Below are 537,801 nucleotides of genomic sequence, written 5' to 3' on the forward strand. Positions count from 1 at the left end.
TCAATAAGGGTGCGGATTGTCACGGGGAGTCAGGAATCTGACACATAACTGATCATAGTCCCGAAATGACCTAGTTTGTGTCGAGTGGATTTTAAACCCCATCTCTCTCTCTCTCTCTCTCTCTCTCTCTCTCTCTCTCTCTCTAATTTCTGATCAGCAGTGAAGAGCTTTAGCAGATATCTTAAGAGATGTCCACAACACTGGCAATATGTCGAGTGGTCAATCGTCGATCAGCCATCGCCATGTCATGCACCCGGATGATATTTTTGCGGATGGTTGTTGTTGATGGCGGGTCATCGCCAAGGCTCTCTCTGCCATCCTTAAATTCCGCAGCCCACTTCTTTACTGTGGAAAGGGGAGGGGCATCATGCATCTGTGTTGGGGTTAGTAATTTCAGTTTCAGGTACTTGACGACTGTCCTATCGCCAGATTTGTCCATTTCTGGTAATTTCAATGGGTAGGTTCACACGGTAGTCTGGTACGAAGACAATAATAACACTACATAGTTGCAGTTCTTATGTCTTTGATTCATTCAATGTTTGTACTTATTGGTGGTAAAAGTTTGTTTCGAACCGAGTGATTTATCTTTTTCAGGCTTAGAACTTTTCAGCCAGTCCTCATACCTTGGCCAACCAATATCTAAGCTTGGTGGCTTTCAAATGGCTTTCAAATGGATAACTCATTGGTACATTTTTTTTTCAAAACAGCTTGACTACCTGATCTCTGGGCTAAGTATACATCACAAATAGGCTGGGTGAGAAGCTCAGATTGAAGTAGCTAAGTCAGTAACTCAATATCATCCAAAATCTTCGACATTGAAAACAAGATTTTTTTTTGGCAATTTAAATCAGCATTGGTGTTGTGATCTTACCTGGAAAAGATGGGCTTCTGATATCCAATATTTAAGACAAAAAAAAACATTTTACCATTGGTACACGAATCGTGTACCATAATGCATTTCAGCGCCATTTGTAACAAGGTGCTCAAAGAATGAGGCCAAACATATTCCACAAATCATGTCAAACAGTGATATCATGTTCTTATTTGAAGAGCATGCACAATAAATATTATCGGTGTTGACTGGAATAACCAGGCGCTAGGAACTGACTTCTGGCGTATTTCGCCGAACATAACTGATGACAATTCACAGTAAAACGGACACGATTGAATGTAAAACAGTTTATATAAATTCATATTACATTATTATATGTGTTGCGACCCATTTGTGCCAATTTCTAGGTCCAAAATATTAGCGATTTAGCTCCTTTAAAATGGCTTTTGACCCTCCCTCCCAGAACAAATGGAATCGTTCAATATAAAATGAAGAACCGCTATAAATGTTATGGAAATACAGAAAAAATCTTATATACAAACCAAACATAATTCAATAAGTATCATTACCATGTATACCTTGCTTGTTATTATATTGTTATTGATAGCTATAGTTTGATGTCTGTACGTGGGTTTAGAGAGTTTTTAGGCCACAGTGGGTCAGTCAGTAAGGCGTTGACTCGCTAATTCAATAGGAATTTTCCGGCCTGCTTCCCCCTTGTCTATGGTGAGGAAGCGAGGGTCTGGTAAGAAACAACGTAATAGTCGTTCGGATGGGACGAAACATAGAGGTCGTACACGTAAAAGATCCCTGGCAGCTGGAATTCGATATAAGAGTAGACCGTAACGCCGCTGCCTTGGCAAAATGTCCCCAACAGCACACTGTTTGGCATATAAATTTATGTTCGTCTTCATTAACCCAGTACGGTTGTTGGCGATATCACTTCGGTGGAATCGGACGATAAATACAGCTATTTCACACACAGAACCGTTGGACTACTTGAGCTTCGAAATATCACTAAACACCGGAAATAGTGGAAAATGTCCCCAATATGATTGGTATGACATTCCTCTTGGAAGATGGGTAACAATATTTTCCCATCAGAGCAAGCAGTAACAACAACATAGAATTTGCTATATTGGGTTTCCTATAACTAGGAATTGCACATAAAATTAGAAATCTTTACTGGTGTAATTTCCGTAACTACCAGGTCCGTAACTAGGGGGCGCGGGGGTCGACCATAAAAACAATAGATATACATTGTCCGTCAATTTTACAGCATCCCTGAGAACACTTCCCGCCCCCACGTTGCTCTGAGCTAGTTACGACCCTGGTAACTACATGGAACTAAACACGTTTCTTAAATCTTGCTTCAACTTACCAAAGTGCGCAGCAGATATTATTCCTAAAATTGAAGAACGACATATTCAATCTGTATAGTATAACCCTGAACCAACTAATGTCTTTCTATTAGAAAACATAAACTAATTTAGAATTCAATCTTAAAGACAGAAAGAAAATAAGATCAAAAATGAAAGACCAGTGGAATTACACCTGTTAACCTACCTGTGGGTAATTAACATTGTAACTATCGTCTACTGTTATAATAGAATACCCCCCAGAGACAACATTACATATTCCAAGTTCTGTTGTGAAAATACAAATTAATCAAATTAAATTTTGCATTTGAATATGTAGACGGTAACAAAAAACTTTAGTGCGAAAATAAACACATCGTTGAGTGGAGGTAATCAGTAACTATAAACAAGATAATACAAGTAGGAGGTTGGGTGGCCGAATGGACTAACGCGTGTGCTTTAGATGATAAAGAGTGTCATTGAGTTAAATGGAGACAGAGAGAAATGGGGTTTAACGTCCACCCGACACAAACTAAGTCATTTCGGGACTATCATATGGTTAATTTTATTTCAATAATTCGCTTGCGCGTAGGGGTCTTTAGCAGTGGGAGGAAACCGGAGAATCCGGTGAAAACAACCGGGGAATTGAAACCACACTAGATGACTCAATGACAGACCATATGATACAGCACGCACGTGCTAACTATTCGGCCATCCAACTCCTGAGTTAAATGGCGTGTGAAATGAAATGAAATGAAATGAAATGGGGTTTAACGTCCTACTGTTCTGCTCCGAACTGGGCTAATGAATACGGGCATACGCCATACAGTGTGCTATGAGGGAAATTTTACCCGGACAGCGGCACTACAGCCTACTCTTATATCGAATTCCAACTGTCAAGGGATCTTATATGTACACGCCAACGTGTAGCCTACACGGGACCTCGGTTTTTCGTCCCATCCGGACGACTAGACTAAATGGCGCGTTTTCTATTCCATCGTGTACGTGGCAGAGAGTTAGGTCATCAGTCCAACCTCGTAGTTTTTCTCTGGATATCCCGGTTTCCTCTACACGAAACCTTCCTCTCTCTCTCTCTCTCTCTCTCTCTCTCTCTCTCTCTCTCTCTCTATCTAAACTCCTTTATAAATCTCGTGTGATTTCGAATCATTGCTCTAGTTTTTCAAACGGTTGATTTCCGAAACTTAGTATACGTTGTCTTCAATTTCAGGCCAGTAACGAGTCACATTGTCACATAAGTGCTATCAGTTCACAAGCTGACAGACCAGCCGAGCACCAATTCTTATGTTCGTTTATGGCAATTGTCGCTGAAAATGGGACTTGATAAAAGATAAAAGATAAGAATGTGTTCACGAATCAATGGTTGAGATATACATGTATAATAACTAGAGTGAGTTTTAAAGGAATGTGTGTGTTTAAGACACATAAACTAGTGTACCACTGATTCGGGCCCGATAACTTTCCTGCATTGTAATATCAGAATGACGTATTAACATCTGTTTACAAAGTCACGTTTCTATTATAGTTTGATAATGACAAGCGCCTCGAGACAGTGCTTAAAGAGGTATTATGGGAGATTAGATAAAGAGTTGACAGTTCTCGCTATAATAGTTAAACTATAGATAACGTAAATAGAATATGCTGAAAATGTCCGTCAAATTGTTCCACCCTGAACCGAGATATTAGCTTTTGAATTTTAGGCTAGCCTCGATCATCTTGACTTAAGTCGGTTCGATAAAAAAAAACAAAGTCTCAGTTATCCATTTTTACGTTTAATCCAATCCGTTAAATTCGCAGGCTAGCGATGGCATCGAGAGTGGATTATGGTTTGGATAAGTTAATTAATGTCTAATTAATAATTTAAATAACATTTCAGGCCTAAAGAAAGACCTGCAATAGGCAGATTTAGCTCTTGCATAATGTATGTTTAAATACAAATACCGATATACAATATACAACTGATTTTAAGTACCAAAAACATTAACGACCAACATTCCTAAATTATTCATATAAACGTATACACCCGATTATAGAAACCAGAAGCTAAACGATCAGCGATAGTGATTTATCAACGATAACAACCATGCAAGGCTAGTTTTATAAAGAAGGTAAACGATTTCCGTCTATAATGACACGGTTGAAGCAAGAGCCCAATCTTGACCATGATCAAATGTCACTATTGTGGTTCAAGCGAGACACTGATCGAGTATCAACTACTAAAGTTCAGAATGTATTACAGGGAATTATTGGTTTATAAATGTTTTATAGTGAAACCATTACATTTATTGCGTTTTATATTGTCACACTAACCCATTTATTATCAATAATTGTTCGGGGCTTGTCATTACCTAATGTATGTTACATAAACTAATGAAATATAGCACGATATTAGAATTCAATTGATACTTTTCTGCATTGACTGGGCCATTGAGGACGGGCAAACGACATATACATTGTCCGAACACCAATGTGGACAATGGTCCTCGGTTTTGTACTCTACCCGAACGACTAGACGGTGTTTCCTTCCAGGCACTTCCTCGACGAACACCCGGATCGAACCCGAGCCTGCCTGGATAGCGAGCCAGCGACTTAATGACTGAGACACTACGGTTCCTGGTAATACTGATCCAAATAATGAGTGATTCAAATAATGTCTGATACGGCTGTAATGACTAATATAATGACTGATACAGATATATAAAGTTTTAATGGTAGTTTTTCAACAAACAAAATGGTTTCACGAATTAAATTCTGACACACTATAATTCAAAATTGGGAAATCCCAGATATATCGCAATGAATAAAAGTGTTTTTTACAATCCTATATTGAAGGCTCTTACAGCCCTTTATTCTAGAGCAAAGCACCCATCTGAAATAAGTGTTATATATTCTCAAAGAAATGCGAATGTTCACTTGCCAGATGGGCTTGGGGCGAGCCCGTGTGCATGTTACTCAATGAAGTCTTGGAGGTGAGCTCCCTAACATAGTCATGTAACCCCTATCAAATATTTTGTCGGTCGCCTTTAAACGGCTGAATGGTTTTAGTTGAGGTCTGCTATCCCATTGGATTTCGGTATTTGATTTGCACACTTAATCTTACTTTTTGGCGATCCAGTGGAAATTGGGACTTTTCTTTAGAAATAAGGCAGAATCTACCTGGTAGCGAGAAGTTCTACACAACGCTGATAAAATTCTTTGCTCGATTTAATCAGGACTAGCTTTAAATTTCTAAGAGTGTTATTTGAAATATTTAAACGGTCGTTTTGTGTGCCTTTTGTCCTTAGCTCAACCAACGCCCCCCTATGTTAGTTCACTGGCAAGGATATAATGTTGATAAAAATACTTGTGAATATGGGGATAACATGATCTAGTTAAATTTGTTGTACAATAGGTGTCTGTTCTTGGTTCAGTTAGAGCAGAGCCGGGCTAAATCGGCTAAAAGGACAAAAATATACAAACATAATAACCAAATAGCACATCAGAGCTGAAAATAAAACGACTTTGAGACTGGTTTAATTCAATGGTGTGTAAAGCCTTTTACATCGATCAAATAAAAAAAAGTCAAAATTAAATCAGAATGTCACGACAAATCCAAATTGTTTATTTTAACTTGTAACACCTCTCTTATGAAACAAATGACAAGTGACATGTCTCGTGTAGAACTTGCAGCTATGCGGTCAAAACTGTTCGATGTATGTAATGTATATGATGTATATAATATATTATAGTGTCGTTTTGATTTCGATTACGAAATATACGTACGCAAATCAAGACAGTGTAGTCCAGCAGAAAAGCTGGAGAACAATTTTCATATCATAATGGTTCTTCTCGCAAGGACAAATTGATTATGATCCCTAAACACAACAACTGTATCTACTCTTTTAGAATATGTCACAAGTTCCCTTCCATTTAACACCGTATATGTCTTATTGGACTAAAACATTCAACCATTATTCCTTGATATCAGTTAAGCTCTGGCAAATCCTTACAATAAAGTTCAAATCAAATCTCCATGTTTTAATTGTCTGGGGAATTCTCTCAGATGGTAAAATCAATAAGAACGAGATTGAAAGTGATGTAGATTTCAACAGCAAGAAATTCGAGATACTATGATGGTCAGCAAACCCTTTGTCAAAATTCAAAACAGTTACCTTGACTAATCAAACAAGTTCGGTTCTGTCCAGAATAACTAGCTGCGGTCATGAACGCCTGATCCCGCCTTGTATGGAGGAGAAATAGCTCTTGAAAACTGAATGGCCCAAATAGATCGTTATCTAGACCAAGAGCCTAAATCAAAATTTGGCCCTTGTTAATGTTTCACCTAGCTCCGTTCGCAAACGGCCGAGAAATAAGACTTCAAATTAATTATACACAAGAGAAAAAAAGTGGAGAAGAGTGAACGCGATAGCCATTTAGCACCACGGGGCAAAAACTTACACGAACACTAACTGTGCAATACAGTGGCTCTTTTTCTTGGAATTATTTAAAGTCCAATTATGATCAGAAGCTTTTCAATGTTGTTTATCGGCAATGCTACAAATTATAATCTAACTTGTAATAATTACTATTAGATAGCCAACGGGGTCGGGGTGCCCATTAAGACAGGTGTCCATTAGAACAGATATATTATAATTATGTGAGTTGGGTGCAATATGATGTACTATAGCCTTTAATAACTATGAACCAGCTCATTCTCGGTGCAGTTTAAGAAACTAGCCCATGCTACTGACTGGACCATTATCCATGAAGTTCATATGAACCAAACTAAAAATTATCTAAATACTTTCCATGATATTTACTCCTTTCCAATCTTTATAATCAATAGAGATTATTACATCCCTGACGACTGTAAAGAAATGCATCTGTTCTTAATGCAGGTAATTTACTTCATTATGGCCGCTCTGCCATGTTGCACTAATTTTCCCGTTGAACTTTCAGAAATTCATTAACGGTAGTGCTTCTGTTTCCTGTATTTGTGTTAGGAAAGATGCTAAAATCTCAGAATCGGCTGAGATTTAATTTATGTTAAATGATATTTCTAATGAAGGAATTACATATGTTTAAACAGTACTTCCTAATTGGAGTTCAGTGTTTTTATTAAATGAATTAGATCAATATTACCAGCTTCAACATCGCTAGTTTTCAGTGAAAAGATGAATGAAGTAAAAATCTATTTCGTGTTAACGCGTTACACTATTCAATAAACTGTAGTCATCTCTCATTTAACCATGAAATGAACATTAGGAATCAATATTTACCTATTGAGGGTGAAAACCTTTTCTTAATCATACATTAATTTTGATTTCTATTTGATTAAAATAGAGGTTTGTTGTGATAATTGAAGTAATTATTAACATACCCCGTAGTTTTTGATTTTGTTTCTTTCGTCGTAGTAGAAGCACCATTGTTCCTGTATCGTGGAATTATCCAAGTGTAAAATCCTTTAAACACAAGATATATTTATGTACTGGAAAACAGAAATAGAAACCGGTCCACTGAGTCGCATCGTTAGCTGTGTAATTGTTGGATCCCAAGATATAAGCTACGTTCTGTCATTAAGTGTTTCATTCCGTGATCAAATCTCCGGGGCTGCATAAAATTTCGCTTCCGTGATTCATCAATATAGAGAATCAGGACGGTTTATCTAGGAAATTAACGGGCGTATTCTTCGCGTTTATTTTTTCTTTGCTGATATTCTACGGGATCAGAGATAAAACAATACAGAATAATAAATACTACATCACGGAAAATGTATGGATTTTAGAACGCGTGAGGCAGACGGTTGTTTTATCGGCAGGTGCAATTTGAAGCCATTTTGGTAAATGTGTTTATAGATGAACTGGTATCGATGAAAACAATCTCCTCTCAAGTGTCCCATATATTGTATAATATATCGCTAGTCTTTGAAGCTTTTATACTATGATTTATTATACCTATCCATTATATTGTATTCTTTGTTTTAAAATCAGGAACCGTGATGGTGCCACAATAATTCTTAGGTTTCTTTATGTCTACAGATCATTATCGGGCCTGAACTGAATGATCGTTATAGACTAATATAACAGGTATTTTTTACTTTTTTTTGTTTTAGACAATAGCTTCTAAAGTTATTTGGTTTTAATGTTTTCCTTTTGGTTTCAGACAAGGGGAGATATTGGTAATTCATTTGTCATTGAACAATAATACAACCATGAAAAACATTTATGATAAATTATATCTTGTCATGTCGACTGCTTTTCAAAGACTAAGTGCGGCTTTACTGCTTTCCAAACTATAAGTGTGTATATTTTTAAACATCGACGAATGTCATGCTTTTCTATCCAACTCAACCATGATTTTCACATAGGTTAATTATATATAGCAATAGATTTTTGTTCTGCAACTAGTGCTCTGATCTGATAAAATGAATTATGTAACATTTTTACAGTTAATTCATTCAGTTACTTGCACGTCTTTCGTGTTGGTTTTCGCAAAATGAGTCGAAATGTCATTTTTTTTCAGATGCTCTAAAGGAAATAAGCATCGTTGGTAGACATTTAGAAAAAGTAATAAATGAAAATGCACACCTTTCTCATATTTTCCAGAGTCACTCACTTTCTATAACTTTTTTATTTTCTTTAAATTGTTTTTTTATAATCCCAAATTTATTATGGGCGAAAATATTGTTGTCACTAATGTCCTCAGCGCTTACCTACACAATCATTTGTGAACGCTTTATAGTCAACATTTCCCATATTGTTATATTGTCTTTATATCCATGCGGCCTCGTAATCTGACAAAGATTCGGCAACTATTACCCATGACTTGGCTAGAAGTATCCTAAGAACGCGATAGTCTTCATTTCTCATCGCATTTTGTACCCGACTCATTAGTTAATCGCGGAGTAATTGCAGCCATTGACTAAAAAGTGAAGGTGATCTATAATTTTCATCCACTTTAATGTAAACTTGAAATCGTCCCTTTTACTTGATTCAAATAGTCGTTTTTGAAAAGCTAATATGAAATTAGGCCTTGTTTCACTGCTGACATTTCCGAAACCTTGTCTTTTTATAGTACAATTTGTATGGGTGTACCCTCTTCAAGAAAAATGGTGCGTTTTTGTAACAAACAATATTCACTCCATTTTGTCAGTAATAATGGAAATGATTGATAGAAATTTTACTGACAAAAATAAATAAATGACGATAACACAAAAACTGCAATAAATAATTCAAGAAATTCGCTTTGAAAAAAATGTCGAGGATTATGGATAATACTGAGTTAGAGATTTAGCTACTTTCAGTTTTCAGGGAATTAACTGCAAGAAAATTAAGATCGCATTGTATAACTTTATACAAAGTTTGTGGTTTCAACTCTATTTTTACAATATGCATTGTTTTAATAAATTATTTTACGGAAAATAAACCAAATGTCAATAGGAACGACTAAAATTCGAAAAAAGGGTTTACAGATTCCTTATGATTGGGAGTGGTGTGAAATTGCTTCCAGAATTTTTGTACGAGCAATTTCTGATTACTGACACAAAAAATCTAATAATAACAAAGTTATTTGTACATACTGTCTGCAAATAGAATGGCATGACGCATCCACTCGACATTTTCTAAATAGGAATAGTTACAAACAATGGACAGACATTGACCGTTAACAATTTAGTACGTATGAAAGCTTTTAGAGATATAAAAGAAGTTCCATTAAATAATGTTTCCAATTTATAAACGTGGTATAGCATGAAAACAAGTAAATTAAAGATAATTGGTGTGATCGATATATAATATAAACAATACTAATATAGTTCGTGAGTAAAATATGTTGATTAGACATCAATTGACCCTACCTTACTTTGTTGAGTAGACATTAAATAAATTCGATTACGATTTAATCAAAATTCGATTACGATTTAATCAAAATTCGATTACGATTTAATCAAAATTCGATTACGATTTAATCAAAATTCGATTAAAATTATTTGGTTTTATACTACACCGGAATTTAGCATTAGGAATAAAAGTGAGGCAATATGCATTTATTAAATGATTTTACTCAGATTGGACGAAACTATTTTAAAAAACGATTTATGTTTGTCAATTATTACTTATCAGGTAAATTATTCTGACCCATCTATTGGTCTTCAAACCTATTAATGTATATATTCCCAGGGTATTTCCATGTGTTAGAATAAGGGCTTGTTATATATCATGTTTTCTTTTCTTTTCTTGTTAATGGATGCATATTTCATAGACAACGAAAAGATAATTATATTATTCCACAGAAGTCATATATCCCAGGCATAGGCAAGAGATACGAGAAGAAAAACATACTTCTGTTATTAGAATATGATTTATAGTATTTCTATTTTATGGCCTTTGTCACCAAAATATTCCTTTAATTATTCTTTATTCTTAAGTAGGTGTCATGCAGGGTGAACGCATCTACCTCGGCGTGGCCCGAGAAATAGCATCGGAAACCTTTACTTTATGTTCCCAATTACCCGGGGCGGGAGGGGGTGGGGGCGTCAGTGGTGCTAATGATGATACAGATGCCTTGTCGTTTGAATGCTACGATACACCAACTATCCAACTGTCTACAGATTGGTGAGTATACAAAAGGACCCTGTCGTATTACGCATGTACGTTTTATAAGAACAAACGTTTTGTGTTGAGGGGGCGTTAAAGGACATTATGCTGATAAAATGCCATCGCTAAAGAATATTTTGGTAATGCTGAATGTATTGTGCATTCACCAGATCTAGTTTCCTTTCATATCTAATACACGTAGTTCTAACGTCTCTGAGTTTGTTTTTATATTTTAATACTTTATCTAATGGGTAGGTTTGTCCAATTATAGTTGATAAATTAGTCTGTAAACGCCATCATGACCAAAGTCATAACAATAAAAGCGACAATATTTTATTATCTATTTACATTAAAGACGTAGCTTGTATTGCTACATTATTTAGCAAATAAAGAGATCTGTGTACCACAATACTCAACTATACATTCGTAATATGCTGCCAAGTTTTTTTTTTACAAGGATCCGCTTTAAATTATATTGTTCGTATCTTTGTGCCATACGTATTAGATTAAGAAAGATTCTGGATCGGCTGTCTTCGTGGATAACTCAAACTGGGGAAGAATTGTATTATGACACATGAATCGATATTTTCTTCTGGTCCCCTGGAACTATCATGGTAAATACACAATTGCTGTGTCATTATGATATCAGTTTCAGTCAATCCAACAATTCAATCGTTGCTATGGTCTACAAAATGTACATTTGCTGTGTTTATTTCAAAAATACTTGGTCAAATTGACTTGGGTCATCAGATGATAAACTGACATCAAACTATAATATGCGAGGAGTGGTATAAGAATGGGTTCAATTAAAAACTATAAGTAGTGTAAAACTTAAACTAGAACTAGTGTTTTTAAAATAAAACGCCTCCAGGGTGCAATGTTAGACGTTAGAAAGTGTTTACCACTATGAGTGTTATACTACAAGATTGTATACCTTATTTTGTGATGCAAAAGTGTTTGTGTACTCGAATGCATTTGAAGTGTAACCAGGGCTGGATTAAGGCACAGGCCCACTAGGCCATGGCTTAGGGCTCTGCGCTTTTAGGGTCCCCGCGTATTCATTATCTATGTTTCCTAAGCTCTCCCTTGGTTCAATAAATCCTCTCAATAATCTGCTGGTACAGTAGAGCCCTGATAATAAGCAACGGATCGGGGGACAGTTTGGAATTGCATATATCCGATTTTGCTTTTATCAGGGCAAAGTCTAAATTACTCATTTTATTGGTTTTCTTGTTAAATAAAGTCAAACTTTTAGAGTGTGGAGGATTAAATAGGCCTATACTTTGCTGTGTTTCTTTTATTACGTAGAATCTACAGTGCACTAGGACTAGGAAAAATAACAGATAGTTGCACTTATTTAACACTTAAACTAGCCACACTACATGTGCTACTTGTACAGGTGTAACATAAAAATGCTTATATACGGACTTGCATTGCTTATATCTGGGCAAATTTGCAATGAAATAAACGGTTACAAGACAAAACCATAAGCCGGCCCTGGTTGCAACACTCCTACATTTCTAGTGTGTCACTGGAAGTGGCAACGTAGCTGCAACTCGAATGAATGTAGTCTGCATTATTATTTTCACCCATATTATATACACAGAGAAAAAGGTATATTACAACATCTCTAGTTGAATATACATGTAGTGCTAGTTTTTGATCAGATATATTAGCTAGTTTATGTTCTGGAAGCTATTAAATCTTCCAGAACTGCCACGAGGAAACACTGAACCAGCAAAAGAAGACATATACTGAATTTTCAGTCAATTAATGTGATTCTGTCGAAAAAAGAGTCGGGAAATAGGGAACACCAAGCACAAACAACTATGGCTAGTACAGGTCAATAGGAAATCCCACAGTTGTGATTATGTTCCATTCCTGGTGACTGATCCAGATCGTCAGAATTCTGCACTGGTGGATCCCTCGGACGTATTTTATGCCCAAGAATATCTCAGATACGCTTAATTGAATTCAGGTCAATGCTTCTGTTTGGACAAGGTAGAGATGTAACGGCCTTTTGACGCAGAAAATCAACAACGGGGCGCACCCTATGTGGTCTAGCTTGGTCGTCCATAAGGACTGTCCTTATGAGAAGATGGTGATTGTCAACACTGTCCCGAGGATTTCTCTTTGGTACCTTTGAGATTATCTCGGTTACCAGTGGAAGCCTACAGTCATGTGAAAGGAGAACCCTATATCGTGATAGACCTGCTGATTTCACAAACGTTCTTCTCGCTCGCCAATAGCTCAACTAAATATTAGCTTTTGAATGCAAGGGATCTGCTGATGTGATTCTATACCCTATTATTTGGAGGCAGCAGCATAGCCTGATTCCTGGCCAGATGAACATATCTATAGAACACCGGGTGACATTTCTGTCTTTATAAGAAATTCATAAATAGTTTATGTTTTCTTTCGGTGACAGTAACATCCCATGTGATATTAATATGATGTCTTTAAAAATGGATAGTGGTGACATCGATTACTATTATGGATGACAACTTGTCAAATATGTAACGTTATATTTATAGCCAACAAGAAACTGTTTCACTTTCCATCGGCTTCGCTGGCTTTGAGAAGATTACGTTTAAAGGGAATCGACTTGATTGCCATGAACAAAATGACAGTTATCTCGCTCAATCTTAAGATGTTCGAAGTTATAAGAATTTATAAGAGTCGGTTCTATAAGGTGCTTACAATAAGAGGCTTACCCCTGGTTTATAAAGATTGGGGTGTAATATTCCCTGTCATTATTCAGAAAATACAGGAACTATCATCATGTTACTTACTTTAGTTTTGATAACCTTGCAAGGTAAGATAACATTTTACACACACAAAATGATTTTTTTTTTACTTTTCTGCGCCGACTGGACTGATGAATACGGAAATGCGCCATGCAGCGTCCTATGAGGGAAATTTTGCCGGGGCATCGGCGTTACGGCCTACTCTTATATCGAACTCCTACTGTCAAGGGATCTTTGATGTGCACGCCAATATGTATCCGGACTCGGGTTTTCGTCCCATCTGAAAGTTTTACACACAGAAAATCTTAAAGGGGCCAAACCTCTAACACAATATTGTCCATAATATTTGAAATTAAAAACATGAATAAGAATTCAATATTTGTCCATTTCAATCAATATTGATGTTATCTTGACGTGAAAATGAGGGATCCTAATATCCAATATTCAAGACAGAATGAACATTTTACAGTCAGTACACGAGTCGTGTTTTCTAAAGTTTCGGGTGTAATGAACAAAGAAAAACATACCCTACAAGACAATGCAGAAGTAATTAGCAATGGCTGGTTCACAAACGATACGATAGTAATTAAAAAGAATGTAGAATAAACTAAACAAGCGTAAACGAGTGTCGAACAATTTGGAAAGTTCACGTATTTCGTCAAACATAATTGATTAGAAATTACAATAACATTTTTAAACATCTGCGTTCATATTACATTAATATGTGAATTTAGACCTATTTTGCCTGTGTTAAGGTTAATTATTTTCAATGAGATTAAATATTCATTGGTAGCAGTGCACTAAAGTTTGTCATGGAACAAATGTATTAAATACTTCAAATAGAAGTACCGTATACTTGTAATTTGAAACAAGACTGAATCATGATATTAATACAACCGTGGCAATTCAGCATTTTAAACACTAACAACATATACATTTGTTGGGGGTTTTTTTTTTGAAACATTACAAAGTATTTTATTTGGTCCACATGTTATTAATGAATGGAATACATTATCATGTAATATCTTACATCAAGCACAGGATTATGGTCAACATATTGTAGCTCTCGAAACAATAACCACTAAATTGAATGCGGAATCATCTATATTCTTTGATATATTTATGCCGCATGAATAATACTAAAATATGCAATAAACTCCTTTAGTTTCAGGAACTAGTGGAATAGCTTTAATACCAGATTACGTATGGCCGCTGGGAAATGACACGGCTCGATTCGAGGTTATCAACGGACATGATGCCATTATGCCAGAAAGTGGAAATTGTTATGAATACGCAGAAGGCCATCCAGAGCTTCCTTATCGTTCCTTGAGGTTAAATGGTAAACCTGAAACTTATGTGGATATATTATTGGATGGGACAGTAATATTTAAAGATCTAACGATATCGTTTTACTTATACCCTGAAGGGGTACCAACTGGAACTTTGGTGCACTACTTGTACGATACTGGTAACATCCTCCGTGTATCCATTATGGAAAGTATATTATTTATATCTTTCTGGGATGAGTATGGTGTCTCTGTCGGTGCCACGGCTTTACCAGAAGTCATTCTTCCCGACCAGTGGAACCATTTAATAGTGTCCAGGGAATTCTCTACGGGAACAGTCACTATCTATCACAATGGTGCTCTCATGGAACAACTCGATGATGATTTTCCTAATAACATACAATTGCCGATATCCGGTCATCTGCGTCTCGGTAGATCTCACGATAAAACTGATGATGGGTTCCTCGGACGTCTGACATGTTTCCAACTATTTGATGTCATCCCGACAGCGTCTGGTGTCGCAGACATTTCCAAATATTGTCAACCTGAATTGTGGACAATTAAGCCAGATCGTAAGTATAGTCCACTTGTTTTCTTAAAAATAAAATAGTATCTGAAATGTTTAATAGACAATGTACCGGTACAATATGCACGCTTTCCCAAGTACTACCTCCATTCAGTAATATTAAGATGTAAATATGTAACCTTGCTGGGTGTCATGGTATACTTGCTCTTTTTAGAACACTTGATACCAATTCCCCCCCCCCCCCCTTTACTTGGGAAACCACATCACTAACAGTTCTGATTGAACTTTCGTGTTTAAAACACCCGGTTTGTTGCTAAATATGAGTAAATTATATTTCCTTTGGCCATAATTGCACTGTGGGTCATAATATATCTCATGTACGATTTTGAATTCATCCTTTTCCAGGAATCCATCTGCAACAGTTTGTGGGGGTTTTAAAGTGTATAGTTTAGGGCGGGAAATGTCCGGACATCTATCACCGAGCAATAGGCATTATTTGCGAGAAGAATAAAACTCCTCTGCCCTGGCGAATTTTCCTGCCACTTATTTGTTGTATAATTTGTCTGATTTTAGTGGTTTATGAAGAGAAGATTGTGGACGGTGTAACCAAACAATGTTTAGCCAACTTAACAGATGGCAAAGAACCGACTTGTTTAGAAATAATTTCACAAAGATGTCTGACCAATGGCGTTTACTGGCAGGAGCTCATCCGGCAAAACGAGTGGAATGAAAGCAATCGAGATGTCGCGTATTTTCGCTCCATTTCAAAAGGATTTAAACCTTCCGATATTGATGGTCATCTACTTGCTAATGTTAAGACTGTAAACGGCAAGCTTTGTTCTAGACTATGCATGAAAATCGACGGTTGCCAGTCCTACATCACCAACAAAATCAGTTCTTATGTCACGAAATGTTTGCTCTATGATGCGGTTCGTGATGCTAACCAGGCTTATGAAGGAGCCAAATATTTTGTCATTAGATCTTAAATTACAGACGGCAAATCAGCTTTTGATCGATCACGCAATTTATAATTGATGACGGACAGAATATTAAAATAGTTTGTATCGAATGGAATATGGTTTTGCTTCTAAGGTTTATTAAAGAATATGTAAAATCAAATCGCTATGTGACCATCGGCGTAGATATCGATTGTTTTGTCCCCTCCCCCCACGGATAATTTTTTGAATCTAGAGTCCCTGAAATGCAATTTCCTGGACTTTAGGAGAAGATGGTCAGAAGACACTTATATTGAGTCAATCTGTTTCACAATGTATTACGAAAGTCTTCTAATATTTCTGTAAAAGATGACTGCCTTCAACGCATGACGTCATATCACGCGGCGTCAATCATTGGCTCAATGGCGCGTGCATTGATTACATAAGACGTTACTGATTCGAGCAGAATGGCACCTTTTACACATTTTAATACCCATTTACACTAAAATAGGAAATAATTTTTACCTACAAATACTTCAAACGTCGTTATTTATTTTTCTAATACATAAAAAAAATGTTTTAGAATTTAATTTGTCGCAGGAAAAAAGTTAATATTTCTGGCTCATTAAGTCACATCGATGTCATCCTTATTAGTGATTGTCGCGGCCTAGCGAATATTCACTGCGGATCAGTGTGATATTTAGTATTACGCATGGGAATTCATGACAACGTCTGAAAGTAATAATTACATCATTTGCATGGCCCTATATCTTCGATATATTATTTTTGTGGTGAATATACATAAATTAGCGAAGATATGACTATGTCCTCATATTTTCATCAAGCATCCGCGCGTATTCAAGTTTGAACACCGATTGGCAATTTTGTCAGGATCGATCTCGCGTCCGTCAGGCCACGCTCACACGCAAGGGTCCTGTTTCATTACTGAACAGTTTTTACTAATTTGAGCTTTTAAAAACTGACAGTATTATGATACCTAATCAAAGCAATCATATTCATACATATCAAGTATTTGGGGTTTTCCCTCCTAATTTGGCATTTTTTTTAGACTGACTGCACTTATATTTAGATCGACTATTTTTATTCATGGGGTGATACCCCCCACCCCACCCCAACCAATTGCTGAAAGTAGGTTACTATCGTCCAGGCATCTGGTGCACAGATTAGTACATTTAAATAGAATAATGCTGACGTAAAACGGTGCTCATACGAAACACTTACCCCAAAATGGTAATTGCCCCGCCCTAATAGATGACACATCTATAATTTCTATATAAAAGAGCGGTGTTAAATTTCCCTTAAGACATCATTCGGAGTTCCTAGGGGAACATCATTACAGGGCCTCCTCGGCTTAGAGGCTAGGGTGAAGACATCGTTCAGGCATCATTTGGAGAGACACCAGGTGGGCTTCCTAGTGAGATATACCGTTAGTCGCCTTGGCTTACGGGCCGGGATACCGACAGCATGCAGGGTTTTTAGAACGTACTCTCAGCCTCTGGTTCGAGTCTGGGATAGAGACAATGTAGTGTTTCAGTCGTTAGGTCTGAATTCTAGGCTTGTTAAACTCAGTCTGTAAATATTATAATAACTCCTAATGTACTATCATAGATGCTGTAGTTTCCTGTATTTGATCTAAAAACATAGTTATAAAAACAAACTGTTCCAGAGTCAACTGATCCTTGAAGATTTATATCCAGTGTTAAAGACATGACTAGATAAGCTTCACCCTAGTGCAGTGGTTCTCAACCTTTTTTTGCCAACGGCACACCATGGAACACATGACAAAATAGCGGCACACCTGGATAAATATATATGAAAAATATTTAAATTTTACAAAATAAAAATATGGCAAGTCATAGTGTAACAGTGTAAATCTTCGATAATAACTAAAGACTGGAACTATCCTTGAGACTATTTATTACCGGAAAACATTTAACATCATATACGGAGAACAGCACGTCCGACAAGCAGAGTAACTGTCCTGGAAACGGGATGAAACCTAGAATCTATATAAATGTACAAATCGGTATTTATAATAAAATAGTATCTAAGGAATTAACAATATACACCAACTATACTAATAACAATTAAAGAGGTAAGATTAAAATATAAAAGAGATTGCAATAAAATAAAACAATAAGGTAGTAATTAAACTCATTAATGTGTCAGCTGTCAACGATCAGTCATTAGATAAGTTGCTTAACGTCTAATTAACAACGCAGGATTAATAGAAACATAAGAAAAATAGAAATGTTTAAATGAAAGAATGAACAATGAATAAATGATATATTGAAAGAAGGAAATACCAACAATTCACAATATTATCACCATTATAATTTCCTCTGCGGTGAAAATGATTCGTCCTCGGATCATAATAACATAATAGAAATAAACATTGATAGTACTGCTGAAAATTCGGAGGGTTGTTTTAAATGTATGAAGCCTTTTCACTTTAATATACATTAAGTATATATACAAGATAAAGATATAATTGGGGGGTGGGGGGGTAAACAATAATTATTTTGGTTACTCGCTTATGTAGTGACAAAAATAAACTCTGTGAATAGGCAATAACTGTTCATCATTATGGATATAATCTGAATGGCTTATGACGTCATATATATTTGAGTCCGCGATAATAATAAATAATTAAAATAATAAGATACTATACTATGAATTAACTAAAATTTGAAATTAAATAATTAAATGAAACATAATATTCAAAAGAAGCTTTTGTGCTGAAGTGTTTATAAATTAATCTACGTCATCGATAATATCGATTTATTGCTTATGCAGAATAAATAAACTATAGCAACATTCGAACTGGAATGTAATAAAAAAAATCTTATCCAAAACATTATAAATTAAAGGCAAATAATTAGAGATCAGTGAATACATAAAAAGTCAGTGGTTTAAAACAGTTCATACAAATGCACATTTATTAATAACACAACATAAAACAATATTCAATCACTTTAATGAATAATTCCCTGGGGGTAATGTGTGTTTGATACTCCGAAAGAATACTGGATCTTCTTTAGCAATAATGTCCCAGTCCTCTAGGTCAAATCGACTATAAACATCTCCCTCATTCGGACCTGGACCCTGCCTTTCTACATTTAACTGTAATTTTCCAGATTTTTGATTGATTTCCATTCGGGTAAATCCCGCTAATTTCAAACTTGATTTATCTGGATATGTCCACCTGCCTCTCGGGAAGACCTTAAGCTCTTCCTGATTCCGTTTATCTTGATTTATCAACGTTTCTACAAACCACTGCTCTGGGCCAGCAATTTTATTCGGATAATTAGCTATAAAGGAAACAGCTTTCTGGTCCAATTTGTCTTCCTTCACCCACAAATTTTTGGTTGCGGGTTGATTCTTCCATCGGATTAAGTATTCAAGCTGTCCCTTCTTAACACGCCTTTTTAACACCTTTTTCTGTTTCTTGGATCTGTGGCGTTGAAGCTACCATGACATCCGGTTTGACCAAATCTGTATTGGTTTTTATGTCAAGGGTTTGGACACTCTTTGTATATGTGTCCGGAATAGCCATTATACATTTATCCGAATGTCCAAGACAATCAGTTTGACATTTACTAGATTTGGTTGACGATATCTTGCTGGTCTGAATAGAGATGTCGGCCTTTGTAGAAATCGAATTTATTGATGATACGCTCGATCTTTTTGCAGAAATCATCTCCTTAAAACGCTGACATCTTAGAAAATCTCTGTTCTGTTTGCTAGTAGATTTTCTATTCGATATATCTGAATCACGATGAAAACTGCACTACGTTAAAACTATGGAAGTGTTACTACCTTTATGGTCTATCCTCCATTGGTTGGCCTTCGAGTTGATCTTCATTACTTTCATTATTTCCGCCAATTCATCTGGTATCACTATCTGTTCCATATCTGATTTTTCTTTGGGATACTCGCTTGAAAGAGGTTCCGAGATCTTGCCTCACAAAGCACTCCACCAATCTGTAACAGTGTAAATCTTCGATAATAACTAAAGACTGGAACTATCCTTGAGACTATTTATTACCGGAAAACATTTAACATCATATACGGAGAACAGCACGTCCGACAAGCAGAGTAACTGTCCTGGAAACGGGATGAAACCTAGAATCTATATAAATGTACAAATCGGTATTTATAATAAAATAGTATCTAAGGAATTAACAATATACACCAACTATACTAATAACAATTAAAGAGGTAAGATTAAAATATAAAAGAGATTGCAATAAAATAAAACAATAAGGTAGTAATTAAACTCATTAATGTGTCAGCTGTCAACGATCAGTCATTAGATAAGTTGCTTAACGTCTAATTAACAACGCAGGATTAATAGAAACATAAGAAAAATAGAAATGTTTAAATGAAAGAATGAACAATAAATGAATGATATATTGAAAGAAGGAAATACAAACAATTCACAATATTATCACCATTATAATAGACGGCATACAACCGTAGACACAGACTAGTCATAGACACATAGAATGACGCAAACTTAATAAAGCAAAACACAGCTATTAACTTATTTTTTGGCAGTCAAATAGCTGGCTTCTTTAGTGGGAATTTTTCTTAGTGTGCCGTTCAAAATTTCGTGGCACAATTAGGACGATCTCGCGGAACATCTGTGTGCCACGGCACACTGGTTGAGGGTGTCACGGGCCGTTTTCTGGAAGTTTCTAAGCGATCGTAGTGTCACAGCATAGGCTATGTTGGTTTTTTTTTTTAGCAAACATAGGTTATTTCCAGGTTCCGAATAATAATAATAATTTATAAGTATATAATGGCAATGCGCCCTAAATATAAATCAATACAAGAACAATAAGTACACATAAAATAATAACCATTATTCTCGATAATACAAGTTATTTACTCGAAAAAGTACAATTTATCCCAATCAAAGATATCATAAAAAGGTTCAATTTTAAGTTTACGTTTTTAGATTTGAAATGAAAAGCTGAACATAATAATTAGCATACGAGCGATCGCGATCGTCTACGTCACGGGTTTCGACCAATCACAGTCTCGCCCAATTTCAACCCGTCGCCCCGCTAGACAAATAAATGGAACTTTCATCTGGAATTTAATAGTTTTTTCTCTTTTTGGCATGAACACCGGGGACCCTACACCGCAGATCTCTGAATCTGGGCTTTGCAGAGAGGTACGTATGACCAGAGGGATCATTTATAAAAACATATTTTAAATTCTGTTCAACTGATTTCAGAGGTGATGTGCTCATTATCACAATATGGGCAGCTATATTTGTAGTTCTTTTACTATTATATTTGGAGAGATTTGTTATGATGATGATAGATCAACGAGCTGCAGTAGTCCGGTTTTTATTTTTAAAAAACCAGTAACTAACATTTTGCCTGCTTTTAAATCAATATGAACTAATTTTACCTGAGTTATTGAGATGATACGATTTTTTTCTGTAGTTCAGACAAATTTTTCAGTCATCAACATGCCCTGACACAGCGGCAAGATATGTAGCCATGGCAATAAGTAGTGTGTCATTTTTCTTATTTTCTAGTCTCAGGTTTTGAGCTGTAAGCTGTAGAAACTAGCAACGGCTCTAGCGGATGATACAATCATCTGTCTCAAATAAATAGGAGAATTTTTAAGTATGGAGGTACCATATTTTCAAGTACTGTAGCCACGGGACACATCATATCTCTATCTGGTACGTATGGTATGTAAAAGGTTGGCAACAAAATCAAAATACATGAACGAAACAGCATTTGAAGTTTCATATATCTCTGAAGAGAGAGAGAGAGAGAGAGAGAGAGAAGAGAGAGAGAGAGAGAGAGATGGGGTTTAACGTCCACTCGACACAAACTAGGTCATTTCGGGACTAACATATGGTTTAATTCTATTTCAATAATTCGCTTGCGTGTAGCGGTCTTTAGCAGTGGGAGGAAACCGGAGGACCCGGAGAAAACCCACGAGGTTGGACAGGCGACCCTACTTCTTGTCACGTTCAACCGGGGATTCGAAACCACGCCTGTTGACTCAATGACAGGCTTTATGATACAGCGCGCACGTGCTAACCATTCGGCCATCCAACCCCCTTATCTCTGAAGAATTTTCAACTTAGTGATAATGGTCTTGATCATTTCTTAAGAAATACTGCGTTGGCTATGGGTCAATATTTTATAAAGAAAAGGGTATAAACTAATAAACTAATGTGGAAACAGAAACACAGCCAAATATTCCTTGTGGTCCAGAGGTCCCACAAATAAACATTTGAAGTTGTAGTTTTAAAGCTTTTTTTTTTTTTTTTTTAGATATGCTCCACATCATACTGAAACACGGACTTGCCTATTCAAGGTTGTTTTTTTTTTTTGGGGGGGGGGGGGGGTCTGAAAGAAGTAATATCAAGGAACTTTTAGCCGTCGTCTGTATGAAAATGTTTGGTGTGCATGGGCCTTTATAACTTTGTGATTGTAAAGGAAATTAGATGTTTGTTCTGAGGGCTTATCATTACAGCAAATATACAGAGAATATACGCTTGACAATGACAACAAATTCACAATATTTTTCTTGTGTATTAGAAAACCAAACACAACATGTTAGGAAAAAACAGTCAGACCACTTCATATCGATTTCTTGTCACAGATTTCTAGCTAAAGTAGGGTGTGAGTGAGCTAAGTGTATTTCCCATCAGATTCCCGGCAACGAGAAATCAGGCTATGAGTTGCATTTAATCTTTGGTGTGTACAGAGCAAATGATATATTTTAATTCTAAATTCACAAAAATATACAATCCTTGTCGAGAAATTTAATGCATGGAAATTTACAATACAATTATTACCAAGTCTATAAAAATATTTAAAAATTTATATTAAAATACTGAGATTCTGGAAGATAAATAATGTATATAATTTAATAATACAAAATAAATATATAACAAATAAATACTGTAGAATGGTATATATAAATAAATAACATATATTTCAGTTTTGAGTTTTAGCAGGATTATTGCGATATAATTCTCTTAGCTGTTTTCTTCTATCATTGTGACAACCTGAAATTATACAATGACACAATTTCCAATAAACCACTGTTTTCTTTAACGTTTCATTTCTCTTGGCTACAATCAGCATTTTATATCCGGTTTGTACCAGGGTTCTTAATCCATTTTTAAACAAACCGGTCAGAATTGGGTCAAATAAGGTCCCGGTAGGTAATAGGGTATACATGTAACTGTAAGCTTCTATTCCCCTTAATATAACCATACTTAACCATAATTCTTGGTAATTTGTTAATAGAATGGTGTATTCTAATGTATTTTATTACCACAAAAATAGGTACACCTTTCGAAACAGTTTCCATATTTAATTTTACGTAGCGGTTTAAGGTTCACGTCAGTAATATTCCTGAATAAATTACTGTGTTTGTTAATTCGATGTAATAAAGCGTGCGTGTATAGTACATATTGTCTACAGTGCTTTTTAATTTCATGTGCAAATATGTTTAAAATACCAATGAACTCGGACACTAGTGATGCTTATTTTAATAGACAGTGCAACATTAACCGCCAATTTAAAATATAAAAAACATAAAACACAAAAAATTCAAAATATTTACATATATAGTTTTCTTATAAAGATGAAACAAATTACATGCCGGATAAAAGAAAGTTATTTTTGTGTAAAAGTCTGATTAACTTATGGATAAAGATAGTTACCCAGGTATGTAGTTGTTGTAGGTACTGTTATAACTTCTTGTCCATCTGGAGAATCATCTGGCAGAACTGGTCCATCATCCCATAATAAATCGAATCCTCCTATACGTCTCTCTTGTCCACTTAATCTATAAATAAACATGGTCCCATAATAAATCCCATACACATAATATATAAATTAACATAGATCCATAATAAATCCCATACAGATTATCTATAAATAAACACCATCCCATAATAAATCCCATACACTTAATTTATAAATAAAAAGTATCCCATAAAAAATCCAATACACTTATTCTATAAGTAAACATCATCACATTATTAATCCCGTCCACTTAATCTATAAACAAAGATCATCCCATAATATATCTCACCCAATTAATCTATAATAAAGAAAGATAAAAATATATGATTACCTGTTTTCTAAATCTAGAACATTTAGTACATCACATAATAAACCATATTTTAGTTGATAATCTTCTTTACCACTAGCTGTCAATGATGGCGAAGCATTTATCTCTATTAACCATCTGTTGTAGAAGTTTCATTATATTACATATAACAACTGGGACTTTTTGTAAACAAGCTGTTGCCATGCAAGATACTTCCTCATTTTGCAAGAGATGGACAGAGATCAAGCAGTTGCCATAATCCAGGAAGCATGGAACTAAATAGTTGTATGCAGGAAGTTACAGTCTTATATGTGCTAATATCGAAATGAACCGAGATCTTTGGGTAATAAATATATATTATTTAAGTTTCATAAAAATCGGATAAAAATTGTGACCTCTAGAGTGTCCATAAGCTAAAGACGTGATTTTTTGTACAATCAAGGGGCCATAATCCACGAAGTTACAGTCTGATACATGCCTATATCGAAAGGAACCGAGATCTCTTGACATATAAACCAATATTTCAAGTTTCGTCAAAATCGGATAAAAATTGTGACCTGTACAGTGACCACAAACAAAATGTGGAAGTCCGGACAGAAATGGGCGTCAGCATAATATACTACGTGAAAATATGAGCGCATAATATAAGAGAAATTGGGGACACGGCACGCCACAGGCATCTCTTAAACCTTGTTATTAAAAACAATTAAACTGAGTAGGTTGACTACTTACGGTTTAAGTTTAGAATCTAATATAACATCAAAACCATACATCTCAAAACAATGTTTATCATTGATGATAATCTTCTGTACAGATTGTAAACTTTTAACTATTATATTATCTATTTCTTTAAATGTCTGTTGTACCTACAAGCAGAAAATATTACACACCTTATCAAAATAGGTGTAACTGCATGGGAGTGATGTTTCCCATTTAAATATAAAGTGGTACTAACATGTACATCACAACCCAATGATGTCCCACAGTGGGTTAGTGTTTGGTCGCAGAATCCCACTCTGACCTTGTATACCATAATTCACTATGATGATATGGCTAGATCTCATACCATGTGTATCTCTAGGACATCATTATGCATGTTAAGCTGTAATCAAGTCTGGACATAAGGCACCTGTCACAGATATTGTCAGGCACAAGGCATCACACAGCGTATAAATTATAACATACGTTCTGTAATAATTTGTACCTGACAATGTCTGTCATAGGTGCCTTATGTGTGTGTGAAATAACTTTATTTAACGTCCGCTTCCAACGAAGTGATATCGCAGACAATCACAAGTTATATATATATACAATAAGTGAAATATTTACAAGGTGTAATTAGCGTTAAATTTAAGTGAAATATTTATATATCTGTACAGAACAGATGAAATATTTAATGACGGGACGATACACATTTAAACAGACGGACGAGTACATATGTATATAGTTAAATGTGCTATAACAAAAGTGCAAATTGAGACAGAGACATTTTACAGACACACACACACTGTACTGGACAAAGCGAACATCTCACAAAACAAACAATAGACAAGTAGACATAGAGTGTACATATAGATTTATACAGGTCTTTTTCGTCGTCTGATCGGTTTGTCCGGTTGAATGACAGGGTGGTGCCTTATGTCCAGCCAGACGTGTTTATATAAGTTGCGTGATAATCTGTACTGGACAAAGTCTGTGAAAGGTGCCTTATATCCAGGATTGGCTGTAGAGAATCTAACGGCATATTGTCTTATACTTACTGCTTCAACTCCATGTTTAGCTAATAAAAATTGTCGCAATCTGTGTAATGACCATTTACAACCCTTTTCGGGATCATAATCAGGTGCTGTTTTTTGTACTGCAACATTTGTTAAATGAACATCTATATTATAGGTTAAGGAAGATAAAACTTTTTCTTTTTCATAATATACATATTCTGTTTCCATAGAAACACTAAATACTATGTAAAATAATACAACTGGTGGTAGTTTTTTCTTTGATGTGCATACAAGTTGTATCTCGAATCAACCAGTCACGACGTCATCACAGGTTGATATATTCGGTTCATATCAACCTCTGACGACGTTGATGAAATATTACAAGTAACACAGAAATCACTTTTTTATTCTCTTGACAATTACAAATGTTTATTGCTGGAACTTGACCCTCTTTCATGTAACAAATCACTTTTGTTCCTTGTGTATACTCTGACACCACCTGAAAAATATGCTCACAGTAATTAAAGGATACAAAGGTTTATCAAAAATATCAGAAGAAAAACGTACCATCGGATAATTCATTCGTACCAATGGATAATTCATTCGATATGTAGAAAGTAACTATATTATAAAAATATCTGAAGGAAACTTTCAACTTACCCTCAACATTTGGATTATCCATGTCTAAAATATCTTTGACAATTTTCTCTTTGTCCACATAGAATTATTTCTACACGCACTCCATATCTTTAAAGTATTTATAGCCCAACAGTACCTTCTGTTAAGTATTTTTGGGGACAGTCCCCTTAACACAGCCGTTAAATTCTTCTCTGAACATACTGAAAACCTTTCAGGTTCAGTCAGAAAAAGCGGAACACATTGACTTCTTCTGAACAAAATTTTCTTCAGCTTTTTGACTAGCAACTAGTAGATCCTCGTAAGAATTTGCATTCACATCTATTTCGCCTTCAATCTGTTGGCTAAAAGGGATTAATTATTCGTCTAACATAACCTATTACTATCCATTAAATTTTTGCTTTTAATTCAAATGAACCTGTAGTGACTCCAAAATGGCAGACATTATCCAATCATTGTTCACTTAAGACTATGAGGATATAAACCTTCTCCCCTACGAATTGATATGATAGAGAACACTTGGGTTCTGCCCGCTGTTCTTTATCATAGCAACCTCGGATAGGTTAATATCCTATACATAACAGCATAATAAAGTGAGACAAGGCAGCAAGGGCAGCAAGATTTGGAGTAATTACCTGAAGCAATAACTATATACAATTTATGTGCCACTCGGAATTTCAATAGGATGCCTCCTGATAACTAGCCAAATAATCCAAATAATTCAGAGTAACAAATAGCTAAAACTCTAATGTGTAATGTGTAAACAAGAATTGTAAACAACCATATATGCAGATCAACAAAAAAAGGATACATGTATCATCAATAGAATCTAGAGAAAATCTTGTATTAGAAAATCTTGCAAAACCTTCTCTATATAACCATGCTTTTATTGGATTAAACTGAAATATACATTGATTATACTCATTTATTATTCTCATTTATTTATAAAAATATATACATCAGTTTTAATTTGTTTTATAAATATCTTTGAATATTAAGAAATTGGTTTTATTGTAGTATAACTGTTTACTTTTTAAAATTGCTGTCCAACACTTTTCAAAATTGCAGTCCAACACTATTCAAAATGGCGATCCAATTATATAGAGCAAGTAATGTTAGCACTATAAAAATAAGATGCTCAAGAAAGATAATCTTGTGTCACTCTCAGGTTTCCTAAATCTCAGAACATTTCTTTTTCTTCTCATAGTTTGATAGTTACAAAGCATTCCAAACACCATCCCCCAAACAATGTATATAAACAAGCATTCCAAACAAAACCCTCAAACAATGAATAAACAATTATTCTTAACATAATCCCTCCACCCAAACCCTCAAACAATGAATAAACAACTATTCTTAACATAATCCCCAAAATCTATAAACAAGGAATAAACAAGCATTCTAAACACCCATCCCGAAATCCCTTAAACAATGAATAAACAAGCATTCTAAACACCATCCCCAAAACCCTTAAATAGGCATTATGCAAGAGCTAATTCTGCCTATTGCAGGTCTTCCGTTAGGCCCGAAATGTTATCTAAATCATTAATTAGACATTAATTAACTTATCCAGATCATAATCAACTCTCAATGCCATCGTTACCTTGCAATATTTAGTGGATTTGAATACATTTTGTGATGGATAATTTACTTTAAAAATGGATAATCCAGACTTGGTTTATTATCATACCAACTTTAGCAATATCTCAGTACAGAGTAAAGCAATTTGACTGAAATATTCGGTTTTCATTATCTATTTTTTAACTATTATAGTGAGAAATGTCAGCTCTTTATCTAATCTTACCTAACCTAATGAATAAATAAGCATTCTAAACACCTTCCTCAAAACCTTCAAACTATGAATATACATACTGGTATTAACATATTGTCTTAATAGTACTTACAGATAAGACTAATACATATACACGTAAATCAAACTTGCGTCCACCAACAAGATAAGGATCTGCTATATATCTCTGTACAACATAAAGTTCTGGAACTTCTTTTTGCGTCTGATCTGATACTGGTTGATAATCTCCCTTGAAACAGTCAACAAAAGATAAAATCACATCATTTGAATAAAGTTTTGCATGAATATGTCTGAAATCTGTTTATTCATATGAACAAGTTCAGCCACAGAGAAGTGGGTCAGGTTTTTGATTTGGACTACATTATTAAAACCATGTGACACATTTGGATGAAATGGTGTTTGGGTTATACTTGTTCAGAGATATGTTCACATAAAAGTTGCTTGTTCCCACGACTCTTTATATCCCTTGAAAGGACAAAAGAAAAAGATAATTATGCAGATTTATTTATATGATGCAGTCCCAAATTGACATGACTAGGTACCTTGAAAATTTAATTTTAGACATTTTAGACTTATTGCCTTAAAAATTAAGTAGATATTTGGAATGGGTGCTGTTTATTCACATCTAGATCTGTTCAAATAAAGTTTTTCTATGCATGGCAGAAGTATCTCAAAAGGGAAAGATTGCCACTATTTCTACCACTTTGCTCTGTCTTACCTTTCTCCAATTTGTAATATCTTTTAATTTACGAAACAGAAAGATTCCATGTCCCTGGGATTTAGCTGCTGGTTTCATTATCCATATCGCACCAGGATTCTTCTTGAATTCTTCAACAAATATATGGTATTCTAACTGAAAAATAAGATTTGGTTGGTATTAAAAAAATCAGGTATATAATAATATACATGTGTCTTCTGTAATCACAGATCTATTTCACTAACATGTTGTTTCTGTATACTTATCAAGATTATATTCTATTATGGTAGTGGCAAGTGTTGTGAAAAAAGAAAGAGTATGCTTCCCTTTTCAAAACATTTGATACTACTTTGTCAGTTTTTTAGGCACATTTCCTAGTTTAGGTTCATATACTATCACATAATTTTGTCACTCTTGCTTTATGGGTTTTGAATTTGAATGCCACTTATGGGATCGAGGAACTATATTTTATTGTCCATGACCTCCTATTGGTAATTACTAGTGTCACTTTACTTACTGGCAATTCAAAAGTACTTGGGTAAAATTCAAAGCTGAAAAGAGAAATAATGGATTTAGTAATCAATACCATAACCAGATTCTTAAAGATACATTATGGGAGATCCGGTAACGAGTTGGCAGTTCTCACTATAATAGTTAAAAACTAGATAATGTAAAGGCAATTTGGTGAAAATTTCATTCAAATTGAACCACTATGAACCGAGAATTAAGCGACTAAAAGTCCCATAAGCCTTGGTCATCATTACTAAAGTCAGTACGATAAACAGAATAGTCTCGATTATCCAGTTAATCATTTAGCCTAATCGAGAAGGAAAGTTATGCAGTAAATCGGCTTACAATCCACTAAAGATCGCAGGCTAGCGCTGCCATCTAGAGTTGATTTTGGCCTGGATAGGTTAATTAATGTCTAATTAATAATTTAGATAACATTTCAGGTCTAAAGAAAGACCTGAAATAGGCAGATTTAGCTCTTGCATAATGTATGTTTAATATTTAATTAAGTTCATGATTGATAATTACAACAACAGCAAAAATATTTTGCTAGCCTTTAAATAAGAAAAGTAAACTTTATGTATATTACGCATGTGTGACATTTTTTGGTGCACAAAGTGACTATATAAATTTACCCCTGAGCTTCCAATTTTCCAAATTCTTTTTCTGTTTGTCTTTTAAATCTCTTTAAATTTTTCACCATTAAATTCTTCCTAGTAAGCTGTTTCAAAGAAATAATTGTAAAATTATAAATTGTGATTTACAGAATAATTGTATCATAACCATACCACCATTTTAGGTTTTGATAATTCATTTGATGCCTGATTTGAATGCTCTGGCACAAAATCTTCTATCAAGGATTTCATTAAATACTCTTACTAGCTATCCTGGTCACATCCATTATGTACAATTGGTTTTAGACAAATTCTTGCTCTTTTCTAAAATTTATGCTATGCATTTTCATGAGCAAGTCCCTTATCTTTCTTACAGGGTCAAGTAAATTTTTTATAAATTTTTTCTTTTAACACTGATAACCAGGATTTAAAACTTTTCTTCTCCACCATTACCTCATAATAATTTCTAAAGTGTAGAATTTTCTGATGTTCTTGTAAAAATGTGGTATCATAATTTTGATGAATCCATTCTCTGTCACACCAAAAGAAATCCCATTCACCATCTCTGAAATGTAATAACCCAATTGCATACTTCTACCAGTGGCAGTGCTTATATTTTGTAAAATCCTCACTATCAGTGAGTATGAGGTTCACTCAAATCCTGTTATCTCAAACTTGAGGATCTGACACATCTCAAGGAAATAATACCATCAAATTCCTCTTTATAATTCAACTAAAATTCTCTCTTTATTTCTAGGCTATGAACTCGATATGTTTGCATCCACTTCATCAAAATGTATGTCACTCTATATACCTTCTTTATTTTGACTGCAAACTAGCTCCTCTTCTGGATTATGCATGGCTCGAATGTTGTTTATTTCAAATATAGTGTCATAGTATCTGACATTACGAAAATCTGGCCCATATTTTTTAAATGTGCATAGGTTTTGATAAAATAGAGATAAAATTTGCTTTTCCCTATTTTGCCTTGCCTAGCTTAACTTGTCTCTGCCTCCATCCATCTTTGATGATTGTGACAGTCAAAAACTAAGCTTATCACATGAATAAGAGATAAACTGGATATTACCCATCAGCTTCTTGCCAGCCATGTCTAGCCCGTAAAACATCTAATATAGTATTCTGAAGAGATGTTCGAAATCTTATTTCTCTATCACTAAAACAAAAAATAAAGAAGAAATCATTTTAAAGATTTGGGAAGTTTCTATTATACATTGAAAATCCTAAGTTAAATTTGAAATGAAATGAAATGAAATGGAATGGAATGGAATGGAATGGAATGGAATGGAATGGAATGGAATGAAATTAAATGAGGTTTTATGGCAGGTCAGCAGCAACCAGTCTATATAGCACCAAACATATATGAGACAAACTAAATAAAAATCACAATAGTAATCTATATATATATACATAAATAAAAACAAATATCACAGTGATTATCAATTAAAAACAATTATCACAAAACTTTATGTATATATATAATTAAAATACAACAAATGAAAATTACAAATATTCAATTAAAATTTTGTGTAAAAATTTGTCTCTTTTATAAAGTCTAGTAATTTACTATACAGACTGGTTGGGCAAACAATTGATATAAGGAGTGGCAATGGTAATGAGTTAATCTAATATCCTTGAGATGCTTGCACTCAATCAAAATGTGCTTAACTGTCAAAGAACATGACAGTGTTCACATTCTGGTTGAGGCTCTCGCTTTAATATGAAAATATGAGTTAAAAAAGTATGACATATGCGAGAGCGGTTAAATTAGAGTGCCAGTAAACAATAAATGATTCCAAAAATTTATTATATAAAATAATGTGACACAAAATTTCTAGAGTCTATAAAAATTATATGTATCATATAAAGAAACTTTATTTACCATATAATAGCTTTTTGCCTTTGTGTTCCTTTAGACTGCATATACCCTGGAACCTGAATTAAAATCACGAAGAGACAAATGATTTAAAGCAAATAAATTGAAGGAATGAAAGAAACAAACAGAGTTTTAATAAATTTCCATTAAATATACTTTAAAATCAATGTTCAGAAGATGGGTCTGAGCTTAAAGTCGAATTTAGCAAACTTAATACACCAATATAGATCACAGTATTGGAACTTGATATATTTATGTCAAATATTGTGCAACCATAACAAATTTTGTTGAAAATCAGAGTAAATTAAAATGATAAATCATAACCATAAAATCTTTAAAAAAGTTCTTAGAACTAGAATATATTACATGGTTTGCTCTTTATCCCATCCAAAGCCAAAACTATATAGGGCCCAATCAATACTATGTGTGCACTAGCTACGAGAACGTAGTTAAAAACATTGAGATATACTGATGTGCTTGTTTTTAGCTACCACGGAGAGCCTTTAGTTTCACCTGGCAAATTTAATTTCTTTATTAATGCATGTAATATCTTAAAAATAAGTTAATTCTATACTATTAGAACTTATTACACATATGCAGCCCAATCTATTGAAACAACTTTCATTTATTAGCAAATATTGACAATAAAGTAAATCGAGCGTTGTTTTAATTAAAATTTATACGGACATTCATATTCATAATTACGGTGTATTACTCCTGCGCAACTCGGATCAGGTTAGTACTTCGATTGGCTGTTGTACACGGGGCCCAGCTTTTATGAGGTCAAGATGTCAAATTAAAAATGTTGGGGAAAGCAATCTATTATCGCTTCATTTTAAAAAAGGGGATTTGTACCGGTGTCAGGATTCTTAATTGTAGTTGGATGTGGCAGAAATGTTATAAATAACAATAATCAATCGTTGTTTTGAAGAAAAAATTGTCAATTTTGCTTATTTGAAGCCCGATGTGATTAGCAATGGGGTTTGTCAGTTGGATCTATATAGTATTATACCATCTTTTATCTCGAAACAAACGTATTCCCAAAATGGAAATATAGTCATACATCTACATATAGTACATAGTACATACATCATTTAATGTACACGTAAACAGGCATAATGGTATATGACAATTTGGATTTTAGTCATAAATATCTCATCACTCTAACCAAAGTTGAAATAACTTTAGGCACCTGTGTCACCGACAACATTAGACACAAGTTCTGGCATTCAGGCACAATTTTTCTATCTAAATTGTTTAAGTGGCATTTAGTAATTGGATGAGAATAACACATGACACAAGTAACTTGTATTCCATATAATTGTGTCATGTGTTACAATTTTTCTAGTCTGTCATTTTGTCAGGAGGGCGCAAAGTTTAGTGGTAAGGGTCCTAGAATTGTTTATTGATGTGTTTGGGAATAAATCAAAACATATCTCCGATTGATAAAATTGGTGGCTCGATCAGCTTGCCAATCAGTGACGGTGTCAGTCAATCTCCCAAACAGAGTTGTCTTCCCTTGCAGTTCACACTAACCTCTGCTAACGGCTCATCTGACTCACACTGCTCAGCAGTGAATTTTCGCTAGGCCGCTACAATCACTGATAAGGATGACATCGATGCGACTTAATGAGCCAGAAATATTAACTTTTTTCCTGCGACAAATTAAATTCTAAAACATTTTTTTTATGTATTAGAAAAATAAATAAAAGCGTTTGAGTTTGACGTATTTGTAGGTAAAAATGATTTCCTATTTAGTGCGAATGGGGAGTAAAAGTCTCCATTTTGCCCGAACTAGAACGTCTTATGTAAACAATGCACACGCCATTGAGCCAATGATTGACACTGCGAGATGAGACTTCACGTGTTAAAGGTAGTCATCTTTTACAGAGATATTAGAATTCGTAATCCTCTGTGAAACAGATTGCATCTGACTATGCCACCAATATTCTTGGTTTTGATAGACAATGATAAACAATACGATGAATAGCAAATAACTAATAATACATTTAATTACTATTACTATATTAAAATAAAAATGGGGTCATATTTATTGAAAGATAATAAAGTATTTATACAGGGAACTCTTTCTCGTAAGATTATGGGGTTAATTGGTCGTAAATAAGAACTGCAATTTTAGAATATAATACATGTTGATCTGTTTACCTTCATAACGCAATTGTAAGGCCTTATACATTTACACACGAAACATCCAAAATTAGACTGTTTTCTTTCGAAGGGGTAGTAATTGATGACATTTTTCCCTAAAATTGACTAAAACTTATCAAGTGTTTATAACAAGAGGAACGTTTCTGACAGATGCCATTGTTGGAGGTGTAGTAATTGATGACATTTTCCCCTAAAATGGACTAAAACTCATCAAGTGTTTAAAACGAGAGGAACGTTTCTGACAGATGCCATTTTCATCATGTAGTTATAATCACGTGACCAATGACCTCTAGGTCAACCGGTGTAGTGCACGAGCCGACAGCAGAGTTAAATGCTGGATAGCAAGGCATGTATGGAGAATGGGTCACTCGGCAAACCTCTGCAGTGCAGACTCAAGTACCCTACATCTATAGCCTCGGCTGTATGACGAAGTCCCCCATTGGAACTACTTTCAAGTTCTCGGATTACCAACGGCGTCACCCATGTTGATGCATTTGAAGAATGTTTTACCATACAAAGCTTTCAACGTCTGAAGCTGTTTTTCTTCCTAGTTTATCCAATTTTCTTAAAACAAGGACAACTTTGCAATGAAAATTCTACACACTCTTCGAACGACACAATTTTGAGAACTTCTTTCTAAAAGCGGCAAGTTTTACAAAAAGTAAACCGGTAGCCGCATCACAATTGTATAGGTGTAGGTACATATCACTTACTGCCATACAGCCGAGGCTAGATGTAGATTACCAGAATCTGCCGAGATTTGCCGAATGGAGAATGAGTGCCAGTGGCAGTAGTGGTAAATAATCAAATACACACCAGGGCTGGAGCCATTACATTGCCAATGTAATTAATTACATTACCATTACTTCTTAAATGTAATCATTACAATTACTTTCTCATTTTTAGCAATATAATTAATTACCATTAACCATTACATTAAAAGTAATAATTACCATTACCCATTACCCTATGAGTATATAAATAAAAACCAATTTTCGTAGAAATTAAAAAGACAACCTTATTTTTCTGCCATGAAGCACCTACAAAATCAAACTCAAAATAATCCTCGATTCACAATAATAGATATATGTGTATGAATTGTTATTTCTCTATATTATAACATCAAGGCAAATTTTCAAGTGACGGGCAGTGGTGACAAAAACTGATGTTTTCACTGTATGACTTAAAAAAATGAATTGACAATATTTTTCATCAAAACAATGATTGATTATTGTTATTTAAAATATTTCTGCCACATCCAACTACAATTAAGCATATAATCCAACCTGAAACAGGTATAAATCATTGTATTTAAAATTGAGGCGTTAAGCCGTTACTAGGTTCGCCATTTTAAATAGGAGACGTGTGACACCAATGAGATGTATCAAGGGGGGCTAAATATAAGGCTTTTATAACAGCCAATCAAAAAGGCAATCGCAAGTGGAGAAAATGTAAACAAACATAATGACATCTACCTGTTCTAATCTATCCGCGAATCATTTTGGAAAATAAAATCAAATTACGGCTTTAACGTTGAATTAAAACCCGAACAAGAAATTATTTGGACCTGATAATAAATGGCAAGGATGTTTTGCTTTATGGTAAAAGGTGCGGGTAGGGTTTGCGCATGTCTAAAGCATTGTAACTATTAATGGACTTCGATTGGAGTGTACCGTACATCGGATAAAAAACAACGCTTCATTAATTTAAACGCGAATATTTGGAGTTAGGCGATAGTTGTGCCACTACATTGGCCTCTGTAAGTTTAATTAGTCATAATAGTATAAAATTATCTTATTTTTAAGATGTTACATGCATTAATAAAGAAAAGGAGTTTGCCACTTGGAACTAAAGGCAGCCAATTGTAGCTAAAAACAAGCATGTCAGTTAGGTACGCCAATGAAGCGGTGAGCCGCTGGCGTAATTTCGTCATCGCGAGTCACGCCACAGATACGCCAGTGCGAATTGCGTATTGGCTTTTCTTCCTCGTCGGATTGTCCATTGGTACGAAACTTCGGCTTCAAATGTGGTTATTATCGTAAATAAAAGACTAGCTTTTCGCCTCTTTTTTCAAATTTTTACTCTAGCTGCTCCGAGTGCGGAGAAAGCTAAACGTCAAAATGAAAGTAGAAAACAACACAATTCTTGGGACGGATACCAGAATAGCATATAGGTTTAATATTATATTGATTTGAAAAAATATATATAACTTTAATTCTGCGAGTTTTCAATGAAATCGGTAGGTGCAGAGCCAAAATACATAGTACAGAAATTTTTTGATCCAGTTTCGAAGTGACTGCCATGTAAGAAAGTTAGTGGAATTTTACCGCTATATAGGCATAGCGACTGCGCGCGACTAATATATATAGCGACAATTAATTAGGCATAACTCCATTAATCAATATAGGACCTTTCAAGCTCATTTTGGTGTCATAGTAAAGCTGTTGGACAGCCAAACGGGATAGTTGAATTTTTTGTTGTCATCCCGATCATTATCACGTTTTTAGACCGGTACGTTCTCGTAGCTACCATTATTACCCCAGCCCTGAAACACGCCCAGGCCAATGTTTTCATTATTTTGGTTTTGTTAACTTTTACCTTACTAACGACATTGCTTTGGGGCTTCGCAAACATTATTGCGCGATTTGCTTATATGTGCCTAATAATATTCTTGTCCTTGTAAAACATTTTTGCGTCACAAAAATTCGGTTTGTTTACATTCGCGACTGTGACGGGAAGTAGCAGGTGGCGCTACGAACTCTGTCTATATGGAAATTCATACATGGATAGCAGATTTTCCCATTGAATTTATATTTAATTTCAAGATATAATAACATATGTCCACATTATTGGGACACGCAAACTTGTTAGTTTCATGGGGGTGATGATTGAAATCGCAAAATGTAAGCGAGGGTGCGCGTGCACAAGGAGCGTGAAATTTAAAACGGAAGCAGGTAGACGCAGCACAACTTCGCTTCCGGTGTAAATATGGTAAGAAACACTTCAGGAGCTAGGGTTGTATAACTTTTGCAAGTTTTGAAAAGCTTTTTGTTACTTGTGCAACTATTTTTAGCGGTAATAAACATTAGCATCTCACTTATATTTGATAAAAAGGATTGTCAAGCAATTTAAAAAGCCGTTTTTTTCTGAATCACCAATGGAAACAGCAAAGTTGTTACTAACTTTTTATTATTCCAGTAGGGCCTACGGTATTCGTTAGCCTAGCAAGTGCCCCTTTGCCTTTAGCTTTAGGAACGGTCTCTGAAAACGCCTGCCCGCTGACTGTACCTATCCTCCCCAATATAGCTGCAATAAGAAAATACCGCTCTTCCCCACCTCTGTTCTAAGGCTATTTTGGAATCCTTACCTTCTATTTTCCACCGTGATTCTTTATTTTCCGCCAAAAGGAATCATTGCTCGCCATATCTGACACAAATTTTTAATAATTAAGCACTATTTTCAAGGAAATGCTTTTGAACTGATCTGCCATTACGGATCTCAAACATGCGCATACCTCATTTTTTTTCAATCATAAAATTCTACTTGCAAATAGTGGCGAGAAAATGATATCTTTTGGCAAAAAAAGAAGAATCCCAGTGAAAAATATAAGGTTAAGATTCCAAAATAGCCTTAGAACAGAGGTGGGGGTAGATTGGAATTTTCATATTGCAGTTTAATAGGAATGAATAGGAAAGGTCAGAGGACAGCATACTATCCAAAAATGCCTTATCTGTTGCGACATGAATCATAATTATTTATGACTGTTATGGCCAAACAGAATTGATTATATAGACTACTATTTTTAGCACAATAATGTTAGATATTGTATCTCTGTGACCAATCTGACAATAGACTAATTTATAATTAATTATATGTGTAAGCTTATGGCCCTCAGGTGCAAAGATTCTCTTTTTAAAATTGTGTAATTTTTTTTTCCAGTATAAGCTTATTACTACGTATGTATTTAAATGATTCCTGGTTTGTCTTTTCAGTGAAGAGAAATCCAGCTGTTGTTCATTAAAAATCCAAATTTATAAACGCCATCATGGGGAATGGTATGAATAAGGTAAATATATGGACTTATTGCTTGTGACTACAGTACATGTACAAAATGTGGCTGATGTTTCTAAGTTGCATTTGATTGGTCAAAATCAGACCTTTTAAACAGCTTTTAAATATTTGTTAGATCTGCACTTGTGGAACAATAGGTGTGTGGAATGAGACAACATTTTCCATAAATCACCGCGTGAGTGTAGACAGGATCAGCCAGATTGTCGTTCAACATATTTACGAGGGGTATTATATCATCCTAACTAATAATCGTTTTAAGTTAAAGTGGCAACGATTGAATGAATTGTCATTATTTTAAATGTATAAGTTTATTGTGTTTTTCTTCAGATTATTAAAGGTGTATATATTGGTAATTTTCGAGATTCTAAAGATCAAAAACAACTAACAGAGAATAACATAACACACATCCTTTCAATACATGATAATGCCACACCGATACTGCCTGTGAGTATTGATAATGAGAAGTTAGGAACATGTTTAAAGAGATAAATATTGATATAGTCATTGAGATTTTTTAAATAAATTGATATTATTTAAAAATTGGATTATGAGGTTATATTAGATTTACCATAGCGCATGCCAATAGTTTCTGTCCTGAGCAGGTCATTTGAAGGCTAAGTTCGTAAACAGGAACATCTTTGACCATATTTTGTATTTAATTTAAAAGGGCATACTGTTAATACTTGTTATACACCAACATTATAATGTGGTTTTATATTCCTGCCATATTGTCCATCTGTCGTACTTTTATTATGAAATCTTGTTAGTGCCTTAACTAGAGGCTTCAAGTATGATCTGATAACTGCTAGGATGATTTAGCAGGTGATGATGATGGGTGTATGTGTTGTGGCCTGGCAACCGATGTTTGACTATTTAATCAGTATGTACTTATGTTCTTTACTTAAAGGACAAGGAATATCTGTGCCTTATAGCTAGTGATCATCCTGCTCAAGATCTCACTCAGTTTATTTCACAATCAAATGATTTTATACATAAAGCTCGACTCAGTGGAGGAAATGTTATTATTCATTGGTAAGAATTAATATACATTACACTTTATTTTTATGGGTAAAAAAATTTCCCAGGAAAAAATTTATAGGGAGTTATTTCCAATACAAATATGTCATATTTGGTATATGAAAATACAGACTCCCAATCTTACTTGAAAAATGCTGAATTCCCTGAAATAATTGAATTCCCTGAACATTAAGAAACTTAAATGACCAGTTGCCTCTACAACTAAAAAGCAGAAAAGTTGGCAAAAGATAACCTAAGAATTTACTTAGGATTCGATATTTATGGTAAAAGTACAGCGACTAACGACAAATACAGGCTGTAAATGGATTCTCCCTCAAATAAGTCACATGGCAAACCAGGCTTCTTACAATAGATTTATGCATCTTATGGGGTAGTTTCTTGCAACTAAGATGTTTTTAGTCCAAGTATTATCATCAAATCACACAGTGTGTTTGCGGGAAGGTATCTTCAAAGAAATGTACCAGTTGTCATAGGACTGGAATAGTCATCTGAAATCTGAGGAAAAATTTGAAATAAATCAGTTCTTAATACAATAAAAGTGATATTTTACTAAACATGTATTTATCTGTAAATTTATTTATGATTTTAGCCTGGCTGGTGTATCACGTAGTGTTACATTAACAGCTGCCTATATCATGACAGTAACAAATCTTCAATGGAGAGATACCTTAAACTCAATTCGTGGTGCTAGAAGTTGTGCAAACCCAAATTTTGGCTTTCAAAGGCAGCTGCAAAAATTTCAGGAAGAAATGTTAGAAGAGGTTTGTCGTCATCTGAATAATTAAATATGCTCTATTAATGACTTACATGTATGTTTTCTACGGTTATGTCCTGGCTGGATCCTCAAAACTGCAGCTACAACTTAAGGGAGATTTACCAAGCATGTGATAATATTAGTAAAAAGTTTTTTTATATATACAAATCACTCAATTTTACAACTTTGAATTTGATGTACATTACATGTACAAAAATATTTCTATCTAAGATAAAACTTTTATGTGTAAGGAACCGTACAATCTTAAAAAATAAAGCTGCCAAAAATTTCAGTGTTGTCCAGAGTATATGCACTAGTAACATTGGTATTTTCCCTGATTTCATTGTAGAAAACTGCCATATTTAGCACCCTGCATGGTTAAAATAATTTATAGTCAAAAATATACCCAGAAAAGATCTGGGTCTGTCTTAGTATCAATATTAAGAGTTGTGCCCCTTGATCAACTGTATTGTAGAAACATATTTAGACATGAAAGAATACAAGTAGCATTATTGTATCTATACATTCATGTGTAAGTAACTACTGATTATGATATAATTCCCTTTGGTTTTCAACCCAATGTCGTAGGAAATTGATTAGAGTATATATCCAATCTATCTGGGAAACTATGGTATATTTAGTCTTCTGACTTATATCATTCAAGCTTTTTTCTATGAAACTCTGTAGGACTTGAAATAGAGGCTAAGGGAAATAATGTCATGTGGTGTTGTGAGTTGACCAGTATCAATCTCCCCACACTGAGAATAATAATCATTGCAAAATTCAATTATTTCAGGAAAAGAAACGTTTTTTTGCTCTTCATGGAAAAAGTCCTTTTGATGATGAATCCGATTGTAAAATAAATCTTAGTGCCTACCAAAAGTTTTTATTAGGTAATGCGGAAGATGAGTCTACATATCCACTACCACATAATGCCTACACTGAGAAAGAAAAAAGACAAGGATCTAATGAAGATAAAAAATCATCTTGAACAAAATCCAACTCGCACAAATTAAGAAAACCAGGTATCGATAAGATTTAGAATATAGGAACTGTTTTGTATATTTGGTAGAATTACCTTAATGTGTTTTATTAAGGAGTCTGTAAGTTATCGGTTGTTTTTCAAGCAGCATCATACATACTCTTAAGTCAAGGTATATCTGTAATAAATGTAGATAAAACTGGTGTACAGTTTGAGTTATTAACGACTGCCAATAGTTTATAAATGTATGAACTTTATATTAAAGTACATATACTCTACCAGTATTTTTCTTTTGTAATTTATCATCTTTGAAAATGAAAGAAGTCATTGATGTGATTGATATGTTGTACACTAAAGACAGTGTTACTGTATACTTAGATTATTGGGTTTACATTTTTCTTTAATAATTCTTATAACTGATTGCTTTTTCTTCAATATATGAGTGAGAAAAGAAAAAAAAAGATTGGAAACCTCATTATTATACATTTTCCATGTAGCATTATTCATCTGTTGTAAGAATTGTTGGCACATTGTTTCATTAAGTAGTTTTTATTCCAATCATCCATATTAAATGGATATAAATATAAATGGGAAGCTTCATCACTTTAATGATGATTTTGAAGTAAATTATAGAGCTATTCATGGTATAACATTGTTCATTACTTTATGTTATTAATGTTTCAAGAATTATAAAGACACCTGATAAGCTTGGGATATTACTGGCAGCTAATGCCCTGGTTTCCATGTTGCTGGTTTCTTTGGAAAGTTTGCTAGAGCTTGAAATATTTGGGTTTCTACAGTTATTTGGGCCAGTACTCTTTAATTTTTGATAGTCACCCTGATGAACATTTATTTCAATAATAAAGTACTGCGTGTATTTTACATATAAAGTTAACTTGTACATGTACAATGGTAATCTTATTTTTAAACTATGGTGCTACTTTTTAAAAATATCCTTGTTCAAATTTTGTGTAAAAATATATCAAATGTTTGTCAATATTGTTTGCTAGTATCAGTGGTGATCCTAGACCATTATTTGCATTTATTTGTTATGTCTTTAATTAGATCACATTTTGATGATCATTTTTGCAATATTCAACCATTTTATTTGTTTTCAACAAATTTAGATTTTTATTATAATAACAATTCATGAAAAAATCTCTAATAGTTTGTTTGATTTACTGTGTATATTTTCTGGTTTATATGTGATAACTAATAACTAATAATGATTTTTCTAATAAAGATATTAGATATGTGTAATATTTACTGAAATTTAAGAGGTCAGTATACAACAATTTATGCAATTTATTGTGAAAATTTGTGAAATTATGCAATTGTTGAAATTGTTGTTTATAATATTTTCAAGATACTTTATTCAATATAAACTAAATATTGTTGATACTATTAAGAATCTCATACAAGTAATTTTATTTATATCAAATACATCAATGCATGTCATTTGATAACAAAAAAGTCAACACTTCACCGAGATGACATGTTTAATATTTATTGCCAAAAAGAAATATTGAAATCAGGGTGCCCAATCAAATGGTTTGGTAAAGGAATATCTTATCAATGAGAGTAGTAAAATGATTATCTCCAATCAATAATGATTCCCTTAAAAACAAGTTTTGATATAGTTATCACTGAAAATTGTTTTTAAACATAATGAAGAAAACAAATAATAATCTGACTGACTCATTAAAGTAGCAATGTTTTTTTGGGTTTTTTTATTTCATGTCCAATCTTAACATGATGTAATAACATGTTAGTTTATAGCCATATACTGCTTACTGTTTCCTATATATTCCGACATTTCTCAAGTTAGAAAAATTCAATTTCTTTAAAAATGTGGTAAACAAGAAGGGTACGATGTAACAGAATTTGAGAATTACTATCTAATATTGTTAGGTATATTTAACAATAAATTTGTTTACAAGCTGACAAATTATGACCAATTATTCTGATATGCATAAACTAAGTGCTACTTTAAATAGATTTGTAAAATAAAACTTGTAACAAAATAGGAAGAAATGTCTGTTGAAGAAATTGTTATAGTTTTGATGAATGTCAGGTTTCAAACATCTCATTTTCATGTACTTAATATTAATATCTGTAGTTTAAAACCACAATGGAGAAAATCAAACAAATGATGTTGTAACCAAAAGGTAGAGCCTTTTGTGATTTTGTATGTGATATGTTTTTAATTTATTTTTGTAAATTTTTATATCCTCTGGAAGAAGCATTTGATTTCATTTTAGATAATAATAAATGTGTGCAACAATTTCAGTTTTATGTCTAATTCTTTGGAAGGTGTCCAGTCAAACCTTGATTTACCATAAAAGTCCTCTGTTTTCATGGTCTTGCCATTGTGGAGCTCACAAAGCAGATCCTGTTAACAAAATATACTGTGAACTATAAAGGGTTTAAGTATTTAAATATTAGGCCTACCAGTAAGACTTCTGTGATGATCTATAATTATTGAGACTTGAAGTTATGTTTTTAAAATGATATTGTTTCTTTGACAAGGAGATATAGAAATATATTTGTAAGTTTTTTTTATTAAGATCTTACTGTTTTAATAGTGCCAAATATATACATTATTTGTAATTTACAAGTTTGATTGTTTGGATAAAGCTTTGGACATTTATTAAGCTTGTGTTTTTTGGGGAATGATTTTTATTCTTGTATTTAAAGATGTATTTCCTCCACAGTCACTGAGATTCTAAATTCACAAACTTTGACTGGAAAATACAGAAAAAAATAAAATATTTTTGCCAGACTCTATAAAGCTAAAGTAGATTAGAGGGTGTTTGGAGGGTGGGGGCTTTAAACTCGGAATTTGTCCATTGAGTTTGGGGTTTTTTTTTTGTACGATTGATAAAGGCCTCTCAAAGGTCCAAATCGGAAAATACTAGTTTTTCGGTGTACCATAACTTATTTCCTATAATCGTCCAATTCGTATCAATTAGATGTCATGGGGTAGTCCATCGTTTGTTGTTTTGATCTGGTGTCATCTGATTGGGGGGGGGGGGGGGCTTTAAAAACAGAGCTGGTCCATTGAGGTTTTTTTGTGTTTTTTTTTGATGACAGAAAAAGGCATCTCAAAAGGTCCAAAACGAAAAATACTAGGTTTTCGGCGTACCATAACTTATTTCCTATAATCATCCAATTCTTATAAATTAGATGTCATTGGGTAGTCCATCGTTTGTTGTTTTGATCTGGTGACATCTGATTTATTATTATTAACACTACTTCCGCTATACGGATCATTGTCGGGATAGTTTTAACAATGATCCATTACATTAAGTGTCAAGTGATCTGATAAAATCCCTCTGAGATATCGCACGTTATTATAGTGTGCCCCGTGCAGAGAAATTTTTCACTACAGAAAGTTGAACTCGACACGCCGAATGTGCACACTTAGTGGCTTGTCTCAAAGTGATTTCTGGCTAATTACGCAGTGCGATAACAGTCTATGAGTCTATAAATAGCCATCGCACGTGAAATTCTCTACACATCTATCAACTATTACAGCCGTAAAAAATCTATTGTTGACGATTCTGAATAGCAGTAATATTTAGCTTTTTGGTTATTACAGCAGCTATAGAAATTACGTTCGTTTTATTTTCTAAATTGCTTTATCATTAACTATACCGTTAGGAGCCGCATGGTTTGGTTTAGTACAAATAATATCTCTGAAACACCCAGATTAGGGAAGAACATGAAACTAGCAATTGTTTCATTTACTTTTACAAGGTTCTTAAAACAATTGTTGAGTTTCCTAACGTGCGTGTTTCTAAATTCAATTTCTTGTTCCAGCTTTCTGTTATGTTTCGTAAAAAAAGTAGTCTTGGTTATCCCGGCCTGTCAATCAGACGTAGAATGGTGGATATACTGGTTAAGCGAGACTAATTTCAAAACAAAGGCACATAACCTATTTTTTACTTTAAAGTGCCCGGATGTTATGTCCGACACTCGTAACCATTTTTCAGTTGATTATTTATGGATGGTTAAATGGTCATAGCTTATTAAGTACAACATGACCGTTTATTTAGTGACTATAAATGAAATGAAATGAAATGGGGTTTAACGTCCTACTGTTTTGCTCCTATACTGGGCTAATGAAGACGGGCATACGCCATACAGTGTGCTATGAGGGAAATTTTGCCCGGGCAGCGGCATTATCGCCTACTCTTATATCGAATTCCAACTGCCAAGGGATCTTTTACGTGCATTCTAATGTATACACGGGACCTCGGTTTTTCGTCTCATCCGAAGGACTAGACAGCTGTCCTTGTCAGGCCCTACGTTCTGCACCACTGACAAGGGGAAACCACGTAGGAAAATCCAGATGAACTTTCTCGGCCTAGTGTTTATAAATGTGCGAAATTGATTTAAGGTTTGGTATATTGTGGTGTAATTGTGGAGATATTTATTTATGGTGGAGCACCCTGACGTTAAAAAGTGCTAAAATGCCAAATGTCAAAATATCGAAAATTAAATTTCAGTAACTCAATACATATACATAGTTAGAATTGTAATTATATCAGTTATCTAAATATATAAATGTTTTTTGGGGAAATTTGAATAAATAGAAAAATGAAAGATCATTTTTTGAAATTTAAAGAATTTTCGACATTTTTTTAAAGTTTGAAGCCTTTTTGAAATACTTATGTCATTTTCTGTCTTTTACTTATGGATTCCTAATAACTTTATTTGAGAAGGATACAGGATTAGGCTGCAGAAGTTTTTCTACCATCCTGCTCTTTATGAAAAGTATAGTATGACGTAGACCGTTTAAATTTTTGGATCTAATTTGAGATTTGTACAATGGTTGCGTAATATAAATAGAAATTTCACTGCTTGGATCTTTACAAGATCGGGTGATTTTTAGTACACACCTCCGAAACGTAACTCCACACATATTAAATTTTGAGAACTATATTATACTTTGGCATTCATCAGTTTCATTGTGACAACTATTATTCCAATTAATTATGTGAACCTTTTATCTGTTTCTCATTCTGGTTGTTTCCATTATGATAATTATAGCACAGTATAATATAATAATATTCACTTTTAATTGGGTTATTTCCTCCTATAACTGTATAACTAATTAGCTTCTCCGAGGGGTCGCTTGATATCAGCTAATTCGTTCCTCTTATAGCTAGTTCGTCAGTAAATGAAATTGTGAATTTATTTATAACACCTAGAAGTCAAGACATGTTAAATTAAATTATAACTGTCGTGTAACAATTTAAATATGATAGGGAAAATATAGTATTGGAAATAAACACGTTATGAAAGTCATAACGAGCCAGATTGTTAATCTAATCCCCAAATAAATAGATGACACTCATTAATTACTTGCACATTAACCTTTTTTAAAGCTCAAAGCAATCAAATTGTCCATCATGTGCACTTTGGGCAGGAAATACTCATTATCGAACTTAGTCAAAGTATTGGTGTAATGAAATGAAATGAAATGGGGTTCAACGTCCTACTGTTCTGCTCCTAACCTGGGCTAATGAAGACTAGCATACGCCACACAGTGTGCTATGAGGGAAATTTTGCCCGGGCAGCGGCGCTACGGCCTACTCTTATATCGAATTCCAACTGCCAAGGGATCTTTTACGTGCACGCCAATGTGTACACGGGACCTCGGTTTTTCGTCCCATCCGAACGACTAGACAGCTGTCCTTGTCAGGCCCTCCATCCTGCATCACTGACAAGGGGGGGGGGTCACGCCGGAAAATCTGGATGAACTTTCTCGGCCAATGCAGGGATCGAACACGCGACCTCCAGGCTAGCGAGCCAGCGTCTTACCCACTTAGCCACGCGATCCCCTATTGGTGTAATAATGAAACTATAACTTGAATAGCTATAATTTAATAAAGTAAAACCCGGTCGATTTGAATAATATTTGAACCATAATTATTGTAATAGAAGTACTTTTGACTGTGCATGGGTTTAAATTCCATATTAAGTTGGCAGGATAAGGTTTTAAAAAAATGTAGCAATTGAATCAATAGGCATTCATAATTGTTCATTAAGTATTAAAATTGTTGCTTACTGTGTCGTTTTATATCTATGAAACCAGGGGTATAGCTGACCCGAATTTAGAATATTGTCATGAAAAGAATTCATTTGATCTAATCACCGTTGCTACATTCTTCATTCTAAAATCTCTAAAATAATATTTACAATATTAGGGGCGGATCCAGGAATTTTTGTAGGAGGGGGGGGGGGTCTGCCAGGTTTATTAAATTTGACAGTTGACAATGCATGATGCCATTATCGTCTCCAAATTACGTAGGCATACATACACACTGAGCTTTTTAAAGATAGAATTCCAACACCCCGTTTGACGTCAATTTTATAATGAATTATCATTATTATTATTATTACAGCCCTTTCATATAACATGCTCAGGGGCATTTCACAAAGTGACAATGTAATCATAAATAAACAACAAGATTATGGACATGTTAACGATTGTATACAGAGTCATTTAAAAGCCTGATTAAATAAATGTGTTTTAAGTTGTTTTTTTAAAAGAATATAGAGATGTACAATATCTTAAACTAAATGGTAGTTTTATCCATAAAACAGGTGCTTGATAACTAAAAGAGCGCTGACCATAAACCTGATAGAAAGTGTGCTAAGACGTGCATCTAAAAATGTGCCTTGTCTGAAAGAACTCACATACGGAGCAAAGACTGAAGAAGCTTAACCTTCCAAGTCTAGAATACAGACGGATCAGAGCAGATCTTATTGAGGTATATAAACACACACATGGGTTCTACTCAGTCAACCAGGACTTATTCCAGCTGGACACTTCTGGTGTCACCAGGGGCCACCAATTCAAGCTGTACAGCAAAGATGCAGCCTGAGTCTCCGGCAGAACTTCTTCACATTTAGAGTTGTGGATAGGTGGAACAACCTGCCACCATCAGTGGTTGACTCCCCATCACTACAGTCCTTCAAAAACAGACTTGATTCGCATATGACCGACAGCAAATTTGCTACGAAACTGGAGTAGTGAGCTTGCCACCCACATTATTCCGCCCACATTGATGCAAAGTCACTTGGATAAGTGTAGTCGAAGAAATCGGCTTAAGTTGAACAGTGCTTCAACCAGGAGAAAGTCCCCTAGGCCTACTAGATCCTGAACCTGATATGATATGATATGATATAAGAGACTAGTTGAACAGTTTTGGGCTTCAAAAGTAGTTTATCTGATGTACGCAATGTTCGGTCAGGTGTATAAAGTTCTAAAAGATCTGAGAGGTAAACAGGAGCTAAATTATTTAAACATTTAAAGGTAAGTAATACAATCTTAAAATCAATTCGATATTTAACAGGTAACCAGTGTAAACTCTGTGTAAAACATTGTGATCCAGTTTCATTGATATCATTTGTCTATCATTATCTCGAGCTTTGAATGCCCATCCCATATGATAAAGGATAAAGCACACGTCACACATTTCTCATAAAAAGTGTTGTTTTATAAAATAAATTATGTAGCTGAGCGAACCACCCCACCCCCCTCTCCTCTGGATCCGCTCCTGCATATTAAATTTATCACACATAGTAGTTCTTTCATCACATGTCATTGAGAAATAGTTTCGTTTTCACAGGGAATCTATCTTTATTCGTAATGACTCATTTCCTGTTATTGTAATACAAGTCACCAAAAAAAATTGATTTTTTTAAGTGATATGTTCATCGGATATTTTCCAGTTTTGCATTGTTATTTCTTTTGGATCTTGATAAATAGCGATATTCTTGTTTTTAATTTTAAAACTTAAAAATTTGAAGCCAAAGGCTTTTGTAAAGAGCAACTAAACATTTGTTTTTTAAAAATAAATTGGAAATGCAAATAATATATTCTTTGGCCGGCTCAAAATATTAATACTAAAAAGAAAAAAATAACCTCAACCGCACCTCGTCTAGTGGTATAGTTATGGTCAATAACATTTTATTTTTTCAGGGGAAAAAAATAACATTAAGAGGGTATAAGGCGGGCAATATTAAGGATAATTTTTTGCGATATCAAGTATACGATTGCTTAATCCCGGAAAAAGAAAAGAAACTTCAAGATGAAATGCACAAATTGTATTTTGTTTTATTTCTAGGAGCCTTTAAATAAGTAGTCATAACTGAAAATCATTAACACTACCATCCCCCACTTTAGGGGCAGACTGGGGGCTACAGGACCCTGTGTATGGCCCTGTGAGTGGTTCATATACTGCATCGGGCTTTCGGTGGGGGTCTCTTGAAGAAATGACTGTAAATGTTGCTTTCCAGATTATATCCTGATGTGCCTAGTTTATGCAAATATTAAACGTGCATTATGCAAGAGCTAAATCTGCCTATTGCAGGCCTTTCTTTAGGCCTAAAATGTTATCTAATTCATTAATTAACCTATCCAGACCATAATCAACTCTAGATGGCATCGCTAGCCTGCGATCTTAAGTGGATTATAAGCCGATTTACTGCACAACTTTCCTTCACGATTTAACGATTAAATGGATAATCGAGACTATGCTGTTTATCGTACTGACTTTAGTAATGATGATCAAGGCTAGCCGGAAATTTCAACCTCTTAGTTCTTGGTTCATAGTGGATCAATTTGAATGAAATTTTCAACAAATTGCCTTTACATTATCTTGTTTTAAACTATTATAGTGAGAACTTCCTCGTTATCGAATCTCCCATAATGTATGTTTAAGCGCGTGACAATCTTTACAATCTATTATTCATCAAAAACGACGTAAATTATTCAAGACTAAAAAAAAGCAAAAGGGCCCTCAAATTATGGAAGAACATTTATTTCTTTAGGGGATCCTTGCCTACCATATTAAGGCTCACAGTGGGGGATGGGATTGTTTTTAGCAAAGTTTTCCGACAGATTTTTCCTTTCGCCAGACTTTGACAGGAATGCCAATTTACTGTTCTATTTTAAATGTTCTGCAATGGTGGAATTCGTATTGTCTGTCTATGTGAGTTGGCTATAGAAATATAATATTCTTATATAGTATTCCCAAACCCTTCTTTACAAACCGACAATTACTCATTTACTCGTGTTCTAAAAATAAAAACCACATGTTAACAAATAATCTATTAATATTAGTATAATAAAATTCGAATTACTCAGTAACTTCCGATATAATAAGAGCTTGTCTATGATGAATAACGGTAACGGAAACAACGAAGATTTACCGGTAAGAGAGACCAATTCACATCATACAAATTCAATCAACCAACTTGCCTGTATTACAGAATATATAGAAGAAACATATCCTAATACATCAATATGATGCCTTATTACAATCCATTTCCATTTCAAAACGTAAGTCTGTTTTTGTTTCATGTCACTTAAAATTAGAAGGGAAAGACTGGTTCCATTCAGTGTTGTTTTCAAGACAAAACCAGTGCCCAGAATGCGTTTTATTTAAATAAATGCCTAAATTTAAAGTAAAGAGAACACTGAAACACCCTACTCTATAAAATATTTCTATTGAGTTGAGCAGGATATATAAGCTAATATAAAGGAGATTTTGTAAATCAAGTTTAATTTGAAAATTAAACTTTTCACTTTTGATAAAAGCTGAAAACTGGACAGGTGACGTCAAAGGCTCATAATGCACCGCTTAACGAACAATTAATTAAAGGACGTAGTGTGGCTCTATTTTTTGGAACTTTGAAATAGACAAAAATGGTTCTAATAGCACATATTAATGTAATATGAATGTACGTAAAGAGAGTTATATTCAATTTTTTGAAAAAAAATATTATAATTTCTAATCAATTATGTTCGATAAAATACCTGAACAGTTTAAATTGAACGGCAGTCATTTACGCAAGCTTAGTGCAGTGCATTCTACACGTTTTTTAAATTATTATTTTTTCGTTTGGGAATCAGCCTTCACTAATTACTCCACATTGTGTTGTAGGATATGATTTTATTTGTTCATTACAAAATTGCACCTGAAACCTTAGGATACACGACTCGTGTACTGAATATAAAATGTTAATTGTGTCTTAAATGTTGGATATTAGGATCCTATAGTTTCAAGGCAAATATATTTCGAATAATAGGCCTAAAAATATACAAGGTTGTATTATAAATATAGATAGATGTACATATACCTGATAACATTTTAAATGCATTTGGTAGGATATATAATAATAGCTTGTAACAACATTGATTTATTGTTTCTTAACGTTCCCCAGAAAAGCGGATGCCCCAGAAAAGTAGAGTTCTAGGAAACCATATAGGTCACGGTCATACAGCAGGTCGGGTCATAAAATATTTAGCGGGGAGAGATGCATTGAGTGCACACACATATCGATATCGCCATGACACGGACCCGAAGCCAGTCTGCTGGCTGCGGAGGGGCAGTAAAATTTTCTGCTCTGGTTATGCTCTGCCCAGAAAATCGTTCTCTATAGCGAACTGTGAACAAACCTACAAGACAACACGATAGTCAGTACATCTATATGGAAGATAGATGTCAGAGCATAACCAATAATATATGTAATGTTTAATAACGTCAATACTCCAATTGATGATCCCTGACAATTTATAGGGGGTGACCCCCCCCCCCCTTGCCCCCGGTTAGCTGTATATTCAAAATCTGAATAGTGTCCATTATGTTGTATATTAAACGAAGACGGGCCTAATTGAATCAATAATATTTGTATGTCTCGATCGGGACTCAGCTAAAATAAAAGTAGTCTGCTTAATGGCTGTTGGCTAATGTCAAATAATGTAAAAAGAACAGGCGCTGAAGAAAATGGGAATACCCAAGACCCCCACCATAAGAATATGTCGTGCATAAACACGACCTATATATTATATTATAACCCGTCATGTAAATAACATCATTATATTACATAGCCACCAAACTGATCACTATCAAGCTAGGTTGATATTGCATTTTATATTCAGAATATTAAATTCAATACATAGGCCCCACTTCCGTAATTTGACAAGTATAGGCATATTATTAGTCTTGCATATTATAAATAGTCAAGGGCTTATACAATGTCTTCTTTACATTCATTTGAGGGGTTTATTGATAAGCTCGGTCTAAAAAAAGACACTTTTCGCTGAATGAGTCAATTTCGGAGAAACCGAAACTAAAACTAGATCAGGGTATTGTCTGAGCTGTGATTCAAGTAATCCACCCATACCTGTAGATTACGTTATTAATCAACAGTTGAAATCGTGGAAGAATAAAACCGAAGGTTAGTTACTACGTTTTTTTAGATAATACTTGATTACGTTATTGTACGTTATTTTGAAATTACGCATTTTGATAATTAAATTGCATCTGTATGTTTTTGTCCACAAGCAACTGGTTAATGGAAATGAAATGAAACGAAGTGGGATTTATCTGGAATTTCTGCACCACCTGGGCTAATGAAGACTGGCATACGTCGTGAAGTGTATTAGTGTACTGTTAGGAACATTTTGCCCCGGCAGCTGTGTTTCCGTCTAGGTTTCTTATATTATACATACTAGCGAACGTGAACAAGGGACCTCGGAGTCAATTTTATCCCATCCGAACGACTAGACGCTGCTCAATGCTCCGTTCAGCGGCACTGACAAGGGGAAATAACGCTGAAAAATCTTGATAAAATTTCTCGGCCAACATACGCGGATCTAACCCGGGACTGCATTGGTTAGTAACTCCGCGCCTTACTCTCCGAGACACCATATTATGGCCCCACCGGTTAATAGAAATGAAATGAGGTTTTCTGAACGACGCGGCCTAAAGAAGGTTTGCATACGTCATGCAGTGTGCCATGAGGGTAACTCCGCTTACTCCTCATGGAATTGTAACTGTCCATGAGTGGTTCTATTATGTGCCCGCCAACACACGTCCTATCCAAACGAATGTTCCTTACCAGGTCTAGTACCACTGGCAGGGGGAAACAACGATGAACATTCTCGGGCAACACTGCGAACGAACCCTGGACCTCGGGGTTAGTAAGAGAGCGTCACCGCGGCTTTCATCGGTTAATAATATAATATTGTGAACGGTGTGAACTGAAATAACCAGAGTTTCTCCAACTCCTGCTTGGTCGTATTAGACTTAATGCTGCGGGAGTCAACCAATAATATGCTGCAATTATTGTCCCATTTGATATATGAATACTTTGACTGAGTTCGATGATTAACATTCCCTGCTTAGCTAAGCCGAAATAAGCAATTTCATTGATCGATGCTTTGGCACACGATGATTCTAATTGATTGAGAGTGGTAAATTTTGGTGTATAGATTTATTACATCAACACCATGACTAAATTCGATGGAAAATTATCAACTAAAGTAGCGATAATCGCTATGATTGCGCAGGACTTTGGAACACAATAACCCTGCTTTTAAACTATGGAAGACCAAACAGCTCTTTATTTAATGTTCTTAGTTTAATGCATAGCACTTAATTCCTTACTTTCAAATACCCTTATAGAGAAATACCTCCACCACCCCACCACCCTCTGGTACCGCCATCAAATAGCCCCCCCCCCCCTCCTCGCGAACAAATATCCCCGCCGGTCAAATAGTCCAAATACCCACCAGGACAGATCCCTTCATCGACACTGTTTAATGATTTAATTTTAAAACGGAGAAGCGAGGCTAAGACTCGAGTGGCCAGTACGGTGAGTACGATCTATGCACAGATCCTGTCAAAACTACAACTATTGATAACGTCGCTCAAAATAAAGTAATTTGAATGAAATTTTCTATTTTTAAAATATTATATCGCGGAGAAAAGGTTTACACCGCGGAGAAAAGTTTTCTCCAGTGGAAATAATGCTCCTTTGATAATTATGTACACTTTCTGACATGAAACCTTGTAACGGGGGTGTTACGCCTTTTAAATCTCACCATACTGATCTGTGGGCTATATTTTTATTTTTTACCCGCTTAACGTTATCCACATGAACGTAACTTATGTTTACATGTTTACATAAAACCGGATATTCACCAGCACAATTTAATATATAGACCCTTGAAGCAGATAAAATGGGACTGCTGTGTCTTAAGTTAACATACAAAGCCAGAACCGTGATAATGATATAACTATATCGATGCACAATAATAAAACCTTGAAAACTACTATGGCCTTTTAGTGCCATACCTTGATTTATACATTTTTCTTGAAATTTACCACATATGAGAAATCGCAGTGAATCCGAAAAACATTTCCACTGGAGAAAACTTTTCTGCGCGGTGTAAACCTTTTCTACGCGATATAAACCTTTTCTCCGTGGTGTAAACCTTTTCTCCGTGTAAACCTTTGCTCCGCGGTGTAAACATTTTCACCGAGGTGTAAACCTTTCCTCCGCTGTAAAGATACCAAAAAACAAACAACGACTATACTATATTTAATTTAAAGAGTCATTATCAGCGAATAAATAAAATAAAAAATATGAAAAGTTCAAGTTCTTTATCTATTTTAATAGATGTAAAATACTGAATCAATGGACACCAAACTCTACCTTCTGTCCTTGTTAATTTCATCAGTTTCAATCGGCAAGAACTCGAATTTTTAAAGCTATTATTAACATCTGACGATGATCTGATTGTGTGATGCGCACCTTTTGTATTGAATTAATATGTATTATGAAAGTCACGATATCAAACTATTTCGATTTTGAAATATTAAAAGACATTTAAAACAAAATTGACACATTGGTTTATTCAACCCACTATAGAAATATCTTAATGATTTATTGGCGTGATTCATGTAATAACATGAACACATTTTCAAATTTGAATCGGATCCTGTTTTATCATTTTTTTTCTATGAATTAAAAGAATGCATGAATGGATATCGCACATCTCAATTAATAAAATATGACTTGGTTACATTATTTGGTTTATTTAATGGTTTCATCTAACTCCAGGATATCCGCCAGACAGGCATTAGCATCAATAAAAATTTAATTAAGTTTCAAACGAAAATATACAATTTGTCGAAATAATAATATTTAATAACTTTAAATAAGAAGGATTATTTTCATTCCACACCAGTTTGTGGTAGCACGAAACAATAATATAAGAAATAAAAATTATAATGTATGGTGATATGAGAAGCATTACAGAGTTATGCTATGGGACAAGAACAGGGCCTTTAGTTTTTTTACATTTAGACCAGTAAATCTATGGAACAGACCCACTAGGACCTGGAATAAATTTGCAGAAAGCTGGATTCAACTGTTTTTGTATCTAGGGTACTTGCTTATCAAAAAACCAAAAATCTTCCAAAATCGGATTTGCGGGTCTATGCGAAAATCGATAATCAATCCAAGATGGCGGACGACGACGTGAAATGGCTTAAAATGCTAAATATCTCGGAAAGGAAGCGTTTTAGACCATATAAATGTACTATGAGTTAATATAAAAGTGATACCACTGAATCAGATGATGGGGTCAAATTGTTGCTATGACGTCATAGTGGCGTCATAACGCAATATCGAGTCAGAAAAGGAAGTAATTAAATATAAAGTGACGTCATAACGCAATTTCGAGTCAGAAAATAAACAAATTGAATAGAAATGGATTTTAATAAATTAAAGTAAGAATAAATGGAGGTACTATCACACTTTATATATTAAGTGTCTTATTTAAATCATACCGGTCTTCCTTAGCCCAGTCGTAGAAAAACAGTAGGAGGTTAAACCCCATTTCATTTATTTAAATTATACACTATGGAATGTCAGGTAGTGCATCATTATCCTCTCCATCTGCATTAATATCGGGTTTAATGCTATTATCACAACTGTCCGTTTGACACGAACCACATGCGCTAGTGCAGGAGAGTCCGTATCGTCGTCACCCACATCTCATACTGGCACAGTGTGTGATGCAGTTACAGTGAACTATTCTCAATAATTCGTCAGGTGCATGAAGTTGATCAGTCATGATTGGTAAAAGTACGAGTTTATCATTAGACATGTTCCATCCCCAATCAGTCACCACCATATCACCAGATACAGCCTTCCAAGTCATTATTTGGTGATATGTTCTCAAGCTGTGAAATATCGTCGCAGACGCAGTCGGGGGCAACCGTTCAGGCGTGACAACGTTTTTCGACGAGAAGACCTTGCTTGTCAGCTGATTATGGCGTAATTTCGCTAAACTTTCTTCTTTGCTGTTGAATAACGTGAGCATTGCTTCACAGTCAGCTTTCGAAATTTCCTCCACATTCTTGCCACTAGTAGTGAACAAATCCGCAGATTTTCCTAGTTTAGTGGATTTCATAAGTTTGGAGAACGCCGTCGACTTCCCAATTCCGAAAATCCTTGATGTTGTGTCACACCCTGTAAAAGCGTGTAGAAACAGTAGTCGCTTACAAACACGTTCTCCCAGGATTTGTCTTACCAATGCTATATCATAAACCTTAATGTTTTTTGCTTCTTTGTCCGTCCGAAAGTATAGTTTTTCTGACTCTACTGGGTCTTTTAAGTGGTACAACAGTAGAACTAGGAGATCAGTGTCCTCACCAATCACAGTTGTGGAATGTATCAGCGCCGTGTTCACTGCCTCCAGTACAATGTCTAGGTCTGCATCTCCATTAGCATGGACAACTTGCCCTCCAGCTTTCTTAATCTCTGTTCCTAAAATCGTAATGAAGAACTGTTTGTTGGACGAATTAGACAGAAATTCTTCCTTTTTTCCGTGAAATATGCTATCGATAGTAAAGTGTACTTTATTAGCTTTACAGGGATGCCGCCGTTCTTGTGTACAATATTTGGTCGTTGGTCCACTGACGTAGCCATCAAAGACGATCGTTGTTTTATCTAGACCATACTTATCCAAGAGTTTCACATACGACTTTATTATTGAACCATAAGAACTATCTGGTGTCCATTTGATACGGTGCAGTAATGAACCACCGTCCATAACATACCAGTCAGTGCTTGGTATATAATCTAAAATGGCTTTGTTGTCTTCAACTTCTTCATTGTGAATAGACTTTGCGAGGGCTTGCAACAGTGCTGGTTTGTCGGGCGCCCTCATCACGTTTTTCTTTCAAACAAAGAAGTAGGGAACGGACAAAGTTCGTACTCCATGGCACCACTAAGTGACACTTCACCAGTCTGCGATACTACAAGAAGGCGTTGGAATAATGCAATTGGATTAATAGATCTATCTTCGTCTATTTTCAAGCTGGCAGTAGAAGCCATTGTAACGGCACGATCTTTACGCTTGAATGAGTAAGAGAAGACTTGTTGTCCTACCATTTTTTCCATAATTCTCCTGCCCACTTCTTTAAACTCAGTAACGTTCACTTTTGGATTGGCTTCCAAACCAGAGATGATATTCCTCAAAGAGGGATATGTGATCAAAGGCGGATAGTCGTTGAAGGTGGTGGTCGTTTTAATTATAAATATCGCGCGGTATGTGTGTAATAACATGTATTGTAATATATAGTGTTGTTGGTCGAGAGAAAGGGGGAGAAATGGGATTTAAAGTCCATTCGACACAAACTAGGTCATTTCAAGACGAACATAATATGATTCAATTTTATTTCAATAATAGGTCCACAGGCAACCCTACTCCTTGTCATGTACAAGCGGGGAATGAAAAATGTTGTTAATCAACAAATCAGTTTTCTTCAAAATCGTATGACGTAAAATATTTAATGTAGAGGGTTGTGCATGACTAAAAATCACCAAATCGACATTTTAATTATCACACAAAGATACACTGTTAAAATTATTATACAGTATTATGTATTTTTACCCTTTTTTAACTGGCAGAAATATTGCCATCATTATAACTGTATTTTAACATTTCATGTTATTTCACAATCTGTAATGTAACTTTACCTCTAGTTATTATACATCCAAGGTAAATTTACATATCTGTAAATGGAGTACATGTAAACTTATCTTGATGTTAATTTACATAAATTTGTACAATAACATTTAATACAAAAGAATATTGTGTATTTTGACAGAGTTTATGTATTAATACCTCATAACTATTGTAGAATTATATATTATGTAATTTGCCAAGGTAACATTACTAAAAGGAATGTGTTTGTCCCCGCTTGGCTAATTAGTCCTAGGTTCTATCCTGGCGAACACAGGAAGTTTTGCGGAACTTTCAGCCGAGCACGTAACACAACATTCGATATTGTAAAGAAATTGTGTGAGTTAGTTGTATTTTACGTCCGCTTCCACCGAGGTGATATCGCAAACAATAAAGAAATTAAATGAAATTGGCTTTAATGTGCTACTGTTCTGCTCCTTACAATGGAAGAGTAGGTGGCATGACACCGTCCAAGCAAAATGTCCCATACAACTCAATGTATTGCATATGCATGTCTTTATCAGCCAGTTCGGTGCATTCGGATTTTGAATAACCTATTTCTCTAAAATGGACTAAAGTGACTGACAGAACAGTCAATATTTTGCACAAAATTCGATATGTGGTCAAAGGGGGAATAATCGATGTGACCACTATTTGACAGTAAATTTACAATTTTCTGTAAAAATAATATTTCAAAAGGCATTTCTGTTAATATACAGCTCATATAATGTAAACTAACATATGGTTGTATTACTACATTAAATTTGATGTAATTTTACATAAGCCTTGTATTCATATGCATCGACATCGTTTTAAATGTAAGCTAACAAACCATGTGATTTGACAAATCCTGCACTGTATTTTTACTACTGTAAATATACATATAATTTTAACAGTGTATAGTGTGCTTTATAACTTCCCCGTTTCTTTTCAATAACCATAAAGTGAGGCATATTATGAGTGCATACAAGAAAATTTGTTTTCTCCGAAAATTCTAATTTTAGCCAATCCCTTAATCGGGTCGTGCGCTTACTAAACAATGTAAATTGATATGAATGATAATCTGCTATTAATGTTTTGCGCGTTTGGCATTACTATTGAGGCGATGGGATATAAATAGACTATGAATACTATATATACACGCGTAGCCTATATTTTTGTAATAACCAAAACCCCCGTATTCACTTTTAAAAAAAAAAAATATATAAACAAAAGAAAATTGCTTATATATTTGGGTGAGTTTTATACATTGGTCCATTTTACTCCAGAGCTTTCGGATGAAGTGAGCTATTGAAATGTTTACTAATTTTCAATCTTGTGAAACTGTGTTTTCATTGGGGTTGAACAGTTTTCAGTTTGAAATACATATTTTAAGAATTAAAATAGACACACTATTTTCAAACAAGATTGTTTTTTAATGACTCTTCATTCATGTTTGAAATATGGCCAGAATGTTCGTTTATATGTCAAAAGCGCGTATTCATAACATTAACAACTTCAGGTGAGTTTTGACATCCTAGGATATAGCCAACTTTTAATTACAGGATATTTTTATTATTACAGTTTTTTCCTGGAAACATGCAAGGGAATACTGAATACCATGGCCGTCAACGACTGCGTCCTTGGCTGATATCAAAAGTTGACAGTCAGAAGTTTCCAGGATTGATGTGGGTTAATAAATCAGAGGGAATGTTCCGGGTACCATGGAAACATGGCGGGAAACAAGATTGGTCAGAACAGAACTCTTTAATTTTCAAGGTAACGCCCTTCATCGTATACTCAATTTCAAAATAAACTTTTGTTAAAATGTGTTTGGTGGGGGGGGGGGGGGGTATAGCAGTTTATGTGGATATCACTATCCGTCTTTTGGTACCTTCACACTCTCGTGTAATAATATTTTGCCACCGCCTTGCCTGTTCAACGTAGAATATTGCAATAGCAAATTACTTGTTTTGAAATAGATAGATCTCTGGGTGCAGACTGTTGTTTCAATTGAATGTTACAATAGTGAAGCGAGGTAACCCACAGAATTTCAATTATTTCCGATATTTAAAGTAAGAGATATTGTACTTCAGTTTTTTGTGAAGGAAAGTTATCCGACCTAGCCAACCGTAATCCTTGATCTTCAATGATTGTCATTCTTGATTGACAATCGCCAGTCCGAAGGGGGTAAGAATTGTTAGTCCTCTAGTCTGACAGCCCATATCTTCTGCGAAAAAAATGAAAGGATTTACATCTTTGTTGTATTTGTCCACGTTTCTATTAAAGGAATGGGCTATGCATACCGGTAGACACCAAGCAGGCGTTGACAAAGATGATTGGCCTGTATGGAAAACTAGATTTCGATGTGCTTTAAACAAATTACCGGATATCGAGGAAGTCAAACAGTTAAGTCAGTTAGATGGAGAAGAACCCTACAGAGTTTACAGATTTCTACAAACAACTAAAAGTAGTAAGTATTTATAGCGGCCGTAGTGATAAAATCGTAGACTATGTTACTAATCCTGGTAACGGAGCCAAAATTTAATTAAATAGAATCCCCTCTGATTGTTTATTTTGTCTTATAGTCCTGTTAATATTACACCGGAAAAGCCAAGAAAACACCACTATCACTGGAAAACAAAGCTGGATATAGGTTAACATGTCAATTCTCATAATGTATAAACATTTTTCATAAAAAGAAAAAAATATTAATCTTGTAGAGTGTATTCCAGACCGAACCAATGGTAAAACGCCTTGTATAAAGAGAGAACCAAGCTATCAAAGAATTCCAGAGGGACCAATCAATCTATCTATGTCAAAGGTAGGTTTTCCTCACCTTCATTATAATGTATATCATCAAGGTTGTAGAATAATTAGGCATATCTCCTTCCCCCCTTAACACTAATTCAATTACTGCACTATCCAAATTTTACTATCTAGTTAAAACTGTTAGATATGAACAAATTTTGACTTTGTCATTGTCACTCAACACTATTATATTAAGGAAATCATTAAACGTCAGGTCGTCCATTTATATCTCAAAAATCAAAAATATAGTATATTAAAACTTGTCTAAAATGCATAAAGATAGCGTTATATGAAATCAACAGAATCCAACTTTAAAGGGTCCTAACTTAATTTAGAATTGGTCTATTTGAACGATTTTTATTTAAAATGTTCTTTTTAATAAAAGTTTTTTTTATTGTGTATTGTAATAAACTCTGTATTAAATTTTCCCTTTATTAGGCTGCCCCATGCAACCCAAATTTTCCCTACTGAAAGTTAACTCGACACGGCGAATGTGCACGCCTCAGTGGCTTGTCTCGAAATGATTTCTGGCTAGTCGCGCGGTGGATAACACTCAGCACAAGAGTCTATGAGTCTATAAATAGCCATCGCACGTGAAATTCTCTACACATCTATCAACTATTACAGCCGTAAAACAATCTATTGTTGACGATTCTGAATAGCAGTAATATTTAGCTTTTTGGTTATTACAGCAGATTTAGAAATTACGTTCGTTTTATTTTTTAAACTGCTTTATCATTAACTATTCCGTTAGGAGCGACATCTTTTGGCTTAGTACAAATAATATCTCTGAAACACTCGGATTAGGCAAGAACATGATACTAGCAGTAGTTTCATTTTACTTTTAAAAGGTTCTTAAAATAATTGTTGAGTTGCCTAACGTGCGTGTTTCTAATTTCAATTTCTTGTTCCAGCTTTCTGTTATGTTTCGTAAAAAGTAATCTTGATTATTCCGGCCTGTCAATCAGACGGAGAATGGTCGGTAGACTGGTTAAGCGAGACTTATTTTTACTCAGAATTGCCCGGATGTTATGGACGACGCTCGGAACCATTTTCAGTCTACTATATATTGATGGTTAAAGGGTCATAGCTTATGAAGTACAACATGACCGTTTATTAAGTGACTATAAATGTGCTAAACTGATTTAAAGATGGGTTCCCGCGTACAAAATGGGTGATTTAATGGTATATATGGAGTAAAAACATATTCAAACTAATTAATTTGTCATAATTTTGCTTCAAATCCTTCTCAAACATTGTAATTGCGAAGGAATGTCCTGCTATAAAAATTCGATCAAACCAGGTCATTTTACGTCACGGAACTTACCTCGCTTAGAAGTCAGAGGAGAATTCATTGCATACATAAGACGATGTTGTCTTTAATCGCTTACTATTTATTACAAATATCGAATCCTAATTAAATTCTCGGATTATACACTAACCGCGTCTTTTTCCGTCATTTTTATCTCAGAAAGTGTTGTACGTCTAACTCTTCATAAAATTTATCAACTTGTACATCACGCGCTCAATGTTCGCGTGTGACCTTTGACATCACGCATGCAGAAATTCCTAATCGTCGGGCTGTTGATTAGGGGAACCCTTACATTTTTGTCCTGTATACGCTCCATGAGTGTTTTTCGGGGAATCCAGTATTTTTCTAGTAAGATTGGATATCTCTACTTTCCATATACATGTATACCAAAATTACCATACTTTTATTGGAAATAACCACCCGATAAATAGTTTTCTGGGAACCCATCTTTAAGGCTTGATATATATAATATATATATTGTCGAGATATTTGGAGATATATTTATTTATGGTGGCGCGCCCTACCTTTATGCTGGTATATTGGGGCTTTAACGGGAAAACATAACAGAAGTCTAATAAAACTTTCCATATTTGAATTATAGAAAATGAGGACTGAAAAGGGATATTTTGATGTTAGTTTAGAAAATTAAGATAACAAAATATAGGTTACAAAGTAGCTTGGTTGGGATACCAATCAAACAGTCGCATGTTTTTCAGGAGTTTTATTATAGCGTCCTGTGACTTTGAATAGTCATGCTTCTGTTTTTGTTTTCAGTATAATCCATCGTGTATACCAGAAACTGTGAGAGATATAAACTTTACCGATCAAGGTAATATTGATATGAAATAATTCTGATTTAGTAATTTTTTATACGAGAACATTGAAATGTATAGTAACGTGGATTTTATGCACCGGTCAAAAAATTCCTGTGGGTGCTTTTTAGTTATTATCCGTTCTATGACCAATTTAAACATTAGCGAACCAAGGAATTCTTTTTTTTTTCTCTTTTTTTTAAAGCAATTTATGAGTTAATACTCTTCATAACCCAGTAATAGACTAATTATCGATTTCTGACAATTTCAAACAAAGTATGCCCATTTGTTAGGATTTTTCACATTTTTATTTATGTTTGTTATTTTGGCATTTTGCAGAAGAAATTAAAGTGCCTATTGCCTTGACATCAGATCTTGGTGATATAGATGTATGTCAGCTTGTTGGTAGTTCACGTCAGAGATCTAGTGTGCTCCCACAGACTGTTAGTCAAGAAGAGGATATGGACACGACAGGTAAACAATCTAATTCAAGTCAGGTGTTTTATTCGTTCCGTTTATTAGGAAAGTTACACCCGTTCCAAATATAATTTTATCACAGAGATTATTGCTACGATAGATGAATAATGAAGGTTTCAACAAACGGAAGTGACGAACGCAAAAGGAAAACACGAGTTAATCTTCTATATAACTGACTGAAGTGACGAGTGATAACAGATACACGGGCGAATTTCTTCTAACTAATAATTTCTTCGAAGACCAAATACTGTTCTGCTCCGACTGGGCTAATGAAGACAGGCATACGCCATATTATGTACAGTGTACTGTGAGGGAAATTTTGCCTGGACAGAGGCGCTACAGCCTACTCTTATATCGGATTCCAGCCGTCAATGATCTTTTACGTGCTCCTCGATTTTTCGTCCCATCAGAACGACTAGACAGCTGTCCTTGTCAGTCACTCCGTCCTGTACCAATGACAACGGGAACCACACTGGAAATCCCGAGATCGAACCAGCGTCTTACTCACTTAGCCACGATGGCTCCGCGCGTACGCGATTGGCTAACTAAGGTCCCGGGTTCGATTACAGTGTTCGATTCCGGTGGACAAGAATCTATACAGCATGGTTCCCTCTGGGCAGGTCGGGGTGTCTAGTCATTCGAATGGGAAGAAAAACGGAGGTACCGTGTACACATTGGCACGCACGTCAAAGAACCATTTTGACGTAAAAGCAGCGCAATTGTACGAGCAAATGTTCCTTATACCCCGATCAGACAGGGGTGGCGTCCTTACTACGCTGCTAAGGCGACGGAAAATGGTCTTGGAGCGCGTCAAGATCGCCATAAGCGTGGTAAAAGCGTGGTGGGAACGCCAGATATCGTGCTGTGGTCTCCGTGGTCACTATATAATAATCGCCGAGTGACGACGTTTATTTTGAGCATGTTCAAAACAAACGCGGGGTTCTGCGATCTGACCAGGAGAGTTGTGCAAACACGGCTTTTTTTCAAGTTTGTAATTTTTTGGGACGTTTTCTCGCGTTGTGTTAACGTTTGCCGGCGAACTTGCGCATTTTCTGGTCGCCGGTCGGTCGCAGCAGTGCAATAAGGACGCCACCCGGGTCTGACGGGGGCATTACAGCACAGATCATTGCGTATGTCCGTCTACATTATCCTGGTTGGTGCAAAAAAGAAGGGCGTTAAACCCACATTTTCATTTATTTCATGTCCCTTCGTCTCTATTACATATTTTATATATTTCGGGTAATTCTTTTTGTAAAGACTGTCTGTTTATACAATATATGAATCTCAAAGAGCATATACCATACATTAGTATGTTATTCAGATGGTAGGTTGATGATTGATGAGAAACCATATCCAACAGATATTACAACAGGTGCCCCAAGAGGTCAACGAATATACAACTTACCACCAAAAATAAACATACAGCAGATACGAGAACCACAAGGTAAATGATTTAAATATATATTTAGTATAATATAAATACTTAGATTGGTATGTGTTTTTAAAGAATTGTCATATAGACCACGCAGGCTTGTGTGGTCGTCTGGTATAGCGACGTAGGACGGTTACCGAGACTCGAGATGTTTCAACTTTAAACCACCACATCAATTTAACTTCCTTTCGTTTAGAACGCCATTAAAAGTGATAATATTTATTTTTACGTTATCGTTGATATCTGTGTCTGAGGGCCCCCGTCTAATATCAACTTTCACCATGATTATTAGACACAAAAACAACACAATAATTTTTGATATCAAACTCCACACGGATATTTAATAAGGAAATTAATATTCTATTTTATTAAATATTTGATTTATTATGTGTATAATATAGCGACAGTGAAACGTAAAAGTAAAATGTAACTGGTCAATACTCGCTGTCCCGAGAAAAATTCTCCCCAATCCTCTTTCCGTCTGTCAAAAACTACCACATGTCAGTTTCAATATGTCATGAATACTATGTTTAAACGTTAAATGTCATTCCCATTCTTTCATTTACAGACCACGAAATCTTGGTAAGGATACAGTTTCGTCAAAAAGTAGTTGCCCAGTATCATGTTACAAACCCACATGGACTTCGTCTTTATTATGGACAAGGGCCCAGTGCCTTTGTTGATCCAAATCAGGTAGGTATCTAATAAGTTCTATTAATTTTCGAAGATCTGAAGGCAATTGTTATTTGATGGTTTTTAAGTGTAATATATCATTTGAAGTATTCAGAGAAAACTATCCGTTATATTATACCCCATAGTTGATGTCGTCCGTCGGTCCTGCGTCGGTTGATAATCACTTGTAACGATTCTACAGCTTGAAGTTCTCTGTATTGTTTTCAAATTTACAGCAATTGCTCATTTGTTCATTTGCGAACATTCTACAGCTCAGAGTGTTCCGTGGGGTTATTTAACGGATTACTTTCAAACTTATAAAAGCACGCGAGCGCAATACAGGGCACCATTCTTGAATTATTTTATTTAGAACTTGGAGGGATTGTTCATAAGGGAATATGCAAGAATCCTATGGAATTTCGAACGCGTTTTTGTAGACTTATCTTTCTGGGCACGTTTTAACATTTTAAGCTTTCGAACACGATATAGGATCCAGGACAAACTTCTTAATGAATTTATTAAAAACTTGATTATAATGACTGTTCGTTACTAAGGAGACACCCTATCAAGTTCAGTTTATGGTAGTTTAAAAGAATATAATTGAATGAATGAGCCAAATGAAAAACAAAAAAATTGCATCTTAAATTTCGAATAGTTATCTTTCTATTCACATTTTAACTTTACATCGTGGGACAAAGTTCAATGTGGCGTTTTCATTATAAACGTGTCCTGTGTTTCAGAGCAGCTGCTTGTGGGCCTAACTAGGAGATCACAAGACCTTGTTTACATGTATATCCCGAAGACTGGGAAATTTAAGTTAAGGACGGGTTGGGTTAGGGTCTATATTATAGCACATCTTCCGAAAGCTGAAAATAATCGAGTTATATTGTATTCAGGGCCCGGCAGAGTGGGGGAGGGGTCAATAATTTGGCTGCAAGTACTGCCTTCTCCAGGTTATCACATGCAAGTAACTATCAGTTAGATACAATGGCGTAACTGAAAGAGGTCTGATTTTAACATAGAAGTGATCTATAGGGAGACTCTTTTTGAAAGAGCCGATAAATGCTGACTTTAAGCCAGAATTGGAGCATATTGAATTATTATCTAATCGCTCGGTTGTGTAATTTTATTTTAAGTACGAACGTAGACTTTCACAAGAAGAAAAATCCTGTTATGCTCTTTACTGATCCCTGGGTTAAGTGACGACACCCATACGGACAAGCGAATTATTGAAATAAAACTGAACAATATGTTAGTCCCGCAATATGTCGAGTGAATGTTAAACCCCATTTCTCGGTACGCTTATGGAAACTTTAAATTCATCGCCGAGTTAATAATTTATTAACCAGAAACACCCTTCAGCTTGCAGGGCCTATAGGCGGTCCCTGAAGTCCTAGAATGATAGCCCCCCCCCCCCCTATTTTCTTGTCTTGACGAGGTTTGGGTGAGCTCTTTGTTTTACTAGAATTTGTATATATCTTACAGATGTATGGTTCAGGTTTAGCTCAACCAATCGAATTTCCATTGTGTGAACTAACCGACAATCCCGAGCAGCGGCGATATACCGAAAAATTACTGAGCTGTCTAGATAGGGGACTCACACTGGAATGTAGAGACGGCGATATCTATGCAATTAGAAAATGCAGGTAATGGAATTACTTAATCGTACCATACTGTCCGATCATGTCGGTGGACAACCCGAATGTACACAGCTTTCAGTAATGGGTAAAAATTTAGTACCAACAGTATATAAGTAAGAATGCGGAAGGGTTTCGATATCTTTTGTGGTCAAGAATACCGAAAGCTCTCAATAGCCATGTTAACCAAACCTTCTCAGCCGCGATAGTACACAAAATACCGGACGGTTCTGCAACAATAACGACAGTATATGATTTCGATTCCAATAGATGGGAAACGGTTTTGGTGCAACTGATACAGGACTGCCGAACGGCTCTGTTGCAAAAACGACAAATTGTTCCAACTAATCCAACGGTTTTGACAACTGATATTAAGATTTAGGCGTTTAGAATGCTAAACGGTATCGATATGACAAAGTCATCTGTATTGAAATCGGTGGTAAGCTGGACGCACTGGGCGGTGTAATATCGGATTTAATGTTGCCATCATTATAAATACATTCATTCCCACATTAAATACATTTCTTGGTATGCTCAGAAAGCGAGCTGAAATATTTTTCTGTAATCTTGATTCCATTCCTCCATCATGTTAAAGATACATTATGGGAGATTCGGTAACGAGTTGGCAGTTATCACTACTTACTGGCAATTCAAAAGTACTTGGGTAAAAGTCAAAGCTGAAAAGAGAAATAATGGATTTAGTAATCAATACCATAACCAGATTCTTAAAGATACATTATGGGAGATCCGGTAACGAGTTGGCAGTTCTCACTATAATAGTTAAAAACTAGATAATGTAAAGGCAATTTGGTGAAAATTTCATTCAAATTGATCCACTATGAACCGAGAACTAAGCGACTGAAATTCCCATAAGCCTCGGTCATCATTACTAAAGTCAGTACGATAAACAGCATAGTCTCGATTATCCACTTAATCGTTTAATCGAGAAGGAAAGTTATGCAGTAAATCGGCCTACAATCCACTAAAGATCGCAGGCTAGCACTGCCATCTAGAGTTGATTATGGCCTGGATAGGTTAATTAATGTCTAATTAATAATTTAGATAACATTTCGGGCCTAAAGAAAGACCTGAAATAGGCAGATTTAGCTCTTGCATAATGTATGTTTAACTGTGAAAGCTGCATGGTATGGATATCAATTATACTGTCATTTAGTTGTGGCGGGCGTTTCTTTAATGCTTCACTATATATTTCAGAGTTGTGGTGTTCGTGGCTAGTCCCGATAGTAACAGACCAATAAAAATAAACCGAGATTCGTCTAGCTGTAAAATATTCGATTACGCACAATTCAAAAAAGCTTTAGAAAACTATGCTGGGGGACAAGGTTCAAAACCCTCCGCCCAAATTCTACTTGGTTTTGGGCAAAATTGGACTAATTCATTAGAACCCTACCAAAACCTTCTTATATCCGCAACAATTTATCACCCCAAAGCCATCTACGACTTGTCTAAGGTAAATACATCTTTTTTCAAATTCTCATTATTTACTGCCTTTAAATTTTTATTGGCTGAATATCTTAAAAATAAGTTTATCGATTTAATTGAATTAATGTTGATTTATGTTGCGAGGGGGGTATCTGTTTACCTTATTCAAAACTGCATTTTTTAAATCTAAAATCAAAGAGGTTTAGAACCTTTAACGCTTGTGGCCCTCTAGAGACCAAAACAATTTCTCCGATTTAGAGGAAACTTGGAAAGTGTGTTAAGGACCAAAATATCTTGGATGAATTCGATTGTGGTGTCCATCGTACCCTCCGTTACGCAACTATGTACCCTTATCCGAAAATCCTGTTATGGCGATAGAAGCTACAGTTTTTAACGGATATATTTCAATGTGAAGCATTGGGTTTATGATGGGACGAACACTATCTTCTGTGATTTTCCGTTCTGTAGTTATCGCTTCATTGAGAGGCCGAACCATGTCGATCTTTCACGTTTTTCGTCCGTCTATTCCAAAATGTGGGCGTTTTACATAACATAATCGGGCACCTTCCATTTAAAAATGAGTGTGGCGGGTGCCAGTGCCAGTGCCAGCGCAAGTCTTAAGCTTGCGGTTCATAAATATATAATCTAAGTTATATTTATAGCACGGCTTTCAGGAGTTAACAGGTTTAACCAGAGGGCGAGGGGTTAAACCTGTTAACGAATGAAGCGTACTATAAATCACTTTCAACATGCTTATTGTTATTGCACAGAAAACCCAACCCACATCTCTATATGATTTCTACCAAAACTAGTGTAAACTAGCAAAAATGTGCAATAACATTGAACATGTCTAGTTATTGCACGGTTACCCTTCACCCGATCTACTAGAGGGAAAACAATCTGCTTATTCAACGAAAAATGAAGATTTCCCATCCATGTTAAAACAGAATAAATTGCAGTGTACATTAGATATACGTGGCTAAATACGTGTTAACAAATCGATTTGGGCATATTATACTGGATATTTTATTAGAAAACTTGACTAACCATGTTTATATTTACAGATTGCAGGCAGAGAGCTATTATCACCTCCATTGCAAATATCTGATTCTGATGAAGTGGACCGCTACATCAAGATATATAAAGATATTTCTAAAACAATCCAAGACTGAAACTTGTTTATCTACATACTGTCACTGTATCAATATTCATTTAGTCTGTGCTAATTTGGACTTTATATATTTGCATACTTCGGGGGGGGGGGGGGGTTACAAGTGCAATGAATAAAACACAACGGGATGTTTCTTGCAGACAAGTTTGTAGTTGTTATTGGGAATTATTCGTTTTAATAAGCTTCATAAAATATTGCTTATGATTATAATTGATGTACACATAATTTTACAGAAATGTAATATTTTTCAGAATTATATTTACCAATAGTGTTTTCATAATGTTCTTTATTGGATATATTTCACTAAACTATAACACATACTTATGGAAGAACAATTACTGATTTATTTAGGCGACGTTTCGAAGAGTTTCGAAGAGTATTCTCTCGACGTTTTCAAGCAAGTACGTTGAGAGAATACTCTTCGAAACGTCACCTAAATAAATCAGTAATTGTTCTTCCATAAGTATGTGTTATAGTTTATTGCTCTATCCAGTTACTAAATGCCCCTTAAAGATCGATATATTTCACAATAACGGTTTATTGATGGGGTTTTAATTTATCAACTATTTTGTTGTAAATATATTTCATTTTGATTCATCAATTAAATAATACATACAGTTTCAGAATTTTGAGTGACCATCTTTATTTATATAAAATTGACTGTTTCATGTCTAAAGGATCATCACTCGATTTTAGAATAAATTTGTTTTCCTCCGAAGTATTTTTAAAAATGTATATGTGGAGTATGAAATTTTATGTACAATTTAAGTGTTATTTGCCGTTAAAGAGCACTATTAATATCATTATTACATAATTTCATTTTTTAAGCCTATTTTTATTGCTCTATCCAATTACTAAATGCTTCTTAAAGATCTATATATTTTACAATAACGGTTTATTGATGGAGTTTTAATTTATCAACTATTTTGTTGTAAATATATTTCATTTTGATTCATAAATTAAATAATACATACTGTTTCAGAATTTTGAGTGACCATCTTTATTTATATAAAATTGACTGGTTCATGGCTAAAGGGTCATCACTCGATTTCGTAATAAATTTGTTTTCCTCCAAAGTATTTTTAAAAACATATAATATGTTATTATGTGGAGTATGAAATTTTATTTACAACTTGTGTGTTATTTGTCGTTAAAGAGCACTATTAATATCATTATCATTATTACATAATTTCATTTTTTAAGCCTACATTAAAGCAAGAAACCGCTTTAGTAGGTTTTTTTTCACACCCGGAAAAAAGATTATACATTTTTGTTATTTATTACCAAGACCACCATATACCTATTATGCCATATAATCAGACCAAATCTTTATGTACATTTTGACATGTATTCTTGCATTATTGAAAGTTAAATATCTCTGATGTAGTTTATGTTTCGTTTGACATTTAATCTTTTTTTTAACATTTTAAATCGAAATGTTTTTAAAAATATCAATTTCATTTATAGTAATAATGTAATTGTGACATACTTCAATAATCACAATGGTATGAGATAAATATAATGACTCATATAATTTGTCATTATTCAAGGACAGGCATCCATGCAATTACCATGTTTTATGGGATCTGTATATCATCCAAATTAATGAAATGAAGTGAAATGAAATAAAATGGGATTTAAAGTTCTACTTTTCTGCTCATACTGCGTTAATGAAAATGGAGCATATGTCATGCAGTGTGCTTTGATGGAAAGTTTGCCCGGACAGCGGCGCTACAGCTTACCCTTATATCGAATTCCATCTGTCAAGGGTTCTTTTACCAGCACAACGTGTACACGGGTCCTCGCTTTTCTGTCTCATCCGAACAACTAGACAGCTTTCCCCCTCCATCCTGCAACACTAACAAGGGGAAACCACGCCGGAAAAAGCCAGAGGAATTTTTTCGGCCAACAACGGTAGCGAACCCTGAGTAATAATTTAAAAGATAGGTTGCCAGGCAAGGAAACATACGCCCACAGCAGCAAAGTCATGAAAATCCAATTTTGAGTAATAACCTATGAAGTAATTATCAGAAAAGATTAGAATTTGTTTCAATTGTTTGTCTCATGACCTTAAACAATTTATATTAACTTTAGCCTCTAAGAGCGTCCACAAGATTTTTCAAAATGATCAAGGGCCTTACCTCTGGCAGTAATTATCGGATATGGTTGAAAATGAATAAGATTCTTTGTCTCATGACCTTAAACACAGTGTATAATTATCTGCCATCTTATCTGAGAGAGCTTGTGGTACCTTACATGTACATGCCATCGAAATACCTAAGATCAAGTACTAAGAACGTCCACAAGATTTTTCAAAATGATCAAGGGCCTTACCTCTGGCAGTAATTATCGGATATGGTTGAAAATGAATAAGATTCTTTGTCTCATGACCTTAAACACAGTGTATAATTATCTGCCATCTTATCTGAGAGAGCTTGTGGTACCTTACATGTACATGCCATCGAAATACCTAAGATCAAGTACTAAGAACAACCTTGTTGTCCCAAAATATAAACTCAGCTCCGTTAAAGCTCGCTCATTTAATGTTATTGCTGCCAATTTGTGGAATTCGCTACCTGAAAATCTTCGAGCCAGTCCATCATTAGACTTCCTTAAATCCAGATTGAAAACATACTTATTTGAGAAATATTTGCAAGAGTGATTGTATTTTTGTGGCGCTATATGTGGACTTATTTTATCAAAGTCAATCAACTTCTACAAGATTTTTCAAAGAGATCAAGGGCTATAACTCCAGCAGTAATTATCGAAATAGTTGAAAGTCAATAGGCTTTATGACCTAGAACACTGTGTATAAATTTAAATTCAATTCGATATTAACTTTAGCCTCTAGAGCGTGAACAAGATATTTCAAAGTGACCAAGGGGCATAACACTGGTAGTAACTATCGGAAATCACTGAAAATCAACAGATTTTAAAACGGTTTTAAAACCAAATAAACATTATGACCTCTAGAGGGTTCAGAGGCTAAAACCGCTATATTTCGTACAATCTGGTGCTATAATCCAGAAAGTTACAATCCGATATGATATGCGCCTATATCAAAAGAAACTGAGATCTTTGGAATATAAACATATGTTTTAAGTTTCATAAAAAATCCGATATAAAATCTATTTTTCGTACAATAAGGGGTTATAATCCATGAATTTACGATCCTATACATGCCAATATCGAAAGGAATCGTGATCATTGTGATATAAACATATATTTTAAGTTTCATCAAAATCAGATAAAAATTGTGACCTGTAGTGTCCACAAACAAAATCTGAACAGATGGAAGGACTGAGGTGAGACAGACTGAGGTGACGGCATTAAATGTCCAGTATAAAAAAAACTTAAATGAATATAATATATAGGGTAAAATTGACCATGAAAGATGGGATGTTGTGAATGCTTAGAATGAACAATGAACAATGAACATTTACATAACATACAGATAACATAAAGATAAAGAATCCCATGGTACCATGGTGGTTTTATTTTTTACTTCATCATGAATCAACCTTTATTCCACTCCATATATATTCATTCTCTATTCCAGAATAAAATACAAATATAGACTTTTAGACCATACATAATAAAATGTAGTATTAACATAACTATCTTGCTCTGTAAGCTATTAAAATCAATCAATCCTAATATAAGTTATGGACATGCCCATCAAAATTCACACTGCATTCTATCTATACATTTCTTTATTGTCTTAGAATGTTCATTCAAGGTATGAAAGAAAACTCATTTCTATCCATGAACAATGAGCCTTAGCTAGATGGTAACTAACCTAGGTTGCTTGCTTTAATCATAAACATTGCTACCTGAAGAACTCTTATATTTGTTAAATTTATGTAAGGAAAATCTTTATTAGCCTTCTTGTACATTGAAGCTTTAAAATATAAACTCTGTCAATCATCACCAACCTATTCCTTTCTTTTCACCATATTTATCATACAGTTCCCGTAAATGTATCAGTAGATTGTCAATACCTATCTTATTTTTACCAGAAATCACAAACACAGGTAAATTAATGGAACTTTTTAAAACTTCCAGTTTCTCTTCAGCACCTTCTAGGTCTATTTTATTACCAATTATGGCATGAGGCCGTTCTGATAATCCAACCTGATATTGTTCTAATTCATACTTTAGGGCTTCCAGTTGATGCCATGGCTCCTCCACAGATAAGTCAAGCACATATAATAGACATGCACAGCGTTCGATGTGGCGCAAAAATGATATTCCTAATCCTTTATTTTGATGTGCTCCTTCAATTAAGCCTGGTATATCAGCCACTATAAAATACAAGAAATAATAAACATCACTTGAAATCACCAATAATGAAATATGGATAGCCAGAGGAATGAGATTTATCCTAATCTTTCGTATAGTCTATATGAAATTGACAAAGGCACAAGATAATATTTTATACACTCCAGTGTATTTTTGGTGTATATAATGTAATCTACACTTGGTAAGTATAATATTAGAACCTGACCTGCTATCTGTTCATGATCATCATAAATCACCATACCAACATGAGGATTTAGAGTTGTAAATGGATAGGATGCCACTTTCGGCCGAGCTCTTGAGATAGCGCGAAGCAATGTAGATTTCCCAGCATTAGGAAAACCAATCTGCAAAATATTAAGCCGTTAAACTTTTCATTCCATACATCACTCCAACGTAAAATAGATTTCAATATTAAGAGCAAGACACATAATTTGGTAAAATCGGCTCAAATATTCCATATCTAGAAATAACATAATTCTAAGTCACAACTATAGTCTATTTCTATTTCTGACTATCTGAAATGAGATATCTTTAATTGACCAACATTTTCCAACTATAAAATCTCACCAATCCAGCATGAGCCATAGTTCTAAGTTCTACAAATAGTATTTTCTCTTCACCAGGGGCACCCATTTCAGCATAATTAGGTACTCGTTCTTCATTGGTTAAAAAGAAATGATTGCCTTTCCCTCCGGCACCTCCACGCCCAGCTATATAATAATCACAAGTATTGTCTAAGGATGATAAAACATCACCTGTTTCACTTTTTACTACAGTCCCTACAGGTACCTTTAAAATAAATATGATATTTAATCATTGTTTAATCCAGTAAGAGTATTCATACAAGAGTATTCATATAACTATAAGAGTATTCATACAAGAGTATAACATAGATCACCCTACTTAGCCACAAGTTGCTGGCTGCAACATCATGATATAAATGTTTGTATTAACATGCTCCCTACACGCCCACCAGCAGCAAAGGAAATGAACTCTATACAAAGCTTTAAGACAAGTTGCCAGGTAACGAAACATACGGCCACAGCAGCTAAGTCGTCTGGGGAGTCAACAAGTGTTGTTGCATATTTTGTCTTTTGTCAGAAATGAAAACATTTACAACACACTAAAATCTGATTACGAGTAACAACCCATTTGGCTTCTAGTTCTGCCCTATTCTAACATTTAGCATACAAAACATTTTATATCAGTTGCCATAATCATCGGAAATCATTGATAATTGATAGGTACCATTATTGTACCGTTCTACAGGCCAAGGCTAGACCCCAATTACCTGACGGAACCGGATAATCTGACAGTGACAAGAGCTTCAAACAGAACGAGGACGGACTCGGGACCCACGGCGCGAAGGCCAGGGCAAGTGGTTTATAGTTTTTAATCCACCAGAATCTGATAGTAATCCTGCCCACGCCACTTGGTACCCATATACACCGGTTTTTTTCTACTTCTAAGTAACAGTGTATTCTGTTCCTTAATTTATAGCAACAATTTTTTTTAAAACATTACTCGGCATACCTTTGGGCCCCTCTAGACTCTTGGAAAAGTGTCCCAGCTGTCCCCCTCTTACAAACCCTGCCTTAAACACTGTATGAATATAGTCAATCAGATATTAACTTTAGCCTCTAAAGCGTCCACAAGATATTTAAAGTGATTAAGGGCCATAACTCTGGCAGTAACTATAAGAAATAGTAGCAAATCAATAGGATTCTTCGTCTCATAACCTTAAACATTGTGTATAAATTTAAAGACAATCAGATATTAACTTTAGCCTCCAGAGCATCCACAAGCAATTGTGGACGCCGGACCAACGGACTGGGGCGACAACAATATACGACCACATTTCAATGTGGGCGTATAAAAAGAAATTAGAGAATGAAAAATTAACGATTCTAAAAATTTCTTCCTTGTGCCCCAATAAATGATAAATGATAAGTAAATTTTGAATGTTGACAGGGTTGTTGTAAACTGTTTTCTGTACTGTATACACATGTTTTGACAGTCAAAATATGAACGAAAAGGTCATTTACGATTCGAAAATTTAGAAATTTAAAAGGGGTTCTTTCTATGCTTAATGTGCACGCTCACCAAGTTTTAAATCTAACATTAACAAGATTTAATGAATTTGAAGGGTTCTTTCTTGTGCTTAATGAGCAATCTCACCAAATTTTAAACAATTCAGTTGAGAACTCTGTGTTACCTAACATTAACAAGATTTAATGACTTTAAAAGTAAATGTAAAGAAGGGAGAGGGGGATAACTCCAAAATACACTATTGAAAAATTCAGAATTTCAATAGTGCCAGTTATGCAGAACTTTGTCATATATTGTTTTCACAGGTTTGAACATAAATAGTTAGACAACAATGAAATTGGTTCTTTCTTACAATCAATGAACTGCCCTTGAGAAGTGGTATGAGATGTTCCAGAAGCACTAATATTTTTAAATGCTAATTACTTTTTTCTTCAAACTAGATAAGCATTAACTTGACCAGGTAAATGTAGTCTGTAAAGTGAAACGGGTTAAAACTTACTAATGCATATGTGTGCTCTGCATTTTTACCATGACAGTGTTTCTTAGAACCTTTAATTCCATGTTTAGCTTTAATGTGAGGATCTATAGATGCTAATGATTTTATATTGGTACTAGCTGAAACATAATAAGCGTATGACGTCTATTAAAGGGAGATAACTTGCCATATTGACATAAGGTATTCTTGTCATAAAACCTGCTGAAAATCAGCTGTCAACTTGTTAAAAATAGACTTATAAGTGTCAGGATCTATAAAAAAAAAATTGTACAATATCTAAACACCTAGACTTATAAATGCGCTGTTCAATATCTATACAGCTAGACATAAAAAGCAATTACAAGAAATTAGTGGATCATGAAATTAATGTGACATAGAATGGGACCTGTATGAAATAGCATTATATAACGTCCACTTCCACCTAAGTAATTCGCCGAAAAAGAGAATGAGACCCACAGTATCCTCTTTTAAAAGATATGACTGGATGGCTTCTTCTGGGTGGCTAATTTAATTATCAGCTAATTACATTATTGCTTATATTATCAATGACTGTTATGTTACAGAATAGAAACATGGATTAAAATTTATGAAACTGGTTATACGTCACATTTAACCCTGAGTAATTGCTCACATTAATTTCTTGTTTTAAAGTATATTTTGGGGCTACAAAAATGTTTCACCTTGAAAAATAACATGTCCTCCATTACCACCATTTCCACCATCCGGTCCACCAAATTCTCGGCTATGTTCTCTCAGGAATGACACATTACCATCACCTCCTTTACCCCCATAGACACGAACTTTACAAAAATCAATAAATCTACTGGCCTGAAGTTGCAAATAACAAACAATAAAAAAGATTGAAATTCCATCTTAGTTACTCAGAAGAGAACATTAAAATTGATGTGGTTATATGTTCAATTTTATTTTAAACCAGCATTCCATCCTTCTCCTTTTTACAGAAGAGTTTCCTTGAAAAAGGGGCTATTTAAGTGTGAAAATTAAACACCAAATTATAAAGAGTCTAAAATATTCACCTGTTTCAAATAATCACCAAAACATTTGATAGGGGTTACATAACTCTTTTAGATTGCAGACTATTTTGTTTTCTATTGGCAGACCTGGTCGCCATTTTTTTTTATAAACAATATTTTTATTCAGGTTGTCTGTCTTAATTAAAAATATCAGTGTTAACATCAAGACTGTAGGACTGTAGGTTGTGGAGCCGAATAAAAGAAAGTTTATATTTTTAAAATCATGTTGTAGTTTGTCTATGGTTTCTGTTCGTGCATTTGAATGTAAGGAACATCGCAGGAGGTAATGATCGGGATCTTCAAATATATGACCGCAGAGGCACGCGGGACTGTCGGCAACATGTCTTAGGAATTTGTGACCCTGCCGGTCAGAGCATCGAAGTCTTAATTTACAATGAATTATTTGAGGCTTCCACTGACCGTTATAATAAAACAAAGGAACTTTTTATATCAAATTTGGAGAGATGTTAGGAAAATATGTTCAGTTCTAGAATTCCTTGCAGGGGTACTGAGTTTATTCCACTCTCTTATACTGGATGGGATAAATGATTTAGAAAAAATTTCAGTACAACATCAAATTTCTTTTACTTTGTCTTCATTTCGAAGGGAATATTTGTTTGTTGGTACATGACTAGTTACTAGTTAGCAAAGTCAAATATAGTCACCAGCCTTAGTCTTTCTTCAATCATGTAAGATTTTTATTTGTAATTTTCAAATCCATGTAACTATTGTTGCCTATAGCTGTAAATACTTAAAATATACTTTATGTATTTTATTAGATATCCTTTTCTACTATTTGTTTTCGTTACATATTTATTTAGGAATAACAATCATGTAAGATTTTTATTTGTAATTTTCAAATCCATGTAACTATTGTTGCCTATAGCTGTAAATACTTAAAATATACTTTATGTATTTTATTAGATATCCTTTTCTACTATTTGTTTTCGTTACATATTTATTTAGGAATAACAATAACCAACCTCTGTTTCTTTGCCTTTAGGTTTATGAGGTTTTACAGGTTTTGCTGTTAGGAATCGAAACCTCTCTAAAGCACATTTATTTGGTTTCAATAAAAGCCATCTGCTTTGCCTTAAAAACAACATCGTCAGATATCACATCCGTCTCATTTTTCTGAAAAATTTCAAAATAAAGTTTCAAAATTAAACATGGACCTTATTGTAGAGTCTTGGAGCCCCTGTTGTTTAGTGAAAAAGGCACTGGCTGATTAACCAGGTACTCTCGGCCCCCGGGTCTGCTCTTGGCATTTGCTGCAGACATTCCCCCTATTTTCAGAGTGGTTTCCCCTTGTCAGTGGGGTGCAGGGGACCTAGAAAGGGAGAGAGAGAGAGAGTAATAGGGTTGAACGTTCACTCGTCACAACTTAGGTCATTTTGGAACAAACAGCGGGTCAACCTAGCTGAAAAGTGTACCAATTTTCTTCCATATGGTATCAATGTATGTATATCTGGTATCATCAGAATGTACGTCTGCCGGGTTTCTGGTGGTGGGTGTGGTATTCCACGCCCTAAATGCCATGACCCCCAACTAGGCTAGATTTACACATTTCAGCTAGGTTAACCCCCTGGGCTCCCGCTCTAATATGGTTCAATCTTATTTCAATAATTCGTTTGCACGTAGGAGTCTTTAGCAGTGGGAGGAAAATCGGAGGACCCGGAGAAAACCCACAAGGTTGGACAACCTAGAAAAGTACAGCAGTCCATAGGACAAAAAGACAAAATGCTGTGTAGGCCTACATGTTGGCCTGCACGTAAATGAACCCATAATATACAAAACTGCATCCAGTACCGCTGCAATATTCTATAATATTAGAGGCACTAAAACAGGCGTTATTCTTTAGAATGCCTGTAATCATTAACACTATTAAAGACTCTATGCATGATTTATTGCTACAGAATCCTTTGCAAACTACAAAACTGTGAATGTTGAATCTCTGATATGAATATCAGACCATTAATGTTTCAATTCCATTCAGTATTTACAAATGTAAAACGAATTGAAAATTTCATCGACCTACACTGCTCCCTATAAAAAGTTTCATCTTTAATGGGCCGGTTTTAAATCTGATTGAATTATATGTTAATCAATTAATCTGAGTACGGGTACATATTAGTGTGGATTAAGCCCTGGGAAATTTGATATCTTCCGATAAATGCTAACCATGCATCCTTACTTTAATTCATGACACCATATAATGTGATCACAATATGATACAAATCACAGGTTCTGTGAATGAGTGTGATCAATAACTTCAAAAACTCAGTTTAATGCCTATTCTATTTTTTACACAAGCATATCAATCATTGTGCATTTATAACACTGATCTTCTATTTTTCTGATCATTTCATACATAAACAATTACATGCAGTTTATAATTAATTATCAAACATTGATCTTATTCATATTGACCTTTGGAAGTTGAAGATAAACAACTAAACATTTTGTTATCAGCTGTCCTTTTTAGGCTACATTATGATTAGTACAGTTGATTTTTTAAATAATTAATACGATTAGCCTAAACTAGATTGGTGATCTAAATAAGTACACGACCAGAGGCATATAATTTATCTAAATAAGTTAAAATCAAGTGTATGTCATTTTTTTTTTGTTTTTTTTTTTTGTTTTGTTTTAATATTCATTAAACTACAAATATCTAAATAAGTCCATGGCTTTTCATAAATATCACACTTTTCCTGCAGCCCATTGATACGTATTATTTTATATATAATATTACTGACACACACATCAACAAATATCAAATCATTTTCAAAATTTGTCAGCGTAACAATTCTGCCTGTTCCTTTGTCGTGAATTTTAGCACGTAAAGTTTTACCATGCGTGTCTCTGACTCTACTTTCGATTTAAGGATTTAGGGTCAAATAAAGATCAAGGTCGTCGGGTAAAATATTATATCCTTAATAATTAATTGTATCACTTAATTTTTTGTATTTGTTGCGTTTCTTTTATCATTTTTATTAAAAAGCCATCTTCAATACGTACGTCTCAATTTATGAACATTATTTATCAATCGTTAATTGTTTTATAGCCAATCAGAACTTTGTTAAAACCTTTCTGCGCACGCTAATCAGACGATCAAGTGCGGCGGTCGAGTCGAGAAGTCTCTCTGTCAAATGAAAATGGGGTCCAAAACGGAAACAGAAATTCTCAAATATTCTATGTCAGAAGACGATCCTAATTCTAATATACAGTATAAGGAAGAAAATGACCTTGCTGTAAAACCTCGTTGGGGACCATCACATGCTGGGGCAAAGGAGTTAGCTAGTCAGTACACTGCTGGTATGTGTTTTTCTTCAGCTTGTGGGTGTCAGATATTATAGGTCATGTTTTCTGTTACTAGTGTTGTTATGCAACCAGACCGATTTGAGTATTGTTGACAGAAGACATTTACCCCCCAAAAACCGAATACTACTGACACCACATAGTGACATACGTATACATATGCTACCTGCTCATTTGTGTGATAAACTTAAAACTTGCAGAATACATGTTCAATGAATATGAAATGAAATGAAATGGGGTTTAACGTCCTACAGTAGCCTACTGTTCTGCTCCTTTGCTGGGCTAATGAAGACGGGCATACGCCATACAGTGTGCTATGAGGGAAATTTTGCCCGGGCAGCGGCACTATCGCCTACTCTTATATCAAATTCCAACTGCCAAGGGATCTTTTACATGCTTAATGAATATGAGTTGACGACGTAAACTTCAACTAGGCTACCGATAGGCCTATCACTCAGTAGCAATGCAAAAGCTTTTTTATATTTTTGAATCTGACTAAAACTGAATGTTAACGAGCATTCCAATCCCTCTCCCATTTAAGAAACCCCCCAAAAATTCAGAATCAGTTACGAAATAAAAAAAGTTAGACTTGCACTTTTAAGACCCCAAATTCAGAAATTGATGATGGATGTCAGTATTTAGTGTTTAGTAGTATACACTTTTTTTTAAAATATGAAAAAAAAGTGACCGAAGACCATTTCTCAGCAACTATTGAAGATATTGGCATCAAATTTTCAGGAAATATCCTTCCAACCATATAACTATCTAATACTGGAATTTTTTAAATTTGGGCTATATAATTTATTTGTTTTGATATGTGGTCTGCATCATGGATAAAAAAAACAAATTTGGTTAATTTGCGTTGAAGACATTTTTAAGATAGAATTCACATATGATGGACCTCAAATTTCGGGTAGACCTATTGCTTTATGCCGACAGAATTAATCCTTATAACAACTTCCTACACTGCTCCTTGATTTGTAGGTATCTAGGGATCTATAATGTGCGCCGCCAATCCATACGTACGACCTTGTTTTTCATTCAACTTATCATTGTCAGGTTCTTTGATCCGCAAAACAAAGTGAATTCTGATTGGGATGCAGAACTGGACATCCCATACTCATCTAGCCCATACTCTTTTCTGGCAACAGGGAGCCACGTTAGCTCAGTGGGTAGGACGTTGGCTCACTCAACTGGATGTGCTGTGTTTAATTCCTGCATTGGCCGAGCAAGTTCATTGTATTATACACACCAGCCTCCCCCCGGATGTACGATGGGGGACCTGGCAAGTGACAACATAGTCATTCAGATAGAATGAAAAACTGATGTGTGCATAAATGAACCCTAGACAGTTGGAATTTGAAATAAGAGTAGGCTGTTGCACCATTGTTTTGGCAAAGTTTCCTCTCATAGCACACTGCAATGGTGTGTTCCCCCCATCTACACCTCGCCGTAGGAATAGAACATTAAACCCCATTTCATTTTCTTGTAACAGATTCCTTATGGCTGTCATTTAATCATCAACAAAAGAGAAAGTAATCCAAGAGATAATTTTTAAAAAAAAATAATTTTAGGGAAGTGTTATTAGAATCAAAAAAACATTGTAACAATAAATACAATACCAACATCTAAGGTACATATAACAAAACAATAACAAGAAAGTGGCTGTGGTCTGCATCCACATGGGCTGGAGTTATCTTTTTTCTTCCACATGATTAAGATTTGTTTTTCCGAGTTTTGGCACTAGGTCCAACGGTTGGTGAATGAAATATAGGTTAATGTAACAAGAAAAGAGGTCACTTTAGGAGAAAATATGTTTACTTCCAGTCGTAATACGTTTCTACACTCGACACAAACTCTGTTTTCTCCTCTTCACGAAAAGTAAAATGTCATCGGCAAAAAGTCATACACCTTTCCGAAATCGCGGAACAAAAACGGCATATTTTGCAGTCAGATTTTTTGACAGTGTTAAAAATAGTATCAGTGGCGACCCTAGCGAGCTTTTGCATTGCTACCATCAGTGTCATTGCATTGGTGTCAAAAATTACACAGAACTTCCAACAGTTTAGCAACAAGAACATCGCCAAAAACATTGAGATATGTATTTGTTTTTTGCTACAAATCTACGTAGGATTGGAGACCGTCATTTTGATTTTTACTAAAGTAGAACTAAGGGGAGCCGCGGTGACTCAGTGGGTAAAATGCTGGCTCGTCAACCAGGAGTTCGCTCAAGGTGTTGACCGAGATAGTTCCTCAGGATTTTCCTGCATGGTTTCCCCTGCACTCTGTAAAGCGGCCTCCGATTTTAAAAAAAACGTTCGAATATATCATCGTTACACCCTAATGTGAAAATCGAACCAAAACTGCCAGACAAAATGACCGCCCCTTGTAGGCAAATACAGGTAGTGTAAATGTATGGTATATCAAGGTTGTGGACCTTCTAGAGACCACAATTTTGGTCCGATTTTGATGAAACTTGAAATACATGTTTATAACCCAAAGATCTTGGTTCCTTTCGATATTCACACATATCGGATTGTAACTTCTTGAATTATGGCCCTTGATTGTAGCTTGTGGTCCATTAGAGGTCACAATTTCTATCTGATTTTAATAAAACCTTTGAATATATAACCGTTACACCCTAATGATGGGTGAGTTTGAATGTTGTGAAAATCGGACCCAAACTGCCGGACAAAATTGACACCCTCTAGAGGCCACAATTTTGATCTGAATTTAATGAAACTTGAAATACATGTTTATAACCCAAAGATCTTGGTTCCTGTCGATATTCGCGCATATTGGATGGTAACTTCCTGAATTATGGCCCTTGAAAAATCACTTTTTGTTTAGCTTGTTGTCCCCCATCTTTCGAAGAAAGCAGGGGACTATTGAAATGGGTCCGTCCATCTGTCTGTCTGTCCGTCACACTTTTTGGGACACAATAACTCTTCTTCTAAGAATCTAAGATGTTTATTAGGTGAATGCCTTGATGGAGTTCGAAGATGAGCATTTTCTGCTTAGGGTAAGCAGAGATAAGCAATTTGATTGGTTGATGCTTTGGGGCACAATAACTTTGGTTATAATTAAGTGCGAGTGATGAAACTTGGTGTATAGTTTCATGACATCAATACCTTGACTAAGTTCGATAAAGAGTATTCTCTGCTCAAGGTAAGCAGAGCAATAAGCAATTTGATTGGCCGAGGCTTGAGAACTCAATAACTCTCCTCCTAATTGAGCTAGAATGTTCAAACTTGTTGTAGGCGTTCATTAGGTGAACGCCTTGATTGAGTCCGATGATAAACATTGCCTGCTTATGGTAAGCAGAGATAAGCAATCTGATTGGTTGATTCTTTGGGGCACGATAACTTTGATTGTAATTAAGTGAGAGTGATGAAACTCTGAGTATAGATTCATTATATCATTACCTTGACTAAGTTCGATGATTATAATTATATCTGCTTAGGCTAAGGAGCGATAAGCAATTTGGAACATAACTCTGCTTTTATTAATTGAGGTAGAATGTTTAAACTTGATGTAGATGTTCTTTAGGTGAATGTCTTGACCGAGTTCAATGATTAACATTTCGAGCTAAAGCTCAGCAGAGCTTAGCAATTTCATTGGTCAGTGCTTTGGGACAAGATAACTTCGATTCTATCTGATAGAAAGTGATGAAACTTAGTGTATAGTTGATAATCAGTTTGATTGCTGGATACTGTTGAAAAAAATAAATTAATATGTGTCATCTATTTATTTTGGGATTTCGGCGGGGGACATCAGCCTCACTGGTGGCTTGTGCTCTATCCATCTCTTGCAAAATGTGGGCGTATCTTTCCTGGCAGTGGTAGCTGCTGGTTTTGTTTATTTTTTGTATGTAAATACTCTACATATTGGCAATATTGCAATAATTAACAGATTTTGTTCAAATTCAGCATATCAATAATTTCAATAACAGGGTGGTACCTATTTATATTCTTCCATAGCCAACCCCCAGGGGCAGGGGCAGAGCCAAACCCAAATTTTGTATTTATCGTCTACAGGCTGCAATTCTGAATGGATCATACTTTCCATATTTATTCCTTATACCGTAAAGACATTTATTTATTTTGGTGCATGCCCCGAGCCCCTGGAGCGGTGTCACACCCACATTTGCTTCATCAGCATGAGGACAAAAATCAGACCTTAACCGAGATCGAGCTAACCCTCAATGACCTTATTTGTTATCTGCATTCATTCTCTCCATAATGTGAACTTTTGGACAGTCATGGAGATAAAATAATATTCTTGTGTGCTATATAAGTACATATTAAACATTTATTTTCATCTTTAATTAACAAACATATGAATAACCAGCGGCTGCCAGGCAGGATACGCCCACATTTCCGAGAGATGGATAGAGAACAAGCTAAAAAGAAAGTGATTTTTCCTAAAACCAAGGGCCATAATTCAGGAAATTACAATTCGATATGCGCAAATATCGAAAGGAAACGAGATCTTTGTGTTATAAACTTACATTTTCAAGTTTCAACAAAAATCGGATAAAAATTGTGACCTCTATAGGGTCCACAACCTTGATATACCATATTTTTACGCTATTTGAGAACGAGGGGCGGCCATTTTGTCTCTCAGTTTTGGGCCGATTTTCACAAAATACGAACTCAGCCATCCTTAGGGTGTAACGGTGATATAATAATACGTTTTTAAAATCGGATAAACATTATGACCTCTATAGGGTCCACAAGCTAAAAACGCGATTTTTGGTACAATCAGGGGCCATAATTCAGGAAGTTACAGTCCGATATGTGCAAATATCGAAAGGAACCGAGATCTTTGTGTTACAAACTTACATTTCAAGTTTGAACAAAATCGGATAAAAGTTGTGACCTCTATAGGGTCCACAACCTTGATATACCATATTTTTACGCTATTTGGGAACAAAGGGCAGCCATTTTGTCTGGCAGTTTTGGTCAGATTTTCACGAAATTTGAATCCGGTCATCCTTGGGGTGTAACGGTGATATAATAATACGGTTTTTTAAATCGGATAAAAATTATGACCTCTATAGGGTCCACAAGCTAAAAACGCGATTTTTGGTACAATCAGGGGCCATAAATCAGGAAGTTACGTTCCGATATGCGCGAATATCGAAAGGAACCGAGATCTTTGGGTTATAAGCATGCATTTCGAGTTTAAACCAAATCGGATAAAAATTGTGACCTCTACAGTGTTCACAAGCTCAAAACGTGATTTTTCATACAATCAGGGGCCATAATCCATGAAGTTACAGTCCGATACATGCCAATATCGAAAGTAATCGAGATCTTAGGGTAATAAACCTATATTTCAAGTTTCGTTGAAATCGGATAAAAATTGTGACCTGTAGACTGTTCACAAACAATTGTGGATGGACGGACGGACAGGGGCGAAGAAAATATACGTCCACATGAAAATGTGGGCGTATAAAAATGATATAAAATATTTGGCTAAAACTTTCTGAATTGGCTAATAAAATTTCGATATGGCTAAAAATTTGGCTAAAGGTTTTAAGAGTCTAGGGCGGTCACTGATAAAGAGCTGACAGTTCTCGCTATAATAGTTAACAAGAGCTAACGCTGCAATACACGTCTGCGTTGATTGATATGGTACTTTTTAAAATGAAGAGAAGATGACACTCTCACTCTGGGAAGTAGATTCTGGACTAACATAGTCGTAGAAGGGAAAAAGGAATCTATCCTTCTTAATTTGGGTTTACTAGTATTAGTTGTCATTATTGTGCGTTTTATTTATTTGCTGCGTGAGTAAAGAAAACTTGTTGTGAAGCGTATGTAAACAACTCAGTGCCACACAAAAGGGGCGTAACCATGTTTTAATTCATAACATTGACTGATTTGAGACTAGAGTAATTAATGTACTAAAAATAGACACGCCTTCGAGTCGATCAAAAGAAGCGTTGAACGAGACAATTTCAAGTTTAATATTAGCAGATTTATGAAATAACACCCTCTAAAATTCATTTTTGCCAGTATCATCACATTATTTGCCAATAAAAATAATTGTCGCCATTGGCGAATTGGCGAATGTCTAGGGCGGTCACTGCTTTATAATCTTACATACATGTAATGCATCTTTAATATGTTCGCATAATGTTTTTGACAAAGGGATGTAAGAAACGAAAATACAGCCGAGCTAAATGAAAATTGATAAATACAAATATAAATTTCACGTTTTAATAAAGAAGGCAAGGTATTTGCTGGATGTCACTTTATCAATTTTGCTTATTTTTTTAGGTAAAAGAAGGCAAGGTATTTGCTGGATGTCACTTTATCAATTTTGCTTATTTTTTTAGGTAAAAGAAAACAAGAAACAGTCTGTTTAGTTATCAGTATTGGATTATTTATATATAATTTCATCAATTTATTATGGACATTCCAGCTATGTAATATATACACGATGATAATATCTGCATGTGAGTATTTGTCTTTTATTACTTTTAAAATAAAATATTTAAGTTAGAGTTAGAACAAAAAAAACAATGATCTGACGGTAAGCAGAATTATGGTTGCTGCAGTAGCAGTTGATTAAATTATGAAAAATTGATCAGTTAAAAGTCTCAAACTTACTGCTACTATAATTTCAAAGTTTAATTTTTTTCAGTGTTGGGTATTGTGACAGCTGATTTTTTAAGTGGTTTAGTTCACTGGGGAGCAGATACATGGGGTTCTGTGGACTTACCAGTCATTGGTAAAGTAAGTGATAATTTCATCTATATTTTATAAACATAGGCCTAGAAAAACAAATATTATTTGGCCCCCCATTCCCACAATATTTGAGTACCATTTGAGATTAATCAGAAAATCAATCAAACAGAAAGTACCATCTATGTGCCCTCTATTTCTATACAAAAATCAAAGTTACATTGGCAAAATGAATATCTTTTGCAAAATTGTTTGTCCCCCTACATGTATAGGTATGTACCTTTTGAAGAAAGCAAGGGATTATTGAAATAGGCTTGTCTGTCCGCCTGTGACCCTTTTAGGGACATATGAACTCTGCTTCTAATTACGGTAGAACTATTGATTTTCAGTGATTTCTGATAATTATTTTCAGAGTTTTAACATCTTATGCCATAGACACAAAGTGTTTAAGGTCACGAGACGAAGAATCCTATTGATTTTCAACGATTTCCATGAAATGAAATGAAATAAAATGGAGTTTAACGTCCTACTGTTCTGCTCCTATATACTGAAGACAGGCATACGCCATACGGTGTGCTATGAGGGAAATTTTGCCCGGGCAGCGGCACTATCGCCTACTCTTATATCGAATTCCAACTGCCAAGGGATCTTTTACGTGCATTCCAATGTATACACAGGACCTCGGTTTTGCGTTTCATCCGAAGGACTAGACAGCTGTCCTTGTCAGGCCCCTAGTTCTGCACCACTGACAAGGGGAATTTGGAAACCATGTTGGAAAATCCCGATGAACTTTCTCGACCAATGCAGGGATCGAACATCCGACCTTCAGGCTAGCGAGCCAGTGTCTTAATAATTACTGCCAGAGTTATGGCCCTTGATCACTTTGAAAAATCTTGTGGACGCTCTAGAGGCTAAAGTTAATATCCGATTGACTTTAAATTTATACACAGTGTTTAAGTTCATGAGACGAAAAAACCTATTTATACACCGTGTTCACTCCGGGTTCACTCCTATATATAATCGTTTCAATTGACTTTAGATTGATACACAAAGTTTAAGGTCTTGAGACAAACAAGTATATTGATATTCAATGATTTGTGATCACTTGAACAGCTAAATTCTTGATATTAAATGTTTTATATACTAAACATTAGCACGTGGCAAACAAATTATAACGATTTTCTGATAGGTAATTACTTAATGAGTTGTTACCCTTAATCAGATTTTAGTGTATTATAAATGTTTTTCATTACCAACAAAAGTAAACTCTTGTTGACTGCCCGGACGATTTAGCTGCTGTGGGCGTATGTTTCGTAGCCTGGCAACCTATCTTTTTAAATTTCCAAGAGAGACAACACGCAGAAAGGGATGGACACAGCGATATCAAGGAGGCAAGAAGGGCTGGTCTCGACAAAACACGCTTCTCATTCTCTTTGTTCAGAGGATTTCAAGACACCTGCTTACAAACATGATTTTAATAATATTATTATGTCGATCAAGATATATTAGTTGTGTTATCTTTCTATGTTAATACTGTGCATAGTTCTAGCAATAGAAATGACTGATGTAACCATAGCAACGAAATGTAAACAACACAGCTATGTAGTCTAAATACTTAATGTAAATTAATAACCCCCTTTTGAAGTGTCTTCCGCATCTGTAGTACCTAGTCCTATGTCGATGATTTTACAGTAGATCATAGATAGTCCAAGATGTAGGAAGTCCGTCAGATTTAACGAGGTAAATAAATGTGATAGAAATTTTTTTTAGCAATAGGCCTATACATGTAGCTATACGATGTGACCCTTGTTTTTTGATTGTTGCACAAAGGAAGTAGGCTAGGGCATATAATACTGTATTACCCTGTACTCGGGCCTAATCCGGACATAGCCTGCAGCGATTGTTCTATTTCGCTAGAAATGGTAGAATGTTCCGAACCATCATCGTCACCGTTGTTGCTCGCATTTCTTATTGGCTCGTACTGATAGGGAAGATCATGCGGGGCGAAATCAATGTCTGACAAGCTGTCACTTTCTGCCGATGCCATATTGAAATATACATCGACTGCTACTCAAGTTTCACCTGTTACATCGTGTCAAGCATCCTCTTTTAAGAGTATTCTACATAGAATTTGTCTCAAATCAGCCCAGCCAGTTATGTAATTATTGTTAATGTTTTGTATTTCAGTCTTTATTACGTCCATTTAGAGAACATCATATAGATCCTACATCTATAACTAGGCATGATTTTATAGAAACTAATGGTGATAATTTTGCTGTTGTTATCCCTGGGTTGGCATACATAGCCTATGGATTTATGTTTAGAAGTAATGAAGAAATACAAGCACAGTCCTCTTTGTATTGGTATATATTTTTATTGGCGGTATTTATAAGTATTACTAATCAGGTAAGTACACAGAGTGTTTTTGTCCCCCGCCTTTCGGAGAAAGCAGGGGACTATTAAAATGGGTCTGTCCGTCACACTTTTTGGGACACAATAACTCTCCTTCTAATTGAGCTAGAATGTTCAAACGTGGTGTAGGTTTTTATTAGGTGAATGCCTTGTCCCTTGGTGGAGTTCGAAGATGAGCCTTTTCTGCTCAGGGTAAGCAGAGATAAGCAATTTGATTGGTTGATGCTTTGGGACACGATAACTTTATTTCTAATCACTCTTGTCCTTAAAGCTGAACTCCGATTACAAAACTACAAAAATAATCAAATAAAAAAAATTAACACCCTTAATAATCGCCATACTTGTTTTCAAGTTGTAGAACTATCATGGACGATTGTACAGCGTACAAAAGCAAGAGGCAGGGCACGCCCACATCCAGTTCACGCCTTGTCAACCACACTGTCCACATCCGGCTAGCAATATTTCAACTACAAACCGTGGTTTACTTATTTCGTCTAATTAGTAAAATAATATGTACCTGATCAGACATAATAATTGTGTAGCAATAATATTTTCAGTAAACTGATTGTGAAAAAACGTCAATCAGTCAGCTGAAATATTGCTTGCCGGATGTGGACAGTGTGGTTGACAAGGCATGAACTGGGTGTGGGCGTGGCCTGCCTCTTGTTTTTGTACGCCGTACAATCGTCCATGATTATTCTACAACTTGAAAACAAATATGGCGATTATTTAAGGTGTTAATTTTTTTTTTAATTATTTCTGTAGTTTTGTAATCGGAGTTCAGCTTTAATCAAGCCAAGGATCAAATATCTTGTGTTTCTGAAGTCAATAATAAAATGAATTTTCGAGGAAATTCTTAAAAGAATATCAAAAAAAATTACTGTTAAAACAAAGACAATTAATTTGAAATATACAGTTTAAAATCGATTTTTCTTCTACACTCAAAGCCATTAAAAACGCAATGCCAAATTCAAAGTTTATTTACTGCAACAACTTTTAACAAATGTACATAACAATTGACAAAATCAAGATAACAAGCATCTGTGGATAATTTCATGAAAGAATTCACTACAAATGCACAAAACCGAAACGTCAGAGAACCATGAAACAAAGCAGGGGTCAGCTAAGTCAATATCGGGTATGTCCACCCTGAGCTCTTACACATGCCCGAAGTCGCCTTGGCATGGACTGGCACAGATGTCTCACCACAGGCTCTGGGATTGTTTGCCAATGATTTTGGAGTGCCTGTGCCAACCCTGCAACAGTTCGTGGTGGCATGGCTTGAGTTTAAACCCATCGTCCAAGTTCATCCCAAATGTGTTCGATTGGGTTCATGTCGATGTCGGTAGATACGGTGAAGTCCAGCAGTAAAACTGAGGTTGAATCGGGATTCATCCGAGAAGATGACAGTTCGCCATGGTGTGTTGTGCAGATACCCCTGATTTGCGGCCCATTGCTGTCTGGCAAGTCGATGAGGATGCAAAAGGATTTGACCTTGGTAAGGTCGACAGCAGCGTAACCCAAGAGCAGCCAGACACCTTTGGACTGTTTGAGGGCTGATCTGACGTTGCTGTGTTCCAACAGTTCCCCTGGCAGTAGCAGTAGCTGACTAGAACCTGTTGCGCAGATGCTGTAGTCGAATGTGTCGATCTTGAGCAGCGGTTGTTACAGGTGGCGCTCCAGATCGGGGTTGATCGAGAACTCTTCCAGTGGCGTGGAAGTATTGTCTGAGGTGAGCAATGGTCGATGGGTGGACATTAAAGTGTCTGGTGACGGCTACCTGTGAAGCCCCCTGATCCAGCATGCCAATAGCTCTGTTCCTGTTTTCTTGTGTAAGGCGTGGCATTTTTCCGAAGTGACGAATGTTGAAATTTTGATCTGTAGTTAAAGGGCTAGAGTGCAGGGAATGCACGAGTAAAACGTGGGACATGGGACTGCTTATAATCGTGAAAAAAAGACAAGTGTTGCGTTTGCAGAACAAAGTTCATTACCGAGAACTGATTTTGGGTTCAAACCCATAACTCCACAAAAAAGATACCCTTCACAAGTTTCACCTATGTGCCATAAGATAGGAAAGCCCAAGAAAACGTTTTCCAGAAATATTTCACGAATTAGGCATTGCATTTTTAATGGCTTTGAATATATTAATGTGTAGGTGCATGTAATAAACAGGTTTTAATATAGATATGCTCTTATTTTTTGGTTTTCAGTGTCATAAATGGTCTCATACCTACTTTGGTTTACCACGCTATATAACAATATTCCAAGATCTTCATATTATCTTACCCAGAAAACATCACAGAATACATCATGTGGCACCACATGAGACATACTTTTGTATCACAACAGGTTGGCTCAATTACCCATTAGAACTAATTAAATTCTGGCCAATGTTAGAAAATATTATAGAAAGATACACTGGTTGTAAACCTCGGGATGATGACTTTAAATGGGCCAAGAAGACTGAATAAAGCTACAATTCTTAATATTTATTTTTTTACCTCCTGAGCTACTTTTTTGATGTAGTTGTAACGAACATAATAGAGCTTTATATTTGTGAAATTCTCAGAGCTGTGAACAAAACTGTAAATATAACATGTGTCTATGCTTCAATCCTTCCTGTCTTTAATGGTCTTCTTGTATAAGATTTTTATAACAAATTCCATGACATATTTAAATATTGCTATTGATATATAATTTGCTATTTTAAAAAGCTTACATCATCATGGTAACAAGTTATCACCAGTGATATTCATTTCTTTATAAGAAAATTTGCTTGCATGAGATTATGCTTGACATCACAGAGTATTTTTTTTTTTAAATCTAAAATGATGTCAACGGGCTGATTAAATGAACCTGTGTTAGCTTTTATGGATAAGTTTGTAAGGGGCATAACTCTTATATATGGGGAATGTCTTCCAAGTACAGCTTGCAACTGATCTGCTATCACATTATCATAAAATATTTTTATTAAATAATAGTTGTTTTGGAGTGATGCTGCCATGCTGGGTTATTAGATGTTACATGTTTTATTACGATGTTATGGTTGTTTTTAAGAGTCTACTCGAACTTGTGTGATAATTGTTTATATCATTAGCTTCCATACTCCTGGACACAGGAGTAGGTGTAATCTATTAGACTTTGCATGATCTGTTAAGCAATGGTAATGATGAATTTATGTTGACACTACAACCAAAAGGAATTTTAAAAAATATGTTGATTGCTTTTGATATGTCAACATAGAAACATACATTGTAGTTGTATATTTCTTTCCCCCCCCCCCCCTTTGTCGGTAATTTATCGCGAACACTCTGCAATTATATATGTTGTCTACATTAGTGAGAGAAGGCATTTATTGAATTTCAAGGAAGTCTGATTATAACTTTCAATCACACATTAAAGTTAACATCTGATGAGTTTGTAATAATTATTGAAATTGAGAAGCCTGTCGAATTGGTATGAAAGTTGCTGTTTATATTGCAAGTGTGTTATCATTCATATAATTTAACCAAGTTCATTTTTATGTGTAGATATAGAGATAGATTTGTCATTTCAACACTTTTCTATGTTTTTAATATATTTTTAAAGACTGTATAAATTACTAATAGCTTGTCACAATCACTTATACAAAACTTTATGTACATTTTTTAAAATATCTTATTTCCTTTTTATGGTAAATTAGGGTAAACATATATAATATACCATAGTTTGTCATGTCTCCCGACATTTGTTTATTGTAGTATTTATTTTGAATTGAATAAATTGTTTGTATTATTAGTTATATCAGTTCTTCAGTCCAGAATCTTTTGTCCTGGAGTATTATTATAATCTAGACATTTTGTGCCTTATATCAAAATCAAAAAATTAAAGTAACTTACATCAATATACACAGATAAGAGTTACAAATTTATGACTTAGTTACAAGAAAATCATATGACAATCTAGCATTATTGTATCCAAAATTATGATTAGGAATAATGTAAATCTTAACTTTAAATACAAATAATCACTGATAACACATCCTTCATTATTTAGACCTGTCTTCAAGGTATGTCTATATCTGTCATAGAGTAGTTTAACCCTATTTCCCCACAATATGCTTGGATGTTGATTTTTGTCCTGCAGTAATACTATATTTTATATATATATATATATGTGTAGTTTATAAGTCATTTTGTTGTGTTACTGTTTTGCTATGATATATATATTATTTTCAGATTGTTATATTGTCAGGTCAAATTGTAAATTATTTCAATCAATCATAATTTGATGTTAATAAAATGTCCCAAGTACTTAATGTTTAATTTCTTAATTTTACTTACCTGATGGTGTGAACTGTATGTCATTGTTTTTAAGGTTATTCAATATGTGGTTTGAAATCTTACAGAACTTGTGTGTGCGTTGTATCATAAGGTCTGTCATTGAGTCACCTGGCCTGGTTTCGATTCCCCGATTGTACGTGTTAAGGAGTAGGGTCTCCTGTCCAACCTCGTGGGTTTTCTCTGGGTCCTCCAGTTTCCTCCCACTGCTAAAGACCCCTACACGCAAGTGAATTATTGAAATGAAATAAAATTGAAGCATCTGTTAGTCCAAAAATGACCTAGTTTGTGTGGAGTGGACGTTAAACCCTCTTTCTCTCTCTCTCTCTCTCTCTTAGTAGTTCTTTCTATTTACATAATGGACAGTCTTCGGCCATTATCCATCACTTAAAAACACACTCAAAACAGTTTCAAATCACTAGTTTTATCAGACAGAAAGGAAAGTGTCAAACGAACTGAGAGTGAATCAAAGTGAATGAATATTTTCGCCATGATACTTGGAGAAAAAGACTGCCGGAAACGTAGCCTGGCAGTATTTCAGACACTGGTCGTCGAGATAAATAGAGCTGACCAGATACTGCCTGGCGCCAAATCACTAGCTTATCTGAACAGAGAGGGATGTTTTAAACGGAATGAGTGAATCAAAGTAAATAAATATTCTTGCTGCGTTGAACCAATACCTAAGAACTTTAAGGATCGTAAATTGTTTATAGTAGGTTTACAGCAGAGGATGGGTTCGGTAAGAAATCACCCGGACTCTACAACATGCAAGTTTATGACTGAGTGGGAATCCGGGATTTACTCACCTTAGAACAGTGATTCCCAACCAGTGTGCCGCTAAATTTTGAGTGGCACACTAAGAAAATGCGAAAAACTACGTGATCCTAATTGAGTATTTACTGATGTCTACTGGTAAGTCCATAATTGTGTTTTTTATACGCCCACATTGAATTGTGGTCGTATATTGTTGTCGCCCCCGTCCGTCCGTGGACGCTCTATAGGCTAAAGTTAATGTCCGATTGACTTTAAATTTATACAGTGTTTAAGGTCATGAGACAAAGAAGCCTATTGATTTTCAGCGATTTCCGATAATTACTGCCAGAGTTATGACCCTTGATCATTTTGAAAAATATTGTGGATGCTCTAGAGGCTAAAGTTAATATCCGATTGACTTTAAATTTATACACAGTGTTTAAGGTCGTGAGATGAAGAAGCCTATTGATTTTCAGCGATTTCCGATAATCACTGCCAGAGTTATGGCCCTTGATCACTTTGAAAAATCTTGTGGACGCTCTAGAGGCTAAAGTTAATATCCGATTGACTTTAAATTGATACACAGATGAAGAAACCTATTGATTTTCAGCGATTTCAGTTAATTACTGCCAGAGTTATGGCCCTTGATCACTTTGAAAAATCTTGTGGACGCTCTAGAGGTTAAAGTTAATATCCGATTGACTTTAAATTGATACACAGTGTTTAAGGTCTTGAGACGAACAAGTATATTGATTTTTGATGAATCTTTATGACTTGAACAGCTAAATCCATGATGTTAAAAGTTTTGTATACTAAACGTTAGCATGAGGCAGAACTTTATAAAAACAAAACAAATTCTAATGGTTTTCTGATAATTATTTAATGAGTTGTTACTCTTAATTAGGTGTGGGCGTATGTTTCGTTGCCTGGCAACCTATCTTCTTTATATAGTTTAAGTCATTACATGTGTTTATAACTAGTCTGTGTCAACGGTTGCATGCCGTCTATGACTTGACATGTTTTTATTTTGCAAAATTCAAATATTTTTCATATATATTTAGCCAGGCGTGCCCTTATTTTTGCATGTGTTCCAAGGCACCCCCCCCCCCCCCCCCCCCTGTGAAAAAATTGTCGACCATAAAAACAATAGATATACATTGTCCGTCAATTATACAGCGCCCCTGAGGACACTTCCCACCCCCTCGGTGCTCTGAGCTATAGTTACGGTCCTGTAGTGTAGTTTCTGTGATACAGTCGATATGCCGATTGAAACTTATCAAGGAAAATGTGTCTTGAAAGGCAATGTATTAACCAATTTCTCCATAATTTGCGACAAAACGGCCAAGGTTGAAACCGGACGATAGTTTTTATGTGCATTAGGATCTAGTTCTTTCTGCAACAGTTGGTTTACGATAGCTTGTTTTTCTCTAGTTCAGCTCTAGGTCTCATTACACTCGCTGAACTAGTTTTTCTCCACCTTGAAACCGACAACATTGTCATCTTTATCGCCAAACACATAGTGTATAGGTCTAGTTATGCGAATGATATATAGCTAATTGAAGCGAAAGATTGGTCGAAGCTCCTGCGTAGAAGATAACTTGAGGCGAAGATCGCCAGCAAAGACCCAAATCCAATGGTTTAAATAAAATTAATATGGAATGGAACCGGAACTCGTTGTCCTAGATAAATGGCGGGAAAATAAGAAACAATTTGGCGTAAATGTACATTATTCATCATACTGATTCAAGAAATCTTCATATACCTAATAGTCTTGCGGAATCAGTTTCAAACTGCATCTCAAAATTTCTTTTCGCAAGAGTGAACAGTTCTCTCTAAAAATTTGTTTGAAATTTTAAAAGCTTCTTTAAATATCAACATTCTAACAGGGTGTAAATGTCTTCCTTTTCCTATTTTTTCCAACAAGAAATTACAGTTCTTAATACCACACACGTATCAGAAGAACTGAAACATGCAGTCTTTGTATTTCCAGATTTGTCGTATTTCTTTATGCCCATGATGATGACATTTATCCGACCATTGGCATTCGATACAATCGGATATAATTAATATCGGTCTATTGCATCGCAACCGCAAAAATAAGAATGCAAAGCAATTTAAGGTTTAACTTTTATGTTACAAATAAAATCCGTGACATAATATAAGACAATAAAATCAGTGACATAATGTAAGACAATAAAATCAGTGACATAAGACAATAAAATCAGTGACATAATAGAAAACAATATAATCAGTGACATAATAGAAAACAATATAATCAGTGACATAATAGAAAACAATATAATCAGTGACATAATAGAAAACAATATAATCGGTGACATAATAGAAAACAAGCAGTGACATAATAACAAATAATATATATATATATATATATATATATATATATATTATTATTAATAATATCTGAAGACGCCCGATTATAGCTTATATGATTTAATGTATGTCAGAATGAAGTAAAGTGGAGAATTTTTTATCTGGACAGATTTTTTTGATTTATTTATGGCATTTATCTACCGTAAACAAAGAAGTACTCGTACTTTATTTACTTTAATATATATATATATATAATAAATAAAAGGTAAAAGTATATAGAAAAGTGAGGTTTTTAGAGAGAAAAAACTAATTTCATCTTAGCTAGCGCTTTCACCCACTACGGGGATCATCAGGCATTTATATATATATATTAAACAATATAATCAGTGACATAATAGAAAACAATATAATCAGTGACCTAATAGAAAACAATCATTTAACAATAATACAAACGGTAGTCATACAAATTAAACAATAAATGACTTCTGAATTACGTTGGTTTATTTTTTGTAGCCGAATAACAATTAGAACTAAATATCGCCTTCATATAATAACTAACAGAAATACGTGCATAAAACATATCTGAATCCAGGGGGGTTTCTTAAAACTAAAATTAAACAAAAACAGTTACTTCCAGATATTATAATTGGTGACATCACTGTGAGCATGGATGCCCGGGTCTTTGCCAGATTCTTCGATCATTTTCTCAAGTTGAGTTATATTAGCCTTGGATAATCGAAGATATCTACATTCCAAGATACTCTGAGGATCGAATGGAATTTCATGTCGAATTCTTGGTCTCAATTCCTCTAGTAATTGTTCCAAGTGTTGCAGACGTCGTTTCTTGTGACGTGATGCATAATTTGTCACGCTTTCCCTTCTGAAATGTAAAGAAAAATATTAATAAGGCAAATGAAACTAAGGCAACAACACAAACAATAGAAAGTTTAAAGGTACATGTATAATATTACATAGCCTACCTTCCGCCTTGAAGTTTAGCTTCTTTAATGATTCCTTCCAATTCCTTATAGGCATTTCTGTCTAATTCCGGTAATTTATCCATTGAAGATTTTGGACTTCCTCCGTATATCTGAAAAACAGCATGCGAACTGACTGAATCTTAACTTTTATCCCTTTAGTCACACGTAAAGTAATCAAATATTTACTCTTAAATCATCCAAGAAAACAAAAGCCACAGTAAACATATTATCATACTTAGTAGCCTTTGATGAGTTGTGCATTAGCAGTAATTGATTTCCCTTTATGTGAATAACTGGGTATAATATTATTATTTTGTGATAGCTTAATATTGTATTAGCAGTTTAAATAACATAAAGTGTCCTTTCTATAGTAATCGATTTTTACCAGATTGACTTTCCATATTTATGACTTAATCGGAATCTACTTAATGAAATTGAATGGCTGATAGTAGCCAGTAATTAATAGATTTTATAAATGGTATAATAAATAATAATATAATTTTTTTTCAGAGAGCATTGACTTGGTTTGAATACAAAAACACGGTAGACCATGTGTTCTAATAAGAATAAGCACCCAGTTTACCCTGCACATAACCCATAAATACATGTAGTTAACTTGGCGTTGGTATGACTTTTATTTTAGAAGCTAGGGCTTTGTCATCTTCAGGAGAAGGCTTGATCTCCCTTTAACTCTAGATGTTGTAAAACTCAGTCGCTGCTTCAGCATATTCATAAAGCAATGGCCAGAGAAATCCCTCACTAGCTGGATTAGGTCTAATCAAACGAAACCGTTCGAGGGGTATGCTGCTTCAGGAACATGGGGCTTTCTTAGATCGAGCAATGGCTAATAGCAATTTCGTCGACAAATTTGTTTGAAACAAAAAGTGCATTATCATTTGGGCTCACTCATTGTTAGTCCTAACCCATATTTAGGTTTCCTTTCTTGTCACCAATTAAGCTGACATACAGATGAAGTAATAATTAAACTTTTGACCTTCAATAACGATAATTAAATGGACGACGCATTCGCTGTCTGAAATATAAAAACTGCATACCTCTTGATTGGGATCGCTTCCGCGTGAATTAACATCTGCTCTGGATAATTTCTTGATGGCTTCGTTATAAAATGACCGGATACTTGCAGTGGGGTTGTTTTTCAGAGCTTTTGTAAGACTATACCCTGAAATTATAATACAGCTCCGAAAACATCTTCCAAGGTTATTTCCAGATAATGATTAAATTTTCGGTCACTTTTAGATCATGTGGAATAATTAAAAAAGAATTGCACCTGTATTAGTAACGTTTCACACGTGGAACAATATGTATGCTCATATAGTGTTAACATAAAACGAGTTTTAAAGAAAAGAATGTCAAATTGTTTTGCCGGACTGAGAAGTCACACCACACTCTCCTCAGTTTACATAAACATAATATGGTCAATATGTCCCCCATCTTGCACTAAGCACCTTTTCCAACCAGAAATTGAATTTCTTAAGTTATATCCTTGAAGCTTATTTCTGCGTTTACGGTTGTAGTTATTAATATTTTAATACATGCCCGGCACAAATTTCAATATGCTAGGTACAAATTCAATAATGCCCGACATTTCGTCAGGTGCAAATTATTATTTCCAGGCCTGCTTATGTGCACTAATAAATAAAATTGGAAGTACCTGAATCAAGCGAATCACGACTTGATCGAGCACTTCTATTAAGACTACTGGTAGAATCAGAAGTATCATCTATAGTTAGTTTAACCTCGGGAATCATTGGTTGTTGAGTCACCAAACCACTATCTATCCATGGTAACTTTGCCGTTTTCCCTTTTCTACCTGAAAATATTTAAAAAAAAAAATAATAAAAAAAAAAATAATTGATGAATCCTAGTAACCTGTAGGTAGAATTAAGGTGTGTATCATAATTACTTCGTTTCGTTTTATTTTCGATTCATTTTTAAGTCAAGTCAACAGTCTTACCCTCAGTGGAAGGAATGCTCTTCTGTGCATTAAGGCCATTTTCTTCTTTTGACAGTTTATCTTTGCCATGGTGATCGTTGTCAACGTGATGACCCCCATCCGTATTTCGACCATGGTGACCTTCCTCTGGATGTTTACCATGGATGTCATCCTTGCCAACGTGATGCAGATGGCGTGAACGAGAGCGATCAGCATGTGGATGTTTGTGATGGCTTCTTTTATCGCCAACGTGATGACCAGGGTGCCTAAAGAATGACAATGACGTTTTTAAAATAAGTATACCATTGTCTATTGGCTAATGTTTAATGTAACCATAGGCATAGGGGGGGGGGGGGTACGATAAAAATGGAGGCGCGGAGCTTACCGTGTAGGGACCTCCCCAAGACAATTTGACGACCGCACACGCGTTTTCCTGCTATTCCAGCCCATGAATGCAGCAACTTCGAAGTGGTCTAATATAACCTAATTTAGGTGCCTGACCTGAATTCCAATCAACCAAATAATCGTTTACAGTCCAGGACACGCGACCGTCGGAAGAACATTTTATTGAAACAAACGAGGTTTCCTGCTTCAATGTGGTCCAATATAGCCTAACTTAGGTGGCTGATCTGAAACCCAAACAACCAATTGTCCCTGGGTATAGGGGAGTCGCCCTCCTCGAGAAAAATTTAGAAAATTTCACAGCCGCAAATGTGTTTTTCTGTTATTCTTGCCCGTGAATTCAGCAACTTCAAAATTGTACAATCGTTTTGCAACCGAAATCTAACCGATTTCCGAAAAATGTCACACAAAGAACAGTGGCTTCAATAAAAAAATTGTTTAAACCATAGCCAATTCAGTACAAATTCGCGGTATTCAGTTAATAGAAAAGTAAAATTAGTGTTTATTAGATTTCGAAGACTTTATTTGGCCAACTACATGATATAATAAAAAAAATTTCATTTACCCGCCTGCCCGAAAAATCAGATTGCCCGAGAGTTAAGGGGCAAACAGTTTTATTTTTGCTTGATTCTAAGTAATATTTTCATTCACAATAAATACCTTACCCTAATTGGTTAGGAACACCATGAGGTTCTTCTTTTATTGACTTTGCAAGCTATATATAGAAAAATGGTGTCTTTATATTTTTTTTTCTTGTAAAACGGTGGTAGAATGTAATGGGGGAATGGTCTCAAATACTTTGGATCCAATTGGATTTTTAATTGGTTTCTATGATCCTCAGATATTATTGACGTGGGAAATTGGAAAATATAGATTGTTCTTTTGTATGGGATTCGGGAGATTTTTCATGTCTGAACAAATCTCACTATTCAAATACAACTAAGGCGTAACCGACTCCCTGATCAAAGTAATAATTTAAATTAATTATACACAGGACAACTGTCACATAATCTTGGGATGGGTGAAACTGGAACTTTTAAAATTTACCTCTCTATGTGATGATGGTCCACGTTTTAATTTTTGAACTTGAAGATTTTGAAGTTCTTTTCTGATTTTATCTTCTTCACGGCTACCAAAATAAATTATTGACTAACTCGGTACAAATAACATAGCAAAAAATTAATTAAATTATGATGTTTAACGTCTTACTGTTCTCCTGTCTAGTCGTTCGGATGGGACGAAAAACCGAGGTCCCGTGTACACATTGGCGTGCACGTAAAAGATTCCTTGACAGTTGGAATTCGATATAAGAGTAGGCCGTAGTGCCGCTGTCCGGGCTAAATTTCCCCATCATAGCACAGTGTATGGCGTATGCCCGTCGCCATTAGCCCAGTTCGGAGCAGAACAGATATAAGGACGTTAAACCCCATTTCATTTTCATTTTCATTTCTTTGTATTTCATTTCATGTCCGACCCTCCGTCCAAATAATATAGCACAAGTACAATCTACTCATATACTTTAATTGGAGTTGATACGAGTGGCTGATGACTTACTTAATCGGTTTACTTAATCCACTCATTGATAGTACCGTTAACTTTTCAATTTATAAGTAGTTTGATTATCAAAAATTTGTAAATTGAGTTATTAATATCATATACACAATGCGGTGATTAATCCATTGCTCACACGCACTTAAGTCCATTCTCCTGATTAAATGACATTTGGGAATAGAATTGTTGTGATAATTTTAAGTTTATTGTCGTTAATTGTGAACATTCTTTACGGCTTTTTGAAATTATTTTTTTTCTAAACTTGCGGTGATTATTGACTAGTCACAGGGAATGGTGCTCTGTTTTCATTGCGGATTTCAAAAAGCCTTTAATAAACAATCAGCATAAGTATATTTTTGAAAAAAAATAATTCTAATAGGTAAGTGCCATATTCTGCGCGGTGGGAAATGGTGTGAATCTAAGAAAGGTTAATCTGAAACAAGTTCTTCTAAGCCTAAAAGACTGATCAACTTACTTCTGAACAATAAGTATCCGAAAAAGGCGCCAAACCAATGATGTGGACACGGGGTTAAGCGCTGGGCCCTTATTCACGAAAACTTAAACTAAGATACAATCGAAATTTTAGGAAATACTGCAATTCGATTGGCTGACCAATATGCAAATTGGATATATGCACATTGATTTTACTGGTCAGCCAATCGAATTGCAGTATTTCTTAAAATTTCGATTGTATCTTAGTTTAAGTTTTCGTGAATAAGGGCCCAGGACTAGAGTAACTCACTCCGTTGTTCAAATCCGGGATTCCTCAAAAAGATATTTCTGGCATGAGAGTGTATCTAGTGGTTGAATGGGTTCCGGGATTAAGATTGGGGATATATAAGATCATTAAATCTCTTTAAAGAGTATTTTAAATTAATTATGGTAAAAACGAACGCCCTTGCCTTAACCATCCTTACATAATGTTGAAATACGAAAGATCTTCCATAATTCGACATTATATTATAATATGTAAGGTTAAACAGTAATTCACCTGTATTGTTTCTGGATTCTGTCTAATATTTTTTCTTCTTTTTGAATATTTGATGAAGCTATAACATAACTTGGATGCGGCGCACTTTTCTTCGATAAGCACGAGCGTCCACCAAAACTCGCCATTCTAGCTGGCCATTAGGTAATACGTCAACTATTGTTGATTGTTATTACGTCATTAGTGTTGTTACCTATTGATGAATATTTAGCCATCTACCAAGATTTGTACATGATTTTGTCGGGTATATCAGTCTATCAGGGCCGGATTAAGACCCACCGAGTCCCTAAGCACAAAAAAGGATTTTGGTACCCGCATATAATATATGTAATTCAAAATTTAAACAATAAACAATAATTAACCACACACAACCGCCATGCACGTGACTAGAGTTTTTCATTGGGCCTGAAGTGTTATATAAACTATTAATTTGACTTATCAACTCTCGATGTCTTATGTGTCGGATTTTCACTGGATTTGAATCCGATCTGCTGCTCAACGCTCATTGATGATTACATTCCAAACTGGATAATCGGTACTATGTTTTTTATCGCACCGACTTTAGTAGTGATGATCGAGGCTTGGCTTAAAATTCAAAAGCTAATATCTCGGTTCAGAGTGGAGCAATTAGACTTGAATATTTTACTTACGTTGTCTATTTTTTTTTATCTATAATAGCGATAACAGTCAACTCTTTATCCAATTTCCCACAATTCCGCTTTAATTGCCACAAAACACGTAACAGTATGAAAAAAGCAAAAACAATGAAAAACTGATTGAAAGCTCTTAATTAATTTTATGATTAAATATTTTAAATTTGGCATCTAAAAAAGCTGACATTCTGTGGTGCCCCCATTACCATAATGCCCTAAGCACGTACTTATTTTTCTTAATGGTTAATCCAACACTGCATTCTATTGCATGCTGTTGAGTCTCTCTCGGTCTCTGTTAATATACAGCTTCTGGTTTATCACAATAGTCGATGTCGACCCCACTGTATTCCAAATAACCACATGTTTATGTTTTATCAACATAATAGATACTAATAATGAATCTAACATTTGAAATTATTAGAAATTAATAAACTAATCAACCTTTGAAATCCTTTTTGGGTCGTTGGTGGCGTTCAAAGATTGAGTTTGTATTCACTTCCCTGCCGATAAAGGTTGTGTGAACCAATGTTACCGCAGGTGTACATGATTTTGTCGGGTATATCATTCCATAACATGTTGTAGAGCACTTCTGTCGGTATCTGCGGATAGACATCTTCTGGTTTATCACTCAATTATTAGGAGAGACGAAATTTTAAAATCCAATTCAACTGTTTTCAAGATAATCATCAGTTTATGTTTTATCTAACATTTGATTTTAATTTTTAGTTTTCAAAGATGGAGTTTGTATTCACTTCCCATCAATCATAATGATACAGTTTACAGTCCCTTTTAAATTCAAATCGTAGCCTACATCTACAAAGTCGGATGCCTTTTACTTTAGTTGCATGTTTTGTGCTTATATAATAAGAGGTTCCGTTTCTATGACCCCGGCTGGAATAACGATGAACATTCATATAATATATCATCTTCTATAGAATGCTTGATCAAGCCCTTCACGTAGCCTGCATATTTCGTCAGTAATTTCGATTGGCTACTGACCCAGCTGGGGACCTCTCAGGTTCCTCGATAGATAATATCATCGCAAATACTAAGTCTCGCGCTTTCAAGCTAAAGTTCAAGGTTCATTCTATGTCAAGTATAAGTTCAGGAATTTCAGACTAATCTAGCAATGGCTATTGATGTTGTGAAACTCACGCTGGTTGCTTCAGAAACATAATACAAATACTTGTACATTATAGTGTACTTGAAACAGAACACCTCTCTTACAGATAAACCAATGTTGATAATGCCCCGTAGTACCAGCGTTTCAGAATAGTTTAAGCATACTCTGTCAAGTACACGACCACAACTATGACAGTATCATAATAAAGGAAGTAACTGTATTTTCACTTCTATTGGTTGGCTAGAAAGTTATAGCCTATATGCATTTTTGTATATAGTCAATATACACAGTTGGACCATAGATGTTATTGTAATTATTGTTTAGTCAATAAAATGTGTTATAGAATTGTTATAGTTTAGCTTTATTGTATGTTATTGATTAGCTGATCTAAGATTACAATAATAGTAATCGGCAATCTTGACACCAGATGGTTACTAAAGTTTGACAATAAAATATACTGTATTTATATCTTTATACACGTATAATTATAACTAACCTTTCTTCCTGTAAATCAATAACAGAGTATATGTATACATGTATATGTGTATGTTTTAGAATTAAACCATCTACAAATGTTGTTTCCTGGGAGGTAAAATGAAAGTAACATCATCTGAAATCTGTAAGTAAAAATTTTGTACAGATATTATGTTGCCTGTCAAATGTGTTAAAATGATTATTAATATCGGCGTCACATGCTTTGCAAATTACTTCAAAACTGAGCAATAAACGATCCCACTATAACCACCACCACCTCAAGTCTGTATTAATTTCTCATTCTCTTTTTATGGCCTTAGAATACAATCTGACAAAGAATGGGGAAGTTTACAGTGATATTGTTAATTAAAAATAAATTAATTAAAGTTTTAGAAATCATGATATTGAAAATATCAAAGGTCAAAAGAGATTAGATTGTTATTTTGTTTCAGGCCTACTTCATATTGTAATAGGATTTGTATATTTTATTGGAATTTCATCAAGCGAGAATGTTAGAAATCAAAATGTACGTCAAAGATCAAATATTAGACAATTAATATCACTACAGCAGCCATTTTGTTTAGCAGAGGTTAACAATCATACAGATGATGTAGAAAGTGCCAAGTGTAACTTGCTGCAGTTATCTAAACCTAGGCCTAAATATCCATTAAGGTTCATACAACCAAACAGGGTAAGGGACCATGTTAATATATCTCATTACGTAAGTCATACAACCAATGTATGATCCATTTAAGATGCATTATTTAAGAGCTTAATCTTCCTATATATTGCGCGTCTTTATGTTGGCTTCAAATGTGATATTAATTATTATTTGGACATTTATTCATTTGACGAGTCTATAACCAACTCTCTAGAACATCGGGTGGTCGAGATTTAAATGGGTTAAAGGCTCAATACCACTGAATAATATGTTCCAATCTTTATTCTGGTCAACAAATTGTACTATTTTACAATATTCCAATTAATTGTTGATAAAAATTTCATCTTAACACACCTAATTTAAAAAAAATGGAAAAATTCAACTAAATGATTTGAAAAGCCTGACGTAAAGCTTTTCAAATGTGACTTGGATTTAAAAATATTTTTGAACCCTCTGGACAAGTAAAATAGGATTTAATGGATAATTTACACAACAGGTAGGACACTAACACATCTAGTACTTAGAATAAGGCTATTTTTTTATTTTCTGGAGCTGTCAAGCCAGCAAGAGTGTTATTGTCCCTTTAAGAACACCCGCGAGATTTAAAAATGAAGGGTCAACTGGATAACCGCTGCTATGATAATAAACAATCTAAGCTACAATATATGTCAAAACTTCAAACACTGAAAACTTAGCTCAGATTAAAGTAATTTGAATAAAATTTTCAATATGGCCTATATTTATTTTTCATTATGAATTTTTGAATTATTATAGCAAGAACGGTCAGCTCTTTATCTAAATCGTACATAATAATTCTTTAATAATGTATCTTTACTGCCATTCACTGTTACACTATGGCGGTATTAGATTCAGAATTATAACATGCTTTCGTCTAATTTCTAACTTCTATTCATGTAATTTCTAACTTAAGACAATGTATGGTAGTCCCGAAATGTCTTAGTTTGTGTCGAGTGGACGTTAAATCCAATAAAATACAGTCGTTTACCTCGTTTAATGGTCTCGAGCTTAAGACTTTGCGTAATATATTGTAAAAACACTCGGGCCTACGGTCCTCTTGTTGGTACGATATATTACTTAATGTCTCGCTCTCGACCATTAAACAATACATAATGATTCCGACCAGGGCCCTGTTTCTCGAAATCTTAACTAAAGATAAAAATCCAAATTTTAGTAGATACTTCAATTTTGATTGGCTAACCACTAAAATCAATCTTAATATTATCCAATCAAATTACTAAAATCATGAAACAGGCCCCAGGTGTGCAATCACCAAATGAGCACGCAGTGGCGACACCAAACGGCTGCATAATGATGGTTGCCAGGCATAAATGTAGAAATTCTAAATTTGTTTGATGTTCATGCTAAACGTATAAAGTGTCAATTATACAGTACATTGTCTTAATTTAAAAATTAAATGAATAGAAGTTAGAAATTACATGAATAGAAGTTAACAATTACATGAATAGATGTTAGTAATTAGACGATAGGACGTTAGAATTTTGAATCTAATATACCGGCATAATACAGTGACGGTGTGTATTCTGCCACACAGTGACAGTGTATTCTTTAATGAAATATGAATCTTTACTTTGAAGATTGGTTATGTAGAAGAAATTCAACTTGTAGAAGGCAAGACACATACACGTAAAACATTGGCCCTCGACCCTCCTGTTTATGGTAATTAAGATTTCCTGACTTAACATTAACTAAATGTTATTTAAACAATGACTTAACATTGTGGGTTTATCATAGAATTATTACTGATCTCAACTCACTTAAAATACCCTAGAAAGATTAAAAAAAACCCTCATAGTGTAAACATCTTTGCTCTTTGACAACACCCATAACGCTTTTTTCAGTCATCTCATTTAGAATCATTAATATAGTAAGCATGCTTTAATAGATAGGAGATTCGTAACTAGAAAACAAAATCATACAAAATGTGATTATCTATGTAAATGCTATTGAATTTTATCAGAAATACCCAACTTTTTGACACCAGAGGAAACTGATATCATAAAAGGAATCGCAGAAAACAAGCAGTTATCACAGAGTAAGTTGTTTGGAGATGGCCAGGGGACGAGAAAGAGTGAATCAGCATGGGTTTCAATCAGAAAATTAAATAAGTCTATTACACGTTTGTCTGAGAGGTAAAGCTACCATCATTGATTATCTTGATTATGTGCGTAGATCTTATCCCGACTCCTACGCTGGAATTCACTATAGGATACGTAAATATATTGAGGTGTCATGAAATTTTAGGAATGCTACTTCATCCCGTAAAATTATCTTGTTTTAATTGTCCAAATACGTTCAATTTAATTTCGAGTATTTTGACACCTATGCCATATGATCCACCGTTGACCTGTAATTTTAATCGAAAAACTCACAGCAAATTAAATGAAATGCATAGTGCTCTTGAATTCGATCATATCCTAAACCATTGTTGGTTTTCTCGTATTATCTTTAGATATGAAAAATTAACTGAACTGCCGTCGTGGTATGTAAACCATGCTGAAAAAATGCAGGTAAGATTCCGTTGAGAGATGATCTAACTCATTCCGTTGCGAGACGATCTAAATCGCACCGTTACAACATACTCTAACTTACTGCGTTGCAAGATGATCTAACGCATTCCATTCCAAGATGAACTAACCCATTCCCTTGCCAGATGATCTAACTCATTCCCTTGCCAGATGATCTAATTGATTCCATTGTAAAATGATCTAACTGATTCCGTTTCGAGGTGATCTAAGGTATTCAGTGTAGAGATGAGCTATAATAACGCAATTTATGAAACTAACATTCCGTGCAATATTTTCCATAATGCAGACGTAATATGATCGAGCGTATATAGAAGCGTATTGGTATGGAAGGGTATCGCTGCCAATATTAAATGCTCTGCTACAATGTCTTTTCTATTGATTATATGTAAAAAGTACAATGTACAAAGTCCTAATAACGGGAATGATAAAGTCAAAATACCTCTAAGGCAAGAGTTAAATGTAAAACGTCAAATGTTAAGTGTTAAATGATAAATGTTTTGTGGGAAAATGCTTTTTTTGACGTGTCTACATTTTACATTTCTCTCATTACATTTTACATTTGCTCTCTGCCACATCCCAGTTGTCCTTCACGCATTCTACATAGCATGTTTCGCACAGCATCAACTTGCATATGCAAATGTAGGATTTCACGTGACTTATTAACATATACGGAAACCTGGCATACTATAAGCCAGAACAAGGATATTCACGACACATAACAGGAAATCACCCAGCACGTAATAAGAAATTTACTTACCTTGACACTTTGGATGGTACTTTACCATGATTACGATGGATGGGGGTGGGGCTGTGCAATGTCCAAATACGAAAATCCAGGTATCATGTTACATATTAATGAAAAGCACGTTCATTTCTGTTTGTAAATATGTAAATAGTTTTCTGGTACAATCACACTATTAAAGGGTATTCAAGTAAAGATACTGGTCTAAATACGAAATTCCAGATACCATGTTACGTATCACTGATTGCTCTTTTCAAAAATGCAGATAATTTTCTGGCACATTCATATTTGCTTAACTTTACAAAATAAGATTAAAGTTGAAGTGAAAGAAGGGGGGGGGGGGGACTAAACTAAAATAATGATACAGGGCTTAATCAAAAATTCTCTATGTCCATACTAAAAGATGTATAGTCATTCCTCTCTTTAAATATATTATTTATTTGTTGGGCACAATGCTTATATATTGTTGTTTTTTTAATGGATCAAAGTAGGCTACTCAACTCTGTTTATAGAGAGACCGGAAAGAGTGGGAGTGTTTAAAATATCAAAATACGGGTATTAATACGAAATTCCAGTTATTGTGTTATAAATTACTGGAAAGTATGTTTCTTTGTCTGTTTGAATCTATCGATCAATTATTTCCTGGCACATTCATGATTACGCACGGTCGTCTAGAGGGTTTCTTATGGTGTGCCAGCTTGATTTCTGTTGTCGTGCGGTGAATATCCTAGTGTGCTGATTTATAGTGTGCCGGGTTTCCATATATGTTAATAAGTCACGTGATACCCTACATTTGCATATGAAAGTTGATACTATGCGAAAGTTGCTATGTAGAAAGCGTGAAGGACAAACGGGATGTGGTAGAGCGCAAATGAGAGAATGTAATGAGAGAAATGTAAAATGCTGACACGTCAAAAAAAGCATATTCCCACAAAACATTTGTCATTTAACACTTAACATTTGACGTTTTAAATTTAACTCTTGCCTTAGAGGTATTTTGACTTTAACATTATCGGTATTAGGACTTTGTACATTGTACTTTTTACATATAATCAATGGAAACGACATTGTCGCAGAGCATTTAATATTGGCAGTGATATCCTTTCATATATTGGGGCCAATAGCGCGATAGATACCGCAGTATTAAGTTGGTAATATGTCAACATATCATGGTTGTTCTGATGAGTAAATGGAGTCAACGCGCTATGTTGCATGTCGTCATTTCGTATGACTTATACCCTTGAGAAGATCGTGATTAGGGTCGGGGGGGGGGGATAAAATTAAGTCTATGTCTCGTCTGGTCTATTTGTCTACTCGGTTCGGTAACAAATCCTGTAGATTGGTATAATTTGTAACGATATGCAAAATATCGATATGTGCACCGGGCGTTAGCATAGATAATTATACACAAAAACTGTATCAGTTTACATTATCCCCGCGATACGTGTACTATATATTTTAATATTAAAATACGTAAAACAAGTCTGATTGAAAAGACTAAAATTAATAACAATATTGTACTTTCTATTACAGATTGTAAAGTATGAAACTGGTGGATATTATTATACACATCATGATTCAGGTCCATATTATTTACCTGTTCATGATTTACCTTGTTGTAATCAAGTTAAATCTTGTACTACAAACCTTGAACAATGTTGTCAGCTGTGCAGGTAAATACTAAAACTATCATGTTCAATTTCTTAGATAAAATTAGAATAATTCTATGACAGTCGCCACATCTACAGGAAAAGTTACTTTGACGACTGCTCTACAGCAATTCGCATTATATCCCCGTACTCATTTGATACACCTTTCCCGTTTCCAGTTGTTTCCTTCGAGTTTATAACTTATTATTTGAACATTTATTATATGACAAGCACATAATCAACTCTCTGGGCCATCTGGTGGCTCCGATTTTAAGTAGATTAGAACACGGCGGCGTTTTAAGAATGTAACGATACAATAGATAATCGATTGGTAAGTACCCTTGCGACGATAATAAACAATCTACCCAACAATTTGTTAAAACTTCAAACACTTATAACTTCCCACATAATTAAGTAATTTGACTGACATTTTCAATATTATAGCAAGAACGGTCAGCTCTTTATATATAATCATTTATCTATGCATCTTTAACTTAAAAAAATATCTGGGAAAGGGGACTGAATGGCCGAATGGTTTAACACATGCATTATTTAGCATAGGGGGAGGGGGCAGAGAAAACCCACAGGCTGGACAGGCGACCCTACTCATTGTCACGTACACAAGCTTGGGTTGAAACCACGTGAGTCAGTGACAGACTTTATGATCTAAAGCGTTAGACCACCCCCTTTATCTAAATTACAACCAGGCGGAGGGCACAATTTATTGTAAGGTTTCCGAGTGATATTCTTAAAAGTTTTTTTGATGGTAGTTGATATAAGTAAACAAGTGGTAATACCCAGGCTAATAGAATTTTCCACGTGGTACTTTGACAATCAAATTGATATATACTAAGTTATTGCATATTATATTTAAGAGTGATGACTGTAATGGTTTACCTGAATGATGTAGAAGAAGGGGGAGAAACGGCTTTCCCCGTTGCAGATACGGATACAGAAACGTTACATGTAAAGAAATATTATATTTTCTTGAACTTCAAAGAAATAGCTTTTAAGATATTGTCCGTTAATCGGTTGAAAGATGTACATTTCATATTTAGTACTCGTGGATGTACTGTGACATATTTACCTTTTTTTTTTCTTTTTTTGTCTGTCAACGTTTTTTTTTCCTTTTTTTAAAATAAAACATTACGGCTTCGTGAACGCGGTCGACTGTAGATGTATCAATGAAGATGTTTGGAAACAAACGATGAAGTCTTAGTTTTCTATTTATCTTCTCGTAGGAATATTTGTCTGATGTAAATAACAGGAATCTGACCACCAATTGTTTTAAGTCTTCTCTTCTGGTTTCACCAAAGACAGGAACGGCCGTCATGTGGTATAATCATGAAGTTGATGAAATGGTAAACGAAAATACATTTAAAATGGCACTGTCCAAGTATAATTTTGCATCATATATTTTGCTGAAATTTTATTGAATACATGTACAGGCATAAGGGTTAACAAATTCCAATATTTATATCAATGGTATTTAATTATCAGATTTCTCCAGAACGTCTCTTTCGGATTGTGGCTGCTGATCATTAATGCTTAAAATGTCTTTATAATTTTAGACTGGACTAATGGGAAATCTGATTTTGCGATCATATCATGGTGGCTGTAATGTTCTTAAAGGTGTAAAGTGGATTATAAATTTATGGATATGGTTTAATGCGTGATGATTATGTATTTGTATAATGGTTTTAGAAAAAAGATTAAAATATGTTTTTGCACGGAAACTGTTTACTGATGTTTTTGTTTGCTTTTGTTGTCACGAGTAGTCCAGAGCAGTCCACCTATCAACGATTTTAAATGGAATTTTATAACCATGTGGACAATATTCTGCTAATTTGAACAAATTCTATATAGAACTCTCCCCTGCATCGCGTTGCCCTGCTTTTAAATTTTAATGAAAAGTCAAAACTTCTGTAATACTGCCGTGTATTTAACAGGCCTAAGTCTGAGATTTAAGTTTATTATATTTAATTTAGCGCTAATTACTGTAATATATGCATAATCCAATGGCACTGTTCAATTAATAAAACATATAACTCATTATGTACATAATGAAACCATAAGGTCTGGCATTGAGTTAATTTAATTATGTGCAAAATCGCAGATATGCAGGTATCGCCCTCTCTCCATTTCAAGGGATTGTGTGCGGTTTTAGTTTTAAAATTTTTAACAACTTGCAGGTATGGCACAGTAATGTAGAATAGCATGTGAAGAAAACTGGGCCGTTTATACTACCTTGAGGAACAGAAAAATTTATATCGACTGGTGTTGAATTAGTTTGATTGATGTTAACATTAAAGCCTCTACCAGAGACATAGGAAGCTACCGATTCTTTTGCTTCCACAAACTCAAAAACACTTTTGAAGGATTTCACAGTATCAAACGCAGCACTAAGATTTATGGCAACCAATAGAAGGGGATAATTGATGTTCCATATTATAGGATGTCGTTATATATTTTAAGGATTAATGTTTCTGTAAGTCTATGAATATACATTTCTTTACAAGGGCATCTGCAATTGCTTTGTTTGGACTGGTCAGGTTTAGAGAGCACGCATCTCCACATTTCCAGGGAGTTGAATTACGTCAGTTTCTATAAAGAAGAAACATATCATGCTTACCTGCGTCCGGTTTGGATCGGTCCATCCTTTAGTTAGAAAACAGTATACCTAAATCGTGATATTTATTCAAGTAAAATGCTAAGTCCACATAATATACAATCGGTACTCAGCCAGTATCGATCCCTACAAATATAATGAGTATATGAGAAATAGTGTATAACAAATACAACAGCAAATCAAATGTTTATATGAATAATACACATTATAGAAGGCGCTGAAAAGTGCTTTAGGGAGAGTTACATAAAAATTACGAAAAACAGTATAAGCGGCCTGGTAAATTATTTAGCGACGGACGTCATATGAAAACAGGGAAACAAAGATACGCACCAGGTAGCTGAACCGATGCGGTCTTACTCGCACTTACAATCGAGCGCTCGAGATACTGAGTCGATCGCTTGAGATAATTAAGTCGAGCGCTCGAGATAATATAACCGAACACATCTCAACCAATGTTTTAAGCTGTATAATTGTGTGCATAAACTTGCAGAATAAAGATATTCATTAAAATTTGTTCGTTTTTACAACCCATCGACCCCCCACCCCACACACTCCACCCTATGCTCATCACCCCCACTCGGTATTTCCCGTTATATTTACCCCCTTCCAAATGGGGAGTATATCACATGTTATTATACAAATCAATAATTCTATATATCGAGGTTACAGAGGTTATTTCCTTTTCTCTAGTGCGAGTTATAAATAGACAATTTTTCCCTTAATTTTTTTTCTCCCCTCTTCCTGCATTTTTGGGTTGACTTTTTGGTCTAGAATTGGAGAAAATGGATCAAATTTGCAATTTCATAGCAGTTTTAATACTGATGATATTACAGAGGAGGGATGGGGGTGTAAAGTGTCTTTCTGCAGAGCAATTATTGTGTCGGAAGTGAGATTTTCACCCCAGTCAACATCAAATCCCCGTAGCAAAAAAAAGAAACGGTCAACGCTCTACAAGATTATGATGAGGAGATTGCCAAATGTGGTCCTCATTGTGCCTATAAAGATTGGAACCAACGGAATGCTGAGCAAAAAACTACAGCCTGTGGTGTTACAGCCATTTAACATTGAAGTCAGTGGGCAAATAATTGCTAGTCATAGACCATACTCACCGGGGGGGGGGGGGGGGGGGGGGTATTACATAGCAGATACGCGCCTATTTTATTTCACATAAGTGACCAATAAGGAAAAGGAACTGTGTAATACGTCATTGTGATGATATTTAATATCGAATGTTTTCAACAGTCTAACAAATCATGTATTGTAGTGCACTATATCGGAAGAATAAAGAATACATATATTATATCAATGTTTGCTCCCTTCAATCTTTTGTGTGAAGAAACCAGTTTAGTCTCACCGGAAGTAACAACCATAAACAGAAATATTTCAAGATGAGTCAAACTCGAACTGGATCAGAAATTCGACAGTCGTAAGATAGTTTCATTTCAGTTATTCAATATACTATTCCGAACAGGCCTATATTTTATTGAAATTAATTTATTCTTTCCAAAAAACGAGGCCTGTAACATTGTAAATAGATCTTGAGCGTAATTTACAAATTACAGTTAATAACATCTCTGCGAGTGTTCCCGAATCCCATGCATTGCAATTGCAATGTCTCGACAGACGCCAGTTTCCAGTGACGGTGCATGGAAAGACCTGGAAATAGAATATTACAAATTATGCATTTCATGTATATGTGGATATTCCTTTGAGACATTGTATTGACAATCGAGCGGCGGGAGGTTGTTTGACCGAGCGAGGAGCGACTGTAGCCGTAGGTCCCAATTCACGGCTATTGTATTTAAGAAACGTCAGATGGTATTGGTAGGTTTCTAGTAACATGTATTTCAATATAATACATCAGAGACCGAGGCTAGCTACAGATATTTGTAAAAAAGTGTTGGTGTATTAAATGTCCGTCAAAGCTGTTCATTGTTGTTAAAATTTTTGGACAATATGAATCTAAAATTTTGTGGCTGAACAGTGAAATGTAATGTTCAATTAATTCAGAAAACAAATTTACAATATCAAGGCCAGGGTAGATCATCTCTTGTCTTGGATACATTCCGATTAAAAAGAGGCTTATGAAAATATTGGAGCGGAGATTATACATGTAGATCGTACTGGTTTGTTTTGATCATATCTTGTTTGTTGGCTAATGTCTGCCAAACAATTTTTTAACTCGTCATCTTACATCTATGTAATACTGAACATAATTGAATTATTTTCGGACTGATATCCCGTAGAGTTTCAATTATCACGATATTGTACTTTGAAATGCCGGTAATTTTTATCTATATGAAATTTTTGTCAGTTCAGCAATGAAAGTTTAATTGGCTGCAATTTTTCAGTGAGGCACAATCAAAAATGATTCAGGATCGAATAACATCCATTGAACGTCATCTTGGTACACTTTGTGATACTCTGTCATCATACACAAGAAAAACAGCAAGATTACGAGATAAAGGTAGACATTTTATTATAGATCATATTTCCGGACATCTTTTCCATTTTCATCATACCACTTCCAGTACATTATTTTCTACTCTGAATTTCTTGATTAAGCTTAATTATGTAATGCAATTTATTGCTATGCTAAGAATATAGAGTAAACTTACTAAACTGTCATCCAAAAGTAATATATACCACCACTTTGATCAGTAATTATAAAACAGCAAAAACCAGTTTAACAAAAAAAAAATTATATTTCATTAGAGTAGCCTATTCATATCTGCATAATTTGAATGTAAACACATTTTATCAATAACAAACATAAAGAAATTAAATGAACAATGAAATTTACACAGTGTAGAGTCATGTAAGGTTGTCTAATAAGTAGCGAGTATGGCCTCCTTGAGCATTGACACATCCAAGAATATGTCGGCACATGGATGACATCGGGCATATAATGACGTTCCGTGAAATCTGTTGCCATTCATCAATCAGACACTGTTGTTGTGGGTTGGCGGGAGGCACAGGTCTATTCCTAATCGGCCTATCGAGATGGTCCTGCAAAAGTTCAATCCGGTAAAAGGCCACGGTAAAACGTGCACATTCATGTTGGTCAGGTAGTCCTGTGTCAGCCTGACTGTATGAGGTCATGAGTTGTCATGTTGAAAGATGATACCATGTGGCTGTTGGTGAATAAATTGAGGTTGCCATGAATGATGACTAGTCTTGTTTTCAGTTCACCACAGATTCCTCCCCACATTCATAACACTACCTCCGCCATACGCCAAGACTTTCTGTACACAGTTACCCAGCACGTCTGTATACTCGTTGACGGCCATCAGCTCTGTACAAGCAAAATCTGCTCTCATCAGAAAAGAGGACACATGACTAGTCTCCGACTTGCCAAGGTCGAACTTGTCTTACCCACTGGAGCCTGTTACGCTGGTGTTGTTGCGTCAATAATACCTTGCAGTAAGGACGTCATGCTCTAATCCCCTGCTCACACAGTCGTTGTGATACTGTCTGATGACTGATACGATGTCCGAGCAGTGTCGCTGCCATTGCTGTTGCAGGGATGAAGCGGTTTCTGAGGTGGATGCCTCTGGTGTTGTGGTTCTCCTGCGGCGTGGTCACCTGGGGTCTCCCACTTCACGGCCTGTCTACTGTCTGACCTGTCTGCCGTAGACGCAACAGCCTGGTGATACATACACGGGTGCAGCCAAAGGTTCTTTTGACTTGGGCATGCGACGCTCCTTGTTGGGCCATTCCTACAGCTCACTCTCTCTGAACTACATTTTTCTTGTGTGCTTTTTTATGCTGTGACAATGTCTCGTGTCTTCAGTTAGTTTTATACTTTTTTATACTGGTTACTTTTTCACAAAATGAGAGTTTGGGCAAAAGGGTTCGCAATTACGAGAATCAGAACATATTAAGACAAGAGCCATTAGTTTTTCACATGTTTCTGTTCAGTTTCGTGGATCTCGGTTCAAAACTAAAATTTTAAACGACAAATATATTTGGTATACTTTCTTTTGGACGTCAGTATAGTAGGCTAGGTATCATTTAGCGACTATACAGTAGCATTTATATTGCTGAGTAGGCTTATCAGATACTTTGCTGTTGACTAGTGTTAAAGTTCTTTTAGTGGTTTTCTAGCTGGCTTCTGAAATCCTTAGTTAATGAGTTTGCATCGTAATATTTATTGTGGGGTTTATTTTTGCCAGGTGATTTGCTTGCTAAAGAAATAGTGAATTATGCTGAATATGAAAAGCTAAATCCATCACTGAAAAAAGGTTTAACAACATTTGCTGAACATTTATCAGCTGTACAAGATCACAGACAGGCGGAGGTTAGTACAACCTATAGTGTAACATAAGAAACGTAAGGACAAAGGGTAACAGAATCACATTACAGAGGCCTATAGATATATTGCCATATTTAAATGTAAAAAAAATTAATGACTGAAAGGTGTTTTTTGTTGAATGTACAATCCAAAGCAGGCATTTTGATCTATGTTCACCCTAGCCCATGGTCAATTTGTGTATGCAAATGAACTTGCCTCTAAAAATGAATGGTCTGACCCAAGAAGCCTTAATGGCGTGGAGGCGGCATGGCTTCATTTTGGTGAAGTCATCTCTGCCATATTGGTTAACCCAATACAGCATCTCTCTAATTATTTTGACAATATGCCAGGCTGTTTTGGGTGTGAAAAAAAAATAAATATAATATTTCATGTGACCAAAATCCTTTTGCCTTCTAGTTCTAGTCAACAAAATAAAGTGCCCGAAATCCCATTACTGTTTAGCCAATCTGCATTGTGTGACATTTTTTCGGACTTTAAATTAACTAATGGATAAAACATTTAAATTGGTGTAATAAAAACTTTCTGGCGCCACTCTAAGGGTAGTGACTCTGCTTTATGGGTGTTATTTTTTTTTCTTGCCTCAATCATTTGCTTTATCAGTTTTTCAGGAAGTAAATTTCTGTGAATGCAACTGATTGAGCTCAGATGTGCATTGGGTTGAATTTATTTTGCAAAACCATATAATTAAGGCCATATTTGAGCACCTTCAGTTTGCTGTATTTACGGACTGAATTAGAACCCCCGATATATACGCCAACGAGGCTTTCGATTTCTGTCGACCGGCTTTGCCTGCCGTGGCCTCGAGGAGTCTAATCAGGAATTTTATTGACCATTTCATTTCTGCTCCTCTCTACTGAAATACAATGTACCAACGCTAGATAAACTCCCTGCTTGGATTCAGTGAGATTAAATACACATACATGTAATATATTTCAAATCTAATAAAATGAAATGAATGATTGCTGTAATACAATACCATGTAATTTATGATTTGATTTGTTATGTTGTGCCAGATAAATATATCTATCAACCATACTGACATACAACTTGCATTTGTGTGTGCAACGGAAAATGACCAGAATATGCCCGGTTTTAATGTTGACATTTTCATAAATCTATACAATCTGCTGTTTGAGATGATATTTTTGATTCTATAGCTTTTAAAGACATTACATGGTTTATTATAATTTATTGATTTATTATTTATATCTGTATACATGTATGTTGTAAAACAAATTTCACCTGGGATAATTAGGTATTATGTTACTCTTGTTCTTAAAAAAAGGTAGTTTTATTTACTCCACACAACCGATTAATTTTAATGTTTTGGGTTGACCATAATGGCATCACTGGCCTCATTCGTCATGATGGTAAAAATGACGTTATGCCGTCTTCAGTTCATTGAAACTTCTTGGTCTGACCCTTGACTTATATTTATGTTATGTAATTTTACATTTAATCTGACAGAGAAATATTTAATTAAATTGATTCCAGGTTGAAAGATTAGATGCTAAATCTGTTCTACCACTCAGTAACTATGGATTATTGTGTAAACAAACAAAGGTAAACAACAACAAAAATAAAACACCTGATACCACTTCTAAATGTATAAATGAGGAGTTCATTTATTTGCATTATTCATTGAACTTCTACAATTTCAATAAGTACTTCTAGAGTTATGGCCCTTGTTTTACATTGCAATATCGTGTGTAGTTATCATCCAATCTGTGTAAAAATTTATATTCATTACCCTGTATGTCTCTCATTTCACTTTGTAGAATCTTGTAAGCATTCTTGACGAATTATGATCCTTGCTTGTTAAAATGTTGTGGACATATAATATATAGGTTTATGAGTTCCAATCTATTTAATCAGTGTTGTTGACATGTTGTATGTTAGTTTTAAATGTTTATATCTTCAACATTTAATTTGTTTATAAATTTCAGAATGAACTCAAATCAGCTTTTTCTGCACATGATAAAGAACAAAGTCAAAGAAAGAAACTAGAAAAGATTCAAAATAAAAATCCTTCAGATAGAGAACAAATTGTATCCTTTTGAACGGGTTAATCGATATGAAGTATTGAAATCCATGCTACTAAAGCAGTGGACACATTAGCCGAATCGTTCGGCCGAATGAGTGGACACACTAACTGAATGCTTCGCCCGATTCAACCTGTCGTTTGCATCACCTTTCACGTCACATGATTAAACATGGCGGCGTCTATGTCTTCAATCTATCACGTGACTTCTGGATATGAGTGGTGATTGGCTAATGAATTCTATATTCGGCCGAATGCTTAGGCGAAGCGGACACACCAGGCGAATATAATTCGGCCGAATATATCAAACCTGTTTGATTCGGGCGAATAGAAATTCGGCCGAATGACAGTGGACACACTAGGCGAATATCGACGCCAATTGATTCGGCTAGTGTGTCCACCGCTTTAGGTTAACAATTATGAACATTTTGTCTGGAAGAAAAGTGAAATTATCATAACAAGTTGTTGATGATATGGTCTGCTATAAATCTACTACATGTACTATATCACTTTTCTTACTTCCTAATATAGATTTGAATAAGATTGTGTAGAGTACATGTACATCGCTATTGTTCATGAAAAACTGTAAACTGATGCATGATATTCTCTCCTGCATGGGTATTGATGTATAGAATTTCAAGTTATTTCCTTATCTTTGTTTTTAGCAACAGGTAATTATAATGATAATTGATGATGAATGATAATCTACATTGCTGTACATTTATAGAACATTATGGAATTCTTCAATATTTCTTTTATGGCATAGTATTATAGTATTTTAGATTGTATAACATCCTCTTGTTATTTTTTTTTTTATTTAACTACAGGGCAATTAAGATATTTAAAACAAAGTACAAAAAATAGAGAGTCATTTGTATGCAAATTTATTTAGAATACTTAATTCATAGCAAAAGTTTATTCGGAATAGAATAAGAATAATTAGTTAATTTTAGGCCAAGAATGACCTACAGAAGGCAAGTGTTGATGCTACAAGAAGTGAACGAGCTTTAGAACAACAAATGGAAACATTTGAAAGTAAAAAATTAGCAGATGTAAAGGTAATTAGATACAAAATTAGAAACTTTTTTATGCATAGTGTCATCAGAAAGAAACATATAACAATATTACATGCTGAAATGGATATTATTTATCATCGAAATTCAAACTGGAAAAAGCTGTAATCATCAAATAGATCAAAAAGGATTTAAATTATGGTTTCTTGTTATAGTTTTCTTTGAAAATTGGTATAGACTATAGATATAAGAAGAGATAATTGAACCAATGATAACTAATTCAGGTATTGAGATATATACACCATCAATTTCTGCTTTTTGTTTTCTAGAAAATTTTGAGTGATTTTGTAAAGATAGAGATGATATTTCATGCTAAAGCTTTAGAAGTTTATACACAGTGTTTTCAAAGTCTGTCAGACATAGATCCTGAATGTGATTTAGAAGTAAGTTCAATTCACAGTAAATCTACCAATATAGGAATTTTAAAAGGAGGTGAAGTTATGAAATGGGGAATGAACCTGCAAAACGGAGATTACAGCCAGGAAATGGGAATTGCTAACTTATATGATAAAAATGTATTAAGAAATTGTATTAAATGAACATTTCTATTACACAGTTAAATGAATTTAATTTTCTTTATTTTTCAAGGAATTTTTAAGACAAATTCATCCAAATGGTGGTAGTACTAAAAGGATGTCTATTGCCTCTACTGTATCAAATATATCAGGGGAAACACCAAGATCCACACCATCTAGTCGTCGGCAAGAACAGAACAATACTCCTACTAAACAAACAACACCAAAACAAAAACATACCCCCAAACAGCAACAAACAACATCTAAAACACAAACAACACCAAAACAACAAACTACACCTAAGCAACATCATACACCGATACAGGTTACCCCAAAACAACAATCCACTCCCCCCAAACAAAGTGCTATTAGTGTAAGATCCCAGAATTCAACACCACCTACATTAAAAGGTTCCTCTAATAAAGCGAACAGTTCACCTGCTAAAAGGATTATTCCTGTAGGGGTAAGTTTAAAGTACAACTACATTCTACATTTTCCCACATTCTGCTTTAGATTGGCCAATCTACTGTGGACATTACTTCCGGTGATACTAGGGGGGTTGGATGACTGAATGGTTAGCGTGCGCGCACTGTATCATAAAGTCTGTCATTGAGTCGACTGGCCTGGTTTCGAATCCCCGGTTGTATGTGACAAGGAGTAGGGTTGCCTGTCCAACCTGGTGGGTTTTCTCGGGGTCCTCCGGTTTCCTCCCACTGCTAAAGACCCCTATGCCCAAGCGAATTATTGAAATAAAATTAAACCATATGTTAGTCCCGAAATGACCTAGTTTGTGTCGAGTGGACGTTAAACACCATTTCTCTCTCTTTCTTTCATTGAGAATCATAACTAAAGATATATGGTGAATATAAAATAAAAAACTTGTGTTTATGTTATTTCTGGCTCTGTATATATGTAAAAATAATTCATTGGATTTTACACTGCAATAAGACTGGCAGAAATCAGATGTAGGGCTTTCGCATAGCCCATGTGCATAAGTGATACAATTCACTTGCAAACTGAGGACTACATTAATACAAATTTTTGCCATTAAAGCATACAAGTCATCATTACTCTAAATTAATGTTTAGTATGCAAAGAATATGGTTAGAAATTATATACAGTAGTCATTAATTAGCAGGTGTGTAAATAGCTGTAAAAGATGACACTACTGGTGTTAAAGTGTGACTAATATCCATCACTATTGAATACACAATGGTGATGTATATCAGTAATAGTCACAGTGGCATACACCTACTTAAAGATGTCTTATGCAAGAGGTAAATCTGCCTATTGCAGGTCTTTCTTTAGGCCTTAAATGTTATATAAATTATTAATTAGACATTTATTAACTTGCCAAGACCGTAACCAACTCTGGATGCCATCTGATGCTCGAGATTTTCAATGTATTTAAACACATTGGCGGTTAATGATTTAAAGATACATTATATAAGATTTAGATAAAGAGCTGACCATTCTTGCTATAATAGCTCAAAAATAGATAATGTAAAATGAAAAATTGCAAATTTCATTCAAATTACTTCATTCTGAGCCAAGTTATCACTGTTTATATGTTTAATTTAAAAAATGGATAATCAAGACTTTGTTTACTATCATAACAATGGTAGCAATAACAATCAGACTCTGCTATTCTCCAAACAGCCCTAACGTAGCTCAGAATGAAGTAATTTGACTGAAATTTTTAAGATATTCCCTTTTCATTATCTAGTTTTTAACTGCTATAGCGAGAACTGTCAACTCTTTATCTAAATCTTACATGATGCATCTTTAATATGACTACCCACTATTTTAACTGACTAGGCTACTAAATATTACGCATATTTAAAGTCATGTGTCATAATTAAGTGGACGATATCAAGTTTACAAATGTAAGCAAATAGGGTAGGGACCCTTTGGGACCATACCTTTTCATTAATGTCACCCGGTGCAAAGTTTCTTAAAGAGTGAGTCCATTTGCATTAATGGGATTTTCTATCGGCATCATTTTTGCCATTATCAGGAATAGCTCAATTATTTTAAACAGCATTTCTACTATTGTCCTCTAAAGTTATAATTCATTTTGGTCTGTTATGTTTAATTCCTATAAAATGAAATTAATTTGCTCTGTCCTATGTATTGTTCTGACCTCAAGAGCAAGTTAATAAGTAAACTAAATTTCTACTTAGACAACTAAAACCATTACAACAGGAAAATTTTGATATTGATGTCCTAAAATGTATATTTTGTAGACATTAAAAGATGACAGCGAAGAGGATGATGATGATGATGACGATGATATTAGTGAGTACGAAGATGATGATGATAGTGATTGGGATGATACAACAGAAGCCAGTACAGCTAGAACACCAAATGGCAAAGTGAAAAAATAGTTAGATATTAGTTGATTTAAAGTATAGTAGTATTATCCGTCCATATACTTCCATAATATTCTGTCTTTTATTATGTTTATACAGTGCTCCCTTAGAGTATAGAAGTCCTTTTCATGAAAAATTAAAAATTATGCACAGTATAATCATCAGTTCTAAAAGTTTGCAACAGGACAAAAAGAGGATATTGATTTTTCACTAATCTGTTTCTTGTGTGGTAGAGCTAAATCTGTGATGAAGTAAAATATGACATTAAATTATCAAAGGTACATATGAATTTAAAATTAGGTAACTATCGATGGACTCTTATTCTTAAATGTAGTTTTAAGTGAGCACATAATTCACTTCAGTAAAACATAATGTATGATATATTATTAAAGGTAAACAAATGCTTTTTTAATCCACTGTACATTTAAATCAAATATGAACAGGGTTTTGACATTTTAAACAGAATGTGTGTAGTTCTGGTGTTTACAGAAGTTGCATATTACTGTATATAAATTTATGTCTGCATTTTTAAATCTTCTTGCCTTGGGTATGCACATGTTTGTGTCAACTTAAATCCATCTATGTAATATACATATCTTCATAATATCCATATTTATCATACATACATGTTGTGTATAAGGCCATGGTCATAAATCATATTGTAAGTTAACAGATTGATATAGATTTTATATGAATGCAATCCAATTTGAATATTTTATTTAATCGTCCAATTAGCATCGGGTTGCCTTAAATTTTAATTTCATTTGAAGGCTTTTAAATTTGATTACAACAAACTTTCTTATAGTGCTATGATAAATGTTTCTAGTGTTGTGTTGAATTAATCTACAGTTTTTATTGTCATCACTATATATTTGTTATTTATTTACATGTTAAATCTCATTAAGAAAGTTATAGCATAATAGATCATTAAATCCAAAAGCTCTTATCACACTAGATGGATTTCTTTTTAGCTGGTAGTGAGCATCATCAAAATTTCTAAAGAATATGTTGAATTTGCTGGTGCCAATTCGTTTATAAATTTGTCTTATTTTAGCATATATAAGATTTAATTATTTGTCACCAGTGAAAAGACTTGGCTCCCAGGAGCTACTGAATGCACCTAGTGTCTTAAAGGCTCTATTTTATGTTATCATTTATTAAGAATTTATTTTATTTAAATTAAATACTTGTATAGAGAAAATAATGTGATAATCTCTGGTAGCATGAACTTTTATTATAATGTTTTATTCTTTCTACACACTGTTTAAATTGTATATAATAAAGCATGATTATTGTCCTTGTTAAACTTGTCTTAATACATTAACAGGACAAATGAAGATTGACATACACCATGCAGTGCACTGTGCGGTTTGCCAGGACAGTGGCCCTGAGGCTTACTGTTATTACTAATTCAAACTGTCAATTTTTCTTTATAAACCACCCTGGTAGGTCGAGGGGAGGGTGAGGGCGAATGGGTAACTTGTGCACTTTGCATCATAGGGTCTATAATTGAGTCAGGTAGTGCTGTTTTGATTCCAGATAAAACTAGAGAGGGTGAATATTGTGTTCAGATCATTCATGTGACTAAAAACCTTGATGTAACTGTTGAAACTTCGCTGGATTGTTAACCTAGCGGTTCAATTCCAGTGTAGGCTAAGAAAGTATCTCAGAATTTTCCAGTGTGGTTTCTCCTTGTTAGTGTTGATGGACAGAGGGCCTGGAAAGAACAGTGTTTAGTTGTGCGGTTGGCACGAAAAACTGAGGTCCAGTGTGAAGGTAAAGGAAGCCTTGAAAGTTGGAATTTGATGAAGAAATGTTGCTGCCAGGGCAAAATTCTCCTCATACATAGCTTCTGTCATTATTAGCCTGGTTGATGGAGAAAAATTTTGGGGTCACAAAAAATCTCTTCTTAATTGAGTTAGAATGTTCAAACCTGGTGTATGTGTTAACAGGTGTATGCATTGATGGAATTCGAAGATGGGCATTTTCTGTTAGGGTAAGCAGAGATAAGCAATTTGATTGCTTGATGCTTTGGTACACGATTTTATTCTAATTAAACATGCATTATGCAAGAGCAAAATCAGCCTATTGTAGGTCATTCTTTAGGCCTGAAATGTTATAAAAACTATTAATTAGACATTAATTAACTTATTCAGACCATAATCAGCTCTCGATGTCAAGGCTTGCCTGCGATATTTGTTGTATTACAGTCCGATTTGCTGCAAAACTTTCCTTCGTGATTAACGATTAAATGGATAATCAAGACTATTAGTTTTGTCTTATCGACTTCAGTAATGATGATCGAGGCTAAGCGGAACTTTCATCCGCTTAGTTCTCGGTTCATAGTGGATCAATTTGACTGAAATTTTCAGCAAGTTGCCTTTACATTATGTAGTTTTTAACTATTATAGTGAGAACTGCCAACTCGTTATCTAATCTCCCATAATGTATCTTTAAGTGAGAGTGATGAAACTTGATGTTTAGTTTCATTACCTCAATACTTTGACTTAGTTCGATAATGCGCATTTTCGGCTCAGGGTAAGCAGAACAATAAGCAAATTGATTTGTCAAGACTTGGAACTCCATAAGTTTGTTTCTAATTGAGTGATAGTGGTGAAACTTGGTGTATAGTTTCATTACATCAATACCGTAACAAAGTTTGTTGCTGAGCATTTTCTGCTTAGGCAATGTAGAGACTTCAATCTGATTGGTCTAGAATTTGTAACACAATAACTCTTCTTCTAATTGAGGTAGATTGTTCAAAAATGGTGTAGATGTTTATTAGGTGAAAGCAGAGACAAGCAATTTGATTGGTTGAGGCTTTGGAACAAATAACTTTGGTTCTAATTGGTTGAGAAAGATGAAACCCAGAGTATACATTTATTGTATCAGTACCTTAACTAAGTTCGATGATAGGAATTTTCTAAGTAGCAATAAGCATTTTGATTGGTCAAGACTTTGGAAACTAATAACTTTGCTTTTAATTAAACATACATTATGCAAGAGCTAAATCTGCCCATTGCAGGTCTTTCTTTAGGCCCGTGTTATCAAAATTATTAATTAGACATTAATTAACTTATCTAGACCATAATCAACTCTCGATGTCAAAGCTAGTCTGTGATATTTAATGGATTAGGATCCGATTTGCTGCTCAACTTTCATTGGATAATCGAGACTATGTTTTTATGTACCGAATTATGATGATCGATCGAGGCTAGGCCGAAAATTAATTGCTAAAATCTTGGTTCAGAGTGGATCAATTTGACTGAAATTTTCAGCAAATTCCCTTTACATTATCTAGTTTTTAACTAGTATAATGAGAACTGCCAGCTCTTTATCTAATCTCCTATAATGTGTCTTTAAGGTAGAATTTTTAAACTTGGTGTAGATGTTCATTAGGTGAATTTCTTGACTGAGTTCAATGATTAACATTTTCCACTAAAGCTAAGCAATTTGATTTTAACTGATGGAAAGCGAGGAAACTTTGTATAGAGTTCCACTACCGGGTGCTTCAAAACCATGACTAAGTTCGACGTGTACATTTTCTACTTAAACTAAGTATAGATAATCAGTTTGATTGCTCAATACTTTTCAAAAAGATAAATGTGCAATTAATTGATATGTGTCATCTAGTTATAATTTGGGATTGTGACGGGGACATCAGCCTCACTGTTGGCTTGTTTTATTGTTGAATCCATTCAATTTTCTAACACTGAATAGGTCATCTTACTTAGCTATCATATTAAATATGATATGAAAAACAACATGTTGATTTTTTTCATTCAAAAGTATATAATATTTTACTTTTAATAAATTTTACAAGCAATATAGTACATATTATTATAACAAAAAAATAAATTACATTATGAGGTTACAAATGACAATTAAAAAAATGAAATACATATAGACTTGTACACAAAGTAAGTATTGAATAAATTGTATTATATACTAATAAATATCACAGATGAGACAAAATAGACAGTAATCTACAATACCTGATAAAATATATAAACATAAAATAGTCATGTCGGAAATATACTCTCAAAAAATACATGAGATCACATAAGAAATTGCTGGTTAATTAATTTAAACAAAAATTTTAAATTTATAATTGGTCATAAAAGTTGATGAAGATATGTTTGACTAAAATTATGTATTATGAAAATATTAACTTGTACAATCTAAAATAATGATATTATCCCTAGTGTATTGTAATTTTTACAGATAATTTGAACTACAAATAAATAAATATAATAAATATTTAAAGATCTGATGTACAGTTTGAACAGGCTGAGATTGTTCAGATAATAAACAGTTTGAAAATAAAGAGATAGTTAATTAATGTTGAAATATCAGGAAGGAATTACAAACCATGATTTGTATTATTAATTAAATTAAAGTAGTTTTGTAATGAAATACAAATGAGTTGCTATTGATGTTAACTAGTAATTTTTAATATTCCAGTATTTCTGTTTTTTACTTTATCCAGTTACCAAATGCCACTTCAAGATTATTAAAGGACAATATTGGTATCAGTCATTATCACATATGTGATAAAACTGGTTTAACACGTTCCAAATATAATTTTAACACAGCGATCGCTATGATAGATGTGTAATCAAGGTTTCAACAAACGGAAGTGACCAACGCAAAAGGAAAACACGAGTTATCCTTCTATATAACTGACAGAAGTGACGAGTGATAACAGATATACGGGCTAATTTCTGCTCACTAATAATTCCTTCGAAGACCAAAAGTTGTTATATGAGACTGTGAGAGGATATCTGACAATTCAAAACAAAAATTGACTGTTACTAGAAAAGAGAAAACGAATAAATATAGAAAAAGTCATTACCATGTTTTTATTACATATAGAATGAATAAACACACGTGAATAAACGGACTGTTTCTATTTTTCTTGTGTTCTCTTATCTAGTTACATTCAATTACTTTTTTTAATTGTTAGATATCCTGGCAATCTCACATAACAACTTTTGGTCTTCGAAGGAATTGTTAGTTAGCAGGAATTCACCCGTGTATCTGTTATCACTCGTCCGTTCAGTCAGTTATATAGAAATATAACTCGTGTTCATCACTTCCTTTTGTAGAAACCTTGATTACGCATCTATCGTAGCAATGATCTCTGTGTTAAAATTATATTTGGAACGTGTTTAACCAGTTCAATCACATATGTGATAATGACTGACACCAATATTGTGCTTTAAATTCTGAAAGTGTTGGATCACCGTTATTTTGAATATGATGTTATTCACAATTAATTAAATAAGGGTGATAATCCCTCTTAATGTCGCAAAATTTAAGTGATAAAAAATACAGAGTTTTGCTAAATAAAATTTACAATTGCTTCCTAGAGGTTCTTTATTTTCAAATCATTCATTCAATTTTCTCAATAATCCTGAAGTTAAAAAAAACATCTTTCATGCTTGTATTGATCAAAAGGAGATTGCTATATGTATGATATAAGAAATGGTGACTTTATCGTAACCTGTTAGCTTCTTCATCATCATCTTCTGTATCATCATCTTCAAGATCACCGTACATAATATCAGTCTAAAATTCAAATAAAATTATATTGACATTAACTGTAAACAGTCATCGATAGATTTTTTTAAAATTACATACAGAAAAGCAAATACAGCAAAAATATTACTGTCTAGTCATTGGAATGGTATGAAAAAAACGAGGTCCTGTGTAAACATTGGCGTGCACATAAAAGATCACTTGACAGTTGGAATTCGATATAAGAGTAGGCTGTAGTGTCGCTGTCCAGGCAAATTTTCCCTCACAGCACACTGAATGAGGTGTGCCAAGGGCAAAACAGTGGGACGTTAAACCCCAGTTCATTTCATTTCTTTTTCACCCACAAAAATATGTCTTTGAAATTAAATTTAAACAATACAAAAGGAAATTTGCAAGTATGTGATTTGCTACACATTTAAAGGAGGCAAATCTGAACACAATATCATCCACAATCTTCGACATTGCAAACAAGACTTGTTGTTATCTTACGGTGAAAAGATGGGCTTCTGATATCCAATATTTAAGACAAAATGAAAATTTTAAAATTTGCAAGCGAATCGCGTGCCAGAATGCTTTCGAGTGCCATTTGTAATGAAGCGACTTGATGAACGAGACCAAACATACAATACAGAAGAAGACTACCGGTGTAGACTGGAATAACCAGACACCAATTTGGACTCTTCGCGTATTTCGCGGAACATAAATGATTAGAAAATTACAGTAAAAACAGAAACAATTGAATGTAAATCAGTTTATATACATTCATAATACATTATTATTGCGACCCATTTGTGTCCATTTCTAAGAGCCAAAGAACAGAGATTTAGTTCCTTTAAGTAGATAGAAGTAAAGATGCAGGAAGTACTGATAGAAAAAACTACTACACAGGTTTATGATGAATAAAACACATCACAGTACTTCATTTTTAATAAAATAATGTGCAACACTGCTAATAATACAAACTGTATTTAGAACACAAAAATAAATCACTTCAGTGCAAAAACAGAGGGGAATAATGCTGAGGGCTAGAAGCATTTATCTTTCAGACACCTGCACAGCCATCCATGCGTTAGAAAAATTAATTAGTAGATGTATTCATGTATCCCCCCAAAAAATGATGATGCTATTGTCCCTCTGGTGCAAAGGGGAGAAAAAGATAGGTTGCCAGACAACGAAACATACGCCCACAACAGCTAAATCGTCCGAGCGGTCGACAAGGGATGCCGCATATTTATTCCTTTGTAGGTAATTGGGGCCTTTACAAGACAGTTCCATACAGATCAGATTATAATTTTTGTCGTTTGAGGGTTCACAAGGTTCTACAAAGTGAAACAAAGGCCTCAACTCTGGAAGTAGTCTACAGAAATTGTTGAAATTTGACAGGCTTTTTGGTTTTACTAATTTAAATAATGCATATAAATTTCATACAGATCAGATGATCACTTTTGTCATTCAAAGGTTCACAAACTTTGACAAAGTAAAACAAGAGCCATAACTCTAGAAATTATTGACGGAAATTGCTGAAATTCAATAGACCTCTGTTTCACAAATTCAAATGATGCATATAAATTACATAAATATCGGATGATAACTTTCATCAATCGAGCATTAACAAGGTTGAACAAATTGAAACAAGGGTCATAGCTCTAGAAATATTTATTGTAAATTGCTGAAATTCAATAGGCTTCGTGGTTTCACTAATTTAAATAATGCATATAAATTTTACAAAGATCGGATGATAACTTTCGGCGTTAGAGTTTCACTAATTTAAATAATGCATATAAATTTTACAAAGATCGGATGATAACTTTCGGCGTTAGAGTGTTCACAAGGTTCAATAAAGTGAAACAAGGGCCATAACTCTAGACGTAATGAACGGAAATTGCTAAAATTCAATAGGCATCTTCATTTCACTAATTTAAATAAAGCATATAAATTTCACAAAGTGAAACAAGGGCCATAACTCTAGACATAATGAACATAAATTATTGAAATTAAAAAAGCTTCTTCATCTCACTAATGTAAAACATATATATCAATTTTAGAACAATCGGATAATAACTTTTGGAGTTAGAGCGTTCACAAGAAATTGTGGACAGACGTAAGGACCGATACAGACGGGGCGACGGCAATATACGTCCTTATTTCCATGTGGGTGTATAAAAAACTGATTTGAGGTCATCTAAAGGATTTCAACATCAATGTCAAAATTAACAACTAGGACTTACAATAATTTACTTATCAATGCAGTCATCTATATAGCTTTAACATAAAATAGGTTTGATATAAAAATATAATCATATAAATCAACTAATGTATTGATACTTTCAACATTGCGTCTACCTGGGCATTTCAATTCCCAACCTGTACATGACAAGGAGTAGGGTCAATTATCAATCCTCGAAGGTTTTCTCCGGTTTCCCCCACTGCTAAAGACCCTTTCGTCACATGAATTATTGAAATGACCTAGTTTGTGTGGAGTGGAGTTAAACCCAATTTTCTCTCTCTCTCATAAATATTGAAGAATACAATCCATAATCACCATCGCAAATGACCTAGTTTGTGTAGAGTTGATATCAAACCCCATTTTTCACTCCCATCCATAAAATGTATGATTGTGACTAAAGAAATTAAATTTACAGATCTTTCATTGTTATATATTGGGTTATAAACATAAAAATCTACTTTCTTATTTTCAATGGTCAAAATCCAGCAGTCTTAACCAATTTTTTTTTTAAATGTTAGACATGTTAGTAAGAAAACATTTTATATACATACATTTCTATTGTACTGTCGTCGTGGTCTATTGTCCTGGTCTCTTTCCTCTGAAAACGTTGATTCACCCGATCTATAAGTTCCGGTACCAATTGTTTGATCATATCCTCCTGTACTAGACATCATGGTTCCTTGCAACTCTTGTCTTGTAAATCCTCCAGTTGCTAATAGTCTACCACTAAATTCCTTCAAAAATAGTGAAATAGAATGACACAAATCTACACTAGAAATGTGGGTTCAAAACTCAGTGAGAAGTGATATAGAGTGTTCTAGGAAGAAGAACAAGCAGTTTCCACTCAAAATACACCTAAATTATGCAAGAGATGGACAGATAAGCCCAAAAAAACGATTTTTTGTACAATCATGAGTGGCCATAATCTCGGATGTGTCAATATTGAAAGGAAATAATATGCGAAATTAAAAACACGAATTAGAATTCAATATTGGTCCATTTCAATCAACACTGATGTGGTTATCTTGCAGTGAAAATATGGGATCAAAATATCCAATATGTAAGACACAATGAACATTTTATAATCAGCACACGATTCATGTATTCCATGGTTTCTGGCGCCATTTGTAATGAACACAGAAAAACATATCCTACAAGACAATGTGGAAGTAATTAGTGATGACTGATTCACAACTACAAAAATTTTAATAATTATAAAACATGAAGAATGAACTAAGCAGGCATAAACGACTGTCGGCCGTTCAATTTGGACTATTCACCAAACATAATTGATAAGAAATCAGAATATTTTTTGAAAAAAATTTAATACAAATCATTTGATATATATATTAATGTTACATTAATTTTGCTTTAAGACCCCTTTTCGTCTATTTCAAGATTTCGAAGAATAGAGCCATATGCCCTTTAACACTCGTTGAATATGCTGTCAGTGGCCCTGATGAAAATGTAATTCCAAAAAGACTGTAGAACGATAAATAATTTGCCTACTTACTTCTAAATCTTGTGATTCATCAATAGCATAGATATTCTCAGCACATTTAGCATAATATTCTAAAGCTCGAGCATGAAAAGCCATCTCAATTTTCACAAAATTTGCCAGAGTTCTCTAAAATATAAAAATATTAGAATATACATTTATTGGATGTAAAAGCCAAAAGACCAGTCAGAAGGTGGCCTTTAAAATCATTAAGCCCTGCGGGCTACAAACGTACATTTAAATCATCTGAAACATACTTGGAATTAAATTCTAACACCAAATTTCTAGTTCAGTGCCCTAGATGAAGGGTACATTAAATATACAAATATGTTCTTTTTCTGATTTATTAAGCATGTTTAAAATTCCCCAATACACAAAAATATGATAGACAAAGTCCACTTATGTGTACTGATGTATACTATTAATTTGGAACATTTTTCTTTAATATAACCATTCTGGAACTTTATAATCACAACTATCCTAGAAAGCTAAATCAACTTTATGGTTACCAAAAGCTAACACAAAAGACAATACAATAATTTCTTCAAATAACAAAACAGAATAAGCTGATAGTCATTTGAACCCTATCTACTTCAGTTCATTTTATTTTACCTTAAGTTCTATTATTTTTTCTTTTTCAAATTTTTCCATCTCTGCTTCTAAAGCATGGCTGTAGTGCACAGCATCATGTGTTGCACGTTCTAATTCTGTTTGAGCCTTGAAAAAAAACAAATCAAGTAAATGACATTTATAATTTCAATATTGGTATTATTAGTCCTATTCCTATCATCCTTGAAGTCATTGAAAATTACCAGATACAGTAGATAAATAAAAGTTTACTGAGAAATACAAGTTGTTTTTTTTACACAGGAATTTTCAAAGTGTGACATGTAGAAGCAAATTTTAAAGCATATTTAATTAATAAGGCTGTTACTCTAAAAATGCATTAGTGCATTACACACCCCTTGATTAGGCTAAAGTTTGTAAATTAAAAAGTTGACATACAATACCAAACACCAAATATAACAACACACAAGATTAGTAAAACACTACCTGATCCTATAACAACAATCAAGGGAAAAAAGAATTTTCTAATGAATCATGTGAACTAGTACCACAATTTATGTGCTATATTCCTAGGCTAATTTTTATAAAACTTATCTTGATAAAAGTACTGTTAACCCTTAGAAGCTGGAATACTGTTTGTCTCACACAGTATTCAAAGTGCAAAAGTCAGAGCATTTAATTGTTAACAGTTCTTCCTGGGGGGTTTTCAATGGCAAGAATTCTAAAAGTTTTATCAAGTTTGATAAATACTCGCTCTGCTCAATAAGTATTGCTCTCTAAATTTTTATGTTGAGATCAGCTTAATAAGTGGCTTGCTTTTTGTGACACTTCTGGAGTTACTGTAAGGATATCAATGTTATCAATCGAAAACTGATGTAACTAAATTTAATTTCTAAATGATAATTAAATTAAAAGATGCATAAATGTAAAATTATAACAAAGTGATAAAGGGTTTTTTTTGTATTTTTTTTTTTGGGGGGGGGGGGAGATTTTATTTGTGATATGTGACTGTGAATATTGTGTATCTATGATATTCTAAAAGGGTGTGATTTGAGGATAAATTTCACAGCAAACTGCACTACATTCAATTATTTGAATAAGAAACAAAGATACAATTTGATGACTATCTCCAGGAGCCTTTTCTTTCAATTTATCTAGTTGCTGTTTCTGTTTCCATTCTTTGCTATGAGATGCTACTGATGTCTTCACAATACTCTTTATAAGATAAAAAGCAAATCTTATTTTAGGATATCAAAAATAGAGATGTTTACAATGACAATGTTAAACTATAACATATACTTTAGGAAAATAGATACAGTTACAGTTCATTATTTTATCCAATTATTAATGTCTCTGACAATGTCACTTCAATAAACATTTAGATGTACACTGACTTTTGAAGCATGTTTTGTTAAAAATCATATCCTCTAGCTGGTAAACACTTCATATCAGAGAGAGAGAGAGAGAGAGAGAGAAAGAGAGAGAGGGACTAACATATAGTTCAAATTTATTTCAATAATTCATTTGTGTGTAGGGATCTATCTATACTCTATAAGTAACTGTGAGAGGACCCGCAGAAAACCCACAAGATGATGATTCAATATTCATGACACTGTAGCGAGAATTTTGCATCAGTATCATATCTTTCACTTGTACCGAATTCAAAGTATTAGGTGCCTTGAAAAGGGGCCTATATCAGCCTTAAATGTACATGTTGAGTGCATTTTTCACCCCTCGCGCAGATTGCAATCTGCGTTGTCGTGTAGCGCAGAGTGTACTTTGGCTGCACAGATTGGATTCTCAATGTTTTTAAGGATCAAAGTAGGATGATAGACGTCACACGTAGGATCTGTCCTCTATCAACAGTAATGATTTTTCAAATAATTTTCAAAGTCACTGTAAAATTAGCGTGTGTGCTAAGAATAAGATTTAAGTTTGAGTCCGCAGATAATCTGCGCCATACGGGAACTAATCACGTGACAGAATGTCTAAAAATATTTGCTTTCATTACGGTAAATTTTAGTGTTAGTTTTGTATACCAGTAGTTGAAATAAATACATTAATAATAAACAGTCACCAGATTTTTAAATATGTTATCAAGTGCAATGTATATATGTGTTTCTGAATTCTGGTTTCAGGGTAACATCCTTCCAACAACTATAAACAAATACTTACTTTCATGTTTTTACATATAGTACCATAACAAGCTAATGGTCTTACAACCTTAGTATCTAATCTGTTAATCTGTAAAATAATTTGTTCAAATTACAAAAAAAAGTTCATATTCAGGAATTTGTGGGATAAGGTTTTTAATGTTAAAGAGAAGCTATAGGTATCATTGTAAATATTTATTTAATCAACAATATTTGCCAAACTAACTCATTCAGTGCCTTAAACATTAAACATTATCAATATTATCAAAAAATCAACCTGAGCATCCCTGTAATCTTGTATTGCTGAATAATTTTCTGCAAATTTTATCAACGAATTCCTAGTTGTTACGTTGGCCTTCTCTGCCTCACAATACTCCATTAAATGTTTAGATAGTAAGTCACCTGAAGAAAAATTTATTTTACTTTATTGCCAATATTTGATTCCGATTTTCAGAAATTTCAGCATAATTAAAAGGAGATGCCATTTACCAGATAATGACATCAGTTTTTATCAACGATTTTGATTACGCTATTATCAGATTAATTACTGATGAGTATATTGTTTTGAGTGGTGTTATGCATGTTATTCATTACACGAACACTGATATACCCGATAACTACTATACACTTAATTTTACGTTAGAGAACAAAAATTTGTATTAAATTTATGCAACTAAGTCATACTTAAAGGAGCTAAATCTCTAATATTTGGGACCTAGAAATTGACACAAATGGGTCATATAATAATGTAATATGAATACATTTAAACTGATTTACATTCAATAGTTTCCGTTTTTACTCTAATTTCAAATCAGTTATATTCGGCGAAATATGCCAGAAGTCTCAATCGAATGGCAATCTCTAGCGACTGGTTATTCCAGTCTACACCGAAAGTATTTATTGTGCATGCACTCCAGATAAGAATATTGCGTCACCGTTTGACATGACTTGTGGAATATGTCTATCCCCATTCTTCGAGTCCCTTGTTACAAATGGCGCTGAAATGCATATTTTATGGTACATGATTTTTGTACCAATGGTAAAATGTTTATTTTGTCTTAAATATTGGATATCGGAAGCCCATCTTTTCCAGGTAAGACCACAACATAGGGCTGGTGTCGGTGAACAGCACATGCAGCATGAGTTACATGAAAATCATGGAGACCACATTACCATCTCAGAAGTCAGGTTGTGTTTTTGAGAACATTTCCTGGGTTCAATTCTGTGTTTGGGAAGGAGTCTTATTGCTCAGGTAAAGTTGGAGATGTGGTCACAAATATACAATGAAAGCATCTGGCAAGTTTTATGCAATGTGTCTATACAGAGTAACAAACCAACCTGACGTTTCTTTTGCTGCTTAATATATATGCACAGACATCACAATTCGGAAATTTCTGAATTTGGCACTCTGTATAATATATACAAAGCTCAAAATTCAGAAATTTCTGAATTTGGCACGCTGTATAAAATTAATATATAACTTATGCTTAAGCACAGTTTCTATGTCACAATTCAGGAGTTTCTAGAATATATGCTTATATACAAGGGTTAGGGTCCTGAAGGGTAAGGGTTAGGGTTAGGGAGTGCCAACTTCAGAAATATATATTATTTAATAATTAGAAATAATAAAATATCGAAAATGTCCATTATATAAGTACAGATAATTAAATAGAAATTTCCTGAATATATCAATTTCAATACTATTTACCTTTATCTCGTAATCTAGCATTTTTCCTGGTGATAGAAGCCAGGGTATCACAAAACAAGCCAAAATACTTCTCTACATGCTGTATTCTATTCTGAGAAAACTTGGTTTGATTTTCACTAAAATAATTAATCAGATATCATGATGGTATTAAATTTAAAGAAACAGCTTTGAAAGAACAAATGGTTAAAACATACTACTACTACTATCTGGTGCTTTAACGTCTGCTTCCACAGAAGTGATATCGCAGACAAGACATAGGAGAGCCGAAGCTTCTTCCTGTTTTTAGAATGTGATTTTGCAATCTTTCCATTTGCAGCCTTAGGCCATGATGTGGGTTTAGTAGGAAGTTATTCCCTTTATTTAATAAAAAAACATATTGTTTGGTTGTTGATCTGTGGAGACAGCATATATATGCGGACATATATGCCTCTCGTCCCTGGATTGGTAGATGTCATCTTTGTGGGTCTAGTGTTTAGGTGCCAGACCTGTCTTATCATGGCCTCCCCTTACTCAACTATCCCACTCTGCAGGTTTGGTGTCTTTTTAGCAGAATAGTGTTTAGATGACGAGCCTATCTGACCGTGACCCTCCCTTACACCACTATCCTGCTAATTTGGTATATTTAGTGTTTAGATGCCGAGCCCGTCTAACCGTGGCTCCCTCTTACTTCACTATTCTACTTAATCCAACCGTGGTCATTAGATCGTGGATTAGTTCGAAGATTCGCGGCTTAAAGGTCTGGTCTCGGAAAGAGTAGGTTCCTGGTGTTGAGCAGTATGTTGTTGGTCTCCATCATCCCCACTAGTCCTCTTCTCTCCGCAGTCTACCAGAACATGGTTGCTGGTACATTCTTCTCCGCACTCACCGATGATGAATGACTTGATGTTTGAAGTCTCACAGACGCTCTTTCACCGTAGTTTCGATACAAGTTTGCATATATCTCTTCTAGGGTGATTGATCGCTGTCTTCGTGTAGATTTTGTCATCCAGCCGGAATCTGTACATGTATGTGTCAAGTTCAACAAGCTTTAGTTCCCAGATTGAATTGACCTGTCTTTTAACCATACTGTAGATTTCTGTGGTGCTGTGTCCCCGAGACCTATCTGCCTCCTCGTTTCCTCCGGTGTCCAAATGTGATGGAATCAACACAAGCTCTAGTTTGCTTCCCTTCTCTAGGACCCTCTGGTACAGCTGCCTGATTTCCAAAATGACTTCTGGTCTTGAGTCTGAGTTGTTATTTTGGATTGAAATCAGACTGCTCCAGAAAGTCACTTGGAATGATGAATTTACTAGTCTTTTGATGGGAGATCCATGATATAGCATCACAGATGGCCACAATCTCGGCAGTGTACACCGAAGAGTTGATCCTGTTCCCCATTTGGCCGGTATATTCCAAATGAGCTGGTGCCCCTTTCAGAGGGTTAAAACATATTTTTATTTCTATTTTTATACTAATTAGTACTAGTAGGCTAGTAGATATGCATTACTTTTTCAGCCGATAAGCAGTAGCAAATTGTTTGTTTAGTTAAACTTTGAAATCAGCCCACATAAAATCATATAATACTAGTGACCGGCGCACCACTAGGGGGGGGCTCAGACAGTGTTGCGCTCAGCTATGGATGATTTTCAACCCCACTCCATCTGTTTAGGGGTCATGTTTTTGCCGAGCTAGTACAGACTTTTCCGATGGAATTTGGATCGGAAACCACATGGTTCTCTCAGAGAGTATCCAAGAATGTCTGAAAAATTGGTTAATGGCAGTTGACATGCGGTAAGTTGACTTTTAATAAATTGCTGAAGTTTTCTTTTTTATTAAAATTGTCTGATACGCGCATACGCTCAAAATTTTACTTATAATTAAGAAAATAAACACTAAATTAGAAATCTAAAATATTCCCGAGGACGGAAACCCCCGTGGAAAGTGGCAATTCCTGGAAATCGGCACCGTGTCGAATTCCAAAGAGACGCAACTTGATCACATAATGGGTACAGACCACAGTTAATACTTCAACTGACTTTGACAAAAGAAATTGTTGATTGTCGTCCAGTGTGTATTATTAGATTTATTAGTGTAATTTATAATGTAGATGTAATTTTTGAAAATTGAATTAATACAGCCCATTTTAAATGACAGCATTTAAAAAGTTCCATAATCCTTGGGAAAAAAATATATTTGTACCTGTTGCATAAATGGTATTATTTTAATTTATCAGGATTGTGTATGAAAGAGGAGTGTGAGATTAAAATATTAATAAATCATAAATACATGAACAATACAGTTTGGTATGAATAATAATATTGCTGTGTTGCTGATACAAATTTTTAAAATCTTTTGTATTTTCAGTGGCATGGTATAGACCCGTGTTTTGGTTCCTAGGGGAGTGCCAGCTTGGTGGGAAGAAAGTTATATTCCATGTTGATTTATTTAATACAGTTAGCTACATAAATAAAAATGATCCTGATTGATAAATAATTTGTTTTTTTGAGGGGAGGGTATTATAAACATTATGATCAGGAATATAGATAAATGATTTTATTTTATGTATTAATATATTTTTATTTTATTTTAAAAAAAAAATGGGGTGTGCGATTGTATTTTTTTTTTTTTTTTTTTTTTTTGGGAGGGGGGGGGGTATTATTTTCATTTTATTTTTATCCTTATTCTGTTTTGAATACTCTACATTGGTTTTTTTTTTTAAAAAAAAGTGTTGATTATATTGTATCATTATTGATTATGATTATGTATAGTTCAAGTAATTATTTAATATTCTTAACATATATACCAGTATTACAAATCACAGAAAAAAAACTATTCAAGTTATGTGTCATGTGTTTGCATGGTTGTGTTGATACATAAATAAGCTTCATTTTGGGGACATAATTATGGAGTGGGGCTGAAAATTGAAGCAAAATGGCTGATTTCGCGAAAAGGGGGTCTGCCAGTTGGCGTTACTAAATGGACAGTAACCCCCGTCAATTCTGCTTCAATTTTGAAATGCTGAGATGTGCGGTGTACGGAAAATAACAATTAGGTTATCGACAACAAATTAATATTTAAAAATAGCTGCCGGTAGCAATAGTTCAAGTTTATGTAATTAATATCTAATCTTATGTATGATTATTGCAAACATTAGAAAATAAATGTCTCGAGCTATGTGTAATGTGTCTGCATGGTTGTGTTCATGCGTAAATAAGCTTAATTTTGGTGAAATAATTATGTCTCTGGGACTTTTGGTTTCTGAGATATGAAGTGGGGTTGAAAATTGAAGCAAAATGGCCAATTTCTCGAACAAGGAGTCTGCCAGTTCGCATTACTAAATGGACAGCAACTCTGTCAATTCTGCTCCGATTTTGATAAACTTGGTAATTGTTACGTACAATAGGATAGGCCTACTGAACTGAGATGAGTTTTCCGAAAATCAAGCTTCTGGAGAAGAAAATAATATTTAAAAATAGTTGCCGGTCGCTAATAATACAAAAGGATTGATTTGTTTTAATTCGAAATTAGAAATAAACATTTTGCTCAGCGGTAATTTCTCTTGATTTTTTTAAATTTTTTAAAAGCTAAAGGCAAAGGACATGCCTGAGCAAGTGAAGAAACGCTTGGATTTGGAATTGGATTTGAGTTTACCTTAGTTACCATCAATTCTACACCTTTACCCTAAAATTATTGAAATATGAGTGATACTTACGTGACCCTGAATTCTTTGGTGTTGCGGAGCATATTTCAAATAATATTTTCCCTACGTGTAATCAAAAAAAAAAAGACATTAATTAGTTTGATTGTCATAGAATGTTTACTTCGGCACGCTTCTACGAAAGACTACTTTAAAAAAGAAGAGTACGGTTTCCTTACTTATCTCCCCTTTATTAACCTAACAGGTGCGCGTATTAAAGTATTTTTAATGTAGTGTCGGATTTACCATGGTGCAAATGTTGAGGCTACACAATAAATGAGAGAAAAAAATAAGGTATATTATTAGTACTTTGCATTATTCTATGGAAGAGATAAATGATATATAGAGTGTTAATCTTGTCCTCGTACGGAATGCAGGGGTGGATCCAGGGGTGGATCCGGGGGTGGGGGGCTGCTCAGCTCCACATGTTTATAACCACAGGCCCGGCGGAATGGGGGTGCCCCAATAATTTGGCCGCAAGTACTCTTTTCTCTGGGTTATTGCACGCAAGTAATTATGCCGTTAGATAGAACAAGGTCTAATTTTAACATAGAATAGTAGACTTCTAGAACTTAGGCTTAGGCCTACCCTATTAATATTATGCTCTATACTGATCCCTGGGTTGAGAGACCCCCAGTTGCGAGCAAACGCGCACGGGCTCGATGAATGTAAGGCGAGGGGGGGGGGCGGGGTCAGAACATGAATTGACCCCCAAAAATAATTACGGGTTACGTATGGTGGTGCCGGTCGTCTGCGAAAGGCGAAGGAGCAGAGCTTACCAATTAGCCCCCCCCCCCCAGCCGCCCTAAAGATAATTTGGAAAATTTGACGGTCGCAGACACGTTTTCCTGGCGCGAATCGTGAAAGTGGGAACCTGGCATTAAGACAGTTGTATTAACATCTTCTATTTCTATGTAACACCCCACTGGTTTGCGCAAATAAAATTAATTGTCAGACCGTCTATGCCCCACTCTATGCCGACCCGAATTCCAACCATCCAATCAGACTGTTGCAACTGCATTCACAAAACATAATCGATCCCCCAAAATATCGCACAAAGTAGAGTGACTCCAGACAATCTATAGTCAATTCAGCACTCAATTAAAAGCAAAGTAAATTTTAGTGTGTTATTAGATTTCGGGCACTTTATTTTGCCAACTAGATGAATTATTAATTTTTGTTTTCACTTTACCCGTCTACCCGCCCCGCGAGGGTCACGATTAGTTAACTGAACAGTCGATATTATTTCAACCCCATCTCACTTCCGTTGTATCTATGACAGATTAGGTTAGAGTTTTTCTCACATTCTGTCCCTGTGTATCTATCAAATAATTCACTGCTATCAGTTATGATCAGTTCAAACAAGCGGTTGCCATGCAAAATACGCGCACATTTTCCAAGAAATGTATGGGGAAGAGGTAAAATCAATTGGGCTCATCCTCTCATTCAACGGCCTAAAAATTCATACATATCTTTCGTAAAAAGCAGGGGCTATAGCTCCAAAATGTGAGGTCTGCTGCGTACCATCTTTTGATTATTAACACATGGTTTAAGATTCATCTCATGAATCGGACAAAAATTGTAGCCTCAGGAAGGTCCACAAACTACATTCATATTTTGCTTAAAAGGCAGGGGACCAATGCGCACCAAAATTGAACTCATCCAAGAGCTATAGTGATACTCGTTTTAAGTTTATAATCGGATAAAACATCTGACATCTAGATGATCCACAACCCTGGTATTACATATTTTTATACTATTTGCGATTTTCAGGAAATTCATAATTATGATGTAACAGTGATACATTTGAACGGTTTTGGAAATAAGATAAAAAAAAATGGTGACCTCTATATAAGAGGGTCCACAAACTAAAAACGTAATATTTCGTAAATTATATCCAGAAAACTACGTCCAATACGCGCCAATATCGAAAGTCCTAGGATAGTAGCCCCCCCCCCCCCAATCCCGAATTGCTTCCGCCGGCCCTGAAACAAAAGATCTTGGTTCCTTTCGATATTTGCGCATATTGAATCGTAACTTCCTGAATAATTATGGCCTCTGATTGTACGAAAAATCGCGTTTTTAGCTTGTGGTTCCTCTTGGAGTCACAGTTTTTATCCGATTGAAAAAACTTTTGAATATATCACGTAACATCCTAATAATTTTGATTTCTAATCCAAGAATTATTTACTTACGAAAGCATATCATTTAGCATATTCTTCTCTGATTTCTAACTGTCGATGGTTACTTGCAATCCAATTTCTCTAAATCGACATTTAAGGGGTTTTTTTTCAATAACCCACCCACCCCCTTTTAATGACTAAAATTATCCATCCATTTTAGATTTATTCTATTCACATCACCTGCATTTCTCTCAAAATTATGCCGAAAAGATGGCAGCGACGACAACAGTCTCAAAGTAGTGAAGATTCGAGAGAAAAATAGAATATTTGGTCATGGGTTGCTCAGGGTTGATATAAACATACTTGTTAATCTCGGACTACTATTATCTGCATATAACGAATTTTACTGCGCATGCTCTCCAGATAAGAATGTGAGGTCACCGTTTGACATGAGTTGTGGAATATTACCACCCCCGAATCCCACCCACCCCTTCTTGTATGAAGAAACTAGTCAAATAAAAAGGATCTCCAAAGCCCTAATACAATTTAAAACAGCAAATCAAAATCGTAGTGCTTGCTATATGAATTCAGAAAATAAAGACATTTTCTGTATAAATTTTTTATTATATAGTAATTTTTTTATTGCCCATTACTGATAAGTATCAATGAATTCATTGTATCACAAAATTAATTGTTAAAAGGATGTATTTGCGTTGTCAAATTTAAGGGTCAACAACAATCCACAGATTTGCAATCCATTTTTCACCCTTTATTACATCACATCCACCATGATATGAACGCTCTATGAGATCTCCTAATCCAGAAAACTGTAAAATAACATTACACAAAATATGAACAAGCGGTTGAAATGCAACATACGCCCACATTTTGCAAGAGATGGACAGACAACAAGTAAAAAAAGAAGCGATTTTTCGTATAATCAAGGGCCATAATCCAGGAAGTTGCGGTCCGATATGCGTGAATATCTACAAGAACCGAGATCATCGGAATATAAACATACAGTTTAAGTTTCTTTGAAATGGGATAAAAATTGTGACCACTAGAGGGTCCACAACCTTGGTATTACATACTTTTACACAAGTTGCTTACAAGGCGCAGCCATTTTGTCGAGCAGTTCCTTTCCGATTTTTAAGAAATTCGAACTCAGCCATCATTGTGGTGTAACGGTGATATATTTGAACGTTTTTTTTTAAATCAGATAAAAATGATGACCTCTAGAGGGGCCACAAGCTAAAAACACGATTTTTCGTACAATCAGAGGCCATGATCCAGGAAGTTGTGGTCCTATATGCGCAAATATCGAAAGGAACCGAGATCTTTGGGTTATAAACATACATTTTAAGTTTAATCTAAATCGGATAAAAATTGTGACCTCTAGCTAGAGGGTCAACAAGCTAAAAACGTGATTTTTCGTACAATCAGGGGCCATAATCCATGAAGTTTCATCCGATACATGCCAATATCGAAAGGAACCAAGATCGTTTGGAGATAAACCTATATTTCAACTTTCGTCAAAATCGGATAAGAATTGTGACCTGTAGGTGTCCACAAAAATTTGTGGACTGCCGGACGGACAGGGGCGTGGACAATATATTACGTCCACGTGAAAATATGGGCGTATAAAAACAGAATAAAAATAAAATATAATTTTATTGCTGGATATGCTTAAAATTGTATTTATTTTGGTAATGCAGTTCTTAGAGTATCTCTGAATATGATACAAGCATAAGTACATTGCTAGTCACGTCTCCTCTACCACGTGCTTCTAGCGCCTCTGCAAAAATCGTTGTGGAGAGGGTGAGGGAAAAGGAGAGACAGGGTATTAATAGGAGATACATTAGTTATATTGGTCGATAGGTGGAAAACTTGGTGATTACGCAGCTAAAGTCACCAACATTGCAAACTACACAAAAGTAAAATGATCAAGACCATATTGCAGTTTTAGCCCCAAATACCATTCATCCCAATGAATTTTATAATGGAAACAATCATTTGCTCACGTTTGAACAACATTATTTACCCTTGGATTTAGCTTGTGATTATACCACATGACAGCCATTCCTTTGCTTGGTGTTATAATAAGCGATGAATTATAACAATGTTTAGACAAATCATACGGCTTTTCTTTTTGGTATTTCTGAAAAGCAAAAGTGCAATGACAATTCGAATGACATATTCTTTTATCTTTAAGTACATGCTGGATACAGGACAGTTTTGTCAAGATGCGTTTTGTTAAATTATTTATATATATATAATACTTTTTACTGTGCCAACCATTCTAACCCGACCGTTCATACCTTTAACGTTTCGTCGCTAGCATCTGCAACTGGAAAAACAGTCTCACCCCCTTCATTGACATCATTTAGATATACCATCACTGTTATATATCTAAAATAACACATATTTTTAAATATTTAAACATACATTATGCAAAAGCTAAATCTGCCTAGTGCAGGTCTTTCTTTAGGCCTGAAATGTTATCTAAATCATTAATTAGACATTAATTAACTTATCCAGACCATAATCAACTCTGGATGTCATCGCTAGCCTGCGATGTTTATTGGATTAGGTTCGGATTTGCTGTTCGAATTCCATTCATGATTTAATCATGAAATGGATAATCGAGACTATGTTTTTTATCGTACCGACTTTAGTAATGATGATCGAGGCTATGCCGATCGCTAAAATCTCCGTTCAGAGTGGATCAATTTGACTGAAATTTTCAGCAAATGCCCTTTACATTATCTAGTTTTTAACTATTATAGTGAAAACTGACAGTTCTTTATCTAATCTCCCATAATGTATCTTTAATGTTATATTATAACATATCATTGAGATATACCATCAGCGTTATATATCTAATATTATATCGCCGTTGTTGTATCACAAATATTAAATAAAATGTTATCGTTACACTATGATATATCATTGTTACATATTGTACTATATCATCTGTGATATATAGAACTATTACTGATATATGATTAGCACGTGCGCTCATTCATAAGATCTGTCATTGAGTGACAAGGAGTAGGGTCGCCTGTCCAGCCTCGTGGGTTTTCGATGGGGCCTCCGGTTTCCCCCCACTGCTAAAAACCCCCACGCGTAAGCGAATTATTTAAATAAAATTGAACCATATGTTAGTCCCGAAATGACAAAAGTTTGTGTCGAGTGGACGTTACCCCTCCCCCCCTCTCTCTCTCTCTCTCTCTCTCTCTCTCAATTACATATTACCGACAATCAAGTAAGCTCTGTCGGAATATATCCTGTATAAAATGGGCTGTAATATTCGATCTATTTGAAAATTTAATCACAAACCTGCATAACTGACAACAAAATTTGCTGTTTTCATCACACTCGACCTTACCACAACATGGACGGTTGGCAACAGTATTATGTGAATCAGTATGTGTATAATAATGGCCGTGTTTTTTATATTGTACAACCTGTTTAATATATAATTTGCAAAAGTGATATTAAATTATTCTGGACTAAATATCGGAACCCCAAACTCCAGAACTCGAATGGATGAGGTGGCCGCGTGGTCTTATGCATGCGCTGTAGATCATACGGCCAGTTATATGTCCAAGCAATAGGTTCGATCCATGGTTCTTACCTGAATGTGACAATGAGTAAGGTCGCCTGCCTAAACTATCTCGATAACAAAATACCCGTTCGATAGCGAAATTAAATATACCATTAGTTTTGAAGTTAGCGCCGAATGAGCGTTAAATCTAGGCCAATACGTTGGAATATTCCAATGTTGATCATATACCAAAATCACCGAATGCCAACACGTTATTTCAACAAAATTTTCTGATGGAGTGAGGAACCCTTAGTCTGCCCGTAGAATTTCAAATGTGCCCACTTTACTACTGCAATCAGTGCCGAATTTACCATTGTGCTTCGGTGTGTTTAAGGATAGGACCCCGTTGGCCAGGGGCGGGGACATTTTCCCTGGCAATTAAAAAAATGCCTAAAACTTGTTTAAAATAATGATTGATCAGGTAACATGTCTTATTTTAACTACTAATATTCTGAACATGTATGCCGGACTGCCGGGCCTACCCCCTTCATTGCCCAAGTAAGGGGACTCATAATTTAACACTCATTTGTCCTAAATCCGACAGGGACTGCAATGCTATTTTGCCGATATTTAGAAAATGCAAGGCCGTAGTATCGAGGAAATTGAAGAAAATCACGGAATGGCCAACACATTTGTCATACAAAAAATTAATAAATAAAGTGAGTACCTGAAGCATTTCAGCATTCTCTATATACTGTATTGGTAATTCTGTTAACCGTTTGAACCTGCAACTCAGTTTCACAAAAAGTTAAATATATGTTTTTTTACCACATACGGTAATCTAACACTTGAAAGTTTGGCAAATGTTTAAACACACCACATGATAAATAATATATATGTATAGTTTAGAAAATATGCTGGTGTCAAGGTAAGTGGATAGGCATTCAAATATTAATAACCAGCGGCTGCCAGGCAGGATACGCCCACATTTTCGAGAGATGGATAGAGAACAAGCTAACAAGAAAGTGATTTTTCCTACAATCAAGGGCCATAATTCAGGAAATTACAATTCGATATGCGCATATATCGAAAGGAACTGAGATCTTTGTGTTATAAACTTACATTTCAAGTTTCAACAAAATCTGATAATAATTGTGACCTCTATAGGGTCCACAACCTTGATATACCATATTCTTACGCTATTTGGGAACGAACGGCGGCCATTTTGTCTGTCAATTTTGGGCCGATTTTCATGAAATTCAAACTCAGTCGTCCTTAGGGTGTAACGGTGATATAATAGAACGGTTTTTTAAATCGGATAAAAATTATGACTTCTATAGGGTCCACAAGCTAAAAACGTGATTTTTCTTACAATCAGGGGCCATAATTCAGGAAGTTACAGTCCGATATGCGCAAATATCGAAAGGAACTGAGATCTTTGGGTTATAAACTTACATTTCAAGTTTCAACAAAATCGGATAAAAATTGTGACCTCTATAGGGTCCACAAGCTAAAAACGTGATTTTTCGTACAAACAGGGGCCATAATCCATGAAGTTTCGATCCGATACATGCCAATATCGAAAGCAGCCGAGATCTTTTGGGGATAAACCTATATTTCAAGTTTCGTCGAAATCGGATAAGAATTGTGACCTGTAGAGAGTCCACAAACAATTGTGGACGGACGTCCGGACGGACAGGGGCGACGGCATAATACGTCCACATGAAAATGTGGGCGTATAAAAATGAAATGTGGTTTTATGGCAAGTCAGCACCAACCGAGGCAACCAATCATTAAAACTGGTACCACCCATAGCTATTTATTTGTATCAGAATGACAGATTAGGATTCACTATATGGGATCAGTATCAAGAGTCATTAGGCGGTCACATTTGCTCGTTCAGTTCATAGAACTATTTGTTTCTATGGTAAGACGCTGGCTCACTGAAGTCTCGGGTTCGCTCCCTGCGTTGGCCAAGAGAAAGTCTAGGGTGTTGACCGAGAAGGGCCCTCGGGATTTTCCTGTGTCATTCCCCTTGTCAGTGATTCAGTTCTAAAAAGGGACAATGTCTAGTCGATGGAAAAACGATGCCCGTGTACACATTGGCGTAAAAGAACCCCTGACAGTTGGAATTCAAAATAAGAATAGGCTGATAAAATCACTGTCTGGGCAAAAGTTCCCCAATAGCATACCCTATGGTGTATGTCCGTCTTTGTTATCCTGGTCTGTGAAGAAAAATAGGGCGTTAAATCCTATTACATTAGTCACTATCTCAAGCAATATTCACGTATATACCGTCTGCTTAGTTTTTTAACAATCTTATCATAATCTGTATGATGTATCCATGTAGTTTTACTTTTTCTTCCAAATCCTTTATATGGAAAGGTTATTCCATCAGCATGAGAAGTACTCGGCTCTAAATCCATTTTTACAGCATGGTTTCTTAACTTGTCGGCCTCATCCTCTTTTAAGAAATCATGTATGACTGAAATGAGAAGTTTTTGTCAAATGAATTCTCGCATTCTCTCAATGCAGGACAATAATAGTAGTGAGGTAAATTCGCGCTTTTGGTACTGTTAAGAGACGGACAGTGCCCATGCATACTTCTTGCGGTGTTTTGTTTGATTAGACCTAATGCTAGAGAGGGATTTCTCGGGCCATTGTTTCAGGAATATGTGGCATATAATTCCAAACCAATAGTATACCGAGTAAAAGTGTGGCTGTGGTGTTTCTGTATTAAATTAAGTTTTATGGGACGAGTTTCATTTCTAGGAACCAACACATAGTTTAGATTTTTATACTGTTTGTGACATGGGGTCAAATTTCGAATAATGAAAAAAAAAAGCCTAAGTGGATAAAGCGCTTGATCGAACTCCATCAAGGCAGGGCGGTCCAGAAAGTTCAGGTTGTAGTGACAATTCATGACTATTTCTGGTCCCTGACTCCCTAAATTGAGCGCGAGCAGGGGTGGAGTGGGGGGGGGGTGCTGGAGACCTGCCGATTCGGTTCGGACAAAATATAGTAAAGGTTTAGTAAATGTCTTACCGTACACTGGGGGGTCTTTAGCACGGGTCACGCGTCTTAAAATCCGATCACCAAAATTGAAGGTATTTTCATCCCCAATCTAAATAAATAATAACAGTAATAATTAAATTTGTGCTCACTTTGACTTGACAATTATTTAACAGCGTACGTAGACTTAAGGACTGATCAAATAGGCTGGCAGGAGAACGTCGGATTCATGAGAGCGGGGAAAAATCTGAAACAAATGATTCTTGCTTTTTATGAAAGGTGTATTTGAGTACAACTTCTGGAAAAATGCGCCTAGTGCAAAACAGGTTACAGGCATTCTGATTTTCGTACCTATTAGACTTCTAAATGACACCTTTGTGGAAATTATTCTAATTTGTAATATATGTATTTGCGTGAATCCGTGAGCTGAATTGAAACGGTATGTAGTATTAAAGTAGCTAAGTCTCTAACTCAATATCATCCAAAATCCTAAACATTGAAAACACGATTTATTTGTCAAATTAAATCAACATTCATGTTGTGATCTTACCGGAAAAAGATGGGCTTTTGATATCCAATATTTAAGACAAAATAAACATTCTACCATTGGTACACGAATCATGCACCATAATGCGCTTCAGTTCCAGTTGTATCAAGAGACTCGAGGGACGAGGCTAGACACATTGCACCAAATCAAACGGCGTATGTAGACTGGAATAACCAGACGCTAGAAATTTGCACTCGCTTGAGACTGCTGGTTTATTTCGCCGACTATAACTGATTTGAAATTGGAGTAAAACGGAAACCATGAGCATTGAATGTAAATCAGTTTATATACATTCATATTACAGTATTATATGCGTTGCGACCCACTTTTGTCAATTTCTTGGTCCCAAATGTTAGCGATTTAGCTCCTTTAAATAACTTAGTCAATTTGTCGGCTCCTGACTGCGTCACTCGTATTAGGGTCATTGTCCGCAGAAACAACAAATCGATCCAAAATTCAGTGAATAGGAAACCAGCCCACAACAATCATTATTTCCATTACAAACCCAACCACCCGTATCAGACCAAGAAAGCCACAACACTCGCCACCCGTTCCCTTAATATTTGTGGCTATGATCTCCTCCATAATGGAATCTCATTCTCAACGAGTCTTTTAAATATTTAACCTCAAACAGCTAATCAACACCTCAAAGTCAACAAAAACTGATCCATTAGTCATTACACATCCGGGTCAACATACAATTCAATGGCATCATCCTAACAAATCAAGGGGCCACGGTGATTCCCCCTTCTCAGTGATGCAGGACGGGGGGCTTGACAAAGGACGGCTGTCTAGTCGTTCGGATTGGACGAAAAACCGAGGTCCCGTGTACACATCGGCATGCGTTTTACGATCGTCATTCATATTAGTCTCGGTTACCCAGTCTTCAACGTAATATTTGTCTGAATGATAGAGACTACATTCATATTGATGTCGGATACATAAATAAATCATCCTTAAAATGTGCCCAAGGTAGATTGCGGTAGATTTGTTTCTTATGGTCCTATGTACATACCTCCTTACAAATTAGCAATAATCATTTGTTTCGGATATTTTTTTTTCCACAGGTCGGAATGTCTCCTACCAGCCTAACTTCGTTTAAACATCTTACATGCTGACAGTCAGTGAAACAGCAACACAAACGATGGGCACCAAATAGGGGGTAATATAGGGAGTCACTGCATACGTGCAAAAAAAAGCAAGCTAGCTACCATTTAGTTTTCAACCGTTTGTTACGATACGTACGGTCTACTGGTTTATTGACTATCAGCGAAACAGCCAACTTGACAGCCTGTCAAACAAAATAGTCACTTGACGGTCACTTGAACTCCTTAAAGATGCTTTATGTAAGAGATAAATGAGCCTATTGCAGCTCTTTTTTTTGCCTCAAATTGTAATATAAATTATTAATTAGCCATTTATCCACATAAGCCTATAATCAGCCGATATAATCTGGTCTTGATTTGTAATGCTTTGAAACATGATCGCGATTCAATAATTAAATTTAAAATGGATAATCGAGACTTTGCTTACTATAATAACAATGGTTAGCAATGAAAATTGAGACGGGGCTATTCTAATCAAAACTCCAAGAATTCATAACTCTGCTCAGAATAAAGTAATTTAACTGATATTTTCAATATTAATATCCCCCTTTCGTTATCTATTTTTAAACTAGCTCTTTATCTAATCAGTTGGCATATTACCTCACCAGGTTCTATCCACGCAATGTGGCCATCTACTTTTTTCATTATATTTCTCACGCCTTTTGAATTATCATCTTCATTTTTTGTCTGTATGCATTCTTGTTGCTCATTCAAATCACATGCATCGGGGTAGCCATTATAGTCGTAGTTGGTAGACAGGCTATATGGTATTCCAGTATATATTAATAAATAAATAATAATCCTCAACACATTATTCGCCGATGGGCAATATTTATTGGTGAAAAGTCTAATATTCTTGTTGCTAGGAATCATTGTAATGCTGCAATGCAAAACAAAAGCAATTTATCATATAGACATTTATAATAATCACGTTAAAATACACAGTATTAAATAATCTTTAACGTTATTCTGCTGATAATAAAATGTCCGCGATGGACTTCCGTATAACAGCTAAAACTTCCACTTTTTTATTTGCATATTACGTCCATTAAGAACATTATACAAAACATGCACATACATCAATATACATATGAACTAAAATATATAGTTTCTAACACTAATTACTATAAAAACTCATTTTTGCCTACAGTTGACCTTTGGAACAGTCTTTCTTATGATACGCAAAACGCCTCCACTATACAAAATTTCAAAATTAAGACAAGTGTGAACGATCATAAAATACCCAAATATTATTACTGTGGAGAACGTAAATTTCAGATTATACATTCCAGACTTCGTAACTGTAAAAGTGATCTGAACTTCCATAGATTTTTAATGCATATTTCAGATAATCCGACATGCAGATGTGGCCATACCCAAGAAGACAGTGACCACTATCTTCTGCACTGCCCAATTTATTCGACTCAGTGTATCTCAACATTAAATACCCTCCCATTTAAATCCAAACACACTAAAGCTTTCCTAATATGGTGATCCCAACGAAAGTAACTCGTACAACAAAGTTATTCTTAGTTAAGTTCACAAGTATTTTAAACTAACCAAACGCTTTGAATAGATACAGTAATTGACAAGCGACAGTGATTAATGTTAAATAATGATGACGATGATGATGACGATGATGACCATGAAGATGATTTATCTATGTATTTACTTAAAATTACAATTTCATATTTTTAAGTTGTATTTTTAAAATGTATTAAAAGAAAGCCCTAAAATAGATGGTATCTATAAACAGTCCTACCTTGTTAAAGAATTCACTATTGCCAGTTGAGAAATTGGCAAAAATATCATTTTCAACTTCAAATTCAAACGTTTGAAGATAGCTATTCCATGGTGGGGATTAGGAATACAAGGGAGGTAATTGTGTTATTTTTTCCAGTGTGAAGATTTTTAAGTGCGAGAAAGATCACCTATGATCGCATAATAGTGTGTTGACAACCTATTGAGCAAATGACATAGAAATAATTATGTTTTGACTTTCTTACAAAATATGAAATTGTAACTTTAATTATTTATTTGTAAAAATGTAAGACATACACCTTTGAAATTGTACATTTTAGCAATGTTATTGAAATGTATAATTTACATGGAGATGAATTTATATAAGCTATAGCTTGTTTTCAGATCCATTATATCAGTATGACTATTGTAAATAATCATGTTATAATAGAAACAAGCCAACAGTGAGACTGATGTCCCCCGCCGAAATCTCAAAATAAATAGATGACAATTATTAATTAATCGCACATTTATTTTTTTCAAAAGTATCGAGCAATCAAACTGATTATCAACTATACACTAAGTTTCATCACTCTCTATCAGATAGAATCAAAGTTATCTTGACCCAAAGCATCGGCCAATGATATTGATTAGCTCAGCCTAGCTTTAGCTCGAAATGTTAATCATTCAACTCAGTCAGGACATTCACCTAATGAACATCTGCATCAAGTCTAAACATTCTACCTCATTATTAAAAGCAGAGTTGTTACGTCCCAAAGTCTTGGCCAATCAAATTGCTTATCGCTCCTTAGCCTAAGCAGAAAATTATCATTGATATAATAAATCTATACTCGTAGTTTCATCATTCTTACTTAATTATAACCAAAGTTATCTTGCCCAAAGCATCACCAATCAAATTGATTATTTCTGCTTACAGTAAGGAGACAATGTTTACCATCTAACTCCATCAAGGCATTCACCTAATGAACACCTGCACCAAGTTTGAACATTCTACCTCAATTAGAAGGAGAGTTATTATGTTTCAAAGTCTCGACCAATCAAACTGCTTATCGCTCTGCTTACCCTGAACAGAAAATGCTCATTATCGAACTTAGTCAATGTATTGATGTGATAAAACTATACACCAAATGTCCTCACTCTCACTTAATTAGAACTAAAGTTATCGTGTCCCAAAGCATCAACCTATCCAATTGCTTATCTATGTTTACCCTAAGCAGAAAATGTTCATCTTCGAACTCCATCAAGGCATTCACCTAATAAACACCTACGCCAAGTGTGAACATTCTAGCTCAATGAGAACGAGAGTTATTGTGTTCCAAAGTTTAGACCAATCAAACTGTTTATCGCTCTGCTTACCCGAGCAGAAATGTTCATTATCGAACTTAGTCAAGATACTGATACACCAAATTTCATCACTCTCACTTAATCAGAACTAAAGTTATGTCCCAAAGCATCAACCAATCAAATTGCTTATCTCTGCTTACCCTAAGCAGAAAATGCTCATCTTTGAACTACATCAAGGCACTGACCTAATAAACACCTTCACCAAGTCTAAACGTTCTAGCTCAAATAGGAGAGTTGTTGTGCATAGGCGTACGGGGCAGGGGGGGGGGGGGGGCAGCTGCCCCCCTAACATTCGGGCAAGCTGACTTTTCGGGCAGAAGGGTAAAGTGAAAAAATTTTTTTTATTTCATCTACTTGGCAAAATAAAGTGCCCGAAATCTAATAAAACACTAATTTTATGGGCTGGAATAGCAGTAAAACGCGTTTGCGGCCGTCAAATATTCTAAAATTCTCTTCGGGGGTCCATACAAGGTCAGTTCTGCTTCTTCACCTCTCGAAGAAAACCGGCGCCGCTGTCTGTAAACCTGAAATTTTTTCGGGTATTTCTAATTTTTCTTCCCTAACTGTCATTGAGCCCTAATAAAACACTAATTTTACTTTTCTTTTAATTGAATACCACAAATTTGTACTGAGTTGACTATGGATTAAAACAATTTGTCTGGAGCCACTCTACTTTGTGCGACATTTTTCGAGCATCGATTATTATTTGTGAATGCAGCTGCAACAGTCTGATTGGATGGTTGGAATTCAGATTGGGATTTCGGTTACAAAACCATTAGATACTTTTGAAGTTGCTTACACGGGCTAGATTAGCAGAAAACGCATTTGCGGTGGTTAGATTTTCAAAATTTTCTCGGGGAGGGTGCGTCCCTAGGTTGAGGCCCCCCATACCCCGCGACGATTGATTGGTTGTTTGGAATTCGGGTCAGCCAGGTAGGCTATGATGGACCAAATTGAAGTTGCTGTATTCACCGACTGGAATAGCAGGAAAACGCGTATGCGGCTGTTAAATTTTCAAAATTTTCTCCAAACGGTCCCGTCTCCGTGGACTGTAAACGATTGATCTTTTGTTTGGAATTCGAGTCAGCCATCTTAATTAGGCTATATTAGACCACTTTGATGTTGCTTTGTTCGCGGGCTGAAATAGCAGGAAACTATGTTTGCAGCCATCAAATATTCAAAAAATTTCTTGTTGGGGGGGGGGGGGGGGAGCGGGGGGTACAATACAAGGGGAGCTCTGCTTCTTCAACTTCTTCGCCTCTCGAGGAATATCAGCGCCGCTGTCTGTACACCCGAATTTTTTTCGGGCATTTCCGGTTCTGCCCCCCTAACTGTCATCGAGCCCGTACGCCTATGGACTTGTGTTCCAAACTCTCGGCCAATCAAATTGCTTATCGCTCTGCTTACCCCGAGCAGAAAATGCTCATTATCGAACTTAGTCAAGGTACTGATATAATGAAACTATACACCAAGTTTCACCACTCTCACTTAGAGAGAGAGAGAGAGAGAGAAATGGGGTTTAACGTCCACTCGACACAAACTAGGTCATTTCGGGACTAACATATGGTTTAATTTTATTTACATAATTCGCTAGCGCGTAGGGGTCTTTAGCAGTGGGAGGAAACCGGAGGACCCGGAGAAAACCCACGAGGTTGGACAGGCGACCCTATTCCTTGTCACGTACAACCGGGGATTCGAAACCACGCCAGTCGACTCAATGACAGACTTTATGATACAGCGCGCGCACGCTAACCATTCAGCCATCCAACCCCCCCACTTAATTAGAACTAAAGTTATCGCGTCCCAAAGTATTAACCAATCAAATTGCTTATCTCTGCTTACCCTAAGCAGGCAATGTTTATCATCGGACTCAATCAATGCATTAGCCTAATAAACAGCTGTACCAAGTTTGAACATTCTAGCTCAATTAGAAGAAGAGTTATTGAGTTCCAAAGTTTCAGCCAATCGAATTGCTTATCGCTCTGCTTACCCTGAGCAGAGGATGCTCATTATTGAACTTAGTCAAGGTATTGATGGAATGAAACTATACATCATGTTTCGTCACTTTCACTTAATAAGAACTAAAGTTATTATGTCCCAAAGTATCAACCAATCAAATTGCTTAGCTCTGCTTACCCTAAGCAGAAAATGCTCATCTTCGAACTTCATCAGGGCATTGACCTAATAAACACCTACACCAAGTTTGAACATTCTAGCTCAATTAGAAGGAGAGTTATTGTGTCCCAAAAAGTGTGACGGACAGACGGACGGACGGACGAATCCATTTTAATAGTCCCTGCTTTTTTCGAAAGGCGGGGGACAATAAAATATAGTTTAAATCAACAGCAAATTTAGATAAGTTTGCGAATAAACAATATAATAGTTAAATATGCATTATGCAAGAGCAAAATCTGCTTATTACAAGTCTTTCTTTAGGCCTGAAATGTTATCTAAATCATCAGTTAAGACATTAATTAACTTATCCAGACTATAATAAGGCTAGGCTATTATGTCAAGGCTAGCCTTCGATGTTGGCTGGATTAGATTCATATATGCCGCTAAGGGCCGTTGATAATTAAATCAGAAAAAAAGTGGATAATCGAGACTATGCTGTTTATATTAATGATTTTAGTAATGATGACCGAGACTATGCAAAAATTTCACCAGCTTCTTTCTCGGCTCATAGTGGATCAATTTGACTGAAATTTTCACTCAGCAAATTACCATTACACTATCTAGGTTTTAACTATTATAGCGAAAACTGCCATCTCTTTATCTTATCTCCCATAATGTATCTTTAAGTAACACGAGCGGCCTAATATTTTCAGAGGAAGTTTTAGACGAATTTAACGGGAGATTTAATTTCATTCGAATATCAATGTCACGTCAATGATCTAATATCTTTACATCAAATAAAGAAAATGCACACAGCTGTTATTATCAATGTAAAGGATCTGTTTGTAATCATGATCTTGAGTTATACGTAAATATACTTTATTGTGACAAATTTGTCTTAAGAAGTTTGGGCAGGTGAAGTAGACATTTTTTAGATTACTATTATTTTCTACATATCAATAAGTGTTAGAGATCGCAGCTGGAATAGTAAAAAGAAATATATCGATTTTATGAAGCATGATCGATTTTCTTTGTTAACATGTTATATATATTCAACGACAAAAGAAACGCATATCTAAATACAAATTTCAGAAGTGTAAATTTAAAATGGCTGTGGAACGGGTAAGGATTGGGATAGGGGGACAATTTTTTTTCAGAATCGTAATTAAGAAGTAGTTTACATATTTATTTACAACATTAATAGGATGCATCTTTACAGTCCAAACGAGGCTGAAACTTAGCAGGGTGTATGTCCTCCATTAGCATCAAAAACAGCTACGTACCGGCGATACATGGACGCAATAAGTCGGGTTATAACAGCTCTGGGTAATCGGGCCATGGTTCCTCAAACTGCTTCTGTAAGTTGTACAGCTGTCTGTGGCCTGGGAATCACTTGGTCAATCTTCCTTTTAAGCTCGTCACAGAGGTGTTCTATGGGGTTAATATCTGAACTCATTGGTGGCCATGGTAACATATTGATGTTGTTCAATGCCAAAAAGTCTTGTGTTGCCCTGGCAGCATGGGGTCTTGCATTATCCTGCTGCATTATAAATTGTTGTTACCTTCTAAAAAATGGTACCAAATACTGTCTTATTAAAACCAATACCGGCCCGTACCATGATGTTTGGTCCTCCCCATTGATCATGTTCCAAAACATTTCTATCATCATACCGCTCACCTTGCCATCTGCTCTGGACACACAAAACCGACATTCATCCGTGAATAATACTCTTTGCCATTGCCGTTGAAGTCATCGGCGATATCTTTAACCCATTGCAGGCGTCGTCGATGGTGTCGTAATGTCAGCACTGGTTTTCTCACTGGTCGCCGGCATCTAAGGTCTTTGATCTCTGGTGGATGCCGTTTGTCTGTCTGGCAGTTTCCGTTGCTTGTTGGAAGCGATTGTGTCTATGTTGTATGTAAATTAGGCGATCTTGTCTGTTGGTAGCAACCAATCTAGCAGCCTGGATTCTGCCTATATAGCCTGTTCCCACTGCTGACGTGACAGTATAGCCATCCTTACAACATCGTTACGTGAAGTGACTTATGGAATACTTTTACAGGCGTTTTATACCCATCGGTAACCAGATATGCACGTGCTTTAACCGTTCGATAAAAAATCGTGCGGATGTACGTAACATGGATAATCAATAGAAAGTCAGCTGTAATCCATCATACCGGAAGTTATGTTTTCCCAAAAAAAATTGGATCTATACTTCACACATTACATTTACCCGACCATGTCGGTACAAAATTATCACATTGAAATCAAAATTACACACGTACAATTAGTTATAAAACATGTGCGTTTCTTTTGTCGTTGGGTATATAAATGTAGGCCTGCGGGTGTAATTATCGTATAGTTTATTGAATGTTAGTCGTTGAATAAATGAAAACCGGAATCTTGTTGATAGTTAATATTTCTATGCGCTCTGGTTAACAATTTATCAACACGAAATAAGGCACACAATTTCATGTAACAAATATTGGTATAACCGCTTAATGGCAAATATGGGATCACGTGGCTAAGTGGATAAGACGCTGGCTCGCTAGCCTGGAGGTCGGGTGTTCGATCCCTGCATTGGCCGAGAAAGTTCATCCAGATTTTCCGGCGTGGTTTCCCCTTGTCAGTGATGCAGGACGGAGGGCCTGACAAGGACAGCTGTCTAGTCCTTCGGATGATACGAAAAACCGAGGTCCCGTGTATATATTGGAATGCACGTAAAAGATCCCCTGGCAGTTGGAATTCGATATAAGAGTAGGCGAGGGCCTGACAAGGACAACTGTCTAGTTTTTTGGATGGAACGAAAAACCAAGGCCCTGTGTATACATTGACGTGCACGTAAAAGATCCCCTGGCAGTTGGAATTTGATATAAGAGTAGGCCATAGTGCCGCTGCCTTTGCAAAATTTCCCTCATATCACACAGTATGGCGTATGTCCGTCTTCATTAGCCCAGTATAGGAGCAGAACAGTAGGACGTTAAACCCCATTTCATTTCATTTCATTTAATGGCAAATAAGCTTCAGTAAGGATATGGGAATTGACATAAACGTTTGTTTCCAAATATGCAAATACAGAGGTACCTAAATTTTGTCCTTAGGGATGTGATCTGAAGATGATCTCCTAATGATAGGTTTGTAGAAAGGTCCTCCTGTAATTGACTCACTTTGGTCTATATATGTAGACCCGTTACCTATGGCATTGATCTTATAATCCATTACTATATAAAAAAAAACAATATGGTAACTAAAACAATTTATATGATATATATGAAAAGTGTAAAACAAACAATACCGATTAGGGAAGTATATAAAGACAATATGAAATTCAATAACATAGAATAAAAGGGGATAATTAAGGTGGATTAAGATCCGTTAAAATATTGCTTACTGAATTAAATAATATTGTGCGGGTTAGCACGACTTAAATTTACTATTGGGTCGAATTTATTAATTGTAAGAATAATATATATTTAGAATTAACTGAAATGCGCCCTACTATATAAACACAAATTCATTTCTATAAACATTACATAGGACAAATACAACAACCTTATACCCTGATGCTCGGTACTACCCTTTCCATTAATTTTTTTCACATGGCGCTGGTTTAATGCTAAATTTTTTACTGGCCCAAATTAAACAGGGCAATTGCAACGTCATAGAGAAATTCGGCTCTATATTCTTTAGAAATATGAAATCAAATTCTATTAAACAATTATTATTTGTCCATTGTAATTAATTCCTCACCTTAATACATTCTTACCTGCATTCACGGCAGATGAAATCTTTTACGTCCACATGTCATGTTTAATAAGCTGCTCTGTTGTATTCATGAAGTCTACTCATTGATTTTCTTTCTCTTTTATTCATATTTTATATGAAAAATATCCAGATGTTAGCGACAACATTTACAGCTAAAAGTCTTTTGGCGGGTAAAAATGGATTGTACAGAACACGGTATTGGACACAGAATAAAGAAAGATGCCTTGCCAGGCAACAAAACATACGCCCACAGCAGCTAAGTCGTCCGGCAGTCGTCTGTCGGTAATGAAACATTTATTCTAACATTTAGCATACATTTAATATCAATTGTTATAATCATCGGATCAAACAGTCTATCATTGAGTCAACTGCCCAACCTCGTGGGTTTTACTCCGGGTCCTCCGGTTTCAACCCACTGCTAAAGACACCTACGCGGAAGTCGATAGGCTTCTTCCTTGCATGACCTTAAACACTGTATAAACATATATTCAATCGGAGCCTCTAAAGCCACCACAAGATTTATCAAAGTGATCAAAGGCCAAAACTATGGCAGCAATTAACGGAAATCGTTGAAAATCAATAGGATTTCTCGTCTCATGACTTCATGTGGTGTCTAGAGCGTCCAAAAGATGTTTCAAAGTGATCAAGGGCCATAACTTTGGCAGTAACTATCGGAAAAAGGCTTCTTCCCCTCATGACCTTAAGCACTGTGTATAAATTTAAAGTCAATTGGATATTAACTGTAGCCTCCAGAGCATCCACAAGATATTTTAGAGTGATCAAGGGCCATAACTCTGGGAGTAATTGTCAGACATCGTTGAAAATCAACAGGAGTCTTCGTCTCATGACCTTAAACACTGTATATAAATTTAAAGTCAATTGGATATTAACGGACAGGTGCGACAATATACGATCACATTTCAATGTGAGCGTATAAAAATCGAGACAACGCTATATGGCGCGGTAGTTAGTGTTCAAAACTTAAATAATAAGTAACTAACACGACGGATCATCTATCTCATCATAACTACAGCACGCTCTAGTTATTCTCCGAAGCAGAACGGGTAACCATCTCTATTTTTTCGCACGCCTGGTTGAGGGGCGTACATATCAATTTTGTTTTGACGGGTGTTTAGCAAATATGAGACCGACTGATGGACAGGCGATTAGATCTATTTGATAAGGTCAACTTTAAGTTTGGTTAAAGGTCAGGAGATGTAAACAGGGCTAGCGCTAATCCGAACTCTAGACCTAGGCCAAACGCTTACCCAATCCTACAACCTGGCCAACAATAACGTGCACCGGGCCCGTAGCCAGCTCTTAAAATTTGGTGGGGCTACGGAATTTTTTGGAGGGGCTGAGGATGTGGCCGGCTAAGAACGCTCCTAAGAAATCATTATTGTTGGCAAAATATTTGGGGGGCTACGGGCCCGACGTGCCCTATCCTTATTTACATATCAGCGACCTTGACAACAATTGAGTTGGCCTTAAGAAATAGATCTAGCAATGAACGGACCCCTGATACTAGTGACGCAGCAACGAGCCGGGCACCATAGGGGCGAGCTATCAAGGGGGCCCGGGGGCATACTGCCCCGGAGAAATTTGGATCTAGTGTCCCTACATCATTTACACGGACCTATATCTTCGATATATTATTTTTGTGGTGAATATTCATAAATTAGCAAAGATATGACTATGTCCTCATATTTTCATCAAGCATCCGCGCTTAGTAGTAAAGTTTGCCAGTGATCAGCGATTTTGTCAAGATCGATCGTGTCCGTCAGGTCAAGCTCACACGCAAGAGTCAATAGTTCATTGAAGAGTTTTCGTTAATGAACGCATAACAGTTTTTACTAATTTGAGCTTTGAAAAACTGGCGCGTATCGTGATATTTTAGAGGTGTAAATTATCTCTTCGGATATAACAGACTTCGAATGATTCTTCAATTCTTTAATATACCGGAACATAAATATACATATCGTCATACAGTACTGACAGGCCAGTTACTGCACTTAGTAAGGGATCCTAACTAGTGACTGCCTTCAATGTACAAATTTTGTAATTTTTAAGGAAAATCAGATAAAAAGATAAAATTAAATGTTGTAATTAAAACTGACATGTCGATAGATGAACAATGCATAAAAGATTAAACAATATAATAAATCAACAAAAACAATAGATGGGATTAACGTCGTTACAAATGACGGCTTGAAAAGTGGTGACAGTTTAACGACTTACTAGGAAGTTTACCTTAAAGTGGTTAATTTAAGAAGCATTAATTATATTAGCGATAGCAGATTATCACACCATTATAATATCCAATCAAAGCAACGAAACGTTTACACATGGGATTTTCCCTTTTATTTCGACATTATTTGTTTACATCATTAATTCATTTAGTCGCCGATGCATAATTTTGTGACCGATTGTACTTGTTTTGAGACCGACTAATTCTTTTGCTAGCTTTTGGTTGGCAAGTTTTTCTCTGCAGCATATGTTATAAACTGATCAAGATATCTTTATGAAAATTTGTACACACACCTACCTATTAGACATATAATAGTTGTGCCTTTTGCGTATTAGAAACTTCTCGGATTTAATCATTTTTGGGTCTCCATCAATACAAAGTTCTCGGATTTAATCATTTTTGTGTCTCCACCAATACAAATTTGACTTGGGTTTTGGTATACAGTTGTAATTTCGACGCTCATCTCATAAACCATTCAAGATTTCTTTATGAAATTTTTACATTGAGATTTTAGTACACTACTATATATTATTCAAGAAAATATCCCATAGTTTAAGATATCACCAAGAAATTGTGTATACACATATCAACCCATTCTCGGTTGGATATTTATGTTGGACGTTAAGTTAAACCCCATTTCATTTCATTTCAATTGAATGCCTTTGAAAAGCTTGGTGCATTTTGTTCAAATTTGGGTCATATTTATTGGGTGGAAACATAGCCGAGGATCTATATCTACCGCTTATTAGAAATGGTTCCACTACTGATGTCTTCCGTCTTGCTCTAGCCACAGTAAAGGACCGTCCTAAGGCCTTCCTTTGAGCAAGTTTTGTAGTCATTTGACTACAAAAAAGTTACTGGCCTACAACTCCCTACAACGGTAAATCTCTTTGATCGGGGGCGGCATTGGATATATACAGGGGAATTTGGGGTTATTCTTTTGAAAGTTTTTCTTTAAACCTGTAACAGCTTATTCTTCCAGGTTAGGATTTTTTTTTTCATAAGAAAACATGATCTGAGGTTTTTCTTATGGGAATTCTGGGATATTCTCATTTTGCGTACATGTAAACATAGACGGTTTATAAGCAAGATAAAGTCCTCGACTTCGGTTATTTTTTTTCAGTCTTTCTTTCCCTAGCATAACCTCAGTCTCGTGGATTATGTGATGGATAATGGCCGAAGACTGTCCATAATATAAATAGAAAGAACATCTGAGGGGCGTTAGCCCCGAAGTTTTTCTTAGTACATGTATTTACATAATGGACAGTCTGAGGCTATTTTCAAACTTAAAACATAGCACCATAGAGATACAAATAATGGATAGTTTTCTAAAAGAACAAGCCACAAAATAATGGATATATTCTTAAAACAACATGAACATGCTCGTGAATGCATGTGACAAAACACTCCAATCATACAATGCAAGCATACACAGACAGTCAAAAATATTCGATATGGAGACGACATGATTATAACACAGTCGAAAACAAATATTAATAATGAGAATATATGTGATAAGCATTTGGATACTGATTACATTTAGTAATGTTTATACTCGATGTGGAAGGTAATAGCCGTAAAAATTGTGATGTTCTTCATATGTCTGCGATATCACCTCGGTGGAAGCGGACGTAAAATACAACTAACTAACAACTAACAACATATGGGGATAATAGCCGCCAAAGTTGTGATGGAAAGGCTGCTCACGAAATGATTGAAATTTAATATATACTCTGTCAAATAACACACTATTTATGGATAACAATTACTGTGGTTTATTTCACTGCGACGTTTCAACAAGATTTCACAAGTCGTTTTTTTTTTTTTTTTTTTTTTTTTTTTGTGTTATATGCTTGATAACGACTTGTGAAATCTTGTTGAAACGTCGCAGTGAAATAAACCACAGTAATTGTTATCCATAAATAGTGTGTTATTTGATTATGTTCCAATTACTAAATGCCATTTAAAGAATAATATATACTCTGATATAGGGAAAGTCAATAAGTTCATAGAATTTTAAGTGAGTGTTGATACACACTAGAGGTCACAATTTTTAGGCCATTTTGATGAAACTGAACATGTGTGTTTATAACCCAAAGATCTGATTCCTTGCGATATTGGCACATATCGGGCCGTAAATTCCTGGATTATGACCCCTGATTGAACAAAAAAACGTGTTTTGAGCCTGTGGAACCTATACAGGTCACAATTTTTATCCGATTTTAAAAATCGTTCAAATATATCACCGTTACACCATAATGACAGTTGAGTTCTAATTTCCTGAATTGGTTTGTGCCTTTGATCCTGTGTCACGTCACTTATAACAGAGTATATATTCAATTTCAAATCAAAATTTGGACCGCTAGTAGCCTAACAGTACTAAGAATATTAATAATATCTTAATCATTTTGGTGAGCAGCCTTTCCATCACACTTTGACAGCTATTATCCCCAATATCAAGAACATCACAATTTTACGGCTATTATCTTCCATATTGAGTACATTACCAAATGTAATCCGTATCCAAATGCTTATAACGTATATTCTCATTATTAATATTTGTTTTCGACTGTGTTATGAACATGTCTCCATGTCGAATATTTTGGACTGTCTATGTATGCTTGCATTGTATGACTGGAGTGTTTTGTCACATGCATTCATGAGCATGTGCATGTTGTTTTAAGAACATATCCATTATTTTGTGACTTGTTCTTTTAGAAAATTATCCATTATTTGTATCTCTATGGTGCTATGTTTTAAGTTTGAAAATAGCCTCAGACTGTCCATTATGTAAATACTAAGAAAAACTTCGGGACTAACGCCCCTCAGTTGTTCTTTCTATTTACATAATGGACAGTCTTCGGCCATTATCCATCACATAAATAGTCCCAAAGTACGTAAGACACCTATTCAAAATACAAAAGCCTCAGGATTCTTATCACAGAAAAGTCAATTTTGCAGGTTCCCCAAAAAGCTCATAAGGAACCAAATGATTAATAACCCGCAATAATTACAGGGTACCGGTCAAACGATATAGGGATATAGCCAGTCACACTCAGGTATAATTCATCATGGTGTCTACTTCTTCAACTATTTTGTGGGATGCTTTCTGCTCGACAGTGGTGTGGGATATAGGGTCTGGCAAGGATGTCAACCTCATTTTAATGTCATTTTTACTATTAAGATATGATTTCGTGAGCACTGAATTTCGCATTTAGCTTGTCACTCAGACACTACCTGTAGCGCGATGCATGTCTCCAATCTTTAGTTCTTCAATTTAAAAGACTTGATCCTAACCATAATGCCAAAACCTCATAGCACCAATGATTATCAGATCTCTTTGGTTAAGGGGGACAAGAAACTATGGGGCCCAAATTACACAAACCAAGTGACAGTGAACAATTTTTTTTCTCCACATAAGGCCCATTATAAAATTAAAACATGTACTCCAATAGTTAAAATGCACAGTGATATGTAAAAGTACCATTTTCAAATTAACCATAGTCTGGATTTACCGAAAAGCCAAGCACTGACCCTCTTCAGAGTAGGTCTTGTTTTCCATGGGTTAATTAAATTATCTATCTCATCAACAGATTTGCTCAATTTGGTTTGCTACCAATTGGTGATAGGTAAATATTTATAAGAAATACAGAAGGTAATAACAAACTTTAATATTATTTGTCAAGTATGAATGGTTGTATTTCTAACACATTACAGATAGTATATAACAATGATCCTAAATTAATCTAGAATGGTGATGGAGGGGGGAACATGTATGGAACAATTACAATATAATGTCGACTCATGAGAAACAAATTATCTAGAAAGTTTTTCGTATATAAATATGACATAGGTGTATTTATACAATGATGATTAATTATACACCGGTAACCTTTTTTGGTCAGACAATTTTCTTTTCCTAAATAATATGAAAAATGCTATAAATCTCAGAAATTCAATCTATAGTATGTTGCAATATTTTATATCTCCTAAACTCTCTCTTCAATAATAATAATATCAATATCAACCTCAAACCTTCTTCTTTAATGAGGAATTACACAAAAAATGGTTGGTGATGTACTGTCTGATGTTGGTTTGAAAAAATAACATGTATTAAATACAATAAGTCATACCCTTTACAACAAATCAAAACACATTATTATCATGTACATGTAGTAAGTCGTATCTGTTTTAAAGAACCATGAAGTGATAAGAGTTGCTGCCTCCGCCTTAAATCTTAAATATACTGGTATGGATAATCAAAAGAACATAATTCTAATTTTTGCACAAAAAAAAAGTGCTGCAAAGGAACAGTTTATGCCTATGCCCTAAGATTTTGACTAGGGAGGGAGGGGGGCGGGGTAGCAAGAACATGTTTTGTCTTTTACACTAGAAGCCTTATTTTGAAGTAGTAATTTAGATGTGGATATCTTGGTCATTAATTAATTTACTCATGGGGGGTTGGATGGCTGAATGGTTAGCGTGCGCGCACTGTATCATAAACTCTGTCATTGAGTTGACTGGCGTGGTTTCGAATCCCCGGTTGTACGTGACAAGGAGTAGGGTCGCCTGTCCAACCTCGTGGGTTTTCTCCGGGTCTTCCGGTTTCCTCCCACTGCTAAAGACCCCTATGCGCAAGCGAATTAGAAATAAAATTAAAACCATATGTTAGTCCCGAAATGACCTAGTTTGTGTCGAGTGGACGTTAAACCCCATTTCTCTCTCTCTCTCTCTCTCTCTAATTTACTGATTTCAAATTTTCACAGGCTGCCATTAGAAACCTAGGGACAGTGAAATGAAATGGGGTTTATCGTCTTACTGTTCTGCTTTCACTGGGCTAATGAAGACGGGCATACACCATACAGTGTGCTATGAGGGAAATTTTGCCCAGGCAGCGGCACTATGGCCTACTCTTATATCAAATCCCAACTGCCAAGGGATCTCTATACGTGCACGTCAATGTATACACAGGGCCTTGGTTTTTCGTTCCATCCAAAATACTAGACAGTTGTCCTTGTCAGGCCCTCCATCCTGCATCACTGACAAGGAGGAAACCACATCCGAACATCCAGATGAACTTTCTCGGCCAATGCAGGGATTGAACATGCGACCTCAAGGCTAGCGAGCCAGCATCTTACCCACTTAACCTCTACCTAGGGACAGATTTAAAACATATTTTAGCCAAATGGAATTGATCTTCTACAATCGCCTTGTGTCTCTTTAATACAATAAATGATTTATTTTCTTACACCCTTCAAAAACAACATTTTATAACATAAATTAACCAAATATCATTTTGATTCAATCTTGAATATAAGCAATAAATGCCTTTAGTGATATATTAAATGGGTTAAAAGGTTTGTTATTTACAAAGTGCAACCTTTAATTTATATATTATATACATGTATCTACAGACTTCTATACAAGAGATAAAAAGTTGAACAAACGAAAATAAAACATTTAATGTACACACTTTAATTTACTACACTTATTAAAATGATGCAATATTGTAGCACTTTATTATTCATTTATAATTATTATTATTAATAGTTTTTCTATTATAATTTTTTTTAGGAAAAAGTACATATTCTACACAAATACATGTACTCTACAGTAATTTAAATCAAAAGCCCAATGAATATCTAAAAGTTTAAAAATGTTTAAAGGAAGTGACATCATAGACATATTTTAGACATCAAAGAAAACATTTTATTTTTTCAATCAATTTAAAAAAAGTTTTTCAAGAATTGGTACATGTACTTACTTTATTTTTAAAGATATCAGAATGTTACAAATCGGTAGATTTAACCAAAAATATATTAACAAAACATTTCTGATAATCTCATTTAGGTCAAATAATGTTTCACCATTTTAAAAATAACTACCATTTAATTCCCTTTGTTTCAATAACCAGTCCACACCAACTACCCAGTGACCGCCTGATTAATTTGTGATTTCAAGTTTTAGCATTATAGTAAAGCATAAGTTAATTATACACATATGCAACTATCAAATAAATTTAACAACAGTTTCAGCATTTTGTGCTACAAACTCATTCCAGTAAGAATGCAAAACATGTTTGGCAAAGATTTAAGTTAACCAGGGCAATGATGGGGATGACTCAACATATTTCTTAAAACATTTTTGGATGTAGTATTACAGAATAACTGATTGTCTATACTAGGTGAATGAAAGTTCATCATAATAACGTTATGTTAGTAGTAAACAGACAATTCTGTTTGAATTAACTTTAAAAAATATCACTACCGGTGCATACAGTTTAATCCTGTAAAGAATATGACCTCCGATTCATGTAAACTTTGATTGTTAAAACGCAATCAAGTTCTCACATGGTTTCAAACACAATACTTTTACAAAGTTATATTGCACAGCACATTAAGGCTCAATCCATTTAATAGGTCACAGCAAGTGATTGTCAACACTCTACAGATGGTAAATCACTTTCTCTTATTAGAATTTACAGTTTCAATTGTGTCAGGTGGGAAAATCTTTATGCACAGCACACTTTGATCACTATACTGAAAAAGAAATTAATGTATTTTGCATTAAGTCAATACAAAGGGTAACATAAGTGTACATGTATAGTCTCAGATGTGAAAATCTATTTAAGTTAAGCTCCTTCACAAAAACTGATCATATACAATGCAGTGGTTTTAAAACATCAGAAATTCAAAACTATACCCTGGATTATCAAAATAAATCTCTCTACATGCTGCTCTACCAAGTTTTTAACAGACTGGATAGAGAGAAGATGTGCCCCATATAAAATATTTAGATAAATCGTCTGGATTCGGTTCTGAAGCAATATATATCTAATTGGATTTAATTCTAAACGTGTCAAACTAGTCTACATTAAACAGATTAATCTGTTTATATTTTTTAAACTTTGGGGGATGAGTTGAAAGAGTAAATGGACCTTTCAATGAATGTTTATTTTAATAATATGGGAGTATAATATTCTCCAATATATTATTAAAATGATATATTGGAGAATATTGTACTCCCATATTAATGAATGAAAGCAAGCTGTCTCCAAATCTTATTGACTACATTATTCTTTTCTCATATAAAATTATGTCTTCATTAGCCCAGTCGGATCGGAACAGTAGGACATTAAACCCTATTTCATTTTGTATAAAATTTGAGGACTTAAATTCATTCTTTTTATAAAAAATCATCTTTTAAAAATGCATTATGTAAGATTTAGATAAAGAGCTGGCCGTTCTTGCTATAATAGTTCAATACTACTAGATAATAAAAAATGAATATATTGAAAATTTTAGTAAATTAATTCTGAGCAAAGTTATTGGTGTTTGTAGTTTTCACAATATAGTTTCCATTGTCAAGTACCGGTACTATTGCTACGATAATGAAATCGTGACTAACCATTTTTAAATTAATTAAATGGTGAATGTGTTATTATTCATTAAAATCACAACCATCCGGTGATATGGTTAGTTGAATTTGGGCTTGTCATGTTAATGCATGTCTAATTGATAATTTATTTAACATTTGAAGTCAAAAGAAAGACCTGTAATAGGCAGATTTAGTTCTTACATAATGCATCTTTAATATTGGATATATTCCTTCAAATAAATAAATAAATTGAATATGTAGATCAACTAACCTCTACGCTAAGAAAATTTCAACCTTGTTGTTTCTGCACATTTGACTATTCAGTGCCTTAAGAGCTTTTTCAGACATTTCCTTTGTTGGGAAACCTATAACAGCATTTCCAGTAGGTTTGCCATCTGATGAATAATGTAAACGGATAGATTCAGGTATTGGGTCATACCCGTTGAAGAATTTCAACATCTCCCCAATAGTCACAGTTTCTGGAAAGTTTTTACAACGCAAGTAAAACCAATGTTGTCTTAGAACTCCAGCAGGTATTGATTTTGAGGTGGAGTTGTCTTTTTTAACCTCTTCATTATCTTCTGATTTTTTCAACTGTCCAACCTTTTCATCATACACAGATTTAGTGATTGGTTCCATTTGAATGGTGTTATTGCGAACTTTTCCATTATTTTTTTTCATGGCATCTCTACAATCATCTGAGCTTGAGAACTCCATGAAACCTCCTCCAGTATTGTTCCCTTTACTATCCTTGATAAATCTAATACTTCCTTCAACAAATTTAATCCCCTTAAAGAAATCAATGATATCATTTTCTTTTACACTGCTTGATAAACCTTTAAATGATACACAGGTGGATTTAATACTTTCAGTTTTGGGTTTGCTATCAGATTTAGATTCTTTATTTTGTGAGGCATTCTCAGAAGAAGGCTTTCTGTTTCGATCTGATCTATCCTGCCTATCTGGCCTATCTGGCCTATCTTGTCTATCTGGTTGTCTATCTGGCCTGTCTTGTCTATCTGTTCTCTCTAATCTATCTGGTCTTTCCAATCTATCTGGCCTATCTGGTCTTTCTAATCTGTCTGATCTTTCAGGTCTATTTGGTCTAATATGTTCTTCAGTTCTGATAACTGGTACATTTGTCTTCTCTTTCATACGCTTATGCGCTTCCAACATTGCAGCTAGTTCATCTGGATGACTCCTACCAACTTCAATAGGTCTTGAACCCATCAAGCGCTTGTTCATCTGAAGAGCATTTTGCATGTCTAAACCACTTTCCAGCTCCACAAAGGCTAATCCCAGCATTGCTCCAAATTGATCATAGTCAAAAAAAATAGCATTGCCACTGTCAGCAATTCTGCTATTACCAAAGAAATTCCAAAGGTCACCCTTAACTATATTACCAGGAAGTCCTTTAACATACACCAAAAATCTTTGTTTTGTTTCATCTGGTCTTGGTCTTTTGGATGCTGGGACACTAACATCAGCAGATGTAGCCATATCATATTCATATTTTGTGCATTTCATTATGATAATTTTCCTGTTTTCCATCAAGTTACCGAATTTCATAAGAGCTTGCTGTAAATCTCGCTCAGTTTTAAATCTAACAAAAGCAATTCCAGTGCGCATACCTCTCTCATCAACCACCAATTTTATTCCATCATATTCAATCTCACAACCTTCAAAATGATTACGTATATCTCTGTATTGTGCAGTATATGGCAGATTTTTTAATTGAGCATAAACCTTTTCCTCACCTACAAATGGATCATTTCGTTTTGGAAATCGATTATCACCAGTCATGTCATTTTCTCTCCGACCAATATCTGGTCTACTCGGGTGTAGTTCTGGACCTCTACTACCGTCATCTATGTCTCTTGATTTACCTCGATTATCCCTGTCCACCATTAAAGGTAATGGTGCAGGTCCCATTAGCCCCAATCCATCCTTGTTTGGGAGCACAGCCAATGATGGAGCAGCTTCTCTTTTTGGTACAGGTCCAATAGTTTCTCCATGACTAAATCTTGTGTTTTCTCTAATATACACAGGTTCATCTCTTCCAAACCCTGACCCTTCTCGATTTAAACCAGGATCTTCTCTGCTAAAGCCAATTCTATCTCTTGTCAACCTTTTTCCATCTCTGTTGATGACTGGGTCTTCTCTCAAAGCTGGACCACTTCTGCCAAAACTCTGATCTTCTCTGTTAATTCCACGACCACCCCTGTTAAAATTTGAACCGTCTCTATTAATGCCTGGGATATCTTTGTTAATAATTAGACTATCTCTGTTCATGCCTCGGCCATTTCTATTAAATCCAGGTCCATCTGTGTTTAACCCAGGTCCATCTGTGTTGAATCCAGGTCCATCCCTGTTGAATCCAGGTCCATCCCTGTTGAATCCAGGTCTATCCCTGTTGAATCCAGGACCCTCCCTGATTAAGCCAGGTCCATCCCTTTTAAATCCGGGTCCATCCCTGTTGAAACCAGGTCCATCCCTGTTGAAACCAGGTCCATCCCTGTTGAAACCAGGTCCATCTCTGTTGAAACCAGGTCCATCCCTGTTGAAACCAGGTCCATCCCTGTTGAATCCAGGTCCATCCCGGTTGAATCCAGGTCCATCTCTGGTGAATCCAGGTCCATCTCTGTTGAATCCAGGTCCATCTCTGTTTAACACCGAACCACTTCTATTGGGGGGGTCTCGATTAAAGCCTAAAGCAGTGCGACTACCATCAGATAAATCAGGTGTAAAACCCGAACCATCCCTGTTAGGTCTCTGACCATCCAGATTGAAATTAGGGCCATTTCTGTTAAATCCAGTAGTATTTCTCTCATAACTAGTGGTATCTCTAGGAAATCCTGGATCATTTCTGAAGCTCTCTAAATCACTCCCTGGGAATGGAGGCACAGGTCTTTGTGAACTAGCAATAGTATCACCGAATGGTCCAGGGCCATGCATTTCTCCTGGACCACCTTGGACAAGACCTGGTGGAGCATCTCCTAACAGTCCTTTAGAATTACTTGGTGGCATCTGTTCAAAAACTGATGTTCTTCCACTCCCATTTGATGGTTGCCTGTTGACATCACCAGGAAAACTATCCTTTACGGGTTGATTCCTTGAATCAAAATCTCCTCTCATTCCCCTCTCATTTGAGGATCGAAAATCTGCATCACTTGGCATCCTCTTCCAGGACTGATCTTCAAAAGGCACATTACTTGATGCTGCACCCTGCTTTTGTCTGTAATCTGGATCTCTATCTATAATACCTGGGCTTCCTTGATTTGATCCTTGAAAACGGTCATTAAATCTCCTGTCACCCACAGGACTACTCTCTGGTATTCTACTGAATAATGGATTCATTTGTTCCCCTCGTCTGTCATCAGGAAAGGGGACTGGCAAATCTCTATTCTGGCTAAATCTATCAACTGGTCCCAAATTACCTCGGATATCTGGCATTGGATTTTCTCTTTGGTTTGGATGACCAGGTGACTGTAAATTTCTTTCATTCATTAATCCTGGAGAACCAAATTGGTTTCCTCTAAAAGGTATATTTCTATCTTCGGGTCTGTTTCCTGGTACATTGTCAAAGGGGTTATTTGCTGGCTTATTTGACGTTCCTTCTTTTGAACTGCTGCTTTTCAAATCTTTACTATCAAACCTGTCCTTTTCTCTTGACCTGCGAACATCAGATCTGTCACGTGTTGATCTACCATCTTTATCTCTAGATGACCTATCACTTCTTTCTGATCTGTCATTCCCTCTACTTCTCTCTGATCTGTCAGACCTTTCTGATCTGGATCCTCTACTTCTCTCTCTGTCCCTATCTCTGTCCCTTTCTCTATCTTTATCACGACTACTTCTCTCTCTATCTTCATGTCGTCGGTCAGAATAACTCCTGTCAGAACGCTCAGATTTAGAGGAGCGCTCTTTACTTGAACGTTCTCTGTCTTGATCACGATAAGTGTCCTTCATGTCAGCCGCCTTTGGATAGCCAGGATCTACATCCCCTTGGGGATACTGTTGACTTTGTGGATCAGCATAAATCAACGGATTGGGTTGTGGTATATTGCTATTGGGAAATGGTTGATTTGACTGATCATTTCTAGAAGGCGACATAGAAGAATTTCTATAGTCATTTCGCTGATTAAAATTTTGATTTCCAGGATAAATTTGTCCTTCCATTGGTTGATTTATGTACTCATTTTGAAAATTCCTTTGATCTTGGTAACTGTTTCTTCCTTGATTTGGAAAAGGCGATTGCTGTTGAGCCATATGGGGATCATAAGATTGTTGGTTTTCATATGAAATATTTCCTCTTCCATAAGATCCATCACCAGAAAGATCTTCATATCTACCTGTCGGTTGGTATGGTTCTGGCTTCCCATATTCATTTCTATCAAAATTAGACAGGTTCTCTTGTCTAAACTGGGATTCATCTCTCATTCCAAAATCATTTGGGTCTTGTCTTGGTGCTTGAGCAGCCACTGTTTTTTTTTGAAAATCTTCAGCTGGATCTGGAACATTCTTAGCTTGTTCAATAACACACTGCATTTCAGACTTACTGCTCAGGAACAACTGCATTACACATCCATTAAGAGCCATGAAGTTGAACATCATGGCTTTTCTAGCATCCTCATCCGTTGAAAAGGCTATGAAAGCTTCACCCTTGTTACCACCAATTATGTGTACGCCTCCAGGTGGAATACTTAGTCCTTGGAAAAAATTCCTGATATCTAAGGAGCTGGCTGTCCATGGAAGACCTTGTAATCTTATAATAACGCTCATGATCAGTTACCTGAAAATATAATAAACAACTTTTAAAATAATAGAAGATTATATTATGCTATTAGAAATATTAAAAGGTAGCCATGGAAATACGTCCAGACAGCAGCTATGCCTCAACCACAGTTTATTTGATAGGAAAACATATATGTTGATTTAATAAAGATCTAGGATCCCCCAAGAAATTTAATCTCTACTGTGTTCACAAGCTTTTACGGACAAATAATATCTCTGCTACAGAAAATCTTAGATTGCTGAAAATCATCAGGGTTCATCCTTTCCGATTCTGATTCAACGGAAGGTCACAGAACGATGAATATCAATAGGGTTTTGTCGGATCAACTTCATCCACTCATGACCTAAACTCCTCAAACCAAATTTGGGAAAAATTATGTTAAAAACTGAAGCCTCAACCGCGTTAAGTCTTTTATGGCTACAGCTTGTTTTAGTTCTACTATTGCTGAGATTGCAGAAAGATTCTAGTATCACCCTCTCCAATAAATGAGGCACTTTTGTTTGAAATCTTCGCTATATGTTCCATATTTTCAATTACTTAAAAATGGAAAGGCACTCTTTCTAAGCATTTTGATGGCATTGATACCCTGTCTATTCATGAAGCGTGCCTTTGTCAGAAATCCTTACAAAATTAATCTTACCATTGCATTCAAGTAGAATTTGGATGGCTCAAGAAATGGGGTTTAACATCCACTTGACACAAACTTGGTCATTTTGGTACTCACATATTATGGTCTCACTTGTACGGAGCAAGGCAGTATTTTGAACCCCAATACTGGACTGTTAGAACTCCCCGAGTCCCTTCCACCAGTCCTCCAAGCATATGTATTTTATTTTCAGTGTAAAAAGTATCCACTCGACACAAACTTGGTCATTTTGGTACTAACATATTATGGTCTCACTTGTACGAAGCAAGGCAGTACTTTGAACCCCAATACTGGACTGTTAGCGCTCCCCGAGTCCCTTCCACCAGTCCACCAAGCATATGTATTTTATTTTAAGTGTAAAGATAGGTTGCCAGGCAACGAAACATACGCCCACAACAGCTAAATCGTCCGGGCAGTCAACAAGAGTTGTCGCATGTTTTTACTTTTTTCGGTAATGAAACATTTATAATACACTAAACTCTGATTAAGAGCAACAACTCACGAAGTAATTATCAGAAAACTATTAGAATTTGTTTGGTTTTTATAAATTTCTGCCTCATACTAACATTTTGTATACAAAGCTTTTAATATCATGGATTTAACTGTTCAAGTCATAAAAATTCATTGAAGTCAATCAGATGATAACTTTAGCCTTTAGAGCGTCACAAGATTTTGCAAAGTGATCAAGGGCCATAACTTGGCAGTAATTATCGAAAATCATTGAAAATCAATAGGCTTCTTCGTCTCATGACCTTAACCACTGTCTATAAATTGAAAGTCAATCGGCCTCTTTGGCTTCTAGAGCGTCCACAAGATTTTTCAAAGTGATCAAGGGCCTAACTCTGGCAGCAAATATTGGAAATCGCTGAAAATAAATAGGCTTCTTCGTCTCAAGACCTTAAACACTGTGTATAAATTTAAAGTCAATCAGATATTAACTTTAGCCTCTAGAGCTTGTGGACGCCAGACCGATGGACTGCCGGACGGACGACAATATACGACCACATTTCAATGTGGGCGTATAAAGAGTATCTTTGCTGACAAGACATTTATTCACTTTCATGCCTTGGTCAATTTTTACTTTTTACCACTTGGCCCCTTCATTGTGTAGTAATTTGTTCACTTTCATAAATTTTTAAACCATTAAAAAATTCAAATCTATATATTACATAGTTGAAAAAAAAACCCAAAGAATAAGAAATTATAACAGTGAAATTAAGTGGCAAAGTTCATTTGTCCTGCCCATTCTACGCCATTGTTTATGTACCATTTACAAGATCTTAATGATTAGTCCAGTCAATTTATGATTTTACCCCCAACAAATTGCAAGAAAACGTTTTTATACATTTTTGCATTTTTTTTAGGTATACTTTATAAAATTCCAAAAGTTTACCAAATTCTGTGCATGTAAAAGAAAACCATAAAGGTTTGATTTACGACCCTATAAGTGTAATATGAGCATGTAAATTAATGTTTTGTAATATGAGCATGTAAATTAATGTTTTGTGAGTCATTCTTGGATTTGAAGATATATCCGGTGTTGTTCACTGGTTCCTTAAAGAGGTAAAATCTGGTACAATCCAAGATGGCTGACATTTGCCTAACCAATGTACATAAAGAAATCTAAACAGTTGAGTTTTAATGTATAATGGACATATAAATTAATGCTTTTGGGTCATTCTTTCATATCAGTTCATACCCAGTGGTGTTAACTGATCCTTTATACTACCGCTCTAGACGCCCCCCCCCCCCAAATCAGCGACCGAGAACCAAAATTTACGAATAGGCTTTACCCTACACTGCTTCATCATAATATAGGACCTTTAGTATCTGAAGTAAGGTCCTAAATGGAAAGCGGTAAAATGCAAGACGGCCAACATTCGCCAAATCAATGTACAAGAAAATCTTAAATTTTAGGTTTAAGACCCTGTAAGTGTAATATGAACATAGGGCCTATAAATTAATGTTTTTGGGGTCATTATTTCATTTGAAAATATATCCTCTGTTTTTCACTGGTTCCTTAAAATGGTAAAATCTGGTAAGATCCAAGATGGCTGACATTTTGCCTAACCAATGTACATAAAAATACATAAAACAGTTGGGTTTTAACACCCCATTAATGTATAATGGATATATAAATTAATGCTTTTGGGGTCATTCTTTCATATGTATGGGGTCATACCATTTGACTGCCATTTCTGATCATCTCTTTAACAAAAATTTGCCCCCCCCCCCCCCCCAAGCAATGATCTCAAAGGCCAGGATATTCAGGGAGTTAGCCCAGTCCCAAATAATTAAAAGCTCAGTTATGCATTGCGCTCAATTCTATTATGGCATCATTCTTCCACTCCTCTGTGGTCTAATACTATCTTATCACAATTATACGACGGTTATAGTGAACCACCCAGTTGGTACCACTTTCCGGTACTCTAACATTGGTAAACTTTTGGGATGTCATTCAGTACACCCACACCTAACAAAAACCATCAAAACACCTTTTCTTGCAATATTTTGAGGGTTAACCCCCTTTTTTTCATGAATTGACTGAACTAGATAGGGACTTTTGGTTTGCATACCTATAATTTGGGATTTGGCTATACATTTGTTTAGACTGGTCAATAGTGAAATACTGATCTCAAAATTATTCAATTCGGTCAATCCTAGTTAAAGTTACTGCCCTTTGAAATTTCTATACTGCTATTTGTATGCTTCTGTTATGGTTTTAACTGTATTATTTTTCTTCGGCTAGAATAACCAAGCCTAAAAAGATGCATATTTCAAACTTTTGGACAGGGCACATTCTGTTTATGGTTCATTGTGCTTTTGGTTCAAGCCAACAGAAAACAGTCTGAGGAAAGTAAAATAACACCATCAAGTCTGCATGTGTCTAATGCGGGATTTATGCTGTAGGAGATTATCCTCTAGATAAATGTATTATAGGCTACTGCTTATCTCTTTATATTTAAATTTTTATTCTTCATAGCCCTACAAATTATCTGTCCAATATTAATGACAATCAATAGATTTTATGTAAACTATTAAATCCTCAAAATTTTTCACCTTGACTTTACGATTTTGTGAAACGAAACAGGGTTTTAACATCCTACTGTTCTGTTCTGACTGGGCTAAAGAAGATGGGCATATGCCATACAATGTGCTATGACGGAAATTTTACCTGGACAGCGGCACTATGGCCTACTTTTATATATCAAATTCCAACTGGCAAGGGATCTTTTAAGGGCATTTTAATGTGTTCACAGGACCTCGGTTTTTCGTCTCATCCGAACGACTATACATTGTCCTGCACCACTAACAAGGGGGTACCACACCATAAAGTCCTGATGAACTATTTTGGCCAACACAGAGTTTGACCTCCAGGTTAGCGAGCCAACGTCTTACTCACTGGGCTACCGCATCTCCCCAACAATTTTGTATTTCCCACTTTGGCATCGTAGTTAAACATTCATTATTCATTATAGTAACTATCTAAAATTACTGAAAATCAAAATAGATTTATGGTTTAATTTTAGTGTGTCCTACAGATCAGCAGGTAAGTTGAGAAAAGATTATATTTCAAAAGCCCAGAAATGTTTTCTAAAAAATAAAAATAGGAGTTTGATTGTTTGAATTTAATTTAATTCAGTTTGCGAGAGGCTTTTTCATAACATTGAGCATAAACACACACAGCTTGAGGTCCTATGGACAAACTGGATGTTCAAATTGAAGATCTATGTCTGTTGGAATTTGAACCATAGATATTAGAAATACAAATTACTTTATGTTAATCTGACAATAATCTAGGTAAGTGTCAATGAGTATGTTAAACCTTATTTTTTCCATTCCTGAGGATGGAGGGGAAAATTGGCTTCTTTTTAAATAACCAACAAAAAAAAAAACCCACCCAAAAAAGAGACATGGGCGTAAAATCATTTACTTTCCCTTCTTTTGAATAACTAAAAAATACACACACCCCAAAAAAGCAACTTGGATGTAAAATCATTTGTACAAATGTTATTTTACTTGTTTTAATACTTTGAAATTTAAAAACTCAATATGGCACATTTTAAATTTTTTGGAATTGATAAAATAGAACTATAGATAAATGAGCTCTTGTATCTGCTTTTATCAGTGTAAAGAAATTATATCAGAACAACAATATATGCATAAACTAAATTATACTTCTCAGCTCTTATTTGTCTATAATTTCAAATAATGAACATTTTTATGGTTGCTTATTTAAATTAATTACTAGTTTTGGTTAAAATGTTTGGAATTTGGTTTTCAACATAGAATGAATTATAAATAACATTACAATTTTGTATGGTTAATTTTCTGATACTTGCACTACATTATGTACAAAAGGTATTTAATGGAGTTCAACATCTTGTCAACACAATACTTTTGAGACTACTACCATACAAATTTGTATGGTTCCTCACTGATGCCTTGAAAATTGAAATGTAAATTACTTTATTTGATTAAATTCAGTGCAGTTAAGGTGTTCTTTGCCTTCTTTTGATATTGGAGAATGGTATTTTTACACAAAGGTTTTTTCAATGAGAAATTATTTTGTTTTTATCATCATCTCAAGTCTTGAAGGGGGTTTTCCAAATTTTTTTTTTTTTTCATATCTTTAGTTATGGTCCACAGACTTTTGTTGCTCATTCCCTTGAACAAATTTCAACTATAGGTGCCAATGAGACTTAAAAGCATTCCTTTAGGTTTTTCTTTACATCAAGAGTCATGCCAATGGCTGATGTTTACAAAATTGCCATATTACTGTACATTAAAGATGTTAATATTTATTGCCAAACCTTCAACCAGATGGTTCCCACGAAAGAAGTTAAAATGAAGATATAGTAAAGATGGGTTAGCACTTGGCAGGCAATGAAACATACGCCCACAGCAGCTAAGTTGTCCGAGCAGTCAACAAGAGTTGTCACATATTTTTTCTATTGTCGGTAATGAAACATTTATAATACACTAAAATCTGATTAAGAGTAACAACTCATTAAGTAATTATCCCAAAATCATTAGAAATTGTTTGGCTTTTAGTTCTGCCCCATGCTAACGTTTAGTATACGAAACATTTAATATATAATGGATTTAGCTGTTCAGGTTATAAAAGTTCATTGAAAATCAATATACTTTCTCGCCTGAAGACCTTAAACTCTGTTTATCACGTCTGAAGACCTTAAACTCTGTTTATCAATCTAAAGTCAATCGGATGATAACTTTGGTCTCTGGAGCATCTACAAGATTTTTGAGGTGATCGGAAATCATTGAAAATCACTGGGCTTTTTCGTCTCCCGACCTTAAACACTGTGTATAAATTTAAAGTCAATCAGATATTAACTTTATCCTCTAGAGCGTCCACAAGATATTTCAAAGTGACCGAGGGCCATAACTCTAGCAGTAATTATCGGAAATCTTTAAAAACATATCTACATGTCTATTTACGGCACCTTGAGAATGTATACTAGCATGGAACTGTGTGCAGTATAAATGTACATATTAATATTATTATTCATGAAAAATGTGCATAAACATGTCTAATATAGTCAGTAGCGGATTATCAGTGAGGCTGATGAGGCTGCAGCCTCAGGCCCAAAGATTTTGTAAAAAAAATTTTTTTAGACTTGTCTGATACGATTAAAAACGCATAGACAATGAATGTTAGGGGGGTTGGGTTTAGGCCGACAGGGAATCAACATAGGCCCTGACCCGAAATTAATTAGGCCCACGCCATTTTAAATAGGCACTATTTAAAAACTAAATAGGCCCTCCAGCAACAGCCGCCTCAGGCCTTGGTGGAGCTTAATCCGCCACTGAATATAGTTGACTGTGTTTTAAGTAAATGTTCTGACCAATTTGTTTTTATGAAACTAATTGTAGCCTAAAATTGAAGTTTCATAGATTCTGATTGGAAGAAAACTGGTGTCACATGGATATAATCCTCTAAATTTACATGTGGCAACTTTAATATTTAAGCAGTATCAAATAACAATAAAATTCCTCTAAATATCACTGAATGAAATTATTTGTATATCCTTATCTTTTTTTCTCAGTAGAACTATGTCTTTATCAAGCTTATTAAGGTTATACTCAGAGACTATTATTATTTATTTAATAAAATATTTAATACAATGAAGAGCACAAACTGTCAACTGTTTGGGGTTGCAAAGGACATGGGTTGGAACAGTGCCGGACTGGGCTCATTAAAAAAAAGTGGGCCTAAGCCTATAAAGAAAAAAGAAAAAAGAGAAAGAAAAAAGAAAAGAGAGGACAGGACACAGGACAGGAGAAAGAAAAGATAGGAAAAAAATGACTGACAAACAACACAAAAAAAAGAAGCGTACTAGAATTCTCAAATTTATCTAATGATAGTGGTCTTAGGTCATTCTGTTATCTAATTGTATCAGGAAATCAAAAATTTGCCTTCTTCTGCTTTGGTCTGAAATGCTTGGAAAATGGGTTTGCGGTTGTCAATTTTCAAAATTTTCCTGTGGGGAGAACCCAGCCAGACCTCCCGTCGGACGCTCGCGCGCCTACGGCGTGGGCCTTGGTCAATGACCTGACAGGTGGGCCTTTGGCCCACCAGTCCGGCACTGGGTTGGAACAAACTGTGAATATGCCAGACACTATAGAGCTAAAGTAGTTTTATTGTACAAGTTGTCACATATTTTTTTTTTTTTGTCAGTAATGAAACATTTATACAACTCAAAGATTAAACTCGTTAAGAAAGTATCAGAAAATCATTAGAATTTGTTTGGCTTCTAGTTCTGCCCCATTTTAACGTTTAGTATACAAAACATTTAATACTATGGAGTTAGCTGTTCAAGTTCTCAAAAATCATTGAAAATCAATATATTTGTTCATCTCAAGATCTTAAAAGTAATCAAGGGCCATAACTCTGCCCATAATAATCAGAAATCCTTGGAAATATAAAGGTGTCTTCATCTCATGACAGTAAACACTGTGTTTAAATTTAAAATCAATCAGATGATAACTTTGGTCTCTAAAGCATCCACAAGATTTTTACAAGTGATCAAGGGCCATAATTCTGGCAGTAATTATCAAAAATTGTTGAATATGAATAGGCTTCTTCATCTCATGAACTTAGACACTGTGTATAACTTTAAAGTCAATCGGATATTAACTTTAGCCTCTAGAGTATCCACAAGATATTTCATTGTGATCAATGGCCATAACTCTGACATTAATTATCAAAAATCGTTCAAAAAATCACTAGGCTTCTTAGTCGCATGACCTTAAACACTGTGTATAAATTTAAAGTCAACCGGATATTAACTTTAGCCTCCAGAGTGTCCACAAAATTTTTCAATCGGATATTAACTTTAGCCTCTAGAGCGTCCACAAGCAATTGTTAACGGTGGACGGACGGTGACAACGACAATATACGACCACATTTCAATGTGGGCATATCAAAAAATTTATGTAAGATGTTTTCATATTCCATGCTGACCTCTTTCTTCAATGTTTAGCCTACATTATAATACACTTAAAGCCATTAAAAATGCAATGCCAAATTGAAAGTTTATTTACTGCAACAACTTTTAATAAATATACGTAACAATTGACAAAATCGAGATAACAAGCATCTGTGGATAATTTCATGAAAGAATTCACTACAAATGCACAAAACCGAAACGTCAGAGAACCATGAAACAAAGCAGGGGTCAGCTGAAGTCAATATCGGGTATGTCCACCCTGAGATCTTACACATGCCTAAATTCGCCTTGGCATGGACTGGCACAGATGTCTCACTACACGCTGTGGGATTGTTTGCCAATGATTTTGGAGTACCTGTGCCAACTCTGCAACAGTTTGTGGTGGCACAGCTTGAGTTCGAACCCGTCGTTCAAGTTCATCCCAAAGGTGATCGATCGGGTTCATGTCGGGAGACATAGCGGGCTAATCTATAACACAGACATGATGATTGTTCAGAAAGTCTCTTGTCAACCTGGCAGTGTGAGGTCGGCCGTTGTCATGCTGGAAAACCATCTGTCGACGGACGCCATGTTGAGCCAGCAATGGAAGCAACACCGGACGAAGGATGGCATCAACATAATGTTCAGCGTTGAGATTGCCTTGGACCACCACCAACTGGGACCGGAAGTTGATGTTGATAGCGTCCCAAACCATGACGCCACCTCCCCCAAAACGATCGCTTTCCAGCATGCAGTTACGAGCAAAGCATTCATGTCAACGTCGGTAGATACGGTGACATCCATCAGGAAAACTGAGGTTGAATCGGGATTCATCCGAGAAGATAACATTTTGCCATGGTGTGTTGTGCAGATACCCCTGATTTGCGGCCCATTGCTGTCTGGCAAGTCGATGACGATGCAAAAGGCTTTGGCCCTGGTATGGTCGACGGCAGCGTAACCCAACAGTTCCCCTGGCAGTAGCAGTAGGAGAACACTAGATCGGAAACGGTCCTGCGCATTTTAGGACGTTATATGTGGATTATGGGTTTGGGTAAGGGTTAGGCTTGGCCCTGGGTTAGGGTTAGGGCTAGCCCTGTCTACATCTCTAGACTCTGACGAAATCTGCAGGTCCTAGTCCTTACCCTAATCCACATATGACATCATAAAATGCGCAGGACTGTCTCCGATCTAGCGTTCTCCGTAGCAGTAGCTGACTGGAACCTGTTGTGCAGATGCTGTAGTCGGATGTGGCGATCTTGAGCAGCGGTTGTTACAGGTGGCACTCCAGATCGGGGTCGATTGGCAACTCTTCCTGAGGCGAGCAATGGTCGATGGGTGGACATTAAAGTGTCTGGCGACAGCTACCTGCGAAGCCCCCTAATCTAGCATGCCAATAGCTCTGTTCCTGTTTTCTTGTGTAAGGCGTGGCATTTTTCAGAAGTGACGAATGTTGAAATTTTGATCTGTAGTTAAAGGGCCAGAGTGCAGGGAATGCACATGCAAAACGTGTGACATGGGACTGCTTAAAGATATGAAAAAAGACAAGTGTTGCATTTGCACAAACAAAGTTCATTACTGAGAACTGATATTGGGTTCAAACTCTGAACTCCACAAAAAGAGACCCATCACAAGTTTCACCTATGTGCCATAAGATAGGAAAGCCCAAGAAAACGTTTACCAAAAATATTTCACGAATTAGGCATTGCGTTTTTAATGGCTTTGAGTGTATTTAACCCAACTGCCTCAATTTTAATACATCCAGGATTTCAAAGTACACGTATAACATTTTAAAGTCTTTCTTACAAGCACTACTGCTAAACATCCTCGGCTTTGTTCAGTTATGTTTAAACCAGGGTTGGGGCCATTATATTGCCAATGTAATTAATTACATTACTATTACTTTTTAAATGTAATCATTACAATTACTTTCTCATTTTTAGCAATGTAATTAATTACCATTACCCATTACATTGAAAGTAATTAATTACCATTACTTTATGAATATATAAATAAAAACCATTCTTCATAGAAATTAAAAAGACATCCTTATCTTTCTGCCATGAAGCACCTACAAAATCAAACTCAAAATAATCCTCGATTCACAATAATAGATATTTGTGTATGAATTGTTATTTCTATATATTATAACATCAAGCCGAATTTTCAAATGAGGGGTAGCAGTGACAAAAACTGATGTTTTCACTGTATGACTTGAAAAATGAACTGACAGTATCATTAATTAACTGTATCTTTTTTTTAAAGTAATTGTATAAAATTCTTAATCAATTCAAATATGTCTATAATAATTGTATTACTGAGGAATTATTCAGCATCGACTCTAAAACAAAATATATATTTGTTTTATATTAAGTAACCATAAAATGAAGAGATACTTAGGACCATTGTTTGGGTGCAAGATTTCACAGACATATTTTTCTTTTACAATAGTAGTGTCTAGCCTCTGGATAACTATCTGGCCTATATATATATTTAACAAGCACTTGTGCCCTGGAGAGGCAATATATAATCCATTTAGGAACAAATTACTCTAGTATTGTGAGGCACAGGACCTTTAAACTGATGCCAGCTGGACTTGAGAGCATATCTATGATGTTAGGGCATATGTTATATGGGATGATATCCTGGTTGAGTTGATTTTGGCTGATTCTGTATTTTCTGTAGCTAATAGAGACAGGTTTGATTAATCCCCGAGAATGAATGAATGAAAAGGGTTCAACTCTACTTTTCTCCACCTACCTAACAAACTGTTACAATAGTCAATATAATCAGAAGGTAATTGCAAATTATACATTCAGCTCCTTCATCTCATGAATAATAAACAATAACATTATGTATAAATTTAACTACAACTTTTGCCCACAAATTTCTCTTTAATAATCATAGTGATTTGGTCTTGTCTTGGCCTCTAGGGGCATACCTAATGACTGGACAGATACAGGCGACCACAAATAGGACCACATTATGATTTCATGCAGACCAATAAAATTAATTCTACACCATTTAGATGCAGGTATTTATATTCCTATTTCAGTTTTAAAACCGGTCTTGGAAAAATGTTGGCCAATTACTTGGTAGTTCAGACTGGGCTTTGATTTCAAGTTGCCATATGGTCCATTTTTGCCATATTTTGATTACCTTAGATTAGAAAGACACCTACATATTGTTCTTGACATGGGAAAACATTGAACTCATTTTTCATGATTATGAGAAAACTACAAAAAAATATTTTGGTATAATTGCATTCTTAGTTGCTCAATTGTAGTTTTGATGTGCCATTTGTAAGTGATTTATGTGTTTATCATTCATAATACTATCCTGAATGAACTCCTTTCGCTGTTTATTAATTACAAATAACTAAACCCCAATCAATATGTTCATACCTTTAGTGAACATAGAAAACTTTATAAAGCAATTTACACATTTAATTTTATTTGTAATAATCCAAACATTGATATCTGTAAAATTTGCACACATGTTTTCTTGTTTCAGTGACAAGTTTCCAGGTTTTTTTTTAAAAAATAAATTTTTGATAAACTGTACACGATAAAAATAAAACCTAGCTAATTCCAATGACATATAAAAAATTAAACAAAAATATGAATCCCAAATAAAAAATTTTTTCGACATTTTTCCATGGCGGCATTCCAAAGAATATATGCAACTATAAATTGAACTCCAACTGTATTTATGGTGTTTTAAGGTAAATTCTTAGATGCTGAGCCTATACAGGGGATTGACCCAGAAGGGAGCTTATACATTTAAAAGAGTCAGATGCAAGGAAATCGACTTCAAACTTTTCTTAATTTCCTTTCATATTTTTTTTAGGCCATCAAGAATTTATTGAGATTAATTGGTTTCACTTTATTCACTTGTAGGGGATCATGTGGCTAAGTGGCTGGCTCCCTAGCCTGGAGGTCGGGTGTTCGATCCCTGCATTGGCTGAGAAAGTTCATCCCGTCAGTGATGCAGGACGAAGGGTCTGACAAGGACAGCTGTCTAGTCGTTCGGATGGGACAAAAAAACGAGGTCCTGTGTACACATTGGCGTGCACGTAAAAGATCCCTTGACAGTTGGAATTCGATATAAGAGTAGGCGATCGTGCTGCTGCCCGGGCAAAATTTCCCTCATAGCACACTGTATGGCGTATGCCCGTCTTCATTAGCCCAGTTCGGAGCAGAACAGTAGGACGTTAAACCCCATTTCATTTCATTTCATTTATTCACTTGTTTTCTGTGATTACATGGACTTGAGAATTTTTTCTTTCCTCTTGTACCATATTATGTGTAGCTACCCAATAGTTAATTACTTCCCTTCAATTGTCAGTTTTCTCCTTTAATATCTCAAAATACTATTTCTTGGATAATGCAAAGCAATCTAATCCTAAATTAAAATATCTTGGATAATGGGGAAAATCTTCATGATTTTTTATCTCTATTGAACAGGGAAATACTACAGCACCTTGTTCATTGTACAGGAAATGGAATATTCAGAAATTTTGGAACAATAATATTTTGCCCAAATCTTTAAATTGTATTGAATTCCTACAAGTTTGGGGACATTATCAGTAGATTTTTACTGATAATTTTGACAATGTTTAGCCGGAAAAAGTGGGATGCTATACAACATTTCATTTCCTACAGCAACAGACTATACATGTATTCCTTACACATGAAAGCAAGACAAAGAGATAGAGACATGGGGTTTTAAACTCCACAAAACAAAGGACATTTTAGGACTAAAATAGTAAATTATATTTCAATAATTCACTGGCGCATAGGTGTCTTTAGCAGTGAGAAAATCCCATGCCACTTGACTCAATAACAAAACTCATACACCACTCTAGTTGCCGGGTTAAACAAAACATGTGCGTTCAGAATAGCACAAACATTCCTTCCAATTGATATCGATACTGAACTTGTATATTATTCAAAATGAAGTCAAGAAATAAAGAGGAATATTTTTGAGTGTGTGTAACATAAGATGGAGAGTTATGTCTTATTATTGAATGTTACTTGATAACTACCGGTAACAGAAATTAAGATATATTGAACAATCCGATCATTGAAAAATTTCACTAAGTGTTGGATGAACATTTAAAGGAGATAGAGAAGTAATTCTGGACTAGAACAGACAACTAGACAATCTGAGCCTATACTTAATGTTGCGAATTTCAGGATAAATTTTATTGTTGAATCTAGCAGTAATAAACTTTTTCTTTGAACATAGTGTATTATTGTTTTTCTTGCATAGAGCTAAACATCAACCTAAGCAAATACATTTACATATGAATCAGAAATAAGAGTGAAATGAAATGGGGATTAAAGGAGCTAAATCGCCATTCTTTGGCAACTAGAAATGGACACAAATGGGTCGCAACGCATAAATAATGTAATATGAATGTATATAAACTGTAAATTGTAAGTTTTAATCAGTTTTGTTTGGCGAAATATGCTAAGAGTCCAAATTGAATGGCAGTCTTTGATGTCTGGTTATTCCAGTCTACACTGGTAGTATTCTCCTGTGGATGTTTAGCCTCATTCATAGAGTCACTTCATTACAAATGGCGCTCGAAAGCATTCTAGAACGGTAAGATAACAACATCAAAGTTGATTTAAAGGAGCTAAATCGCCAACACTTGAGACCTAGAAATTGACAAAAGTGGGTCGCAACGCATATAATACTGTAGTATGAATGTATATAAACTGATTTACATTCAATGGTTTCCGTTTTTACTCCAATTTCAAATCATCTATGTTCGGCGAAATAAGCCATCAGTCCCAAGCGAGTGCAAATTTCTAGCGTCTGGTTATTCCAGTCTATATACTCCGTTTGATTCGGTGCAATGTGTCTAGCCTCGTCCCTCGAGTCTCTTGATACAACTGGGGCTGAAGCGCATTATGGTACACGATTCGTGTACCAATGGTAAAATGTTTATTTTGTCTTAAATATTGGATATCAAAAGCCCATCTTTTTCCAGTAAGATCACAACATGAATGTTGATTTAATTTGACAAATAAATCGTGTTTTCAATGTTGAAGATTTTGGATGATATTGAGTTAGAGACTTAGCTACTTTAAATTGACCAATAAGTTGTGTTTGCAATGTCGAAGACTGGATGATATCGAGTTAGCGACTTGCCTCCTTTGACATCATACTGTTCTGCTCCAACTGGGCTAATGAAGATTGGCATATGCCATACTGTCTGCTATGAAAGATATTTTGCGTGGACAGCGGTGCTATGGCCTATCGAATTCCAACTGCCAGGGGATCTTTTACATGCATGCCAATGGGTACACGGGACCTCATTTTTTTTTTTGTACAATCCAAACGACTATACATTGTTCCTTCACCACTGAAAAGGGGGAGGATAACACGCCAGAAAATCATGATGGACTTTCTTGGCCAACGCAGGGAACAAACACAGGACCTCCAGGTGATTGATCAAACATCTGAGCCACTGACCATTAAAAAAAAATGCATCACAAACTTTAGGCTCACTTGGGCTTCACTTGTTGTAGCCAGATCCTTTACACAATGACCATTAAAACCCCCAACTTTTACTGAAAACCAACCCACACTGATTTTGTCTTGTGTATGTTGTGTATGACCCCCCCCCCCCCCCCAAAAAAAAAACAAAACAACCCAACCAAACCATCTTGAAACCACAATTTGTGAAATTCATTTAGCTGTTCGAGAACTAATTTTCATGTGATTTTTCCATAATAGAATAATAGTAATGACCTGAATATGGTGTTACGATCAGTACTGTGATTTTCTGATAACATAGTTTAATAGAATTTTCAACCAAACCCAATGGATTTTGTAAAGAATTTTTGATTTCAGTGAATTTCAGATAAAAAATTATTTGCACACTTATGTAATAAAAGTAATTAAAGTATATTACATTACAGTCTGTTGTCAACATAAAGGAGCTAAATCTGTATTCTTTGGAACCTAAAATGGACGGAAATATGCCGAGAAGTGCATATTAATATAATATAAATATTTGGGTCTTGTTAGTCCAGTCTTTATCGGGAGTATGGTTTGACATTTCAGTTCCACACTTGATGTTTTGTCTCGGTCATCAAGGCATTTCATTAATTAGTGCTCGACAGCATAGAGAAAACGACACGCAAACTAATTTTATAATGTTCAGTGTCTTAGATATTGAATATCAGGAGCCCATATTTTCGCTGCAAGATAAAATCAAAATTGATTGAATTGAAATGGATCAATATTAAAATCTTATTTGTGTTTTTAATGTCAATGATTATGGATAATATTGAGGCAAAAGACTAAGAGACTTATCCACTTTATTAAAGCAAAAATTGCTCATAAAAAATCGTCATTTTTAAACATACATTGTACACACAGTAGAAATGTTTTACTGCAGTAATTGGTTATGTTTTAGTGATAAATTCATATTTTCTAAGATTTTCTATACCTGGTGCTTAATAGGTTGTCAAATCACTATTATACAATCATTGGAATCATTAATTCTAGCACTAAAAATACATCCACATAAAAATTTGAAATTTCTACTTGTTCACAGTCCTTGAAAATTGAATCATTTTTCAATGGAAAACTAGGTCAATTAAAGTCATAATAATGGAAGTAGAGAGTTGTCTGGATTGTTCAAGTCTGTGGTAAAAAAGACAAGGATAATGTTGCCTGGTTGACCCGATCGAGGTTAACATTACCTCCTTTGTTTTGGAGGTAAACAATGCTGCATTCAAAAGTAAAGGTTTTATTTTCAACAACAAAAATATGATATATTATGATGAATTATAGGATTATTCTTTAACAAGGTAGGACTGTTATATATGTACATGTCATGTATTTCAAGGCTTTATTTTAACATATTTTAAACATATGACTTAAAAAAAAAATGGAATTGTCATTTATTAAGCATGAGGACATGTTACTTTGTTCAATTTATCAAAAACAATGCAATTGAGGCTTTAAATACAATTTTTCCTCATTGATTTGTTTAAAATGACTTAATTCGATAGTATTTGATATAGATTGACGTTTTGTGGAGTTTAATTAATATAATATGATGAATTATTCAGTCTTGATGAAAATAAGATTATTTGTGACTGGTATGTGTTATTTGTATTTTACAGTGTTATCAGTTGTTACCAATATCCATTGATGAAATGATTTTTGACTAACACCACTCCCCGTCTTCATTAGCCCAGGTTAGGAGCAGAACAGTAGGACGTTAAACCCCATTTCATTTCATTTCTGACACCACTCATCAGCTCCATCACTAATATAAGTGTTCCTTCAAGACAACATACATGTACTTAGAAATGTCTTTCATGTATTATAGTAATTTGAAACTAGAGAATAGATTTGTATGACAACAGATGATGGACAACAACCAAATTTTTGGTTTTCCTGTTGTTTGATATTGACTTGTTGGGCGTATTCAAACAGAGTTGTAAAACATCCTTGCATTTAAGTTTTTTTGTCACTTGCAAGTTATGACCATCATAACAGAGTTGGTTACACTTACAGTTTAACATTCATGCAAAGTTTAATGTGAATACTTGCCTCATAATTACAACCTACAGAGGTCTGTATGCTTTAATTTTTAAAACCACAAAATTCAATACCGGTATATGTCATGTACATGTAATAACACCAAAGAAATACCAGAAACAGGTAGAATCCGTGGACCGGGTGTATATTATAGCTGGGCGATATCCCTGGAAATGGATATCGTCATATTTTCAGAAAATATCGCGATATAATCACTCTTATCGTCATATTTTATAAAATTTCAATAATTTCAGTTCATCATCTTTTAAATGTAAATAAACATGCATAAAATTAAAAAGTTGGAAATACCCCCGGAATATTCCCATGACATTTTGTAGTCAATATTATTAAATTATATTAGCATAAATATAGTTTCGAATTTACAAACAAAATTTAATGAGCTGCATAGATCTATAGCCTATAGGAGGCACAAAGACTTGTTAAAAATGTTGGTCTATGTTGTTGTTGTTTAAAATTTTAATTTCTATTATATTAATTATATTTTATTTAAATTAATATTTAAGCTTACATACGACGAGGTACCAAAATGTAAAAAAAAAAAACAAACTAAAAAAAATTTGTTTTCTATCAGCCAAGCATCTTTTTATACAAGTAGCTCAGGTACAATTGAATGCTATTTATTTACCCTTGTAAGCTTTTTTCCCATTCAAGCGCATGCCGTTCTGAAAATACATTTTACAATACAAGAATATTAAATCAAACTATTAAACATAGGAATTATATCAAAAAGTCTTAGTGTCCATTGATTTAGCCAAATAGCGACTTTTTATTTTTATCACCGATCGCCACGACACGTCCAATGCTGAATGATAATTAGATAAGAAACTTCATCTCTCAACCCTCCATGTTTTGAGATAAGAGATGGTATTATATAGATTCAAGTGGAAAGGTATGATGCAAATGAGATAGTAATTTAATAAGCAAAACTGTCAATTTTTGTTATTTATTACATTTCTGCCACAACCAACTACAGTTAAGAATATAATTCTAACGGAAACGGTTACAAACCATCTCTTTTAAACTGAAGAGATAATAACTGGCTTTGCCGGAAATTTTAAAACAGATAGGTTTTATGTCATGAAGGCAAGGCTACATATGTGTCATGAACAACAGCCAATCAAAATACGAACCTTTACGAGTCGTGTGCATGACAAATGCACCATAAATATTCAGTATAAATTTTGACAAAAACACCGCTTGATTAAAATACTGACAATATTTTCAGATAAACGACAGTTGTTTCACTATATATATATTGGGCTGGGTATGTTTAATTAGTCGTAATAGTATAAAAGTAAATTTTTTTTAAGATGTTACATGTACATGCATTAATAAAGAAATGAAGTTTGCCAGGTGAAACTAAAGGTGTCCGATCATAGCTAAAAACAAACACATCACAGTGTACTTGTACTCTCAATATAGATGGCATTATTTCTTTTTCTGATTTGTTAAAATTATTTCAATCAGAAAATCAATGACTCATTTGGAAAATCAAAGTTGAGGTATAAAAATTGTCAAAATGCATAAAAATTAAACAAAAGCAGGGATAATTCTATTGGTATCAGTTGGGTGGTAAGTAAGTGGGAAGTCATGTGACAACAAAGACCTATAACAGCCTTCGCAAACTTCCTGGAATGAACACCCAGGATCAGGTAAGATCAGTATAAAGAGCCAACAGTTCCATAATATGACGAAAATTTAAGTCTAATTACTTCACCCTGTGCCAAGCTATTGGCGATACAATAAATAGGCTAGTCTAGATTGTCATTACTACGGTTGTTACAATAATAAACAAAGTAATAATCAAAGTTCTGAATTAGAGCTGCAACGATACGCCAGACCACGATACGATACGATTAATATCGCGATATAGGAAATCAATTTTAAAAATGCTGTTAAATTTTGACAGTCTTTGATTATGAAAATTCGAAGGCCTACTTTTATGATTTACTTGGTATGGGGGATTTCGATCTCGGTATTGCTTTTGTCGATCGTGTGACTTGAATTTGGTGAATTCATTATGAACAAATTTGAGCTGGCTGGCTCGTATTGCCACAAGAATTTCAGCCAGTGAAACTTTCTCGTTGTCAGGTCAGTCATAGATTACGGAACAGCAAAGGAAATAACGCTACAAAGATTTTAATACCAAATATTAATATACATTGAAAATGTGATGATCAATGTATGCTGTATGTACAAATCGTCATTCTTATACAGTAATATTATCACAAATGGCATATAGGCCTATATATATTAATATGTTGTTTTTTCGGCATATTATTCAAGTGTGTAATTTGAACGCATCTTAATTTCCAGCACGACTTGCTTAGCCAGACTAATATTTTAATCATGACGAAATAGCTATAATTAGCCACTTCATGTGTCGAAAACGCCTTAACACTCGCTGAAAGTAAAACAAGTTATTTTGCGCATGGACTTATTTATGCATTTAAAGAAATATCAATCTATTTTTGTGAAATTGTTATTCGGATAACGAATCGTGATACGGCCAGTGATTGTATCGTGCATCGTGGATTTTTAAAACATCACGGTTCATCGATATGGATGAATCGTTGCAGCCCTATTCTGAATAATAATAATATCCATTTTTTCGGTTTGTAAGTTAATTAATGTCTAATTAATAATTTATATAACATTTCAGGCCTAAAGAAAGACCTGCAATAGGCAAATTTAACTCAAAATTGTATAATTCATGTTTAAGCAATAAAATAATATACAAAGGGAGACATTTTTCCAATAGTGTGTTTCAGTGACTGGCAAATTAGCTGTTGCATCAATGTGAGTAGGCTATCAATATTTGCTTTGGATGCATCCAATTTCAAATGAAATATAATATTGTTAAAATGAAGAAAGAAAAGACAAATGAAATGTTCCCCGTTGTCGGCTCTAGTTATGATGATAAAACCACAGTAACGTCTACATGTAGTACATGGATTAAGGGTATAAACGCAAATTATATTCATTATGGATATCCTTAGAGTCTAAGGCACATCTGATTAAGGATTAATAGACACAAATTCCATCCCAATATTTGGATAACTTTGAAGTTTAAGAAAAGATATTTGTTTTAAGATTATTGTGCATATTTCAAAATAAATGTACAAAGCTTTTTTTCACAAAATGAAATAATCAGCTTAATATTACCATATAAATAAGCTTTACAGTATTTCAGTTTAACTCATTAATGAGAAAAAACAACATTTCTACTATCTTCAAAGTTCAATGGAAAAACCATAGGCAAATGTGCTTGATGACTGTTTTGGGGGGGGGGGGGGGAGGGGGAAGAACCCTGAAATAATTTCAGTTACAGATGGCAGCACCGGTCTTCTGCGAGATGGGAAGGAGTCGAGCTTTCCGGAACAGCCACAAACGCGTCATCCTGCTATTCCTGATCATAAATACAGCAACCTCAAAGTGGTCTATAACAGCCTAATTTAGGTAGCCGACTCGATTTCCAAAGAATCTAGTAATCGTTTACAGTCCACGGAAACGCGACTCTCAGGAAAATTTTCCTGCTATTCCAGTCCGCAAATACAGCAACTTCAATGTGATCCACTGCAAGGTGGCTAACTTGAATCCCAAATAATTTCTTCTTTGATTGACATTTAGTAATTGAACATATTACCACAAGGTACAATTTTATGGATACACAAATTAATTGTATTTGATTCTTATCTTTGTTGCATATTCTGTATATATTTGCCTACTATTCACATACCTGTATCATTTGCTCGATAAAGACGAGAGTATCCTCGTCGTAACGTCGCTTAGTATTAAACTCAGTAATTGTGTATCCATAAATTTGTACCTTGTGTTAAACCAATCAATTGTTGCCAGGTAGGGGGGCCACGCGCTCTCGGAGAAAATTTGCATTTTTCTGCTGTTGTTCTAGCCTGTGAGTTATGCAACTCCGCTTGTCCAATGGTTTTATAACTGAAATCCCACTCTATGCCGACCTGAATTCCAACCATCCAATCAGACTGTCGCAGCTGCATTCACAAAAAATAGTTGATGCCCGAATATTGTCGCACAAAGTAGACTGGCTCCAGACAAAATGTTTTAATCCCTAGTCAATTCAGTACAAATATGTGGTATTTAATTAAAAAAAGTAAAATTGGTGTTTTATTAGATTTTTGGCACTTTTTGCTAGCTAGATGAAATAATAATTTTTGTTTTCAGTTTACCCCCAAAAGTTGGGGGTGCAGCTGCCCCCACCTTCCCCCTGGCTCATGCGCGAATAGGAAAAACATTGGCTTGGATAAGGTCAATGTACTGTCAAGAACGTAAAAAAAACCCAAAAACAATATACAGACAGGTTGACAAGATTGTCTAAAGTATTTCTGTCGGTGTAGCGGAGGCCGAGTAGGCCTACCCCTTTAATTGTTTGCTACTTCAAGATACATTATGGGAGATTCGATAACGAGTTGGCAGTTCTCAATAGTTAAACATACATTATGCAAGAGCTAAATCTGATTATTGCAAGTCTTTATTTAGGCTACAGATGTCATAGAAATTATAAATTAGATTTTTATTTACACAACAAGCACAAAATCAACTCTGTAGACCCACGGATGGCTTGGATTCCAATAGGACTTCATTGACTGATTAAATTTTTAAATGGCGTCGTAAGCGGAGATTAACCGTTACGTTGACGTCATACTCCCGGAAATTTTAGATCGAGGCTAAATGATAGAGTGTACGAAGCAAGGCCGCTGTTAAGCGAGGCTGCATGTCAGTCAATTTGATCGAAAGTTCGATATATACGGCCTTGATATTATGTTTGGTTGTGGTTAAAATGAGAGTTTGGATGTCGGTATTATACGCTCTTTTGTCACTTGCGTTTACAAAAAAATTATGGAAATTGATATACATCGCAGCTAACATTACCCCAGTTGAATTGCAGCCCCATTGGATTACTATTTCCTATTTGTCTACTTCGGGAGTTACGTAGGCCTACAAGAGTACATGCAGGCTAACAAGAAGTCTGCTATAATTATGCCTCATTGATTTGGTCCATTCCTTTCAAACTTTCGCCTTAAAAGTCTTATTTTTAATTTATAGTAAAAATAAATGTGATACAAATTGAATTGCAACCCCGTCTCAAACGGTACCACAGCCATTGAAAACGTTACTTGATAATCGAGATTATGTAGGTGGAGTCAACGCCTGTCAATCGAACGATCGGCCATTCTCAGAGACGGTGAAGAGAGAGTGGACTCCTATTTCTAGTCAAAAATTTAAATGGTGATAACTTTGTTCAGAATAAAGTAATTTGACTGAAATTTTTAATATATTCTTCTTTCATCATCTATTTTTGAACTGTTATAGCAAGAATGGCCAACTCTCAATTAAAATCTCCCATACTGTATCTTTAAAAACTAGATAATGTAAAGGCAATTTGCTGAAAATTTCATTCAAATTGATCCACTATGAACCAAGAAAAAAGCGATTGGAATTTCCGGCTAGCCTTCATCATCATTACTAAAGTCAGTACGATAAACAGCATAGTCTCGATTACCCATTTAATCGTTAAATCGTGAAGGAAAGTTATGCAGTAAATTGGCTCATAATCCACATCCACTAATGATTACAGGCTAATGATGCCACCTAGAGATGATTATGGTCTGGATAGGTTAATTAATGTCTAATTAATAGTTTAGATAACATTTCAGTCCTAAAGAAAGACCTGCAATAGGCAGATTTAGCTCTTGCATAATGCATGTTTAACATCTATTTGTGTAGGATATGGTACCCAAACTTCAATCAATGAAAATAAATCACTACATTGTAAGAATCGGGACAAGAGACTTTATATGCAAAAGGATATTGTTGTTACAGAAGACTTTGAATCTTCTCTTAACACGGTCCCAACAAACTTACAAGAAAAATCATCAATGAGGTAAGTTTGCCATAAACACATTTGATTACCTCATCAATTTCAGTTCCTTGTGTTTGGTCAAACCAGACCAATATCAGTTGTACACAATTTGAAAGTACAATTCATTGGAATTTGTGCAGCCAATCAGATAATATGTGTAGTGGCAATCATTTTATGGATTAAATAACTATGTTTCAGGATCAAGTTGTTATTCCAAACTTGATGGAAATGACCAAAAATGACAATTTTATCAGATGTACATACAATATAAAAAGCAGGACAAAACATTTTTGAATTCCAAATGACATTCTGTTTTTTAGTTTCAATTGGTTTTCTTTTCTTTTTTGATGACCAATAAATATCAACAGCAAATGTTTAATATGTGGGTGAAAGTAAAAGTTGTGCAACTTGTTTTTCTCTCCCTTAAAAGTCTGAAGAAAAATTTAAGAAATGTATGTAAAGTTACATGTAGTTTGTTGATAAAGCAGTATTGATGTACATTATAGTAAATGCCATAATTATTACACGCCACCATATTTTTTTAAAAACATGTTATGGACAGACACCAATCTGTTTCACAGAAGTAATATGTAACCCTTCTTTTGAATATGTAGAAGACCTTCAAGTTCATGAGCATCATAATTCTGCATGGGACCTTACATCATACTGCCTCAATAGCACTATGTTGTTTACATCAAGCGTAGTAACACAAACTTATCCCGGCATAAATTGGTGCCTTTTATGCCTTTGTATACCCATTTTTTTTTTATAGGAAATATTCTTTATGCAAATATACTTCCACCACATTTTTTTTTTCTTTCTAATTTAAAAATTTGTTTTAGAATTTAATATTGACAGCTAATAAACTTGCCCTGATGTCACCCATTTCAGTAATAGCAACCGGTCAACAAATGTTTACTGCCAATCAGTTTGGACAGACAACACAATCTATAGGATCCCCAGGACAACTTTTTTGTAAGAGAACATTTGCTGATGTGGAAAATAATAAACAAATATTAAACAGGCTCCATTGAAGAGTGGTTTTCAAGTTCATCAACTGCATTGCACAAATACATTACTAAGTAGGTCATTATTTGTATTTTGATTTGGGAATGTGATAGTGGTTATTTACTTTTACATGTTGGGTGTTTTTTTTTTTTGAAAGACAATTTTCTCCATCAGATGGATTTCATTTACCTCCATATAAAAAGACTAGTCCTTTACCTGGAGTACTGTGGCCTAAATCAAAACTTTGCTTCTTATTTTGTTTGATGTATTACCAGTATACATTGTAAGTTAACTGTGTATGTTAATGTATTTAGTGCCAATTCTAAATAAATACAGTCTACAGTTTTTTTTTTTGTTTGATTGCTTTAAGTTTAGGAACTATTTAAAAATGATGCGCTTAGAAACACTTCACGTGTAATGAAGCGCTATATAAATCGAACAATAATAATAATAATAATACTGCAGAGCTGGACTTCATGGCAGTGGCAAATTACAGATGTCATAGATGCAACTTTCGTCAAATTAACAATTAAATCATTACCGAATATTCTATGCAAGGAGATACAGATTAGTATCTTTAGTTTTACATTTAAATACCATAGTTAAATTTAAATGAATTCTAACTTGATACAAATTATTTTCATTGTTCATTAAGCTTAAATACTTTGACACAATGAAAACGTGCCATCGATTTTACTGAAGTGCTGGCAAGACATACTGTAATGCAGCTGAAATGCGATTTTTGGCATGAGTGTAGACTGGACAATCTAATCACTGAATAGAAAATGAACTACATTTTATGGACTTCATAACAATTTTACTTTTCAGTGAAGCACAGGCACACAGGTAAAACTCAAGAGTTTAACATGCGTGGCTTCTAGAGGTGAACACAAGTTACTGACTTCTTGATTTTTACCAACACCGCAACATGAAGGAGTTAAGCCTCTGAATGGCTGCCTGTGGGATCCTCCCAACTTGTTGCAACGCTGCTTTTTATGCCCTCTTAAATTAATGCAAGCTTATTGAACATGTATGTCTGCACCATGAAATGAATATTTTCAACATTCCCATTTATTTGTTGCGTTTTATCTTTGTAACCCATTTTGTTATAAATTCAAATTCCAAGATTAAAGTGTATTGTATCTTATTAACAAGTTTAACAATCAACAATTCATAGAGTGGTTTAGTAGACTCTTCATACTGATAGGTTGACATCGGAATATATATTTTAGCCTCACTGCTTCACAATTTCAATATCTGCCTACCAACACGTCCCCCCCCCCCCCCATCAACCGGTAATCCCAGCTCTACATGGATGTTATTTGTGCTACCGGTATAAGGTTTTCTTTGGGCAATTCTGAATAGATTTCGACAATAAATCAATCAATATAACACTAGGATTTAAGACTGTAAAGTTATTGTTTATTAATAAGATTTTATAGAAAATTGTCATTGCTAACCGAACTAAGTATAATATAAAGAAAAAGAGGAGTCATGATTTCTTTCACACTCTGTTGTTTTCAAGGGTGGACCTACAGACGTGATAATTCAATATTAATATATTTCTTCATAATCATTCAATATTAATACATTTCTAAATATTTCATAATCAATCTTACAGGTATATAAAGCTTTTGGTTGAAAAAGTTCCCCAGGATTTTCTGGTGCAGTTTCCCCCTTGTCATACAGACCTTAAATTGCTATTCTTTGTCACCTAGTAATGGACACAAATGGGTCGCAACGCATATAATAATGTATTATGAATGTATATAAACTGTTATTTCTAATCGTTATGTTTGGCAAAATATGCGATATGAGTCCGAATTCTAGTCTACATCAGTAGTATACTCCTGTGGGGTATGTTCGGCCTCGCTCATCGAGTCGCTTTATTACAAATGGCGCTTGAACGCTTCCTGGCAATTTTAAAACTTTCATTTTGTCTTAAATTTTGTATATCAGAAGCCCATTCGATATCAGAAGTCCATCTTTTCACGGTAAGTACTAAGATAACAACAACGTTGATTTTAATTGACCAATGTTTGCAATGTCGAAGATTGTGGATGATATTGGCTCCTTTAAAAATACCTCTGTTTTCCATAACCCCACCACTGCCGGCTTGAATTATTTTATTTCACTTTTCTGTGATCTTTTTATTTTATTTTGTGTGTCAACTTGAAATATATCACGACAGTTATTCCCCCTTGCTATGTCTATGGATTGATTCATTACTGAAACTGGTTAATCAAGACGAAAGCGTCATATAGGTGTCGCTTCTCAACAAATTGGTTGCAGACGAAAGCATGTCCATTCCCTAGCGGTGAACAATTCCCATCGCCCTCCGCAGGTTAATCATTTTGTTGGACAGCTGATATTTCACATTCCGTCTGCCCGCGGACAGGCCGATTTTCTCTGACAGAAATTCTTTGAAATTGAACAATACTTTGTGATCATTTAAAGCTTTTTAGTTCCAGTCGGCACAATAATAAAAGCCGAATAGACTAACATCAGTTACAACTAACTTACTAAGCACACGATAGTCCTACCGGTAATAGCTTCCAGTACTAAAAATAACTTTTCTAAAATAAACGAGGATTGTTGAATGACACATTCCATACCTCAATTATTTTTTTTTACTCTATTTTGTGAAAATATGTCCTCCTTTCATTGTCATTCACAGCATTTTATTGTTGAATGATAAATAAACAGCAATAAATACTGTTATAAGTGTTCATTTCACAAAGATTGCAAACGCCATAATATAGCGTTTTTACATCATGTGACTTCTCGCTCACTTTTCCACACAACCGGTGGTACTGTTTGAATTATCCCTGTTTCTTCACGAATTGTGTAAACCCACACTTTGATTTTTCAAAGGAATCATTGATTTTTTGATTAAAATATATTTTATGTAGGCAGAAATGTGAATAAAGCTAACAATACTGAGAGGTACCGGTAGACTGATTATCAATGACAATGTGTCATGGTGGTCCGTAAATCGCATGATCCGACAAACCGCTATTTATTTCAATATTTGACTTGGTTAATGGGCAGTTTTTGAAACAGCACTAATATTATATACTTTAATTTACATGTAGCATTCTTGTATTGTAATATTTCATTTTCAATACCGCATACGCTTGAATGAGAAAAAACGAGTTTGCAAGGGTAAATGAATATCTTCCTATATCAAACCCGGTCGTAGCTATCAAAACGGCCGATAGAACAACACAAACTTTTCCTGATGTTTTTTCCTTTTTATCCCTCCATTTATGGTTCTTGTTGTCTATTACAATTATAACGTCTTATACATTATTGATAACATGGACAGGTTGAAACAGTATTGGAACATTTGGATGCTTAAATATTTGTTACTTTGTTATTAGTTTTATGTATAGTCATTAAAATAAAGTAAAAACAAAAGACTTTATTTTTATATTGAGGGCAGGTGTCTTTTTCTGTAGGGCTAGCAAATTTTGTCATGACACCTGCCCATGGGCTAGTGGTTCAAAAGTGAAATTGTGCACCCCGGCCATTCCCATGAAATGATTTTGCCTCAATGCCTGTGGATCGTTGTTTAAATGAAGGCACAACCCACCAATAGTTAAACTTGCACGTCACATATTTTGTTTCAGCAAAAGGTTTAACCTACAACTTCCAACAATGGTGTCCCGTCAAAACCCCAAATTTTTGCAGTACAGCAATGGCTAGAGACGGATTTCTCTGGCCATCACTTCAGGAATATGCATGGGACTTAAAACTGAGGTCCAGTGTATACCTCAACGTGCATGTATAAAATTTCGAGAGGTTCTGCTGATCCTAAATTATTAAGTCCTAGCTGCTCGAGTGAGGGTCAGGTCCGGCAGCTGGAATAGCTGGAATTGATTGCTGTCTTGGCAAAATTTCACTCATAGCACACTGTATGGCGTATGTCCGTTTTCATTAACCCGGTTTGTGCAGAAAAGTAGGACGCTAATCCTCATTTGATTCATAAAACTTTGATGACACCCATAAGATAATATAATAAGTCAAGTACGGTACATGTATAATGCACATATTATAAGTTAACAGGAGCAACAGTGGCTTAGCATGTATTATTTTGTTGTGTTGTACTGTACATGTGACCATCTGGATTGTGAGTTTGTTTTCATTTTGAGTGAAGCCTGTATCATTACAGGCAGGGCACTGAACTGCACAGATCCCAGTTGGAATTTGATGAAGAGTAGGCCAAAACGCTGCTGGTCTGCCAAAGTTCATTCAGTAAATGTACATTTCCCATCGTTAGCAGAGACAAGTTTGATACATGCAATTATAATGTTAACCATATCAATATTTCTAATATCTAAAATTCTAAATTTTGCAAAATTTTTTTACTATTAAATAAACAAAGTTATTTTGAAGTTTGCAAATAATTAGTAGGGTGATCTCTGAAGTAGCTTTATATGACTTTCTCTTCATACACAATCATTCAATTTGGCTGTCAGGAATGGGCTTTACGAAAACATAAAAATATTCAATTACGGTAGGACTAGACTGGTTGACAGTATTGTTTAGTCTTGAACCACCAGTGATTAACAGCTGATGAAGGTTCTCCAACATTCCATAACTACATGTATAGTATTATATTTGGGAGTTATTGGGAAATTGTAAATGTTATCTCTAGCTCCAGTCCAATACACTCTTCGGGGCTTTGCACAAGTAAAAATAGCTTCAAAATGCAAAATTTTCAATACATTGGATTTGATTAAATCACAAATTAATGTGGCAAGGTTCAGCGCTCAAAATTAACTATGGCAAACGACAAAACCGTGGTAAAAGCCGAAGCAACGCCCATCTGCCACGTCATGGCGTGGCATAATTTTTTTTTTTTGCTGTGGTAGATCTTATGATCCTAATAATGACTAATGTACCGGTTATAGAATAGTACCAGGAGGATGTCGTCTGACCGTGTAATAACGTCAATACATATTTTGTTGATCATTTTGTATAGAAAGTTGGACAAATATATAGCAATTATTGAATACACTTTTAACCCATGTGCTGTAGGCCTATCCATGCTTTACCGTTAGTGGTGTTGTTTTCAACAATTATAAACTAAGCTTGACATAGGGTGCACAGACTTTTGCCTTAACAATGTTACCATTCTCGTCATTTGTATTTTTAACTATCGTTAACTGGACTGATTCACACCCTTTGTTTATAATTACTACACCCTATGTAACGGAGCATAAAAGTTCATATTTATTTTCTTGCTATTCTTTCAAACCAAAATTACATAAAATAGATCTGTTTTAGCGTTGTAACTAAGGCTGGGAATCGATATGAAATTTCAATATCGATTATCGGCAAGAATTTGTCAGCGATTATCGATAATAATCGATTATCATTCTTCCGGAAAAACCGAACTTTACCGACCTGTTATTTGTGTTGATCGAGTTACAGTAGTGTTATTATCCTAGTCTGATACTGTGCCGATGTACGTAAAAAAATCAATTAATGTAAAATAATTAGTTGCTAAATGTAGGATTAACTTGAGTATTATTCTAAGTTTTGTTCTTGATTCATTTGAATCTTTTTTTTATTCCAATATCTCCGATAAATACAAAGACAATACATGGTTTCTCTTTGCAAGTTACTGGCGATCACACAGTGTTACTTATAATAGAATAAAAAAAAAGAAGGCGTCAATTGATTGGACAATAAAAAAATAATTACCGGCTTTCAAAGTAGAATTTTTATGATTGGTTAATTTTGACGAAAACCAAAGTAGAATTCTTCCAAGAAATTACGAGAGATATAGATATTTTCCCGGGAAGTCAAAAACGTGTTTTGTATGGGCTGTATCTGACATGATTTAGTAATAAAAGCTGAGTTGATCATTAATAATACAATTAGTTTTATCGTGAAAGCAGGCAATTTGTCTACAAATCAATCAAGAGCAAAGAAGGGAGATAATTCTAATTTTACTATATCACGTGCGATCGTCATTGTTCACAAAGTGCGTGACCTATTTTAGTTTCAACTAGTAATAACAACAAAAACAACGAAAATATCAAAATAATGCATTTAATCTTAAAGTTTAGTTTTTTTTACAATAATATATATTTAAAATGTGCCAGTTTGTAAGCAGAGGGGGAAAATAGTTGTTGTGTTGACGTTGTGTATTCGTTCATTTGTCTGCATGCCAGACTACGGCAAGTTCAGTCATGTGAAAGTGACCGTAACTTGCCGTCAGAAGGTAAATATACCGATAATCGATATTTGAATTTCAATATCGATTATCGTATCGCTAATTAACTTCTACCGATTATCGATTATATCGATATTTTTGCACAGCCTTAGTTGTAACTATAATATGCCAAACAAACAAATCTTAAATTCATTTCATAAACTATTCACATGGATACACGTAGCTTACTTCCACTCTTTTTGACACTCATCTGACATCTCACTCTAATTCTCATCATTTCTGATTCCATAATGGGGATTAGAAAAATAATCATCGATAACTGGAATCCAGATAGCATTATTGGTTATGAGTTACAATCCGATGACAGTAATTTTGTCAAACTTATTTACTGCAAAGTATATGGCAGTTTTCTTTTTTACTATTTTTAGTAACTATACTAACGTCCAAAAGAAAGTATACACTGTGCATTTTGTGCTGCATCAATCAAAGTTGTTTTTCCATGGTATACGGTATTTGGGTAGAATGTAAATTTGTTTCACATTTTTATTTTGCTTAGAAATGTTAGAGTTTGGGCGCAAGAGACAAACTCAGTAATGCTTTATCAAATGTTTGTAATCTAAACAAAACTTAGTCATACTTTTAGTGTGTATACTTTCTTTTGGACATCAGTATATTAAAGGTATATATGTAATACCACTTACATTAGTTTTGTTTATCTTTTGTATAATAAATAAATTTATCTATTTTGAAAAGTTAAGAAAATTATTGATTTTGATGTACAAAAAATTATTTAGAGGACTGAGGATTCACCTTTATTTCAATGGAAATTGGTATGTGCAGTACTGTTTGGGAACAGTTTAATTTGAAATTAAGGGAGTTATTGGCCAGTAACCTTTTTGTAATAAATGATTATAAAAGTTGCTCAAGTCAAAGTAAGTCCTTAGAACGATCCACTACTGTGGCTGGAGCAAGACAAAAGTGGAGCCATTTCTAGGTTATCTCATAGTATAACGGCCAAACAATATTAATTTAATGAAAAACAATATATTTTACCAAATATTACTTACCTTTGATAAAAAAGACAACTGCCTATTAATCATTGGACAAAAATAACAGTTCACTCATAACATGATCAGTTGAACATAGTTTCAACTAATCATCCTATCCAATTAAAATGATCTTTGATAATCTCTTTGATTTGTGGTCATTAACTAGTATCTTTGGCTTCACCAGAATTATGTCAAGAGCTTGGTCTGCAGGTAAATGACTAACTTATTTTAACTGGTACTTAATTTTAACTATTTCTGTAGTATTTTTTATAGTGTGCTTTATTAATTAATTTATTTTTTATTCAGAAAAAGTAAAGAACACATAAAGCCATGTCAGAGTTTGTGAGAAAACTGATCATGAGCCATTTCTACCAAAATCACATACATGCATTGGAATTGTTCATACAGCTGAATCGAAGACTGAACGGAAAATATCAAATGTCAATGGATGGACCATTCGGTTTTCAAAATTTCATCATGGTCCGTTAGAAACCAGACCATTCAGACTAACAATCATGTTGAAGGTGAGCATCTTTGATTTATGCAATAAATATTTGTTTTTAACACCCTTAATAAACATTTGTTTTTAATACCCTTAATAAATATTTGTTTTTAATACATGTATCCTAATAAATGCATTTTTATTTTCTGGATGCCACAGATGGATCAATAACACGACTGGAGAGCAGAAGTTTGGGCTTTATAAATTGGTAAATTTTCTTTATAATAAAGTCCAACTTCTGCCCCTTCACTCAGCTTTGATGTGTGAAGGAAACTTTGTAGAGTGTATATTAAAAAATAGTACAGAACACCAATAAGAGATATTTAATTCATAGAGTAAATACAGAGATGTCAATATTAGTGTTTCGATGCTATTAAGGATTTGTACCAGGGTACATGTACATGGTCCAGTCATGTAATATGAACTCTTGTTAGATATCAGTAAAAATTTTATGTACAATTTTATACAGTGTATTACGGTTAGATATATTAAAATAAATATTATGTATATACATATATGTTAGATACATGTGTGTATCGAAATAAATTTTATGTATTATGTATGTTAGATATGTATTGAGTTAAATTTTATGTTAGATGAGATATGTTGTCAGTATGTCTGTGTAAATTATGTATTTTATATTATATTCTGTAGTATGTATAAATGTTTATGTAAATTTACGTATTATATTAATATCTATGTAATGTAGGTATTTATATCACATGTATGCTATATTTATGTTAATAAATATCATTTCATACATAATGTAACAAATTGGTTTTTTTTCGGCCATTACATGTATGTCCATAACCCATATTGAGTGGCAACTGGCATGTAGTATGTATTGCATGGGTTTATATCTGAGCGTACATGTACGGTTTATTAACTTTTTGATAATTACTTCCTTATGTCAAACTCTCTAAATTAAGATTTCAGTTTTCAATATGTATGCCCGTCTTCATTAGTTTGATTAGACTGGAGCAGAAAAGCTGGACATTAAACCCCCTTTCATTTCATAAGTAGGAGACAGAATGCAGCATTTTGTGGGAGAAACGACCTGGATCTACCGGTATAGCGTTTCGGATCTGCAACCTTAAAGGTACCTTTCTCCTTAGACTCCACACAAACAACTGTTCTGACTTCATTCAATCATTGTTTGTTGAAGAAAACTGATTTTATTCATTATTTTTTTTAATGAAATGGTGGACCGATTCAAGCATCTTCCAGTTGTATTTCAAGAATTAAAGAATACATAAATATACATGTACTCAATTCATAATTTAATTATTTATGCAGAAAAGGCCAAAAAGCATGTTTCAGTGTTTTTAATAGGCCCTAATTAAATTTGTACAGTTTTTATTTTTGCTGTTGATATTTTAACTAGAAAGAAAACCAATTGAATAAATAGCTATCTCAAATAGCGAGAACTTTTTAACTTCTACTTACAACGCCTGATATTGAAAGCTGACCATTATTAAAACATACACTGTGATAAATTCAACCTAAATAAAAATATCAAGCCCAATGCAATAACCACTACGAGGTCGCCATTTTGAAACCACGTCTTTCTGCTCGAGTCGAAAAACAAGTGCGCGAAATTGAACAGATAAAAACGAGTGCTTCTGGCCTCCATAAATGCTAAAATTCAACGCATCCATATTAACTAACTTACTTTAGATAATTATTCAGTCTTTTTGACAATGAACAAAGTCTGTTAAACTGAAAAAATTCGCGTAATACTCTTCAAACGACCACAATTTCTTCTAATTTCATTGTCTCCATCCCGAACTTATGCAAATGTTTGCTGCGGAAAAATATGTGTAAACAATTAAAAGATATTTTTTATAACAATAATGTGGTATGGTGAGAAAAGTAATATAGAATGTGAATAATATTTTATTGAGATATTATTTTTGTAAATAAATTTTATTAATTTTCTGCGATACTAAAATTGTTTACAGACAACCAACATGGCGGCAAATTGTCTGCATTTTACGTTCTTGATTCTATTTTTTGGTCGTTGTACATGGTCACAGTCTGTATTTTTCGATTTTAAAAAGCCTTCTGATTGTCAAAGTGAAAATACTCCTAATGTCCCGCAATATTATGACATATCGACATTATCATGTAAAGACTGTTCACAACCTAAAACGTTTCAAAGGACGAGCTCTGATGGTAAGAACTTAGAAGGAGAAATGTGGCTTGTCAGAACAAGTCGTCAAGTCTTTTAAAAACCACAGGCACTGTTGCTCAGTGCTGAATTTCGACCTTTTGGGATCCACGTGGGAACATTTCAGGTTCAGGGGCCGGCAACATAGAAATTAAATAACAATGGACATAAATAAATAAGAGAACTAAAATTAGTAGATAAAATGTACCGCCACCGGTACTATATGCATATATTCAATGACAATCATAAGATAAACCGTGGTCAGTTCCCCCAAAATATGTGATTTCATTTTTGTCAACTTTAACTTGACTACATCTTTCAGTTTTTAATAGAATATCAATTGATACTCTCTTGAATGGTCGATTGATGGAATTTTCTTTTTCAGAATAAGTTAAATCTGGTTGCTTAAAGGAGCTAAATCGCTAACATTTGGGACCTAGAAATTGACACAAGTGGGTCACAACTCATCTAATACTGTAATATGAATGTATATAAACCGATATACATTCAATGGTTTTCGTTTTTACTCTAATTTCAAATCAGTTATGTTCCGCGAAATAAGCCTGCAGTCTCAATCGAATGCAAATTTCTAGCGCCTGGTTATTCCAGTCTACATACGCCGTTTGGTTTGGTGCAATATGTCTAGCCTCGTTCCTCAAGTCTCTTGCTAGAACTGGGGCTGAAACGCATTATGGTACACGATTTGTGTACCAATGGCCAAATGTTTATTTTGTCTTAAATATTGGATATCAGAAGCCCATCTTTTTCCGGTAAGATCACAGCATCAATGTTGATGTAAATTGACAAATAATTTGTGTTTTCAATGTTGAAGATTTTGGATGATATTCAGTTAGAGACTTAGCTACTTTAAATGAATGGATTATGGAATTAGTGGCCGTAAATGTAATGGTCAAATCAGCCAAACTTTGTGAAAAAATATTTTTTAGTAGTTTAAAGAAACTTGTGAAGAAATTAATATTTTACAACCGCATATTATCTTCCCTTGTATGATTTATCAAAGACTGTTCACTGTAATAAGGTTGTAATTTATTACAACAAAAGCTACATGCATAGATGAAATTTTTTATATTTGTCTTAGCATAATGTTCAAATAACATCATAGAATCAGCCAATTATATGAAAAACACAGTACATGCATGCACACATAAAATTATTTTTTGGCCGTTTTGATCAAATTATTGTGGTTTTGACAAAATGTTTGGCTGCTATTATTACCAAAGTCGAAGTGAATTATGACCACATCCCAATCATGCTCTTTGTACATGCACACATAAAATTATTTTTTGGCCGTTTTGATCAAATTATTGTGGTTTTGACAAAATGTTTGGCTGCTATTATTACCAAAGTCGAAGTGAATTATGACCACATCCCAATCATGTTCTTTGTATTTTACACATATTCTAGATTTTTTCTCAATGATACTCTCCTGTATTTGTAAGCATCACTTTTGCGATAAGGCAGACCAAAATTAAAATTCTCTGGTATGCCATTTGTGTTATACACTAGAATAATGCAATGTTTTGGTTTGGTTGTGAGTTTGGTTTGGGTTTGTCTCCCTTGTGAGTTTGGTTTCATTTTGATTTAAGTGTGGACAAGCCTGGAACTGTAATCGCATATTTATCACACTTGTATGTTTTTATACACGCCTGTCCGTCCGTCCACAATTGTTTGTGAACACTTTACAGGTCACAATTTTTATCTGATTTCAATGAAACTTTAAATATAGGTTTATCACACAGGCACTTGAAGGGATTAAAATAAAATTTCTTACTACTGCTTGACTATATATTATAGTATATAAAAGGTATTTCAGACGCCATCTTTGTTTACACGTCTTCAAGACATTTCTTCTGCTATCACCTCACAATACTCACTAGTTCTAACACTTCCCGTTGTTTTTATTGCCAACGAGACCTTATTTGATCATTATTCAGCTTCCGATGTAATTAAATTGGTCATTTCACAGCGTTATTAATTACAAATCAAACTTGAAGCGCTATCACTTGCCGAAAAGCAACTTGAACAGACCGGAAATAACACGAAATCAGGTCAATGACGTCGTGTTGTGGAAACCCTTATTTTTGATTGGTCAAGGCGTGTTACTAAAAATAAAATTGACTGTCACAGCTGACCGCGAATTATGAATGTCAGAATGACATCGGGCCGAAACTGAGGGACAAAATGGCTGCCCCTCGTTCGCAAATAGTGGCAAAATATTGTGTATCAGGGTTGTGGACCCTCTGGAGGTCACAATTTTCATCTGATTTTGATGAAACTTGAAATGCATGTTTTTAACCCAAATATCTTGGTTCCTTTCGATTTTCGTACATATCAGATCGTAACTTCCTGAATTATGGCCTCTAGAGGTCACAATTTTTATCCGATTTTTATGAAACTTAATACATTTCTCTATATCCCAAACCTCTCAGTCCCTTTTGATATTTGCACATTTCAGGCTAAAACTTTCTGGATTATTGCCCCTGATTGTACAAAAAATCGCATTTGTTTTTAGCTTGTTCTCTATCCAACTCTTGCAAAATGTGGGCGTATCCTGTCTGGCAGCCGCTTGTTTGTTACTTAAGAAAAGCCGGACATTGAAAAGCCAATTTTTATTTCATTCGTCTGTTACAGGACTGCGATGTGAATGTCAACCAGGATACAAACATGTGAGAAATTTTGGAGGTTCAGAAATAACATGTGAAGCCTGTGGAGCTAATCAGGTATAAACTTGTTTTGTATTGGCATCTGAGTTTAAAATGTTCATTTCATTATTTTTAAGATGTTCATCTTATTATTTTTTGTGTTTAATTTAGTTTAAAGGCTTGATGCGTCTTTTGCATTTTTGCTTTATACACACTAAATGGACTCAGATTGATTATTTAACATTTTTAAAATTAAGGAAATAAAATCAAAATACCAACTAGATAATCTCCTGGCATGGATGGAATCGGATTTTAACAGGTTTCTCAGCTATCGATTAAAGATGGCGGCAGCATGATACACTTGAGCAGCATAGATCAATGAAATTTCAATTTGTCATAGCATTGTAAAATCTGAACGGAATTGAACCATTTTTGGACTGATATTTCATATTCAACTTTCACAATAATTTTCAATATTGTAGTTTGCAAGGGATTCCTTTGTCTTTAATTCCCCTATAATAAAGATAAAGCAAGATGTAATAAAATGTGTACCGGTAGCCCATAGCCTTCAAAATGAATATGGCAGAACATACAGAATATAATAATATAAAAGTACCTTTGTAATAAACATAAAATGATAGACTGTAAGGAGTAAGGAGACATGCACATGATCATTCATTACAACTTGAAGCTATGATGCCAAACTGGCATTGTCACAACAATTTGGAAAGCATGGTGATGCAAGAATCTTCAAAGACTAGGCAGTATGTACTAGCTACCAGTATTTTTATTATTCAGGCTGCATCAGATGATGGATGGGAATGTGTAAATTGTGAAACTGGATTTATTCCAGAAACTAAAACATGTCAAGGATGTCAGCCTTCCCAAGTTTCAGGTAAATAATAAAATCATACATTAAAAATGAGAAAAAGTCAGTTTCTTGTGAACACTCTACAGGCTACATACATCTTCCAACCTTTTTACAATATATATAAGCTTATGTTGTTTGTGCTAGTGAGACAAGTTAGCTTATTGCCCTTGATCACTTTGTATAATATTGTGAACGCTCTGACGAAAAAAGTCATCATCTGTTTAGTTGAAATTTATATGCATTTTTTAGATTGTGAAATGCAGAAGCCCATCAAATTTCAATAATTCCCATAAATAACATCTAGAGTTCTTGACTCTTGTTAAGTTTGTAGAATCTTGTAAATACTCTAGCAACAAAAATTGTCTCATCTGCTTGAAATTTATATGGATTGATAAAATTAATAAAACGAGGAATAATATCAAATTAAACAAAATTTCCCCAAAAGAAGCCGATGGTCTGTCTTCATTTTGTAGAAATTTGGGAGTGCTCATCAGATCCGCTTAAAATTTATATGCATTGTGGCTAGTAAAATGAAGAATTCTATTAGTACTGCATCAACTTCTGATAATTACTGTCCTTAATTATGTCAAATCCCCAATGATAGTATACAGGTTTTGCTTTCTAAGTACCTAAAGATCCGTAATACAACAACCATGGAGACATTTCAGGCTGCTGTTGGCATATGTTTCATTGCCATGCAACCTGTGATTATTCCTGCTTTATTATTTTAACAAATATTAAAGTAGCATATTGACAAACTGAAATGGTTAAGCTAAAAGTTGGTTCTGAATGTGGATATGTTTTGGGGCTGATCCTCAATAGCTAATTCTCAACAGAGTAAAGTCATAAAGATTTTAAAATTAAGGGCAACTGAACTTTAAAAAGAAGAATGTTAATAATTTAATGTTTGAATTACATGCAAAAATGAAAATTTATATATGTTTTATAAACAGAAATCCTGCTTACTTCTTTGTAAATTTATTATTTTGAGTATGATTTTTACAGTTGAAAGGATGGTGGATGGAAATTGGGCAACAATTAACACTACTGTGTGTCAAACATGTGCACCATTTACTTATCTAAATGCTGATGGTTCCAGGTACTTATAGCATATATCATAACATAGGAAAGAGCTACTTTGAATGGAAATGTAACATAAATGTTTTTGAAATATGTCTAATGAATGATTGACATTGTTTTTATCTTTTGTGAAAATATTCTACTGTGAAATATTTTACTGTGAAAATATTCTACATGCATTTGAATAATTGAATTGAACAGTTATTTTCAACCCAAAGACATTCTAACTTACTGCCCAGACCGCTCAGCTACCACAGCCTTTCTTTGAAGAGTGTTCAGATCACATGACTAATGAAAAAATCAACAAAACAAAAATGTTATCTAATATTAATTCGGATGATGTGTCTGATCGATGACAAGAATACTATTTATTACTGTTAGTGAACAATTCTGCAATACACTGAGATAATCATTGCTTGTTTTCAGGTGTGTACGATGCAATGATATTTTGTCAATTAGAGGAGATTTGTCTACTTGTCAATGCCCGAATGATGAAAATGAAAATTCGGTAAGTTATGTGGTTCTATTCATTTAGAGCAACATTTTGATATTACAGCTTATAGATTGATGACTATGTTAGCTTTGTGAATTTATCAAATATATACGTTGTGGTTTCCCCTTGCCAGTGGTGCAGGGCGGAGAGCCTGACAAGAACAGTTGTCTAGTCATTAGGATGGGATGGAAAACCGAAGTCCTGTGTACACATTGGCATGCACATAAAAGATCCCTTTATAGTTGGAATTCGATATAAGAGTAGACCATAGCGCCACTGTCCGGGCAAAATTTCCCTCAAAGCACACTGTATGGCGTATGCCTGTCTTCATTAGCCCATTCGGAGTAGGACGTTGAACCCAGAAACAAAAAGTACAATCTGTGTAATGCAGCTAGTTAGTTTTGATTGCTGAGGTGTATCACAATCTGTTACAAGCAACGACAAAACAAGATCACATAACATCCGCTTCCAATGATATCTCTGACAAGATCACATCAAAAGGGCTATTAATAAAACCATAATGAATATGTATTTGCCTTATTTATAATCCACACCTTTGAACATGTGAGTTATTTGTGAATACATTGAAAGTTGTATATTGCCTTTATTATCACTCAGCACTAGTATTATAAACATGTGATATATGTAAATACACATGTATTACACAGCTGACTCTCGATTATTGGACTTTATATACTATACCTTATACATTGTAGATATTACAATGGGTGGTTGGTGTGTGTATTTACTGTGTATTTATTATAGGATGTTTTTTAAGCTGTATGAGAAGGAATATATTGAATTATTTCTTTTTGTAGGCTGGAGGTTATTGTTTTAACACTGGTGATTTAGCTCCAGACAATAACCAACTTTATGCCATACCTTTAGAGGTAAGAGATTACAGTATATGACCACATATTAAAAGAACCAATTTTGTTCTTCTATATTCCTTATAAATTGTGCTCAGTAATACGGGCAGCTCACATTACAGATTACGACCACCAAAGCCAGTCCCAATCAGTCAGTTCATTGTTTTTGTGACATTGATTGGGATAAGTATTAGTCAATCTAACAACCAATATCAAAGCAATCGAACAGTCAAGATTGATTGATTTCATCGCAGCCATATAAGGCAGGACACTACCTTATAAAACACTCTGTATAGATTGATCTGTCAAATTTTGATATCAGCTAAAATTGCCCAAAATAGTCAAAATTTGCTGATTTTTCAAGTCGTGTCCAACTTTTATATTATATAGTTTTGAATATTTAGTCATTTATATCAAACTTTTAACTTGCTTTTTTCTGTACTCAATTTTTCACCCATATCAGGTCTTAGAAAATCAAATTCTCAAAATCTATTTTGGTTTTTGTTTTATGATGAATAAATACTGTTATAAACTTTGGGTAGCTTTGTTTATGTCACGTGACTTCTCGCTCAATTTTCCAACCAACCGGTATGGTTAGATTTATCCATGCTTTTGTTCAATTTCTATTTTTCTTAACGAATAGTTTATATTGATACTTTGATTTTTCAAAGGAATCATTGATTTTGTGATTGAAATAAATTTTAATAAAGCAGAAATGTGAATAATGCAAACTATATTGAGAGTACCACCAGGTGATTATCAATGTGTCATGGTGGGCTGTGATAAAAATAAATCGCTATTTGACTTTATTAAGCATAAATTATGCAAGAGCTAAATCTTTCTATTGCAAGTCTTTATTTAGGCTTCAGATGTTATATTAATTATGAATTCGACTTTTGTTTACACGACAAGCTTAAAATCAACTCTGTAGACCCACGGATGGCTTGGATACAGTTTGGATTTAAACAGCCTCGTCCATTTAAAATTAAATCAATAAATGGCGGACCAAGCTAACGTTTACCATTACTCGCTGATGTCACAACCAGAAACTGGTGATGAAAAGCCTGCCAAGCGAGGCTACCATAGCCATTGAGAATGTTACTTGATAATTGAGAATATGTGGGTGGAGTTATCGTTTGTCAATCAAATGATCGCCAATTCTCATAGACTGTGAAGACAAAATTGATGCCTATTTCTAGTCCAAACTTCTAACAGTGACAATTCCGTCCAGAACAAAGTACATGTAATTTGACTGAAATTTTCAACATTTTCTTTTTTTATCATCTATTTTTGAATTATTATAGCAAGAATGGCCAACTCCTTATAAAACTCTTAACTAATGTATCTCTAATGGACACCTTTTGAGACAGCACTGATGTTTTATAGTTTAAATTAGTATTACCGGTATTGAATTACAAAATTCATTTTCAAGAATGTATACGCTTGAATGAGAAAAACGAGTTTGCAAGGGTAAATTGATAACCTATCAGTAGTTATAAAAACACACACATGGCCGATAGATTAACACAAACATTTTTATGCGTTTTTCCTTTTTTATGCTTCCGCCATATGTAAATAATCTTAATTAAATCGAAGATCATAATTAATGTATTGAAAGTTCAAATTATAATAAACAACATAGTCTTCGTGGCTAAATAGATCTATACTTTTTAGTAAATGAAATGCGGGTGTATATTTTGTATACAGTAGCGCTACTTAATTTTTGTATGTGGTGGCTAAATAGATCTAAATTTTTTAGTAAATAAAATATGGGTGTGTATTTTGTATACAGTAGGGCTACTTATACCGTTAAGACAGCAACTATTTATTTTGGTGCATGTCTCGACCCCCTGGGGCGGTGTCACACCCACTTTTTTGTTAATATTTAGTCTCTAAATTTGGCAAAACAAACCCAATGCCTAGCCTTCTTTACCTCTTGTCATATTAGAGTCATTGCAGCTATTTCATATTTCATTCTCTTCATTTTAAAAAAATACCATATCAATGAAAGCAGGAATGTGGACTATATTGCAGCGTTAGAGATGCTCTAGTTTAATAATATTGATGACAAAGGGTCACGTGAATACTCGGGGCGTACATCCAACTTTTTATGCATGTTAATTTGCAGTTAAATGGTGATAAACTGAAATTACTTTTACATTACATTATTATTATCTCATCTTAGAGTAATAAAGTAGGCCTATATGTCTATATAATTTACCTAACACTGTTTTTCTTTGAAATTGCCTCAAGTATGCTCACTCAGTATTGAGACCACCCCACTATTAAGACCAAATCTCGACAGTCCCACAGGTGGCCTTAATAGTGGGATTTCTCTGTATTTGATTGTAAACTTGATACAAACTTGGCCTATTTCTATAATTCGTTAGATTTGGGCTTATAAGTTTATCTGTATTATTTGTAAATAAGTTGATCAGAGGTTAAATTTTCTACAAAATATTGAATACATCAAATACAAAAATAGCATTTGAAAACAGGACAAATCTCTATTAATAACTTGATATAGTCAACATCATATGGGATTTAAAATATTGGCACAAATTGTGCTCAAAATTGTGTAGGCCTATATTAAATGAAATGATAATTTTATGATGTGATGATGAGGAAGAATTTATTTTTACATTAGATTTGATATATTTAGAAGTTCATGTCATACATTTATTGTATTAAATGTGTATTTGCAAATATGTTTTTTTTTTTTTTATGTTAATAGGTTGGTGGATCCAAACAATCATATTTCTTCAAACAGAATGTTAGATCAGCAGATGTTATGTGCAGGGTAAGAATTATTTTATACGCATACACTAAGATTGTGGCAGATTCTTATCCCCTTTATATTTATATCTTTAACTTCTTTTGGACAAGCTGGAAAGTAGACTGCTGCAATTGAATTTGATGAAAAGTTGTTGTTAGATCATGAATATGCACTCAGCCTCATATTTTTATCCTCAGAGTTCAGGGGAGAAAATAACCAGGTTCACATCATGACAGCTAGGTAACCAGGGTGGACAAAATTACACCTAGGTCTTCGTTGCTGTTGGGTAATTCCAACATGAAATAATGTTGTCTGCAGTTTGAATTTGTTTAGCATTTTAGGTGTCGAAAATACATTCCACTACACAATTCATGTCATGTGACATCAGTAAGTTATGTACAAAATATGAATAAACAAAAATTAAGATTTTTCAAAATGACATTAACGGCCAAAATTTAATAATATCATAGCTACCGTACTGTAAACTAAACTGTTATTATTATTATTATTTCATTTTTAAAGCACTACATTATAATAATAGTTATTTCTAAGAGCTGTACAGGAATATTAACACAATGGTACGCACATGATTTTATTTATATGAGTCACTAAAAAGACAAGTCTTCAGTTTAGATTTAAACTGAGATAGTACACTCTCTGATGACTCTGGGTAGTTGTTCATTCCAAAGTTTGGCACCCCTAATAGAAAATGGAAACTTGCCCACATGGCGCTGAACGCGGGGAACAGCTAGTAGGGTTTTGTCACGTCCTCAACGAAGATTAGTCCGGCCAGTGTTGTAAACATTAAACATTTCCACCATATAATTAGGAGCTGTTTTGGTTATACTGATTTATAGGTGTTGACGAGAATTTTGAATTTATCCTGGCTCTTACCAGTAGCCAGTGTAGCTGCTTCACATACAATGAGATGTGATCATATTTTGAGGTTACTGTGACAAGTCTTGCAGCATTGTTTTGAGCGATTTGAAGTCTATTAAGGGGTGCTTCTGGTGCTCCAGATAAAAGTGAATTAGCATAATCTAAGTGCGAAATGACCAAGGCTTTGATAACTGTTTTGAGAGCACCCGGATTCAGGTAGTGCCTAATTTTGGAGATAGACCTCATTTGGAAATGCATGCGACTTATGATGTTATGTATTTGCGGTACAGCTGACAAATGTTCATTGGTTAGATATCCAAGAACTTTAACTTTAGATTTTGGGAGGATATCACAGTTTCCAATCTGGATTGCATCAGCTTTTATTAAATTATGTGCTTGCGTCTTAGTTTATATTATCAGAAATTCAGATTTATAATTGTTTAATTTTAGTTTATTGTTCAACATCCATTAACGAATGTCCAAAAGACAATTCTCCAACTTCCTTAGGGATAATGTTATGGAACCGTGGTCCCCAAGAGCAAAAAAAGTCATATTTTACTTACAGACACGAGAGTTATATTTTTTGAATCCTTGAAGGAATGCCTAAAAAAACGTTCAGAGCAGAATTTTGAATTGAATATGAAAAATAGTGAAAAATCTACATTAATGCGCTTGTAAATAAACACAATAGGCCGTGGTTTGTTGAATTCGTCTCTGATTTCCGAAAGAATACAATTCTGGATAACCGCTATTGGGGTCAAATTTTTGTTATTTGAAAATCTCAAAATTTCGAATTTTGCCTTTGACCTTTTACATGCCGACAACTTTGTTTACAGGTCATTTTATGTCCTTAATTTTAAAAATTTACAAATTTGACCTTAATATTCGAACACCTGAGGTCAGTCTGAATCAAAAAATATAAGTTCTATTCAAAGTTATCTCATTTAATTTTTCAATATTTTCCCGCCATTTTTGAGTTCTTTCCAAGTATTTTCTCATCCGACCCATTTTTAAAAGGCTTGATTCGTTTTCAGTTGAGATTTTTTATATAACCCATGAAATGTGACAGGAAGTGATCATGAATATGAAAGCTTTCATATCTGCTTGGCAGATCTAGTTGTAATTGAAGATAGACTTCCACAGGTGAAAAATGCTGTCTTTTATTTTACTGAATTTAATTTCACACCTAAAACTAAAGATAAACTTTAGACATGAAATGTAATTCTTCTAGCTGTTGAGATTACAAATTCCTATTAAGTCTATTTTATAAATTTATGTTTCAGGTACATAAGAATGTATCTGCCTGCCACACACTAGCTAATATGTGTACGTTATTATTCTATGATCCGGGATCAAGTAGAACAGGCAGTACCCAAGCTTGTACTTTACTTAAAGCAATTCCTGTCACGTAAGTAGAATTTTTTATTTGATAACGTATTAGACATGCCAACAGGCCAAAATGGCTAAAATGGGTGCAACTTCGATCGCACAACGAAAAACCACCCACACCTTATGCACCTTGACACTAAGGGTAAACATCTACAACACCTTTTAACCAATTATCTATGTTCTGTTATCAATGTTTGTTCCCAAATATCTACATGACGAGACATGCAAAAACAAAACATGGAAATAGATAATTACCATATATTAATTCAGTAATGCCCTAGTCATTTAAAATTAAACCCCATCGGTCTATCACTTGTGTAAAGTGACATTCAACTAGATTTTCTCAATCTAATTAAATCAATTTATGGAATTTGCTTAAGATATGACAAATTTTATCATTTGTGTTGTGTTCTTACTTGCCATGTGTTCTGTAAACATTCAATGAACACACAGCTCATCCAGCCACTCAAAGACAAAGCCTACTGATATTGAAATCTTGTGCATGAAGGCCAAAATCAGCTCTCTGAAGTGCAGTTATTCCATATATATATGTTAGATCTCTCTATAACATTAAAACCATAACAACAAAAGAAAGAAATTACTCATTTTAAATTATTTGTGATTTTCTTTGTGTAAAATATCCATTTTTTTACAAAAATTTTATTTGCCACATTTATTCGTCCATCCATTCAGCAAGCATCCACAATTGCTTGTGGGCCCTCTAGAGGATAAAGATATCCAATTGCTTTTAAATTTATAACAGTGTTTGAGTTCATAATGTGAAGAAACCAATTGACTTTCAGTGATTTCCAATAATTACTTTTGGAGTTATCACCCTTGATCAACTTTTGAAATCATGTGGATGCTCTTGAGTTTTCAGTTTCATCAGATTATACACAATCTTTCAGTTCATGAGCAGAAGAATCATGAATATTTTAAAAGGTTTCCCTTAATTGCTGTCAGAGTTAGAGCCCTTGACCAATTTCAGTAATTTTGTGAATGCTCTAAAGTTATTGTCTGATTGACTTGAAATTGACTCACAGTTTTTATCTTTATGAGTAGAAGGCCCATATTGATTTTCGATAATTTATTACTAATCAAACAGCTGTAGTTTTCACCTGATTACCGATACCAGTTTTATATAATTATAAGCATCAGGAAGAAATAGAAGCCAATCAAATTTATATATTTCTGATAATTACTTCATGGGTTGTTAAATTTAGATCTTTTAAGTCACTTGTAAATACCTACGAAAAAATATAATTATATGTGACCACCTTTGTAGACTGCTCAGACGACTTGGCTACTGAGTGTAAGTTTCGATGCCTGACAACCTATTTTTCTCTATGAATAGAAATGATGTGAAACCAGAAGTTTTAATAGATGATGATGCTGAAGACATTATTTATAATGATGGTATTCCTACAAGCTACACCTTCACACCACAGATGCTTATTAATTTTAAAGTAGCAAGGTATAGCCTTGAAGGAAATTTCCTGGGTTTCTCAGATGTTACTGGAGGCATGTTACAGTTGTGTGAAAATAACGAAAATATTCTGAATGCTGCTTATGTATTTGGCACTGTTTACTCTAAATCTGTGAGTTTCTATGGATACTTTTTATAGTACAAATTTTTTTAGCCATATTAAATACACTGCAATAAATCATTAAAATGGTGAAAAAAGAAAGTTTACATTAATTATATAAGAAATCCATAGTTTGTAATGCAGTTTATGTTCCCATAGTTGATTACTAATAATGACATTGTAATAATTTTATATTCTGGAGTATTCTTTTTTCTGGCTTATGGTCTGTTCTATATGGCAGGTATAATCTAATATCCAGTATGATTCTCACATATGTAAATGACAATTATCAATATTTTTTTTCTTTCAGTGTACCATATCAGCAAGGTCGTTTTGGGACACAACAAAATACCCATTGGAATTTTATGACTTATGTATCCTTTCATAAATGTTTTAGATATTTGATTATTTATCAGGAATGTCTATTAATCTATGAAGATGTGTTTGGGTAATTTCAGTTTTCTGCATTGTGCACTAGTGTTTTTTCAAATAAAATATTAATGTTGATAGAAGTTTGAAATAAAAATGAAACAATCAGGCCGGAAAATAGAATATAAATTAAACCACTAACTTTGCATTTGGAGCAATGTATAATCCTAAAATGTACCTGGACCAGATGTATTGGTACAATTTGGCAATTAAAAAACTTTGAAACAACTTGCAATAATTTATTTGGAATCTGTACCAAGTAACAATACCAATAAACTGGATACAATAACAAGCTAAGATATGCTTAGATACATATCTAGAACTGCATTCATGTAACAGAATTTAATTGTCAACTGAATGATTATTTTAAAACTGAAATATAGAATTTTATTTCATTAACCCAAGATTAAGATTTAGAATATGAAGATAATGCAGTAACACAGTTATATACAATACCTATTCGAATATTAAACTATCGTGATTTACGATCTGACCAGGCTAATAGAGGTTAGTTGCTTTTCTATTTCTGGGTTAAAACTGATAAATTTATTGTTAATTTATTTTGGTTATTACAGTCTAAAATTGATCAACATACATTTTGATTATGCTTATAATTTGAATATGATTTAGTCTAATTAAGATAAGATAATTCTGTTGATCTTTCGGGGGTTGTGTACCCGAATGGTTAACACATGCGCATTGGATGAGATGGCCTGTCATTGAGTCAAGTGGCGTGGTTCCGATTGCCCACTTGTATGTGACAAGGAGTAGGGTCGCCTGTCCAACCTCGTGGGTTTTATCCAGGTCCTCTGGTTTTCTTCCACTGCTGAAGACCCCTACGCACAAGCGAATTATTGAAATAGAACAGAATCATATGTTAGTCCCAAAATGACTTAGTTTGTGTCGAGTGGACATTAAACCCCATTTCTCTCTCTCTCTGTGTTGATCTTTACACTACCAGTGCACAATACTTTAACAGTTATAGCATATCTTTGGAGTTTGATTTTAACCATTGTGATTCATTAAAACTATTTTTGCTCAAGACAAACTTGTGTCTTCATTAAGGTCAGCTCTGGCCAAGTATGGTATTGACTTTTAAACCACAGTTACCGTATTCAAGTCAAATTTATCATCTCTATATCAAGAATAAATTATTTGTTTTACAGAGGAAATCCGTAAATGGCAACTTGTGAGAAGATTTTTCCTTGTGGACAATGTAGCCACAGTTACTACTGGTTTGTAATTTATTCATGTATTAATTTTTAGCGCCTGGGTTTCACAGATATTTAGAATTTCTCTTGTTTGAATCTGTTACACAATTATCATTTAAACAGAGGGTAATTTGATTAGTAAATTCTGTTCACAAAATCTTAATGATTATCGTCCGTTTGGGGGTAAATCTACATTTAATAAACTTTCTGATATTGGCATAAATAATTATGAAATTTCTTTTAAATATTCTTGCTTCAGATTGAAAAGGGATTAACTTTTATTTATCATTTGTTTGTAGAAAATGAAAATGCTACAGTTGTACGATACGCTAAATCAATTCACCTATCAATGGAACTACAGAGTGAAACGAGTAATGGTAGAATCTATGTGCCATATTTTACAATAGAATATGGTGAAGTTGATAGAGAAGCAGCTGAATCCAATACTAAAGTCTCAGTAAGTTTATCTAATAGTGAATACTTGTTAGAGGTCATTATATTAAAGAAAATTGTAATAAGATTGAAATCAAACCATTTCCTGAATTCATTTGACGCTGACACTACCATATATAATGTCATCATAGTACTGCTAGTAGGATCCAAATATCATCCTCTTTACAAATTCATCCCCAAAATGGGCGTGGAGGTGTACTTCTCACCCAGTCTGCTTATCACAGTAACAACACATTTATTGAATATTTATCCTTCAGCCACTTGCCAGATTTTTATGCGCCCACATTTTTGTGTGGACGTATATATTATCGTTGCCTCTGTCCGTCCATCCACAATTTGTTTGTGGACACTCTACAGGTCACAATTTCTATCGGATTTTGACGAAATTTGAAATATAGGTTTATCTCCATAAGATCTTAGTTCCTTTCAATATTGGTATGTATTGGACCGTAACTTCATGGATTATGGCCCCTGATTGTACGAACAATCGCGTATTTAGCTTGTGGACACCCAAGAGGTCACAATTTTTATCTGATTTTGATGAAACTTGAAATGTATGTTTATGTCTCAAAGTCAAAGATATCGATTCGTTTTGATATTCAAACATAACGAACCATAACTTTCTGGATAATGGCCCCTGATTGTACGAAAAAGAAGCGATTTTAGCTTGTTGACCCACTAGAGGTCACAATTTTTATTCGATTTTAAAAATCCTTTAAATATATCGCTGTTACAGCTTATTGATATTTGAGTTTGAATTGTACATGAAAATCGGACCAAAACTGCCGGACAAACTGGCCGCTCCTTGTACGCAAACAGTGTAAAAGTGTTACCATGGTTGTAGACCCTCTACAGGTCACAATTTTTTACCTGATTTTGATGAAAGATCTAGGTTCTTTTGGATATTCTCACATGTCAGACCGTAACTTCCTGTATTATGGACCCTGATTGCATGAAAATATCTTGACTTTAACTTTGGGACCCTCTAGTGATCACTGTTTTTATCCGATTTGAAAAAAAGTTTGAATATATCACTGATTATGACCACTGATTGTACGAAAAATTGCAGTTTTTCTTTAGCTTGTTCTCTGTCCATCTCTTGCAAAATTTGTGCGAATCTTGCATGGCAACAGCTTGTTTTGATTATGACTATGAGTAATCTGTTTAGATATTTTGGTTAATCCCATTTATGTGTACACATTACATTTTAAACACATTATGGTCTTAAGTTAATGTGTACACATAAAGACTCTTAACCCTAAAATATTATTACAAATCAACATGACGTTAATTTAGAAATAAATTTTTATCTGATTTAAATTTTAGGTATCATTCAGTGTTTCATATACAATGAGTCAATCAAAATATTTCCGAGATTTCCAGATTGCTGCTGGTATTGTTGGATCTCTGTCATTTTTGTATGCGGGTTACAGAACCTGGGTCTGGTCCAAAAGAGCGGGAAGAATAAGCATAGATTTTGCTACGTTGATGAACTTTATCTTCTTTTTATCAGCTGCTTTATCCAACTGTTTCTTTGTCGTTAATTTTGGTATAGCTTTCTACTGGCTTGTGTTCTTCAAGGTGAGATTTATAATGAAAATTGAAATATTATAGCTATTTATGAATTATTTAGAACAAGTAATAAAGAATGAAAAAAAAAAAAATCTTATTTACATGTAAGTGCAAAAAAACGATTTTCTAGAAAAATGGATCAATTAGAAAACCCTCATTTGTAATTGCTAGTTCTGACAGACAGTGAAATTTAGCCACAGGTATTATAAGTCCAGTCTATTTACGTGCAATAAAAATAGGTATTTCAAAGGATTTAAACTTAAATCACAACAACTATTGTTAAATTTACCCTTAAAATTGATGTAAAAATGGCTGAATGCAAAATTTACAAAGATATAATGAATTGAATATTTGTCAAAAATGCCATTCTCTGATATAATCAAAAGTCATCTCCACCTGTATTATTTGCTACAATCTTTATGGGTCTCTTTTTAATGACATTGAATCTAAGCAGGGAGATAAGTCTACCTATGATATTTTGATTTTGTTTTCTTAAACATACATTATGCAAGAGCTAAATCTGCCTATTGCAAGTCTTTATTTAGGCTTCAGATGTTATAGAAATTATTAATTAGACCTTTATTTACATGACAAGCTCAAAATCATCTCTGTAGACCTCGGATGGCTTGGATACAGCTTGGATTTAAACAGTCGGCCATTTAAATTTAAATCAATAAATGGCCGACCAAGCTAACATTTACTGTTAGTGATTGATGTCACTACTGGAGACAGCCGATGAAAGGCCTACCAAGCTGGGGTACCATAGCCATTGATAATCGAGAATATGTGGGTTGAGTTATCGTCTGTCATTCAAACGAACGGCAATTCTTGTAGACGGTGCGGACACAGTTGATGCCTATTTCTAGTCCAAACTCCCAACAGTGACAACTCAGTTCAGAATAAAGTAATTTGACTGAAATTTTCAATATTTTTTTATCATCTATTTTTGAATTATTATAGCAAGAATAGCCAACTCTTTATTAAACTCTTAACTAGTGTATCTTTAATTATATATTAAATAATAATTTGAGTACATGGAGCAGACCAGAGACTTAAAGATTGATTCCTTTCCTTTTTAGCGCCAAGATGCAGCTTATTTGGTACACCCTTCAGGACAATCGTTATTGGAATGGCAGATCTTGTTTGGATTTTCATTTGCTCTGAAAGTTCTAAATGTTTTACACTTAATCGTTATGCAGTGTATGGTAGACATATTTTTTATTGATTGGGAAAGACCTGTGGCAAGGGCAATCAATAACCAATCACAAGATAAAAGAGCTGGACAGGAAATGCCTGTTTCAATATGGAGGACATACTTTGTAGCCAATGAATGGAATGAATTACAGGGAATCAGGAAAATCAATAAAATATTCCAGATATTTGCTGTTGTATTTTTCCTGACTGTTGTCGGTTTTGAGAATGTAACAACCTTAGATCCAAATGGCAGTGTGTTGAAATCTGATGATGATTATAAAAGTGAAACAAGTTATGTCTTTAGATATGCCATAGCAGTTTTGGTGTATTTGTTAGTTGGTAAGTTATGTATTCATATTAAATAGATATGGGTAATTTTATAAGATATATTTATACACACACGATTCTCAATAACTTTCAGAATTATTCCCCTGTGTTACAAAATCATGTTAGCATCAGTGCTAATGATCCAATCTACTGTATTCTTTGGTGTATTAGGCACACTTTTTTTTACCAAATATTTTATTTTCTAGAAGGGTTGCACCTAATACATAACGTTAACCAAATCCAGGCTTCTCCTGTGTCAACACCGTGTTAGCAACTGTGGTCTTCAATTATGATCCAATCTACCAGTATTTGAAATTTTATGAGTTGTTTAGCTTGGACAACTTAGCTGCTATTCGGCTTATGTTTTGTTGTCTGTCAATCTTTGTTTATAACTGATAGGTCATTATTACTAATTAGAAAATAAGTTTAAATGATTTTGATATTGAATTTAATTAGTTTTTGAAGAATTATGAATAGCAACATAATTTTAAAATTTTTTTTGTATATTTCCAGCTGTTGTGCAGTATATTTTCTTCACGTTTATTTATGAAAGATTTATAGAAGATAAAATTCGGCAGTTTGTAGATTTATGTTCCATGAGCAATATAAGTGTATTTATTATGTCTAATGCTAGATACGGTTATTATATTCATGGACGAAGTGTACATGGTAGAGCTGATACTAATATGAAGGAAATGTATGATATGATGAAAAAAGAGGAGGTAATGAAAATTGGTTTCGCTCACAAATCTAAAAGGTGCTCAGGCAGATTAAGGCGGAAAATGATTGCGTCACTGCTTCCGATCCCCGGGCAAAGAAAATAAGCTTCCTAGAAATGTTGGATATTTTTATACATGTAGTAGTAAATAGGACAACTCCTTCAAGATTAAATTTTTGAAAACGGTTAGGCCTCTTATGTTTAATATCTGCAAAGTGTTCTTAATTCGCTTTGATAAGATATGTTTGTCTTTCTCCTATGTATTGTTTCTGACTTAGTGAGCATGTTATATAATAGGTAGACAATATTTCTACTTTGGCAATTACACCATTACGGCAGATAAATTCCTTGCCAGTTTTATCACTAAAGAAGTAGCTGTTTTTGTCTAATTTGATTCAGATATCAAATTCTCATTTGACACAGTGTTCAAATAAATTAAGGAAGAACACTTCACAAGTTTATAGATCCCTAGGTGTGTAGTTCAGTCTCGCTCTTGTTCTTCTAGTTTGGAGTTCCTTCTAAATGCTATGATTAGCTTATACAGCACATTCCTGAACTGGATAATATGAAAGAAATCTGTGATGTCTACTTGCCAGTACCGGTATATAGATATGAAATTTTGTAATATTTAAATTTTTATCTTGTAGGAGGATATGTGTGGTAAAAGAGGTTTAGAACCGAATTCAGAAGAACAAACATTTCAAATGTCCATTCCTCTCAAGCTCCGAGCCAAATATGAACAAATTTATATTCCTATTGCACTAGAGGTAAGATATTGAAGCGAAGGATTTTGACTAGAGTTTGATGGTTTATAAGATATACAAATATAACTTAACAAGATATTCAGTTTATGAGTTAATATGATATTTGAGTAATGATACAAACAAAACATTGCAGGTCTCTCTTTAGGCCTGAAATGTTATCTTAATTGTTAATTAGACATTAATTAACTTATCCAGACCATAATCAAGTCACAATGCCATTGCTAGCCTGCGATATTTACTGGATTTGAATACATTTTGTGATCGATGATTTAACTTTAAAATGGATAATCAAGACTGTTTTTTTATCGTACCGACTTTAGTAATGATGATTGAGGCTAGACCTAAAATTTAATCGCTAATGTCTTGGTTCAGAGTGAAGCAATTTGACTGAAATTCTCAGCATATTCTCTTTACGTTATTTATTTTTTAACTATTATAGCGAGAACTGTCAGCTGTTTATCTAATCTCACATAATGCCCCTTTAAGCAATATATTATTAACATTAGGTGATGATGCAAACCTGAACACAAGGTAAATTCTACAGTGTTATTGTACAAACTTACATCAGACCTTATGCTGTAATCAGGTTATAGGGTAATATGCTTGAGCTATCTCACCTAGTTCATAATTCAGTTGTTTTCTGCAATGATTCAGCCTGTGAATATAAAATAAACATTACTATTCACAAGATCATTTTTTGTTTTAAGTTATTAATTGTGGCAGATTAAAAGAGATATATCAGTTTATTGGGTTTTTTTCTTTTACTGTTTCAGAAAGCATCAGTAGTAGGTCGCATGGAACAAGGTAAAGGAAGAACACCGGGTTCTCCATTAGATAAAAGTATTGAAGCTTACACATCCATGAATAAATTCCTTGGTGCCTACATAGATCATGTAAGTCAACTAATCTTTTTGAGTTGTTTCAGTATACAAGTTATACCAATACAAGGATGAATGATTATACTGTTTTAGATATCTTTGCTTTCCTTGTGATTACTATTGCTGAAGGACGATACCGCTTGAGATGGCTGCGACCCTCTGGCAGTAATTAATGGCTGACATCTGTATAAGTTAGTAAGGCTGGAAAATACTTTAACCCCAGCCATACCTTATTTGGTTCCCATCTAGAGATTCAATTATTATATAACCGAAATAAATTTGACTTTTCATTTAGAAAATATTAACCCAATTCTTCAATCTTTCTGGTAACCTTGAGACCTTAAAGGATACAATTTCTTTGATTTTGGTATAACATAAAATTGTTTTTATTACATTTAATGCATTGATTTAAATTGGTGTCTGTTTACTTCTAATTTTTAGTACGATGAATGTAGAATTTATTTATTTATCTATTTTTAGTCTGTTAAAGATTTGGATTATAAGATAATAAGAAAGGGAATAGTTGAAAATATAATGGATACAGAATTCCAAGATTCTCTGGACCAAGGTATTCTGTATAATGGTAAGACATTTTGTTGGCAATTAAAAGTAGACAAAGAGCCTTTAGAATCAAATTTGATAAACAAAATTATTACCTGTGTGAAGCATATCTTGTCTCATGCACAGCACCCAATACGTCTTGGAGCTAATTTTATCTGTATTTTTTTCATTTTAGACTGTTAATTTATTTCCTTGGAACAAAATTGTCAGCATTTAGTGTCATTGAGATAGAGACGGACCAACTGCTTCACTTTTTACTGTATTTATTTCAGATAATGGTCATTCTTTTGACCAGGTTTTATTGTTTGGTAACGAGATAACCCTGATTCTCTTTGATGTTCTCTTTTTCTGCATGGTGGATCATATAGCTACAAATTTTGTATTAGCTGGAGTAATAACATACCTAGCAACAGAGGTTAGTTGGGTTTTGGGTGCAAGCAAATATTTACAGTACAACTTTTCTTTCTTATGTAAACTTATTAACATGACATAAACATCTGTGGACTTTTATCAGCATGGTTACCATGAAGCACATTCCTGAAACTTTCCAAATCAATCATCAGTTTTATAGAATAGGCATATGTAACGAAAATAGCACAATTTAAAAAGATAGCTGTTTTCAGTGCATCATGTACTGTAAATACATGTTAGAATAAGATATTCTGATGCAAGATAATGGAATGTGGTCTAAGGGGAGATAATATCAGTAAATGACTTATCTCCCTTCACATAACATTGATAATAAATGCTTTATAGAATAGGCATATGTAACGAAAATAGCACAATTTAAAAAGATAGCTGTTTTCAGTGCATCATGTACTGTAAATACATGTTAGAATAAGATATTCTGATGCAAGATAATGGAATGTGGTCTAAGGGGAGATAATATCAGTAAATGACTTATCTCCCTTCACATAACATTGATAATAAATGCTTTGACAGTCACAATATAAGTACCTATTTTAAAGGTAATACATGGTATTTATATTATCTTTATTGATACATTTTTTTCTTCATTGTGGGTTTGATAAATACCCAGAAGTCCTTACTTTTTGTCACCTTGGTGATCAAGGTCACTGAAAGCAAGATATTAACAATAACTTCATTCAAATCTTTAGAAAAACTTTATGAAACTTAGACAGAGGCTTCAATATGGTCTAATGTGCATGCTTTTATACAAATGATTTTCAAAATTGACTATACAGTAGCTAGGATAACTTCTTTTTATAGTGAAATTTCTCTTTGCTTTCCCCGTCTTCATTAGCCCAGGTTAGGAGCAGAATAGTAGGACGTTAAACCCCATTTCATTTCATTTCTCTTTGCTTTCAGGAATTTTGCAAATTTTATACACAAATAACTTACTTTGAGTTTGATGGATGTTTGTTCTCCTTTAAAAATGGAATAAGAATTGGATGTATTTTTATATACATGTATGCCCACATTTTCATGTGGATGTTTATCGTCATCGTCCCTGTCTGTCCACGATTTGTTTGTGGCCACTCTACATGTCACAATTATTATCTGATTTGGACGAAACTTGAACTATAGGTTTAACTCCCAAAGATCCCGGAACCTTTAGAAATTGTCATGTATCGGACCGTAACTTCATGGATTATGGCCCCACATTGTACGAAAAATCATGTTTTTAGCTTATTTACCCAGTTTCGATTAAACTTAAAACATATGTTTATATCTCAAAAATCTATCGGGTAGGTTCACCTCGATATTCGCTTATATCGGAAAGTAACTTCCTGGATTATGGCTCCCTAGAGGTCGCAATTTTTTTCTGATTTAAAAAACATGTATAAATATATCACTGTTACACCATAATGACAGTTGAGTTCAAATATGACGCTTCACGTACGCAAATAGTGTAAAAGCATATAATACCAAATGTCACAATTTTTATCAGATTTTGATGAAACTTAAAATAGCTTGTTCTCTGTCCATCTCTTGCAAAATGTTGGCATATCTTGCATGGTAACTGCTTGTTCAGTGTGTAATAATAATAAAAGTTATACTAACAGAAATGAATGATTAAAATTAAGGCTTTTATTCTATTTTCCAGCTGGTGACTATGATTAGAATAGCAGGAGGTAAAAGAAATTTAGCTAGAAAGACTTTAGTTGATGAAAGGTTTTTGATATGAGAAACATAAATAAACCTATATAATAATTTTTAATTCCTTCCAGTTACACATAACTTTGTACGCAAAATGTGAGGATTTTATCTTTGTACTTAATTTTGTTCATTCCTGTTTGCAACAGATGTTAAATTTAGAATCTTAACATAATTCCAGTTATTTATAAATTCCATCCTATTTTCAATGTTTATTCTTAATAATTTTTACATGTAATAGATTTTTTTATGTTGTACAAATTTTTGTGAAAAAAAGTAAATTGTAGTCATGTAAATATACATATATATATATATTTTATATGATGGAAAATTATGAGATTTAACATTGCTCTTTTAGGTGTGTAATTCTCAACATTTCATTTTGCCATTAACACTTGAACGTAACATCCAGATAATAAAAGTAAATTGAAATCTGTCCTATGTGCACGGTTATGTTTTTATTTTGTATTGTAGTTTTAAACGTAGATAAAGAATGTTTGGTAATATATGATTTTAATTCTGTCCATGGCTTCATTAGTCATAGATCAGATGTCAGATATTTTATTTTATTGAGTATAAACTTGATATGTGTATTGTACCATGACACTTAACAAAAAAACCTTTCTAAGTTAATGTTTTTTGTTTGATATAATTTTTATTATCTTGTCTTATTCAAATCTATTGGTAATATATTTAATCAGAAAAACCTTTATATTCTATAGTTTCACCTCATCATACCAGCAGTTAGAGGGCTTGTTTATACTTATTTTAAGAATGTAATCTTTATTTGTTTATGTTGAAAAATGTTGGGAAGAAATCAGAGCAATCCCAGGATGTATTTAAAATAAAGAGTGAGTCAATGTTTATATCTCAACCATAAAGAGGTTTAAAATGCACAAGTGGTCAAGTAAGAGATTAGAATTTAATCACCACAGAAAAATGTTTATTGATTTTTGTCTGTTTTAATACATGTAATTTATTCCGTCCGTACATCTTGCTTTATAATACTTTGTATATTATGTAGATAATCATGTTAATGAATATATATTTATTTTTTTATAATTTAAGTATAGGTTGAGTGTAAAATAAACATTTATACCTTCTACTTTATTTGTTTAGTTTTATTACATTTGATGTTGTTTTTTTGTTTAAACATACATTATGCAAGAGCTAAATCTGTCTATTGCAAGTCTTTCTTTAGGCCTGAAATGTTATCTAAATTATTAATTAGATATTAACTAACCTATCCAGGCCATAATCAACTCTAGATGGCAGCGCTAGCCTGCGATCTTTAGTGGGTTGTGGGCCGATTTACTGCATAACTTTCCTTCTCGATTTAACGATTAGATGGATAATCGAGACTATGCTGTTTATTGTACTGACTTAAGTAATGATGACCGAGGCATGGGGAAATTTCAGTCGCTTAGTTCTCAGTTCATAGTGGATCAATTTGAATGAAATTTTCAGCAAATTACCTTTTCATTATCTAGTTTTTAACTATTATAGTGAGAACTGCCAACTCGTTACCGAATCTCCCATAATGTATCTTTAAGTAAGGTAAAAAAAAAGGATGAAAGTGAAATGGAAATATTAAATAATTGTCTAAGTGAAAGTCAAATATTATGTCTTCTCTTCAAATTTACACCAACTTATTAAAAAAATTATATTTTATTATTATTTCCCTGCACTATGACTTAATTCTTATTCTTTTAAGTCTATATCTCTTTGAAAAATAATATTGATTATCTCACTGGGATAGATTAATGGTATTGAATTTAGTCAATTATTGATAATCCTTGAGTGGCATTTAGCGATTGAACACATTAAAAACACAACACAGTTTATATGGAAATACAATCACTGGTTTATAAGTATAGCACGACGTTTCGACAAGTATTCTCTTATCGTCATCATTTGTGCTTGATAACGATAAGAGAATACTTGTCGAAACGTCGTGCTATACTTATAAACCAGTGATTGTATTTCCATATAAACTGTGTTGTGTTTTCAATTATTGATAGTTTTTTTTCTTTTTATAATGTAGACAATTGTTGTCACCCCATGTGAACACTTCATGGGTCAGTTTTTGACATATTTTTTTCATGAAAGCTTCTAAATGTGAAACAGGACGTACAGAGTTCTCAAAACTCAATGAGCTTGTTGATTAGTGTATAAAGAAGGGCCCTATGCCTATAGCATTTCAAAATTTTTAGATTGCAGATTTCAAACAAATTTTTGTGAATTTTCTTTCCATCATATTATTCTGACTACTAAAGTTTGTTAAGGCAAAATGGGACAAAGTTGTAGGTAATGGGATTGTTCATTAGGTCCTAAAGAGGAATCCTTCAAAATTTAGAAAATTGTGAATTCCTTATTTATTTCCAAGTTTATGAGATCTTTTAAACACAATACAGAACAGAATGATGTGAGCAAAACTAGCTAATATTCAATCACTCTCACTGATGGAAGGAATAATCACCAAATAGAACTAATGTTTTCCCAAATCTAAATTTAAAGGAGGCAACTCGCTAACTCAGTATCATCCACAGTGTTCGACATTGCAAACATGACTGATTGGTCCATTTAAATCAACATTGATGTTATTGTCTTACTGTGAAAAGATGGGCTTCTGAAATCCAATATTTAAGACAAAATGAACATTTTCAAATTGGCACACGAATTGCATGCCAGAATGCTTTCAAGTGTCATTTGTAATGAAGCAATTTGATGAACGAGGCTAAATATACTCCACAGGAGAATACTACCAGTGTAGACTTGAATAACCAGAAGCCAAAGACTGCCATTCAATTTTTTCATAATTTTCTGAGGAGGTCACTTTATAACTTTCTGAGACATTTGACGTGGAATGACCCATTATTATATACTCTACAAAAAAAGTAGGGGATATTGAAATGCAAATACATATGCAGGTTGCGATATGATAAATAGCCATGGACATTTGACATGTTTTGAGAGTATGTTCAGAGATGAAGAACTTATCGCCCCAACAGAACCACTGAGCTGCACATGCGACACGCAATAGCGCCATAGACGTGGGAGGGGTTCATTGTCAAATTTAACACTTCAAGGAAGGGTTGATGAAAACTGCCCCGTGCTGGTTTATCTATCCATGTTTGCTTTCCTATCGGTTCTTGCATAAGATTTACTGTTTAGCGTATCTTTGCTTTAGTGTGTTAGGTTTAATTTGATCGGGAGACGTGTTCGTCGACGTTAACGTCAACCGACAACACTGCAAGAATTGGCCGTGGCACTACAAGAGGAGTGGGTCAGATTGCCCCAAATCGTGATTGGACGGTTGAATAGGAGCATGCCACGACGAATTGCTGAATGTCTGAGGATTGGTGGAGAAATTACTCATTATTAAGACAAAAATCAAAAACGTCCATTTTCACTTTTGACGGTGTATCTCTTTGCGAGTGAAATGGGGGCCGTCAGATAAGCTGCCCATATGAACTGTTTATGTTCATGTGTAAGCAATTGGCCTGTTATTAACATATTACACTGGTTACCTCTAATAAAAACAGAGTGCATTTCCGCAGTTTTGAATTGTTTCTGAATATACCCTACTTTTTTTGGAGAGTATATTGTATGCGTTGTGACCAATTTGTGTCCATTTTTAGGTACCAAAAAATAGTGATTTAGCTCCTTTAATGATGAGTATACTTGATGAAAATATATATTTGCTATTAAGAAAATGCAAGAATTGGCCGTGGCACTTCAAGAGGAGTGGGTCAGATTGCCCCAAATCGTGATTGGACGGTTGAATAGGAGCATGCCACGACGAATTGCTGAATGTCTGAGGATTGGTGGAGCAAATTACTCATTATTAAGACAAAAATCAAAAACGTCCATTTTCACTTTTGACGGTGTATCTCTTTGCGAGTGAAATGGGGGCCGTCAGATAAGCTGCCCATATGAACTGTTTATGTTCATGTGTAGGCAATTGGCCTGTTATTAACATACGCTGGTTACCTCTAATAAAAACAGCAGTGCATTTCCTCTGTTTTGAATTGTTTCTGACATCCCCTACTTTTTTTGAAGAGTATATTGTATGCGTTAATGCGACCCATTTGTGTCCATTTCTAGGTGCCAAAAAATAGTGATTTAGCTCCTTTAATGATGAGTATACTTGATGAAAACATATATTTGCTATTATATCTTATATCAAATTCTAATTGTCAATAGATCTTTTACGTGCATGCCAATGCGTACACGGGACCTCGGTTTATTATCCCATCCGAACGACTAGACAGCTGTCCTTGTCAGGCCCTCCTTCCTGCATCATTGACTAGAAGGCACCACGCCGGAAAATCTGAATGGTACCATGGATATAACAGATAATTGATAGTACTAAAACAAAAATTTATTGTTGAATTAAATATTAATATTTTTGTTAGTATTCGTTTCGTTTAAATAAAATAAAAAATCCGAAATTTTAATTTTGAGTTGTCTCCCCTGGTAAAAAATATTTAATATTATGTTCTTGTTCAGAGGTGATTTTCATTTTCCTTGGATGATTTTATCTATGTATTCTTAAAGAAAATTTTATGGTTAAGCAGGGTGGGATTTCTTAAAATGAGTTTTATTTAATCCCAGGTTTTAAATGCACTTTCGATGAGGGGGGCGAAGTATGACCCAAGGGTTCCCTTCTATTATAGTGATTAGTAGGCTGTAACTATAAGAAACCTCATCTCTCATTCTCAACCCTCCGTGTCAGTATATCTCAACGTTTTTGGCTACGTTATCGTAGCTAATGTGTTCCCCTGTAAATTTTCCTAGTTGATCAGTTCACTAAAAAATATATTATGATATGATTGAGGGTGACCTCTCAACCTGCAACAACACATGTTAATGTTAGGCTACTGTTTCAATTAAATCTAGGCCTAGATAACATTGTAAGCCTACCCGTTTCTGCAATCTAATGCCCTTTTGTGCATTCAGCATTAGGCTAGATTTAGATCAGTAAAACATGGTACCATGGCAGTAGGCCTACCTAACAATCCTTTAAAAATAACGTAAATTTGATCCAGTCAGGTTTACTATTGCTCATTTCACGTGACATGTCCTTTTCGTTTAGGCTTATGCAATTTGATGAAGATATTGCAAGGTAAACTAGTTCAGAGCTGAACTACTATTGACGTTGTTATTATCTTAGTTATATAATCTAGCCTTAGAAAGAGAAAATAAATATTTAAATGATATCATTTCTTTCCAGATTTTAAAATTCGTTGGTGTTGATTTCACTATTGTAACATTAAAAATGTTTGGAAAATTGGTAAGTTGTATCTTATGTCAAGTCAGATGAAGATTTAAAATTTTGTATTATAAGAAATATTTTTTTTAGGATCAGAATCCCATTTCTCTTTCTTTACTGTTGGTGACTTGGTCCTTCACAAAATACTTTTGATAGATGAAAACCAAATTTTGTCCTTTATTGGACAAAGCAGGGCTCTATTAAAATGGGTTTAGTCGTCCATCTGATCCATTGGATTGCTTGAGACTTTGGAACACAATAACTCTCCTTCCGATTGAGGTAGAATGTTCCAACTGCGTGTAGATGTTTATTATTTGATGAGCATTTTCTACTGAGGCTAAGCAGAGATACAGGGTAGGCCTACTGTTGGTAAGCAATTAGATTTGTTATACTTTGGAACATGGCAACTCTAATTCGAAGATCAACAGATGTAATTGCATGCGTAATATCTCTGCTTAACCCCTGCAGTAATTAATGAGTGTTATCTATTTGTTTAGGAATTGAGGTGGGAGAGAGCAGATTCACTGCTGACTTGTTAAATTTATTTCAGGTTTGTTTTGTTGTTGGAACATATGCAGGTATTTTCATTGACCAACATTACAAAGTAAGGCATTTATTTTTTTTTCTTCTATGTTATAATATTAATGAGGCATTATAAGCATGAGGCATTTTGACTTCAAATATTATATAAATCATTATTTAGATGTTTATTCACATGAAAAGCCAATATTAAACTCTAGCTAGCCATCGAATAACTTAGGTATTGAGTGGATTAGATAATGCCCACCATCAGGCGTTAAAATATCAGTTATGATATCAGGAATGATGATGTCATGGACTTAGCTTATATAATAAAGGTAAAAATTTACAAGTAAGGAAAATCATGCATGATTATGAATGATTTTGAAACCCCCAGGATTTAACTCATTTGAACTGTTTGGCCAAACAAAATTAAGTCTATGAATCCATTATCTTCCACTATCAAGTTTTCATCTCAAAACACCCCTTTAACTCTATCCCTTACTGTAATACAGTTGACTATCCGTTACAGTCAACTATCGAATCAACTGTGTATGGTGTGCTAATGGCAAAAAAACATTACTTGTATGGAAACAAAATCAATATTTATTGGAAACAATGTAGGAATTTTACTACCTATATTTGTGTGGACACTCTAGTGCAGGTCACAATTTTTATCCAATTTTGATGAAACTTGAATTTTATATCTCAAATATCTTAGCTCCTTTCGATATTGACATGTATCGGACTGTAACTTCCTGGATTATGGCTCCTGATGGTTTGAAAAATCACGTTTTTTGAATGTGGACCTTCTAGAGGTCACAATTTTTTATCCTATTTTAAAAACTGTTCAAATATATCACCGTTGCACCCTAATGATGGTTGAGTTCGAAAATCGGACTAATGCTGCTAGACAAAATGGACACACCTTGTATACATTCAATGTAAAAGCATGTAAGACCAAGGTTGTGGACCCTCTAGAGGTCACAATTTTTATAGTCCACATTATGAATGTGGACGTATATTGCTGTCGCCCCTGTCTGTGTGTTGTGTGTGTGTGTCTGTATGTCGCCTACAGGCCAGAATTCTTAAATGATCATCTTGAAACTTTACATACTTAATCCTTATACCCTAAGGGTGATGGCTATTGTTTTTGGTGTATGCCCAACCCCCAGGGGCAGAGCCACGCCAATTTCTTGTGTTTGTTTGTTGTCTACAGGCTGCATTTCTTAACATATCTTGAAACTTTGCATACTTACCCTTTGTACCCTAAGAAAACATCCCTATTGTTTGGGGTGAATGCCCAACCCCCAGGGGCAGAGCCACAGCCATTTTCTTTTTGTGTGTCTGTATGTTGCCTACAGGCCTCAATTCTTAATCAATCGTCTTGAAAATTTTTCATATGAATTCTTTATACCCTAAGGATGATCTCTATTGTTTTTAGTGCATGCCCGACCCCCAGTGGCAGAGCCACGCCCATTTCTTGCATTTATTTGTTTGTCATCAGACTGCATTTCTTAATGTATCACCTTGAAATTTTGCATACTTATTCCTTATATCCTAAGTAACATCCCTATTGTTTGTGGTGAATGCCCAACCCCCAGGGGCATAGCCATGTCCATTTTCTGTTTGTGTGTCTGTGTGTCACTTACAACCTGCAATTCTTAATCGATCGTCTTTGAAACTTTTTTATACTTATTCCTTATACCCTAAGACTGACCTCTATTATTTTTGGTGCATGCCCCCTGGGACACAGCCACGCCCAATGTTTGTGTGTTTTGTGTTTCGCCTACAGGTCAGAATTCTTAACAGATCCTTTTAAAACTTTGCATACCTATTCGTTATACCCTAAGGATGACCCCTATTGTTTTTTGGTGATTTCCTGACCCCCAGGGGCAGAGCCATACTCATTTTTTCTTTGTTTCTCTGTGTGTTGCCTACAAGCCACGAAGGCCACAATTCTGAATGGATTATCTTGGAACTTGGTATACTTATTCCTTATACCCTAAGGATGGCAACTATATTGATGTTGGTGCAATACGTCTTCCACCAATTCTAAATAGATCATCTTGGAACTTGGCATATTTATTCCTTATCCTGTAAGGATAGCAACTATATATTTTGGTGCATGTCCCGACCCCCAGGGGTGTGGTACCATAGCCACTTTTTTGTTAGTTTTTATCAGTACATCAGCAACTATTTATTTTGGTGCATGCCCTGACCAACTGGGGCAGTGTCACACCCACTTTTTTGTTAATATTTTGTCTGTAAAACTGGCAAAACAAACCCAACACCTAGCCTTCTTTGCCTCTTGTCATATTACAGCCATTTCATATTTCATTCTCTTCATTTTAAAAAGTACCATATCAATCAAAGCAGGAATTTGGACGTATATTGCATCGTTAGCGATGCTATTGTTATCTGATTTAGATGAAACTTAAAATGTATTTATTATATCCCAAAGATATCAGTTCCTTTCTGCCGTAACATCTTGGATTTTGACGAAGCTTAAAATATATGTTTATATCCCAAAGATCTTGATTCCTTTTGATATTGTTGTATGTTGGATTGTAATTAACCTCGATTATTGCCCCTGATTGTGCGAAATATTTCTCTTTTATCTTGTTCTCTGTCCATCTATTGCAAAATGTGGGCGTATCTTGCATGGTAACCACTTGTTCATTATGGACAGAGAACATGCTAAAAAAGCAATTACTATATGATCTGTAAGGTCAAGTTATGTTCGCGTACAGGGCTAAACGATGCAGTCAATCTCCTTGACATGACAATGGGACATACTGATAGTGTTGTTAATTTAACTTCCAACAAGAAAGTAATTACTGAAGTCTTTGTATAGCATCTAGTAAATTTGCATCTATACTTTATTGTTATCCATATGTATTTTATTATCAACATCTTTTGCTTCCCCCTTAGAAAAGTAAGCAACATTTGTTCTTAATTTCAGTTGCCTAAAGTTGATGATCCACAGGAATTATGGAATAAAATTAAAGAATTCGCAGAGAATTATAAAAAAGATTAAATGTATATTCTGTTTTTGAGCTAAAGACTGTGATATATCATGAGGAGAAACATGTCTACTAGCTTGTGTTGGGATGCAGAGATGTGACAGATTGAAAAACTTTGTTACTGTATAAATTGTAATACCGGGTGCTTTCTGTGCCTACTTTGTTACTTTTCCATCTACAAACACAATCCTTGTAAAAATAATGTAATGAGTCTGTTTGTTCGTTCCCAGTTATATTTGTTAAAATTTCTAATAGAATTTTGTATTGGTTTGAATGACTGTGAATAAAATTATGGGGAGGATATTTATTGCCATGAATAGTTTCACTTAGGATTGCTAAGTTATGGAATTTTATGAAGATGTACCTGTACATGTATATGATGATATTAATTATCTGCTGTGTATTAGCTTGTTATCCAGTCTTCAATAGTATATAGGAACGTCTCTTCGGAGATTTGAGGAAAGACTAGGGACATGGACCAACCATTTTAAGAATTATTAGTTTAAGAACTTTTTTCGCCTAGCTTCGCCCAGCTAATTTTTTTTATACATAATAATATAAAATTTTCGAATTACTGTGTTGCCAATATATTATAAATTTTTATATAAGACCTCAAAATGTACAATCGACACATCCTTATTTGACTCACTCCACTCGAGCTTTCTTTCTTTTCCTACATCTTCGGAAATATTGTGCATACAATGTGAAACAAAAATGTCATATAATGTTTTAATTTAACTATAAAAGCCCTCCATTCTGCAAGGCTTTGGTTTGCCTCGCCAGTGGGGAGTCCCCACCCACCCATCCTTTTCAAAATCATGTATACAGATACATGTAATTATGTAATGTGTATTGTTTTATAGATATTTGTTTGTGTAAATTTATGATTAAAAAGTGTATGGAATAAATTTATAGATTATGTATTAAAATGTAGATGTTATCCTCTTCTAAAAAGGGATAGCAGGATGTTGAACCCCATTTCATGTCATTTCTAAAAAGGAAAAGTAATGACATACCGTAATTTAAAAGATACTATTTGATAGGCTTGTTTGGAAACAGCTGAAGTTGTTTTTCCTGTTATTTCAGGAAGTGAACAAAAATTAGTACATGTTTTAGAATCCTTTATTTGACCTCTAGTCTGCCGGATAAACACAGATTTATGTGTTTTCCTGGAAAAAAGTCCCATCAAAGCAAACTTGGTCTCAAATGAAAGATGGGGTCCGTAGGTACTCCAGAAAAAAAAGACCCATCATGATTGCTTGGGGAAAATTTTTGGGGCAGGGTCAAAAGTCAAGCTCAACCAATCAGAAAAAAGCAGTACCTAAATATCTCAAACACTAACAATGTTGGACCCTATAAATGTATTATCAACATATAGGAACTCTATATCTCTGAGTCGGATAAAGCAGTCTGCATCCACCTAAGATGTCCCACTGCTTAAAATATGAAATTGAACCATGTCCAGAAATAACCTAGTTTGTGTCAGTGGATATTAAACCCCATCTCTCTCTCTCTCTCTCTCTCTCTTAAATAGAGTATTTAAATAATAAGTACATACATATTATTTACAATTGTTGTGTGTGGTGTTAAGGTAACGTCACAGAGTCGTAGCTGTTGTGTGTGGCGTTAAGGTAACTAATTGTCATAGTTAGCTCGGCCACTCAGCCAGTATATTATAAACACCTACAACCTATATACCTTAATATATCTATATACACACTACATACATGACTTTTATGCTCCTTGCTGTCTTATTTCATAAAGAATATGGTCACAAACTTCTTCAATATCTGATATTTATTGTTTAAAGAGACAATGTGACACATGAAATGAGATGGGGTTTAACGTCCTACTGTTCTGCCTCGACTGGGCTAATTGAGACAGACATAAACCAGTCAGTGTGCCATGAGGGAAACTTTGTCCGGAGAGCGGTGTTACTCTTATTTCGAATTCCAACTGTCAAGGCTTCTTTATTGTTACACGGGGCCTCAGTTTTTCGTCCTATACAAACAACCAGACACCGCCCCTTGCAGACACCGTGACAGAAGGCCGTTAAATGTTTCAGTATCTAAACATGCATTACGCAAGAGCTAAATCCGCCTATTGCAGGTCTATATTTTGGCCTGATCTGTTATCTAAATTATTAATTAGACATTAATTAACTTATCCAGACCATAATCAACTCTTGATGCCATCGGATGGCTGCGGTATAAGTAGATTTAAATACGTTTTGTGATGAATGATTTAACGTAAAAATGGATAATCAGACATTTTTTATTACCAACGTAATGACAATTGAGACTAGCCTAAAATTGAATCTCTAATATCTTGCAAAGTGAAGCAATTTGACTGAAATTTTCAGCATATTCTGTTTTCATTATCTATTATTTAATTATTATAGCAAGAGTTCTTTATGTAATCTTACCTAATGCTCCTTTAAATTTAAAAAAAAAAATAGAATTGAGTTAAATGTTGCGTCGACACATTACCTCAGTCATTTTAGGACAACCCCATAGGTTATTTTTTCTATGGTGGAACTTTGCACAGGCACTGGCATTTATGTCCATAAGTACAAAATGAGAAATCTGTATAATAATATAAAACATAATCACTAATGTGTCAACATATTGTTCACAAAAAATTGCTTTGATCTATTGAGTAAGTCTTTTTCTAGAATGATTTGATTAAAGTGCCTCTCTGATTTTGAAATCGTACTGATGTTTTTTTTTGCTGTTTGGTATATATGTACATTCAACGATAATAACAGATAGTGATTGTTATCCATAGAACTGTGTTGTGTTATTATGTTCAAAACATACAAAAATTATATATAATAATATGTGGGCATCTTAGTAGTTTGGTGTGTGTGCGTTGGTTGGGGGGATGGTTAATGCATGCAGGCACTTTATACAGGTTGTTCTCTATCCATCTCTTGCAAAATGTGGACGTATCTTGCCTAACAACCACTGGTTTTTCAAATTTGGCATTATCATTACTTTCTAAGAGAGGTTGGTTGGCCCCTAGCCTACTGACGTAATGCATGATTATCGATTTCAAACAGAGGATGGAACCTATTGATTTTGGTGCATCCCCGATCCCCAGGGTTGCCATGTTGCAACCACTTTATATTTCATTTTCTTTATTTAAAAATTACTATTTCAATCGAGCAGGAATGTGGACGTATAATTCATGTCTGACATATGATCAACCTGTATCCCATGGATCCAACAATCAAACTTAAACAAGCAGAAAATGCTCATTATCGAACTCCGTAAATGTATTGATATAATGAAACTATACACCAACTAGAACCAAAGTTATTGTGTCCCATAGCAGCAGCTAATCAAATGCTCATTTTCAAACTCCATCAGGGGGATCACGTGGCTAAGTGGGTAAGACGCTGGCTCGCTAGCCTGGAGGTCTGGTGTTCGATCCCTGCATTGGCCGAGAAAGTTCATCCAGATTTTCCGGCTTGGTTTCCCCTTGTCAGTGATGCATGACGGAGGGCCTGACAAGGACAGCTTCCTAGTCATTCAGATGGTATGAAAATAATACTCATGACTTATATTTCCAATTTTTGATTCTCTGGAGCTTTTATCAATTAAGTAATTCAATATTACCGGTATATAAAATTTATTTCAATAGTTTCTGATAATATGTTTTCAATCATTTTCAATATAAACAAAAGCTTTAAAAAATATTCCTCTCATTTGTAGGTAAAAAATATAATAAACTTCTTTTCTGCATCAATTAACTAACAAAATAGATATTTTTATACAATAATTGGGAAACAATAACATCAATAATTACATAAAAAATATATAACACAGCCTTATGTAAGTTAAAGTATAAGGTATAAATGGTTCAGTGCCATTCAGTAATTGGACTGGATATACACCGGAAATAATTGTATGGATTACGATAATATTAATTTCATAAAAAATATATATTGATATCATCTAGTATTAGGAACACAGCCTTATGTAAGTTAAAGTATATAGTTGTAAATGGTACAGTGCCATTTAGTAATTGGACTGAATATGCACAGAAAACAATTGAATGGAATACGACACTACTGTTCAGTACTGAATGATATCTCCAGTATGAGACTCGACACATTGTATGTATATGGTCAATGGATCTTTAACAGTACAAGTCTCTATATACTATATGTCAATTTTCTACCAGTATCGCTTCCTGTTAACATATTTCTTCATAAAAAAAGAGGATTTTCCCTTTAAAAAATATGGATATAATTGTATGACCATTCACTGTAACTAATATTGAGATTCTTTGAGATCAGGAATTTATACTTTATATAAATGGCAATGGTAAAGATAGGTTGCCAGGCAACAAAATATACGCCCACAGCAGCTAAATCGTCCAAGCGGTTGACAAGGGTTGTCACATATTTATTCTTTTGTAGGTAATTAGGGGCATTTAATAGACAATTTAATACAGATGACATTATAATTTTCCTTGTTTAAGGGTTCACACGGTTCTAAAAAATAAAACAAGGGCCATAACACTGGAAGTAATCTACAGAACTTGTTGAAATTCGACAGGCTTTTTCGTTTTACTAATTCAAAAAATGCATAAAGATTTCATACAGATCAGATGATAACTTTTGTCGTTCGAACGTTCACAAGCTTCAACAAAGTAAAACAAGGGCCATAACTCTAGAAGTAATTGACGGAAATTGCTGACATTCAATAGGCTTCTTCATTTCACTAATTTAAATGATCCATATGAATTTCATACAGATTAGGTGATAACTTTTGTCATTCGAGCAATCACAAGATTCAACAAAGTGAAACAAGGGCCATAACTCTAGATTTAAATTAATAGAAATTTGCTTAAACTCAATAGGCTTGTTCATTTTACTAATTTAAACGATACATATAAATTTCATACAGATCAGATAATAAATTTTGTCGTCAGAGCATTCACAAGGTACAACAAAGTGAAACAAGGGTCATAACTCCAGAAGAAAATAACAGAAGTTATTGAAATTAAATAGGATTCTTCATCTCACTAATGCAAACAACATATATCAATTTCAAAACAATCAGATGATAAATGTAGTCTGTAGAGTGTTAACAAGAAATTGTGGACGACAGACGGACAGACGGGGGCGACGGCAATATACGACCATATTTCCATGTGGGCTTATAAAAATACATGAGAGTGTTACACAGATGTGTACATAATTTTTTTTTTTCAAGAAATGCACCTTTTCTCTTTAAAACAAAACAAAACAAACATACACTGTGCAATGCAATGGGTGCAAATATATAGAGATCCAAGGATTAAATGATTATCAATGATTACAAACAATTAACTTAAAGATTATGTAAGAAGTGAATAAAGAGCTGGCCGTTCTTGCTATAATAGATAATGCAAAATGAATATATTAAAAATGTCATTCAAATTACTTTATTCTTATAGAAGTTATCTCTGAAGTTTTGACAAGATGTGGCATAGATTATCATCGTAGCAATGGTACTTGTTAACTAAGACTAAGCCTCGTTTCACCATTTTTAAATTAAATCTTTAAATGGCAATTGTGTTCAATCCATTTAAATCTCTGCCATCCGATGCTCTAGAGAGTTGATTATTGGCTTGTCATGTGAATAGATGTCTAAATAATAGTTTACATAACATTTGAAGCCAAAATAAAGACCTAGCAATAATGCATCTTTAATATAATTTCTTTACAAAACAGTAAATAGACATTCTAATTATGTCTTAAGTTATTTTCTTTTTATCAAAAATACTAGATACAAGTTAATAATAATGGGGCCCATATGAAATTCTATTGATCAAATTTTCTTGCACCATGCCATAAGATACAAGATAATAATAATAATGGGGCCCATATGAAATTCTATTGATCAAATTTTCTTGCACCATGCCATAAGGTTAATAAACTGAATCTCAAGTAATGCATATGATTTACACATTTACACAATGTTACCTTAAAGACATAAATTTTATGGTGATATGTTCTATCTGCACATCTTTAGCCCATATTTACAAAAATCTCTTCCACACATTAACAATTGGACATCATCATTTGATAAATGAACACAAAATATTTTCAATTTCATAAACTAATACAACTTTCTAAGAACATTCTTTGCTTAAAATATGGCAGGATATATCTACAATTATGGAGATTTCATATTTTGCATGTGTAAATTACTAATAAAACTATATATACAATTTAGCTATTAAAAACATTACCATTCATTCAACAAATCATTCCCAATTTTAACAGAAACAATACCCTCCAATAACATATTAATTATCTCTTCTAAAATAATCACAGATACTCCATCATTGCACACATTTTCACTTATCTAAAAAGCAAACAACCAACCATTGCTACGATCCTATAGATTGAAAAAATGAAAACTGTCTAGATGTTCCACTCGGACTAGATCTATTTTGTCGAGAAACACTATCCACAGAAACACTTCTACGAAAAACAGAGGATTTAGCACCCTTCACTAAAACAGATTCATGACTTTGAGCAAGAATGTTTAGAGCAGCTTCATAATTTGGTGGGGGTGTCATTGGTTCATCAGAAGATGAGATTCGAGTCTAGAAAACAAAATAAAAGATTAAAAAATAAAATAAAATTGTCAAGCTACAATTCAACTAGGAATATTCATATTAATTCCATCGAAAGAAATATAGTAGATTTAAAGTCAATTATTAGATTACATTTATCTTATATATTTGTGATATTCATGAAAGGATGAAAAGTACAGTAATGGAATGTTGAACCATATGATTGGCATGTCAAAAGTTAAGGAACAATCTACGAGAACCAGGTTGATACATATCTTGAATAAATTATTGTTGGAACTGCTTTTGTTGTTAGTCATAGTGAGGCATGTGCTATGAATTAATTGCACCCATCCCATGCCTCATATTGTTATCTTAATCACTGAAATATTTTGAAATAAACTTGACATGACCAGGGCATTTTGGGACTAAAAGAACATTTGTGGTCAACTCTATTCTTCAATAGAAAAACAAGCCAACAGTGAGGCTGATGTCCCCTGCCGAAATCCCCCCCCCCCCCAAAAAAAAACAACATTTGTAACATATTAATCAATTGCACATTTATCTTTTTCAAAAGTACACTGTATTGAGTAATCAAACTGTTTATCTATGCTTAGTCTAAGCATAAAATGTTCATTATTAAACTCAGGTTTTGAAGTACCTGGTAGTGAGTAAAACTATACACTAAGTTTCAAAGTTATCTTGTCCCAAAGCATCGACCAAAGAAATAGCTTAGCTCTGCTTAGCTTTAATGGGAAATATTAATCATTGAACACAGTCAAGACGTTCGCCTAATGAACATCTATACCTCAATTATTGTTATGTTCCAAAGTCTTGACCAATCAAATTGCTTATCGCTACTTAGCCTAAGCAGAAAATTCTCATCATCGAACTTAGTCAATGTATTGATATAATGAATCTATACTCAGAATTTCATCACTCTCACCCAATTAGAACCAAAGTTATTGTGTTCCAAAGTCTCCACCAATCAAATTGCTCATCTCTGCTTAAAAAGAGTGGAAAATGCACATGCACATGTCAATGCATTCACGTAATAGACACCTACACCAATTTTTAACATTCGACCTCAATTAGAAGGAGAGTTATTGAGTTCCAAAGTCTTGACCAATTGGATTGAAGTCTCTACTTTGCCTAAGCAGAAAATGCTCAGCATCGAACCTTGTTAAGGTATTGATGTAAAAAAACTGTACACGAAGTTTCACCACTATCACTCAATTAAAATCAAAGTTATCAAGCTCCAAAGTCTAGACCAATCAAATTGCTTATCACTTTGCTTACCCTAAGCCGAAAATGCACTCATAATCAAGGTATTGATGTGTTGAAACTATAAACCAAGTTTCATCACTCTCACTTAATTAGAACCAAAGTTAGTGTCCCAAAACATCAATTAATCAAATTGTTTATCTCTGCTTGCCCTAAGCAGAAAATGTTCATCTGTGAACTCCATCAAGGCATTCACCCAATCAACGCCTACACCAAGTTTGAAGGAGAGTTATTCTGTTCCAATGTCTCGACCAATCAAATTGCTTATCGCTCTGCTTACCCTGAGCAGAAAATGCTCATTATTGAACTTAGTCAGGGTACTGATGTAATGAAACTAAAAACCAAATTTCATCACTCTCACTTAATTAGAACTAAAGTTATCATACCCAAAAAACATTAACCAATCAAATTGCACATCTCTGTTTAGCCGAAGCAGAAAATGCTCATCTTCAAACTCTATTAAGGCATTTACCTAATAAACACCTACACCAAATTTGAACATTTTAGCTCAATTAGAAGGGAAGTTACTGTGTACCAAAAAGTGTGACGGACAGACAAACGAACCCATTTTAATAGCCACCTTCTTTCTTTGAAAGGCGGGGGACCAAAAACTCATATGTGATACCAGACAGTGTTCTCCGATTGCTCACTACAATGCTAGAGTTATCTTCCTGTTTAAATTATGACTTAAAATTAAAATGTCGTCATATGGCCGAACCATCACACAGTTTAGAATAAGTTGATTACTGAACTTGCCTGTCTTTGAGATTGAGGTGTTGCAGGATAAAGACCAGATGTTATAACTTCATCATAAGGTGGTGGTGGATTATACAAAGATGCATTATCTCCTTCCCCTAATCCAGCTTCAAACATTGCTAAAAATATATATACACACGTATATGTATATCAAGATTGAAATAAGTTAGAAGAATAGATTAATAATTTAGGATTACAGCATTAGATAGTGTTTGCCCCTGCAATCTTGAAATGAAATGAAATGGGGGGGTTCAACGTTCTACTGTTCTTCTCCGACTTGGCTAATGAAGACGGGCATATGCCATATAGTGTGCTTTGAGGGAAATTTTGCCTGGACAGCAGTGCTACGTCCTAGCCTTATATCAAATTCCAACCGTCAAGGTATCTTTTATCCTGATGAACTTTCTCGGCCAATGCAGGGATCAAACACGAAACCTCCAGGGTACCGACCCAAAGTCTTACCCGCCGAGCCACCATGGCTCCCCTGCAATCTTGAACTATACTTTTTATTCTCTTTGCACTTAAGAAAAATTTAATAAGAATAATTTAGCTACATGTCAATTCAGCTAGTCAACTTTGTAACAGATTGTCTACCACTAATACAAACAAACACACCCACAAAAAGGTATTTGTATTAAAAACTAAATCTTGTTATGACTTGAATTGAGTATTCATTCCAAAAGTAGATTGCTCCAGAATATTACTATAAAAATAAATCTTTTAGAAGGTGCCCTTTAAATTATATATTTTGTACAATGTTGGTGTCATTTTAGTTACATGTGAGAGAGAGAGAAATGGGGTTTAACGTCCACTCGACACAAACTAGGTCATCTCGGGACTAACATATGGGTTAATTTTATTTCCATAATTCGCTTGCGCGTAGGGGTCTTTAGCAGTGGGAGGAAACCGGAGGACCCGGAGAAAACCCACGAGGTTGGACAGGCGCCCCCTACTCCTTGCCACGTACAACCGGGGATTCGAAACCACGCCAGTCGACTCAATGACAGACTGTATGATACAGCGCGCGCACGCTAACCATTCAGCCATCCAACCCCCCTCAGTTACATGTAATTAAAGGACAATATTGGTGTCAGTCATTATCACATAATGATAGAACTGGTTAAACACGTTCCAAATATAATTTTAACACACAAATCATTGCTGTGATAGATGTGTAACAAAGATTTGAAAAAACGGGAAGTGACGCAAAAAATGGAAAACAAGAATTGACTGTCACTAGATAAAACAAAAAAAATAGAAAACGTCTGTGCATTACCATGTGATTATTAGGTATAGAATGAATAGAAACAAAGGAATGTACGGGCCTTTTCAATTTTTCTCATTTTCTCTTATCTCGTGACAGTCAATTATTTTTTTGAATTGTCAGATATCCTCTCACAGTCTCATACAACAACTTTTCATCTTCAATGGAATTATCAGTGCGTTGAAATTCGATCGTGTATTTGTTATTGCTCATAATTCCTTTAGTCGGTTATATATATGGATAACTCATGTTTTCCATTTTTTGCGTCACTTCCTATTTCTTCAAATCTTTGTTACGTATTTACCGTAGCAATGATCTGTGTGTTAAAATTATATTTGGAATGAGTTTAACCAGTTCTATCACATATGTGATAAGGAGCCACGGTGGCTAAGTTTGTTTGAGTTGGTCTATCACCAAGATATTTGAAATTGCAGATTTTATATACTTACAGTCTCTGTTAGTTGTGTTAGTTCGAGTTTGTGTTTTTTGTTGAAAGCAATATAAAATAATGAGAAATATCACAACAGCCATTCCAACAACTATCATTATCAGTATGGTATTCTGATTCATAACTTCTTCTTCTTCTGTTAATAAAGTAAAAGAAAGACCTATTATACATTTAAATACATATCAAGCTAGATCAGTATAACCACACAATTATGTTCAATCCTGTATTCTTGAATAAGATACTTCTTTCCTGTATTCCATGTATTAGTAGAACAATTCATAGTAAATTTAATCTAACATGATTTTGAGTTGACAGAAATACAATCGACTGACATGGAATTGAGTCCAATAACAGTTTTGTCAGTCATGATAACAGCCCTGTCTGGGAATATAATCATGGTTGTGAATATAAATATGATGTGATCAAACATAGGTTTATGTTTTAAATATGTGAAAGGTTGATATTTTATCATATCCAGTTGACCATATGCCTTGTCATAAGCTATTCTCTTCTCATATCAAATGTAATTCAACGTGGTCGTGCATCATGTTGCTCTTTGCAGAAAAAAAAAAACGCCCAGCGAGTTAATATAACAATTATTTTATGTACCACAGATGGCTAAAATATGATATATTTAAGCATGATCTCAATTCATAAACCAAATCCCAGTTAAATAAACTAGCAAGTACAATAAACAATGGTTAGGCAACACCAACTATTAAACCCGCTCCTGCCAAACTAAAAATATGCCAACTTTGATAGAAGAAAGAATGAAAACCATAAAACTTGAAACTGCTAAATTCATTTTAAGTTTCAATAAATTTTCTCAAAAATAAAAATTGTATAAACCTGTCTTCCTCCTGACTGCATCCTTCTGAGGTTCACACGCTGCTGGTTTGGCTAATGGTAGCACCGGCCCTAGGTGCAAGTCAACAACATTCAGTGGTGTAGGATGAGGACCTGGCAGGGAACAGAGTCTAGCCATTCGACTGAGATCATAAAAAAGAGGTCATGTATACGCGTATTCAACATTTTTAAGATTGCAAGAATATGTCTTACCACAGAGAGCATTTTTAAAAATACAACTTCCATCAGCACATAATCGCTTAGTTTCCAAATCACATGGTTCGGTAATTTCCTCATCTTTATCTGTGGAAGTGGTTTGAAAGCTGACATCGATAGGATTAAAACTCATTGTTGTTGTCAATAAGCTAGTGATAGGATTTCTTTCTTTCTCCGTCTTCTGTAGTTGGACAAAACTTAAATTACATTTCTTGTTTTCTGGCAGTCTAAAATAGAGAGAGAGAGAGAGAGAAATGGGGTTTAACGTCCACTCAACACAAACTAGGTCATTTCGGGACTAACACATGGTTCAATTTTATTTCAATAATTCGCTTGCGCGTAGGGGTCTTTAGCAGTGGGGGAAACCGGAGGACCTGGAGAAAACCCACAAGGTTGGACAGGCGACCCTACTCCTTGTCACGTACAACCGGATATTCGAAACCACGCCAGTTGACTCAATGACTGGCCTTATGATACAGCACGCATGTGCTAACCATACGGCCATACACCCCCCCCCCCCCTTCTAAAATAGAAATCATGCTTTCAGGTCAAGGATATTTCAACTGCATGCTGTTATCCTTTCCCTTAGACTAAACTCCAGGTAGGCCTATGTATATTATATTGCAATAATTCTATGAGGTTTTTTTTCTACTCAAGCCCCCAGTCTTTAGATTATATTGCAATAATTCTCAGGCGCGGATCCAGGATTTTTTGCAGGGGGGGGTCTAGGTTGGATAATTGCTTAAGGCGCTAAACGTTGTAACGGGGGATCTGGGGGCTCTCCCCCAGAAAAATATGGTAAATTAGATTCAATTTGGTGCATTCTGACGTATTTCCGGAAGGTAAATTCCCAAATTACAGGTCTAAAAATCGACAATAAAATCGCATAAAATGTCCTTAAAATGTTGATGGGGAATGCTCCCTTCACAGTTGAGGATTGATGATGAATTTAGTTTATTGTTAATCTCTAATTACCCGATTTTAAACACATGTGGTGTTACGTCTCACGCAGCAATTGTTTTAAATGCACGTATAAAAAAGTCTTACGAATGACGACCTGTCGGAAGTATCAATTGGTCCCGACGGCAATTTATTCTGTCGACGTTTCTGGCTAATTGCCAGAGCTGTATGTGACTATTTGGTTTTGCCCACAAGGGAATGAAAGTCATGACTCAACTCAATGTATTCAAACTCGCAATTTTTGTGTCAGATTCAGGCTTTTAGATATAAGTTTCTCGGACCCTTCAAATTTTCAAGCCTGATCAGCAGGGGGTGGGGGGGGGGCGGACCCCCTGGACCCCCCATCTGGATCCTTTAATACTGTTTAGTTCCGCTCATTGTCATGTATAATAAAAGACATGTTCTGGCCAGCCTGGGACAGTGAGAATAAAACAGAAGTGAAATTAGAGCCTAATTGTCATTTAGTCAATTCACAGATTGAATTTGATAATATAACTTATAATGTAATAATGGAAACAATTTCACTAACCCATTATCATATCAAAAGTATCCATATATATGTAAATTAAATATAGGCACTATTATTAATAAAATCACAGCACAAAATTGTTCGTTACCCACACTGTGCCGTAGGCCTACGTAGCATATATGGAGAGATGACAAGAAAGAAAGCGGATATGATGGTGGGATTGTCAACGTAATGCTATTTACTGTATGTAAATTTATCTACAACTGTACAAAGTGTTTGTCCGTGTGCAATATACGACAGATAACCCCACGCACCAATGTCATATGAAGTGTAAGGTCAATACATGTTGACAACCGACAGTAGATACGTACATGAAATTGTAAACTAATCTAACTGTACTGATTATTGACGCAATATTATACAAAACCGGTATTATTGGTTGACCAGTCAATCAGTGGTAGCCAAATTTCTTCCCATAAATAGCCTTAATGACCTTCACCTTTTTGAACAAAGTTATTAAAAATTAATGGCGTCGTCTTCTTTTTGGCGGTAAAATTAGAATTCTCCAGGAGATATTTATATTTAATCCACTGGTTGCAATTTTATATCATTTGTTTTGATACACATTGGATTGAGAAAGGGAGTTGTATTTGTACAAGTAGAAGTGAAGAAGCCTGCTACATATATAGGCCTATTATTGATAAAATTCTTTATAGGGCCTATTCGAAGTCTCCATTAAACATCTGACGTTAGTACTGATAGCCTATCGCATTAGCAGGCGTTCTTTTACATAAACTGTTCCAGTCCCGTATTTATGAAAGTGAGCCGCGATGGCTCAGTGGATCCTAACTGGCGTAAGGCGCTGGATCCTTAACCAGGAGTTCCGGGGTTTAATACTTTTGCCCGTCTTCATTAGCCCATTATAGGAGCAGAACAGCAGCCTAGCTAGGACGTTAAACCCCATTTCATTTCATTTAATACTTTTGTTGGCCAAGAAACTTCCCCAGTTGTTCCAGCGTGCGTTCTCCTTGTCGGTGTTAAGAAACGGGGTAAAGTCGTTCGGGTGGGATCAAAAATTGAGGTTACGGGTATTCTACATTAAATTGGCATGCATTCCTAGCGCAGTGCATGGTGTAGGCCTATCCCCGTCTTTATAATCCCGGTTGGAGCAGAAATCCTTTCACCCATTCATTAGGTCTATATTGAGGCCCGATCGATTGCACCATTTACAAGAAAATAATAATTAAAAACATGTTGATGTTTACCTCCATGGACCCATATCGCACACTTTCCACAGTGTATTTTTACTCTGTGGACTTTCTTTTATAGTTCAAGCCCCATAGGCCTATTTATGAAATAAAATTTCTCCCTATGGTGTGTATGTGGGGGTTGGGGGCCTCTGCGTGAGTTCGGGGTTCGATCCGTTGTTGGCCGGGAAAGTTCCCCAGGTTGTTCCACTGTGCACTGACAAGAAACATGGTCTAGTCGTTCGCATGGGAAGAAAAGCCTTGAGCATGGACGTAAAAGAAACCCCGTCAGTTGGAATTCAGTTGCTGTCCGGGCAAAAATTCCCCCGCACAGTGCATGGCGTATCCCCGTCTTTATAATCCTGGTTGGGGCAGAAATTTATGTCACTCATTCATTATTGCTCCATTATTACGTTTTTACGAAAATAATTATTAAAATCATTCTTTTTAGAACCATCTCACACAGGGGAGCACAAACATATTTTCCGGGGTGGAGGGGGGGGGGGTAATCTAAAAATCGGCCACTCTGCATTAGAAAATCAATTATTACAGCCATGCAGTTAGTAAGGAGAGAGAGAGAGAGAGAGAGAGAGAGAGAGTTTAACGTCCACTCTACACAAACTAGGTCATTTTGGGACTAACACTTAGTTCAATTTAATTCGCATGTGCGTAGGGGTCTTTAACAACCGGGGAATCGAAACCTCGCCAGTTTACTCAATGACAGACCTTATTATACAACGCCCACGCGCTAACCCCCCCCCCCCCCCAGTGAGTATAGCATTATGTAATATTTAAATGACTCAGTTGAATATTGATTTGTAGGCCTTATTTAATTGGTTTCATTGAATGTTTAAGATACTCCGGCAAACCGGTTCAATTTTCTGGACTTAAGCGCCCCCCACCCCCCTGTTCTGCGCCTCTGATTTCACATTCATGTTAGCTTAACTATATTGTTTTCTAAGCTTGTATTATTTTGTTATAGGCTACTTCTTTTGTTTTGCTGTGATCGGATCTTTTCTGTCATATTCTTTATTTTTTATAATAGTAATAAATTCTTGTTTCGTATGGAACCGAATCGTTGTCATATTGAAATATTGAAATTCGACATCCCAAAAAGCAGAATGATTTTAAATGTTTTAAATTTTTATCCACTAGAAATTTCAGTGGAAGAAATTGTTGACTAGAAGGTAAAAAGGGTTTTTTCTCCCCAAAATATATTATATTATTAATTTTTTTTTTTTTTTTTTTTTTTGGTGTGTTGACTTGACCCGTCTTCCCGAAAAATCTGCTCGTACGCCTATATGGACACATTCCAATATTTCGGTAAATAATGTACTAGAATGCCAAAACCAACATCATTTTGTATGATAGGCTACACCACTTCGTTTCTTCGTTATGGTTCTGGCTTGGGTGGGAAAAAGAGTATGCAAGAATTATAAATAGGCTCCGATATAATCGAAGCTAAAAACAAACACATCCGATAGGCCATAATAATGATTATTGTCTGATGACCAGATAGGCTAAACGTTTTTTAGCAAGTCTTCGTGGCTAGGCTTAAACCGGTACAATCCAGCCACATGGTTTTAGACTATCATCAATATCATGAGTGTTCAACAAACATCTTCGCCAGGGAAAATGGTATATAATAGGGAAAAAAACCCATTATAAGTATATAATAATAAAACAGTGGAACCAGGAGGCATAGATATCCAACAAAAAACAAAAACAAAACAAAACAACAATTCTGTGGATATCCCAAGATATCTCATTCCTGAAGCATCAATTGCTGGTTTTACAATGTAAGATGATAATATTAATATAAGTACCGAGTTAAGCGAGATCGGGAAGATATCGAGGGTTTAGAACATAATTGTGATAAGTCACAATGCTTGATATATTGACTTATCACAATTATGTTCTAAACCCTCGATATTATAATTGGAATTCAGCGACTCAACCGCGAGGCTTTGGAGTTATCTTCCTTAAATACAGAGGTCGCCCTTTTCCATTTTTAGCCTTCAACTATCAAGTTTAAAAGACAAATCAGCGGTGGTCAGTGATTGAATGACATTTGGAAAGAAAAGACGATAATTGCCGTATACTAGAAGTGATGGGTTGCAATTCTAGTTCTCAGTCGCTAAAGGGAAAGGTATTCGAGCATGAACAAAATTATGCACAACATAAAATTGATTCACTCATAAAGACGAGCTATAGTCTAGATAGTCATTATATAATCAAGGTAGGCCCAAAAAACTATAATAATCAAGAGGTGAGGTAGGCCTAGCTACCGGTAGAAAAAAAAAGTCTGAAATGTTTGAAGTCAATTAATTTCAATGATGTAGTTGTAGGCATAGATAGACAATACCGTAGGCTAAATTGCCTATTTCGCTGCTTCATTTTTATGCGCTACTGTGTACATAATTAATTATAACCATGACAGCTATGTCGGCTAGAATAGGCCTATATGATTATAACTCTAACGTAACGTAACTATCCATCCAGTTGAGTTTAGTACTATTACTTAGTAAATAATATATTTCCATTTGCCCGTTCACATTTTCTTGTGGACACAAGTTTTTTTTATTCCGATTGTGACGCTATTCCGGTAATATTAACGGCTCATGAGAACATTATTAATGAAAGGGAGATAAATCCACTTAATTATGTAAACATTCCCTGAAAACTGTAAGGCAAGTTCATTTAATATGTTAATGTACATTTTCAAAAGTTGGATTAGGCCTAGTAACCAAATATATTTCTTCAGTTCAGACTACTCAAAGTTGATAAAGTATAAAGTTAGTATTGGATTTTTCAATAACCTCAAATACCTGTCTGTTGCCAGATGTGCACAATCAATTAAAAAATGCACTTCGTCCTCAACTTGAACTTTCCCTTTCACTTCAGACATTTTTATACGCCCACATTTTCATGTGGACGACTGGAAGTATATTTTCGTCGCCCCTGCCCGTCCGTCCGTACGTCCGTCCGTCCACAATTGTTTGTGGTCACTCTACCGGTCACAATTCTTGATGAAATTTGAAATATAGGTTTATCTCCAAAAGATCTCGGCTGCTTTAGATATTGGCATGTATCGGATCGAAATTTCATGGATTATGGCCCCTCACTGTTTGTACGAAAAATCACGTTTTTGTGGACCCAATAGAGGTCACAATTTTTATCCGATTTTGTTGAAACTTGGAATGTAAGTTTGTAACCCAAAGATCTCGGTTCCTTTCGATATTCGCGCATATCGGACGGTAACTTCCTGAATTATGGCCCCTGATTGTACGAAAAATCACGTTTTTAGCTTGTGAACCCTATAAAGGTCATAATTTTTATCCGATTTAAAAAAACGTATTATTATATATATCAAGGTTGTGGACCCTATAGAGGTCACAATTTTTATCCGATTTTGTTGAAACTTGAAATGTAAGTTTATAACCCAAAGATCTCGGTTCCTTTCGATATTCGCGCATATCGGACCGTAACTTCCTGAATTATGACCCCCTGATTGTACGAAAAATCACGTTTTTAGCTTGTGGACCCTATAGAGGTCATAATTTTTATCCGATTTAAAAAAAAAACGTATCATTATATCACCGTTACACCCTAAGGACGGCTGAGTTCGAATTTCGTGAAAATCGGCCCAAAACTGACAGACAAAATGGCCGCCCTTCGTTCTCAAATAGCGTAAAAATATGGTATATCAAGGTTGTGGACTCTATGGAGGTCACAATTTTAATCCGATTTTGTTGAAACTTGAAATGTAAGTTTGTAACTCAAAGATCTTGGTTCCTTTCGATATTCGCGCATATCGGACGGTAATTTCCTGAATTATGGCCCTTGATTGTAGGAAAAATCACTTTCTTTTTAGCTTGTTCTCTATCCATCTCTCGAAAATGTGGGCGTATCCTGCCTGGCAGCCGCTGGTTCACAGAGGCGTGATACACAATTTAATCCTGATATACCTACCAGTTTCTATTTTGAGCCTATGTGAAGATATTTTGAGCTTGTTGATATCCCTTCGAAATTCATATTTTTAAAATCAAGGATTGATAATTTTATGACATATTTGACCAGCAACTTTTTCAAATAGGTCTTAAAATGTAGAAAATAAATTAACATGGTGTTTATTAAGGGCAAATTCAAGAGTGAACATAGTTCAGTGACAGTGCTAAACCATGACTGTCCAACTTTGGAAAGTTCTTTGCCATTTGCGAGAGCATGAGCTAATAAAGAATCTGGAGATGAGCTCTCAAGGTGATGCCAAAAACACAGGAGGAGAGACTTAACAATTTCCATATACATTGCCATTTGCGATCTACCTAATTCGGTCAGAACTTCAAAATTTAAACTCTTTTTGTGTACCCTTAAAGAAATTTACAAAATTTAACATGTAGTTTATCAGGTTCTATATATATATCTTTTTTAAAGAGAAACCTTTCTTGAACTAAGTATTATATGCAAACTTGTTTTAATCTGAGGATTTAAAGACAATAGCCTACATCTTTACACAATTTAAAATATGCTTTTAAGCCTTTTTGATATAGGACCTACCGGTAAGCTATACTTGGTTAGTGAAAAGGAACCCGATGCAGAAAATATTACACCAAGTTATAATCGGTAAGATGAAACTAGTCTGATGCCACCTTACTGATATAGGCGTTATCTCCCTTTTGAGTTATCCTCGTCGTGTCTAGTTTTAGTCTTTTCTATTGGCTAATGATTAATAGAAGAGCCAATCATAGAGAAGGTGACATAAATTGGCCTTCCCAAATTCTGGTAATTTGTTTACTGCTTGAGGTCAAGACACTGCGTAATTTCAAGGATAAGAAGGTATTTTTTGGTTTCCTGATCTAACACATAGTTTAGCGCTTATACATGATGTATGTCCACAAGAACCGTGGCATCGAGAGAATCGTGGCAATTATCACGTGAACGTAAACACAACATAACATATACGTTAGAAATATTGTACTTGTTTGCCGATCCCAGGTGGCCCTAGTCAAATATTAATTAATAATATTATTTCATTTGATATTTGTTGTTCTTTCAGACTACTACTTCTTCTCGCTAGACATTTATCAATGTACATTTATTTACCCATATGACCTTTAATCACCTTGTTGCCGTTGGTGTAATTTATTATCACCAGAAGACGTTTTTATACTCAACGATAGTATAACTCCCACGCTGTATTATTTTCACCCCGTCCGGAGTCCACAAAACTCACTCTACTATCGCATAGGTGTGGAAGTTATGTTATGGACCTGAGCCCTGTTTCTCGAAATCTTAACTAAAGATAAAATCCAATTTTTTAGTAGATACTTCAATTTTGATTGGCTAAGCATTAAAATCAATCTAATATTATCCAATCAAATTATTAAAATTTGGATTTTATCTTCGTTAAAATTTCGTGAAACAGGCCCCTGATCACTTTGAACAATCTTGTCAAGATTTTAGCTTTAAAGGCTAAATTTATCATCCAATTAAATTTATACAAGTGTTTATGATGGTCATAAACCGAAGAAGCCTATTGATTTTAAGCATTTCCGATCTGGAATGAAAACGTTAAAAGAGCTAAATCGCTAATATTTAGGACCTAGAAATTTACACAAATGGGTTGCAAGACATATAATAGGGACCTTTCGCATCGGTACGAAAACGAACACCAAAACGAACATATGTTCGTTTACGTTTTCGTATCCTCTAACACGCGGTTTTGCAATCCGATGTACGATAATAACTAGATGGCGTTAATTTCCACACCATGAACTTCTCAGTCAAGGCAAAGTTTTCAATCGATTTTTCAGCAGATGTACAACAAATCAAGCAGAATATTCCTTGTATGCACATTCTACATGTACGAACGCTACACAATCAACAATATACACAAAGGCTTGAAAAATGGTGAAAAATTCAATATATGAGACAAGAAACATATTCGTTTGCATACCTACGTAAATCCAGCTCAATACGCGTAACGTTTTTCACTGGCCGAACACTCATTACGGATTGACGTCACAAGTACACACTAATCGATGACATTTTTCGTTTTCGTACTGGTGCGAAAGGTCCCTATTAATGTAATATGAATGCATATAAACTGATTTACATTCAATCGTTTCTGTTTTTACTATAATAATTTCTAATCAGTTATGCCAGAAGTCTCAATGGAATGGCTTAATCTCTAGCATCTGGTTATTCCGATAGTATTTATTGTGCATGCTCTCCAGGAGATAAGAATATGACGTCACCGTTTGACATGACTTGTGGAATATAATATGTGTAGTCTCGTTATTCACATTATGCCATATTATGGTACACGATTCGTGTACCAATGGTAAAATGTTTATTTTGTCATAAATATTGGATATCAGAAGCCCATCTTTTTGCGGTAAGAACACAACATTAATACCGATGACCGATAGTATTTATTGCGCATGCTCTTCAGGAGATAAGAATATGATGTCACCGTTTGACATGACTTGTGTAATATGTCTAGCATCGATCTTAGCATTATGGTACACGATTCGTGTACCAAAGGTAAAATGTTTATTTTGTCATAAATATTGGATATCTGAAGCCCATCTTTTCGCGGTAAGATCACAATATCAATGTTGGTTTAAATTGACAACTAATTTGTGTTTTCAATGTCGAAGGGATTATGTTGCGTTAGAGACTTGCTGTCTGAACTTGGTAAATTATAAACGCATTTCGTCGATTGTGAACAAACTACTGAATAATTGTTATTAGAAACTTGCCTATGTGTTTTAAATCACCTCCGGCTGAATAAAATCCATTGCACAATTGAATATCCCAATGGAAAAAAAGTTCTCTATCAGAAAAGTCAATGTTTTTGCTTGTATTTTCAACATCACAACATTGTACTTGTCACGTGATGAGCTAAACCATCTTAATATATTAAAGAGGGGGCAATGGTTGACAAATTTTGACAATCATGTGTGCTGCAATCAAAACAACACACAACCTTTCCGATCGTTTGAGTTTGGGCAACAAAAATGGCAACTGATAACAAGCAAATTAATTTGGAAACAATTGATTGTCAGTCTACTGAACTTTATTCACAATGAATATATCGCCGATTACACGAATACTCGTAAATATTGCTTTTCACATCATCATCACCCCATAATTGTAAATACCCTGTATATTTTATATATATTTTAGTTTATTATATTAGGCCCTACAGTACATCCCTGTCAATTATATGTGTCTAATATTTATAGATAAACACACTTTATTTCATAATTTTAATTCACGTTCCGACTGTTCAGGTCAATAATATTCCTGATTAAATTACTTGTTTTTGGTTTATTTGACAGATACTGAAATCGAAACATTGTTGATAAGAAGAACAGTTTATCGTCTTTATAAAAATGTATTTAAAACAAAAAATCACTTGTCAAAAGAGGTATCGCAGATTGCATGTATTATTGGGTCTTGTGTGTTAATTATGCAGACCTTGGGAAAAACTTGTGCAAGTTTCGCGCTAAATTTAGCCATTTTCACTACATCTGTCTGTGTAGCATACAATAATTCATATGGCATAGAATTCAAAGCGTTGATTGGTTGAGGCATGATCGCGCTCTACGAAATTCCATCAAAAAATTCCATTCTCTGTGGATTTCAAAATGCAGTTGTACTTGTGATTAATATAGGCCTATAGTTAATAACTGAGAGTACAATCGTATGGATACATTGCCCTGTGAATTTCAGAAATTAATTGTGTTACCGAGACACAAAATTCTGAACAGTTTTTGCACAACGGAAATAATTTTCGAATCTAGAAATAGAAAGACATGAAACTATCTTCCGATAATTAAACCGAAGTGCGGTATGATTTGTTGTTGATAATAATTTTTGGTATGTATATCAAAAAAAAAAAAAAAAAATAATAACTTTATATTACCTATTCAATGATTCAATGGCCTCGGCTATTAATTTTGCCGAGGCAAATCTAAAATACATCGGCATTAATTTACAAGACAGCTTAAATTCATCAGGAAATATAGGAATGTCGTTTTTTTTTGTTCTGCACCTGTGTTAAAAAGAAATAATCCTACCCAACTCTCTAACCAAATAATTAATACAAGACGGAAACAAAATAACAGACTAGGTCCGAGAGGAATTGCTTATTAATACACAAAATTTGAATTGTCGTGAAAGAGCGAAACACCGTTACGATAGACAAGCCTTGCTGAGACCCCCTTATACGAAATGATCTGTCCCGATAAGTGACGTAATTACCTTCCATTTTTATACGCCCACTTTGAAATGTGGTCGTATATTGTCGTCGCGCCCGTCCGTTGGTCCGGCGTCCACAATTGCTTGTGGACGCTCTAGAGGCTAAAATTAATATCCGATTGACTTTAAATTTATATACAGTGTTTAAGGCCATGAGACGAAGAAGCCTATTGATTTTCAGCGATTTCCGATAGTTACAGCCAGAGTTATGGCCCTTGATCACTTCAAAAAATCTTGTGGACGCTCTAGAGGCCAAAGTTAATATCCGATTGACTTTAAATTTATACACAGTGTTTAAGGTCATGAGACGAAGAAGCCTATTGATTGTCAGCAATTTCCGATAATTACTGCCAGAGTTATGGCCCTTGATCACTTCAAAAAATCTTGTGGGCGCTCTAGAGGCCAAAGTTAATATCCGATTGACTTTAAATTTATACACAGTGTTTAAGGTCATGAGACGGAGAAGCCTATTGATTTTCAGCGATTTCTGATAATTACTGCCAGAGTTATGGCCCTTGATCACTTTGAAAAATCTTATGGACGCTCTAGAGGCTAAAGATAATATCCGTTTGACTTTAAATTTATACACAGTGTTTAAGGTCATGAGACGAAGACGTCGATTCATTTTCAGCGATTTTCAATAATTACTTCCAGATCACTTCAAAAATCTTGTGGACGCTCTAGAGGCCAAAGTTGATATCCAATTTATACACAGTGTTGGTCATGAGACGAAGAATCCTATTGATTTTCAGCGATTTCCGATAATTACTACCAGAGTTATGGCCCTTGATCACTTAGAAAAATCTTGTGCACGCTCTAGAAGTTAAAGTTAATATCCGATTGACTTTAAATTTCCACACAATATTTAAGGTCATGAGACGAAGAAGCCTATTGATTTTAAGCGATTTCCTATAATTACTGCAAGAGTTATGGCCCTTGATCACTTTGAAAAATCTTGTGGACGCTCTAGAGGTCAAAATTAATATCCGATTGACTTTAAATTTATACTAGGTGTCACAGCTCCATTGCCCACGTTGGAAGAAAGTCATTTTTTCCCGATTTGTAACCCCTTTTCAACTTAACGTCATACGGTGGCTATTTAATATTTTGTAATAATTTTAAAATATTTTGGAAGCCGATATCCTGTTCTTTTGTTTGATATAATTTTTATATATGTGTTCATTTTATTAATTTCATAAACGTAAGTTGAAAAACGTTAATTTCCCGTGTTTTGACGTTACGCTGAAAAATTTTGTCACGTTTTTAAACGAGGGTACCCCACTTCAAGTGCTCGGCGGGCGCACTTATTATTAATATTATTTTTTCATTCTAATATCATTAGAAAGATAAATGAACGATCTTTCAATTGGTTGGGGGTGCTTTGTTGGCATTTCGAAATACCATGCATTTTTTGCAAGTTGAACGCTTCAATTCACGCAATCTTTTTTTTTGGCGATTTGTCAATATAGCACCCCCGACCGATTGAAAGTTCGTTTTATTGTCGTTTTGATGCTATTAAAATCAACAAAATCGGAGCATGGCAAGTGCGCCCGCCAAGCAATTGAAAATGGTATACAATGAGAAATTTTGTCAAAAATAAATCGCGTAGTTTAGCCTTGTTATGACGTCATTTCAACACCAAAACTAAAATGTATTCCATGTTCCTTAGACTCATATTCGCGGTAAATTACGTCGAAAGGCAACTCCGATGTTTATTTATGAAGTAAGCGTTATGTTATATGAATAAAGGACTTGCCTGAAAATAAATAAGGATAGTTAATTCCATTTTTTTTCACGCCTTTTGGCTTTGCTGGGTTGACTGTGTTTACATCACGTGACTCATATTCGCGCGCTTTTATAACCATGTGACAGGATATAAATATAAAATCGAATGGAAATTTCCTATCGGCGACCACACGTCTTTACTTTTAACACCAAACATTTTTCAAGAATTGAACAATTCCGTAAAATTGACGAATGTTTCAATGCTCTGAAATCATAAATTCGCTGTTCACTGAATTATTCAAGCCCAATTTTAAAGCATTTCTGTGCACACGAATGGAAATGAAACCGGAAAACATCCACACGGGTCTTGCTCTTGGTACTGACAGCAGGCGTGAGGAAGATAGTATAGGTACTACTGATAATTAGTACATCGATTTCTATCCACTTAAACGGATATTATACCCAAATATATAAAGTTGGACCAACTAGCTGAAATAATTTGAAAAATGGCTCAATTTCTGGATTTGCCGTTGGCGATTTGCAACATTTCGTTTGAGATGATGGAACCGACATAGATTATGAATTAGGTCAGTCATGTCAATACTAATTACTATTACTATCATCACTCAGTATTGATACGGATACCCAATTTTCGCAAAACGTTTTAGTTTTTACTAAATAATTTAGCATTATATAACAGTTGTCATACTAATTATTATAATTTTAATTCTTTTTTTTAGGAAAATATACTTAACACCTCGAGTATCACATATTTGTTGGCCAGTTAAACAATTGAATGAACCGACAAACCTAAGGCCTTAATTGGGCCTTGATTCGATATTTGTTTACATTGATTAAAATATACAAAAAAGGAAGCTGCTCAATGGGCTACATACCAATTTGAAGGAATAATATAAATATTCAAAAGTGAAGTAAAAACATAACAATTCTTTGAGTTAAATTGTAGCTTTTAGGCCTAGGCCTTTATAAACATGACTAGGCCTACCATAGCCTATCAGTAACTGAGTAACCTACTTTTACTCTTTAGTCTTTAGAGAATAATTTTTTATTGGTCAATGTTATCTTCTGAGTAGAAAATAATATGTAAAAGCAGAATTCTAACAATAATGTAAGCAAGGAATGCTGAGAACAATGATAATGCAACAAGAGTTGTCCGTTTTTTAAAATCATGTGGTTGCTATGACAACCATCCAAAATCCTTAATAATTCACTAAAATTTTACAATTCTTAATATTTTGTATTACATGGGCTATAAATATATGCTAAAAAGCTTTCTGCTACTGTACTAAAAATGTGGCGATCAATTGGTTTGTCATGGTAAACATCATTGAAAATGGAATAACATTGCCTTTTTTGGGGTGTTTGTTTTCGTTTTGATTGCTATAAAAACCAAATATTAAGTAATATACAAGAGTAAAGATAAGTAATTTTAAAAATTCACAAACATATTTACTTGTAAACAAAATTTCTCTTCAAGATCCTTATTCCTTTTATATTTTATTTATGTCTTAATAATGGCCAAAATGGACAACTAGCTACTGCAGAATGTTCTTCAAAAGGGAACCCCTTTCCAGCTCTTGGGAGAAGACATATAAATATTTTCATTTTATTTATTTTTTAAAATCTTGTCCAATAGCTTCTGTTTTTAAAATAATACAATTATCAATATTGATGTCATGATTATTGGAAAATAATGCTTTTCGGAAAAAAATAAATGTGGTTGCTATGGTAACAGCCAAAACTCCTTCATATTTTTCTCAAACTTACACAATCCATATCATTTAATATTACATGGGTTTCAAATATTTTAAACTGCTTACTTTAAAATGTGGTGATGACCTTTTGGGTTATGGTAAGTAGCGTTGAAAATGGTCAAAAATTGCATTTTTTCCATTTTGGTTGCTATGACAACCAAAATTGATAATATATGGCGGATTGGAAATAAGTGATTTTAAAAATTCACAAACTTTTTGACATATTCCCATAATTTCACATGTGTATCTCCATTCCTTCTTATTTTATTAATGTCCCAAAAACACCCCAAAAATAGGCAATTGTGTGCCGCGGAAAATTGTTCAAAAATGAACATATATTCAGCTCTTGAGAGAAGGCATATATATATTTTTACTCTTTTTTTTTTCGTTAATCATACTTGATAGCTACTGATTTTAAAATGCATAACAACCAGGTTCAAAATTTCAGATATAACATGCACAAGACCATTTTTGATGAAAAAATTGACCAAAATCGCTCTGACAAAATGGAATTTTTGAGAAAACCTATGTATTTTGCAGTTACTGTGGAAATCGGTGTAATTATTACAAAAATGTGAAAATTGAAGCATAATTAGCCTTAAAGTTGTATTTCATGAATTTACATCTTCATTTTTAATAGGTTTGATATGAAATGAAATATGGCATCACAAAAAAACACCAAAAATGGCTTTTTCAAAGTGTTGAAAAACCTTTCTTCCGCGAAAAGTCAAAAATCGCAACTTTGAGCCTCAATAAAAAAAAAAGTTTTCATCCGATTTTGAATCTGTAAAAAGTTTTGTGAGAAGAATGATGAGATCTACTTGGAAAGCTAATAAAATCAAATGTATAATCATAATCTCAAAATCACCTTTTCCACCTATTTATACACAGTGTTTAAGGTCATGAGACGAAGACGTCTATTCATTTTCAGCGATTTTCAATAATTACTTCCAGAGTTATGTCCCTTGATCACTGCAAAAATCTTGTGGATGCGCTAGAGGCCAAAGTTAATATCCAATTGACTTTAAATTTATACACAGTGTTTACGGTCATAAGATGGAGAAGCGTATTGATTTTCAGCAATTTCCGATAATTACTGCCCTTGATCACTTCAAAAAATCTTGTGGATGTCTTGAGGCTAAAGTTAATATCCGATTGACAGTGTTTGAGGTCACGAGACAAAGAATCCTATTGATTTTCAACGATTTCCGATAATTACTGCCAAACTTATGGCCCTTGATCACTTTGAAAAAACTTTTGACGCTCTAGAGGCTAAAGTTATCATCCGATTGACTTCAGATTGATAATTACTTCATGAGTTGTTACTCTTAATCAGATTTTAGTGTATTATAAATGTTTCATTACCAAAAAAAGTAAAAAATATGCGACAACACTTGTTGACTGCCCGGACGATTTAGCTGCTGTAGGCGTATGTTTCATTGCCTGGCAACCTATCTTTGTATTTTTCGATGTCCAAGTTTTTGAGCATTTCAGTTTTACAAGAGATAACTTTTTTATTCGCTGGAATATTTAGTTGTACAATGGATTTAATATAACCAGAGGTAATTTCAAACACACAGGTAAGTTTATAATAACCAAAGTCAAGTAGTTTGTTCATAATCAAAGAAATTCGTTTTAAATTTATGATTGTTCAGACAGTAGCTACTTTTTTAAATACATGTATGTTTCAAAAATTATTAACCAAATTTATTTCAACTTTGCAAATAAAAGAACAATTTCTACCTGTTAAAATTCCGGACTATGTTTTACATATCAAATATTCAACCCTATTTTGATTAAGCTTACTGACATATACTGTTCTCTTGGGACAGCTCTGATTAACATTTTTCAGACTTCACTCAACACCAGCAAAATTCAGCTCTTAAACTTAGATAGGCCCACTTAATATTCGACACACTGACAAACTTTCTGATGCAGCTAATAATTACAATATAATATTAATATTTTGAATGTGGAAAAACGGCAACCATTAAATAAATACATATTCTTGCACATAATTATAAATCAGCAATGCCCAAACTACCTCGCTGAAACACTATTATATAATTCCACCCCTTAGTCTGAACGACTGATTGTGTTAAGACCTAACCTTCTCTTCTCAATTATGTAATCAGAAATAAAGTAAACCCAAACTATTCTGTTCATGACTCTTAAATACAATATGAACATACTTTTTTGTGACATAAGATATATTGCACACTGTACACTTGCTCATTCAACTCGATTCATGTTTCAATATAATGTAAGTGTAAGCTTGAGCAGATTGGCAATTGTTCTTTCACCAGTAAGAATATTTATTTAGCCTAAAGGCACCAGTAGGACTTCATTGTTGAGTGTGGTTCATTAGCATTGTGTGTTGATACACCTTGTTGCATAATAGACATTTGATTGCCACATCACCTTCTGCATAATATTTCATAATATGTCTATTGTGTGAATAGTGTACCCTACATTTAATGTGTTGTATACTATACTAAAAGTAAGTGAGGTTGGTGGACATCTTTACAGTATCATATCAAAAAGGTAATAGTACTAGTGTTTTAAAATTTATTTCAAAATAGTCACTTGTGGCTGAGGAGAACAATCAGGTAAAAATCTACATAAATTGTAGTTAACAATGTTGACTAAATGAAGCTATCCACCATGATATTCAGTTATTATTTGGTGACTTGACAAAATATAGAATGTACATGTAGACTAGACAATTTGAATCTAAAGACCAAGGATATTTGATTTGGACTGTTACTTACAATACTGTTCAATTATTACTAGATATCGTTTATCTGGCTGTGTATGAAATTAATGTAAGGTAGGTACATGTAAGAACTAATCCAGGAGTACAAAATATTCTTGAATTTAATTAAAGGTCAAGCCATATGTGTAGCAGTTTTACTTGTTTACTACACTATAAATTCATCCATGCATGTCAGTAATTAAATGTATTTCAAGGTGTGTTTTTTCTGGTTTGTAAGTTAAATTATTAATATTATCCAATTGTCTGTCCGAACAAATGTACAAGGTTTTTTCCTTATGAATGTTGTTGCACGGATGTTGTCTGAAATGCTAATCCCATTTCTCATCTTTTAAATGAAATGTTATTTTGCTTTTTTTATAATTATTATTAGTATCATTCATTAATCATACATGTATGGCTTTATTCATAATATAATTTATAATTTGATTGCATGACAGGTTTGTCTTAATTAAGTTTTAATAAAATGGAGACCCACAGATTATTGGAAACCAGTACATCAGTTGAAGAGGTCAGATATATGTAAAGTAGCGCATTTAGTAGCCAACCTCATTGCTTTATTCACATGCTGCATTCATTGCTTTTATTAAAGAAACCCTCCCTGTTTTAAATAGTTTCAGTGGCATTTTGTAATTGAACTGGATATACATTGTACACAGGACACAATTCTATTGTAGGGTGCCACTGCCACACACTAACAAAAAAATCTCCAACACTATTCATAACTATATTTGTAAATTATATGCAACAACCCTGCCTTAATTCCCTCTCATTAATCACCCAAAAATTACCCTTTCTACTGTACATGTGTTAATGTTTCGTACAATACATTGATTTTGTTTACATGGGCCTGCCATATTTGTTCAGAATTTTTCAGTACTCTTGGTTCGAAATTAGTTATGCTAATAAGGCAGCCTTCTGACTGTTGATCGTCTGATTAACAGGCCTGGGAATGATATTCTTTTATAAATTAAGAAGATCAATAAATGTTTTTAAAGAACCAAACCTTGTAAAAGCAAAAGAAGAAAGATATGATCCGTAATTGTACATTTCAAAGAATTATGTCCTGTGTTCATGTGTCACAGATGAAATTAATGCCTTTATTGTTTTTGTTTGACCCTTTCTTTAGATAAGATATGTACTGTTTTTTTTTAGTAATAAAATGTCCTAGTCAGGTCATTACTGCTCTTCAGTCTTCTAAGTTTCTATTTCAGTAGTTGGCTATTGGGAATAATTTTAATTTTAACGTTTCAGTATTATTAATGCTTTTTTGGTGGCAAGATGCAGTCATTTGCCTTATTAATTCAGACTAATTCATGTAATTGAAAAAGTGTGACAAGTATCACAGGTGCTTGCCACAATATACATGTCCTTTAAGATGAGTCAAGAGAAGGGTTCAAGGTTAGAAGGTGCATTCTGATTGGTAGATAGTCACCTACGATTGTCTATGATTAGTACAAAGCAATCAGATTATGAACTGACCATTAGCAGGTCAAATTGTGTCAATACTATTTGATAAATACTGAGTTAGGATTAAGGTGATAAATTTTTGCACAAATCTAGGGTTGAGGTTAAAAAAAAAAAAACCAAAAAAAAAAAACCAATCATTTATGGCCACACAAGTAGTGTTAATTCTTGAAAAGCCAATTTAGTAAGCAGCACCTGTGACTTTATACATGCATACTTACTGGGAAAATGGTATTTGTTTAGTACAAAATGTTAGTGTACAGAACATCAAGCTGATTAAAACATAGATTCTATTCTGTTTTACTATTTAAATTCAAATTATCATTAAAAATTAAAGATTTTAAGAAAAGAATGGAAACTACATTCTATTAGACCTGCGACATTAACCAATGTAATTCTCTCTTGAATTAGCTTCTCAGTGTTTACTAAAATTCTTGAAGATACTATTGATGAATTCATCTGCATGAAGTTGAAAATGACATTTGACAACTTCGACACGTATTATCTTCGAAAGCCATTGGCTTATATTACTGTCATTGTTTTTCAAGTTACATCTTTTCAAATTCAACATTAGTTCACCATTCTCTAATCTACAGAACGCCACAGTTCTTTTAAGGGTCAAATGCACATTAAATCATATCAGATTATCATTCGTTCATTTGTTCAGAAATACGAAAACAAAACAAAATAAAGATCTGTTTTTGATAAGATTGTTCAAGAATTTAAACAGACCATATGTATCTGTTCAAGAATTTAAACAGACCATATGTATCTGTTTAAATCAGATTGACTGACATACTTTTGTTATTTACCAGTACATCATTGTCTACAAATCCAAGGATGACTGCATCATGCTTCCAAATATTTTGGTGACCAGAATACTTTGTAGAAATGCCAGAATAGTCTGTAGAATAGAGTAGTTTTTTATGGGTGACTAGAAGACTTTTGCTTATATTTAATAATTAGAAAGTTCTACAAAATTTATTATGATGCAACTTTGCCCCAATTACTTTCTAAACCCTCTGAATTTACCCCCATATATAGCCAGTTATACAAAATATTCCTGATACACCCTAACATTTTTTATACCAATTTCAATAATACCTTATGATTACCATTGCATATTACTACTCACCCACATTATTTAAGTAATTTACAGATGAGGAAATAACATTTTACAACCAAGATTTACTATCCCTTTACTACTCTCTAATGGGGGGTTGGATGGCTGACTGGTTAGCACATGCGCACTGTATGATAAGGTCTGTCATTGTATTGAGTCAACTGGTATGGTTTCGATTCCCTGGTTGTACGTGACAAGGAGTAGGGTTGCCTGTCCCAACCTCGTGGGTTTCTCCAGGTCCTCCGGTTTCCTCCCACTGCTAAAGAGTAAAGACCCCTATGCGCAAGCGAATTATTGAAATAAAATTGAACCATATATTAGTCCCAAAATGACCTAGTTGGTGTCAAGTGTATGTTAAACCCCATTTCTCTCTCTATTTCTCTCACTACTCTATAATCCCCAGTTTTCATTATGAAAAGTTTTAAGTTTATTTTGTTTATAAAAGATCATATAACGAAAATATGTACAAAAGTAAATAAATTTGAAGTACACAACAGTAAATTGAGATGTTTTTATGTTTAGATTTCTTATAAGAACTCATAAAAATGTTTATATATGAATCTCCTCTTTTGACCTTGTGTTGAGAACACCATATTTTATAGAACAATAAAGCTGTCCATAAAAACTATACAAAATTTTATCATGTTATAAGTTATATAGCCTGTCAGGGGAAGGAGGAAAAAAAGTAGTGCATTTTTACTTTATTGATAGTCTTTCTAAAATCTCTTCAAAATTGTTCGGATGTGTGTACTTTCAGGATTATATAGATATTAGGACATTTTTCATGACATAAGAAAGGGTATGTTATAAAAGATCAGCCAATTGTACATGGTAGAAGTATTCCATGACATAGGCCTACTGTGGTCCTTGAAGTATATTACTTAACATTATTGCATAGAAAAAAAAATGGCGAACCTCAACATATGTTGAAAATATATGGAATATAAAGGAATTTAATGGAATTATATGGGGGGGGGGGGGGCTTTGTCTTTATGTTATTTACCTTCATTAATAAAAATTCATAAACTAATAATTTGTTAGTTAATTTTTACAGAAATTTATTTTTTAGAAAAACTAATCTAATGCTTGACATTGACTGACATTTAACATCTTGTTCTAACCTATCTCAGTTGATTCAAAATAAACCTGTTCTGGATTTTTGACAAATTAGAAACCTATTTTACAAATAAAATCGTATTTAGTATGTAATTTATTGTTACATCTACTTATTGTTTTATATTCCTTGTATATTTGCCAGTTATGATATTTACACATGCATGGTCTGTATATTTTTGAAAAAAGATGAGTTATAATCTTTTTATTTTCCTGTATATAATTGTGTTTTTTTGTTAGCAAATCATAGAAAACTGTATTGCTTGAATGACTTTATCGTAATTATATGTAAGTAGGTTTGTCTAATTGTTGGATTAAATGTGTGATACATTAAGATGATGTATTAGAGAAATTAGATATGCCATTTTATAGCATGTTGCTGACAATTTCAGAATAGAAGAATGGAGAAATTAACTGATATTGAGCTAACTAGTATTGATACTACAGATCCTAAACCAAGATCTTTTTATGATGCTTCAGCTATTCTTATTCAGGTAATATATTGTTTTGATTTTTTTTTAGTTGAAACAAGAACAAAGCCATGAATGGTTTTTTTTATACGCCCACATTGAAATGTGGACGTATATTGCCGTCGCCCCCGTATGTCAGTATGTCTGTCCGCCCGTCCATCGTACAAAATTTCTTGTGAACACTCCAATGCCAAAAGTTATCATCCAGTTGTTTTAAAATTGATATATGTTGTTTACATTAGTGAGATGAAAAAGCATATTTAATTTCAATAATTTCCGTTTATTACTTCTAGAGTTATGGCTCGTGTTTCACTTTGTTGAACCTTGGTAACGCGCTCATGCCAAAAGTTAACATCCAATCTTTGTGAAATTTATATGCAATATTAGGGAAACAAAGAAGCCTATTGAATTTCAGCAATTTCCGTGTATTACTTCTAGAGTTATGACCCTTGTTTCACTTTGTTTAACCTTGTGAACACTCTAACGCCAAAAGTTATCATCCTATCTTTGTGAAATTTATATGCATTATTTAAATTAGTGAAAAGAAGCCTATTGAATTTCCGCAATTTCTGTTTATTACGTCTAAAGTTATGGCCCGTGTATCTGTGAATGCTCTAACGCCAAAAGTTATCACCCAATCTTAGTGAAACTTATATGCATGATTTAAATTAGTGAAACGAAGAACTTCAAGAAGCCAATTTAATTTTAATAATTTCTGTTCATTACGTCTAGAGTTATGGCCCTTGTTTTACTTTATTGAACCTTGTGAACGTAACGCCAAACGTTATCATCCGATCTTTTCGAAATTGATATGCCTTATTTAAATTAGTGAAACGAAGAAGCCTATTGAATTTCAGCAATTTCTTTTTATTATGTCTAGAGTTATAGCCCCTTTTTCACTTTATTGAACGTTGTGAACGCTGTAACATCAAAAGTTATCTGCTGATCTGTATGAAATTTTCATGTGTCATTTAAATTAGTAAAGGGAAGAAGCCTATTGAATTTCATCAATTTCCGTTTATTACTTCTAGAGTTATGGCCCTTGTCTATTGAATTTCAGCAATTTCCGTCAATAATTTCAAGAGTTATGGTGGTTGTGCACCTTGTGAACATTTGAATGACAAAATTGATCATCTGATCTGTATGAAATTTATATGCATTATTTAAATTAGTAAAACGAAAAAGCCTGTCAAATTTTGTAGTTTACTTCCAGAGTTGAGACCTTTGTTTCAGTTTGTAGAACCTTGTGAACCTTCAAACGACAAATATTATAATCTGATCTGTATGGAACTGTCTTGTAAAGGCCCCCAATTACCTACAAAGGAATAAATATGCGACAACCCATGTCGACAGCTCAGACGATTTAGCTGCTGTGGGCGTATGTTTGATTGCCTGGCAACCTATCTTTTTTTTTTATACGCCCACATTTTATGTGATTAAAAACAAAGTCATTGGTATCATCTAAACCATCTTTGACAGCATATAGTTGTAATTTTTAGCCCAGAATACAAAATAAGTGGGGAATGTATGTATCAAGGACGTCACCATCCTGTCACATATACAGCTTGTGAACCAGAAAAACTTTCAATGGAATTTTTTTGATAGTTGGATATTATAAAATTTGCTCCACAGGAATTTATTGACATTGATATAGTGAGCTAACAGCCTAACACACCTGATGAGGTCTTGAGAGACCCCTGTCTATGTTTTGAAATTACAAGAATTTTTTTTAAAACTTTTTAATTTTAATATTATAGGAGGATGATATTGAAACACCATATGGAAACATGCATGTTGCTATTCAAGGTGATAGATCCAAGATGCCTATTGTAACCTTTCATGACATCGGGTTAAATCGTAAGTACATTATTCTGTTAAAGGGGCATTATGGGAGATTAGATAAAGAGGTGGCAGTTTTCAGTCAAATTGATCCCCTCTAAACCGAGATATTAGCTTTTTAATTTTAAGCCTAGCCTCGATCATCATTACTAAAGTCGGTACGATAAAAAACATGTCTTGATTGTCCATTTTTGGATTAAATCATCAATGAGCGTTGAGAACCAAATCAAATTCAAATCCAGTAAATATCACCGGCTAGCAATGACATCGAGAGTTGATTATGGTCTGGATAAGTTAATTAATGTCTAATTAATAAGTTAGATAATATTTCAGACCTAAAGAAAGACCCTCAATGGGCAGATTTAGCTCTTGCATAATGTATGTTTAAATAATGATAATTTTAAATAGACTGTAAAATATTGTATGGTGTTAAATCAACCAATGATGAATATCAGAATTTCAACCAAGGTCATTTGCTTGAAATTTCCCATTTAAAAACATATAATCATGAATTTACTATTTTTACTGGAAAAGCTTACTGGCATTGTATGGGAGTAAGTTTAGTAACAGAAAACTAAAAGACAATGATGTCAATTGTATTAGTACTAGATTTTTTAAAAATTTGATATACCATTAATTAATTTATTTCAAACATTTCAGAATTTTGATTTGACTAGTTTCGTTTTAACACTTTACATTTTTTGCAGATGTGACATGTTTCCAAGGATTTTTCAGTTTCTCTGAAATGCAGCCAATACTTCACCACTTCAGTGTTTACCACATAAATGCTCCTGGACAGGAAGAAGGTGCCCTTCATTTGAAACCTGAGTAAGTATAACAATTTTGAAGATAAAAATTTGTGGATATATCTAGCATTTCTCTTGATATGATTTGTGGGAATGACCTGAAGAAATAGAATACATGTAATTCTTAAGTTGGCTATAAAAAATATATTAGAAGCGACGATGTTAGTTTAGTGATTTTCATTTTTGTTAGTTTGCAGTTTGAATATAATAATATTGCATGAGCAGTTTAACTCTGAAGATTTTCCGCGTCTATGAAATTATAATTCATTTGCTGAAATCATGATATCAGTTATAGAATAGATGAAACCAGGCATAATTTGTATGTAAAATATATTAACTTTGTCCTTATGAATAAGAATCTTATAAACTATGTGTGCTATTTCCAAATTGCTTGTCAACAGACATGATGCATTGGGTAATCCTGATTCTCTGGGTAACAGGTAGGTTAGACAAAGTGAATCTCCTTGTAGCACCAGTTTTTCTTGCAGTTTATTATTTTCAATTTCTTCCAACACCCAAAATAAAAAGTACTATGTATTTCTTCAGCACTTCAATCACCATCTTGAATCATACTGTAGTTTTAATATGTTAGTCTCTTCCTTCTGTTTCAAATATCTGAAAGATCTTATTAGATGCATGTAATAATTAATTAGATATTACATTTATTTCCTAATTTTCAACAAAATTAATCCAAATAATCAATGAAACTAGTTTCATGTTATGATAATTTTGCAAATGAGGATGTACATAATACTGTAGGTCAAGGTGCTAGACGCAGGGATTAGTTTTTGATTGAAATCTCTATTCTTGATCCACTGTAGTTTGTTAGTTTTTCAACGATGCATATAGACTACCAATTAAACCAAATGTTGATTGAACAACTTGTTACATACATTTGACGATTAAAGTTATGTTATTATTAAAACATAAATAATAAATTATGACTGTTTGATTTGGTCTCAACCACTTAGACAAAATGTTGATTGAACAACCTCTTAAATACATTTGAAGCTTTTTTTTATATTATTATTAACACATAGATAAAAAATATGAAGGTTTGGTTTGGACTCAAATTGCAACATCTTATGACTGTCAAATGCACAAATATTTCATTGCACTACAGATTAAAACTACCATAATTTGACTGAGAGTAGAGATATCTTTGGCCTTATTTTAATAAAGCTTAAAATGGGACGACCATGGTAAACAAGCTGTAGTAGTACATCCTGGTCTTGGTTATAGTAGATATAGTAAAATATTTTTAGCTCCAGCAGTCCAGGATTATGGTTTGATATGCAAATGCATTATTTGCCTTCTTTGTTGCATGTCCTTTGTATGCATTTTTTTGTGGTTTTTTTTATAAATGTTTCGGTTTTTGTATTCCATCTTGCTTTTCAGTTCACCTCTCATATCGGTCCTTGTAGTTTTAGTCATTTGTTTTGGATAAAAATATAGTGTTTCAAATGACCTCGAACATCAGACGATCACACACAGTTACAGCCGTTACTTTTTATTATGGATGATGTATTGTTTTGTGGCATTTCATTTCATATATTATGTACACATGATTGCCATAGGGCAAATAATGAAAAATGTCTAACCCATTATGCTAGAATAGAATCAACATTTTAGTAGATTTGTTGAATAATGCTGTAAAAATACTAATATTTTTGCTTTCTAATAAATTGTATTAAATTTTCTTAAAAGGATGTTTTTTATGGTTTAGTTTTTCTTATTATTTGTTTATGATTTATTTTGTATCTTTTCAAAAGAAAATTGAATGTTTATTAAATAGGTTAAACAAATGTAAAATTCAGAAAGCCCTTTATATTAATCATTATTGTTATGATTACCTGGTATATTATTTATGATATAATAAACAATATAATTTTGTAATTTGGTTTATTTCATTAAATGAAAACTTAAGTAATTACTGAAATGTCACATTCTTTCTCAAATGCACTGGTTTTCCATAAAAAACCTCCCCCAAAAAACAGATTAAAATCTAAACCAGTGTGAAAGAATGTGAAAAAAATATTATCATCCAACTTTCTTTGGCAATATCTTGTCATAGTTGAAATGGCTGTTATCAGGTTAATGCATTCAACTATGCCACATAATTTATTGCTCCATTTTGTATTTGATGTTTATATTGTTTTCTGTGAGCATAAAATATTTATGAATTCCAAGTTTGTTATAAATTATTCATTCAAACTATATTTATTACTAACAACATATATCAATGTACTTGATTGTCTATCTTTATAATTAACTAATCATATGCAGCTGTTTATAAGTTTGTTTTTTTCATTTATTAAGGTTTGTTTATCCGACCATGGATCAATTAGCGGAAGCAGTTCATCATGTTGTAGAGCATTATGGGTAAGCCTTATTTTGAAACTAATCTCTGTGATGAATTTACTAGATTACTAAGTTGATTAAGAGATTAAGCTGTTGAATACATTATATAAACTACAAAGTAAGTTTATATATGATGAATTTACTAGATTACTAAGTTGATTAACAAATGAAGCTGTTGATTGCATTATATAAACTGCATTATATAATTGATTAGGGCCACACCTAGTGATTTCTTTATTTTATAAATGTTATTTTTAGAATGAAGAGATTTATTGGATTTGGTGTTGGAGCTGGAGCAAATATTTTAAGTCGATATGCTGTGAGTAATTTATTATAATTACCATTTAATCTTTTATTTTGTTTTTGGATTGTTGCAATAGTAGTTACTCTGAAAATGATTGAGGCTACAGTTATCAATGAATGTTTCAAGTCTGATCCTGGTGTGAAGAATTGAGGTCACGGGAGAATGAACACAATAAATATTCAACTTTCCAAGACCTATGGGAGCAGCGGTGGCTCAGTGAGAAAGATGTTGGTTTGCTGACCTGAAGTTCTTGTGTATTCTATCCCCATGTTGGCCGAGAAAGTTCATGATTTTCTAGCGTGCTGTGTGGGTATATTTTTTAAAACATGGTGAGATTGCATTAGGAAAAGTCCACAAAGTTCATACATGTATTTGCGAGGGGAAGTTTCTCTGTTGCTCTATTTGATATGTTGTGTCAATATTTTTTAGCTGAGTCATCCTGATAGTATTGATTCTTTGGCTTTGGTTAATGCAACAGCAACACCGGCAGGCTGGATTGAATGGGGATACCAAAAGGTGAGCTTTATTATATTTTTAGTTTATATATTTTTGTTCTTCTCTGTCTGTCTTTCCTATTTGCACTCAACTTGCATGTCTAATTTCTGGTTGGATTTTTGTCAAAGTTTTGGAAACCATCATTAGGCTACTGTGGCGGAGATGGTTCATATGAATTTTGAACGATTTAAAAAACTGTTACCAGAGTTATTGCATGAGTGATAAAAGTTTTGTTTAAAGTGCAGTACTTGGCTATAGAAGGTTTATTGCTCCTGACCTGTATCTTAGGTGTAAAATATAAATTGCCAGTCTATGAAAATTTTTACCAACATTTTGTTGTTTTATTTTTCGTTTGGTGAGTTTTTGCCAAATCATTTCCTCAATTATTTATAAACATACGTTCCAATACTCACATTACAGTATTAAACATATAACATGGTTAGCATGTGCGCGTTGAAGATCTTTCATTGAGTCGACTATCGTGGTTTCGATTCCCTTGTACGTGACAAGGAGTAGGGGTCGCCTGTCCAACCTCGTGGGATTTCTCCAGGTCCTTCGGTTTCCTCCCACTGCTAAAGACCCCTACGCACAAGTGGATTATTGAAATAAAATTTAACTATATGTTAGTCCCGAAATGACCTAGTCATTAGTCTCTCCCTAAACCTGAGGATTTATTTTGTGGAATGACAATATGTCTTTAAGTTGAAATAACTTATTTATATCCCATGCAGAATGAAGTTAGGAAGGGATATTGAAATGGGGTCCACCTGTCCTGATTTCGTTTCCAGAGCATATCTCATAAAGAGTTCAAGATATCTTTTTGAAACTTTGTACACTCATCAACCTATTACAGTAGTTGTGCCTTTTGCTATTTAGGATTTTCTTGGATATATATTTTTTTGTGTTTCCATGGAAACAAATTTGACTTAGTTTTTGGTGTACAATTTTGTTATAGGAGCATATCTCATAAACCATTCAAGATATCTTCATGAAACTTTGTACAAACATCAACCTATTATTACAGTACATGTAGTTGTGCCTTTTGCTAATTTGGAATTTCTCAGATTTATATTTTTTGTGTTTCCATGGAAATCTTTTCTTGATAAAATAAAGTATATAAGTTTTTCACAGATACATGCAACAGCCAAAATATCTTTTATGGAAATTAATGTCAGAAGATCATTTGTTCAGTTTTTATACACCCACATTGTCTTGAGTCATATATTGCCGTCGCCCCCGTCCATCGGTCCTTTGGTCCATCTGTCGTCCACAATTTCTTGTGAACACTCTATAGACTACATTTATCATCTGATTGTTTTGAAATTGATATATGTTGTTACCATCAGTGAGATGAAGAATACTAAATTTCTGTTAATTTCTTCTGGAGTTATGGCCCTTGTTTCACGTTATTGCACCTTGTGAACACTAACAACAAAAATTATCATCCGATCTGTATGAAATTTATATGCATTATTTAAATTAGTGAAACGAAGAAGCCTATTGAATTTGAGCAATTTCCATTAATTATGCCTAGAGTTATGGCCCTTGTTCTATTTTGTTGAACATTGTGTACCCTCGAATGACAAAAGTCATGATCCGATCTATATGGAATGTATATGCATTATTTAAGTTAGTAAAACGAAAAAGCCTGTCAAATTTCAAAAATTTCTGTAGATTACTTCCAGAGTTGAGACCCTTGTTTCAGTTTATTGAACCTTGTGAACCCTCAAACGGCAAAAATTATAATCTGATCTGTATGGAACTGTATTGTAAAGTTCCCCAATTACCTACAAAGGAATAAATATGCAACAACCCTTGTCGACCAGTCGGACGATTTAGCTGCTGTGGGCGTATGTTTCATTGCCTGGCAACCTATCTTTATTATATATATCCACATGGAAATCTGGCTGGTTTTTTTGCTGTTGGCCATTCTTGATATAACAGTTCAAAAATAGATGATAAAAAAAAAGAAAATATTGAAAATTTCTGTCAAATTAATTTATTCTGAACGAAGTTATCAGTGTTGGAAGTTTGAACTAGAAATAGGTATCAAGTATCAACTGTGTCTGCACTGTCTCTGAGAACTGCCGATCGTTTGACAGACAATAACTTAGCCCACATAATCTTGATTATCAAGTAACATCTTGAATGCCTACGGTACCCTCGATTATCAGTCCTTTCATTCGCAGTTACCGGGAGTGACGCCAGTGATTAACGGTAAATGTCCGCTTGGTCAGCCATTTAATGATTTAATTATTAAATGGACGACTGTTTAAATCTAAGCTGTATCCAAGCCATCCGAGGGTCTACAGAGTTGATTTTGGGCATGTTATGTAAATAAAGGTCTAATTGATAATTTCTATAACAATTGAAGCTTATAGAAAGACTTGCAATAGGCATATTTGAAAAATCTTGTGGATGCTTTAGAGACCATAGTTATCATCTCATTGATTTTATATTTATACACTGTGTTTATGCCTCTCTATATTATCGTATCGATTGACTTTAGATTGATACACAAAGTTTAAGGTCTTGAGATGAACAAGTATATAGATTTTCAATAATTTTTGAAAACTTGAACGGCTAAATCCAGGATATTAAGTGTTTTGTATGTTAGCATAGGCCAAACAATTTCTAATGATTTTCTGATAATTACTTAATGAGTTGTAATGTTACTCTTAATCAGATTTTAGTGTATTATAAATGTTTCATGACCAACAAAAGTAAAATTTGCGACAACTCTTGTTAACTGCCCGAACGATTTAGCTGCTGTGGGCGTATGTTTCATTGCCTGGCAACCTATCTTATGCATTATTTATTAGTATTATGGTAAAATGAAGAAGCCTATATAAGTTTCAACAATTTATATACATAACTTAAAAAGTTATCGTCCTAGTTTCAATTTGTTAATCATTGTGAATGCTCTGCTGAGTACTCTGACAAAAGTTGTCATCATTTGATCTGTATGAAACTGATTTTTTAGTGTCTTGTAAAAGAATAAATTTACAACAACCTTTGTTGACTGCATGGATGATTTAGCTGCTGTGGGCATATGTTTCGCTGCCTGGCAACCTATCTTCACTGCAATCAATAACATAGACATTTACAATTCTTTTGGGCCTGACCTGGGGTCTATCCAATTGCCTGTACTTTAGATTCTTTCCCTAAGTTCTATACGAATGCAGTGATTTGATTTGCTCTCCAAACAGCATAAAAAATTAATTAAACAGTTAAAATTTATTTTTTGTTTTTTAGATGAATTCCTGGTATCTATTTAGTGGGCAAGTGACTAATTTCACAGAAGAATATCTACTGTGGCATTGGTTTGGAAAGGTGATTGTTAATTTTACAAATTGTTAACCTTTTCATTACTTGGAACTTGGTCCCATTATATTAATATGCATAGTTTTAGATTGACCGATGAGTTTGTTTTTGTCATTTTTTTCTTGGACTGGATCCCAGTCAGTGTTTTGTGGCTACTATCTGTCAAACAAATCAACTTGCCTGGATGATTTTGACAATATCTCAACAGTCAATTGCCATGTAGATGTGCTCATGTGCATTTTGTAAAGATTAATATTTTAGAGTCGGGGAACATTTTTTGTGGGGTTGCGGCGGACTACTCTGAAACTTTTGAATAAATGCTATGTTTTCATGAAAAGCATATATGAGGGCTGACTGAAAAGTTCTAAGCCTGAAAAGGATAGATTGATTGGGTTGAAACAAACTTTTGCCACCAAAAAGTACAATCATTGAATGTATCATAGACAGAAGAACTATGACTATAGTGTTATTACTGTCTTCGTACCAGACCATCTTGTGAACCTACTCTTTTAAATCACCAGAAATGAACAAACTGGCTATAGGGCAACCATCTTGTACCTGCAACTGAACAGACTAACCCCAACACAAATACATGTCGACATGTTCTCCACAGTAAAAGAGAGAGTCTTGGCGATGACCCACATCCTGAAAGGCCATCAACAGCAACCATTTAAGAATGGTGCATGACATGGTGATGACTGATCGACTATTGACCACTCAACATATTGCCAAAAAGTTGGAAACCACTGTTTTAGAGCATAATGTGAGGAATGTGGAACTCATTGGCTCAATTGAGTTAAACTAAGTAATGAATGCTTACCGACAATGGCAAGAAATGTTGCTGTCATATAGCTAAGACATTTTGTATTTCAGTAAAATTATATAGCATTCTTCATAAATTCCAAACCAGTCTTTAAAGTCGAAAAATTTGCTTACAACTAATACAAGATTATATACAACTGTGCTGTTTTTGTTTGCAGAAAACAAGATGGGAGAATCATGATTTGATCACCTGTTATAAAGAATACATGAAGTCTGTAAATGCCCAGAATTTAGGTCTATTCATCGAATCTTATCTGAAGTAAGGACTTGTATTTTAAAGGCAGAAAAGCCAGAGTGTTAACATATGTTAAAAGTCAAAATCTACATTTTTTTAATGTAAATACTCTTCTTTCTATGTAATTAAAGATGGGTTCCCGCGTACAAACTGGGTGATTTAATAGTATATATGGACTGAAAACATATTCAAACTAATTAATTTGTCATAACTTTGCTTCAAATCCTTCTCAAACATTGTAATTGCGAAGGAATGTACTGCTATAAAAATTCAATCAAGCCAGGTCATGTTTACGTCACGTGACTTACCTCTCTTGGAAGTCAGGAGAATTCATTGCATACATAAGACAATGTTGTCTTTAATCGCTTACTATTTATTACAAATATCGAATCCTAATTAAATTCTCGGATTATCCACTACCCGCGTCTTTTTTCGTCATTTTTATCTCAGAAGGTGTTGTACGTCTAACTCTTCATAAAGTTTATCAACTTGTACATCAAGCGCTCAATGTTCGTGTGTGACCTTTGACATCACGCGTGCAGAAATTCCTAATCGTCGGGCTGTTGATTAGGGGAACCCTTACATTTTTGTCCTGTATACGCTCCATGAGTGTTTTTCGGGGAATCCAGTATTTTTCTAGTAAGATTGGATATCTCTACTTTCCATATATACCAAAATTACCATTCTTTTATTGGAAAAAATCACCCCATAAATACTTTTCTGGGAACCCATCTTTAAGCTGCAAATGAGTATTACAAAATACCCAGTAATGTGGAATGGACTGGCTGGTACAAAAAGGCACAATTGTTATTACTTAATTTGTCATGGAGATAAATAAGGTAGTACCAGTGTAAAATCAATAAAAACTGAATAAAATGTTATGTAATAAAAGTATTTTAGATTGGGTAAGGCCTTGAATACCACAAGATGTTAAACAGCAGTATGTGATCCCCTTTCATGTGATATTCTTTTCTTTTATTATGATTCAGCTTTTATAAATATGATAAATGTATTTTATGTTACAGACGTTCAGATTTAGGAATTGTGCGAGAGATGGATCTGATGAAAAAAGCTGCTTCTAGAACAATCAAGTAAGTGGAGGAAGATGGTTTATATATTGTGCTCAAACTTGGTTTAAAGTTTTTATCTTCTGCATATTAAGATTGGAAGTTGTCTTTAGTTTACTATTTAATTTCAAATATGAAGTACAGTAGAAAGATATAATTAATTACATATATTTATTGTTTCAGATGTCGTTCATTGGTTTTAGTTGGTGATAGTTCTCCTCATATAGATGAAGTAGTTGACATGAATGGTAAAATGGATCCATCAGAAACAGATTTTATGAAGGTTTTTATCTTTCATGTTTTGAGTTATGTTACAGACCACAGAATTGTGACGTGTATCCTAATAATGATTAACTAATTATATATAATGACAAGACTAACTGCATACTAAGAATAAACATGCACTACACTTTTGAGATACGTGAACTCATGCTCCTAACCCTGAGCCACATGAAATTTCTCCAATTCTTCAAGAGCAGTGTGTTGAATTGTGAAATAATAGTATGCCATATGTTATCCCAAAATGATGTACTTTTAGCTAGTTAAATATTTTGAATTTTAAATCTCCTGAACATGAGACTGGAACTATTTAGAAAAGTCTTTAGGAATGTTATACACGTAATGTGGATGAGTTATATGGGAAAGGGAGTTGATGAGAACGTATTGATCAGAAAAACACTTCTAAGTGTATGTTTGCATGTCCAAAAAAAGTTATTGATAAACACTTTCATTTTTAAGATTGCTGATTGTGGTGGTATGCCTTTAGAAGAACAACCAGGAAAAGTCTGTGAAGCTTTTCTTTTCTTTTTACAAGGCATGGGTTACAGTAAGTATTGATCCATAAAGCTTTCCAATTATCTCAATATATTCACCCACAACTTATCGTATATGTATATTGTGGGTAAGTTGATGTGGAGTACAAGTCAAATCTAAAATGTGTAGAAAACAAATGCTCTTAACTCCAAAGCAGTTATTGAGTTATAGGAGTGTTATCCTATTCTATTGTTTTGATGATGTACATTAAAAAATGACTATAATATCAATTAATGTGAAATAACTAGTTGCTAATATTTCATAATGTTAGATCAATTTTAGATAATACCACTCAATATTTCTCTTTCCACAATATTACAAAATATTGACGATATTACAAAATAGAAAAGATTCACTCAACATCTACATAGGTCTTATGTCCACAACACAATTACAAGGTTCCAATTCACTTTTGGACACCTTCAAAATAATAGGGTTCTATATGCCGCTTTCCATGGATGAGGCCTATAGGCTTAGCCAAAAAGGACGTTTTCAGAGGACCAACCAGATATCAGCTTGTATTTTAGTTAGGTGAGCATCCCTCAGGCATCATGGCTAAGCCTAGGCTTCACTCGTGGGAAAGTGGCAGATAGAACCCTATTATTTTGAAGGTATCCACTAGTGAAAAGTTGAAAAAAAAATGGACAGTTCAAGATGTTTAACATATTGTTCGGTCATAATTTTCTCAAAATGACAGAAATGTTAGTTTCAGAACCCTGCAATTCTCAGGTCATGACATGACAAAATATTGACAATATTACAAAAACAGAATAGATTTTCTCAACATCTACATTGTACCAAAATTATAGTTATTGATTTCTCAACTTCAGTAAAATCATTACTGCGATGATAAATGTTTGTTTATTATCACACCCCGAACAAAGTTAAGGGAGGATATTCAGATGGGATCTTTCTGTCCCAGTTTAGTTTCCGGATCATAAAGCTGTACACAAGATAACCTTTTCAGTTTCTTGATAGCGTTTCCTGTTATCACATCATTACTGCTCATAGTAATAAATCTGATTAATTATAAGTATGGTAATATTCCTATTATTAATTTTTCAGTTCCCTCTCTACACCAGACAAAAAGTGCAGCTGCCACTATTTCAGCCAATCAGATGAACCACTTTAATAATTTAAATAATGCTCAGCATGTTTCACCCCAGGTTTGTTAGAATTGGTAACTGACTCAGAAACAAACCCTCTGTTTTGCAAATGTAGAAAAAGAAAATTATTCATTATAATTTGATACTAGTATTGATTTTAAAACCACTACAATTAGCCATCTAGTGACTTTATGTGACTCGTATATGAGTAGTGCTGTACAATTATGCTTCATGTACATGTATTTGAGCAGAGTTTATAATGTTGGCCAACCTTAGAGGTGCCGTTTAAATATATATATCAATACATACTCACCATGTCTGTTGTATGTGGCTAACATCTCAGTCCCTGTTAAAATATTTGAGACTAATTATTCCGTTCAGTTGATGTATAACGCATGAATTTAATGTTCATTCCTAAAAGACTTTCCATGTCACCAAGAATCAAATATTTTTATTAAATATCTTCAAATTTTATCTGTAATATTTCAGTAATATCTGTGGTCACATAAAATGCATATTATATGTTAAACCAGGCAGTACAAGCTGTTTGTATTATTGAATTGTATTATATTTTTATGTTGCTAATATTATGGATTGTTTAGAAACTGTGATCTGATTAAGATAAGATGTGTATGTATGTGCGAAAGAAGATATGTTTTTAATTGGCTTATTTATGTATTCTTTGTTGAAATGTATTTAATGAAGTTAACATATTAAATTGTTATAAAATTTAACTGTATATGTACAATTTTATGATCATTAATTTTGTAGGTTGTCACATATTTATGGATTACAAACTAACATATGTATACATATTATAAACAACCTATATTTATTACATGTTTATATTGCTACCATGGCAACAGGTTTTTTTTTTCTTGTTTTACTGCCTTGACCAAAATTGCAACATGCATCTTTGTGAATGCTTTTATATAATAGACAAAAGCATTGTTTCATAACAGCCATACGACTTCATTTTCACCAGTAACCTTAGAGGTTTTTCAATCATCATAATTAATCAAGTACAATGCAATTTTTTGTTTGATGTAAATATTGTATATTCATGTTATTTTAATGAAAGTTTTAGTTTCCAGCCATAATTCACTAGTAGTAGGATTTTATAACAACAATAAATGATATAAAACAAAAGTTTTAATTGAATATTTTAATATTTTTTATAAAATCAGAAAACATGAAGATAAGTTAGGTTACTATTATTCTTTAGTATTGTACAATTTGGTAATACCATATGAACTAAAAACAAGAGTTGAAAATGAATTAAATTGCCATTATACCAGTCTAGTGCTGGATATTGCCACTGCAGGCACGATACAATACATATTGCGATTCAGGTGCTACAATACGATTCATATTACGATTCACAACCAGGTCAATATATACCAAGAAATCAACAGGATAAATGAATAATTGATATTTTTAGTCCTGCCGATGTTGTAGAAATAAAACTGTTTTATAAAACGATATTGCTGTGGATCAAAATAAGGACCAAAACAATTTAAGAGAAAGTGAATCGTAATACATCGATTCAAAGATACATCGTGCTAGCACTATACCAGTCTATACAATTTTCTATATTATGGTTGGTTCCATGCAGTTATTATCTGAATTGTCATGAATTTATTTCAATATTTTACTCTGTTTTATCAGTTGACAATTTATATTCCTCATTCATTATTTAATATAAGATCATTGTTATACAAGCCATGAATATGGTCTAGATGCTTTGGTCATTAATAAAGTTCTTTGCAGAATTGCTCATGTGTTATTGTATATTTGTTTGGTATTTCTATCTGTTTAAATGGGGGGGGGGGGGGTGACCGAATGGTTAGCGTCTGTGGCTGCATCATAAGGTTTGTCATTGAGTCAACTGGCGTGGTTCCGATTCCCGGTTGTAAGTGACAAGGAGTAGGGTTGTCTGTCAAAGCTCGTGGGTTTTCTCCGTGTCCTCTAGTTTCCTCCCACTGCTGAAAGACCCCTACACGCAGGCAAATTATTGAAATAAAATGAACCATGTTAGTCCCGAAATGACCTAGTTTGTGTGAAGTGAAGGTTAAACCTAGTCTCTCTCTCTCTCTAATATCCAGTCTTTAAGATACAATGAACATTTTAAAAACAGTTTCGGGTGCCATTTGTAATGAACAAAGAAAATCATGACAATGCAGAAGTGGATAGTAATTCACAAATGACAAAATAATAATAAAAAAAACTGCATAGAATGCACTTGGCATGCGTAAACGATTGCTGTGTTCAGATTGGACTGTTCACGTATATCACAGAAGATAATTAATTACAAATTACAATAAAAATTTTAAAATTGCATCTAAATCATTTATTTATTTATACATTCATATTACATTAAAATTCATGCCAATAAAAAGGAAGAACATGTCAGCTATTTAATAACAAGTTCGAGTTTATAATAATGGATAACAGTTACCCCTATAGCAGTTTTTGTAGCACATGTTCTCAGAGCCTGGGGAACAAAGAAACTTTTGACCTACATAATTGCGGCCTATTTTACTAAATTTTGTTAGAATGCATAAAAAAGGAGGAAACGGGCAATAAAATGAAATATTTTAATAATTGTACTAAAAATGTTATAACATGCATAATTTTAATGCCATATATTTGTGTAGTAATATTAATCTGAAACAAGGGGTGGGAATAGTTATTATTTATAGGTCAGAGCCAACAGGAAAATTCGTGTCCCTTCACATCTTCCCATGGGGGCGACTATACCTTCTTGCCCACCCTCTGCCCTATGCTATAGCTAGATCCAAAGCTCAAATTGCAGTTATAGCCTATATTAATATACCAACATTGGCAATTAAACTTATGTGGTCTCCACACTAATTCATTCAAGCTATTCTGTAGTTTTCTATGGTATCTAATATACAAGTCAAATGATACAAACTTATGAATAGAAAGTAATTTATTGGGTTGGATACTATATTTGTGTCAAAGCGAGGGATTTGCCGTGATCTTTACAAGTTGTGTACAACATTTGGTAACATACAAATAACAATAGAAAAACATAGAATTTATTTCTTTTATTGTGAGAACCTTTCATATATATTGCTTATGAATGACTGAATACATTACCATGTTGCCGTGGTGGATCTCAATAAATAAAATAGCGAAGATTGAATGCCATTATTAGTGACATTACCGTCAATGTTTTGATTTATATGCAAATGAGCTGTGACCGTAACATGGATACTAGTAAACAATAAAGATGGCCGCCGAACAGGTGCTCGAACAGAGATGAAGGATTGAAGTAACGTTTTACTTTAATTAATGAATTAATTTAAGGCTTTCGAGATTCAAATTCGATTATTTAAGGAGTATATTGACATAACATCCAATATCCGGACATAATGTCCGAGCAAACGGGTGCTAATCGCGGTAAAATTCGCACTGGAAGTGCTGAAGCCAAGAATAAGTCGAGATTAGCAGCTTTGGCACCAGGGGAAAACATCAAAGAAAAACAGGTTAGCCAATATTTGTTGATGATTTTTGAAGGGATTGAGTCGGTTTGAACTTGACGACCTTATTTATTTATTAGCATTAGAAATATTATTAATGACCTACTGTACCATGCAAAATAAAATACCGGTACTGAACAAATCAGCATAATATGAATGTTAGTTCCTTTAGGAACTGTCCACATCGAGAGACAGTTCCTAAAGGCTAAAAGGAACTAAATATGTTATAGGCTAGTTTTGTTTTGTATCAACTGTAGTCTTAGAATTCTGAATTGTAAATAACAGAATCATGGGCATTCCGGGCACGGTGCAGACTGACTAGTATAACCAGGATGGTTGGTCAAACTCCACTAACATCTGTCTGTATTCCAGTTTGATGGTTGGTCAACTTGGTGTCTTGAATGCCAATATATTATTCCATGTAAAATATATATTTTTGTATACCTGATATTGATATATGCGTATGTTTTGTATAATGTTCTTAATGGACGTAATATGTAAATAAAAAAGTTGAAGTTGAAGTTGAAGAGTTAAATTATGGCTATGATGCTGGAAATTTTGCCTACTCTTCATTGTATTCCAGCTCTTCTTTGTATTCCAACTGTAGGGTTCATTTACATTCAACATAATAAGTAGCAAAGGTTGACCTCGTTTTTTTTGCCCCATCCAAATGACTATACAACTGACGCGACTGACCGACTGAAAATTTAAAACTGCAGCTGGTAAATGTTAAACATAGGCTACATTATGCAAGAGCTAAATGTGCCAATTGCAGGTCTTTCATTATCATAGGCGTACAGGCTCGATGACAGTTAGGGGACAGAATCCGGAATAGCCGAAAAAATTTTGGGTTACAGATGGTAGCCCCACCGGTCATCTGTGAGATCGGAGGAGCGGAGCGTACCGTGTAGCCCCCCCCCCCCCGCTAGGGAAATTTTACTGCTATTCCAACCTATGAATACAGCAACTTCAAAGTGGTCTAATATAGCCCTAATTAAGATGGCTGACTTGAATTCCAATCAACCAATCAATCTTTTAGTCCACGGAGACGGGACCGTCGGGAGAAGATTTTGAAAATTTAACTGCTGCAAACGCGTTTTTCTTCTATTTCAGTCTGTGAATACAGCAACTTCAGTGTGGTCCAATATAGCCTACCTTTGGTGGCCGACCTGAATCCCCAACAACCATTCGTTGAAAATTTAACTACCGCAAATGTGTTTTTCTGCTTCGCTAGTTAAGCAACTCTAAAGTTCTCTAATGGTTTTGTAACCGAAATCCCACTCTATGCTGACCAGAATTCCTACCATCCAATCACACTGTTGCAGCTGCATTCACAAATAATAATCGATGTCCGAAAAATGTCGCACAAAGTAGAGTGGCTCCAGACAAAATGCATTAATCCATAGTCAATTCAGTACAAATTCGTGGTATTCAATTAAAAGAAAAGTAAAATTAGTGTTATATTAGATTTCGGCACTTTATTTTGCCAACTAGATGAAATAATTTTTTTTTTTCACTCTACATATCTGCCCGAAAGTTAGGGGGCAGTTGCCCCCTGCCTCCCCCCCGCGGCTCGTATGCTTTTGTTCTTTAGGCCTGAAATGTTATCTAAATTATTAATTAGACATTAATTAACTTATCCAGACCACAATCAACTCTCAAAGTCATCGATAGCCTGCGATATTTACTGGATTATAATGCAATCTGCTGCTCAACGCTCATTGATGATTATATCAAAAAATGGATTATTGAGACTATGTTTTTTATTGTACCGACTTTAGTAATGATGATCGAGGCTAGGCCTACAATTCAATCGCTAAATTTTCGGTTCAGTGTGGATCAATTTGACTGAAATTTTCAGCAAATTCCCTTTACATTAACTAACTATAGTGAGAACTGTCAGCTCTTTATCTAATCTCCCATAATGTATCTTTAAGTCAGGGAACAGTGCAGTATATAATAGGCTTTGCAATCACTACTGCGTATGTAGACCCTACTTGTAGTCAGAATTATCTGTTTACTGATGGCTATTTTTGACAAATGTGGCCTGTTACAATCAGAAAAGTAAGGCCTTATATATATATTGTGGGGGAGAATTTTCTGAACCCTCAAAAGGATCATACCAATTTTATATGCTAAAATCTGTGTATTCTTTCTTTGTACACTATATAAATAAAGCCTTGAAGATGATGTGTTTGAATTACTACTAGGCCTACTTGTACCAGTACTCGAAAACTCAAAATGTATGTAGTGATATTGTTTTGGAGATATGGAAAGTCCCACAATCCTTTGAATAGCTATCAGAGGCTATGGAATTGTAAGATTTGGATTGCATATTCTTGCCTTCACATAATGAGGAATAAAGCTTAGATATGAATCATTAGGTGTCAATTAACTACCATATTTCCAGGAGGTACATATATTTTTATACTGATTTTCACCTTTAACTTTTGAATTTAATACCATTAAAATAGACATCAAATAGCTTCAGAGAGTTAGAGAATTATTTTACCAATGCTATATGTTATCGATGCCACTGAGCCTTTTTAGTTTGACAGATTTGGTTAGGATATTTAGATACTGGTAGTTTTCTTTTCCCTTTCAAAGTTTGATGTGCTAGGGGAGATAACTCTTTCAAGATTCAAGTGAATGATCTTCATTTATTTCAATATTTTATGTCATATTTTGTTAGTTGTCATCTGATCTGATAAGAGTTCGAAGAACTTGTGATGTAATCTGCACTATATGCAGATGTTACGATTGTAATAGCTTACGTTTTGGAAACGATATTAACAATCAATGTCATATATATATATGTAAGATTTAAAAGAACATAAAAAATTTAGGTCAATAGCCATAATTACTGAAGTTGATTGATTTGTGCTGAGATTTGGGCTATTAGTGTGAAACTGAAATTTGCCTGCCTTTTAAAAATCTCAGAAAATGGTTAAGTCATATGAAATCTGCAGAAATTAGATTCCTAAATTTACAAATTTGAGATTTCATTTTTTAAAATTTCTCTGAAAATAGCAATTATTTTTGCTAAAAATTGACAGAATACAATTCATAATGACAAATTGACAAACATGAAAATATTTCACAATTTGATTTGCTAGGGGAGGTAAATCTTCATATACTGATATACTATTGCAATTTTTGACAGAAATACTGTACAGATGGAAATACTGACTTGAATTGAATAGTGTACAGTATTTTGTAAATTTGGATTACTTGACAATTATCAAAACCCAATTAGGACAGCCTTGGATTGGATACATAAATAACCGTTTAAATATAGGCTACATAATGTACAATCACAATACATGGAGTGCTAATACCTGGATTTAGACAGCATGCCCAGACATGTCATATTTTGCAAAATATCTGCTATCAATATGAAGTTAGAAACTTTTTGATATCGTTATATTTATATAGTAATATGGCACACATAAAGATTTTTCTTTAAATTAGAATTTTTTAAATGCTTTATTGGTAAATAAACGAGAATTCTGATTTCTTTTTTTATTTACCATGCATCCAGAGATTAATTAATTTATTTTGTTTGTGGTCCCTTATATAACTATTCTTTTTAATTCTGTTTATTTATTGTCCCCCACCTTTCTAGAAAGCAGGGGACTATTAAAATGGGTCTAGCTAGCTGTCCACCCATCCATCCATCTGTCTGTCTGTCCGTCAAACTTTTTGGGACACGATAACTTTCTTTATAATTCAGCTAGAATGTTCAAACTTGGTGTAGGTGTTTATTAGGGGCTATACTTTATACCGGAAAACAACCAGAAAAACACCCCAAAACACCGGAAAACTACCGGAAAACACCATGTTACACTGAATACCGGAAAACACCGGAAAAACCTAACCCTAACCCACCACGTTCCGGGTTACCTATTTAGAGTGTTTTCCGGTATTTAGTGTGTTTTCCGGTATTTAGTGTTTTTCTGGTGTTTTCTGGTATTCAGTATAACATGGTGTTTTCTAGTATATAGTATTGTCCCCCACCTTTTGAAGAAAGCAGGGGACTATTAAAATGGGTCTAGCTGTCCATCCATCCATCTGTCTGTCTGTTCGTCAAACTTTTTGGGACACAATAACTTTCTTTATAATTCAGCTAGAATGTTCAAATTTGGTGTAGGTGTTTATTAGGGGCTATACTAAATACCGGAAAACAACCTGAAAAACACCGGAAAACTACTGGAAAACACCATGTTATACTGAATACCGGAAAACACCTTTTGCTAATTTGGAATTTCTTGGATTTAATCATTTTTGTGTTTCCATGGAAACAAATTTGACTTAGTGTACAATTTTGTTTCTGGAGCATATCTCATAAACCATTTAAGACATCTTTTTGAAACTTTGCACACACATCAACCTATTACAGTTGTTGTGCCTTTTGCTATTTAGGAATTTCTTGCATTTATTTTTTTTGTGTTTCCAAGGAAACAATTTTTACTCCACTTTTGACTTATTTTTTTGTATATAGTTATTTTTCAAGAAATCTTTTTGAAACTTTGTACAAACATCAATCAGCCTATTATAATATTTTATTTTCTGATATATAAGCTTATTGTTTAACACACAGTAGCTGCTTGTGGTAGGCAAAGGTTGTTGTGTAAAACTTACAGGGAGTAGCAACCCTGCCTTGCCGAACTACTGTGATCAGAGTATGAATCTTCTGACTAGTCCCTTTTCATGTGGACGTATTATACTGTCGCCCCTGTCCGTCCATCCACAGTTTGTTTGTGGACACTCTACAGGTCACAATTTTTATTTGATTTTGACAAAACTTGAAATATAGGTCTATCTCCCAAAGATCTCGGTTCCTTTCGATATTGGCATGTATCGGACCATAACTTCATGGATTATGGCCCCCGATTGTATGAAAAATCACGTTTTTAGCTTGTGGGCACTAGAGGTTACAAGTTTTACCTGATTTTGATGAAACTTGAAATGCACAAATAACCCAAAGATCTTAGTTCCTTTCCATATTCGCACATATCGAATCATAACTTCCTGAATTATGACCTCTGATTGTATGAAAAATTGCATTTTTAGCTTGTGGTCCCTCTAAAGGTGACAATTATTATCCGATTTAAAAAAAATGTTCGAATATACCACCACTACACCATAATGTTGGTTGAGTTCGACTTTCATGAAAATCAGACCAAAACTGCCTGGCAAACTGGCCACCCCTCGTAGGCAAATATTGTAAAAATATGGCCTCAATTTTTATCAGATTTTGATGAAATTTTAAATTTAAGCTTATATTACAAAGATCTTGCTTCTTTTTGATAATTGCGCATATCCGAACGTAACTTCCTGGATTATGGCTTCTAGTTGTTAAAAAAATTGCATTTTTAGCTTGTGGATTCTCTAGAGGTCACAATATTTTATCCGATTTTAAAAACCGTTTAAATATATAACCATTCCAAAATGGACGCTCTTTTGATATTTGTGCATTTCAGACCATAACTTTCTGGATTATGGCCCCTGATTGTACAAAAAAAATCCCTTTTGTTTTTCTTATGTCTTTTGGTTTCCTTATGCCTTCCGAACAAGTGCAAGGGTGCGGGATGGTGATGACTAGTCATCTTGTTAAATCTGTTTTCTTGACAATGGTTATAATGGCTTATTTTGTCTGAAATGTCTTACATCTCTGAAATATTTTTAATTTCTTACCTTGTCTTCAGCTCTCCAAGTTGAGTTTTTAAAAGGTTTAGCAACTGTTATATGACTTTTATTCAGACTCAACTGAACCTGAGACTGTGCATAACTAAATACTTGCTAATTTCTGAATACAGTATCTGTATTGATGAGCTGTCATAATAGATCAATAATCAATGGTCAAGAGCAGATTACATCCAGGTTTCTGACTGTTATATACCAGCCTGAAAATATTCTATAATCACACGTTTGGCTCAAAGGCAGTGGCATATGAAATTAACTATCTATGGATGTTCTTCAATCCATTTTCAATATTTTTTTGTTACTATACATCTTATAAACTGATCAAGGCTCCTAATTTAAGAAATGATTAGTAGGTTCACTTTCTGTGTTAAACCTGTACATGTTTGATCTTAATCAGTAACTCAAATTATTTAAGTTGGGTAATTAAAGACAACAATTACCTGAAATATCTTATTTCACCTGTGAAGGTCAGGGTAATATTACATCGTGGCACAGGGGAATAGTAATCAGTAAATCTGTGTTTAATCAAGTGCTGTTTAAACCCCCTATTAATACCGTATATGAAAACAGGTTGGTCTGACTTGGCTCTCTAAATACACCAATCCTAACATTAGTCAATATATTGTTTAACACAGTCTACAGGTCATATGATTTATTCTATATCTTCAGTTCTAACATAGCAGACAGGTTCATTTCACTTTCGAGTGCCATTGTCACTATTTATGAATATGATTTAATATTTGCACAGTATTGCAGTATAATGAATGGTGATAGGTATATGCTATCTATAAAAAGGCCATTAAATAGATGAAGTGGTACCTCATTTAAGTGATCTAGGTTTTGTTGATATAGTACCTTGGATATTTAGAAAATTGGTTTATTTGTTCAAGCCAAATGATCTCTGTGAGTTGAGTCAGCTTGGACATAGAAATGAATTAAGGACACATGGACAGAAACATCAAACTTGTTCATGTTTGGTGAAATTGTTTAATTTATTTTTGGTGTAATTGAAACAAATTACTGAAGACATAATGGCAAATGCGGGATATCCTCCAAAGAAAAAGATTTTAACAAAACAGCCAAGTTTTATGTATGTGGATAAATCTGCAGTTGTGGTCAGTATTTTTTAGAGAGATTCATTCTTCAATATTATCAGACTCCATTATCTCACATATGTTAACAGTAAAACCGAGAAATTAATAATTTAGGAAAAAAGAAACTGATTATATATATACCCACCCAATGTCTTGTCACTGAATTAGGCATTCACTTTTGATGTATGGGAATGAGAGATTACAAACCCCTTGCTGATATGTTTTGTCATTAATCCCCCTATTAAAAGCTGTTTTACAAGGGCAAAAATCATTACAAGAATTTAATTTAATTGGTAACCATTTACAATCAGTATATTTAAAATTCAAAATTCCTTTCGAATAATCAACCAGTTTTTTTAGACCATTTTATTTAATGCAGGTAATGTTTGAACTCATATTAACAACCAGTAAGATTGCAATAGTCTTATTTAATATGCATAAAGTTATTACTTTTCAATTTTATATGAAAATCTGGGATAATAAAGGTTTAGTTCAGTTATCCAAATATGTGGATAATTATGTTTCAAATTATATTACAAATGGGTCAGCTGTGGTATGAAAAAATATGGACAGATGGTCCTCTGATTTTAGAATTTTAGGTTAAGTGAGTAAAAAATCTGATTTTAATAAACATATGGGAACAATTTTCTTTTTGATGACCAAGACAATTATTTTTAATATAAGATTTTCAAAACTTAAATTAATTTTTATTTCTTAGGAAAATATTTCTTAAAACTAGATAATTTTTCTGGGTATAATAATCTTGTTTTAAGAATTTCATGACCAAATTTTTTCTTACCCATAGGATATAATATTTTTCTTAAAAAAGTTTCTGAAAACTTAATTTGAGTAATTTTTTCTAGTTATTTTTCTCTGTGTAGAATCCATGTAAAAGGTTTTTAGATGCCTCCAAAACAACTCCACAGTTCTCCACACTAACCACTTCTGTATGCCCTTAATGAAAAGTATTGCCATCAGTCGTCCACAAGAAAAATTTCCATGTAAGCCGTGAAGCTTAACTGTGTAATGAAATGAATTTGAATTATAGATGAAGCCTTTAAAAAAATTTTTATATAAAATCCTTGATATGAATATTTTAAGTATTTCTTGCTGCTTTTATCTTATAAATCATTAGATTATTGATTGGATTTGAAAATATCTCTTTATAAAACAGTGTTTATCAGAATATGGTTGAAGAATTATTCTAAAATAAGTCCATCAATGGCATTAATCCACATCTATGATTATACTGTTTTGTAATGGAACTTTCGTGTTCATGATAATATGGACTTTTCTCCAGAATTGAGGATTATTTTCAGATTACTAGTAGTTTAAATGAAAGAAATGAAGACTACAGATGTTTTGGTGCGTTTTTTATGGTGTTGGGATGATTAGTTGTTTTTGGTCATTGATCATTGAATGCAAGATGAAAAGGGGAATGAAAAAAGGGTGTTTGTATTGCTCTGCTGTATAATGCCCCTGTTTGATTTAGCATCCACCAAGTATTAATTATGATGAATATAGTATTTAATTTTCATACAAAATAAAGTCTAAAAAGTAAATTCTGTATGGTCTCTATATACGTAGTGGTTGTAAATGTGTAATGCATGCTCCATAGTTCACTTGAATGGACATGAACACATGATTGTACTATTATTGAAATAAATGTATCCATTTAATCATTTATTTTCACAATTTGGATTTGAACATTTCAGCACTATCTATTGCTCTTTGGATAAAAAATAATGTGAATTTATTTTCACAGAATGGTAGGTCTCACTGACTTTGATTTTCAAGCACAGAATATTAATGGACACCTTTTTCCAGACATTTAGAATTCGAGGTTCTAGTAATCAGAGGAAAGCAGTGGTGTATGCAAGATTGTTGATAGACCTCAAATTGTTTGCGAAATATGTTTTCGATGATCTTTAAATTAGAAATATGCCACTGGAATAAGATCATTTTTAAGATCAATTTATCGTAATTGAATGATTGACAACTTTATAGAAATCTTTTGTTCGGTAGGCTTTTGTGTTAGATTGATTGGGAATGCTGAATACTGATTTAGGAAATGATCCTGAAAACATCAATAGAGAAATTATACAGTTTGATTGATGATAGGCTGTGATTACCTGCAGCAGTTTTAGTTTACGTATACAGCATAAATTCATATTAAGTTCCTTTCATATATAGCCTGTCCTATGAGCTATATATTGTTGTCATGACTTCAGTGATTTTTGCAGGTCTCTGAATGATTGTCTCCAGAAATTTTCCATGGAGACCAAAATATCTCCTCAGAATTGTTAGGTACATTTTTTAGTTTTTGTTGTTGGGAAATGGGTGGCTGGCATATCCAGTCTGTGGATATAGTTAACTCCAAATAATGTACTAATTTGTTTTTGACTTTATATACATTCACATTTACCTTGTCTACCTTGTAAACATTCTACAGTCATAGTTTATAACATTGTTAACAAATTTGCAGGGATTGTTTAACTAGTTTTAGGGAGGAAACCGCTTAAAATGTACAGTTGAGCATTATTTTTGTGCAGTTACTGTCATTGTCACTGAAACGATGTAAATACTTAATACGTCAGAAGTTTTTAGATCGCAACCATTCTTAACTAGTCTTCATGGGAAAAAATGGAAATGAACAAATTTACTATCGTTCAAATTTCAAAACTAATTACACTGTAGTAGATGATTCGTTATTAAAGATATATTGTCCAGAATGTATTTTTCAATAAAAGTATGGCAAATTTGGTATATATATGGAAAATATAGATGCCCAATCTTACTAGAAAAATACTGGATTACCCGAAAAACACCCATGGGGCAAGCACTGGGCAAAAATGTCAGGGTATCACTAACCTTCAACCAAACTGTTGTCTGCCAGCTTATTGTGTGCTAGCTTGACTAAAGGAGCGGTTGTTATTTCTTGATCAAATGGTTAGGCTGTTTTGGGAACATTGAGGGGTGTCAACGTACAAAAGACTATACAATTAAATGGCGGAAAAAGAAGTTGACAGAAAATAATTAAGAATTTATTTGGGCCTCAATATGTATGGACAGTGAGTAATGAAAAATACATTCTGAAAAATGGACCCTCCCTCAATGAAGTTAGATGACAACCATGGTTTCTAACAACAGTTATTTATAGCTTGAGGTATCTCCCTGCAAATAAAAAATTTTGAGAGGAATCTGAAGAAAGTTTTTGACAGTTTAATTAGTTTGAATATGTTTTTAGTCCAAATATATATCAAATCACACAGTTTGTATGTGGCGAAAGTATCTTTAAATTTATATAATTGATTTTATAGAATGTTAGAATAATATGCATGCCTTCTTCATTATTGTCAAAATTTTATAATAATAATTTAATTTGGCATAAGGTATCTGAATTCTAAATGACTGGCCAATAAATATTTGTAAATTGGTATTTACCTTGATAACCTTAATCATTTATATAAGTAAAGTCAATATGTATAAAAGATTGATCTTAGAAAGACATGCAATAACATTTTGAAAGAGAAAATATCTATTTGATGTAGATTTATGTAGTGTTTATAGTGACCAGGGGTAACTGTTTATGGTTATTACACATCAATTTATACTGGTAAAGTTATTGATAAATCACCAGGTATATTATAATAGCTAGATAAACACAACCCTGTCCTGATTGATAAGTTTAGCATGATATATACACATACACTTTATATATTATATACATGGCTTATTGAAATCCTTTCTCTATAGAACTGATATCTCAATACCTTTTCGTGCACTGAACTAACAATGAACAATAGTATACAGCATTATTAAAATCCAGTCGGATGGAATGTGTATATTATATGTTAAAGCCAATATTTAAGGTGTTCTCATATTGGTTGTTATGTTCATGCCTCGTTGATTATCTGTAGTTAATGATGATGAATAACAAGGGATTATTGAATGATTTTATTTATCTTTCTGCTTGTGAGATTAGCTGAATCTATTCGTTAACACTGCTCGTCGTTTATGGGAATATAAAGACAGTAAACAATAGAATTATGTTTTCTCACATGGTCCAATAAAATGGAGAGTTTTGGAGTTTAGAGACATATATTTACAAATTAGTTCATATTTTAGTCATACAGACTACTTTCTGTGTTTCTGTATTATGTGAATCGATTGGTATATTTTAGTGCATACATTAGTGGAATATTGATTAAGATTTATCAATAATATTGAATTGTGATTGAAAATAAAAATGACTAGTGCGGCAGCTCAAGCTATCAAACTCAATCGTGAGTTACAAATGGTATGTTGTCTGTATTTTTTTTTTCTGTTACTTAGAGGATGAAATAATATGTAATTTGATTTCTGAAATGAAATTATCCAATTGTTCTCTATTAATATTTTCAGCAAAAGTTAAAAGAAGAGAGGGAACAGAAACGAGCCCGTCTCGATGAACGCCATCATTATATTTTACAGACTGTCGCTGACAGTCTGGCCTTGGAGAAATCTGAGGTTGAAGACTATATTCTTGAAGGAAACCAGGTATTACTATGAATTGAAATAAATTTTATTATACATCCACATTTACATGTGGATGTATATTGTTATAACACCTGTCCGGCCGGACGTCCATCTGTCCACAGTTTGTTTGTGAACACTCTACAGGTCACAATTTTTATCCAATTTTGACGAGACTTGAAATATAGGTTTATCTTCAAAAGATCTTGGTTTCTTTTGATAATTGCATGTATCACTGTAACTTCATGGATTATAGACCCTAATTGTACAAAAAATCATGTTTTTCGCTTGTGGACACTCGCAAGTTTTTTTTTATCAGATTTTGATGAAACTTTAAATGTATGTTTATAGCCAAAAGTCTCGGTTCCTTTTGATATTCACGCATAATGGACAGTAACTTTCTGGATTATGGCCTCAGATTGTACGAAAAAATCACGTTTTTAGCATATGGTGCCTCTAGAGGTCACATTTTTTATACGCCCACATTTTCATGTGGATGTATATTGTCGTTGCCCCAGTCTGTCCGGACTTTCGGATGTCTGTCCATCCACAATTTGTTTTTGGACACTCTTAGGTGTCACAATTCTTAGATTTTGATGAAACTTGAAATATAGATCTATCTCCAAAGGATCTTGGCGCCTTTTGATATTGGCATGTATCGGATCGAAACTTGCATGGATTATGGCCCCTGATTGTATGAAACATGACATTTTTAGCTTGTGGACACTCTAGAGGTCACAATTTTCATTTGATTGTGATGAAACTTAAAATGCATGTTTATAACCCAAAGATCTTGATTTCTTTCGATATTTGCGCAACTTCCTGTATTATGGGCCTTGATTGTACAAAAAATCGCGTTTTTAGCTTGTGGTCCCTCTAGAGATCACAATTTTTATCCGATTTAAAAAACGTTTGAATATATCACCATTACATGCTGGTGATGGTTGAGTTTGTATTTCGTGAAAATCGGCCCAAAACTGCCGGACATAATGGTCGCCCCTCGTATGCAAAAAGTGTAAATATATTATATATCAAGGTTGGGGACCCTCTAAAGGCCACAATTTTGATCCGATTTTGATGAAACTTGAAATACATGTTGATAACCCAAAGATCTTGGTTCCTTTCAACATTCCCGCATATCAGATCCTAACTTCTTGAATTATGGCCCCTGAGTGTTTGAAAAATCGCATTTTTAGCTTGTGGACCCGCATAAAGTCACAATTTGTATTCAATTTTAAAAAACATTTAAATACATCACTGTTACACATCAATGAAGATTGAGATCAAATTTCGTAAAAATCTGACCCAAACTGCCGGACAAAATGGCCGCTCCTTGTACGCAAATAGTATAAAAGTATGTAATAACAAGGTTGGAAAGTTGACACTCTAGAAGTCACAATTTTTATCCGGTTTTGAAGAAATTTGAAATGTACGACTATAATCCAAAGATCTTGGTTCCTATCAAAATATTTGCGCATATTGGACCATAACTTCCTGGATTATGGCCCTTTATTGTACTAAAAATTACACCATTACACCCTAATGACGGTTGAGTCCGAATTTCGTTAAAATCGGACCGAAATTGCGTGACAAAATAGCTGCTCCTTGTACGCAAATAGTGCAAAAGTATGTAATACCAAGGTTGTGGAGTATCTTCGTGTATAAAAGTAACCATTTATACACAACATTTTTGCTACACGTGGAATTATCAATATTGCTGCAATTTTTATCCGGTTTTGAAGAATTTTGAAATGTATGACTATAATCCAAAGATCTTGGTTCCTTTCGATATTTGCGCATATTGGACCATAACTTCCTTGATTATGGCCCTTTATTGTACTAAAAATCATGTTTTTAGCTTGTTGACTGTCTGGAGGTGACAATTTTTATCCAATTTTAAAAAACATTTAAATATATCATCGTTACACCCAAATGACGGTTGAGTCCAAATTTCATGAAAATCGGACCGAAATTGCGTGACAAAATAACTGCTCCTTGTACGCAAATAGTGTAAAAGTATGTAATACCAAGGTTGTGTAGTATCGTGGTGTATAAGAGTAACCATATTGCACGACGTTTTTGCTACACGTGGAATTATCAATATTGTTGCACAATAGAACTGGAATACATAATTTTCTTAATCTCTAGATTTTATTTCTACAATTCCCACAAGGCCGTAATACCGCTATAAAAAATTATAAATGCATTTTTCTACCAACACCTACGTTGTTGAGGATTTACGTAATTTCTATGCTGTTTTTATTTGATATGACAGTTGGTTTGATTCGAAGACCAGTACTTCATATCAATTGCCCTTTTTCGAAGATCATAATGATCTCGTTTACATCTTGCGTGACCGTAATAGCGGTAAACGGCTTTGTGGTAGAAAGTTCTTATGACACGTGGACAAAACATGATGATTAACAATGGATCGCTTCACGCCATTGCTTAGATTCCCACATATCAATTAACTTTTATTGTTCTACTATCAGACACTCGTCATTAATTATCAACACAACACTCAGTATAATCTATTGATGACTATGTATTCAACTCTATAACACCAATCACAAGATTATGTGGCTTCTATACATGTGCATTATTCTGTACTGGCCACACAATTGTATAGTTACATAGTGGAGGGCGATCGTAGCCATGTTTGAAAATTGGATTTTGAAAAAAAAAGGCTCTCTAGGGTCAGATCTAGTTACAGTCATTTTCCATAGCCCTAGGTCTTGACTGGCATATACGGCTGACGTGGAACCCATATTGTGGACCCCTAGAAGTCATAATTTTTCAATTTTGATGAAACTTAGAATATATCTTTATATCCCAAATATCTCAGTCAATTTTGATATTCGTGCATTTCAGACCATAACTTTCTAGATTATGGCTCCAGATTGTTCGAAAAATTGCAATTTCAGGTTATGGAACCCTCTAGACGTCACAATTTTTATCCGATTTTAAGAATTGTTTAAATATATCACCGTTACACCCTCCTAATGATGGTTGAGGTTGAATTTCGTGAAAATGGGCGCACCTTGTATGCAAATAGTGTAAAAGTATGTAATACCAAGGTTGTGGAACCTCTAGCGGGCACACTTTTTATCCGATTTTGATGAAACTTAAAATATATGTGTATATCACAAAGATCTCACATTCGTTCGATATTCGCGCAAATTAAGGGCTCTGATTTTATGAAAAAATCAAGTTTTCTTTTTTTTTTTTAGTTTGTATTCTGTCCATCTCTTGCAAAATGTGAGCGTATCTTGCATTGCAACTGTTTGTTTCATCAATGTTATATGGGAAGCAAGTGTGAATTTTCCCATCTAAATTAGAATGGCTTAAGTGTAATAATTTCAAAAGAAATAGACAAATAATAATTATCAACCAAAGCATACCAGATCATTAATGAACGGATGGATGGGTAGATGGAGTGAGTGCACTGGCATTGGGTTATTAGAATGTATTATGTTAGTACTTTTACAATTTTGACTTTCAGATTGAGACAATGGATAAGTTTATGAGTGAAAATGGTATGATGAGGTTAATGTTTTATTACCAGGAACCAGAGCCAGAAAAAGAACATGGTATGTTATATAGTTACCGTATAATATTGTGTAATTCTGTATAGCCTGTTTTGTTTGGTGAATTTCTGTGTAAATTTAGTTTTGCAGTAGGCTAGTAAATCTATTTGTGTGCAGTATATACATATAATTGGTAACAATTTTATGAATATTCGGTCATCGCAGTGATCACAAATTTATTTTATTATCATTTTTCTCCATACACAACTTTGAAAATATGTCAAAAATAAAACCTATACAACTTGTATTATTGATTGCCTGTCATATTATTCATCCATTCATTTTTCATTGTCATTTATTCACAATTCCACGTAATGCTAATTTTCTACAGGAGTTGAATTTAGAATTCCTGGTTCGGCCACAGTTAATGTTGATAAAAGGCCACCAAGTAACAGTATGCCACCCTTGTTTTTTTAAATGAATGTCCACAATTGCACATCTAGATGTTAAATGTATAAGTCACACACCCATGCTTTGTTTCTCATATTACTTCACACAACTGCACTTAGAAAATGCAAATCTTAAATTTTATTCTTCAATATTCTTAATCACATATTGAAAATATTCAAACATGAGTTTATAAATTTTGCATTGTTATTATGTTTTACAACCTTTACATGAAGTTTAAAAATCTTACAAATGTGATTGAGATCAGACAAAAATGAATTTAAGATCTGTAGGCTACACAAAAATATATAAATATTGTTTATAATTCTTGAAATATCTTATGCACTTGTTTGACTGTCCAGCTTCATTGACTATGGTATTCGACAACAAATATTAGTTATTTATTGTACAATACCCATAATGAAATAGCCTTCAAGTGTATCAGAATGCTTCATATTATATGATATGATTAGTATTACCATAAATACTGTCTTTGTGCTGTCTGTCTCTTAAACCAAGACAAGTGACATACCTTTTTCTGCTATTCAGATATTGTTCTAGTAAGCAAATCTGACCATAAAATCATGAAACTTATGTTTGTTCAGCCCAGTTTTTATTAAAATTATGAAACTATCACAATGCCTTTATTGTAATATAGAATTGGTTTGGCAAAATATGTGGAAAGGTACTATTGCCACTGTAGAATTGTATATTTGATTTTTAGGGATGGGAACAAGTGATTGAAATTTGATTGAAATCTGAGTTCTCGGTTAGGAAAGGGTTTCGTGTTATAGCGTCAAATGAGTTGGACCTGTCATGGCTATTTTTGGTACTTTTTAATTGGGAACTTTAAGTCTACCAGTTTGTTATAATACAATTAGCCACTGCTCTTTCTTCAGCTTTCTTATTTTTCTTTCTGTAAGATAAAATAAATTATAAAAACACTCCTTTATCTTGAGGAGTTGCTTTTATAATAGTATAATATTCATCTTTATCAACTTTCCCAGATTTATAATAAATAAGTTTTTCCTATAATTTTTAATTGCACTCAAGTACTTGAATTATGCACCGTATCACATAGTAATATAAGACGTATATTGAATAGACTAATAAATATGTATTGTTGTTAATGGACAGTATATTATCAAAATAACACAAAAGATCTATATATCAAATATATAAATAGTACTTATTAATAAGATTGACAGTTATTATTTTGGTATGTTGTATATAAGAAAAGTTTAGTTCATTAGTTTAAAATCTATAATGGGGGAGAAAAAAGCTAAATTTCTTGGTGGTTATGCTATTATCTATTACTCTTTTGAAACCTGACAAAATTTACAATGTATTGTAGAAAGTTATTTCTTGTTTTGTTTGTTGCTAAGTGAGTTGTCATGTGGCCATGATAAGTGATCTGTTTTCTTTTCCCCAAATCAAGCACCTTAAATATGAATATATTGTAAAAGCGTCATGTTTGTACAAACTTGAATCTAATGTCAATAAAGTGTTTATCTCAACTCTCTGATAATGTGAGGGTTAATGTTTTGTTTTTGTTTGATGTATGAATGACAGAATTATTAGTATGTATAGATAGACACTCAAAGTAATCTCAGAACTTTAAATGAAAAATATTCAAACTTTTATAAATTCCCTAATTAAAGTATTTTCTATGAAGAAATGGAAAATAATTTTTTTTCCAGTTAAGACTAATTTTAATTTAGATTACATATTTCTCATTAAAATTCTCAAATTAGTTCCACTCATAATGATAGAGATTATTCAGTTTAATTAGATCAAAGATCTAACAAATGACACCATAGAAACGGTTTGAAAAGCATGCCCATGTTTTAGATTAATTTCTAGTATAAATACCTATTATGATATCTGTACGGTAACGAAAAGACAAACTCTTATATTAAGAATAGCTGTTTGAAAAAGATATTCATCATGAGTTATCTCCCTTTAGTCTCCACTTAATTTTTTTTTGGTTTGATAGTATCTGTCTTAGCATAATTAATGTCTGATAATGTTTCTTTTTATTCTTGAAATTTTCATATACATGCTATTTCTTTAAATTTTAAATTCTGATTTGGTCTTTTATTATTTTAGTGGATCATGTAAGATTAGGACCACCTACAACTAAAGTCATACGTTCAAATAAACCTAAGGTTTTTATTGCTGAAGGTACAGACATACCTTTACGAGGTGTGGGTCTGATTTTCACAAAATCATCTCAAAGTAATCTTGCCATTACAGAAGCCAACCATGCAAAGGTAACTTGATATACTTACATATTACTATCATGGATTTCTAATCCAATGTAAAAAAAAATCATTCATAAGGCATACTTTAAATAAGTATACCATGTATGTGGCATAGCATCTGTTATACCTATATATAAATGGGGTAACTGGCTTTGAGAGAAACATGACCATCAAAGTTCACTCATTGTAATAGTTTGTCAACTAATCAATTCATTTTTCAGGAAGTGAATTTTACAAGATTAGATGCTAATACTGAAGGTGCTAATGGTCGTGGTTTACTGAAAGCTGTTGAAAATCTCTTGTCTAGTATTTTCATCCCTGCTTTACGTAATTTAGACAAAGGTTGGGGTCAATTAAATGAACAACCTTCTGGTGACCAGGTTCGAGCAGATTTCCTCAACTCACTTGATTCTTTTGTTTCTGTCTTAGTTGGTAAGTGTACAGAATTTGATATCATGTTGCCTATAATCTCTGTGTTTATGTGGCCAGTCAAAAATTCTAAAGCTTTTATTTGTTTCTTCTAAAAGAGGTCAAGTGCTTAATCTAAATATTTGTTTAACATTTTCACCATTTTGATAGCATTGTCAAGGAATTTCGAAGATAGAGAAAAAAATTCCTTTTGCCCAAAAAGTGACAATATTGTGTATTTAGTTTGAAATTTACATAATAGTATATCTTAAAGCTTATTTATATGGAAAAATGGCTGCAAACATCTTGACTAGATGTTCAGAGTTTGAATTACTGTCTGGGACGAAAAGAATTGTTCAAGTCTTTTTTCTACTTGTCACCGTCAAGAATGATAAAGTGTCTAGTCTCATTTGGATGAGTGAAAAACCGGTCACATTTTGTGGTTCAATTAAAATATTCCTCGACAGAATTAGAAGAAAAGTATAGGAGATGTTGCTGTCTAGGCAAAATTCTCTCTTTATATCGTTGTACACATAACAAGGAAAATAAAAATAACATCTTCGTCTTAAAATAACCCACATATCAAGTTGTTGTATCCTCCTATTGCTGATTGACCATAGTATATTGTATTTACAGGAGCTCAAGAATCTCTACAGCAAAAAGTCACATTAAAACCATGTGAAGGTTATGATCTAAATAAGATTCATACACCTAATGATTATTTGACAGTTGCTAATAGTAGCGAATCATTAGAAAGTATTGAAGCTTGTATGAGAGTCTGGATAAAACAGATTGAACAAGTACGTATACAGATTTCCATAGAAACAAGGTTGGACAATGAGTTATTAATTAGGATAAACAAAAGCCAAACACTGTGCTTAAAAGTATGAATGAATAATGGCCGTACAAGAGGTTATATAGAAATATAAACCTGACTTGTATATTGTTGTTGAATTTGATTAACGTTATACTGTATTACAGGTTCTAGCAGAGAGTGAACAGATGCGACGTGAAGCAGATGACATTGGACCAAGAGCAGAATTAGATCATTGGAAGAAAAGAATGTCAAAGTTCAACTATTTATTGGATCAGATCAAAGGGCATGATGTCAAGGCTGTTCTTGGTGTTCTTCATGCTGCCAAATCAAAACTGATCAAGGTAAAAAGAGGGTTGATAACAATTCTATAATAATATTACAATGCTTTGAAAAAACAGTTAATGAAAAAACAGAGAGACCTATATTATGACCTTCTAATTAAGCTAGTCTTATTAGTAGAAGGTAAAATACCTCATTTCATTGACAATTTTCTCAAGTCACCAGAACTCTACAATTTCCAAAATATCAATTTCAGACTTGGCAAGAATTGGATAGAAGAATAACAGATACAGCTAATGAAGCTAAAGATAATGTTAAGTTTTTATATACTCTGGAGAAATTCTGTGATCCGCTTTATAATAGTGATCCAGTAAGTATAAGCTTGTTTCTCTATTCCTGTTGATGCCCTTGTATATTGTAACAGTTTTCTGTAATTTGTAATACATACTTTGTACATCCAGGCCAATCAAGAGCTATAAAAATATTCAGTGTTGATTTAACCTTGTTGGAAGTTTAATATTAAAAATGTATAATTAATTCTTGTACATGTATTTTTGTTTTAGGTTGGAATGTTGGAAGCTATACCTGGTTTAGTTAATGCTATTCGTATGATACATAGTATATCACAATACTATAATACATCAGAAAGAATGACATCTTTATTTGTTAAGGTAAGATATATTAATTTTCTCATATCATGTACCTATTAGCAGAATTATTGGATCAGTAAATGCTTCCACTAATGCTGAATATCTGTAAGTAACATTCACACATTGATTTATGACAAATTTTATCACCCTGGTTATCTCTTACTCCAAGTTCAAAAGAAATGATTTGTATTGAATGTGGGCAGGTTATTAAAGAATCCCCATCAATGGGTTTAACTATGAGTTCAAATTTCAAACTACTGTCTCATTTTCATGTAGTTTTGATATATCTTAATTCATTTTTGTAGATTACCAATCAGATGATAACAGCATGTAAATCTTATATAACATATGAACATAGTGAGACTGTATGGTCACAACCTATTGATGTAGTTATGAAGAAATTAAATGATTGTATTAAACTGAATGAAGAATATCAGGATTGCTTCCATAAGACGAAAGCGAAATTAGAAAAGATGCCGAACGAGAGACCGTTTGATTTCTCAGAGATGTATATATTTGGTAAATTTGACACCTTTACAAGACGACTGAAGAAAATTATCAACATGTTTGATACAATGGAGATGTATTCTCATTTGGCTGATTCTAGGATCGAAGGTTTGTTTTCTAGGATAATTAAAGAAAGGACTTGAATGAAAGGCTACTCAAGAGTAGGGAAACTAATTTTTGTACTCCGTCAGTTCAGATTTGAAATATTGGAAACAATTTAAATTTGTTGGAGTTGTTTAGCAGTCTATTAGAAAGAATCCTATGAAAAAAAGCCCATTCTGTAGAGGTAGATAAAAAGTTATTTTTATGTATTCATTGTTGATATCTAAATTAAATAAAGCACTCAATTTGTAGATATGGAGGGAGCAGTGAGTAAGTTTAATGTGATAGTTATTGCAATGAAGAAGAAACCATACGATTACCTTGATCAGAGAAAGATGGAATTTGATCAAGATTTTGATGAATTCAGGAGACAAATTCAGGATTTGCATGTAAGTTGTTGTAATTGTACATTGTATTTTGTGTGAGGAAATGTTCATGAGATTAAAATGCCAATACATATACTATTATCCCCTTTTAATATTGTGTTTACCGGGAAAATGTGTTCCTAATTCATATTAATTTGTGTCACAGGTCACAAGAATTTCAGTTTCATGTTTGTTCAGTAAACTAACAATTGTAGTTACCTTGGAAATTGTAATGTGTTGTAAAATATATAAAACTATTATATAGGAGCTTTGTTGGTTTCAGAATGACTGACAATTGACTATACATGTACATGGACACAGGTTTGATAATCATAATTTGCTTTTCATTTCAACAGGCAACTATTGTTCAATTTATGGATAGTAAATTTGAAAAGATTGCTAGTACACAGAAAGCTCTTTATCTACTACGAAAGTTTGAGCGCCTCAATCTACCTAATCTTGGAATACAAGAAAAATATCAACGCATCTTGAGCCATTATAGTCGTGACATTGAAAATGTATCCCGTCTATATCAGAAGAACAAGACAGATCCTCCAATAGCTCGTGATCTTCCACCAATTGCTGGTAAACCATGTTTTGATATTCCAATGTGCTATCATAAAAAGATATACACAAATATATATATGGACAGCTATAACTATAAATAAACATTCAGTATGTCTAGACAATTTTAAGTGTCAAAAATCATGTATGTTAAACCACATAGGAAGTAACATCATGTCAAGTGAATATTATTTTATTTCTTTATTCAAGGAAAGATTGCTTGGGCTCGGCAACTGTTTAGACGTATTCAAGAACCAATGGAAGTGTTTCAACAACACCCTCCCATACTTCAAACATCTGAAGCCAAGAAGATCATCAAAAATTTCAACAAACTAGCTAAAGTCCTGCTTGAATTTGAAGTTCTTTATCATAGAGGCTGGATAAGACAGGTAAAAGCAAGGAGATACAACAAGATTTGTATTTTTGAATGAATTGTAATGGTTTTGAGAACCCAAGAGATTCAGATAACACAATTATTTTGTGTTAATATCATTTTCTGTATACCTATTTACTTAGCTTGAGTTCATTTAAATTGAAATTAAATACTGGTAATTTTATAATTTTATTTTATTTCCAAAATAAATTCATATTTATGAAATCATTTTTCAGATGGAAACAGTGAAATCTGGACTTCAAGCTGCTCTGTTGATTCAAGTAGTGCATCCAGAATCTAAAGAATTATTTCTGAATTTTGACCCCCAAATTCTGTCAATGATACGGGAAACTGAATGTATGAGTCGACTTGGACTTGATATTCCACCAATAGCTATCAAGATGAGAGCTAAACAAATTGAATACAAGGATAATTACAATGCTTTACAGGTTGGTTCATATTAGTTTCACAATAATACAGACTATAGATAAACAGTAATTGCAGCTAGCTTCTAATTTTACTTGATTTGAGACATACAATATGAGAAAAATTAAGGAACAATCTCACTCTGATTTATTATTTTTTGAAATTTAGATGATGTTGGAAGAAAATCAACGTGTTCGAGCAAAAATACCTCAAGCTTTTGAAACGCTAATGGGACATCATCTAGCGAAAGTTGATGACGCTATTGAACCTGGTATAACAACATTAAACTGGATGTCACTTGGTATTGGTGATTATATTGCAAATGTCTATGCTAAATTAGCTGATCTTGAACTACTGATGAACAGAGCACATGATGTAACAGAATTTCGAATTGACACCATCTTACGGGATATGGCTTCTACCAAATTGTGTGAATTGCCTGAAGATGAACCCTGGACTGTTGAAAAATTCCAAGAAAATACCCAGGTATGGTATAGTACTAATAGTAGCCTACCAATATTCCTTTGCGCTTTGTTGGTGTGTGGATAAGCTTACTGCATTGTGCCTTAAGAAAATGTAACTTGCTAAGTTGATTATTTTTTTGCTGATGCTGATTAGCTGATAGTTCTGATTCATGATTTGTATCTTTACTAAAATAGTTTATTTTTGACCCAGATGTTATGTGCTAAAGGAGCTCAGATACTGCAGACTAAGAGCCAGACAGTAGAAGAGGCGGCCAATGAACTGATTAACATGCTGGTGAACTCGGAACCTGAGACTGCCGAATCTGAGGAGGAAGAGGAAGAAGAGGGGGAGGAAGGTAAAATCTTATTTCATCTTTAATGTTCAGGTTGTTCTGTTACAACATCTTCTAGCTTTAATTAAGATTTTGTGAGATCTGGGACCATAACTTACATAACTTTAAATTCTGCTTGTCAAATGTAGGACCTAAAATACCTCACGAATCCACATATGATAGAAGGAGCAGGTTGTTCTTCTAATGAGTAAAATGAACAAGGTATAAAATTGAGAAAATGTATAGTCCTTTCTTTAATTTTGAAATGTCTATTTTAGCAGGTGATAATACAGATAGAAGTAAACCAGCATCTGCCAAGTCAATCAGTCGGCAATCACGACCACTCTCATCAAAAGCTCAAAGTGTTGCTAAGAAGAAGAGAGAAATGAGGGAGAACCTAGAAGAGTCTGCCATGGAATTACTGATTCATTTTAACAACAGGAATCTGGATGCCCTACTTAGAGCTACGAGATACACGTTGGAATCTCTTCGTAAACGTATCACATCTAGCTCTATGGCTCATTACATAGGTAAGACTTTAAATTAAAGCAAATTGTTTATAGAATTAAATATTTAGGTATCAAAAAGTCTTCACTGATTTATGAAGAATTGGACAATATTCCAAAAAGCAATTTTAATGAAAAGGTCATTTTCTGTATGAAGATTATCCTATTAAAATCAGCAGCTTGGAATTCAGTTGTTTATGCACTAAAATAACAATCAATTTTAAGCCTTTTCAAAAAGGGCTGTTGGTTATTATAGTTTGTACATGCTTTCTTTTTCTACAGGTGATACTTCCTATGGGGATGGTAAAAAAGATAGTCGACCATTCTTTAGGACTAACGCTGTCCTAGCTATACCTAATATTATCATGCAGCCAGCATTGGATGAAGTACAACAAGCCTTAAATAAAGTTGTACAAACCATCATCAGTGTCAGCAAGGGTGTTGCACTATGGAGCAAAGAACGCAAGAAAACGATCAAGACTCCCCCCTTAGAACGTTCTTCATCTGCACTTGGAGATTATTCTATTGACAGACGTGTGAGTGTAGTAAGTTTGGTATCTGATGGCTCCCATCTTGATGGTAGACGACGTATAGAAGGTGAACAGTTGTCATCTAGTATGGTGATACAACAACAGGCTAAGAATTACTATAAGAGTGTGTCGGATAACAAAGAGATCGCAAAACTTGCTTCTCTGCTCTCTACTTCCATTAATTCAACTAAAAAGGTTTGTTTTCATTATTTTTTTTATGTGTTTTAAATTTTTATTATAAGCTAAAATGTTGTTAATATAGTTGCCTCCCTATACTGAGTGAAGTACAAATGCATAGTAATCAATCAGGATGTTTTTATTAAATACATGTATACCTATGAATGACCCATTGCTGTTGGTTAAAATGAGGCATTGAATTAATGTGATTTTACCATGATCAGTGTATAGAACTGAATAGTAAAAGCAAAGTGTCATCTGAAATAATTTTACAGAGAACTCTTCAAGTAATTATTTTGATTTGATGTTTACAGGAAATTACAACAGCCCTAGAAAAGTTTTCTCACTACCATTCTATATGGGCTCGTAATAGAGAAGAGGAACTTGAAGCCTTCTTGAAAGAAGATCCTAAGCTATCTGAATTTGAAGCTAAGATTCGTCATTATGAACAATTAGAAATTCAGATAATGGCCGAACCAGAATATTATGATGTTGGAGCTATAGCTCTTTACACTGGTATGTTCAATGTATTTTTGCAAACCAGAACTATTTGATACTTGTATTGTAGCCTTGGTATAAGTCATTCAGTTTCTGTTCGACCATTTCCTCATTCAATTCACTTGATAGGTTCAGCTCCTGAGTTATGTTGGCTACCATTAATTTTGTTGATAAATCAAACACTGTGTGATACGGTCATCCTGATTGTTTGATATAATGAGATATGTTATCACGACTCCAGTATTAGTAGATTAATATATCCAGGTGTTCCAACAGAAATGTGTGGATTATACGTACCCAGGCTACATTGTTTAACCCTGGAATTGTTATTATTTACGTCTATGTCAAGGAAAGTCTTAGATTGACCATTATCTGAAACAACATTATCTGAAATTGGAAGTGAATATTCATGATCTGTCTAAAACATTCCAACAGAAAGATATATAACTTTTAGCTTTTTCTGTTTAACAATGGTCAAAAATGTGGTATTATCAAAAATATGATATTCATATTATGTCTTTTATAGAGAAACTGAAGCTTGGTCTTACCACCGAGACTAAAGCTTGGCGTCTGCACTTCGGTAAAGCTTGTGATGATAAATATCATATGGAAATGGAAGAAATCTTCACCTTTATTGAAGATATGACTAAACGTCTTAATCGTCCTATCAAAGATCTTGATGATATACGATTTTCTATGCAAGCCTTACGAGAAATTCGTGAGAATGAGATTCGAATTGATATGAGCCTTGGTCCTATTGAGGTATGTTTGTAATTCAATGATATATGTCTGTAATTTTCATTGATTCTAACATACGCAGAATGTTGTAAAAATTAAAGTATAAGGTCTGTAGAAAGTTTCTTTGAAAAGTACAATAAATCTGTGAATAATTGTCACATGATCCTGAATTTCTCCTAGCATTTTCTATATAGATACCAAATATTGGAAATTTATTTATTTCAACAGGAATCATATGCCTTGATAAATAAACATGATTTACCTGTGGTGAAAGAAGATGCTGAGAAATGTGATACAATGAGATACTCATGGGAAAAACTGAATGCTCAAGCCTCTGCTGTCCAGTCCCATCTATTGGAAATTCAGCCTAACTTCCGAGGAAATCTAATAGATAATGTTAAAGTATTTGTTGTAGATTGTAATAATTTCTACAATGAGTATGATGAGGTAAAGAAATATTTTATCTTTCTTAACAATTCCTTTACAACATAATACAGAACTATTTGGTTTTAGATGACCCCAGTGTTCTATGGAAATGGGGGGGTTGAATGGCCGAATGGTTAGCACGCGCACGCTGTATCATACGGTCTGTCATTGAGTCAACTAGCGGGGTTTCGATTCCCCGGTTGTACATGACAAGGAGTAGGGTCGCCTGTCCAACCTCGTGGGTTTTCTCCGGGTCCTCCAGTTTCCTCCCACTGCTAAAGACCCCTACGCGCAAGCGAATTATTGAAATAAAGTTGAACCATGTGTTAGTCCCAAAATGACCTAGTTTGTGTCGGGTGGACGTTAAACCCCATTTCTCTCTCTCTATGGAAATGTTTTAATGAACAAAGCCATTATACAGACGTTTACCTGGGACATTTATATACTTTGCATTATTTTCAGGCTGGTCCAATGGTACCTGGAGTAAAACCAAGAGAAGCATCAGATCGACTGATTGTATTCCAAAATCAGTTTGATACTTTGTTCCGTAAATATCAGACATATTCAGGTGGCGAGGAACTGTTCGGACTACAAGTTACAGAGTACCCTAAACTTCATCAAATTCGAAAGGAACTGAATTTACTGCAGAAATTATATGGTTTATATAATGATGTTATTGATACAGTACATGGTTACTATGATATTCTATGGCAGGAAGTTAATATTGATAAAATTACACAAGAATTACAAGATTTCCAGACAAGGTACATTTTGATATATTCAATCTATAGCTTTAAATAAATTAAAAGCCCCAAAATCACTGTATTTTCATTCCCTACTAAATGTACTTTTATTTTAGATGCCGTAAACTACCAAAAGCTTTGAAAGATTGGCCAGCTTTTGATGATTTAAAGAAGACAATTGATGATTTCAATGAAATGGTTCCATTGTTAGAGTTGATGGCTAACAAAGCTATGAAAAACCGTCATTGGCAACGTATGTCCGATGTCACTGGACATGTTTTTGATATTGAAAGTGAATCGTTTACATTGAGGAACATTCTAGAGGCACCGTTACTTAAATATAAAGAAGAAATTGAGGTAAATTTACAATATTTGTATATTTGAAAACCACATAATAAAAGAGGAGTACATCCAGTTCTATTCTGGGCATCCTACTGTACGAAGCAAAATCACCAATTTATGATTTGGGGTTTGCAAGAAATAAAACTTTAGAGTGTTTTTGATAAGGTTTCATGCTATTTAAATCTGGCCTCCTTTATTCACATTCAATTTCTTTCTCAACGTTGTTTGTATGGACCTGATAATTTTGTATGGAACTGATAGTATTAATGTTCATCATTTTGCAATTCAGACTTGTAAATTATATTCTAGGTTTAAGTATTAAACAAGAAAGAAAATAAGCAACACTTTGTGCATGTACTAAAAATTGATAATTTTGAATGTTTTCGTCAACCTAATACACTTATGGAGAAAATACAAGGTCGTGTACACAGTGCATGTTAAGGATTGTTATCTCGCTAGTAGTCAATTGTTGCTATGGCAAAATTATCTCCTATATTGCTTTAGTGCAGTGCAAACTGAACTATAAGAAATAATTACTTTATGTTAGTATCAGTTGTGGTGTTAAAACATTAAACTCAAATCATTCAAATTAAAATTACTTAAAGATACATTATGGAAGAGCTACATCTCCCTGTTGCAGGTCTTTTTTTGGCCTCAAATATAAATCATTATTTTGACATTTACTCACATGACAACACCATAATCAACTCTTAATACCATCGGATGGTCGGGATTTTTAATGGATTGAAACATGATCGCAATTTAATAATTTAATTTAAAAATAAATATTTGAAACTTTGTTTATTATCGTAACAATGGTAGCAGTGAAAATTGAGACTAAACTATTATTGTATTTTTCTTATAGGATATCTGCATCTCAGCTGTTAAAGAAAAGGATATCGAAGCTAAACTGAAACAAGTAACTTTAGATTGGAGTACCAAAGAGTTTACATTTGGCAGCTTCAAGAGTCGTGGGGAATTGTTATTGCGAGGTGATACTACATCAGAAATTGTGTCTATTATGGAGGATTCACTTATGGTTCTGAGCTCACTGCTGAGTAACAGGTATTTGATACTTTTTTACTGAAATGATGCTTTGAAGTTATTTTGATGAATTTTCTCAATAGGTTTGTCAATAATAGGAATTGTTTCTTCTATAATGAAATCATTTTTCTTCCATTTCATAAAACTGAAATGAAATGAAATGGGGTTTAACGTCCTACTGTTCTGCTCTGAATTGGGCTAATGAAGACGGCTTCATAAAACTGACATCTCAAACCAAAAGATAACTAAGTACAATAGCTGTTTTGGAAAATCTGAATTGAAATATGTATTGTGTTGCTTCATTTAGTTACTGAATATTTTTTTACATATAGATCAAAGAGGTCACAGGTTTTCAGTTCAGAGGTAATGAAAGTTTGTAAATTTTGATTTCAGATATAATGCACCATTTAAGAAGAACATCCAACACTGGGTACAGAATTTAACCAATTCATCAGAGATAATAGAGAATTGGATGACCGTACAGAATCTCTGGGTTTATTTAGAAGCTGTGTTTGTTGGTGGAGATATAGCTAAACAGTTACCCAAGGTACGAACAATAATTTTTTTTTTCCTTATTAGAATATTGTAATTACATGGAAAGTAGGATTGGAGATTGAAGAAATTGATATATATATATATATATAATATTTGAAAAATATATAATTGAACCAGGAACTGTTATATACACTTGGTTATCATCTTTTTGTTGGAGTGACATTCTTGAAGAAAGTCCTAGGCTCAATGAATTTGAGTACAGTCGACATGAAACTAGGCATATTTGTTGTTTGGAAAATTGTGTATCAAGTTACAATACATGCTGTGATTGGTAAGCTAGCATTTGGAGATTTTTTTTGCCATAATTAACTATATTAATAAAGCATACAAACTTGGATTTTACAGGAAGCTAAAAGATTTAGTAATATTGATAAATCCTGGGTGAAGATCATGACCCGAGCTCACGAGACATCACAGGTTGTACAATGTTGTGTTGGTGATGAAACACTCATGCAACTGCTGCCACATTTACTGGAACAATTAGAACTTTGTCAAAAATCATTGACAGGGTAAATATTTTAGTATTTTCATAAGTATCTACTTTTGTCTTCAATGGGAAATGTGTACAAATAATAATCACACAAGAGTGACTGGAGTCTTTTTTTTGAAAGAATGGATCGTTGATATCTTAAGATGATAATGAATTAAAAGTGCATATGTATCCTCGATTTACAAACATATTTCTTGTTTAATCAATTTCTTAATTTTTCAGATATCTTGAGAAGAAACGTCTCTCATTTCCACGATTTTTCTTTGTGTCTGATCCAGCCTTGCTAGAAATATTGGGTCAAGCCAGTGACCCTCATACCATCCAGGCTCACTTGCTCAGTGTCTTTGACAACATCAAAACTGTTAAATTTCATGATAAATTCTATGATCATATCCTGGCCATTGAATCATCTGAAAAAGAAACAATTGAGGTATTAGAAATATTTTTGTGTTTACAATAAGTACTGTATGATATTTTTAAATTATGCAGTAGTAGTTTGAAATTGATTCCAAATGAAGGACACAAGTGCAGTGGCAAGATATTAATATTCCTATTTATTTCACTCCTATTCATCTTCTCCACCATAGGGCACATGTACCTACTTGGTATAATATATAGTGTTGTCAGGGAACCAGTATACACACCCACTACAAGCAATTTGAAGGGTGGCTTTCAGGTTTTTTAAATATTGATACAGGAATAGCTGAACAGTCCCAGCAAAAAACTCTGACCTGTAAAGTGTTGACAAGGTTTCATTGACTTTTAAAAATAGTTACACAACTCTAAATCTTAAAAGTGTTTTTCCTTATGACCAGCCAAACAGTCCCAGTAAGTTTAATAGGGCTCCTCTTTATGACCAGTATTTTGCACATATAAACTACAAATTTAACTGTATTTATTGTGTTGTAAAGTTAAATTCTTTGGCATTGCAATCTTGTGGCTCATACAGACTACGAATTTAACTGTACATATTTTGTTTTAAGAGAAAATTCTTTCAAATTCTTATTTTATGACATGATTTTTGACTAACAGGTAATTTCTCCAGCAGATCAATTTCTTTGCAAGGCATTCATAGTCATACCAGTAATTATGACTGAAATTAGAGCCCTGATTCCTCCTTGGGACTATCCAAACTATCTCAGCAAGTCATGGCCACCCATATTCCTAAGCCTCAACTTTGAAAGAGATTTTACAAATACCGGAGAATATACACCCAACCCAGACGAAATGTGGGTGTACGAAAGCAACAATTAGCTGATTAGTTGACTTTAAATCCATCCTGGTAACTTTGAGTTATGTTTTGAATGACAATAATTTTATATCTGATTCCAGTTAGAAAAGTTTGTGAAAGCAGAAGGTAATGTAGAAGTGTGGTTAATGTCCTTGCTACAGATGTCACAGAAATCAGTACATGGTGTTATTAGAACTGCTGCCATGGCTATACAAGACACTAGTTTTAATTTACTAGAGTTCTTAAACATGTTTCCAGCCCAAGTAAGTTCTTTATTAAGTGTGAAAAATTAACAGTAAGAATGATGGAAAATTTTTTGATATTATGAGTACATTAATTCAATGTCAATCATTTCTTCTGAATTGTTTTGTATAATATTAGTCGCCCCGCATTGCATGTACGGGTGAGTGTCTACTATAGTTTTGATTCTGAGTTAAAAATTTGCCAGAAAAATACATAGTTATCAGGACGGTACTGGGCTTATAGTCCGTAAAAGTATAGTATATGTGTTTCCATAATAATGCCATAATCATTAATTAATTGTGAATTTCATCATTTAATATTGCACCAAATACAAAATAAATAGAACCAAACTTGTTTGAAAATAATGGTTATTATTAAGTTATTTTAAAATTGATATGTTCAATTATTTGGTTTCCTAGATCGAACACACCCACAAACAAAAAATCTCTTTTATTTTTATATATATATATATAGAGATATTTAATCTGATATTGTAATGCATCACAATGTGAAATGTTTGTTGTAACTTCCATACTCATGCTTGTACATGTAGTTGTGAATAAACTATTATTATTATTATTATATATACATATAGATTAAAGCTGATAAATTTATGTTATTGTTATATATTTTCTGTTTTAATCTTTAAGGTGTGTAGGTTACACTACTGTACCAGATATTACCATAAACATGCATTCATTTCAAATTCTTTTATTTTAGATTGGTTTATTAGGTATTCAGATGATTTGGACTCGTGATTCGACTGAAGCTCTGACCAATGCTAAATATGACAAGAAGATAATGCAGCAGACAAATCAAGGTTTCTTGGATTTACTCAATAAACTTATTGATAAAACAACACAGGATTTAGGCAAAGTAGAAAGAACAAAGTTTGAAACTTTGATCACCATACATGTACATCAAAGAGATATCTTTGATGATCTAGTAAGTATATATCGAATTAGATTTCTTATTCAACATAACTCTCAATTTTTGTAGTCAGAATTACCTATTTAATTACCCAATATGTTAGCGGGAGGGATTGTTATTTGTAATATTGGAAGGGTGACATCCCAAGACAAAGTCTTGTTACCGATACATGGATTTTATGAATTTAAAAGATAATTGTAATTGTGATATACAGAATTAGAATATTGATTTATTTTCATTTTTGAAATTTTGATTGTGAAAATGGGTATATTGTCATTATTTATTTATCATTCAGGTCAGAAACCACATCAAGTCTCCAACAGATTTTGAATGGATGAAACAGTCCCGATTCTATTTTATAGAAGATCAAGATAAATGTTTGATTTCTATCACAGATGTAGACTTTGTGTATCAGAATGAGTTTTTAGGTTGTACTGAGAGACTGGTTATTACACCATTGACCGATAGATGTTACATCACTCTCGCCCAGGCATTAGGTATGTCTATGGGAGGTGCTCCAGCTGGACCTGCAGGTACTGGAAAGACAGAAACTGTCAAAGATATGGGTCGATGTTTAGGAAAATATGTTGTTGTATTCAACTGTTCTGATCAGATGGATTTCAGAGGTCTTGGAAGAATATTCAAAGGTAAGAAAATTAAACCATTGGATTAAATATGATACACAGACTTGTTCTGTAAGTGCCATGATAGTCTTAAAACTGATATACATTTTAGTTATGACATTTATTTTCATTGTTTCAGGTTTAGCACAATCTGGATCTTGGGGATGTTTTGATGAATTTAATCGTATTGACCTGCCTGTGTTGTCAGTTGCTGCTCAACAAATTGCCATTGTCTTGAGCTCTAAGAAAGAACGAAAGAAGAACTTTATCTTTACTGATGGAGATAATGTTGATCTTAATCCTGAATTTGGTATCTTTTTAACCATGGTAAGTAAATTCTTTTTATAGAGAATATTCAAAGTGAATCCAAATCTGTAAGGCATGTTCTGACCAGGGAATGCTACTTAAATTGCATCAAAAATGCTTAGACTAATTACATTTTGTTTTGAAAATTTTGCAATTTAAGACATATTTATTATCTGCTTGGACATTATATGCACACTTTTTGTAAATCTTCTTTTGAATAAAATGATCTCTAACATATTAATTTTTCTTTCAAAGAATCCTGGTTATGCTGGTCGTCAAGAATTGCCAGAGAATTTGAAAATTAATTTCCGTACAGTAGCTATGATGGTGCCAGATAGGCAAATTATTATCCGTGTTAAACTGGCTGCTGTTGGTTTTATAGATAATATAACCCTTGCTAGAAAATTCTACACGCTGTATAAACTGTGTGAGGAACAGCTTACTAAACAGGTAACATGTTCTTTCAATTTAAATTTTATATGCAATGATGATACTTTGAATATGCCACATAAAGAATACTTTTGAGATTTTAGGAAAATAAAAACACACTTGACTAATATGATGAAATAAATTATTGTGTAGCTGTTGTAATTTAGAACATTTTGAATTACTTTTAGGTTCATTATGATTTTGGATTGAGAAACATTCTGTCTGTATTGAGAACTCTGGGAGCAAATAAACGTCTTAACCCAACAGATACAGAATCAACTATTGTCATGAGAGTGTTACGTGACATGAATCTATCCAAACTAGTGGACCAAGATGAACCATTGTTCTTGTCTCTGATCAACGATTTATTTCCTGGTATAACATTAGATAAGGCTGGGTATCCAGAACTGGAGAAAGCAATAACTGATAATGTTGATGAAGCCAAGTTGATCAATCATCCAGCATGGACGCTTAAACTTGTACAGGTATTTATTCAGTCAACCATTCCATTTGAAAAGATTTCTTTGCCTTACTCTTGTTCATTTCAAATGTGATTTTTAGATCGGAAGCCTTGGTGACAAAATTATGCTAACATATATAGTAAACAAAAGGAATGCTAAAATAAAGCGTTAAGTCATGCTTTTCTGTAAATGCCAATATTGCGTGATTCAAACCATTGTCACCACAAATATTTCTTTTATTTTAGTTGTTTGAAACTCAACGTGTACGTCATGGTATGATGGCATTAGGACCAAGTGGTGCTGGTAAAACGTCATGTATTCATATGTTGATGAAGGCTATGTCAGATTGTGGTGAACCACACAAAGAATGGCGTATGAATCCTAAAGCTATAACAGCACCACAGATGTTTGGACGACTTGATGTTGCAACAAATGATTGGACAGATGGTATATTCTCTACTTTATGGAGAAGAACCACCAGAGTTAAGAAAGGTAACACTATGGATACATAACTTAAAGCCACATGATCAAGGCAATTCCTAAATCAAATTTGTATTTATTCTGGGTGCTAAATTTGAAGTAAAACATTATTATTTTTTAGGAAAAGTCCACTGGTTTAAATTATTAACTTTTATCGGAATAGGGAATATTTAAGGCAATAGTCTTGCATTTTACTGTGTAATACATTCTCTTCATCTAATAGTAATAAAACCAATAATGGCAAATCATTTTCTGGTAAAATAACTCATATACTCAGTGATGTCTGATGAAGTATGGTCTACAGAACCGAACACCAGCCCATCTTTTTGGCCAATTTTAGGCATATTATTAATGCTGTACAATTTTATATCAGTTATATGCATGAGGTGATGCTTATTAAGTTTGACATATTTTGAATTGATTTTTACAGGTGAACATATATGGCTAGTACTAGATGGACCAGTTGATGCCATTTGGATTGAAAATTTAAATTCTGTATTAGATGATAATAAAACTCTCACCTTGGCTAATGGAGATCGTATACCAATGGCACCCAACTGTAAAATTATATTTGAGCCACACAATATCGATAATGCTTCTCCGGCTACGGTATCTAGAAATGGTATGGTTTATATGAGTAGTTCGGGTCTGCATTGGGAACCAATCTTACAGGTCAGTGGTATTCACTCTGTTGTGATATCAATTTTAGTTTGAGAATCGGACAGGGCTTTCTTTAATTTTCATTTACATAACCCTGCCTGAATGCGAAATTTTACAATAGAGAATTATAGTGTGTTGTGTGAAAATTACTTCACCCCACATTCTGTAATCATGACAAGTAGGTTTTTTTTTTAGAAAAGCATCACTGATTTTGGTTGAGAGACAGCTTAGGATTATGTGATTATGGATATCACTAATAACAAAAAAACATCCAATATGAAATATAATGAAAAACATGGAAGTAATTTTATGAATTTTAATATTTATAGGGTTGGTTGCTCCATAGACCTAATTTTGAGAAGGATATAATCCTCAATCTGTTTAAAGACTCTTTCCCATTTATATTGAGATACGCTGTCCAGAATCTGGTATTCAAAATGGAAGTATTGGAGGCTTTCATTATTACACAGGTGAGTTAAATAACTTGAATAGCATCTCCTGTACCAAAACATATCCATAATCAATTGTTATATGATTTGATAAAAATCAGGTAACATAAAGTAGACTATCTGTGTAAGATAAATAATTAATCATTTTTGAGAGAAATATGCTTAAATATATACTATGACTACCTGATGGAGTCACCACACATCTGCATAATTGAATAGTATAATTAAAGATAAACTCTCTACATTACAGGCTACTAAATTAATGTCAGGACTAATTCCTCTAAAAGATGATAAAGAAGGCGGTCATTATACCAAGGAACATTATGAGAAACTCTACATCTTTACCCTTATGTGGAGTGTTGGAGCTTTTCTTGAATTAGATGATAGAGCAAAGATGGAGGAATTTATTAGAAAGAATGATTCTTTTAAACTGAAACTTCCTGAAATTCCTGCAGGATCTGATTCCACTATGTTTGATTATCTAGTTGATACAGATGGTAAATTTTCAAAATATTATTTAATATAAACTCTTAATAAAAAATAGAAGGGTGAAATGAATTAAATATTCGTGCTTGTCGAATCCTTGACTATAGGGATTTAACTTGTCAAATTAATTAATACAACAAAATATTCACAGTGTATGACTGATGATAGCTGAAAGTTAAAATATTTATTTTCTATAGGATCATGGATTCACTGGAACCAGAGAGTAACAGATTACATCTATCCATCAGATCATACACCAGAATATTGTAACATCTTAGTACCTAATGTAGACAATGCCCGTACAGAGTTCTTGATAAAAACTATTTGTAAGCAAGAACAAGCTGTATTATTGATAGGAGAACAGGGTACAGCTAAAACCGTTATGATAACTAATTATATGAATCATTATAATCCTGAAGAACATTTGGCACAATCCGTCAACTTCTCTTCTGCTACAACACCGTTACTCTTCCAGGTAGGTAGAATAAGAATACTAGCTATGTTGGGGATACTTGTGAAAGAAAATATCTCCACCAATTAACACATTTGAAACTGTTCACTGTCACGATCAAATAATTTTAGCTTAATACTGTTTGTATGATAACACTTCGATAGCTGCATTGGCCGAGAAAGTTCATCCAGATTTTCCGGTGTGATTCCCCCTTGTCAGTGATGCAGGACGGAGGGCCTGACAAACACAGCTGTCTAGTCATTTGGATGGGACAAAAAAAAAAGGAGGTTCCGTGTACACATTGGCGTGCACATAAAAGATCCCTTGATAGTTGGAATTCGATATAAGAGTGGGCTGTAGTGTTGCTGTCCGGGAAAAATTTCCCTCATAGCACTCTGTATGTCGTATGCCAGTCTTCTTTAGCCCAGTTTGGAGTAGGACGTTAAACTCCATTTCATTTCATGATAACACTTCAGTAGCTCAATCCTAAATGTGTGCAAATTTGAAAATGTGAGATAAATTGATTGCATCTAATCCAATTGAGAACATTTATTTCTAGAGGACCATAGAAAGTTATGTTGATAAACGAGTTGGTACTACGTATGGTCCACCAGCTGGTAAAAAGATGACTGTATTTATAGATGATATTAATATGCCTGTAATTAATGAGTGGGGAGATCAGATAGCTAATGAAATAGTTCGACAGTTGATGGAAACAAAAGGTTTTTATAATTTAGAGAAACCTGGAGATGTTATCAATTTAGTTGATATGCAGGTAAGTAGTTATACAACCAAATAGAGATAATTTGTAACTTCAATATCTTTCAAGTATTTAAGATCATTGTTTTTTCAATTCTGCACTTGAATCATTCTTCAATACATAGTGATTATTTAGAATCTTAAAATTGGCTTTTGGATACTATTATTTCTTAAAATGTTATTATAAGTAATTAAACATTGTATTTATTCTCTAAAAGTTCCTGTTTCCTATCATTTCATTTAGATAAATGTTTAACTTGAAATTTGATTCTATTGTATTTTAAATTGCCAGTTCTGTGCTGCTATGATTCAACCAGGAGGAGGTAGAAATGATATACCACAACGTTTAAAACGACAATTTGCCATCTTTAACTGTACTCTACCATCAAACCCATCTATTGATAAAATCTTCTCCATTATTGGTACTGGCCATTTCTGTAGTGAACGAGGCTTTTCTGATAATGTCCGGAGTTTGGTAAAGAAATTAATTTCTGTTACCAGACGACTCTGGCAATTAACCAAGGTTTGTTGTCCATATTTCTATATATAATAACCAATGTATGGATCATGAAAGAAATTAATGTGAAACTGCTGATTAATTTCATGCTTTGTCTAAAACTAAAATCATGTTTTTATTTTTAGTAAAATATTTTATAACATTGTTTAGAAAGATACATCTTCTCTCTTCCACAGATCAAAATGTTGCCAACTCCAGCTAAATTCCATTACATCTTTAATTTACGGGATTTGTCACGTATCTGGCAGGGCATGTTAAATACTGAATCATCAGTTGTAACTACACCAGAAATATTAATGGGATTATGGAAACATGAATGTTGTCGAGTCATAGCTGACAGGTGAAATAAATAACCAAGAATAAATTAAATTTGAATTAAAACTTTAAGATTTAAATCCTGAAATAAAATGATAAATGTTTTAAAAATGATATTTAATAATTTTTTAAGAATTTCAAATATATATATATATATAATGATGTTGTTTTGTGGGACATAGATTTACAGACGTTGAGGATATGTCATGGTTTACTAAAACAATGTTACGTGTGGCTACAGAAGATTTAAATGAAAGCCATGCTAGTATGATTGAATCAACTGAATACTATGTAGATTTTTTGAGGTATAGTCTAATGAAATTTAGATCACTAGCAGATCTATATGTGTTGCTTTTTTACACCTGGCACTTGGTTTGGTTTTCTCCTTTATTTAGATGTGTTAAAATGAATGTTATTTCTCTAAGGTGGACACTAAAAAATGTATATTCTAAATTTAGACGTAACAATATATTGAACCGTAATAAGCTTTAGAGGCAAACTTCCAGTTGTCTATGTTCCTTTTGTTGGAAAATAACGATATTAATCCCATATTAGTAAAAAGGAGATTAAACAAATATCTAATGGTTCATAATGTATTCTTCTAATCTATTAAAATATTTAGAGAATATAAATTATCAGGTATTTAGAAATATTGTGCATTTTTAATAACACCCCACTACAGAGAAATAACGTTCATTTCCCTAAACTTAATATTTTTTGCACATTTCAATATTAAAATTATGGCTACTAACTAGGTTTGTGAATCCTGAAGATGGACACTGGTTTGATAAGACATTGAAACGAGTTGTGGCAGAAGATTTAGGAGAAGAAAATGTCAACCTTGTAAACCCTACATTGCATTTTAGTGATTTCTTGAGGTATATACATGTATTATTTACTATAAACAGTAAATAACTGGTATATAATCATTTCATAGTATTTTTCTTTTGGAAACATCATAATACAAATTGATCATATAATTTTTAATGCCATTTATTGGTGTCTTTGACAGTTTCGTAAATGAATCCGCTTTGAAATGTCCCGACCCTTGTAGACACACAGAAATGTTTTTTATGCTTTGAAGTTTTCTAAAAAAAAAAGCTTTGACTGATCAATGTGAAGAATTGTTGAAGTCTGATAACATGCATGAAAAAAGCTACTAACACTACTCACAAATTACAACACTGCATGCAAAAGAATAACAGTATATTAAAACAATTTTAATAACAATAATTAGATAAACAGTCTTTATTTAAATTTGCTTTCTTTAAATTTTGGCAATTTGTTACAATATTCTATATTCATTGAATTTTATTATGTAAATCTTTAAAGTACAGTTTTGTATTAAATAAATATGATATACGGTTTGTAATTGTATCTAGAATATAGGTATAAACTTTAATATTTATGATATTTAGAGATGCACCTGAAGCTACAGGAGAGGAACCAGATGATGCAGATTTTGATATGCCGAAGGTGTATGAACCTGTAAGTTCAAGAACAATTTACTTCTAAATGTTCTGCTATAGCCTTTTCACAGACATCTGAAAAAGTTGTTACACCTGTCACATTGACATCTGAAAATCTTTTCCAGAAATATGACTATAACAAGTCTTGAATTAAGAAATAAAACAATAATAAATCTGCTGAAAATTGGATATTTTATTTTTTTCTATTTTTGTGAAATTTAATTTGTCAGTAACTTCCATGTGTTTGATTTTTGTGGCATGCAAATTGACAGGAAGATTTATCAGCTTGACATTGACTACCCAGTTTCGCTTCTTTCAATAATTTTTCATTTAACTTTTAAAATGTACATTATTCTGTTTAGATATATTTTAAACTTGACTGATCTATTTGGTATATTTTCTAGAGCTTTCACATATATACAGGAATTTATGTATGTAGCCACAACCGATTGTTTAGTATGAACTGGTTTTTAAACATTTAAATAATTCTTTCCTTTGTAATTCAGATTGAATCACTACAACAATTAGAAGAAAGATTGGGCTTTTTCTTACAACAGTATAATGATAGTATCCGTGGTGCTGGTATGGATCTGGTATTTTTTAAAGATGCCATGATACATTTGTTGAAAGTTTCTAGAATAATACGAACTCCGAGAGGACATGCATTACTTGTAGGTGTTGGTGGATCTGGCAAACAATCTTTGACACGATTAGCTTCATTTATTGCAGGCTATAAAACATTTCAGATTACTTTAACCAGGTAATTATTATTGATGTGGAAATATATCTAAATGTATATTGGTCTTCGTATTAATATTTTTATACTCCCACCTTTTTTGTGGACGTATTATGCCGTCGCCCCTGTCCGTCCGTCCGGCCGGCCACAATTTGTTTGTGGACACTCTACAGATCACAATTTTTATCCGATTTTGGTGAAACTAAAAAATATAGGTTTATCTCCCAAAGATCTCGGTTCATTTCGATATTGGCATGTATCGAACTGTAACTACATGGATTATGGCCCCTGATAGTACGGAAAGTCACATTTTTAGCTTGTGGACACACCAGAGGTCACAATTTTCACCCAATTTTGATGAAACTTGAAATGCATGTTCATTAACCCAAAGATCTTGGTTCCTTTTGATATTCGCGCATATCGGATTGTAACTTCCTGAATTATGGCCCCTGATTGTATGAAAAATCGTGTTTTTAGCTTGTGGTCCCTCTAGAGGTCACAATTATTATCTGTTTTAAAAAAACGTTCGAATATGTCACCGTTACACCATAATTTTGGTTCAGTTCGAATGAATAATCGTGTGTTTAGCTTTTGGTACCTCTAGAGGTCACAATTATTATCCGATTTAAAAAAACGTTTGAATAGATCACCGTTACACCGTATAATTTTGGTTCAGTTTGAATTTCGTGAAAATTGGTCCAAAACGACCAGACAAAATGGCCGCTCGTCGTACACAAGTAGTGTAAACATCTGGTATATCAAGGTTGTGTACCCTCTAGAGAAATTGAAATGAAACTGCCCAACAAAATGGCCACTCTTTGTAGGCAAATTGTGTGAAAGTATGTAATACGAAGGTTGTGGACCCTCTAGAGGTCACAATATTTATCCGATTTTGATGAAACTTAAAACATATCTTTATATCCCAAAGATCTCAGTCCCTTTCGATATTTGCGCATTTCAGACCATAATTTTCTGAATTATTGCCCCTGATTGTACAAAAAAATCTCGTGTGTTTTTAGCTTGTTCTCTATCTATCTCTTGAAAATGTGGGCGTATCCTGCCTGGCAGCCGCTGGTTGCTTTCTCTTTTTAGATTAGAGTTCAGTTTATATCATAATAAATAAAACATCACAATTATGAAGTTCGAAAAATAATTAATTTATTACATATTTATTTTCTACAGATCATACAACGTATCTAACTTATTAGAAGATTTGAAGTATCTCTATAGAACGGCTGGTCAACAGGGAAAAGGAATAACATTTATATTTACTGATCAAGAAATTAAAGATGAAGGTTTCTTAGAATATCTCAACAATATGTTGTCATCTGGTGTGGTAAGTAATTTAATCTAAAAAAAAGTAATTTCTATAAATGTTATATTTAAGCTTACATAAAGAAAACAACATTTTGATGTAAATGTAGTAAATTACAGATTAGTCAATATTATCTTATAGAATGTACAGTTTTATTCTGAAATGGATAACAGTATTATTTTTTGACAACTTTTTTTTTGTCTATGTCTTTATACTCGGGGATATTGGCATTTTTTTTTCTAAGCAAGGAGATTGGTGTACAGCTATTTGCCAAGTATACTTATCATAGAAAATGCTTTAAATTTAAAATTTTCAGTATTGGTTAATTATCAACTTTTTTCAGGTTGCTAATTTGTTCGCTCGTGATGAAATGGATGAGATATTAGGAGAATTGGTTCCTATCATGAAGAAGGAGTTTCCAAGACGACCACCATCCAATGAAAATCTATATGAATATTACTTGTCGAGAGTTCGTAATAATCTGCATATCTCTCTCTGTTTCTCACCTGTAAGTACAACTTATTATCCTTCTCTTTATTCATTGTACTTGGATCAGAAATTAATGCTGTGCTTATAGCTGTCCATATAGAAAGATAATACACAATCAGAGTGATCTAAACATTGTTATGCTTTCTTCTGTCTTTGAAACAATCAAAATACAAGCTCACATTTCTTGAGAGGGTTTTTTTCTAGATAAAAGGATCAATTAAGATTATTTATAGTGATACATATGAAAATAACTGGTCAGATTTATTGAAATATTTCTTTATTATATTAGGTTGGAGAGAAGTTCAGACAGAGGGCTCTGAAGTTCCCTGGACTGATTTCTGGTTGTACCATGGATTGGTTCCAGAGATGGCCAAAGGATGCTTTAATAGCTGTAGCTGATCATTTCCTCTGTAATTTTGACATTAAATGCAGTGATGAGGTCAAAATTCAAGTTATACATTCTATGGGAACCATACATGACGGTGTAGCTGAAAGCTGTGTGGAATATTTCCAAAGGTACTTCTATTTATTTCTGAAGTTTATTCTTACATCTGATCAGGCCTGGGTCCCAATGCTATTAGCAGTGGAAAGAGTGTAGATGTTCAGATCGTAGGAATTCGAGTTCATACCAGTGATATCACTATTAGTCCCAAAATGTACAGAGTGATGCAAGCGATGTCAAGAGATGATTAGACTTCTTTGTTTCATTTTTAGTATTTCATGTGTTATGTTTCAGGTATCGACGCTCTACTCATGTAACACCTAAGTCTTACCTATCATTTATCAATGGATATAAAACTATTTATTCCAACAAGAAAGAAGAAATTGGAGATCTAGCTAAAAGGATGACAACAGGTAATATAATAGTTATTTCTTCAATTATGAACAAACTACTTAACTGTGGTTATTATAAACTTACCTGTGTGTTTGAAATCATCTCCCGTTGAATAAAATCCTTTGCACAATTGAATATTCCAATGATTAAAAGAGTTCTCTCTTGAAAAATTTGACGTATTTACTTATTTTCAACCGAGTGCAAGACAACATTGCTTTCGTCACGTGTTGAGCGAAACCAAAAAAAAAACTATTCTGGGGATGGTTTAATTTTGACAGAGTTTGACAGCCATGTATTACAATCAAAACAAAGCGGGATCATGTCGATCGTTTGAGTTTGGGCATTCTGTCACTCCTTTATACAAAATGATCTCTCCCGAAGAGTGACGTAACCAGCTTCCATTTTGGTATAGCTCATGTCAGAAGTTTGTGGGAATTCAATTTTTCAAGAGAGAACGTTTTTATTCATTGGAATATTTAATTGTGCAATGGATTTTATTTAACGGGAGTTGACTTCAAACACACAGTAAGTTTATAATAACCAAAGTTAACTAGTTTGTTCGTAATCAAAGAAATCCGTTTAATATTTACGACGGTTTAGACAGTAAGTATTTGGTAGTATTGGATTAATATTTGCTTCTTTTGGGTGATATAGGAGGCAAATGGAACAACCAGACATTGGTATCGCATTTCAAGTACATTTCCCGCAATATACAACTCTCTATTTTTGGAAAAAAATCAAATGATATGGCCATTTTGCAACATTATGTTGTAGTATTGGGTAGTATGTGGTGATATTGAGGTGATATTGGGGTGGTATTGGGTAGGTTTGGGTAGTATTGGGTAAATCACCCCACCGCATTGATGATAATCACAAGTTTCCAAGTTCAGATTGTTGCAAGAATTTTAAATATGTCAAACTCTCTACATATCAAAATGTCAAGTAATTTTATATCTAGTAATTTGAAGGCATTTAGAATTTGTTTCCCACATTCATTATAGAAAGTAACCCCTGGGAAGTCTATATTCTATTCTGTTTTGAAGTTGATGCAAAATACAATGGTATGTTTCAATATTCCAGGTTTGGAAAAACTGATAGAAGCCTCGTTAGCGGTTGCAGAATTGAAGAAAGATTTAGCTGTTAAAGAAAAAGAATTGGCCATTGCTTCGGAAAAAGCTGAAAAGGTATTAAAAGAGGTAACAGTAAAAGCTCAAGCTGCGGAAAAAGTTAAAAATCAAGTACAGAAAGTAAAAGATAAAGCCCAGGCTATTGTTGATATGATTGACAGAGACAAGGCTGTAGCTGAGGAGAAGTTAGAAGCTGCTAGACCTGCCTTGGAAGAGGCTGAAGCTGCCCTGAACACTATTAAACCTGGTGATATATCTACTGTACGAAAACTTGGTCGTCCACCACATCTCATCATGAGAATTATGGACTGTGTATTGCTATTATTCCAAAATAAAGTCAATGCTGTTATAGTTGATCCTGAAAAACCAGAATTCCTTAAACCATCATGGTCAGAATCTTTGAAGGTAACTTTTTGCATAGTTTTAGTGATGCTTTAAATATGATTAGGGGATCACGTTGCTAAGTGGGTAAGACACTGACTCACTAGCCTGGAGGTTGGGTGTTCGATCCCTGCATTAGCCGAGAAAGTTCATCCCGTTTTCCATCGTGGTTTCCCCTTGTCAGTGATGCAGGACGGAGGGCCTGACAAGGACAGCTGTCTAGTCGTTCGGATGGGACGAAAAACCTAGGTCCCGTGTACAGATTGGCGTGCTCGTAAAAGATCCCTTGGCAGTTGGAATTCGATATAAGAGTAGGCCGTAGTGCCGCTGCCCGGGCAAAATTTCTCTCATAGCACACTGTATGGCGTATGCCCGTCTTCATTAGCCCAGTTTAGGAGCAGAACAGTAGGACGTTAAACCCCATTTCATTTTAAATATGATTAAGATAATAATAAAGTACATTATTATTGGAACTTGAATGAAATTTATTACTTCATTCAAATTGGAATTGTAACAAACAGATGTACATCATGAAGTTAGGCTAACTTGTGTCTAAAAATTTATGCGACCATGGTTGATTAAAATGTTATCATATAATGTTCTTAATTCAAATAAAAGATATGTTTTTTTTTTGCAATTTTCAGTTGATGTCTGGTACCAACTTTTTACAAGCTTTGGTTACATTCCCCAAAGATTCTATTAATGATGAAACTGTTGAATTTCTAGAACCATATTTTATGTCAGAAGAATATACTATGGAAACAGCTAAACGCGTTTGTGGTAATGTGGCTGGTTTATGTGGATGGACTAAGGCTATGTCTTATTTCTTTGGTATCAACAAAGAAGTTTTACCACTAAAAGTGAGTTGCATTTGGATATTTTTATGTACACAATAAGTCATTTTTGTGTCTCACACAAATGACATTTGGATGGAATGCCATTTAAAGCCACATTGGCAAGTTTTGGGTTCAGAGGCAGTTTTTATATACAAGACCTAAGTTGGAACAAATTGTTTGATGAATGTTTTATATTATTGCTTTTCAGGCCAATCTAATTGTACAACAATCCAAACTAAATTCTGCTATGGCTGATTTAAACGCTGCCCAGGAAACATTGGATGCTAAAGAGAAAGAACTGGCTGTTGTAAGAGGAGAATATGAAAAGGCCATGGCAGAAAAACAGGTGCACACATTATTACATGTCTCTTTAATTTTAAGATGAAATAATTTTTAGAAAAGAGGATTGTTTTTTTACAAGCCAGTCTTATTAAAAAACAAACCAATAAAGTCTTTCTGACAATTTCACAATACAAATGTACATATATTTCAAAACTAATAATTTATATTTCTGTTATGAAGACTTTGGTAGACGATGCAGAAACTTGCAGACGCAAGATGAATGCAGCATCTGCTCTTATTGATGGATTGGCAGGAGAAAAAGAAAGATGGACAGAACAAAGTAAAGAATTTCAAGCACAGATTGGAAGGTATTTATATATACAATAGACATATTGACTGACTATCTGCCACTTTAAACCCTGAAAATATTTGGGTGCCGCATACCTTATTCTGACTTTACAGCTCAATTTTGCAAAAATGACATCATTTTAATTGGAACTAAATGTTAGGTGTGCAGTAATTTGGTATTATCGCTTGTTATAAGAGCTAGCACATCCATTGCAACACACAGTTCATCGAAAAATTTGCCGGAATTGAAATGTAAACAAGTGGAAGGAAATTGCTATTTACAACTGACCCAGAGCAAACGGTAAACAGCATTTTGATTGACTATTTTGTTATTGTTAAGGAAGCGTGTTAGAAGACACGCCCACAAGCCGCAAAACCAACATTTCAGGACTATGTGCTGCAGTGTCAAAGCCAGTTTTACGGCACTTCAGGTTCTAATAGTTAAAGAAAGCCCCAGTAGTTTTAAGACGGTGTTATTTTTTTTATTACAAACATTTTGTTCCAAATAGTATTCAAATCAATGAATTCTAACTTAGTTTATGGTTATTTTAAGGTTATTTTGTACAAGCCTGTCCATTGTAACTGAAGGTCTTTTTATTCTTTCAACCTCGTGGGTTTTCTCCGGGGCCTCCGCTTTCCTCCCACTGCTAAAGACCCCTACGCGCAAGCAAATTATGTAAATAAAATTAAACCATTTGTTAGTCCCGAAATGACCTAGTTTGTGTCGAGTGGATGTTAAACCCCATTTCTCTCTCTCTCTCTCTCTCTTTTTATTCTCAGATGTGCTTAATTTTATAACAACAATGATGTACAGGTATAGTTTTGACTTGCATGTAAACAATCTAGCTTGTACCATAAACAAAGACTTCTTTAATCATGATGTTTTCAGATTAAATTATTGCAGTGATAGTCTGTGAATAAGATTTTTTAACTTTAGATTTTGGATGTAATTAACAATAAGGATTACACACCTTTTTTTATTTTTATTATAGGCTGGTTGGTGATGTATTGATGTGTACAGCCTTCTTGTCATATTCTGGACCATTTAATCAAGATTTCCGCATTTTACTCAATAAAAACTGGATGAAAGAATTGAAAACTAGAAAGATACCATACAGTGCCAATCTAAATGTCACTACCATGTTAACAGATCCTACTACTGTAAGTTATTTACTTTTAATAAATATGTCATATCAGTGCAGAAAGCGAGTTAAATACTTTTGTTTAGGATCTTTATACCATGATTTGGATCTACACATGAAATCTCCATCCTTAATATTTTGACCATTGAAAAAAAAAATGTGATTAAGAGTAATATTTCTTTCATTGGCAATGGTTGTAAGAGAAAAAAAAACCAAAACAATGTATAGTACCCAATATATTGTGTACTTCCCCCTCCCCCCCCCCCCCATCTTCCATCTTGTCCTGAATCAAAGATATAAATAGATACCCGCAGTAACATCTGTTCCTTTTTAGATTGGTGAATGGAATCTTCAAGGTTTACCTAGTGATGAATTATCAATACAAAATGGTATTATTGTTACTAAAGCTGCCAGGTATCCATTACTTATTGACCCACAAGGTCAAGGTAAATCATGGATTAAGAATAGAGAGATAAAGAATGAAATGCAGGTAGGGATTTCAATATTGCACAGTAACTGTTGGACATATACCAACAAGAAAATAATCAAATATATAACAGATATGCAGTAATTTTTATATGCCCACATTTTCATGTGGACGTATATTGTCGTCGCCCCTGTCCGTCCACAATTTGTTTGTGGACACTCTACAGGTCACAATTTTTATCCAATTTTGACGAAACTTGAAATATAGGTCTATCTTGGTTCCTTTTGATAATCACTCATATCCGAATATAACTTCCTGGATTATGACTCCTGATTGGTTGAAAAATCACATTGTTAGCTTGTGGATTCTCTAGAGATCACAATGGTTTTTCCGATTTCAAAAAGCGTTTATATACATCACCATTCCACCATAATGAAGGTTGAATTGCAATTTCAGGAAAATCGAAATGACAAAATGGCCGCTATTTGTAAGCAAATTGTGTATAAAGTATGTAATACAAAGGTTATAGACCCTCTAGAGGTCACAATTTTTATCCGATTTTGATGAAACTTAAAACATATCTTTATTTTCCAAAAATCTCAGTCCCTTTTAATATTTGTGCATTTCAGACCATAACTTTCTGGATTATGGCCCCTGATTGTACAAAAAATTGTTTTTGTTTTTAGCTTATTCTCTATCCATCTCTTGTAAAATGTTGGCGTATCCTGCCTGCAGACAGCCGCTGGTTGGGTTTCACATACCAGTAAAATATGGCATAAAATAAATTCAAAAGTCAACTGCACAGATTTAAATTGTGTATCAAACACACGAAGTCAGTTTATTTCAGAAAAGAATAGAGGTAAAATTGTTGCAAAATCTAGTCCAAAAAGTGCCCTTCTTGACAAAAGAAATGTAACAGAAGATTTATTAAATATTTTTTAGATCACCTCACTGAATCATAAATATTTCCGTCAACATTTAGAAGACTCCATGTCTCTAGGCCGTCCATTAGTAATAGAAGACGTTGGTGAAGAACTGGATCCAGCATTAGACAATGTCCTAGAGAAAAACTTTATAAAAGTTGGATCAACATTGAAAGTGAAAGTAGGAGATAAAGAATGTGACATAATGAAAGGATTTACTCTATATATAACAACCAAACTACCCAATCCCTCGTATACTCCAGAAATATCAGCTGGTACATCTATTATAGACTTTACTGTTACTATGAAAGGTTTAGAAGATCAGTTATTAGGGAGAGTAATCCTTACTGAAAAGGCTGTAAGTTAATTTTAAGAAACAACTTTTTTTTGTTTATAACATGGTATTTCATCTTCTAATCTCATCAAGCTTAAGGTAAAATTTCTTAGTTAAATATCTTGCTGCCTGTAAATTAAATATGTATTTTTATATGCCCACATTTTCATGTGGACATATATATTGTCGTTGCTCCTATCCATCTGGATGTCCACCCTACAGGTCACAATTTTTATCCGATTTTGGACGAAACTTGAAATATAGGTTTATCTCCCAACGATCTCAGTTCCTTGCAATATTGGCATGTTTCGGATCATAACTTCATTGATTATAGCCCCTGATATTGGCACATATCGGATGGCAACTTCCTGGATCATGGCCCCTGATTGTACGAAAAATCATGTTTTTAGCTTGTGTTCCCCCTAGAGGTCACAATTTTTATCTGATTTAAAAAAACGTTCAAATATATCACCGTTACACCATAATGATGAATGAGGTTGAATCTCGTGAAAATCTGACTGCAAATGCTCGACAAAATGATCACTTCCCATACGTAAATAGTGTAAAAGTATGGTATATCAAGGTAGCACCTTCTTGAGGTCACAATTTTGATCCGATTTTGGTGAAACTTTAAATTTATGTTTATATCACAGAGATCTTGGGTATTTTCGATATTTGCACATATCGGTCTGATTTTACGAAAAAAAGCAATTTTAGCTTGTGGACCCTCTAGATGTCACAATATTTATTCAGTTTTAAAAACCGTTTAAATATATCACCATTACACCTTAATGACGGATGAGTTCGAATTTCATGAAAATCTGCCCGACAAAATAGCCACTCCTTGTATGCAAATAGTGTAAAAGTATGTAATACCAAGGTTGTGGACTCTCTAGAAGCCACAATTTTGATCCGATTTTACTGAAACTTGCAATCTATGTTTATAACCCAAAGATCTCGGTTCCTGTCTATATTCAGACATATCGGACCGTATTACTTTCTTGATTATGGCTCCTGATTGTACGAAAAATCACATTAGTTTTTTAGTTTGTTCTCTGTCCATCTCTGGGCATATCTTGCATGGCAACCACTTTTTTTCCAGGAATTAGAGAGTGAAAGAGTAAATCTGATGGAAGAAGTTACATCCAATAAAAGAAAAATGAAAGAATTAGAGGATAATTTACTCTTCAGACTGACCAGTACACAGGTACATATACTGTAAAAATAGAGATAGTTTTAAAATGATGTATAACCATATAAGAGCATTTAAAAAAACAGATCATTTTTAGCTGAAAAATATAGTTGTTGAATTATCACATTTTTAACAGGAAGCATCATTTATAAAACAAACTGTTTTTGTTTTCAGGGGTCATTAGTAGATGATGAAGATCTCATCAATGTACTAAACACAACTAAAATTACAGCTGATGATGTCAGTCAGAAACTGAAGAATGCTGCTGAAACAGAAATAAAGATAAATGCAGCAAGAGAAGAATTCCGTCCTGTCGCTACCCGAGGCAGTATTCTTTATTTCTTGATAACAGAAATGAGTTTAGTGAATGTTATGTACCAGACATCACTCCGTCAGTTCCTGGGTCTCTTTGATAGATCTCTAGCCAGGTAGGATAAACATTTTTCTGGTATTATTCTGTAAAACTACAAATATTTTGCATTTTATACCAAGCACTAAATATAGGTTACAATAGGGGTCTACTCAATCCAGTTGGTGTCTCTTTATATAACCTCAGTGGTCTCTCACGAATTTAGCACCTGTCTGCCGAGTGCATTTACCAAAAAATATTGAGGGACCATTGAATTGTGTTCTATCTATATTTGGCAAAATAGGCTCATTTGTTATTGTTTTCGTTTACCAAAAAAATGTTGAGTGGGTTATCAATTTATTAGGGGAACCTTATCTTCTCATATCAAACAAAAAGGTATGTATTTTTAAGTCTAGCTGATGTTGGAGAGTATGTTATGGTTTAATCCTTCAGTTGGTGCCAAAACAATTCATTGTGTTAATGAAAGAATTTTTTTCATTGTAGTATCATATTTTGTGTATGACAAACACTTGAAATGGATTGTTTCAACCATTATTATCAAACATTTAGACAGAAAAAAACAACCAACCATGGCATGGCCTTCAGTGGTCCTAACTTGCGTAGTCCATTACCTTTTAGTACCATTGAGGTTTGGCTTCCCCTTTTCTCTGTTAGAAACGACTAGCATTCTTCCACAACACGGTTGACTAGGCAAATGACATTAGCACAGATCTTTCTACAGGCACCATGTTCACAAGGGAGATAATTCTAATAGGGTCAGGATTCAGACTAGTAATTTTTCATTGACATCAATGTTGATTCCATCATGGACCTTATAATACATAATGTATTATAAGGTCCATGATTCCATGCCATTCTTTGGCTTTGTTACGATCTTAATCTTTATAACCACAATGAGCCCAACATGTCACAATCATGTGATAAAAATATTGAAGAGCGTTGACCATCTTGGTTTTTTGCTATTCCTGATCAAAGGAACCCAGGCTGTAATGTCATTTTTGTACTTGATTTCAATAATGCATATCTTCCTAATCCTACTACCACAAGATCATGACTATTCATGTAAACCTGGCAGAATATTTAGATTTAAACACCCTTCTTTAATTCTAGATCAAAAAGTAAACGAAAATGATATGCAAAAGGGGTGAAAGGGAGAAAGAATCAACCTCTTTGAGATGTCTGTTTATGATGATATTTTGTTTGTGTGGTATCTGTATCTGGGGTGACTTGAAGTGGGTTGCCTGCCATACAATATTTTTTGAATTTGTATTTTTTCTTCCAGATCGATTAAATCACCCATCACTCAGAAACGTATACAGAATATCATAGAATTTATGACATATGAGGTATATAGATACGCTGTACGCGGTTTATACGAGAAGGATAAACTTACCTTCACCTTGCTGTTAGCCTTGAAGATTGATCTTCAAGCAGGAAAGATTAAACATGAAGAATTTATGACACTGATTAAAGGTAAATTAATAGTCAAACATTTTATTCCCCTTTACTATAACACACACAAAACCTTCTGTGTTGAGTATTAGTCAGCACTTTTTTCAACATAAGGCAGGATTTTGCTGATATCACCTGCTCAGCACAAGAACGGCAAAGATTTTGGTAATATCACCCTTTTGCTATCGTCTAACATTCTTACACTTTTCTAAATATATCAAGAAATAAATTTATTTTAAAAAAGAACCACATTCACTTATAATCTTACACAGAAGTTAATATGAATAAATTGTAAAATTTTCAGGTGGTGCATCTCTTGATTTAAATGTTGTGACACCCAAACCACACAGATGGATTGTTGATTTAACCTGGTTGAATTTGGTTGAGTTGAGTAATTTACATCAGTTCTCTGGTGTATTGGATCAGGTATGTGCCTGTTTTTTTTTTTAGCTTATTCATTGATGAGAAGAGCCCACCTCGCTCTAGCTGCCATACAGTCACAAGATTTAGATTATGAATGTATAGAAAATAACAACAGAAATTGCTAGATATGTCCAATGAATGAGAAGTAGTATTAAATATTCTGGTAAGAGTAAACAACAAACCTGTCAGTGCTTGTCAGTAGCCTATAGCTAATTAAATTCTCAGGAAAGGAGTCAAAGAACTACCTTATTATCTGGATTGATTTCTTATTGTGTGTATTTTAATTTTGATTTTAGGTATCTAGAAATGAAAAGAACTGGAAGACATGGTTTGATAAAGATTGTCCTGAAGAAGAGATTATACCAGATGGATACAATGATTCGTTGGATGTCTTCCGACGTCTGCTACTGGTCCGTTCCTGGTGTCCCGACAGGACTTTACCACAAGCTAAAAAATATATTGCGGATACACTGGGTGACAAATATGCAGAAGGTGTTATATTAGACATGGAGAAGATGTGGCAGGAGAGTGATAATCGTAATCCATTAATCTGTCTTCTATCTATGGGATCAGATCCAACCAACAGTATTGAAGGTTTAGCAAAGAAACACAGAATAGGTAAAACACCAGGGAGCTTCTCCTCTTATATTTAACAACAATCCACATCTTTTGGCTTAAAAATTATCAACTGACTAGAAAAAAGACATTTTATAAATCATATTATGTGTTTATTTTATAGAATGTAAAGCCATATCTATGGGTCAAGGTCAAGAAGTTCATGCCAGACGACTCACAGCTTATGGCATCCAGAATGGTGGTTGGTTATTGCTACAGAATTGCCATCTTAGTTTAGACTTTGTTGTTGAAGTGATGGACACCATTCTTGAAACAGAAAATATAAATGATGAATTCCGTCTGTGGGTTACAACAGAAGAACATATAAAGTTCCCCATTAGTTTTCTACAGGTAAAGTATATCTTATCTAAAATAATATGGATTAAAACCTTAGTTTTCCAAAGAGTTATTCAATTCAGATTTTCTGTTGGTTTAAGCCATGGCTAATATTTTATTTCACAGAGCTGCTCAGTTCAAATGGCTCCAATGAATGTAATTAACAAATAGAGGTGTGGTTTAGAGAAAAAAAAAGTTGTTTTTTACCTTACAGATGGCAATAAAATTCACCAATGAACCACCACAAGGTATCAAAGCTGGTCTTAAACGAACCTATGCTAATGTTACACAAGATTTCTTAGATATATCTAATATGCCTCAGTGGAGACCAATGTTATACGCTGTAGGGTTCCTTCATACTATTGTACAAGAAAGAAGAAAATTTGGTCCATTAGGTTGGAATATACCTTACGAGTTTAATACAGCTGATTATAATGCTAGTGTACAGTTTGTACAGAATCATCTTGATGATATGGATATAAAGAGGGTAAGATGAACTTGTTTAGCACTTGATAGGATTATGAAATTTAAATTATTTAAAAATCCATTCTTGTTGTCAGAACTTCAATATGGTGGTTAGAGGTTATTCTTATTCTACAATCCTGTAGACTTTTCTGTATAAAATTATTTTTAAAAAATGGTACAAAAATGGTTACCAGCTTGTTACTGAAAAACAGAAATGAGTAAAATGCATATGTTATGTTGATATGCTGTTTGCTACTCCTTCTTGTTCAGTATATCAATACATGTTTTAGTACCTTGAAAGATTATCAATTCTTATTTCAGGGTGTTAACTGGACTTGTGTACGGTATATGTTGGGGGAAATTCAATATGGTGGTCGTGTCACTGACGATTTTGATAAACGACTGCTCAATACATTTTGTTCTGAATGGTTTGAGGAAAAAATGTTTGGAAATTTCCTCTTTAGTAAAGGCTACTCAATACCTAAATGTAATAAAATAAATGAATACCATGATTATATTAATGAACTACCAGCTAGTGATTCACCTGAAGTGTTTGGTCTACACGCAAACGCTGATATCACGTAAGTACAAAAGGTTTTATAAAGTAATGAATTTAATATTTATATTTATCATGGTTATAACGTAAGATATATTTCAATGAATAAAACTGGTTGATTCAGGGTAAAATATTCTTACAAACCTTTCAAAATATTTTTGTGTTGTGCTTGTAATAACTAGTCATAAACAATTGTTGTTTTCATTTAGTTATACAGTTTAAAATGACCGTTTGTGATCAAAACTATGATTAGTTCTTTTGTGTATGCTTCAGCTATCAGAGTAAAACAGCTAAAGATAGTTTAGATACTATTTTAAGTATACAACCTAAAGACAGCAGCAGTGGTGGCGGTGAAACTAGGGAGAGTATAGTTAATAGACTGGCAGATGACATGTTGGATAAATTACCACCAGATTATGTACCTTTCGAAGTTACCAGTGCTCTTAAAAAAATGGGAGAATATCAACCTATTAACATTTTCTTGAGACAAGAGATTGACAGAATGCAGAGAGTTATATCAACAGTACGCAGCACATTACAAGATCTGAAGTTAGCCATAGAGGGTACAATTATTATGAGTGAAAATCTACGAGATGCATTAGATTCTATGTATGATGCTCGTATACCCAAATTGTGGAGCAAGGTAATAATCTTTTTGTATCTATCCTTCAATATTTGTAACAAAATGACATTTCATCACATAAAATTGTCTATTTCAATTCAATCTTACTGCAGTTATTTTTTGTCCAACGACTTTCATAGAAAGCGTGGAACTATTAAAATGGGTCTGTCTGGTTAAGTAGGTTAGGTTTCGCAGATTGATAAACAATTTGATTGCTAGATGCTTCTTAAAAAGACATTTGTGCAAGTAATGAATTAGTGTCATTCATTTATTTTGGGACTGATAAACCTAAGTTTTTACAAATTTGAAGGAATCTTCATGATTGCGTCTTTGCTTTTCACATACATGTAGCCATTCAAATGTTAAAATGGAAGGAAGACACCCTTTAATTATCTAATTAAGCTAGAACGTTCAAAGATGAGCATCTTCTGCTTAGAGTAAGCAGAGATAAGCAATTTGATTGGTTGATGCTTTGGGACACGATAACTTTAGGTCTAATTAAGTGTGAGTGTGATGGAATTTGGTGTATAGTTTTATTACATCAATACCTTGACTAAGTTTGATAATGAACATTTTCTGCTCAGAGTAAGCAGAGCGATAAGCAATTTAATTGGTTGAGACTTTGGAACACAATTACTCTCCTTTTAATTGGTGTAGGCGTTCATTAGGTGAATGCCTTGATGGAGTTCGATGATAAACATTGTCTGCTTACGATAAGCAGAGATAAGCAATCTGATTGGTTGATGCTTTGGGACACGATAACTTTGGTTTTAATTAAGTGAGAGTGATGAAACTCAGAGTATAGAGTCATTATATTATTACCTTGACTAAGTTCGATAAGAATATTCTGCTCAGGGGTAAAACAGAGTGATAAGCAATTTGATTGGTCGAGACTTTGGAACATAATAACTCTGCTTTTAATTGATGTAGGTGTTCATTAGGTGAATGTCTTCTGACTAAGTGCAATGATTAACATTTAAAGCTAAAGCTAAGCAGAGCTAAGAAATTTCATTGGTCGATGCTTTGGGACAAGATACCTTTGATTCTATCTGATAGAGAGTGATGAAACTTAGTGTATAGTTGATAATCAGTTTGATTGCTTGATACTTTTGAAAAAAATAAATGTGCTATTAATTAATATGTTGTATCTATCTATTGTGGGATTTTGGTGAGGGACATCAGCCTCACTGTTGGCTTGGTTTTAACTATTATAGTGAGAACTGCCAGCTCTTTATCAAATCTCCCATAATGTATCTAAAAATAATGGAGATTAGTATTGAACAAATCTTTTTTCAGGTATCTTGGGATTCAAGTACCCTTGGTTTCTGGTTTACTGAATTGATTGATCGTAATGCACAGTTCCACACATGGTGTTTTGAGGGTCGACCTCTTTCTTTCTGGATGACAGGCTTCTTTAATCCTCAAGGTTTTCTTACTGCCATGAGACAGGTATATTGTTTGTCAATTTCTTCCACTGGATTGTTTTTAAATACTGGTTATAAAAACTGATGTAATTAATTTTGAACAATATCATATTTGAAATAATCTTAGGCTCCCCTAATTATCAAAAGACTGTGCACTAACCTTTATGTTATTATGCACAAGTGCTTGTTAAAATCCTTGAGATCAATCAATCAAAAAAAAAAATTCTTTCCTGCATACATAAACTGAAAGAGTCTGTATATCACTTAACAAGGCAATCTTTCTTTTGTTCTTCAGGAGGTAACACGAGCACACAAGGGTTGGGCTTTAGATAGCGTTGTTCTCAGTAATGATGTCACCAAATATCAATCAAAAGAAGATCTTATCCAACCACCCACAGAAGGTGTCTATGTTTATGGACTCTTCCTGGAAGGAGCAGGATGGGATAAAAGAAACAACAAATTATATGAACCACGACCTAAACAATTATTTGATATTATGCCCATTGTTCACATTACAGCTGTGAACAGTTCGGGTGGTACAACCTATGATGTTAAAACTCATTATGTCTGCCCAATATACAAGAAACCAAGACGTACAGATCTGACATACATAGCCAATGTCACATTAAAATGTGCGCAATCTGCAAACTCCTCACCCGCTCATTGGATCTTGCGAGGTGTAGCTTTACTTTGTGATATCAAATAGATCTGTAGTATTATTATGTTATTTTTTTTTTAATTGTGTTTGTTAAGTAGTAATGTATGTGATAAGTACAGATAATATATAATAAATATAAAATGTACAGTATTATTAACAGTCTGTGATTATTTTTCTAGTTTTTTTTTTTATTGGTTGTTTCTTTTTCTTGTTACCATCCTCCCAATATTTATATCCCATTTATTGTGATCATAATTTTTGTTTATTTTGATCCTTGTTCAATTTTTCAAGGTGGTTATTATTTATTTGGCCTTTTGTTTACATCAGCATTAATGTGATTGAATTATTAAATACCAGCATTAAGTTTTGCAGATGACTTAAATATATCCTCTTGCATAACATAATTATATACTTATAGTAAAATACCAGTAAAGCAAATTTTATTATTTCATTTTAAAGAAGCTATTTTTGCAATTATTGACATATAATTCTATTTTGTATATGAAAATCGGTAACTTAAAAAACTTTTTATAATTTATTCTTTATAGTCATATCTATTATTACATTATTCTTATAGAATAAACTAGTCTAAATAATTTAAATCAGTGTTTTCTTGAAAAAATAGTGAAAATTAGCCAGTTCTTATTGTTGATTGTCAAGTACCATTGCCATGATAATAAATAGTCTTGGTTGTCTATCTTTTATCAACAGTCTCTGGATATATTAGCCGATATGGTGGGCATGGTCAAATCCACTCAATATCTAAGCCATCTCTTGATCTAGAGAGTGGATTATTAGCTTGTATAACATCTGGAGCTTGAAAAATGTACAATCCCTGTGAATTTGAAAATAAACTGAAAAAAAAACAACAAAAGAACCTGTCGTGTTAGAGTGTTGTCACAAGCTAGACCGACCTGGGACACAGGTAACAACATAAGTCGGCATTAACTGTGGGCATATAAAAATGGGGTAAACAAACACTGGGTTGCAAATTATAGAGCCCTGCCAGTTGGAATTTGGAAGAGTGGGGAAAAAAATCTCTTTCCTTGCATTTTAAATAGTTAATAACTAATACATGTATATTAAATGACCATGTAATGTGTTTACAAGATATTCAACTCAACTCCAGCCGAAGTCTCATGGTGCATTTGTTATTGTTTGGGAATCGACTTAACATGAATTGAAATCTTGGATGAAATAGACTTTCAGCTCCGAATGAGGGAGGATAGTAATAACACAGCATGTTATTGGTCTGTTCTGTGAATAATCATTACGACTCGTAAACATTAACCTCAGGAGCCTAAAGGGTACATACACAAATAAGACTTATTTAGTCTGCTATCAGCAATCTGGTCAGTTTATGGACCAAGGTCTCTGCTTTGAATATCTTTTTCTTCTACGAATACTCACACATATCCTATCCATACTCTTTATCGCCAGATGTTTTAAAGGTGTTAAATCACTGCAGCTAATGAATGTTGCATCAACAGTGTTAACTAATATTTAGTTTTATAATGGTCCCACACTATAGAGCATATGGTAACTAGACCCAAACATAACATTTATGATAATATAAAACTTGAAAATATAGCTATACTAGAAAGTGATTTGCTTTATTTACAATGAAATGATGATTTATATAATACAAAAATATGGAACACTGTAACATTTATATAATACAATATCGTATACTGTAACATCTAACATCTGAGACTGTGATCAAGATTAGATCTCCGAGATACAGTTGGTGAAAAAGAAAAATATAAATAATCCTTTAAACATAATCCACAGGTAGTAATCTCCAACCAACAAACTTGACAAGGCTATTATAAATGAAATGGGGTTAAAGTCCTAGTGCCAACCAGGCTAATGAAGACAGGAATATGCCATGCAATGTGCTAATAGGGCAATTTTATCCGGACAGTATTGTTCTTGCCTACTGTCAAGGGTTCTTTTACATGCTCGCCAACATGGACACAGGACCTTGGTTTTCGTCCAATCTGAATGGCTAGACAACGATCCTTGCCAGACTCTCTGTCCTGCACCTGTTGACAAGGGGGGTGGGGGGGAACAAAGCTAAAAAAATCCTTAGAAACTTTCTCGGCCAAGACAGGGGTCGAACCCAGGAACTTCTGGTAAGTGAGCCAGCATCTTACTCAGTTAGCCGCCATGGCTCCGTTGGGGATTACTACTTCTGGATGAATACTGCAAAACATGACAATGCTTGAATTTTTTATATTGTTACAAATCATACCTCTTTCGTTACTGATCACCATTTCTTTAAATATATAAAATAGGACCAAGTTTGTTCATTTAGGTTATCAGCTTGCTCATTTCTATTCTAAGCTATTCTAATATCAGAATGGGGCAGGACCACTGTTCTTAATTGGACATTGGTTTAATCTAGCCGATTGGTAAAACAATGAACCGGCCACTATGATATCATAAATCAATCTACTTTCAGGTAAATTACAACGGGTTAATTATAACTTGTTGATTGAAAAGTCAATCAACTTGCTTGTTGGCTACAACAGTCATTCCTTAGTGAGAATCGGCCATGTGGTTCATAATCCGAGCAATTAGCGCATTTAGCACATTTAACTGTAATTTTGATAATCCGGTAAAAAAACAAAACAGGCTTGCTGATTATTCCTAAAAGGTTCAGTAAGCTGCCTTAGTGAAAATAAGTCACATGGCGAAAGGAGATGATCTCGGGATGGTTTGTGAATTGCGCTCTTACTCCGTATAAATTCCAGGTACCATACAAGGTACCGGTAGAAAACCCAGTGATCAGGCCTAATTCTTTTAGATATTAATTAATATGAGTGGAATGATAAGTTATAATTCACAAGACCACACTGAATGTAACAATAAAATCTTGCTTTTACATTCTTCTACTATGGAAAGCATGAACAAAATCGGTCTTCATATAAAACTATTAGTTATTAATCTTCAAATAAAAATTAATTTGCTTTTGTTGAATTACAGGAATCAAGATAGCCATGCAAAGTGAGGTAATATGCCTACACACACAGCAGCAATGTCTCGACAGCAGTTTGTACGAAATGAAAACTTTTTGACAAAATTTGATATTTCGGGAAAGGGTGATAACTCTGGAACCAAAAGTTGCATTTACAAGGTTTTCTTCAAAGCGGGAATATTTCTGGTATGGAAGGTAGAGGAACATTGAATATCGATTGGGTTTGTCCTCCCATGACCCCAATGCTTTCTACCTAATTTGAAAAACATCTGTTAAAAACTACAACCTCTGTTGCATTTAAAAGGTTTTCAGAAAAGGGGGAATGACTCTGGACCAGAAAGACACAGAACGCTGAAAATCACTAGGATTAATTCTCTTATGACCACAATACTTCACGCCAAAGTTGAAAAGAATCTGTTAAAGATAGGTTGCCAGGCAAAGAAACATACACCAACAGCAGCTAAATCGTCCGGGCAGTCAACAAGAGTAGTCGCATGTTTTTACTGTTGTCAGTAATGAAACATTTATAATAAACTAAAGTCTGATTAAGAGTAACAACTTATTAAGTAATTATCAGAAAATCATTTGTTTAGCCAATGCTAATGTTTAGTATATAAAACATTTAATATCAGGGATCTAGCTGTTCAAGTTATCAAAAATCATTGAAAATCAATATTCTTGTTCGTCTCAAGACCTTAAACTCTGTGTATCAATCTAAAGTCAACGGTTAATTATAGGCGTAAACACGGTGTATTAATATGAAATCAATCAGATGATAACTATGGTCTGTAAAGTATCCACAAGATTTTTCAAAGTGATCAAGGGCTTCTTCGTCTGATGACCTTAAATACTGTGTATATAAATTTGAAGTCCATCTGATATTAATTTTAGCCGCTAGAGTAAACACAAGATTTTTCAAAGAGATCAACTGGCAGTAATAATCAGAAATCATTGAAAATCAATAGGCTTCCTTGTCTGATGACCTTAACCAATTTAACCCTGGAGCCAATTAAAAGATTTGCTACCCTACCCCTAAGCTCATTAAATCAGCAGGGTCCATCTCCCTAAGCCAATTAGTGGATTATTGTTAATCCTAATACCCTCTAGAAAATTGCAAATAACTAAAAATACTATGTTACAAAAATGTACAGATTGTGGTGTTCTTTCCAATGATATAGAATTCAATTGTACAAAGTAGAATTTAAATAGAACACAAATATAGTTCCTTCACGTGTTCAAAGTAATTATAAATATAACTTTTAAAATGAAATATCCTCCCAAATGAACATCACTTCATCACTATCGGCATTTGACATTTCTGACTTTCAGATATATGGCGAAATTGTCGTCTTCTTTGCTTCATTGCATCGAAAATAAAAATATATAGTTGAATTCTTCGACAATGTAATATTCCTCTATGAAGCTTGTACTTAATCCTAAAAGATTTGATTCAATTTAGCTTTCCAAAGTCTAGAATTATCATCAATAAGTTTTGTGGTATCGTCTGTCTCGGCTAGAGTATATGTATTCCTCGTATTATAAGTAAAAAAAAAAAAAAAAAAAAATATATAAATAGTTGATTTCTTCCACACATTATCATATTCCACGATATGCCTGGCAGTAAATCATAAAAAATCTGATTCCATTTCACTTTCAATATCATAAAATTATTAGCCCTAGTTGATTTCTTCGACATTATCCTATTCCACGATATGCCTGGCAGTAAATCAAAAAATTTTAATTCCATTTCACTCTCCATATCATAAAATTATTAGTCATAAGTGACAAGTGAAAATATTGGAATAAGGCCAAAGTCATTGACACAGTGTGAATTTTCACCTTTGACCTATTACGTAAATACCGGAAGATCCTTTGTTGAACTGCATGTTTTTTATTCGATAATTAGCGAATATAACATTCCTTTTCATTGGATGTTTTATTTCTTTTACACAATCACCATTAATTTATGAAATAAAAACAATAGAAATCAGTTGATTGATCTGGCGCTTTTGTTCGCTAATGCCGTTGCCAGGTATGATGGGTCCGCGAGTTGATTCACTACCGCCAAATGACAGGTGTGAACTGATTCGCACTCGTCAAAAATGGGTTAAACACTGAGAATAAATTCAAAGTCATCCGGATATTAACATTAGCCTTTAAAGTGTCAACAAGGGCCATAAGTCTGGCAGTAATTATTGGAAATCGGTGAAAATCAATTAGGAATCTTCGTCCGATGACCTTAAAGAGTCAATCGGATAGTAACTTTAGCCTCTAAAGTGTCCACAATATTTTTCAAAGGGGTCAAGGGCCATGACTCTGGCAGTAATTATCGGAAATCGTTGAAAATCAATAGGGTTCTTCAAAGTCTTATGACCTTAATCACTGTGTATAAATTTAAAGTAAATTGGATATTAACTTTAGCCTCTAGAGCGTGCACAAGATTTTTCAAAGTGATCAAGGGCCATAAATCTGGCAGTAATTATCGGAAATTGCTTGTGGACGCCAGGCCTTTGGACGGAGGCAACGACAATATTATACCCCATTTCAATGTGGGCGTATAAAAACTGTATACTCTATTGTGTTCACAAGCCAAATGTTGACAGAAAGAATGACCGACTGACGACATTACACACATTGGTGTATAAACATCACTAAGAAATTTCACACATTTTTTATAGATTTAACTTTCTTGTATCATGAGCACAGACAAAAATTCTCTTGATTCAATATTTTTACGTACAGGCTCTCAAAGTTTCGCATAGAGTGAACATTATCATTATTATCTTCTGGTGATGATGTGCTAGAGAAAATTGTTGTCATTTTTCCATCAAAAATTGACGATAAAGTCTTGCATGATCAGGATTATCAAATCTGGGTACAAAGTTCACACGGAGAATTTCACTGAATCCTTCACTGGCCTCTGGAGGGATTAACTTGGATCTAAAATAAACAACAAATAAAGAAATAACTCAGTGAAACTTATTTTCAATAAATTATACCCATACTTGTATTATGTACTGTTTGTTCATGCAATGTTGAGTAGTTTTCCTCACTCTCTATTTGATATCCATGTTTTATGATCTCAAATTAAAATAATTATGTGCAGCAAAAAGAAGAAAACTTACTTAAATGAGTTCATAATCATGTCATTTATTGCTTTATGTGATTTATCTGTTATTTCTCGGAACTGAAATTAAAAATAACAAATGCAGAAAGAAAGTTATCATGCAATGAATTATGTTGCAACCATGGCTCAGCCATGCACGAACTGGAAATTCTCTAAAAGCAATGAAGAACATATGTAAGTCTTGTTTGAGATTACTTAAATTTGACACACTTCATCATCTAAATTGAGTCAAAGCTGTATGTATTGTGTTCAGATTACTCAAATTTGACAGCACTCCATCGTCTCAAAGGTGTATGTATTGTTTTGAGATAACTCAAATTTGACAGCACTCCTTCGTCTTATTATGAGAAAAGATATCTTACGAAAAGAAATAGTAGAAGGATTGTCAACACAACAAGCCCTTATTCAAACTTGTGCATATCAATATCATTTAGCATTTTTCTTTTGTCTTTCAAGTTAGAATTGGTGATTAAATACAAATATCAATCTTACCCTTTCGTTGTGTTTCGCTTGTTCAATAGATACATTAAATATAAAACATCGTGCTGGTACTCCAGCTTTCTTAGCACAACTTACATACCTACAAATATAACACAAAAGTTCATGATAAAACTCACTGTGGTCTAATTGGATCTGATTGACAGGATGAGGGGTTCAATTGCGATCAAGAAAGGAATATCGGATTAAATGCAAGCCCAGTAAAAGATTTTAGTGAAGATTATATATGGTGCTTACTTGTTTTGACCATATCATATTTTTTTTTAAATGATCAGATCTTTGTAAATACTGAATGTAATGAACCATATTTTGACTGATATTCCTGAGATTCAACTTGTACAATATTGGAGTTTACAAGTGATTCAAAATCCATTAAAAATGATTTCAGTCCAGTTTCACACGTGAAAACAAGTGGTTGCCTTGCAAGACATGCCCAGAGAACAAGCTAAAAAAAAAGAGATTTTTCGTACAATCTGGAGCCATAATCCAGGATGTTATGGTCCGAAATGCATCAATATTGAAAGGAACTGAGATCTTTTGGATATACTCATACATTTTAAGTCTCATAAAAAAAATGGATAAAAATTGTGACAAGAAGCTTCGGACCAATTTTCAGGAAATGAAATTATGGTGTAACGGTGATATACATGAAGGGTTTATAAAATCCAATAAGAATTGTGACCTCTAGGTGGTTCATGAGCTAAAAACGTGAAAATTCATACAATTAGGGTCCATAATCCAGGAATTTATGGTCTGATATGTGATAATATCAAAAGGAACCAAGATCTTTGGGATATAATCATTTCTCACTTAAATAAAAAGTTATCGTGTCTCAAAGCATTAACTAATCAAATTGCTTATTAAATCTCTGCTTAAATTAAACAGAGTATACTCATCTCTGCTTAAACTACCGGGTAAACAGAGTATGCACATCTTCGAACTCCATAAAGCATTCATCCAATAAACACCTACACCAAGTTTAAAGATTCTAGCACATTTAGAAGGAGACAGACCCATTTTAAATGTGACCTGTTTACAAGTTAAAAACATAATTTTTCATATAATCAGGGTCCATAATCCTTGAAGTTAAGGTCCAATACATGCCAATATCGCATGGATCCTAAACCTAAAAACGTGCCAATTTCAATAGGAACCGAGGTCCAGGTGTCTGAACTGACAGGGGCGATGGCATGATGTCTCCACATAAAAATTTGGGCTATAAAGTGACTATGGTTTGCAATGAAACATAAATTACCTTTCTCTTGCAATTTTATCTGGATTTGTATTATCAACAACAACACTTTTACCACTTTCTAAAGACTTAGTACATAAACTCACACATTTCTGCCACGTTCCTAATGTATCCTACAAACACGATAAAGTATAATTATATATTTATAGTTGTATATACGTAAGACACAAATAAATCTCATCATGCACAACAGATTCAAAGAATATATTTCTAACACTGGTTCATATATTCTAATTTAAGCTTGAAAAATGAAATAAAATGAAATGAAATTTGACGTCACCTTTCTGTACGAACCCGACTAATGAAGACGGGCATATGCTATACAGTGTGCTATGAGGAAAATTTTACCTCGACAGTAGCAGTTTCGGCTTACTATTTGTTGAATTCCAATTTTATTGTCACAGGTTCTTTTAAATGCATGTCAATGTCTACACAGGACCTCTGTGTTTCATCCAATCCAAACAATAAGACACGGTTCCTTGCCAGGCAAGCCTGGAAATATCTTTCAAATGTGTGTCTGACACCATGTCAGACTGGATGAACATTCTGCCTGACATTCTAAATTTTCGACCGGACATAATATTCAGACATTTGGGTTGGCACAAAGTCTATCAAGATCTATTCTGTTGACTAATATCTTTTGTGATTCAATATCAACCAGGGCAGTTTTGCTTAGTTTTCGTTTGTTCGACGAAATTGGTTTGGATTTGTCATACATATAAAAATGTTACCCATTAAAATGCCTCAAATGTTGTGATACTTGGGGTAGATACATGTCTTAATATGTCGGTCGGGAAAGGCAGGGTGCTATTTTATCTCAGGAATCAAACACGAACACGATGTTTATGAATGAATAATACACCACCCATTGAGAACTTAACTATTTGTTGTATGATTAAATAAAGTATGATCAAGACTATTGTTTATTAACTGTTCGTTACAATATAAATCCCTAATTTCATTTTCCACTATCATCCGATGATATAGCTTCCCGCCTTGACAATGTTGGGCTAATCACGCGACAATTTCCCGCCTTTTCTATATATAGGGTTGAAAATAAGCTGTATTGTTGTAACATTAATTGATAAAGTATTAATTAGATTATCAGTTAATAAATGTTGAAAACAATACAAATCTTGACCAATCTCCCATTTTTTTAAAATTTTTTTTACCTCGCAAATCTTAAAATATAAATCCTGTTTATAAACTGTAGTGGCTACGCAATCTATGTACATGTTTCCGTGAAAACCTGCAGAGATTACTACGCCTCAAATACTATATACGTCGGAATGATAATATAATATAGATATGGAACGTCTGGGGTATGGATAATTATTTTACAGTAGTTTGTAAATATGCAGGAATAGGTTTCATCAAAATTTGTAATAAAAGGTTCTATGCTGAAATATTAATGTCCAACTATTATATTAAACTTACTCTATTAACATGTACATAACCTTTAGGTATCAAATATGTTTTTGCAAAAAATGACTTCCCGGCTGTAAAAAAAAAAAAAATTATAAGGAAAGTAAACACTAATTTTAAGATTTTTGAAATAACAATATACAAGTCCAAAAGTTTTTTTTGCAAATTGAAAGTTTGTTTTTGTAAAATAGGGAACTAACAAAGAAAAACAAATAAATGACACAAATAGTTTATCCTACACATTGACTATAGACCAGACAAGAGGAACATATTGTTAGTATGACACAATAAATTATTCTAGCAGGTTCTCATTTAAGACGTTCCCACAAGTAGAGAACTCGGGCTTTAAACTTTTAACATTCACTAAACACGCAATAAGGTCATTTTAGGAACAATATATTTTAATAATTTGCATGAACTATGGTCTTTCGCAATGGGAGGAAACCAGAGAACATCATACCCCTACTAGTTAAGTGTGGAATCAAAACCACAATCTTTATGATTTAAAGTGCAGTTGATCACTCAACACCCCACAAAACATAGGGCTTATTGTTTAAAAAAAATTCTAAAGCCCTACTTACATGCAGGATAGCCAGTCAATACAACCACCTGAAATAATCATCATAATGAAATATAACTAGCGTTTGCCAGACAAGATACACCCTCATTTTGCAAGAGCTGGATAGAGAACAAGCTAAGAAAAAAACCCCTGATTTTTCGTACAATCAGCAGCCATAATCCAGGAAGTTATGGTCTGAAATGCACGAATATCTTTGGTCAAGGTAGACTTTTTATTTACTGGATCAGGAAGGGGCACCCCTGCTAAGATGTCCATAACCACGGCCATAAGTGGCCATGGACAAAGTGAAGAGTTTGAGGGCAGGGCGGCCAATTGAAAGGGCACCCCTGGTAATGGCCGCGGTGGCCACCGTTAATTTCGAGGCCTGAGTTTGTGGTTCATGTCACAGACCCATTATTTAAAATAGCATTTCACTGATTTTTAGTTTCCAGCATGCCTGTTTTGAGGGCACGGCGATCAATTAAAGGGCTCCCCTGGCAATGGTCGCTGTTAATTTCGAGGCCTAAGTTTGCGGTTCATGTCACAGACCAATTATTTAAAATAGCATTTCACTAATTTTTAGTTTCCCCGGATCCATTCACTTTTTTTTTAATTGTCTGTCTGTTTGTGTTTTCCAGAGTATGATGTCTTGTCCGTGTATTTGTTATTGTCCCCCTGCACTTACTATTAGTTGATGTGAATTGAATTGAGATATTTGGATAAATCGAATGTAACATTCAGTTTAAATGTAGCATCAATACAAACAATCTTTAATAAGATATAAATTCCTACCTCTTGTTTTTTAGATGTAATTTGTCCGCCAGGTGGAGCTGTTAAGGGATCTTCTTCTGATAAATTTCTCTGAAATGAAAGTGATTTTTCATACAATCAAGAGCCATAATTCAGGAAGTTACGATCCGATGTGCACAAATATCAAAAGGAACCAAGGTCTTTGGGTTATAAAGACATATTTCTAGTTTCATCAAAATCGGATCAAGATTGTGACTTCTAGAGGGTCTACAACCTTGTTATACCATATATTTACACTATTTGCAAACGAGGGGCGGCCATTCTGTCTGGCAGTTTTGGTCCAGTTTTCACGAAATTCAAACTCAGCCATTATTAGGTGTAACGGTGATATATTTAAATGTTTTTTTGGTTTTTTTCAATCAGATAAAAATTGTGACCTCTAAAGGGACCACAAGCTAAAAATGTGACTTTTCATACAATCAGGGGCCATAATTCAGAAAGTTACGATCCGATATGCGCAAATATCGAATGGAACCAAGATCTTTGGGTTATAAACATGCATTTTAAGTTTCATCAAAATCAGATTAAAATTGTGACCTCCAGAGTGTCCACCCACAGGCTAAAAACATGATTTTTCGTACAACCAGGGGCCATTATCCATGAAGTTTTGAACTGATAAATACCAATATCGAAAGGAACCGAGATCTTTTGGAGATAAACCTATATTTGAAGTTTCGTCAAAATCGGATAAGAATTGTGACCTGTAGAGTGTCCACAAATTGTGGAGAAACGTCCAGACGTCCATGTGGAAGTACAAAAACACAAATTAGAATTCAATAGTGGTCCATTTCAATCAATATTGATGTATTTGTTAACTTTTCGTAAAAATATCCCAATATCCAATATTTAAGACACAATGAACATTTTCAAACCAGTACACAAAGTCATGTAATCTATGTACATAATGGTTTAGGAGCAAAGAAAAACATATCCCAGTAAACAATGTGGAAGTAATTAAAAATGGTTGATTCACAAACGACAAAATAATATTTAATGGACTAAGCCGCTGAAAATGACTGTCGTTCGCATATTTCACTAAATATAACAGATTAAAAATTACAACATACACTGATGTTACATTAAAATGTGCTTTTAGACCCATATTCGTTTATTTTAAGGTTCCCAAGAATAGAGCTATGCACCGTTTAATTTACTATTAATGGGCCTGAAGATAAAAATTACATGAAGGTAGCAATGTTTAAAAGACACATGTTAAATCAACTTTTAAATTTTACTCAAAAAGCATACTGCTATCATCAGTATGTAAGATGCCACTGGTATAAGCAACCCCCCCCCCCCCCCCTGACTATTATCAAAAAGCTAATAATAAAGAAATAAATTAACTCTAAAAGAAATGTAAAATTTAAATCTAAAATTTAACTTACTGGATCAAAATCTGGAAGAGAAAATCTTGCTACATGCTTTTTCAAAAAAAATTCTTCTGGAGTATGGAACACAACACCAATATTTATAGCAAACTGAAATACATTTATTTAGTAAGTAAATTTTACTGATTAATAGGAAACTTTGGCTGATCTTATTTGAAGATATATCAGCCAAAATATGTTTTAAAAAAAATACCCACATAATAAGAAATAGTGCTAAAATAATTATATTTGAAAGGCAATAACTAGAAATTTTGCTGATCCTATTGAACAAAAATAAATTCACAGCAATTACACAATGGATATACAATTCAGCGTAAACAAAGTTTTGATTGTGTATAGACAAAAGATTTGGGAGAATTTTACATATCTTACCAAACGATCACTACAAGAAAAGTCTTTTCTTTTACCAGGATTCCATTTATCAGGTCTACCCGCTGCATCTAAATATCAATATTTATTATTACAGTCATGCTGAAGAAATTATATTTAACACTTATATAAAATATTATAAATCATTGCCTAAACAGAGTATTTTGTTTTAAAAATTAGAATAATTTATATAAAAAATACCTACCACCAACATAAAAACTGTCTCTACTTTCAATCTTCACACCATCATTACCCTAAAACATAAATAATTAATCACAAGAGCATCACTACTGCTGCATTATACGTCCACATTCCTGCCTTGATTGATATGGTACATTTTAAAATGAAAAGAATAAAATATGAAATTGCTGCACTGACTGCAAGAAGATAAGGGTCAAAAAAGGCTAGGTGTTGGGTTTGTTTTGCCAAATTTACAGACTAAATATTAACAAAAAAATGGTGGTGGCTCTGCCCCTGGGGGTTGGACATGGACCAATATAAATAGGTGTACAACCCTATGATGGCATAAATTGAACAATTAATCTGTTAATAATTGCAACCTGTAGGGTATGTACAGACAAAATATTAACAAAAAAGTGGGTGTGGTACTGCCCAAGGGGGTCAGATCATGCACATTATGAATGTGGATGCATAAAAAATTACAGTTTGGCCCTTGTTTCTACTTAATACATCAAACAGTTACATTGTAAATGTATGCTGTGTTTGTTCAGTCTTTTACCTGCAAATGACTGATTCATTTTATGCCACATTTTGTTATTTCATAGGAAATGAAATGAAATGAAAAAGGGTTTTAGACCCTACTCTTCTGCTCCGAACTGGGCTAATGAAGACGGGCATACGCCATACAGTGTGCTATGGGGGAAATTTTGCCCAGACAGCAGCACTACGGCCTACTCTTATATCGAATTCCAACTGTCAAGGGATCTTTTACGTGCACGCCAATGTGTACACGGGACCTCGGTTTTTCGTCCCATAGACAGCTGTCCTTGTCAGCCCCCACCCCACCATCCTGCATCACTGTTATTTCATAGGACTTTTATCTATTGATGCTCATAAATTACATTGATGTATTTTATTCCCCCACTGACCACTGTAACATTAAATAAGTACAGGCTTTTGTAAGAAGCATTATCAAAAGTTATTGAGTTTCAGTGACTATATGTGTATCTCTATATATAAAGTTATTTACGAGAGTTTCAGAGGTTGTATATAACATTATTTACCTGAGTTTTTAAATAATCCCACATTCCAGTACAAGGTTTTCTATACATACCAGTACCAGTTGCTACCAAAACCTGGAAGAAAATCAATATAGTTAAAGTAAAATGGTAATCTCATTATTAGCCATCCATACATGCACATTGACTCCAACTCTATTACCGGTTCAACATGTGGATTTCTTAAATACTGTTGTCTTTACCAAGAATAAAAGTTGAAATAAAGAAAAACAGTGTTGTCAGGAACGAATATAAACCCTCCAGCAACTTTTTAAACAGTGGCTTTCGATGTATACGGGGCAAAAACCATGCATAAAATTTGATGGGCAAGTCTGAATTTTCCATAGGACTCCTCCTCATGACTAGCCAAAGAATCCCACAAAATCTAATAAAAATTGTTTTATAACTGTGAATTCAATGGGGTAACACCTTTAGGCTATCTAAACAATCCCACCAAGTTTGAAAAAGATCTCCCATAAACTTGAACTGTTGCATACCTCTCAATTTTAATCTGATTCTTCTTACAAATTTATGTGATTAATTCCATTAATTTTGAAATAAAAACCTCAGAAACTTTATCTGTACAGTGTTTAGAAGATTTCGGTGAACAATCAATAAAAATCATCCTTATGACTAACTAAACAATTCCAGAAAATAAACAGAGTCTCGTAAAATCTGATCTACAGGAACGTTTACAAGCTTTCATTTACATGGGTTGTACCTTTGTAAAATATTATTGCCCGGTAAGGTTCCTCTCTTTAAGACTAGCCCAACAACACAAGAAATTCTTGAAGAATTATGTTTTTTATAAATCTCTGAAATACTGACCTGTAGAGAGTTTACCAGAATTACCAACAGATCAACGGACATCGGTGACAAAATATACTACCCTATGAAAATAACCTACCTGAATTGGAACGTTAAGTCTGGTTACTATACTAGAAAATTTTTCTTTGAGATCATCCATCTTAACTTTACCTCTAGCTACACCCATCTAATTTAGAAGAAAAATATAAAATGTATTTTTTACTTTCAAATAAAATGTATTACTACTTTCAATTAATGTAAATTTTACTTTCAATTTTTTATGTATACAAACTTGCACTAAATTTTGTAAAAGGCTTCATTCCTCAACAGGCAATTTGGAATGAGTTCAATTCTATATTCTATAGTTAAAGTTCTGACCATATAATATTTGTTTCCTCCCAAGAAAAAATGTACTTTAAGATGTTCTCTCTAAATTAAAAAATAAAACAATTCAAATCTAACCTGATTTGTAAATAAAACAATTTTGTACCCATCTTGATAAAGTTCTTTTATCTTCTTAGGTATTTCTACATAATGTAACCTTTGAAATAAATACCATACATTAAAAACATGAAAAAAAAAAGTAATTATTGCAGTAATGACTTCATTGTTCTATTCTATACCCATTTTACTTATTTTTTTATAGAGGTTTATGAATTTTGGTTAAACCAAGAGAGCAACAAATTGTATTTAATATGTAAGGGCTGGGGCTGAGTAAAGTTTCTGTTGTCAAGATGATATGTCATTTTGATTACCATTAGTCTAAACCAAATTTTCCATTCTGTTGTGATATTATACGCTGGCAGCAGATATTTAACCCCTTAACTGTGTAATTAATTTGACGTTAACTACCCCCTATTGCGTAATTAATTTGACGAAAAACGTCATTTTTGGGCCTATTTTTTCCTGGGGGGCGGGCATTCACCAAAAAGGATGACCTCTATTTATTCTGGTGCATCCCTGACCCCCTGGCACAGCTCCATGCCCAATTTTTGTGTGAGTCGCCTACAGGCTGTAATTCTTAACAGATCCTTTTGAAACTTTGCATAACTATTCCTTATACCCTAAGGATGTTTCTATTGTTTTTGGTGCATGCCCAATCCTCAGGGTCAGACCACTTCCATTTTTTCTTTTGGTGCATGCCCGACCCCCAGGGGCACAACAATGCTCATTTCTTTTAAGTTTATCGCCTAGGGGCCGCAATTCTGAATGGATCATCCTGGAGGGGGTCATGTTCCCACCATTGGTCCGGTTGATATGGAATGACCCTCAAGGCATTGACCTAATGAACGCCTATATGGCCTTTAACAAATCCAAAATTATACTGCTCTAGGTCAAAAACTCGCTGAGATACATGTATGGCCATTTGAAATTTTTTGGGAGGGGGGCATGTTCCCATTATTGGTCCAGTTGATATGGAATGACCCTTATTAAACAGTTATGGGACGATTGCAGAACAAAGTCCATCATTTCTAGTTTTAATTAACTGAAAACTGATTTATGTGAAAGAAGATAACACTTAGATAATTTGCCGTCCCCTGTGCGAGTTTAAAGTGCCTGAAAATCTGAAAAAGATTACTGGATGTATTATCCATTTCAGCACCCAAATGGCCATATGTCAGAGAGTTTTTGACCTAGAGAGGTAAAATTTTGGATTTGTTAGCTTAAGGCAGTGATTCTCAACCAGTGTGCCGCAAGATCTTCCTAAGTGTGCTGCGAAATTTGAAATGCGAAAAACCATGTGATCCTAATTGAGAATTTACTGGTGTCTATTAGTAAGCTTATAGCTGTGTTTTTTTTTCTTTATTTGAGTCATTCTATGTGTCTGACTAGTCTGTGTCTACTGTTGTATGCCCTCTATGACTTGCCATCTTTTTATTTTGCAAAATTCAAATATTTTTCATATATATTTAGCCGGGTGTTCCGCTATTTTTTCATGTGTTCCAAGGTGTGCCGGTGACACAAAAAGGTTGAGAACCACTGGCTTAAGGCCATATACTATAACATTTTTTGGGAGGGGGTCATGTTCCCACCATTGGTGCAGAAAAAAAGTCCATCTTTCCTAGTTTTAATAAACTCAAAACTGATTTATGTGAAAGAAGATAACATTTGCTAACAAGGAAGTGCTTGAAATTAGAAAACAGCTAAAAATAATGAGGGATGCAATACACCACGTTTGGCACATGCGCCCAAGGTTGGCCATCCATGCTCTAGGTTCCAGTCTAAAGATAAGGAATATTGCTTTTTGTACTTACTTCCAGTCACCTGGATGAGTAGGAAAAACTTTGCCTGACTGTGTTGTAATGATTGTTCCATCTATATCAAACCCAGCAATCTGTTAGAAAGTAAAGCGAAGATGAAAAATAAATGTTAAGAATACAATATTATATATGCACTGTTAAGGTTGGGAAATGGTACAGTGTGCATGTTCTGTCCTTTCTCTGGATATATATTGAAACCTGATGTCCTTGAATTAGACATTTCATCAATGTATTTGGGTGAAGGGGGAGGGGGGAGTTATAGTCCAAGATAAACTTAATGTTATATTAAAATTTTGTAGCCAAAATATGACTGCTACAGAAAAATAACCTCTAAATTGTAATTACAAGAGTATAATATGTTTTATGTCCAATGACCGAGATAATGAAATATGAATGTCACATAGCTGGGCAAAAGACATTAAATCCACATTACAAATACAAATATTAGTTTTGACTGAATGATCTCATGTATATAAGAATTGAAGAATGCTAGCTAAGACTTTCTGGACAATTTTAAGAACCAACACCTGCTTTATTTTTTAAAATTCTAATGTTAATTATAATGCAAGTAGCAGCTTACAAAACCCCCCTCTATAACTATTATTTAAATCAGAGGAGTCAGTTCACCTTTTCTCTTCCCTCAACACCATCTGGTGTATAGATATATAGCTTGTCATGTTGTTTCCATAATAAATGACTTGATATAGAATGTGATGATTTTTTGGTAAAAAATTTAAATTCAATTTTTGGTTTGTTAGGCACGGGTGGTGAATCACTTGCTGCATCTGTGGAAGTTGGTACTGTATTACTTTTGTTTTCTTTCATTTTTTGTAATTTGTCTGCAACACTTTTCAGATGAGATTCTTCACTTTCTTGGTCAGTTGATAAATTGTTATTTTTTTCTTTATTGTTTTTCTCATCTTCTTTAGCGCCATTACTGGACTCTACCTCTGATATATTTTCTATATTCTTGATTTCAGCATCTTTCTTTTTGTTTTTCTCATCAGATTTGAATTCTTGAATAGATTTGTCATCTTTGTTTGAATGTTTCAAGTTTTTATCGTTTGGTTTAGATTGTTTTGAATCTTTTAAACCTATTCCATCGTTTTTGGAATGCTTTGTAATTTTCTCATTTAATTTCGGTGTCATAGTTTTGCCTTCAGCTTTGGCATTTTTCAATTCATCTATTTTTGTCTGTAGTAAATTAGAAACCTTTGTTGATATTTTAGTTTTCGATAAATATATATCTGTTCCATTATTTTCATCGGTTTTCAGCCTTTTAGTATTTTCTGTTCCTATTGATTCTAAACTTTCAGAGCTCGGTCTCTTATGAGAGTTGTTGTGACAAGATCCTTCAGTTTTATCAACATCTTTCTTTTTAATGTCATGAAAATTAAATTTAATTGTATGCGGATATTCTTCATTTAGAATAAACAAGGTTGACCCAGCTTTTAATTTGGCACTTTCACCTTTAGCCAGTTTAGTTTGATCAATGGTACAGGAATTACTTCCTAACTGTTTAACATCAACTTCTTGTTTCTTCAAATTAGCTGTCAACTGAACTAAAAAAAAAAGGAAGAAATACACAAATACAGTAAGCTTTGTACTAATAATAGTATAAATTTCTTATGCAAGTCTATCACAAGGCAGGTATATATAGACTCGATAGAGTGCCAGTTAATTCATCCACCAGCAAACTCGTCCACAGTCAACTCATCCACTACAATTGGTTAAGTCATCCACAAGGTATTAGTTATGTCGTCCACAACTAATAGTTGACTAGTACACACAGTAATTGTATGGAATAATTAAGTTTTACTTATCAGTTGTTTTAAAATTGTTTTATTAATTTTTTACCTGATGATGGCCAATTGATTGGCAAATTTTACAATTTTCCACAAGCAAACTCAATCCCAGTTTACTCATCCACAACCATTGTTTAAGTCGTCAAATACATTTTACTCATCGGTTGTTTATTTACCCAATGATGGCCGAGATTAGTTCAACTATCTTTTGTAATAAAGCAGCCCTGTAGTCTGTAGTGTTTGTTGATTGGCAAATTTTACAATCACATTGACAGAATCACTCACCTTAAGGCATCACATAATTTTGTTATCCATGTCCATGAAGCCCCTGCATTTTCGCGCTAAATTTAACCTTAGTTAGTTACTATGTCTGTAGTATGCAATGCCTTATATGGCATTGAACCGTATGGTAATCGAATTCACAAGCATTGATTAGCAGAGAAATGATAGCGATCTATTACTATGCAGTCATCGGAAAATTCCATATTCGCCATGAATTTCAAATGGAGTCGCTACAAAAGTTGTTCTTTGTGTATATAAATGGTAATTATTATATACATGTATAGCTAGTAATAATGAATATATTGACAAGTGAATGGCACCGTTTGTATTTCTGTGCTTTTAGCGAATAATTTGGGATATCAGTCAGTTAGACATATGCAAGAGCTAGATCTGCCTATTGCAGTCTTTCCTTAGGCCTGAAATATTATCTAAATTATTAATTAATTAACTTATCGAGACCATAATCAACTCTCCATGCCATCGCTAGCCTGCGATATTTAGCGGATTGGAATACATTTTGTGAAGGATGATTAAACGTAAAAATTGATATTCGAGACTTTAATAATGATGATCGAGGCTAGCCTAAAATTCAAAGCGTGGAGCAATTTGACTGGAATTTTGAACATATTCTATTTACGTTATCTATTTTTTTAACTATTATAGCAAGAACTGTCAACTTTTTATCTAATATCCCATAATGCCCCTTTAAGTATTGGCCATTTTATGAAATACCAGCAAGTTCATGGGGGTTATCAAAATTACCAGTAAATGCGCTAATTGCTTGGATTATCCTCATTTGTCACATGGCCTATTTTCACATAGGCAACTTACTGGATCTAGTCCCTATGAATATTCAGCTTGTATATTTACGGGATAATCAAATTTACCATTAACTGTGACAGGATACATTGTATTTCTAATGCATTTTTTTTTATTCATTTGCCACCCAGGCTACCGTGCAGGGAATTTTGGGGGTCCAGTAACAAACATAAGTCGCCATGGATTGGGTATGTAGACCAGTCAACTGATGCCATGTGGACGATTCAACCAATGCTGTGTGGACGACTCAACCAATGTATTTTGATATTTATGGACGACTTAACTAGACTTTTCATGTGGACAGGTTAACTGGCATTCTACTAATAATATTATACACGAAACTTATAGGTCCATCTATAATCATTCCATTCATACATAGGTTAGTTACAGTATTGATGTTTCACCATAACTCATATTATTTTGGTTTTAGAAAGGGTTACAGTTGTCAGGATATTCTAATAAAAATCATTTAGGATTTGCGGAAAGCTTTGGATGACAATCTCTGTAGCTGCTATTCTCATGGATCTACCCAAGACTTTTGACTGCATGTTGCTCATGTCCTTTTGTTATTACTTAAATTAAAGAGCTACGGTTTATCGAGCAATGCACTAGATTTTTTAAGAAGTTATTTGAGTACCGGTAATAGAAAACAGTATGTAAGAATTGGAACAGTTTGTAGTTCTTTCTTAGAAATTTTAAAATGATATTTTTACTTTTATTGAAAAAAGCGAACTTTACAATTATGCAGATGATAATACCCTTTCATTTTCTCATAGGCTTCTTCATCTCATGACCTTAAATGCTGTGTATAAATTTAAAGTCAATCGGATATTAACTTTAGCCTCTAGAGCGTCCACAAGATTTTTCAAAGTGATCAAGGGCCATAACTCTGGCAGTAATTATCGGAAATTGCTGAAAATCAATAGGCTTCTTCGTCTCATGACCTTAAACACTGTGTATAAATTTAAAGTCAATCGGATATTAACTTTAGCCTCTGAAATGAAATTGGGTTTAACGTCTTACTGTTCTGTTCCGAACGGAGCTAATGAAGACGGGCATACGCCATACAGTGTGCTATGAGGGGAAATTTTGCCCGGACAGTGGCACTACGGCATACTCTTATATCAAATTCCAACTGTCAAGGGATCTTTTAAGCGCACGCCAATGTGTACACAGGACCTGAGACCTCATTTTTTTGTCCCATCCGAACGACTAGACAGCTGTCCTTGCCAGGCCCTCCGTCCTGCATCACTGACAAGGGGGAACCATGCTGGAAAATCTGGATGAACTTTCTCGGCCAATGCAGGGATCGAACACCCGACCTCCAGGCTAGCGAGCCAGCGTCTACCCACTTAGCCACCGTGACCCCCAATTTCAGCCTTGTGGACGCTGGAAGGACAGGGGCTACGACAATATACGACCACATTTCAATGTGGGTGTATAAAAATCCTAATTTATCCATAGATAAACGAAGACAGTAATTTATTCGTGAATTTTACTGATGTGACATTCAAACTGGTACGGGAATAAAAATGGAAAATTTCCGGAAAGGTGTACAATGTATCTAAAACTTTCAGAAGGATGTACAGTGTAGGCCTACCTATTTGTCGTTATTTTTTGTGGTAATCACACATATTAGCCTATCCAGAATATGACATTCTCCATAACAAATTACCAAGTAACCAAGAATTATTTTTGTTGAAGTCTGGAATGGGAGCTCATAAATTATAATTACCCTATTTTCTACCTGGATGTCATTTTGGCCCAATTCTGGCAGGTTAATTTCAAAATGGATTAAAAACCTTGGTTCTTCACTCATTCATTTTATTACTGATTATTTTGGTATGCGGCCTATTGTTCATGTGAAGTGAATTTGCGTGAATAAATTTAACCACGCGCCGTACTCGCACTCAGAAGTTTAATTTTGCATGAGTGCTTCATTACTCACCATCGGCATCATTTTCTTCCTGGCAAGCCCTGATATTACAACGAATTGCAACCAAAAGCATACATTATTGGGTGTTATTTTGGAGTTACTGGGTGTTATTTGGGAGTTATTGGGTAATTCGATAGCCTACTACTAGTACTTGACTAGTCCAGTTCAGGTCAAGGAATGTAGCCACAGAGAAGCTCTGGTGTTCATTCTGTAAATACACCCTACTGCAAAAATATATGTCGTTCTGAAATTCATCATTCATTATATAGGAGGGTCTATTTCATCGACGAAATAAACCTAATATAGACCTGAACCTATATAAATTAATACCTTGATGTCTCGAGCATCTTGCATCTTTTATTTTTGTGGCAGGACTTCTGCCAATCATAACAGCTTCGCCATCCGGTAGTTCAATAGGATCGTGAGAATTTTTCAAACAGATAAGTTCACAACTTTTCATATCTGTTAACCAAATCAACCAACAAACAATATAAATGACCCTTAAAAATAAAAGATTTTCACCAATTTTCGTTACTTTAGCTTTAGTTTAGCGCCTTGAAGAACACACAAGAATTCAGATAGGGAAGATAACTATAAATTTCAAGTATGGAGTCGAGATTAGCCAGACCTTACACATGCACGCTTTTCATTAAGTCAAGTAAAAACAGTACAACCATAGAACTGTACTATACGATCTATGGTACAACATAAGTTCTAGTGAGCTTTTAAAATCGACTATTTTATACAGTCGTATATTAAATATATACAGATGGCAACATGCCAAATGATAGGCCTATAAATTGTAGTTATCCCCCCTCTCTCTATCTCGCTCTCCTGTCACTCATTGGCTTTGTCATTGTCCTGCACTAAGAAATGAAATGAAATGAATGGGGTTTAACGTCCTACTGTTTTGCTCCGAACTGGGCTAATGAAGACGGGCATACGCCATACAGTGTGCTATGAGGGAAATTTTGCCCGGACAGCGGCACTACGGCCTATACTCTTATATCGAATTCCAACTGCCAAGGGATCTTTTACGTGCACGCCAATGTGTACACGGGACCTCGGATTTTCGTCTCATCCGAATGACTAGACAGCTGTCCTTGTCAGGCCCTGTACTAAGACTATTACTGTTTTATGCCATCATGGATCGTATTACCATGGTATTACAGTTCTATGATGCCATTCCTAAAAAAAATATCCGTCAGTCTTATTAAATAATTACTTGAACTTGAACTATACATAATACATAATCATAATCAATAGTGATATAATATAATCAACATATTTAAAGTACGGTTGCTAAGTCTAGTCTAACTCAATATCATCCAAAATCTTCAACATTGAAAACACGATTTATTTGTCGGTTTAAATCAACATTGATGTTGTGATCTTACCGGAAAATGATGGGCTTTTGATATCCAATATTTAAGACAAAATAAACATTTTACCATTGGTACACGAATCGTGTACCATAATGCGCTTCAGCCCCAGTTGTATCAAGAGACTCGAGGGACGAGGCTAGACACATTGCACCAAATCAAACGGCATATGTAGACTGGAATAACCAGACGCTAGAAATTTGCACTCGCTTGAGACTGCTGGCTTATTTCGCCGAATATAACTGATTTGAAATTGGAGTAAAAACGGAAACCATTGAATGTAAATCAGTTTATATACATTCATATTACAGTATTATATGCGTTGCGACCCACTTTTGTCAATTCCTAGGTCCTAAATGTTAGCGATTTAGCTCCTTTAAACAAAATTTCGTCGTTGAGTATTAAAAACAGAAGAAGAATAAACTAAGAGTAAGAATAAAAATAAAACAAAAATAATACCCCCACCCCCACCAAAAAAAAAGAAAAAAAACATATTTATCAATCAGGATCACATTTATTTATGTAGTTAACTACATTAAATAAATCAACATGACATAACTTTCTTCCCACCAAGCTGGCACTCCCCTATTGGATTCGGAACCAATTTAACACAGTCACAGGTCTACGTCTATACCAGTGAAAATACAAAAGATTTTAAAAATTTGTATCAGCAGCACAGCAAAATTATTATTCATATCAAACTGTATTGTTCATGTATTTATGATTTATATTTTAATCCCACGCTTATTATTTATATGCCATTAAACAACATTTCATTTCATTTATTATTTATACACAATCCTGATAAATTAAAATATGCAACAGGTACAAATATATTTTCTTCCCAAGTTGGCACTCCCCTAGGTACCAAAATGCAGGGCTATCATACTACTGAAAATACCAAAGATTTTAAAAAATTATATCAAGGAAAAGCTTATATACATGTACATATAGCCAGCACTGCAAATGAAATGAAATGAAATGGGGTTTAATGTCCTACTGTTTTGCTCCAAACCGGGCTAATGAAGACTGGCATACGTCATAGTGTGCTATGAGGGAAATTTTGTCAGGACAGTGGCACTACAGCCTACTCTTATATCGAATTCCAACTGTCAAGGGATCATTTACGTGCACGCCAATATGTGTACACGGGACCTCAGTTTTTGGTCCCATCCGACCAACTAGACAGCTGTCCTTGTCAGGCCCTCCATCCTGCATCACTGACAAGGGGGAACCATGTCGGAAAATCTGGATGAACTTTCTCGGCTAATGCAGGGATCGAACATCCGACCTCCAGGCTAGCGAGCCAGCATCTTATCACATAGCCACCGTGACCCCCGCAGCACAGCAATATTATTCACACCGAACTGTATGGTTTATGTTTTTATGATTTATTAATGTATATATTTTAATCTCACATTCTCACACAATTATCATTCATACACAATCCTGAAAAATTAAATTAATACCTTTATGTAGGCCTAACAGGTATAAATATATTTTCTTCCCAAGCAATTAAAATGGACTGTATTCATTCAATTTTCAAAAATTACATCTTCATTTTAAATTACACTTATAAATCTAATATTACACACTAAACGACAAGCAACATTTTCTTTTGTCAAAGTCAGTTGGTTGAAGTATTAACTGTGGTCTGTACCCATTTTAGATCACAAATTTAGTGTTTATTGAGCGTATATGCCCGTATATGACAATTTCAATAAACCAGCGGTTGCCAGGCAAGATACATCCACATTTTGCCAGAGATGGATAGAGAACAAGCTGGGACCATAACCCAGAAAGTTACAGTCTAAAATGCGCAAATGTCAAAGGAACTGAGGTATTTTAATTGGGATATAAAGATATATTTTAAGTTTCATCGGATAAAAATTGTGACCTCAAGAGGGTCCACAACCTTCTTATTACATACTTTTACACAATTTGCAAACAAAGCGCGGGCATCTTGTCGGGGAGTTTAATTTCGATTTTCCCGAAATATGAATTCAACTTTCATTAAGGTAGAAAGGTGATATATTTCAACAGTTTTTAAAAGCTAAAAAAACGCGATTTTTCATACAATCAGGGGCCATAATTGAAGGTTAAAGTCTGATATATGCACAAATATCGAAACGAAACAAGATCTTGGGTTAAAAACATACATAAAAATCAGGTCAAAATTATCGTCTCTAGAGGGTCCACAACCTTCATATACATGTACCATCCATTTTATCCGGCAGTTTTGGTCTGATTTTCACAAAATTCAAACTCAACCATATGGTGTAATGGTGATATATTCAAACGTTTTTTTTTATATCAGATAAAAATTTTGACCTCTATAGAGGGACCACATTACAAAATGGAAGGAACATCGTTGGAAGTCGTCGAAAATCATCCATACCTAGGAGTAGAACACTGATATACAACTTACATATAGACATCATATATAACCTCAAAAGCCTCAATAGTCTTAGGATTCCTGAAACATAATCTTAGACACTGTCCAAAAAACGTGAAAGAGCATGCCTACCAAACATTAGTACGACCGAATATCGAGTATAGTTCAACAATTTGGAACCCGCAGCAGAACCCTAGTAGTGTTACACTTATGATACAGCAGCTTAACTGGCCATCCCTGGAACAATGCAGACAATATTTGGACTTAGTACTTATGTACAATGTTGTACATAGCCTGGTAGCAGTACCAACGTCTATATACTACAAGATCCATCAGTTCGTCACAGCAGAAAGTTTATACCATACCACTGTAAAATTAATGTGTATCAACACTCATTTTCCCCATGCGTAATCGTTCATTGGAATCGTATATCGGACCAAGTTCTCCAGCTGGTTGCACTAGAAGTTTTAAGGAAGTTTTGCAGTCGGAAATGAAATGAAATGAAATGGGGTTTAACGTCCTACTGTTCTGCTCTTATGCTGGGCTAATGAAGACGGGCATACGCCATAGTGTGCTATGAGGGAAATTTTGCACGGGCAGCGGCACTATCGCCTACTCTTATATCGATTTCCAACTGCCAAGGGATCTTTTACATTCCCTAGTAGGACACAAACTAGGTCATTTCGGGACTGGTTCAATTTTATTTCAATAATTCGCTTGTACAAGGCTGGACAGGCGACCCTACTCCTTGTCACATACAACCGGGGAATCGAAACCACGCCAGTTGACTCAATGACAGACCTTATGATACAGCACTGACATTGTACATTCACCAAAAAAAATAGGGATCATCCTTAGGGTATATGAAATCTGTTAAGAATTGTGGCCTGTAGGCGAAACACACACACAAAATTGGGTGTGGCTCTGTCCTAGGGAATCGGACATGCACCAAAAATGACAGAGGTCATCCTTAGGAAATGAAATGAAATGAAATGGGTTTTAACGTCCTACGGTTCTGCTCCGACTGGGTAAATAAACGGATGTACGCCATACAGTGTGCAATGAGGGAAATTTTGAATATTCCAACAGCAAAGGGATCTTTTACATGCACACCAATGTATAAACGGGACCTCAGTTTTCCATCCCATTCGAACGACTGAGATATCTGGGATATAAACATAAATTTCAAGTTTCATCAAAATCGGATAATATCAGAGATATTTGGGATATAAAGATATATTTTAAGTTTCATCAAAATTGGATAGAAATTGTGACCTCTAAAAGGTTCACAACCTTCGTATTACATACTTTTACACAATTTGTGTACAAAGAGCGGCCATTTTGTCGGGCAGTTTAGTTTCGCTTTTCCCGAAATTCGAAATTCAGCCTTCATTATGGTGAAATGGTGATATACTTAAACATTTTTTAAAATCGGATAAAAATTGTGACCTCCAGAGAATCCACAATCTAAAAAACACGATTTTTCGTACAATCAGGGGCCATAATCCAGGAAGTTATGGTCTGATATGCGCAAATAGCTAAAAGAACCAAGATCTTTGGGACATAAACATATATTTGAAGTTTCATCAAAATCTGATAACAACTGTGACTTCTTAGAGGGTCCACAACCTTGGTATGCCATACTTTTACACTTTCAGGCAAAACTTCTCTAATACAAATGAACAGGCTGGATTTATGCATGTTTTATTTTGAACATTATATATCTAAAAAAAATTAAAATATGGCATTATCTTCATTTTTACAAGATAGACAATTACAAAATGCTTGCAGGTGAATTTCACTATAGTATAACTGAAGAAAAAATAAACTATAAAAATAAAACTTCAGCATTCAATGCATGGATGTGTGTGTTCAAATTGTGTAGGCTATCTTCAAGACAGTGGATAGACCTGAGTCCGTATTCAAAGGTTTTCTTAAAGTTGAATAAAAATACCTTAAATCAGTATTCAAAGGCTCTATTTTACATATAATTGGCTATGTGGAACACTTAACTGAACACTTAAAATATGGAATACCCACATTAGCCAAAAATTTTTAACTTATGAATTAACCTCCACTGCTAAAAATCAAGAATTATTCATGTCGCACACAAGTTATGTCCCCTTAAGAGCACCATACGCTATTAAAATCTTACAAGGAAAATGTTTGTCGAAATATTATATCGTAACGCATGAAAATAGTATGGCTATTTATGATATATCATGATTGTACACATCAGTTGCCGGAACAGTCGTTTTTGTAGATGTTTTTCAAAAACGATAAATTTCAATTGCAGCTAACGAATAGTGGTAGTATAATGATATTGTAAACATTACTATTTTAACAATGTATAATGAACATAAAACATGCAGGGCTTTTGGCTTTAAAGTTAGACTGAACAAATCATTCAGTGTTGTTTAACAATCTATCATATGAGAAATTCATAGAAATTGTGTCAGAGCCTACACTTTAGAATCCCAAAGGCCCGGCCATGTCGGTACATTGCGTGTACGAAAGATGCATGAGGCGTTATTTTCTACCCGGATAAATACTACCAATTAAATCGCAATAGGTAACACAAGAAATAAATTGTAAATCATTGGTGGCATGCTTTGGTCAGCAGTCATCATCATATATTTATACAAACGAAGACAAGAACATTTGGGAATGAATTGTAAAAAATAAACCATGCATTGCTTCTCGCGGCAGTACAAATATTTGCTGAAATCTACAATGGAATGCCATCGCAATGTCAATTTTACAAATGAATTTAATGCATCAAACTTTATTATATGGAAAATATGATTAAGCAATACGAACATGATAAATGATCGCAAAAAAATCAACCTTGACCATCTCGGTGGTAGTGAAGTTATGCACTATTATGGCATGGCAGCTACACTGGCAACATTGTCTTTGTTTCAATCTCAAACCCCTATCTTTTAAAATTGCTATTATGGGCATGCTACTACATTGTGTACTCTGGTTAAAAGAAGTCATTATAACCTCACTTAACTTTAAGGCCACACAAAATAAATGTCTTGTTTCTCGGGCAACTGACAGCTGAAACTGTAGGAAGGGAGGGCGGTTTCTTTTTTTTTTTTTACTCATTGATGGTGCAAAATAAAATTTGGCTATTGCTGAAAATTGTTGGGGCGGGAGGGCGGTCTTTCTTTTTTTTTTTTTTAAATGAGAAAGTCATTACTTGTTTACGTTTTTGCTTTCCGTTATATTCAACTTTATTGTACATACTTAAAACATAAACCCAAAATCAAGTCTACTAAAACACTGAGACTGAACACTGACTGAAAGGAAAATAATTTTCCATATTTAATTCACATAATTGAAATTGGTTTAAAATAAAATTCCATACGACTATGTAATAGCCCTCCATAAAGACAACAATATTTTTAAAAACTAAGCCTCTTTCACCAGGTGTATCAAAAATAATAATCATGGTAAACAGTATTTAAAACTAAATCTAGTATCGCCGGTTTATTTATAATTATTTACCGAATTCCAACCAATGCATGTCACACCGTGTCATCGGTATTGGAGATTGCCGGAAATACTGTTTCTTGGGATATTCGGTGTTTCTCAGGATATTCGGTGTTCTATCCGGTGTTTATATTGAATGACTATTTAAATCTAACTAACAACTGGTCAGTAAAACCATCAAATCGGTAATCCAATTATTATTTTCCGGATTATCGAAACTACCGTAAATGTGCTAATAATGACCCAGATTCTAAGGTATGCATTATGACGACTATCGCCATCGTGTCGTATTCTTAGCTATAATTAATTAACCTGTTCTACGGTTCATTATTTTATCAATAGGATTTTCCAAACAAGGACCGACTGAAGCCGGCAATAATGAGCCGATTACGATCGAATGATTGAAATATTGTCGCCAATGACTTTTAACACGAATCAAATTCTAGTTTATCAGGGGAGGTAATTAATATCACGTGATACAAAATGGAGGTTCTTTCGATATCAATAAAAAAGGCAAATCTGCCAAACTTCGCCATTGTTCGGATAAAAAAGACAGCATGTTCATCTGAATCAGTTTTAATACATTTGAATAGATATACATGTATGGCGGATGTAGGTACATGCGGGATATTTTTTTTACGACTTGCTTGTCGATGTGCGGGCGGGCGTTACATATTTATTTTTTTTCATCAAGACTAATAAATAGACTGCACGCGCAACCAATTTTGCGTGCGGGCGGTGCCCGAGAAACAAGTTATTTTATTTGTGTTGCCTAAGGTACCTTCAATGGGTCACTTAAAGTTAACTGGATTTTTCTCACTTAAACTGGCCTTTGAATACCGCTAAATACTAAACTTAACTTTAAAGGAAAATTTGATACTTAACATTGCCTTTGAATACCACTTACCCTTAACTTACAGATAGTTACGTATATTTAAGTGAAATCTAGTAATTAAGTGACTATCTTAGACTTAAGATATCCTTTGAATATGGACCCTGACCTGTCGAAATAGGATCAACCTCGGACTCTCCTTTGAAATGATGTTACATTGAAAAGGTTAAAGAAAAGCACTTTAAACATATTAATAAAGTTTTAAACCTAAATGGAAGTGAATTTTGTTTGTGGAAACTTAACACAGTTTTGACTACACTTGTTTCCACAATCTGACCACCTTGATAGGAAATTACCTTTGACAAATTTCTTACAACATAGTGTAAATGGCTCTGCATACATGAATTCAAAAATCATTAAAAATATTTACAATTGTGTGATTCATATATAAGATTAAATTAGTAATCTTTTTACTAAATGGATACAACCTCTTTGATTTAAGAGAAAATGAAGTATTGATTTGTTAAGATCTTGTACGATAATAGTGGTGTTGGGTCAGGGGAGAAATATGCTACATTAAAAGTTATAGCTATGGTAGATTCCAACAGATATTTGTGCTGTAGACAGTTCAAGTACAAAAGAAAGCTATATAGCCACACTTCTGTGGAGGTCACTAAGCTGAACATTTAATCATATGGAGTTTAGTTTAGCCACACTTCTGTGGAGTTCATTAAGCTGAAAATATCATCATATGGAGTTTACTCTTTTCCCATATCTACATATAACTTTAGATGTACCGATAATCAAATTAACACTTCAGTTTTTAATTAAATCAAATAGATTTTGGTCCTTAATTATAAAAATATATAATTTCCTAAAAAGCTATACTCTACTAAAATATTAAATCCACTAATTACTATATTAAAAACTAAATCTACTAGTATAAAATACAAAAATATATATTAACATCAGGACAGAACATTCATTTGCTTAGCTTCGTATGTACTTTTCTGAACAATTGAGATTCAAGTGTTCAGGGTTGTCAAAAAAAATCCTGATACACTGAAATACACATTTTACGCGTAAATGGCAAAACATTTGGCATATCAATATTTTTATTTTGTTTTCAAATAGACTGATTTTTTTAAGTACTTTCTTTGATTTACTTCAATAAAATTCATGTTATACAAAGCATAATCAAAAAGATTTTTTTATACAATATTGATATTTCTTTTTACTGTACTGAAATTTTACTTTTGAATTATAAATGACATCATTCAAGATTCTAATTACCAAGTTTTATTTAAAAAGACTAAATATATATGCAAAATTGTTCTTATTGGTTGCAGATGTCTTTAGTACCGTAGTAAGATGAAGACTAGATTAATATAAGCTAATGACATGATATCGACATATATCAGCTATTATTAATGGCATGTTCATATATATCAGAACTAGCTGGCAAACTCAATTCTGTTACTCAAATGTAATTATGTCAATTTAGAGCCTTCTGGACTCACAATCAAGCATCCTCATAAACAAATATTGACTTGAACTACGACAAGAAAACTTTATGGAAAACTACATTTGATAAGCAAGAAATGTAAAATGGCATTTTTGAATAATTACATCAACTTAATATGTTTTTATAATTACAATTTTTCAATTTTCTGTCAATAAATCATTATATAGCAATCTACATGGAAAATTTCTATGTTCAATATCGTTAACAAAATAGATATTGAAAAAATAACAATGTTATAATATTACATCTTAAAAATAGAGAAGATCAGGAAATTCTACCATCCATCAAACTATTTCTTGCATGCTTGATTTATTTCTCTTTTTAACCTAAAATGAAAATTATAAATAAATATTAAACTGAATAGATTGGAATGGGGTTACACATCTAGGTCAGGCCCGTAACCAGCTTGCTGACCGCAGAGTCCCCCCCCCCCCTTGAAGATGGGACGGCTGCAAACACGCTCTCCAGCCCAGAAAATCGTTCTTTAGCGAATTCTGAACAATTAACACACAAAATATAGGGCAGATATATATCAGAACATAACCAATAACATGAAATGTGGTGCCAGGTGCCACGTCCCCAAATTAATACTCGACATGATGATCCCTGCCTGCTGTCCATTACAAATAGTGGGCATTTCAGAACTATGGTCAGCAACTTTGCGTGGGGGGGGGGGGGGGGCAAATCATTTTTGCGAAGGTCGGTGTCACAGCTCCCCAAAAAATGAAATGAAATGGGGTTTAACGGCCTACTGTTCTGCTCAGACTGGGCTAATGAAGACAGGCATACGCCATACAGTATACTATGAAGGAAATTTTGCCCGGACAGCGGCACTATGGTAGGGTGACCCACCATAAATAAATATCTCCAAATATCTCTACAATTACACCACAATATTTACCAAGCCTTAAATCAGTTTCGCACATTTATAGTCACTAAATAAAGGGTTATGTTGTACTTAATAAGCTATGACCATTAACCATCCATAAATAATACACTGAAAAATGGTAACCATATTTATGGCTGGGTATCAATAGTGATTTTACTATCGATAATCGGCAATGAAATGTCGGTCAATAATCGATAGTATCGAAAACAAACTTATTTTCACGGTCATCATCAAGACTGGATACAGTGTAAGTTCAAAGTTCAAAACCATACGAAGTTGCGAAAGATCGTTTGCTCCTGTCTAAGGAGATTTATTTGGAAAACATTAATAAAACTTGTTATATCACGTATATATACGTAAATTTATGTTGTTTATTATTAAAATAATGCTGCCGTGGTTCCGAATGAAGAAATATCATAAATAATTATGTTAAGGGACCAAAATGAACTTGTTCCGATTCAAAACATTGCGTACGTGCGCGCGAAAATATCAATATGGCAGACGAATTCTGAAGCTTGCAAAGGGAAATTGTTATGTATTACATTGATACTTGATAGTAATTAAAGTGAGCGGTGTATTATGATTAACTGAAAGAAAACATTGACATTTCAGACGCAAGAAAAATAGACGAAGAGCGATAATCGATAGTAACCCACCGCTATCGATAGTGCTTTTCTGGGCTGTCCAATCGATACTATCGATTTATATCGATATTTTACCCAGCCCTAACCATATTATTACACAGAACAGCTAACTGCACTGGTTATTATTATTATTATAAAAGCTCCAATTTTTTTTATCCTTCCGGTTTTTGGTTTGGTTTTTTTTTGGACACATTGCATTGGACACCTCCTTGATTTTGCTATCAATTATTAATAAATGGTTTTTAATAAATGGTTACCTCTCTATTTCCTTTCTACAACTGTCTTTGACTTGTTTTCTAGTAACTTGCACAATATCTGTTATAGAATACTGAAACAAATACATTTATTATATTATTACTGTACTGTAATACAATTAAAGGAGCCGTCCAAGATATTTTTTAGCGAATAAAATTTGTTAATCACAGTGTAGGGTTGACTATACATGTAAGTGCTCAGTAAGTGCCTGTATAACAATATCTATATACTTGCCCATGTCATAGTGCATAGCAAAGTAATTAACATTAATCTGATAGGCTTCTTCATTTCATTAATTTAGACAAAGCATATCAATTTACAAAGATCAATGATAATTTTTGTCACCAGAACATTCAGAAGTGCATGCAAACTAATTTAAATAATGCATAAAATTTTCAAATAGATTGGTGATAACTTTCGTTGTTAAAGAATTCAGAAGATTCTATAACAAAAATTGCAATAAGTTTGGAAGTTATCATCAGAAATTGCTCAAAATCAAAGTGATCAAGGGCCATAACTCTGGCAGTAATTATCAAAATAGTTGAAAATCGTTTCATGATCTTAAACACTGTGTATACCACACATTTCAATGTGGGCGTATAAAAATTGTGACTTCTAGAGGGTCCACAACCTTTGTATTACATACTTTTACACAATTTGTGACCAAAGAGCGGCCATTTTGACGGGCATTTTCGTTTTGATTTTCACAAAAATTTAGTATTCAACCTTCATTATGGTGGAATGGTGATATATTTAAATGGTTTTTAAAATTGGATAAAAAATTGTGACCTCTAGAGAATCCACAAACTAAGGCTACACAAAATAAATGTCTTGTTTCTCGGGCAACTGACAGCTGAAACTGTAGGGGGGGAGGGCGGTTTATTTTTTTTTTTTACCTCATTTCTGGCTAGAGGATGGTGCAAAATAAAATTTGGCCATTGTTGAAAATTGTTGGGGCGGGAGGGCGGCCTTGTATTTTTTTTTTTTTTTTTAATGAAAAAGTCATTACTTGTCTACGGTTTTGCTTTCAGTTATATATTATACATACTTAGAACATAAACCCAAAAATCAAGTCTACTCAAACACTGAACACTGACTGAAAGGAAAATAATTTTCCATATTTAATTCACGTAATGTAGCTTACTATTAATACTAATGGTAATGGTGACAACCATAATTGAAATTGGTTTAAAATAAAATTCCGTACTACTATATATTAATAGCCGTCCATAATAACGACAATATTTTAAAGAGTAAGCCTCTGTCAGCATGTGTATCAAAAATAATCATTACGGTAATTAACGACACTTAGATCTAAATCCAGTATCGCTGGTTTATAATGATTGACCTAATTCCAACCAATGCATGTCATCGGGATTCGGGAAATGACTGTTTCTCAGGATATTCATTGTGTTTCTCAGGATATTCGGTGTTCTATCTGGGGTTTATATCGAATGACTATTTAAATTTAACTAACAACTGGTCAGTAAAACCATCAAATGTGTAATCCAATTATTATTTTCCGGATTATCAAAACTACCGTTAAATGTGCTAATGACCCAGATTCTGACTAAAGTCGAAGGTATGGTGACTATCATCGTATCGTATTCGTAGCCACAAGTTATAATAATTAACCTGTTCTACGATTCATTGTTTTATAAGTAGGATTTTTTCATACATGGACCGACTGAAGCCGGCGATAATGAGCCGATTAAGATCGAATGATTGAAATAAATCAAATTCTAGTTCACCAGGGGAGGTAATTAAAATCACGTGATACAAAAATTGAGGTTCTTTTGATATCACTAAAATTTAAAAAAAGACCCGTAAATGAGCGTTTACATCTGAATCAGTTTAATACATTTGAATGGATATTCACGCTTGGGGCATGTAGATAAAAGCGGGATATTCTTTTTATGACTTGCTTATAGATGTTCGGGCGGGCGTTATATATTTTTTATTTTTCATCAAGACTAATATAGGCGGCACGCGCAACCAATTTTGCGTGCGGGCGGTGCCCGAGAAACAACTTATTTTATTTGTGTTGCCTAAAAAACATGATTTTTCGTACAATCAGGGGCCGTAATCCAGGAAGTTGGGGTCTGATATGTGCAAATATTGAAAGTAAACAAGATCTTTGGGACATAAATATATATTTTAAGTAACATCAAAATCTGATACAATTAATTGTGACTTCTAGAGGATCCACAAACTTGGTATGACATACTTCTACACTATTTGCGTACAAGGAGCTGCCATTTTGTCAGGCAGTTTTGGTCTGATTTTCACGAAAATCGTCATTAGGTTGACCCAAGATTTTTGTGATATAAACATAAATTTAAAATCGGTTAAAAATTGTGGCCTCTAGAGGGTCCACAAACTTGATATACCATATGTTTACACAATTTGCGTACCAGGGGGCGCCCATTTTGTCTGACAGTTTTGGTCCCATTTTCACGAAATTTGAACTCAACCAACATTATGGTGTAACGGTTATATATTCAAATCTTTTTTTAAATCGGATAAAAATTGTGACCTCCAGGGGGCCACAAGCTAAAAACGCGATTTTGCATACAATCAAGGGCCAAAATCTTTGGTTTATAAACATGTATTTCAAGATTCATCAAAATCAGATGAAAATTTTGACCTCTAGAGTAGAGTGTCCACAAGCTAAGAACATGTTTTTTTGTACAATCAATGACCATAATCCATGAAGTTATGGTACAATACATGCCAATATCGAAAGGAACCAAGATCTTTGGGAGATAGTACAATATTTCCAGTTTCGTCAAGTCGGATAAAAACAGTGACCTGTAGACTGTCTACAAACACATTTGGATGTACGGACGTCCAGGCGGACAGACAGGGGCGATGGCATAATAGGTATACATGAAAATGTGGGCGTATGAAAAATATGTCTCAGTTAATAATACCTTAACCAGACTAGCTTGTCTTCGAAAATAAACTGATCCTTCTTCATTTTCGTGAATAGGATGAAGGTTGATTAAGGTGCCCATACCATGATCTTTGTTTCTAGGATCAGTTGAATCCCACGGTTTAATCCTTATTTCTATTATATAATCAGCTATTAATAATCCCTTAAATATATAAGTATTGAAATTCAGTTATTATCAACAAGAAGACTTAGACATCAACATATATATACTGGCTGTTGGACATATCATGAAAAGTACAGGGACAGACAATCTGTGTTATTGGTAATCTACAGTTAAATTAAGATATATAGCAAAGAGTAGCCTATTAGGTATTCCAATTTTGCCACTGGCATAGGTTATGTACACATAAATTAAGTTTAATTACAATCTACCACCACCATTTTCCATAGAATTAAACTACCAATGCATCATGTCATATGCTCAGTTCTAGATGCATGAATAAAAACAAAATTTCTGAGATGTAATAGATTGATGTGGGTACAAAGATATTTTGAATGAGATAAGAAAAGCTCTGGAATAAAAATTGTATACCAGAAACTAAATAAAATATGTTTTCGTGAAAACACAAGTTATTGAATTGAGAAATTTCTAATTAGTAAAAGGCATAACTACTATAATGGGATGATGTGTGTACAAGGTTTTATACAGTTATTTTGAACGGTTTGTGAAATATGCTACACATCATAATTGTATACCAAAATTTGTATGAAATTTGATTCCATGGAAACTAGTATTAAATCCTTGAAATTTCTAATTAGCAAATATGGCACAACTATGTATACATGTACAAACTTTCAAACAGTTGTTTTTTCAAAATTTTCTCGGGGAGGGCGAGTTCCCCATACGATTGTAATTCAGGTTAGGCTATATTGGACCATATTGAAGTTCCTGTATTCACAGGTTGGAATAGCAAGAAAACGTGTTTGCGGCTGTTTAGTTTTCCAAACTTTCTTGATGAGACCCCTTTGCTGATGCCCGGAGTGGGCCGTCTGTAAACAGGAATTTTTTGGGGCATTTCAGGTCTGGCCCCCTAACCTCCATCCGTCCTGTACGCCTATGACAATATGAACTATTTCTGAAAATCTGTGAAAAATTGAACTCTGTAGATGGAGTAAGAGTACGATTGTTTAAGCTTATCAACAGAAGCCTATTAGACACAGGTCATTACTCTGTTGCTGCTTTTGCAAGAAAGCTCAAAGTCATCAAGCTTTACCCACATATTAACGATTCCTTAATATTTGATGAAAATCAGCGAATAATTCAATTCTGTATAGTGGGATAAAAAATTGTGACCTCTAGAGAATCCACAAGCTAAAACACACAATTTTTCATACAATCAGGGGCCATAATCCAGGAATTTACGGTCTGATATGCGCAAATAGCGAAAGGGACCAAGATCTATGGGACACAAACATATATTTTAAGTTTCATCAAAATCAGATAACAACTGTGACTTCTAGAATGTCCACAACCTTAGTATTACATACTTTTACACTATTTGCGTACAAGGACTGGCCATTTTGTCTGGCAGTTTCGGTCTGATTTTTTACAAAATTCAAACTCAATCTTCACGGTTTTTAAAATTGTATACAAATTGTGATTTTTAGGTGGTCCATAAGCTAAAATTGCGATTTTCAAACAATCAGAGGCCCTGCTCCAGGAAGTTACGTTCAGATATGCATGATTATCGAAAGGAACCAAGATCTTTCGGATATAAACATAAATTTAAAGTTTCATCAAAATCGGATAAGAATCGTGGCCTGTAGAGAGTTCACAACCTTGAAATACCATATTTTTACACTATTTGCGTATGAGGAGCGGCCATTTTGTCTGGCAGTTTTGGTCTGAATTTCAAAAATTCGAACCCAACCATCATTAGGGTGTAACGGTGATATATTCACACAGTTTTTTAAATCGGATAAAAATTGTGACCTCTAGAGGGACCCTTGCTAAAAACGCCATAATTCATAAACGGGGCATAATTCAGGACATTAAGATCCACTTTGCCTAAATATTGAAAGATCTTTGGGTTATAAACATTTCATTTCATCAATTAAGATGAAAATTGTGACCTCTAGAGTGTCCAGAAGCTAAAAACGTGATTTTTCGTACAATCAAGGGCCATAATCCATGAAGATATGGTCCGATACATGCCAATATCGAAAGGAACCAAGATCTCTGGGAGATAGACCTATATTTCAAGTTTGGTCAAAATCGGATAAAAATTGTGACCTGTAGAGTGTCCACAAACAAATTAGTTTAGAACTAATAAGTAGGGCCTATAAAGTTGATAGAGGTACGGGGCGACATTATAACATGTGAGTGTATATGTTATTACTATATAGGATGTACATATTCTATATAAATAAAGCTGTTTGCATCAATAATTTATGGTTGGACAATACATTCAGTTTCAGTAGATTCACTAACCTTTTGTATTGACATTATGTATTATTCAATTAAAACTGAGAACAATACCATGAGATTTATTTAAGACAATTTAGTTTGAAAGGTTTCTTCCAACAGACTCCTTAATTTCTCCCTCGGGCATTACATTAAAATATAACATTTAATTAAGATTTTGAAAAGACATTTTTTTTTTTTTACTTTTCATGAACTCCTAATTTGTCCTTTGAGCACTATTCACGAATCATTAAGCGAAAATAATTTAAGGAAGCATTCTTTCTACAGAATAGTGTCTGTGTTCGGATTTTAGTTTAAAGTGTATATATTTTATGTGCTCTTTAACATTGCAATTTTCGAAAAAGAGGACAAAGATTTTATATGCTTTTGATTTCCATACAGATCTCAATTCAACTACAGCATTATGTTGTTATCACCTTATTTTAAAGATCATTAGTAAATGAAGAGCCCCGGGGGAAGAACGATCTATGTCACTTTTTCAACGAACCCCATTTAATGGCGCCATCTGGTAGCAAAAGGAATAAGCTTTCTGTGGAACAATCAATTTCAGGTAAAAACGATCGGAGTCGCATCGAACCAAGGCCCTTCTGAAATGGCCTCCAAGACAAATACAAGTCCATCGTATTTATTTGACCTTAATTTGGCTGAAAAGTGGAAGTCAGTTGTTGTACTGGTAATTATGATTCGTATTCAACATCATTTTGAAGTTGTAATTAAAGCCACTCGTTGTTTTGTTCGCGTCAAGCATTCTCGTCCAAAAGTCTGTTTTGCCTTTTATGCGAAAAGACAAAAATTTAACTTAGACTTAGATCGTTCTTCCCCTGAACTCTTCAAATGTTCTTCAACTTACACAGTTATGTTGAGCATTAGAGTCGTTATCACACCAACAATAACGGTGTGTCCTATATAAATGTTCTCTTGATCTACCTGTAATATCAACCACAGAACTGAAAAAAAAAGCAATATATAGGCTTTAACTTTAATGGTTTGCCTCTAATTTAGATACATTGTATATCTGTATAGCTGGTGGACTGCAACAGAAATCATGAAAATGTACATATTTCATAAAATAAAAATAATTAGATTCTAGCTACTTGGTATATGAGATTCAGTGTATAATTTATCAATTAAGATTTTGTTTCAACTTGTTAGACCGACTTCTGATATTAAATGCAAATGTTATCAGGTCATACCTAGAATCATAAGAACATTGTCTCGCAATGTCTTGCTCTGAGTAACCTTTGGATAATACCGGTATAAATTTAATTTTATATCTATGAGATTTAACAGGTGGTGTATATCTACCCATTAAATCTTGTAAACTACCTGTCACATGGTCCTTCTGAAACAATAAAATAAAACCCAGTGCAAGTTGCTGTTTCAAGATCTTTGACTGGGAATCATGTCACAAATACATACCACAAATTGTTTCAACTTCAATTTTACAATGGGGGTAAATAAAATGAAATGGGTTTTAACATTCTACTTCTCAAAATCGACAGGGCTAATGAAGATGCGCATAAGCCATATAGGGTGTAGAAATGGTTCCACTACTGATGTCTTTCCCCTTGCTCCAGCCACAGTAGTGGATCGTTCTGTTCTAAGGACTTCCTTTGAGCACGTTTTGTCATCAAATGACAAAAAAGTTACTGGTCTCTAACCCCCCTAATTACCAATTAATCTGACCCCAAACTGTACTGCACATCTTAACATATAATAAACCAATTCCCATTGAATTAAAGTTTAAACTTACCACATAAATTCATAACTTTAATAAAAATCCAGTGGCTATGGGATATTTCTGTCCCTTTTAAAATAGCCACCGATTCACCGAACCAGAATTAGAACATGCTTGTGATTTCACGTCCCCTCGAAAATATACAAAAACTGTTCGTTAAGATTTCAGTATTCCACAAAACTATTTTTAACTGCACAAATGCTTGTAGTGTGTATCAATTGTAGCCGTGAATAAGACAATTATCATGGTTACAATTATTGCAGATATATAGTGTGCTGTGAGGAGAAATCTGCCCAGACAGCTGCACTACGGCCACTCTTATTTTGAATTCCAACTGTCAAGGGTTCTTTTACGTGCCAATGCGTACACGGGACCTCGGAAACTGTGCCGTAAAATCAAGAGGAACTTTCTTGGCCAATACCAGGAGCGAACTCAAGACTTCCTGTTTAGCAAGCCAGCGTCTTTCCCACTGAGCTACCATGGCTCACACAATGAGGGAAAAGATTACTGTCCCGAGTATTATTCAACAAAGAATAACGCCGAAACAACTAGAAAAAATAGCTAGGTTCATTTGGTTCTATTTATAGAAAATACTAGATTTGGGTTTGAACCATTACCATCTAAATACGTTAAATCTTTATCTCCCTTTGACCTACATATAACACTATTTTGAGTCGCAGTTGTCCTTGCCTATCACATACCATAACATATAGTTGTGAAATCTTGTCAATACATGCCAGCACGTTCCCTACTTAGATTTTTTTTAACATAATTAGATTTAATAACACAGTCTTTTATCTAATGGCACAACAAGCCAGATCGTTCACAAATATCTACAGGCTCTAGTAAACTGTAGTTATTATGTAATTAAGAGCATTTGAGTTAAAACCAAAAACCATAGAATATGCTGATTGTATTAAAAAGAATTATTACTATATTTGTCTGTGCGAAATCAACAGAAACCAACGTAAACGTAAAATGACCATAATTTAAGTCAGAATTGGACCATCAACTTTGTTGTCCTTTTAGATAACGAGTGGAGATAGAAAAACATTTATTTCAGGAAAATACAATTTATACCTGGTATTGTGTAAGCTTTAGACCACTAACTTTACCAGAATCAATTATACCAAGATACACTGTGCCACCATATCCTGTGTTTAAAAATGCATTGATTGTCCTGAAACAAACAAACATGTGTTGCCATGCAAGATACGCCCACATTTTCCAAGGTATGGACAGAGAACAAGCAGGGAAAAAAATAGTTGGTCGCAAAATAAGTGCAGTCGGTCGCCGAATGAGGTAAACACTGTCAAAATAGAAGGACAAAATCTCAAATGCTGTAATATAGGTACATGGAGCGACTATTGTCAGGCCGTTTCGGTCTGATTTTCATGAAATTCACATTCAACCGTCATTATGGTACAACGGTGATATATTCTAACGTTTTTTTTAAATCAATTTAAAAATTGTGACCTCTAGATGGACCACAAGGTAAAAACGTGACTTTTTCGTACAATCAGGGGTCATAATCCTAGACGTTACAGTCTGTCACACGCGAGTATCGAAAGGAACTGAGATCTTTTGGTTATAAACACATATTTTAAGTGTCATCAAAATCGGGTAAACGTCCACAAGCTAAAAACGTGATTTTTCGTATAATCAATGGCCATAATCCATGGAGTTACAGTTCAATACATGCCGATATCAAAAGGAACTGAGATCTTTGTGAGATAAACCTATATTTCATGTGGGCGTATAAAAATTCCACAACTTATTAGGGTTTCTTCTTAGCCTAACTGAACAATATCACCAAGATTGAACAAATTTGTCCTGCATTGCGTTCAAAACCTCCAACAGTAAACCAAACATATATATCGGTCAAATGCATTCAGAATCATGATATATAAAATATGTTAGAGAAATTGCCTGCCATACATAAAGTTAAAACAATGTCATTGGGAATGACTTCTTTGAACTCTTCCCATCAGGTCAAAAAAATACCTTGAAACAGACTTTCGAGAAGATTTTTCTGTTTTACTCTCCTGAGTCCAAGGGGGTAACTCCTCAATGGTCAAATTTCTATGACCTTTAAACTCATGCATTGCATCTTCTTCAAATGGTACAATGCTTCCTCTGATATAGTAAGGCTTTACTTTTGGTCTTGCTGTAGCCATTATTGGTGTGTATAGTGTTACATGGAATTAATACATGGAATTATAATTGACTCCTAAAATAAAATCAAGTCAAATATATTTCAAGCTTTCTAGTTTATTTTCATATTACATATATAACAATTACTATAAACACAATGACACATATGAATTAATTAAATGTATATTTAAACATTAAAACATACCAATACATCCTGCAAATTGGAGTACTGCTAGTCAAGACCAAAAGATTTAGATATTTGTTATAATATTATGTCACTTCATATCTAATTGATGGCTGATTGTCAGATGACAAAACATTCAACAAGCAACAATTTGTGCTAATGTAATGTACAGTAATGTACTGGTATGTCATGATGAGTAAAAATAGTGCAATTAGAATGTCATAAGATGTTATGCTATTTTGTTAAATGCATGTAATATGCATTTAATTGGATTCATAATAAATAAAAAAAATTAATAAAATATTTTATGGTCATTTTTGCAGCTTTAGATTTAGAACAAAACTAAACAGTTTGTAAAACAAAATGTTGTGAATAGCACAATCGGCTAAAGCTTTAGTGTGTACACATTTCTATAGAAGTTTGTGGGATTCTATAGAATGCTATAGAATGCTGCAGGAAAACGAAATCATTCTGTATTTTTTTACATGACTATAGATTCAAAAACATGTACAATAGTTTTGTATAGGATTGGTAGATGAATATTTTCCAAGTGTAATTTCCTATAGAATTCTATAGAATACTGTAAGAAACTATTGGAAAAAAAATAAACCTACAGATTCATTGGTGCTGCAATAGTTTTCTGTAGAACTAACTTGTATCCTCGAGTCAGTTGAGTAATCCTTCAGTTTTCTATAGCCTTTGTGCTAAAAACTATAGTTTGCTATAGAACTAACTTGTATTCTCATGTCAGCTGTGATTCCTATAGATTTGGTGGTAAAAACTATAGTTTTGTATAGAACTAACTTATTGTCTCAAGTCAGTAGTATATTCCTATAGTTGTCTATGACATTCTGTTGAAAACTAAGAATTTATATGTATACTGTACTTAAACCATTTTAACAAATAGCCTACTATAGTTTCCTGCATAATATTGTAGAAACAATGTTCTATACTACAGATTTCATAAATTGGTGATGTCCTTTATTCATACTATAGTTTACAATAGAATTTAGTGATTCACTTGTGTGAATAATGTAAACTTTTCCAACATAATTTTCCTGGATGCAGTTTTCCTTAATTTATTGTGATACCAAATGACAAACTAAAATAAGCTTACCACGAAAAATAAAATATAAAGTATAAAATAGAATTTAGTGATTCACTTGTGTGAATAATGTAAACTTTTCCAACATAATTTTCCTGGATGCAGTTTTCCTTAATTTATTGTGATACCAAATGACAAACTAAAATAAGCTTACCACGAAAAATAAAATATAAAGTATAAAATAGTGTATATAATATGAATGAAATAGTGTTACGATGTTGACACTCAAAGGAATTCCCCACCCCACCCTCCAAAAAATGCCAGTAAATGTAGATGTTCACAACAAAAATATCAGATAATAAATTATTCTTCAGAAGTCAATGAAATAAAGACACAGTTTATTTAGATTTTAATGACTATAGCAGATTCTGTACTCAGATTCTGTCAACCGTGAATACCTGTGGACAAATTATAATTAACAGACAATGTACTCTCTTGAAATCTGTTAGGCCATTGGCTGAATTTAAAATTCAAAAATTCAGTGTATAACAACTTTAGTATTAACAAGAAACTGAAGAGAATGGTGGTGTTTTTTCACAGAGTCGATTAAAGATAGAAAGATAAGTATACTTTATTACTTTCTTAACAATAATATTAAATTACTTTAATTAGATAAGATTTATGTGATTTTGTTATTTATTTAACTTTATTACCTATTCTTTTCCCTATATTTCAGTTTTACCAAGAAAAGAACTTTTCATAGTTCCGGCTGGTGAATCATCAACAGAATTCAGATTAATCCATGAGAGAAAAAATGAGCTTATCAATTTAGAAGAATCCATGAGAGAAAAATAAGCTTATCAATTTAGAAGAAATCATGGGCCAACTATATTTATTCCCAAAATAAGATTTAATAAAAAAAAGTCTATAGAATTCTATAGTACCCATTCCTACAGAAAACTATTGTGGCCCAATTTCCAAATTACAGAATACTACATTATTCATTCCTATACATAACTGTAGAATACTATAGTATTTTCCTATAGAAATTTTGCCATAAATCTGTAGGAAAAACTATAGAATGTGCGCTACAGAAACTGTAGTATATTTGGGGCCGTTGTTTCCTACAGGCCCCCAAAATTCTCTAGAATACTATAGAATTTTATCCTATAGAACATGGGACACACCCCCAAAAAAACTCTATAGATTTTCTATAGAATTCTACACTGCTATTCTGTAGGACTTTTTGCTAAGGGTAACCCTTGACAGTTCCGTAACACTACTATCTGGTCAAAATTTACCTCACTGCACACAGCATAGCAAGTCTCTAACATCGTAGGCGTGGGAGCTGCTACCCCCCCCCTCCCAAATTCAGTGATCTGTCCATTTTTCGAGCAATGTATTTCCGTTTTTCCGGCACAAACATCAGAGAATGAGAACATATATCATAGAAATATAATTTTAAAATGAAATTGCTAGAAATTTACATTTTGAAAACTATAATAATACTATAAACTAATATAAAACTATAACGTTTGTGGAAAATTTGTTTTAGTTGATGATGATTCATATTAAGGTGAGTGTCAAAGGGTGGTCCAACGGAGTGGGAAGTCGACGGTTCGGCCGGAGATAGTTCAGCTCTGAACGCAGGTCTCATTACACTAGGCCGAGTGTAATGAGACCTACGTTCAGAGCTTAACTAGGCCGGAGAGATAAGTCGAGGGTGAGGGCACACATGTTGCCAGTCGGGGGTGAGGGGTAGGGTAGGGTATGGTGAGACATGCAGTGACCCCTCCCCTTCTGCGTAAAAATGATTTGCCCAGCCGAAAAAAAAAGTTGCCGACCATACCATAGTTCTAGAATACCTACTCAGTGGCTACTGTTGTAATAATAGCAGTCTGGACCTATAAACTTTCTTGGCCTTGTTTGGTACGGTACATGAAATTTACATAAATAAATTTTGAATTAAAAAATAAAACTCTGCATTGTTGATGTCTATTTCGCCACCTTCTTAGCTGCACAAAATATTTAGGCCCCTCCTCTAAATAAAGTGGAAGTAGTCGGCATTTACGGAAAGGGAGGTAACTCTATTGACATAAAATTTTCAAGGCATGTTATGTGAGTCGACCCTAAGTCCAAAACAAATAGTCAGTCGAATAAACCGGTCGATGGCTTATTAAAATTTTGGAATCGTTTGTAATCTGTATAAGTTAAAGAAAAAACGCACTAATTCCAATATCTTTTATCATTGTTTTTGTTTATTTTTTACGTCCCCTCATGTTCAAATTTGATTGTTCAAATTAAAACTTTAAGGTGTTATCTTAGTTATTGCCACCGCGGCTTAATAAAGTCATGCTTGACTTTTTCCCTCATCCCCATATGCCCCCATCTTTTAAGTGCACGCCAATGTGTACACGGGACCTCGGTTTTTCGTCCCATCCGAACGACTAGACATCTGTCCTTGTCCACCTCCAAAAGAATAGAGTCCCTATATATGATATGTTGGGTTAGGGGGGCGATGGGGATGAGGTATTTGACATTATCATGTGGCCTCGTCCAGTCGATAAAATCAGTCAGTTAGTTCAGTCGAATAATCCAGTCGAATAAACCAGTCGAATAATTCAGTCGAAAAGTTCAGTCGAATAAACCAGTCGAATAGTTCAGTCGAATAAACAAGTCGCTCAATATTAAGCAGCGGTGGCAGTGGGCTAAGATGATATGGTAGCAAATCATGCTCTTAGACATAGCTGAAGGAGCCGGGGCATGGGGTAGAGACCGGGGGGCTTCCCAACTAGTTTCAAGAAATGAAAAGAAATGAAATGGGGTTTTAACGTCCTACTGTTCTGCTTGGAACTGGGCTAATGAAGACGGGCATACGCCATACACTGTGCGATGAGGGAAATTTTGCCCGGACAGCGGCACTACGGCCTACTCTTATATCGAATTCCATCTGTCAAAGGGATCTTTTACGACCACGTCAATGTGGACACGGGACCTCGGTTTTTCGTCCCATCCGAACGACTAGACAGCTGTCCTTGTCCGCCTCGAAAAGAATAGAGTCCCTATATATGATATGAACGAAGAAAGGGGATGGGGTGGGGCGGGGGTGGGGGGGATGAGGTATTTGACATTTTCATGTGGCCTCATCCAGTCGATAAAACCAGTCAGTTAGTTCAGTCGAATAATCCAGTCGAATAAACCAGTCGAATAATTCAGTCGAAAAGTTCAGTCGAATAAACCAGTCGAATAGTTCAGTCGAATAATCCAGTCGAATAATTCAGTCGAATAAACAAGTCGCTCAATATTAAGCAGCGGTGGCAGCGGGCTAAGATAATATAGTAGCAAATCATGCTCGTAGCCATAGCTGAAGGAGCCGGGGGCATGGGGTAGGGACCGGGGGGCTTCCCAACTAGTTTCAAGAAATGAAAAGAAATGAAATGGGGTTTTAACGTCCTACTGTTCTGCTTGGAACTGGGCTAATGAAGACGGGCAGACGCCATACACTGTGCGATGAGGGAAATTTTGCCCGGACAGCGGCACTACGGCCTACTCTTATATCGAATTCCATCTGTCAAAGGGATCTTTTACATCCACTCCAATGTATACACGGGACCTCGGTTTTTCGTCCCATCCGAAAGACTAGACAGCTGTCCTTGTCCGCCTCGAAAAGAATAGAGTCCCTATATATGATATAAACGAAGAAAGGGGATGGGGTGGGGCGGGGGTGGGGGGGGATGAGGTATTTGATATTTTCATGTGGCCTCGTCCAGTCGATAAAACCAGTCAGTTAGTTCAGTCGAATAATCCAGTCGAATAAACCAGTCGAAAAGTTCAGTCGAATAAACCAGTCGAATAGTTCAGTCGAATAATTCAGTCGAATAATCCAGTCGAATAATTCAGTCGCTCAATATTAAGCAGCGGTGGCAGCGGGCTAAGATAATATAGTAGCAAATCATGCTCGTAGCCATAGCTGAAGGAGCCGGGGGCATGGGGTAGGGACCGGGGGGCTTCCCAACTAGTTTCAAGAAATGAAAAGAAATGAAATGGGGTTTAACGTCCTTCTGTTCTGCTTGGAACTGGGCTAATGAAGACGGGCAGACGCCATACACTGTGCGATGAGGGAAATTTTGCCCGGACAGCGGCACTACGGCCTACTCTTATATCGAATTCCATCTGTCAAAGGGATCTTTTACGTCCACTCCAATGTAGACACGGGACCTCGGTTTTTCGTCCCATCCGAAAGACAATAGACAGCTGTCCTTGTCCGCCTCGAAAAGAATAGAGTCCCTATATATGATATAAACGAAGAAAGGGGATGGGGTGGGGCGGGGGTGGGGGGGGATGAGGTATTTGACATTTTCATGTGGCCTCGTCCAGTCGATAAAACCAGTCAGTTAGTTCAGTCGAATAATCCAGTCGAATAAACCAGTCGAATAATTCAGTCGAAAAGTTCAGTCGAATAAACCAGTCGAATAGTTCAGTCGAATAATTCAGTCGAATAAACAAGTCGCTCAATATTAAGCAGCGGTGGCAGCGGGCTAAGATAATATAGTAGCAAATCATGCTCGTAGCCATAGCTGAAGGAGCCGGGGGCATGGGGTAGTGACCGGGGGGCTTCCCAACTAGTTTCAAGAAATGAAAAGAAATGAAATGGGGTTTTAACGTCCTACTGTTCTGCTTGGAACTGGGCTAATGAAGACGGGCAGACGCCATACACTGTGCGATGAGGGAAATTTTGCCCGGACAGCGGCACTACGGCCTACTCTTATATCGAATTCCATCTGTCAAAGGGATCTTTTACGTCCACTCCAATGTAGACACGGGACCTCGGTTTTTCGTCTCATCCGAAAGACTAGACAGCTGTCCTTGTCCGCCTCGAAAAGAATAGAGTCACTATATATGATATAAACGAAGAAACGGATGGGGTGGGGCGGGGGTGGGGGGGATGAGGTATTTGACATTTTCATGTGGCCTCGTCCAGTCGATAAAATCAGTCAGTTAGTTCAGTCGAATAATCCAGTCGAATAAACCAGTCGAATAATTCAGTCGAAAAGTTCAGTCGAATAAACCAGTCGAATAGTTCAGTCGAATAATTCAGTCGAATAATCCAGTCGAATAAACAAGTCGCTCAATATTAAGCAGCGGTGGCAGCGGGCTAAGATAATATAGTAGCAAATCATGCTCGTAGCCATAGCTGAAGGAGCTGGGGGCATGGGGTAGGGACCGGGGGGCTTCCCAACTAGTTTCAAGAAATGAAAAGAAATGAAATGGGGTTTAACGTCCTTCTGTTCTGCTTGGAACTGGGCTAATGAAGACGGGCAGACGCCATACACTGTGCGATGAGGGAAATTTTGCCCGGACAGCGGCACTACGGCCTACTCTTATATCGAATTCCATCTGTCAAAGGGATCTTTTACGTCCACTCCAATGTAGACACGGGACCTCGGTTTTTCGTCCCATCCGAAAGACTAGACAGCTGTCCTTGTCCGCCTCGAAAAGAATAGAGTCCCTATATATGATATAAACGAAGAAAGGGGATGGGGTGGGGCGGGGGTGGGGGGGGGGATGAGGTATTTGACATTTTCATGTGGCCTCGTCCAGTCGATAAAACCAGTCAGTTAGTTCAGTCGAATAATCCAGTCGAATAAACCAGTCGAATAATTCAGTCGAAAAGTTCAGTCGAATAAACCAGTCGAATAGTTCAGTCGAATAATTCAGTCGAATAATCCAGTCGAATAATTCAGTCGCTCAATATTAAGCAGCGGTGGCAGCGGGCTAAGATAATATAGTAGCAAATCATGCTCGTAGCCATAGCTGAAGGAGCCGGGGGCATGGGGTAGTGACCGGGGGGCTTCCCAACTAGTTTCAAGAAATGAAAAGAAATGAAATAGGGTTTTAACGTCCTACTGTTCTGCTTGGAACTGGGCTAATGAAGACGGGCAGACGCCATACACTGTGCGATGAGGGAAATTTTGCCCGGACAGCGGCACTACGGCCTACTCTTATATCGAATTCCATCTGTCAAAGGGATCTTTTACGTCCACTCCAATGTAGACACGGGACCTCGGTTTTTCGTCCCATCCGAAAGACTAGACAGCTGTCCTTGTCCGCCTCGAAAAGAATAGAGTCCCTATATATGATATAAACGAAGAAAGGGGGTGGGGTGGGGCGGGGGTGGGGGGGGGGGATGAGGTATTTGACATTTTCATGTGGCCTCGTCCAGTCGATAAAACCAGTCAGTTAGTTCAGTCGAATAATCCAGTCGAATAAACCAGTCGAATAATTCAGTCGAAAAGTTCAGTCGAATAAACCAGTCGAATAGTTCAGTCGAATAATCCAGTCGAATAATTCAGTCGAATAAACAAGTCGCTCAATATTAAGCAGCGGTGGCAGCGGGCTAAGATAATATAGTAGCAAATCATGCTCGTAGCCATAGCTGAAGGAGCCGGGGGCATGGGGTAGGGACCGGGGGGCTTCCCAACTAGTTTCAAGAAATGAAAAGAAATGAAATGGGGTTTAACGTCCTTCTGTTCTGCTTGGAACTGGGCTAATGAAGACGGGCAGACGCCATACACTGTGCGATGAGGGAAATTTTGCCCGGACAGCGGCACTACGGCCTACTCTTATATCGAATTCCATCTGTCAAAGGGATCTTTTACGTCCACTCCAATGTAGACACGGGACCTCGGTTTTTCGTCCCATCCGAAAGACTAGACAGCTGTCCTTGTCCGCCTCGAAAAGAATAGAGTCCCTATATATGATATAAACGAAGAAAGGGGATGGGGTGGGGCGGGGGTGGGGGGGGATGAGGTATTTGACATTTTCATGTGGCCTCGTCCAGTCGATAAAACCAGTCAGTTAGTTCAGTCGAATAATCCAGTCGAATAAACCAGTCGAATAATTCAGTCGAAAAGTTCAGTCGAATAAACCAGTCGAATAGTTCAGTCGAATAATTCAGTCGAATAAACAAGTCGCTCAATATTAAGCAGCGGTGGCAGCGGGCTAAGATAATATAGTAGCAAATCATGCTCGTAGCCATAGCTGAAGGAGCCGGGGGCATGGGGTAGTGACCGGGGGGCTTCCCAACTAGTTTCAAGAAATGAAAAGAAATGAAATGGGGTTTTAACGTCCTACTGTTCTGCTTGGAACTGGGCTAATGAAGACGGGCAGACGCCATACACTGTGCGATGAGGGAAATTTTGCCCGGACAGCGGCACTAAGGCCTACTCTTATATCGAATTCCATCTGTCAAAGGGATCTTTTACGTCCACTCCAATGTAGACACGGGACCTCGGTTTTTTGTCTCATCCGAAAGACTAGACAGCTGTCCTTGTCCGCCTCGAAAAGAATAGAGTCACTATATATGATATAAACGAAGAAACGGATGGGGTGGGGCGGGGGTGGGGGGGGGGATGAGGTATTTGACATTTTCATGTGGCCTCGTCCAGTCGATAAAATCAGTCAGTTAGTTCAGTCGAATAATCCAGTCGAATAAACCAGTCGAATAATTCAGTCGAAAAGTTCAGTCGAATAAACCAGTCGAATAGTTCAGTCGAATAATTCAGTCGAATAATCCAGTCGAATAAACAAGTCGCTCAATATTAAGCAGCGGTGGCAGCGGGCTAAGATAATATAGTAGCAAATCATGCTCGTAGCCATAGCTGAAGGAGCCGGGGGCATGGGGTAGGGACCGGGGGGCTTCCCAACTAGTTTCAAGAAATGAAAAGAAATGAAATGGGGTTTAACGTCCTTCTGTTCTGCTTGGAACTGGGCTAATGAAGACGGGCAGACGCCATACACTGTGCGATGAGGGAAATTTTGCCCGGACAGCGGCACTACGGCCTACTCTTATATCGAATTCCATCTGTCAAAGGGATCTTTTACGTCCACTCCAATGTAGACACGGGACCTCGGTTTTTCGTCCCATCCGAAAGACTAGACAGCTGTCCTTGTCCGCCTCGAAAAGAATAGAGTCCCTATATATGATATAAACGAAGAAAGGGGATGGGGTGGGGCGGGGGTGGGGGGGGGATGAGGTATTTGACATTTTCATGTGGCCTCGTCCAGTCGATAAAACCAGTCAGTTAGTTCAGTCGAATAATCCAGTCGAATAAACCAGTCGAATAATTCAGTCGAAAAGTTCAGTCGAATAAACCAGTCGAATAGTTCAGTCGAATAATTCAGTCGAATAAACAAGTCGCTCAATATTAAGCAGCGGTGGCAGCGGGCTAAGATAATATAGTAGCAAATCATGCTCGTAGCCATAGCTGAAGGAGCCGGGGGCATGGGGTAGTGACCGGGGGGCTTCCCAACTAGTTTCAAGAAATGAAAAGAAATGAAATAGGGTTTTAACGTCCTACTGTTCTGCTTGGAACTGGGCTAATGAAGACGGGCAGACGCCATACACTGTGCGATGAGGGAAATTTTGCCCGGACAGCGGCACTACGGCCTACTCTTATATCGAATTCCATCTGTCAAAGGGATCTTTTACGTCCACTCCAATGTAGACACGGGACCTCGGTTTTTCGTCTCATCCGACAGACTAGACAGCTGTCCTTGTCCGCCTCGAAAAGAATAGAGTCCCTATATATGATATAAACGAAGAAAGGGGGTGGGGTGGGGCGGGGTTGGGGGGGGATGAGGTATTTGACATTTTCATGTGGCCTCGTCCAGTCGATAAAACCAGTCAGTTAGTTCAGTCGAATAATCCAGTCGAATAAACCAGTCGAATAATTCAGTCGAAAAGTTCAGTCGAATAAACCAGTCGAATAGTTCAGTCGAATAATTCAGTCGAATAATCCAGTCGAATAATTCAGTCGAATAAACAAGTCGCTCAATATTAAGCAGCGGTGGCAGCGGGCTAAGATAATATAGTAGCAAATCATGCTCGTAGCCATAGCTGAAGGAGCCGGGGGCATGGGGTAGGGACCGGGGGGCTTCCCAACTAGTTTCAAGAAATGAAAAGAAATGAAATGGGGTTTAACGTCCTTCTGTTCTGCTTGGAACTGGGCTAATGAAGACGGGCAGACGCCATACACTGTGCGATGAGGGAAATTTTGCCCGGACAGCGGCACTACGGCCTACTCTTATATCGAATTCCATCTGTCAAAGGGATCTTTTACGTCCACTCCAATGTAGACACGGGACCTCGGTTTTTCGTCCCATCCGAAAGACTAGACAGCTGTCCTTGTCCGCCTCGAAAAGAATAGAGTCCCTATATATGATATAAACGAAGAAAGGGGATGGGGTGGGGCGGGGGTGGGGGGGATGAGGTATTTGACATTTTCATGTGGCCTCGTCCAGTCGATAAAACCAGTCAGTTAGTTCAGTCGAATAATCCAGTCGAATAAACCAGTCGAATAATTCAGTCGAAAAGTTCAGTCGAATAAACCAGTCGAATAGTTCAGTCGAATAATTCAGTCGAATAAACAAGTCGCTCAATATTAAGCAGCGGTGGCAGCGGGCTAAGATAATATAGTAGCAAATCATGCTCGTAGCCATAGCTGAAGGAGCCGGGGGCATGGGGTAGTGACCGGGGGGCTTCCCAACTAGTTTCAAGAAATGAAAAGAAATGAAATGGGGTTTTAACGTCCTTCTGTTCTGCTTGGAACTGGGCTAATGAAGACGGGCAGACGCCATACACTGTGCGATGAGGGAAATTTTGCCCGGACAGTGGCACTACGGCCTACTCTTATATCGAATTCCATCTGTCAAGGGATCTTTTACGTCCACTCCAATGTAGACACGGGACCTCGTATGTCGTATGTCCGTCTTCATTAGCCCAGTTCCAAGCAGAACAGAAGGACGTTAAACCCCCATTTTATTTCTTTTCATTTCTTGAAACTAGTTTGGAAGCCCCCCGGTCCCTACCCCGTGCCCCCGGCTCCTTCGGGTATGGCTACGAGCATGATTTGCTACTAATTATCTTAGCCCGCTGCCACCGCTGCTTAATATTGAGCGACTTGTTTATTCGACTGAATTATTCGACTGGATTATTCGACTGAACTAACTGACTGGTTTTATCGACTGGACGAGGCCACATGAAAATGTCAAATACCTCATCCCCCCCCCACCCCCGCCCCACCCCATCCCCTTTCTTCGTTTATATCATATATAGGGACTCTATTCTTTTCGAGGCGGACAAGGACAGCTGTCTAGTCTTTCGGATGGGACGAAAAACCGAGGTCCCGTGTCTACATTGGAGTGGACGTAAAAGATCCCTTTGACAGATGGAATTCGATATAAGAGTAGGCCGTAGTGCCGCTGTCCGGGCAAAATTTCCCTCATCGCACAGTGTATGGCGTCTGCCCGTCTTCATTAGCCCAGTTCCAAGCAGAACAGAAGGACGTTAAACCCCATTTCATTTCTTTTCATTTCTTGAAACTAGTTGGGAAGCCCCCCGGTCCCTACCCCATGCCCCCGGCTCCTTCAGCTATGGCTACGAGCATGATTTGCTACTATATTATCTTAGCCCGCTGCCACCGCTGCTTAATATTGAGCGACTGAATTATTCGACTGGATTATTCGACTGAATTATTCGACTGAACTATTCGACTGGTTTATTCGACTGAACTTTTCGACTGAATTATTCGACTGGTTTATTCGACTGGATTATTCGACTGAACTAACTGACTGGTTTTATCGACTGGACGAGGCCACATGAAAATGTCAAATACCTCATCCCCCCCCCACCCCCGCCCCACCCCACCCCCTTTCTTCGTTTATATCATATATAGGGACTCTATTCTTTTCGAGGCGGACAAGGACAGCTGTCTAGTCTTTCGGATGGGACGAAAAACCGAGGTCCCGTGTCTACATTGGAGTGGACGTAAAAGATCCCTTTGACAGATGGAATTCGATATAAGAGTAGGCCGTAGTGCCGCTGTCCGGGCAAAATTTCCCTCATCGCACAGTGTATGGCGTCTGCCCGTCTTCATTAGCCCAGTTCCAAGCAGAACAGAAGGACGTTAAACCCCATTTCATTTCTTGAAACTAGTTGGGAAGCCCCCCGGTCCCTACCCCATGCCCCCGGCTCCTTCAGCTATGGCTACGAGCATGATTTGCTACTATATTATCTTAGCCCGCTGCCACCGCTGCTTAATATTGAGCGACTTGTTTATTCGACTGAATTATTCGACTGAACTATTCGACTGGTTTATTCGACTGAACTTTTCGACTGAATTATTCGACTGGTTTATTCGACTGGATTATTCGACTGAACTAACTGACTGATTTTATCGACTGGACGAGGCCACATGAAAATGTCAAATACCTCAACCCCCCCCCCCCCACCCCCGCCCCACCCCATCCGTTTCTTCGTTTATATCATATATAGGGACTCTATTCTTTTCGAGGCGGACAAGGACAGCTGTCTAGTCTTTCGGATGAGACGAAAAACCGAGGTCCCGTGTCTACATTGGAGTGGACGTAAAAGATCCCTTTGACAGATGGAATTCGATATAAGAGTAGGCCGTAGTGCCGCTGTCCGGGCAAAATTTCCCTCATCGCACAGTGTATGGCGTCTGCCCGTCTTCATTAGCCCAGTTCCAAGCAGAACAGTAGGACGTTAAAACCCCATTTCATTTCTTTTCATTTCTTGAAACTAGTTGGGAAGCCCCCCGGTCACTACCCCATGCCCCCGGCTCCTTCAGCTATGGCTACGAGCATGATTTGCTACTATATTATCTTAGCCCGCTGCCACCGCTGCTTAATATTGAGCGACTGAATTATTCGACTGGATTATTCGACTGAATTATTCGACTGAACTATTCGACTGAATTATTCGACTGAACTTTTCGACTGAATTATTCGACTGGTTTATTCGACTGGATTATTCGACTGAACTAACTGACTGGTTTTATCGACTGGACGAGGCCACATGAAAATGTCAAATACCTCATCCCCCCCACCCCCGCCCCACCCCACCCCCTTTCTTCGTTTATATCATATATAGGGACTCTATTCTTTTCGAGGCGGACAAGGACAGCTGTCTAGTCTTTCGGATGGGACGAAAAACCGAGGTCCCGTGTCTACATTGGAGTGGACGTAAAAGATCCCTTTGACAGATGGAATTCGATATAAGAGTAGGCCGTAGTGCCGCTGTCCGGGCAAAATTTCCCTCATCGCACAGTGTATGGCGTCTGCCCGTCTTCATTAGCCCAGTTCCAAGCAGAACAGAAGGACGTTAAACCCCATTTCATTTCTTTTCATTTCTTGAAACTAGTTGGGAAGCCCCCCGGTCCCTACCCCATGCCCCCGGCTCCTTCAGCTATGGCTACGAGCATGATTTGCTACTATATTATCTTAGCCCGCTGCCACCGCTGCTTAATATTGAGCGACTTGTTTATTCGACTGAATTATTCGACTGGATTATTCGACTGAATTATTCGACTGAACTATTCGACTGGTTTATTCGACTGAACTTTTCGACTGAATTATTCGACTGGTTTATTCGACTGGATTATTCGACTGAACTAACTGACTGATTTTATCGACTGGACGAGGCCACATGAAAATGTCAAATACCTCATCCCCCCCCCACCCCCGCCCCACCCCATCCGTTTCTTCGTTTATATCATATATAGGGACTCTATTCTTTTCGAGGCGGACAAGGACAGCTGTCTAGTCTTTCGGATGAGACGAAAAACCGAGGTCCCGTGTCTACATTGGAGTGGACGTAAAAGATCCCTTTGACAGATGGAATTCGATATAAGAGTAGGCCGTAGTGCCGCTGTCCGGGCAAAATTTCCCTCATCGCACAGTGTATGGCGTCTGCCCGTCTTCATTAGCCCAGTTCCAAGCAGAACAGTAGGACGTTAAAACCCCATTTCATTTCTTTTCATTTCTTGAAACTAGTTGGGAAGCCCCCCGGTCACTACCCCATGCCCCCGGCTCCTTCAGCTATGGCTACGAGCATGATTTGCTACTATATTATCTTAGCCCGCTGCCACCGCTGCTTAATATTGAGCGACTGAATTATTCGACTGGATTATTCGACTGAATTATTCGACTGAACTATTCGACTGAACTATTCGACTGGTTTATTCGACTGAATTATTCGACTGGTTTATTCGACTGGATTATTCGACTGAACTAACTGACTGGTTTTATCGACTGGACGAGGCCACATGAAAATGTCAAATACCTCACCCCCCCCCACCCCGCCCCACCCCACCCCCTTTCTTCGTTTATATCATATATAGGGACTCTATTCTTTTCGAGGCGGACAAGGACAGCTGTCTAGTCTTTCGGATGGGACGAAAAACCGAGGTCCCGTGTCTACATTGGAGTGGACGTAAAAGATCCCTTTGACAGATGGAATTCGATATAAGAGTAGGCCGTAGTGCCGCTGTCCGGGCAAAATTTCCCTCATCGCACAGTGTATGGCGTCTGCCCGTCTTCATTAGCCCAGTTCCAAGCAGAACAGAAGGACGTTGAACCCCCATTTCATTTCTTTTCATTTCTTGAAATTAGTTGGGAAGCCCCCCGGTCCCTACCCCATGCCCCCGGCTCCTTCAGCTATGGCTACGAGCATGATTTGCTACTATATTATCTTAGCCCGCTGCCACCGCTGCTTAATATTGAGCGACTTGTTTATTCGACTGAAGTATTCGACTGAACTTTTCGACTGGTTTATTCGACTGGATTATTCGACTGAACTAACTGATTGATTTTATCGACTGGGCGAGGCCACATGAAAATGTCAAATACTGAAGCGACTAGATACTATGCTGTCATCAGTTTTATGCATCGGACACAGACTTAATTCAAGTTGTTTATATTAGTACGGCCATTGTTTTCAGTTGATGACGTCAGTCGTTGACCCTTAACCCTAGATGACGACCTTACTCGCAAAGAGAGGTCAACACGTTGTTTAGGGTATTGCTATTGGAAGGAAAATCTCAATAAAATTGTGACTTCAACTGTCAGATTTGAACTTGGGGGAAAATAATCAAAATAGACAAAAAACGATGTAATCATATTTGAGTTAGTGCGTTTTTTATTTCAGTCAAACAAACTATTCCCAAATTTTAGCCCATCCATCGACCGAGTTTGTTGACTGGAAATTCTAGTGGTACTTAGGGGTAATTGTGTTATGTTTGGTAAGTTGTAAACAAAATGTTTTGTATATGTTATAGTTTAAAACAAAAATATTAAATGCATTAGAGCTATGGCATTGGGTCTGAACAAAATAAGGAGTTTTGATTTATATATCATGCGAATCACAAATTATTAATACTTCCAATAGCGATGCCAAATAACGAGTTTTGAAATACCGGTACACAAAATGTCTCTACTACTCAAATGACTATTTCACTGCAGCAAGTGTCAACTATATATTTTGATTTAATAATCTGTAAAATTCTGAAAAAATATTGAATATTAAAAAAGTTATGACATTTTTAATATTGCGAATTGGAGACACTAAATTACAGCATTTTTTAAAATTGCAAAAAAAACTGACCGAAGCTAATATCTCAGAAATTATAAAAGGGTAGAGAGAGAGAAATCGGGTTTAACGTCCACTCAACACAAACTAGGTCTTTTCGGGACTAACAAATGGTTCAATTTTATTTCAATAATTCGTGTATGTGGTCTTTAGCAGTGGGAGGAAACCGAAGGACCCGGAGAAAAGATTATAAAAGGTAGATCTATGAAACTTGCAGAAATTGAAGTTCAAGATCTACCTGATCGAATCAAACTATCCCGAGACAGTTCAGTTATATAGTTTTTGTGATACAGACTCTCAAAGTTACGACCAAGACCATTTTCGTTAAAGGTCACATCAAAAAATTGACATAACGGTTATTAACCAACCACATAGAAATCCCAGAACTTTGAAATCTTTACCCAATCTGTTTCTTGGTGTAATGAATACACACAGAATGTTTTTATATTGTTATCTTGTTTATTTATTTGGTGACAGCTACTTTAAATGTCAAGGTAAAACAGGGAGGTAACGGGACACTGCTGAAAAGAGGTTATGAAATTTTCAGTCTTGTATAAATGGTACACAGGTTAATAATAAATAAAATACATTATTATATGTATATATATACACTCAAAAGACACACATAGTGTTCATTTTGTAAGTGACAGCTATTCAGTTGCCAAAGAATAGTTGAATAGAGATTCATTATATCATTACCTTGACTAAGTTCGATGGTGAGAATTTTCTGCTTAGGCTAAGGAGCGATAAGCAATTTGATTGGTCAAGGCTTTGGAACATAACAACTCGCTGCTTTTAACTGAGGTAGAATGTTTAAACTTGATGTAGATGTTCATTAGGTGAATGTCTTGACTGAGGTCAATGATTAACATTTCAAGCTGAAGCTTAGCAGAGCTAATCAATTTCATTGGTCGAAGCTTTGGGACAAGATAATCTTGATTCTATCTGATAGAGAGTGATGTAACTTAGTGTATAGTTTGATGGCTCGATACTTTTGAAAAAAATAAATGTGCGATTAATTAATATGTGTCATCTATTTATTTTGAGATTTCGGCGGGGACATCAGCCTCACTGTTGGCTTGTTTAAGTATAAGTGTGTGATTGTGTTGTATAAAAACTATCAAACCTGTTTTGAGGACAGGTTTAGTGTTTTTATTATTTTTTTAGCAACATGTCTCTTGACAATGCCAATCCCATTGTGTATCAAAGATCTGGAGCAAGACAGATTTCAGCAGCAGATGAAGATGATACTGTCATTGATGAAATTGATGACAGAGAAGTCTATGATATCCTTTCCCTGACAGAATAAAAAAAAAACCAGGCTATGTCTTTACCACATGAATCGCAATTTCCCTTGTACCAGTATGGTAGTAGATTTATTCTAAAACCATAATGATGATTAGCTTCATCTGTAGTAGCCTATATAAGGGACATCGTAGTATGCTGGATGGGAAGGAAATATCAATTTTAATAAATGAAGACTATCTGATATTTGTATTTGGGCTATAAATTACTTTTCATAATTGATAGTGGTGGAAATGGTAAAATAAATTACCAGTACCTCAGAAACGGATAACATTTGGTTATTGGTAATGGTAGCCTCTTCAGGACATATCATTCATAGTGAGCCTATATATCCAGGCATTCCAAAAGTCTTGATAATTTTGATTACAACATTACCTTGTATCTTCACTAACCATATAGTTGACAGTGTGGGCTAATGACAATAATACATGTAAATTGAAATTAATGTAGCATAATTTATTTTGAACCATTTCTAGAAATTTAAAATCATAAAGTCAATTTGTAATATTACATTAGCATTGGGTTAACAGTGATGCCAATTTAAATGATATTTATGGTTCTGTGGGCAATATTTACACTATTCTGAAACTGATTCCTTAACTTGTTAACATCTTATCAGATCAATAAATGATCCAGAACACCCTTTAACGCTTGAAGAACTAAATGTAGTGGAACATGCTAATGTTCATGTAAGTAGAAATTCATATTTCATTATGCAGACATAAAATGCTTTTTCATACATAATTTTACTATCAATTCTGGATTCTGAATTTTCAGGGTCAGATGTATTTTAATCCTTTAGATACCATACTCAAAGATTGTAAATGATATCGACTTACTACGGTATATATTCTAGTGATTACATATATCTCTTGGAGTTAATTTTCAACGTGCATCTTATTAACGATACATTATGTAAGATTTAGATAAAGAGCTGGACATTCTTGCTATAACAGTTCAAAAATAGATAATGTGTGCATTGATTGGTTATTATTACCACAGTATTGGTATATTCAAGGTTTAGCCTCGCTTCCCCATTTAAAATTAAATCATTAAATGGCAGAATTGTTTTAATCTAGTATCCGATGGCATCAAGAATTGATTATGATCTTGTCATGGTAATAAATGTCTAATTAATAATTTATATAACATTTAAGGCCTAAAGAAAGACCTGCAATAGGCAAATTAGCTCTTGAATAATAATGTATCCTTAACCTAGCTTAAGATACAGATTAAAGAACCTGTTGTGATGTTCTTACCAGCCATTTCTTAAGTCTTTCGTGCTAGATGTATTAGACCATGTGCTATTCTATCAATTATAGCTAGGTACACTGAGGGGCTCTTAATCATATGCTTTTTTATGAGCTGATGCAGTTTGATAATCTAAAAAAAGCCGATTGATAAATCATTAAACTAGCCACTGTTGTGATATCATATTATTATGTTAACAAGGTTACATGTACATAGCGATTTAGAAGAAATGTTTTCAGTATGGTGTCAGCACTCTGTCAAGACCTTATAATTACCTTCCTATGGATTAATTAATTATTTCAATTAAAATATTACAATTAACACACACTATCCCATATAGCAGTATATTAGATTCAAAATTCTATTGTGCTATCCTCTAATTTCTAACTTGTATTCATGTAATTTATAATCCAACTTCTTTATTTGATCAGTGCAAATTTTCTAAGAAAGTCAAAACGTAATTATTTCTATGTCTTTTCCTCAATTGGTTGTCAACTCACAATTATACGATCATAGGTGTCATTCTCACACTTAAGATTCATTTACACAGGAAATAATAACACCATTACCTCCTAATTACCTCCCTTGTTTTCTATTCTCCACCATGGAGTAGCGATATTCAAACGTTTGAAAATGAAGAGGAAAATGATATTTTTGCTAATTTCTCAGCTGGCAATAGTGAATTATAGGATTAATAGGATTATTCTTTAACAAGGTAGGACTGTTTATGGATACCATCTATTTTCAGGCTTTATTTTAATAAATTTTAAAAATATAACTTAAAAATTTGCAATTTCCGCTTTAAGAGTCATGAATAACCCAATAGACCATTAATTTTAACCGAGATATTAAATATTGACGTCCTATAATGCCATCTTCGACTGAATCTGGAGCAAAGATGAAAAAGTCACAGTAGAAAGTGAAAAAACGTAAACAGATTTTTACATTGTTAAATTTTGTCGAGCAACTTTTGTTTTGATACTAATATAGTGATTTTGTGTTATGTAATATTTACAAGTGAAAAATCTCGAAAATGGCCATATTTACCACTTTGACTATGATAATTTTGCCATTTTAACCATGAAATTTTCTCTTAATATGGCAACGATTCGTCTCCATAGTAAAGCGGCAATCAAGTATACATTTTTCGTCTTAATAGAAATAAGATTAAACAGAAATAAAATTTACACTGAACAAATAAAGAAGTTGGATTATACATTTAATTGTCTTAATTTAGAAATTACATGAATAGAAGTTAGAAATTACATGAATAGAAGTTAGAAATTACATGATAGCATGTTAGAATTTTGAATCTAATATATGGCCATAATCCCATTCTTATTACTCATTAGACTATGCTCCGAGATGTCATATCAATATTATTGTAACCCATAACTAATCAAACCATAGAAGGGTAATTATAAGGTCTTGACATACCATGGTGACAATGGCCACTTTAATAGGTCTGTTTATTTTGAAATGTTTTAAAGGTTGATAATAAAAAGAATCAAGTTGCAATATCCTTCACTCCAACCATACCCCACTGTAGTATGGCCACATTGATAGGTCTGTCTATAAGGGTTAAATTACTCCGTTCTTTGCCAGCTAGATTTAAGGTAAGGTAAACTTATCAAAATCTGAGTCTGATCAGAAACAGTTTATTGTTGTTTATGTTCTAGAAAATAATTATATTCTAACGATAATTACCATTAGCAGAATCATTAGCAGAAATGATTATTACTTGTGGCATGAATTTGCTTTTGGTGGGTTGGGGAAATGGCAGGCCCTCATCTGTGTTATAGATATACCAATATTGATACCATTACATAACAACAGTAAATTAAACAAAAGAAGTAGGGGGAAACATACAAAGCTTTGCACTTCATTAACCACTATTTGTGTGTCCACCCACTAATTAATGCAAAACCCTTTTAAAATAATTAAGCATTTGTATAAAATTATTTGTCTCTACAACTATATGATTGATTGAACAATTCATTAGAAATCAACATAAATAATTCCTTATATTTGTAAACATTGTATTATTAGGTAGATGTTCAAATTTCACCAGGTACTCATGCATCAGAAGAAGCAGGCAAGTTACCAATTTTTACATCAGGAATGCTAAAATTATTATCCAAATTCATTTACAGAAGACCTATTTAATTTTCTGTTAATAATGCAACTGAGAACAGACCAACAAGATTTTAAAATGTTGAAAGCTTGAGGTGAATCTGATGGACATACTTTAAGTTTTAAATAATGTCTAGCTGTACTTCTGAGTGTTAAATCAAATATGTATATCAATTCTTAAGAATTTGTAAAGTTTCAATTTATACAGTGTAATATGCTTAAAAACAAAATTTAGATTGGATTTTGATACAATTAATACCCTGGACCATTTGCATATCTTATTATAGTTTAAAATAAATTTTTAATACAAATTTGAACCGATCAAAAAAAAATATTGTCACTAAATAATCATTATTTTGGTGGGGTTTTTTCTTCCAGTGAACAAGCAATTAGCAGATAAGGAAAGAGTTGCAGCAGCTTTAGAGAACTCCCATTTACTTAAAGTTGTAAATGAATGTCTCTCTAATCATGAAAACTAAAACACCAATACTTTACATATTAAACCAGAAAACAATTAATAACTTACTGGAAATAAGTAAGCCTTTCTAGTGACAAGTAATGAATTTGTATGTCCATGGAGGCAGATAATGTATATATGTCACCCAAGACATTCCACAAATGGAGCAGGAGCGATTTAAATGTTTGTGTCATTGGAGATATTTAAGTAATCTACTATATTATTTCATACATATATGAAACATTATTTGGAAACATATTGAGTAAGATCTGTTAAAGACACTGTATAAAACACCACTTACAATGTAGTTTTTCTTTAACTTCTAAGTCATAGTCATTTATTATAAAAAAAATAAAGTCAAAATGATTTGAAAATTCATCAGTTAGTCTCAAAGTGCCAGGTTATCACAAGTCTTCTTCTATTACTGTTTAACGTACTCTTCCACTAAGGTTGTCTTATTTTACTATGTTCAGCACACACGCAGGGGTCTTTCCTGTGGGAGAAACCCGGAGTAAACCCACCAAGTTGAGAAGGCGCCCCTATCTCCAACCCAAATACGCTAGAGCTCGAAGCGTGATACTCTAGACCACTGTTATACATATATACTAAGCAGCAATAGAAACGTCCGGTTGGTATGTTACTCTGAATAGAAGCATTACATAAAACTTGCGAATGTTTTTATTGTATATTTGTGACCACATCTCCAACTTTACCTGAACAATAAGGCTCCTTCCCAAACACAGAATTGAACCCAGGAAATGTTCTCAAAAACGCAACCTGACGTTTGAGATGGTATTGTGTTGTCCATGATTTTCATGTATCTCATGCTGCACGCGCTGCTCACCTGGCCACCAACACCACGGATGATCGCCCCCGAACTGGTAGACCCAGGTTAACCACAAAGCGACAAGACCGCCATGTTGTGCGACACAGGCATCTGAGACAGCACGTCAAACTGTATCAGTACCGATACAGTGCGTCGACGTCTCACCAGAGAAAACATCCATTGTCGTAGATCTTACCGCGGACCGATCCTCAACCCTCGCCATTGACGTGAACCTTCTACAGTTTGCCCAACACCACCAGAACTGGCGACACAGGCAATGGAGAGCTATTCTGTTCACAGCTAATGAGAGTATTGCGTATCAACTGCAGATGACAGGACCAGTATATGGCGTTGACGTGGCCAGCGTTATATCTGATTAATGTGTTCTGGAACGAGACTCATTGGGAGGTCCAAGCATAATTGTTTGGGGTGGAATCGGCCTGAACCAGAGTGGGTCCTGTGGTGTTCCAAAATCTTGGTCCAGGGAGAGGAGGCGGCATCACAGCAGTGCGCTACATCGATCAAGCTCTCAGACCCCACGTCATACAACATTTCGCACGTCATTGAAATAACGTTTACCAGATGACAACGCCCGTGCCCACACCGCCAGAGTTACTTGGAACTTTCTACAGCAAAACGGTGTCCGTTATGCACTGGCCAGCCCTTAGTCCGGACTTAACCCTGATTGAACATCTTTGAGATGAAATTCAGACGAGACTTAATAACGTAACTTCCTGAATTATGGCCCCAGATTGTACGAAAAATCGCGTTTTTAGCTTGAGGTCCCTCTAGATGTCACAATTATTATCCGATTTAAAAAAAAAAGTTCAAATATATCACTGTTACACCGTAATTTTGGTTGCGTTCGAATTTCGTGAAAATCGGACCAAAACTGCCGGACAAAATGGTCGCCGCCGCCCATCGTATACAATTAGTGTAAACATCTGGTATATCAAAGTTGTGGACCCTCTAGAGGTCAGAATTTTAATCTGATTTTGATGAAACTTAAAATGCATGTTTATAACCCAAAGATCTTGGTTCCTTTCGATATTCGGGCATATCGGATAGTGACTTCATGAATTATTATGGCCCCTGATTGTTTGAAAAATCATGTTTTTAGCTTGTCCCTCTAGAGGTCACAATTATTATCCGATTTAAAAAAAAAAACTTTCGATATGTCACTGTTATACCCTAATGTTTATTGAATTCGAATTTTGTGAAAATCGGGCCAAAACTGCCGGACAAAATGGCCGCCCCTCGTACGCAAATAGTGTATAGCATCTGGTATATCAAGCTTGTGGACCCTCTAGAGGTCACAATTTTTATCCGATTTTGATGAGAGTTGAAATACATGTTTATAACCAAAGATCTTGGTTCCTTTCGATATTCGCGCGTATCGGATCGTAACTTCCTGAATTATGGTCCTTGAATGTACAAAAAATCACGTTTTTAGCTTGCCGTCCAAGTAGAGGTCAAAATTTTTATCCGAATTAAAAAAAACGTCAATATATCATCATTACACACTTGATTCCGTTTGATAATCGCGTATATCCGAACGTAACTTCCTGGATTATGGCTCCTGATTGTTCGAAAAATCGCATATTTAGCTTGCGGATTCTCTAGAGGCCACAATTTTTTTTCCGATTTTAAAAAACGTTTAAATATTTCACCATTCCACCATAATAAAGGTTGAATTCGAATTTCGGGGAAATCGAAATGAAACTGCCCGACAAAATGGTCGCTCTTTGTACACAAATTGTGTAAAAGTATGATATGCGAAGGTTGTGGACCCTCTAGAGGTCACATTTTTTATCCGATTCTGATAAAACTTAAAACATATCTTTATATCCCAAAGATCTCAGTCCCTTTTGATATTTGCGCATTTCAGACCATAACTTTCTGGATTATTGCCCCTGATTGTACAAAAAATCGTTTTTGTTTTTAGCTTGTTCTCTATCCATCTCTTGCAAAATGTGGGTATATCCTGCCTGGCAGCCGCTGGTTCTAGTAAGATTGGATGTTTCTAGTAAGATTGGATGTTTCTACTTTGTATGTATATATATCAAAATTGCCATACTTTTATTGGAAATAACCACCCGATAAACACTTTGTGGGAAAGTATCTTTAACTGAATAGAACTGTACGTTCACACTCCGTCACTGTGTAAAATAAACGGATATGCACATGCCGGGCAGTATGATAACCCACAAGATAATAATGTATGTGCTTTAATACATAAATTATTAGTTCGTCAACTATACTGACGTCCAAAAGAAAGTATACCAAATATTTTAGTTTTGAACCGAGATCCACGAAACTTAACAGAAACGTGAAAAACTAATGGCTCTTGTCTTATGTGTTATGATAAAATTCTCGCAATTGCGTCCAAACTCTCATTATGCGAAAATGCACGTGCAGGAAAAACAGTATAAAACCAACTGAAAACACGAGACATTGTCACAACATAAAAAAAGCACACATGAAAAATGCCACTCCTGACGGCAGTTCAGAGAGAGCGAGGCTTAGGAATGGCCCAACAAGGAGCGTCGCATGCCAAAGTCGAAAGAACCTTTGGCTACACCCGTGTATGTATCACCAGGCTGTTACAACGTCCACGGCAGACAGTAGACAGGCCGCGATGTGGGAGACGACCGCTCCACCCGAGGTATCCGCCTCAGAAACCGTTTCATCCCTGCAACAGCAACGGCAGCAACAGCGCTCGGACATCGTATCAGTCGACAGACACTATCACAACGACAACGGGAGCAGGGGATTACAGTACGACGTCCTTTCCGCGGGGTATTACTGACGCAACAACGCCAGCTAACAGGCTCCAGTGGACAAGACAAGTTCGACGTTGGCAAGCCTGAGACTGGATAAGAGCAGATTCTGCTTGTACAGAGCTGATAGCCGTCAGCGAGTAGGCTATATACAGACGTGCTGGGGAACGTTTATCTCCTAGAGTCCTAACTGTGTACGAGAAGTTTCAGCGTATGGCGGAGGTGGTGTTATGTGTGGGGAGAAATCTGTGGTGAACTGAAAAAAGGCTAGCCATAATTCGTGGAAACCACAATGCGCAGAGGTACAAGGATGAGATTCTGCGACCAGTAGTCTTTCAATTTATTCACCAACAGCCATGTGGTATTGTCTTTCAACATGACAACGCATGGCATCATACAGTCAGGCTGACACAGGATTGCCTGGACAACATGAATGTGCACGTTTGAAAGTGCGTGTTCGCCAGACATGAACCGAATTGAACATTGTGGGACCATCTCGATAGGCAGATTAGGAACAGACCCGTGACTCCAGCCAACCCACAACTTGAGCAGTGTCTGATTGATGCATGACAAGAGATTCCACGTGACGTCATTAGGCGACTGACGTTATCCATGCGCCGACGTATTCTTGCATGCGTCAATCACATCTATAGATCAGTGGCGCCAATGCTCAAGGAGGACATACTCGCTACTAAGGCAACCCTACATGATGACTCCGTGTAAATCTCATTGTGAATAACCTTTTTGCATTGTTATGTGCCATTTTGGGACCCCCGATGTGTTCATTTAATTTCTTTATGTTTGTTATTGATGAAATGTGTTTACGTTTAAATTATGCGGATATGATAAGCTACTCTCTAATGAAATATAAAAATTATTTGTTAAACTGCTTTTTTTTCTTTTTTTTTTCTTTTTTAAGCGGAAATTGCAAATTTTCTAAGAAAGTCAAAACGTAATTATATCTATGTCTTTTGCTCAATATACGATCATAGGTGTCGTTCTCACACTTAAAACTCATTTACACAGGAAATAATAACACAATTACCTCCCTTGTTTTCTATTCTCCACGATGGAGTAGCTTTTTCAAACGTTTGAAAATGAAGGGGAACATGATATTTTTGCCAATTTCTCAGCTGGCAATAGTGAATTATAGGATTAATAGGATTATTCTTTAACAAGGTAGGACTGTTTATGGATACCATCTATATTCAGGCTTTATTTTAATAAATTTTAAAAATATAACTTAAAATTTTGCAATTTCCGCATTAATTAGGCTACTTATCAAAGTGGTGGTTTACTTTTGGACGACAGTTTATGTTAAACTATTTAGCATAATTAGACAATTGTTATATATTGAACTTGATTTCCATGAACTTTAAGATGGATTTAACAGGTTAGCAAAATAAATATACGCAAAATCAAAAATGATGCTTTTCATTTCATTTCACAGGAAGATATTCTTATTTCAAACTTCCAACTTCTCAATAAAATAACAACTTCTGGGCGCCGTGCTCAAATAGTTTTCTTACATTATTGTCTACAATAAACACTGGTGTCTGTTCTTCTCTTTTTTACAACACAAGTCACAGCAAAGTACAATAACAAAAAATGACGCCATCACCAGAATTCCCAGAACTCCTATTGTTATAGCTGAAGGTCGATTATCGTCTACACTTATAAATTTTCGTTTGTATGATGACAGATTGTGAACATCTAGTAGTTCACCAGCATAAAATAATGCTCCCTGATCTTTAATAAATAGAAACAAAATTTAATAACTTCCAAAATTACAGGCAAGTAGAATTGTTATCTTAAGTTTTTGGTTCGAGTCCTCGAGAACATAAAGAAAGTTACATTGTCTGTTTACAACTAGCTTCGCTTTAGAATTCTCAAAGTGGATAGAACTATTTACTATTGTAACATGCTTAAGGGTGAATCTTGCGTTTTGGTTGGTCAATTAGACACTGTCGATTGGACAATAACACGTACCCCTCTGTTTTAGTAATTTCTTTTAAAATGCTAAAATAGCATGTTACAATGTCGATAAATACTTCCTGTTTCGCATTTAGAGGGGTGTTATTGTGCAATAGGCATGTCCTGAGATAATAGAGACTTTTGGAAAAGGAATTTTTCCCATCCGTATCGTCACGTGATACGTTGCGTCGATGTAGTTTTAGAGTTTTGGCAGATTTTCGCGCCGCGTACGTATAAGTAGCTGAGCTGAGCTTAGTTCTATTACAGCATGATGGCAGTTATCTACCAGGATCACCATCAATGTTTGGTTTCACTAATCTATCATTTCAGAAAGTTTAAATACCCCTGTACCATTTAGCGCGTAGATCAAACAGCATGCAGACAGATGAAAAGTCCCAGAAAAACTCATCCAGAATAATGATTAAATTCCAGTCTTTAACATGGTTAAAATCACATCAAATATACACTTTCGTGTTCTAGGATACACATAGATTCATAAAAACGTCATGGCACAACATTCCAGGGTCTAAAAGTAGCAAACAGGACGGTAAAAAGACGACGATGTTATACGGACCTTTTCCGTATGAAAGCTGTTCGATACGTGCTGCCGTATCAGTGTGTCGTAAGCACGTATGAAAAATACACACACATGGATGACGTCACACGCAAAGTCGATACGGAACAGGAATTTACGCTTGCCAAAAGGCTCTATTGCGACGCTAACACGTCTTGGGTCCTAATAATCTCATGGCATGTCTATTGCACAATAACACCCCACTAAATGCGAAACAGAAAATGTTTATCTCCTAAAGGCCACCTGCAGATCCATTAAGGTCACAAGGTGTAAAGAGGGCTAGCGCTAACCCTAACCCCAGATCTAGCCCTAACCCACAATCATCGGCAACAATCACATGCCCTAACCTTGTTTACATCTTGTGACCTTGAGGAAATATGTAGGTGACCTTGGTAAATAGACCTAATATTCTCTGTTATTGGGAGTGTATAGGTGACTGGGGTGGAGATTTGATTAATATGTGTATTCAATTACAAGAGTCAGTCCAACATAAAGTTCACACTTTCAACCAGAGCATAATGGTTTGATATTAAAGGTGTGGGCTGAGGAATCCGCAGATACATGTATTATGTTTTGGAAGTGTATGGGATTGAGCATGCTTTAACAATTTTTTTCCTTTGTTGGGCAGAGTATTTTTTAAGAGAATATGGTGTGAGGCTGGGGACAGGCAGATGCCTCAATGCAGCCACAGCTTAAATACTGACCTATTGACGTTTCTTGTGTCATGCTGTACGTTGAATCTAACATACTTGTTGCTAAGGATGTCAATCGAGAAATATACTTTGGGACTTCAGTTGGTATAATGAAATTAGTTGAGACAATTGTAGACACTTCTACTGCAAACACTGAATTTGAAGGTGGTACATTTGACTGTAGGCATACGGTTGATAGCACACGTATAGTTGACATAACTGGAAATGATGGTAGTGTAGATGACATCCCTGGATATGGCTGCAGTATAGTTGACGTGTCTGGGCATGGCAGCGTTAGCGTTGACATCACTGGACATAAAGGTAGTATAGTTGACGTCACTTCGCACGAAGGTTCTTTTGTTGACGGCTCTGTACTTCTTAACATTGATGTTGTGGACGTCCCTCTGTATGCTGCAGGAGTTGGCGGTGGTACGCATGCAGTCAACGGACATGGTGGTATTGCGGTTGATGTTACGGGATATGACGGTTGTATAGTGGACGATGTGTCATCTGCCAAATCAGATCCTTGTGTTTTTGTACACTTGTTTACAGCATTATCAGTATTGATATTATTTGTTATGTCTATTGAAATGTGTTCTACTGAAATATAAGATAATCCGCTTATTACTACATAGATCAGAATACATATTTCATATAGTTATGTCCCAGTGTGGTATCACAGACCGCGGGCACCTTACCATTAGGTCATTGTGAGACTAATATACTTTAATAATTGGTTATGTGTGTAATTTTCCCACTGCCTGTTTCAATCAATCTTAAATGTGTATGGAAGAAGCCGTACCTCTGAGATTTAGATCAAAATAAAGTGTTTAATTTAGCTGATCTGGGACAAGATCTATCTCATATTGCTAATCTATATGTAGTCAACAATTTTGTCAACGTTCCTATTTCTTTGCATCTGAGGCATGATTGTAACCAGAAAACAAGTGAATAGGCTACGTTAGACAGGACACAAAAATGAATGTAGATTTTTTTAAAAAAAACAACATGCGTGCATATTCCTGAAGCAATGACCCGAGAAATCCCTATCTGGCCATTGCTGGGTTGGCTTCGGATACTTGAACTTTTGGGGGAGTGTCTATTCTTCCCGTTCAATCAAATCGGTCCCAAGTACAGAAACATGACAGCCCTTCGTTTAATCTGGGGTCTTCCCTAAAACTTTGGACAGTGATATAAGGTATAAAACACGGGGAAAGTTTTGTTCGTCTCCAAACAGTATTGTATCCGTTTAGATAGCCTCGTTTGTAACGCAATTAGTTTCTCTGCAATATTCTGCTATGCACTTGTTAATTGGGTATAATAAAATCATGACGTAACGTTATTTATACATTTGGTCCAATTTGGAGCTCTGTTTAAAGCGTAATGATATTGTTACGCAGTTAGCTAATGGTTGTTAATCGTACTATTGACCAGTCATAATTTGGAACAGAAATTTGCTTCCTTTACAGCAGTATTAAGTGGGATTAGCTCTAATCAAACGAAACACTGCGAGGAGTAGGCCCTATGCATGTGTGTGACAACAGTGTCTTTTATTCTGAACCAGATTTACACTGGTGTTACACTAGTCTATAGTCTATATACTGGTGTAATCTCTAGTGTTAAAGGACAATATTGGTGTCAGCCATTATTACATATGTAATAGAACTGGTTAAACACGTTCCAAATATAATTTTAACACAGAGATCATTGCTATGCACGGACATTTTCTATTTTTCTTTTATCTAGTGACAGTCAATTAATTATTTGAATTGTCAGATATCCTCCTACAGTCTCATATAACAACTTTTGGTCTTCAAGGAATTATTAGTGAGCAGAAATTCGCCTGTGTATCTGTTATCACTCGTCACTTTAGTCGGTTATATAGAAGGATAACTCGTGTTTTACTTTTGCGTTCGTCACTTCCCTTTCTTGAAATCTTTATAAAGCATCTATCGTAGCAATGATCTCTGTTTTAAAATTATATTTGAAACTTGTTTAACCAGTTCTATCACATATGTGATAATGACCGACAGCGGTATTGTCCTTTAACTATAGACGCTCAACGATTATAAATATGTTTCACTCCAGTGACTGGTGTCCGACAATGAGCCTACGACATCTTAATGGCATTTCTTAAACATACATTATGCGAGAGTTAAATCTGCCTATTGCCGGCCTTTCTTTAGGCCTGAAATGTTATCTAAATTATTAATTAGACGTTAAAGATACATTATTGGAGATTAGATAAAGAGCTGGCAGTTCTCACTATAATAGTTAAAAACTAGATAATGTAAAGGCAATTTGCTAAAAATTTCAGCCCAGTTGATCCACTCTGAACCGAGATTTTAGCGATTGAATTTTGGGTCTAGCCTCGATCATCATTACCAAAGTCGGTACGATAAAAAGCATAGTCTCGATTATCCATTTCATGATTAAATTATGAATGGAAGTCTAACAGGAAATCGGGACCTAATCCAATAAACATTGCTGGCTAGCGATGACATCGAGACTTGGGTATGGTCTTGATAAGTTAATTAATGTCTAATTAATAATTTAGATAACATTTCATGCCTAAAGAAAGACCTGCAATAGGCAGATTTAGCTCTTGCATAATGTATGTTTAATTAACTTATCCAGACCATAATCAACTCTCGATTTCGCTATAAATTAGTGGATTGGAATACATTTTTTGAAAAATAATTAAACGTAAAAATGGATAATTGAGACTTTGTTTTTTTATTGTACCGACTTTAGTAATGATGATCGAGGCTAGTCTAAAATTCAAAAGGTAATATCTTGGTTCAGACAGGTCAACTCTTTATCTAATCTCCCATAATGTCCCTTTAATTAAGCGGTGTCGATGTAAGAGAAAAGGTGGATGCGGTTCGGGAAGATGGGTCTTAAAAAATAAAAAGAAGTCTAACCACTGAAGCAGTTTTTCATATACACTACAGTGTTTGGGGCCTGTCTAGTTATTGAACTATCTGCACCTAATGGTATAACATCACTAGTGTATATGGAACAGTTGTTGTTTTCAAAAGCTACAGCAGTACATTCAGCATCACCAGTATCGTACCACAGACATAAATGGAAACAGTTTTCTAAAGACAGCACAAGTTGCAGTGCAGCTGCAGAATGGTTCTGTACCTGACTGTTTTCATATTTATCAAAGCTGCATGAACCTGAAAAATATAAGAATAGTGTTTATGTTTTAGAACAGGAAGATTGGCTGGGTTATAAAGGTACATCAAATGAAATGTTACCCATCGAAATTGTACCACGCAATTCAAGGTTCAGAATAAATCCATCCTAGAAAAAATGAGAAGAAAAATTAATTGGTCAATCGCAGTAATAATGTAACAACGACACAGAGAGGGAGAACAATTGGGCTTAACGTCCACTCGACACAAACTAGGTCATTTTGGAACTAACATACGGTTCAATTTTATTTCAACAATTCGCTTGCGGGTAGGGGTGTTTAGAAGTGGGAGGACCTGGAGAAAACCAACGAAGTTTGACAGGCAACCCTCCTTGTCACGAACAAGCGGGAAATAGAAACCATGCCAGTTGACTCTATGCCAGACCTTCTGATTCAACACGCACGCGTTAACAATTTGCCCCCCCCCCCAAATAACGATACAAGTTTGAGCAGCACGGATTTTGACCGAACCGTCCCCCTTCCCCCTCCATCAGATCAAGTAAGCGCCCCCGTGAGATAAAGTCCTTTCAGGCCCAGTCCCAAAAGATTAAAAACTCAGTTACATCAAAAGTATTTTCGCGCTCAATTCTATTATGTCATCATTATTCGTCGACTCCTCTGTCTTATACTATTTCATCGCTATCATATTAAAGGCAGCCTCAAGATTCTGTCCCATTTCTCATCCTCTCGTTCACGAGAATTTGCTCCCATTTGCCATGTCATTGACTAAAATTTTCAGGCCCAGTCTCAAACAATTAAAAGCCCAGTAACATATTATGAGGTTTTTCTGTCGAGGGTTTTTTCTGAAGTCTTTCTTCCCAAGCATAACCGAAGTCGAGGACTTTATCTTGCTTATAAACAGCATAACGGCAAGTTATTCCGGACATAGAATATATCCCAAAGATCAAAGAGATTTGCCGTTGCAGGTTTATAAACTTAGATACAAACCTTTTTGTGTTTCGCAAACTATCTGGAATGTTCTGTTGCACTCTTTATCGGCAAGGCCAAAGCAGTCGAGACGAAGACAATTCTGATCTTCCCTTGGATTGTTTTGATTTTTCCATGGTGGATACAAATTGACCTTAGACCCATCTGTCCACGTCCAGTCTCCGCCTCCAGGTGTAACATCATATACACCCGTCCACATGTTTGGACCCCTTTAAAAGATTGTTATAAATCAATAAGTTCCACATTTTCAAATCACTATCGCATAATAATATACTGCTTTTCAACCCGCTGATTTATGTAGTCTAATTGATGTTATAGTCTACGATATGCATAGCCCCTCAACTCTTTCTCATATGGTTAACACAACTTTATTTTCATTATGCGACTTTATGAAATAAGCCATCTCTTTGCGATTGAGCAAATCACACAAGAATATTGTCCATATGGTTCCTTCGTAATAAAATACAAAACCTAAGTAAAACGAAATGAATCGAAAATAATGATGCGCTATACGACCAAAACAAGGAAATGTGTGCCCTATATATTAAAGATGCATTATGTAAGAGCTATATCTGCCTATTACAGATCTTTATTTTAGCTTCAAATGTTATATATACTAAGCAGCAAAAGAAACGTCAGGTTGGTATGTTACTCTAAATAAAACTTGCCAAATGTTTTTATTGTATATTTGTAACCACAACTCCAACTTTACCTGAGCAGTAAGGCTCCGAGTCCTTCCCAAACACAGAATTGAACCCAGGAAATGTTCTCAAAAACGCAACCTGACTTCTGAGATGGCAATGTGTTCTTCATGATTTTCATGTAACTTATGCTGCAGGTGCTGTTCACCGGGACCAGTCCTATAAAATGCACCCCCATACCTGGTTGAATCATTCATACTACAACGTCAGCAGCATGCAACGACTCACGACAGCTGAGAGGAACCAAGCGCTTGGAAGATTCGGCGCTGGCCACATCGCCCAGCGCCCAAGCCGTTGCCAATCACTTCCAGGTCAATGTTCGGACCATCTACAGACTTCAGCAACGCTTTCGGGCCACCATCACCACGGATGATCGAGCCCGAACTGGTAGATCAAGGGTCACCCCTCGCCATCGACATGAACATCTACAGTTTGCCCAACAACACCAGAACTGGCGACACAGGCAATGGAGAATTGTTCTGTTCACAGATGAGAGTCGGTATTGCGTATCAACTGCAGATGGCAGGGTCAGAATATGGCGTCGACGTGGCTAGCGTCAATGTGTCATGGAACAAGACTCATGGGGAGGTCCAAGCATGGCAACGCCCGTTCCCACAGCGCCAGAGTTACTCGGGATTTTTTACAGCAGAACGGTGTCAACATTATGCACTGGCCAGCCCTTAGTCCGGACTTAAACCCAATTGAACATCTTTGGGATGAAATTCATAGGAGACTTAATAACGTCATACCGAGACCAAACACAGCCGATGGATTGCGCCAGGATTTTCTGAGAGTGTAGTTCCAGGTCCACTCGGCGTACAGACTCTAAAACTTCTAGTAATGTCTTGGAATTGTGATGAATTAATCACTAATATGTGTCAACATACTGTTTACAAAAAATTGCTTTGATCCATTTAGTAAGTCGTTTTCTAGAATGATTTGATTAAAGTGCCTCTCTGATTTTGAAATCTTACTGACGTTTTTTTGGTTTTTTTGGGGTTTTTTGAGGGTGTTGGGGGGGGGGGGTTGTTGTTTAATATACTATTTATAAACTATTATTTAGACATTAAAAAACAACTCTGTAGACCATCGGATGATCGAGTTTAAATGGGTTTTAACACCACGCGAGATTTGACAATAAAAATGGATAATGGAGACTTAGTCTCGATTGTCAAGTACCGTTGCTATAATAATAAACAATCTATATGCGTTTCATCTTCAGACACTCATAACTTCGCTCAGTATACACTACTTTGAATGAAATAATCCAATATATTCATTTTTCGTCAATCTAATTAAAATATAGATCTATATTTCGTTTCGTTTTTTATACTTTCGATGGCCTACACTACGTGTAGATCTAACAAGTTATAGAGGGAGTTCACGTTCTATGACGTCAGGTACCAAGCAAGCGACATTTGACCCGATTACGTCAGTCATTCGATTAACCAAAAAGCGACAGCCATGTATTTTTAATCTACTTTTGCTTTGTTTTGATTTCTATTGCCGCTAATGTCTACCCACAGTTCCGCGCCAAAAAGGTCAAGCGCTCGATTGGACAGACCATTTGATTGGCTGACCCCTCATTTCAAGCAGAACACGAGTTAAATAACAACGCTTCCAGATCCAAGTGTAGTAAAGACAAATAAAATCGAAATTTTAAACTATAAAAACGAAACGAAATTGGGTCTGTGTTTTAATCAGATTGATTTTTCGTCATCGATTTTTGAAATATTATAACGGTCAGCTCTTTATCTAAATATTGCATAATGCATCTTTAATGATGGATAACCTGATTGACATAGGGATGTATGGCATTACCACGGGATTGACTGATTTAAAACACGAAGAATTTTTCGCCTTCCATTTCATGGTCAAAAATGGTTAAAACTCAATTTTATGAAATAAGTTAGCAAACTGGCTGCATTTTTCACAATCTGCTTCCATGATAACACGGCAACATGTTTCCAATGGAGACCAAAGATAGAAAAATATATTCTGCAACCGATCAATTTTGATACCAAACTTGGCTATCATTATGATATCGACCGCTTTAAATTTCTGTTTCAAAAGCTTTTTATTGTTGATGTATTCCAACCACTATCTAAAGCTCGAAAAATTAGATTGACTTTGGATGTTTCTTTGGACTGTTAATGATACTAACTAACATATGGTTATAAATTTAAATATGTGTACTCTGTTATATTTTGGTTATAAAAGTGTACGGGTGATGTCGTGTTATCGGAAGTCAAATTCTGGAAATTTTCACAGAACCCCAAAACACCGGAAACCGTGTTTCGCAAATAAAACCTTAAAGTATGCACTGATACCCGCACTAAATACACCACTATTCGTGTACTTCTCAAATGTATTTTAACTCAATATTATATTTGTTTATTGATTGATCTGGCGTTTATGGAGTTAAGGTTTCGTCAATGCGATCATGTACTAAAGAATTAACCAAGGTTACATTTCAGGTAAAATATACACGGTTTTGTTACGTAAATTTGTGCCTTACCCTATATAGTTTAAACAATATTTTATTCATTTGAAAAGGATTGAACAACAGGCAAAGCCGATATAAGTTCTTTCCCTATATTTAGATTTCAATGGCGTCTGCCAAGCCGTTTAGCAGAAGGGGACACGGAGTGCCTCATCCCGGAGATACGCCCATAATGCCGAGATTGGTGGGCCACCCACGACGAAATCCACCATCAGAAAGACAACTGGAGATTGTAAGAAATTTTCCAGGTTAAATTCACGCTGGGGATGGGATTGATTCAAGGCCGCGCCAGGCGTGATAATCTTCAAAATTCAAACAAGTCGCACAGTCTAACCCGATTCGTTTTTCTCCTTAATTATTATAGGTACGCTAAAGTCGTATTCCTTCCTTCAATTTTTATAATGTTAATATCAAAATATCATAATTCGAAAATATGCAAGTTCGGTGCAAACCCTATTTTCCAAAATTTTCTCGGGTAGATCACCCTAGACCCTTCTCTGAAGGAAGACGCCCCCTTGCCCCCACCCCCAACATTTTTGGGCTAGCTACGGGCCTGGTTTTTAAAAAATATCATAAAGAACTTTGCCAAGAAATTATATTGTACGCATTATAGCGATAGGGCCTTTATTAGATTCAAAATTTTAAATTTTTAATGTCGTGCTATCGTCTAATGTTTAACTTCTATTCGTGTAATTTCTAAATTAAGGCAATGTATAATCCAATTTCTTTATTTGTTCAGTTCTATTTCATCTTATTTCTATTATTAAGACGAAAAATGTCTTCTTCTTTGCCGCTTTACATGTTTAGCATGAACATAAATTATACTTCTCAAAATCCCGCACTTATGTCTTCAAATAAATCAACAAATGTTGTAAAAGCTATTTGACATAGTATTTACAAACTATATCATGTTCGATATTGTTTCAATATGAGCACTCTGTCCAACCATTCTACCAGACAAAGAGCGGGTCGTTTATATCAACGTAATGGTTCTGACCAGGCGCGGGGTTCACGGTGGCCAAGAGGGTAAGACGCTGGCTCGCTAGCCTGGAGGTCGGGAGTTCGATCCCTGCATTGGCCGAGAAAGTTCATCCAGATTTTCCGGCGTGGTCCCCCCTTGTCAGTGATGCAGGACGGAGGGCCTGACAAGGACAGCTGTCTATAGTCGTTCGGATGAGACGAAAACCCGAGGCCCCGTGTACACATTGGCGTGTACGTAATAGATCCCTTGACAGTTGGAATTTGATATAAGAGTAGGCCGTAGTGCCGCTGTCCGGGCAAATTTCCCTCATAGCACACTGTATGGCGTATGCCCGTCTTCATTAGCCCAGTTCGGAGAAGAAAAGTAGGACGTTTAAACTCATTCCATTTTATTTCATTTCTGACCAGGCGCTCAATCGCCAAATTTATACCTACCAAACGGATACAGACCACCAAATATTCCTAGGGGGAAAGTTATGTAAAGCGTCAACGAAGAAGACATTTTTCCTCTTAATAATAGAAATAAGATGAAATAGAATTAAAATTTACGCTGAACATATAAAGAAATTGGAATATACATTGTCTTAATTTAGAAATTACATGAATAGAAGTTAGAATTTCGACTGTAGCACGACATTCACAAATTTAGAATTTTTAATCTAATATACCGCCATAACGCATGGCGTTCACAAGCTTTCTAAAGATTGAATGTAAACATTAAGTTGACGTATAAAAATTGAATCTAACATCTAACTTGCTGAACTTTCAAATGAAATGTTTTGTCTAATACCCTATAGGCTTTTGTCTATAGGAAAAGGGAAAGGGCCTCTTCTCTGATATATTTAAGGAATGTTTGAAGAGACATTATATATATAAGGAAAGATAACAGTAGACATTCGATTTTATTATGTTAACGCATTTAGTCAATATAAAAAAAAGACAATACATTTCGTTTTGCAACATAGTATTTATTCTGAAGAAGCAATAACATTGTTCTTTAATTTGAGCAAAAGGCCTGATTATTTTGCCATTCAAAATTAAAAATTTTAGTCGCACACATAATATTATTGTAAACACTCATTAAAAATGATTGGCTTTCGCCTTTTTATGTAAATATTTTTTTAAAGGTATGGTGGATGTCGGGTTCCAGACCAAATTAAAGCATTAAGGCATTAGGAACATTCTAAAAAAAAAGTTGAAAATTATGCATGATACCAAGGACCTACCATGGCCTTTAGCCCATGGATAATGCCTGTTATCTCATGACAATGTATTACTTAGTTTTGTCTTTTTCCAATGGACTAGTAACAAAATAAGATCATAGGTGAAATGTTCTATAATAACTGGCATCTCGCATGAAGACGAAACGAAACAAGATGATTCGGTCCGGGGCGTGGTGAAAATGAGAAGGTTACATAAAATGAAATGAAATGAAACGGGGTTTAACGTCCTACTGTTCTGCTCCTATACTGGGCTAATGAAGATGGGCATACGCCATACAGTGTGCAATGTGGGAAATTTTGTCCGACCAGCGGCGCTACGGTCTACTCGATTTCCAACTGTCAACTGGTCAAGGGTTCTTTTATATGGAAGTATAACTTTGCCAATATTATTTAATTGGTCACGGTGCAAATTGCAATAATGTCAGTAGTTCAAAATACGTATTTTAGTTTTACAATTTGCAATTTCCATTGCTCAACAATACAAATGCCACTGTGTTAAAATACAGAATACACTTTTCAATAATACAAAATACAGTAGACTAGTTATTTTGCACATTACACTTCTGCATTCTGCATTTTGCATAATAGACAAATGCATAATAGAACCTTGCATAGTAGAACATATACCTTATATGGGATCTACGACGAACGTCATTTGCATACGGAAAAAAGTCCGGACTATGACGGAAATTAATGATTTATGCGGTAAAGCCATCAGGTCACCTGGATACGAAATGAAGTTAGCACACATATTCCTAGCGCCAATAAAAACCTAGATATAATTATCACGAAAATACTTTATATTAGAAAACGACATATTAATGCAAAGTATATATGTAAAAGACCCCACCCCCCTCCTCCCTCCCTCATGAAAAAAAAAATATTATTACCGTAAACATACTAAAATATCGCACACTAGGCTAACTGAGCACACAGAAAAGGGATACGCCCTCGCTGCATCAAATCGCACCGAAACCAGCTTTGGTGGCAAAATGTTTTTTTGTTTCATGGAATCAAGGGATGAATAATCTACCAGAATACAAATTTTCAGAAGCTTCCTAAGCTGGCTTTTAGAGAAATTTCACCGTAAACATACTAAAACCATGGGGGGATCGGGTAAGGATAGGCTCATGGCGCACGCAATAACTTATAAAATAGCTTGGTGGCTCCAAGATCTTTATTTCACCAAATCAACAGATGGATAAGATATGAACAGGCCAATTTTCATTTACTTTCTATGTTGGCGTATCGAGTTATACCACCGCAAAGTTCCCAGCACCTGGATTCGAGGCGGGGTTCGCGGGTGCAATAAACAAGGGGTACGTCCACACTGCACCAATAAGCACTCCAAACTGGCTTTGGTGGCAAAATGTTATGTATTTCACGGAGTCAAGGGATGAATTAACTACTAGAATACAAAAATCCAGATATATGTTGGCGTATCGAGATATACCACCGCAAAGTAACTAGCACCCGGATTCGAGACGGGGTTCGTGGGTTCAATAAATAAGGGGTACGTCCACGCTGCATCATTGTCTGCGATATCACCTCGGTGGAAGCGGACGTAAAATACAACTAACACTAACTAACTAACGCTGCATCAAAAAGCACCCAACCAGCTTTGGTGGCAAACTGTTTTGTATTTCACAGAGTCAAGGGTTGAATAAACTACCAGAATACAAAAATCCAGAAGCCTCGTATGCTGGCTTTTTGAGATATATTACCGTAAACATGCTAAAAATATGGGGGAGGCGTGTTAGGGCAGACTCACTGCGCACGCAATAACGTCTAAACTAGCTTTGGTGGCTCCAGGATCTTTATTTCACCCAATTGACAGGTGCATAAGGTATGAACATGCCAAATGTCCTTAACTTTCTATGTTGGCGTATCGAGTTATACCACCGAAAAGTTCCTAGCATCATTATTCGAGGCGAGGTTCGTGGGAACAATAAACAAGAGGTACGCCCGCGCTGCATCAAAAAGCCCCCAAACCAGCTTTAGTGGCAAAATGTTTTTTGTTTCACAAACTCAAGGGATGAATAAACTACTAGACTGCACAATTTCAGAAGCCTCCTACGTTGGCTTTTCGAGATATACTACCGTAAACGTACTAAATATGTGAGAGAATCGGGATAGGGTAGGCTCGCTGCGCACACAATAACTTCTAAATTAACTTTGGTGGCTCCAAGATCTTTATTTCACCAAATCGATAGATGCATAAGGTGTGAACATGCCAAATTTCATTAACTTTCTATGTTGGGGTATCGAAAAGTTCTCAGCACCGGATTCGAGGCGGGGTTCGTGGGTACAATAAACAAGGGGTACGCCCACGTTTCATCAAAAAGCACCCGAACCAGCTTTGGTGGCAACATGTTTTGTATTTCACAGAGTCAAGGGATGGATAAACTACGAGAATACAAAAATCCAGAAGCCTTCTATGCTGGCTTTTGACGATATATTACCGTAAACTTACTAAATATGCGCACCCAATAGCTTCTAAACTAGCTTTGGTGGCTCATCATCGTCATCATCATCATCATCATCATCATCACCTTTTGGCCAATCGGATTTTCTAAACAGGAATTCACGGCATTTATTAGATCTTTATTTCAGCAAATTTCTTTGGGGGGGGGAGGGAGGTCTATTACACATTATTATATACTTTGCATTAATATGTCTTAAAATGCTATTTTCTAATATAAAGGTAACAATTATTTTCCTGATAATTATATCGAGGTTTTTAATTGGCACTAGGAATATGTGTGCTAACTTCATTTCGAATCCGGGTGCTGGAATACGGGTGAGAGATTCCGCTCGGTTACTATAAGATTCTTTAAACTTACCCAAAAAAGGGGTTTTAGAGACCTATCAATTAAATAAGATATTCAATTTAATTTTTAACAAGAAATTGATTCACTTGAAATATCTGTTTTTTTTACCGATGAGAACAAATAAGAATAGTCGCGTTAAACCAGACTATTATCTTTCAGAATCCTCTAATCGTCGAACTGATTACATTATAGAGCCTGGACGTTGAAGACTAACAAAATCGAGTACTGCCCCCCCCCCCTTCTAATGACCTCGGTCTTATGGCTTTATCGCGTAAATCATTAATTTCCGTCATAGTCCGGATTTTTTTCCGTATTATGCATTTGTCTATTATGCAAAATGCAGAATGCAGAAGTGTAATGTGCAAAATAACTATTATACTGTATTTTGTATTATTGAAAAGTGTATTCTGTATTTTAACACCGTGACAGTGGTATTGTTGAGCAATGGAAATTGTAAATTGTAAAACTAAAATACGTATTTTGAACTACTGACATTTGCAGTTTGCACCGTGAACAATGAAATAATATTGGCAACGTTATACTTCCATACTTTTACGCGCACGTCAATGTGTACACGGGGCCTCGGCTGTTGTCCCATCCGAACGACTGTACTTGAGTGCAATACACTTGCGCCACTACCAGAGTGACTTCTGCGCCTCTTTTGCTATCATTTTTGCGCCAGAAATCAAAGTGTTTTTTTTTGTTTTTTTGTTTTTTTTGCAAAGCATATAAACTTCTTCATACTCAAAAACAATAATAAAAAAATAATAATACCACTATCATTTTTGAAGTAGATGAATTTTTAAGTCCAATGAGCTTTTTGATCGTTGTTGCGGAGGCGGAGGGGGGGGGGGGGCTCGGGGAAAATACTGTCATTATCGGCATATCAGAATAGGGCACAATATTGTTTTCAGAATGATCGTGATTTTTTCGTAACATATTATTGTATGTTCTAAGTGCTTATTTTTTTAACGAAACAATCATTCTCATTTCCCATATCTTTCGTTAAACAATTTGACTTTCCTATTTTAATTTTTATTACCCGAAAGGGGACATGCATGTCAAATGCAAGTTCAAGGTAAGGGTAATTATTGCGCAACAATGTCTCGGCCGCACTCAAGCCCAAACGACTATCACCAGGCCCCAGATTCTGTCACAAATATTTCCATATAGCAAAAGGAACAGCGGTTAAAATAGGTTGAAGCTAGTACAGAGTTTCCCCCAAAAAAATAATAGTAATTTAGGGCATAAGTACAGTGCATCCGGTCATATTGATATGGGGAATATAAAACCAAAATCAAAATAGGCCTATCTACGCTAGATAATGTTAAGGCTCGGTTTTAAAACAGGATTATCATTAAATTTTCGTGGACAACAAACTTGCGACGGGCTTATTACATAGCGACGAGTATAGATCGATGAAATTTCAATTGGCTATAATTTGTACATACTAAAAGGGAATTGCAACATCCTATAGACATCCCTCTTTCTGTCTTTCACAACAATTTAGTTTGCAAGGGTTTTCTATAGCGCCAAATAGCACATCGGCACTTTAATCCATTAATATTCATTGATTTAAGGCATACGTCGAGAATTTAGCTATAAGCCTATAGGACACAGCCAGAAGGGTTATTTGCAAATATTGACTTACGTTAGGCATAGATGTTTTTCTAACTTTAGTAATTGGTTATATTTATATTCGGTGTCCGGTTGCACCATTCGTCCATTCATATTGCAACATATTTGGTAAGCATCGTTCCATGTCCCAGATGAGCTGACTTTAATTAAAGCTGTATTTTTTGTGGGAAGCGCCAACGATGATTCTAGTTTTAAAAATACAAAGAAAACAGAATCATATAACAGATAAAAAAAAAATGCAAACTACAATGAGGCTGATGTCCCCCGCCACATTCCCAAAATAAATAGATAACACATATTAATCAATTGTACATAAATTGATTCAGTCAAGGGTTTTGAAGTACCTGGCAATGAAACTCTACAATAAATTTCATTAAGTTAGAATTAAAGTTATCTTATCCCAAAGCATCGACTTAAGCAGACAATTTTCGTGACTTACAGTAAGTAATGATAAATACATTCTGAAAAATGGACCCTCCCACAACGAAGCTAAGTTGACAGACATTGCGTTTAACAACAGCTTACTTATAGCTATAGGTATCCCCGACGAATACGAAGTTTTGAGAGGGAATTGAAGCAAATTTTTGATAGATTGGTTACTTTGAATATGTTTTTAGTCCAAATATATCATTAAATCACAAAGTTTGTACGCGGGAATGTATCTTTAAATACAGGAAACTACAATATCTGTGATAGTACTTTTCGAGTTATTAAAATATCCATGGTCTGAGTTTAATATCCCTTCTAACTCAGACCTAACGGCTTAAACGTGGCAAGAGCCACATACTTATAGATAGTTCTACATAAGGCTGGCGCTAGGATGATGTGTTCACCATAGCCTCTAAGCCGTGGAGGCTATATGGGTGTAATGTTCCCCTGAGCTCTGAATGATGGTCTGAGGGTAAATCAAACCAGCTCTCTCCTATAAAGAAAGTATATTGCGTCATCTATTAGGGCGGGACAATTACCATTTTTGGGTAAGTGTTTCGTATAGGCACCGTTTTACGTGAACGCTATTCTAGTTAATTGTACTAATCCGTGCACGAGATGACTGGACTATACTTCCAGCAATGGATACTGACATAACTGTCTGTGAGTTAGTCTAAGATAGTAGTAGAATAATGCAAGCTACTTCATTACCCTAGTTTTCGTCACACATCATGTAGGAAACGAATTTCTATATTAAACAGAACACCATATAGAACTAAAATAAACCCTATATTACAAACCAATTAAATTGCTTATCTATGGTTTGCCTTAGAGGAAAATGAGCATAATCGAACACTGTCAAGGCCTAGAAATCCTGGTTAGATCTATTTCATAAGGCCAACTTCAAGTTAGGTCAATGGTCACGAGATGTAAACAAGGCTAGCGCTAATCCAAACCCTAACCCTGGACCGAGCCCTAACTCTTACCCCTAAAAACCTTACACTTACCCTACCGTATGATTCGTAATTTTCTGCTAATAGACGTTAAATCATACGACGAACTTTTGGAAATGCATGTTACACCTCTAGATATGTACAGTGCTACTTAAGAATTAATGTTTAACTAATCAACATGATCATCATGTACATCAACATTATAACAAGACCCTGATGACTGATTTACAGCATCTTGCTTTCCAGCTTCTTTCAGCCGAGTATTTTTTTTAAAGTGGGACCTTAAACCTCATTTCTCTCTCTCAACCAACGTGGATATACACGCCCTATGACATCTATGACAGAAAGGCTGATATTGTTTATTGAGGGCACTCCTCCAGTCGTAACACATGAAAGGGAGAGTTTCGAGCTAAAAGGAATTATTCTATTATGTTTTAAATTTTGCCGTGGGTGAATTTTCTTTATGGTGTCTATAACAATAGCAATAAAGAAAGCAGCATATTATGTCTGTTAGCAAAAATAATAACCTTTACACAACACACACAAACCGAGTCTAAAACAAACACGTTAAAACATTTAATCAATTTGATGTGTAGGATGAAGGACAATCTATATAATTTTGCTTAAAATTTAAATAATTTTAGAAAATTGTCGTCATATCAAAATCATTCTTTATGGTGATATACCCGATTATTAATTTGGGTTATACAAAGTTCTAAGGGTTAAACACGTTTACTATGACGGCATATTAGATTCAAAATACTAACATGCTATAGTTTAATTTCGAACTTCTATTCATGTAATTTCGAATTTCTATTCATGTAATTTCGAACTTCTATTCATATAATTTCTAAATTAAAGGAGCTAAACCGCTAATATAATAATATGAATGTATATAAACTGATTTACATTCAATCCTTTCCGTTTTTACTCTAATTTCAAACCAGTCATGCTCGACTGGCAATCTCTAATGTCGGTTATTCCAGTCTACACAAATAGTATTTATTGCGCATGCTCTTGAGATAAGAATATGACGTAACCGTTTGACATGACTTGTGGAATATGTCTAGTCTCGTTCTTCGAGTCCCTTGTTACAAATGGCGCTGAAACGCTTACACAATTCGTGTACCAATGGTAAAATGTTTATTTTATCTTAAATATTGGATATCAAAATCCCATCTTTTCCCGGTAAGATCACAACAGCAATGTTGATTTAAACTAATTTTAGTTTTCAATGTCGAAGACTTTAAATGATATCGCGTTAGAGACTAAGCTATTTTTAGACAATGTATAATCCAACTTCTTTATTTGTTCAGTGTAAATTTTAATTCTGTTTCATCTTTTTTCCATTATTAAGACGAAAAATGTCTACTTCATTGTCGCTTTACATGTTAATCATGAACGTCGAACAAATTTAGAATTTTGATACTTTTTACCTAGCAACTTTGGAAGCATATTGCGGCCATTTCATAATCTCGAGTTCTCGCCGTGAGAAGTCAAGAGAGCGAGAAGTCGAGGGCGTGAGTGACAGCACGCGTGGAAACCGAGCGAGAAAGCGAGGATCTCGCCCCCGAGAAAACAAGACTATTTTGACCTCGACTTTTCGCTCCCCCGTCCCTCGACTTCTCGCTCCCTCGCCTTTAAAAATCCTCGTCTTCTCGCTCCCTTGCCTTTAAAAATCCTCGACTTCTCGGTCGCTCGCGTTTGATTTTTTTTCGACTTCTCACTCTCTCGCTTCGTCACAATCTCGGCTTATCGCTCCTCGCGTTCTCACCTCGGAAGTGCGCATAAACATGGATTCAAATAGATGGAAATGTTTGGGGTTCTAGAAAGTTTAATAGTTCTAACCAATTTTAATCTGTTCTTGCACAGATAGTATTGTATTCTATACTCGATTTTAAGTCTTCAGTCGAACCTTTCTTTGCTCTCTAACTACATCAAGGTTCATTGGGATTTTTCATGCGTGGTCCCTCCTTGTCAGTGGTGTAGGACGGAGTGGCTCAGTAAGTCGGATGTTCGCTCTCTAACATCATCAAAATTCATCGGGATTTTCCATGCGTGGTCCCCCCTTGTCAGTGGTGTAGGAAGGAATGCCTGGCAAAGGACAACGTATAGTCATTCGGATGGGATAGAAAAAAAACGAGGTCCCGTGGCTCAATGAGTAGGAAGTTTGCTCTCTTACTTGATTAAACTCATCAGGCTTTTTCTGGCTGGTTCACTCTTGTCAGTGGTGTAGGGCGGAGGACCAGGCAACGGACAACGTATAGTCGTTTGAATGGGATAAAAAAAAAAACCCGAGGTCCTGTGTCCGAAATCAAAATGAAATGGGAGCTACGGTGGCTCTGGGAGTAGGACGTTTGCCCGCTAACTTCATCAAAGTTCATTGGGATTTTTCTGGTTGGGTTCATTCTTGTCAATGGTGTAGGACAGAGGACCTAGCAAGAGACAACGTGTAGTCGTTCGGATGGGACAGAAAAAACTGAGGTCCCGTATCCGGATTCGAAATGAAGTGGGAGCTACGGTGGCCCAGTGAGTAGTACGTTTGCTCGCTAACTTCATCAAAGTTCATCGGGATTTTTCTGGCAGGGTTCACCCTTGTCAGTGGTGTAGGACGAAGGGCCCGGCAAGGGATAACGTATAGTCGTTCAAGTGGGATATAAAATGAAATGGGAGCTACGTTGACTCAATGAGTAGGACGTTTGCTCGGTAACTTCATTAAATTTCGTTGGGATTTATCAGGCGGGGCTCACTCTTGTCAGTGCTGTAAGACGAAGGGTTCAGCAAGGGATAACGTATAGTCGTTCAAATGGGATATAAAAAAAGCAGAGGTCCCGTGTCCGGATTCGAATTGAAGTGGGGGCTTGAAGTGAGTAGGACGTTTGCTCGCTAACTTCATCAAAGTTCATTGGGATTTTTCTGGTGGGTTTCAGCCATGTTAGGGGTATAGGACGGAGAGCCTTGCAGGGGACAACGTATAGTCGTTGGGATGGGACAAAAAACTGAGGTCCCGTGTACACATTGGCTTACAGGAATTGAACACACCATGTTATGGGTCAGCAGATTCACAGACTGTAGAAAACTTTCGTAGCAGGATTCATTTAAAACTGGTTAGCAGACAGAGTTCATACGTGTTAACGGGTATTTCCAGTCTTTTTCGGTCCCAGCTTAGCAGCAAAAGTAGTAACAGGCTCCATTCGTCAGAAAAGAAATCAAATTTTATGGACCGTTGAAGAAGACGGAAATGGGGGTGAGCTTGCAGGGTCCTGTTGTGATCGAGGGTATTTCTCCAAGTCCCACTTGGTGTTCCAAGGCGTCCAGAATAATGTCAATGTTACCTATTTTGAAGTCTAAAGCATAATCTGAGCCGTTGGCACGGCAAAACAGCAATATATTATGACGGGGGATTTGAGTCAAAAGTCAGTGCTATGTTGTTAGTGCTTTTACATCTACAATGTTGCAAATGTTGAATGTAATTTGTAAATTGGAGGACGTTAAATTTAACAAAATATTGTAATACTGACAATTACATCGTGTAAATTGACATCTACGTTTTGTCATTAAACATTTCACATTAGACATTTCACAATTTCCACAACACGCTTAACTCCATCTACCCAGATCTTTAAATACTGGAACTCTCACATCTCATATGACACGCGCACTATGTATTGTGCCGTTCAACATTTCACTTTTACATCGTAACACAGAACTCACGACATGCAATTAGCCAGTATGCAAATAAGTTCAGACGGTACCTATTTTTAATCACGTGACATCTCGCGTGAAGAAAACATAATTTTCAAGCAGGGAATTTCCCCCGGCATGAGACCTGCAACCGGGTGTTGATTTCATGATTTTTTTCTACATAAAGAAAGAAAAGTAAAATATCTCGGCTTTTTTTAATTTTTTTCTACATAAAGAAAGAAAAGTAAAATATCTCGGCTTCCACATATAACACAAGAGATTGTTCGTAGAATTCATAGACTTTCCTACGAAGACATGGACATAGAAAGTTGCCACAACAACCATCCTGCCCTTCATGAGAAGTATACATAATACAAAATATAAGAATGAACAATGGCTCATGGATGGGTATTATATAATTTATAAACAGGATAGCATTAGAATGCAAAAGATGACAGCAAAAAAAGGGGCAGTCATACAGCTTAGATCTCGCGTGGTTAAAAATAGGTACAGTGTGAACTAATTTGCATACTGGCTAATTTCATTACTTGTTCTGTGTTACGATACACAAGACATATGTCGAAGGGTACAATACATAGGGCGAGTGTCAAATGAGAAGATGTTAGAGTTCAGTGTTTAAAGTTCTGGGTAGATGGACTTCGGCTTGTTGTGAAATGTTTAATGACAAAAAGTAGATGTCATTTTACACGATGTAATTGTCAGTATTACAGGATTTTTATTTTTTTCTTTTGACTTAGTCCAATTTACACATTACATTCAACATTTGCAACATTGGACATGTAATAGCACTAACAACATAGCACTGACTTTGACTCAAATCCCCCGTCATAATATATAAGTTAAAACCCGCTGGTAGTACGGTACACACAAATTTACAAATTTACACGCTCACACACACAACCCTTCACACTTAGGAGTCGAAACAATTCAATAAAGTAAAACAAACTTTATTTTAACCTATAAATAAAATAATTTATTATAACTTTCCTCTCCCGTTTCTGAACGAAAAAGTTTAAACATTGGCAATTAAATAATACGAAATTTGTATCCGTACTACCAATTGTTGTGATCGAGGGTATTTCTCCAAGTCCCGCTTGGTGTTCCAAGAGTCCGCAATAATGTTAATGTTACCTATTTGAAGTCTAAAGCATAATCTGCGCCGTTGGCACGGCAAAACAGCCATATGTAGGTTAAATCCCGCTGGTAGTACGGGACTTCGTGGAAAGATGGAAGTAGTCCCGGTTATCCTGACGGACACCTGTATTGTACAAGGCAAAATCACAACAAACCCGACTAATCTTGTTGTTGTCATGCATGGTTTCTGAATTGTTGTTATTGCTTGTCTATATATAATTGCTCTACACATTTGTTACTGTACTTGCTTGAAAACGTTGAGAGAATACTCTTCGAAACGTCGCCCAAATAAATCAGTAATTGTTCTTCCATAAGTATGTGTTATAGTTTATTACCCGACTAATCGTATAACCGGATTAGATTTACTGATAGCACTGTTCATATTCTTTATTATATTTGATTTTAGTTGTTACACCGTTGTATATGAATAACATTGGTTACATGTTATATTGGTTATATTGGTTGATCTGAAATACAATAAAACATACAACTAACAAACTGACACACACATCTGACTTCCGAGAGAATTGGCCCTATCATTGAATATTGATACATAAGCTACATTAAAAATCAACTAGGCACTATAAGCGACTGTTGACTTCCACTTAGTTTAAATCAGATATTAATATGTAACAGGCATTGCCTGAGTAGAGTGAAGCTGATTATTGTCAAATATAAAACCTTCATAATTAATTTTCTCAAGTGATACAAAAAATGTTAAATAATTTAGTTTTTCAAAATTGATTTTTATTTAGATCTAAATGTTATACATTAATTTTGTTTTTAAAAAAAGAACAAAAAAGTGTGAGAATTATTTTCATTGACGTAAAAAATATGTGACGTCATTGATTAGACGCGTCATAGAAATAGTTCTACGAGGCGCGTAATCTCGCTTGGGCGAGATTTGGTGTCTATATTTCTTAGACCATAGAACTAGAATACTAACGTTAGTATTCTAGTTCTATGCTTAGACTGAACAACCTGCTCTAAATGACGTCAGGCTGGTTCCTACGTCACTGCGCTATTCTGACTTCAATATAGAGTGACGTAGGAGCGAGTCTGACGTATTAGAGCAGGTTATCCAGTCTATATATTTCTATGTATAATTATAGACTGGACAACCTGCTCCAAATGACGTCAGGCTGGTTCCTACGTCACTGCGCTATTCTGGCTTCATATATGCAAGTCAGAAAAGGAGTGACGTAGGAGCGAGTCTGACGTATTAGAGCAGGTTATCCAGTCCATAGAAATATATAAATAGACTAGAATGGCCACGGCCAATCAAAAGCCGCTTTCGCGACATTTATATATTTCTATGATCCAGTCTATGTATAATTATTTTTGTTAGTTACGTGATCTCGCTTGGGCGAGATTTGGTAAGTTGACATGCGCATTGCCTGTTTTGCCCAGTGTATCCGGTTCCGGTCTGAATTTTTTTTTAATCAACAGTCTGTGGGTGACATTTTCAATTGCGCTCCTATGTTACCGGAAAAGAGCTTTGCGCGGTGCTTTTAGACCGGAGGCTCAGCGCGGGGGGAGGGGGTGTCCATCAAATGGGCACAAAACCAGACCCTACTTTTCTAGAGTAAAATTTTGCGTAGAATACGATGCCGAGTGGTAATCAGTCCGCCGCTGGGGCGTTTTCGAGATATTCGGGGTCAAAGGTCAAATGAGTTCATTTGCACTGAAAGTGAATGCACAATCATTCTTGTATTAGGAAATAAGCTGAAAATGATCGAAAGTAATTAAACTTTAAATAAAAATGTAAACTTGCTAAATTCACCTTTAGTCTTAGTGACCCTGGAGGTCAAAAAGTGAAATTTACCGTTTTTGCACTAGGAAGATTTAAAGCGATAAAATGTCAACGTAAAATATAAAAATTAAAGCGAAACCTGTTCTAATTAATAATAGGAACATTTCAACTTTATCTTTAGGGGGTCTTAGCACCGAACTTTCACTTCGGAACGTCGAAAATGATCTTGCATAACAGAACCAACACACTTTGAAACCTGTTTCAAAAATACGTAAAAATCTGTCAAATCGAAATCTCTCCGATTTATTTTCACAACGATTGTTATACATAATGATACATAATAGTTTTAGTGTTGGACTCGAGTCTGCAGGCCGCGTGGATTTCCGAGAATCCCAGTATAGGAAAACCGACGTTAATCTGTGAAGGGAAAACACGTATCTGGCGACGAGATTAAAAGTTTGCAAACTTTTTATGATTTTTTTATGAATTTCACCGGATCATGGACGCAGATAAAACCGACGAATGCATTGTACATAGTAGTTCACAGGATATATATGTCGTATTGGTAAATGTTAGCGGGGAAAATTTTGGCAGGCTTTGTGACGCGGCCTGCAGGCTGGAGTCCAGCCCTGGAACTATTTAATTGTTTTTTTCAGACAACTAGTATCATTATGAATAGCATTCGTTGTAAAACTAATTCGGAGAGATTTTGATTTAACAGTTTTTACGTATTTTTGAAAAAGGCTCCGAAGCGTTATGGTTCTGTTATGCAAGATCATTTTCGACGTTCCAAAGTAAAAATTTGGTGCTAAGACCACCTAAAAATAAAATTTAAATGTTCCTATTATTAATTAGATCTTTAAATCTTCCTAGTGCTAAAACGGAAAATGTGACCTTTTGACCTCTGGGGTCACAAAGAACAAAGGTGAATTTAGCAAGTTTACATTTTTATTGAGTGTGATTACTTTCGATCATTTTCAGCTTATTTTCATGATACAAGAATGACCGCGAATTCACTTTCGGTGCAAATGAACTCATTTGACCTTTGACCCCGAATATCTCGAAAACGCCCCAACGGCGGACTGATTACCACTCGGCATCGTATTCTACGCAAAATTTTACTCTAGAAAAGTTAGGTCTGGTTTTGTGCCCATTTGATGGACCCCCCCGCGCTGAGCCTCCAGACTATTTAGAGCTTCGCTCTATATTAAAATTTCAACTAAAAAAAAATTCGGTAAAAGATAGTTACTTCTATGACGGGACTGCTCATTCCGGTTAACAGGACGGTTTTACACAACAAAAATAAGTGACAAGCAGGCTGATTTCTTAACAGCAGAAAAAGCACGTGCAACAACAAGAATAATAATAATAATAATAAAAATAATAATAATAATGAGTTTTTGTATAGCGCAGCTTATCCATAAAAACCCTCAAGGCCCTTGGAGATGGTATGAAGCGTATCAATGTTACAATGTTCAGTTATAGTATGAGTTGAAAAGAAATGTTTTCAGTTTTGACTTTAAAGTTCCGAGATTATCACATCGCCTTAAATCAATATCAATTGCGTTCCAGAGTAATGGTGCAGCATGGGAAAATGACCTGTACCTGAAGGTCTTCATATAGTAGCCTGGATTGTAAAATCTCAGTTGGTTTCTTGATCTGAGGTCGCGTGTAGGAATGTAATTGTGTATCAGCTCTTGAAGGTACGAAGGGGATGAATCGTTGACACATTTAAATACTGTACATAGTAACTTATATTCAATGCGCAATTTGTCAGGGGGGGGGGGCAGTACAATCCTTTCAGAATAGGTGTGATATGGTTGAATTTTGGAGACAATGATATAATTCTGGCCGCTTTGTTTTGGACACATTGTAGCTTGTTTCCTAGAATATGTGGAATACCCCACAGCAAACCATTGCAATAATCCAGCCTGGAAAGGACCAAGGCACGAGCTAACGTATGATCAGCTTCGTGACTTATCAGGTGGAACACGAAGGTGGAAATAGCAAATTTTGCATAGATGGTTAACTGGTTTTCCCACCGACAGATCACTATCCAGGAATACTCCAAGGTTTTTGGCTGAATAGGAGAAGGCTATATCTGAGTCTCCGATCGTTATGGATTGTTCAAGCATGTTTGACCGCTGATGTTTAGTGCCTATTAAAACCGCCACAGTTTTGTCATCCTTAAGTTTCAGCATATTAGTGGTCATCCATTACTTTATCGATTTGGTACATGCAGTTATTTTTTCGAATTTCTGCAAAGATGCTGATGGCTCGAAACTTCCAATTATCTGAGTGTCATCTGCATATGCATGATGATCCAGTGCATGACGGTCAATGATGTTAGATACAGATGCAGTATAGAGTACAAACAACACTGGGCCCAAAACAGAGCCTTGTGGTATACCATGTTTTAACAGTACTGGTGGTGATACTGTTTTACCTATTAACACTTTCTGCGATCGATTTTTTAAATAGTATTTTCGCCAACTCAGTGCAGCGTCTGTGATACCAAACTGACTGGAGAGACGGTTCACCAATACATCGTGATTTATAGTATCAAACTCTGCAGATAGGTCGATCCAAACCAAGGCGGCACATCTTCCATTATCTACCGCTACCCGAAGATCAATTGTTACCCTTATTAAGGCGGTCTCTGTGGAATGATTTTGACTATAGGCTGACTAAAATTTGTCTAATACTCCACTTGTGGTTAAGTGATTAATAAGTCGCTTATTTACGACTTTCTCAATTATTTTGGAGATGAAAGGAAGGTTCGAGACGGGTCGATATTTCTTCAAAGTGTTAGGATGGAGGTTATCTTTCTTCAATAAGGGGCGTACTACAGCTGTTTTGTAAGTGTCAGGAAATGTAGAGGTTTCGAGGCTAAGATTGACTATTGAGGTGATCACAGGAAGTAGAATATCAATATGTTGAATAACAATACTCGTTGGCACAGGGTCCAAGAGACACGTCGTAGGTTTGGATGACAGAACTGTTTTCGTGGTAGATGGCGCATGCTTGTCTAGTAGACCAGTTATCGTGATATAATTTGGCAAGGTCATTCACAGAAGATTTTGCGGTGTTTAGAATAAGATCAGAATTTCGTAAATCGTTTCCGAAATCACTAGTATTGATGGACTTGATGTTTCTGCGGGTTAACTCCCGTTTCAAAGATTTAGGTCTGGACAGTGCACTCTTCAGAAATCTGGTGGTCTCCAACTTTCACCCTACCAACGACATTAGAATCATCCAATGACAGTACGAGATCGAGTGTGTTACCCGATTTATCCGTTGGTGTATTTACATGAACCTGTAACGAGTGCTCATCAAGCAGTGAAGCAAATAAGCGAGCTTCGTTTGACTGTGGTTTGTTCACATGTTAAAATCCCCCAGGAATATAGTTTTGTTATTTGAATTATCAGCAAGAACATCTGTTATTTCGCCTAAGAAATTGTTAAATTAGAGTTTGTTTTTCTTTGACGATGGTGGGTGATATATACAAACAAGAGTACATGTCTCACCATCAAATTGAACTTGAACCCTCAAATCTTCAAACGATCTGAAACACGATCATTTACATTTGCAGAAGTGATTTCAATTGTATTCTTGTGCAGGATTGCTATTCCCCCTCCTCTTGACCTTACTCGTGCTTTGTGTAGGAAAGGGTATTTGGGTGGGGTCAGCTGTGCAATAATAGATTCATCGCCTGCTGTTTTGAGCCAGGATTCGGTCAGGACCAGAACATCAAAATCTTTTTCAGTAAGCAAGTCATAAATTTCATTTGATTTATTGCGAGACGATTGGCAGTTGAGTAAACCAACATTCAGAAATGAATTGATTTTTAAATTCTGCTTTTTTCTACCGGCGGTGCACCACCTCCGAGTTTACTAGCACTTTGTAACGTGACTAGTTGAAAATTTCAGTAAATTAACCCAGTGATTACGTTTCTAGTGTAAGGAAAGATTTGTAATATAAGAATCTTCAATGAAAAAAATGGAATTAAACAGTTAGAAGGTTTAATGGATCCATGTGATTTAAAGCGTCGACACATGGATCCAAAATTTTCACAGTCTACAACAGAATACAATACAGAACAGCTGTTTTCATCCGCAAAAAAAAATAGTACCTAAAATTCATGTACATTATATAGGTTTAAACGTCAAATGAGGTCAAATGAATAGAGACGTCTTTAATATATACTAAATATTCGTATCATTCCAAATCCACAATAAAACAGTGAGAAAAAGGAAAATCTAAGTAATGGCAATCTAATTAACATAAAATTTACGACATAATCGATTCTTCAATGTTTTGATGGTGATCATGAAGAAAATACATCTGTTCTCAGGAATCCGATAAGATTTTCAAAAAAAAAGATCACTAGAATTATAGATTTTTATTCCACAAAGTCGAAAGGTATGTTAGATTTTTCATTCAGTCAAGTTAGAGCGAGTTTATTGCCGTCCTTTGAGCTCCAAACCCGATAGAAATGAAGGCGGAAGTGGCCATAATAGTTTTAGAGATCACTACGTGATGGCGCTCCCGCGTCGCGACAAACGGGGCCGATTTGTCGAGTCATTAGAGAGAACATTGCTATGTTGTTTCAAGATTAGCTGTTCTCTTGAGAATTTAATCACTAAGTTGTAATTTAGGTCGACCATGGCTGACCATGTCAAATTAGATTGAAAATAAGGAAGGTTTTAACTATGTCCATTGGTTTAACGCTTCATTGGTCACTATTTAAGTCATTGGAATTAGCTGTGTGATTTTATACCGCAAATTAAACAAAATTTATCAAATATTCTACCACAATAACTGGGTCACAGTTTCCTTATCATGTAAGGAAGATGTTCATCAAACTAAAATAATAATTAATGTCATATTTTAACCCAAAACACTGTAGCATTGTAGAACTTCCACAAGGAGCAGCCAGCTAGCCAGCCCCTCACAGTTTGAAATCAGGCCACTGATAATTTTTATAACAGTAAACAGAACAACATACAAAACACACAAAAAACATAGGAGATAAAACCGTGAATACTTTGTGGATGTTTATGAGTTAATATCTTCACCGCAAACACTGCGATGGACGATGAAAAATCTATTAACTGTTACTGTCTATTCAAGAACTTCTTAATGGGGATCTTAACTCAGTTCCAGCCAAACAATCACAAAATATTTACTTCTCAATATAAACCACTGAATACTTTGTTACTATCTTAGTGCTAACAGAGATCAGTTTAGTAAATATATCATTTATTTACATCAGGTATATAAAACAGCAACATAAATACAACAGGAACATAATATTAAACAGAAACAAAACTACACCAAGAACATAAACAATAACATCAACACGGTACATTAATATAGTATATGACTATATTTCAACCATTTCGCCCTTCGCCTCGACAGCGGATAAACTCGGCCTCTGCTCCTCTCTTCGCTCCCCGCTCGTCTTTCGTCTGTGTCTCCTCCCTGTCAGTTAACTGGTGGTTAAATACCTTATCTTAATTTCGCTGACTGATATAACTATATATGGAATTGCTAGTCTTTAATAGTAGGTACGTGTTTAGAACAAAGTGTATAGTTTGAAAAGCCGATACCATCTATTAACAAAAACCAACTGGGGTCAATGAGTTCAATTTGATGATGTAAGTTATCGAGCACGTTGTCACAAATTTGACAAAAACTATAGCCTCTATCACGTTTGCACAAGGTTTTCAAATTATGATTCTTATTTTGCAATTAGCTTGTTTCCAGACGCATCTATCCCAACAGATGGTGTACATAAATAACATCTAGATTCCAGGCCGGTTGTCGAACCATAAAATATATTAAGACGCAGTTTTGAATTCTTGCTTACATAATCCATAAATCCAGCCGCGGACCCATTAGCAATCTTAGGAAATGAAATGAAATGAAACGAAATGGAGTTTAACGTCCTACTTGCAATCTTAGAAGAAAAGACGATGTAACGTTTCCAAACGTTAGCCGCTCTGTCAGACTTTATATTTGTTCATTAGACTTATACTTGAATATAGCTATATAAAAACATGTTTAATATTGCTACATATTCATTTTAGTCCCGTGAAAAGCAAGATTGTTTATTTTTACATATTGAATTTGGCGCTGCTCTGCTACACAATATGCAATCCGATTGTCTATGATTCTAGCTGCGTTCGCACTACATGCGCATTCAATGCGAATTCCGGAGACCGGCCTCGGGAATTCGGATTGGTTTGTCTCGGATTAAAAGCGGTGCGTCATATTACAGCTTTTTCGGATTGAATTCAAATTAAAACGCGCCACACTGAATGCGCCGAACTAGCAGAAGTGAAGGTCATCCGTATCCAAGGTGGAGCGCCCGTCATTCATATTCGTGCTGTTCTGTTTAATGTTTAATTTCTTAAGGCGAGCAAGGCTACATCAGCGATGCCGGGTCTTGCATTTTCGGCTTCTTGTCATTAAGCGTCTGCACCAGAATCAAAATGGATAATATTAGATTGATTTTAGTGTTTATAGCCAATCAAAATTGAAGTATCTACTAAAATTTGGATTTTATCCATAGTTAAGATTTTGAGAAATAGTGCCCTGATCGCGTTTGCTATGCATCACCAAGTATGTGCATGCACTTCACTGTCGATTCTGTACTAGCGAAGATACATTTTATAATTAAAATCCTTTCAGCACTAAACATGCATAATGTAAATCAATAAATTTTGTTGACAATTTCATCAAACAACATACAACACATGCTGGAGACTAGACTCTCTAGACACAAGACGTCTGGAGCTAGCCTGTCGTGCCCCTAAGGTCTAAGCCTTATATGATCGGCTGTGATCTGAACACACCATATCTTTGTATTTGGATTTCTAACTGGTTATGTTACCGCAGTATATGTTTCAGTGAGGCGGGGCTACGGTTATGTCATAATCCTGAAGCAATGGTCCGAGAAATCCCTCTCTGTCCATTACTGGATTGGCTTCTGATACTCGAGCTTTTGGGAGAGTGTGTGTATTCTTTCCGTTCAATCAAATCTATCCCAAGTACAGCAACATGACAGCCCTTCGTTTAATCTGAGGTCTTTCCTAAAATTTTGGACAGTGATTTAAGGTATTAAAAACGGTGAAAGTATTCTTCGTCTTCATATAGTATTGTTTACATTGTATTCGTGATGGTAGCCTCATTTGTCTCGCAATTAGTTTTTCTGCAATATTCTGCTGTGCACTGGTTAATTGGGCATAATAAAATCGTGAGTCATGACGTAACGTTATGTAAACATATTTGGTCCAATTTGGAGCTTTGTTTAAAATTTAACGATTTTGTTACGCAGTTAGCTATTGGTTGTTAATCGAACGATTGACCAGTCATAATTTGCAACAAAAATTTCCTTCCACTAAAGTAGTGTAAAGTCGGATTAGCTCTAATCAAACCAAACACCGCGAGGAGTATGCGGTTATGTAGGCTATACCCCAATTGATTTGTGTTTGCAATATTAATTTTAATTCAGATTATTTGACCCATTAATTGCAATGAAGACGGGTGCGTTCTGTAAACCCGCCTTCGTTATAGCCCAGTCGGGGCAGAACGGTAGGACGTTAAACCCCATTTCATTTCATTTGACTTCATTGCAATGAAGACGGAACATGTCCGCGTTCAACTGTATTGAGATAACATTGCACCATGTGTTAAAACTACACCTGCAGGAAATTGCCCATGGTATTCTTCCTACGAACTTTTAAAATAAGAGTTTATTTATTAGGTAATTTTCAAATACACCTTTTTTATGGAGAAATTTTATATGTGTACGTTTACAATACTTATAAATGAAACATAATTACTTACCTTTCAGAAAAAGAAAAATCGAGAAAATAATATCTAAGGTTGACATTAATTTCATTGTTTTTAAACCTATTAAAATGTTGCCAGTTTATCTACGACAAAGGATACTGTGTGCTGCATCATGTATTTATACACCACAGGAACAGATAATATTGATCCGTGTGTGTGTATATATAAATAACTGCCATATTGAAACTGATGTGTATTACAAAAAAACGATACACATCAATATCTAAATTTTTACTCTTGTCACCCATCTCTTACGAAACGAAACATCCCATATAACCTAGCTAGACGAATTTGTACAATTGTGCCCAATCAAGATGTCAAAGTTCAGAGACTACAGAAACTAAAAGGTTTCTTATTAAAACAAAAATATTCAGGTAAATTAATAGACGATGCTAACCAAAGAGCATTGAGTATGGGTCAAAGCGTGTTAAGACAACCTAAAGTTCCTGTAAACTCTGATAAAATGAATGTTGCTTTAGTTACTACATTCAATCCGTCCCCGGAAAATAGGACATCTATCATTGAAAATTACAACCATAGGCCTATCCTTAAAAATAGCCAAACGATGGATAAAATATTGAGAAAAACAAATAATTTATCATGTAACTATGGCACTGTGACGTCATAGATTATTGTTAATAGAATTATTGTATAATAAATGCCCGAAGGGCCGCTATCGCTGTGAAAACGTTATCATAAAAATGTAGGGGTGTTTTTTTTTGCCATCTTTAATTTCAATTATATATTACCAAAGAGCAGCGTTAATTAATTATTCTACATCAAAATGTACATGAATCAAATGTATCAAAAAAAAGTAGGGGATATTCAGAACCAATAAAAAACTGCGGAAATGCACTGCTGTTTTTATTAGAGGTAACCAGTGTATGTTAATAACAGGCCAATAAGGTGGCTTATCTGACGGCCCCATTTCACTCGCAAAGAGATACACTGTCAAAAGTGAAAATGGACGTTTTTGATTTTTGTCTTAATAATGAGTAATTGCTCCACTAAACCTCAGACATTCAGCAATTCGTCGTGGCATGCTCCTAAACAACCGTCCAATCACGATTTTGTTCAATCTGACCCACTCCTCTTGCAGTGCCACGGCCAATTCTTGCAGTGTTGTCGGTTGACGTTGGCGTCGACGAACACGTCTCCCGATCATGTCCCAGGCATGCTGTATAGGGGAAAGGTCAGGCTGGCCAGGGCATGGTGACGCTGGAGGTAGTCATTCACGACACGAGCGCGGTGGGCACGGGCATTATCATCTTAAAAGATGAAACGTCGGCCTGCGCGTTGAGCAAAAGGCAGAACTATCGGTGCCAGGATGCAAGTCCGTTCTACCAGTCATGATGATTCCTACCCACACCATAACAGACCCACGCCCGAATCTGTCATGCTGTCTGACGTTAACGTTAGCATGACGCTCATTTACACGCCTCCAAACGCGAGCAGGCCTATCGGTGAAATCCAGAGTAAATCTGGACTCATCTGAGAACTTTACACGCGCCCATCGACAATTACCCCAATTTCTACGCTGTCTATACCATTGACGCCTCTTTGCCATGTGCTGGCGAATTAATGGAGGCACAACATGTAGTTGTCGCGCATGCAAATGGGCTGCATGTAGCCGATTTCAAATCGTTTGGGGTGTAACTCGAATTCCTGTAACTTGGTACAGGTTTACAGAAAGCTGATTGGCCCTTTGTCCTCGATTTCACAGGACCTGTGTACGAATGTATCGATCCTGTGCTTGTGTAGTGGCTCTAGGACGACCTGAACGAGGTCTATCATCAACATTGTGTGTTTGTTGATACCGGTTCCACAGTCTGCTAATCACAGACTGTGACACAATAAGCATGCTGGCTACTGCTCGCTATGTAGAACCCATTTGAAGCATGCCAATCGCACGTAGACATTTACGCTAAACAGTAAATCTTATGCAAGTGCCGATAGGAAAGCAAACATGGATAGGAAACCAGCATGCGGCAGTTTTCATCAACCCTTCCTTGAAGTGTCAAATTTGACAATGAACCCCTCTATCTCACGTGTATGGCATGTCGCATGTGCAGCTCAGTGGTTCTTTGGGGCGATAAGTTCTTCATCTGTGAACATACTCTAAGCTTGGGCAGACGGTCAACTTTTCGTCGCTTGTTGCTGCAATAGGCAACTACTGGCAACTCCGAGCAATTGGCAACTCGAGGTCTCCCGTGTGCGCCGACTGGCAACGAGAAGCAATTTTTCCCCGGATGTATCCGGAATGCCGATATCACGTGATCATTCAAAATGGCGCCGTACATACAACAACAAAAGCAATAAGCGACAGCTTTGAGCATTTATTTGATAATGATGCGCAGAAGGCGGAGAAACAAATCCAAAGCCCACGGACCATGTTAATGTTGTTAGCTGTTCCATCTTGAAGTATCACATGACAGTAGAGCGCTCGCTGATTTGGACAGTTAACCAGTTGCTTGTTGCCTGTTGTCGCCTACCGCCGCAGACGAGCAATTTTGAAGCAACAGATGAACAATTTCTCGGCGACGAGCGACTTTCTGTTGTCGAATATCAAACATGTTTGATATAATTTGGCAACGAGAAGCAACTCGGAGCAACAGCAGGCAACTATTGTTGCCCGTTGGCGCAGACGAGCGATTTTTTCTTTCAACGACCAGCGATTTCACTGTTGTCTGAAAGTTGCTCGAAAAAGTTGCCCGTCTGCGCCTGGCTTTAAGGCGTGTCAAGTGTCCATGACTATTTATATTACAACCTGCATAGGTATTTGCATTTCAATATCCCCTACTTTTTTTTATGAAGAGTATATAAAGAAACAGGTTTTATTACGCTAAACGAGAGAAGCAGAAGACATAAACTCAAATTCATTTATAAAATTATAAACGGCCTTTCTCCATCTTATCTTCGTGATTTAATCTTGACAAGAAGCGTGCATTATAATCTCCGAAACACATGCCTACCTGAATATAAATGTAAAACAAATATTTTCTATAATTCTTTCATACCATCGTCAATCAGAGAATGGGACAAATTAAGTGCAGACACAAAAAATTCAATATCTCTAAATATTTTCAATATGAAACTTACGGCTCAAGATTCAACACCACCAAAAACCTTTTCGTTTGGATCCCGCATAAACCAAATCATTCATTGTAAACTGCGTCTCTCTTGCAGCAATCTAAACGGACATAAAGGTTTACGTCACATTTCTGACAATCCATGCTGTAGATGTGGTCATCAATTTGAAGATACTGAACATGTTTTATTGAATTGATCCAATTCAGATGCCCGAAATAATACAATAAATAATTTACCGACTATCCATCGAAACACTATTGTCGTTTTGCACGGAATTGACGACATAGAAAACTCACTCAATATTTTTAAAATTGTCCACTAGTTTTCCGAAATCACCAGACGGTTCAAGGGACAACTATAACGCACTGATTTTAACTATATTTTCACTTGTACATTACTTGCCTATTTCTAAAATGCAAATCCATTCCAGAGACAGCTAAAACACAATCACTGTAATTATAATTTCACGTGTACATTGATTATTTATTTCTAAAATGTAAATATATATCTGACAGGGAGGGGGGTTTAATATAGGCTACGCCTGTTCCCCAAACCCTTGTATCTGAATAAAAAAAAACCAAAAATAAAAAAAAAACCTAAGCACCCCAAATATCCAAATTTTTATACGCCCATATTTCCATGTGGACGTATATTGTCGTTGCCCCTGTCCGTCCGTCCGGACTTCCGTCCACAATTTGTCTGTAGACACCCTACATGTCACAATGTTTATCCGATTTTGAATAAACTTGAAATATAGGTTTATTTCCCAAAGATTTCAGTTCCTTTCGATATTGGCATGTATCGAATAGTAACTTCATGGATTATGGCTCCTGATGGTACGAAAAATCTCGTTTTTCGCGTGAGGACACTCTAGAGGCCACAATTTTTATCCTATACTTCATGTATATTTACCCGAATATTTCTGTATCTTTCGTTATTCGCGTATATCGGATTATGGCCCCTTATTGTACGACAAATCGCGTTTTTAGCTTGTGGACCCTCTAGGGCTCACAATTTTTATCCGATTTTAAAATCGGTTCAATTATATCACCGTTACACCATAATGACGGTTGAGTTCGAATTTTGTGAAAATCGGACCGAAATTTCCCGACAAAAAAGGAAGCTCCACCTACGTAAATAGTGTAAAAGTATATAATACCAAGGTTGTGGACCCTCTAGAGGTCACAATTTCTATCCGATTTTGACGAAACTTAAAATATGTTTATATCCCAAAGATCTCGGTTCTTTCGATATTCGCGCATATCGGACTTTTCTGGATTATGGAGACTGGTTGTACGGAAATTTACGTTTTTAGCGTGTGGACTCTCTATTGAGGTCACATTTTTTTTTTATCGGATTTAAAGATAGGTTGCCAGGCAACGAAACAAACGCCAACAGCAGCTAAATCGTCCGGGCGGTCGATAAGAGAGGAGAAAGAAATGCGGTTTAACGTCAACTCGACACAAACAAGGTCATTTCGGGACTAACATATGGTTCAATTTTGATTTCAATAAATCGCTTGCACGTAGGGGTCTTTAGCAGTGAGAGGAAACCAGAGGACCCGGAGAAAACCCACGAGGTTGGACAGGCGACCTACTTCTTGTCACGTACAACCAGGGAATCGAAACCACGCTAGTTGACTCAATGACAGACCTTATGATACAGCGTGCACGCGTTAATCATTCAGCCATCCACCCCACACTCCTCCCCGGGAATATTTATTCATTTGTAGATAATGGGGGCATTTACAAGACCATTTTATAAGGATCAGATTATAAATTCCGTCGTTTGAGGGTTTAAAGGGTTCCACAAACTGAAAAGAGGGACTTTAACTCTGGAAGTAATTTACAAACATTGTTAAAATTTGATAGAATCTTTCGTCTTACTAATTTAAATAATGCATATAAACTATAAACTTCATACAGATCGGATGATAACTTTGGTTGTTAGAGCATTCACAAGGTTCAACAAAGTCAAACAGATAACTCTTCGTTTCACTAATTTAAAGATACATTATGGGAGATTAGATAAAGTGCTGGCAGTACTCACTATAATAGTTAAAAACTAGATTATGTAAAGGGAATTTGCTGTAAATTTCAGTCAAATTGATCCACTCTGAACCGAGAATTTAGAGGTTGAATTTTAGGACTAGCCTCGATCACCATTACTAAAGTCGATACGATAAAAAAAAAAACATAGTCTCGATTATCCATTGAGCGTTGAGCAGCAGATTGGATTCTAATCCAGTAAATATCGTAGGATAGCGATATGTTATCGAGAGATGATTATGGTCTGGATAAGTTAATTAATGTCTAATTAATACTTTAGATAACATTTCTGGCCTAAAGAAAGACCTGCAATAGGAAGATTTAGCTCTTATGTATGTTTCAATGATGCATATAAATTTCATACAGACTTGTTGTTAGAGTGTTTACAGGGTGAAACAAGGGTCATAACTCTAGAGCAGTGATTCTCAACCAGTGTGCCGCGAAATTTTGAACGGCACACAAAGAAAATGCAAAGAACCAGTGATCCCAAATGACTATTCACTGGTGTCTACTGATAAGTTCATAAGTTATTTAGTTTGAGTCATTCTATGTGTCTACGGTTTTTTGCTGTCTGACTTACCACGTTTTTATTTGGAAATATTCAAATATTTTTTATATATATTTAGCCAGGTGTGCCGCTATTTTTTCATGTGTTCCAAGGTTGAGAACCACTGCTCTAGACGTAACTAACAGAAATTTCGGAAATTCAAAAGGCTTCGTCATTTCACTAATTTAAATGATGCATATAAATTTCATACAGATTGGGTGATTCAACAAAGGTTCAACAAAGCAAATCACGGGCGATAACTCTAGACGTAATTAACAGCTTCTTTATTTCACTAATTGAAATGATGCATATAAATTTCATACAGATCAGATGAAACAAGGGCCATAACAGTAGAACTAATTAACGGAAATTGCTGAAATTTAATAGGCTTCTTTGTTTCGCTTTGAAACAAGGACCATAACTCTGGACGTAATTAACGAAAATTGTTGAAATTCAATAGAATTCGTCGTTACACTAATTTAAATAATGTATATAAATTTCACAAAGATCGGATGATAACGTTTGTCGTTAGAGCTTTCACATGGTTCGACAAAGTGAAACAAGGTGTATAACTCTAGACATAATTGACAGAAATTGCTGAAATTCAATAGGCTTCTTCGTTTTACTAATTTAAAGAATGCATATAAATTTCATACAGATCGGATGACAATTTTTTTTTCGTTGGGGCGTTCACAAGGGGCAATAAAGTGAAACAAGGGCCATAACTCTAGAACTAATTAACGGAAATTATTGAAATTAAACGGACTTCTTAATCTCGGTAATGTGAACAACATATATCAATTTCAAAACAATCAAATAATAAATGTGGCCTGTAGAGTGTTCACAAGACAGTATGGACGACGGACGGGGGCGACGGAAATATACGACAACATTTCTATATGCAGGGCGTACAAACACCGTTTCATTATCACCGTTGCACCATAATGATGGTTTAGTTCGAATTGCGTGAAAATCGGATCGGCACTGCCCGACAAACTTGGCCGCTCCCCATACGCAAATAGTTTAAAAGTAAGTGTGCAATACCCAGGTTGTACGAAAAATCGCTTCTTTTTTTTTTTACCTTGTTCTAGTTGTCCATCTCTTGCAAAATGCCCTTAGCAAAATGTCCTACAGAATACCAGTATAGAATTCTATAGAAAATCTATAGAGTTTTTTGGGGGGCGTGTCCCATTTTCTATAGGATAAAATTCTATAGTATTCTAGAGAATTTTGGGGGCCTGTAGGAAATAACGGCCCCAAATATTCTATAGTTTCTGTAGCGCACACCCTATAGTTTTTCCTACAGATTTATGGCAAAATTTCTATAGGAAAATACTGTAGTATTCTATAGGTTTTTTATTGCACTTTCTGTAGGAAATTCTACAGTTATAGGAATGAATACTGTAGTATTCTGTAGTTTGGAAATTGAGCCACTATAGTTTTCTGTAGGAATGGGTACTATAGAATTCTATAGACTTTTTTTTTTATTAAATCTTATTTTGGGAATAAATATAGCTGGCCCATGATTTCTTCTAAATTGATAAGCTTATTTTTCTCTCATGGATTCTTCTAAATTGATAAGCTTATTTTTTCTCTCATGGATTAATCTGAATTCTGTTGATGATTCACCAGCCGGAACCATGAAAATTTCTTTTCTTGGTAAAACTGAAATATAGGGAAAATATAAGGTAATAAAGTTAAATAAATAACAAAATCACATAAATCTTATCTAATTAAAGTAATTTAATATTATTGTTAAGAAAGTAATAAAGTATACTTATCTTTCTATCTTTAATCGAATCTGTGAAAAAACACCACCATTCTCTTCAGTTTCTTGTTAATACTAACATATTAAGTTGTTATACACTGAATTTTTGAATTTTAAATTCAGCCAATGGCCAAACAGATTTCAAGAGAGTACATTGGCTGTTAATTATAGTTTGTCGACAGGTACACACGGTTGACAGAATCTGGGTACAGAATCTGCTCTAGTCATTAAAATACTAACTAACCAGTCAGACTGTGTTCAAATAAACTGTGTCTTTATTTCATGGACTTATCTGAAGAATAATTTATTATCTGATATTTTTGTTCTGAACATCTACATTTACTGGCATTTTTTGGAGGGTGGGGTAGAGAATTCCTTTGAGTGTCAACATGTATCACTATTTCATTCATATTATATACATTATTTTATACTTTATATTTTATTTTTCGTGGTAAGCTTATTTTAGTTTGTCATTTGGTATCACAATAAATTAAGGAAAACTGCATCCAGGAAAATTATGTTGGAAAAGTTTACATAATTCACACAAGTGCATCACTAAATTCTATTGTAAACTATAGTATGAATAAAAGACATCGCCAATTTATGAAATCTGTAGTATAGAACATTGTTTCTACAATATTATGTAGGAAACTATAGTGGGCTATTTGTTAAAATGGTTTCAGTACAGTATACATATAAATTCTTAGTTTTCAACAGAATGTCATAGACAACTATAGGAATATACTACTGACTTGAGACAATAAGTTAGTTCTATAGAAAACTATAGTTTTTACCACCAAATCTATAGGAATCACAGCTGACATGAGAATACAAGTTAGTTCTATAGCAAAGGCTATAGAAAACTGAAGAATTACTCAACTGACTCGAGGATACAAGTTAGTTCTATAGAAAACTATAGCAGCACCAATGAATCTGTAGGTTTATTTTTTCCCAATAGTTTCTTATAGTATTCTATAGAATTCTATAGGAAATTACACTTGGAAAATATTCATCTACCAATCCTACACAAAACTATAGTACATGTTTTTGAATCTATAGTCATGTAAAACAAAATACAGAATGATTTAGTTTTACTGCAGCATCCTATAGAACCCCACAAACTTCTATTGAAACCTGTACTTTTTCTATATGACTTTTTCATAAGGGTGTTGGCGTATCTTGCATGGCAACCGCTTGTAGGCCTAATGTAATAGTGACAACATCAATATACGTGATATTATAATGTAATGTTAATAATAGTAGGGCTACTATTATATTAAAGTTTGATGTCATATTTTATTCATGTACAGATTGTAGAATCAGTGAATGCACGTGGCACTGGTACGTGCAAATTGTTGAAATACGATCAACAAGGTTGCTACAGTAGACTACTCACAGACCAACACTATATGATAAGACCTTATAGGATCACCAAGATTAGGCTCTACTCCACGAATAATAAAACCACGATTTTAATCGTAGCGCGAATCGTGTTCGAGGGTACCTAGCATTAGCAAAAAGCTTCGTCTGCAGAATATTCAGAAAGTGATTGAGCTTGACAGTTGAGACCGATATTTCCTACAGGCTCACAAATTTTTGATAATATCTCCACAACCTACAACTAACAAGACTTTTTCCTCCCTACGCTCGGTATAAGCACATCTGGATACTCTCCCTCCTACCCCCAAACTGTTACTCGTTAAGTGTTCCCAATCTTAGACACAAGTGTGTCTAAAAATGACCTTCGTAGATGGGAAAGAGGTCAGGTTTGTCACGTGTTCTTCTGGTTCGAGCACGGTATATTTTCAACATGGCTTCTACAGTTCTGCGAAGGTTGGGCTTGCGGTATATTAAATGTCGAGTTAGCATATTTAATGTTGAAACTCGCTGTGAAAAATACACGCGTAGCTTTGTAACAACATCAAGATTGTTAGCTGGTAAGTGCTCTGATAATGCCGACGCCTGGAATCTGTGCAATAAAGGTTTTATGTACCAGCCAGTGATTACTGAATGTCCAGTATGGAAAGAGCGTGATACAATATTGAATATAGACGAGATTGTCAAGACTCTATCAAATTCACAAGACCGGGAGAACGTCACGAAAAATAAAAAGCCATATTGTTTATTTTTTATGTAAATGTTGTCCCGCGCCTTTCGAAGAAAGTAGGGGACTATTAAAATGGTTCTGTCTGTCTGTATGTCCGCCCGTCCGTCTCCGTCAGTCTCTCGTCACACTTTTTTGGACACAATAACTCTCTTTCTAATAATAGTAATTGAGCTAGAGAGAATGTTCAAACTTAGGTCAATACTCAATGCCTTGATGAAGTTCGAAGATGAACATTTTCTGCTTCGGGTAAGCAGAGATAAGCAATTTGATTGGTTGATGCTTTGGGACACGATAACTTTAGTTCTAATTAAGCGAGAGTGATGAAACTTGGTGTATAGTTTCATTACATCAATACCTTGACTAAGTTCGATAATGAGCATTTTCTGCTCAGGGAAAGCAGAGCAATAAGCAATTTGATTGGTCGAGACTTTGGAACATAACAACTCTGCTTTTAATTGAGGTAGAATGTTTAAACTTGATGCATCACTGACTAGGGGGGACCACACCGGAAAATCTGGATGAACTTTCTCGGCCAATGGACTTGAAAAGAAGGCTAAAAGTAAGAGCTATTAAATTGGGTTTGTCTCAGGGTTGGTTCATGGACCTGAAAAACCTGTTTCACATGAATGATATATAAAGCTTGTAAAAATTCTGAATAACTACATAAAAACCAGTTAAAACTTTTAGGGAAGGATATTTATTTAATATATATCTCTTTTCAATCACTTTAGATCATTCTAATTTACTATAAAATCCTACAGAAGAAGTGAAACTATCCACACATTGACTTTTTTATATGCCTGTGTGTACTTTTGAAATGTAGATGTATATTTTCATCACCTCTGTCCACAATTGTATTTGAACGCCTATGTTTTGTATTATACTATGCACGCTTGATAACCTTAATAAAATGTATAGGAAGTGACATCACGCCACTACCTCCCCTGTAGATTGTACATGCCTATCTCACCATCCTCCTGTATAAAACCTAGCAATAAACACCTGATCTGATTATCTACTGCCTTCATAGATAGACATCATTATATAACAGCCTACAAGATGTCCAAGTTCTTAGTTATTATTGACGAGAGAATATTCCTGTAGTAGCTTTCATGTATCAAAGTCACTATCCTTCCATGATGTTATTACTACAGAATTTATGTTGGTTTTTTTTTTTTAAATCTTTATAGGTCGATTGTTCACAGAAAAACATGAATGGATTAATGTTACTGATGGTGTTGGCACAGTAGGCATCTCAGACTATGCTCAGGTAATTATTGAAGCAGTTTTCATCCAAATAGCACTTCCTATGCAATACTTGATAGGATAAATAAACATGCTTGGTGTTAATTTAGGCCATCTTTCAGTGATGAAAGTGATCATGAAAGTTTTCAAGTGTTGCCATCGCCCCAGTACGTGCATAATTTTTTGTGAACGCTCTAACGCCAAAAGTGATCATCCGATTGTTTTAAAATTGATATTATTTTGTTTACATTAGTGATATAAAGAAGCCTATTTAATTTCAATAATTTCTCTTAATTATTTCTAGAGTTATTGCCCTTGCTTCACTTTGTTACAGCTTGTGAATGCTCTAACATTAAAAGAATCCTATTGAATTTCAGCAATTTCCGTTTATTGCGTCTAGAGTTATGGCCCTTGTTTCACTTTGTTGAACCAATTGTGAACGCTTTAACGACAAAATTTATCATCCAGTCTTTGTGAAATTTATATGCATTATTTACATTAGTGACACGAAGAAGTCTATTGAATTTCAGCCATTTCTGTTAATTACTTTTAGAGTTATGGCCCTTGTTTCACTTTGTTCAACCTTGTGAATGCTCTTACACCAAGAGTTATCATTCAGTCTGTATGAAATTTATCTGCATCGGGTCATTTAGATTAGTTAAACAAAGGCTATTGAATTTCAGCAATTTACATTAATTACTTCTAGAGTTATGGCCCTTGTTTCACTTTGTTGAACCGTGTTCATACTCGATTGATGAAAGTTATCATCCAATATGTATGAAATTTAAATTTGTAAAACGGAGGTCTATTGAATTTCAGCCCTGTGTCATTGTGAACGTTCGAATGACAAAAGTTATCACCTGATCTGTATGGAATTTATGTGCATCATTTAAATTAATGAAACGAAAAAGCCTGTCAAATTACAACAATTTCTGTAAATTACTTCCAGAGTTAAGGCCAGGGATCTTAATCGAGTGTTTTTTGTCGGCTTTAACTGCTTGAAGTTCAATCAAGCCGATTGGTAAAACAATGAACCGGCCACTATGGTATCATAAATCAATCTACTTTCGGCTAAATTACAACGGGTTGATTATTACTTGTTAATTAAGAAATCAATCGACTCGCTTATCGGCTACAACAACAGTCATACCTTAGTGAGAATAGGCCATGTGGTTCATAATTCGAGTAGCCTAATTAGCATATTTAACGGTAATTTTGATAATCCGATAAAAAAAACAAAAAACAAGCTTACTGATTATTCCTAACAGGTTCAGTAAGCTGCTTTAGTAAAAATAACCCATGTGGCGAAAGAAGACGATCTCGGCATGGTTTGTCAATCGAGCGTCTTCCATGCTCAGTATGAATTCCAGATACTGGTAGATATTAAAATAACTGGATCATACATTGATGGATACACTGACCAGTTGTTAGGTAAATTTAAATCTTCATTGAATATAATCCCCTGTTAGAACACCTAATACACCAAGAAACAGTCATTAATAATATATTTTCCTGATAGACTCTCCAATGCCGAATTCCATTGCCACGTGACATATCGGTTGGAATTAGGTCAATAAACCGTTATAATTTTTTATTTTATACACATTCTGGCAAAGGCTTCAAGGGACAATAACACTCTTGCTGGCTTGAAAGCTCCAGAAAATAAATAATATCTCTATCTAAGTACTAGATGTTTAAGTGTCCTACCTGTTGTGTAAATTATCCATTACATCCTTTTTTACTTGTCCAGAGGGTTCGAAAATATTTTTAAATCGAAGGTTCATTTGAAAAGGTTTACGTTAGACGTTTCAAACCATTATGTTGAATTTTTCAAAATTTTTAAATAAGGTGTGTTAAGATGAAATTTGTATCATCAATTAATTGAAATATTCTAAAATAGTACAATTTGTTGACCAGAATAAAGATTGGGACATATTATTCCATTACAACAAGAGTGGTATTGAGCCTTTAATTTAAAAAATATTGTTGTTTTTATTGAAGGCGATATCATAACCGTACGGAATTTTTATTTTAAAGCAATTTCAATTATGGTTGTCACGTGACAATTATGCCGCTTGTCTTTCATCAACGAATGAATAAAAACTTTTGCAAGTTATGCGACTAGTTATGTGATAGACAAAAAACTACAAATTGTGTTATGAAGAAATGCCACTGCATTTTCTGAGAATGGCAATAGTAGACAAATGCTGATATTTTAGGTCATCGACGGAACGGTTCATTGAATAAACGAAGACAGTAATTTATTCTGGAACATTACTGACGTGAACTTCAAGCTGGTTCGTGAATTAAATATGGAAAATTTTCAAAAGGTGTACTTGTTGCTATTTTGTGGTAATAACATACATTAAAATACGACATTCTCCATAACAAATTACCAAGAATTAATTTTGTTGAAGTCTTGTTATATTAAAGGGAATGTAAGCTTACAATTAATGCATTTCCTATGGGACTGCATTTGACCCAATTCTGGACGGTTCGTTTCAAAATGGATTAAGAACCCTGGTTAAGGCCCTTGTTTCAGTTTGTAGAACATTGTGAACACTCAACTGACGAAAATTATAATCTGATCTGTGTGAAATTGTCTTGTAAATGCCCCCATTTACCTACAAAAGAATAAATATGCAACAACCCTTGTCGACCGCTCAGACGATTTAGCTGCTGTGGGTGTATACTTCGTTGTCTGGCAATCTATCTTTTTCAGAAGATATACTTTATATAGAAGATGTAATTTTAGAACAAAGATGGCTTGATTTTCAAAAGATCCAGTAGACTATTGTTAGAGCTAATTTAAACAATGGCTTGAATGTCTTGCAGAAATTAGATTTGATAGACAATTGCAAACAAGAAAGGAATATATCCTAAAATTGATGGTGGCAAATGGTATGAAATTAAAAAGTAGTGCTTGAAATTTGAAGACCCTCTCAATTTAAAAAATAACAAGACCAATGCTCTAAATTAGGCACTTTATACCTGTGGTATAAGCGGAAGCAATTAGTTTATACTGGCTGCTGCTGCTGCTGCAAAATCAAATTTCATTTCTGATAGAGATCACGTAGTTATACCCGGTGTTTATGTTCCGAAACTGCCATAGCAAAAAAACAAAAACTTCAACATCTTGTAATGTAGTGATGGTCCAATATGACTATCAGTTTTACCGGTATCAGATATTGACAGCAAAATATATCGGCTGATTCAGATACAATTACCGATAGTGGTGGATATGACACTATTACACATTAAAATGCCCTGAATGGCATAATAATCTATGTAGATACATGTCATTGTTAGTTAGGAAACAACTGGTACTATTTTACCTCGGGAATCAAACACGACGCAATGTCTTTTAAAAAGAATAATTGGGTCACGCTTGCTATGCAGTCAAAAATCCACACTGTCTATTGTGAACTTAATTATTTGCTGTATGATTAATTAATAAAATCGAGATTATCAGTTTATTGCGATATACTGGTAGTTCCCGAAATTGATTGGCACCTGTTTGTCTATAGTGGATGTCAGAATGGTTTATGCGGTAATGATACATCAAAGCGATAGCTTCCCGTCTGTCACGTGACATTCCCCCGCCATTTCTGTAACAAGGGTTGAAAATAAAACCATCTGTTGGGACCTTAACTTATGTTTTGTAATGTTATGAATTAATAAAGTATGATCTATATTAAATGTTGATAACGATACAAATTATGTCACATGGTTAAAAAGTACATGAGTTATTAAAAGTACATAAGGATACAAATCAATAAATTATGTCTAAATTTTTATCAGCATGTCCGATTGACTTTAAATTTATACACAGTGTTTAAGACACCTATATATTTTCTGATAATTACTGTCAGAGTTATGGCCCTTAATTAAGTCAAAAAATCTTGCGGATGCTCTAGAGGCCAAAGTTATCATTTGATTGACTTTAAGATTGATACACAGAGTTAAAGGTCTTCAGATGAATAAGTATATTGATTTGATAACTTGAACAGCTAAATCCATGTTATTAAATGTTTTGTATACTAATTAACGTTTTCATGGGGCAGGACTAGAAGCCAAACGAATTCTAATGATTTCTGATAATTACTTAATGAGTTGTTACTCTTAATCAGATTTTAATGTATTATAAATGTTTCATTACTAAAATAATGCTACCGAGCGTCCAGCAAAAGAATGATTTGTTTACAATTCGAGGGATATTTCAATGGTATTAACAAAGTCCTATTGAACAGATATTGAAGGCTCCATTATTGGCAAAATGACCAAGTATCAATCGATATTGATTTCTATCGATAGGCCACTTGTTGGTCAATTAACGACGTTGAACTTGAAACCGATTATCGGACCATCGCTAACATCTTGGACTCAAATACTTGCTGTCTTCTCAAGTAGATACTTAAAAAAATAGTTGTTTTTAGTTAAATGTTAATAGCCATTGATTAAACCCCTAACAGAACACTGAATGTTCCAAGAAATAGTGAATAATAATAAAAATATATATTTTTTTGCATGTGCCCGATTTAAAATTGCTATGACATGTAACATGCATATCAGGCCAGCAATCCAAGATTTACCTTATAATTTAGTATGTCATACACATGCTGACAAAGGCTTAATTTAAAAAAAATAGTGTCCTTATTAGTGAAGACTATGGCAAATGGAATTTTATTTTATGGAGCTATTTCAACTGTGGATGTCTCAGGAACTTGCTGCATAAGGGATAACGAACAGATGATCTACAAGAACGAGTAAATCAAATTTCAATAGCTTTATATAATATAATATGTATGAATGTAGCAGAAAGACATAATTAGTACCAGATTTATTGACACTGAAAATCATCTTATCAAGTTTTGTATATAAATTTTATCTGTAATTATAAAGTAATGGGTTAACAAATTGTGTCTTATTTTTCAGGATAAATTAGGAGAAGTTGTTTATGTTCAATTACCTGAAACAGGAATTGATGTAGAAGCAAATGGTATGTTATTCATTAGGCAAAAAATAAATAATACCAGTGTTTTCGATGACTTGACCCAAAACATTTGTTGGGTTGGTTCGATTTTTTTCTCCTGGGGGATGGGGGTAAGTTGGAGGGTAAAAAGGGATACAACTAACTAAACTACTAAATTAATCATTTAGTATCAGCGATATATTTTCATGCTTTCAACAAGTAACCAAATGAAATGTTAGATCAAATCTGTTTTTATTTGTTTTTTTTTTTCATACTGGTCGCTTAATTAACTAATTTATCACTCTTATTTATCCAACTTCCAAGATCAATAATTATGTCACATATTATCCATAGGTGTAAAAATACCTGCATCAAAAATTTACTGATATCATGCTTTGAATATAAAGACCTGTTTATCGATTGCCTATATTGACTTAGTTAGTGTTGTTTCTTCCCAAATTTTTATTCTAGATAAGCAAGACCTGAAAAAGTCAAATTTCAGTGATTCCACATACACAGTGATTATAAAATGTCCTGAATCAGTGATGATTAGCATTTTCTGTTGTAAAGTTACTTATCTTCTAGCAAATTGATACATCCTCTTGAAGTTTTCAAATTCCAATTTTTCTGCAAAGCATCTTGACTTAATTCAACTATACATTTCTGAAAAGCTCAACTGATACACATCTTGTCTCCTGGTTAATTGTCATTTTGTAGACATTTTTTGTCTTCTAATTATATTAGTCCCCAGGTTATCTTAGTAGATCAATGAAAACAGTCGAGCCTAACCACTGTTAGATTTTTGCAGCTAGATGTGAGTTAACTGGAGTAGGAAAGAGAAAAGCTGAAGGAATGCCTCACATGTGGTCAAGGTGACATAACCGTAGACATTTTTTGTACCATTATGTTGTTCCCGAAATGAATATAGATAAAATCCGTCCGTCCACAATTTGTTTGTGGACATTTTGTTTGTGGACACTCTACAGGTCACAATTCTTATCCGATTTTGACGAAACTTGAAATATAGGTTTATCTCCAAAAGATCTCTGTTCCTTTCGATATTGGCATGTATTGGATCGAAACTTCATGGATTATGGCCCCTGTTTGTACAAAAAATCACGTTTTTAGCTTGTGGACACTATAGAGGTCACAATTTTTATCCGATTTTGTTGAAACTTCAAATCTAAGTTGATAATCCAAAGATCTCGGTTTTTTCGATATTCGCGCAGATCGGACAGTAACTTCCTGAATTATGGCCCCTGATTGTACGAAAAATCGCGTTTTTAGCTTGTGGACCCTATAGAGGTCATAATTTTTATCTGATTTAAAAAAACGTATTATTATATCACCGTTGCACATTAAGGATGGCTGAATTTGAATTTCGTGAAAATCAACCGAAAACTGACAGACAAAATGGCCGCCGTTCGTTCTCAAATAACGTAAAAATATGGTATATCAAGGTTGTGGACCCTATAGAGTTCACAATTTTAATCCGATTTTGTTGAAACTTGAAATGTAAGTTTTTAACCCAAAGATCTCGGTTCCTTTCGATATTCGCACATATCGGACCGTAACTTCCTGAATTATGGCCCCTGATTGTACGAAAAATCGCGTTTTTAGCTTGTGGACCCTATAGAGGTCATAATTTTTATCCGATTTAAAAAAACGTATTATTATATCACCGTTACACGCTAAGGACGGCTGAGTTGGAATTTCGTGAAAATCGGCTCAAAATTGACAGACAAAATGGCCGCCGTTGTTTTCAAATAGCGTAAAAAATTGGTATATCAAGGTTGTGGACCCTATAGAGGTCACAATTTTTATCCGATTTTGTTGAAACTTGAAATGTAAGTTTATAACACAAAGATCTCGGTTCCTTTCGATATTTGCGCATATCGAATTGTAATTTCCTGAATTATGGCCCTTGATTGTAGGAAAAATCACTTTCTGTTTAGCTTGTTCTCTATCCATCTCTCGAAAATGTGGGCATATCCTGCCTGGCAGCCGCTGGTTAAGCAGTTTAGGAAAAAACATCAAGTAATCTGTTTGAAAATAAAGTGAAAATATGGATACAGCAAGTTTCATAATGCAATACATATTGTGGAAAACCTATATTGCAATATGGATATAGATTTTTTATTGATAGTTTTATACAAAATAAACAAATTTGACTGATTTACTAAAAACTGTATCATTTTAAAGCTTGGAAGACCATATTTTAAGGTCTTTAGTTAAGGGTAAAAGTTGGTCCAAGTAGCGCTTTCCATCGTTTGTTAGAATATAGAAACAGTTGAATGATCTCCAGTAATTTACATTCATTTCCCTTCCTTTGTATTCACAAGCATTAAAATTTTATTTTTTTCGTTTAATAGGTGAAGCTGGATGTTTAGAAAGTGTAAAAGCTGCCAGTGAAATTTATAGTCCTGTATCAGGATCTATTACAGAAATAAATCAGGTGTTAGCAAATACACCTAATCTAATAAATGATTCACCATACGAAAAAGGTAGTAAATGACATTCACAAATTTTTAAACAATCTCTGAACCATTGTTAGAACTGAGATTTGATAATTTGAATCATAGCAAGCAGCCAACAATTTTAATTAAAACAGATTTGACACATAATTGTTGAAATCTTCGTACCTAGCAGCTTCCTAATACCAATAAGATTGTGTAAGTAAATAGAAATCAACAACTGTTTAATTAATGAAAAATTTTATTAATGAAGGGGACTTGTAACCCTTCTCACTTGGCTTTTCTTTTAGACATGAAAACAGGAATCTGATGACGTGATTAAAAATTTGTAAATTTTTTATGAGTTTTCATGAATTTCGCCGGAACATGGACACCGATAAAACAGACGGATGCATTGTACATAATAGCTCACGGGATATAAATGTGATATTGGTAAATGTTTAGCAGGTTTCGTGATGCGGCCTACAGGCTGGATTCCAACCATGAAACTAATATCATTATGTATAGCATTCGTTGTGAAACTAAATCGTAGAGATTTTGATTTGACAGTTTTTACGCATTTTTGAAACCGGTTTCGAAGTGTTTTGGTTCTGTTATGCAATATCTTTTTCTATGTTCCAAAGTAAAAGTTCAGTGCTAAGTCCACCTAAAGATAAATTTTAAATGTTCCTATTATTAATTAGAACTGGTTTTGCTTTAGTTTTTATATTTTATGCTGACATTTATTGCTTTAACTCTTCCTAGTGCTAAAACGAAAAATTTGATCTTTTGACCTCTGGGGTCACAAAGAACAAAGGTGAATTTAGCAAGTTTTCATTTTTATTGAAAGGGTGATTACTTTCGTTCATTTTCATATTATTTTCGTGATACAGGAATGGCTGCACATTCACTTTCAGTGCAAATAAACTCATTTGACCTTTGACCCTGAATATCTCGAAAAACGGCCCAACAGTGGACTGAATACCACTCGGCATCGTATTCTACGCAAAATTTTACTATAGAAAAGTTGGGTGTGGTTTTGTGCCCATTTGATGGACACCCCCCGCACTGAGCCTCCAGACTATTTACTGTCCACCGCCTTTCAAAGGGGATTATTGAAATGGGTCTGTCTATCCATCCATCTGTCTGTCACACATTTTGGGACACAATAACTCTCCTTCTAACTGAGCTAGAATGTTAGAACTTGGTGTCAGTGTTTATGGATGCCTTGATGGAGTTGAAGATGAGCATTTTCTCCTTAGGCTAAGCAGGGATAAGCAATTTGATTGGTTGATGCTTTGGAACATAGCATAACAACTCTGCTTTTGTTTGAGGTAGAATGTTTAAACTTGGAGTAGATGTTCATTAGGTGAATGTCTTGACTGAGTTCAGTGATGACCGGTAACATTTTCCTCTAAAGCTGAGCTATTTTATTGGTTAATGCTTTGGGACAAAATAACTTTGATTCTAACTGATACTTCAAAACCTTAACTGAGTTCAATTGTGAACATTTTCTGCTTAGACAAAGTATAGATAATTATTTGATTATTCGATACTTTTGAAAAAGATAAATGTGCAATTAATTTTTGTGTCATCTATTTATTTTGGGATTGCAGTGAGGCCATCAGTCTCACTTTTGTTTTGAGATTGAGTTGGGTAGCATCAACCTGAATGTTGTCTTATTTTTATAAATTTTTACCTTGTGGTGCTAGCACCTTTACAGTGTCTTATCACCACTCACGTTTTCTTCACAGCCATTCATGACAACAACTTGACGCAGCTTGCTGGAAGCCCCAGGGTTGTTCAAGGGTTGTTATGATAGGTCATGTTTTATAGATTTGAACAATGAAACATGACTTAAAATCATGGTTATATTGGATTTTAAACATTTGTTGTTACAAACACCATATCAGAAGAGAAAAGAAATTATTAATATTTTTGGAAAATCCATTATCAGAAATTGTTGATGCTCAGTAAGATTTCATGAGAAAAATTAAATTAATGCAATTTATTTTTTAAAAAAAAACATTATTATTTTAGGCTGGTTATTCAAGATTAAACTTTCGAAACCAGATGAACTGAAATCTCTCATGGATGAAAATGGATACAAGAAATTTACAGAATCTCAGGATTAAATGGATCTTACTCTTGATTAATCTAGTGTTGAAAAAGTGCTCATAATTATATCTCAATTACTTTATCCAATCCATCATTTAAAACCAAAGATATAAGGATCAAGGATCAAGAGATTACAATGGTTATTCAGCAAAATCATTATTCATCCTGGGTAACACTGATGTCATTATGCTACTGCTGTCTAATCTATAACTCACAGATTTCGATTTACCACAAAATTGATCAATGAACGATTCTAAAACCTTTAGAACTAAACCTGGTGTTTTCTTTAGTGACTTATTAATAAAATATTCCCACAAATAAAAAGGTTACCTGTTGTAACATCCACTAATTTCTTCATAAATGTGTTGTAAATGTAAACAACCCAGTACAGTCATCACATCCTATAAGTTTAAATTTTGTAAAGTTCCAATGATGTCTTTCAGAAATCCTGCATTCAAAACTTTTTCAGAAGGGTTTTGATACTTCTGTAGGTCTTACCAGTAATTAATGTTCAAAGGTCTTACTGGTATTTAAATTACAAGACACATTGAAATTTTTGCACATCTAAGCCTTTCTTTAAATAGGGTCGACAAAAATTTTGAGTTTTAATATTTGGAATCTTGATTGACGAGAAATAAAGTAGAAATGTAAAAAAAGACATAACCTGAAAGGTCTGTCTGTGGATTGAGACTACCATATTCTTACATACCTGTTGAGCCTAAAAAAAAAACTGTAGTTCCAAATTGCTGAAATGAGTTTCACACCCCTGCTGAAAATCTGATATCGTTTACATTCATTCTGACCCTGGTTTCACAAAACATTGTCAGACTAGTTAGAACTTGCTCAAAATTGTTGGCTTACTTTAACTAAAATATAGCCCATTTGTGTTTCTGGATCAAAGATATTTCTCATAAACAGTTATCGAAAGTTGAGTAAATTCTTAACTTAAACATACAGTATGCAAGAGCTAATGCTGCCTAATGCAGGTCTTTCTTTAGGACTTAAATGGTATATAAACTATTAATTAGACATTTATTAACATGACAAGACCATAATCAACAGATTTGAATCCGATCTGCGGTTCAATGTCTGTTGATGATTAATTGTAAAAATAGATAATCTAGCCTTTGTTTATTATCTTAACAACAGTAACAATTTTCAGCATATTCCCTTTACATTATCTATTTTTTAACTATTATAGATCTGTCAGCATTTTATCTAATTTTCTATAATGCTGCTTTAAGTCTTGCGAATGCTTTGTGAAACCAGGGCCAGACGAATTTATTACGAAAATTATGATATTACAAGAGATTAACTTTTTATTTGTCGTAATATCTCACTGTGAAACTGCTTGAGCAACTTGAGAATATACCAAATTTAGTGGTGAGGGTTTTAGAATTGTTTATTGCTCAGTTTTAGAGTACATTTCAAATTGTGGCTCATACAGTGAGTATTATTACAATGCTCAACATGTACTTTCATAATGAATTTCACAATAATGGGAGTGTTCAAATTAAAAATGTATGATTTGTTACATAATACTTTAGTGGCATTTAGCAATTGGAAACATAACAGAACTAACATAAGAGGATACATATCGAAACGTTGAGCTTGGGTATAATAAATCAGTGATTGTTGCCCCATATAACTGTGTTAGTTCTGTTTTCTTATACAATGTTTAAAAAAAATGTTCCCTAATAGTCAACAGAAAAAAGTTTTGTAAAACTTCATAATCATTTGAGAGGAACCAGCTATCATTCTATATTGTTCAAATTTTTACAATGCAAGCTGTTTCTTTTCTGCTGTGATATTTTTAAACTATTATACCCACCATGTTCCCTTGAGGTTAAGTAGGTCATTTATTCAAATTTAAACTGCTTTTGTTGGAAAATATGAATCTTCTAATGAATTGGATAAATAAAATGATAGATCTGTCTATTAAGTCTATAAAAAAGGGAATAACAATATTATAATTCATTAATTGGCTTGTCAACCAGTAAAATCAGGGCCATTTGAATACAGTGCTAGATAAAGCCAAGTCAACATCAAGGCAACAAGATATAATGCATGACAGTGCCTACAAGTTATTTTAAAACAACAAATGGCAGTTCACCAGAATTTTAAATATATATTAGTGTAACTACAAATCCCAGTTCTCAAAGTACTATATATTTTAAGGGCATATAGATCACACAAAAATATCTTTCTATGTAGTATGTATGTATGTTTGGAAAAGATTAAACACTTATTAAAAGTGTTATATTAAAAAGGGGACTCTCTCAATATCTGAATGTCTCATTTTGGCCTAAAGGGTGTGTTCGAGCACCCTCGCTGGCTACACTACGTATGTAGACATTTTGAATTGTAGTTAAGAGATGTCAGTGCTACCCAGAGTTGAAATAAAGGTGCTATAATATAAATCGAGTGAGGTCGACCTATAGCACAACAGCCACACGTGATAATAAACTAAATTTTATACGCCCACATTTTCATGTGGACGTATTAAGCCATCACCCCTGTCCGTACATTCCAACGTCCGGCCGGCCACAATTTGTTTGTGGACACTCTACAGGTCACAATTTGACGAAACTTGAAATATAGGTCTATCTCCCAAAGATCTCAATTCCTGGCATGTATCGAACCATAACTTCATGGATTATGTCCCCTGATTGTACGAAAACTCATGTTTTTAGCTTATGGACACTCCAAGAGATCACAATTTTCATCTGATTTTGATGAAACTTGTACGCATGTTTATAACCCAATGATCTTGGTTCCGTTCAATATTCACGCATATATTTGATCGTAACCTCCTGAGTTGTGGCCCCAGATTGTATGAAAAATTGCGTTTTTAGCTTGTGGTTCCTATAGAGGTCACAATTATTATCCGATTTAAAAAAAATGTTCGAAAATGTCACCATTACACCATAATCGTGAAAATCGGAACAAAATGGCCGCCCCTCGTACGCAAATATGGTATATCAAGGTTGTGGACCCTCTAGAGGTCATAATTTTGATCCGATTTTGATGAAACTTTAAATAGATGTTTATATCACAAAATCCTGGTTGCTCTCTATAATCATGCATATCCGAACATAAATTCCTGAATTATGGCTCCTGATTGTTCGAAAAAATCACATTTTTAGCTGATGGACCTGCTAGAAGTCACAATTTGTACTCAATTTAAAAAAGAAAAAACGTTTAAATATATCGCCGTTACACATCACTGAAGGTCCTAATTCGTAAAAATTTAACCCAAATTGCCGGACAAAATGGCGGCTTCTTGTATGCAAGAATGTAATACCAAGGATTATGGCCCCTGTTTGTACGAAAAATCACTTTTTTAGCTTGTGGACCCTATAGAGGTCACAATTTTTATCCAATTTTGAATAAACTTTAAATGTATGATTAGAATCCAAAGATCTTGGTTCCTTTCAATATTTGAGCACATCGGACTGTAACTGGATTATGTCCCCTGATAGTATGAAAAATCACATTTTAAGCTTGTGGACCCTCTATAGGTCACAATTTTTATCCAATTTTAAAAAACGTTTAAATGTATCACCATTACACCCTAATGACGGTTGAAATCGAATTTCGTGTAAATCGGACTGAAACTGCCTGACAAAATGGCCACAACTTGTACACAATAGTGTAAAAGTATGTAATACCAAGGTTGTGGACCCCTGATTGTATTAGAAATCGCTATTTTTTTGGTAAGCTTGTTCCCATCCATCTCTTGTAAAATGTGGGCATATCTTGCCTGGCAACTATTTTTCTTAATTTTAAATTTTATAGTTTGGCACATAGAACATAAAATGTTGGCCACCCCTGGTATAATTGAAAAGTGCCTATAAGATGGAAAGTACTGGGGAAAAATAATGATTAATTAGATATATTTGGTTTTTATTTTAAAAATATATATTACAATTGAAAATTGTACTTGTTATTGAGTGTAAATTTTACCATATCTTTTTGATTTGGGTAAAAAATAAAATTGTTGATCAAATTAAGGAAGCATTATGTAAGATTTAGATAAATAGTTGGCCTTTCTGGCTATACTAGTTCAAAAATAGAGTGGGTTCTAATCGATTCAATGTCAAACCCATCTGACACCCTAGAGAGTTGTCTATGCGCTAGACTTGTGAATTGGGTATCAGTATTTTCGATCCACAGATAGAGCCAATTGTAAGATATAACTCTTTTTTTTTCAAATTAGAAACAGACTGACTTTCGCCTAATATTTTGAATTGTATGGAGCTTGTCTCATTACAAATCAAAATTAAAGTCCTTAAAATTTGATCGATATACATGCTCAGTACTTGTATATACCTGTATTTTACTAGATTATATTTTCATGATTGTTTTATGTACGTAATTTGAGATTAATGATAGATATAATATTTCAATGAAGATATTCTCAAACATTTGATTCCTTTCAATCTAGTCTCTATTAAATATATTGAATTTGGTGCATACAAATAATACAGGGAGTGATTTTAACTAACTATCTCAGTTTATATTTAATTAAATATCTTCCAAGATAATACTGACACACATCTAAGTCACTTGTAAATAAAACATGCATGATTATGAAAAATGCCTTTTTATACGGCCACATTTTCATGTGGACGAATATTGTCGTTGCCTCCGTCCGTCTGTCCACAATTTGTTTGTGGACATTCTATAGGTCACAATTCTTATCCTATTTTAACGAAACTTGAAATATAAGTTTATCTCCAAAAGATCTTGGTTCCTTTCGATACTGACATGTATTGGATCGAGTTTTTAGTTTGTGGTCCCTGTGGAGGTCACAATTGAAGAGTCCAGAGGAAGAACGATCTAAGTCAGATTTTTGTCTTTTCGCATAAAAGGCAAAAAGAACTTTTGGACGTGAATGCTTGACACGAACAGAACAACAAGTGGGTTTAATGACAACTTCAAAATGTTTAATACAAATCATAATTACCACTACAACAACTGACTTCCACTTTTCAGCCAAATTAAGGTCAAATAAATACGATGGACTTGTATTTGTCCGAGAGGCCATTTCAGAAGGGCCTTGGATCGATGTGACTCCGATCGTTTTCACTGAAATAGATTGTTCCACAGAAATCTTATACAATGCTATCAGATTGCGCCATTAACAAGGGTTCGTTGAAAAAGTGACTTAGATCGTTCTTCCCCAGGGCCCTTCAATTATTATCCGATTAAAAAAAAACAATGTTCGAATATATCAGTTACATCGTAATGAAGGTTGAGTTCGAATTTCATGAAAATCATACCAAAACCGCCGGACAAAATGGCCGTCCCTCATATGCAAATAGTGTAAAAAATATGGTATATCAAGGTTGTGGAACCTCTAAAGGCCACAATTTTGATTCGATTTTGATGAAACTTGAAATACATGGTTATAACCCAAAGATCTTAGTTCATTTCGATATTCGCTCATATCGGATCAAAACTTTGTGAATTATGGCCCTTGATTGTGCGAAAAATCGTGTTTTTAGCTTGTGGTCCCTCTAGAGGTAACAATTTTTATTCAATTTAAAAAATAGTTTGAATATTTCGTGAAAATCGGACCAAAACTGCCAGACAAAATGGCCGCTCCTCGTACACAAATAGTGTAAAAGTAAGTAATACCAAGGTTGTGGACTCTCTAGAAGTTACAATTTTTATCCGATTTTGATGAAACTCAAAATATATCTTTATATGCAAATATCTCAGTCCATTTCAATATTCGCATATTTTATACCATAACCTCCTGGATTATGTCCCCTGATGTTCGTGTATCTTGCCTGGCAACCACTGGTTGTATTTTTACAATACAAGCATAATTAAATGTTGGATTCATTTTTTGTCCATAGTACATGTAATACATAATAAATGTACAATTGTTTGCATGTGGTTAGTGAATGTGTTGGGTTATACATCAATAAGGGTTACCAGCCATTATTGTGAACACATCATCTCTTTGAAGCCAGTGAATGTGAGGCAATGTTGTTGTTTTTTCAGGGATAATGGTGTGTCAAATTGTCTTAAAGTGATAAAAGAGAAAACATTTAAAATTGTACTGTTTTTTTAGAACTATATTTTATATGTCATTTACAAGAATTGGAAGTTGTATGAAGAAAAGATAGAATAAAGAAAAAATCAGAGAATTATACAAAACTTAAAAGTGTTGAAAAAAGTTGTCCAAAATAAAGCTTTTCAAGTGGCATGTGATTAGTATAATTGTAATCCTCGCTAATGTTGACTGAATTTTTATCCGGCCACATTTTCATGTGGACGTATATTGTCGCCGCTGTTCGTCCGTCCGTCCACAATTTGTTTGTGGCCACTCTACAGGTTACAAATTTTATCTAATTTAGACAAAACTTGAAATATAGGTCTATTTTGGTTCCGTTCGATATTGGCATGTATTGACCATAACTTCATGGAATATGGCCCCTGATTGTATAAAAAAATCACGTCTTTAGCTTGTGGACCCTCTAGAGGTCACACTTTTCATCCGATTTAGATGAAACTAGAAAGATCAAGTTTGATTAAACTTGAAATACATGTGCATATCGGATTGTAACTTCCTGAATTATGGCCCTGTGTACCCTCTAGAGATCACAATTTTTATCCGATTTAAGAAAACGTTTGAATGTATCACCATTACATACAAAATTTCTGCCCCTCGTACGCAAATAGTGTAAAAATTAGGAATATCAAGGTTGTGGACCCTGTAGAGGCCACAATTTTTATCTGCTTTGTTTATATCACAAAGGTCTTGGTTCCTTGTGATAATTGCACTTATCCGAACATAACTTCCTGAATTATGGCTTCAAAACTTCGCATTTTTATACGCCCACATGGAAATGTGGACGTATATTACCGTCAATTATTTCTAGAGTTATGCCCCTTGTTTTACTTTTGTGAACCCTGTGAACGTTTCAATTACAAAAGTGATCATCCGATCTGTATGAAATTTATGTGCATTGTCCAATTTCGACAATTTCTGTAAACTACTTCCAAAGTTGTTTCAGTTTGTAAAACCTTGTGAACCCTCAAACGACAAAAATTATAATCTGATCTGCATGGAACTGTCTTGTATAGGCCCCCAATTACCTACAAAGGAATAAATATGCTACATCTGTGGGCGTATGTTTCATTGCCTGGCAACCTATCTTTAACTTGTGGACCCACTAGAAGTCACAATTTGTATTCAATTTTAAAAATCGTTTAAATATATCACAGTTGCACATCAATGAAGGTTGATTTCGAATTTCGTAAAAATATAATCGAAACTGCCAGACAAAATGGCCTATTCCTGTACGCAAATAGTGTAAAAATATGTAATTCCAAGCTTGTGGACACTCTAGAAGTAACAAATTTTATCCGATTTTGATTAAACTTGAATTGTATGGTTAGAATCCAAAGATCTTGGTTCCTTTCGATATTTGCGCATATCGGACCGTAACTTCCTGAATTATGTCCACTGATTGTTCGAAACTTTGCATTTTTAGCATGTGGACCCGCTAGAAATCACAATTTGTATTCTATTTAAAAAAAACGTTTAAATATATCACCGTTACACACTAAAGAAGGTCGATTTCGAATTTCGTAAAAATCTGATCGAAACTGCCAGCTTCTTGTACGCAAATAGTGTAATAGTATGTAATTCCAAGGTTGTTGACCCTCTAAAGTTCACAATTTTTATCCGATTTTGATGAAAGTTAAAATATATCTTTATATCCCAAAAATTTGGTCCCTTTTGATATTTGCGCATTTCAGACCATAACTTTCTGGATTATGGCCCCTAATTGTACGAAAAATCGCTTTTGATTTTTCCTTGTTCTTTATCCATCTCTTGCAAAATGTGGGCGTATCTTGCCTGGCAACTGCTGGTGATTCATATATGTACTTGCTTGAAAACTATTGGAATGGTTACCATTTAAAGATCTGTTGAAGTTGGCTACTCACACCTATAGGTATAAGTTGAGGACTTTGCAACCCATGTTACATTGTCTGCAAAATCACCTCGATGGAAGGGGACGTAAAATCTCTTATTAAACAACAACCACCCGTGTTACCATTCTAGTGAAAGGCACACATGTAAAGAGGTCTTACGTTAAAGCTTTTTGGGGGGATTTGTTTGGAATAATTCATACTTATTAATTTATATTTTTTCAAAAATCACTGAATGTGCTGGTCACTTACATCATATTGTTGTCTGGAAATGTTGTATGATCTTTTATACACCCACATTGAAATGTGGCCATATATAACTGTAGCCCCTATCCGTCTGTTGTCCTCAATCTCTTGTGAACACTAAAATTAGATTGATCATCCTTTCCTTTTAAAACTTTCATATGTTTTGCATTCGGCAATAATCATCACTAACTGCCATAGTTAATGCCCTTTGATCACTCTGTAGAGTTTTTAACTGTTAATTGGATAGAAATCGAATTTCAACAATTTTGGTTAATTCCATTCCTTGGGCACTTTGTAGAATATTGTGAACTCTTTAAGAGCAAGTCATCATCTATGTAATTACTTCTAGAGTTAATGCCCTTGGTTTTGTTGTAGAATCTTGTCAACACTCAAATCTCATTTGAAAATAAAGAGTTTGCTTTTCGTATATTGCCGTTGCCCCTGTCTGTCAGTCTGCTTCTGGACGCTCTAGAGGCTAAAGTGAATATCGAAATGACTTTAAATTTATACACAGTGTTTAAGGTCATGAAATTATGAAACGTATTAATTTCTGATAATTACTGCCAGAGTTATGGCCCTTGATCACTTTGAACAATCTTGTGGACACACTAGAGGCTAAAGTTAATATCCGATTGACTTTGAATTTATATACAGTGTTTAAGGTCCTGAGATGAAGAATCCTACTGATTTTCACTGATTTCCAATAATTACTGCCAGAGTTATGGCCCTTATCACTTTGAAATATCTTGTGGACGCTCTAGATGCCAAATTTATTATTCGATTGAATTTACATTTAGATACAGTGTTTAATGTCACGAGATGAAGAAGCCCATTGATTTTCAACTATTTCTGATAATTACTGCCAGAGTTATGGCCCTTGACCTCTTTGAAAAGTCTTGTAGAAGCTCTAGAGTCTAAAGTTAATAACTGATTGACTTTAAATTTATACACAATGTTTAAGGTCATGAGATTAAGAAGCCTGTCAATTTTCAATGATTTCCAATGATTATGGAAATTGATATTAAATGTTTTGTATGCTAAATATTAGAATAGGGCAGTACTAGAAGCCAAGTGGGTTGTTACTTGTAATCAGATTTTAGTGTGTTGTAAATGTTTTTATTTCTGACAAAAGAAAAAAATATGTGACAACTCTTGTTGACACCCTGAACGACTTAGGTGCTGTGGGCGTATGTTTTGTTGCCTGGCAGCCTATCTTTATTGTCCCCCGCCTTTCGAAGAAAGCAGGGGACTATTAAAATGGGTTCGTCTGTCTGTCTGTCTGTCTGTCTGTCTGTCTGTCTGTCCGTCCGTCCGTCCGTCCGTCCGTCCGTCCGTCCGTCCGTCCGTCCGTCCGTCCGTCCGTCCGTCCGTCCGTCCGTCCGTCCGTCCGTCCGTCCGTCCGTCCGTCCGTCCGTCCGTCCGTCCGTCCGTCCGTCCGTCCGTCCGTCCGTCCGTCCGTCCGTCCGTCCGTCCGTCCGTCCGTCCGTCCGTCCGTCCGTCCGTCCGTCCGTCCGTCCGTCCGTCCGTCCGTCCGTCCGTCCGTCCGTCCGTCCGTCCGTCCGTCCGTCCGTCCGTCCGTCTGTCCGTCACACTTTTTGGGACACAATAACTCTCTTCCTAATTGAGCTAGAATGTTCAAACTTGGTGTATGTGTTTATTAGGTCAATGCCTTGATGGAGTTCGAAGATGAGCATTTTTCGCTTAGGGTAAGCAGAGATAAGCAATTTGATTGGTTGATGCTTTGGGACACGATAACTCTCTTCCTAATTAGGCTAGAATGTTCAAACTTGGTGTATGTGTTGATTAGGTCAATGCCTTGATGGAGTTCGAAGATGAGCATTTTCCGCTTAGGGTAAGCAGAGATAAGCAATTTGATTGGTTGATGCTTTGGGACACGATAACTTTTAATTGAGCTAGAATGTTCAAACTTGGTGTATGTGTTTATTAGGTCAATGCCTTGATGGAGTTCGAAGATGAGCATTTTCCGCTTAGGGTAAGCAGAGATAAGCAATTTGATTGGTTGATACTTTGGGGCACGATAACTCTCTTCCTAATTGAGCTAGAATGTTCAAACTTGGTGTATGTGTTGATTAGGTCAATGCCTTGATGGAGTTCGAAGATGAGCATTTTCCGCTTAGGGTAAGCAGAGATAAGCAATTTGATTGGTTGATGCTTTGGGACACGATAACTTTAGTTCTAATTAAGTGAGATTGATGAAACTTGGTGTATAGATTTATTATATGAATACCTTAACTAAGTTCGATAATGAACATTTTTTGCTGAGGGTAAGCAGAGTGATAAGCAATTTGATTGGTAGAAACTTTGGAACACAATAACTCTCCTTCTAATTGAGGTAGAATGTTCAAACTTGGCATAGGTGTCTATTAGGTGAATGTTTAAACTTGATGTATATGTAGATGTTCATTAGGTGAATGTCTTGACTGAGTTCAATAATTAACATTTCGAGCTGAAGCTAAGCAGAGCTAATCGATTTCATTTGTCGATGGTTTGGGACAAGATAATCTTGATTCTATCTGATAGAGAGTGATGAAACTTAGTGAAAAAAATAAATGTGCGATTAATTAATATGTGTCATCTATTTATTTTGCAAATTCGGCGGGGGACATCAGCCTCACTGTTGGCTTGTTTACCCTAATAATCACGATGTGCCAACATGTTATAGACTGCTCCAACAATTTGGCTGTGGTGTGTATATTTTGCTGCGTGACAACCTTTCTTTATGATTGCATTTCAGATGCCTCAATTTCACATAAGTAAATCTGTTTAGTTACATAACTATTATAACTTTTTATGCAATAGTCAATGTTTTAAACCTATTTAATAAAAGGTATCGTTAACCATTTGCTAATAACTGAGAAACATTGTGATTGTGTTCCAGATTGACAACTTTATAGATTTTAAGCATAAATATTTATGATTTCTCCCATTTTATTTAATTAATATCACATATGGGTTTAATATGAAATGTTAGATAAATTAATTAAATTGTTCTGAGTTGAGTATTTTTATATGCCCACATTTTCGTGTGGACATGTATTGTTGCCGCCCCTGTCCGTCCACAAACAATTTTGACAAAACTTGAAATAAAGGTTTATCTCCAAAAGATCACGGTTCCTTTCGATATTGGCATGTATCGGATCGAAACTTCATGGATTATGGCCCCTGATTGTGCGAAAATCTTGTTTTTAGCTTGTGGATAGTCTAGAGGTCACTATTTTTGTCTGATTTAGATGAATCTTGAAATGTATGTTTTTAATCCCATGATCCGGTTTCCTTTCAATATTCGCGCTTATTGGACCTAAGTTCCTGGATTATGTCCCCTGATTGTATAAAAATATCGTGATTTTAGCTTGTGGACCCTCTAGGGGTCACAATTTTTGTCACGGTTACACCCTGATGATGGTTGAGTTCAAATTTCGTGAAAGTCGGATGAAAACTGCCTGACAAAATGGCGGCTCCTTGTACTCAAATTGAGTAAAAATATGTCGTACCAAGGTTGTAGACCCTCTAGAAGTCACAATGGTTATCATATTTTGATGAAACTTAAAATATATGTTTATGTCCCAAAGATCTCAGTTCCTTTCGCTATTTGCGCATATCAAACCGTAGCTTCCTGGATTATGGAACCTGATTGTACGAAAAATTGTGTTTTTTTAGCTTGTGGATTCTCTAGAGGTCACAATTTTTTGTCCGATTTTAAAAACCTTTATAATATATCACCATTCCACCATAATGAAGTTGAATTCGAATTTCGGGAAAATGACCTACAAAATTGCTGCTCTTTGTACGCAAATTGTCTGAAAGTATGTAATACCAAGGTTGTGAATTCTCTCGAGAGGTCACAATTTTTATCTGATTTTGATGACTCTTAAAATATATCTTTATATCCCAAAGATCTCAGTCGCTTTCGATATTTTCACGTTTCAGACTGGACTGTACGAAAAATCGCTTTTGTTTTTAACTTGTTCTCTATCCATCTCTTGCAAAATGTGGGCGTATCTGGTTTATTACAACTGAACATAGTGTAAAATTGACACTGTTTTGGGAATGTTTCCCCATTTCTAATTACACCTTTTTGGAGTAAAAGCAACGTAACACTTGTATGCTTGTAGCTCATCCAAAACACCATTCAGGTGTTCACTGGTCATGAATATCGTCTTTGTTAGACCAGTTGGTGCAGAAAAATATGACTTCCACATTTATAATCTGGACATACTCTGCTCCGAACTGGGCTAATGAAGACGGGCATGTGCTATGAGAGAAATTTTGCCCGGACAGGGGCACTACGGCCTACTCTTATATTGAATTCCAACTGTCAAGGGATATTTTACGTGCATGCCAATGTGTACGCAGGACCTTGGTTTTTCGTCCCATCCGAATGACTAGACAACTGTCCTTGTCAGGCCCTCCATCCTGCATCACTGACAAGGGGGAACCACACCGAAAAAACTGGATGAACTTTCTCAGCCAATGCAGGGATCGGACACCAGACCTCCAGGCTAGCGAGCCAGCGTCCTACCCACTTAGCGACCGTGCCCCCCCACCCACCCCGGACTTATTATGACGTCGGCCCTGCCTGTATGTGTACAGGGGCACAATTCTTTATGGATTTTGAAACTTTGCATACTTCTTCCTTATACCATAAGGATGATCCCTATTGTTTTTGGTGCATGGCCGACCCCCAGAGGCAGAGCTACGCCCATTTTTTGTATTTGTTTGTTTGTCACCTACAGGCCACAATACATGTACTTAACGGATCATCTTGAAACTTTGGATACTTATTCCTTATACCCTAAGGATCACTCCTATTGTTTTTGGGGCATCCCCAACCCCCAGGGGCAGAGCTACGTCCACTTTCCCTTTGTGTGTCGCCTACAGGCCACAGTTCTAAATGGATTGTCATTTTTTATGATCTTAATGTCTTCTTTGCTTCCAAAAACCTAGGGATAGACACCAAGATCATCAAATTTGAGTTGATAGTTACATAGTTATGATCATCAGGACGTTTTGGCGCCATCTTGACAAAAAAAACCACACTTTTCCGGGGGCCTTAATTTGGTAAACTTTTAGTATGTTATAAAATACACTAAACCCTACCAGAATCAGTTGAGAAACCTTTTGTGGCAATTTTTTGTTGAGGGGGTATTTTCCATATATCGACCTGACCACTCCTTAAGACAGGTGGCCGTTGATAATGTAGAGCGTAAACAAGAAATTGTGGACAACGGAAAAGCCCACACTGGCTACATTTCAATATGGGCATATGAAAAGGAAAGAAAAGAAATCAAATAGGGTTAACATCCTAATGTTCTGCTCCAACTGGGCTAATGAAGACAGGTCTATGCCATGCAGTGTGCTATGAAGGAAATTTCGCCCACACAGCGACCTACTCTTATATTGATTTCCAACTGCCATGGAATCATTTACGTGCACGCATATGTGTACTCGGGACCTCGGTTTTTAATCCCATCCAAACGACTAGACAGCTGTCCTTATCAGGAGGGGGGTTGGATGGCCGAATGGTTGCGTGCTGTATCATAAGGCCTGTCATTGAGTCAACTGGCGTGGTTTCGAATCCCCGGTTGTACGTGACAAGGAGTAGGGTCGTCTGTCTAACCTTGTGGGTTTTTTCCGGGTCCTCCGGTTTCCTCCCACTGCTAAAGACCTCTACGCGCAAGCGAATTATTGAAATAAAATTAAACCATATGTTTGTCCCGAAATGACCTGGTTTGTGTCGAGTGGACGTTAAACTCCATTTCTCTCTCTCTCTGTCCTTATCAGGCCCTTCTGTCCTGCACCACTGACGAGGGGAAACTATGTCGGAAAGTCACGATGAACTTTCTCGGCCAACACCGGGGGCGAACCCGCTACCTCCAGACTAGCGAGCGTCTTACTCACTTAGCCACCATGGCTCCCGAAAAGGAACGAAGTAAAGGGTCAGGGTTTATTCCCGTTTCCCAATAAAAGCAAATTGGGCTCCAGCTACTGTTCAAAAAATTTAAAATTTTAGAACAATTACTAATTAGGATAATTAGTATTATGGTTGCCTGGTTCCTAGTAAGGGACAAGGTCTGTCATACTCATACTGTAGGGCTTGTCTTATTCGACTTTTAAGTTCAGGAATAATTAGATTGGTGAAAAAATGATCTTATCCAATTTGAGTATTTCACATAAGCGGTTCCCAAGTTGTTTCCCCAGACCAATACAGTTGGTAACATCCTGCTTTTCAGCTCCATCCAGGTAAATGAGGACAGGCATACTCCATACAGTTTGCAATGAGTGAAATTTTGCCCAGGCAGCGGCAGACTCTTTATTCCTTTTTCCACACACGCACGCAAATAGGTACACGGGACCTTGTTTTTTGTTTCATTCGAATGACTAAAGACACATCAGAAAATCCTGAGAAACCTTCCTTGATGATGTGCAACGATTAGACCAGTCAATTTATGAAAAAAAAGGTGGGTTAACCCCTAAAAAATTGAAAGAAAAGTTTTTTTGATGGTTTCTCGAAAGTTTACCAAAACTGGAATACCGGAAAGGCACAACTTTTAAGGGTAGTCATTTTCCTGTAAAAGGTCCAACTTCAGGCAAGCACAAAATCGTCAATTTTTAAGACAAACACGCCTTTCTTTAGTTTACCAGTGTCAGTCTTGCATATGAAATGGTTTTCATAGTTGTCCGATGCCCTGTTGTACCATTTTCTTGGCTATCCTATTCCTTACCCCGAAAACATGTGACCCAGAACCCAAATTTATAAAGGGGCATAACTCTGCACTATTTTATCATAAAACACTGTTTTAGAGTTTGTCTCGAAGTTAATATTATGGTCATTCTTTCATTATATATACCCAGTGGCGTTAACTGGTCCCTCATACCATTTTCTGGGGTACCCCTACCCCCACAACCTGCAACAGAGAACCCAACATTACGAATAGGAAAAACTCTGCAATGCCTATAATATAGCAAATATGCTCAGTTGGTGATGTTCAGTGGTTCCATACACCTGCTGTCGTGGAAGAAGAGTGAGCAAGATGAGCAAAGAAATTATTTACAATTTGCTCTACATGAAATGAAGCGTGCTGCCATGTATGATTTCTAATCATATGGAGTTGTTCTTCATTAACTGAGCAACTTTTGCTAAAATACATGTTTACTGTTATACATTTCATGGAACCTCAAGGTAAGGCCAAAAGGAGAGTCGCAGTCGCTCAGTGATTAAGACGTTGGCTTGCTAACTTGGAGGTCCCTTGTTCAATCAGGATTTTCCGTTGTGGTTCCCCCTTGTCGGTGGTGTAGGACAAGGGATAAAATAGTCATTCGGATGGGACAAAAAAACAATGTCCTGTGTACACATTGGCATGCACACAAAGAACCATTGGCAGTTGGAATATAAGAGTAGGCTGCAGCACCACTTTCCGGGCAAAATTCCATCATAGCACACTGTATGGCGTAGTCAAGTCGGAGCAGAACAGTAGGACGTTATACAGCATTTCATTTCATGGCGCACAGGCTATTTGAAATACGGATGTGGCTTTTTCATTTCTATTATACTGTATGGGAAGGCCACAGTGTGTAACAATTGGAAGTTTACATGCCAAATCACATTTGGTGTATGACTTAATTTATATGCCCAGCAGTCTAAAATATGGGATAGTTCTGTTCTACAAATATACATGTAAACTACCACCAGCGGTTGCCATTCAAGATACACCCATATTTTGCAAGAAATGGATAGAGATCAAGCTAAAGAAAAAAAAAAGCGATTTTTTGTACAATCAGGGGCCATAATCCAGTAAGTTATGGTCTGATATGCGCGAAAGGAACCGAGATCTTTGGGATAGAAAGATATGTTTTAAGTTTCATCAAAATGGGATTAAAAATTGTGACCTCTAGGGGGTCCACAACCTTGGTATTACATTTTTACACTATTTGCGTTTACAGAGCGTCCATTTTGTCAGGCAGTTTCGGTCCGACTTTTATGAACATGATATAATTAAACGATTTTAAAAATCAAATGAAAATTGTGACCTCTTAGGGGTCCACAAACTAAAATTGCATTTTTTTCCCACAATCAGGCGCAAATATCAATATCGAAAGAAACCAAGTGCTTTGTGATATAAACACAGGTTTTAAGTTCCATCAAAATTGATAGAGAGAAAGAGAAATGGGGTTTAACGTCCACTCAACACTAACCAGGTTAATTTCGGGACTAACATATGGTTTAATTTTTTTATTTCAATAATTCGCTTGCGCGTAGGGGTCTTTAACAGTGGGAGGAAACCGGAGGACCCGGAGAAAACCCACGAGGTTGGACAGGCGACCCTACTCCTTGTCACGTACAACCGGGGAATCGAAACCCCGCCAGCTGATTCAATAACAGACCGTAAGATACAGCGCCATCTACTCCATTCGGCCATCTACTCCCCCCCCCCCCCCCCGATCAAAATTGATATTACATACCTTAACACTATTTGGTACAGGGAGCGGTAATTTGGTCAGCAGTTTCGATTTCATTTTCATAAAATTCGAACTCAACCGTCATTCTAGTGTAATGGTGATATATTCAAATGTTTTTTTTTTTAAATTGAATAAAAATTGTGACCTCCAGCTAAAAAAACGATTTTTCGTACAATCAGGGGCCATAAACCAGGAAGTTACGTGCCGATATCTGTGAATATCGAAAGGAACTGAGATCTTTGGGTTATAACCATAAAGTTCAAGTTTCGCCGAAATCTAGAGTGACCACAAACTTAAAATGTGATTTTTCGTACAATCAGGGCCATAATCCAACATCAAAAGGAATCGAGATCTTTTGGAGATAAACCTATATTTCAAGTTTCTTCAAAATCAGATAAAAATTGTGACCGGTAGAGTGTCCAGAAACAAATTGTGGACAGATGGCTGGACAGGGGTGATGACAATATACGATCAAATGCATCATTTTGACTTAGTCAAAATTGATCCGAGCAAACCATCTGTAATTGGTTTGTGTTATCTGTTTCTACTGATTGGAAGTTTCTCACATGAAAATGTGGGCTATAAAAATGTCAATGGGATTTTTGTCTATCGAATTGTACAATCAGTTAAGTTTTACCAATTATGAATCTTAAGTTTACCAACACGTTTTGGTAGGATGCAAGAGACTGTACTAAGAATGAGCGCCATCTTATATGGTGATATGTAGTGCTAGCATTATTGATACTTATTACACTCTTTCACCAACATCTGCTGTTTCTTTAATGTCTAGCTCTTCTTGACAGAATGGACAAGTTTCTTGGCCAACACTTGCATTTATTCTTAGTACAGTACCTTAAATCACTCCAAAAAGTATTGGTAAACAATTATTGATTTGGCATGTAAGTTCCCATGTGTCAGTAAATCACATTCCCATGTAAACATTATTACACAGTGGGCATTACATACAGTTTGATTGAAATAAAAAAAACCCATCCCTTAATGTCAAATAGCCCATTGGAAATTGGAAGAATGTATAATAGTAAAAATAGCCTGTGCAGCAAAAAGCAACATTGGACATTGGAAGAATGTATAATAGTAAATCTACTGATGCACACTATAACATTGTATAGTCCAGCAAACTGAGATTGAAGCGTATTTTAGCAAAAGTTGCTCAGTTAATGAAAGACAACTCAAATTTGTTTTTGAAATCATAGATGGCAGCTTGCTTCATTCTGTGTAGAGCAAATTGTTAAACAATTTCCTGCACCTTTATTTTCTTGTGTTGTCTAAGTCATCTTTCATCACGGCAGTATATATGGTAAGGGAATCCCCCCCCCCCCCAAAAAAAAACATGTACATAACAAATATGCAGTAGTGCAGAGTTACGAATGATGGTAAATTTGGGTTCGAGGCCATATGTTTTTCGGGTAGGGGGGTACACCAGAAATGGTAACCACGCTTATCTTATCTTCAAATGAAATGTTGACCCCTAAAACATTAGTTCAGATACCCAAGTTGCTTATTATGATGAATTAGTGCAGAACTGCAGAACTAAGCCTATTCGTAAATTTTGGTCGCAGTTTGTGGGCGTTGGGGTACCCCTAAAATGCTACATGGGATCAGTTAACAGTACCACTGGGTTTTTCTTCATATGAAAGAATGACCCCAAAAAGCATTAATTTATATGTTCATAATACATTTATAGGGTCTTGAATCAAAAGTTTATGATTTTCTTGTACATTGATCGGGCAAATGTTGACTATCTTGGATTTGACCAATTTTTACTGCTTAAAGGGACCAGTTAACATCCCCAAAACAATAATTTATATGTTCATACATCACACATTATTAGGCAATTTTACCGCTTTTCGGTGCACACAATTTGGTAAACTTTTGGGATGTTATAAACTATACCTAAATAACCTAAAAAAAAGGTTTTCTTGCAATTTTTTACGGTCTAGATCATCCTTATTCAGTGTATGCAGGTGCGGATACTGGGAGGTGCCAGTTGTCTTAACCACTCAGTAAAAATTTGTAATTTATATTCTGGAAAAAATTTGCCTTCAATAAAGTAATATATTTTTATGTACTGCCCAGCTAAATCAAATTTATTAAAACAGACAAAAATTAATTATGATTAAAATAAATTCATTCAGGCTATACAGTATACATGTATGTCTTGTAAACAATGTACACTAGTTAAATAATATGATTAGAAAAAATCAGCAGCCCCTAATCTGGTCATTCTCCTTGTTTTAACATTCACAGGGGCAGTGTTCCTTTTATTTGTTTTACTAATTTCTTTTGGATGAAATAACTGCACTGGTTTTTTATTTGTACCACGAGGAGCTGGAACAGGTGAGACTGGTGATTTTAGTATTCCTTGTTCTGGCTGCTTTGTGGGAACATATGCTGGGTGTGGGCTAACTGCCATACCCTTCTTAAACTTCAGTGCAGTATTTTTCTTCATATCAAAGACAACTTTCTTCTTCATGCCTGACATTGGTGTGATCACTTTCTTTTTTTCTGTGGAAAGCATGTTTTGTTTTCTGTCCTTTTTTTTCACTGAAGCTGTTTTTGGCTTCTTTAATTTTGTCTGCTTTTGTTTTGGAGTACCTGTTGGTGATTCAATAATTGTAGAGCTTGATTTTTTCTTTTTGCTTGGACTGCCTGTTGTTTCACTAGCACTACCAATATTAGCACCATTTGACACACAAGATTTGCGTTTCAGATTTTTGTTTATCTTAGGTTCAGTTTTTTGTGTGGAATCAACTTCTGTTGAATTTAAAATTTCTGGTGCACTTTTAACTAAATTTAATTTAATATCTTCCAATTTTAATATTTTCTTCTTGGCATTTCGCCTTGGTGTCATGTTTTTTTGTTGTTTTAACTCCTCAACTACATTGTCAAATGTTTCAGCAGTTTCTGAGATACAACTTGCATTTTCGTCCTCTTCATTTTCATAATCTGGCTTTGGTGTACTGACTTTTCTATCTTGACTATCTCTAATTTTCCTGACCATTTCATAAAAGTGGTTTCTATGCCAAGTACTACATGCGGGATTTCTTCCTAATGTGAATAATTGATCAGCTAGCCATTCACAGACTTGTTTGTCATCTACTAATCTACAGGTAGTATCATCACTGCCCAATTGATTTTGTTGCTGCTGAGCTCGTATCTTCAGAGAATCATTGATTAGGGGTTCAAATATTTTCTTTATAATATCAATAATAACTTCTTTTTGTTTTGAGTTAGTAATAAAGTTTATATATGACTGAAAACACAAACAAAATTTCTCTGTTGTCAAGTCCTTTAGTCCTGTCCTTTTCAATTCGTCCAAAAAAATACTGTTGAAGTACATTCTGAAACCATGTGATATTCTAGTATTTTGAGGGTCTAAAAACGTCTGTTGGAACAAATGAGTTAAGTTTTCAATGTAACTTGTTTGCCAGGAATTATTTTGTATGTAGTGAAGTGATTGTCGAATGAACTGTCTGATCAACATCATAAATTTATCTACTCTCCATTTGTCTATAGTCGGCCATTCCCTAATTTCTGTTATAAAGAAGACTTTTATGAAGAGAAACGTCTGATCACTGTTTGCAAACGAGTGTACCAAAGCTGTCATTTTCTCCACTAATTCCTCCTGAATAAGGGGTTTGTCTTGCATCCATAAACAGTAATGTAGTCCTTTCCATATCTTTGTAAAGTCTTCTTCTGTAAAACGTTTTTTAGATTTCGACCTAATCTCTAAATATTTCTTCAATTTTTTGATCGCCTTGTCCCGAATCTTCCGTTCATTCGATGCCAGCCTTTGGGCAAATTGTATTTCAGTTGATGCCATTTTTACCATTCAACACGTGGGGGGAATTTATTAATAGAATTATCGTCTCCGCAGGAAGACGCCTAAATCTATTTGTTAAGGCCAGCTCAATTTTTGTCAAGGTTGCTGAGATGTAAATAATAAGGTTGGGGCACGTGATTGTTGGCGAGATTGTAGGTTAGGGTTAGGGTAAGCATGGGGCTAGGTCCAAGGTTAGAGTTAGGGTTGGGATTAGCGCTAGCCCTGTTTACATCTCGTGACCCATGACGAAAAATGAAGCCGGCCTTATCATTTAGCACTAACTGTCGGAAGAAGATATCGTAAATTTCGGCGCATGCGCTATGGAACAGTAATTTTCGAACGACCAGACTGTTCTTATGTAAACTGAACCTAAATTCGAGACAAAGGGTCACACGTTCCACGATTCACCATAATTCTATTTTAATGATCACCAAAACTCATAAATATAAACTCCTAACTTATTAATTTAAAATATCCACAATAACAATTACAGACAAATGTAACTAATATCACCATGGACCGTGATAGATCACCAAAATTCTGGTAAAAAATCTAGAAGGATTCAAATATAGGCCTACTGCCAAACTAGTACAAAACGTAATTGTAAACGAATTTTAAACGAGTGCGCGGACAGGGGCGTAAATGTGGGGGGGGGGGGGTACACCCCCCCCCCCCCCCCAGGAAGAAAAATAGTCGGTCGCAAAATCAGTGCAGTCGGTCGCAAAATAAGAGCAGTCGGTATCAAAATAAGCGCTCACTGCATACGTCACGCTACTCACGCAAAACTTTAGTATAAAATAACCTTGTCAACTTATCATGTTTGAAAAAATGTTGTGTTTCACTCTTATTCTGTTGTGAGCATTTTGGTCTATGAACAAAATTTCCCCCAGGAAGAAAAATAGTCGGTTGCAAAATCAGTGTAGTCGGTCGCAAAATAAGAGCAGTCGGTTTGTCTATGTTTGTCTATGAACAATATTTCCCCCAGGGAGAAAAATAGTCGGTCTCAAAATAAGTGCAGTCACTGCAGTCGGTCTCAAAATTATGCATCGGCGACTCAATGAATTAATGAGGTAAACAAACAATGCCAGAATAGATCCCAAATACTATGTATTTGTGTGAATCCGTGAGCCTAAATTGCATACGTCACACAAAGCTATAGTATAAAATAACCATGTCTGCTTGTCATGTTTGAAAAAATGTTTGTCACTCTTATTCTGTTGTTAGTATGTTGTTCTATGAAATGTTTTTCCCTCATGGCAAAAAAATAGTCGGTCTCAAAAAAAGTATTCACCGCAGTCGGTCTCAGACTAAATGAATTAATGAGACAAACAAACAATTACAAAACAGGCGAAATTGACAGATAGGCCACAAGATTGGTTCAATTTGCCATGACAATGACCTAAATTTTCTGGCCCAGTTCCGAAAAATTAAAAGCTCGGTTACATATCTGAATTTTTTTCGCGCCTGCGGCGCTAGATTCCGTTATAACATTATTCTTCTGTTTTCTTATACTGTCTCAGCACTATGTCAACTCTTGCGAAACAGGCGGAATTGACAGGGGCAGATCTCGAGATTTTGTCCCATTGGCTCACATTTTTGGTCCTCTCGTCCTCAAGACTTTCTCCCAGCAATGACCCCAAATGCTAGGATATTGACTCAATTTTTCAAAATTTTCTCAGGTTGCTCAGTGTTATAGGCACAGGGCTAGCGCTAATCCCAACCCTAACCCTAACCCTGTACTCGCCAACAATGATCACGTGCCCTAACCTTACTTACATCTCAACGAGTCGGGTGTTCGATCCCTGCATATTGGCCGAGAAAGTTCTACCAGATTTTCCGGCGTGGTTTCCCCTTGTCAGTGATGCAGGACGGAGGGCCTAACAAGGACAGCTGTCTAGTCGTTCGGATGGGTCGAAAAACCGAGGTCCTGTGTACACATTGGCGTGCACGTAAACGATCCCTTGGCAGTTGGAATTCGATATAAGAGTAGGGCGTAGCGCCGCTGCCCGGGCAAAATTTCCCTCATAGCACACTGTATGGCCTATACCCGTCTTCATTAGCCCAGGTTAGGAGCAGAACAGTGAAACGTTAAACTCCATTTCATTTCATTTCATTTCACATCTCAACGACCTTGACGAAAATTGAACGGACCTTAACAAATAGATCTAGTCAGGTTTCTGCATCGTTAGATCTAAATATTAAGGCCACCTGCAGATTTTGTCATGGTCACGATCGTAAACAGGAATAGCGCTAACCCTAACCTAGCCCTAATCCCCTCCCACAATCTTGTCAACAAACACGTGGGTAGACTAATCACCGGAACACCGGAATTCAGCAGTTAGCACCGGAATTCACTTTGCAAATATCAGAATTCACCCGCAATGTCTTCCTAAATATATTTTGCATTAATATTAATAATGAATTGCTTAAAAAACGCCAAAAATCACCAGACATAACACGAGAAGTCACTTTGAAAATATCGGAATTCGCCCTTAAGACCTTCCTATTTACTAATATTTTGCATTTCACTTTGAAAACATATAAACGCCGGAATTCACTTTCAAAATATCAGAATTCGCCCGCAATGCCTTTCTATTTACATATATTTTGCATTAATATTAATAATGAATTACTTAAAAACACCAAAAATTACCGGAATTGACTTTGAAAACATATAAACACCGGAATTCACTTTCAAAATATCGGAATTCGCACTTAAGACCTTCCTATCTACTAATATTTTGCATTAATAATAGCCCAGGCATTTTAACTCAATTTCGCACCATTCCGGGCAGTTGCTACAATAGAAATGTCGACCTCGGTTTATGGTCGGTCTAGAAGTATATTAAAAAAAAAGTCCAAGTCCGAAATCCGTGCCCAAATGGATCAAATTGGCAAAAATCCAAAATACTAGCCGCCAATTTTGACTGGAAAATGCTAATTGTTATCCAATTATCATAGTTATATGATCGATTTTGGTATCAAAATATATCCTTTCGAGATAGCTGAATCCATTTCCATACACACTATGGTGATTAGTTATACCGCGGAGTCAATATTGGGAATTAATTCCAGATGGCGGTCAGTTTTGGCGGGAAAATTTCAATTTCACAAAATGACCACAATTGGTGTCAAAATAATATACGTTTTGGAGGCAGCTAATTCCATTTTCGACACATTTTCTCATCTTCGTAATTAACTGGTTCCCCTGGGTCAAAATAATGTGGAAATCCCATTGGAGATTTGGGGATGATTAAGAGTAGTCGAGTCTGCCTCGGATCTAATACCATGGCATTCATCAAGCATCAACTAAATTTCATTTAGATTCTCTGGCCGATCACTGCTCACTGCGTTAGCAGCGTAGCAAGCATGACAAAAAGGCCAGACTCAGCTGGCCGTGGACGCAGCGTCGTGGGCGTGTCCAAGTTCGATCACCAACCTCGAAAATTGGGCCAAGATGGCCAAACCTATTGAAACACACAGTGAATTTATTTCACAAAATGATTCAAATGATGAGACACCGATGGATCCCGATATGCAGTGAAACATTGGACATAAACTGTCTACCGTCATTCCGAAAATGACGTAAAGATAACGGGTATTGGAGGCCGACAATAATGAGCGGATTAAGATCCCTGGGTCCGTATTCAAAGGATATCTTAAGTCTAAGATAGTCACTTAACTACTAGATTTCACTTAAATATACTTCCTGTAAGTTAAGGGTAAGTGGTATTGAAAGGCAGAGTTAAGTATCGAATTTTCCCTTAAAGTTAAGCTGCCTTAACTTATTATGAGTGTTTAATCTTTTAGTGGTATTCAAAGGCCAGTTTAAGTGAGAAAAAACCCCACTTAACTTTAAGTGACCTAAGGGGTCTACCGGAGTACACAATATAGTAGCAGGCCCGTGCCGCCCGTAATGGCGATTTTAAAAGTTCGGGAATTGAGATTGAAACAAAGACAATGTCGCTGAGCGTAGCTGGCATCAAACGTTTTTTTTTTTTCATCATCAGCTTTGATTTTGTAGAGCCATAATAGTGTATAAGGTTACTACCACCGAAATGGTCAAGGTTTTTTTTCCCGATCATCTATCATGTTCGCATTGCTTAATCAGTCATGTTTGCCACGACTGTCATTATATAGTAAAGTTTGATAAATTTGACATTGCGATGACATCCCCAATATTTTAGTATGTTTACGGTAATATATCTCGAAAAAACAACATAGGAAGCTTCTTGAATTTTGTTGTCTGTAGTTTATTCATCCCTTGATTCTGTGAAATAAAAAAACATTTTGCCACCAAAGCTGGTTTGAGTGCTTTTTGATGCAAAATGGACGCACCCCTTTTCTGCGTGCTCAGTTAGTCTAGATAATTTAGTATGTTTACGGTTATAGTTTTTGGGGTGGGTTTTTTTTGTGTGTGTTTTTGTCTATTATATTAATATGCCTTAAAAATGTTATTTTCAAATATGGTAACAATTATTTTCGTGATAATTATATATATATATATATATGTTTTTATTTGCGCTAGGAATATATTTGCTAACTTCATTTCGAATCCGGGTGCTGAAATAAGAAATACGGGTGAGAGGTTCCGCTCGGTTCAATACTGAAACATTCAATCGAGTACCCCCTAAATCGTTTCTTGAAACCAACAAGGGTGTAACAGCTATTAAACACCGTATCAGACCACATTTTCTTTCATTAATTCTTTGAATCTGTGTAGTTCTTTAATTCTAAAACACATATTTATATACAATTATAAGTCAAAATAATAAATAGTGTTTATAGAGCAATACGCCGGCGAAATGTTTTTTTTTTAAACAGAATAAAAGAATAAAAGGGGTAAAAAAACCAAACGGTATATACATATATTGTAACCTGATTCAAATTAAATATTTGGATACATCTAATTACTCGTACAAACGCTCGGTTATAATTCAAGCATGCTTGCGTCATACAGTTGCGCAACACCATATCACAAGAACAACCACCTCTCTGAAAACACGGGTATGCCATTGATAGCATATAAGTTCTAGGGAGACCATACTCTCTGATAAAATCACACGGCTGAACTATTGGTTGGTCCGTGTCCAAATGTTTTATAGATTATTTATGGTCTTCACCCACTTCCGTCTGTGAAGTACCCGGATGTTTAGTTGCAAATGTCTACTGAAGAAATGTTCTGTGATGATTGTTCGATGACAGTGCTTTAAAATACATCTCTATCAGCAATCAACAAATTCTTCACAAGAATGGCGATGCTTGGTCAACAAGGACAATGTAGATTTGAGGACAAGTGGCCGTATATGAGACCTACTGTTCTCAAACTACTTCGTCAAGAACCTGTTAGTCGAGATGAATGGCACTATTTGTTCGAGGCGGTTCATTCCGTGTGTATGTGGGATGAGAAAGAGGGTCCACCTAAAATATATAAAGCTTTAGAAGATGACATCTTAGACTTTATACACCATGCTCAGACTAGAGTTTTACAACATAAAGATGACTCGGCCCTTTTGATAAGAGCTTACATTGCGGAATGGGGTAAATTCTTCACACAGTGTAATTATTTACCCATGCCGTTCAATCAGCTAGAAGCAAATATTTCTGGCAAGTTACATAACAGTACACAAAAGAAAGATCAAGACAGTCTTGTACGCAAGTTGATGCTGGACAGTTGGAATCAAAGCATATTTTCTAACATAAAGAAACGTTTGCAGGATAGTGCCATGAAGTTAGTTCATTCAGAAAGAAATGGAGAAGCCTTTGATTCACAACTTGTTATAGGTGTTAGAGAATCATATGTCAACTTAAGTTCTGACACTGATGACAAATTGAAAATTTACAGGGATAACTTTGAGAAAGCTTATTTGGAAGCCACAGAGTCCTTTTTCAAAATGAAGGCACCAAGATATTTATCTGAAAATGGTGTACAAAATTATATGAGTTTTGCTGATTCAAAGTTAAAAGAAGAAGAGCTGAGAGCCAGACGATATCTAGAGACAGGATATGGCTGTAATTCAGTGGCTGCTCTAACTGAATGCTGTGTTCGAGTCCTAGTTACTGATTTTAAAGAAACAATTTTACAAGAATGTGCAACCATGATTAAAAACAATGAAACTGAAAAATTGCGTCTAATGTTTACATTAATGGACCGTGTGCCTGATGGTATAGCCCCAATGCTTCTAGATCTTGAAGCCCACATAAAAAATCAGGGTTTAGCTGATATGATGTCTGCAGCCCAGTCTATTACTACAGATTCTGAAAAATATGTAGAGCAGTTATTAGATTTATTTAATCGATTCAGTAAACTTGTGAAAGATGCATTCATGGATGATCCCAGATTTCTCACGTCCAGAGACAAAGCCTATAGAACTGTAGTTAATGATACGTCAGTCTTCAGATTAGAAATCCCTGTGAAAAATAAGGGTGTAGCTGGAATAAAGACACAACCAGAGTCAAAATGTCCTGAACTTTTAGCAAATTATTGTGATATGCTTCTTAGAAAAACCCCACTTAGTAAGAAGTTGACGTCAGAAGAAGTAGAAGCTAAGTTACATGACGTGTTATTGGTGTTGAAGTATGTTCAAAATAAAGATGTTTTCATGAGATACCACAAGGCTCATCTGACAAGACGTCTTATATTAGACACCTCAGCTGACAACGAAAAAGAAGAAAACATGGTGGAATGGTTAAGAGAAGTGGGCATGCCTGCTGACTATGTCAACAAACTAGCTAGAATGTTTCAAGATATCAAAGTCAGTGAAGATTTGAATGTTGAATTTAAAGACATTCATAGAAATAATAACGAAGGATTAGCAGATGCCATCAACATAAAGATTCTCAATGCTGGCGCATGGGCTAGATCTAGTGATCGTGTATCTGTCACCTTACCAAGAGAATTAGAAGATTATATTCCTCAGGTTGAAGAGTTTTACAAATTGAAACACAGCGGTCGAAAACTTCAGTGGCATCATCTGATGTCTAATGGTATTATCAATTTTTGTAATGAAAGTGGTGGAAAATTTGATTTGGAAGTGACAACTTTTCAAATGGGTGTACTATTTGCTTGGAACCAAAGACCACAAGATAAAGTGTCGTATGAAAGTTTACGATTGGCTACAGAATTACCGGATGCTGAGTTGAGAAAAACTTTATGGTCATTGGTGGCTTTTCCTAAACTGAAACAACAGATTCTCTTATGCAGCTCTGACATAAAATCTCCTAAAGACTTTATAGACAGTACATTGTTTTGGGTGAATCAGAAATTCACAATGGTCAAAAATGGTAAAGTGCAAAAGAGAGGAAAAATGAATCTTGTTGGACGTCTTCAACTTTCTACTGAAAAGAGCAAAGAAGAAGATAATGAAGGCATAATGCAGCTTCGAGTATTAAGAGTACAAGAAGCTGTTGTTAAAATAATGAAGATGCGAAAGAGAATTACAAATGCAGCCTTACAAACTGAACTTGTTGAAATCTTAAAAAATATGTTTCTCCCATCCAAGAAACTGATTAAAGAACAAATTGAGTGGCTTATAGAGCATAAATATATGAAGCGTGATGGTGACAATATAAATATGTTTATATATATGGCTTAATTATTAATTTTATAAGGTTTATGTTTACATGTTTCTATCCAAAATGGAAGTATGAGTGACATTAAATACATGTTTATAAACAAAAATTAGAAAGTGTACATGTTATTAATAGTTATATATGTACATTGTTTAATTCCAAGAATGGCGATACCATTTTAAAAAATAATTTAATAATCTTAAAAGGGGCAGGATTGATATTAGTATTATAAAATTGTTTTGGATACATTTTTTATAGGGTTAGTTATGTCAACTGACAATTTGTTTTTGTTGCAAGCCATACAGTCTGATCTGAATTTAATAAGTGACTTTTAAAAAAAGAAAATTTAGGTAACCCTGTATGTACATGTACAACATTTACATATCTAGATATGAGAATAATAAACTGTCTTTTTATATATAAAGCAGTCTTGATATGGTTGTATATTATCTGTCACATATCCCTCAACTCAAATTATTAAATTTCTTATATAGTTGAAGCTATATATTGATTTTGTAAGCTTGGTTATTTGCATGATCAAAATGACGACCCCTTTTGAAAGACAGTGCATTTCTATGATTATTTGCAAGGAAAGGCATTAGTTGTTGTGATAGGACGAAACCTTGAGTGAACCTTGACAGGTCGAATTCTATGAAGACAAAATTTCTATCAAAGCACAGTCCATGGCATATGCCTGTCTCCTTATTAGTTCAGTTGGTGCAGAAAAATAGGCTATTAAAATAAACCACAATTACATTTCTATGATTATTTACAGAGTTATTGCCCTCGGCTTAAAACAATTGTAAATACTTTATGGAACTTGATGGATGTTTCAAAACTTGCATATACATTTATTGTATCAGTATGAACCTTACATGTACTAACCATCAATATGTTTTTGGTATTATTTACAGAGTTTGTTGTCATTGCTTTTTATACGCCCACATGGAAATGTGGATGTACATGTATATTGCCAGCACCCTCGTCCGTCTGTCGTCCACAATTTCTTGTGAACATTCTAGCGCCAAAAGTTATCATCCAATTGTTTTAAGATTGATATATGTTGTTTACATTTGTGAGAATTATTTAATTTCAATAATTTCCGTTAATTACTTCTAGAGTTATGACCCTTGTTTCACTTTGTTGCACCTTGTGAAAGCTGTAATATCAAAGGTTATCTGCCGATCTGTATAAAATTAATATGCGTCATTTAAATTAGTAAAAAGAAGAATCCTATTGAATTTCAGCAATTTCCGTTTATTACATCTAGAGTTATGGCCCTTGTTTCACTTTGTTGCATCTTGTGAATGCTCTAACATCAAAAGTTATCTGCTGATCTGTATGAATTTTATATGTGTCATTTAAATGCGTAAAAAGAAGAATCCTACTGAATTTCAGCAAATTTCCGTTTATTATATAAAGAGTTATGGCCCTTGTTTCACATTGTTGAACCTTTTAACGCCAAAAGTTATCATCTGATCTGTATGAAATTTATATGCATCATGTAGATTAGTGAAACGACGAAGTCTGTTGAATTTCAGCAATCTGATTAAAATACAGATATATATTTTGTTTCGTTTTTTATACGCCCACATTGAAATGTGGTCGTATATTGTCGTCGCCCCCGTCCGTCCGTCGTTCCGTCGTCCACAATTGCTTATGGGCTCTCTAGAGGCTACAGTTAATATCCGATTGACTTTAAATTTATACACAGTGTTTAAGGTCATGAGACGAAGAAGCCTATTGATTTTCAGCGATTTCCGATAATTACTGCCAGAGTTATGGCCCTTGATCACTTCAAAAAATCTTGTGGACGTTCTAGAGGTCAAAGTTAATATCCGATTGACTTCAAATTTATACACAGTGTTTAAGGTCATGAGACAAAGAAGCCTATTGATTTTCACCGATTTCTGATAATTACTGCCAGAGTTATGACCCTTGATCACTTTGAAAAATCTTGTGGACGCTGTAGAGGCTAAAATTATTATCCGATTGACTTTAAATTTATACACAGTGTTTGAGATCATGAAATGAAGAATCATATTGATTTTCAACGATTTCGGATAATTACTACAAGAGTTATGGCCCTTGATCACTTTGAAAAATCTTGTGACGCTCTAGATTGGTACACAGAGTTTAAGGTCTTGAGACGAACAAGTATATTGATTTTCAATGAATCTTTATGACTTGAACAGCTAAATCCATGATGTTTAAAGTTTTGTATACTAAACATTAGCATGGGACAGAACTTTATAAAAACCAAACAAATTCTAATGGTTTTCTGATAATTACTTAATGAGTTGTTACTCTTAATCAGATTTTAATGTATTATAAATGTTTCATTACCGAAAAAAGTAAAAATATGCGACAACTCTTGTTGACTGCCCGGACAATATAGCTGCTGTGGGCGTATGTTTGGTTGCCTGGCAACCTATCTTTTCTACTTTCGATGGTCTACACTACATGAAGATCTGACCAGTTGTACTGGGAGGTTGCATCAGGGGTCATATGAGCGTTTTTTGACCCTAGGGGTTTACCCACAGTTCCGTGCAGAGCACGCCAAGAACTCACCATAACAGACTCTTTTATTGGCTAATTCCTCACATCAACTAGAACATCGAAGTGTTGTGAAGACAGGTAAAACGAAATTTGAACTATAAAAAACGAAACGAAATAGGATCTGTATTTTAATCAGATTGGAATTTCAGCAATTTCCATTAATTACGTCTAGAGTTATGGCCCTTGTTTCACTTTGTTCAACCTTGTCAATGCTCGACCGACAAATGTTAACATTCGATCTGTATGACATTTATATGCATTATTTTGACTAGTGATGGCTCTTGTTTTACTTTGTGAAATTATCTTATAAATGCCCCCAATTACCTACAAAAGAATAAATATGCGACAACCCTTGTCCACCGCTGTTGCCAGATTTTCCAGCGTGGTTCCTCCATATCAGTGATGCAGGACGGAGGGCTTGACAAGGACAGCTGTCTAGTCGTTCGGATGGTACGAAAAACCAAGGTTCCGTGTACATATTAGCGTGCATGTAAAAGATCCCTTGACAGTTGGAATTCGATATAAGAGTAGGTCGTAGTTCCGCTGTCTGGGCAAAATTTCCCTCATAGCACACTGTATGGCGTATGCCCGTCTTCATTAGCCCAGTTCGGAGCAGAACAGTAAGATGTTAAACCCCATTTCATTTCATTTTGTCAACTGCTCGGACGATTTAGCTGCTGTTGGCGTATGTTTCGTTGCCTGGCAACCTATCTTATAATGTTGTAGTAAGATACTTGTAGTAAAGAGTCAATTTGAAAAAAAGAATGACCAGTTAGACTAATGGTATCTGATCTGTGTTTTGTCTCAGACAAACCATTTACTTTACCAATATTACCAATATTAACTATTGTTAAAAAATAAACAAATTAAGACAAAATATATTGATTTGAAAGATTTACTGTACATCATTGTAACAAGAAATCTGACAGTCTATCCAAAAATGGTTGAAATTATTATCATTTTAATTTAATGTATCAATTATTAGATGTTTAAATAGTAATACTTTGATTTACACTTTGTAGGTTATTTGTGATAATAAACATATCTCCAAAATCAAAAATATGTGACCAGGTGAAATATTTCATATTTTTATTTGAGATGTAAGGTTAATTTCTTTATTGTAGGTCTACAGTATGAAATGTTAAGGGTCACCAAAAGTATGTAAACGGTTTGGGGATTATTATGATATTCAGAAAATCAGAGTGGATCTGCATTTACTATAATTTCAAAGTGCACCCCTCTTTTTAAAATTCCTATAAATATACTGTACTTGAGAAAAGTAAAATAAAAGAAACCTTGTAATTAAATCAATTTGTTATGTACATGTAAACTATGACATGTTGTGTCGATTTCTTTTCTTTGTAATATGAATATGCTGAGAACTTGGAATAAGCTATTATGGGAATTATTGATTACAATGTTCAGAAAATCAGATTTGATCTATATTTATTATAATTTTAAAGTGCACCCCTCTTTTCAAATTTCCTGCAAATACATTGTACTTACGAAAAGTGAAATAAAAGAAACTTTGTAATTAAAGGACAGTATTAGTGTCAGTGATTGTCACATTTGTGATAGAACTGATTAAACAGGTTCCAGATAAAATTTTAACACACTGATCATTGCTACGATAAATTGCGTTATGCAGATTTCAAGAAACTGAAGTGACAAACGCAAAAGGAAAACACGAGTTATCGTTATTGTTCTATATAACTGACTGAAGTGACGAGTGATAACTCTGGCAAATTTCTACTCACCAATAATTCCTTCGATGACCAAAAGTTTTGAGGCTGTCAGATGATATCTGGATATTGAATGTCACTAGATAAGGGAAAATGAGAAAAATAGAAATAGTCCATACATTCCCATGTTTTCATTCATTCTGTATTTTATAAAAACATGGTAATGCACAGACTTTTTCTACATTTCTCGTTTTCCCTTATCTAGTAACATTGAATTACTTTTTATACGCCCACATTTTCATTTGGACATATATTGTCGTCGCCCTTGTCCGCACACAATTTGTTTGTGGGCACTCTACAGGTCACAATTTTTATCCAAATTTGATTAAACTTGAAATATGTGTTTATAACACAACGATCTAAGTTCCTTTCGACATTCGCACATATCGGTCCGTAACTTCCTGGATTATGGCCCCTGATTGAACGAAAAATCACATTTTTAGCGTGCAGATCCTCTGGAGGTCACAATTTTTATCCGATTTTACAAATCATTCGAATATATCATCCTTACACCATGCTGATGGTTGAGTTTGAATTTTGTGAAAATCGGACAGAAACTGCTAGACAAAATGGCTGCTCCCTGTATGCAAACAGTGTTAAAGTATGTAATATCAAGGTTGTGGACCCTCTAGGGGTCACACAATTGATCTGATTTTGATGAAACTTAAAACATGTGTTTATATCCCAAAGATCTTGGTTCCTTTCGATATTCGCGCATATTGGACCGTAAGTTCCTGGAATATGGCTCCCGATTTTAAAAATCGTTTAAACATATCATTGTTACACACTGATGATAATTGAGGTCGAATTTCATAAAAAATCGGACCGAAACTGCATGACAAAGTATGTAATACCAAGGTTGTGGACCCACTAGAGGTCACAATTTTTGTCTGAATTTTTATTAAACTTAAATTATTTTTATATTCCAAAGATCTCAGTTTCTTTCAATATTTGCGCATTTCAGACCATAACTTCCTGGATTATGGCCCTGATTGTACGAAAAATCATTTTAACACTGTTTGCATACAGGGAGCAGCCATTTTGTCTAGCAGTTTCTGTCCGATTTTCACAAAATTCAAACTCAACCATCAGCATGGTGTAAGGATGATATATTCGAATGATTTGTAAAATCGGATAAAAATTGTGACCTCCAGAGGATCTGCACGCTAAAAATGTGATTTTAGCTTATCTTGTTATCTATCCATCTCTTCCAAAATGTGGGCGTATCTTGCCTGGTTTGAATTATCAGATATCCTCTTACAGCCTCACATGACAACTTTTGGTGTTCGAAGGAATTATTAGTAAGCAGAAATTTGCCCGTGTATCTGCTATCACTCATCATTTCAGTCAGTTATATAGAAGTATAACACGTGTTTTTCTTTTACTTTCGTTACTTCGTTTCTTGAAATCTTCATAACCGTCTATTGTAGCAATGATCTCGGTGTTAAAATTATATTTGTGATAATGACTGACACCAATATTGTCCTTTAAATCAATTAGTTATGTAAACTATGACATGTTGTGTAGTAATGCATATGCTGAGAACTTGGAATAAGCTATTTGTTTGTAAAGGGGTGGTGAGTGAGTTTTAAGCTCAGTTAAACAATTTTGTAGAAAGTAATAGGGTACTTGTGTAAAGGAAGTGAATATTATTTGCGATTAAATAATTAACAATCCTTTAGAACTAGATTTGTCAACAATGTCTAGATCACTGATATACACTTTTATATGTTATGATAAGAATCCAGTATTTTGTACAAAATTGTTCCTTCATTGATGAAGCTATAGTAACCCTTAATTACCTCATTAATATGACAGCCAGTATATAATATTAAAATAGGTCAACTATATACTTGGTATAATATGATAACAAAAATTTCTGAGAATTATTACCTAAATTTTATTGTGGTGATCCATGTGTGGGTCACAAAGCAAGAAGAAATTTTTGAGTAATTTAGTCAAATAAAAATAGAAAGGGAGCAAGACCCATATGATTTAAAATCTTAATGTTATTAATTTTTGTAAAATTATTAATGGACTGTTATTATTATAAAATAATCAAGCTTTAAGTGAATTGTTTTGTTTTTCAATTAAATAATTATCTAAAAAGATCAATCCAAGGCATCTCCTTAGCCCGTTTCCAAATTTTACAAAAAGACTTCTGGTCAATGCAGACAAGACTGCTCCCATTTCTCAATAGTATTCATATGACTAACAGAAGGCATACATGTAGTCCATTCACATTTTCTTTGATTTAATATGCTTTTATAATGCTGCATATTTGATCTGGAAAGTGTACAGTTGGCATCTGTAGTCAGTTCTCATATCTCAGTAGTACTCTACAGAGCAGGATGTTTTCTGATTGCTAATTGCTGGGTACCTTCCCATATAGCCTACACTTTCTGACTTTAAAGCATGACACAGGACAGAGATCTTGACAGAAATTATGAAAACTTTGTAGAATAATATGTCCTAAGGCTTTAGTCATTTCCAAAATTATTGTATCCAAGCTCCATAAGCCATTCTATCCCCTTTCTGATCAATGCTTAGATACAATCATAGATAAACTTTAAAAATTTTATATTTTGGACCTCTCTCTTTCGCATTTTTTTTTTTCAGTTATTTTTTTTCCAATTCTGCATCATCCTGTGGCTAGGTTACTATAAATACTTCCTTACTCTATAATATTTATACATCTTGAAATGAAATGACTGTGTTAACTTCACCCCTGTAATTTATCGCTTCTGGAGAAATTCTTCTGTAACTTCTAAATTGTTGAATACCTTTATAAATGTCTCTGCCCTGCTGACTAAGCTGGTTATTTGTATATGTTTCACTGCCAGGCAACCAACATTTGTTCTGCAAATGTTAGAGTTTTCAATATAATTTTAACAAGCCAACAGTGAGGCTGATGTCCCCCGAGGAAATCCCAAAATAAATAGATGATACATATTAATTAATCACACATTTATTTTTTTCAAAAGTATGGACCAATCAAGCTTCATCACTCTCTATCAGAAAGAATCAAGATTATCTTGTCCCAAAGCATCGACCAATGAAATTGATTAGCTCTGCTTAGCTTCAGCTCGAAATGGTAATCATTGAATTCAGTCAAGACATTCACCTAATGAACATCTACATTAAGTTTAAACATTCTACCTCAATTAAAAGCAGAGTTGTTATGTTCCAAAGTCTTGATCCATCAAATTGCTTATTGCTCCTTAGCCTAAGCAGAACATTCTCACCATCGAACTTAGTCAAGGTAATGATATAATGAATCTATATTCGGAGTATCATCGCTCTCACTTCATTATAACCAAAGTTATTGTGCCCCAAAGCATCAACCAATCAGCTTGCTTATCTCTGCTTACAATAAGCAGACAATGTTCATCATCGAACTCCATCAAGGCATTCACCTAATGAACGTTATTGTGACCAAACAAATTGCTTATCGCTCTGCTTACCCTGAGCAGAAAATGGTCATTATCGAACTTAGTCAAGGTATTGATGTAATGAAACTATACACCAAGTTTCATCACTCTCACTTAATTAGAACTAAAGTTATTGTGTCCCAAAGCATCAATCAATCAAATTGCTTATCTCTGCTTACCCTAAGCAGAAAATGCTCATCTTCGAACTCCATCAAGGCATTGACCTAATAAATACCTACACCAAGTTTGAACATTCTAGCTCAATCAGAAAGAGAGTTATTATGTGTCCCAAAATGTGTGACGGATGGACAGACAGGCAGACGGATGAACCCATTTTAATAGTCCCCTGCTTTCTTCGAAAGGCGAAAGGCTGGGGACAAGAATCATAAATAACATTAGGATTGTTAATTGTCCACCCGCCTTTCGGCGAAAGCAGGGGACTATTAAAATGGGTCTCTCTGCCTGTCTGTCAGTCACACTTTTTGGGACACAATAGCTCTCCTAATTGAGGTAGAATGTTCAAACTTGGTATAGGCTTCATTAGGTGAATGCCTTGATGCTTTGGGACACGATCATTTTCGAAGAAAGTAGGGGACTATTGAAATGGGTCTGTACATCTGTCTTTACATTCTAATTGAGGTAGAATGTTTGAACTTGGTGTTGGTGTTTATTAGGTGAATATCAAGATGGAGTTTAAAGATGAGCATTTTCTGCTTAGGGTAAGCAGAGATTAGCAATTTGATTGGGCGTCGATGATTTGGGACACGCTAACTTTAGTTCTATTTAAATGAGAGTGATGAAACTTAGTGTATAGTTTCATTACATCAATACCTTGACTAAGTTCGATAATGACCATTTTCTGCTTGGGGTAAGAAGAGCAAGAAGCAATTTGATTGATTGATGCCTTGGGACACCATAACTATAACTTTAGTTTTGATTAAGTCAAATGAGAATCATTATTAAGTCCCTAGTCAACATCAAATCCCCTTAGCAAAAAAATCTAAACGGTCAACCCCCTACAAAATTATGATGAGGAGATTGCCAAATGTGGTCCCCATTGTGCCTATAACGCTTGGAACAAACGGAATGTTGATAAAAAAAAAGAAAAAAGCTACAGCCTGTCATGGGGCATATGATTGCTAGTCTGAGACCAGATTGGCACTTTCCCACAAGTCCTGTAGAAAAAAACGATGTAGGCCCAATTCAAAATGCTTTGCACGAGGACACTTTTAGCAGAAAGGGGTAAATATAACAATTATGTTGTTTGTCATTTTGTAATCATTTTGACTAGATATAACAAGTATGCGTTGGAGGATTACTTTTAGTGAACTGGCATTACCTCCGTGGGGATTTTATTCGTTGAATACACTACGAGATGAAAACAATTATATTTCAGGTCGTCAAATCGTCTCGTTATTCCGATTGAAAAATGTTATTGCGTCTGGTTAATCGGGTATTTTAATCATGTGATTGCAAATAAGTCAAAATGGTGGACATCAAAACAGGTTTGCAAAAGTAGTCAACATTTCAATTGTAAATAACTAATTGTTTGACAAATTACCCACTATCCAATATGTCATCAACTACTAAAGATCTCTCTCAAAAAAAAGAGGAAGGAGGTGAAAGAAATACTGGGATTGGCAAAATAGAACATCCGGAGGTTCCTGCAAGCGTCGTAGAATTATGTCGAGAAACATTCCAAAAATCTGCAGAATACGTGCAGGGTGAACTTGAAGGAACTGTAGAAGATTACCGTTTGTTGGAAAAAATGAATAAAGTTACAGTGTGTAAATATTCCGAGATGAAGCATATAGCAATGAATATAGAGACTGCACTGAAAGAACTGAATTCCAAGTACAAAAATCTTCAACCGTATTTAGAGCAGATTGATCAAATAGAGGATAGTGTTGCATGTCTTGAACAAGCAGCTTATAGTTTAGACCACTACTCCAAACGTTTAGAGGCAAAGTTTAAAACACTGGAGAAAAAATGATTCAAATTTAACTAAATATCACTCAGTGGAATTTATTTGTGACTCAGTGTAAAGTGGTTCTGTAAATTTAAATTCAGTATTGATTTACTGATGTTAATTTGTGTAAATAAAACGTATCAAGTATTTTGGTTGTTCTGTTCTATTGGAAGTCAGACCCTAATCTAATTAAAATCAGATTACAATTTCTTTTTGATTATTTTTTCTGATTTTTACAGTACATTGTGAGATAACCAACTTTCTGTCACAATCTTGTTCAGTCAGTGAAAATACACTATTCAACTTGATATAGTTACCAATCAGATTAAAGGGCATATCCAAAATAATGTTACCAGCATTGAATTGTTCCCTTTCCAAACTAAATCTAGCCAATCTTATACCTTTATGAACCATCACCAGATTCACCATCGAATCTACAATTTTAGTAGGTAGATAGAGGTGGGTGATTTCACCAGTTATCCCCTTTAGCAGTAACTAGTTTCGTTCAGAATTGAACTCTTCAGACTGATTTATCTCACTTAGTGAGGTTCTATATATACTGTGGGGAAACCCCGGTGAGATTTCACCAGGGTTTGTTAGTTTACCGGGGTATTCAATACTGGGGTTTGGTATTTTACCGGGGTTTCAGCAAGATCATCAGAAATAACTGGCACATCCTCCACAGCTCGAACGATTGCAGGACTATTTTCCCCACAACCTTGCTTAACAGCCTTCAGACGAAATCCGTCCCTCAAAGATCTTCTAACCTCAGCCACTATTAAGGACCCTAAACCCTTGCCACAAGTAAGCGGAAAAAGTTACAATTTTCTAGAATCCACTTTTAACTATCCCCAATGCAATTACTGCAACACGCTCAAAGGAAAGAAAACCTTTCACTCCAGCAAAACTGGCAAATCTTACATTTGCAACAGCAATTACACTTGCCATAGCCGAAACGTGATCTACCTGCTTACTTGCAATTTCTGTCTCAGTCAGTATGTAGGAGAAACAAAAAGATTGTTTAGAATTAGACTTAAAGAACACTATGCTGATATCACCCATAAGAGAGACACCCCAGTTGCCTCTCACTTCCACCTACCGAGCCGTTCTAGTCGAAACCTTGACTACCAAATAATTAAACAATTGGGTACCAATCCTGACCTCCAAAAATCTACCACCAATAGACGCGCCATTGAACTTCATTGGATCATTAGATTGAAAACTTTCCAACCACACCGTATCAATGACAAAATCTGAACTTGGGCATCCCCCTATTTTTTTCTTTTGTTTACAATTTTAGTAGTTAACATAGCAAGGGCTTAAGTCATACCCTAGACCAGTGGTTCTCAACCTTTTTTTGCCAACAGTACACCTTGGAACACATGAAAAAAAATAGCAGCACACCTGGCTAAATGTATATGAAAAATATTTGTATTTTGCAAAATAAAAACATGGTAAGTCAGATGGCATACAACCGTAGACAGAGACTAGTTGTAGACACATAGAATGACTCTAACTAAATAAAGAAAAACACAGCTATGAACTTATCAGTAGACACCCGTGAATACTCACCTGGGATCACATGGTTTTTTTTTTGTATTTTCATAGTGTGACGTTCAAAATGGCGGGGTATGGTTAGGTAGATCTCGTGGCACACTGGTTGAGAATCACTCAAATATCCACCAAGTCTTTAGGCTCGCCATGGTCACATTCTATTTTGTCCTTAACACTATTTCTCTCCACAGCTTGATGGATTACAACCAGATTTCATGTATGTTAAGTCAGGGTTGAACGATATACCATTTTTATACGCCCACATTTTCATGTGGACGTATATTGTCGTCGTCGCCCCTGTCCGTCCGTCCACAATTTGTTTGTGTACTCTCTACAGGTCACAATTCTTGTCCGATTTTGATGAAACTTGAAATATAGGTTTATCCCCAAAAGATCTTGGCTACTTTCGATATTGGCATGTATCGGATCGAAACTTCATGGATTATGGCCCCTGTTTGTTCGAAAAATCACGTTTTTAGCTTGTGGACCCTATAGAGGTCACAATTTTTATCCGATTTTGTTGAAACTTGAAATGTAGGTTTATAACCCAAAGATCTCAGTTCCTTTCGATATTCGCGCATATCAGACCGTAATTTCCTGAATTATGGCCCCTGATTGTACGAAAAATCGTGTTTTTAGCTTGTGGACCCTATAGAGGTCATAATTTTTATCCGATTTTAAAAACCGTATAATTATATCACCGTTACACCCTAAGGACGACTGAGTTCGAATATCGTTTAAATCGGCCCAAAATTGACAGACAAAATGGCTGCCGTTCGTTCTCAAATAGCGTAAAAATATGGTATATCAAGGTTGTGGACCCTATAGAGGTCACAATTTTTATCCAATTTTGTTGAAACTTAAAATGTAAGTTTATTACACAAAGATCTCAGTACCTTTCGATATTCGTGCATATTGTACGAAAAATCACGTTTTTAGCTTGTGGACCCTATAGAGGTCATAATTTTTATCCGATTTAAAAAATCGTATTAATATATCACTGTTGCATCCCAAGGACGACTGAATTCGAATTTCGTGAAAATCGGCCTAAAACTGATAGACAAAATGGCCACCCTTCGTTCTCAAATAGCGTAAAAATATGGTATATCAAGGTTGTGGACCCTATAGAGGTCACAATTTTTATCCGATTTTGTTGAAACTTGAAATGTAAGTTTATACCACAAAGATCTTGGTTCCTTTCGATATTCGCGCATATCGGATTGTAACTTCCTGAATTATGGCCCCAGATTGTACAAAAAATCACGTTTTTAGCTTGTGGACCCTATAGAGGTCATAATTTTTATCCGATTTTGTTGAAACTTGAAATGTAAGTTTATAACCCAAAGATCTCGGTTCCTTTCGATATTCGTGCATATCGGACTGTAATTTCCTGAATTATGGCCCCTGATTGTACGAAAAATCGTGTTTTTAGCTTGTGGACCCTATAGAGGTCCTAATTTTTATCCAATTTAAAAAAACGTATTATTATTACACCGTTACACCCTAAGGACAGCCGAGTTTGAATTTCGTGAAAATCGGCCCAAAACTGACAGACAAAATGGCTGCCCTTCATTCTCAAATAGCGTAAAAATATGGTATATCAAGGTTGTGGACCCTATAGAGGTCACAATTTTTATCCGATTTTGTTGAAACTTGAAATGTAAGCTTATAACCCAAAGATCTTGGTTTTTTTCGATATTCGCGCATATTGAATTATAATTTCCTGAATTATGGCCCTTGATTGTAGGAAAAATCACTTTCTTCTTGGCTTGTTCTCTATCCATCTCTCGAAAATGTGGGCGTATCTTGCCTGGCAGCCGCTGGTGTTAGTATGTCATGATAAAATCATTGGCGATTTTATCAGATTGGACTTATTTAAAAATATTGAAAAACCGGTATATCATGATAACCAAAATTGTCGCAATATGATAATTATCGTGTCCCAATAGTATTATTAAGTACCAGCTGGTCAAGGGTAAATCTCTGGCGTTAGTAACAATAATTTAACATTGAGCGATGATTTTCAGCTCAAGTATTCAAAATTTGACTTCTTAAGACACACATATGAATTATCACAATAATAATATCCAGATCTGCTACTGTGCCATTCAGATATGAAAGCTTTCATATTCATCATCACGTGTCATGGATTATATCTAGTATCTTAAAAGAAATAATTATCAAAATCAGTCAAAAACTCGCGAAGTTACAGGTCTAAATATAGTTAGAAACATTGCACCAGCGCAAAAAATAAATGAGACTTGTGTTGTTGTAATCAGAATGACATCCCGTTCCAGAAGTTTCAGAAAAATGGATCAATCTGTTTAAAATCGGGACGGGTGAGAAAATGAAATGAAAATGGCGGGAAAGAACTCAAAAATTGCGGAAAAATATGGAAAAATTAAATGAGATAACTTTGAATGGTAATTAAATTTTTGGAATCAGACTAACCTCAGCTGTTCAAATATTTAGGTTAAATTTGTAAATTTTGAAAATTATTAAGGACATAAATTGTCCCGTAAAGAACTTTGTCGGTACGTAAAAGGTCGAAATTTTGAAATTTTCAAATCCCAAAAAATTGACCCTTGTGGGAAATAGGAGACGAATTCTCCCAACTACGGCCTATTGTGTTTATTTTGACATCTGTTAAGGTGGATTTTTCACTGTCTTCCATATTCAATTCCAAATGGTGACCAGCAAATGAGGGAAATCAAAATTCTGCTCTAAACATTTTTTACGCATTAGGTTCAATCAACAAACTCCATATTATAATCTGTAATTTCTTAGCTAGTACAAAAATAAATATTGAAGGCAATCGGACCGACTTTTTGTCGATTTTTTTGAAAACCTTGATCCTTAATTTCTAATGACATCGTTGAAGTTGGATCAACCAGCTCTACTTATACTTACATTGCTACTTTAATGAAAATCGTACTAATATTCAAGAAGTTATCATGTTGATTTTACTTCTGGGGTGAGATGTTAATGACGTAATATTCGAATTTCGAAAATCGGAAATAGCAGATTTAAAGTAAATGTGTTAAGATACTCATAGAAAAAAGAATTAGTAAAATAGATCAAAAAGTCACAAAGTTACAGCTATGTAGGTCAATATTTTCATCAGTAAATTTTGGTGATTTCGGATTCGTAAAACGTTTTGAAAATATATTGATTCCAAAGCCACCACCTATTCTTAGAAGGAGGCTAACCAGAAATGTATTAATTTCGGAAATATGAGACCAATTCAAGAAATGCCGGACAATTTCAATTATTTTCAAGGGAATTTTTCACTCGTAAACAACTTTGTCAGCAAAGGTGAAATTTGAATTTTTGAAATATTAAAATACCAAAGATTCGACCATGAGCCAGGCTATCCTGAAATGTATTAATTTCAGAAATAGGAGACGGGTTGAACATACTACGGCCTATTGTGTTTATTTGCTATGTAGATTTTTCACTATTTTTCATATTCAATTCAAAATGGTGACCATCAGTTGACCTAAATCAAAATTCTGCTCTGAACGTTTTTTAGGCAATCCTTCAATGATTCAGAAAATGTAACTCCTATGTCTGTAAGTAAAATATTGCAAAAGCCTTAGGGATTTTTCACGTTTCAAGATGGTGGCACTTCCGGTTCTATCAGTAATTCCTCAGCTAGTACAGAAAAAAAAATTCAAGGCAATCTGACCTATATTTTGTAGATTTTTTTGAAAACTTCGATCCTTAATTTCTCCAAGGGGAGATAAATTAGAAAGTTTCTAATGACATCTTTCGAGATGTATTTTTACATTCCAAATTTCATGAAAATCGTGCAACTATCACCGAATAGTGATATTAAATTTAATTTCCTTTTCAAATTTTATTTAAAGAATGGATAAATTATTTCTTAATTTTATATTCATCAATATTGCTGACTTTGTATTACCAGTCTGTCTGTCTTTACTTTAATGTTAATATTTTGATTTAAAGTCTATAAAGTAATTGCCTAAAAGCTTGATTAGTCCTGAATGTGTTATAATCTTTGATGCCTTAAGCAAAGAGTTATAGAATTAACAATAGTCACATCAGTGCCAATCAAGTGTCAAAGCTTTTACTTTATTTATGACTTTAAAGCTTTTTAACATTCTATTTATTATGAAACTTAAACCAATGAAATTTATTTATATCTATATCAATTTAACCTTTTCATTTATTGGTTACAATATATTTTTACCCCTAATTTTATCTATCATCTGATTTGTTGAAATGATGTCCTTTAATTGTCTGTATGCAAATTAGTTGCTTTAAAATACCCCTACATACAGACAAGAGGCAGATAGAAGGAAAAACATACAAGGCAGATAGATGAAAAATATACAGAGATAGAAAATATACAGATAGATGGAAAACATGAAAAGATGAAAAATATACAGGGACATCAGATGAGATAGGCTTAAGACATTTAGTAACCCTTTGATATGATCTTGTAAATAATGTATTTTTAAAACTGTATATAAAGTAATATTGAAATGGATTTGGAATTGGACTTATAATGCAGTGACCACCTTCACTATAATACTTCTCCACAAATGAGCTATACACCCCCAATCCTAGCTCATCCACATCTACAAATTGTCCATATGTATGAAATATTACATATGTATCACCTGGGTGCGTATTCAAACCAAGAATAGCCCCGAAACCGTGGATGATACAACTATTGAAGAAGTTGTCAAATAGGTGTCAACTTCCGGAACGAAATCACAGCAACGAATTTTCGCAATTCGAAAATCTGAAATTGCAGGTGAAAATGACTTTCGTCAAGGTACTCAAAGAAAAAAAGAATTGGTAAAATAGGTAAAAAAACAACAAAGTTACAACTAAGCCTTGTTAGTTTTTTTGTTTGTAAAATTCGGTGATTTCGAATTCGTAAAACGTTTTGAAAATATATTTAAAAAATACTCACCACCCCATTTTTTTTTTTAGGGGGGGGGGGGTAGGTCAAAGTTTGTATGGTTAGATTCTGAGAAGCCTGATTTGCAGAAAATACACACAAATAAGATAATAATAATCTTAACAGAAACAATCGGCTTTCATATGTAATATGAAAGCTTAAAGATACATTATGGGAGATAAGATAAAGAGATGGCATGGGTTCTCGCTATAATAGTTAAAAACTAGATAGTGTAAAGGTAATTTGCTGAAAATTTCAGTCAAATTGATCCACTATGAGCCGAGAACGAAGCGGGTGAAATTTTCGCATAGTCTCGGTCATCATTACTAAAATCATTAATATAAACAGCATAGTCTCGATTATCCACTGTTTTGATTTAATTATCAAAGGCCGTTAAGCGGCATATAGGAATCTAATCCAGCCAACATCCAAGGCTAGCCTTGACATCGAGAGTTTATTATGGTCTGGATAAGTTAATTAATGTCTAATTGATAATTTAGATAACATTTCAGGCCTAAAGAAAGACTTGTAATAAGCAGATTTTGCTCTTGCATAATGCATGTTTAATAATAAGGGTTCTTATAAAGCTAGACTCCAAACAGCATTGTTTGCTCAATGAACACTGAAACACAAACAAGTAAGTTTTGAGTTTTTGTTTGAAGATGTTTTGAGATGGAGCAGTCCATATATGTAGTGGCAGAGAGTTCCATGTATGTGCTGCATTATAAGAAAATAATCTGCAGCCAAAGATTTTCAGGTTATACTTTGGAACAGTTAATAAACACTGGGAACCAGAACAAAGTGATCTATATTCAGAGTATTTATGAGTTACATTACACAAGTAGCCTGGTGCTGTGCCGTGTATGCACTGATAAATTAGGGTTAGAATAGAACTTTTTGGAGATGGTGACGATTCGTGCAGCTGTATTCTTAACTATTAGAGGCGATGAATGTTATCAGCCAAGAGGCTGTTGCAGTAATGATGTCGTTTATCGTGATATTTGATAAATTATTATCACAATATTTTTTTCCATTATCGCCCAACTCTATGTTAAAGGAGCTAAATCGCTTATATTTGGGACCTACAAATTGACACTATTAAATGGGTCGCCACGTATATTATTATGTAATATGAATGTAAATAAACTGATTTACATTCAATCGTTTCTGTTTTTACTCTAATTTCAAATCAGTTATGTTCGGCGAAATATGCCAGAAGTCTCAATCGAATGGCAATCTCTAGCGACTGGTTATTCCAGTCTATACCGATAGTATTTATTGTGCATGCTATTCAGATAAGAATATGGGGTCACCGTTTGACATGACTTGTGCAATATGTCTAACCTCGTTCTTCTGGTCGCTTGTTACAAATTGCGCTGAAACACATTATGGTACACGATTCGTGTACCAATCGTAAAATGTTTATTTTGTCTTAAATATTGGATATCAGAAGCCCATCTTTTCCCGGTAAGATCACAACACCAATGTTGATTAAAATTGACAAATAATTCATGTTTTCAATGTCGAAGATTTTGGATGATACTGAGTTAGAGACTTAGCTACTTAAATTAAGTTTCATCCCCCAAATGAAACAGATTTAGACATTTTTCATTTCTTTTGAATCTTTTCTTGCGTAGGTGTAATGCGGCACATATTGTGATTTAAAGTATGGTAGGTGCACTTGGAAGAAGCAAATTTAGACATTTTTTACTTGATCATTTAATGTCAATGTTTGTTATCATTCTTGACATGATTTTTCCAATCCACGAAGATTGATTCTTTGGGGGGATTCCTATAGAAATTCATAAATATTTACTTACACATTCTGAACTGAAACCTTCATATACATCAAAACTTGTTTATTGGGGCTTAATTTTAATGCAATTTTAGGAGTCTACATTTTAACTTTTAAAGCTTGTGAATACAATAGGCCACAGAACAGATTTCTCGAGATAACCTTATTAAAACTATGAATTTTTAGATCACATATTCTCAGAGTTGTCCCACATTTTATATTCAATTCCATGAAATGTGATGAACAACATTCATTTTTGCTTTCTAGCTAGTATGACAGTCTGACAAGCACCTGTACATCTATTACTTATATATTATTACAGGAGCTGTATTAAATCTTGCTAGGGGAATTATATTGTCTCCTTCTGTTTACCATGATGAACCAGACAGTACACTTAAAAACTTTGATGAAAATTTGTTAAAAGTTTTAGCTTGTCCACTTTCCAAAAAGCCATTGAGGTAATTATTTTTATGTCATCACCTCTGTCCATCCAATTGTTTACATCAGGTATTTTGTCCCCCGTCTTTCGAAGAGAGCAGAGGACTATTAAAATGGATCTGTCCATCTGTCTGTTGGTCCATTACATTTTTTAGGACACGATAACTCACCTTCTAATAATGTTCAAACTTGGTGTAGGTGTTTAATAGGTGAATGGCTTGATGGAGATCATTGGTAAGCATTTTCTGCTTAGGGTAAGCAGACATAAGCAATTTGATTGGTTGATGCCTTGGGACGTGATAACTTTAGTTCTGATTAAGTGAGAATGATGAAACTTGGTGTATAGTTTCATTACATCATTATCTTGACTAAGTTTGATAATGAGAATTTTCCGCAATTTGATTGATCGAGACTTTGGAACTCAACAACCTTGATTCTAATTGAGTGATAGTTGTGGAACTTTGTGGAAAGTTTCATTACATCAATTCATTAACAAAGTTTGATGCTGTGCATTTTCTGCTTAGGCAAAGTAAAGACTTCAATCTGATTGGTCGAGACTTTGGAACACACAAACTCAACTTCTAATTGAGCTAGAATGGTCAAACTATGTGTAGGTCACACTGATCAGCAGTGAAAAGTCGCTAGGCTGCTGCAATCATTGATAGGGATGACATCGAAGCGGGTTAATGAGCGTGCAATATTAACTTTTTTTTTCTTGTGCAAATTAAATTCTATAACATTTTTTTTTAAGTATTAGGAAAAAAAATAAAGCTGTTTGAAGTATAGATAAAAAATATTTATTATTTAGTGTAAATGGGTAGATAAAATGAGTAAAAGGCACCATACATGTACTTGAACTTATAAAGGTCAGTCATCTATTACATAGTTATAAGAAGGCTTTCACAATACCTCTGTGAAACAGATTGGGTGTAGGTGTCTATTAGGCGAATGCCTTGACAGAGTTCAATCATGCGCATTTTCTACTAAGGCTAAGCCAAGATAAGCAATTTGATTGGTTGAGACTTTGGTTCTAATAGGGTGAGAACGGAGGAACTCCGAGTATAGATCCATTGTATCAATATCTTAACTAAGTTCGATGATGAGGATTTTCTGGTTAGGGGTTAAGTAGCAATAAGCTGTTTGATTGGTCAAGACTTTGGAACATAACCGTGGAAATTCAGAGTCGTGCATTGATTTTTGTAGGGTTACTGCCCCTGTCATCAAAACCTTGTAAACATTTTCCAAAAATGCTATTGAAGTAAATATTTTTATTTGCCCACATTTCATATGGGAGTGTCTTTGAAAAGATAAATTATTTGGCCTTAAATCAATGTGTATAAAGGGAGAAAATGGAGGAAAACTGAAACATCTCAATGTCCACAGCAGTTAAGTTCTATGAGGGGACCACAATGGTTGATGCATTGTGAATTATTAGGTGAATAAAAAAAACAAATTCTGACACGATTCTGTGCCATAATCAGAGGCAATAACTCTATAAATAATTATTAGGAATTATTGAAGTGCGAAAGAATTCTTCATTTCACTGGTCTGAAAAATGGATAGGCCTAATATACTGTAATTTTCAAGCAGACCAAATAACTTTTGCTATAAGAGTGTTCACAAGATTTACAAAGTGAACAAGGGTCAAAAGTAAATGACAACATTGTAAAAATTCAGTGGGCTATTTCGTTTTATAACTGACAAATAACTGGAACCTTTTATTCTGACTTTCAACCTGGTTATCAACATCAGAATAGCCATATTGTAGGGTTCCAAGAGTCCAAGTTTTCTGACTAAACCCTCTTGAAATTTAACAGTGTTTAATAGATCTGTGTACTTATTAAATATGCTACTTCTGTTGGGTAATAACCATAGAGAGAGATCAGAGAGAGAAATGGGGTTTAACGTCCACTCGACACAAACTAGGTCATTTTGGGACTAACACATGGTTCAATTTTATTTCAATAATTGGCTTACGTGTAGGGGTCTTTAGTAGTGGGAGGAAACCGGAGGTCCTGGAGAAAACCCACATGTTTGAGCAGGCGACCTTACTCCGTGTCACGTACAGACCTTATGATACAGCACGCACATGTTAACCATTCGGCCATCCAGCACCCCAATAACCATAGAGATTAGAGGTATGCATATTGACACCTCTATAGTAATAACTCATGTAATTATAAAAATGTTTCATACAAGTGGTGTTTTCTTTATGACAGGTATGACAAAGAGACAAATCAACTAGTAAGTGATGAAATTGGTGTAGCCTATTCAATTATTGACGGAATTCCAAATCTGAATCCTCAAGATGCCCGAATGCTGAAAACCAACTCAAATATTAATGTTAAAAAGAAACCAACAGAATTGTAAAGTTATTATTAATAAAAAGACAGATATTCTAAGATAGTATACACATAAATTTTTACATAGTGATAGAAACCAATGGTTTTAGATCAAAAATTAATCTGTACCATTCAAGAATATATACTGAGATGCAATGAAAATGCACCACTGATACGACTGGAAGACGGAAGTGCTGGTGAGGTATAATGCAGGTAAAATGTGACTTTTAGCCTGAGTGCAGGCTGGACATTTACTAACACAAGAAAATCAACAGCCATGGAAACCATAACTTTACAGTGAAACATACGCCAACCTCTAACAGCTATGCTGTCTGTAGAAAATAAGCCACTGAATGGGTGTAATGCTGCTTCCAGTGTCTCTGGTACTCATGCTGTCTTGAATTAACGCTAAGCCGTGTTTTAGTGTTCAGATGTCAACCTTGGCATGTTGTTTTATCTTCGACAGAACTGTAGGAATTTCAAAAGCCACTTATTTTACCCCATTTCCAACCTTCCCATCCTGTCGAATTCAATTATTTGTGTTTTGAGAAAATTGATCAGTGTTGCAGTTATGCAATCGTGAAAACATCATCGTCATAATATGATGTTACACTGAGAATTTCAAGATTAAAGTGTATCTCTCGAACAAGATTTAAAATCATCAATTTGTAACAATGGTACATATTTATTGCATCTCAATATATTTATTTAAAGTGTGTCTCAAAGTTGTAATATTTGACCATTTTATCAAGACCAATAAAAATTAAAATCGAAGTCATGTTAACTGGTTGACTAGCTGAAGACCCATCTATACATCTTTTGGGAGATTTCAGTACCTGTCCACCAATTAGGTTAAGGCATGGAAAGTTTGAAGATCTTCACTGGATGGAAAATGTGTGATCCAACATGATTTGACTACAGAGTTATATGCAGAACGATTTATGCTGGAGGGTTGGGGGTGTTTTGAAAATGATATTCTATGAAATTAATTAGATTTATTTTGTTGTTGAAAGTTCTAATATCTCTTTAACATCTGTTTTACAAAACTGATATCCCAGGTAAATCTGACAAATGTAATCAGAGATTTGAAACAGATCTGCATGTTCATCACTAAAATATACATGTAGACATTTCAAGATTCTGTACTCATCTTATGTAGTTACTTTCAAGAAAAAAAAACCAAACAAAAAAAACCAAGTATATGGTTGTTTTGAAAATGATATTCTATGAAATTAATTAGATTTATTTTATTGTTGAAAGTTCTAATATCTCTTTAACATCTGTTTTACAAAACTGATATCCCAGGTAAACCTGACAAATGTAATCAGAGATTTATCTGGGCACTATTCAGCAAGACAATTATAAAGGCCAACTGACTGATATCAATATTCTAATCTGTAAGGTAAGGCAACAGTTTACATTATATTTACCACCTCCACTGCTATGCAATAACAACCCCCACTCCAATGCATAGTATTAAATCATTCTATATGTTGGATCAAATTTAATATCATAATTTCAAAGGAATATTGTCACTTTCGATAAAAATAAATTTTTGAAATTGGTTTTTTGAAATCACAATTGTTATTAGCAGGCATGATATTTTTCCATTTTTTAACAGATTTCCGCTTTTACAGTTGTTCACGGGCCGTTCTCTCGTGATTCGTCTGAATTTGCAATTTAAAAATGGGGGGGGGGGGGGGTAATACATGTCGCCCGCCAAATCTTGAGAGGGAGGATAGTTTAAGTGCATTAAAGATAGGTTGCCAGGCAGTTTAATCGTCCGAGCGGTCTCGCATATTTATTCCTTTGTAGGTACATGTAATTGGGGGCCTTTACAAGACAGTTCCATACAGATCAGAACATAATTTGTTGGTTCACAAGGTTCTACAAACTGAAACAAGGGTCTCAACTCTGGAAGTAATCTACAGAAATTGTTGAAATTAGACAGGCTTTTTCGTTTTACTAATTTAAATATTGCATATAAATATCATACAGATCAGATGATCACTTTTGTCATTCAAACGTTCACAAGGTTCACAACAATTATTGACGGAAATTGCTGAAATTCAGTAGACCTCTGTTTAACAGAGTGAAATGATGCATATAAATTTCATACTTATCGGATGATAACTTTCAGCAATCGAGCATTAACAAGGTCGAACGAAGTAAAACAAGGGCCATAACTCTAGAAGTAATAAATGGAAATTGTTGAAATTCAATAGGATTCTTCTCTTTACTAATTTAAATGACGCATGCAAATTTCATCCAGATCGGCAGATAACTTTTGATGTTAGAGCATTCACAAGGTTCAATAAAGTGAAACAAGGGCCATAACTCTAGACGTAATAAACGGATATTGCTGAAATTCAATAGGGTTCTTCGTTTCACTAATTTAAATAATGCATATAAATTTCACAAGATTTTTCAAAGTGATCAAGGGCTATAACTCTGGCCTTAATTATCGGAAATCATCAAAAATCAATAGGCTTCTTCGTCTGATGAACTTAAACACTGTGTATAAATTTGTAGTCAATCGGATATTAACTTTAGCCTCTATAGCAACGAAAATAGCTGAAATTCAATAGGCTTCTTCGTTTCACTTATTTAAATAATGCATATAAATTTCAGAAATATCGGATGATAACTTTTGGCATTTGGGCGTTCACAAGGTTCAATAAAGTGAAACAAGGGCCATAACTCTAGACATAATACACCAAAATTATTGAAATTAAATAGGCTTCTTCGTTTCACTAATTTAAATCATGCATATAAATTTCATGATTGGGTGCTAACTTTTGGCGTTAGAGCGTTCACAAGATTCAATAAAGTGAAACAAGGGCCATAACTCTAGACGTAATAAACAGAAATGGCTGAAATTCAACAGGCTTCTTTGTTTCACTAATTTAAATGATGCATATAAATTTCAGAAAGATAGGATGATAACTTTTGGCGTTAGAGCGTCCACAAGGTTAAACAAAGTGAAACAAGGGCCATAACTCTAGAAGTAATAAATGGAAATTGCTGAAATTCAATAGGATTCTTCGTTTCCCTAATTTAAATATTGCATATAAATTTCACAAAGATCAGATGTTAACTTTTCACAAGGTTCAACAAAGTGAAACAAGGGCCATAACTCTAGACGTAATAAACTCTAGGCTTCTTCATCTCACTAATGCAAACAACATATCATTGTTGTGCTTCTAAAACCTTTTATCTCCGATTTTGGCCAATTTCGTTTTATATCATTTTCTGAATCCAACAACACTAACACACCTTCTGTAAAAATCTCGCATCTCTAGTCCAATTAGAATTATCATTTTAAGCATGTGACAAAAAGTCGGAACTTTCATTGGCTTAGCCACGTATCTCGGACACATGTTCTTTAGCAGACGACAGACACTTGTTTACACACCAAATGTAAGTACTTTTGCAAATCCTTCTATGCAGTTAATTTTATTAAGAAAAATAAAGCAATAAATATTTGATACTGTATCATCTATATTGACATTCAAGGCCTGCCCCCACGTTATCTACAAAAAAATCGCATAAACAAGTAAATACTTCTTTTGTAACAAAAAACATTGAACCCAAGTAATTATATCTATTGATTTAAAGTGAAAGGTTTTAATTTCAATAAAAAAAAACAGGAATTCTATGGTGTTTTTTACGTGAAATACAATATTTTGGGTATAGGATTTATGATGAAATTTATATCTCCTTACCGAGATACGATATTTTGACGTTATATTCAAAGCGATAATTATTATATCAAATCCACTTTTATTTGCAGATTAAAGTGAAAAATGTCCCGGAGAATGCCGTCCAAGTCTAATATATTTCAGTCAAGGGGACAGATGCTACTAAAGATGGCTTTAGAGAAATGACATACAGTTTCAGAAACACCAACATGTGATTTAGCTGAAAGCGAAGTTGTTCTGACTCGAAATACTAATTTATGTAGTAATATATATATTAGTATATTTCAAGTTTCATCAAAATCGGATAGAAATTGTGACTTCTAGAGTGTCCACAACCTTGGTATTACATACTTTTACACACAAGGAGTGGCCATTTTGTCTGGCAGTTTCTGTCAGATTTTTACGAAATTCTAACTTCACCTTCATTCAATGGTGATATAGTTAAACTTTTTTACAACTGAATACAAACTGTGACTTCTAACGGGTCCACAAGCTAAAATTGCAATTTTTCAAACAATCATGGGCCATAATCCAGGAAGTTACGTTCGCAATTATTGAAAGGATATAAACATAAATTTAAACCTTTATCAAAATCAGATAAAAATTGTGGCCTCTAGAGGGTCTACAACCTTGATATACCACATATTTACACCATTTGCTTTATATGAGGGGCAGCCATTTTGTCTGTCAGTTTTGGTCCGATCTTCGCGAAATTCAAACACAACCATCATTGCGGTGTAATGGTGATATATTCGCATGTTTTTTTAAATCAGATAAAAATTGTGACATCTAGGGAGACCACAAGCTAAAAGCGTGATTTTTCGTACAATCAAGGGCCACAATTCAGGAAGCTACGATCCAATATGCGCGAATATCGAAAGGTTCAATAAAGTGAAACAAGGGCCATAACTCTAGAAGTAATCAAAGGAAATTGCTGAAATTCAATAGGCTTCTTCATTTCACTAATTCAAATAATGCATATAAATTTCACAAAGATGGGATGATAACTTTTGGCGTTGGAGCGATCACACAGTTCAATAAAGTGAAACAAGGGCCATAACTCTTGATGTAATAAACGGATATTGCTGAAATTCAATAGGGTTCTTTGTTTCACTAATTTAAATAATGCATATAAATTTCAAAAATTAATTATTATACATCATTAATCAATTGGGTTGTTTATTTTTTAACAGAGACTGAGAAATTAAACACTTGTAAATTGGACACTCATTATCAAAACTGAATGGTCAGCTTTAAACTGGACAGATGTACAAATTAAACGATTTATGGTGATTTTAAACACTTTTTACGAATTTTTAAACAAAGATTGGATATTAAACAAATGTGACAGAAATTAGTGCTAGATACACAAGATAAAATGGGTGTATTCCCACGAAGGCGCAGTTATTGAGCGTGGTGATTTTAAACACTTTTTGCGAATTTTTAAACAAAGATTGAATATTAAACAAATGTGAAAGAAATTAGTGCTAGATACACAAGATAAAATGGGTGTATTCCCATGAAGACGCAGTTATTGAGCGTGACCAAAATTAATCCTTCCCACGAAGGCGCAGATATCAACTTGTTGGCTTTCGTTTGAAGAGAGACATGTTGTTATTAGGACCCAATTAACGGTGTTAAAGATTTTATGAATTTATGTTCACTCTGAATTTTATTCACCAATTTTGCAACAAGAACAAATTATCAATGAGATTAGAATCGTTCAGTATGCTGGGGGACAGGAAACACCAAGGAAAGGATACAAATATGTTCAAATCCAAAGTCAGCTCCAGGAATTTGGCGAAATTAAACTTATTTTTGTTATAGTATAGTTATGTTTTTATTTCTTATTTGGCGAAATTAAATTAATTTTTGTTATAGTATAGTTACTTGTATGTTTATATTTCTTATGCCATAACTGATGCTAAAATGTTGGTTAATTAGTTACATTGGCGATTATGAAAGTGTAAATTCTTATCATAACAATCTATAACACCATTGTTACGTTTTTAATCCATTTTAATCCCTAGGGGCTGGATTCCCGCGAAGTCGTCGAAAACGACCTTTTTTAATCCGTTACGGTCAATAACTTGCTGAAATTCAATAGGATTGTTCTCTTTACTAATTTAAATGACACATGTAAATTTTATACAGATCGACAGATAACTTTTGATGTTAGAGCGTTCCTAAGGTGCAACAAAGTGAAACAAGGGCCATAACTCTAGAAGTAATTGACAGAAATTGCCGAAATTCAAAAGGCTTTTTCACTTCACTAATTTAAATCATGCACATAAATTTCACAAAGATTGGATGTGTAACAAGGGCCATAACTCTAGACATAATGAACAGAAATGAAATGAAATGGGGTTTAACGTCCTACTGTCCTGCTCCTAACCTGGGCTAATGAAGACGGGCATACGCCATACAGTGTGCTATGAGGGAAATTTTGCCCGGGCAGCGGCACTATCGCCTACTCTTATATCGAATTCCAACTGCCAAGGGATCTTTTGCGTGCATTCCAATGTATACACGGGACCTCGGTTTTTCGTCTCATCCGAAGGAATAGACAGCTGTCCTTGTCAGGCCCTCCGTCCTGCATCACTGACAAGGGGGAACCAAGCCGGAAAATCTGGATGAACTTTCTCGGCCAATGCAGGGATCGAACACCCGACCTCCAGGCTAGCGAGCCAGCGCCTTAACCACTTAGCCACGTGGTCCCTCATAATGAACAGAAATTATTGAAATAAATATCCTTCTTCATCTCACTAATGTAAACCACATATACTATTCAAAAAAAGTAGGGGATATTTGATTTTTAAGTGTTATTAAAGTCACCTAATGAAACTGACGAAGAAACAAATGACAAAATGAAATGAAGTTCACATTCATCGATTTATTCCAAATGATAGTTAGACTAAGTAAGGCACAGACTGACCATTATAAGGGTAAAATGATACCCGGGGTCAAACAGCAAAGTTACCACAGCATCACAACCAAGTCAGTAACGGGTAAATCCTCCTCTGTTTGCCAAACAAGCATTGATCCGACGTGGCATACTCCTAATGAGACGTCTAAGGTCATTTTGGTCCAGATTGTCCCATTCCTGTTGCATTGGCAGGACGTTGTTGACGTTGACGTAACCTCTGTCCAAGCATGTCCCAGACATGCTCGATGGGGGAGAGGTCGGGACTCAGTGCTGGCCAAGGTAATGTGGTGATGTTCTGTTGTTGGAGGTAACCTGTAACGATCCTGGCCCTGTGACATCTTGCGTTGTCATCCTGGAAGATGAAACGGCGGCCATGACGTCGTGCGAACGGCACAACATGGACTGCCAAGATGTTGTCCCGGTAGTACTGGCCTGTAACACGCCCTGCAACAACATGTAAAGCCGTTCTTCCAGCAACAGTGATGCCTCCCCACACCATAACAGAACCACCCCCAAATCGATCATGTCTGATGACGTTAACGTCTTGGAAGCGCTCGTTTCGACGACGCCACACCCTCCTACGTCTGTCCAAAAAATCAACAGTGAACCTTGACTCATCTGAAAACATCACATTGCTCCAGCGTCGATTATCCCAGTGTTGACGATCCCTACACCAACGACGTCTTGCCTGAATGTGATGATCTCTCAAACAAGGGATCATGCGAGGACGTCGGGCGCGAAGGTGACCCTTATGCAGTCGATTCCGAATCGTCTGGCCACTCACTCTCACACCAGTGTCTGTTTGAAGACGAGCGCTGATCTGATTTGCTGTGATGACACGATTTCTCAAGGCCAAGGTACGGATAAATCGATCCTGGGCTTGAGTTGTCGCCCTTGGTCGACCTGAGCGTGGTCTGTCCTGTACAGATTGTGTATCACGGTATCTGGACCATAGCCTGCTTATGACAGACTGAGAAACATTCATCGTCCGCGCCACAACCGCCCGTGTTGTGCCGATCTGTAGCATGCCAAGGGCACGTAACCTTTCATTTTGGGTAAGCCGACGCATATCAAAATTTGTTTTCTGGTCACTAAAACAATTAAACTGATGTTTCCACCCTGGAATTCAATGCCACAATGACTGTAACATTCAAAGTCAGAGTCGTGCAAATCTTGGGTTGGACCCCCATGATGATCCCAAGCATCACCTGCATTCCATGCGGTAGCTATTGGTGCGTTTGGGCGTCACATGTAACTGGAAATGTTTCTTCTGTTAGGTTCTATAGTGACTTTTTTCGTAGTCATTTGCATATTTTAGTATTATGCCCCCAAAATCAAATATCCCCTACTTTTTTTGAATAGTATATATCAATTTTAAAACAATCAGATAATAACTTTTGGAGTTAAAGCGTTCACAAGAAATTGTGGACGGACCGACCGACAGACGGACGGGGTGACGGCAAGATACGTCCACATTTCCATGTGGGCGTATAAAAATTGGGTGTGGCTCTGCCCCTAGGGGTTGGATATGGAACAATTTAAATAGGTACCACATCATTTCAATAACAGGGTGGTAGTACCACCCTGTTATTGAAATGATTGGTATGCTGAATTTGACAACTGGGGGGGGGGGGGAAAGGACTCGAAAATGACAGGCAAATATTGAAAACAAAATGAGATAACTTTGAATGGAACTTATATTTTTGGAATCAGATGGACCTCAGCTATTCGAATATTTAGATCAAATTTGTAAATTGTGGAAATTAAAGAAATAAATTGTCCTGTAAAAAATTTTGTCGGCACAAAAAGTGTCAAAGGCAAAATTCAAAATTTTCAAATACCAAAAATTTGACCCTGATCAAGACTATCCAGAAATGTATTTATTTCGTAAATATGAGACGTATCCTTAAACTACGGCCCATAGTGTTCATTTTCACATTCATTAACGTGGATTTTTCACAATTTTTTCATATTCAATTCAAAATGGTGACTATCAGTTGACCAAAATCAAAATTCTGCTGCGATAGATATTTAGGCATTCCTTCAAGGATTCAGAAAATTAACTCCCATGCAGTCCTGCTCCCATGTCTGTAACAGTGTAAGTAAAATATCGCAAAAGCATTATGGATTTTTCACGTTTCAAGATGGTGGCACTTCCGGTCAGATCGACAAACTCCATATTTTGTGAACGCATCAGCAATGCCTTAGCTAGTACAGAAAAAAAATTTCAAGGCAATCTGACCTACTTTTTGTTGATTTTTCTGAAAAGTATCGAAAGGAACCTGGATCTTTGGATTTCAAATTTCATCAAAATCGGATAACAATTGTGACCTGTAGATTGTCCAATAGGATAGCTAAAATGTATTTTTTTCGCACAATCAGGGGCTATAATCCATGAAGTTACAATCGATACATAAAACCTACATTTCAAGTTTGTCAAAATCGGGTAAAAATTGTGACCTGTAGAGTGTCCATAAACAAATTATGGGCGGACAAGGACAATGACAACATACGTATAAATAGAACTAAAGACTGCAAACAAGCAGTATAGAACTTGTCCCATCACTGATCAAAATTAACACATCAGATCAATCCAATTCAATAATTTGACATAAATTAAAAAGAGGTTTTGCTTCTTTAAATTCTCTATTATTTATATTAATTTATTATACAGTATATTTTTCTTTTATAAATTACATGTATGCATTCTATCAGAAAATCTAAATAACTAAATGCGATTATATCCCTTGTAAGCTCTTTTCCACACTACACCTCATTAAATGACATACTGAAGTTACTGTCCCTTTGATATCTTCTTTACATTAATCTATATGTACAAAATAGAAAATCTAATGTGGCAATAAAGCTTTTCACTTGATACACACCATCTGTATTAACCCCCTAATGTAAAACCTGTTTTACAACCTCATTAAAGGTGTTCAAACGAAAAAATACACATAAAGTTGTTTGTGGGTGGTTGTCAAGCAATATATACATGTACGCAGCCTCAAAGGAAGTGTTACACATTTTATGCTGGATTCATCACAGTACAGTCCAATTTACATTTATTTAGGTACATGTACCTAGCTGACTTGGGCCAGGAGTACCTAGATCTTAAGACAAGTGATAACCACAACTTTGAGAATTAAATACAGAATATTATACATTTATACAAATGTAAGTATGGTACTCTAACATATTTTTAAAATTTACTCTAATTAATTAGGATTTTCTACATAAATGTTTTGGTGCGTCTGCAAACATATATTTGAGTTTAAAAGCTTCTGCTAAGAGTTCTTCAACATCTTTATCCTTCCAATGATGTGTTGGTAAGTTTTGAAGTAACATCAGTATTCCTTGAAAATCTCTTTCCTGTTGAATGTCTTTGGAGAAATAATCAACAAATGCAGCACAAACATACAAATGGAAATCTGCAAAGCCATTTATTTCAGATAAATATGTGTCCCAAAGTCTTATCGTACAACGTAATGGTATTTCTCGCATTAACAGATTATTCATCCATCGGAAAGAAAACTGAAGGTATTCCACACAATGTTTTTCTAAGTGTGTGTTTAATGGGTTGTCAATTCGTTTGACAAGTTCGTGTAAGGCGTTTACTTTCATCTGTATTCCAGGTTGAGCAAACGTATAGTTATCTTGTATACCATCTAATAATTTAGATGTACACCAAAAACTATCCGCTTCAATTATATTTAAAATAGATTTCGGTAATTCAAGCAAATCACAGTTTTCCACCTCTATATCATTTTCAATGTATTCGAATAGAAAAACAACAAAAAATGGTGTAACTAAATCATTGATTCCCTGAACATAGCCACTAGCAGGATGTCTAATGGCCCATATATACAATATTCTTTCAAAAATCTCTTGAACCACTTTCTGTTGAAATAGATGTGCTAGTGACGTCATTCGAGGAATATCTTTCAAAATTTGCTTGAAAGTTTCTGAATGTGTATCTTGGTGACGAGTATCATAGTACTGTTCGATAAAACCAAAGTATTCATGGCGTTTTCGCTCCAAAGTTTCTTCCCTTCTATCTAAGCTAGCGGGTAAATATCCTGACAGAATTTTCCAAGCTGTTGGGCGAATACTTCTGGGTATTCCAGACCAGCTTAAGCTTCTTAATTGATCAAGATTTAGATTTGGTTCATTTAATAACTTTTTAAATTTATCAATCTTAGCTGCCTCCCTTTCCACATCTGTATTTTGGGCAAAACGTATGTGGGTAGTTTTAGGTGGTTTGTAGCTGTTGTTTAATCTGACTCCAAGACCAGGACCTGCGTGATGACTGTTGGATGAGGTATTGGCTTTACTCCCATCCAATTTCATCAGAGCATTATCTTTAGAACTCTGTGTTAAGGTTTGTTTGCTGTGGTTGTCTAAGACAGCTCTTGCTGTTGATTGTACATCTTTTAGAGACATTTGCATGTTGGACATTGACAGAAGCTCATCATCTGTATCATCCCATGCATCTGAGGTTTTATTCTCAAAATCTGCAAAGGTATCTCTTTTTGTGTATTTGGTTTTATCTTCCTTCTTTGGTGAACTTGGAAGTTTGAAATTCATTGGCGGATGCTGAGCACCATACACTGGACGAATACTACCAGGCACACTTGTCATAGAACTTTTCCACGGTCCTGGTCTACTCCCAGTCCCTTCCTTCATGTTCAAAGCAGGAACATTCGTGCTATGAGTCGACATTACAGTGGGCAATACAGGACACACCCACAAATTACCAGAAAATTCACATAATACTTAATTCATTGATGTTTCGCAGATCTCTCTATCCAACAACATTAGACCTCGTCTAGTTCATTTCTTATCAGGGTATGGTTACGGAGTTCAATTTTTCGTCACCATTTTTGTCAATCTTTCCCAGAATGCGTAGCGAGTAAGTACAGAGAGTTTGCGCAGTGTGATGTTGATATTGTATTCATCCGGGTATTCTAAAATCCCGGAACTACTATTAATAGTATTTTGAAACAATGATACCACAGAGTAACTCTGTGATGATACCACGGTAGCTGATTGACATCAGCAATGTTGTCATATTTGACCGATCTGTGGTGTTGTGTTATTGAACACGCTTCCAGTCCACAACAATAAACAATAGAAACAAAGATATTGGTAACTGAAAGATGATCGTTTGATATTTATAGATTTTTGACCTCCATAGAGAAACTGAAGTCTGAAGTGAAAAGAAAATCGGGACAAGAATTTAAGAAAACACTGACGACAGATGAGATTGGGGATACGTTTTCACCCAAACTAATCACCAAATGAATACAGATTAAAATTACAAAGAATACAGCCTCATTATTTCAAGTGAGTAGGCCTTTTTATAATGTGTAGCTAGGTATACACGTCACTACTTTTCTCTCCTTTCCGAATAACAGTAAGCAGTAGAAACCCACAAAAAGCACTGAGAAAGGTTTAAAATTGTCTTGATATATTTATCGATTATAGATCACCAGATGACAGAGAGAATTAAAAACAACAATTTAACTTCCGATAATTCCGTCCAAAGTTACTGCCATTGAAATAGCTTGTTGAAGCTCAAGATGCAAACACCGGATTTACCCCTGTTGTCAAATAATTCCGTCCAAAGTTACTGCCATTGAAATAGCTTGTTGAAGATGCAAATACCAGATTTACCCATGTTGTCAAAGTTGTTTGCTTCAAATTAATAATATAGTTTACACCTTTTTTTTTTAAGTTTTCGACTGAGTTGAATTATCATGGATAAAGATAACCAGCTTCATTTTGAGGCAGCTAATCATGGTGATGTCATGTTGGCTGGATTACGACACTTGCGTGATAAATGTCAATTATTTGACATGATTCTAACAGTTGGTGAGGAAGATTTACCGGTACATCGTGTAGTTTTAGCTTCTTGTAGTGAATATTTCAGGTAAATATATACAATTTATTTTGAAGGGGCATATAAAAACTCAACTAATCATTAAATTTTCAAATATTTTTGTTCTAGTAAAAGAGCTTTAAATAAAACCTGGTTGCGGTTTCCACTATTATGTTAAGTATTTGATAGCAGACTAATCCTGCTTTAAATTATGTAACAATAATAAATATAAAGTACCCTCTTTCAGATTATAAAAAAAAAAAAAAAATATTTTGTTTGAATGAAAATTTTGGATAATTGTGTATAAATCACTCAAAATGGGACATTCATGAAAGAGTGAATATTAAATTTATCTCATATCTACCTTAATTTTAATTAAGCCCATAGTTTTTTCTATGTTATTAAACATCATGTGTAAAAATATAAATTACAGGGCAATGTTTACTGATGGTTTAAAAGAATCTAAACAAGAATGTATTATACTGAATGGTGTGACAGCTACTGGAATGAGGAATCTTATTGACTTTGCCTACACTTCTAAAATCAACATAGATACTGGTATAAGGGCTACTGCTTATTATTATTATCTAAAATAAATACAACCCCAATTTACTTTTAGGATTATTTGAGTATTTTTAGCTTTGCAAAGAAAAATGGTTGAGTTGTTTTGATAAAACAAAAATGAGCTTACAAAGACTTTTTGCATGTGTTACAGCATCCTCGATTCATCCATGGGAAGACACTCCCAGTTTTAATAAATGTTAATTAATCGCTTACAAAAATTTTGTGCTTGTGTTACAGCATCCTTGGTATCCCCAGTGGTTTCAATCTGTTCCACACTACTAACCCTGGGTTCGTCCATATGGAGGGGGGTTGGATGGCCGAATGGTTAGTATGTGAACGCTGTATTATAAGGTCTGTCATTGAGTCAACTGGCATGGTTTCGATTACCCGGTTGTACGTGACAAGGAGTAGGGTTGCCTGCCCAACATCGTGGGTTTTTTCCGGGTCCTCCGGTTTTCTCCCACTGCTAAAGACCCCTACGCGAAATAGTGAAATAAAATTGAACCATGCGTTAGTCCCAAAATGACCTAGTTTATGTTGAGTGGACATTAAACCCCATTTCTCTCTCTCTATCTCATCCACATGGAAGACACTCCCAGTTTTGATAATAATTATTTACTCGCTTACAAAAACTTTAGTGCTTGTGTTACAGGGGTGATTATTTCTAATTACACACCTTGGGATGTTATTTCATTTGATCAACCATGCATGTTATGAAACGTATCAACCTGTTGTGACGTCATCAGAAGGTGATATCTGATATCGACCTTAGGGACGATATCAGATATCACCCTCTGATGACGTCACAACAGGTTTACGGGCTCTGCAATGAAAAAGGACACATTTCCATGTGATATAAAATAATTAATAGAATACAATATCAAAAAAACATCGTTTTATCCAATGTTTCGTCAGTAAAAACACTAACTTCTTCATGTTATGTATCTAAGTCTATGACGTCATCATTCCCACGATGTCATAACTTTCTATGATGTCATAACTGACTTCCAGTCATTTTGTATTTAGTTCTTCATCCCTGGAGAAGTTAGTTGTTTTACTGACAAAACGTTGGATAAAACAATGTTTTTTTGATATTGTATTCTATTAATTATTTTATATAAACTTATCTGAATATCATATGCATCATTTTGACTTAGTCAAAATTGATCCCATCAGACCGTCTGTATTTGGTTTGTGTGATCCTGTTTCTATTGCTTGGAAGTTTCACATTTCCATGTGGACATATATTGTCGTCGCCCCTGTCCGTCCACAATTTGTTTGTGGACACTCTACAGATCACAACTTTTATTCGATTTTGACGAAACTTAAATTATAGGTCTATCTCCCAAAGATTTTGGTTCCTTTCGATATTGGCATATATCGGACCATAACTTCATGGATTATGGCTCCTGATTGTACATAAAATCACGTTTTTAGCTTGTGGACACTCTAGAGGTCACAATTTTCATCTGATTTTGATGAAACTGGAAATATATATTTATAACCCAAAGATTTTGGTTCCTTTTGATATTTGCGCATATCAGATCGTAACTTCCTGAATTATGGCCCCTGATTGTACGGGAGAGAGAGGGAGAAATGTGGTTTAACGTCCACTTGACACAAACTAGGTCATTTTGGGACTAACACATGGTTCAATTTTGTTTCAATAATTCGCTTGCGCGTAAGGATCTTTAGCAGTGGGAGGAAACCAGAGGACCCGGAGAAAACCCACGAGGTTGGACCGGAGACCCTACTCCTTGCCACGTACAACCGGGGAATCGAAACCCTGCCGGTTGACTCAATGACAGACCGTATGATATAGCCCGCGCGTGCTAACCATTCGGCCATACACCCCCCCTCACAGATTGTATGGAAAATTGCATTTTTAGCTTGTGGTCACTCTAGAGGTCACAATTATTATCCCATTTAACAAACCGTTACACTGTAATAATGCTTGAGTTCGAATTTCGTGAAAATCAGACCAAAACTGCCGGACGAAATGGCCGCCCCTTGTACGCAAATAGTGTAAAAATATGTTATATCAAGGTTGTGGACCATTGTTGTGGGCATATCGGATCGTAACTTCCTGAATTATGGCCCATGATTGTACGATACATCACTAGAGGTAACAATTTTTATCCAATTTAAAAAAACGTTTGTATATATCACCGTAACACCCTATTGATGGTGATTTTGAATTTTGTGAAAATCTGACCAAAATTGTCAGACAAAATGGCCGCCACTCGTATGCAAATAGTGTAAATGTATGGTATATCAAGGTTGTGGACCCTCTAGAAGCCACAATTTTGATCCGATTTTTATGAAACTTAAAATACATATTTATAACCCAAAAATCTTGGTTCCTTTCGATATTCGCGCATATCAGATCATAACTTTCTGAATTATGGCCCTTGATTGTACGAAAAATTGCACTTTTAGCTTGTGGTCCCTCTAGAGGTCACGATTTTTATTGGATTGAAAAAAAAACATTTGAATATTTCACCGTTATACCTTAATGACGAATGAGTTCGAAATTCGTCAAAATCGGACCAAAACTGCCGGACAGCATGTCCGCCCCTCCTAAGCCAAGAGTGTAAATATATGGTATACAAGGTTGTGGACCCTTTAGAAGTCACAATTTTGATCCGATTTTGATGAAACTTGAAATATATCTTTATAACCCACAGATCTTGGTTCCTGTCAAGTTACGCTTTTTGTTTAGCTTGTTCTCTATCCATCTCTTTCAAAATGTGGGCGTATCCTGCAATCCTGCCTGGCAGCCACTGGTATTCACTTATTGTACAATGTTGTCAAATGATTCGGACGACAAACTTTGCCAGGCCCATGTTACTTAATTTCTTCATCTGACCATCAAGAACTTGTCTGAAACTCAAATTCTGGATTGTGTATCCACATCAGTTTTATTTGTAATCCGTAAATGTGAAACTATTCCCATAACTAAATACAGAAATGGGTGGGTAATATTCATCATTTTATTTTGCTTACTTCCAAGACGAATCTAGACATCCAAAAAATAAAATCTTATATACTCATATCTTCCAGCACACAGAGGATTTTTCGCTCACTATCGTGTTTATTATTCTACCACACAGCCCACTGATTTTTGCGTAAGGTATTAATGGGCATGGCATTGTTGGCACATTCGCTAACGTCTTGTCACTCGAAATTTTTCAACTGTATTTTCTACAAACTAAGGTGCACGGATCAGTTCGTTGTCCGAATCGTTTGACAACATTGCACAAAATGAATGTCAGTTTGTGAACACATGGTTACTAAAATGTAATGCACGTGCAACTTATGACTTGTTTTCTTAATTTTGTCCATATCAGTCGCAGAGCCTATATGGACTAAACCTTTTTCTTATGGGTAAAATCTATAAGGATAGATTCAACATTGATGTTGGTGTGGAAGACAAATATTACCCTAATACCCTCGGTCAATATGTGAAATAAACCAAGGCCAGAGGACTTGGTTTATTTCACATATCAACTCAGGGTTAGTTAATATTTGTCTCATATACATGTATATTTAATATTTATGGAAACCTTGTTGAAAATGATTGGTCTCCCCCTTAATTTGATAATATGATAATAGTCAAGATATTGTAGATACACTTTTTCACATTGCATAATTTGTAGACAACAACAATAATATAGATTGGAAAATAACATGGACAACTACATTGTATTTTGATAATTATTTGAAATTCAGTTATTTAATATTTGCATCTAGTTCTAAAACTATGCATTTATGCATGGAAATACTTATTTGATGTGCCACTGGGTTACCGTATATATTTATTTATTACAGAGAATGTTTATGATGTATTGGGAGCTGCCAATCATGTACAGATATTACCAGTTCTAACAGCATGTGAAGATTTTCTCAAACAACATTTAGATCTAAATAATTGTATTGATGTCATGAATGTTGCAGAACTTTATTCATTACAACCATTATACCAAGTAGCTCAACAGTATATCAGCAAAAATTGGTCTACATTTGCTCTATCAAACGATTTTCTTAAACTCAGTGTTCAAGAACTAAGCATTTTATTATCCTCTCATTTTCCCGTTGATTGTTCAGAATATCTGATTCTTTCATCAGTATTAGACTGGCTAGAATATAATTTTATTGAGAGAATAGAATTTGTGCCAGAATTGTTAGGAGAAGTAATGTTTGAATGTATAAGTGGGTCCGAGATGGAAGTTATATGTGCAAATTCTATATGGACAAATTTGTTGACACACGTTCCCGAAGTTCAAGACTTTTTAAAAAGAGTGGGGCAGAATCCTGTTTCTAAGGACTGGTTAGCTTCATCAGGAATATGCAATTTACGTGGATTCCAGCACTCGTTAATAGTAGCAGGTGGTTTTACTAACGAAGGTGGTCTCACTAATTCTGTCTGGTATCTTGATACAACTACTGGCCAACTGCGTCATCTGACAAAAATTCCCCATGTTGATCAGTGTAATTTTGGTATGGGTGTACTCAATAATAAACTTTATGCTGTTGGTGGTTGTTTCAATGATCAAATGCAAGAATTGATACACCCATTTTGTTTCTGTTATGATGCTCAAAGTGATGCTTGGGAAAGTATTGCTCCCATGTCTCAAGAAAGATGTAATTTTTATCTCGGTGTGCTTGAAGGAAGATTTTTTGCTATTGGAGGAGATCCACAGGCATCATTGGGTGTAGCAGACACAGCACCATGTGAATCATTTGATCCAGACACAAATACTTGGGTTGATATCGAACCAATGCCTGGTAACCGTATGCAGCATAGCGGTACTTCACATGGCAGACGGCTTTATGTTTCAGGGGGACTACAGGAACAAGATGGTGATGTTTTTGATGATTTATTGTGGTTTGACTTGAATACAAATTCCTGGTATAGAGGAGCCTCCATGAGAACTCCAAGAGCAGATCACTCCATGTTTGTGTTCAATGAAAAAATTTACATATCAGGCGGTTGGTTTTATGATACCCATACACAACAAAGAGTCATTGCTTCAACAATAGATTGTTATGATATTGAAACAGATTGTTGGGAAACTGTTGCAACATTAAATGAATGCCGTTTATTTGCTACATACACAATGTATAATGGATGTATTTATGTGGTGGGTGGTTGGAGGGGTGGTAACTATCGTAGAAAATGTAATACTATTGATGTGTTTGATTTAACACGTGGAGAATGGATTGATAAAAAACATCAACGTCTTCAAGTATGGGAACATTCTAGCTGTACAATGTATTTACCTAGATTTATAATATGACACATGGTCATATGGAATCATGGTACAATATCAAATGTGTTTAGTGGCCATCTCGTAGGGACTATGTTACCAACTTCACCACATCTCTGACATCTGACAGTAAATAAATCCAATGTATTCTATCACACAATGCTCACAATTGTTTCAATTATATATAATCAGTACAGATTTTATGCGGTCATTCTTTGTTATGCTGGATTTTTATGCTATATAATTAGGGTACATTCATATACTTTACCACAGCATCTAATGTTTTTATACGCCCACATTTTCATGTGGATGTATATTGTCGTCGCCCCTGTCTGTCCGGACGTCCGTCCACAATTGGTTTGTGGACACTTTACAGTTCTCAATTTTTAAGGGATTTCGACGAAAATATAGGTCTATCTCCCAAAGATCTCTGTTCCTTTCGAAATTGGCATCTATCTGACGAACCATAGCTTCGCGTTGTTAGCTTGTGGATACTCTAGAGGTCACAATTTTCATCCGATTTTGATGAAACTTGAAATGCATGTTTATAACCTAAAGATCTTGGTTCCTTTTGATATTCGAACATATGGGATCATAATTTCCTGAATTATGGCCCCTGATTGTACGAAAAATCACGTTTTAAGCTCGTGGTACCTTAGAGATCGCAATTTTTATCCAAACGTTAGGATATATCTCCGTTACGCCATAAGGCTGGCTGAATTTGAATTTTGTGAAAATTGGACCAAAACTGCCGTTCAAAATGGCCTCCCCTCGTACGCAAATTACTGTAAAAATATGGTATATCAAGGTTGTGGACCCTCTACAGGTCACAATTTTTATCTGATTTTGTTGAAACTTGAAATGTATCTTTATAACCCAAAGATCTTGGTTCGTTTCCATATTCGTACATTTTGGATCATAAACCAAAATGTTGATTGAGTTCGAATTTTGTGAAAATCTGACTCAAACTGCCAGACAAAATAGCCGCCCTTCGTACACAAATAGTGTAAAAATTTAGTACATTAAGGTTGTGGAACCACTAGAGGTCATATCACAAAGATCTTGGTACTTTTCGATAATCGCGCATATCTCAAAGTAACTTCCTGGATTATGCCATTTTTAGCTTGTGGACCCGCAAGAAGTCACATCTTTTATCCGATTTTAAAAATCGTTTAAATATATCACCGTTCCACCATAATGAAGGTTGAGTTCGAATTTCGTGAAAATCGAAACAACAATCCGACAAAATGGTCGCTCCTTGCATGCCAATTGTGTAAAAGTATGTAATACGGATGTTGTGGACGCTCTAGAGGTCACAATTTTTATCCGAATTTTATGAAACTTAAAACATATCTTTATATCCCAAAGATCTCAGTCACTTTTGATATTTGCGCATTTCAGACCATATTACCAAAGATCTTAGTTGCTGTCCATATTCGTGCATTTCAGATCCTAACTCTGGATTCTGGACCCTGATTTTGCAAAATGTGGACGTATCTTGCCTGGTAACCCCTAGTTCAGGTTGTTGTCAACAGGGAATCATTTTGTATGACAAGTTCCCCTAAACTGATTAACGCAATGATTAACTTGCATATATTTATCAACACATGTACATTTATGTTATATATTTAAAGGGCAAGTCTCGGATTTCACAAAACACTGTAAATAATAGTCATTTTATCTGTTTATCGAAACCCCAAATTGTGATGAAATGGTTTATTTACCCTGTCTGAAAATTTCGAATAATCTTATTTAGCCGTTTAGATTTGATTGCTAGATTTGCTTAACCCTTAACCGGTCATTGTCAACTATAGTCACCACAACGTTATACAGCTAAGTGGTCACGGTTGACTAAAGTCGACCACAACAAGAACCTTTTTTTTATAAGCCTCATTTGAGTATTTAGTTTCGTATTTAATTGATATGGCCACGCATGCGTGTCAGACAGGAATTTGTCTAGTCAAGGGCATTGAGAAAAACATGTCTTTGTTCAACATTACGAAAAACGTAATTTAACGATGTCGGGAACGTTAAAGACGCTCGAAGTGGTTGAAATTCTTATGAAATATTCTGACTCGATGACACTGATTCTGAAGACAATATTTCTGATGAAAAGAATTTAGAATGATTTGCAAATTATAGATCAACTTATCCCCTTCAACTTTTTTATTGGTGTCAAGGGTCTATCACTTATAATTATTCGGCAATAGTCAATTGAAATAGGCATACAAAATATTTCACGTCAGCCTTTATTTAGCCTGATCACTTGACGTCATGACGTCAAAATGACGTCGACCGGTTAAGGGTTAACAAGATTACATAACTCATTGAAGAAATTTCAATCTTCAATTACATGTATGTGATTGCCTAGACTTCACTTACCCATGTAGCGCTACAATTTCTGCAAGTATATGAATATGGTTATCCATATCCATACACAGCTTGGAATTGGGGACTTATGGCCAACCTTAAATGGAATTAGTATGTTTCTCTGAAGAAATTAAATGGCACTATTTAGTTTGTATTTGGTGCAGTACCAGTATTTAAAATATTGCATTATTAATAACTCTGGTTATTAGAAAAATGTCTATTTGTTCACCCATGCTATATGCTAGTTAACACAAACAGCTAGTGAGTATATTTATAGTACTGTTGGATATTTTGGAATTTCACACTGTCAGTGTAATAAACCATTAAATTTGTCCAGATTACCGTATTATTTTTTACGCCCACATGGACATGTGGTCATATATTGCCGTTGAATGACAAAAGTTATAATCTATATGAAATTTATATGCATCATTTAAATTTGTGAAACAAAGAAGTCTATTGTAAATATTTCTAGAGTTATGGCCCTTGTTTCACATATTTAAACCTTGTGAACGCTCGATTAACGAAATCTATCATCCGATATGTATGAAATTGATAGGCCCTATGCATCAATTAGATTAGTGAAAGCCTGCTGAATTTCAGCAATTTCCGTCAATTACATCTAGAGTTATGGCCCATGTTTTACTTTTTATTTTTTAACCTTGTCAACGTATAAATGACAAAAGTTATCATCCGATCAGTATGAAATTTATATGCATTATTTAGATTAGTAAAATGAAAAAGCCTGTCATATTTCCAATCTAATTGTCCCCCGCCTTTCGAAGAAAGCAGGGGACTATTAAAATGGGTTCGTCCGTCTGTCTGTCTGTCCGTCTGTCTGTCCGTCACACTTTTTGGGACACAATAACTCTCTTCCTAATTGAGCTAGAATGTTCAAACTTGGTGTATGTGTTTATTAGGTCAATGCCTTGATGGAGTTCGAAGATGAGCATTTTCCGCTTAGGGTAAGCAGAGATAAGCAATTTGATTGGTTGATGCTTTGGGACACGATAACTCTCTTCCTAATTGGGCTAGAATGTTCAAACTTGGTGTATGTGTTGATTAGGTCAATGCCTTGATGGAGTTCGAAGATGAGCATTTTCCGCTTAGGGTAAGCAGAGATAAGCAATTTGATTGGTTGATGCTTTGGGACACGATAACTTTTAATTGAGCTAGAATGTTCAAACTTGGTGTATGTGTTTATTAGGTCAATGCCTTGATGGAGTTCGAAGATGAGCATTTTCCGCTTAGGGTAAGCAGAGATAAGCAATTTGATTGGTTGATACTTTGGGGCACGATAACTCTCTTCCTAATTGAGCTAGAATGTTCAAACTTGGTGTATGTGTTGATTAGGTCAATGCCTTGATGGAGTTCGAAGATGAGCATTTTCCGCTTAGGGTAAGCAGAGATAAGCAATTTGATTGGTTGATGCTTTGGGACACGATAACTTTAGTTCTAATTAAGTGAGATTGATGAAACTTGGTGTATAGTTTCATTACAGTAATACCTTGACTAAGTTTGATAATTGAGCATTTTCTGCTCAGGGTAAGCAGAGCGATACGCAATTTGATTGGTCGAGACTTTTGAAGAAGCTTTCCAATGTATTACCCCTGTAATTCCTCCTCTTTTATCTGTACAATATTTTCAAAAAAAATGAAACGAAATCCACTTATGTATACATTTAGGTTACATTATAGCCTACATGTCCCGACTCAACTTGCCACATTACATGTCATAATATTATAACCAGGTATTGATAAAAGCATCAATTGAGCAATTCCAATACAATCCAATACAATGAATATAGGCAAGGTAAATAAACAAATAAATGGAAAAAACAAATTGAAAAAGAAACTATAATAAATTAATTAAATATGTAGTATGCAATAATGAATTGACATTTAATGACAGAAAGAAAACAGTGAACTTTGCACAACTTGCAGCAAGATGGAAAATAGACCCGTTGATACAACCAAACTCTAGATCTGTAGGCATAGAGCATGTTTTCCCCTTAATATGCTATAATTATTCCATCAAAAACATTGTATGCTTAGACTATAAGTAAAGATATACTGTTTGATTGTTCAATACTTTGTAAAAGATAATTTGTGATAAATTTATATGT

At 34.9% G+C, this 537,801-nt stretch overlaps 23 protein-coding genes and 4 long non-coding RNA genes across 59 annotated transcripts; 14 read left to right on the top strand and 13 right to left on the bottom strand.

The window, feature by feature from the left end:
• The first annotated feature begins 13,496 nt into the window (after window positions 1-13,496).
• LOC126815533 (uncharacterized) lies at window positions 13,497-16,373 on the top strand. The gene is made up of 3 exons (XM_050541220.1): window positions 13,497-13,596; window positions 14,694-15,386; window positions 15,914-16,373. Exons 1-3 carry the CDS (start codon window positions 13,563-13,565, stop codon window positions 16,324-16,326), a joined length of 1,140 nt encoding a protein of 379 aa, XP_050397177.1. The 5' UTR covers window positions 13,497-13,562; the 3' UTR covers window positions 16,327-16,373.
• A 6,467-nt stretch (window positions 16,374-22,840) lies between these two features.
• LOC126814524 (probable tubulin polyglutamylase TTLL9) lies at window positions 22,841-68,193 on the bottom strand. 5 transcript variants are annotated; one of them, XM_050539706.2, is made up of 14 exons: window positions 37,046-37,343; window positions 32,285-32,337; window positions 31,472-31,558; window positions 30,838-30,949; window positions 30,406-30,491; window positions 29,778-29,811; window positions 29,282-29,416; window positions 28,658-28,792; window positions 27,565-27,652; window positions 26,160-26,281; window positions 25,132-25,265; window positions 24,424-24,537; window positions 24,008-24,132; window positions 22,841-23,344 (listed from the first exon to the last, which is right to left on the bottom strand). In XM_050539706.2, the coding sequence occupies exons 1-14, from the start codon at window positions 37,079-37,081 to the stop codon at window positions 23,274-23,276; spliced, it is 1,332 nt and encodes a 443-aa protein (XP_050395663.1). In that variant the 5' UTR covers window positions 37,082-37,343; the 3' UTR covers window positions 22,841-23,273. The 5 variants fall into 5 exon arrangements, 4 of the variants coding, with proteins under 4 accessions (XP_050395663.1, XP_050395667.1, XP_050395665.1 ...); XR_007677648.2 differs by lacking the exon at window positions 22,841-23,344 and having other exon boundaries at window positions 24,079-24,132; window positions 24,424-24,499; window positions 37,046-37,358; XM_050539710.2 differs by lacking the exons at window positions 29,778-29,811; window positions 31,472-31,558; window positions 32,285-32,337; window positions 37,046-37,343 and having other exon boundaries at window positions 30,838-30,852.
• LOC126814527 (dual specificity protein phosphatase 22) lies at window positions 36,126-43,576 on the top strand. 4 transcript variants are annotated; one of them, XM_050539718.2, is made up of 6 exons: window positions 36,126-36,206; window positions 38,440-38,513; window positions 38,846-38,962; window positions 39,426-39,550; window positions 40,146-40,317; window positions 41,107-43,576. In XM_050539718.2, exons 2-6 carry the CDS (start codon window positions 38,493-38,495, stop codon window positions 41,299-41,301), a joined length of 630 nt encoding a protein of 209 aa, XP_050395675.1. In that variant the 5' UTR covers window positions 36,126-36,206; window positions 38,440-38,492; the 3' UTR covers window positions 41,302-43,576. The 4 variants fall into 4 exon arrangements, with proteins under 4 accessions (XP_050395675.1, XP_055955261.1, XP_050395674.1 ...); XM_056099286.1 differs by lacking the exon at window positions 36,126-36,206 and adding an exon at window positions 36,940-36,958; XM_050539717.2 differs by lacking the exon at window positions 36,126-36,206 and adding an exon at window positions 37,325-37,438.
• On the top strand, window positions 48,487-69,971 carry LOC126814523 (interferon regulatory factor 4). 5 transcript variants are annotated; one of them, XM_050539705.2, is made up of 11 exons: window positions 48,487-48,619; window positions 59,699-59,893; window positions 60,404-60,587; window positions 60,838-60,938; window positions 63,012-63,066; window positions 63,389-63,523; window positions 64,836-64,970; window positions 65,527-65,651; window positions 67,116-67,276; window positions 68,483-68,738; window positions 69,775-69,971. In XM_050539705.2, exons 2-11 carry the CDS (start codon window positions 59,714-59,716, stop codon window positions 69,880-69,882), a joined length of 1,440 nt encoding a protein of 479 aa, XP_050395662.1. In that variant the 5' UTR covers window positions 48,487-48,619; window positions 59,699-59,713; the 3' UTR covers window positions 69,883-69,971. The 5 variants fall into 5 exon arrangements, with proteins under 5 accessions (XP_050395662.1, XP_050395660.1, XP_050395658.1 ...); XM_050539703.2 differs by lacking the exon at window positions 48,487-48,619 and adding an exon at window positions 50,506-50,650 and having other exon boundaries at window positions 60,850-60,938; XM_050539701.2 differs by lacking the exon at window positions 48,487-48,619 and adding an exon at window positions 50,507-50,650.
• Window positions 69,972-73,347: 3,376 nt separating this feature from the next.
• LOC126814526 (mitochondrial ribosome-associated GTPase 2) lies at window positions 73,348-80,654 on the bottom strand. 4 transcript variants are annotated; one of them, XM_050539713.2, is made up of 7 exons: window positions 80,617-80,654; window positions 78,746-78,896; window positions 77,409-77,556; window positions 76,732-76,847; window positions 74,751-74,972; window positions 74,389-74,527; window positions 73,348-74,185 (listed from the first exon to the last, which is right to left on the bottom strand). In XM_050539713.2, exons 2-7 carry the CDS (start codon window positions 78,866-78,868, stop codon window positions 73,809-73,811), a joined length of 1,125 nt encoding a protein of 374 aa, XP_050395670.1. In that variant the 5' UTR covers window positions 78,869-78,896; window positions 80,617-80,654; the 3' UTR covers window positions 73,348-73,808. The 4 variants fall into 4 exon arrangements, with proteins under 4 accessions (XP_050395670.1, XP_050395671.1, XP_050395672.1 ...); XM_050539714.2 differs by having other exon boundaries at window positions 80,522-80,638; XM_050539715.2 differs by lacking the exon at window positions 80,617-80,654 and adding an exon at window positions 80,528-80,609.
• Window positions 80,655-80,868: 214 nt separating this feature from the next.
• LOC126815520 (plasmanylethanolamine desaturase) lies at window positions 80,869-94,479 on the top strand. The gene is made up of 5 exons (XM_050541208.2): window positions 80,869-81,080; window positions 87,427-87,546; window positions 87,735-87,826; window positions 89,963-90,181; window positions 92,398-94,479. The coding sequence occupies exons 1-5, from the start codon at window positions 80,915-80,917 to the stop codon at window positions 92,656-92,658; spliced, it is 858 nt and encodes a 285-aa protein (XP_050397165.1). The 5' UTR covers window positions 80,869-80,914; the 3' UTR covers window positions 92,659-94,479.
• Window positions 94,480-99,621: 5,142 nt separating this feature from the next.
• Window positions 99,622-102,057, bottom strand: LOC126814919 (uncharacterized). The gene is made up of 5 exons (XR_007677802.1): window positions 101,974-102,057; window positions 101,592-101,641; window positions 100,546-100,790; window positions 100,243-100,401; window positions 99,622-99,750 (listed from the first exon to the last, which is right to left on the bottom strand). It is a non-coding gene; the product is annotated as an uncharacterized LOC126814919 (long non-coding RNA).
• A 3,637-nt stretch (window positions 102,058-105,694) lies between these two features.
• LOC126815521 (transmembrane prolyl 4-hydroxylase) lies at window positions 105,695-115,079 on the top strand. Of its 3 annotated transcripts, none has more exons than XM_050541210.2 (9): window positions 105,695-105,860; window positions 106,168-106,406; window positions 107,993-108,074; window positions 108,376-108,547; window positions 108,868-108,925; window positions 111,219-111,358; window positions 112,210-112,300; window positions 112,576-112,695; window positions 113,527-115,079. In XM_050541210.2, the coding sequence occupies exons 1-9, from the start codon at window positions 105,836-105,838 to the stop codon at window positions 113,548-113,550; spliced, it is 951 nt and encodes a 316-aa protein (XP_050397167.1). In that variant the 5' UTR covers window positions 105,695-105,835; the 3' UTR covers window positions 113,551-115,079. The 3 variants fall into 3 exon arrangements, 2 of the variants coding, with proteins under 2 accessions (XP_050397167.1, XP_050397166.1); XM_050541209.2 differs by lacking the exon at window positions 113,527-115,079 and adding an exon at window positions 112,906-113,075 and having other exon boundaries at window positions 105,698-105,860; XR_007677963.2 differs by lacking the exons at window positions 106,168-106,406; window positions 113,527-115,079 and adding an exon at window positions 112,906-113,075 and having other exon boundaries at window positions 105,703-105,860.
• Window positions 115,080-115,188: 109 nt separating this feature from the next.
• On the top strand, window positions 115,189-125,576 carry LOC126815523 (CBY1-interacting BAR domain-containing protein 1). The gene is made up of 9 exons (XM_050541211.2): window positions 115,189-115,389; window positions 116,315-116,430; window positions 118,139-118,263; window positions 119,773-119,841; window positions 120,225-120,326; window positions 121,273-121,377; window positions 121,662-121,775; window positions 121,981-122,370; window positions 124,154-125,576. The coding sequence occupies exons 1-9, from the start codon at window positions 115,352-115,354 to the stop codon at window positions 124,292-124,294; spliced, it is 1,200 nt and encodes a 399-aa protein (XP_050397168.1). The 5' UTR covers window positions 115,189-115,351; the 3' UTR covers window positions 124,295-125,576.
• A 3,829-nt stretch (window positions 125,577-129,405) lies between these two features.
• LOC126815724 (CBY1-interacting BAR domain-containing protein 1) lies at window positions 129,406-141,784 on the bottom strand. Its single transcript, XM_050541617.2, has 9 exons — window positions 141,665-141,784; window positions 137,974-138,089; window positions 136,543-136,667; window positions 136,288-136,356; window positions 135,226-135,327; window positions 134,158-134,262; window positions 133,561-133,674; window positions 132,599-132,781; window positions 129,406-129,850 (listed from the first exon to the last, which is right to left on the bottom strand). Exons 1-9 carry the CDS (start codon window positions 141,694-141,696, stop codon window positions 129,776-129,778), a joined length of 921 nt encoding a protein of 306 aa, XP_050397574.1. The 5' UTR covers window positions 141,697-141,784; the 3' UTR covers window positions 129,406-129,775.
• Window positions 141,785-144,375: 2,591 nt separating this feature from the next.
• LOC126815681 (transmembrane prolyl 4-hydroxylase) lies at window positions 144,376-161,062 on the bottom strand. Of its 7 annotated transcripts, none has more exons than XR_008787695.1 (9): window positions 160,972-161,062; window positions 152,590-152,864; window positions 150,365-150,443; window positions 149,615-149,804; window positions 148,047-148,104; window positions 147,112-147,239; window positions 146,091-146,181; window positions 145,814-145,930; window positions 144,376-144,599 (listed from the first exon to the last, which is right to left on the bottom strand). XR_008787695.1 is itself a non-coding variant. In XM_050541546.1 (9 exons), exons 2-9 carry the CDS (start codon window positions 152,855-152,857, stop codon window positions 144,495-144,497), a joined length of 1,041 nt encoding a protein of 346 aa, XP_050397503.1. In that variant the 5' UTR covers window positions 152,858-152,864; window positions 160,972-161,062; the 3' UTR covers window positions 144,376-144,494. The 7 variants fall into 7 exon arrangements, 4 of the variants coding, with proteins under 4 accessions (XP_050397503.1, XP_055955785.1, XP_050397504.1 ...); XM_050541546.1 differs by having other exon boundaries at window positions 152,585-152,864; XM_056099810.1 differs by having other exon boundaries at window positions 145,794-145,930; window positions 152,585-152,864.
• Window positions 161,063-166,869: 5,807 nt separating this feature from the next.
• On the bottom strand, window positions 166,870-208,510 carry LOC126814434 (uncharacterized). The gene is made up of 3 exons (XM_050539532.1): window positions 208,394-208,510; window positions 170,867-175,387; window positions 166,870-169,757 (listed from the first exon to the last, which is right to left on the bottom strand). The coding sequence occupies exon 2, from the start codon at window positions 175,375-175,377 to the stop codon at window positions 170,869-170,871; it is 4,509 nt and encodes a 1,502-aa protein (XP_050395489.1). The 5' UTR covers window positions 175,378-175,387; window positions 208,394-208,510; the 3' UTR covers window positions 166,870-169,757; window positions 170,867-170,868.
• A 175-nt stretch (window positions 208,511-208,685) lies between these two features.
• On the top strand, window positions 208,686-232,827 carry LOC126815631 (meckelin). The gene is made up of 21 exons (XM_050541363.1): window positions 208,686-208,896; window positions 211,544-211,632; window positions 212,353-212,449; window positions 213,431-213,524; window positions 213,932-214,013; window positions 214,817-214,888; window positions 217,602-217,667; window positions 219,806-219,930; window positions 221,266-221,509; window positions 221,808-221,871; window positions 222,338-222,433; window positions 223,093-223,161; window positions 223,437-223,594; window positions 224,917-225,171; window positions 226,242-226,695; window positions 227,197-227,405; window positions 228,049-228,168; window positions 228,939-229,058; window positions 229,524-229,626; window positions 229,877-230,019; window positions 231,673-232,827. The coding sequence occupies exons 1-21, from the start codon at window positions 208,692-208,694 to the stop codon at window positions 231,751-231,753; spliced, it is 2,946 nt and encodes a 981-aa protein (XP_050397320.1). The 5' UTR covers window positions 208,686-208,691; the 3' UTR covers window positions 231,754-232,827.
• Window positions 225,031-229,882, bottom strand: LOC126815632 (uncharacterized). Its single transcript, XR_007678005.1, has 3 exons — window positions 229,700-229,882; window positions 228,783-228,820; window positions 225,031-225,164 (listed from the first exon to the last, which is right to left on the bottom strand). It is a non-coding gene; the product is annotated as an uncharacterized LOC126815632 (long non-coding RNA).
• Window positions 232,828-236,186: 3,359 nt separating the features above from the next.
• On the top strand, window positions 236,187-241,450 carry LOC126815456 (uncharacterized). 2 transcript variants are annotated; one of them, XR_007677923.1, is made up of 4 exons: window positions 236,187-236,236; window positions 236,959-237,018; window positions 237,548-237,601; window positions 240,482-241,450. It is a non-coding gene; the product is annotated as an uncharacterized LOC126815456 (long non-coding RNA). The 2 variants fall into 2 exon arrangements; XR_007677922.2 differs by having other exon boundaries at window positions 236,229-236,303.
• A 2,714-nt stretch (window positions 241,451-244,164) lies between these two features.
• On the bottom strand, window positions 244,165-253,852 carry LOC126815413 (uncharacterized). 3 transcript variants are annotated; one of them, XM_050541039.2, is made up of 5 exons: window positions 253,730-253,852; window positions 251,927-252,156; window positions 250,869-251,003; window positions 249,156-249,274; window positions 244,165-247,148 (listed from the first exon to the last, which is right to left on the bottom strand). In XM_050541039.2, exons 2-5 carry the CDS (start codon window positions 252,060-252,062, stop codon window positions 246,930-246,932), a joined length of 609 nt encoding a protein of 202 aa, XP_050396996.1. In that variant the 5' UTR covers window positions 252,063-252,156; window positions 253,730-253,852; the 3' UTR covers window positions 244,165-246,929. The 3 variants fall into 3 exon arrangements, with proteins under 3 accessions (XP_050396996.1, XP_050396998.1, XP_050396995.1); XM_050541041.2 differs by lacking the exon at window positions 253,730-253,852 and adding an exon at window positions 253,511-253,714; XM_050541038.2 differs by lacking the exon at window positions 253,730-253,852 and adding an exon at window positions 253,419-253,714.
• Window positions 253,853-259,348: 5,496 nt separating this feature from the next.
• On the top strand, window positions 259,349-288,265 carry LOC126814375 (protein NDRG3). Of its 4 annotated transcripts, XM_050539473.2 has the most exons (15): window positions 259,354-259,441; window positions 269,587-269,657; window positions 273,242-273,343; window positions 275,077-275,176; window positions 275,866-275,986; window positions 276,366-276,404; window positions 278,284-278,346; window positions 278,584-278,644; window positions 279,059-279,145; window positions 282,380-282,457; window positions 283,429-283,529; window positions 284,531-284,596; window positions 284,756-284,855; window positions 285,311-285,398; window positions 286,451-288,265. In XM_050539473.2, the coding sequence occupies exons 2-15, from the start codon at window positions 269,613-269,615 to the stop codon at window positions 286,558-286,560; spliced, it is 1,161 nt and encodes a 386-aa protein (XP_050395430.1). In that variant the 5' UTR covers window positions 259,354-259,441; window positions 269,587-269,612; the 3' UTR covers window positions 286,561-288,265. The 4 variants fall into 4 exon arrangements, with proteins under 4 accessions (XP_050395432.1, XP_050395430.1, XP_050395431.1 ...); XM_050539475.1 differs by lacking the exon at window positions 269,587-269,657 and having other exon boundaries at window positions 259,349-259,441; XM_050539474.2 differs by lacking the exon at window positions 276,366-276,404.
• A 1,475-nt stretch (window positions 288,266-289,740) lies between these two features.
• Window positions 289,741-346,822, top strand: LOC126815414 (dynein axonemal heavy chain 5). Of its 2 annotated transcripts, XM_056099539.1 has the most exons (67): window positions 300,990-301,097; window positions 301,202-301,336; window positions 304,815-304,902; window positions 305,231-305,293; window positions 307,396-307,559; window positions 307,772-307,982; window positions 308,595-308,758; window positions 308,940-309,116; window positions 309,311-309,424; window positions 309,618-309,725; window positions 310,010-310,319; window positions 310,566-310,702; window positions 311,035-311,263; window positions 311,453-311,631; window positions 311,852-312,064; window positions 312,210-312,527; window positions 312,717-312,861; window positions 313,116-313,367; window positions 313,626-314,068; window positions 314,365-314,566; window positions 315,075-315,310; window positions 315,515-315,733; window positions 316,175-316,476; window positions 316,572-316,812; window positions 317,663-317,862; window positions 318,235-318,388; window positions 318,742-318,905; window positions 319,109-319,316; window positions 320,219-320,380; window positions 321,081-321,305; window positions 321,586-321,937; window positions 322,053-322,240; window positions 322,475-322,669; window positions 322,837-323,133; window positions 323,355-323,601; window positions 324,020-324,261; window positions 324,579-324,719; window positions 324,949-325,195; window positions 325,382-325,659; window positions 326,195-326,410; window positions 326,687-326,917; window positions 327,088-327,251; window positions 327,982-328,104; window positions 328,645-328,714; window positions 329,202-329,455; window positions 330,614-330,767; window positions 331,090-331,254; window positions 331,525-331,751; window positions 331,972-332,090; window positions 333,151-333,602; window positions 334,223-334,438; window positions 334,623-334,760; window positions 334,937-335,064; window positions 336,037-336,205; window positions 336,521-336,676; window positions 337,556-337,894; window positions 338,973-339,077; window positions 339,237-339,490; window positions 340,715-340,905; window positions 341,189-341,310; window positions 341,604-341,925; window positions 342,047-342,273; window positions 342,473-342,745; window positions 343,045-343,304; window positions 343,553-343,922; window positions 345,198-345,350; window positions 345,621-346,822. In XM_056099539.1, the coding sequence occupies exons 1-67, from the start codon at window positions 301,047-301,049 to the stop codon at window positions 346,029-346,031; spliced, it is 14,010 nt and encodes a 4,669-aa protein (XP_055955514.1). In that variant the 5' UTR covers window positions 300,990-301,046; the 3' UTR covers window positions 346,032-346,822. The 2 variants fall into 2 exon arrangements, with proteins under 2 accessions (XP_055955513.1, XP_055955514.1); XM_056099538.1 differs by lacking the exons at window positions 300,990-301,097; window positions 305,231-305,293 and adding an exon at window positions 289,741-290,003.
• A 753-nt stretch (window positions 346,823-347,575) lies between these two features.
• On the bottom strand, window positions 347,576-368,099 carry LOC126815418 (bifunctional polynucleotide phosphatase/kinase). Of its 2 annotated transcripts, XM_050541047.2 has the most exons (16): window positions 367,870-368,099; window positions 363,325-364,259; window positions 362,692-362,771; window positions 360,899-360,977; window positions 360,537-360,623; window positions 359,636-359,707; window positions 358,597-358,645; window positions 358,395-358,462; window positions 358,020-358,112; window positions 356,617-356,685; window positions 355,847-355,874; window positions 355,278-355,339; window positions 353,844-353,953; window positions 352,583-352,670; window positions 352,089-352,150; window positions 347,576-351,903 (listed from the first exon to the last, which is right to left on the bottom strand). In XM_050541047.2, exons 1-16 carry the CDS (start codon window positions 367,997-367,999, stop codon window positions 351,780-351,782), a joined length of 2,136 nt encoding a protein of 711 aa, XP_050397004.1. In that variant the 5' UTR covers window positions 368,000-368,099; the 3' UTR covers window positions 347,576-351,779. The 2 variants fall into 2 exon arrangements, with proteins under 2 accessions (XP_050397004.1, XP_050397005.1); XM_050541048.1 differs by lacking the exon at window positions 363,325-364,259 and having other exon boundaries at window positions 367,870-368,030.
• Window positions 368,100-375,591: 7,492 nt separating this feature from the next.
• On the bottom strand, window positions 375,592-454,950 carry LOC126815424 (uncharacterized). Of its 3 annotated transcripts, none has more exons than XM_050541059.1 (8): window positions 454,833-454,950; window positions 388,083-388,308; window positions 387,159-387,258; window positions 385,534-385,682; window positions 385,191-385,287; window positions 381,893-382,057; window positions 378,962-379,032; window positions 375,592-377,497 (listed from the first exon to the last, which is right to left on the bottom strand). In XM_050541059.1, the coding sequence occupies exons 2-8, from the start codon at window positions 388,253-388,255 to the stop codon at window positions 377,461-377,463; spliced, it is 792 nt and encodes a 263-aa protein (XP_050397016.1). In that variant the 5' UTR covers window positions 388,256-388,308; window positions 454,833-454,950; the 3' UTR covers window positions 375,592-377,460. The 3 variants fall into 3 exon arrangements, with proteins under 3 accessions (XP_050397016.1, XP_050397013.1, XP_050397017.1); XM_050541056.2 differs by lacking the exon at window positions 454,833-454,950 and adding an exon at window positions 391,331-391,524; XM_050541060.2 differs by lacking the exons at window positions 375,592-377,497; window positions 454,833-454,950 and adding an exon at window positions 391,331-391,524 and having other exon boundaries at window positions 378,958-379,032.
• On the top strand, window positions 403,498-409,434 carry LOC126815425 (cytosolic iron-sulfur assembly component 2B). Its single transcript, XM_056099755.1, has 6 exons — window positions 403,498-403,563; window positions 405,078-405,196; window positions 405,825-405,904; window positions 407,957-408,082; window positions 408,516-408,561; window positions 408,978-409,434. Exons 2-6 carry the CDS (start codon window positions 405,082-405,084, stop codon window positions 409,076-409,078), a joined length of 468 nt encoding a protein of 155 aa, XP_055955730.1. The 5' UTR covers window positions 403,498-403,563; window positions 405,078-405,081; the 3' UTR covers window positions 409,079-409,434.
• Window positions 413,864-436,214, bottom strand: LOC126815423 (uncharacterized). The gene is made up of 6 exons (XM_050541054.1): window positions 436,145-436,214; window positions 429,940-430,111; window positions 420,050-420,258; window positions 418,827-419,084; window positions 415,915-416,502; window positions 413,864-414,411 (listed from the first exon to the last, which is right to left on the bottom strand). The coding sequence occupies exons 1-6, from the start codon at window positions 436,194-436,196 to the stop codon at window positions 414,200-414,202; spliced, it is 1,491 nt and encodes a 496-aa protein (XP_050397011.1). The 5' UTR covers window positions 436,197-436,214; the 3' UTR covers window positions 413,864-414,199.
• A 29,914-nt stretch (window positions 454,951-484,864) lies between the features above and the next one.
• On the bottom strand, window positions 484,865-486,887 carry LOC126815421 (ribosomal RNA processing protein 1 homolog). The gene has a single exon (XM_050541052.2). It carries the CDS (start codon window positions 486,636-486,638, stop codon window positions 484,998-485,000), a length of 1,641 nt encoding a protein of 546 aa, XP_050397009.1. The 5' UTR covers window positions 486,639-486,887; the 3' UTR covers window positions 484,865-484,997.
• A 4,883-nt stretch (window positions 486,888-491,770) lies between these two features.
• LOC126815417 (cullin-5) lies at window positions 491,771-500,571 on the top strand. The gene has a single exon (XM_056099512.1). It carries the CDS (start codon window positions 491,882-491,884, stop codon window positions 494,222-494,224), a length of 2,343 nt encoding a protein of 780 aa, XP_055955487.1. The 5' UTR covers window positions 491,771-491,881; the 3' UTR covers window positions 494,225-500,571.
• Window positions 500,572-503,113: 2,542 nt separating this feature from the next.
• LOC130012162 (uncharacterized) lies at window positions 503,114-516,455 on the top strand. Its single transcript, XR_008787519.1, has 3 exons — window positions 503,114-503,175; window positions 512,507-512,642; window positions 514,842-516,455. It is a non-coding gene; the product is annotated as an uncharacterized LOC130012162 (long non-coding RNA).
• Window positions 516,456-524,218: 7,763 nt separating this feature from the next.
• On the bottom strand, window positions 524,219-526,491 carry LOC126815422 (TBC1 domain family member 22B). The gene has a single exon (XM_050541053.2). The coding sequence runs from the start codon at window positions 526,311-526,313 to the stop codon at window positions 524,814-524,816; it is 1,500 nt and encodes a 499-aa protein (XP_050397010.1). The 5' UTR covers window positions 526,314-526,491; the 3' UTR covers window positions 524,219-524,813.
• LOC126815420 (kelch-like protein 26) lies at window positions 526,492-536,014 on the top strand. Its single transcript, XM_050541051.2, has 4 exons — window positions 526,492-526,937; window positions 527,329-527,523; window positions 527,906-528,030; window positions 531,868-536,014. Exons 2-4 carry the CDS (start codon window positions 527,351-527,353, stop codon window positions 533,334-533,336), a joined length of 1,767 nt encoding a protein of 588 aa, XP_050397008.1. The 5' UTR covers window positions 526,492-526,937; window positions 527,329-527,350; the 3' UTR covers window positions 533,337-536,014.
• The last annotated feature ends 1,787 nt before the right edge of the window (window positions 536,015-537,801 follow it).

Source organism: Patella vulgata, chromosome 3 (genome assembly GCF_932274485.2).
Source record: "Patella vulgata chromosome 3, xgPatVulg1.2, whole genome shotgun sequence".
In the NCBI taxonomy this organism is placed as follows: domain Eukaryota; kingdom Metazoa; phylum Mollusca; class Gastropoda; family Patellidae; genus Patella; species Patella vulgata.

What these genes read in the sequence shown, in the direction of transcription:
- LOC126815533 (XM_050541220.1), top strand. Translation starts at nt 13,563, where the DNA reads ATGTTACTTACTTTAGTTTTGATAACCTTGCAAG. An exon ending in AGTTTTGATAACCTTGCAAG is followed by an intron (nt 13,597 to 14,693) that starts GTAAGATAACAT and finishes AAACTCCTTTAG; the next exon opens with TTTCAGGAACTAGTGGAATA. An exon ending in GTGGACAATTAAGCCAGATC is followed by an intron (nt 15,387 to 15,913) that starts GTAAGTATAGTC and finishes GTCTGATTTTAG; the next exon opens with TGGTTTATGAAGAGAAGATT.
- LOC126814524 (XM_050539706.2), bottom strand. Translation starts at nt 37,081, where the DNA reads ATGTTTGCGAAGCCCCAAAGCAATGTCGTTAGTAAG. An exon ending in CAAGTACTTTTGAATTGCCA is followed by an intron (nt 29,417 to 29,777) that starts GTAAGTAAAGTG and finishes CTTATTTTTCAG; the next exon opens with TTAGAATACCATATATTTGT. An exon ending in CTAAACATGGAGTTGAAGCA is followed by an intron (nt 25,266 to 26,159) that starts GTAAGTATAAGA and finishes TTCTGCTTGTAG; the next exon opens with GTACAACAGACATTTAAAGA.
- LOC126814527 (XM_050539718.2), top strand. Translation starts at nt 38,493, where the DNA reads ATGGGGAATGGTATGAATAAG. An exon ending in ATGCCACACCGATACTGCCT is followed by an intron (nt 38,963 to 39,425) that starts GTGAGTATTGAT and finishes CTTTACTTAAAG; the next exon opens with GACAAGGAATATCTGTGCCT. An exon ending in GGAAATGTTATTATTCATTG is followed by an intron (nt 39,551 to 40,145) that starts GTAAGAATTAAT and finishes TTATGATTTTAG; the next exon opens with CCTGGCTGGTGTATCACGTA.
- LOC126814523 (XM_050539701.2), top strand. Translation starts at nt 50,615, where the DNA reads ATGATGCCTTATTACAATCCATTTCCATTTCAAAAC. An exon ending in AGAACTCTTTAATTTTCAAG is followed by an intron (nt 59,894 to 60,403) that starts GTAACGCCCTTC and finishes TTTCTATTAAAG; the next exon opens with GAATGGGCTATGCATACCGG. An exon ending in TCTACAAACAACTAAAAGTA is followed by an intron (nt 60,588 to 60,837) that starts GTAAGTATTTAT and finishes TTAATCTTGTAG; the next exon opens with AGTGTATTCCAGACCGAACC.
- LOC126814526 (XM_050539713.2), bottom strand. Translation starts at nt 78,868, where the DNA reads ATGTTGTTTTTAAGGCAAAGCAGATGGCTTTTATTGAAACCAAATAAA. An exon ending in CTAAAGGCAAAGAAACAGAG is followed by an intron (nt 77,557 to 78,745) that starts GTTGGTTATTGT and finishes TTGCAACTTCAG; the next exon opens with GCCAGTAGATTTATTGATTT. An exon ending in AGGACATGTTATTTTTCAAG is followed by an intron (nt 76,848 to 77,408) that starts GTGAAACATTTT and finishes ATTATGTTTCAG; the next exon opens with CTAGTACCAATATAAAATCA.
- LOC126815520 (XM_050541208.2), top strand. Translation starts at nt 80,915, where the DNA reads ATGAAAATGGGGTCCAAAACGGAAACAGAAATTCTCAAATATTCTATG. An exon ending in AGCTAGTCAGTACACTGCTG is followed by an intron (nt 81,081 to 87,426) that starts GTATGTGTTTTT and finishes TTATTTTTTTAG; the next exon opens with GTAAAAGAAAACAAGAAACA. An exon ending in CACGATGATAATATCTGCAT is followed by an intron (nt 87,547 to 87,734) that starts GTGAGTATTTGT and finishes AATTTTTTTCAG; the next exon opens with TGTTGGGTATTGTGACAGCT.
- LOC126815521 (XM_050541209.2), top strand. Translation starts at nt 105,836, where the DNA reads ATGAAAGTAACATCATCTGAAATCT. An exon ending in AGTAACATCATCTGAAATCT is followed by an intron (nt 105,861 to 106,167) that starts GTAAGTAAAAAT and finishes ATTTTGTTTCAG; the next exon opens with GCCTACTTCATATTGTAATA. An exon ending in CGGATACAGAAACGTTACAT is followed by an intron (nt 112,301 to 112,575) that starts GTAAAGAAATAT and finishes ATCTTCTCGTAG; the next exon opens with GAATATTTGTCTGATGTAAA.
- LOC126815523 (XM_050541211.2), top strand. Translation starts at nt 115,352, where the DNA reads ATGAGTCAAACTCGAACTGGATCAGAAATTCGACAGTC. An exon ending in AAGATCACAGACAGGCGGAG is followed by an intron (nt 118,264 to 119,772) that starts GTTAGTACAACC and finishes AATTGATTCCAG; the next exon opens with GTTGAAAGATTAGATGCTAA. An exon ending in ATCCTGAATGTGATTTAGAA is followed by an intron (nt 121,776 to 121,980) that starts GTAAGTTCAATT and finishes TTATTTTTCAAG; the next exon opens with GAATTTTTAAGACAAATTCA.
- LOC126815724 (XM_050541617.2), bottom strand. Translation starts at nt 141,696, where the DNA reads ATGCTCCGCAACACCAAAGAATTCAGGGTCAC. An exon ending in TGCTAGATTACGAGATAAAG is followed by an intron (nt 136,668 to 137,973) that starts GTAAATAGTATT and finishes ATTTTTCTTCAG; the next exon opens with GTGACTTACTATCTAAACAT. An exon ending in ATGAATCACAAGATTTAGAA is followed by an intron (nt 132,782 to 133,560) that starts GTAAGTAGGCAA and finishes CTATTTTTGAAG; the next exon opens with GAATTTAGTGGTAGACTATT.
- LOC126815681 (XM_050541546.1), bottom strand. Translation starts at nt 152,857, where the DNA reads ATGATTCCTAGCAACAAGAATATTAGACTTTTCACCAATAAATATTGC. An exon ending in CTAGCGACGAAACGTTAAAG is followed by an intron (nt 145,931 to 146,090) that starts GTATGAACGGTC and finishes TTTGCTTTTCAG; the next exon opens with AAATACCAAAAAGAAAAGCC. An exon ending in ATCACAAGCTAAATCCAAGG is followed by an intron (nt 144,600 to 145,813) that starts GTAAATAATGTT and finishes GTTATTTTACAG; the next exon opens with TTTTCTGGATTAGGAGATCT.
- LOC126814434 (XM_050539532.1), bottom strand. Translation starts at nt 175,377, where the DNA reads ATGAGCGTTATTATAAGATTACAAGGTCTTCCATGGACAGCCAGCTCC.
- LOC126815631 (XM_050541363.1), top strand. Translation starts at nt 208,692, where the DNA reads ATGGCGGCAAATTGTCTGCATTTTACGTTCTTGATTCTATTTTTTGGT. An exon ending in ATCTGACCAGGCTAATAGAG is followed by an intron (nt 222,434 to 223,092) that starts GTTAGTTGCTTT and finishes TTTGTTTTACAG; the next exon opens with AGGAAATCCGTAAATGGCAA. An exon ending in CCAAGGTATTCTGTATAATG is followed by an intron (nt 229,627 to 229,876) that starts GTAAGACATTTT and finishes TATTTATTTCAG; the next exon opens with ATAATGGTCATTCTTTTGAC.
- LOC126815413 (XM_050541039.2), bottom strand. Translation starts at nt 252,062, where the DNA reads ATGAGTTTTAATCCTATCGATGTCAGCTTTCAAACCACTTCCACAGAT. An exon ending in TTTTAAAAATGCTCTCTGTG is followed by an intron (nt 251,004 to 251,926) that starts GTAAGACATATT and finishes CTTTATTAACAG; the next exon opens with AAGAAGAAGAAGTTATGAAT. An exon ending in TAACACAACTAACAGAGACT is followed by an intron (nt 249,275 to 250,868) that starts GTAAGTATATAA and finishes ATATATTTTTAG; the next exon opens with CAATGTTTGAAGCTGGATTA.
- LOC126814375 (XM_050539473.2), top strand. Translation starts at nt 269,613, where the DNA reads ATGGAGACCCACAGATTATTGGAAACCAGTACATCAGTTGAAGAG. An exon ending in ATATTTTAAGTCGATATGCT is followed by an intron (nt 278,645 to 279,058) that starts GTGAGTAATTTA and finishes AATATTTTTTAG; the next exon opens with CTGAGTCATCCTGATAGTAT. An exon ending in TTGAATGGGGATACCAAAAG is followed by an intron (nt 279,146 to 282,379) that starts GTGAGCTTTATT and finishes TTTGTTTTTTAG; the next exon opens with ATGAATTCCTGGTATCTATT.
- LOC126815414 (XM_056099538.1), top strand. Translation starts at nt 289,890, where the DNA reads ATGTCCGAGCAAACGGGTGCTAATCGCGGTAAAATTCGCACTGGAAGT. An exon ending in AAAACATCAAAGAAAAACAG is followed by an intron (nt 290,004 to 301,201) that starts GTTAGCCAATAT and finishes TAATATTTTCAG; the next exon opens with CAAAAGTTAAAAGAAGAGAG. An exon ending in ATGATATGGATATAAAGAGG is followed by an intron (nt 342,746 to 343,044) that starts GTAAGATGAACT and finishes TTCTTATTTCAG; the next exon opens with GGTGTTAACTGGACTTGTGT.
- LOC126815418 (XM_050541047.2), bottom strand. Translation starts at nt 367,999, where the DNA reads ATGAAAAGTTGTGAACTTATCTGTTTGAAAAATTCTCACGATCCTATT. An exon ending in TTGTTTTATTTACAAATCAG is followed by an intron (nt 360,624 to 360,898) that starts GTTAGATTTGAA and finishes CTTCTAAATTAG; the next exon opens with ATGGGTGTAGCTAGAGGTAA. An exon ending in GTTATGTACATGTTAATAGA is followed by an intron (nt 353,954 to 355,277) that starts GTAAGTTTAATA and finishes TCGTGTTTGTAG; the next exon opens with GATACATTAGGAACGTGGCA.
- LOC126815424 (XM_050541059.1), bottom strand. Translation starts at nt 388,255, where the DNA reads ATGGCTACAGCAAGACCAAAAGTAAAGCCTTACTATATCAGAGGAAGC. An exon ending in TCTCGAAAGTCTGTTTCAAG is followed by an intron (nt 387,259 to 388,082) that starts GTATTTTTTTGA and finishes TGTTTGTTTCAG; the next exon opens with GACAATCAATGCATTTTTAA. An exon ending in TAAAGCTTACACAATACCAG is followed by an intron (nt 385,683 to 387,158) that starts GTATAAATTGTA and finishes TTATTGTTTCAG; the next exon opens with AAGGACCATGTGACAGGTAG.
- LOC126815425 (XM_056099755.1), top strand. Translation starts at nt 405,082, where the DNA reads ATGTCTCTTGACAATGCCAATCCCATTGTGTATCAAAGATCTGGAGCA. An exon ending in TGATGACAGAGAAGTCTATG is followed by an intron (nt 405,197 to 405,824) that starts ATATCCTTTCCC and finishes TAACTTGTTAAC; the next exon opens with ATCTTATCAGATCAATAAAT. An exon ending in TGGAACATGCTAATGTTCAT is followed by an intron (nt 405,905 to 407,956) that starts GTAAGTAGAAAT and finishes AATGTTTTAAAG; the next exon opens with GTTGATAATAAAAAGAATCA.
- LOC126815423 (XM_050541054.1), bottom strand. Translation starts at nt 436,196, where the DNA reads ATGGCTGTTTTGCCGTGCCAACGGCGCAGATTATGCTTTAGACTTCAA. An exon ending in AGTTTGCGAAACACAAAAAG is followed by an intron (nt 419,085 to 420,049) that starts GTTTGTATCTAA and finishes TATATTTTTCAG; the next exon opens with GTTCATGCAGCTTTGATAAA. An exon ending in TATGAAAAACTGCTTCAGTG is followed by an intron (nt 416,503 to 418,826) that starts GTTAGACTTCTT and finishes CTTATATTTCAG; the next exon opens with TAGAACACATTTCAATAGAC.
- LOC126815421 (XM_050541052.2), bottom strand. Translation starts at nt 486,638, where the DNA reads ATGGTAAAAATGGCATCAACTGAAATACAATTTGCCCAAAGGCTGGCA.
- LOC126815417 (XM_056099512.1), top strand. Translation starts at nt 491,882, where the DNA reads ATGGCGATGCTTGGTCAACAAGGACAATGTAGATTTGAGGACAAGTGG.
- LOC126815422 (XM_050541053.2), bottom strand. Translation starts at nt 526,313, where the DNA reads ATGTCGACTCATAGCACGAATGTTCCTGCTTTGAACATGAAGGAAGGG.
- LOC126815420 (XM_050541051.2), top strand. Translation starts at nt 527,351, where the DNA reads ATGGATAAAGATAACCAGCTTCATTTTGAGGCAGCTAATCATGGTGAT. An exon ending in TCTTGTAGTGAATATTTCAG is followed by an intron (nt 527,524 to 527,905) that starts GTAAATATATAC and finishes TATAAATTACAG; the next exon opens with GGCAATGTTTACTGATGGTT. An exon ending in TAAAATCAACATAGATACTG is followed by an intron (nt 528,031 to 531,867) that starts GTATAAGGGCTA and finishes TATTTATTACAG; the next exon opens with AGAATGTTTATGATGTATTG.